The 576716-nt window shown below is 45.3% G+C and overlaps 5 protein-coding genes across 13 annotated transcripts; 2 read left to right on the top strand and 3 right to left on the bottom strand.

Moving 5' to 3' along the window:
* The first annotated feature begins 102322 nt into the window (after nt 1-102322).
* Nucleotides 102323-153238, top strand: NDRG1 (N-myc downstream regulated 1). 2 transcript variants are annotated; one of them, XM_063080088.1, is made up of 16 exons: nt 102323-102434; nt 113936-114016; nt 117439-117474; nt 129674-129779; nt 131806-131926; nt 134414-134476; nt 135251-135311; nt 136474-136560; nt 138724-138780; nt 141456-141559; nt 143236-143292; nt 144126-144177; nt 145395-145442; nt 147675-147710; nt 148318-148369; nt 151305-153238. In XM_063080088.1, the coding sequence occupies exons 2-16, from the start codon at nt 113954-113956 to the stop codon at nt 151544-151546; spliced, it is 1185 nt and encodes a 394-aa protein (XP_062936158.1). In that variant the 5' UTR covers nt 102323-102434; nt 113936-113953; the 3' UTR covers nt 151547-153238. The 2 variants fall into 2 exon arrangements, with proteins under 2 accessions (XP_062936158.1, XP_062936159.1); XM_063080089.1 differs by lacking the exon at nt 117439-117474.
* Nucleotides 153239-163167: 9929 nt separating this feature from the next.
* On the bottom strand, nt 163168-238092 carry CCN4 (cellular communication network factor 4). Its single transcript, XM_063079280.1, has 7 exons — nt 238007-238092; nt 237661-237923; nt 192291-192361; nt 175438-175717; nt 168771-169031; nt 165234-165427; nt 163168-163467 (listed from the first exon to the last, which is right to left on the bottom strand). The coding sequence occupies exons 1-7, from the start codon at nt 238090-238092 to the stop codon at nt 163168-163170; spliced, it is 1455 nt and encodes a 484-aa protein (XP_062935350.1).
* A 4639-nt stretch (nt 238093-242731) lies between these two features.
* On the bottom strand, nt 242732-483922 carry TG (thyroglobulin). Its single transcript, XM_063079279.1, has 48 exons — nt 483856-483922; nt 482748-482856; nt 481229-481326; nt 479829-480032; nt 479299-479458; nt 470483-470589; nt 469846-469989; nt 469467-469652; nt 464893-465993; nt 463863-464450; nt 459011-459169; nt 454860-454997; nt 454421-454498; nt 453744-453856; nt 451523-451625; nt 450328-450528; nt 448807-449019; nt 446844-446998; nt 446093-446249; nt 443870-444094; nt 436626-436775; nt 432755-432925; nt 427839-427955; nt 424170-424285; nt 421223-421331; nt 415963-416154; nt 408586-408753; nt 401964-402029; nt 399971-400051; nt 397590-397727; nt 396646-396822; nt 395402-395513; nt 393416-393495; nt 392525-392668; nt 383680-383742; nt 359686-359820; nt 357720-357884; nt 353656-353875; nt 352083-352176; nt 348080-348239; nt 341108-341310; nt 278218-278382; nt 277027-277194; nt 264243-264424; nt 261413-261520; nt 245596-245730; nt 243876-244066; nt 242732-242850 (listed from the first exon to the last, which is right to left on the bottom strand). Exons 1-48 carry the CDS (start codon nt 483920-483922, stop codon nt 242732-242734), a joined length of 8235 nt encoding a protein of 2744 aa, XP_062935349.1.
* SLA (Src like adaptor) lies at nt 312010-332526 on the top strand. Of its 2 annotated transcripts, XM_063080086.1 has the most exons (7): nt 312010-312187; nt 321178-321277; nt 322267-322353; nt 325221-325324; nt 327703-327834; nt 331298-331433; nt 332313-332526. In XM_063080086.1, exons 1-7 carry the CDS (start codon nt 312010-312012, stop codon nt 332524-332526), a joined length of 951 nt encoding a protein of 316 aa, XP_062936156.1. The 2 variants fall into 2 exon arrangements, with proteins under 2 accessions (XP_062936156.1, XP_062936157.1); XM_063080087.1 differs by lacking the exon at nt 327703-327834 and having other exon boundaries at nt 312106-312187.
* A 14839-nt stretch (nt 483923-498761) lies between the features above and the next one.
* Nucleotides 498762-570146, bottom strand: PHF20L1 (PHD finger protein 20 like 1). 7 transcript variants are annotated; one of them, XM_063079477.1, is made up of 21 exons: nt 569892-570146; nt 567605-567724; nt 551149-551320; nt 550914-550998; nt 547196-547284; nt 546894-546971; nt 542185-542398; nt 541476-541604; nt 535836-535918; nt 532070-532322; nt 529819-530004; nt 529350-529556; nt 522531-522587; nt 521185-521292; nt 513909-514073; nt 509909-510090; nt 508788-508887; nt 507166-507361; nt 503796-504159; nt 502361-502523; nt 498762-500799 (listed from the first exon to the last, which is right to left on the bottom strand). In XM_063079477.1, exons 2-21 carry the CDS (start codon nt 567685-567687, stop codon nt 500657-500659), a joined length of 3057 nt encoding a protein of 1018 aa, XP_062935547.1. In that variant the 5' UTR covers nt 567688-567724; nt 569892-570146; the 3' UTR covers nt 498762-500656. The 7 variants fall into 7 exon arrangements, with proteins under 7 accessions (XP_062935547.1, XP_062935549.1, XP_062935548.1 ...); XM_063079479.1 differs by having other exon boundaries at nt 541476-541601; XM_063079478.1 differs by having other exon boundaries at nt 567605-567720.
* Nucleotides 570147-576716: the final 6570 nt, after the last annotated feature.

The raw sequence follows: 576716 nt of genomic DNA, 5'->3' as shown, positions 1-576716 counted from the left end.
TCTTTGCCATGCCAAGGAACAAAACCACAGGTTCTGGGGTCGAGGACATGGGCATCTTTAGGGGCCGTTATTCTGACTTATCTCACTATTACATTTTAACACATATTTATTGAGTACCTACTCATTGCCAGGTACAGTGTCTTATTCCAAGCTGGATAAGATCTAGGCCTGTTTTCTCAAGGTACTCACAGTCTAGTGCAGATGACAAACAGGTAAACAAATAAGCAAACTCAAGAGTTTGATATGCAGTGCTGGCTGTAGCTCAGGTGGTTAGAGGGTGGTGCTGATAACACCAAGGTCAAGGGTTCAATCCCTGACCCAGCCATCCATCCACTTCCCCACCCCACCCCCCACTACCACCAAAAAAAAAAAAAACCAGAGAGTTTGAGATGCAAAGATATAATTCTATACAGGAAAAAGTGGGACAACGTGAGAAGAGAAAGAGACCTGGGGCATAAATGAGTCCCAGGTAGATGGAGCAAAAGCATAAACTGGGAAGATGCCAACTACAGGCTGTGTCAAAGAGTTCAGTGTAATTCCAGCTTAGAGCATGGAGATACATATACATAAGATGTTGAATCAGGGACTGGAGCTGCTCTGAGAAAAGAATTTAGAGAAGAAGGAAGAAGCCAGATCACAGAGCACATTATATCTCACAGTAGGGAGCTTGGACTTTATTTGGTAAGCAATGCAAAGAGAATGAAAGGTTGAGAGCACAGTGTGGCATGGTTGGACTTCTAGTTGACAAAGATAAGATGGGACATGAACTGTAGACGGTGATGCTGCACAAGAGGAGACCAGCTCACTGACTACTAGCTATCCATGCTTCCATCTACCTATTTAACCATGCCTATCCATCCTTTCTTCATCCAAAAGACACACATACATACACACATACTTAATTCAACTAATCCGTCTATTCTTTAATTCAACACTCATCCATCCAAGCATCTATTCCACTATGTATCTATCCACTCTAATTCATCACCCATCCACCTACCTATTCCTCCACCTGTCTATTAATCTACCCGTCTACCCTTCTGAGATCCATTCTCAGTTTATCCACCCATCTCTCCATTCAATAAACATTTACTTAGTACTTATTTCTCTTTCTGGCAGTGTGTTTAGAATGCAAAGACGTAAAAGACATGTTATCTCTGCCTTGAATAACTCATCTTCTAGAAGAATTCAAAGTTGAATAAAAAACAATTACTCTGGGCCGAGCCCATGGCGCACTCGGGAGAGTGCGGCGCTAGGAGTGCGGTGACGCTCCCGCCGCGGATTCGGATCCTATATAGGAATGGCCGGTGCACCCACTCACTGGCTGAGTGCCGGTCACAAAAAAAGACAAAAAAAAAACAAAAAAAAAAACAAAAAAACAATTACTCTAAGTATGATAAGTATCAAGATAGAAAAAGTCTCAGGGATAAGAGAAGGACATGTGGTTGAAGAGGCACATTAGCAGGAGATCTAATCCAGCCAGAGCGTGAAATCAGGGAAGACTTCCTAGAAGAAGCGATGCCTAAACTGAGTATTTAAAGTTAAGTAGGATGGCACCAGCCAGCATCCAAAAACAATTTCTTTTAAATAAAAAAATTAAGTTGAGTAGGAGTTAACTAGGCAAAACGAGAGAAGGGTGGGGAAAGTATTCCAGGCATACAGGACACTTGGAAGCATCTTTGAACCTGGTAGGTTCTGGAGATCTTTAAGGAGATCATAACGAGAGCCCAAACTAAGCAAATAGCAGAAATTACCATCATGTACCTATAGAATGTCAGCTCCATGAGGACAGGGACTTTGCAATGTCCACTATTTGATCCTCAAAGACTACAATAGGGTCGAACACATAGTGAGTGCACCCAACAGTGCAAATCTGTTACTCATGATTTTTTTCCTCGTGAGAATTCTCTCCCATGTTCTTCTGTTACTAACTCTTTCATTACGTCGGGGACTGTGATCTTGCTGGTTTATGTTGTTACCGTCAGGGTTCTCAATTGGATTATCCCCCAACCCCCATGACTCTAACCCATGCTAAATAACAGGGAACAGTGACCACATCTCCCCAGGGATTTAGGATAGGAACTACAGATACTTGACCGGACTCTCGTCCCATTGTGGTGTCCGTGTCAGGCTCTAGGCCCATGATCTTGTCACCTCAATCAGGACCAGGAAACGTGAGACTGTATTACATTTTCTAACTTGGCCTTGGAAGTCATGTTGTCATTTCTGCCACATCCTACTTACCGAGATAGTCACAAAGGCTGGCCCAGATTCAACCGCGATCAAGGAGACAGACTCGGTGGCTTCTTGAGAAATCATGTCTTGTAACAAGCTTTCATATCTTCTTTGATTCTAATAAAAATCCTTTAAGGCTGGACAGCAAGGCTTATTATCATCACATTTCAAAAAGCAAAACTGTGCATCAGGGTCAACCAGTTTTCCCAAGACCACACAGCTAATAGGAGAGAGAATGGGAACTAGAACCTTGATATCCAAAGTCAGAAACCAGAGGGCCCCTTGCCCCACAAAGAGACATTAGCAACAGGATTTTTGCTTTAAGGCGTTGATTTCCAGAATCTCTTCAAATACAAATACACCAAGGATAGATAAGACATTAGCCAGCTCATAACGCATGACAAGGGTAACTTTAGAGATTGCTTTCAGCCGTTATGGTTCTTGGAACAGGGAGTCCCAAGAAGTGGGGAGGTTAGTCAGGGCTGGGACCCAATAGAAGTCCTGAACCTGGTGCCCTATCCATGACCCCACTGCCCAAGGGACCACAGACCACCCCAATGCAGGTGCCATTTTGCTAGAGATTTGGGCTTCTTTGGACAGACCAGTCAAGAAATTCTCCTTATGGGAATTTGACGATTATTCAGCCCTCTTTACACAAACACAGTATTCCTTGGAAGCAGACAAATCAGCTGGCAGTGGACATTTAGGATCTCAGGCACAGATGAACGCTGGAGAAGAATCTCATGGATGAAGGGAAGTCTTCCAGCGAGGGAGAGCGCCATGGGTGCTGGCGCCCTGCTAACGTGGATAACTTGCAGTCACACAGGGTGCACATGGTGTGTGGTAGGACATGGGGCTGGAGAGAGAGTCAGTGCTCGGACATGGCTGAGGTGGTCAAAGAGTCTCCTAGAGACCAGGAATTGACAAACAAACAAACAAATAAACAAAAAGACACTTTAGAGTTTTTGTAAAACTTATGCCTGCTTTTTTTTTTTTTTTGAGTACAAGCAATACAGAAAAATAATGACCAAGTAAAGAATATCCAAAATCATACCACCGAGAAGAAAAAATGTTATTATTTGGTAAACATCATCCCATGCAATTTAGGAATGGATAGCAAGACCCTTCCCCTCCTGTTCTGATGCACCCAGGGCACATGGTCCTACGGACAGTGTCTGCCTCCTTCATACCCGTGTCTCCAGCACCTGGAACAGTGCCTGGCACAGAGCAGGTGCTCAGTAAACATCCATTAAATAAATAACGGAAATAATTTAACAAAGATGAGCTCATTAGAGTTCATTAGTGTATGAGTCACAATTTTAATTTAAAATGAAGACAAGGAAATGAAAGTGAAACTCAAGAAAATGAGAAATTTGATAAACTTGCTCACAGTGAAAGATACTATTTTTTGAGGTTTCCTCTACTAATGTTAAAACATATGCATATAGGAAAAATACAGAGAAGTCTGGATTTCTTTTTTGTTTTTTGGCGGCATGTCCCAATGTCAAGCAGTACCTATTAATGTCCCACAGTGTGAACCAAGGAAGTTGTGCCCTCACGTGTGTTTCTCACCTTCCTCTGTTTTTACCACCTGGCTATTGGTACTGTTCGTTATTGATTTTTTCACTGTCAAGTTTGATACAACTTGCACTGTTTCTGAGCCATAATTCTTGCATTTGTTTTGAGTTACTTTGGCATTTAAATGCATTCAGTGTTCATAACTAGTCTGTTTCTGGCAGCTTCTCCAGCTCAATACCCTGTGATGACAGTTGCCTTTACTGCGTCCCTGGGGTAAGGTGCATGAGGGCAAAGAGCGTGCCAGACACCGGGGCAGAGCCAGTGGGAGGCGTCAGGTCTTAGGCTGAGCTTCCCAAGAATTGGACTCCAGCACATGGATTTGTGGATATAGTTTACCCAAGAAATGATGTCAGAAAGCACCAGGGAGTGAGAACATGCGGCAGGGATGGGAGGCACCAATGCTGGACGCATGGATGAGCAGGTTACTGCTGTGGGCACCCATCGGGGGCTCGGTCCTATCGGGCTTCTCTGAGACACTGCAGGGAGATGGGTCTGTGTCCACCAGCTCCTGCTGCTCCTGCACTGCTGGGCTCTGGTCTGCTCCCTGCACAGGCTAAGCAAGCTCCTGCCCAGGCATACAGGCAGGTACTCTGGGAAAGAAGTGATTGAAAGCTGAGGGGCTAAGGACAGTCAATGCCCTGTCAATGTCTAGTATTAGCTGTTGGCTGGATGCAGAGATTTTCCCCAGGATGCTGTTGACAAGGATAAAAACCATGTGTGCTCTGATGAATTACATGTTATCCTGCCCCAACTCCAGGCTGACTGTTCCACTCCTGACCATCACAGGGCCATGGGAAGAGAACTCAGTCTATTAGGCTGACACTCCCTCCCCCTTTACCAGTTGATGGTTTTTCTGGGAGGAATGTTCATTTTCAGCTTGACTGAGGGAACCATAAAGCCAGCTGCCACCTCAACCACATCCCACCCCTGCAATTCAAACCAGGTGAAACCGGTTCCTGCCATTGCTTGTAGATAATATGTATTTCTCTTCCCTTTTTCTGATGCTAGAATTGATGCTTGCCCAGTATGTAAATTCTGAAAAATACAAAAATACGGAAAGAGGAAAATATTGCATCTGAAATCCCATCAACAGAGATAAACATTATTAACATTTTTGCAATTTACCTTTCGGATTATCTTCATTGCACGTTTGTATGCGATTGACGTTGTCTTATATGTACAGCTATCTATCCTGCTTTTTTTTAACCTAACATGCTGAGCATTTTTTTTGTGTGTTATATAAAGTTATAAACATAACTTTTATGACCGCCTATTATTCCCACATGTGGTTTATATGCTAAGTACATAATAGCTGGAAATCAAGGTTGTATCAAATGTTTATTATTATAACAAACTCTCAGATGACTGTCCTTGTGCCCAAAGCTATTTTTGTATCTCGCATTATTTCCTTAGGATTCCACCCCTCATATCGACTCAAGAAATGAGAATATTACAATAAAACATACTATGAACCTGAAATAAGGCCAAGTAGGAGAGAAGCCAGCAATGCATGGCAAAGTCTGCCAGAAACTTTTCAAGAACAGGAGAACACCATGCTAATCCATTTCAGTTTTTCTTTTTTTTAAATTTACTTTTTCATTGTACATGTTTATAGGGTACAGTTTGTTGTTTCAATGCATGCGTATATTATATAACGATCCAATCAGAGTAGTTAGCATATCTACCGCCTAAACATTTATCGTTTCTTTGCGGTGATAATATTCAAGATCCTTTTTTCTGGCGATCTTGAAATATACAAAATATTATTAGATATTGTCATCCTAGGGCACCAGAACTGATTCTTCCTATCTAACTATAACTTTGTAACTTTGCACCAGTCACACTAATACATTTTAGTTTGGGTTTTTTTTTTTTTTTCATTAATATTATTAACAACAAGGACAACCTGAGATAAAGGGAAAAATATCTGTGCTTATTGACAATTTTTTTCATTTATTCTGTCACAAATAATGGCAAAATAGCTTAGAGGTGACTTCTAGCTGTGAATATTCTTTCTTTTTGGTACCAGAACCCCAATTTTTAAGGGGACACATTGCTGAACAGCTAAGAAACTGTATTCCCAGCTTTCCTGGCAATGGGTGGGAATGTAGGTTCTTAGCTGTTCAGTCGAACTGTAGCAGCCTCCTGGGCCGTGAGATGCTGAGGATGGACGCTGTGTGCGAAGATGGAGTTCAGAAAAACAGAACCCTGGGCTCCTGGGGAAGCCATGCCAGCCTGGATGCCCCCCTTTGGGCTTCTCTTAACTGTTTAGGCCATGCTGCTTGGGGTTTTCCACCACATGCAGCAAAGACCTAATGCTAACTGATGCAGTTGTGAAGTGGGTAAAAACCCAGGCTTGGAATTAGCAAACCTGGGCTTGAATCCTGGTCTGCTGTTTCCCAGTGAGTCTGAAAATTTCCTTTCCTCCTCTGAATCTGAGTTCCCTTATTTGTAAAATGGAGATAATAACAGCCCCTATATCGTAGGTTTGTCGTGAGAATTAAAAAAACTAATCCAAGTAAAGAGCTTTGCACGCACTTAGTCCAATGCATTGTTCAATAAATACTAGTTTCTCCCCCATATTGTTCTTTTAGTAAAATGCATGGGATGCCTGCTCAATGCCAGACACTGTACTAAGTGGCAGAGAAACGGCAAAATCTTTGTTCACAAAAAGCTACAGACTTAATAAATTTTGAGACGTAGGCAAATTCAGCAGTCTGGTAGCCCAAGTGCCACGCTGGAAGATGTGCAGGTTCCGAGGGCACCAGGAAGGTGACACTAGACCTCCCTGAGGAGAGGAAGAGCCTGTGGTGGACTAAACTTCCCTTTCAAAAGACATAGAATGTGGGGCTGGCTAGTTAGCTCAGTTGGTTAGAGAATAGCCTTATAACACTAATGTCATGGGTTTGAGTCCCCATACCAGGCAGCCACTGAAGGAACAAAAACCAGGATCCAAGCTTATGCTGCCTATAAGAGACTCACTTTAGATCTAAGGACACATAGGCTGAAAATTAAAGGATGGAAGAAGATCTTCCACGCAGATGTTAACCAAAGGGAGCAGGGGTGCTAATGTCAGACAAAACAGACTTTAAGTCAAACACTGTCACAAGAGACAAAGAAGAACATTATAGGATGATAAAGGGGTCAATTCGCTGGGAAGATATAACAGTTATGAATATTTATGCATCAAACATCAGGGCTCCTAAATAGACGGCAAAACTGGAGGGAGAAATAGCCAGCGACATGCTAATAGCAGGAGACTTCACAGAAGGCTCCACGAAAGGACTAACATTTGACCTGTATCTTGAAATACCAGCAAAGGTTTTCTAAGCTGAAAGGATGAGATAGTGATTATCATATCACATAACATGTATACCACATACTATTCTAAGCTCTACCTATAAAATGTACTAAAACTTCTTATTGCCCTTCAGAAAGAGGTATATTATTTTCCCCATCAGACTAATGAGAAAACAGAAGCCCAGAAAAGTTAAGTCACATGTTCAAGGTCACACTGCTAGGAGGTGGAAGAACTAGGATTATGACCTATCAGAGCTCCCCTTGTAACCACTGCTCTCTCCCATCTATATGGGCCTACCATGGCAGACAGAGGGAGGGGTGGGAGGAGAGGGACCCCAAGGACAGTGGAGAGCTAGACACATTCCATGTCAATGAAGTCAAGGTCCCAGGGGGCCCATGGTGGGAAAGGGCAGGGTCAGAGCAAGAAGGACCTGCATAAGGGCTGGGCCTCTAGCCCAGGGTCAACAGGGAAACTTCAGGGGTCTAAAGTGGGGGGAAGTCAATGCTCAGCAGCCTGGCCTCTTAGATCACTTTAGCATCAAAAGGAAGGAGACACTGGAGGCCAAGGGAGAAGGGTGCAGGTGAGAAATGAAGATAGTGGTGAGGAAAGAGAGGGGAACGTGCCCTCCAGACCTATCCTAACAAGTCCAAACAACAGACTCTCACTGTACCCTACTCTGTGCCAGGCCTTGTGTTGGGCACCGTGGGGTACAAAGTCAACACTGAGAGGTCCTTGCCTTCTAGAGCTGCTTGTGGAAGAGACAGACCTGTCCACCCCACGAAGGTGTCATTATCCCCACATTACAGCCGAGGGCCAGCCAGAATCAGTGTGGCTTCCCAAAAGTCAAGCTGTGGGTAGAGTTGGAACTTGAACTCAAACACAGCATTCTTTCCTCTGGACCTTTCTAAATGTTTTTGGTAACTGTAAAGTGCTGTAGATGTAGATGACTGTCACTGTATAGTTCAGGAGAGAAAGCCAGGGAATTAAAGTCTTCATTCTGCAAATGTCCGTGGGGACACAGGTCTGTGTCTCGTGTCACATACTAGGATTCGAGATGAAGGTGAGCCTGCCCTTGACCTCCAGGAGCTCACCATCCAAGAAGAGGTCCTGAGTTAGACGGGCCACTCGAGGCTCGGCCTTCAGCACCAGCACCACATTCATGGCACTGGTGGTCTTTGCACAAGCTCTCTGTCACAAGCATCTCTCCAAACCCCAGAGTCATAAAAAGGGTTGGCCTCCATGACCTAGCCACTCATGCAATTGTGGCCAACCCTCTTGGGCTGCAGGGAGATTCTGCACCCTGCCATCTTGCTCCTGTGATGCTGGAGTGATCACTCTGAGAGGCTAGAAAATGTTCTTCTCTAACATGTTCTTAGAGGAAGCTCAAGGAACCTGAAAACGTGCATTCATTACATCCGGCATAATATTCCTCCTTTGAGTGTTAGCAACAAGTCCAAACAATCATCTGTACATGTTTGGTCAGCTATTATGAGTCAGGACAGCCAAGCTAAATGTGAAATAAACCTCCAGCAGCACCACACACGTGGAGAGCATGCTGTGGGAACGTGCGCAGAATGGAGTTTCAGGAATGGGAGAGAAGGCTGGAGCGGGTGGGCTTGGGAGAAGGCTGGAGTCAGGAGCCCCAGGACCCCAGCCACAACATGTCATCGGGGCCTGTATTCCTTTTCTCTTGCTGCTGTAACAGTTAGCCACAAATTTAGTGGCTTAAAGCAACACAAATTTATTCTCTCACAGTTCTACTTGGATGCTGAGCAGCCAAGACACATGTTTGCTGCATTTGGGTTGAAGAAGAGAGACTAAGGTGTGGGGAAAAGACATTATAGCTGTCCAGACATATGGACAGGCCCCATCGACGCTGAGGGTGTCACTGCTGGATGACCCTTCGGATGTCACTGTTGCCAGGCCCCTTCTTGTTCAGGGTGAACGCTGAGGTCCAGAGAGAGCGGCATTTTGCTCACTGTCACCAGCAAGAGAGAATCTGTGCAGAAAGTGCGAGCCCAGGATTGCTGCGAGCAGGCAGCGTGGCTGATTGTGAGGAGCACTGTGTACAGCTACACAGCCACCTCTTCCCTGCAGCACTCGTGGGCTCCTGCTGAGAACAGCACTGCACACTCTGTGGGACTGCCCATGTGTCCTCGGACCCGGGCCGGCGCTTCATCACTGGGCCCAACGCACAGGGAAAGGGGAACCTGAGCTCAGAGAGATTGCAACAGCTCGCTCAAGAGGATCCCACTGCTTAGCCAAGTGCAGAAACGCTGCTTTGAGACTTTAAAACCCATGCAAAACGAAAGCAAGTGTTAGGCCTTTTCTCCTTGCTGTTTTGTTTTTTGTGAAATTCAAGGCTGGGTGGGTAAAGTAAGGAATTTGATAAACTTGCTCAAGCCTGGAATCTTTCCCAGAGTCCTGGGGGCAGAGAACCAAGTTGTGCAGACACACCCTCTTGGCCAGAAAGTTCTTGTCAATAGCCATTCCAGCCGGCCCAGTTCCTGTTTGTAGCACTGGGAAGGGGCTGCCTGGAGTTTGGAGTGGAGTGAAAGGAACTGGCTCTCATGGAGGGTCCAGACTGCTCCTGACTCTGGGCAGGGTGGGGCTTCACTCCTGTTTATCCCTGAGCTGGGAATGCAGAGACTGCAGAGCAGAGAGGTTAAGCAACCTGCCTGATGTCACACAGCAGGGAAGTGGGGATCCCAGGATACAGAGTTGGCTCTACTAGACCATACAGTGCCTATGGCCAGCCCCTGAAATGACTCTCAGAACAGAAGTGGTCTTGGGATCAAGGGTTGTATGCCAAGAACTGATCTTGAGGGGCTAGAGGATGGCACCTTCATTGTACTCCAGGCCCAGGGAACATCTCTCTTCATCTCTGGCTTGTGGTAGCCTGAAGCTCCAAACAAGAACTTCATGCACAGAATCAACAATCTACAGGGCCCAGCAAGAGCTCTGCCCCAGGAGACCTTGGCTTGTGAGCAAAACAAGAGTCTACATAACACAGTTTCTATTGTTTTGTTCCCAAACTAACAAAGCAGCATTCAGCAGCAGCCCCAGCTCGCTCCTCTGTAAAATGAGAACTTTGGGGCTGGCAGAATTGCACGTAGAGGCTGTTTGCTGGAAACAGCCTGGGACACCTGGAGGGGTCTCAAGACTTGGGTCTTAGCTCTGCCACTAACTAGTGTGTGTCTTTGGCAAGTCTCGTCCCTTCTCTGAATCCAGAAGCCTTGTCTGTTGGAGAGAGGGGATTGTAGGAGTTTTGAGGGTTCCTACAGGTGACATCCTCTCAGAGTCCTGGCCAAAAGAAGGCTGCCTCTGAAGAGCTCAGCCCTAATTGTCCCCAACACCCTTTTGTCCTGGCATGAGGGCTTCATGTGTCACCTTCCCAAACAGTCTTGGATCCAGGAGGCAGGCAGGGTCTACCCCTCTGAGGAACAGGTCTCAATGCAGAAACCAGTCTTGCTGCAGGGGCTCCTCCTGTCCCAGTGGACATGGTGGGGTCTCCCTACCGAGGCCTTCTCCTACTTACCTGTCAACCTCACCCAGGGTCCACGTCACCCGGCCACACTGGCCTCCATTCAGTTTCTCAAACAAGCCAACTCCTTTCTTACCTCTGGGTCCTCTCCTTGTTGACATAAAGATCCAGACCCCATTCCGCTAGCCAGGCCCTCAGCTCCATCAGTGTCTCTCCACACGACCTGGGCTAATTACTTGTGGGCCCCTTTCCTCATCTGTCCACGGGGGCTCGGGCCAGCTGCAACTAAGGCCACCCATTCTCACAGCGGAGGAGGGGAGGAGACAAAAGAGAACCCAGCAAGCTCCCTGCCATCCCCACTGGTGCGCCCAGGCCCTCCAGTGCCTTCTGCACGGCCCCACGCAGGAGGAGGAGCTGTTCTGCTCACAGTCATGTGTGCAGGGTCACAAGTCACAAGGCTCATGTTTAGAGACCCCCTTTGGGAGTCTGGGGAAGCCTATGGGCCCTGTAGTTGATTAAATGGTGACCCCCCCCCAACCCCCCACCGAAGATATATCCACCCAGAAGCTTATTTGGAAAAATCCTCATTTGGAAAAAGCATCTTTGCAGATGTAATGATGAATCTCTAGAGAAGATCATCCTGGATTTAGAATGAGCCCGAAATCCAATGACAAATGTCCTTGTAAGAGAAAAGAGGGAGATCTGAGACACAGAGGGAAAGACAGAAGCAGAGGCTGCTGCTACCCTCAGAGGTGGGAGAGGCATGGGACGGCCCCTCCTCAGCCTCCAGAAGGAACCAGCCCTGCTGACACCTTGACCTTAGACTGCGGGCCTCCGGAACTGTGAAACAATACGTTTTTGTCACTTTAACTCACCAGCTTATGGTACTCTGTTCTGGCAGCCCTACGAAACTAATACAGACTGCTTATCAGAATGCTTTTAAACACGTACAATAAAATGCTCTGTGTGATAAGGGAGACTAAATGTAAGGAACGCCCCACGCCCTCCCCGCGCCCCACCCGGCAGGCGGCAGGCGCTCTGATCACTCCCGCCCACCGGCTGCACCCTGAGGTGTGTGTGAGGGTGTGTGTTTGTGGGTGAGGGTGTGTATGTGTCTGTGAGATGTATGTGGTGTTTGTGTGTACATGTATAGAGCAGTATATGTGTGTGGTATGTGTGTGGTGTGGTGTTGTATGAGTATAGTGTGTGTGTGTAATGGATGTGGTTTGTGTATGGTGTGGTGTGTCTTTGTGGGTGTATAGTGTGGTGGGACATGTGTGTAGAGTGTGTTTGTGATGTATGTGGGGCGTGTGTATATGTGTGAGATATATGTGGGGTGTGTGTGCGGTGTTCGTGTGTGCGTGGTGTGTGTAGGTATATGTAGTTTGTGTGTGTGGCGTGGTGTGGGTGTATGATATGGTGTGTGTAGTGTGGTGTGTGTGTGTGTGTGTGTGTGTGTGTGTGGTGTGGGTGTATGGTATGGTGTGTGTGACGTGGAGTGTGTGTGGTGTGGTATGTGTGTGTGTGTGTGTGTGTGTGTGTGTGGTGTGTTTGTGGTGTATTTCTGTAGGTGTATGGTGTGATGTGTGTATGTGTGGTGTGATGTGGGGGGTGTATGTCTGTGTGGGGGGCAGTGTCTGTGTGGGCGTATGGTGTAGGATGTGTGTGTGTGTGTGTGTGTGGTGTTGTGTGGTGTGTGTGTGTGTGATGTGTCTGTGTGGCTGTATGATGTGGTGTGTGTGCATGTGGTACGGTGTGGGGGGTGTATGTGTGTGTATGGTGGGGTGTGTGAGTGATGTGTCTGTGTGGGCATATGGTGTGGGGTGTGTGTGTGTGGCATGTGTGTGCTGTGGTGTTTCATGTGAGAGTGTATATATATGTGTGTGGTGTGGTGTGTCTGTGGTGTGGTATGCGGGTATGTGTGTCTGTGTGTGGTGTGGTGTGTACGTGGTATGACTGTGGGTGTATGTTATGGTGTGTGTGGCGTGGTGTGTGTGCGGTGTGGTATGTGGGGGTGTATATGTGTGTGTGTGTTTGTGTGTGTGTAGTGTGTTTCTGTAGGTGTACGGTGTGATGTGTGTATGTGTGTTGTGGTGTGGGGGGGCAGTGTCTGTGTGGGCGTATGGTGTAGGGTGTGTGTGTGGCATGGGGTGTGTGTGTGTGTGTGTGTGGTGTGGTATGCGTGGTGTGTGGGGTGTGTGAATGTGTCTGTGTGGCTGTATAATGTAGTGTGTGTGCATGTGGTATGGTGTGTGAGGATGTATGGTGGGATGTATGTGTGACGTGTCTGTGTGGGTGTATGGTGTGGGGCGTGGGGGGGTGTATGTGTATGGTGGGGTGTGTGAGTGATGTGTCTGTGTGGGCGTATAGTGCGGGGTGTGTGTGTGGGGTGGTGTTTCATGTGAGTGCGTATATGTGTGTGTGTGCGTGTGGTGTGTGTGTGTGTGGCTGTGCAGAACTGAAAAGAGTAGAATTGAAGGGGGCCCAGCTTAGACCCTCTGGATCTCCCCAGCCCCTTTCTGCTCCCATCTACCCACTGTCCAGCAGACAAAGAGCATGGACATTGTCATGACCAGTAGCTGTCACAGGTGACAGAAACACAGCCTGCGAGGGAAGGGGGTCAGGGAATGAGCTCCCGAGCCCACCCCAGGCTGAGCTACGCCGGCCTGTAGTCTTTGTGGGCACCACGCACCTCACGACTTGGCTCAGAGGCTTGTGAGGAGGAAGGACTGAGGCCTGAGCTGGACACGACAGCAGATCCCAGAGGGCTGGCCTGGACTAGGGTCTCTTCTGAGGATACCTGTGTCCCCCCAGGCAGCTGGGGCCTGCACTTCCTGTTGGCTCCAGCCTGGCAGGGACAAGCAGCTGCAGGCAGGCTTCCTGGTCATTACCCGTCCCCACCCGGTCTCTGCAGCTCTGGGGTCTGGGTGCAGGGAGGTGCCTTACGACCAGCTTCCATCTGGCCCCGGGCCTTGGCCAAGCAGGAAGAGGGGAGGGTTTGTTGTGCTGTGTTAAAAATACTGTGGAGAAGTCACACTTCCCTTTCTCTGAGCAGCTGAGAGGTCTGGAGTGAGCCTTGGAGCCTCTCCAGAGCATGTGCCCAGTGGCCGGGACCAGCTTTCCACTCCTCCAGCTCAGGGGGAAATAGGCAGCTTCCCAAAGGGCTCAGGTCCCCTGTCCCAGGCACTGGGGACCCCCAGGTTCCTCAAATAAGGCCACATCCTCCCTGAAGACCTGAGGCCTGGACGAGGCTCCTCCCGCCTCTCAGTCCTCAGCCTGGGAGCCCCCACCACTCCCCTGCCCACCAGCTTTCACTTCCTCCAGTGAGCCAGGTCCTCACTTCGGCCTCCTGTATGCCCGTCCCTCCTGGCACGCTTTGCGCTGCCTTCCTTCACCCTCCAAGCCTCAGCTTGAAAGTTTTCTATCCAGAGAGGCTTTTCTTTAACCACATGTTGATGTTGGCTCTCTTTTCCTCACCCCCTTTCTAGGCCGTCATTTTCCTTCACAGCGTGCATCACGACTCACACGTGTATATGTGTGCACTGTTTGTTCACCTGCTTACTGAGTTTTGTCCTCATAGAGCTCACCATGGGCAAGGATGATGCCTTTCCTACCCACTGATTTATCCCTCGTGGGTAGTGTTTGGCACATAGGAGGGGCTTGTGTCAGTCAGGGTAAAATAGCTTATGCTGCAGTGACAAACATCCCATTAGAGGTTTTCTTCTCACACATACTACCTGTGCAAGGTGGGTGAGTGAGGGATTGGGGGTGAAATCTGATCATCGCTGTCACTCAAGGACTCAGGCTGGTGGAGTCACCATTGTAACCTTCTGCTTGCCACATCAGAAAGAAGGAAATGTGAGGAATCACACACCGGACTTTCAAAGGTTTGCTCAGAAGTGACATACTTCTCCATTTCATTGACCAAAGCAGCTCACACAGCCCTGAAGAGCCAGAAAGAAATAGAAGCAAAATATTAGGGGACATCCCCATGGTGAACTGCAAAAATGGCCACAGTTGTCCAGTCCTCCTGCATCCATTCCTCTTTGTGCTGTGATTTTGTGGTTCTGCCCATCACAAGGTGGAGTCTGTTTCCCCACTCCTGGAATCCCGGCTGGCATCGTAACTTGCTGTGGCAAAATAATGTGGCAGAAGCGATGTGTGCAGCTTAAAACACAGCTTGTGGAGGCCTTGAATCATCCATCCATTCTGTACCATGTGAACGAGCCTGGACCAGCCTACTGGAGGATGAAGGACATGTCAGTGACTTTTGTCACTTCAGCCCACAGCAAGGCAACTGCTAGACACATGAGTGAGGACCTTTGATGCCAGTGGCCCTCCAGCTGATCTAGCAGAAAGCCCAGCCAAGATCAGCCAAACCCGACCAGATGACCACAACCACCCACCAACCCATTGGCTGCTGAGCAGTAATAAATGCTTACAGTTTCAAGCCACTGAATTTTCTGGTGGCGTGTTACGTATCAATAGCAAACATTATAAGCCCTAATGACAATATGGTGCTCAGCAAATCCTTTAAGAATGAATGAGGGAGAGCAAAACAGGTTTTTTCCCTCTCTTAACCTTTATACGAAGCCCAGGTTGGGTTTCCAGAAACTGGGAATCCTGATTTCTAATCTGAAGACTCCTGTGAGTTGGTGGACAACAAGACTAAACTGGAAGGCCTGGATTTTATTCTAACTCCGCTACTCACTCCAGTAGGCCCTTAGCGAAGTCCCTGTTCCTTTGTGCTTCAGATTTCCCAGATGAAAAATGGGGGACAAGTTTTGATGATCTTCAATGGCCCTTCCATCCCTGCAGGTTGCAATATTCTAGGCTACTCCCTAAAGGCTGAACTCTCCTAAAGGAGGGACCTCTGTAGGATGGAACTTTCCAGTGGTGACTTGGCTGCATTAAATTGGGAAGCTATGTCTGGATTGAGCTGGGTTGCCCTGGAAACCATGGCTCCATTTGAGGGATATAGGTCCATGCTGACCCTGAGTGCTCCCAGGAGGGGAGATTTCAGTGCTTTGGGGGACTTCATCTTCTCTTTAGTCACCTCACAGCCAAAATAAAACTCCACTAACACTTAAACAAGCTTCTCCACTGAGCCAGGCCTGGGATGGCCCCTCAGGGTACAGAGATGACCAGGTTTTCAGGAGACCTCTGTATACTGTAGCAGACAAGGGAGATTAATCCTGAAACTAGAATTAATATCAATTCCTCTGTTGAGCCCGTACCCTGGACTTTTTGAGTGTATTTTTCAGTTCTAAAACTTCCATTTGATTCTTTATATCTGTTATTTCTTGATGAGATTTTCTATTACTTTGATGAGGATTTCTGTTGTTTCATTTGTTTCAATCATGTTTGTCATTGCCTGTGGAAGCATTTTTATGATTTCTCATCTAAAAATCTTTGTTAGATAACTCTAACACCTCTGTCATTGTGATGTATTTAGTGTCTGTTTTCAATCAGTTTGAGAGCTTCCTGGTTCTTGGTATGATAAGTGATTTTCTAATGAAACCTGGACGTTTTCCTATTATGTTACTGAGACTCTGGATCTCATTTCAACCTTCTATTTGAGCTGACTTTTTCTGATACCTCTCCAGTGAGGAATGGGGGAAGAGGGTACCTTGTTACCTTGTTACTGCCAGATGGAGATGGAAGTTCATGTTCCTGTCTTTGGCCACCAATGTGGAGACACTGGGGAGCTCCCTGTTCATTATATTTAAATTGATCCTAATAGCACCCTATGAGAGAAGAGGGGTACAATTATTGTCCCAGTTTAGGCCTTAAAACTGTGGATCAGAGAAGGTACATTACTTGCTCAACCCACAGCCATGATTTCACATGATAAGGGCTGGAACCCCAGCAGTGTGACCCAAAGCATGAATTCTGACACTTTTCTCTATGATCTCACTACGAAGGCTATAGTATGCTGTATTTATCTCTGAGTCTCAGTGGCCTAGGACAGAGCCTGGCCCACCACAGGTGCCCAGCACATATAGCAAACTGAGCTGCAGATTCCTGGAAATGCAAACAGAATATAAGGCAGCAAATACTCAAGTGGTGTGAGAAGGTAGAATTACCTGTTATATTAGGCCAGGCCTGGTGTAAATGTCTGCTCTGTCCACTTGGCCCTGGACAAGTCACTCCACCTGTCTTAGCCTCAGTTTCCCTGTCCGAGTATTGCAGCTAATGAGACCTTCAACTTTTAATAAGATAATACATGTTTTTTTTGTTGTTTTTTTTTTTTGTCTTTTTTTTTCGTGACCGGTACTCAACCAGTGAGTGCACCGGCCATTCCTGTATAGGATCCGAACCCGCGGCGGGAGCGTCGCTGCGCTCCCAGTGCCGCACTCTCCTGAGTGCGCCACGGGCTCGGCCCAATAAGATAATACATGTAAGAGCATCAGCACAGTCCCTGGGGTGTTGTAGGCCTACAGTACATCTCTTCCCTTTCCTACTAGTATGGAGTCCTGGTAGAGTCTGAAGGAAAAACAGCTCACTGTGGGCTGAAGGGACGAGTACCCACCAGAGAGATGGGAATCAGCAGAGCCTGGAGGAGATTCAGCATCAGACCAGAGGAAGGTGGGGTGGAGGCCACAGAGTGGAAGGGACAGGACATCAAGACAAAGCAGGAGCAAAGAAGGCCCAGAGGGCGTTCTCTGCATGGAAAAGCCCTGAGCAGCTCTTAGGGGCCTTCCTAGTTCCCCACCTCCCAATTCAGATTCCAAAATCACCCCAGTGATTTGAAAGAAGGACTTTGCAGTCTGGGAGGGAGGACCCTGAAGGGATGGGGCAGCCTTGGGCTTCCCCCTTCTGATCATAGAAAGAAAGGGATTGGGGAGCCTCAGGGTGTTGTGTGACCAGAGGTGTTGTACCTGGAGGCAGATGAGCCTGGGGGCTTGGCATCACTGCAACAGAAGGCCCATGGCCAGGACAGGCTGCGGGCCACTGCGACAGGTGGCAGACTCCTTGCTCTGCCTGGGTAGCCCACTCGGGTGGTCACTGCACAGCAGACCACCTTGAGTACCCAGTCAGGAGGAGCCCTGACCCACAGCAGCCTTCTTAGAACTTCTGAGTTGATTTTCCAGGGCCCAGGGTAGCTTTTACGTGAGGTCAGGGCTGAGGTCAAGAGAAATGACAGTTGTCACTTGCTCCCATGGAAGCTGGGGAATTGGGAAGATCATGTACCTGGATGGCAGATGCTTACTCAAAAACGTTTGAATAAAGCCTGATTTCAAGCCCTCCAGTGGCTTCCAGACACTCTGACATGATCCACTCTCTCTCCAGGGCCCCGGAGGCCGAGCTATGTGCCGGGCCATGCCTCTGCTGCTTGTTCACACTGCTCTGCTCACGTGGCCGGCCTCAGGGCCTTCTCTCACTCCCTCCAGGTCTGTTGGCTGCTTCCTTCCTCAGGACCTTTGCACATCTTCTCATAGCCTGAAACACTGCCCCCTGATTGCTCAGAGATGAATCCTTCTCTTCCTTTAGAATTCTGTGGTCTGGAATGATATTACAGCTACTGTCTAAAGGAGGATTCTTCATATTCATGAAGGGCCTATTGTGCCTACTGTACATCATGGAAGAACGATTAATTTAACAGCTAGGACTTTTCTTCAGCCGGGATTCTCCTAAAAGGGGATGAATAGTTTGAGTACTGGCCCTGATACCTACCATGTTTGTATAGTTGAATAAAACAAAGTCCTTGATCTACAGTGGAGTAGAGTGAAATCAACAGACACACAAATAACCACTTATCAGAAAAGTGGTGATAAGGTATATTGGACAGGTTCAAAGTGTGACAGACAATCTGGGAAGGGGAGCAGCGGGAAGGGGTGGAAAATCCGGAGGGTGGTTTTTGGAAGGTTCCTGGTGGGTGGGGGGAAGGATTAATTCAGGCTGGACTCTGCCAGGGCATGGAGCTGAGTAAAGGGATGGGAGAGGAGCCACAGCACATTAGGATGTAGGAAATGGGAACAGGTCAGAATGGGACATGGTTCAGAGTGGGTCATGTCTAGGTGCAGACTATGATTTGGGAGTTAAACTGAGGCTACTTTGTCCTCCTGGTTTTCCAGGTCTTTTCTGGCTGTGTGACAAAAAGCCACAGAAGGAGCAGAGAGAGGGTGTGCTCCAGGCTGCAGTTAGGGGGCCCTTTGGAGGGAGGGTTAGCAGCAGCAGAGGCCATCGCCAGCCAAGCCAGACAAGGAAGAGAGAAGAGGTCCCGCTCAGGAGATGAGGTTCAGACGGATGGGACAGGGTGGGACATCTGCTTGGGTGAGGGGTGAGGAGGCAGGGTAGGGGGAGACTGGTTGGTCTCAGAAACTCATCACATAAAAGAACATGGGATGAAGCCAGTCAGGCAGGTAGATGGGGAGGCCCATGTGGGACACGCCGGGTTTGCAGAACCTGTAGGATGTGACAGGGGAAGATGGCCAGGAAAGATCCAAAGCTTAGGAAAGCCTAGGTGGCTACATCCAGGTTTCAGGGTTGAGAGTAGTCTCTGGCGTTTTGGCTATTTCAAGACCTGGAAACCCAGCTCTGTATTCTGCCATGGCAGCTAGAGGGTGAGTGGCCTCTAGCTCCAGGCAAACCCCCTCTCTACTTCCCGACCACCTCTGGTAGGCCCTGTTGGCTCCTGCCCTGGCTGCTGGCCTGGGTTGGACCTGTGACCTGTGGGAGTCCTGAGTTCTCGTGGATCCCCCGTTGGAAGTGTTTCTCTAGTCTACCTCCTTCGCAGTTCTTCCTCTCACCCTTGACTTCCCCCTACCTTGGCTTTGTCCTGGGCTTTGTCTCCACCAAACCCTTGCTGAGCTGAGGAAAGACTTTTCATGATTGCCACCAATAATAAGAATCTCAGTTACTGTTTAGTGAGTGTACGCAAGGAGACAGACTACCGCTACGCGCTTTGCAGCGTTCTGTCATTTAATCATCATAGAAGCCGTGAGAGTGGGAGCTATCATCCACATTTTACAGATAAAGAAAACAGGATTCAGAACTGAACTGGCTTATTGAGGGACCCTGATCTCTGTCCTTAAGGAATTCATCTAGTGATAGACACAAATCCATAAACACCTTCAATGCCATCCCATTCTATGTGAATCTGAGTGCTGTGATTTTGAAGTCATGCAATGGAAAAATACAAAATATTCTCAGTCAATGTGAAAAATGGGAAATAATTCAAATTCTGCACCTACCTCCCAAACGTATATCAATCACATAGTTTCAAAGTTGGCATGTGGAGTGAGCTGTAAATTGTGTTTATGCTGTCCCCATATTGCTGTGCGGCTGTAGTGGGAAACAGACACGCTCACCACCACTTTGCAGCACTGGCCTTGAATTAATTACCTATGTTTATGGTATAATAAGATCTGTACAGTGGGTGCTGCAGATGTACTCTGTGTCTGCACCAGCTACTGCGGGTCACGGAGGAGCACGGTCAGGCCAACCTGGGAGGAGAGGGGAATCAGGGGACAATAGTATTGAGAAGTACTGAGTGCTTAGTGTGTGTCCAGGCCTTTCTATGCATTGCTTCTTTTAAACCCCTCCCAGCCTTATGTGTTGGTGTTACTGGCATTTAATAGATGGAGAAACTGTATTTCAGCTGGCATGGATAAATAACTTGCCACAGAGGTCTTAAAATATGTCCATAATTTCTTTGATCCTCCTGTCTTCAAAACATGGAGCCTAATTCTCCTCCATTTGAGTGTGGTGGCCCTTAGTGACTCCATTTGATACAATGTGGCAGAATTAATGGCATTAGAGACTAAGTTACCAGAGGCATTGAGACTTCCTCTTTGTGCTTTCTGTTGGATCATTCATTCTGGGGAAAGCCAGTGGCCGTGTCATGAGGACACTCACACAGCACTATGGAGAAAGTCACATGCCAACAACTATGTGAATAAGTCACCTTACGAGCTTCAGTCAAGCTTCCTGGTGGCCCCAGCCCCAGCTAATGTTGCGTTTAAACATTTGTTGTTTTCAGCTGATAAGTTTGGGGATAATTTGTTACACAGCAATAGATAACTAATCTACTTTCCCTAGGCCACACAGCTAGGAAGTGATGGAGTTGGTGTTTAAGCTCATGTTTACAAGTCTCCAAGTCCGTATCTTAACCACTGCGGCAAATATAAGTTGTCTCTGGATATCCATTCTTCCTTCTTTTAGCTATAGAATTTTTACCTGAGCAGAAGATCATCCAGCTAATATGTACATTTTGAAGAGTCCTCTGCAATTAAGCCATGCATGTAAGGAGGGGATTAAAGTAGAATGCCGTCCAAATTGAGAAAGTACTTTGAGACCGAAGAAGGAAGCAGGAAGGAGGTGCATTCCATAATTAGAAATATTTATTAATTGGAGTGACTTACAGACAGTAAAGCAGTGAAGAATCACATGTCAGCCATGAGAGCTCTGAAGGTCTGAAGTTAGACAAGGTTTACATAGTGAAGCACCTGTTACTAACAATAACTTAAAGGAAACATCTTAAGAAAAATAAGTTGATAACATCATTCACCAAGTGTCTTTATGATTCACAAAGTATGGGGTCTTGTGATTTTAGTGCTCAAATAATTGACACCACCTGCTTTAATAAATTATTCACCCCCTGAAAACTATATTTCTTTTACACCTTGCCCTAAGGTTAAGGTGTAACTGGTTAGTGAAGCAAAGAAATGAGGTTAAGCAGGAGTCAACACAGCAGGTAGGGGGCAGAAAATGGCATTGGTTTTGTTCATCCTCCAACACCATGGGACTAAGTTCTGGTTAATGAGATATGAGAGGAAGTATGATGTGCAACTTTTCCTTCCCCCTGCTCATTAGATGGAATAAGGATGTGATGGGTGGAACTGAAGCAGCCCTCCTGGAACATGAAATGTGAGCTATGAGCTGAGAGTGACAGAACCACAAGACAGGAGAAGCCTGAGTTCTGATTACTGTGGAGTCTTCATATGGGCCCTTGATCACCCACCCGAACATTTATGGGAAGGATAATTAAATTTAAAGTTCTGCCTTATTTAAGCCATTATGACTTTAGGACTATCTGTTACAGTAGCCAAATTGACACACTCACTAATGCAATCACTATGTTCTGCTGGCCTGTGACTGAGATTACCAAAGAGTGAGAGCAGTGAGAGGAGGTCCCCAAAGCCATGTGTGCACCTGGCATGACATACACACAAAATACACTATCATTTTTCAAATGCACCTAGAAATGCCACTGAACTCAAAAGTCTGCAAGAGTAGCAAGTGAGACACACAATGCAAGCAAAGCACCTGGCACAGAGCAAGCACTCAACAAAGAGTGGTCACTATGAGGGCATAAACAATGTTTCCCAACCAATAGTTGGCTCTATGTAGGGATTCACAAAATCTCTTGATAGTAACAGAGCTATTTTACTCCAGGGGCTGGGGCCTCTATACCCATGGGAGTCCCTACTGTTGCAGACATTAACCAAGATAACCCAACATAACTGATATAACTGAGATAATGAGATTAATTGACATAATTTGAAAAGGTCCTCAGTCACCCACACTCACCCCAGTGAGCAGAGATCTTACAACTCGGAACCCTCCTGCCCGCTCCAAAGCAGGGGTCAGGCTGCTAATCATTGACTACCAGCATGTGATAGGCCAGGCCCATGGTCTCAGCGTTCTCATCAAAAATGAGACCAAGACCTTAAAAGGCAAAGGTACAGCCTGATGTGAGCTGGGTTAGAACAAGAACAGTCCAACTTTCTCCTCCCCACATGAACCAAAAACAGAGCATTTGAGTCCCTGGTGGCCCTGTAGAATGGGTAGTCTTAACACCTGTGGAAATGCTCCTTAAAAACCTTTACATGTCACCACTAAATAACCTTATGAAGCATTTCATTGTTAGATTTCACAAGAATTATTCAAGAAATCTTCTGAGAGACAGGAAGTGTATTAGCACCCCCCATTTTATATAGCAGGGACCTTATGCTCAGATAGGATAATTGAGCTGTTCCAGGTCCCACAGGAGACTAGAGGTAGAACCAGGACAAGACTTCATGCCCCTTTCCCCATACCCACCATGTTTGTTCTATCACCTCTTGGCTTATATCGAGTGCAGTCAGCCAAACATAGGGTAGGAGAGCCCCACCTGGGGCCCAAACCCATTGGCTGGTAAATTCATGGGGCATCTATGCCTCACTGGATTTGGACAAAGGCCTAAGGGAAACTGTCTTCGTCCATTTGGGCTGCTGTAACAAAATATCTTAGATATGGTAATTTATAAACAGCAGAAATTTATTGCTCACAGTTCTGGAGGCTGGAAAATCCAAATTTAAGGCACCAGTAGATTCAATGTCTGGTGAGGGCCTCTTCCTCATAGATGGTAGAAGGGATAAGGTGCCCACTTGAGCCTCTTTTATAAGGGCTCTAATCCCATTCATGAGGGTGGAGCCCTAATGACTTAAACACTTCTCAAAGTCCCTACCTCTTAATAATATCACATTGGGTGTTAGTTTCCAACATATGAATTTGGGGGGAACACCACCATTCAGACCATAGCAGAAACTTTGGGCTGTGCATAGTCTTGTGCCTTTTCTGACCCACTTTCTTCGTATCTTACCTCCTGAAGATTAACGTATGACCTCAGTCACACATCAAGAACAGGGAGAATGTTTAACGTACGTGCCTGCACCATGGCAAATGCAATCCAGGGGAAAAGTCCACAGGCACCTATCACCTCCAGTGGGCCAAGCACTTTACGGAGGTGATTTTACTTACTCTCTTGTAGAGACCTTTAATGTAGGCACCGTTCTCTCCTCTTTCTGCGAGGAAAAGAAAGTACAAGAAGTGCTATGGCCAGGTCCTCCAGCCACAAATGATGGGTAGGATTCCAAGTCAAGGCTTGCTGGCTTCGTACCTCGTGCTCTTTCTACACCAGAGTGCTGTCCGCCCACCTTTTCTTGTTTAAGCTTTAATTTCTATGGACTTCAGCTGTTAGCTTTAACTTTTATTTTACCTAGTGTTTTTTTTAATAGTGAGGTTTACTTTCTATGATCCCTCTTGATTATCATCATGTCAAGCAGACTTCCTTGGAACGTATGAGAAAAAAGCAGCTAGAGCTTGTGTTGTTTTGGCCTGTTTTTTTAAATACTGTCACCACCAGAGAGAGAAAGAGAGAGAGAGAGAGAGAGAGAGAGGGAGAGAGAGAAACTCTGATAAGAATGTGACTACTTGTAAGTAAGGAATTTTCCAGGAAAAACAAATCAACATTTAAGGCGGAAGTGATTCCTTCTGTTGGTTCAGCACAGGCTGCCCTCTTACTTAGCCAACTTTATTTCCTGTTACTTCTTCCACATAAGTCCTCAACCCCACCACATGCTTTCTTCTCTTCCCTCCTGTCATTCCTCAACTATATGCCCTGTGGTCATCACCCCAAAGGTGAGTTTATCAGAGGTGAGCCACACCTCTGTGAGATGCTCCCCAGACCTTGGAGAGTGACCATCGTGAGGTCAGGAACCATGTCTTACTCTTTTTTGTATCTTCAGAGCCATGTTCATTGACTGACTGGTGGAATATACTCCACACATGAGAAATACCTGAATGCAAAGAGCCCCAAACAGACAATTCCCAATGCCTTTATCCCCAAGTGCCTGCCTTGGTGAGTCCTCTCTGTCCTTTGAGGAAGTAGACCAGTTCTCCAGGACCCCAAGAGTCAGAACTGAAACCAGCAAGTGGAAGGTTCATGGAATTAGTTTGTAACACAATGTAAGAAAGAGCATTCTAGCAGCTGATACTTCCAAAGGTAAGAAGAAAGGTAGTGAGCTCCCTGCCCTCAGGTATATTCAAGCAGAGGCTGGTGCTCTTTTTCTATACAGTTGGTTTGGACATTCCTTCAGCAAATATTTACTGCTACCACACACAGGAAAACAGGGGGGCAGGCCCTGGATTGCAATTAGGAAGATTCTCGAGGCGTTGTTGGCATCCGTGCTCTTTCTCTGTTATCTTTGGAACATCATCTTTCAGGCCCTCTTTTGCTTCATCTATAAAAGGAAGAGGTTGGGGGAGGCTTAAAAACAACAGAAACTAGTTGACATGAGTTGCATGTGTCTCCCAATGTTTCATGTATCAGAAACTTAATCCCCACTGTGACAGTGTTAAGAGGGTGGGAAATCTATTATGGTAAATGAAAGGTGGGGCCTTTATGAGGTTACTAGATTGTGAGGACTAGGCCATTGTGAATGGACTGATCCATTTGCAGAATAATGTTTCTCATGGCTTTAAAAGGACAGCAAGTGAGGAGGTTAACCCTCTTTTGCTCAGCCATTTAGCCATGAGACACCCTGTGTTGCTGTAGAGAGTCACCGCCAAAAACAAGGCCCTCACCAGTTGTGTTCCCTGGAACTTTGGACTCCCCAGCCTCCTACTGTAAGAAATAAATTCCATTCTTTATACTCCACCCAGTTTCAGGTATTCCTGTTGCAAGCAACATAAATGGATTAGCACACTACTCATCGCACTGTGGAAGTATGTGCTGAAAAATAAAAGTATTACGCCAAGGCTATTTGAACCAGACGTTTATTGTAGCAAGGTTTATATTAGTCGAAAAACAACTCAAAACCTCCTCAGTATATCAGTATATCAGTTTATTAAATGATGATATATCCATACTGGAGTTCGAAAGGCTAGCGTTAAAATATTAAGTTCGAAATCTGTTTACCTGACGTGGGAATTTTACCTTGATTGTTAAGCAGTTACAAAGTATAGCAAATAGCATGATTTTATATGTGTGTGTACATAAATATAACTTTGTTATGAGCATAAAAAAAAAACTTGTAGAAAGATACAATTGTTAATACCAGTTATGCCAAGAAGTGAGACTAGAAGAGAAGAAGTTGTCAGTTATAATTAGATCCAGGCTCACCCAACAGAAAATCCAAAGACCAGTGGTTTAGGCAAATAGAAGGTTTAATCTACTCTTGCAAAATGAAGTTCTGAAATATGAGCGTATTTCAAAAAGTTTGTGGAGAATTGAAAGATCATATGAGACTTTCCGTGAACTTTTTGAAGCACTTTCATAGACGGTCTGGAACGAATGTGGCTGCAGCTCTATGGTCATCAGCTCAGGATCCTTGCATGTGTGTGTTCCACATTCCTTAAGCCTTTGGTCCTCAAGGCCATCCATGGTCTAAAGATGGCAGCTGGTGCTGTAGCCTCCATGCATGGTGGGAGCATGGAGGAAACCACATGTGCCTCCTTAAGGGAGCTAGCCTGGAAGTCCCACCAACTACACCTGCCTGCAAAGGATGCTGGGAAATGTAGTTTTTAGAAGCCCTCAATAGTTGCATTACATGGTATTGCATCGTGTAGTATGGTGTGGTATGGTATCGGGCAGCCCCAGTAATACAAGTGTTTTACTACTGTACTAGGGAAAAAAAAGAAGAATTAATATTGGGTAGCCAAGGAGTGGTCCTGAAACAAGAAAATTACAAGTACTTTTTTTTTTTTTTGAAATAGACTTCTGTATTGTTTGGCTACATACAAAGAGAGTGCGTTGCTTTACAATTTTAAAAGTCCGGTTAGGAAAGGCTTTTTTAGAAAGAGGAAAGGAACTATTTTCCAGGACACACAATGAGCCAAGCTCATTTGCCAGGCATTTCACCTGCTGTCTCACTTCATCCTCACAGTAATCTTATGGGGGAAGTATGACTGCTCCTTCTACTTTGTAAGAGGAAGGGTCCAAGACATAGTGGGGTGACAGGACTTTCCTCGAGTCTTGTCACCAAGGAGCACAGCCAGTTTAGGAATCCAGGTGTGTGTGTGTGATTCTAAATCGTATGCTGCAGTCTCTAGGGTCATTTACAAGACAGGGCGAGAACAGCAACAACTCGTGAGTGATGCTAGAATCCCAGATCTGACAGGGGCTATATTCCCTACCCAGTCATTAGGAGAACAGCAAGGTGAACATGACACTTCTCAAGCTTCCTAATCTCCCATGAACATCATCCAGCAGCTATGCTGATGACAGCAGCCTGTTTTTCTCCTTAGGATGTATTCATTTCTCAACAACACTAATCCCTCCTTCCTCCCTCCCTCCCTCTCTCTTTCTGTCTTTTTGGCTCATTGTGTTAATTTTCATGCAAACATGCCTATTCTGACAACAGAAAAGAGGCAAAAAAATAAAAAACCTATTTTAATTTTTCCCTCATTTTTTAACTTGAAGCTAATTTCATAAGGGTAAGAAGGACAAGACCAGAGTCTTGCATAAACACTGGGCTCCTCTCGAATTTTCATCAGTGTGAATTTATGAAGGAATCATGGAGAGAACATACACAATAATATTATTTCAACCAAGATGCTGTCTGCTTCCTGCTGGGTGGAAAAATATGAGTCCTGTGGGTTTTTTCCTTAAGGCACTTTCAATTCTAGACAGGACAGAAACAGACACGAAAAGGAGGCATGTATTCCTCCATTTTGAGCCAACTTGGGGCTCCATTTCTGGTCTTGCTACCCTACCAGGGATATATTTTAGCCCCTGAAATGCAAGCATTCCTCAGAGAAATATGGACTTCTTTCAAAGGAGTCTTCCATACTGGATCCCAGTGTCTCCCCTTTATTTCCGGCTAAGGGTCTAGTCCTCACCTCTGGAAGCTGGAAGAGGAAGCCAGAACTTCCTCCTCCTGAGGGCTTTTTGAATATTGGCACACTATGGTCATTTCTGCCAGAGTGCAATCTACACTGGCTTGGGAGTGTGGAACGGGGTCAGTCTGACCTGGGTTGGAATCCCATCCTTGTTCCTCATCAAGTATGGAAACTTGGGCCAGTTGTGTAACTCTCCTGGCTCCCTTTCATCATCTGTAAAACAAAGATAGTGAAATTGAGCCTTCACTTTCCCTCCCCCTGTAGACCATAAGTCCTTCAGGGGCAGGGGAAGGTATGTTATTCGTCTCTGTGCCCATAGAAAGTTGCTGTGAAAACTCAGAAAAATACCAGTAACATTGACCAAGGATTTTTCTCTGACTAGTACCATGAAAAATTGCTCCCTTTCCCACAGATAAGTTCACTAGAGGCTGGTTCCTGCCAAGGGAGGCAGCAGGGTAAGATGGTTGCTAGAGAACAATTTGAAACCAGAAAGCCCGGGTTCAAATCCCAGCTCCACCACTTACTAGCTGTCTGACCTTCAGCAAATTATCTGGCCTCTCTGTGCCATAATCTCCTTATCGAAAAATGGAAATAATAGTGACGATGTCATCCATGAGCTGATTCATGTTAAGTGCAGTCTTAATAATACAGACTCGGTAAACATTGGCTGTTGTCTACTATTCTTCCTGAAGCTGCTCTAGAAGATTAGGGTCTCTCCCTCACCCTGTTCTCTCCAGGCAATAGCTGCTCCCAGAAAACACAGCTGCTTCTATGGCCAGAGCTCAGAGGGGCAGGGTGACCACTGGGGCTGCCTCTACAGGGTTCCAAAACCCAAGCTTGGTCCCTGTTCCTAGCAAAGCCAGCAAGATGGGAGTCTAATGAGCCAGGGGTTAGTTGGAACACAACTCATTTAAAAACAGTGAGAACTTGGCCTTGACCTCCCTGCTGTGCTGGAGGTGGTAGATTAGGCTAAGACGAAATGTCAGTTAAGTGAGGCAAACCTTTCCAACCATTTCCTCAGTGGGACATACGTTATTGCGCTGGATTTTCAGGCCCTCCGGGGCTAACTAGGACACTTGTGCCTGATGCATTTATTGAGCACTCTAGAGTGCTGGGCTATGCATGGCTTTATCTCAAGTCAGTCTGCCAGCAGCCCTGAAAGGGAGCTCTTTCGAGGAGCTAGATATTAGTTTTTAAGTTCCTACTGAACACCAAGCCTTATGTTGGGTTCTTTTCATATCCCATTTCATTGATTCTCTTAACAGGCTCAGGTGAGCATCAGGGTCCATCAGTCCTACAAGTGATTCTTAACATACGTGGTCCTGATGCAGCCGGCTGGTTTAGCTGCAAGTTCTGGAGTCGGTCAATGACTGGGGCACTCTGACTTTTCTCTCTAGGCCTCAGCTTTCTCATCTGTCAAATGGAGATGCCCACCATACCTGGGAGCGCAGCATAAGAAAATCCCCATAGAGAAGCTGGCATGCACTATGCACTCGATGGTGTCCATAAATGCCAGTGCTAAGGTGAGGGAACCTGGTACGGTCTGGGCACTGGGGACAGACAGGTGGTAGAGTGGCAGCCCCCAGTTCCCAGATACTCACCGTTTAGGGAGAAAGGTGGTGAAGTGAGCCTGTAATCCCAGTGCCCCGCTTTTGCTAAAGGAGACTTTGAGGCCAGCAAGGCTCAGCAACTTACCCAAGACCACGCTCAGCGTCAGGCAGGGGTCCTGAGTCTGCCCTTGGTGTGCTGACCCTGTCTTCATTCACCAGCCAATCCCAGGGCCCCCGGCCACACACATGCTCCACCTTCTCCTGCCCCTCCCCCACCCAGAGGGGAGGATCACAGCTGCAGAATCCTTTGGGGAGACTCTGCCTGGTTGGAGAAGATATGCTTCTTGGCTGCCATCTCTCCAAGCCCTCATGGCATGATCAAGGAACTGCAGAGGCTTTGGTGGATCTGCCTCTATCTAGAGGTCTCAACTCTATTGCTTTGGGAGGGGAAGGCTAGGGGCTGGGGAGGCCCCATTGGGAGGAGGCGGACAGGGTCAGTGAAGTTGGCCCTGCATGGGAAGTGTAAGAAGGGGGCTTCAGAGAAGTGTGGGGGGACAGTTTCCAGTGTCCACTGCTGCTGGGCCATTTCAACCTTCCCCATTGCTTTTGCAAGGATCTGTGCTTCTGAGTTACTTGGGGATGCTTGGCGCATGTGTTTTGAAAGGGAAACTCAGAAAGGAAGGCACGGGCACTGACACTGGGACTTCCTCAAACTCCTTCAAAGTCTGCAAATCAACAAAGTGCATCCATTCTGGCTTCGAAACATCCTTACTGCCCACTTTCCTCTGCCTCCCAGCTCTCTGCAAATGTGCATGTGTGCCAGAGCCTCCCCCTATCACCATGCTCTGCCCCAGCCAGGCTGGACTCAGTGTGGTGCCCTTGCAGGAAAGAGCTGGTTCCCATACCATTCTGATGCCCTGCGGCGTGGTGCCCTTGCAGGAAAGAGCTGGTTCCCATGCCGCTCTGATGCCCTGCAGCATGGTGCCCTCTCAGGAAAGAGCTGGTTCCCACGCCGCTCCGATGCCCTGCAGCGTGGTGCCCTTGAGCGGGATACCCGATTGCTCTGTGTTTCAGGAGCTGCATCTGTAAAATGGGAATAACAACAGCATGTTCCCGAGATGTTCTTCTGAGGATGAGAAAACATGAACAGCTGGACTCTTGCCAAGCAGTGGCCTAAGTGCTTCCTACAAGTCAAATTTCATCCTTGAAGACAGACTCTGAGGTCGGTAGAAATTATTGCTGCCCCGATTTTACAGAGAGAAGTGGGGCCCAGAAAGTACAGGAGAGTTTTGGTGCCCATGGTGTGCTGGAAAGGAAGATGGAGCTGTGAGCTGAACCGGGTGGTGCAAGTGCTCAGCCTGGATCTTCACCCAAGGCCAGGGAGCAGGAGGGTAGATGAGTACAGACAGATCTGAGTTCAAATTCAGCCACTGTAGCTGGAGAGGCACCGAGCTCTCTCTATGCCTCAAACTCCTCATTCTGGCAAGCAAAGCTTTGAGGGGTTTGAGGCAGGGTGTTGGCATGATCTTTCAGTGAAGCTAATTGTGTCTGCCTTGTGTACCCAGTGGGAGGATTACCCTCCAAACTCCAGCAGGGCGCCCAGGTCTTGGTAAGGGCTCCCTGAGAGTAGTCCTTTCTCCGTGGATGGGTTTTGTCTTCCCAAGCAGATTTGGAGAGAGTCAAGACATCCCTTCTCTTTTGACCACTGGCGCTCTCTGCACTTGGCTTGAGGAGAGATGAGCAGTGATCTGGAAATTCTCAAAATCCCAGGCTCTTGGAGGCGCCTGCCCGAGGCTGACCCCTGTGGGAGGCAGAGGAGAACAGAAACAGCCCGGGGAAGCAAACACACAAATAAACCGACAAACAAGGGATGTGTTTGTCACCAAAAGAGAAAGGGCCCATTCAGCTCTGGGCCTGGGCGTCCAGTGCTTCCTCCGGGCCTGGAGCCCAGGCAGCCCTCGCATCCTTCCCCAAGGCCACCTGTGCCCCCTGGCTGCAGCCTGGGGGGTCCCTGAGCCTGTCGGGGGAAGGCAGCAGTTCCAGGGCTGGCTCCCCTGGCCTGGGTGGGGTCGCTTCCCCTTCCTCCTCTCCGCTTTCTCATCTCTTCCTTCACCTCTGGAGCACCCGGGGCAAGCTGTGGAGCCCCATGGATGGGGAAGGGGCTTGAGATGCCAAAAAGGGAAAAGTACTTGAACAATCTTGGGGAGGAGGAGAAGGCAAAGTGCCATATATTGAGCACCTGCTGTGTGCCAGACACTCTGCTAAGCCCTCTCATTTGATGCTACCAGCAGAAAGGTATGGAGACTTAGCGAACTGGAGCTCTGGATCTGACTAAACATTCCTTCTCTTTCCAGGATAAAATTCATCCCCAGGGCTGTGACGATGAGCAATCGGATGGGGGAGGGTTATGACTGCAATGAATGCGGAAGCAGCCAACACACAGTAGGTGTCCCATGAATACATGCTGTGCCCCCATCTCTGAGTCCCTATGGTATGTGCTGAAGACTTGTTTAATGAAAAGGAGGAAAGAATGACTGCGATCACTCATTCATTTATTTCATTCATCAAATACTGAGCAGCTACTGCACGCCAGAAACTGTGTAGGGGCCAGAATGCATCAGGGACTGAGACAGAAAATGCCACTGCCCTCATGCCGGTCATATTCTAGTCAAGGAGATGTGTTCTTTCTTATACTTACCCGACAGGACTGTGCTGAGTGTCTACTATGTGCCAGGCTCTGTTCTCCGCACTGTGTTCTTCCACCAAAGACTGTCAGGCTAGGGAGCAGCATTGTCCTGGGCCAGATTACACCTTTGTGGGGACTTGGGAAAAGGGGACTTTTCCTCTGGCACCTGCCAGAAAAATTTTTCTAATCAGTACACAAATCGATGATGGCAACTATATGAATGGCGCTCCCTTGGGTTGTGCAGTGAACAAGCTTCCCAACCGTCCCCAGCAGGGAAAGCCACTTTGGACACCCTCCAACCCTAAGGCTAAGTTCCTCAGTGCTCTTTACATCCTGCAATAGCTCCAGCAGGTGCAATCATAACTACTGTTATCAATGAGCATAAGAGGTTACATTTACTGACGACAATAGGGTTATGGTCTGAATTATGTCCCCCTCTCCCCAAATTCATATGTTGAAGTCCTAAACCCTCAGTAGCTCAGAATGTGACTGCATTTCAAAACAGGGTTTTTAAAGAGGTAATTAAGATAAAATGAGTTCATTAGGGTTTGCCCTAATCCAATGTGACTGATGCTTTTGTAAGAACGGGAGATTGGGCACAGATGGGTATAGAGGAAAGACCATGGGAAGAAACAGAGAGAAGATGGCCATCTGGAAGCCAAGGAAAGAGGCCTCAGAAAAAACCAACCCTTCTAACACCTTGACCTTGAACCTCTACCCTCAAGAATAGTGAGAAAATAAATTTCTGAAGTTTAAGCCACCCAGTCTGTGGTACTCTATTATGGTGGCCCTTTCAGACGACTACTGGTGAATATTATTATTTTCCCCATTTGACCCATAGACAAACCGAGTCTCAGAGAAGTTGTGTAACTTGTCCAAGGACACACAGCTAAGAAGTAGGGAGATGGGTTAGAACTCAGATCCATCTGATTACAAGCCCATGTTCTTAGCCACACTGCACTCCACCGATTGTTCTTCTTCAATACATTTTTGGTCCCTTCAGAGATGCATTTTTTAACTGCATCTCTGCAGGGTAATCATGTCTGGGGAGGACACTGACACTGAGACCACCTGCACACCCACAGACCCTTACCCTGCAGAGCCCTCAGCAGTGACTGCTTGTCAGGCCCTTGCCCGTGCTTCTAGGACAAGCTAGAGGAATTTTCTATGCATTCTGTGTTCTAAGTAGTATTGGTCTTTGGAGGCAGTGACCTTTGCAGAAGGAAAGAAAAATGCAAAATATTCCAAAGACAGTGAGTAATCTGCAAGTCAACTCTAGACCAGGGAGAGCAAGCTTTTTCTGTGAAGAGCCGGATCCTAAATGCCTTCGGCTTTGCTGGTCAGGCAGTCTCTGTGGCAACTCCTAACTCTGCCACCGTAGCTCAGAAAGCTGCCATAGACAATATGCAAATGAACGAACATGGCTGGAATCCAATAAACCTGTATTTATAGATACCAACATTTGAGTTTTACATCATTTTCATGTGTCACACCTTTTTTTTTTTTTTTTTTTTTTTGGTGGCTGCCTGGTACAGGGATTGAATACTTGTCAAGAAAACATTCTTTTGAAATTTTCCCAACCATTTAAAAGTGTAAAAACCATTCTTAGCTTTCTGGCTCTATAAAAACAGGCTTTGGGCCAGATTGGGTTGGTCTAGATGCTTGTATTTAACATTTCTGGGATGTGAATTTAGACCGTCAGAGCTGGGAGGACCTAGTGATCAAGCCCGCCTTACCTTGGTTTACAGATGGGGACACAGAGGCTCAGAGCCCCAGTGACTTTAGGAACAAGAGTTCTTGTGGGGTGATCCCCTCCTCCCATCCTGAGGCAGAGTCCCCACCAGTGGGGTGAGGACCCACCTTGGGTCTAAAGTAAACTCCATACCCAAGAGCCCCCTGGCTCAGCTCCTGCTTGAAAAATTCCCCAGAGCAATCCACCCACTAAGGCTAAAGTGCAATGAGTTACAACAGGTAGATGGCTTAGGATGGTGGGGTGTGTGCGTAGCAAGTACCGTATGAGGGGTCTTCAAAAAGTTCACAGAAGGATTTGTACTACCTTTTAATTTATTTTTCCCAAGAACATTCTGAAGTCCCCTCATATAAGGGTTCGTGATTGTATCAACACAGTAACTCTGGCTGAACCATCAGCCCATGCTGGGCACTGCACAAAATGCTCAACAAGTATAATCAGCGTTAATCCCCACAACAACCCCATGAGGTGAGAAATGTTCTTATGCCCATTTTATAAATGAGGAGATCAAAACTCAGCAAGGTTAAGTCGCCTCTCCAAAGACACACGGCTAACAAGTGGCAACCTTGGGCCTCAAATCCAGGCCCAACTGGCTTCACCGCTGGGTGTTGAGTAGTGACATGGCCAGGTGCCTCTCTGCCTGCTGGCTCCCAGAGCACTTTCCTTTCTGTCATGCCATCAGGCCATTTGTTGGGCTTGGTAATATGCTCACCCTAGCTGTGGGGCTGACACAGTGTGCTACGTTCCAGGTGTGTTCACAGGGACCTTTCTCACATCACCGAGAGGCCCCTGCAGCGAGAGAACCAGAAACACAGATGACATCATAACCACTTTCCTCTCTGATCTGTCCAGAACCAGTTAACAGCTGATCCTGACAAATACAGTCACGTAGGAAAAGACGTGGATGGGAGATGCCTGAGGGTACGTGTGTCTGAAACCAACCCAGATGCCAAAGCAAGAGCTGAATTCAGTGAATGATGGTCTCTCCAAATGGCAGGACAGCACACAGCCCTTAAAGTGCGACAAAGGAATATTGTATTTATTGTCCTGGAGAGATGGTTGCAGATCTCATTTAAATGAATAGAAGCATGCATGTGGGATAAAGGTACATGGGAAAATGTCTGGAATTTTATGCACAAAATGTTAGCACTGATACTCTGGGCTTATTTATTCATTTATATATTTATCCAGCTAACATTTGTTGGGTTAATGGCACATTTATATGCCAGGAAGCACATTAAGTGCTGGGAACATGGTAGTAAATACAAGAGAAATGGCTCCTAGGATGATGGGTGATTTTTCATTTTTAAATAGACTTTATCTTTTTAGAGCAGTTTTAGGTTCACAGCAAAACTGAGCAGAAAGTAGAGACTTCCTGTGTACCCCTGCCTTCACTCCTGCACAGCCTCCCCCACTATCAACATCCCCACCAGACTGGAACATTTGTGACAATCGATGAACCTACAGTGAGTGACCCACCATAATCACCAAAGTCCGTAGTTAACATTAGGGTTCACTTTGGGGTTGCACATTCTATGGGTTTTGACAAATGTGTAATGAATGTATCCATTACTATAATATCATACAGACTAGTTTTGCTGACTTAAAATTCTCAGTGTTCTGCCTATTCATGTCTCCCTCCCTCCAACTCCTGCACTAATCTTTTTTACTTTTTTGCCTTTTCCAGAATGTAATATAGTAGAAATCACACAGTATGGAGCCCTTCCAGATAGGCTTCTTTTACTTAGTAATGTACAAATCAGGTCCCTCCATATATTTTCAAGGCTCGACAGCTCATTTCCTTTTAGTGCTGAATAATCCTCCATTATCTGGATGTACCATGGTCTATTTATCCACTCACCTATGAAGGACATATTAGTTGCTCTCAAGTTTTGGCAATTATGAATAAAGCTGCTATTCATATTTGTGTGCAGGTTTTCGTGTGAACATATGTTTTCAGCTCATGTGGGTAAATACCAAGGAGTGCAATTGCTGGAGAGTATGGTGAGAATATGTTTAGTTTTGTAGGAAACTGCCAAGATGCCTTCTGCAGTGGCTGTGCCATTCTGCATTCCCACCAGCAGTGAACAAGAGCTCCTGTTACTGCGCCACAGCACTTGATAGAGTCGGTGCTTTGGATTTTGGCTGTTCTAATAGGTATGTCATGGCATCTCACTGTTGCTTCAATTTGCAAGTCTCTAATGACATGTGATGACATATTTTCATATGCTTCTTTGCTATCTGTGTGTCTTTTTTGGGGAGGTGTCTGTTCAGGGTTTTTGCCCATTTTTTAGTGGGTTGTTTGTTTCTTTACTGAGTTTTGAGTCCTTTGTATATTTTGGGTGATAGTTCCTTATCAGACATGTCTTTTGCAAATATTTTCTCGCAGTCTGTGACTTATATTCTCACTTTCCTGATGACAGGTGATTTTTAATTTCTTCTTTTTGAGTATCTCTATTTTCTAATCTTTTTGCAATGAACATGTATCACTTGAGCACTGATTTAAAAGGGTTTAAAAGTTGGGCTTAACACAGGAAAGTGAAGCTTTATATGTACACCGTTTAATATTCACGTTAAACCTGTGTGGCAAAAATATACCGATCTCTTGTGTGAGTGTTCGTGCATGTGTACCTGCAGAAAAACAAGATCCAGAGAGGAAAAGGACCTGGTTCAAGGGCACCCAGCTAGAAAGTGGCATTGGTGGGTTTGAACGTGGCCTTGTCTGGCTCAGAACCTGGGGTGCTCATTTCACCCAGGGGTGCACTCACAGGGAGATCTAGCTCTGCTGGCGTTTGTGTGGCTGTGGGTTGCCCCTTCCAGTACTCTGCATCCACCAAGACCAGCCTGGCACTGCCCCACCTATTCCAACTCAGCATGTGCCCATAGACCCTAACTCCTGGAATAGCTTTCAGATTCTTTGCAGTGACCAGCCCAGCTTCGAAGCATCGATGACTGTGTCCAGGGCAAACGGAAGATGTAGAGTGGGGAGAGGTGGATGCCGACGGCTAGCAGATGAGCTAAGCCAGGGAGCCTGTATTAGTCCACATCTGGTGATCTTTGGTGGCAACTTCAGTGATGACAGTGTATCGCATTGCAAAATGCCAGAGCAGAAAGAGCAGAGAGACAGACTCTCCTCTCTTTTCTTTTAAAGCCCTCAGAACCACGCGCCTGACCACCATTATAATCCATTCACTACGGCATTGTCCTACAATCTAACACCTCTTCAAGGCCCCACCTTTTAATTACCAAAATAGGATTTCCCACCCTCAACAGTCACAGTGGGAATGAAGCTTCTAATATATGGACTTCGGGGGACACAATTCAATCAGTCCACAGCAGAGCCCCTCCTAGCCCTGCTGGGGGCAGCTCTCCCTGCCCTCCCTGCCAACAGCCAGGCCACCCTGGTCTGCAGCATGCAAACCCACTCATCACCTTGCTTCTGGCATTGAACTGAGCTTAACATGCCTTACCTGAGACCTGGGCTGTGCTAGCCAGACACCGTGACTTAGCGGACGGTGCTGTCCTAGACTTCCTGATGACATTCCTGTTTTAAAAGTCCTAGTGCAGTGCCTGTTCCATGGTTAACCCAAATGCATGTCAGATGCATGACATCAGGTGACTGGCCAACCTTCTACACTCTCCGTCCCCTCCTTTCATGGGCTCTGCATTATTATTGTCATGGTTTTACTGTTTCCACTCTTCATTCACTGAACAGAAGCATGCTGAGTGCCTACTACGTGCCAGGTGAAATGCTGGGCCCAGGAGGTTCCTGGTGAACAAAAGAGTCCAAAACATTCCTAGTCTCATGGAACTGACTTTCCAACTGGGGGAGATAGAGTTTATGCAAAATAAATTCCTACATTACACAGAACTGAGTTTGAAATAGTGATGGACGCTATGAAGAAAATAAGTCAGGAAAGAACAGGGCATGAGGAGTGTGGGTGGATTGCAATTTTAAAAAGTAGTTCCTTTAAATAAGGATTTTTTTTTTAAACTGTGAAGTAATTTATTGTTTTTAAGCCGCTAGGTTTTGAGGTAATTTGCTACACAGAAATAGATAAGTAATTTGATTATTAAAATATCTTCTAAATTCATCTCCCAAAACCCTCCCTTGTACATTATACTCCTACCATCCTGATAAATAAGTAATTTTTTTATTGCCACCAAATACAACTATTTGTTATGCCTTCTTCAGAATTAATCATATGTCAGGTTTTTGCACACAGAATCACCTTACATTTTTATGTTTTCCCTTTAGATTTTTTGTTCCTTTCTTAACGCTGTGTTTATGTAGCCATGACACTGGCTGAGGCATCTTCCCTGTTGCTCTCGCTGCGTCCAGTCAAAACCCTGCGACAAGGCACGTTTGGTGTCCTCAGTTGTTGGGAGGCTGCATCTGCATCTTCAAGTTCAGACACGGACCCTGGGTCCTCAGGCCACTGAGTGACAGAGCTGTGTACAGACCCCATTCCCTCGGCCTCCTGTCCAGCCGTCTCTCTGTAGCTGTCCCTGCCCCAGGCCTGTGGAACCACCTACTGGACATGGGTGGGCTCCTTCCCACCTTCCCCTCCAGCTCCTCAGCACGGTGCCTTTCCCTCTAGCCACGTTCTGTGTGGCAGCCACATGAGATTCTTGGCTTTGCCCCTTCCCCTAGCTTTGCCAGGCAGCAGCGACCACCCAGCTTTACAGCCAAGCCCCATAATGATTCACATGTCCTTTCCTCTCTGAGCTGGGCTTGGAGCCCTTGGCATCTTGCACCTGACTATTTAGCAATCTGCACCTGGGCCAAAGCCCTGAGCTTGCCTCCTGTTGTTCCTCCCCAGGCCTCAGCCAGAGCCATCTCCTAAAGCTCCCATCTGATAGCCAAGGTTCCAGCCTCAACACCTTCAGTGGCCTTCCCAGTGCCCAGATGTTGGCATGAGCAGGACTGAAGCCATGTTGGGACCTAAAACTGCATGGGCAGTAGGCAAATTTTTAAAAGACAGTTTTTTTCTTGGCATGCATTTCTCTGAGTTCCCTCTTTTCCCATGGCTAGTTGATATTTTGAACGGTGGTTATGGGCAGGATGACATTATTTACATGAATGTAAAGTTGTCTTCCAGCCACCCTAGAGCTGCAGATTTGCACGTATTACCCAGACACTGGGAAATCAAGGAAGACATCGATAAAGTTCTGCTGATTCCACTCCTCTAGCAGGACCCTGAGATAACAGCAAGGACAGGAGCAGAAACCAGCTGAACCTTGGCGAGACTTTGTACCCGAGACCTTGCATGAAGCCCCCACAGCTCATGTCCCCCTCCCCCCTGCTTTTCACTTCCCACATTCCATTCCCTTGGCCCCTTCTTTAAAACCCACTCAGTAAGTCTAAGACTTTGACGTGGCTTTAGTCTGCCCACTCTCCTTCAGGCTTACCAGAGAGATGGGTTAGCCTAACATCTCTCCTCAGGTCACCAGTGTTCCTGAAGAAAAGCTGACTTCCATTCTCATCAACATTTGACTTTTGAGTGGTTTGATTCTGAAAGGAGGCAGGCAGCTGGACCTGTGCCTGGTAATGCAGAGGCAAAGGCATCACCCCAGGCCCCTGGTGACAGGAGGGCTGCCCACGCCACACACCCCACACACCACTCAAGCCACCCCGCTTCACATAATACTAAAGGTCTCAGAGTCCAGCTCCAGAATGCCTGGGTTTCAATTCCCGGCTCTGCTGATTTCTAACCATGCAGTACCAGGCAAGGCATTAAACCCCTCCATGTCTCCTCATCTTAGAACTGGGCACTGCTAGCTCTTCTCTCCTAGGGAGGTGGGTGGATTAAATGAGGTAAACAAGTACAGCTCTTAGAGGCGGGCCCACCCCACAAGCATTTGCTCCTATAAGTGAAGCACCAGGTGGGATTTGGCAGTCAGGACACCCACGCTCTCTGGCTCTGCCACTTCCTGGCTGTGTGACCTTGGGGAAGTCTCTTGGACTCTCTGAACTTCAGGCTCTTCTGGGAAGTGGAGATGTGGGTGTTGAGTTTGGAGAATCCAAAGAGCTGATGGGGGCTGTAAACTGCTCTGTCAGTGCTAAAGCACCATGCAAATGATTCCTTATGTCTTGAGATATGTCGACTGTATACAGTATTGATTTTTAATTTTAAATTTAAATGAATCAAATTAAAAATTGAAGTTTCTTTGTCACATGTCAAGTGTTCCACAGCCACTTGTGGCCAGCGGCTGTCAAATCGAGAGGGCAGTTTCAGCACCTCATTCATTCATTCATTCACTCATTCCCCACACGTCCCTTGGGCAGGGTCTCCACCTCTGTGTCAGCCACAGTGCATCCAGTTCTTTGCACAAGCCCCGGTCTCAGCCTCGGCTTCCCTACCCTGGCCCGGCAGGATTGCAGAGAGGACGGCAGGAAGGCTTGTATAGAGCCCTCAGTGCAGCAAACCTCCAGTCCTGCATTTAAAGCCTGTTGGAATGCGGAGAGGGTTGAAAGGAGGCAGGGAGATCCGAATGTGTGAGGTACTACTAAGGAGGAGGGAGGAAACGGGCAGGACAGGCAGGGGCTGATCTGGGGCTAAAGTCCAGGGGCTGTGCAAGTCCAGGTGACTGGCTGCACATTCCGCCCTGGGGGAGGGTTGCCCCGCCCGGAGGGTTGCCCCGCCCTTCCCCCCTCCACGCCCCACGTCTGGCAGGAGGAGCAGCTCACATGGTGCTGAGTCACCACCCAGCCTTGAGGGATTCCTGGGAGGGGCATGAGGCCCTGCACGTCCCAAGGTGTGTGTGTTGGGGGTGGCGTCCAGCACCGGCTCCCATCCCTTACACCTTAGCCTCAGTCTTCAGCTGCAGTCCCCTTCTCCAGCCTTGGAGCTGTGCTAGGCAGGGACAAGCACCCCAAGCCCAGGCAGCCCCAGTGTAGAAAAGACCCCTTTTTCCAGGAACCAGCTAAGGGCTGGCTTAGGTTTCAGGAGTTGAACTCAGACCTTCCCCAGCCCTCCCGGAGCCCATAATTTCATCCCCAGGTGCATGGCTATTGGCTTCCAGGCCCTGCCAATGGCACCATGACCCTGGGATGGGTTCAGGTTTGCACATGAACAACTCCGGCTCTGCCTGGTGCCTTCCGGACCTGAGGGCCAGGTGCAGTGTAGCTGCTGAAGGCCACCCTAAAGTCAGAGGAGGAGGCTCTGAGGGCTGACGCGGGGGGGGGGCTGGGCCGGAGGAGGGAAGAAACTGGCTTCTGGCTGCGTGGGAAGCCTGGCTTTGCCATTTGGAGGATTTGGATGATGGGGAATTGGGGCCTTATTTAATCCCCCACTTTAGTTTCCATCTCTGCCTAACGGGTGAACCCTCCCTTCCTCCTGCGGCAGAGTGTGTGGAAGATAACGTGAGGTGGTGGATGGGACGTGGGTGGGGCTCCCTGTGCACATGGTGGAGCACAGTCACCTTGTTTCCTTACTTGGTCATTGTGGGTCTCACCCACAGACTCTCAGCTCCATGAGGGCAGGGGACTTGTTCCCAGCTGAGTCCCCAGTTCTGGACCCTCAGGAAGTGTTCGTTGAATGAATACAAGGGAGAGAATGGCAGAAGGCATGCTGGGGATCAGTGCACGAGCCCCTCCCATTGCCCCAGGACATCTTTGTATCCAAAAGGGTTGCGGTGGGACTCCAGGTGGGCACCAGATTGCCCAGCTAATCCCATCAGTCCTCCAAGTCCCAGTGAGAGGTGCCGCATGTCCTGGGCTTCATTCCTTCCTAGCTCTTGCCATGCTGCTCACAGAGAGAGAGCAACTGTTTTCTAGCTCCCTCCTTGTGCCCCAAGCTCTGCTTCCCTCATCTCATTTAACCCTGATGAGAGGTCTCCGTTCTTAGGTATGACGAGTCCTGTTTCATGGTGGAGGATATCTCAAGGCCCTAGTAACTTGCTAACGGTCACACAGCTAGTGGGGGCCAAAGCCAGCCTCAGAATCTGGTCTAGCCCGTGGCTGGGCCTGCCCACCGCAGCATGGTGCCAGACGCTATGCTGGGTGGGGGTCTCCACCAGCAAAGAGGGCAGGCTCTGCCTCTGGAAGCTTGGGGCTGCTGGGAACAGCTTCTCTGTGGCAGGCCTGCACAGCCACGGGGAGGCCTCTCAGTGGGGCCTCTTCACCGAGCCTAGAATGGGGACACTTGGAAGCCAGGCTCCTGCCAGGTCTGAGCTACAGAAAGGCCTGCCCAGGGCGGCACACATGAGCCACAGACAGCCCTGCTTTCGCTGTGCATTTTATTTTATTTTTTGGTGGCTGGCTGGTACGGGGATCTGAACCTCTGACCTTGGTGTTATCAACACTGTACTCTGAACTACTGAGCTAACAGGCCTTGCTGGGCATTTTAAACATTTTTAATTTTCTCCCTCCCTTCCTCCTTTTCTTCTTTCCTTCGTCCCGTCTCCTCCTCCTTCCCCTCCTCCTCCTCCTTTCCCTCTCACCCGTCACCTTCTCAGGCCACTGCAAGTCCCTGTTCCTGTCCCTCAGCACTTCTCTGTCCTCTCTGTGCCCCAACCTGTGATTTGAAAACTGTGGGTCTCAACCTAGTCATTGCAGGGGACAGTGAAATGGCTCTGAAAACATTTTAAAGCAAGCACAGCCTGGTTAGGGAGATGAGGCAGGAAGCTCAATGACTATAATCAGGGCGGAGAGGGATAAGGGTCTCGGGAGGGACTTCCAGGAGGACGGCCTGGGAGCTGGCGCCTGCAGCTGAGAAGGCAGGGAAGGTGCCCCTGCTCGGGGTGGCCAGAGCAAAGGTGCAGGAGCAGGAAGTGGAGGGATGGGTCTAGGAACGGCCAAGCCACCAAGTCTGTGGAATCAGGAAGTCTGGGCTTCATTGTCCTCGCTGTCCTGTCCTTGCTGGGTGGCCCTGGACATACTACTTTACCTGAGTGCTTGTAAATTGAGGAGGATGATAGCTATGCTCAAGGCTTCTGCTAGAATAAGGGCACGCGGGGTGAGTGTGAGCATGCGTGTCTGCGGGTCTGCTAGGGACAGGGGCCTGCTGTGCACATGGTGTCTGCATTGTCAGCAGGACTCTCCGTCCCCCTGCCAAGGAGAAAGTCCCCAGTACCAGGGCCTCCAGGGCTGTGGACCACCAGCAGAGACAGCCTAATATCCTCAGCACTTCCCAGAGCCCTCAGACCTCTTTATGTCTTAAGGAATAGTGACAGCTAGCATTTATTGAGCACTTACGGTATGCTGAGCATGTTACATGCCTCGTTTCTGACCCTCACAATAACTCTGCACCCCCACGTTATAGATGAGGAAACTCAGGCACAGAGACAAGCTATGTGCCCCAGTGGCACAGAGCTGGGAGTCCAACCCAGCCCTGTGGATGCCTGGTGCACAGGGACATTCGGTAAATGTTTGAGGATGACTGACAGTGCATATATAAGAAGCGGTGGGCACAGATGTCGAGCATTAGATCCTACATGTGTGGACACAGGAGAATGGGCGGCCCTGAGGTCTCCCTGACTGTCTTTCCACTGTTGGTCCTTGATTACTTTCAGTGACAGGGAGCTCAGTCGGGAAACCTGACTTCTCAGCCTGGTGCAGGTCCCTCTCTGGGCCTCTCCTTTGCCATCTGAAGCATGTGGTGTGGATCTCTCCAGTTACCAGGCTCTGCCCTGCTGGAATCGGGTGAGTATGAGCAAACATGTCATTGCGGGCAGAGTTCCTGTGGCCAAGGTAGGTATGTCAGGAGCCTGCCCTGGCCCCAGAAAGTGGGTCGTGGGAAGAGGCAGGGAACTGTCTTGTGCTTTGGGTTCGGTGGAGCGGGAAGGGGAGGGTGCCGAGTGTTGAGAGGCAGGTGCGGGGCACCCCTGGGAAGGGCAGGCTGGGGGCTGGAGAGGAAGCTGCTTCCTCACCCCCAGCCCCTCCATCCCCACTTCCCACTCTCTCTGGCAGAACTAAAATCTTGTGTCTGTCCCCCTCCCGCCATGCCAAGTGTTTCACATTCTCGCTGAAGCCATCAGGCTGCCTGGGACACACTCTTTCCCGTCTGCCCCTGGTAAATCCTCCTCCTCTTCCTCTTCTAGGAGGGGATAGCGACCTCCTCTGAGCCTTTCCTATCACCATGTGCCATTCTTCAGAACTTCGACTCCACGTGACTGAAATGGGGTATATGTGATGTCGCCCTCTTCCTGGGGGCTGAGGCTGGTACCCTGGGCCTCTTTGAATGTCAGGTCCCCTAGGCTGGTGCTTCGGAGACCATTGCCAAACTAAATCATGGACACAGAGAACAGGAGGCTCCACTGCTCCAAACGTCGAATTCCCCTTTAGTATGTGGACCTAGTCATGTGTGCCCCAAGAGCTAGAGAATCTCTTTCCAGGCTGCTGGTCCCTGCCTCGGATGGCCATTGTTGCATGGGAGGAAGAGCAGCATGGGACATGCTGAGAGTTAGGAAGAGCCCGTGCTGGCTCCTTGGACTCCCAGGCAGTGCCATGCTCCTCTACGGCCTGAGTCGAAGGCCCAGAGCTGTGACCAGCAGGAAGAGAAACCAGGAGCCCTGCCAGGGAGATTCTAGGTAGGCCAGGGGGTGAGTGGTAGAATCCTGATGCCATCCCCTCAGACTCAGCCCTTCATCATCTTCCTGGGGCCACTGAGGCAGAAGAGGACCCTGGCAACATCACAGAGCATATGACATCGGGGGAGTGGCACCTTACACAGAGATTAAATTATAAATCTAAGTGCTTACAAAGAAGTCTTGTATAATCAAAATCCCCTTGGAAAGCTTTTATATTGCCCCATGTAATGCGGTTGGAGACAGACCACACCATGCAGGAATGTCCTGTGTCTTTTCACCATCTCACGGCCTCCTCTTCAGGCCAAGCTGCCATCATCCCATGCTGGGGTCCTACAATGGCCTTCTACACTAGGTCTCTCTGCCTCTGTCCTTATTCCCCTGTGTCTGTTTTCCAATTTTAGCATGGAAAGTCCACTATGCCAGGAATCCTGTCAATCCTGGGCAAACTGGGACAGTTGTCTCCCTACACCATATCTACTCAGGGTTAAAACTAAGCCCTTTCAGTAGTCCCCAAGGCCCTATGTGTGCTGATGCCATTAATACCCTATTGCCAACATCTAGACCCTCTCTGACCTAATTTGATTAGGCATCTTCTATGTTTCAGAACCTGCTATAACATCTCACACCAGCCACAATGATTTTAGCTGCAAGAAGCATTACATACACACAACTAAACAAAATGATGAAAGGAATTTGTTGGTAAAGGGTGAACGATTTGGCAGTGAGGGAGGACTTAAGGAAAGGCTTGATTCAGTTCTTCCAGACCCAGTCACTGGCCACCACCAACAAGCCCCAGCTTCTTCCATGTCTCCATCCTACCTTTCACTTTGTAGGCGTCATCCTGGGGCCGGTTCGCCTTGGATCACAAAGTGGATGCCAGCGGCAACTGGTCTGCATCTTTCATCTTTTACATCCACTGGGGGCACCAAGATGAGCCAGACACCATGCTAGGCACTGGGGTTAGGGATATGAATAAGATCAGACCTAGAAGACCACAATACAGAATACACTTGGTCCAGATTTCAACACTCAGTGTCCACTTGCTTAAATGAACAGCAAACAAGAAAGGCAAAATCTCCATTAACTTGTGTGGTGGGTTCTATCACAGGCTATCTGCCAGATCTTCCTTCAATATAGGACGTGCTGTCTCAGCTGCTATGAATGCTGCCATCAGACAGCCCTTAGCTGTCAAGCCCTTCAGCGATTACAGATTGTCCCCTTGTCTGAGGTCATTGCATGCCCATGTACAGTAGCTAATGGAAATGGGGCATAAATGCCCAACCAACTTGTATAATATATCCCCAAAGATATGTTGAATTCTTAACTCTCAGTACCTCAGAATGGGATCTGGAAATAGGGTCAGTGGAGATGTAATTAATTAAGAAGAGGTCACACTAGAGAGGGTGGACACTTAATTCAATGTGACAGGTGTTGTTATAAAAAGAGGAAAAGAAACACGGAGAAAAAGACACAGGGAGAAGATAGCCATGTGACTATGGAGGAAGATATTGGAGTGATGCATCTAGAAGCCAACAAATGCCAGGATTTCTGGACAATTCCATAAGCTAGAAGAGGCAAGGAAGGGTCCCCCCCTAGAGATTTCAGTGGGAGCATGGCCCTGCCAACGCCTTGACCTCAGACATCTGGCCTCCAGAGCTGAGACAGTACATTTCTGTTGTCTTAAGCTACCCAGTTTGTGGTCATTTGTTTGGCAGCCCAGGAAACAAATTCACCATCTCAACCCGATTCCTGACGACTCTGCAGAGTTCCCCTCCAGGTCAGCCAGGGCTAGCGTTAGGACTGCATCCCAGCTCGGTTTCTTCCTCACCTCAGTCCTCTCCTTTCTCTCGTCTGCTGGTGTGGATCCCAAGGGAAACACCAAATAAATTCTGCTCCCTGTTCTCCATCTCTGCTTCCCAGGGAATCCAACCAGTCACATAATCTATTATTCGGCTAACCAGAGGTTTCCCCTTTTCATCAGCTCTAGAGGACAAAAGGTAATACAAGATAGCAAGAATCAATTCATGTCTTCATCCTTTACTCAACAAGGACCTTCTGAGCTCCTCCCAAGCCCCAGACACTGCCAAGTGCTGGGGTTACAGATATGAACAAGCCCCATCCTTGTTCTCAAAGACTCCAGAATCCAGAGGGAGTCAGGCAGCTAAAACAACATATTTGGCGAGTGATTTGCTAAAGCAACCTTGCTTTCAGGTGAATCCTTTCTAGAGGAAAGACCTCGGTGCTAGAGGTAGTAGCATTAGAAGCCAGGTTATCTTCCATGGGTGAGGGACATGGTGACTTCTGAGACAATAGATGGAGGCGAGAGGTGTGAATGAGAGAGGGACATTGTAGGAAAGGGGAACAGGCAGATCAGCGTCTGGAGGGACATGGGTGCAGATGAGGGTGCAGGGAATTGAAGAATGATTCTATCTCCTCTCAACAAGGGGTCATGTGGGAACCAACTGGGAAAATTATTACACAAATCGTATTGTATGAGTATATGCATGCATAAACAGATACATAAAATAGATGTATAATTAAAGGCATACAACCTTTGTACAGAAAAGTTAAATTGCAGCTCAAGATAACCAACAAATAATATCTTTCTTGCTTTTTTTTTAAACATTGTGAAACCAGGGGACTGACCTTGATGTCCCCTAGCTGTTCCCCCAACCCCAGTAAAAACAGGTTTCAGCTGTGGGGAAGGGGAAATAGCAAAAGTAAATCTGCTTGACCAAGTAGGACAGGCTGGATATGTAGGAATAACACATTCAGTTAATAATAAGAGCAGAGTTGATTAAACATATAGTTCCTTAGGCTAAGAATTGATCTGAAAGGTCAGAATGTTCCTTAAATGAATGCCTTATGGCTTAAAATACCATCCATAACCTCTCTTCTCAAGTTGTCATTGCAGATGACAAATGACTGCAAGCGTGTTTTGAAGTCTGTACACCTCCAGATTCAAAGGAGCCAAAGAGGACCTTAGTCAGGATGCTAGAAATAATTACACTGACCTCAGCACTCAGATTCCCACCAATCAGATTCCCACATGACTCCCAGGAACCCCACTCATGATTCTGCTGTATAAATGCTTCTGATTTTAAGCAGTCAAGGAGTGCAAGGTCTTTAAGCCCCCTTGGCTGCCATCATACTCTTTTGAATCGCCATCCAAATAAATGCTAATCTTCAACATTGCAGATTTTGGCATAAGAGACTTCTCAGTCATTTGGGCGTACCTTTCTTAGTTCAGTAACAATTGCTGTTGAAGACTCTCCTTCCCTTCCCACTCCAAGGGAACATGCTGTGAATTGAATCAACATCATAGGGCTCTTGGTGATCAGTTATCAAACTGTTGACATGTGAGGACAATCAGAGGGAAGTTCCATTTCTGGGTCAGTGAGGCAAGCACTTTTGTGTGGTGCTGGGGTTTATGTCAAGCTACGTGTTTAACATGCATCCTGGACTCAACTTTTTAAAGCATGCCTTTGAATGCCTCCTGTTTAACATGGCTCATTTTTCAGCCCACTGGGCCAAAGTCAAAACCTAAAACTTAAAGGGGAAACAAGAACTGAGCCTGGGCAAGGGGGTCCCAACACTAGCAACCCATTAGCTTCTCCTGGGGACTTACAGTAAAAATCCTGATGTCCCAATTCCACCCCAAACAAATTAAATTGGATTTTCTGGCAAAAGGGCCTGGACATCAGTATTTTCAAGAATGTTCCTTCTATGGTTTGAATGTTGGTCCCATCCAAAGCTCATGCGGGAGCTTGATTCCCAGTGTAGTAGTGTTGAAAGGTGAAGCCTGTAAGAAGTGATTGGATCATGAGGACTGTGCTCTCACGAATGGATCAATCCATTCACGGAGTAATGCATTAATGGCTTAGAGGGTTAGCATGGGTGTGGACTGCTGGCTTTATGAGCAGAGCAGGTGAGCACATTAACAAACTCTTTTTCCATTCTTGCCATGTGATCTCCCATGTCACCACAGGATTCTGTAGTGAGCTCACCAAGAAGGCTTGCACCAGATGTGCCCCTTGGACTTTTGTTGTTGTTGTTGTTGTTGTTTTAAAAAAAGGATGACCAGAAAGGGGATCTTAACCCTTGACTTGGTGTCGTCAGCACCACGCTCTCCCAAGTGAACTAACCAGCCATCCCTATATAGGGATCTGAACCCATGGCCTTCATGTTATCAGCACCACACTCTCCCATGAGCCACGGGCCAGCCCTCCCTTGGACTTTGAACTTCCCAGCCTCCAAACTGTAAGAAACAAATTTCATTTTCTTATAAATTACCCAGTTTCAGGTATCCTGTTATAAGCAACAGAGAAAGAACTAATATACTCCCCACCCTACCCTCACCTCCCAGGAGATTCTGATGCAAAGTTAGAACTGAGAACAGCTCCTCTAGATTCTAGGTTTGGAAAGAATTTTGATGGGACAAAACAATTGTACACAAAAAAAAATACCTGTATCCATAAACAAAGGATGAAGATGTGATGATGAAGTACGACACTTTAGAAAGAATCACTACACAAAATTTATTCCATAAGAACAAAATGCAAGATGACAGATTGCGCTCATTGCATCCCTAATGTTCAGCTGAGCACAGGACTGCAAGAATAAAGACCACATGTCTCAACCTCCATTGTAGCCAGGTGAGGCCAGGTGACTCAGCTTCCAGGGTGAGTCCTTAGTAGAAAGGTGTAGGGAAAATACAGGAAAATGGTCAGGGCCCCTCAGATGTCCAGAATCTTGCCAAGAATTTGATGTAAATATGCACATGCATTCAGGTGTTCCTTGGTTATTGTATAATGTAATTGTGCATATGCACCCAGGTGTTCCTGGGTTGTCTGACTTGCACTCACGTGTCCTGGGTTATTGTACTTGAGTATAAAAGATGGGTGGCTCTGATCCACAGGGCCCTTCCACCCCTGGGTCACCACTGGGGGGACCACGGGGAGGCTGCTATTGCTGGAGGTTGTTGCTACAAGCTGCTGTTTCTGCCAGGGCCCCCAGGATGATCTGGGAGGCCACCACTCCTGCTGTTGGATCTGCTGGAAGCTGCTGCTGCTGCTGAGGAGCTGAGGACTGAGCTCGTGTCATCTGCCAATGGCTCCCAGGATCTTTCTTAATTACCTAGCTCATGGACCTGCTTGTGAGGGGTCTGGTGACCCAGCCAGGCATCGGAGGGTCCTGGTGACCCAGCCTGGCATGGGAGGGGTCAGTGATCCAGTCTGTACAATGAGTTTGAAGGTTCTGTTGGCCCTAGCCCTAACCCCTAGTCCTAGCCCTAGACAATACAATTAGCCCCCCGTAGCATAACCAAACAATTGGCTACATCAGCAGGATTCCAACAATTGCCCTAGCCTAACCCAGCCAGACAGAAGGGATGTCCTCTCCTGCTCCCTCTTTCCTGCTCTTCCTTCTCCCAGAGGCAGAGGTGGGCTGCAGCAGCACATTGCATGACTCCAGAGCACGCCATCCTCAGTGTGCTCCATGCAAGTGGCCCAGGAATTGTGCATCTGAAAGCCCAGTGGCGAATCATCCCCCACTCTGTGCATGAAGCAACACTCTAGAGATGTTGATGCGTAAAGGAAAGCAGTCGAATTCCCCAGGAACAGCCATTGTAGCCAGAGGCTGCTAAAGCCCAGACTGTTGCCTAAGAGAGAAATAAAATACTCTCTTGTTTCAGTCACAGTTCTTTTTGGTCTCAGTTGGAGCAGCTGACCCTGTATTCCTGCAAATAGGCTATATAACCCTCCATGACCAGGAAAGTCAGCTCTGCAGCAATCCATCCCTCAGACACCAAAGGATGCTCTGGGTGAGTAACTGGCAACGTGACATCTTGTTTGATAATGTCCATCCTTCTCTGGACTGTGAGCCCCAGCAGGACAATGATATAGAAAAAATCAGTTTTATTCATCACTGTATACCTGGAGTCCATCACAGCACTAGCACATAGTAGGGCTCAGAGATGCTTGCTCAGTCAAGGACTAAATTAACACATCGATGACCTTAGTCAGTGCATCACCAAGCATGGGGTCAGATGCTCAAGCTCCTCCATGTCTTGGCTCCAGGTGGCCTCTATAGCTGTTTCCTCAACACCCTCCAGGTGATTCCGATGCTGTGGAGTATTTGAGAACCACTGTTCTTCTCCATGACTGTTCTGCACGTTCTCCACTGCAGCCATTCCTTTCTTGTTCCCCATGCCTGGGATGCTTTCCCCCATCTCTGCCTGAAGCAGTCTCACTCATATCTGGAGGGCTCCTAACACGCCCCATCCTACCGAAACCATCTCCAGATCCCCACAGTCTGAAATAATAACTCCCTGTGGATGTCCACAGGGGATGCCTGTCCCTCAGGTCCCTGGTCCATTCTGGCTGGATCCGCCTGCCTCCCCCACTGGGATGTGTGAGCTCCTACAGGCAGGGCCAGGTTTTCTTCAACAACCCAGTCCCTCACCCCAGGCCAGATTTACAGTGGTCTTCAATAAATGCTCTAGGTTTGAATGAGGCTATAGGGCACCGATCTAGTAAGCTCCTAGATACAGACTCACGAAGAAGTAAGAAATGTGGCACAGGGTGATTTTTATCACATTCTTAAGAGTGACTTCTTAACGAACATGCGTTTCCCCAAAGTGCATTTCTGAAAAAGGAGTAAAATGATTTCTAACAGTGAGGACAAAGAAAAAGATTTAACATAAATCAAGCATTGTCCATCTGGCGGCATTGTTTTTGCTTGTTTATATCTTCTTATTTCTCACCACCCAGATGGATACATGTAATTATCTCAGTTAAAGACAGAGATGCTCAGAGATGTGAAGTAACTTGTCCGAGGTCACGCAGCCTAGACCCAAGGACCTGTGATCATAATGCTCTTCCACCATTCCAGTCCACGCAGGAGGGAAGCTTCTAGTGGAGTGAGAAGCCAAAGTTTTGCAGGAACTGACTCCTTCCACCCTTGTTGTACTGTCCCCAAACTGTCATCTCTTTGGGGGGCAGTTTCAGCCAATGGGAGGCATCATATGTGGCCACTGCTGGGGTTGGCAGAAATGTTTGTCATTCCATAGTCTGTTTACAGTCATGTCTTATCTGGTTAGACTCCAAGTCAGTTTATAGGGGAAGTCATAAAGCAAGTGTGGGTAAACAGGCTGATAGCCACCAGGCAGAAACAAACTCCAGTAACTTCATACACAGCCCAGGAGTGGACAGCCATGGAGAAAGAACATACACCCAGGCAACGCCTGCCCCTAATTCTGCCTTTCTGAATCCTCGTGTAAATGCAGCATGATTGTGGGCTGTGCAGTGTAGATGAAGGTAAGGGGTCAAAGCCAGTGTTTAAAAATGCCCACTGCCCTCCAGCTCACCTGGCTGAGAACCCAGGGTTCTTCACTCAAAGTGTGTCTCTTCGATTGTTCCAAACTTTAATTTCTTCATCTGGCAGATGTGATGACAATAACAGGATCTACCTCTGGGTGGCCATGAAGATTTGGGACACAGGATACATTAATGCAACTGTCCCACTGCCTGCCCTGGAGCCAACTTGGTGAATTTTCACTAGCAATGTTTTTCCAGTGCCAAATCTGAGACAGGGTTTTTACACATGCTGCTTCTAAATTCGTATGGGAAAACCAGGAGGAAAATGTGATCCTGAGGCTGAGGAGGAGAACAGCGTCAGGGTAGAGCTGAAAGGTAAATGCACTTCTGACTTCTGGCCATGGCTCTTTCTCTTCTGGGCAAGGTCTCCAGGCTTGGGGAGGAGCTGATGCCCTTTGTTCCACCCCAGACAAAAAAGCCCAGATGAGGCTGAGTCGAGACAATACACACCCTATGCTGCTGTGAGGTCGAAGTCCTTCTTTGAGATCCATGGCCATGTTGTACAGGACACAGAGCCCACCCCCTCCGATGCCTCTTCTCATCCTCCCCAGCAGTGGCATGGTCTCAGAACATGCACTTGCAAACTTGACGTCAGATTTCAGCTCTGTCCTTTAGAGTCTGCATGCCCTTAATGCAAATGTCTTGCTACCTCAGTGTCTCCACTGTGACCTCCCCTACAAAATAGGTAGAAAGAGAAGAATGCAGCTGCCTTGTTCTAAGGATCCCCAGAAACCCAAACAGCCTGTTTGGTTCAGAACAGGGTGGAGCAGAGGCTCGAAAATGGTGGCCAGTTATCCCCCACTCAAACTAAGGAGGAAAATAAAATGCAGAGATGTAAGTGTCTTACCCAGGGATATTGAGGTAATGAGGAGTGGAGCCGGAAGCTGAACCTCAGAACTGCTCCATTGTAAACTCACAATTCTAGCTTCTGCAACCCCACCTGCCTTGCATTACCCCAACCTCTGCACTTAGGAAGTTTCCAGACTCCAGGAAGAACAGAAGCAGCTCACGGGTGGCTGAAATACAGGTGGAATCAAAGCACCTGCAAAAAGATACAAGCTAAGAGCTGTGGCAGATCCCAGGAGGGGCCACCCCAGTTTGGAGAAAGAGTCCAAGCTTCCAGGAGGAGGGGGCACATAGCTTGGATCTTGAAGAGTGAGCAGGCTTGGAGGTGTGGGAATGCCAGGCCTGGCATGGAGGAGCCTGCCAGTGGCTGGGCATCGGGATGGCTGCTCTGTAGGTATTGGAGGGGCCGACAAGGCTGCACTGGGGACTGAAAATGTGTTCTCCTCTCTGTTGCTCTTCCACATACCCTTCTCCCTCCTGGGCCCCAAACCCTGACTTCCACCCTATGCTGAATCTTAGTGCCCCTGAACCGGTAGGGAAACCAGCATCCCTGTGCACCTCTTTGCTAGGTACACTGATAGGTGTTAAATACACAGACACAGCCCTGTATCGGAAAGATCAGGTTGGCAAAAGGAATTGCTTGAAATCACACAGATGGAAGGTCAAGAAGCCAGGGTTCTAGCTCCATTGTCTCTGTTTTCCAAACCCAGCATCTTCCCATTGAAACATGCTACCTTGAAGGCCAAAGGAAGCCTTCATAGTGGAGAAAAATAAAGCCTCAGGCTGGAATGATAGGACCTTCTTAAATAAAGGCACAGTGGGATTGTTAACCGCCTAGTAGCAAACATCTATTGCTTGTTTATTATTACCGTGGTCTTCATGAAGGGCTTTGATGTTTTAACTTAATTCTCGCTGCTGCTTCCCTGTAAGGGAGGCACTATTACTATTATAAGCCTCTATTTTACACCAGGAAATTGACACACAGAGTTTAAGCAGCTTGTCTAAAGACATATGATTAATAGGATTGAAAGGTTGGAGGTGAGTCCAGGGAGCTCGGATCCAGCTTACTGCTCCAACCACAGTAATGTGTGAGGCTGGTCAGGCTGTGCACTGCACAAGGGCACCTGGCCACGGGGGCACCCAGAGGCTGAAGCCCACCTGAAATTCTGCTCTCTGGGCTGTGCATGCTGGCACGGGGCTGCTTGGACGGAGGAGGGTGCACCCCTGTGTGACTTACACGAGGACTGTCAAACTAAGCCTGGCCTGGTTAGAGACAGCTGCCGACCACAGTGGCTTTCGTTGTGTGCATGATCGATTTTTTTTTGTCTTTAAATCGTGACTTTCTCAAAGCCCTCTAAGAGCACAGATAAAAATTCAAAGTGCATGAAGGTTGTGAAATGGACTCCTGCCACCAGCCACAGTGGGAAAAGGCAATGAAACACAACCCAGCTCCCACATTATTCCTCCAGGTGATAGAAGGGAGCAGAGACAGAAGAGAAACAGTCATTCCAGCAGACATCTCGGCAGTTTTGCTGGGGTGTCCCTGTGTACACCATTGGCCCAGGCAATTCTCTTCTTGGAATCAGTCCTGCCTAAATGCTCAGAAGCCTCTGCTGAGATCTCTGCAGAACCATTTTTTGCAACAGCAGAAAATTGGAAACCACCGAAAAAACCATAAAGAGAAGATCGAGCAAATCAGTTATGGTATGCTGGAACTTGGAGTACCAAACAGACCTTGAAGAGAAGGAGGCAGATTTACTGATAGTAACAATGAAAGTCATACAAGATCTACCTGAAGTGCAGAACATTCAGTGCACCATGAGACCACTTCGGTAAATAGTATTTTAACGTAGGCGTATATATTTCATCATTATGTTGGAGGCAGCAGAAAGTGGGGTTAAGTCCAAGTGCCCTGGAATAAAACTGCTTGGGTTTTTTTCTCAAATCTTAGCTCCGACACACTCTAGGGGAAGATGGTGGATTATTTGACTTCTTGTGTCTCAGGGTTCAGAACTTAGACCCAAGCCAGGTATCCTGGGCTTGAATCCCGGCTTGCCACTCCCTTCCTACATGGCCTGAACCAAGTGACTCATTCTTAGTGTGCCTTAGATTCTTTGTGTGCAAAATGGGCATGCAGATGGTGCTGTTTGTGGGGATGGGATCAGTGAAACCACTTTTCTGGAAGGCCTGGAGCACCGTGAGCTCCCAGGGGTGTGAGTTATGCTGCAGCCTGGAAGAAAATCCCGGAGAAATGTAAACAGCCAACACTGGTTACCTCTGAAGAATGTTTATTGTTGAACTCACACATTTCATGGCATTTAATGTTTTTGGAAGAAGAGATAAATTACTCTTGCAGTCAGGAAAAAAAAAGCACTGATTTCAAAAGAATACGTTTGCAGCTGGCCCTCTTGGAGAGGTAAATGCATCCTTCTGTGCCTTCCCTGGAACAAAAGGTGGATAGATTCAGGACTTGGGCACAGGACTCAGGGCCCCAGGCAGCTGCCCCTCTGCATCCCTAGAGCACTGGGCTCCCCACTGTCACTGTTCCTACTCCCTGGGGCTGTCCCTTTATAGGTCAGCCTTCCCCACAGTCCTGGGAGCTCTCCGAGGACAGAGATTGCATTTAATTGATCCTCTCTGCATCTCTAGGACCTGGCCCAGTACCTGGCACACAGTAGGTGCCTAATGAGGGTTTACTGAGTCCTTGAACATGAAAGCATAGCCCAAGGGCTTGTTGAAGGAAGTTACTTTTACAGCCTGACAATAAACAGGCTCCTTCTGACCCCTCAGGAATGCTCTTGGCAATCCTTCTCGAGTCAGTCCTCAAAATGAACACTGTGTTAATTACACAACAAAACAATGCATTCCAGACTCAACCCGGGGCAGGGCAGCTGACCCTTCAGGGGCTGGTGGACAGTTGGCCAGCTGCTGCAGAGGCCGTCCCAGGGCAAAAGACTCCAGCCTCTCCAGTCTAGGGCAACAGCCTTTGGGGCCTCAAGGGACAGGCAGTGGACCATGGAAAGGAGGGATACAGCCGCAGTCACAGACTCACTTTGTATATTAAGCAGGAAGAGTTTTCATTTCCGCACCTGCTTGGGTGTGCCCTTTATCACATACCCAAAGAAAACCAAGAAAAGTTGAAAAAAGGAAGGAATGAAGGAAGTGAAAATTTCTCTCTCCTAGATAAACCCTCTATCTGGTGTTTCCCCCATTTCAGAGAGATACAGCTATTGAGCTGAAATGCAGCAGGAGAGCTGGCATGCTTCTGTTTTGAACTTTAGGACTGACGAAGTTCCATCACAAACATTAGCTAGCTCACTTCATCCTCGCAACACCACTTCAGAGTGGGTGTTATCCACATATTACACACCGGAAAACAGTCTCGGAGAGGTTTGTTTCCTGATGAATATGATTTTATGGGCTGAATCGTGCCCCCTCACCACTACAAAAATTTGTATATTGAAATCCTAATCCTCATAGCTCAGAATGGGAATATATTTGAAGATGGGGTCTTTAATAAGGTAATTAAGTTAAAATGAGGCTGCTAGGGCGGGCCCAAATCCAATCTAATGGGTGCCCTTATAAGAAGAAGAGATTAGGACACACACAGACAGGGGGAAGACCACGTGAAGACACAGGGAGAAGACGCCATCTACAATCCAAGGAGAGAGGCCTTGGGAGAAACCAACCCTGCCCACACCTTGGTCTCAGACTTCCAGCCTCCAGAATTGTAAGAAAATGCATCTCTCTTTTTTGTGAACCACCCATCTGTGGCAGTTTGCTATGTTTTGTTTTGTGCAACTCCAGCGGATTAACACACTGCCTTAAGACTCCCTGCTCTGCTCTCTGCTCCAGCCATCTGGCCTCTACCAAGTTCCTGGCACTGCCTGTGAACTGCCTGCCTCAGGGCCTTTGCACAGGCTGAACCCTCTGCCTGCACTTTCTCCCATATCACCCCAGACAGGTGCATCTGGAAGCAGAGTGTGGGACGCATTAATAGAGAAAGTTAAATGGATTTAATAAATATTCCGTCAGCACCCACCCTGTGCCAGGCACTGAGCCTGCTCCAGAGTCACAGGGATGACTGAAGAGGCTGCCCAGCCCCTAAAGAGGGGGCTCAGAACTGGGGGGAGACAGAATGTTTTAGACAATAAGGGGTGTGGGTGGAGATTTTGCAATCAGGTGGAGAAGCAAAAAGGCCCAACGTATCCTCCCAATCTTGGGGAGTTCTATGGACTGAGTGTTTGTGTCCAGCCTCCAAATACATATATGTGGAAGCCTAATTCCTAATGTGGTGATGTTTGGAGGTGGGGCCTTTGGGAGGTCATTAGGGTTAGGGGATGTCATGAGGAAAGGGCTCTCAGGAAGAGATTAGTGTCCTTATAAAAAGGATAAGAGACATGAGGTCTCTCTCTCTCCTTCATGTGAGGACACAGCAAGAAAGTGGTCATTTGGAAGCCGAGCATTGCAGATGCTAAATCTGCCACCACCTTGATCTTGGACCACGAGCCTCCAGAACTGTGAGAAATGCATGTCTGTTGCTTAAGCCACCCAGTCTGTGGTATTTGTTCCAGCAGCAGGAGCTAACAAAGGCAGGGAGGATGAGGCCCACAATTGGGTTTCAGGAGACTGAGCACACATCGCCCTTCCCACGTGGAGACACTGGGCCTCACTTTCCCCATTTGTGGAGAAGGGACAATAAACCCTACCTATGAGGATTTCCACCCTGATTCTGGAAGATCCCTGCATGTCAGCTGACAAGTGTTGAAGGGCTAGGGAGGACTTTCTCTCCATGAAAGGACAAGCGCTAGGGGTACCCCCAGCCCACGACAGTGGGGAGCAGCAGGCATCCACAGGCAGAAGCCTCACACAGCGCTTTTCTTGGGTGATTGGGGCCATAGCTGGGGCTGAGTCGTGCAGGCTCTGGGGAAGCACAGGACCTACCTGTCCCCTTCCTGTTTAAACATTTACCTGCCTCATCTCCAAAGGAGTTCAGCCAGCCAGCCCAGCAAATCCATTTGGATATGGCCTTGTGCACATGCGGCTTAGGGCTTAGGTAGCACTTTTGCTATTTGGGTTTTTATTTAACTAGAATAGAAAAAGAGACAGAGAGAAAGATAACCTGCTCCCTCTCTTCATCTCCTCCACCCCACAGGCCACCTGACCTTGGCTTCGCTCAAGCCCAAGGTCAGCCAGGGCCTACCAGACCACCTTGCAGGTGAAAGAGCAGCAGGGAATGCTGGGTCCAAACTCTTGCTTGGCCCTTGCCGTGGTGCATCTTTAACAGTTCCCTTCATTTCTCTGAGCACCATCATTGCCATTCCTGTAAAATGAGCTATTAAAGGACTCCAGGCTTGAGTCCCCTATGTCTCGACCCTCCCACCTCACATCCCTTGCTCTGCTCTGCCAGCCTCATTGCAGTTCTAAAGGGCCACCTTTCCCCTTCTTGACATCTGTGTTCCCACCCCTTCCTGGTTGTGACAGTGATGCCTGGTGGTAGGGGGCAGGCTCACGAGGGGGCATCTGGGTTCAGATCTCATCTGCATCACTTATTTGTTAGGAAAAGTTACATAAACTCTCTCAACTATGATTCCCTGTCTGTAAAATGGGAGCTGAGAATCAGATAGTCTTTCTTCTTAAGGTTCTTAGGAATATAAATATAGTGATGCTCATGCCTTATTGACACGAGCAAGAACCTTGATAAAGACCAGCACTATATTAATTATACCACCCCATGCCCAAATCACTTCCCTCAGTGCCCCACCCTTTCCCCTCCTGCACCCTGGGCTGAATTAGATGCTTCCTTTTTATTCTCCCAATGCCCGCCTCTGTAAAGCATGTCCCATGAGGGGCATCTGCCTAACATTTGCCTGTGCTTGGCTTGTGTCTAGAGGATAGGGACCAGGTCTCATTTATCTTCCAACCCCCAGGTCAACAAGCACTTGATCAGAGCCGGTTTCTTGAATGAGTGAATAAATGGACAAATGAATAAATTGACTGCCAATGACCTTCCCAAACCCATGGGGAAACGCTCTTGGTCTTCACTAATCAATAGTGATCTGTGCCCCGGTTTCTATGTTATGCCCTAGAAAATATTTGCCATTTCTAATGCATGACACTGTGTTCAGTGGACCGAATGGCCTGGCAGGGTGGAGGAGGGAGGTCAGAGAGGCTGTGTGAGCCAGGCCCTGGTGTACAGGACATCTCCCACAGTGGGTGAGGAGCATCACACATGCCCACATCCTTTAATGCAGCCCACCCCGGTAGTGGGCTTGCTGGACTCCCAGCCCAAGCTAGACCTGGCCCTCAGAGAGGGTCGTTACATTGTGTCTGAAGGCTGTCCTGAATGAGTCTGTGAGATTCACAAGACCTAGAGTTCAGATCCTCCAAGGAAGAATGCCCACCCAGCTATGCCCAGACCCTGGAGATGTGGCCTCCAACTCACTTTGAAGTTCAACCCTGGGATGCGCCTGTACCTTATCCTACTACAAGGCAGACTAGCATCTTCTGGAAGAGCTTAATAAAATACTAAGAGAGGACCTGAGGAAATTATACCTAAAAGCACAAACATCACAGAAGTCCCCCAACCAGATCTCTTTTTCTATTTATTGTTTCTGCTTTAATTCATCCAATGTGTATTTCCCAAGGGCCTGCTAAGAGCCAGGCACTGGGCTATGCTCTGCAGATACACAGCTGAATGAGACATGGCCCCTGACCGCAAGGAACCTCTCAGGGGAGAGGGGCAGTGGCTGAGACCAGCCCAGAGAGAGAGCAGAGCTGCCTTGAGGCTGCTCAGTCACTGGGTCCTCTGCAGGGCCAAGCTCTGGGCTGCGTGCCACAGCCTGTGTCTCCTCGAGTCCTCACAGCCACCCAAAGAGGTGGACAGGAATAAATGTATCTCCTCCATGAGGAAACTGTAGCTGAGGGAAGCTCCATAACACACCCAACTGCACACAACACACACATGACCACGTCACCAGGACCTCAGGTCCTGACCAGTTTGACTCCAAAGTTCATGCCCTTGACCCCAGCATATGTGGCCCCCAGACTGCAGAAGTGCTTGAGTGAGGGAGGGGTCATTTGTTGAGGTTTCACAAGAAAATGTTGGGGGAGGGGTAGGAATCTCCCATAATTCTCCATCCAAGCACAGCATTTGTATTATGTTGGTGTGCACTGGGCATTGTTTGGAGGAGATTTTGTGTGGGGTTTGTAGTAAGACAGCCTTTGGGCCCAAGTGTCTGCTCTGACATTTGCTCACAGGATGACCTTAGACCAGTGACTTAATCAGTCCTAACCTCACTTCCCTCACCTGTAATGACAATAATGAGGATTCCTAAATGCATGGGGTACTTTGCGGTATCTGCTGTCTTAGTTTGCTTGGGCCGCCATAAGAAGTACTACTGACTTCAACAACAGAAATTTAAATATTTTCTCACAACTCAGGAGGTTAGAAGTTCAAGATCAAGGCCTCTGCATTTCTGAGGCCTCTCTGCTTGGCTTGTTGGTGGCTGTCTTCCCCCTAAAGTCTTCTTCCTCACATGGTCTTTCCTCTGTGTGTGTCCGTGTCTTCATTTCCTCTTGATATTAGGACACCAGTCACAATGGATTATGGCTCGTATTGAATTAGGGTTAGCCAAATGGCCTCATTTCAACTTAATTATCTCTTTAAAGGCTCTATCTCCAAATACATTCACAATATGAGGTCCTGGGGGTTAGGACTTGAACATATGGATTTGGGGGCACACTATTCAGGCCATAACAACTGCTGTCATTGCATTCAACTCTAGACCTTCATGGTTTAAGTCACATTTTTTCACAGGTATTTTCCTCTGCCATCACAAAACTATCTGTGGCTGTGATGACAACATAATATTTCACTGAAGGCCTAGACCAAAACATACTGGACCAACATCCCACTGTTCAACTGAATTCCTAGAGAAACCACACACGGAAAGAACTCGGGTGTTCCTGTGGCTCCGAGTACCCCATCTCCTCCCTCTCACGTCTAAGGCTGGTACAACATCTGCCAATTGTTCCTTTCCTACCAGGCTACCATAGGTTGGCATGATGTATGTCCCACTCTTCAGGAGTAGTTTTCTGGACATTCTGACCCCTTGCCCTGAATACAGGCTGAAGTCAGCCAACACCTCAACCTTAACCCCAATAACTGTCACAGGGAGAGGCTGTGCACAGGCTGAATAAAGAGCATGAGGAATGGCCTCTCTGTCCCATGCAGTCACTAATGCTGATTGCCCAATATTTGCACCCTTTTTCCAAAGCACAAGGTAGAATTCCACTTTCCTGTCACCTTAATGTTAGATGCAGCCCTGTGACTTGCTTTAGCCAATGGATTGTGAGCAGAAATGACATGTATCATTTCTGAGCAGAAGCTGTGAGCCAGTGCTCAGTGTGTCAGGTTCCTTTCCCCTGTGTGGCCATTGTGGAGGCACACGATTACATGGAGTCCCCATCAGCTTGGGTTCCTGCATCACTCTGTGGAACAGAGAGCACTCTCCATCTCCCACCAGTGAACACCCACGTTGGACATGTAATAGGCGGAAAAAAATAAACCTTGTTTTCCTCAGCCACCAAGTTCTGAAGGTTGTTTGTTATTGCAGAGTGCTGAGTACATCATCTTTCATGGAAGATATGGGTCCCTACATGCAAGGACATGCCCTCATTGAATTCTTCACCCCTCCTCTGGAACATTACAGCCCTTAGACTTAGAGTACCGAGTGTACCGAGATTAGCACAGGGCCAGCAACAAGTGCTTTGTGGATGAATACATACTGATTTGATTTGACCACATTAGAAGAAAAGCCACATCAAGGCCATCCCTCCACTCTCATAGTTATGGTCCTTGGAGACTTGGGGAGACCAGACTACAGGGTGCCTGATGGAGAAAACGGAATGTTCAGGGTAGTTTTCCAAGCTCATTTTCATGAGTCTTGGGCTCAGCTGGTTCTTGGACCTCCACTTTGGCCTGTGAGCAGCCTGACATCAAATCGGCTCAGTCCTCCCTTTAAGGAGTATAGGGATCTGCATGTTCCTGCTGTGGAATGCTCCCAGCAGCTCCTAGCCTACTGTCTCCTGCCCCCACATATCCAGGATCCATGCAATACCCAGGAGCCTGAAGTCTGGACTACCCAAGTGTATGCTTTTTGCCTCCCAACATTCTGCTTCCTGCAACATGTCGTGACATCCACACTGCAGAAAAAAACAACTGAGATGGGGATAGAAAATACCACCTAAACAAACAAACAGAAATAATTTTTAAAAGACCCAAAATCCATCCAACAGTGATGTTTCTATGTGTAAACAAAACTGAAATGATTTGGTTTTAAAGCTAGGAGCGGCTGAAAAGTCAAATTCAGAGAGAAGAACTTGGACTCTTTTACAAATTTTGCCTTAATTGGCTGAGGGAGTTCGGGTAGGTCACTTCAGTGACCTACCCATATCGTCTTTGAAATGGGTTTAAGTTGCAAAGGAAATAATATTTATGATCTTTTTATTTTTTGTTTTAAAAATGTTTCCTATTGATTAGTTGATACATACATAGATTATTTGCAAAATAAGTAGAAAGTAACAAAAAAAAAGAAATTACTCATAACACACATACATACATAGTCACTATTTCAATCTTGTTTTTTGTTTTCTTTTTTTATGCTGCTGCATGGAGCAGAAACAACACTATGTGTTCACACCATTTCCTCTTCCTGGCACACAGCCAGGCAATATTTCCCAGCCTCCCAGTAGTCATGCTGAAGTCATGTGAATGAATTCTGGCCAATGGCTATGGCTGGAAGTTGTACACGCCACTACACATCCTGGCAACAGCAGCCCCCACGAGACTCTCTAGCTCTTTTCCTGCTATGGTGGCCCCAGTGGACACACATTGATATGGTGGCAACACAAATCGGAGGGAGCCTGGGAGCCTGGAGACCTGAATCACCTTCCAAAAGAGAATCATCCAGACAGATGACTGACCCACGTCAGGCTCTATTTCTGCAAGAAATAATCATTTTTTTTGTGTTTATCTGCTGTTGCAGTGCAGCCTAGCACAACCTGACTAAAACATCACATAGATTTCTTGATTTGTTTTTATCCATATATTAGGATGTTTTCATTTTGTTATAAATGATTTATATACACAATAATGCAATGTAGCCAAATATTTTAGAATTTATGGTTTGGTTTCCAGTCTTAGCCTTCCATCAATTAACTGTGTGTTCCCATGCCTTGAGCAAGTTCCTCATGCTTCTGTAAATCATATTTCCATAATCTGTAAAAGGAGAATAATACAAGTAACAGTAACTACCTCAAACTTTTCTTTTTTGTAAAGATTAAACAGCATAATGCTTAGTGCAATACCTGAAATATAGTAAGCATTCAACACATATTAGCTATTTTTATTTTAATGGCTGGCTAATATAGCATTGTATGAGTAAGACTTCCTACCACCACTAGCATTTACTGAGCATTTATTAGCTACTATGCCATAGCTTACTTTTCATCCTTACAATAACCCTCCAAAGTGTGTCTTATCACATCTATTTGACACTCCGCACCTACAAGTGACAGGCAGAACTCAAACCCAGCTCTGTCAGTCTCTGATATCAGTGCCCCCCCCCTGCTATATATAACTTGTTTGGTCCCAGTGTAGTGGATTTAACTCTCCAGTCTCCTAAAGTTAGACAGTTATGTTGGTAGAATAGTAGATAGGAAAATAAAAGTTAAAGGGCATTTTTTATTCTAATTATAGTAGGACCTTAAATTATTTCAAACTTAAGCAAAATGGGATATGGAAAATTAAACATGGTGGTTGAGGTTTGAATAAGGAAATTCTTCTTAATTCAGACTTTCTTGGTAACGATCTGAAATGTTTTAGCCCATGTTCTTGCCACAGGGTGCGCAGCGTGGTGAAGAATTCTACAGATTAAGGTTCGTGATGGAGGACTGTCATTCTCAAGAGGAGCATGGCTAGTGCTGGGGACAGAGTTTCTGGCAGAGGGGGTTAAAAGGAAAATATCTCCTATCAGGCTCTGATAGTCTCTGGTCCTATTTACTCAACATAGATGGTTTAGTCCATTCCAGCTGCTATAACAGAATACCATAGACTGGGTGGCTTATAAACAGTGTAAGTTTCTTTCTCACTGTTCCAGAGGCTGGGAAGTCCAAGACCAAGACACCAGCAGAGTCCATGTAAGGTGAGAGCTGGCTTCATGGTTCATAAACAGCATCTTCTCGTCATGTGCTCACATGGCAGGAGGGGCGAGTCAGCTCTCTGATGACTTTTCTTACAAGGGCACTAATCCCATTCATGAGGGCTCCACCCTGATGACCTGACTGCCTCCCAAAGGCCCCACCTCCTAATACCATCTCACTGGGGGTTAGGTTTCAATGTATGAATTCATTCTATAGCAATACACTTGTTGGTCTCAATGACAAGAAATCAGAATATAACACATGATATTGTTCACATTTTCCTTTTATTTGCTGGACCATTTGAAATAAAATGCAGACAGCATGATCACTTACCCCTAAATACTCCAAAAACCCTTTCAAAAATAAGAGCATTGTCTCATGTAACCACAATTTCATTATCTCACCTGAGAGAATTAACAATAAATTTTTAGTGTTATTTATCACACAGTTGCTATTCAAATGTTCGGAATTGTCCCCCAAATAACTTTTATAGCTATTTTTTTTTAAAGTCAGGATCCAATCAAGATTCATACAGTACATGGTGTATAAAGCATTTTAAGTCACTTTCAACCTACAGGTGTGCCTGCTGCCTTCACCTTCATTGTTTTGTATTGTTTTTTTCTGTTCGAGAGCAGCCACACAAGAATGCCCCACACTCTAGAATTGTCTGCCGTTCCCTCATCCACTTGCAATTTTTTCCCATTTGGGCTTGACCTTGGTCATTTTCAGAGCTAGCTCTGGCTTGTTGTGTTGTGAAGGGACTTCTTGTGACCCTCCTGAAGACCAGAAGGTGACACACACAGTAGGGACCCTAGAGGATCTGAGGGAAGATGTACTCTGGGGATGAAGCACACATCATTCCATTAGAGGGGACCCAGCAGACCAGGGCCGATGGGGACATCTGGGTTATATTCCTGACCCTCGCCCACCTGTGTCACCTTCTGCCTTCTCCTCCAGCTAGGTGTGTCACCTCACACCACTTCTCCTTTCCCCATTTCACAACCCCACTATCTTCTCACCTCAGATCCAGAAAAAGCAACTGCGTTTTCCCTCTACCCCTGCCCTGGTTCCATGTAGAGTCTAGATTGATGAAAACTTTAATATTATGCATAAAAATAAATAAATAGGTAATAGCTACCACAATAGCAGAAATATAGATGAATATGATTGTACTTAATTGAGGTGAGAAAGAGTTTGAAGCATGACATCAAAAACTGAAACTATTCAGAGAAAAATCAATAGATTTGGCTAAATAAATAAGCTATAATAAAAAGCCAAACAAACCCCTGGGAAAAAATGATCCATGACAATTAACTTCTGACACTTATATAACCTCAATATATACACCTTAATCTGTAGAATGTTTACAAATCGTATTCTGGTTTTTTATTGGCATGTAACAAAAACTACCCCAACTACTGGCTTGAAATGACAATGGTTTTATTTATTTGCTTGGGATTCTCTGATTTGGACAGGGCATGGCAGGGTCGGCTCCTCTCTTCTCTGCATGTCAGGCATCAGCTCAGTGGCTGGAACGGGGCTGGAGTACCCACCCCCAGGAGGCTCCCTCCCATGGCTGCTGTGGGCAGCTCAGTCAGGGCAGCTGTCTGGAGTCTCAGTTTCTTCCTCGTGTCTTCCCCATGTGGCTAGCTTGGACGTCTCACAGTCTGGGGCTCTCAAGCTAGCTGGACTTGGTGCACGACAGCTGGTTTCCAACAGAGAAAAAGTAGATGCTGCTAGGCTTTCTGCAGGTTTAGCCCTGAAACTGTCCTAGCATTACTTCTGCCACAATCTACCAGTTAAAGTGGGTCCTCTGAGCAGCCCACCCAGATTCAAGAGGGAGGGGAGCAGGGGCACAAATACCAAGGGGCATGATTTACTGGAAACACCAAAGTAACATTCTGCCACAATAAGAACTTCAGGAAAATCCCAGTGGAAAAATGCACCGTGGAGTCAACAAATGCACATAAGAATTACAACTAGCCAACAGGCATCTAAAAGTATATTCAGCTTAACTAATAATTAAAGAAACACACGTCCAAGTTTCACATCATTTTTTCCTACCTGAAGATGGAAGACAATATGACAAAGAGTTGTAGAACACTGTTGGTGTAAAAATTTCTGCAAATCTTCTGGGTGGAAAATTTGATAATATGTATTAAAAACCTCTAAAAATAGTAAATCTTTTGATTGAGAAATTCCACAGTTAGGACTTTCTAGAAATTTTTAGTAATAAAATACTCAAGTCTGCAGGTCTGGATCTGAAAAAGAAGAAAAGAAAATATTCAGAAAAGTGCACAGTGTTGTTTAGAACCATAAAAGATTGAAAGGAACTTGACAGTTCATGAATAGAGAGTGAGATGAATGAATCGTTGCATTGATTTGGTGGGATATACTGCAGAGATATCTTAATCAATTGAGCTTTTAAGCCACTGACCTTGCCTCAGAAAGTATTTGCCAACCCTTCTCAACTTGTATCATCCAGATTTGACCATTCAAATATTCACTCGCTCATTCATTGCACAAATGAGTGCCACATGGGGAGCAGTAATTGTGCATGGTACAGTCCCTGCCTTTGAAGTGTTTTCACGGTCTTTGGAGAAAATAAATAGAAACATTAATTACTAAGTAAATACAATGAGAATAGTATGGATGAGTACACATGAACAACCTCATCTCTTTCATTTAGAAGTCAACTGACCAAGTCCCAAAATAAATAAAATCGTACCTAGCGGGGGTGAGGATGAAGGCTAACAGGACTGAGAGTTGAGAATATTAATTGGCTTCCAACAGAAGCTTGGTTAAATAAATTATCATATATCTGCAAAATGGAACTCTAGAAATTGAGAATAGAGAATGAGTAGAACTACACCCATGGTATAGTTAAAAGAAACAAAAAGATTTTGTTTTATTTTATTTATTTTACTTAAACAATTTGTACAGCATGTCCTCACATGTGTAAAGCCTATCAGTGGGAAACACCTCAAAATATGAGAAAGCATTCTGTGGATAGCAACACCTGGGGAGTGGTCTTGGGAGACAGAAGAAGACTCACTTTTCACTGTATGACCTTGGACACCATAAGGTATTTTGGACCTCGTATGTGTCAGGTGAAGAAGGCAAGACAAAAACCTTGGCCTCCAGCAGAGCAAACAATTTACATTTTCAACTCAACCAGCCTATCTGGCGGGAATGACAAATCTACAAGCCAAAGGGAAGAGAGAAGGGAGGAGAGACATCCAGATTGCGGAGAATATGCCAGACATTTCATAGTTTATCACAGAAGGAGTCACACCTCGTTTTTTTTTTTACAAAGAACGGGAAGCTTCCCTCCCCATCTGCAGTCACCATGGCAACCAAAGACTGCTCAGACCGATGGACCTCGTCTCTTCTCTCCCAGAGTAGCTCATAATGCTATGAAGTTGGGTCCGGGGCTGTGGTGAGGACAATCCACACTCTTTCCTAGATGCTGAAACACATTTCAGTGGCACAGCAGCAGGACACTGGCAGGGTCACCAGTGTCCAGGGCTTCTCAAACTTCTGTCATTCAGGGTCCTAGTAAACATATGGCAGCTCTACTCATGGCTGGATTCCTAGAGGTGTAACCTTGGGCAAGTCTCTTTCTCTCTCTGAAGAAACGGCATTCCTGGGTCCACCAACTGTCAGTATCGGTACAAAGATTAATGTGATATTGTCCTATATCAGGTGCCACCCATATAAAGCTCATTGGCATCTTGGATATCAAATGCTTTAGGTCTATCTTCTAGGCATCTGGATAAATATTTCCAGGTTCCTGTTGCCACAGCCACTCAGGCTTCCCTCTTTTCTTTTCTTTCTCTTCCAGTACCTTTCAGATAAGTCCCTGCTTATGGACTGCCATAGCCACGTCAGTTCCATTTTCATGCTGTCTTGCTTTATAACAGCTAATGGTCTCCCTGCTTTGGCGCTTCCACCACAGAGTGGATGACATCAAAGTCTTTTGAAAACACAAATCTGACTAGGTCACTCGTCTGCTTACAATCCTTCCATGACTCCCAATTGCTCGAAGGGCAAACAACACTCCTTATAAGGGTACACGAGGGCCTCAGTGGCCACTCCTACCTACCCAATCAAACTCAATTCTAGATTTTCTAACTCCCATACTTTATGCCCAATAAATATGACCATTAATTAATCTTAAAACTACAGTTTCTCATGCCTTTATGCCTTTGCACAGGCTCTTCCCACTACCTGGAACTACCATGCCTTCCAGTCCTTCCTCTTGTCTGGAAAAGTAATCTCACGTGTCATGCCTCCTCAGCACATCCCCTGACACTTGCCTCCCAGGCTGGGTTAGGTGGCCCTGCTCTGTGCTCCCTTCCATAGCTCTCTGGGCTACCCTCGTGATCGGTTAGTACACAGCCTGGGCCTAGCTTTTCTTAGTACCCACTTCTTCCATTGACCTATAGAGACTTAGTGGTGTGCCCAGCACAGGGCTTGTATGGAGAAGGTGCTAATCAAATGAGAGAATGGATGCCCCTTGTGCAAACCCAGGGAAGGAGTGAAAGCCCTTTGCCTGTGGCTCTGACACAGTGGCTTCTGCAAAGGAGCTTTGACAGCACATGGAAATGAAAGCTGTCACCTTTCTCTCTGGGAGTAATCATTTTTTCCAAGGCAATTTCCAGATATGTGGAAAATTGGGGCTTAGCTTCTTTCCATTATTAGAGTAAAATGTATCAGGGTTCTTCAGAGAAACAGAGCCAACAGGATATGTATGGAGAGATTTATTATGAGGAATTGGCTCATGTGATTATTGAGTCCCACAATCTGCCATCTGCAAGCAAGCCAGAGACCCTGGAAAGCTGGTGGTATAATTCCAGCCTGAGCCCAAAGGCCTGAGAACCAGGAGGTCCAATGCTGCAAGTCCTAGTCCAAGGGCAAGAAATGAGGTGTCTCAGCTCAAGCCATCAGGCAGGAAGCAAAAGAGGCAAATTCCTCCTTCCTCTGCCTTTTTGCTGCATTCAGGCCCCCTGGGATCAGATGACGCCCACTTGCACTGGGGACGGTCATCTGCTCTACCCAGTCCACTCATTCAAATGCTAATCTCATCTGGAAACACCCCACAGACACACCCAGACAGAATGTTTAACCTAGGCACCCCGTAGTCCAGTCAAGTTGACACATAAAATTAAACCATCATAGAAACTATATTTTCTGAATTATATTTCCCCTTTCCATGGATAAGCCTGACCTTTAATTAATTTCACAGAGCCCTTATGGGCAAGTGCACCTTAGAATACATCTACCTGGGTCTGCCCCTGTGCCTGCCTTGCAGAAGGGGAAACCGAGGGTAAAAGAGCGAAAGAGAAGTGAACCAGCTGGTGGACAGAGCTAGTCCTCAGCTCTTCCGAAAGCCTTGCTCTCCAGGCAGGGCCTGATGGCTTCTTTCCAGTGGCTGTGGTCTCAGCCCTCCTGGGCCTGCTTCATTGTATTCCTATGGCCCTTTATAGACCTCAAAACACTCCTCCTTCAGAGATGGGACTACTGCTCTAACTTTTACAGATGAGGAAACAGAGGCCTAGAGAAATGCAGTGTGCCAAGGTCACCAGCAGAAGAGGACTCCAAGTGAGATCCTCCACCTCCCAGCCTGGCACCTTTCCCTAAAAGACAGACAAATAAAACCCAGCCAGGATAGAAGAACAAGGAAAATTACTTCTAGATACTTTAAAAGGCAAAGATGCGTGGGTATTCCTTGTGCGTCAGAGACTAGAAGAAAGTGCCACGCAGCAGGCCAGGGAAGAGTGACTGAAGGAGACCTTCTCTAAGCAATGTTTACATGCCTGAAATTCCACCACAACGCTTCCACCAGCGCAAGCTTCCTTTTCCTGACCTATTTATTTCCTAGAAAAAAACTAAAACTAGTGACTCCATGTCCCCTTTTTACAGTAAATATCCTTTACTATCCTGAAATCAAAATCAATACAATCTACTTACGCATATAATTTTAAGACAAAACATATTATGCTGTAACTTTTATAAATAAAAGAGAAATAAAAGGAAAATGATTTGTAATACAGTAACATGTAATTCAATATGCAAATGCTCGGGCATGACGGTGCTGGAAGACCTGACTTACTCAGATTACCTATACCTATAAATAAAAACCACTGTGGGTGTGCAGTTATAAACACAGACTGACTTGGGTGTATTTTACTGGTGACTCAAAGACCATGACTAACATTGCTGTGAGTGATATGACTTTCCAAAACAGTGAGAAACTCTTGAAAAAAAAAAAAACCCAGACCAAACAAAGCACAAACTTCCCTCAATTTACACTGTAGTTGCTGCCTAGAAAATTCAGAAAATAGTAATGTTGTGCAAAAACCCTTTTGAGTGTCTATGTAAAATGTAGCTAGTGTCTGGGCCCAGATCATTATAAAAACCAGTTTGGGCTACATAAATGTCCAGTGGCACATTTTTAAGTAGGGTGTAACGTGGGGTTACTTTTGTTCTACAGTAATAAGTGAAGGATGCAGGCAGGGCAGAGCTGCACACCTGTGTAACTCACACTAGCCAGACCATGGTGTATGCAGGAGGGTTGGGGGAGAGGTAAGTAATGATAATATAAATGACAGCTAACACTTGTATAATTTTTACTTTGTGTCAGGGACTGTTCTAAGTGCTTCCATGTATTAAGTCATTGATTCCTCACACAAAACCTATGAAGTTGTTCATAGTCTTATCCCCATTTTATAGATGAGAAAACTGAGGCACAGAGAGGTTATGGGACTTCTTTGAGGTCACCTAGGTAAAAGGTGTTTAGTTCAGCACAAAAAATGCTTATGAGTACCTACTGTCTGCAGGGCTGTGTTAGGCATGGGAAGTGTGGAAATGAATCATGCTCAGGGTCCACAGGAGAAGGAACTGATGTTTACTGAGGAACTGTTATGTGCTAGATTCTGTGCTGGATGGCACACTAGTAACACCTTTCAAATGTACTTCTACTCTGTCCCCTTTCTTCCATGTGCACTGCCCACCCTAGGATGGCCACCACCAGTCACCTAGGGGAGAGTCCCAGCTCCAGTTCACACCCATGGGCCCTGGGGATCCTCTGCCCCTCCCTCACTGCTCTCCAGCCCCACCTGCCTACTTGCTTCTCCTTCTCAGGACCTTCCCATGTGCCCTCCCGGCTGTGCCAGATGCTTCCGCTCACCTCTTGCCATTGCTGGCTCCTCCGTGTCCACAGGTCTCAATTCTGAACATGAGACCTCTTCTCAGCATCTCATCTAGCAGTGGGAGGGCTTCCTGATGCCTCTCTGCTCACTTTGTTTCCTTCTGGCTTGCACTGCTATCCAATGCCATCTTGCTTATTGATTTTCTTGTTAAATCATCTGTCTCCTCTCAATACAATGTAAGTTCCACCAGGGCAGGCACATGCCACATCAGATTCCCAGTGCCTGTCACGTAGTTGGCATTCAGTGTAAATGGGCTGAATGGGCGAAAGGGTAGATGGAAAATACACCAGTTCCTGTGCTTAGTCCCTACCCAAACCCTGAGAGGTGAGTCATATAATGCCCATTTTTTGACATGGATGAGGCCCTGAGAGTACATGTGATGGCCCCAAGATCAACTCCACGGGGACCAGACCCTGAGCAGCCCCAGCTTTTTGGGGTGGTCCTCTCACCCCTGTGGCTTCCTAGCCCCAGCCCTGGGTGGTGGTGTGTGGCTTTCGTAGGAGTGAGGGTCACTCACACATGCACCATGCAATGTAGGCGGGGAGGCCTCTGGGGATGCCAGTGTGTAGTTCTTTGCAGAGGAGATTCCCCAAACCTGACTCACCCTCTTCACAGGAAATTGAGGAACTGCCTTTGGAAAGCTCTGGAAGCTCTACCACATTGTTGGGCCAGAGAGCTGCCCTGGTTTATCTGTGTGTTTGGGAGTTAGTTCTCCCATCAACCCTGGGAGAAAGGAGAGGTCTTGCAGCCTAGCTTTCCAGACAGAGAGGTGGGGCTGCTGATTAGTAAAACCCTGTTGGTAAATCTCTGGGGCACCTCTTTATGCCGATATCTGGCTTTTTGGAACCCACTGTTTCCTTAGCTAAGACTCCAGGTTTGCCAGACACTAGCCAGAAGGAAACATCCACCAGGCCAGGGAAGTGAGTGACATCCTCACCTGAGAAAGGGAATCAGGAGATAGCACAGGTGAGGTACAAGAGTCACTGGAATCAGACAGCCAAGGGCTCTCGTCACCTGCCAGCTGTGTGAGACCTCTGGAGAGGCACCAGGTCTCTGAGAACGTCAGTCCAGCTCACTGGACAATGGAGTGAGCCATAGTGTGTGCACCCCCAGAGGTGCTCCCTCAGGTGTGTTGAGAGAGAGAAGGAGAGGGATTTATTATGAAGATTTGGCTCACACGATTATGGAGGTTGAGAAGTCCCACAACCTGCCACCTGCAAGCTGGAGACCCAGGAGGGCCAGTGGTGCCGTTCAGTCCAACATTCAGGAGAACCAGGGGAATCCATGGCATCAATCCCAGTCTGAGGGCAGGAAAGGTGAGATGGAATGTCCCAGCTCAAGCAGACAGCAGGGAAAAGAAAGAGGTGAATTCCAATTCCTCCATTTTTTTTGTTGTTGCTGCTGCTGTTGCTTTTGTTGATTCAGGCCCTCAATGGATAGGATAATGCACACCCACATTAGGGAGGTCAATCTAGTTTACTGAGCCCACTGACTCAAGTGCTAATCTCACCTAGAAACAACTTTACAGACATGCCAAGAAGCAATGTTTGATCTGGCCACCCCACGGCCTGCTCAACTGGATACATAAAATTAACCATCACAGATCCTTTCAGTTGGTTTGGGGCCATGTGTCTACTTCTGGCCAATGGACTGTTAGTTTGTAAGTGACTTTGTCAGTTATAAGCCAGTTTTTCTCTTCCCTTCTATGCTGCTACAGCAACCTTGCAGGCTGTGTTTTCTGATGGTACAGGTACAGGCCGGACAAGGGCTGCCTGACCCAGACCTGATTCTGACTTGAACATAAAATAAACTCTTATGTGAGGCCCTTGAGGTGTTAGGGATTTTTTATCATTGCTGCATGGCCTAGCCATGCCTGACTAGTACAGTGTTTTAGTCCATTTTGTGTTGCTATAACAGAATTACCTGGGACTGGGTAATTTATAAAGAAGAGAGGTTTATTTGGCTTATGATTCTGGGACAGCTGCATCTGGTGCGGGCCTCAGACTGCTTCTACTCATGGCGGAAAGTGGCAGGCAGCTGGCAGGTACAAGCAGATCACATGGCAAGAGGAAGCAAGAGAGAGAGAGAGAGAGAGAGAGAGAGAGGAGGTGCCAGGGTCCTTTAAACAATCAGCTCTCGGGGGAACTAATAGAGTGAGAACTCACTCATTAATCCCCCTCTCCCAGGGAGAGCATTAATCCATTCATGAGGGATCCACCCCCATGACTCAATCAGTTTCCAACACTGCCACATTGGAGATCAAATTTCCACATGGGTTTTGGAGGGGACAACACATCCATACTCCATCATACAGTGAAATGTATCCATCCTTACCCTGAAACAGGCAATATCTAGTGGTTAAACTGCAGACTTTGTGAGTGAGAGCATTTAGGGTTGGGTTGTATTAGTCATGACACATTAGATTATGCTGCAGGAAAAATCCAAATCTCAGTGACTTTAAACAACAGAGGTTTGTGTCTTACCCTACATAACTGTCATAGAGTGGATGAGAGCTCACACCCTATGTTGTCCTACCTTTAGGAACCACCACCATCAGGAGTGTTGAGACTCATGGTCACAGGGGAGAGAGAGAATCTGGCAGAGTATACACTGGCAGCATCAACTAGGAAGTGCCACGGTCACTTCTGCCTGCACCTCACTGGCCACACCTGGTCACATGGCCATGTGGCTTTGGGTGTCTAGGAAGCTCAAGTCTACCTTGAGCCAGAGAGGAGAAGGTGAAGACCTGGCAGGCAGCATTAATGACAGCCTCTCAAGTCACAGTGAAGAGGCCACCACATATTTTCCCAGCTCTCTCATCCTGACTTGAGCCTCTTAGACCTGCTTTTCTTCAGACCAACTGCCTCTGTTTCTTTAAGTCTATGAAGATTTCTGTGGTTGTTAGAAACCCCATGAACATCTTTCCACCTATTTACCATCAGCGCGAAGGCAGTCCATATACATTTGCCTCCATCGCCGGGCTGTGAACTCCTCAAGGTCATGGACAGCATCTTAATCCTCTGTTTTTCCACTTTTCAGACAGGAGTGGTGCTCAGAAAATCGCTTTTGAGTGAATGAACTCTTCTTGTTGGGTGTTTAGGCTTCCTAATAACCAACACTGGATCCAGCTGGATAGACTCAGACAGAGCTTCGAACCATGGTGGAGCGAAAGATGTTAAGAGGCTGCTTTGACAGATATTGCTGCAATTTAAGTAATGGGTGTATAAATAAAAATGCCACTAGGAATCACTTTCAGATAGTTAAATCTGATTTTATTATCTTACCCTGCAGTTTGGACAAGGCCTGTCCCTCTCCAGACCTAAGTATTTTCCTGAGCAGCAAAAGGAGGGATTTACTCATCTGTATGTACAGGAGCCCTAATCCCAAATCCTTCTGCACAAAGAATGCTGGGCCTTCTGCAAAGCAAGGCACATCTTTACTCACAGCTTCTTCAAACACCATGTCTGCATTCCCCAGGGCTCCATGCTGGAGGAGCCTGACAATATGTCCAAGTCTGTGCTCTCCCAGCAGGGGCCTTTGTGGTTTCTGCAGCCACCAGGGAGGTGAGGGCTGTGGGGCTTTGGGATATTGTGGGTTTAGTGAGGAAGAAGAGCAGGGCTGAGTCTCCAAGGACCAGAGCTCATCTTCCTGCTCTATCCCACCTCCCTGGGTCGTCTCCCCCACCTCCGCCTCTGTCTTTGAAGAAGTCCCTCAGTAGCAGAGGGCTGTCAATACAGCTTTGCTCTGTCTGTTTTGTTGTTGTTTGTTTCCTGTTTTAAACTGGGACAGAATTCTTTGTGCATTCATTCATTCACGTGCAAAATATTTACTGAGTGCCCACAACATTCCAGGCAGTGTTTTATGCACAAAAGATATAGTAGTGACTAAGACAGGTAGGACCCCTGTCCAACTGGCCTTACAGTCTAGTGGGGAAGGGAAGCAACAGACAAGCTGGCAAAGACCAGCTCTCACCATCATTCCATTGGTGCCAAGTGCCATGGCAAACATGGGACAGATGCATGTGACAGAGAGAGAATGGAGGTCAGCATCTTTGCATAGAGGTGATGGGGAGAACTGCAATGCAGCTGACAGTTGACGTGAGATCTGAATGCCACCAATGTCTGCCACCACCTCTGCCAGCCATGTCCTGGTGAAGAAAGGCAGGCAAGCCTTTCTTGCTTTCTTAAGCAAGCTCCCCATGGAAAAGAGATTTCTGAAGCCAAGGATTTGCAGGGAAAGAGAAAAAACTAACATTGGTTGCGTACTTACTATGTGCCAGGTTTTTAACATGTGATACTGTATTTAATCATCCTATGAAATGAATGAGATAGGGATTATTTCTACCTAATTTAAAGATGAACCAAGGTCCAGGGTTCAATCTCTGTACGGGCCAGCTGCAAAATAAATAAGTAAGTAAGTAAGTAAGTAAGTAAGTAAGTAAGTAAGTAAGTAAGTAAGTAAGTAAGTAAGTAAGTAAGTAAGTAGGTAAGTAAGTAGGTAAGTAAGTAGGTAAGTAAGTAAGTAAGTAAGTAAGTAAGTAAGTAAGTAAGTAAATAAATAAATAAATAAATAAATAAATAAATAAATAAATAAATAATGAGAAAACAGAGGCCTGGGTGAGCAAGTGAATTGCTCAGCTGGTCACTCAGCTGGGAGGTGGGAATCGGGATGTGAATTCAGTCACTGAGTTCTCAGTCTCTGAGATCTTCTTGTTCTTTGTGTATCAGATCATTTTACTGACAGTTTGAACCTCGTTGTTTGTTATGGGGCTGCCCTACGCCTTGCAGGATGTTTAGCCACACCCTTGGCTCTGCCCACTAGATTCCAGTAGCATCCTATCTTCAGTTGTGACAACCAAAAATGTCCCCAGACCTTGTCAAATATCCCCTAGAGGCAAAATCATCCCGGGTTGAAAACCACCAGTCCAGAACTTCCATGACTATATCTTGGAAAATAAATTTCTAATCCATGGAAGGTAAGGAGTTGTGACTTGCCTTCAGATGCCACCTCCAACATGTCACTAACTCGAGATCAGCTCAGATCTTTTCTTCTGCACCAGATTATCCATTGGACATTTCCAAGGCTATGACCTCCTGTCCTGAACTCATCTGACACCAGCCTCAGCATCTTCTCTGGTGTTTCTGGTCTCTGTGAAAGGCTACTCCAGGCCCATACTTGCTCAAGCCAGAAATCCAGGGAGTGATCTTAACTCCTCCCTCTTCCTCATCCGTCTCAGGTGCCACCTGAGGAACACCATGCTTTGTCTTGGAACTGTTTGCTCTTCTCCATACTATTGGGACCATCAGTTCAGTTAGGCATCCTGTGCCCAGCACAGAGCACTTAGCCCAAGGGCAGTGAGGCTGGGAGAAGCCCAGATCCAAATGGACACCAGTGTTGACCAGAACATTAGCATGTCTTGCCTCGGTTACTGGAACCATCCCATACCTGTCCTCCCTGGTCTTACCACTCCCCTCACTCCATTGCCCATCCTGTAGCCAGAGTGAGTGACATGAAGCCACCATTTAACCAGGGCATTCTGTTTAGAGTCTTGCGGAAGCTCCTCACAGCCTACACCACCAAGCCCAGCTCCTCCCCGGCTCCCAGGCTCTGCAGGACGCTGTCTCCTCTTGCTTCTCTAGCTCCTTCCCATTGCTCTTCCCCTCCACGGCCGTGTGCAGTTCCTCGAACATGCCATGTTTTCTCTCACCTCCAAGCCTTTGCCTCCACCTCTGACTTTTCACTTGATTTCACCATCTTATGCCTGTATCTACTTTAGCACTCAGCTTAATTAAAAGTCTCTATGTTCAAGAAAACCTCCCTGATCCTCCTTGGTTCCTGCATCCCTCCTTGTGGCTCTTGTGATATCATGTGTTTACACTACAAAAGCACACACCACACTGATGACTACTTGTCAGTATTTGAGGATAAAGTATGTGACACCCATTTCTAGTATTACTTTGCACTTAGCACAGAGAAGGCACTCATCCAATACTTTTAAAATACAGGCTCCTTGACTTATGATGGGGTTATGTTCCAATAAACTGAATTGAAAGTATCATAAGTAGAAAATGAATTTAATATAGCCAACCTACCAAACATCATAACTTAGCCTAGCCTACCTTGTATGTGCTCAGAACTCTTACGTTAGCCCACAGTTGGGCAAAATCATCTAACACAAACCCTATTTTATAACAAAGTGTTAAATATCTTGTAATTTATTAAGCACTGTACTGAAAGTAGAAAACAGAATGGTTGTGTAGGTACTTGTAGTATGGTTTCTACTGAATGCAGATTGCTTTCACAGCCTCAAGTCAAAAAATCATAAGTCGAACTATCTGTAGTAGTAGTAGTAATAATAATAATAATAATAATAATAGTAATAATAATAATGACAACAATAATAACAACAGCTCCATTTCTCTAAGCTCCTAAATGGAATCAGACACTGGGTCATGTGGTTCCCACGCATGAGTTCGTGAATCCTCACAACCACCCTGCGCAGAAAGAACTATCAAATGTGTTTTATGGGTAATAAGACTGGCCTGTATTCCTCGAATAAAAGAAGACCAGAATCTACATATTCAAAGGCTACTCTGTACAAGGAAAACTGACCCAAAGCAGTCATTACTAATGACATATACGCCTACAAAGTTATTGATCTAGAGATAAAGAATTATTTGAAGAGCCAGGCAAAAAGATCAAGTCACATATAAAGGGGTTAAAAATCACACTGGTGCTGGCTGGCTAGCTCAGCTGGTTAGAGCACAGTGTTGTAACACCAAAGTCAAGGGTTCAGATCTCCATACCAGCCAGTTGGCAAAAAAAAAAAAAAAAAAAAAAAAAAAAAATTCAGCTGGCCTCCTACAGGCCACAGCAACATCAAGACAGAAGAGTGTGGAACAACACTGCAGCATCCTCAAGGAAAGAAAGGGTGAGTCAGGATTTATACTCAGACAAACTGACCTTACAGATAAACAGGTTTAAATGTGCAAGAACTCAGGAAATGTTTTCATGAGTCTTACCTGAGGAAACTACTGAAAGTTAAACTTTATTTCAACTAGTCAATATATCACTTGGGAACTTGGGTGAAAGATTGGCCATGAGTATTGAACATATTTAACTGGCAAACTAAGACTAAAACGAAGACGAAATCAAAATGACAGAAAAGAATACAAACACAATTAACAAAAATTGGGGTAAGAGGTATGGTAGTTTTGCTGATACCTTCATCTGTAATAGCGGGGAATCTAAGGATTATTGTTTAGAGTTGACAAATCAAACAGTAAAGTAGTAAGTGTATTTAATAGTTCAAGAGGAACTGCTAAGAAAGATTAAGTCTTAACTAAAATCCAGCAGGGCAAAGGAAGAGTATACATGTGAATTTTATTATTACTTATGGGAGTGAAATAAAAGAAACTGTCTAAAGAAATAGCAGACCAAGGTATAATTGTAAAGGTAATTATTATAATAAAAATATTAAATTTCCAAATTTTATAATAATTACACACACACACACCTGTTTAGACTACCTGTTAAAATTTTAAACTATTAAAACAGCAAATATTACATCAAATCATGATAAAATTAAGACTAAATGTCATTTGTCCTATCAATTAGTATAAACAGGTTTAGCTTGCCTATTAAAGAAAAAAAATTCTTATATTAATTACAGAGAAAAACTCAACTCTATAGTGTTTTACATTTAGACACATCAAAAACAAAGATATTCACACAAATTAAAAATACAAAGAAGGATGAGCAACATTTGTCAGGCAAAAGCAAATAAGAAAAAACAGTGGTCACAATCTTAATATCAGACAAAGTGAAATTCTGGCAAAAAAGCATTAAATGGAACAAAGTTAGAAACATAATGCTAAAGAGAATAATTAATTATGAAAATAAAACAGTGATAAATATTGATGACTAAATATAATAGTAGCAATATTCATGAAGTACAATTATAGGAGCTAAAAAGAGAAATAGACAAAATCACATTCTTTATTAGGAGAATTTAATCCATCTTTATTTACTCTCAGTAGCTAATAAATCAAAAAATCAAGATAGAGAAGAATTAAAAATATAATTGATAAGCTATATTTGGCATATATTTCAAATGCTGAACTTCACAAACAGAAAATAAACTTTCCTTTTTTGGTGTCTTTGGAACATCTAAAACTGAACTTATTCGGCCCTAAATAAAACCTTAATAAATTCCAAAATGTAAAATCAATACAAACCAGTTTTCTGACCACAATGAAATAAAAACATAAAATAATAGTAAAAACTGAAAACAAAAAGGTACTTTTACTTGGAAATTCTAAAAAGTCTGCTTTATAAAATAATTATTTGGTCAAAAAGGTAATACAAACCCAAGTTGCAGAATGTCTGGAAAACAATTCATCAGAACATATGGGTAGATATAAGTAATACTCAGAGAAAAATTTATAGACTTAAATAATTACATAAAAATTGAAGAGGACACACCCTGAGCTACCCACACTGGAGTAGGTAGGTGCCTCTGTGTATAGTACACCAACATTTATAAAGCAAATGTATTTCACAGGGCCTAATATTGAAAGCCCTGTAGTTTCAGGTATAACCTAACCTTTTAAAATTACACATAGAAATGTTAAACTTGCAAAGGACAGGATACTTTCCCCAGGCTAAAGTCTCTGTTGTAGATAAGAATTGTAACACAGCAAAATTGCTGGCTCCAAGGACAGATGCCCTTGGTGCAATTAAATCTAATGACTGTGGCCATGAGAATTATCTTACTGTTCTTTTGTAACCACCTATGTTCCTTTTCTGTAATTTTCTGGCCTGGATAATAAATACTGAGAGAAGACCCCAGTTCATGGTTAATTTTCCAAGGAATGCCTCTCTCTTGAGGGTTTGTGGAAATTAACCCCTTCAGGGCTTCTCACCACTCAGAAGAAAAGGGTTTTGAGTAATCCTTTTTGTGTCTCTGTCACCCTGGGGGAGAGGTGACACCTCTGTGGGACTCCCAGCCCAGGCAAGACCTTGCAGCCCAGAGAGGCCCAAACCTCTGACCTACAGGCACCAAGGCAGCTGTACCAAATTGGCCGTCCCTGTAGGATCCTAGCCAGACACCATAGTTGAACAAGTTGACCATGAAATCCCCTGCCACAATGACTAAACACCAACGGAGGGACCAGAAATATGAAAAATCAAGAAAGGACAACACTACCAAAGGAAAATAGTAACTCTCAAGCTCTAGATCCTAAGGAACACGAAGTCCTTGAAATAACTGACAAGGAATTTAGAGCAACAATTCTAAGGAAACTAAATGAGATACAAGAAAATTCAGTTAAACAACACAATGAAGTGTGAAAAACTATATAGGACCTGAAGGAAGAAATGTACAAAGAAATAAATTCCCTGAAAAAGAATGTAGCAGAGCTTGGGGAGATGAAGAATTCATTCAATGAAATAAAAAACACAACAGAGAATTTAACCAGCAAGCAGAAGAGAGAATTTCTGACCTTAAAAATAGGCTGTTTGAAATTACACAAGTGGCCAGAAAAAAAAGAAAAAAAGAATTAAAAACATTGAAGAAAATCTAAGAGAGATAACAGACAACCTTAAGCACTCAAATATCCAAATCATGGATATTCCAGAAGAGGAGGAAAAAGGAAATGGCATTGAAAACATATTCAATGGAATAATAGCAGAAAACTTTCCAGGTATAGGGAAAAACACAGATCTTCAGATTCAGGAGGCTCAAAGATCCCCAAACATACCAACCCCAAAAGGTCCTCTCCAAGACATGTTATAGTCTAATTGGCAAAACTCAAAGACAAAGAGAGAATATGGAAAGCTGCAAGAGAGAAGCATCAAGTCACCTTTAAGGGAGCCCCAATCAGACTAACATCAGACTTTTCATCAGAAACCCTAAAAGCCAGAAAAGAATGAGAAAATATATGCAAAATACTAAAAGACAAAAATTGCCAGCCAAGAATACTTTACCCAGAAAACTATCCTTCCAAAATGAAGGACAAATAGTATATTTCTCAGACAAACAAAAACTGTAGGAGTTCACTACCACACAACCAGCCTTACAAGAAATTCTTAAGGGAGCACTGGGTTTGGTACCTGAAAAACAACCACCAATGCCATAAATACTCAAGAAAAAACAAAACCCACTAGTAAAATAAAAATGCTAACAACAAAGAGAAAAAAAGATTATCTACCACCCAAAGATACCATCAAATACAGGAGATAAACAGTAAATCAGAAAGAAAGGAACAAAAGATACTTAAGACATCCAAACCAAAATCAATAAAATGCTAGGAGTAAATCAATACCTTTCAATAACAACACTTAATGTAAAAGGATTAAATTCCCCACTCAAAAGACACAGACTAACTGACTGGATTAAAAAGGTGGACCCAACTATATGCTGCCTTCAAGAGACTTACCTCACCTGTAAAGACACACATGGATTAAGAATGAAAGGATGGAAAAAGATATACTATGCAAATAGAAATGAAAAACAAGCTGGAGTAGCTATTCTTACATCAGATAAGATAGGCTTTAAGCCAAAAACCATACAAAGAGATAAAGAAGGCCACTATATAATGATAAAAGGATCTATCCATCAAGAAGACATAACAATCATAAATATATACGCACCCAATGTCGGAGCAGCCAGACTTATAAAGCAAACACTATTAGACCTAAAGAATGAAAGAGACACTAATACCCTAATAGCAGGGGACCTGAACACCCCACTCTCAGTATTGGACAGATCATCTAGGCAAAGAATCAACAGAGAAACACAAGATATAAACAACACTTTAGGTTTAAAGTGTTTAGACCTAAACACTTTTTGGTCACATTGGACTTGGCAGATATCTATAGAACATTCCATCCAACAACCTCAGAATATTCATTCTTCTCATCAGCACATGGAACATTCTCCAGGATAGATCACATGTTAGGTCACAAATCAAGTCTCAACAAATTCAAAAAAATTGGAATTGTTCCATGTATTTTTTCAGATCACAATGGATTAAAATTAGAAATAAATAACAAACAAAACTCTGGAAACCATATAAACACATGGAAATTAAATAGCATTCTACTTAATAACATATGGGTCCAAGAAGAAATTAAACAGGAAATCAAAAAATTTATTGAAACTAATGAAAATAATGACACATCATACCAAAACTTGTGGGATACTACAAAAGCAGTACTAAGGGGGAAATTTATCACATTAAATGCTTACTTCAGAAGAATGGAAAGATGATGGAAAGTAAACAATCTAACACCTCACCCTAAAGAAATAGAAAAACAAGAACAATCCAAACTCAAAGTTAACAGATGGAAAGAAATAATTAAGATCAGAGCAGAACTTAATGAAATAGAAACCCAAAGAACAATACAAAAGATCAATGAACTAAAAAATTGGTTCTTTGAAAAGATAAATAAAATTGACAAACCATTAATCAGTAAGACTAACTAAAAAAAGAAGAGAGAAGACCCAAATAACAAAAATTAGAAATGAAAAAGGTGATATTACAACTGATAACCTCAGAGATACAAGAAATTGTTAGAGACTACTATAAACAACTATATGCCAACAAATTTGAAAATCTGGAGGAAATGGATAAATTTCTGGACATGCACAAACTACCAAAACTTAGCCAAGAAGATGGAGAAAATCTGAACAGACCAATAACAATAAGAGAGAGTGAAGCTGTTATCAGAAGTCTCCCAACAAAGAAAAGCCCAGGACCGGATGGGTTCACTGCAGAGTTCTACCAAACAGTCAAAGAGGAATTGACACCAATTCTCTACAAACTATTCCAAACGACTGAAACAGAGGCCATTCTCCCCAACTCATTCTATGAGGCAATCATCACCTGATACCAAAACCAGACAAAGATACAACAAAAAAGAAAACTACAGGCCAAAATATTCATCTGACCAAGGATTAATATCCAGAATATACAAGGAACTCAAACAACTTTACAGCAAAAAAACAAGTAACCCAATTAAAAACTGAACAGAGGAGCTAAATAGGCATTTCTCAAAAGAAGATATACAAATGGCCAACAGACACATGAAAAAATGCTCAACATCACTCAGCATCCAGGAAATGCAAATCAAAACCACACCGAGATATCATCTCACTCCAGTGAGGATGGCTAATATCCAAAAGACTGAGAATGATAAACGCTGGCGAGGTTGCAGAGAAAAAAGAACCCTCCTTTACTGTTGGTGAGACTGCAAAATGGTGCAGCCTTTATGGAAAATGGTATGGAGGTTTCTCAAACAATCATAGATAGATCTACCATATGTCCCAGCTATTCCACTGCTGGGAATATACCCGGAGGAATGGAAATCATCAAGTAGAAGGTATACCTGTTCTCCATTGTTCATCGCAGCGCTATTTACAATAGCCAAGAGTTTGAAACAGCCCAAATGTCCATCATCAGATGAGAGGATGTGGAAACTGTGGTACATCTACACAATGGAATACTACTCTGCTATAAAAATATAATGGGATACTACCATTCTCAGCAACATGGATGGACTTAGAAAAAATTATATTAAGTGAAATAAGTCAGGCACAGAAAGAGAAATACCACATGTTCTCACTTATTTGTGGGAGCTAAAAATAAATAAATAAATATACAAACAAACGGGGTGGGGGTAGGGAAGAAGACACAATAATCACAACAATTCCTTGAACTTGTTAAGACAAGTGAACAGATATGATGCTGATGGGTAGGACAGGGGAGAAGGATGAGGGAAAGAGGAATGGGTAAAGGGACATGAAAATCAACTGCATCGTTTATTGATAAATTAAAATTAAAAGCAGAACAAAACAAAACAAAAATTAAAGAAAATACATTAAGTTTTAGACACAAAAAGAGAAAGAATATTGAAATCCATAACTAGAGGGAATTAATTTTAAGGAAAAAGCAGAAATCAAACTAATAATTGAAACCAAAATGTATTTATCTGGAAAACAATAAAAGAAAAAGATGAATTACAATCTAACCTGCTTAAGAAACAAAGAAGAAAAAGTTTAAATAAATATGAAATAATAAGTAAGAAGGAACCACCAAAGGAGAGAAAATTAAAAGAATCATGAGACTACATTGTTCAACTTTCAAATAAATTTGACATATCTCCACCTGTAAAGTATTCTTAGTTCTTAGCCAAAACAAAGAAAAACAAACAAAAAATAAACACCTCACTTGGATTTAGCCTCTAGATTATTCAACAATACAAATTATAGGAAGTTTATAGGGAAGGTGACCTAATCTACTAAAGCAAATAAATTTTGAGAAAAGATAGATGGGGAAAAGGAAGTGGGATTTATAGGAAAACCTATAAATTAAAAGACTTAAGACACGTATCCAGTGAGTATAATTGTCTAGACCTTATTTAAACCTTGATTTGAACAAATAAACTGGAAAAATACATGAGGATACTTCATAAAGTCTGTGAATGAATAGAATTAAAAGATAATATGAATCTTCCCATAAACTTTTTGAAGTACTCTCATGTGTATGTGTGTATATATGTATATAGATAGATATTTTACTGGAGAGACTAGGCAATTAATTAAACAGGGAAAATTTCTAAAAGCCATTTAGAGAAAAATTTTGGAAAGGAAGAAGTAAAACAATGACTGCGATTATCTGGAAAATGAAGACATTCAAATGAACAACTACTAAAAACATGAGAATTCAATGAAGTAGGTAAAAAATGCATAGAAACAGTTTTTATAATACCTATATACAGTGAGTAAATGTGCTTTTTTTTTTTTTCACCTTTATCTCTTAGCCCCACATCTACTTTCTACATTCTGTTCTGAACTTAGGGGCTAGAAGACTGAAAACTTCATTTTCCAAGCTCCCTGGGCAGCTGACTTCCTGTTAGTTTCTGCCAATAGGAGGCATCAGCAGATCAGAGTTTCAAGGAAGGGAGAGGCAAATGCTTCTGGCAGATGCTCTCGCGGTGCAGCAGCAGCATGAGTGGGGCAACTGAGAACTCCAGAGGCTCCCACTGCAGTGGCACCTCCTTAGTGGTTCTAGCAGGCAGGACCGCTGGTAATGCAGAGGACAGGACAGGCTCATGAGCTCTAGCCCACGGGTGTTAGCACTTTCCTGATCTCGAGGTCACAGCCCTTCTCTTTTGCTCCTCCACACTTCTAATGATTTTGAAACTAATTCCCATATTAAACTCCCTTGGACTGAAATACCAAACAGGATTATTTTTTTTAGTGACTAACTGATAAGATAGATATAGTGGGAGAAAAATCCATTAGCAATAGCAATAAAATGGTAACATATCTAGGAATAAACTTTAAAAGAAATAAGTAAGGTCTATTATGAAGGAAACCATAAAACTCTACTGAAAGACACTACCTTAACATTTGTGTAAAGGTAAACTTGAACAAATGAAAAGGTATAACCTATCCTTGGTTAAGAAGATTCAATAGCATAACAATGTATTTAATGTAGTCTCAATAAAAATACCAAGTTTTTGTTTTGGTTTTACAGGTAGACTAAATGAATGATTCTAGAGTTTATATTGAAAACAAACAGTGAAAAAAACTGGAGGGGGTACAGTCCTATCAGATATTAAAATATGCTATGAAGCTTAATAATCAATTAATTTAATTAACTATTAATTTAATTAGTATGGCACTGATACATAGTCCAATGAAACAGGAAAGAAATTTGATAAATATAATCAAATACATTCTGTGATTTAGTATGAGATAAGATAAAGATGGCCTCCTAAGTTAGCAGAGCAAAGATTCAATAAAGGATAGTTGGACAACTGGGCATCAATCTAAACACAGCTTACTTCATACTCTAATAAACTTCACATGAGTGAAATGTTTAAATGCAAATTTTTAAATAATGAAAGTACTAGAAGAATATGAGTAAGGAGGCTTAACTATGGCTTAAAATTCAATATTCATAAAATAATTAACTGACATATTTTACTATATAAAACTTTTAAAAATTTCTACTTAGCAAAATAAAACCATGAGCAAAGTCAGAAGTCAAAACAAACTGGACAAAATAATTGCAACTCAAATTATAGACTAAGCTTTTAATCTTCCTGATATGTAAAGAGTTCTCAGAAATAAATAAGAAAAAGACTAATAACCCCCCAAAACGGGCAGAAGATATGAATAGAAAGTACACAGTAAAAAATGTAAATGGCTTTTAAACATATGAAAGATTTAAGACACAACATAAGAGATAATCAAATTAATACAATATTGAGATAGCATTTTTAAACTATCAGGTTGGTAAAAAAATTTAAATATTGACAATACATTCTGTTGGTGAGGTTTGGTGGAAACTGGTAAACTGGTGGTGAGAGTGTATGATGATACGAACTTGAAGATTTGGCAATACTAGCAAAATTACAAAAGCATACACCTTTTGAACAATTCATCCCACCTCTGGGAATTTATTCATCTGAAAAACTTACTCAGTTACTATGTAACAAATTATTGCAGCATTGCTTACAGTAAAAAGTTGGAAACATACATAATGCCCATCAAGAGAAGACTAAATAATTCTACTATATCTGTTCAATGGTATATATGTAGATGCCAAAAAGAATGAAGACATTCTTTATGTATTATAAGAGCTTTAGGATATATTGTTACTTGAAATAAGGAGCAAAGGGTGTTGACAAGATGCTAACTTCTGCATAATAGAAGTGGGGCAATAAGCGTGCACATTCACATTGTCTGTTTTCTGTAGGAAACTCAGGAAGGATATGCACAAAGGCAATAAAGTGGTTATTATGGGGTGGGGGGAGTAGGGAACTCAATGGGTGGGGGACATGAATGCGAATAAGAAATTTTCCTGTGCACCTTTTTATATTGTTTATTTTGTAAGCTATCAGCCTGTGTTCTCAACCTGAATTAAATGACTTAATTCACATGGAAACCTTTGCAAAGTTAGCACTAAGGCACTGGAAGAAGCAGGGGGCAAGTCAGGGCGAGAGGTGGTGCCTGTGCTGTCATGATGAGCCTGCTTAGGCCCCTCTGATTCTTGGTCCACAGTGAGGGCTGGCAGACAGAACACAGGTCTGAACACTACCACTTCTGCTGGAATCAGCAACCCCAGATCACGCCGGCTCCCTGAATCAGCACATGGTTCTGCCTCTGCATGCAGAGAATGGCTTTCTAAGGTGAGTCCGTGAAGAACGTGCTCCTGGCCTGAGCTGACCTGTCTGAGCTGAAACATGGGTTTTTCCCAAACATCACAGGAACCACCCAGCTATCTGTGGTGAACTTGCCAAGCCTGTGCCCCAGAATCAAAGCCAAACAGAGGCCCAAGGAGGTTGTCTGGACAACTCAGCAAGGGCAGAGGAAAAAGAAAGCTTCCTGGAAACACAGTGTGGCCTGATGAGATGACAGCATGGGCTTTGATGTCAAAGCTGGGAGTAGGTCCTGGAAACTCAGTTTCCTAATCTATGAAGTGGGTATGCTAGTGCCTAACTTGCAGACTTGTGGGAGGATCAGAAAAAAATGTACATGAATTGCTTAGCATTCTGTGCTCAGTTCTGGGTAAACTAGCACAGGATCCATGTATCAATATATTTTTCACTTCTAGCTCTGCCTAGCAGGGACTTTTACCAAGGAGACATCTCTGAGCTATTACCTAGCTTCACGAGATAACTGGTTATGTTCACATGACTTAAATTTATTATTTTTTTAAATTACTTTTTTTTTTTTTAAGATGACCAGTGAGGGGATCTTAACCCTTGACTCGGTGTTATCAACACCACTGTCTCCCAGGTGAGCCACAGGCCAGCCCTCACATGGCTTAAGTTTAACCAGATGGTAAGAAGGGACTTGCTCGGGAATGGTAAACATTCTGACGCTTCTACTCTGTCCAGGGTAGGCATCACTGGTCCATATGACACATAAAATTCTTATCAATGCCATGCTCCAGGCAGCTGTTGCTTATTGACCAACATGCAGGAGAGACAAAATTTATTTTTCAGTTCTGGATAGGTCTCCACAGCCCTGTCACAATCTTGCTATTTCTAACTCCTCAGATTCCATCAGAAATTAGAATATAAAATAACTTAAATATTTAATTTTAAAAACCATTAAAACAGATTATCACTTCCAAATTACTTAATTAACATTAAAACATTTCTCTTTGGTGTGATGTGGACCAGGGCAGGGGAAGAGCTTTCCTGCAAGGTCCTGCTGCACCTGCAGGGACTGTTACCTGCATGAACTCTACCCCTGCCTAGCTCACCTTCAGTCAGGAGACTCTGTAAGACCAACCCATGTCCTTCTCGATTTAAGCTCTTGAAATACACTCTATATAGCCAGTTTACTTTGCACGCAAGTCTTCTAGGGGCCTACTGTGGTAGCCCTGGGGGAAGGGAAGGGACAGAGAATATTTATTAAGTACCTACTGTTTGCTAGGAAATCTGACTTCATCTTTTCTTAGCAACATTTTGAGGTAGGTATTACTATCCCTATTGTACAGGTGAAAAAATCAAGGCTCAAAGAGCTTAAACATCTTCTTCCCAAGGTCCCAGAGCTGGTAAGCTGATTGAATGCATTTCTTAACTGTTTAAATAACAGACATGAGGCAGAACAAACCTGTCCAAGCTACACTTGTCTGGATCTGATTGCATTTGTGCCAATAACTTGAAGTGTTGGAAGATTTGGGAGGTGTAGAGTGGTAGAATCTTTAATTTGGAAGCACATGGTTTTGTGATTATAGCTGGTTTTGTTCTGATTCCTCCAGCATGATGGAACAGTCAGATCAGATCCCTATGGACCCACCCACATTTCCAGAAATTTCTCCAAGCTGACAAAGGCTGGAATGTCAAAGTAGTTCCTCATGTGCCTTCTCTTCTCCTGCCTCTGACCCCTTTGATGAAGGCTCAGCCAGAAGTCCTTAGTCGAGTCCTGGTCATGGTCAGCTGTGACAGTAAGTGACGTATGCCTATTATCATCATCTGACAAAAGCCGATCCCACCCCATTCCCCATGCTGTAGCCTGGATGCTAACGGCAGGTTCTCTGCTGAGCATTCGACTGCCTGGGCCTCACAGTGAACTGTATGAGAAGCACTTTATACAATGCATCTCATTTCCTCCATGCACCAACCTCTTGGGGTAGATGCTATCACTAACCCCATTTTACAGATGAGGAAACTGAGACTCTAAAGTGAAGTAACTTGTACAAGGTCAGGCAAGTGCATCTGAATTTATAGCCTGAGCTCTTGACTAATTTTCTATGTGGCCTCTCTGTCAAATGGGTTTTATCATTAGAGACTTGTATTAGTAAAGATTATATTGAATTATGAGTAATAGAAAAAACCCCAAACAATAGAAGTTTAAGCAATATAGAAGTTCACGTCTCTCTTGTGTCCAAGGTGTCCAGAAGAACTCTCCAGGACTGGTACAGTGCCTCATGGTATCAATAAATCAGGTTCCTTCTCTCTGTTGTTCTATGTTGTGTTGGTTTCTTACCTAAGGTCACCTCTTGGTTCACTGCAGCTTCTGGAGCTCCAGAAATTGCATTTCATTCTTGCCAGCCTTAAGGAGGAACAACAATAATTTGTGCGTGTTTTCCCTTTAAGCATATTTCCTAGAAGGCCTCAACCATTTCTAATCAGATCCTATTGCCCAAAACTTACTCACATACAAGGGAAACTGGGAAATATATTTATTTTGGCTGATTATACATTAGAATCTGGTGTTCTATGATGGATGACAGGGAGGAGAATGAATAGGGCCCATTCTTCTTGAGTGATTTGGGCTAAGACAAGGGCTTGGGCTGGGAATTAATGTATTCATTGTTCATTCATTATTTTTTCATTTATTCTTAAAATAAATATGTATGAAGGGCTTCACTTGTGCTCATCTGATTCTTCATCCTGGGGATTCAGGGTAACTAAGACAGGCAGGCTCCACCCTGTAGGCTCACAGTCCAGCTGGGTGTCCTATTTCTGACTTTAATGGGCTTTATGACTTGCCACATCCCTTCTCTGAGCCTCAGTTTTTTCACTTGTACAATTGTCCAATCCTGTCGTGGACATGGACCCTCCATTTAGAATATTCTCAGACAGGATGTCTTTGAGATTTAGGGGAAAGGTAGGATGATATAGAATCTGGCTTCCATTTCTTTCTTTCGGCGATAGCAATCACTAACTCGCAGAGTTATTGTTTAAGTTGGGAAGTGCCTCTCAAGGTGCCTGGTAGAGAGGAAAGTCTTTTCCTGCGTTCCTAATCTGGCTGTCACTCTGCTAAAGAGTGGGGAGTGGGGAAGGGACTCCCTGGCCACGTAAGGAGCATTCATCTGGAGCTTCAGAACACCTGGGAAATGCAGGGGATACAGGATTTGCAGGGCCACTGGAGATGTTGAAGGGCACCACAGTCATTCCCACTCACTCCCTCAGATGCTCCCTGCTCTGGGAATCTTTCTCCAACCTCAGGGTGCCGGATCTCTGTGGGTTCACTACCCAGGGTGGGAATTCTCTGCAAAAGGCAGCACATGGACTCTCGAGCCCTCCAGCTTGTGTTCAAAGCCTGGCTCTTCCACCTGCTAGCTATGATATGGGCTGAACTGTGTCCCTCAAAGTCATATGATGAAATCTTCATCCCCAGTAACTCAGGATGTGACTGTATTTGGAGATAGAGTCTTTATAGAGCAAATCGAGTTAAAATGAGGTCATTAAGGTGACCTAATCCCGTATGACCGGTGTCCCTATAAGATGAAAAATTAGGACACAGACATGTACAGAGGGATGACCATGTGCAAGCTCAGGGAGGAGACGACATCTACAAGCCAAGGAGAGAGGCCTCAGAAGGAGCCAACCCTGCCGACGCCTCAACCTCAGACTTCTAGCCTCCAGAACATGAGTGTTTAAGGTACTTTGTTATGGCAGCCTGAGCAAATGAATACAAGCTGTGTGACACTTTTCCATTTAAACTCTCTGTGCTCACTTTCCCCCTTTATAAAATGAGAGTTATAGTAATATCTCCCTCATGAGAGGGTTCTGAGGCTTCCAACATGGGAAGCACTTAGACCAGGGCCTGGTGCAGAGTCAGTGCTCGGTAGACCTAGGCTGTAGCTACGATCATTACTACCTGTCAGCCTTCCCCAGCAGACCTCGAAGGCTCCTGCCCTGCCTCCAGTGTTCAGTAGAAGAGAATACTCTGCTTATAGTAGGAAATAGGGCTGGACAAATGCCCGACTGAACTGCCTGAATGGTGCTAAATGCATGAATTCTGCTCCACATATTTACTGGGAGAAAGCAGGGCTCAAATGCCGTCAGACGAGGTTTTCAATCAACACCTTTGCTAATCTTCATTGTACATGCTTAAAGACAAAGGCAAAACTGTTGCTAGTGGTTCATGAATGTGAAAATGGGGGATTTCTTTCTTTAAAGGGATGGGGCAGTGATGTTGACAGTCGCCCCTCCCAGCAGGAGAGCCTGGCCAGAGACGCCTGGCCCTGGGCCAGAGGCTTACCTGCGATTTGAGACGCTGCTGCCGTGTGTGTGGAGAACGTGACTGACGAGGAGGACGTGACTGAGCATGCAGCAGGCGTGTGCAAGGTGATGGAGCTGTCAGGGAAGCCGGCAGACACCTGTTGAACCGGGCCACCCTGGAGAACAGCCCCTGCCCGCTGCCGCAAAGATGAGCAGCCTGGAGCAGGCTCTCTTACCTATACCACCAAAACCAAACCTGTGAATCGAAGAAAACAACTGAGAAACCCAAGAATATGATTGTGCCCAGAGTTGGGGGTTGTCGTCAGCAAAGATTTCCTGGAGAAGATAAAGTTTAAACCCAGTTGGAGATCAAAGGCAGCCTACCCCAACCAGTCTGCCATCTGACAATGTGTCCATCCATCGTGTTAACATTTATTAAGACTACTGTGTGCCAGCCAGGCTCTGGATGTGGGGGCACACTGGTGTCCAGGAGATTTTTCCCAAAAAGCTAGACCCCAAAGAGGAGAGATAGACCTGCAAACTGAAAATGAGACTTCAGTGTAATGTTGCCATCTCAGAAAACCTTCACCATGTGAGGAGACGTGAGCAATGAAACTTTACCCGAGATGGCATGCTGGAAGGAGAGACCCACTGATGTGCCTCGAAGAACAAAGTGGCCACAAACTGCCATGCACACCAGGTAGAAATTATTTGCACACGCGTGTGTCCTCCGTGCACATTTTATCCACCTGCAGGCTTATTCTAGGCCTCTGCTTCCATGTTGACTCTTGGAAAGCATTTAAAACTGTCTTTAAAAATGGAGGTGATCTTCATCTGTTGTCCAGAGGAGTAGAGAAATATTTTTCCCAATGCTCCCTGAAGCATTGTCCTGTGTTAATTGATCTAGATAGAAATTTCTAGACATATAGACCAATAGACCATAGAGCTTTCTGCAGTAAGGAAATGTGGGCCTATCAGTCCAGTAGCCATTGGTCATGGGGGTTATTGAGTACTTGAAATGTGGCTAATTTTTAATTTCATTTTATTTGAACTTATTTAATCAAAGCCACATTAAATGGCTGATGGCTAGTGTATCAGACAGTGCAGGTTGGCCATTGAGAATGCCACTCCCTCCCAGAATGCGGCCACTCTATTTTCCCACACGCTTGTCCTCAAGGTGTGCTCTTTCCATGAGAGCTTCACGCACCAGTGCTGCCCACACAGCAATGTGGGGCCCGCTGCACACAAGAGATCTCAGTCCACAAGGCAGGTGTGCAAGAAATATCCACTTCTGTATTTTCTTTAAATCAATGGGGACTTGCAGCCCTCATTTTGCAGTTCAGTGGGAAATTTAGTCCAGTCTTGGGTGGGGCACCCCAGCTCCCCTGCACCAACATCCAGCAAAGCTTCCAGGGTTGTATTATGGAGCAGCCAAGTGCTGGGGAACTCAAGTTTCCTCCTGGGCAGGAGGTGCTGCCTGGGCACCAGGATCTCCAGAGAGGGCAGGCTGAGGACACGGCAGTCCTTCCACCTTCTCACAGCAGGGGCAAGGGTCCCTGCTGCTAACAGGACCCCAGGCCCTGCCCCCACCCCAACAGAGTCTTCTTCCCTCTCTGCCTTCAAATTTCTCTTCTTCCCTTCTGGTAATCTGGGCACAAATCTTTCATGTCTTAGGTTTTACTAGAACAAAAGTCAACAAAGTTGTGTCTTGCTTTGGGCCCAGTAACCTTTACCCTTGGGTTGAGAGGACTCAAAATGGCCAGGTTTCTTCCCAAGAGTCCTGCCAAAAAAGTACAAAGAAGAACCCCACTATTTAATCCTGCAATACATTATCCTTCCTCACAGGACTGTTGCTCCTCATGTGGAGAAAAGGGGGAGAGACCAGGAAAAGACACTCATAGCAAAGAAAGAGGATCCTTTCAGAGCCTGTGGCCTTTCAGTTGGTGACAGTGTGGCAGCCGTGGAGTAATAACACCCACAAGAGTGGCAGCTTACTGAACGCCTGCCATGCGATTAGGCTTGTAGGTCCTCATGACGGGTCAGATGTCGGCGTGCCCATCTCAAAGATGAGGGAACCAAAGTCCCAGGAGGTTAGATGATGAGGCTGAGGTCTCCTAGCATTTAAGCCAGGAGTCTTTGTCCAGAAGCTTCAGTTCCTGCAGCCAGCCTGGGAACGGGTGATGTAGAGGAGGAGGAGCAGGGAGGTCACACAGCATTTGCCTTGGGAATGAGGTGTCCCAGAGATGAGAAGCCAGGCCCACAGCCAGGCATGAGTCAAGGGAGATGGCCTAGGGCTTGAGTCATCCAAGTGACTCCGGAAATAAAGAGACCGAGCTAGCCCGGCATCCCAAACTGCTGACCTGTTGCGGAACACGCACACCTTCTTGGCTTCTATTAATAATCAGCCACAGGAAGCCTCCCACGCTACTCTCTCAATGATTAAACACATTATCAGTCCTTTGGAGAGTCCAGGCCCGCTGCCGCCAAGGGGGCGGGGAGGAGGTGAGATCACTGGCGACGCCCACCCTTTTCCCTTTGAGCAGAGTGGTGTGGGCTAGGATTGCAGTAAGACTGGATACAGTCATGAGACCGGGACCCAGGGCCAGGTACACTCTCCTTGCGTGTCTGGTCCCTCCCACTGCAGAGAGAGAGTGCTGGCTCCAGGCACTTCCTCAGACACTTCATGTTAAGTAAGTTTGTGGAGCCCCTTGCATTTGGAAGCACTTGGTGGTTTAGGAGAAAGAATGTGGGTTTGGGGGTCATCCAGACACAGTGGTTAGGAACGAACTTGGCAGACTGCCTGGGTTCCAATCCCAGCTCTACTTACCAGTGCGGACATCTTGGGTAAATTACTTAACCTTTTTCCTGCCGTGCTATATCCATTTATCAGGTGGGAGTGATAAAAATAAAGTACTCTACCTCTTGAGGATGAGATGAAGATTATAATTACACATGCAAATGGTTTACAACAGTTCCCGGTACCTATGTGCTAAATAAGTATTAGCTATTCTCATTAGCTGTGAATCCTTGGTCCAGGACTTTACCTGTCTGAAGCCCAGCTCCCCCATTTGCAAAATGCAGACATAAAACCTCCTTCTTTGCAGTCAGGTTGCTCATTGCACGAGATGATGTGGGTAAAGTCCCTGGTGGAGAGTAGATGTTGAATCATGGCAGGCACCTGCTTCTCTTTCTTTTCTTCTGAGAGCTTTTTAGGTTAGACGTTCTGAGTTTCCATCAGGGAGGACTTCCTGGACAGGTGGGACTCAGAAAAGCCAAAAGAAGGAGGTGGGAAAGGTTGTGGTAAGTGAGGTCGGGACGGACATCGTCCTATTCTTTGGGAGCTTGCCTCAAACTAATCAACAGGGAAGGCCTTCCAGCAAGAGACATCTACCCCATCCCAGATGTGGGGGTGTAATGGCACCCGAGCGGGGAAAAGCGAGATTTTACACTGCAGGTATAACATCCTCCAGATGACACTTACCGAGAGCCACTTCCTATGCCTGTCCAGAGGGGCTGATGCTGCTGGGACACCCCAGTAAGGGCAGGTTCTCAGGATTCAGCCAGACCTGTCGGGCTTTCCAGCTATGGGACCTTGGGCCAGTCACCTCACCTCTCTGAGCCTCAGTTTCCTCATGTGTAAAATGGGGATTATAATACTTGCTTTGCAGAGTTGTTGCAAAAATCAGAAATAAAGAGCATGAAGTATCTAGTGCAGTATCTGGAATGTAATAGATGCTAAACAAGTAGTTGTTACTAAAAACTGAAGTTCACCGTTCTTTTCCACTTGCATTCTGCCCTCATTTGCTGAGCCCTTGTCAGCTGGAGAACATGAGGCCCTGAGTGAGGGGTGACTTAGCTCAGTCCCCCTAGCTCCTTATTAGCAGGATGAAGGTGTCTGTAATGATGCCAGGTTTGGCTTCAAGTCTGGGAGCTGAAAAATGGCTCCAGAGAGGGAGTGGGAAGAGGATGGGATTTTTATTTCTTATGGATGTACACAGAGATAGGACACGCTCTTGAGATGATAGGTTTTAATAACAGGACCTCTCCCTTGTGATACTTGCAGGCCAAGTATAGATACAGGAGGTAAATGATGTCATTTGCCTTCAGCAGCCAAAAAGATGTGCAAGTGCATTGAGACAAAAATAAGACACTAGCTTTCACCTATCAGATGGGCAAACATCACCGAGGCAGGGACGCGTGTGCCCACGTGCACCTGCTGGGACCCAGCCCTCCTGCTCCCTGTCGGAAGGCAGCTTGCAACAACATACCAAAGCCTTAAAAATATGAATACTCTTTGACCCAGAGGTTTCCCTTCGGTGACTTTACTCAAAGAAGTTACTAGAAGATTATTTAAAATGGAAGTACATGCAGCAGTATTCACTCCAGCAGAAAACTGGAAACACCAAAAATGTCCAACAATTCGAGACATGTTAAATGAATGTGTCCACCCATGTGATGGAACAGATACTATGTGTCCTTAGAAAGGATTACTTGGCCCCTGGGTGGGGGTGGTGGCAGTGGAGAGAGCTCCCGCGGGACAGCCCTGTGGGTGGAACCAGCAGTCAGGAGCCGGGTGGGAGGTCCACTCAGGCCAGGTCTAAGTTGTCTGCCAAGGAAGGCCACCATTTGTTCTCAGGAAGTCAGCGAGCTCCTTCACGAATAAGACAAATGCAGCCTCAGCAGCAAAAAAGAGTAGGTTACAGCTCAGCAAATGCCAAAGAACCATGCCATCTTCTAAGCCTGGATGGGCAAGATAGTTCCAAGCCAGTTGTCTGTACCTAAGACTCGAATCCTCCTTCCTTCCTCCTTTTCCGTCTCCCTCCCTCCTTTCTCCATCCTCTCCGTCTTCCCTTGAATGTAATTAACAACCTCACTTAAGTCTTGTCCAACCTGTGGAAGGTGGTGTGTTCCCAAGATACAGGAGACACTGCCCCTCACAGGGAGCTCCTCCCTGCAGAGGCACAGGCGACAGCACAGAGGGATGACAGTACACGGCAAGACTAGATGTGGCTGGCAGGTGGTTCAGCTGGAAGGTGCAGTGGGAGGTGGTGGTGGAGGTGCATGGTCAGGCGAAGCAGGAAGGTGGGTGGGGTGTGAAGTTTCAGGACGAGTGGTTGCCAAGCATACAAGTAGGCTCTTCAAGGCTCCCAAGGCTTCTCAGAGAAAATGAGGGACATTTCCCAGGGCTCTGCCCACCTCAGAGATAAGGAGATCTCTAAGTAATTGACCTAAAATTATTTGACAGCTTTGTGACTTAATCTAGAACGGACCTGCCTGAGAACAAAGCCAACACTGAGTAAAACTGATCTGGGAGATACTGAGATCTAGACAGACAGAGGCTTGGTGATATCAGAACCTGGATCCAGCTATGCCTGAAGCCAATGCGCCTCTGGACTTTACTGCTACATGAGACAGTAAATACTACCTCCCTGCTCTTTATTGCTTAAGACTTTTGAAATTATATTTATGCCAGGAATACACTAAGGAGTTCTAAGAAAAAGAAAGGAAAGCACACAGTACTCAGGAGATCAGAAGGTGGTAATGTCATGCTCATTCACGCCTATTCTGATGGGTCTCTGCTTCAAATGTTATTTTTCCACAGGGCTTTTCCCAGCCCTCAAGACTAGCTTACATCCTTGAGTACACAGTCTTCTGAGACCCTGCAGCCTTACTTAAAAACCCTTTCAGTGACTGCAGTTCAGTCGCAAAGTCCTGCGGCTTTTTGTTCCGTGTGGCTCCCAGGAGGGCAGGGAATGTGCTTTTTATTCATCCGTTTGTTCCTAGCAACTCACACAGGGCCTGGTGAGATGTAAATTACTAACACGTACTGAATTAAAAAAGAAAAAGAATCCAGCTGGAGGAGAACAGAGAGGGCTCCTGGAGGAGCTGGCATTTTGCATGGCCCTGGGGGCTGGGGGCTGGGGAATCAGTCAGTGTGGCCATGGTAGGCTGCAGTAACAAGCCCCTCGGACTCTTAGGGGTACATGGCAACAGAGTTTATTTCTTCCCTGTCTTAGTCTGTTTGAGCTGTATTAACTAAATACCATAAGTTGGGTGGCTTATAAATAACAGAAATTTATTTCTCATGGTTCTGGAGGCTGAGAAGTCCAAGATCAAGGCACCTGCAGATTCAGTGTCTGGCGAGGGCCTGTTTCCCAGGCAGCTGTCTTTTTGCTATAACCTCACATGGTGGAAAAGCCAAGGCAGCTCCCTTGGGCCTCTTTTATGAGGACACTAATCCCATTCTAATCATCTAATCACCTCCCCCATAGGCCCCACCTCCTAACACCATCTATTGGGAATTAGGTTTTAACATATGAGTTTTGGGGGAACAAAAACAAACAAACAAAAACACACAAAAAACCCATAAAGAAACAAAACACACACACACACACACCAAAAAACAAACAAAAGGCCATAGCATTCCCCATGTTACATGTCCATCTGGGACTGTCTGGGAGCTCTGCTCCGAGTTTCCTTCCTCGAGTCCCAGGTGATGGAGACTTGGCCGTCTGCCGTGTTGCTGGCCGCTGTGGGCAGGACTAAGGGGAGCAGGTGGATTACACACTCACTGTGAAAGTTCACTTAGTGACACAGGTCATTTCCTCTCGCTGCTCCTGGACAACGCAGGTCACACGGACATTGCTGACTTCACGGAGGGAGGAGCAGGAGGTGGGGAACCGAGGTGGGTGGTGTACATTCCTGGTGTGTCCCAGGTGAGTGAGGGAGTGAAGGAGGTGTGGGTGGCCTTCCCAGGAGGAGAAAACGGCTCTGGCAAAGGTTCAGAGGTGGTGGCCGGAAGTGTTTATTCAAAGGAAAGCAGAGAGTGACTGAGTGGCTGGCAGAAAATATGGGGAGGCAGTGACAAGCCTGGACTCCAGAGGGACGTCTCCATTGCCACACCAGGAGGGGGTGATGGACTTGGCAGGCGTAAGGAGCAATAGAAGGTTTTATGAGGCAGGACTCATGATGAAGATGACAGCCAAGCATGAAGTGAAGTGAACTGGGGGTCAGAGGACTAAAGTGGTGTGGCTTTTGAGAAACCAGCAAGAGCTGCTGCAGCATTATACAAGAGAAGTGTCATGAGAGCTGTCCAAGCAGGCCACTGAGTAGGTCTCCCTGCAAATCGGTGACAAATATTTGTAAAATATACATTAATCATACACTAAGCTGAATATCAACACCTCCCATGCCACCCTAAAATTTATGTCTACTCAGATCTTTAAAAGATTACCATATTTGGAAATAGGGTCTCTGCAGAGAGAATTAGTCAGGTTAAGATCAGGTCATACTGGCTTAGGGTGGGCCCTTCATCCAATACGACTGCTGCCCTGATAGGAAGAGGAGAGGACACACAGAGGCACAAGAGGACATATGATGATAGGGGCAAGGGTTGGAGTGATGCATTCATGAGCCAAGGAAAGCCAAGGATCACCAGCAACGACTAGAAGCTGGAGAGGCAAGGGAGGATTCATTCCAAGAGTCTTCGGAGGGAGCATAGCCCTGCCCAACCTTGATTTTGGACTTCTGGCCTCTGGAACTGTGGGAGAATAAATTTCTGTTGTTTTAAGCCACCCAGATTGTGGTCATTTATGACAGCAGCCCAAGGAAACTCATGCAACCAGGAGCGAGGTAAAACTGATTTTCCATGGGCCAAATGTTGTCCACCTTTCCATTAATTTTCAGAGTAAGGGGTTTCTTATGTAACGTGGACATAGCCTATTGTTTAACCTCATTTGGGATTGCTTTTCTTTCACAGTTTTTGCCACTGCTCACAACTGGATATTACAGGCCAGGCATGCTCGCAGAGAACTGGGGTACTTTACACAGGTGAAGACCACACAGGGAGATCACTCCACTCAGGATCATGAAGAAAGTAGAAGGAGCCCTTTTCTTCTCCCAACAGAGGCCAAGCCACAGAGTTCAAAGAGAAACATTTGCATTCACTCATGTCTTCCACCAGTATTTGCTGAATGTGTATGCATCGGGTATTGTGCAAGATGCCAGGAAGGACGGAAGAGATGATGATGGTGACGGTGACGATGTTGATGGCGGCTAACATTTTATCAAGCGCTTTCTCTGTGCCAGACACTTTACATGTATTAACACATATATTTCTCACAATAACCTGATAAGTTAATTCTATTCTTGTATATATCTTCTAGATGAGGAGGCTAAGGCATGAAATTAAACAATAATTTCCCAGGCATATAGAGCCAGGCAGAGATAAGATACAAGTGATTCTCAACGGGATAAAAGTGGTGGCTACTGGGGAGAAGGAAGTGGGACAGAGAGGGGACAAAGGCTGTTGCTTTTCCTAATAAGTCGTGTAGAATTATGAGATCAGGTCCAAGAGGAACCTGATAAATTAAACACTAAAAAGTAAATGAAAGAAAAGAGGAAGTGTCCAGAGGTCTATTTTGGTAAAGCTGGGGAGAGGAATTGGGTTAACTGGAAGGGGACTTGGGATCAAGAGAGGATTGGTTTAGGATGGGTCATTGATTGCAGGGAATGTTTATGTGTTGACTAGAATGATCCAGAAGTGAGGGAGAGATGGATGCTGGAGGAGAGAGAGGACCCCAGGGGAGCACTGTACTGGAGCTAGAGAGACACTGGCTTTTCAGGGATACTTTTGCATTTTAATGAAAGGAAAAAGAACATGGGACTGCAGTGGTGGGCTCATAAATTGTGGTCAAAAGGCATGATGTTTTCTCCCACCCATTTCCTCCATGCTCAGAGAGGTGGGGTAACTTGCCCAAGGCAGCACAGCTCATAAGTCAGGTTCAGGGCTACAGACTACTATGTTTTTCTCAATGAATCCTAGCTGCCTCTTGGGTCACTTGCAACCCTGAGCACCCACAGATTCCAAGAAAGAAGGTTGAGAATAGAGGATTCCTGTGGTTATTTTAGTTAGAATATTCTAGAATAAAATCTAAAACTGCTAAATAGAAATTTCCAGTGGACATTAGTCCAGAAAATCCAATCTTGTCCTGTGATGGATTTGCAGTGCATGTGCACTTACTAAGCCAATCTACTTCCATTGTTGACCAGTGAGAATGAGAAATAATTTCAGCAGCTCAATCCAACTGCACTGACTATCAGCTAGCTCCAAGAGCTGCTGCTGCCTCAGCTGGCCGGGGCTAGGAGACCTGGGTGTGCAGCAGCGCTGAGATCCCTGTGGGTGAGCCCTGATATGACGGGCACCCTCCATCCTGTGTGTGCATCTAGGTTTGTATTAAAGTCATTTTCCTACAGCATGACCACCTCAGAGAAACATGAGGAAACAACTTCAACTGGTGGCCAGTGGAAGAAAGAATCCATTGCAACATGAAAGGAAAAATTGGCTGTGTTGGACCTACTGCGAGAAGGAATGTGAAACTCAAATGGTGCCCTCGTCAGAACTTTTCCAGGTGATTTGGATTCTGGTTTTAGAATGCCACCGCTCTTAGGAATTTCCACTTCACGCTTCAAATTCTTCTTTCCTGCTCTCTCGCTCTTTTCTCCTCTCTCTATGCTCCTTCCCCTGTCCTCTGACTTGTTCAATGCTGATGGTCTTCCAGAAGGTTGGGCTTCCTAAGCACAAACCCAACCTGCCACCAGCAATGTCCTCAGGGCTTCATGCTGCAGGTTTGGGCTGCTCTGTGTGCCCTGCCCCGGGGACTTCCTCAAAGGGACAGGAAATGGCCTCCCTTGAACTGCCCTTCTCCCACCCACACACTAGGGCTCCATTGGTTACTAAAGGAGTGGGCAGCCTTCTCCACACTTTTGAACTTGACACAATGTGTCACTGGCAGGTAGCAAACAATAGGTATTCAATAAATGTTGAAAGCCCATATGAGGGAGGTTATAGTAAAAACAGATGCAAATGGGGTAAAAGGAAATTGTCACCCAGACTGCTACATCTGGGAGGGTCTTTAGACAACAGGATGGTGCCCAAGGATGCAAACTTCTTGTTTATTACCATGTCCTCAGGGTCTAGAATGGTGCCTTCATGTGGTAGGTCCTAAAACAGTTATGGAATGAATGAGCTCAGCTTAACCATCTTGTTTTATGGGTAGGGAAACTGAGTCTTAGGGCTCTACTATGCTATGCCCCAGAAGAAAAGGGCTTTGCCTTTCCTGTCCTTCTCAGTGGCTGAGCACAGGACCTGGCTCATAGCTGCGGCTCAGTAGATATTTGTGGAATGACAGAATAAGTGTCAGGGCCTATGAAGGCGAATGGGACACTCAGAGGAAAGCTGGGTCCCCTCCTTGAGGAAAGCAGGGCCTGGGGGAGTAGAGATTTACAGTTCAGCAGGAAAGGGGCAGGGGAGGAGCACCTGAGCTTGCCCTGGGTCTGACCCTGGGCTCAGTGGCAAATTCAAGACTGGGCAGGCAGTCTGAGGACAATGACTGGGCCTAGCTGTGAGTCAGTCTTCTTCATTCTTAAAGGGATCCTCCAGTGCAGTGATTCTCAACATGGCTGCACATTCGAAACCACCTGGGGAGCTTTATAAAACCCCAAAGTCAGGTCTACATTTCCTGAGATTCTGATTAAATTGTCTGGGGTGGGGTATCCACTCCCTTGGGGGTTCTCATACTCGGTCAGGCTTGAGAACTGCTGCTTTCTTTGGTCGGAGAACACGCAGGCAACAGTTACACCAAAGCTCCACAGCAGAGCAGGACAGCGCTAAGGCTGGAAAGGGTGCTCCCTGCAAGTTCTGGAAGCCAGGAGATGAAGGCGTGAGAATCCTCCCTTCTGGCCAGGACTGTGGGAGAGGAAAAGGGCGGGCGGGCTCAGAACTGGGAAAGGGAGAGGAAGGCGTGGGGACGCGAGAATGAAGTGGGCAAGATGCAAGAGGTTAAACGGGAGCAAAGATTTCAGCACAGAGCTGAGGCACCACAGAAAGGCCACAAAGTGAAAATCCGAGGAGCTGGTCGGGCGGGAAGCAAAGGAGGCAGAGCTGGGAAGGCAGCTAAATGGAGCTCCGGGAGCTATGACGGTGAGACCCGGAGGAAGTGGGAGAGTCGCCCAGAAGAAGGGAAGTCAGAGTTTGGCGCGATGAGACTCTTCGGAGAAGAAACTCTGCGGCAGAGGTGGGGGCCACTGGGCCACGTAGAAACACAGGAAGTCCACATGCACACGCAGGAGGCGCACATGCACACACGCGCGCGCACAAACGCATTCCCCGTGCACACAGGCGCCAGCCGCACACGCCTCCCAGACGAGGGATGGGACGGAGACCGAGCCCCAGCCCGGGCCGGGAGGCCTCTCTGCGCCGCGCCCCTGCAAAGGCTTGCGCAACAGGCTGCGGCTCCAGCGGGCGCCCGCCGCGCGCTGCTCCTGCGGGCCCGGCGCTCCCGGGAGGAGGGAGCGGGAAGGGGTGTGTCCCACTGCGTGCAGGGCCCGGGAGGGGCGGGGAGGGGCGAGGCGCGGGGGCGTGGCCGTGGCGCCTATAAAGACGCCCTCCTCCGTGCCATAAACAAACCTTGCCTGGCTCCCTGCTCACCCTCCGGAGCGCACGCCCATCGTCGCCGCTGTCCTTGGATATCACCGGTGGCGGATTCGCCAGCTGAGGCACCGGCTCCTTTCCTTTCTCCCTCTGCTTTAGGTAAGCCCAACGCCCTCTTCCTTCTGGGCGCGACGAGGAGCAGAAAGAGGTGGCCCGTGGGGTGCTGCTGGGGCTCCTGGACTGCCCTTTGTGGCCCCGTGGGCTTCAAGAGCAAGCACCCGGGAGCTGCAAGTGCGCGACACTTGGGGGGCTTTGGGGCGTAGGCACCGCTGGAGTAGGGGGTTCGGCTAGGGCAAAGAAGGGGGAAAAAAGACAGGTTCCCGCTCATCCTCCCCCCAGCTGGGGAAGTGGCGTTGTGCGGGTCAGGGAGGGGGCGCCGGGTCGGCCCCGGGAACACCTGGATCGCGCTGCCCGGCTCCTGCCGGAGTCACAGCTGGCGCCGCTGGCCGGGGTGCGCGCTGCGAGGGGGCGCAGGAGGGGCTGGGTGTGTTAGGGTGTCTGCGGAAGGCGAGACTGCACGCGCGCGTGTGGATGGGGGTGAACGGGGCTGAGCGGCGCCGGCGACGAGGCTGGAGAAGCGGGCGTGGGTGTGTCTGGTTCCCACACTGGGCCGGGAGCGGGTGTGGATCGGAGGGGCGGGTGCCGATTTGTTCCCGAGGCCGGGGTGGGGTGTGTGAGACTGCGCGCGTATGTGTCGGGGGAGGGCTCGGGGTGTGTCCCAGAGCGTGCGACACGCGCGGGAGCGAGTATCCGCGGGCACCGCTGGGTCGGGTGCGTCCCTCTGGATGGCCCGGGGTTGGCGCTGTGGCGGCGCGCAGGTGGTGGCCTGGGCGAGAGGGGTCGCGCGGGCATCTGGCGGCCCCTGCGCTGGCTGGAGCTAGGAGTGGCGTCATTTTCGCCTCCGCCCACCCTCCCCCGCTTTCCTTTCCTCTCCCGTCTGTAGGTCTGGCCGCTCCTGCCCTCCGGGGGGTGGGGTGGGGGGGAGAACAGCTGGAATTGCTCGGACTTCCCGGGAGATCTTCGCGGTCTCTGATTCAGCCTCGAGGAGGAGATTGGGGCAGGGCGTGTGGGATGTGGCGTGCGCTGGGGAAAACACGCTGTCACCGCCTCTGTCAAATTAGTAGCTGAAGCTGGGATTTAGTGGGTCGGCTCCTTACCCCCACCACCGCACCCAGTCCCCCGCCTGTGGCCCCTGTGTCAGCCTTCCCTGAGGGTCCCCAGCAGTACCTCTGTGTGGCTTGGAAGTGGGAGGTGCCCTGTAGCGCGTGGGGGAGGGAGGGCCCCTTTTATTTTATGCCCAAGAACAATCCTTCCTTACAGATGTCCTGGGCACTTTACCTTGTTTGGTTCCTTTCAACTACTGAAAGATTGAAGATTCAGAGGTCAGCCAGTGGCCATGCAGGAGGGCTGTAGACACCCTACCACTGCCCATCAGCCATCCTGAAAGTTCTCCTAAGCCGCAAATGAACATGATATGTCAATACAAACCCCGTTCTTGCTATGGAGCTGCAGTTTCAAGGCACACCTTCCAGCCTAGCCTCCTCCTGTATAGAAATTCTGGCGTCTTTGCTGAGTTTCACAAATGTGCATTGAAATAACCGAGGTACGGAGAAGGAAAACCCCGGTGCCTGCCTTCCAGGGGCTTGCCAGCTGGCAGGGGGACGTGCAGGTGAAGGCGCAGACTACAGTTCTGTGCAGTATGTGCTGTGGCTGTGCCAGCCCCAGGCTGGGGGGGCACGAGGTGGGGGTTGAGGGAGGGAGAGGTTGCCAGCCAGCTCTGGAAAACTTCCAAAGGGATGGTGCTGTAGGGTGAGGAGCCATACATGGGTGTGCCTCTTGTCTGTGACTTCTTAGATTTGGGAGACCTTGTCTCCCACTAAAGGGTAAGCAGCTCCGGGGTGAGAAGGAGGACTGCCCGCTTTGCCCTGCGACCTGGCACCTGGTCCAGGGCCTGGCATATAGGAAGAGTTCAAGTACTACATTTCAGTCAAAGATGCACCTTATGTATGATGTTGGTCAAAGCAATAGGCCAGGTGACTGGATGTTCACACAATGACGAAATCACCTAAGAACACATTTCTCAGAATTTTTCTCAGCTGTCAAGCATCGCTTGACTATATATACCTGGAATGAATTAAATGGTTCCTTCTTTTCTCCTCATTCCCTGTGATTCAGTAGGTGGAGTCCCAAGGAGGTAGTGGACCGTATGGGTGGAGGTATGGGATTTAGCTTTTGAAGGACCCTGGAACATCTGTTAGGGTCGCCTCTCCCAAGGGAGCTCTCTTGCGACAAGCAAATCTGAGATTGCAGACTGTTGGTTTGATCATTTGGAATGGAGTAAAAAACTCACACAGACCTGGTCCAACCTCTTTCTATTTTATAGATGGAAACTGAGACGCAGAGAAAGGGAGAGATGTGCCAAGGCTGAGCAGGACCTAGACCTCACTTTCCAGACCTCTTTCTGGAAGTATCATGGTCAGGATTAAAGGCAGTGAACAGAAAGGGTCCGGGCTTAGGTTTTGCCAGTCTGCTATGGAGGGGCACAAAAAAACCGTACCTTCACTAAGTTCCTGGTGAGGACACTCTTGAGGCAGAAGAAGTGGAACGTGGATGATTTTTTTAAATGTCAATCAGGTGTTCTTGAGAGATTAGCCATATCAATCTAGTGAGACAGGGACCAAGGGCAACAGCTCCGCTAGGCGGCCTTTGATTGGACTGGGTCGCCCCCTCCAGGATAAATGGCAGATCTGAACAGAGTTGGGGGCCCCTGGGGGTGCATTGAAATCTGCTGGCCTGAGGTTGTCTCAGCATGGACCCAAAACAAAGACTGCATTGTGTTTTTCTGGTGTCCCAAAGCTGCAGTTCTTCCTTGGGGTCTGACTCCAGAGATTCCGGTCCAAGTTGTGACTCAAAGACCCTGTGCCTCAGAGAGAAAGCCCCGATGATGACTCAGCATCTAAGATCCTAGCAGGGAGCAGGGCCTGACTCCAGCCTGGAAGGAAGGGATGGAACTGGGCCGTAACGTCTCTCTCTCTCCAGATCAGTTGTGGTCTCCACTCATCCTATTTAGTCTTTGCAGGAACCCTGCTTGGGTTCTATCAGATCCATTGAATGGATGAGGAAACAAAGGCCAAGAGGGTTTCAGGACTTGCCTGTAGCCATGTGGCTGAAAGTGGGAGAGACATTAAACCTGGAGAATTGAACTTCAAAGGCTTTGCTCTTTTCCACAACAACACGTTGGGGTGCCTGGAGAAGTCGGGCTAGAATGAAAAGTACAGCGAGGTAATCTGGAGCCTCGTGCCTCAATTTCCTCTTCTGTAAAATGAGAATAACAGACTGTCTCATCAGGATGTATAAGTATAAACTGAGTTATTCCCCGTAAAATGAGAATGGTGGGAAGGTAGGTGTTTGCCGTTAGTAACACTCACAAAAGACATTCTCAAGGCATCTCCGACAGCCAGTGTCTGGCTGTCCACTGCCTAAACTTACCCAGGCCTGTGCAAGTGTCTGCAAATGCTGGACCCAGGTTTTGCATTATGGGGTTCTTCCAAAAAGCTAGGTTTATGTAGATTGCATAAAAATGTCATGGGAACCTTGTCTGAAGTGCACATTTCCAGGCCCAGTCTCCTGAGATTCTCATTCAGGGGGTCTGGGATGGGCATTGTTTCAAAGCTCCTTGGGAGGGCTCAAGGGTGGGGTATACTGAAGGCAGCCGGAGTTGAGGACCGCTGTTCCAGAATGATGCGGGAGAGAGAGAGGAGGGAGTGGCGGCACATGCCGTACCTTTTTGGTCACCCTGTGTCCTCAGGGTCAGGCAGTTTGTGAGTGCTCGATAATTAGCTCTTGTCTGGCTAATGTGCCTTGTGGTTTAGTGCTTCACCTCATTCAATTGAGGTAGGAAACACTCTTCCCACTTCTCAGATCAGAAAAGTGAGGCTCAGGCAGGTGAATCTCTTGTCCAGAATCAAATGAGCAGGGTCCGGATCAATGTGAGCCACCCTAATTTTTTCCAAACTTTGGTATTGCCCTCAAAGGCTGCCCAGCCCCTCTGAGCCCGTCTGTTGAGAATGAACTTGGTTTCCTGAGCTTATTTCAGGCTGCCCTTCCTGCCTCCCTGATGGCAGTTTGGTCCAAGGCTTGCCTTTCTGTTTGCTCTTTCTCTTTAAATTTGGAGACAGACAGGCTAGATGGCAGTCTCTGCTGCAGAACTTGGTCTCCTACCGTGTGCTGGCCCAGGCTTGCTGCAGGTGGGTGTGCAGAGGGGGTGGGGACACTGAGGCTCAACCAGAAGGAAGCTGCAGAGGTGGAGGAGCACGATTGGGTGTTAATTGGATGTCAGCGTGGAACTGAGTTCTCCGGAGTGGGCACCATGTGAGAAAAAAAGGTGGGGAGTCTGCTTAGGCACTCTAGAGTAGGAACGGATAACAAAATCAGGTCCACAAACAAGTCTCTTTTTGACCCAGAGTCGTTGACTTTCCCGTCTAACATTTATTAAAGACCTGTCCACCCCTGGCCTGCCTGGGCTCCATCTCTAGGCTTTTTCCATTAAGTGGAGTGTTCCTCCAACTGAATCTGTGAGGCTCGTTAGCAGTCTGGGGACCTCAAGTGCTCTGCTCAGGAGCTCATATTTTATTCTCTAGGACCCCCACCCCCCAAAGTCCATGGAAACCTTTATCCAAGTATAAATCGTTAAACCCACACAAAGATCTCCTTGAAGAGAGGTGAGGGAAGAGGTCGCCATGTTGTTCCCCCATCTCCACCCCCGGTGCCACCGCCTTGGCTTTGAGAAGGTTCTGGTGAGTCTAAAGACTCTCTCAGCTGGAAATCCTCACCTCCTGTCCTTTCTCTTTCATAGTCATGGAAGTCTCCTCTTTTCTGCAGAGTGCCCCCCTGGCTTTCCCCTCCTGCCTGGGAGCGGGCACCCTTCTTGGATCACACTGGCTGTGGTTGTCTCTCTACTTCTCCATTTCCCCATGAGAGCTGAGAGCCTGGTACTTAGTAGGCACTTCATTGTTGGCCAAGAGGAAATCTCCATTCATGAAGGAAGTAGCCTGGGCCATCTTGTGCAGGAAAGACTCGAGGACCATTCTAGAGCATGGAAGCAGCAGGACCATTTTGGGGAAGGATCTTGTTAGTGTGGCGAGCATCCGATCTTGAGGACAAAGGGCTCTGTAGGGAGAATCCATTTCCACGTCCTGTGCTAACACTGGCTCCGTTTGTGTGATTTCAACAAATTATCTCAGACCATTCAGTGCAGCTCACGCCTGTCCCACAGATTCGCAGAATAATGCTCTAATGCGACCAATGTCATCCTTTGGACTTCCAGTTACTTGGCATGTCCCCTTGGATGGTCGTCTTCCCTCTGCCAAACAAATTACTATGAGCTGCCAGAAGGCCACTGAGAATCTCCAGGAAGATCCTGGTTGTACTGCAGGGAAGAGGGGGGCGATGACTGTATTCCCGACACCTCCCTCTTCCTGCTATTGTGTTCAGACACTCTCTCTGACCTCCTTGGTTCATGGCGAACACACAGAAGTTCCAGGACTAGGGACTGGGGTTGGCCTTCTCCTTGGCGATTCCTTTTCTATTTCAATCTGGAACAATTCATTGATGCCTAATGAGTTTCAGGCTCCATGCAAAGCACAGGGCCCTTGAGGAATTCCTAGTCTGGTTGTGTTCTCCACGTGACACTTGGACTGATCAGTCCAAGACTTTGAGAACCCTATTCTTGACTTCCCTTCCCCTAAACTAGGGATCTTTCTTGAAGGTCCAGTGAACCCACCTATGTTGTTTGCTAGGGAATGACATGAAAAAAAAAAAAAAAAAAAAGAGGGCTGCCAACTTCCTCACCCTCCCCAGAGTCTTGAGTTTCAAAAGATCCAGAAAACACCAAGAGAGCCCATGAACTGCATTGTAGCTTGACCTCAAAATCTCTTTCGCAAAGAAACAACAAAAGGATATATCTACAGTAAGGCAGAGTATCCTGGGCATATCCCAAGGCAGTTTTCCTTGAGATTAATGCAGAAATGGGACTGTTCTCTGGAACTTTCTGAGGGTTGCTATATTCGGGGAAATTACTGCCAAAATAGCACCAGCACACATTGATTTTTCCCCTCTTTTAAAAATCTATTCTATAAAGAGCCCAGTGTGCTGGAAAGAACACTGGCTTTCAAGGGGCTCTGAAACCAGGCATGTTATTGAGGGGACAAAATCTGGGCCAGTTGCTGTGATGACAATCAATGTTGGACTCATCAACCGTCCCCTCCTAGTCTGCTTTTCTCTGCTTCGCATAAAGACTTCAGGAGGCTGTTGTCTGCTCTCTCCGAGCTCCACGCCTGCATCCACAACAAATGAGTGAGTTTTTCATCTGCCATATCAGGAAGGTGCTGTTGGGAAGAGCTGGACTGAGACCCTTCTGGGTGTTGCAAAGGGAGAATACAGAAGTCCAAGATGTGGATTTTTCCAGAAGCTTGGGCCTACTCCAGTGGGTCAGTGATGACTGTACAGGGTGGAGGGAGAAGCGTGGGACTCCCCTAGATGACCTCCGCATGCCAGTAGCCTCACAGTCACATGTGGCCCATCCTTAGAACATCGTACTTGGACAAAGGGCATCAACAAGGTCTGTTTGTATATTTAGGGCAATGTGAGGTCATTGCCAACTCTCCCCTTTAAGGTTGCTTTAACCTATGCCAGCTTGATGCTTGCAGACTTGGGCACATACCTTACCCTCTCTATGCCTCAGTTTCCCCATCCATTAAATAAACATGGTGGTGCCTACCCTCTAGGGTTGCGGTGAAGCTCAGAGGAAGTACTGAGTTTAGAGCCCAGTTAGCACCATAGAAGTTCTTTTTGTTATTGTGGTGCATCTGTGTAGGGTTTTATTGTTTCCTACCTGTGGCTGCCCTTCCTGGGGCAGGTAGGTCCTGGAGCTTCCAGAACATGGGTGTTTCTCTGCTGGATGTCCCTGCAACCCATGCCATGGGAATTCTGGGGACTAGGAGAGTTTGCCCAAGAGGGTGTGCAAGTGGGTCCTTCTAGATGGCCTGAGTGAGGGCAGTGACAGAGTCGGAGGGAGGCTCCCCACCCTAACAAACAGGGCTCTAGGCTAGGAGAAAGAGAGGGAATTGCTCCAAGCTGCAGGGCTAATCTGGCTGGAGCTGTGTGCTTGGCAGGGCCCTGGGAAGACCCCTGTGAGCACGGCCCTTTTGTCTTTGTGAAGCTCTTTCCTGCCCATGTTCTCATTTGTCCCATTTGTTTCAGACCATGTGACAGTCATAGGACAGACACTGTGCATACTTTACAGATAGAGAAACTGAGGCCCAGAGAGGCAATGCCTTGCTCAAAGCCATGTAGCAAGAAGGTGGCAGGATTCCGTGCCCTGGATACCTAAGCCAGTGCTCTGCAGACCACTGAGGCTTTTGGGGAATCATAGGCTCTGTGTGTCCCCCCCAGTGCCCCAGTGGCTGGTTAACAATTCTCATGTGGTCTTGGATTGCCCAGGATGCCTCTGCTTTCTGCCTTCCCAGGCCCTGGGTCATGGTCTTTTCTTCCTTGGGCAGGTCCTGGTCTTGGCTTCCCCTGGAACTCATGAGTTCCAGCTGATGGCTGACTGTCTCCTGGGTCTGTTGAATAAGAAGGTGTTTGCCCAGCCCCTCTTGGGCCTTCGTTACTCATTGACTGATGTGCTAATGAGAGGAGACCCGGGGTACGTTGGGTCCAATAGCTGGAAACTCATGTGGCATTTGCTGAACAGCTTCCATGTGTCCCCATCCATGCTGGGCCACTTTGCAACTGACAGTGTGTAAAACACAGGCAGTGTCCTCCCTCATGTCCCGACACAACCAGGAAAGGAAAGTACACTGATTAATTGAGCAGCTGTCTGCCTGATTCTATGTGCCTTTGTTTAATTTAAGCCCTGCTGCTGCTTGCTGGGAGCAGGAGTTATCTAGCCCATTTTACAGAGAAGCAAGCTGAGGCAAAGTGGTTAGATAGCGTGTTTAGGATCACAGAGCTAAGACATGGCCACGCTTGAGGCTGACCTCAAGCCTTCTTCCTAGCTCCTGGCCACCTTTCCTTTCTCTGATGCTGGTTGGAAAGAAAAAGGGGTGACACAAGGCAGTCTGGCAGGTGGTGTTGTGACCCGGAGCCCTGTGTCTGGTGCTGAGCTGGGTTATAGCAGGAGATCTGTCCTGACCTCATTCCCTGTCTGGAGGGGCTTCTGTCTGTTTTTCTTGTCTGAGAGACACGGGTTGGCAGGCCTGAGCCATCTTCCCAGGAGGAGCAGGGTGGCCGGGAGTCAGACTGCTGGGACCCCACCTGCTGTGCTGTGTGTGGCCTTGCCCTGACACCCCATCTGTTAAATGATCACTGTGGCCCTTTCTGGTCCTGTCATTCTGTGATGATGACTTTTTCCACAAGACAGTGGAGAGATGGGGGCTGTAGTCCGGTGCTGACCTCCAGCCCAGGGAGAAGGGGCCTGCTGCACCTGCTGAGCCAGCAGGCCTAGGGCCGGCTGGGGGCGACCCCTGGGATGGCACCACTGGGGGAAGCAGGAGTGGGGGCACTGGCCAGAGGCTCCCAAACCAGGTCACTTCTCACCGCCCTTCTTCCTGGCAAGGAAGAATCACATGTGCCTGTAAAGCAGTGTCCTCTGTTGGAACTGTGTCCCTAAGTGAGCCTCATACTCTTGGGGAGGTGGCTGAACCCCAGAGAAAAAGTGTTCTGAGGCAGCGTGTGTTGGGTGAAGAAGTAAGCGTGTGAGTGGTGACAGCTCCGTCCCGGCCACCCTCCTGCAGCTGGTTGTGCGAGTCCGGACAGTCCTCAGAACCTTCGGGGTCAGCCTCTACCTCTAAAAAGGGATGGGCTGTGTGTGTGAGAGAGAGAGAGAAAGGGAGAGATTGTGTGAGTGTGAAGTCATCCAAAGCACCTCAGTTTTTTTTAAAATCTGTTTTTACATGTTGAATTTCCTTATAAGATTTCCCTTGGACAAAAGCTTCTGAAAAAATAGTTTGAAAAGTTCTTTGGTTGAGGCATCAGAGACAGGATCAGGGCAGGTCTTTGAATGGCCCATGGCAGGAGAATTAGGTGGGAGCAGCTGCCCTCTCCCTGCCCCTCGCAGGGTGACCACATGTTGGACCAGCAGCTGGCTGGGTTCGAGGGGCAGAGGGCACCTACAGCCCTGGGTGTGGGCAGCCTTGGTTATTGCAGGGCAGTGACCTACTGAATAGGGCAGACCTGCTGGTGGGGGCCTCTTCACCCCAACCCCCATGATATTTACATTCAGTAACATGCAGGCTGCCCCCAGGCCTGCAGCCCCACCGTCCCAAAAGACAAATGCAAAGTCTGCTCTGCTTTATCCAGTCTCCTGCAGACTTCAGAGTCCTAGGACCTTACTGGATGGCTCACAGTCAGTTGATCGATTGTTTTGGATACAATCAAAAATGTCCCTAGACATTGCTGAATGTCCCCTGGGAGATGAAATCATCCCTAGTTTAGTTTACATAAACACTGTGATGGTCCTCAGTAGCTTCACTTCTGGATTTCCCTGAGGCCCACAGGACGCAGACGGGTCGAGGCCGGATGAAGCCCTCTAGATCCAAAAAGTAGAAGTACTTGACATTTCTAGGAGACTCGGCCATTTTTCAACCCACTGCCACGAGTGGTCTGGGAAGCTAAGGTGTAGGAAGATTAACAGGTATAGGGGTGTGGTAAAGAGGTTTCGCCTGGTGCGTGTTTAGAAAACCACACAGGCTGAAATTGAACTCTTTTCTGTTCTGAAGTTGGAGGAGGGGGGCCATGGAGACTAACGTTCTATTCTAATGTGACCGCAGTTTCTGGAAGCCAAGGAGGGAGGAACTACGGCACCTGCTGAGTCCATATAAATGTAGAATTGTTTTCAAGGTGTTCCACTCTTGGTTGAACAACAATGAAACATGAATTTAAATAAAAGCACTGCTGTTAAGCTACATCGTACATATGTTCAGCAAGTGGCCTCGCCTGACCGTGCACCTGGTACAAGTGTTAGGAGCTAGAGGGGGGGAAGAGGACACAGGTGCCCGGTGGGGCTCACTGGAGGGGCTCACCAGTGTGGCTGAATAAGGCCTGCTTGAGCCCACCCAGGAGGATAGTGGGAGACCCCCGCCGTCACCCTTGGGTTATTTGCTGAGCAGAATATGTTAAGAAGCCCCTGGGAAATGTGAAGTCCTTGCACTGTCAGGATGAGGGTGGTGTTGCCAGGGCCCTCGGTTTCTGGAAGGCTCCCTAAGCTGTGTAGGCGAGTTGTCCCATGGCCCGGGGTCTCGGGACCACAAATACGCTGAATTAGCAAAGCTAACAGACCCTGGCTTTTCAGGCTTCCTGCCTCCAAGCTGGCAGCTGTCCAGGAATGCTCACAAATATAAAACTGACTTTGTTTTTGGAATGTTCTGGAGCATAGAGTCCAAAAGCTGCATAAAGGCATTCTTGTAGAGCTGGTTATCTACTGGGGAAAACCGTGCTAGGGCCCCAGACCAGAGCATCCCAGTGGAGGGTGGAATCTGCCCACAGAATGCCATGTGTTAGCACAGGGGCTGGGGGTGGATCGGGGGCAACCTCTAAGACGTGTTTCAAGAGGTTCTTATGGGTTCAGGGACCTGGGTCTTCGGAGGAGCCCTGGGCCGGAATTTCAAAGATTTATGCTGTCTGCCATTACATCCAAGGGGCAACTCGGGGCCCAGGCTCTCACTCTGGAAGGCAACATTATGAGAGCCTTGGAAGGTTGTTTCTCACTGAGTTTTCCAGTTCAGAAGATCTGGATCTGTGCACTGGGTGGGTGGCCTGGGCTCCTCCCTCTTGTCACTCCATCTCTCCTGTCCTTTGCTGCTACCTGTAACACTTAACTTTCTTCTAGGTTTTTTGTGCCTCATCCCAGGTACTGGTGGGCATTTAATTGTCCCAACTCAACTGTTGACCCATAAGAATAAATGCTTATACCTCCAGCTCCCCTATTAAGCTCAGTAGATGTCACTGCCCTGTCCAGGCCTTGCTCCCCAGGGAGTTGATTATGACAGTGCTCCAAGCCCCTCCAAACTCTGTTCCAGTCTAGTTTTGCAGCCCTCATCTCTCCTGGTCTTTCTTCATCTGCCCGACAATAGAGTCAATGGGGAGCCCCTCTGGCCCACGGCTGCTTGCCCGCCCCCCTGCTTTGGCTCAAGAAGTACTTTTTGTGTTGAAGTTTCTTTTCCAAAATCCTGCTGCACATTCAGGGCCTGTCAGACCCCTTGGCCTAAGGTTTTCCCAGTTCCCTGTTCCTCTTCCCTTTCAGCATGTAGCTGAGTGTCCTGCACAGAGGTGGCTGCACGTGTGTGTGTGTGTGTGTGTGGCCACCCCTCTGTTGAGGTTAGTGGTGAAGATGAAGACTATACCTTGCCTGCACATGGTGGGCATCCTGTGACCTCATGGGGCACTAGCTACAAAGGGCCTCCTTGTTGCCAGTCATGCACTGTGTGAGAGGTGACAGCTGCTGGGCAGAGAGAAGATCCAGCCTTTTTTGCCCTTTTCACTCCTTAGTCTCGGATTTGCTTCCTTCAGGAAGTGCTGACCTGGACTTTGTCTTCTTGCAGGCAGGTGACAGCAGGGACATGTCTCGGGAGCTGCAAGACGTGGATCTCGCCGAGGTGAAGCCTTTGGTGGAGAAAGGGGAGGTGAGTGGAGATGCTCCTGGCTATCCCCCATCCTATGTGCACACGTACACACAGACATATGCACACAGCATGCACACACACACGGGCATACTCACGTACATGTGCGCATGAACACAGCATGCACAAAAGCATGCATGCACCCACGCACATGTGCACAGACATGCCCACTGCTTCCTTGAATGTAGAGGGGTGGGAAGCATGGGATCAAGTCCCAGCTGGGCCTCTCAGTGCTACAGCATCACTGGCCTGGCCCCTTGCCCACCTCTGTCATCCTTTCTGCCCACACCTTGCTACTCTCATTTGGAAAGTGAGAGCGTTGAACCAGAGGCTCTCTAAGCACCCCCATCTTTGACGTCCTGTGGTTCTAGAACATGCAACATAGAGCCCAGTTGCCCATGGGTCTGCCTACCCAGAGCTTACCAAAAGCCACACCCTCTGGGGCCACACTGCCTGGGTTTAAATCCTGGCTGTGACACCCTTTGCCACTTTGTGTCCACTGGCAAATCCTTCAACCTCTTTCTCTTCTAGTTCCTCATCTGTAAAATGGTGATACTGGGACTTATGTCATGTGGCTGGGTGAGGATGGAGTTTTAATTCACATGGGGATGTTCTGTTTTAATTCATATGCAGCAGTAAGAACTTTGCCATGGAGGAGATGGGCAAGGCATATTAGCTCTTGTGGTGGTTAATGATATCTTTTTGGTCAAACCTCTGAGGTCAGTAGAGGCCTTCTGCTGGAAACAAAAGCCACAGCCCTGCAACCTGGGCTGGCATGGCTTGTCCTGGGCTGATTGTTCTGACGACAAATGTGGCTTTACGTTAGCACCGTTGACACTGTGTTTTTAAAGCGTGTTCGTGTCCTGATTCTCATGGAGCTTCATAACTGCTTATGATACGTTTTTTTTTTTTTTTTTTTTCCTTTTTAAATGTGGAAGCTCAGGCTCAAAAGTGAAGTTATTCTTAGGCCAATTAAGTGCTTTAAAAAATAATAGTTAATGTGCGTTGACCACGTCCTGTATGCCTGCCTCTCAGCTAACCATATTTCACCTGGTCGGTGTAGGTATTTGACTCTGTGATTGTTCCCGTTTTACAGAAAAGGAAGCTGAGTGTCAGAGAGGTTAATTTGTCCTTGGTCACATAGTTAACGAACTGTGGGTTGTAGAATCAAACTCAGGCTGGCTGATGTTGGTAAATAGACTATTCATTTAATTTTCTTTTGACTGTACATGTGGCTGCTGTTTTAGGTTCATAATGTCTTAGACTTTTCATTATAAATGTGTGAGGCAACTATCTCTACTCCCATTTGGCTCATAAAGAAACTGGTCTCAGACAAGAAGGGATTTGCCCAAGTTCATCCAGATGGTTGGCACAGCTCGGGTTAGAAACCAAGCCTGGGGAAGCTGCAGAATTCTTATTATACTACACTAAGAATCTGCAAACCTTTTCTGTAAATGGTCAGATAGCAAATATCTTAGGCTTTGCAGGCCATCTGATCTCTGTTCTTTGCCATTATATCGTGAAAGCAGCCATGGACAATGTGCAAGTGAATGAGCTTGCTGTGTTCCAATATAACCTTATTTACAAAAACAGGGAGTGGTTCATAGTCAGCCACCCCCTCCTGTACATTGTGCATACTCTAAATCTATTTCCTTTCCACTCTGGGTCTATGGTACAGTCTTAAAAAACACTCAAACAAACAAAAAACCCCTAGGTAGTACAAATATATATCAACATTTTTTATCTCTCCTTTTTAAAAATCATATTAAAATAGTATACCATGCCTTGCTTTATTCATACCTTACTTATTTCTTGGAGATGTTTCCAACAGCAGTCCATAGAGCACTTGCTTTTTTCTTTCCAGCTACATATGAGGGTACTTCAAAAAGTTCGTGGAAAAGAAAAAAAAATCATATTATCATTCAATTCTGTTTTTTCATGAACTTTTGGAAGTATCCTCATAGCAACACCAAATTTACCTAACTATGCCCAGTATGTGGACACTTGTGTCTTTGCAACCTTCTGTGGTTACAAACAGTGCTGCAGGGTATTTGTACCATTGGTGTGTCCTGCTTGTATCTCATTTTGTACGTGTGCAGGGGCAACCCATGGCGAAATTCTCAGAAGTGGCATCACTAGATCCAAGGGTAAATGCATTTTAAAACACATTATTTATTTATTTCAGGCAATCCACTGATATCCTTAGAAAATTTAAGAGCTTGTCAGCTCCAAGTTACATGCTAGTCCATCTCTAAGTGGATATTTACCTTTTTCTTCAAGGTTTAGATGGAAATAAATTTCTTCCAATTCCCTAGATTGCCCCAGCAAATTTTTTTTTTTTTAAATTAGGCTTGCTGTTGGGAAGTTCTTTGTCATGTCTGTCCTCAATCTGGACTGCTGCTGCAGACTTCTTGACAGTTTGAAGTTTGGGCTTACACAGAATGGCTTTCCCCACTCCCTCCTACCAAAACACACTTGGGCGCGCATGTGCACATGCACAAACACACACACACATACACACACACACACACACACTCACACTGCATAGATGTCAGCCGCCTTTGCTTCCACCTGAATCTACCACTTCCCTAATGTTCTTATCCACAGCCCAGGAAGTGTGAAGCTATTTTAATCCCCAGCAGCAGGGCTCTGACACCATCTGGTCTTCTAGCCCCTGCTGTCCTAAGGGGCTGTGTTCTGTTTCCCTCACCTCTGTTGCATTTTGCTCTGCTCAGCTGTCTCCTTTCCTGGTGGTTGGCAGTGGGTTAGTCTGGGGTTCAGAGTTTAGAGGGTGTTTGGAATCCATCTCTGGGTTGGGAGGAAAACATGCCAGCAGCATCTCTTGGAAATGTCCACCTAAGCCCCAGTTCATCCCGTGAGCCACACTTTCACCACTGCATAAGAGACGAGGACCCTTTCTCTCTCTTCCTCATCCTGTCCTGCCACTGACAGCTCTGGTGAAAGATGGAATTTGGGCAGAAATTCAGAATTTTTTGATTGAGGGAAATGTTTAGAGGTCTCTACTTTCCTCTTCCCCCCATGAGAAATTGCATTTTAATCCAGTATGACAGCAGCCATGAAAAAAATGTAAGGAGAACAATGACACGGACATGGTGGAGACAGGAAAACCAGTTAATAGCCAATGACAGTCCTGTGATCTCTCAAGCTTGTGGTCACTTTAGACTTTCAGATCTTTCTTTACTGAAACTATTGTAAAAAATGAATTCAGCTAATGTGTTTACTTTCCTGCTGAACTGCTGTTCTTTGAGATGAAAAGGAAAGCCTTACTTTGTAAGGAATCTAGGAGGCGACGCAGAGAAGGGAGGGTAAATAGAGATTCAGGGTGTGGAGAGTGCTGTGTCCCAACATCCTTTCTCCAACCAAGGAAACTGATGAAACTGACAACCTCTCTTGTCTCTCCACAGACCATCACCGGCCTCCTGCAAGAGTTTGATGTTCAGGCAAGTAGAGGACGTGGCTTGCTTGCCTTCTCCCTTCCCGCTTCCCTGCCCCATCTTCTCTCTTTCCTCTTTCTTTCTATTGGTTTGAAGTAGATCATTGTCCCAATGTTGGGGGCAAGGAGAGAGAAGGAAGTCCCTTCCCACACTCAGATGCTGCTCCTGGGCAGGAGCCGGTTTGAGTTCTGGCCAGGGAAGCAGGAGCCAGTCACTCGGCCTGAAAGCAGCACAGAGACACAGCCCTCTTCAGCCTGCATAGCTGGAGCATGTTCTGGGGAGAAATGGCAAGATATTGGGTGGGCTCAGACCCTGTAATGGGAGGGAATGGAAGCAAAGGCTTGATGTTCTTGGCTCTGCCTGGGAACGTGACACCACCTTTCTCTGTGGTTTACTGGCCCGGGACTGAAGCGCGTCCATCCCTGCTCAAGGTTGGCGGGAGGGCTGGTGGTGCGTCTTGAGCTTTGTCCAGGAACGAGCTCTCAGGAGAGCGGGCTGGGCTCTGTCGGTCTAGGGGTGGGTCAGAACTTCAGGAACTTTAAGTCCTGGACTCATTATCCCAAAGCTCAGGTGGGCCTCACACTGTGCTGGGCCTGGGGAGCAGGGTGGGACAGGAAGCCTGAGCCCATGGGAGCTTGCAGTCTCCCCCAAAGGAGGAGAGGAGCACCCGTGGACCAGCCAGGCAGGCTGATAGGTGCTCACCTGAACCTCTGCCAGCGGCTCACCAGGTGTCCCCAGCTTTGGGACCATTCTGAGCTTTGCGTCTCCATGTCTCACTGGCTTCATGACCTCAAAGCTGTGCTCATCTGTGAAAAGATGACACCAGAATCTCCCTACCCAGGGCTCTTATGAAAATTGAGTGCACTTAGCACATTCATATTGTTGTGCAGCCGTCCTCACCACACATCTCCAGAACTCTTTCCATCTTGCAAGACTGAACTCTGTCCCCATGAAACACAGTCCTTTTTTCCCTGGCCCCAGGCTCTGGCACCTGCCATTCTTCTTTCTGTCTCTGTGAATTTGGCTGCTCTAGGGACCTCAGGTAAGGGCAATCATGCAATATTTGTCTTTCTGTGACTAGCTCATTCCACTTAGCCTCATGTCCTCAGGGTTCATCCATGCTGTAGCATGTGTCAGAACATTCTTCCTGTTTAAGGCCACATAATATACCATTGTATGTCTGGACCACATTTTGCTTGTCCAGTTTTCAGTGATGGACACTTGGGTTGCTTCCCCCTTTCGGCTATTGTGACTAATGCTTCTATAAACATGGGTGTGTGGATATTTCTTCAAGACCCTGCTTTCAATTCTTTTGGTTTTATGAGAGTACCTTCAAAAAGTTCGTGGAAAGATTAGTATTATCTTTCGATTCTCTTTCGTCACAAACTTTCTAAAGTGCCCTCATATACAGAGGAATAGAATTACTGGATAACATTGCTATTGTGGATTTTAAAAATCTTGGTCATCAATTCTGGGAAACCTAGCAAGCATAGTTTTTCTGTCCCCTGTGAAGATAATTCCTCACTTTTGGGTCACTCTTGATAGTTTGCAAAGTACCTTTATGTGTTTCTGTGTCAGGACACAGGCTGCTGGTGGAGCAGAAAGCAGGGGCTCAGGGTGGGCAAAGGAGCTGCACCTTAGGACATCAGCAAAGTGGGGAGCACAAAGAGAAGCCTGTGGAAAGGGGGTGGCGGAGGTCAGGGTGAGGTTTACCAACATCAGGCCTGGCCTGAGCCATCTCAGTTAATCCCTGGAACTGTCCCATGAGGTTAGGGCATTTTTCCCTATTGTGCATTCCTTTGTTCCTTTAACAAACGCCCACTTTGTGCCTGGCATTGTCTTAGGTGCTGGGGCTACAGTGGTGAGCATGACAGGCAGTGATCTCTGTTTTCAGGAACTTAGATTCTGGAATAATAGCTCAGCACTATTGGACACTGAATATCCACCAACCATCGTCTGAGTGTGGCCCAGGTTGTGCTTGTGTGATGCTCACAGCAATTTATCCCCATGTTACAGATGGAGAACCCAGAGCACAGAGAGGCTGAGTAACTTGCCTGAGGTCACAGGGCTGGAAAGGGGGAGGGCTAGGGCTTGAACTCAAGTCATGTGCTTCTGGAGCACAGGTTTGACACAGCTTCTTGTGACTTCCTAGAAGGGAGAGACAGACAGACAGAAAAACAAGCAAGCGTGACAATTCTAGCTTCTGTAGGTGCTTTGAAGATAGAAGTGCAGGAAGATGGTGGTGGGATAGGGAAAAATGTGGCACTGTCTTATGTTGAGGGATCAGGGAAGGCTTTCAAGAAGGTGACATTGAACTGAGACCTTTAGGATAAATGGAGCCAACCATGCAATGAGGGGAATATTGGGAATAGATCATTCCAGGCAGAGGCAATAGAACATGGAAGGGCCCCTCTGGCCTGGATTCTGCATCCAAAGGCAAAGATGCGTTGTTACTGTGAGCTCTGAATAGGCTCGATCTTACCAATGAATCACAATATTTGAGCTTAATTTGAGTGTTGAACGACACTTTGTCAAAGTTGTTCCTGAAAATATCTGTGTATGAAATATCATTAATTTGAACTTGGCTCCTAGATCTAATTGGCTTATGATATTTATGAAGACGTCCCTTAGATTTTCATTAGTCTCCAAAATTTTGAGTGTGAGTTCCCTGTAGGATGTCCTTCAGAACAGGTAGCGCAGTGTGACAGTCGAAGCTGTCTGGGTCCTAATGGGTCACTGGTCACAGGGCCAGGAGCTGAGGATGACAGAGCTCTGACCAAGGGTGGCTGCAAGATGTACCAGCCCAGACACTGGCCACATGCTCTGACTGCAGGATGCACACAGGGGCTCCGGCAAAGCGACAGTTAACTGCCTGCCCTGGACTTTGGTGTCCCTTGATGAGCCAGGCAGGGACTTGTAGCATCATCCTTGCTTTATGGATAAGGAGACTGAGGCTCACCCGTGGCTAGCAGCTGTGAAGGGGACCACACTGAAACCATCTCTGTGTCACTCAGACCAGTCCTCTCAACCAAGACACTTTACCACAGTCCTCAACCTGGAAAGGCCAATCTGGGCCTTGTGGACTAGATTCTGGTTCACCTTTGTGAGTTCTATTTTAAAAGAAATTTCGCCAGGCAGATAATCTAAATAATACTTTAGTGGTCTTGTGTTTAACCCACTGAGAGTGAGCTGATGTAGGATTTAAAATTGATGTGCCTTAAAGGAAAGCACTTTTGTCTGTTCATTTAGTTGATTCCTTATCTGCTTATTAAGAAAGAGTGGTTGTGTCTAAGGAACCTGAGCTGCTTTATTGTGTGTATCTGAAAGCAGCCAGTGTTACTTCTCTTAAAATAATTGGTGCTTCAGCGTTCTGACTAACTCAGGCGGACTGTCCCTCCAATTTCTAATGTAGTCGAAAATTTAAGCTTTTTTATTTTTTCCCCGTATGAATCAAAACACACACCATAGCCCAGAGCTCAGCCCTGAGTAGCTGTTGGATGGCCTGTCTTAGGAGACAGGTTGGCTGCCAGGCAGATGGCATTGCGTCCTTCTCTCTCCCCGGCTGACATCATCTTAGGTGGTCTATTTGTATTGGCCTGGGTGATGTTTTAAGGCAAATCAATCGGTGGTGTGCATGGAGGTTCTGCCAGCTGCTCTTGGGACCCTGTATCTCTCCCCTTCCTGGAGAGATTCTGGAGCCCCCAGGGCATGGGGCTAGATCAGATGCTGGTGGCCTGAGGTGGCCTGAATGAGGGAAGGATGCAGTTTGACCTGGTTCTGGCATCTGGCTCTGAGCAGTTGTGTTTGCAAATTTGACGAGTGGGGTGGGTGGGAGTATTTTGGGTTCTTGCTTATTTTCTTTGGCTAGAATTCTGGAGCCCAAGACTGTCAGAACTGGCAGATGCCTGCAAGATAATGCATCCCTACCCCTCCTGCTCAGAGAAGAGGGAGAGGTAGGAGAGGGAGAGATAGGAGAGGGAGGAAATGAAATGAAATGTGCATGCCCACTCTTCCTTGCCAAGGTGAAGGGTGTTAGCCTCCTTTGCAGATGAGACCTGTTTGAAGATGTTAAGAAACTTGCCAAGGGGCACTATCAAAGACAGTCTTCAATGCAGGCCCATCTGACTGCTCAACATGTAATAATCATGGAAGTCATAATGGGTGATGCCCCTTGAGCGCTAACTGTAGCCAAAACTGTGCTGAGCTCTTTTCCAGCGCCTTTTCATTTACTCTGCACGGCAACCTTGTCAGGGAAGCATCATCACCCAGTTGAAGGTACGAGGCTAAGAGGAGGCTTAAGGGATTTGTCCAGTGTCACACAATGATGAGATAGATGGCAAAGGCCGACTCAGTTCCCACCTCTGGAGCCAAAGTCCATATAACTAGTTCTGGGGAGGGGGTGGCAGAAAGGAGCCCACTGCCCATGATTCCTAGCTCCAGGCCGGGTAGCTTTCTGTGGCCCCAAATTGCCTTTCCTGGTGGATTTGCTGTTTCTGATTCTTTCCACCTGGATCTTTAGTTTGGATGGTTTGATTTGATTTGGTTTCCATGGGGATCTGTCTATGTGTGCTCACTAGAGATCCCTGGGGAAGGAACCTGTGTCAGCCACAGGGCCTGCGGGTGGATGGGTGGAGGGGCTGGGGCAGGACGGGTGGGGGGCAGGGTCTCCTGAGCCCGGCCTCCTCTCTGCTCCGGAGCTCCCAGTGTGGCAGAGCTGCGCTGGGTCAGGATGTGTGATCCCTGTCAGCGGGGCTGATTGTTCCCCCACGTCTTGGAGACAGATCAGCTCACAGGGAAAGTGGAAACGACAGCCTTTTACTAATTTTTCTCTTTCCACACGCTGCTTCTTGTTTTCATGCCCCCTGACTGAAGATGGACAGAACTCAGACAGAAGCTTGGAAATCCTCAGCCCACCGCTCCGTGTCCTCGTTCCCCCCACCACCCCCCAGCTCACTTCCTAGCAAAGCCAATGAGACTTAGAGCAACCCCCCCCCCAAGTGACAGATGGCAGAAATACTCATCTGGATCAACACAGAATGAGGCTTTAGAAAATAAAACCAGGGTTCTTTTGCCCTCCTCCTGCGGGTTTTCTAGGACTGCCCTTCTGGTGGGGCAGGAGAGGAGGCCTCGCCCACCCAGCGCCCAGCACGCAGGGCAGGGCTCGGGGTGGGCCTCTGAAGGTCATCCAGGCCAGGCACCTGTCTGGCTGATCTAGTGTAGACGCTCATCCCCCAGTGTCTCAGAAAGGGTGCAGCGGACAAAAGCGAGTTCAGCCACATCATTTGCTAGCCCTGAGTCCTTGGCCACTCGCTTGACCTCCCTGGGGCTTAGTTTTCTAATCTGTAAACCAGGGGGGAGCTTCGCTGCCCTGACACAGTCCTTCTGCCTCCCTCCCTTGCTCTGCTGACAGCAGTTGATCCACCCGTTCTCTTTTCCCTAACCCAAGAAAGACTTTCCTCCTAATTCCTTCTTCCTTGGGGAACTGCGATCTTCGGGGTGGGTTCTGGTTTCACGCCGTGTTCCCAGGCTGACACCCTTCTGCTGCAGCAGCCTGCTTCCTGACTCGAACTTCTTTTGATTTTCTGGATGTGATGACAACAGTAAAGAGGACTGAGGAATTAAGGGAGTAGCCATGGGTCCAGCTTGACCTCTTGGAGGTCTTCTAATCTCACAGATGTCCCCATTGTGCCTACTGCAACCCTGGGGATTGGGTAGGAATTATGCCTTTGGAAGCCTAAGGACCTATTTTGAATCTTAACTCTACTACCTATGGGGGTGCCTATACATCAGCCCCAGAGGCTATCTGCTGAGTGGCTGTCATGATAGTACAGGGGCCAGACCTCGCATCATGGGATTTGCTCAGTAAATGAGGCCTGTCCTTGTGTGCAGGTGCTATTGTGGTCCCCATCTTTCCGCATCACCTTTCATTCTTTCTGTGCTCCTTACTTAATGGGAAGGATCATGAGATCAAGGGCACGACAGTGTCTGCACCTCCCTCTCTGTGGGCACAGGAAGGTGTGGGGGAGAGGTGCATTCTTTTATAAAAGGATGGGGGTGGGGGAGCCCCTGGCATTTTCTCTTGAGCCTTTGTCCTCATGGTTTGCCTTTCTTGCCTCAAGAGGCCTTGATTTAATGCTGGGTCTGATTAGCCAAAATCAGCTTCCGTGGCCTGTTGTTCTCTAGGCACCCTCCCTCCTCTGGCCAAGCCTTGACCCCAAGGCTTGCTAGACCAACTGAGGGCAGGGGCCTCCCAACCCACCAGCTGACTTAGAGCCCGGGTAAGCCCATCATCCTCTTAGAGTCCTGTGCAGTCCATGTCTGCCCGGGGCCTGCTGGGAAGGAGGGGATTATGGAGGGGCAGTAACAGCTGGTCTCCAGAGCCCCTGGATCATCCAACCAGTTGACTTAAGCCACTGGGCCCTCGCGATGTCACACTCATCACCTCTGGGACAGCTCTAACAACTGATGTGGAGGGGACGCTGAAGTCTGCAAACACGTGCAGGTCCCTACCATGGTTTTAGGGTTGGGAGCAGCTCCAGGGAGCAGGTGGGCTTGTTATTGGCCTCAGCATATCGTTGACAGCAGGGATTCTCAGAGAAGGCCAGTGACTTGGCCAGGAGCACATGGTGGCATATCACTAGGATCAACTTCACTCAACAAACGATGCTTTAAACAAGGAAGCATTTGCTATTCTTGCCAACCTAGAAAGCCTGATACAGCAGGTCAGCCCAGCTGCAGTCTGTCCTTCCAGCTTCCTGCTCTGTCATCACCAGCATGTAGCCTCATCCTCATGTTTGTAGGATGGCTGCTGAGCCCCGGACATCTCATCCATGTTCCAGATGGGAAGCAGGTAGAAGAGTGGAAGGAAAAAGAAACAAAAGGCCAAGTTTGACCCTTTTAAAAACTTTTCTCAAGGCCCCAGCAAGTCCTGCTGACATCGCATTGGTCAGAAGCTAGTCTCCTGACCATCCTTGGCTACAAGGGAGCTGGAGAAGGAGAGAGTTTTATCAGGTACATTGCTGCTTGGAACAAAATTAAAATTCTATCATAAAAGAGAAGGGGACACCTACGTTTGGAAAGCCAACCAACAGAATCTGCTGTAGTTTATAAGCCTCTCAAGCCAGGACTGGCAGCCAAAGAGATGCAGTCTTTGAGAAATACTTAATGGGAGGTGCCATTCCCCCACTTGCCAGCTTACAGGCAGTATGGACTGTAGTGGTATGTGCCATGTTTGCTACTTGCTGGCTTATGGGCAGTGTAGCCTCTGTAAATCCATAATTGCCCCCTCTGGCCATATTCTGTCTACAGCAGAGCCAGTTTTTCCCTCGGGATTGGCAGTCTGGTTGTGGAGGCAGCTGTTAAACAGATATTTGTCATTGTGATCAGCGCTACAAAGAAGAGAACAGGGGACCATGTGTTGTGTGTACAGTGAGTAGCAGGAAGGGTCTCCCCCATTCTTGAGTAAGATGATGTTTGTGATGAGGCTTTCCAAGTTCGATGCACCCACCCACAAGGACACATATCCCTGAAGTTTAGTGCCAGATGCACGTTTTAGGAGGATAGGAGGAGCAGATACTCCTTCTCTATTCTAAATGTTAGTGTAACCCACAATGTGCCATGTGGATTGCTAGTTCTCAAAGATGTGGGGGAGATCAAAAGTGATCTGCAGGCAAATAAATGTGGGGACCTGGCTTCCTGCATCCCCCTTTAAAGGTTTCCTTAACCCCTTCTTCATGTACCGCCTGATGCAGAGTATAAAATAGGGAACAGGCTTTGGACTTGGACTGTCCAAACCTAAGATTGGTTCAAATCCTGCTCCACTGTTCCAGCTGTGTGGCCTTAGGCAAATCACTTAACCTCTCTTGGCCTGAGTTTTCTCATCTGTACAGTATGTATTTGAACCCAGGGGGGTGGCTGTGTGGACCCAATGAGAGGACACAGGACAGATGCTCAGGACAGGGCCTGGAGTGAGATTGAGTGGCTGGTACAGTTCTTATTGCCACCATCACAGCCATCACCTCTAGGCCTTGAGACTCTAGCTTTCTAGACTCTTCCAGTGCAGGTGAGAGAAAAACATGTGCAGCCTGGGTTTTTCTTCTTGCATCTCCTTGCTGGACCAGTCACACTGCAGTCTGGTTGTGAACTGTGGAAGAGCTGTGTAGGTTCTGGACAGTGGGGGAGTCGTGCGTGTGTTCCCGGCTACTGTCCCAGACACAGAGCGTCCCTGATAAGCCCTGAAAAAGGAACTTTCTCCTATCAGGCAAGAGTATAGACACTGCACCATGCTGTTCCAAAGTTCTGAGTTCCTTGTACTCTCTTTGGGGAAATGTGGGTGACTCACAATGGGTTCCTCCTTCCAGGACACAGGGTCATTCATCCCCACAGGGACAGAAGGACAGAAGTTCCTTTGGGACTAAAGAGGACAAAGGTGTGTGTTTTTGTTTTCATTCTCCCATCCAGTCTCAGACACATCTTCCTGATTTTGGCCAATGGAGAAGCAGCACCAGGGCTGGCTTATGAGTGTGCACACACATGCGTGCGTGGGTGTGTGTGCGCGTGTGTGTGAGACTTAGGGGATAGGACTTGGGCACAGGGAAGGTCACAGCACTTGATTTTTCTTCTCCTCCTTCTTGTGTGGGTGGGTGGGCCTGGAACTCAGAGAAGGGCTGAAGGAGGTGGCAGACCCCCACAAGGGCCCATCAGATGAGGGTCCCAATCCTGGTTCCACCACTACAACCTCTGGTGACCTTGGGGAAGGCAGCTCAGTTTCTCCACTGTAAAATGGGACTGACAGGCTTGGCTGCAGCTGTGGGGTCTGGTCCCTGCCTGATTCGGGGTGGGTGCTTAGCGGATCTTCTCCCTCACCTGAGCTCACCTGCAATGGGAGGCAGCCACACACCTGTGCACCTTCACCACTTCGTTTCTACTTTCTGAGACTGGTCTTCATCCTCCACAGTGAGACTGGCCACGGCAAATGCCTCTTCTGGAGAAATCTGCTCAGACTGAAGTCTGGGCAGTGTGGAGGCAGGGGCCACAGGAATGACACTTTGTGGTCCCTGAAAAAGGGTGAAGTGTCTGTGTTCTGTGAGGCTCTCACCAGTCCTGGGAGGCTTTGCAGGGAGGGAGCTTGCTGAGTATCTCCCAGCCAGTTAAGGAGCAGAGTGGAGAATGAAGACAAAACGGATCGATCCTCTCAGTGGAGAATGTTCTTTCCTGGAGGTGGTGCTTATCATTGTAACGCAAGTCTCAGAACTGTTCTGCCAGAGATACTGAGCGCCTGCTGTAGGCAGGCAGCTGTGCTGGGACCCGAGGACAGAACAGTAAAGAGACCGAGGTCGCCTTCCCTTGTTGGACTGAGGGGACCTCTCCAATTTAGTCCTGGTTCCACGACTGTATAGTCTTAAGGCCTCCAAAGAGATGAGGACCTGGGGGTTCAGAGGGATTGGGGAAGGGTAGAGCTGGAGTTTGAACCCTCATGTCCACAGGCGGTGTGGACACTGCCTGGCCCAGCCTATTTTTAGAGGAGCCGTGTGGGTCAGCTGGGGAGACAATGAAGAATGTGCCCCCACAATGGACCATTGTCCCCACAGTGTCTTTAGGGCCAGGCTGGGCCCAGCAGATGATGCCTGGCCCCCACTGGGGGCTGGGCCACTGCTCCACGTTTATGGATTTTTCCAGTGATTGTCATGGGCAGGACCGAAGCATTGGTCTTGAGGGGAAGGGGACAGTGCAGGGAGACAGGGTTGTGCTGTGTGTTCCTGGGGACTCGTTCTGTTGGGGTGTGAAGGCCAGAGGCTCCCTGGGCTGGGCTTAGGTGCTGTGGGGAGGGGGCCTTCCCCATCCTGTGCCTGTTTACACAGCCCATCGCCTTGTGACTCTCCTGCATCCCTGTGGGTTCCGGGTCCTTGGCCCTTCCTCAGAGGCATGATGGCAACCTGGGCCTCACCTGGTCTTCACAGCGAGCTGGGAACCCTGCATGACTCTGCCTGGGATGAGGATGGGGTGCGTGCTTGAGATGTATTTCTTTCTTTCTTCTTGAACCAGATTCTCAGGTTGAGAACCACTGGCCTTATGGGATAGGGGATTCGAGAGTCTACTCTAAGCCCCCTCCCCCAGACCCTGGCAGGTTAAATCCTCTCCCTCACTGATTCTGAAGGTTCTCCGCACTAACCCCTACTAGCTTGTGAGTTTTTATCTAGTCAGCCCTCTGGAGACTAAGGGGACCTGGCATGTAATAGGTGCCTAATAAATGTTTGTTGGATGAAGTTGGACTGGCTTCAGTTTCATAGGTACAAAGCAGCAGAGGGGAGATTGGACCCTAGCCTGTATGGGCAGCATGAGGGTGGCTGTGTCACATAGCTTCACCTTAGAGGGGCCCATTCGTAGGTCTGGGAGCCAGGTTCGCAGGCACATCCCCCCTGCTGAATCGGTGGATCTCGGCATCTACAGGAGGTAGGTGGGTTCTGGGCCTGCTCCCATTTCACAGATGTGAGCTGGGGTGGGACTGACCTGCCCAGGTCCACAGGGCTCCTAGGTGGTGAGCTGTCCCATCCCTTCTCCAGCACGAGGCTGTGAACGCTGACCTTTCTCCTGCCCCATGGCAGTGACTGATGTGGGTTCCATTTCGACTGGCTGCTGGAAGCAGGTTAGATGGCACCTGGAGTGTTCTGTATTCCACTTTGATGCCTCATTTATTACTCTTTGGAAAATAAATGCCGTGCTAACCTGAGGTGTGGTTTTGTGTTCCAAGCCCCTCGGTTTGAAGTGGTAAGAAGTGTGGGGGGCACTGAGGCCAGATGTCTACCTGTGTGGCTCTGGCCACCGACTTCATTCCTGAGCCAGAGTGGGTCCTGTGGCCCTCGCAGGGCTCTCGTGAGAAATGCAGGACGTGGAGGGAGGTGTCTCGGCCCTGCTCCAGCAGGTCTCATGTCCTGTCCTCAGCAGCCAGCCCCGGTGGGAAGAGAGCCAAGAGTAGGGGGCACTTCAAAGGGGAGGTCACTGCTCCTAGAGGTGGACATCGCTCAAGTCAGGTGAGAGATTCGGGTCCTCAGAAGCTTCTGTTGAACTTGAGGAGATGGGAACCCAAGGCAGGCGAGTGTCGAAGGGTGGAGTGATGGACTGAGAAAGGTCACAACCACCCTGCAGAGAAGGTTAGATGATCATGGCAGATGGAAAAGGAGTCCCCAAGTGAGCCAAGGCAGGTGGCTTTTGTTCTTAGGATGGAAGGAAGTTGAGTCTGTCTTCAGCTCTTAGGAAGGAGCTGTTAGAGGTGGAGTGTGGAGGGGTGTAGGATGACTGGCCGAGGGAGCCAGCTCAAGGACACGGGCTGGAGAATGGGCCCTGACCAGGAAAAGAGCCACCTGCCCTCTGAGAAGGGAGGACAGGAGGGAGGATGGACGTGGTACCATTTAGGATTCCTTAAGATGTAGGCCCACAGGACAGAAAATCCCAGGGGCTGGGTGCCATCGCCAAGCTCTCCTTTCTTTTCTTCTGTCTCTGGGCTGGCTGTGTTTTCAGGCAGGCCCTTGCTTCGTGGTAACAATTAGCTACTGCAGATCCAGCCCTCCTACCCTTGCTAGGTCAAGTCCAACTCATGTCCTCAGTAACTAGAAGTGGGTATGGTCGGCTCTGCTTGGCCTGACCCCACTCATGCCCTTGTAGCTGGGACATAGAATGCACGATTTGGCCTCAGTCTGGGAAACACAGCAGCAGGGGATTCACTGTCAACAGACCTAGGGCTGAAGGTGAGAGTGGGGAGGATTCCCAGAGGAAACGGGACTGTGCTAGGAAGCAGGGAGTGAATTCTGGGCAGCCCCAAACCATCAAATGTCCATCACAGGTGTAATAACCTGTGGGGCAGGTGAGGCATGGGAGCAGGTACTCCAGGGAGCTCATCCCTTGATGGCCTCAGTCTTCCAGGTGGAGAAAACAAAGGCCTGTGCAGAGAGGGCTGCTGGGGCCAGCCCGGGCTGTTCCCTCTGTCTCCTCATCCAGCTCTCCTTCCTCTGCCCTCCCTCCCTCTGGGAGTGGCGTCTGGCCAGGCAGATCTGCTGCCCGAAACCAGGGCTCTGGAGGCCAAACGAGAAGCATACTCGGAGCTTCCTCAAAACACAGCGGGAGACGTGCAGGGTGTCTGCAGTCAGTAAGTCCAGCCACCCCGAGGCCATGAGCCCCACATGACGGGCCCTCTGCTCTCTTTCCTCAGGAGCAGGACATTGAGACTTTGCATGGCTCCATTCACGTCACGCTGTGTGGGACCCCCAAGGGAAACCGGCCTGTCATCCTTACCTACCATGACATCGGCATGAACCGTAAGTTCTGAGGAGCTGTGGCTCCCTGGTCAGCCAGGTCCCGAGAAGGTGGCTAAAGGGAGCTTAGGAAGGTCTGGGGGCTGGGATCTGCTGTCTCCTTCTCTGGGGACTTCCTGGAGCTATTCTGGGAAGAACTCTTGCCACAGCCTGGAATAGCCTGAAATGCCCTGTATGTGGGGCTCGGAGTTGTCTGTGTGCCCGGAGGTGCTGGGGACACAGGGAGCCCTCTGTTGTCTGTCTGTCTGGGACAATGACTTTTAAATTGGTGTGTACAATGGTTTTTAGTATTTTAACAGAGTTGTGCAACCATCAGTTTTAGAGTATTTTCACCATGCCAAAAAGAAATCCTGCACCCTTGATCTGCCTTCCCCCCAGTCTTCCATACCACCAACCCCCCCCCAGCCCCTGGTGACCAACCACTTGTCTACCTTCCTTCTCTCTGAATTCACCTCTTCTGGAATTTTGTATAACTGAATCATACAATACGTGATTTTACGTGACTGGCTTCTTTCATGTTTTCAAGGCTTATCCATGTCGTGGCACATATCAGTGTTTCGTTCCTTTACTGCAGAATAATGTTCCATTGTAGTATACCTTGCTTTGTTCATTCATCCATTGGTTGGTGGACATTTGTGGTGTTGTCACTTATTGGCAATTATGAATAATGCTGCTATGAATGTTTAGACACTGTATTCGTAAGACTACCAGAAAGTGTTATTACCATATGTGGGTTCCCTGCTTTTCATGGATGGAAATGAAATAGGATCCTCTGAATGTTAAAATTACCCAGAATAGAGGTGGATTTTTCTGTGGTGATTCAGAGGACACTGGCAGGCCTTCCTGTCCAGCAATCTTTGTGAACTTGAGTGTTGCAAGCTGAATGCTTGCTTGATTTGTGATTGACGTGCTACCTGATTTATATTTTTTCCTACAGTTTATTAATTAATACCCTAAAGATGGGAGTGATGTCAGCCACTGAAAACCTCTCTTCCCTTTATTCTCACTTTTCTTTGATCTCACTTCTTCCCCTGTCTGTCCCCCTCATACCCATTATGTGCCAGGTCCCACACTAGGTATTTTGACAGACTTCATCGTATTTTCCTGGACTCTGACAAGGAAATGGAGTTGCCTATGGCCATGTTACACCCCCATTTTAGAGAGGCTCATCGTGTGTTGTAGTGGGCTAAATGCTATAGCAAAAGCCCCCAAGACCTCTGCGGTTTAACAGAATATACATTTATTTCTCTGTCATGTAACAATTCAGTGGGTATTCAGTGGGACATGTTCCATGTGGCAATTCAGGGACCCAGGATCCTTCTAGCTGGTCTAGCTGGTGGCTTCACCATCCTCTGCAGCCTCAGAGGCTTCTGCTGGCAAGTCTGCATTTGGCAGGTATATGAAAGAAGAGAGAGAAACTTAGAGGAGGGGCGGCAGATGTTATGAGAAGATGGCAAGCATCACAGACTGTTCGCCAGAAGCTGATCACATGGCTGCCTCTAATTGCAAGGAAGCCTGGGAAATGTAGTCCAGCCGTGTGCCCAGGAGGACCAGGGGAATGGTTTGGTACCAGCTGGCTGTCTTTGCCTCAGGCCCTCAGCAGTGAGCAGACTCATCCAAAGCCACATCATGCTCCTCCTTGTTTCAGAATTATATGTGCCCTGGCCAGTACCCCAGATGTGAGGGTTTGGGAGAGACAGAGAGAAAGAGAGGATCAGTGGAGCAAGCCCACCCCATACAAGGGTCATCACGGCCTTTACTACTGGGGAGGCAGCAGGAGCTGGACTGGGCGCCCCTCCCAGCCCCAAATGCAAGTTTAAGATTCTCCCTGTGCCCTGGACTTTTCTGACCTTCTCCACCCCCTTCCTCACTCCCCTGCCCTGTGACTTAGTCTTGCCTTTACCACCAGGGGAAAGTGGGAGTGGGGAGTTGGGTTGGACGGGGGAGATCCGGACTTCTCCTTGTGGTTTGTTTTCTGCTGCTTCTCACCTAACTTGCTTCTCATCTCTCTCCCCTGCCCCTTCTCCAGACAAAACCTGCTACAACCCCCTCTTCAACTCCGAGGACATGCAGGAGATCACCCAGCACTTTGCCGTCTGCCACGTAGACGCCCCAGGCCAGCAGGATGGCGCCGCGTCCTTCCCCGTGGGGTAGGAGGCGGGCACCTCGTGCCCCGTGAGCCCTGGGGGAGGGGGGACGGGGCGGGAGAGGGGGCATTAAGCTGGCTTAAAAATTGTTTTTTTCTACTGTGGTGAAATGTAAGATTTACTATTTTAGCCATTTGTTATTATGGTAAAATATGTATGACATAAAATTTACCATACTAGCCATTGTTAAGTGTACAGTACAGTGACATTAAGTGCATTCGGTGTCATTGCCACTATCACCACCGTCCATCTCCGGAACTTTTTCATCCTCCTAGACTGAGACTCGTGCCCACAGAACGCTGTTCCCCGCTCCCCCGTCCTCCCGGCTAGGCTGGCTTGATGATAGGTGCCCTCAACCCGGACAGGACTGAAGTGCAGAGGGCCTTGACAAGAGCAAACAGGGAAGAGAAAAACCTAGATAGGTGGGAAGAAGAAGAGAGGGAGGGAAATAATACTGATGCAACCCTTGCTGTGGGCCAAGCTTACTCATTTTTATTTAAAGACGTCATTTTCACTTAATCCTCAGGGCTAGTCAGGTGTGGCTGGCGTTGTTAGCTCCATTTTCCAGATGAAGAAACTGAGGCTTGAAGGGGTTAACTACCTTGCTGGAGGCTGCACAGCTGGGAATTGGAAGAGTTGGGCTTTGACCCTAGTTGCTGACTCTAAGAGTCACACTCTCATTGGGACATCAGGCTCCCTATCCCAGGCTGTTTACACAGCCTGGCCCTCCTTACCAGGGACTGGCATGGCCTTTTGGCCTTTTGGCTTCCTATTGTGTAGTTGCAAGTCAGGCTAGCTCCTCCTCTCCCCCATCAGCATTGTGTTGGGGGAGGGAGGCAGACCTCAGAGATGCACACCCCCCTCCCAGGTGCCACCCCCCACCCCCATGCTGTGATTAAACCAGGGCAGAAGGAGTTTCTTGGGTTTAAAATTTTCCAAAAGGTGCCTTGTTGGCATTAACAAATCAATATCCTTTTTTCATTAGTGTTTGGTATTACCCTTAATAATTAACCTTTATCAGAGAAGAAGGAAGGGACAGAGTCACATGGGGCCAGGACCAAAAATAAAAAGCTTATTAAAACAATAGGACACGGTTAACTGTTAACCAGCAGATAAAGCCAGAGGCCTTTCAGTGAATCTGTCTTTGGTTGGACCCACTGATTGAAAGATTTGGGGTAAAGTAGAGGCTCTTAGCTCCCCCTGGGGAGGTTTTAAAAATATTCTGAGGCTGGAACCCCACCCCCGGGGATTTGTATTGCATAGATCTGGAGGCCAAGGTGGAGGGTATTTTCCTACCAGGTAATTGGAGTGTGCAGCTGGTGGGAACCACTGTGGAACAGGACCTGGCTTGTTCCTGCCTCCTGGAGTCAAGATCAGGGAGGGGGGTTCCCAGACCCTCCCTCCTGAGGCTGAGACAGCCAAGCAGGGATGGGAACCCCTGATGGGCTCCTCCAGCTCTGGAGTCAGCTTCCCACACGGGCAGGTGCATTGTGAGTACAATACTGTTACCACCTCACTGTGCACGCAGTTCTGGGAACAGGGAGGGTACTGAGGCCCCTGAAGTTAGTGGCTTCCTGTTTTCACACTTTGGGAGCTGCTGGCTCCAAATGGAGCTATGGCCAGTTCAGATGGAGCCTGATGCCTTTGCCCCTCTCCTCCCCTAAGGCTTTTTCTCCCTCAGTTTATACCATCCAGGCATCCAGGCTCTTTCTGCATCCTTCCAGGGCTTTTGCACATGCTGGTTCCCTGTTTAGAATATGTTTGCTAAACTCCTCATTCATTGGGCTCCTGTGCCCACTTTAATGTCACTTCTTCCAAGAAGCCCTCCCTGACCACTTGGTCATCATGGGTCTCCTGTTTCAGTCTGCCCTCCAGCACTCTGCTTTCCCCTGGTAGTCTTTGTTATAAGTCACACCCAGTGACTTCCCTGCCTGACTGTGTCTGCTTGGCTCCCATGGCCTCCCCGTGGCCTCCCCAAGAGCAGACATGTGTAAGGATCAATAACTCCTTTGCTGATGGAATTCATTCATGCCTGTTGTAATTCCTCCTCCCCGAGGTTGCAATTGTGAAATGCCTTCTAATCAATGTTGTCCCCACTCCCTCCAACATCCTGAACCCAAAGCCAAACGCACAGAGAGGACAGATGTTTCTGGCCAACACTCCGTAGGTTGTGTAAGGCCAAGTGGCTCATGTCTTAGCCTCTATGATTTGTGTAATCTTGATATTGCGGAAGATCACAGCAGCCTGCTAGTTGCTGTGGGGATTCAGTGAGCTGGTAATGCTCATAAAGTATTTGCATGGGCCTGGAGCACAGTAAGCAGTTGATTGCAGGATGTGCTGTGGGATTCTCGGATGAGGGTGTGAAGGGCACTAGACAGGGAGTTGGGGCATGTGGGGCAGTTGTCCTGTGACTCCTGCCTGCAGGCTCATCCCCGTTTGGATTTCCTGTTTTCACCGGGCTCACTAAATGCCTCTCTGTGTCTCCCCCAGGTATATGTACCCCTCTATGGATCAGCTGGCCGAAATGCTTCCCGGAGTCCTTCACCAGTTTGGGTAAGAGCGAGGTTTCAACTCCCCCCCAGTTTGCAGAGAAGTGTGGCTTCTAACTTCCTCCTCTCTGGCCTTGATCTGGCCTGACCACTCAAATTTAGGTGGGAGTTTAAAGATAGGCAGGAAAGGAGCTCGGCACTGTTCTTTGCACAGTCTATTTGCTCCTTTCTGCCTCCTGTGACTTCAGCTTTTCTTCTTGAGTGAATACGTTAAGTGATGACAGCCACCCCACCCATCCTGTCCTTGCCTGCTGCTCTTCCATTCCCTTCTCCCTCCAATGGAATGTTCTGGAATAGGGCTACCCGAGACCTTCGCTTCTCTCTCCACACCCTCATTTCTCCAGTGCTATTTATTTCTTCTTTGAGCCTTTCATATGATGATAATTCTCATGGTTCTTGCCCAATGTGTTTTCATTCCCAGTTTTAGAATCCAAAATAAAGCTTAAGAGTGGTAAGAGGCAACTTGGTAATGGGCCTTCCCATAAAATGTCAGATGGGCTCCCAGAGCCTGGGCAGCAGCCAGGAGGAGAAAGGGCGAGTCTCTCCAAGGTCATGGGCTCTGTCGAGTCATGAAACATGATGTATTTCAGGTCTTTGAGGCCAGGTCATGGCGGTTTGCCCCCACTTTGTCTAGCTTGCCAGCTACCCTCAGTGATGACCGGGACAGACACTGAGGGAACAATGCTCCTTCGAGACAAAGGGTGGGGGGAGCTTTAAGTGCGTTTTATGGCTCGCATGACTTTTCTTGTGCGATGTGACTTTGTATTTCTGCCTCCAGGCTGAAGAGCATTATTGGAATGGGAACCGGAGCAGGTGCCTACATCCTAACTCGATTTGCTGTGAGTTCTTTGGCGTATTTAAAAAATTACATTTTAAATAGAATTAATTCAAGATTAAGGAAGACATTTGGAAAAGCATCTAAATGCAAAAAGGGAAAAAGGATCCTTCATTCAATTTCCTGAGGGATGAGCGCCAGAATCGTGGGTGTGAGTGTGTGCGCACATGTGCGAGCGTGCAGGTGAGTGTGTGGGTGCGGGTGCAAGTGTGTGCACACGTGTGTGTGTGTGGACGCGTGTGCAAGTGTGTGTGGAAGTGTGCGACTGTGTGTGCAAATGTGTGTGCTCACAGACACGCTCACAGTTTTTCCTTCTCTGTCACTGAAACCCTGTGCCGGACATGTCCTTTTGTGACTGCTTTGTTCACTTGGCGCCAGTCCCCGCTCACTGAGTGCTCTGCTGTGACATTTCTCTGTAATAGCTGCACAGGGTCTTGTAGTCAGGGCACTCTCGGATCCTGATTCTGAACTAGAATCCGACACACACGAGTTAATATGACAGTTTTCACTGTCATTACTGTGGGCCCAAGTCAAGTGCTACTGGATCCTTTATATCCCCACCAAAGAATTGTTTAAAAATGCAACAATACGCGTTTTGTTCAACCACAGGGATATCGAGTGCCTGTTATTTGCTGGGCTTTGCTAGAGGTTAGAGACGCTGACGTGAATACAAAACGGTTTGGCCATCAGGTTCTGAGCAGATTTTTTAAAAAAGCTCTACTGTACCATGTGTACACACACACACACACACACATACATATACATATACATATGCATATATATATATATATATATATATATATGTTTCCTAGAAGTACTAGAGTTGTTACTGCTATGACTAGGAAGCATTTATGTGCCATGTCTGATTTATAAGATTGATGGTATGTTCTACCTATTTGACAGCTGGGGAAGCTGAGGCTCAACAAACTTCGCCTGCAGCTTCCTCTTTGTGTTCTTTCAAGAACCTGACCCTGAGTTACTGAGTAGGAACCTCAGTTTTGCACGGGGACGGGGGGCTTGATGGCTCTTGAGAGCAGCAGACTGCGTGGGTGCCCTACCTTGGCCCTTTTCTGGGTCCTGCTCTCCAGCTTTGGTCTGACTTCGGTATTAGTTTGTAGTATTTTAGATTGCAGGCTGTCTGTCTAACCTGCTGTTTTGAATTGCAGCTGAACAACCCTGAGATGGTGGAGGGTCTGGTCCTCATCAACGTGAACCCTTGTGCAGAAGGCTGGATGGACTGGGCCGCCTCCAAGGTTAGGCTGGGGCCTGGCTCAGGCAGGTGGGGTCACTGCTTGGGGAGGGACAGGTGCACACAGCCTGTGCCTGGAGGAGGCAGGGAGCCACAGACCTCTCTTACTCCTCCACTACCCCCTACTACCCACCCCCAGCAAAGAAAGCAGTTTTTCTCTGCTTTGCTTGCAAAGGTGAACATGACTGCAGCTATTTGTAATTCAGAAGATTTAGAAAGGACTGTGCTGTCTAAGCCAGGGATACCACTGGGACATGGGTCCCAGGCCAGCTTGGATAAGCCTCACTAAGATTAGTAAGTATTTGCTGGGTGCCTAACACGTGCTGGACTTTGCTCAATATGTTGAGCATTCTATGGGTGAGACTTCTTGAGATGAACAGGACAAAAGCCTCTGATCTTAGGAACCTGCACATTACTGACAAAACACAAAGCTGTGCTGGGTACTGACCATGACAGTAAGTTTTAGGGAAATAGTTGGCTCACCCCTATGACGTTTACTACGTGCTGGTTCTCCTTGGCTTTGTTGTATGTGCATTACTTCACTCACCCCTCACAGTAACTCCAGGAGGTGGGAATGTTATAACCATTTTACAGAGGAGGAAACTGAGGCTCAGAGTGGTTAGGGAAGTTGTTGAGAGCCACACAGAGCCAGGCAGTGGAACTGGGACTGGATGCAGTGCACCTCGACTCCATGTTCCGTGGCTTGACTGTCCCAGGGGCTCCTGGTCCAGGGAGGGCGACGGGCAGGCCTGGGCCAGCAGGGTGGGCTGCCGGACGGAGAAGGGCTGAGCTGTCTCTGCCTTGGCTGGTGTCCTGAGGTTCCGTGTTTATCTTTTAAAAATGATTATTGTTTTTTATTTTTTTAATTTTTTTTGTAACATGGCCCCAGTGTTTGCCAAGGAGAGGGGGAAATCATTCCAATTGAAATAGGACAAAGCCTTTCAAAAAGCTGGAGTGCTCCTGGCTTCTCATTTGTAAAGTATGTTTTTGCCAAGTTTGGGGTGGCTGTTGGGGACAGAGCGTTCAAAGGGGCCATGCCCCTCTCCCCATTTCCCCTTCCTGTCCTGGCCACTCTGATATTGCATTTCTTCCTCGAACATTCCACCAGAATGTGGGAACCCTTCCCTCCTGCCTGCGTGACATTCAGAAGTGGAACATACTCCCTGTTTTTTATTTGATTTTCCAGCAGAGGAAGTGACATTCCAGTCAGCCAGTTTGGCTCTTTGATAGCTGTTCTGAGCCAGACTTGGAGAGCTGGGGGCCTTGATCACAGGCTACAGTGGAGCCTGAGGAATGTTTGTGGGGTTTTGATATTTGCACCATATTCTTCCTTCTCAACCCCAGCCTTGGAGAAAGAAGACCTATACCCAGGGCCTACTGCTTGTGAGGCATTGGTGTCAGATACCCTGACACACGTAGTTGCCTCTTGTAATCCTCACCTTGACCTTGTGCCCTGAAGCTCCTGGCACCCCCAGTTACAGATGAGAGGTCTGCAGCCTGCACAGTGCCACACAGCTGGAGCGTCGCAGTGAGAGGCCAGCTGGGAACCCCCAGATCTAGAGCTTCTGTCCCCTACCAGTCCCTGCTCGATGTTGAAGTCAGTCGGCACACATTTATGGATTTCCTGCTATACTACATAGTATTTATGGAGCTCATGTTAGCATTTATGGAACTCATGCTGTGTACCTAGCATTGTTGCTGGGAAGAGGTAGAAAGGAGAAGGCCGTCAGTGTCTTTCGTAACCTCAGTATACTCAGAGTGAGGAAACTGGCTTTAGGGGAGAAAGCTAGAGAATATAGGGGTAGTTGGGAGCTAAGCAGATCCTAGGGTGAAGGCTAGGGGAGCTCAGTGTGTGTTTAGAAGAGCTAGATGGGACGTGTGGTGAGCATTTGGAGCAGAGTGAACTAGGAGCTAGTTGCTGCATCTTCTGTGCATGGGGCTCTGCAGACAAAGGGTTGGACAGAGACCCAGGCCCACCTTCCAAGGGCTGCCAGTGCAGTAGGTAACCAGAGATAGGAACTGGGTTCCCATTGAGAGGGGTGTCCTCGAGACCTGATGCTGGAGGGCTTGGTACTGCCACTCCGCCCCCAGGGCAGTGGGTCGTGCTGACCTTGTTAGCTACTGTCAACTCCTGGTTTCTGAGCCACCTGCTTTTGATCCTCCCCAGATCTCCGGATGGACCCAAGCCCTGCCAGACATGGTAGTGTCCCACCTCTTTGGAAAGGTAAGTAGCATGGCCTGGCATTCTGTTGTTCACACAGAGCAGTCAATAATGTGGCACCCAGCAGGGGCCACATGTAGGGGTAGAGGTCAATAAGACACAGTCAAGTGGGGGCCATCGTGCCGATGCCCATGAAATGATGCGACGTTCATTATTCACTCAGCATCAACGAGCCTTCCATTCTCTCCTTTTTTTAGACATAGGTCCCCTAAAAACAGCTTTATTGAAGAACAGTAAACTGCACATATTTAAAGTGTGCAATTTGACAAACTCCAGCATAATTATATGTCCATGAAACTATCACTGATGTCAATATAATAAACATCTCCATCACCCCAAAAGTTGCCTTGTATCCCTTGGTCATCCTTCTCTTCCGTCTCCCTGGGCAGCTTCTGATCTATTTTTGTGCCCTATAGGTTAGTTTGCATTTCTTAGACTTCTATATAAAAGGCATCATATAGTATAAACTTGTTTGGGGGGAGGGATCCGGCTTCCTTCACTCAGCGTAGCTGTTGCTGAGTGTATCAATAGTTCACTTATCTTCAGTGCTGACTAGTATTCCGTTGTATAGACGTACCACAGTTTGTCCTTCTGTTCACCTGCTGATGGGCCTTGGTGTTGTTTCCAGTTTGGGACTAAAAAAAGCCCATAGTGAACATGTCCATGGAGTTAGTAGTGTGCCAGGCTGAGTCGTAAGGCCTCTCCAGCCTCCACTCTTGCCTGTCTTGGATGGGTTGCCAGTCTGTAGTTACCCCACCAAGGGGGGACAGAGCCAAACCCCTTGCAGCATGCTTGTAGTGCGTGGACCTATCCTTCCTAGCCTGGCCAGCTGGGCCTCTGACTCTGGCTGTGTGTTTCTAGCCAGGGCTGACAGCCCTGGCGGGGAGGTGCTGTGAGCTCTGATGCAAGCCCCAGATCTGGGAAACCTCTCCGTTGCCTGAACTCAAGGTGCCCTTCTCTGTCTCCTGTGTGTGGTGCACACACCACTGTCTGCTCCTGAGCTAACGTGTGTGACCGTCTGATGTTCCTGTGAGTCCTAGGGAAACCGGTGCTCCACTTTGTGGTTGGCAAGCTGTACCCACTAGGTTTGGCCATTGTATTAGTTTCCTTTGGGTGCTGTAACAGATTACTGCAGACTGGATGGCTTAACAACAAAAATGTGCTCACTCATAGTTCCAAAGGCCGGGACTCTGAAGTCAAGTGTTGGCAGGACTTCACTCCCGGCACGGGCGCCAGGGGAGAGGCCCCCTTGCTGCTTCTAACTTTAGGAAGCTGTCGGCATTCTTTGGCTTGTGGCTGCTCCCTCCAGCCTCTGTCTCCGTCTTCATGTGGCCTTCGCCTTTATGTCTGCTTTAAATCTCCCTGCTTTTCTCTTATAAGAATACGTGCCATTGGATTTAGAACCCACTGGAATAATCCAGGTTGATCTCATCTCAAGATCCTTAAATAATTACATCTGCAAAGATCCTTTTCCTAAACAATTTCACATTCACAAGTTCCAGGGATTTGACATGAACATATATTTTGGGGGCCGTTGTTTAGCCCGTTACCATCCTCTTTTTTATGGTTCATTTCACAGTTTGTGATCCATTTTGTCTGCCCTGAATATGTAATCTGAAACTGATAGGAATCTGGGAAAATTCAAAGCCAGTGTCTCTGTTTCCTTGGAGGAAGGGTGTCAGGTATAGTGCTGAGCGTCTGACCTGATTGCACCCCAAGTGATGCGGAGACCGGGTGGTCGGGCAGTGGTGTATCCGCTGGTGCCCTCAAGTTACTGTAATTGTGTTTTGATCTGAAATCCTCGTGCGATTCCCGATTTTTTCTTGATTTTTCTTTTAATGGCCAATTGGCCTCCTTGTTGCTTAAGTGACCGCAGGCTGTTTTGACGGAGCTCGAGCTTGACATTGGCTTTCTCTGCTCCCTCCCACCCCTGCTGCGGTGGGAGGGAGCAGATCACAACAGAGCCTTTTGTGAAAATGACAGCATCTGCCATTGCACAAATGAGAAGCAGAGAAAGTTCCTAACTTGTTCGTTCCAGATCACATTCAGAAAGCATCCAGAGAGAGGGACGGCTGAAGCTGTCTTCTGGAAGGCTTGGTGGGCCCCCGTGGGAATCGAGATTGCCCTTTTTCCAGCAACTTCCCGTGACATGAGTTGGTTTTATTCTCCAAACATAGAGAACTTCTTTCTACCTCTCCCCATTAAAAAAATAGTTGCTAACCTTTGCATCTGATTTTTACTGTGTGCAAAGGGCTTTTGTGTGTACAACCTCTCAAGTTCCCCGACTTGGTGAAGTAGGTAATATTATCCCCCTTTTTTTTTTTGAGGGAACTGAGGCTCAGAGAGGTTAAAAGATTAGCCCATAAAAGGGGCAGTGATGGAGCGAAGCTCTGTATCCAGGAGGATTGATTTCAAATCAAAACTCCCCAAGTAATGAGCCCAGAGGGCACACTTTGCTCTTCTGGGTGTGCGTTCTTTCCCACTTCCAGCTGGAAGTCAAACATCAGCGTACACCCGGCTATGGATGTGGTGCTTTCCTGGAAGTTTCCTTGGTCCCCATAGCTATTTTGTGGATTAGGCATCCTAGGCCTTTAACCGAATAAGCAAGAGAATGGAGAGAGTACTGAGCAGCCCAGGGCCACAGCACAACGAAGGACATTCCCCCTCTCTAAACGCAGGAAGAAATGCAGAATAACGTGGAGGTGGTCCACACCTACCGCCAGCACATCGTGAATGACATGAACCCCAGCAACCTGCACCTGTTCATCAACTCCTATAACAGGTATCGGGAGGTCGCTCTGCCACACCATTGCCATGTCTCGGGGTCCTTTCGTAGGTCTGGAATACGGGGCAAAGGAAAGGAGGTTTAAAAATCAGTCGAAGATGCAGGCCCTGAATTTGAGCAAATAGATTCATAGGGCGGGGTGCCTGGTAAGGACGCTTGTGTGAGGTGGTTCCTGCAGCTGTGCGAGATTTGTAAGGTTCTGAGCTTCCACTCCAGGCCACGGGGGCTGTGGATATAAGTGGGACACAGTCATGCACTCAAAGGGTTGAAAGTAAAGGCCTGTGCCTGTGGCTGACCTTAGGAAAGGCCAGATGTGAGGATTGTTGAGAGAAAGAGCAGTGAAGCCCTTTTCTCAGCAATCCTCAAAGGGAGAGTGGGAGGAATCGGGGAGGCTCCCGGGAGGCGAGCTCGTCATTCTGGGATGAGGAGGGTCTGAACACAGCCTTTGGCAGGGGTGTAGCCCTCCTGACAGTAACCTAGTGCTTGTCTGGAGCTCAGCTAGTGAAGGGGCCACTGCTATCAGTCAAGGGTTCTGGAATCTTCAGGAAGCTCACTCAGCCTGCCCAGCTAGCTCTGCCGCACTCCCCCAAAAGGGAACAGGATGGAGCCTCAGAGGGTTCAGCTCTCCTCAAATGTTAATAACTGGATTTCATGAAATGCACTAGCGTGTGTGACAAAGTTTAGTATCATTTCCTTTTACAATCCTGCCAGCATCTCACTGCTGGAGGAACTAGTAATATTCTCACTGCATAATTAAAGAAACAGGCTCAGCGGTTTGTTTATTTAGCAAACACTAAGAATTTGAGAGAGTGAAACTTTTGGCTGGGCTGTGGGGACACAGAGGACACCGTCACCAAGCCCCAAACCCCACGTTCTTCCTTGCTCTCATGGAGAGCACAGCGGTTAACCAATTCCTCTCAAAAACCCTGCTACAAGGGTGCTGTTGTCATTTCCTACGGAGGCAGCAAAGGCACAGAGAGGTTCACTATTACACCTGGGGTCACACAGCTAGGAAATGGTGGAGCGTTATTTGAATCCTGCTTGTCTGGCTCCAGGTTGTGAGTTGGAAAAGAGCTTCTCACGTTGGGAGCTACAGGATGGCAGAGAGGGTGGGCACATGCATGCAGAGGAGGGTGGTTGATACTGGGCTGGGCCCACACTGGGCCTCATGCTGGCACAGTGGACACCATCAGAGGGTTTGAAACAAGGGGGTGAAAAGATCAGGCCTGAGTTTTAAAGAGATCATCTGGTGACTCTATAGAAGACTTGGTGCTGGTGGGGGTAGAACTTAGACTGATAGTGGAGGCCGGAAGACCTCCAGCCAGGAAGCTGGTCCATTTGTCAGGTGGGGGCTCTGACTAGGGGACAGGCGGTTGGTACCCTCTGTAGTGGAAGACATGATTTGTACTTCTGTAAGAAAATTAATAATATGCATTTGGGACAAAATGAGGTGGGTTCCACTGGTAATACATGAATCCTGCAGGCCCTTTAACTACCTTTATGGACACCAAGAGGCTGTGGTGTCCCAGAACTGATGTGCCCTAGCACATGTTGGAGATGTAGGTGGTTTTCCCGAGTGGCCAATGGCAGGAGCTCCAGGACTTGGCTCAGTGGGTTGGGGGCTCCCTGCAGACAGGGTCTGCTGCTGCTAATGATGTGTGTGTTGCCTACAGCCGGCGGGACCTGGAGATCGAGCGGCCAATGCCGGGAGCCCACACGGTCACCCTGCAGTAAGTTTTTTTTCCCCAGCTACTTGCAGACAGGGCTGCTGACTGTCTATTTAGCCTTGCTCATGGTTGCTTCCAGGCCCTTCTTCTGAGTGTGGCACGGCTGCCACACTTGTGGTAGGGTAAAGTCAGTGAGAAGCGGATGTCTTCTATCCAGGGATCAAGCATTGCCCTGTCTGACTTCTCCCTGTGCAGGTGGCATCGGTCCCTAGGGTGTCCCCATGACATAGGTTGGAGCCTTCAATCTCTGAGAACATATGAGGACCTCACTTTGGACAGGATTGATTAAGTACCTACTATGTCAATAACTGTGTTAGGCTTTGCTTCACAGAGACTAGAACTGAATGACATAGAACCCACCCCTAAGGTGCTTTATGAATCTAGGAGGAAGAGACAGCCTTAGACACAGCTAACTGAGAATCCACCTGTAACGATGGTGTCTTTCTGTGAACCCTTGATCACACCGCATTGTCTGACACTTGGGAGTTTGCTCAGGTCGTTTCCTCTGTCATTCATGCCATTCTTGTCTCTGTCTTGATTGCCAGCAAAATCCTGCTCATACTGCCTTGAGGAGAGGGTGCTTTAAAATAAAAACCTCAGGGCACAGAAATTCTGGGCTAAAAGTCACACGGAGGTGTAAATGACTACTAACCCATTACATCCTAAGAACAGAGCTGAGGATGGAGGGAGAATGAAGCAAAGAGAGCAAAGCGCACTGGGGTAACCAGAATAAATGTTTCAGAATCTTGGTCCCAGCCTGGCAGGCCTGGGAGTGTGAGGATCTTTAAGCGAACCTTGTTTCTGACTCTCTACCCACTTTCTGTCCTTGCTTCCAGGTGCCCTGCTTTGCTGGTGGTTGGGGACAACTCTCCTGCTGTGGATGCTGTGGTACGTGGAAATTGATAACTAGATTCTATGTTTAATTCCACAGTCCAAGTCCGGGTGACTTTGTGTGCAGTTGTCCTGCCCTTCCTCTCCCCTCCTCTGCCCCCATCAGGACAGTTTTTTTAATGCTGTATTGGCCTTGGGCATAGGACCTAGCCCCAAGCCTCTTTCCCTGCTGATGGCCAGTCCTAGTTACTTGGCAATGGACCCTCCATCTCTCTCCAGGCCCCTCACCTGCTCACCTGCTGCCCATCAGCCTATTTCTATGGGCGTGTTTGCCACTTGGCTTCTTTGCCAAGAGACTCGCCTCTCACTTGGGAAGCAGGTGGATCTTTCCAATGTGATTGGTGCCTGATGTCTGCAGGGAGAGAGGCACCTGGGAGGTGGGGTGGAGGCAGAGCTTTCTGACCCATTTCACCCCTTAATTCCACTCACGATGTTGTGGAGGCAGAGAGAGGACTCTGCCTTTCTGCCATGCCCACAGCCTCGGAGATGGGAGACTTAGGGGCTATTGACCAGAGCCCTAGAGTGGCAGCGTGCCTCATGCAGTGGCTGCAGAGTGGGATTTGCAGATATTCATGTAGTAAAGACCCGGGGTGTCTTAATGAACCATGAGTTTCTTGTGGGCTGACCCACTGGAGATAATCGTAGGATGTGTCAATAGAGATGTATGTTCTCATCAAGGGAGGTGATATCTGTAATTCTACTTTAGGCATTTTGAACATCACAGGCTACCTATGGGTATTCTGACCAATTCTGGATGCCACTTTTAAGAAGGCCACTGACAAAATGAGGAGAGAAACTAGCTTGGTGAATGTGATTTCATATGAAGAATAGTTGTTGGAAACAAGGAGGCTAAACTTGTAGAATGGCTGGTTAAACAAAGCCATTTGTTTAGTAGATATTTCTGGATCACCTCCTACATTTTAGCTAATCTTCATAATAATCTTTGGGGAAAAAAAAAAGATATTATCCACATTTTATCAATGAGGAAATTGAGGCTCAAAGAAGTTATGTCCAAGGTCACACAGTTAGTTATGGCAGGGCTAGGATTTAAAGCTGCATTTGTTTAACCCTGAAGCCCACTTTCTCTCCTCTGTGCCAGTAGAGATGTTGGAGTCTCTGGTGACAGTTGACAGTGGCAGCGTAGCAGGGCAGGGGGAAAGGTTTTGACTTTAGCTCCAGGTAGAAAATTGACAAGTTTCTTCACTCTCGTCCAGGTGGAGTGCAACTCAAAATTGGACCCAACGAAGACCACCCTCCTCAAGGTACAGGGAAAACCATGGGGGGTTGTAATTTTTCTTCCTTGGAGACCCTCAAGTTCTCTGCAAAACTGAGCTGTGCTCAATGAAGGCACAGATGATGGTCACAAACCATAGAGATAATGACTTAATATATCAATTTTCAAACATCTACTGAGTGCTGGCTGGAGATCTGAGGCTACAGAGATGAGAGGGTCCATCTCTAGGACTGCAGGAGTCTATGGGCTGCTGGTCACGGGACTCTGGGGAGTAGTAGGATGGGCCAGAAATGGCTTGGCAGCAGCTCTCCTAAGGGCAGGGCCGGGACGTTCCTCCAAGAGGAGCTCTGCTTGTCAGATAGGAACAACTGTCTCCCAAGGTGAGGCAGACTTCCCCAGCATGCTCATCCAAGCCCGTGGTGTGCTTGCTGTCTTGTGACTGGATCTGTGGGTCTGTAGCAACCTAAGCCAGCTACGTCCTGTCAGTTAAGCTGATTGCTCAATTGAAACCACAGGCTGCTTGTGGCAGCCTTGACCGAAGAGGCAGCACAGAAGCAACCTTTCAGAGAGGTCTCCCAGGCCCAGTCGTGCCCCTGTGAGTACAGGTGACCAGGAAGGACCTGTGTGAAAATGAGACAGTCCCCTGCCTCGTGGGAAAGACAGGGAGATGGCATTGATAGGTCACTGTTTCCTCAGGCTTCCCTGCAGAAGTAGAATGCCTTTGAAAGGCATGCTGGGGGGGGGGTGGGGGTCCCTGGATTGGCCTCTTTGCATCCATTTTCTTTCGAGATTCCCCCAAAAGCTAATTGCAAGATTGGAAGATGCTAGGCTTTGGGCCTGCATCATGCTGGGCTTTGGGGGCTGCTGTAACAAAGCTCCGTAAATTGAGTGCCTTAAAACAACAGAAATTTATTCCCTCGCAGTCTTGGAAGCCGATATGCCAAAAATCAAGGTGTGGGCAGGGCCGTGCTCCCTCTGAAGGCTCGGGGGAGAACCTTCCCTGCCTCGCCAGCTTCTGGCAGTGCTGGCGGTCCTTGGTCTCCTGGCCTGCAGATGCATCACTCCCGCCTCCACCTGCGTCCTCACGCAGCCTTCTCCCCTGTGCATCTGTGCTCACATGTCCCTCTTTTAAGGACATCAGTCATGGATTTAGGGTCTCCTCTAATCCAGTATAACCTCATCTTAACGTGATTACATCTGCAAAGACCCTATTTCCAAATAAGGTCACATTCACAGATACTATACTGGAGGTTAGGACTTCAGTATATTTTTGGGGGGGAAACATCTCAACCCACAACCAAGGGTAGGTGGCCTGACAGGTCAAGTGGCTAATTTGAGGGTGGATCCAGGATCAGAACCCACTTCAGCCTGAGTTTAGATAGACTCTCCCCAATGCACCAGCCTGGTCTGCTGAATCTCCCCCTGGAGTTAAAGTTCTGACATCCCACGGCTGGCATTGTCACTGAGCTGAGGGCCACCCCAGCTTAGCGTGGCCTTGTATACAGTGCCCAGGGTCCAGCCTAGACGCTCCTGGGGCTGCAGATGGCCATGGCCTCACCAGACCTTACTCTTTCCTTCCAGCTCTCTTTCCCCCAGGCTGCCCCCATCCCACCCTCACCCCATTGCCTGAGCGCTCTCAAGCCCTAGGCACAGCTAATTCCATTTCAAGGTAATCATCCACATGTGCCTGAAGTGGGCTCAGTTACCTGGCCATGGCTTTAGGTTTGGTGATTGGATAGAAACTTGGAAAGTTTCAGCATTTACAAAGGATGACCCATCAGGGGCCCCATCAGGCCTGAAGCCTCCAGTCCAGCAGTGTCTTTCCAAGGGAGTTTTGAAAGGCAACATGCGTAACGGGCCTGATGCATAGAACCCTTTTGGGTCAGACAGATCCTGGCCAGAATCTTGCAAGTTCCTCCAGCTCTCTGTGGTCCAGTTCCTGCCTCTAAAATGGGATAGTTTTACCTTCCATGATTTTGGGGGAGTGGATTGGAATTATCCATAGGCCCAGCACGGTTCCTGGCACATTGTAAGCTGCAAGTAGTGGTTGCCAAGGAGACACAGTCTGATGCTGAGAGGGTAGTGATAGAAGCTGCAGCCTTGCTAGGTGGGGTTGGGGTGCTCCTACCCCTAACTTACCCAGCTCCCCCTAAACAGGGTGGGGCAGCAGGCAGTGTGGGTGCCCATTTGGAACTGGCCCACAGGGCACAGATTGCCTTGGCTGAGGTGTTTGGTACTAACCGGTGTCCTTCCCTCCTAGATGGCGGATTGTGGTGGCCTCCCGCAGATCTCCCAGGTGAGTGCCACCTTGGCTTTTGTGTTAAACGCCTGTCACCTGTCCCCAGGTGCAGTGCCTCTGTGACCTGTTAACTCTTTTTTTCTCACTGCCTCACTGTGACATTGGATAACAGTTTGTGGACAAATTACTGTTTGTAAAAGTTGCTTGCACATGATCCGCCAGAAACCCACCCCTATGGAGTAGATGATAGTGGGGTCCCCAGAGGTTAAGGGATGTGCCAGGTGGGCACAGCTGCTCATGCTGGGTTAGAAGCTAGATGTGCCTGCCCCAAGGAACACAGGCTCCTGCCGGAGCAAAGGTCCCCCAAGGAGCTCACACCCAGAGGAGAGGAGCATAGAGGAGACTAAACTAAATTGTGCGTGTGTGTGCATGTGTGCGTGTTTGTGTCTCTGTGTGCACACGTGGGTGAGTGCTCACATATAAACATATAAATCTATATAGTGTGTTTGCTGCATGATAACTGACCCCCTTCAAGTCTCCTCCCATACTTTTGTGTTTTGTCCTGTCAACACTTGGTGGACTGTGTCTTGGGCCAAGTTGCTGGATGAAGGTGACCAGAGGTGACCTCCAGCAACTGACTGCTCGCTGTCCTTTTCTCCTGCAGCCAGCCAAGCTTGCCGAGGCCTTCAAGTACTTCGTTCAGGGCATGGGATACAGTGAGTATCATGTTTTCCAGTGTTTCAGGGGTTGGGACAGGTGTGGGGACTGGAGATGCAATGCCCTGAGCCAGGTTTGGATGCATATTCTATTTCGACTGGGCCAGGCTCAGCTTTTCGCCAGTTGGACAGGGCAGAGGAAGAAACTTCAAGCATGTCGAGGGTGGGCGGCAGTCTAGAGCTCCTAGTCTCTTGATTGTGCCAGAGTGGCTCATTTTTCCCCCTTTGCTGAACAGTTGTTTCACACCAGGGCTTTTTAGGTTTAAATGAGGACTGTCCTTTCAAGCAGCAAGAAGATAAACACTGAAACAATGAAAATCTCTTTAATTTTGATTACATGCTTTCTTGGGAGACTGCCAGTTGTAGTGGTGATGAAACATTATTAATAAATCTTTTATTTTTTCTCATTTAACCATCACGATAATCCTGTGAGATATTGTTATCCTTATTTTACAAATGTTGAAACTGAGGCTTTGAGAGTTTAAGCAAGGAGCAGGTTGGGGCTCCACGAAAGTTCTTCGCAAACTATAAAGCTCTGTATAAATGGTGGCTGATGAAGTTGCTTGTATTCAAGACAGAGCATAGCTTTGCTAAATCATTAGATTTGGGAACTGAAGGATAAATAGAGGCACAAGTTGAAGAACTTGCTACTTCTTGCTTTCTGATTATAGTTTCTTTGTTAGACACATACGGCCTTTTTCTCAGAAATGCTGTCCTGTGACCAAGATAGACAATATGGGGTTTAAATGCTGTGTTCAGTCGTGGCCATGGTCGGTACTGGTTGTTATGTTACCACGGTCAGTACTGCTTGCTATGTTACCACGGTCAGTACTGCTTGCTATGTTAGCCAGGGTTCTGGCCCTGAAGTGGCTCTTTCGGCCCTTCTTGCCCACTGCTTGGGATTTTACTTTTGTGCCTTGCTTGGTTAGGAAGGCTTTAGATTTCTAATCTCTTGCATTTTTTTCCTAAACTGTTCTCCTGTATAAAATAGTAACAATGTGTCTGGAATATCAAGTGCAGTCTTAAGTTTGGCTTCAGCTATGTTTAGTTTCTAGCAAGGTGGAGAGTGGGCGAGTCTGATTTACATGCCTCGGGCGGGACCCACGTCCTGAGGTGCCCTCTTCCAACAGAAAGCATTTGCCTGTGGTCCCTGCCTCTCCAGCCCGCTTTGCCTGTGGGGTGTGTGCAGGCCAAGGCTTTTCTGCAGAAAGCCTCTGGGCAGCCCTGTTTACCTTCAGGGCGTGAATCACAGCTCGTTTGTCTTGGACCTGCCATGGGTTTGGATTTCTACTTTGAAAGTATATTTTGGAGAGAAAGGAAGTGAAAGCAGGCCTTGTGTTTTTCCCCCAAATCAGCTTCTATATCCAGGAAGCTGCAGCAACCTGTAGGTGTGGGGGTCACAGCAGGAAGAGCTACAGTCCCAAAGGCATCAACCAGAGAGAAAGAAAGTAATTATTCACTGAGTGCCTGCTCACAGTCGTGGCTGGCAGGACTAACTCTTTACATGCCTGACATCATTAGATGGTCACCATCGCCCTGGGAGGTCAGTAAAACTCCCAGATTTGGGGTCGAGAAATGGAGGCTCAGAGAAAATCTGTGAGCCACAGGTGTGGGATCAATCCCTTCCTTGCTGGATTCAAAACTAGCTTGTTAAGAGTTCAGTACAGCAAGGCTGAATTCTGTTTGTGGATGTCTGTCCTAAAAAAGCCTACCCATGTGCCTGTCAGGTGAATAATGCCACCCCTACGTGCACATATGTCCTTGAGCTGCCTCAGTCTTTGGTGTGCACACCTCAGTTCAGCCTTCCTAGTGACGCTTCGGTTGGGTGGGGTATTTGTTTTCGAGGGCTGTCCTAACAAATCCCCCAAAGCTAGGAGGCTTAAAATAACAGGACTTTATTCTCTCACAGTTCTGGAAGCTAAAAGTCTTAAATCAAGGTGTGGGTAAGGCTGTGCTCCCTCCCAAGGCTCCAGGGGAAAGTCCTTCCTTGCCTCTTCCAGCTTCTAGTGGCTCCAGCAGTCCGGGGCCTTCCGTGGCTTATGGCCACATCCCTCGAGTGTCTGCTCCGTCTCTGCATGGCCGTCTTCCCTGTGTATCTGGGTCTGTTTCCTTATTAAGGACACCAGACATTGGATTAGGGATCATCTGAATCCAGAATAACCTCATCTTAACTAATTATATTTGCAAAGACCCTTTTTCCAAATAAGGTCACATTCTGAGATTTGAGATGGAGATGAATCTGGGGACATTATTCAATCCCGTACAGATAGGGAGGAGTGTTGGGTTGTCCTTCTACTCTGCCAGCACCTGCCATGCACAAGGGCATTTACAGTTTTAGGGAAGATCCTGAAAAATGAACAGCCTCCCTGCTAGTGCTGGGAGCTAACAGGCTTCTTGGAGGAAGAGAGACAACAACTAACAACAGCTCCGCCACAAACTGGTGGTGTGGCCTCAGTTTCCCACCTGTGATGTACCTGGATTAGCCTGACTGGCCTTAAGTGTCCTTCCTACTCCAGTGATTGCTGACAGTATGGGGTAGTGTGCATACACACAGGCACTGATACTGGCAGGTTGGTATTAGTGTCCCCATTTTATAGATGGGGACAGGGAGTCTCAGAGAGGGAAATGCCCACAGTCACACAGCTGTTTAGCAAGTAGCAGAATTGGGATTCAGACCGAGATCTGGGTTCAAGTCACTTGGTGTGTGATTGCAGCAAGTCCTCCCTCCATCTGGGCTGTCCCCCTCTGTGAGGAGACACAGAGAAAGCAGGAAGCCCCAGCAGCTGGGTCACTGCAGGGATTCAGGTAGGAAGGGAAGAGCACTTGGCCAGGGTCGGGCATGCAGGAGGGCTTCCTGGCTGGCAGCAGGTGCATCTGGTCTTGCCCCTTGTAGAGGTCTCCCCTCGCCTAATCGGGCTGTCTCCTGTCTCTCCAGTGCCCTCTGCCAGCATGACCCGCCTGATGCGGTCCCGCACGGCCTCTGGCTCCAGCGTCACCTCCCTGGAGGGCACCCGCAGCCGCTCCCACACCAGCGAGGGCACCCGCAGCCGCTCCCACACGAGTGAGGGCACCCGCAGCCGCTCCCACACCAGCGAGGGAGCCCGCCTTGACATCACCCCCAACTCGGGGGCCACCGGGAACAGTGCTGGGCCCAAGTCCATGGAGGTCTCCTGCTAGGCGGTCAGCATGGACCACCGCCCCGGACTCTGATGTCTGTAGCGGCCCCTGCTCGCCAGCCCCCTTCCCGCCCCTGCCTGCACACTGCGTGTAACTCGGTATTAATCCAAAGCTTCTTTTGTGAGAGTGAGCTCTGGCGATGACAGATGGGGTCTGTCCAGGGCACCCTCTCTGAGGAGGCCCAGGGCAGTGGACCAAAGGAAAAGCAGCATCTCAGTGGCCTGTTTTCATTAACCAGTGGCCTGGGTGCCACTCTCTTACCCTCTCTCAGAGACACCAAACTGCCAAAAACAAGAAACGTCGCAGTCCACTCATCACCAATCCAAGCCTAGGCTGACCTGAGCATCCTGGTTTATACAGCGTTTGGTCAGAAGGCTAGCCCACCTACTTCCTGTTCCCTCTCCAGTGAAAGAGAATCTGACCCAGTTTCTGGAAACAAAACCCTTCTCTGATTTGGAGAGGGCACAGCAGCGAAGTGTGGGCACGTCTTTTATGTAGGCACAACAGGAAGGGGCAGGAGGAGGTGCAATTGACCTGGAGCTGGAGGCATTTGGAAAAACACATCTCTGTGGTTCACTTGAAATCGATTTTTAAAGTTGGTGCATCTATAAACTTTTGAATGCCAAAGCATACCAGCCTGTTTCTCTGGCATCCTTTCAGTGTACAATGAAAGCAGGCGACAAAATCTCCCGGCTTTACAAAAAACCAGTTTCGGCCAGTGTTCGGTGTCATGGTTTTTTAAGGCTGTAGCTCTGCTCTGCCTCCTCCTCCATAGCCCCTACCTTCCACCCCAGACACGTTTGTGTGTGTTTCGGTTCATGGGGAAGATCATTTAGATTTGTAGTTGCATTCTTTGAAATGGAGGGAATCATTCCAACTAGCCGTACCTGGCTGTGACAGAGTCTCCATTCAGGGGAGGGGGTAGGGGTTTGGGGCTGGGGGTGGCGGAATTTGGGTTACTAGATGAAGGGATTCCTTGTGGTCATGAAGGAATCCAGTGCAGTTGTGATTTCTGTAAATCCCCACTTGTTTCCCAGGAACATTGTGTGATTGATTGAAATCCAGTGTACAATCTTTTGACAACCGGGTTGAATCGGAACTTGATAGCTGAGCATTTCTGACCTGGTAACATTACTGGATCTTCACACAGAACTTTGTGCTCTTGTGGGAGGTGGGAATTCACGTGGAAGGTGGTGCCTGAGCAGATGTCAGGATTCTGGAGTGTGCATTCCATGAGACTTTTCTCCTTCTGCCTCCCACTCTCCCTACTCCCCTAACCTCCTTTTGTTGAATGGGGCACACCACTGACATTTCTGAGCAACGTTGGTGTAGCTCACAGGTTTCTGTACTACTGCCTTTTGATTTTTTTGGCTAACCATGGATTTTCTTATAAAGTTTGATTAGAGTGAATCGAACATTGAGAATCAGCCTCTGGGGCCTGGTCATTTTCAAGACCCCGAGGTAGGAGAAGGAAGTAGTCAAGCCTTCTAGGTGGCTTGAGAGGCAAGGACTCAGTTTTCCTGCCACTCACCACTTTGGAAGCTTCCCCTGACCTTGCCACAGAAAGGTTGGGGATCAGGGCAAGAGTGGCTGAATGCAGACCGGAAACTATTGTGTACAAGTCTTTCCAGAGGAGTTTCTTAATGAGATATTTGTATTTATTTCCAGACCAATAAATTTGTAACTTTGCAATGGCTTGTGTCCTTTGTCTAAAAGGTCGTGTGTGACATCCAGGTATAGGGACTGGTCTTTCAATGAGGGGATTGCCCGTCCTCGATCCCTGGGGTCTCCCGCCACATGCCCCCACCCCTCGACTTTGTTTTAGAGCAGCACTGTCCAGTAGAAACAGAATATCAGCCACACAGGTAGCTTTACATTTTCCAGTAGCCACGTTAAAAAAAGTAGAAAGAAACAGGCGAAATTAATTTTAAATAGTACATTTTGTTATTCAAAATACATTCAATATATTCAAATATTACTATTTCTATAAAAGTTATTAATCAGACATTTAACATTCTTGTTTTCGTGCTAAGGCATCCTGTGTGTATTTCACACTCATGGTGCATCTCAGTTCAGAACAGCCACATTTCAAGTGCCCGGTAGCTTGAATAGTACAGTGATATGAGGATAAAGCTTTCCAACCTATAATAGAGGGAAACATCTTTTTTATACATTTTATTTTTGCTACAGAAAGGCATGTGGAATGACTACTCCTTTAATCATGCCCGATGGCGAGCACTTTAACGTTTGCTTTCTACTGTACATTTTTTAAAATCTTTAAACTTTTTTCAGTATAACCTCCCATTTGATTTAAACTTTTTGTTCAAGATTAGTTTTAAATGTACAGAACAGCTGCAAAGATCATAGAGTTCCCATATACCCCACACCCAGTTTCCCCAATTATCAACATCTTACATTACTATAGTATTTTGTCACAACTAGTTCCTGTTAACTAAGCTCAAGGCTTTATTGGGATTTCACTAGTTTTCTCCCAGGCTCCCTTTTCTGCCCAAGATGCCATTACCCTTCGTTGTCATGTGTCCTCAGCGTCCCCTGGCCTGTAACAATTTCCCAGCCTTCCTTCACTTCTCTACAGCTTTGAGAAGTGCGGGTCAGGCATCTCGAAGAAGGTCCCTTGGTGGAGTTTTGTGTGCACTTTTGCTCTTGGTACAACTGGGGCTGTGGGTTTTGGGGGGAAGGCCACAGAGGTGAGGTGCCCTTGTCATGTCCTTTCCAGGGTACATGCTCTCAACCTGGGTCATCGCTGAAGTGATGAGTCTGGATCCCCTGGCCAGCGTCCTGCTTGTCTGCCTTCTCCACCATCAAGTTGCTTTTTCTGCTTTTCCACAGTCTTTGGAAGCAAGTCGCTAGGTGCAGGTGTGGCCACACCCAAGGCGACCTCCACCTCTTTTTAAATGGCTCTCTTCTTGGGCTGTTGTTGATAACGATTTTCTTTACTTAGATTGAAGAGTTTCTTGGCTGTAAACTGTGTCTCTAGCTGTGTCTCTAGCTGTAAACACTTTTGAACTCCATGCCGTGGTGCAGGGTGGATTTGTCACAGTTCTCGGGCCATGCAGTTTAGGAAATAGATTTGGAGTGACGAGGGCATTCACTCAACACAGGGGGTAGAGAAGGCATTCCAAGCAGAGGAGCCAGCTTGGGCATCAGCAGGGAGGGTGGACACGGTGTGCCTTGGAGGAGCCTGTAGTGCCAACCTGGGCAGGTGAGCTCATGTGCTGCGTGTGGCAGGAAGTGAGGCTGGAGTGATGGTCTTGGGGATGAGGTGACTTCTCTACTGCTCTGCCCTCTCCTGGCAGAGAACAAAGGGAAGGCAGGCTCCCTGGGTCTCTTTGTGCCAAGGATGAGCCCTTTGGTACATTAGAGAAGCCTTCAAACCCCCCTTCTCAGAAGAGTTTTAAATGCGTAAAATAAAATACATAAGATTGCAAGAGAAACCACTTACAGTGAAGTATAATTATCCAAATGTTACAACTGTGTGACATAGTAACATGTGCTTCTTTATTAATAGGCTAAATATTAAGTGTTAAGGCAAGTATCAACATTACTGAGATTTTAAAGTAGTGATAGCAGACTTTGAGGTATCTGCCACAAGGTGATTGTGATAAGATGATTGATTAGCTGTGATTACAACTGATGATATCACTGGGGTCCTTGCCTCCATTTGGAAGGAAATGCTAAGTTGCAGTTCGATTTTAATAAAAACAAAGGTGCATTTTTTCCCCAACTAAGGATGTGGCCCTCTGAATTCTATCCATAGACCTCCGGAGGCCCAAGGACCCCAGGTTAGGAAGCCCTGCTTTAGAGGTCACAGGAGGAGCACATTGGTTCACGCTAATTCCACAGTCATAAGAAATGCCTTTGCTGCTTCTCGTCCTGTGTGAGAGGCAGGAACAAAGATAAGGTGGGTGGGGGATGATCTAGAGAGTAAGCCCCATAGCAGAGGTGCGCATGTCAGCTCTGAGGAGCAGGGGGTGGCACAGAGACCCGCTGGACCTGCCACCCACTGTCAGGCTTCCACAAGGGAGGGAACTGTTACAGATATTTGCATGTACTGGATGCTATTTAGAGATGGTGTGCCCAGAGGCTGTTTTGCCAGCTGGGGGTCTATTTTTGTTCTCCTAGCTCCCTGTATTGGTTTCAAATCCCCTGACCTTGGGTTTCAGCAGCAGTTGGGAGGTCAAGTGTGCACTGAGATCAACCATGTTCAGGGTCTGCAGGGACAACCAGGGCCCCCACCTGCCACCTTGTCAATCTCACCATGAGAGTCATGGGATTGGTCCCCAGACGTAGCCTAGTCTATCTGCTTACATATTTGTATTTGGCTTCTTAGGCTGCATGAAAACCCTTCCACGGTGTCCCACGGGCAGAAAGTGAGGCTCAGCCTGTGGGGTTAGTTATGGGATTGGGGAGGGAGGGGGCATAGTTAACAGACCAGCCTCCCTCTTTCTAAGATCAACTTTTTCTGAAACTCTGAAGCATAAAATGGTGCTACCTGGACTTTTGATTCTTGGACCCAAAGCCAGTAAGGTCTTTGTGTCTCTTACGGGGAAGAATCTAAATGGTCCATCCCTACTCAGGTGTCTACTCCCTGTCCCACCAATTATGACCAGGCTCATGTTACTCCCAACCCCTGCCCCCACATGCATGCAGCAGGGGCTCTGAGTGATTGATGTGGTTGTGACAGGTGAAAGGGCACGTCCTTTGCACAGTCGGGTCCACTGACAGCCCAGCTCACTGCTGCAGCACATGCCCTCCCTACCCCTGCTCTGAGAAGCATTTCCTGAGGCCCAGGTCTCCCAGGAAGCACAGGCCACCTTGCAGAGACGGTGCAGGTGGCACCTGTAACGCACGTCACTTTCCGTGTCCTTTTCCCCCAAACTAGCGATTTCTTTTTTTTCTATCTCCAGGGCCAGCTCAGTGCAAGCACATACCAGGAAGTTTTTATTAAATAAACAGACAACGACTTCCTCTCATAATTGTAATACTTAACGTGCATTATAGTTTCCTTCCTCCTTTTTAATTCTTTATCTGTGAGGAGGAGTTATCCTTGCTTCAAAGATAAGAAAATCAAGGCTGAGAGAGATGGAAGGGCTTGTCCTGCCATTTTGAAAATGGCTAATACCCCTGCACCCTTTCAGAACAGTAGGACAGCTCACTGAGCATGCAGCTCGTGCCCAACCTGTTGGTGTTTTGGGACTGTAGAGCATCAGTTAGTTCCTGGGACAGACTAGACTGTGAATGTCCGTGAGGTTTTTATTGACTGTGGGCTATTTGTCCCTCCATTAAATAGTTTCTCTTTGACTTGGGCAACCTGCTTTTATGATATCTTTTATCTGATTTTCAATTTTTCTACCTGCTCCTTTGCTGGCAGGCTGACATTGTCTCATTGTCACCAGCGAGCCTGCTCCTAGCAGCTTTCTCTCGCTTTTTATGATGTGGACGAAGAAACCCACATCACAGGCATTGTGCAAAAAACAAGAGTAGTCAGGCTGAGAGTGGAGACCTGGAGACGTTCTTCACAGAGGGTATGAAACAGCACGTGGGCTTTGTGCCAAACTTTTCATTGCTTTCGAAGTCTTTTTTTTTTTTTTTTTTTTGTCCTTTTCGTGACCGGTACTCAGCCAGTGAGTGCACCGGCCATTCCTATATAGGATCCGAACCCGCGGCGGGAGCGTCGCTGCGCTCCCAGCGCCACACTCTCCCGAGTGCGCCACGAGCTCGGCCCTCGAAGTCATTTTTGATCAGTTCTACATTTAGGAAGAACACAGATTCAACTAGAGCTTGTCAGCAAGGGCAGTGCAGAGCACTGTCATCTCCATTATATGCTTTTTGTGACAAAATGTTCTGTCCATTTCCCCACATTCCGTTTTCCCCAAACTTCAACCACCTGGTATCCTGAGAAATCCCCCCCCAAAGTCTACACATTCATCTTAATCTGAAGCATCCATGGGACTCCATGATCTAGCTTACAATTCTGAAAACAATTTGCTTCAGGATAGAGGTGTTCTTGGAAACAATTCATGTGACAATTGTTTGTTTATTGGCATGAATTCTCCTCTTGACTTTTATTAGAATATCATCATGTGTTTTGGGGGGGGGCTGGTAATGGACAGCTGAGCATGGGCTATGTACTGTGCTGGGTTTGGGAGACACAGAAAAGTATAACACACTCTCCTGCCTTAAAGGAGCCAGGTTTTAAGTGAAGTTATAGCATGACATGAAAACATAAAAATCAAAAAATTAAGGGACCAGGCATTCTATGATTAAAGTAAAAGAGCATTTAACTGAATGTAGGTGACACTTTTTTTATGTATTTGCTATTTTAAATAAGAACTAAATAAGTTAAATATACAGACATACACATTGACACTAATTCTTACTATAGCCTTGTTGATTACCCTTAGTTAAAGAGAAAACTGAGATTCAGCTAATAATAGCTGTGTTTATTAAGTGTTTACTATGCTGTAAGCTCTACTTTAAAATTTTTCACACAATATGCATCCCAGTGAGAAGAAGGTACTATCATTTTCTGCATTTCACAGCTGAGGAAGCTGAGGCTCAGGTGGGTTAAATGAGGAATTTCAGTAAGGAATAAAGTCAAGATCCACTTGATGCCTAGAGTCAGTACTGTTTCCATTCTGTCATGCTGCCTTACATGACTTTCTATTCCCCTTGGTTCCTAAGGCAGTTGCCAATTTGTCCATCTATCTGACCCCTGCCTACCCAGACCCTGACGTGTATCTGCTTATGTGCTATGCTCAAAGGATACAGTTATAATCCCTGACCTCAAGGTACCCACAATCCAGTTGGGGATATGGAAAGGCATTGAATAAGTAATGAAAGAATGAATGAATGAATGTGTCATGCTATTTTTACCTGCCCATAATCCTGATGACTGGGTCAATTGTCACGCTAGGCCTAATGTCCAAATCCTGCCAATGTCGCCAGTTGTAGCACTCTTAATCCTGTTCATGATGCCAATTGTCGAGCTAGGGCTGGATCTAGAGCTCACAGACCCCTCAAGCCCATTCACAGACTGGGTCACAAATCCTTTACATGCCAGGCCAGGTCACCAGGCCAGGTCACCAGACCCCTCACAGGCCAGGCTGGGTCTCCAGACCCCTCGCACGCAGGTCTATGAGCTAGGTAACCAGCCAAAATGTCCTTGGAAGCCGTAGATTGGAAAGCATGGCCTCACATACAGCAGCAGGTGCCTGAGGCAGTAGTCAGCCAGCCTGCTTCACACACTCTGAAGCACACAGAATAGCAACAAAACTAAAAAGATACATTGGTGTGTATGCACACTAACTACACACACACACACACACACACACACACACACACACACAATTTGCTTAGAAAGGATGTGCTGAACCACACCCAGCTGGACCTGAGGCAAGGGTCCTGACCGAACCATTCTATTTTCCTAACAGAATGAATCAATAAATGCTGGAAATTCCATTTTATATTTACATGAAGTGTCTTCCGGCCCGGATACATTGGCAACTCTGGTCTTCTCTGAATTCCAGAATTCATGTTTCTAAGCCCATCCCCAAACCTTTAAGCTACCTTTATTTCTGTATGTAAAATATCTGCGACATGATCTGCACCATCTGCAAATTTACTGAATGTGCTCAATGCTCCATCATTGCCTCGTAACAACTGAACATACAGAAAACTCACCAAGTCCAGTAAGTTACTTTGCTGAAGATTTATTACTTTAAGGAGAAAAGCTGTAAACAGAAAATTTGAAAAACAAGAACCCTTCACATTGAACAAACATTCCATGCTACACAAATCATAAGAGAAATGAGGAATGTCGTAAAACATGACAGATTGCCCAAGTGCTAGTTTTCCGCTATTGGGAAATTGCAAGAAATTTCTTTGTATGTATTTTTTAGACACATAAAAAAATGGCAGTAGAAATATTTAAATATTAAATCACAGTTCGAAAATAGATATGTACATACATATATATGTGTAGAGACAGTTGACCGTTATGACAATTCATGATTCCCAGCTCTGCAGGGTTATGATTGTGATGCTTCCCATCAAAATAAGTCCTCAAAAAGCAGTGACATAATTCAACATTACAGTCCTTAGCTATATTGCCTCTTCATAATTGCTATGGATACACAGTACAATGTAGTGAGATTATGGACAATCATATCATTTCAATCTACTTTCTTTGATCACTGTCTGAATCACTTTCAAAATTAGAATTGTAGCTATTTCCAGTAAAGCACCTCCTGTAAAGGTCATACCTTCTGATTTGGGGGACAATATAACTGGGTTCAGTGTCAGGAGAGATGGCTCAGGTCAGACTGTCCTGGGTTTGGGATCCCTGTCTGCTATCACTAGCAAATTACTTAACCTCTATGAGACTCAGCTGTCTTATCTCGAAAACAGGGAAATAAAAATAATGCCATATTGCATAGGTTTGCTATGATAATTAAATAAGATATGGCAGTAAAGCACCTAGCTGAAGGCCTGGCATGTGCTAACGGTTCACCAAATGCTTTTAGTAAGGGTTAGCAAGAATTAGGGGCTTGGTGAATTCAGGTCTCCCTCCCTCTCCCAACATCTAGACACACCAGAAAAATTCATCTGAGCTCTAACGTGAATTTCTTCACCAAAGGTTAACTAAACTCAGTGCAACTTTTTTCATCTCGGAACGTGGAGTTCCAAGGGACCAGAGAGGCGATCTATTTGGTCTATTTGAATTCCCTGCCAATGTGATCCTTCACTAGGAGACATTCATATGAGAGCAAGGGGGTAGGATAAACTGGGGTTTGGGTTACAACTTTTGGATTTTTTTGGCTCACTTTTCAGCTTCTTTGACTCTCAGATTTTCCATTTACAAAATGAGGAAGAGTTGGGTATTTAAAGTTGCTGTGATAATTAACAAGATAATGAAAAACTTGGGATAGTGCTCAACAAATGGAAAATTTTCACTGTGATTATTATCCTTAATTTTTATTGAAGCAGGCCATACCAATGCAGGATCATTCTGACGGCTAGAAAGATCTTCATGACTTTGGGCCCAAATCTCCTTCCCCATGGGACTTCAACTCATGGATCTGAGACTTTACATTTGGTCCTGCATAGGGCAGGTCCATTTCTCAGAACCAACAGTAACTGGGTCATTCTGGTCACCCCATCTCACCCATTTTCAGGAAAATACCCAATTCCTCCAACTAGGCATCCTACACTGAAGCTACACTCCATTTCCCAAATTGGGTTACAAATTTCAGTAAGAACCTAGCTCCGGGGTTTCTACTGAATTTTAAATGGAGTTAGCTGTTACCTAGCCTTGCAATTTGTAGATTGCAGGTATTTCACTCTAGGAAAATTCAGCATACTTCACACATTTATGAAAGAGATTATTCATGGAGTAAATTCTCAATACACAAGTATTCTTGCATATGTGTGTGTCTGTGTATGTGTATTCTTGCAATATATATGCAGACATTCTTTAAAAATTAGATGTTTATTTTCCTTTGGCACTTGATATAAGATTTTGGCTGATAAAAATTAGATTTTCATATAACTTTGGAAGAAGAGAGCTTCTGAATAAAAGTAAGAGCACACACATAATTTCCTTTATCCGTCAAATTCATATTGAACACCACTGTCAACCTTGCACTGGGCTAGGTTTTCGGGAGGTCACCATAAGAAGGAAGGACACCTTCCTGGTCCTTTTTCCTGTTTAGGAATCCCTCTGAATGCTGCACCTAATTCTATAAAGAGTCATTTCACAGCATTCAATATGCAGTCTTAGGTAAACAGAATTATCATTTAAATACCTGATGAGAGCTGGTTCTGATTTGAAGGAGAGCATGATCTATCGGGGTGCATAGATTTTTGTCTATCGCTTATTTTTTGGGGATGTTTTGGTACCTAAATTATCTGAAAACCAGACACTTTTCTCTTGGGAAAGGAGCTAGAAACACATTAATAACAGCAAAACCTGAGAGCAAGAAGTGGCCCAATATGTTTTACTATTCTGACACATTTGGAAGTTCTAAAAGTAGGGGAAAAATGTGGGTTATGAAGTCAATCAAACTCGGGTTTGAATCTCAGCTCCCCCCCTCACTGGCTGGGTGGGGTTGTTCAAGATTCCTTTACCTCTCTGAGCTTGTTTTGCAGCTGTAAGAACACACATAGTAATGACTACATGATTGTGAAGATTCAGTGAGCCAGCAAAGCACTGAGAACAGTGTCTGGAAAATAGAAGGTACTAAATAAAAGAATTATTACAGTAAATACTGTATTTTACTAATAAAATAAATAATAGCCTCATTTCCAGTAATAACAACCTTTTTGTCCTTTTAGCTTCAACCCCTTTTGGCTTTTAACCCCCATTAAATATATTTCTATTTCTAAACAACTGGTAAACCTTTGTCTTCTCACCAGAAAACTGGGTCGTTATAGTCAGGAAACCCAAAGGCTGTGAAATGGGTCACTGTGGCAAAAAGAGATGTGTCCTTGGCCTTGTAGTTCCACAGCCTCCAGCTCTGGAGGCCACCTCAGTCTGATGCAGAGTGGACCCACTTCTTGGTTTGACCCACATCAACCTGGACCTGTCTCGGTCATTTCAGGTGGGTCTAACTTGGTATTCAGCTGGGTCTCCCAAGACTCCATAAGAGTAGAGGAATGTTCTGGGATACCACTCTCAGGGGCCAGAGAGGTCATCCCAGGGGCTCCACCAGCTCCCATGAGCTCCAAGCAGGGAGACAGTCAGGATGCAAGGAACAGCCCTGTCAGCTCTGAAGCCCTGGCAATCAGCAACAGACTTGAGGCTAAGATCAATCGCTCCTTCTAAAATTGGCTGACCTCGCCCTGTCCCTGTAGTGTGAACTGGGTTTTTTTTCCCACAAACCATAATGATGTTGATCATGCATTTCTAAATGGGGTGAACCAAATTTGTACCCTTCACAGTGTAGGAATGAAAAGAAACCTGACCTCCACAATGCCTAGGTTAATGTAGACAACTTTTCATCGAAAATCAAAACCACACAACCACTCACCTCACTTGGCAAATGTTCGGTGACCTTGGGGTGCACCCATCTTTGGAATCAGAGCTACTTTTGGTTTGCTCCGGTCAGAACTACCCATTGCAGTGCCACTTGGCAGGGTCCAAATAATAGATCATTCTATAGTCCCAAATCCCATCTGTTTTTCTGAATGGACTAGAAGTGTGTTGTGGTTTGGCCTCTAAAGAGGGAATTAGTAATATTTAATGTCTATCTGATTCCATTCCTTGGGACAAGGACAAGATCTAGCAGGACTTCCAGTGATTTGGACAGGCTGGATCAGGCTTGGGTCTTGTCCAGAACAGCTAGAGACAAGTATTTTCTTTGCAGTGGATGCAGAATGCTGCCGAGGAGGGGACTCATAGTCTGGGCCTGAACAGCACTATCATGGGTCACATTTGGGTGGTTGGAGACAGGAAAGGAGGCCGAAGGTCCACATCAGGGTACTTAGAAGTGACTAGGAAGTGGACAAGAGAAGGCTCAGTGACGGAAAGTTATTGGCCACAGAAGGCTGCTGCTTTGCAGGCACTGGGTCTGGTCCCGGGCTTCTTAATCTGTGCCTGCCTAATTGGCAATTTCTGGCAAATCAGGGTAGGCTTCCAAGTCAGCAAACATGTCGTTGGGATTCTTACAGCCCAGGTTGCAGAAGCAGGCGTTAATCCATAGGACCTGGCGGGAGAAGCTGGGCCCATCAGGACACTGGAAGGGAACATTGATGGTCTTGGACTTGTAGGGGACGCAGCACCTGTTGTCTGTGCAGACCCCACAGTACTTGGGTCGGTAGGTGCGTGTGCTGACGCAGCCTGCGAGAGTGAAGTTCATGGGTACCTCTGGCTGGTACACAGCCAAACACTTCTTCCCTGCCTGCAGGAGAGGAAAGGAGCTTTCAGTTGGGGTGGTCAGGGGATGAGCAGCCACTTGTACCCCTCCAAGCCCCCAATTCCACCTTATCTTCAAATTCACAGCATCTTCAAGCAAGGAAGGACATTAGCAAATACAGTAAGACCCAGCCATATTACACAGGGGAAACTGAGGACCACAGAGGGGATGGCCTTGCTCGTGCTGTATCTCACAGCCTGCAGTTTCCCTTCTCTTTGCATTTATGCCTTGTCAATACCCCGTCATTTATCACAGTTTTACCAACCCCAAAAGCCTCTGTAGCTCCTTCAAGCAACCAAACTCCCTGACTAGCTAGTGGTAGAGCTGGCATTGAGACTCCCTCATCAGGGGACAGGCTTAACCCTGACATCTCCCTCCTCTGCCTCCCATGGCCTCACGCACACACACATACCCTATCCTATAATGTATTCAACTGGATTGACATTATTTAAAGATAGTTCTACCCTCCCATGGGCTATGGGCCACTTGAGACTCAATGCTCTTTCTGTTTCTCTGTGGTATAATTCTGTGCCAGATACACAGTAGGCACTTAACTAAGCTCATTGGTTCTCAGGGTCTCCTACATACCAGCACCATGCCAGAGCCGGGGGTAGAGCAGATCCAGCTGTGTGGGGCATGGGCAACTCTCTTAGGGCACATAATTATGGAGACAAAACTGGGAATCAGGCGTCTACAGCGAGACACTTGCGTCAGCTTCATGGTGGACACGCCGTCCCCAGCACAGGCCTCTGTCCCCGCTCCTCCTGCTCGTGGCACTTCTCCATTCATGCTTTCAGTTAAGAGATGTCTACTGAGTGCCTGCTGTGTAGCAAGCACCGAGAGTACAAAGGCTAGCACGAAAAGGGGAAATGATCAGAGGAAAAAAGAGGGAGAGAAGAGAAGGGGGCGGAGGATCCAGCTGACTGATGTAGACACTGGAGAAGCTGTCCAGGGCACCAGGAGCAATGTCAGATGTCTGACGAGGATCATGGGCAGCCATCGGTCCTGTCCACTGGGCAACCCTCTCCTCAGCATCCCCAAGAGACCGTTCATGTTTGAAAAATGCAATCAGTGCTGAGTTTTGTTTTCTTCTAATGGGACACCAGGCAGTGCTAAGGCATGAGCAGGATGCCTTGAGTTAGGCAAACGTGATCCATTGCTAAGTCTGAAGTCCAGGGCTTAGTCTCCTGAGGCTCAATACATCCTTGATGCTTTATTTTAATTATCTTAGACCATCAAATCTGGAAGGGGTCTCAGAGATCAACTCCAATGTTTTAACGATGAGGGGACTGGGGCTCAGAGGTGGGAGGAGATTGGCCACAGTCATTTGCTATGAGCAGCAAACAGGCACTTGAGTCCAGGTGTCCTGAGACCTATTCAATGCTCCTCATGTCACCCACAGTAATTGTCATATGTGCTAGAGCAGGTGGGTATGGGTTGGCCCAGGATTGGAGGGAGGATGGAAGTTGGTGAGGGTTCCCCAGAACCATTACAGAAGAGCACTTCTTAGGCTCCCTGAGTTTTCTCTAGACTGACTTTGATTATGCTAGTAATATGACAACCACAAAAGCTTCCACTGAGTGAAATTCACAGTGTACCAGCCTGATGACATGGAATCCCAAATAACCTACCAGGTGGGCTTAATCATTACCATTTTACAATGGCCCCCACGAAGAAGTTCAGGAGCCAGGCTCAAAGCCTTCTTTGTCTGCTTGTTAAGTCCAAGATACCCGCCCCTGCCCTGGACCCACCTTGATGTGCGGACGGATGTCCACACCACACGGCCGCAGGTTGCAGAGACGACTCTCCTGTTCAGGCCAGCACCGGGCATTGATGTTGGAGACCCGAGTAGAGATGCCCAGGCCACAGCTGGTGGAACAGGGGCTCCAGGGACTCGTGTAGGTTAAGCAGTTCCTGTGCCATGGCTCCACCTTGCCCTCAGCCACTATGGTAGGGACCAGATTCCCCATGAGTCTCCAGCCTCCACCAGCCCCCAAACCTCACACTCACCACAGTAAAGTCTGGGGTCCCCAAAACTCAGAGAGAGAGAGAGTTTGGTTGTCCCTCCTTCCACACGGGCAAGTTGGCTTTAAGCAGCATGGGTACACAGGGAGAGGAGGCATGTTCTAAGGTCCTTATATTTTTCTGATCAAGAGAGGCAGCCTGGAAGCATGGAAGGACAGCTATCTTTAGAGACAGTTGGACTCAAGTTAAAATCCTATAAGTTCACGCCTACGAGCAGTGTGATCATAGATAACTCACTCTGGGCCTCCCTCAGCCTCCTCCCTAGAATAATATCTGCCTGGTGGGGCTGGTGGGACAATAAAAGCATTTATATTTTGATGAAGTGTATATCAAGCATCCTGCTACGTGCTGGGAATAAGAGGTTAAAAAGACAATGTTCCTGCTTCTGTAGAGACTAAGTTTATTTGGGGGAAGTTCAAAGTCGTATACCTCCATCCTAGCACCTAATGTTTCATCTCAGTAATGTGATGGCATGGTGGTTAAGGGGACATACAGGCTTCACAGGCAAATTGCCTGGGTTCTACTAGCAGCACTGCTCTGCTACTTACTGGCTGTGTCACTTCCAGCTGGCTAGCTCACACCTTCATGCCTCAGGCTGTCCCCCTGCCAATGGGGTAGACAACTGCATCTCCCTCCAGGATGTGTTCAGAAAAAGTGACTTCACACGTGTGAAAGCGTTCAAGCCGTTCTGAAGCATGTGGTTACCTGACTGCTGGCTAACTCGGCTCCCGACTCAACCAACGTTGATCTATGTCTCCCCAGCATCTAGAACACGGTGGGTGCTCACTCTCTCTCTGAGACATGGAAATGGCAGCAAGCTAGAGACAGAGGCAGGTAAGAAGCCAGTAAGACAGAGAGCTGCCCACAGAAAGATGGAACAAGACACACAAGAGCAAGTCCCCAAAAGGAGGCTGGTCCCCTGAGGACACACAGGTGCACAGGAAGCCAGAGCCAAAGGAATGGGCAGAGAGAAAAGGGATGGAAAGACAGATGGAAGGGCAGAGAATAGAGGGAGAGAGAGAAGGGGAGGGAGTGAGAGAGAGAACGAGGCAGGGGGGGAGAAAAGTAATAAATGTGTGGGCGGAGGGGAAGAGAGGAAAAAGAGAGAAACAGGAAAGAAGAGGAACCTCGCTGCCTGCCGTCTCAGGGACAAGCGGGTGAGAGATTGAAAGGACTGAGAGACAGAGGAAGGACGGGGAGGGGCAGGGCTGGGAGGAGCTGGGCTGGGAGCAACTTGGGAGGTGGTGGGAGTGGGGCCGGATTTGCCTAGGAGGATAAAAGGGCTTTGCTTTCTGGGTCATCTCAGCTCTGCAGGGGCTCTGCTTGTGCGAGGTCAGAACTGGGTCACTGGGCCACACACAATGGCCCCCCCGAGCCCACCCATGACCCTCTTGTGGCCCTGCTGAGGGGTGCTGTGGTGGAACAGCTGTCCTGCGGCCCTGGGCCTGCTAGGGAACAAGCTTTCCCTGCCACCTCCTGTCATCTATATAGACCGCTTCTCCACGGCGGCAGTTGTGTCCCGCAGGACACTTTGGCAATGTCTGGAGTATGCTTGGTGGCCAAAGGCTCAGGGGAGGGGGAGGGATGCTACTGGCATCTAGTGGGTAGAGGCCAGGAATGCCACTAAACATCCTCCAATGCATGTGACAGCCCCCACCGCAAAGAACCATCTGTTCCGAAGTGCAGACAGTGCCGAGGGTGAGAAGCCCTGCTTTGCACCATCCCTGAGCAATCTCATGCACTTACAATTCTAGAAATTGATGAATACTCTCGGAACTCCCAAACTCTACTGCCATTTCTGCACTACTTCGTGTCCACTCGCCTGGTAGATGCTTTCCTCTAGAAACATCCTCAACCACCATCTTCCATGGTATCAGACACTTAGTTTTCCTCTTACATCCCTCTCCTCCCCTCTGTCTCTCCCTTGCCTCCTCTTCTTTTGTCAGTCCTTCAAAGGTCGGCCTCCTCAGACCTCCGCCCCAGGCCCTCTGTGTCTCACCCTGCATGTTATCCCTAGGCAGCCCCACCCACCTCCATCAGCAGCTCCAGGCAGATGCCTTCCAGAGCTCACTCTCTGCCCCTCTCCCTCTTCCAAGCTGCCCCACCGGATGCTGTGCCTTAAGATCCCATGGGCAAGACACCCTGCCTCAAACTCAACCTGTCTTAAACAAAGCAGATCCCCTTTGCCCCAAAGTGCTCCATCTCTTGTATTTTATGCTAGGCCAGGACGAGCCCTGGAAGTCATTCTCTACTCCTCTCTTTCCTTTACCCTGTGCACTGGATTGGCAACAAGACCTCAGTCTTTCTCAAGCAATATCTCCTGCATCTTCCCCCTCCTCACCACCTCTACTCCCACTGCCCTTGTTAAGATCCTTATTAGCCCATCTGTCCATCCATCCATCTAGCCATCCATCCACCATTCATCTATCCATCTGCCTATCCATCCATCCATTCATCCATCCATCCATCCATCTGCCCATCTATCCGCCCATCCATCCATCCATCCATCCATCCACCTACCCATTTATTCATATATCCATTCATCTTTCATCTATCCACCATCCATCCATCCATTCATACATACATACATACATCTATCCATTCATCCTTTCATCCATCTATCTGTATATCCATCCATCAACACATCCATTTATCCATCCATCCATCCATCTACCAATATCACAAACATTAGTTGGCTAGCTGCTAAGTTTCTGGCACTAGGCTAGGTTTCAGTAGGCAGGGGTGAAACAAACAGTCCTGTTCCTGCCCTCCCTTTCCAGGGCTTCCTCTTTTCTGGCTCACCTGGCTGAAGCCTCACCTGTCCACCCATGCTCCATAGCAAGGGTGAAGCTTCATGTCAGCAAGAAGCCTCTATTAGACTCATCTCCCACCCCTTGTCCTTGCACCTGCCGCTCATGCCTCCCCTCCCCAGGTACCCACACACACCCACCCTCCCTTCAACTCCACCCACCACCTAGACTCTTTCTTGGATAATAATGAATTGCATGTGCATGGCTTTGTTCTTTACAACACACTTCCTCATTCTATGCTTGGAGGATCCCATAAGACAGGCAGGACAGACGGTATTATTTCCATTTTATGGATGGGGAAATGGGGTCGCAGAGGAGATGTGACTTTCCCAAGGGAATACAGTTAGTAAGTGGTGGACTGGGGGATGGGACTCAGGGGCTTGTCATTCACAGGTGGTCAGAGCTCCAGAAGGGTCCACATCCCGCCCCTGGCCCCCCTGGCCCCACACCCACCTAAGGCTCCTGTATCACGTGGTATGTTCTTGCGTGGCCTCCTGGCATCGTCATCACACACCCACTGGTTGCAGCAGCGGCCAGGCACAGTCACCCGGCGGGGGTGGCGGCACCAGAGGCGTGGGGGGCGTGCGCGGAGGCACAGTGGTGTGCAGCCCACCGCGCCATCAAGACATGTGCAGTTGTACTTGCAGTTGGGCTGAAAGGACTGGCCATTGTTGTAGCGCACCCCGTCTAGGACGCAGCCCACGCCAACCATCTCTGCAAACACAGGCAGTGGCCAGTCAGGCCCAGTGGGCACAGAGCCCCCTGGCCCACTAGGGCTGCTGGTATGGTGGCCCCTCACTGCTGGGCCACACCCAACCCTCAGGGAATGGCTCCCAACATTCAAGAGGGGCAGGAGAACCACGGGCAAAGGCAGGAAGGTGTGAAGGGGCTTGGCAGCACAGGGGATGGGGAGTTGGTGGGACTTCAGCACAGCTTCAGCCGGCACCCCAGAGCCAGTCTCCATGGGCTGGGCACCGGGGTGAAAGGGTGCAGCATCTGCAGGGCAGAGACCTAGGCCGCTTGTTCCTGTAGTATCCCCAGCACCTGGCACAAAGCCTGGTATGACAGATATCTGCTGCTAAGGCTCAGGGTTCTGAGGGAGGCAGACATATGAAACAGATCTGAAGACTTTGACGCTTGTGTTCCATTCATTCAGTACATATTTATGGGGTGTTCTAGGTGCTGGGGAGTCAACAGTGAAGAAAACAGATGAAAGCCATGCCCTCAAAGAGCTTACACAGTAGTGGGGGTGGCAGAGGAAAGGCAATCAAATGTCGATGGTGACAAGTGTCCAGTAGAGAAGTGGAGCTGGGAGTTGGGGGGCAGTGGCAAATATAAATAAGGGGGTCAGGGAAGGCCTCACTGAGGTGCTGCTGCTTCGGCAAAGACTGGAAGGAGGTGAGGACATGAGCCTGCCCAGGTCCTGGAGGAGCAGCCTTCCAGGTAGGGAGGGGGCCACCCACAGGGGTAAAGGCGGGAGGTGGGAGCAGGCTGGGGCTGTGGGTAGGGGAAGGGAGGGGAGGAGACGAGGCCAGAGGATTCCTTGTAGGCTCAGGGGAAGATGTAAGGCTGTTAGAGCCTAGACCTGGGCCTGGAACACAGCAGGTGCTCAATAAGTAACTGCTGAATGAATGGTATGAATTATGCTTCACAAGAACACTCATGGTGCCCAGTTGAAAGTAGACCGAAGAGGGGCAAGGACAGTGTCAGGAGGTCAACCCAGTAACGCAGGTGAGAGGGGGGACCAACAGCCGCAAGAAAAGGGCTCAGAAAAGGGCTCGGCTCCTGGATGTTGTTAGCAGGAGAGCTGCTGGGACAGGCCGATGGAGGGAGTGTCGGGGAGAGAGGAGAGAACCAGGAATGACTCTGGTCCTGTGGCCTGAGCCCTGCAAGGAGAGGAAGGCTCTGTCTTCCTCAGAGGAGCAGGGTTTGGAGAAGGTGGACTCCAGTGCTCGTCATCAGATGTGAGACGCCTGGTTGGCATCCCAGTGGCCACACAGAGTTGGTTCTGCCAGTCTGGAGTTCCAGGGGGAGATTTGGGGCTGTTGGGCCAGATGTCACCCTTGATACCACATCCTGCCTTGAGGATAGCTTCTGGAAATGCAGGCAGAGAGCCCCCAGGCAGCAAGAGTTCCCACCCTAGGTGGGGACAGTTTGGAATCTGCAGTCTGCCAATAGTTCTATTCTGCCCCCTGGATTTGCCTAGAGGTGGTTACTAGTAATAATAATCCCAATATCTAGCTGGAGTGAAGGTTTTCTAAGTACTGTCTGTTGTTGGCCCTTGTCATTGCTCTGTGTCATGCTTATTAAATTCTTTATTTTATCCTATGAGGAAACACTATCACATTATCACCTGTACTTTCACTTATAGCAAAACTGAGTCTCAATAAGGTGAAACCACGTGTCCAAGGTGACTGCAGCAGGAAGCAGAACCTCAGCGTGTGTAAATCTTGCTGTGGCTACTGTTTGTCCTGGGTGTAGTGACCGTGCGACAGATGCAGATAGGAAAGGCGCTAACATTTACTGGCCATCTGATCTTATGCCAGGCACCAGCTGACATGTTATCTCATTCACGTTTCCCAATGACTTCATGTACACTGTTTGATTATCTTCATCTGGCAGACAGGAAAGCTCAGAGAGGTTAAGTGATGTATTTGCGCAAGGTCATGAAAGTGGTGAGTGATAGAGCTGGGATTCAAACCAAAGGACCTGACTCCACAGCTCATTTCCTTCCACCAGACACCAGTAACAGAGGGGAAATAGGAAGGAAGAAAAGCAGAGGAAGGAGTGAGTGATTCACTCATCTGTGCATTCTGAGTCACCCCTGACTGTGCCCTCTCTGTGTGGAGACTTTGGAGGGAGAAGTCAGTGCATGGTGCCTAGGAGTCCTTTGAATGGTGGCTCTCAGCAGCTGCACAATGGAACTACCTAGGGACCTTTTAAAAATTCCGATGCTTATGTCATGCCTCAGAATATGGAAGTGGACCTGGGTCTCAGTATATTTCTTCTTTTGGCCTCAGTATTTTTTAAAGCTCCCTTGGCAAATCCAGTTGGCAGGCAAGGTTGAGAGCCACTGAGCTTAGGAAGTGCTACAGTCTCCTTGGAGCTTTGGATAGGGAAACAGGGTGCTGGAGCGGCTGGTCTGACCAGCCTGCCAACCATGGGCCGGCAGGAGAGCAGGGGCTGTGTGACTGCTATTGGCGGTCCCATCAGTGGACTCGAGGGTCCACTCCTCATGCACTTTCTTTTTAATGAATCAAAGTACTAGTTCCTGGCAAGATGGTGAAGCTAGCCAAGTTTCCTTCACCACCTCCTACAAATCTCAGAACTATAAATGCAGGCATGGCTTGGTTGGCTTTCCTGTTACTGAAGGACTTGCAGGAATTCAAGTCACCTCACTCTGCCATCGAGACCTCCACTCCCCTCACCCACATCCCCAGGGGACTGAGCCTGAGCAGGGACAGTGGGCCCACACCTTGCTTTAACCCCATTTTTGTGTTGTCACTCACCTCTGTTCACTATGTAAATAATCAACGGGTGGATGAATGGATGGATGTGAAGTGGGGTGAGCCCTAATCTTTATGGGGCTCTTGCCATGTACCAGGCACTTGGTATCCCCACGCCCAGAGAGGCAGGCATTCTTTGTCACATTTTTCTTGGTGAAGAAACAGATTAAAATATGAAGTAGCTTGCCTAAACAGAGTACTAGTTAGTGGTATCTTTGGGATTCAAACTCAGGTTGTCTAGTTCCAGAGACCACACCTGAGTTTACTACTCCCTTACTCTTCAGATGTGGGGTCTTGGCCTGGAACTAGACCTTCCCCCTCCTCTGAGGATGACCACGGATAAAGCTGAGATGACTTCTGCAAAGGAGAGTTAAGACAAAGCAAACAAAGCCCACACCAAGGGCTGCCAGTCATACTTTTTTTGTTTCTTTGTTTTTTGCATTTCCTTATTTATTCCTCAACAGCCATGTGGGGTTTGTTTTATGAAGCTCTTTAAGTGATGTGCCCATGGTCACGTAGCAAGCAAGAGGCAGAGCCAGGATTTGAAACCCAACTCTTTCTGCCTGTAAATATCATGATCCTTTCACCAAACCACACTGCCCTGAGGCCTGATCTGGCTGCATTAAATGAAGAGTAGCGTTTGTGCAACCAAAATAGCCAACAGTCTGATCCTTAGGTCACTCTCTGCCCACAGACGTATTTAGTTTGGCCCACAGAGCATTTTGAAAAAGATTTTTGAATGTATTGCCAACATTTACAAATCATACACAAATCTGGACTTCTGGGTTCTCTCGAAAGCTGAGCAGACTGGACAAGACCAAGCCTACTTTTCTGCCTGGCCACGGTGCTGGCCGCAGGAGGGTAACCTCTGAGAGCCGAAGCTTGATCCGCCGGTTTGCCATGGTCCCCACCATCCTGTTGGAGTTACATGTGCCACGGCTGTGATTGCTCATTTTTAACACCTGCCTTGTCTTGGCCTAATTACACGTAAATCTCCAAGGACAGATTTAACCTGTCATGGAGACCATCCATAGGCTGAGCTGACCATTTGCTGAAAGATGGTCTATCAGAGAGACCCTTCTTTTTTCTTTCCCTTCTGACCAAGAGGTGCCTTTCTCTCTAAACCTTCAGACCCAGACCTCTTTTCTTTCTTGAATAAGGGTCTCGTAAAGGCAGAAATGAGACTCACCTTGTTTGCAAAGCCAAATTGTGCACATGTATGCATGTGATGTGTGTGTGTGTGTGTGTGTGTGTGTGTGTGTGTGTGTGTGTGTGTGTGTGTATGGTGAGGTGAGTGTGGACAAAGAGTTTCGTCTGGAGAAAAGAGTTCAGCGTTCAAATGCATTTAAAAAGAAAAAGCTTCTTATGAAGCTTATGAGAGCTCCCCTTTGGAATTTGACATTGGACATAAAAGTTTAAAACCTTTGAGACTTTCTGTAACACCTGTTCTTTTTTATTTATTCCAATGTTTGCAAACCTGTATGACCAGGGAACCCTTGGTAAGTATAAGGCCTATTAAAATCGCCTTTGGACCACAGTTTTTTGTTTTGTTTTGTTTTCTTTTCTTTTCCAAATAAAAGGAAAGGAAATACACAGGCTCATGGTGGTGGGAAGCTAAGAGTCTGTAGTGGGTGAAAGCAAGACCTAAGATGCAAAGATATAGGAGATGAGAAGGTAGGAAAGGTGGTTTTCCAGGCCCCTGGTGGGGAAGGCAGTCAGGAGAGGCAGTTTCTGGGCCTACATAACCTCTGGATCTAGGAAAGAATGTGGGTAAATGTGTGGTACTTATCACACGATAAGATCTCAATACAGCTTTAGAGATTAGTATAATTTCAGTGAACTGAATTATCTTTTTAATGACCTTAAAGAACAGTTTTAAAAGTAGAAAGACATTATGAGACAGTTTCATATCACTGTAGGTGGTACTAGCACAGTAAGGCCAGTCCAGCCTTCCCTACATGAGTTCTGGGAAGAAGGTAGATAACCACGTATATGAGCAATCAGTTTGCAGCTTCAGCATGCATGAGAATCCCTAGGGATCTTGTTGAAGGTATAGATTCCCATCCCAATTTCTGGGGTGGAGCTCAGGAATAACATTTTTGCCTAGTGCATCAGATGATTCTGTGTGGGTGGTGCTGCAAGTTCTCTTTGAACACACTGTTGTGTGGGGCTAATAATGAGTGTCAGTAAAAGGAGAAAAACTGGAGGGAAGCGGGGGAAAGCTGGGGTTCTTACTTGCAAAGCCAAAGACACATGACTTGGTATGAAAGTTGAAGCATGAACTGATGATAAAAGAGAAGAAAGTGCCATAAATTAACAATGAGACTCAGATAGGATTGTCTGACTCGGAATTGTGTACATAACCCCCCTCAACAACCCCCCTCAGGAAACAGAATGGCTTAGCAGAGGATGAGAGATTATGCTGTGTGTGCATTTGTAAGGAGTGCATGTGGAGTCATGGTTATGGGGAAGGCTTGATTCAGCACTAAGAGAAGAAGGGGTTTCTTGGGTTTCTGAGACTTTGTGAAACTTTTCAGAAGATAGGCTGCCATGTCATAATACCTAGCTACCTCTTTTCCTCATGCTGGTCATGTATTTTGGGTAGTGCATGGATGATTCAAGCTAAGAGGATACTAGTCTAGATAGAGGCAGGAAGTCAGAAAGTCCCAGAAAGGATATCTGTGAAAACAAAAAAGGATAGGATACCCATGATGGGTTACCTGAAGAGCAAACAAACAATGAACAACAACCTTCCCTCCAAACATGAAAATATTATAAATACCAAGAGAAAAAAAAATCAAAGGCAATTAGAAACTCCAGGAAAAACAAAAGGCATCATAAAAAAGGAAATTTAAACAAGTACACTATCTCAGGCTTCAGTGAACAATGCTTAAAACATGTTCATAATCTTGTAAATACTAATGTTTGTAGAACCAAGAATTATGACAATGATATTTGGAAGATAGGGAGGTGTTGGGTGGTAATAAGGAGCTGAGTTATCACCTATCATATAGGAATATTAATAGATAATCCAAACTTGATATATCAAGCCAATTAAGATAGAGCAGGAGACATGCATTATTTAGTGGTAACTGTCAGAAGAGAGGGCTAAAAAGTTAAAAGTGACAGTAGTAACTGGAGAAACAGGTGGTAGATAGAAAGGGATGGTTGCAGGATGCTGATTTTTATTCTTTCAAGGCTACTGGATTTTTTAAAAAATTATTATTTTAATTTACAATATTGCTAAAATATCTTGATCTCTTCAGTGTCTGGGAGGCTGTGGACATCTGTCAAAAGGTCCTACCACTAAGAGAACAAAACCAGGCTTAGGTTTTTCCTGGTGGCTCCCTCTTCCCTGGACAGCCATGAGTGTGCCTTAAGGACAGAGAAAAGAGCAAGAAGCAAGATTCTGGAGGCAAAAGGAATGCAGCCATCCCACTCTCCTCAGGAAGAGCCCAGCCTCTGGCCTCTAACCATGGACTGGGGTGGAGGGAACCTCCTGCAGAACAGATGCCTGGCCAGGTGAAGGGCTGCAGGTTTGCTGAGGGACAGAGGCCATGGGCCAGACCTGGGGCACTGGGGGCTGGTCGGAAGGTACAGAGGGTCTCACTTACGTGCACACACTCCTATTGCGTACCTCGGGCGGTCCCCACTGTAGTCGCAGTAGAGGCCTCTGTGAGGGTCACAGGTGGCGGCCTCTGTGCAGTTGTCCCCGAGTTGCTGGGCACACATCTTACAGCATTCACAGCCATCTGTGATGAGGCTGACCCCCAGTGGGCAACGGGGTGGGTACGGTGGGCACTCACATGGCCACTTGCAGAATTGGGGGCGTGAGGACGTGTCCTCCAGTGGTGCTGGGGTGAAGACCATGGTCGTGGGGGCTGGAGAGAGGGCCTGCAGGGGAAGGGCAGAGGTGAAGGGGGCTGCTGAGGCAGGTGTTTCAAAACCCAAAGGGCACTGCAGTTGCTTCCCATCTTCATGGTGTTCAAAAGGTTTTCATAAACTTATTTTTTTCTACCATGCTTTTGATAGCCAAACATCTCCTTCCTTCTCAATGAAACAAATAGAACAGAGAAGCCCCAAGTTCAGAAAAGCTGAACAAAGTGCCCGAATCCCACACTGGTGAGTGGTGGGGTCTGGGTTCTATCTCAGCCCCGTGCTTTTGTCCTTCCTCACTCGATCATCCCCCAGCCCCAGAGGCAGGTGGGTGAGTCTCATCTCGCAGAAGCAGGAGCTGAGGCTTTGAGGAGTTCCTGGCCTGCTGCTGAGTCACGTGGCTGTGGCGGCTCCTACCCCGGCTCTTTTGCTACATCCTGCAGCTCCACCCTCTTTACTCCAATGGTCCTGAAGACCTCCTGGAGTTAGATTACTCCTATTTAGTGCTCCCACTCCTGGGCCATGGAGCATCCTGTGCAGGGCTTCTCAGGCCAGGGCTGCTTGGTGGGGGACCAGCCGGGGGTGGGTAAAAGGCCGCTGGCTGGTTGGGCTCCAGGCTGCTCTCTCCATCTGGTGCTAGAGGAGCTCTGCTCTAAGGGAATTATAGATCCACACTCCACTCTGAACACAGGCTCCTATCCTGAGATATTCAGACAGATTCTTCCCCGCTTTTACCCAGGCTTGACTTCAGGGTTCAGTCATGTCCAGCCCCTCCCACCTCAAGGCCTCTGCGATGCAGTCCCCTGTGGCTGAGATGCCTTTCCCTCCTCCTGGAGGACTATCCTGACCCGCTGCCCTTCTGTGAGCACCCAGTTTTCCTTAAGATGCTCTGCACACTAGGTAATTGTGCCTGTGTTTGGAGGTTAGTGACTGTGAACTTCATGGGGATGAGAGCAGGGTGTGGCAGACCCTCCCTGTTGCCCAGGCCCCCTGCACAGTGCCTGGCACAAGTGCCAATCCTAGTTAGGGACAGGCAGGGTGGCTTCTCTGTTAGGGCAGAGACAGACACCCAGGATAGCCAAGAAAATCAAGCCTATGGCCCCTTCCAGGGAGGAAGGCCTTCTGGCAGGGAACGAAGAGCTATCCCAGGTTGGCAGCCCTGGTTGGCATTCACCTGGGAAGCATTAGTTTGCTTACAACAGGATATGACAACACCCCCAAATTTCCAAAGCAGTACAAACAACGTCCTCCACATACACACACAGCCAGACCCACCCCTCTTTCTGACCCCGTGGAGAGAGACTTTTCCCTGCTGCCCATGACACTAGAAACACCAGAGCTTCATGAGCACCCACGGACCATTTAAAGATGCTCTCTCCTCCAGGAAGCCTTCCCTGCCTTTGCCACATGGTGTTAGAGGTTCTGCCTCCCCCACTACAATGTGCACTTGTAAAGGGCAGGGTCTGGGTTTTACTTCTCTCTGTGTGTCTGAAACACAACACATGGCACACAGCCAGACTTCATAAGTGGATTGGTGGAATAGATGGACGGGCTGGGGATTGGTGGCCAAAAAGGGCTTTGGTGTCACTTTATATTCAGGACATAATGTCCTGGAACCTCTCCTCTCATCATTAAGTTTAGGTGTCAGGAAAAGATCATGGGACCTGAAATAGTCAGACATAGGTTCTTCCCATGTGGCCTTGGGCAAGCTTCCTAATCTTTCTGAGCCTCAGCATTCCCATCTGTGATATGGGCACAAGAATACCCACCTCTGGTGCTGTTGAGAGGGTGAAGGGGCGCTGTATATGTGGAAGCACTGGATAGAGCCTGGAACATGGCAGACACTCAAAAGCATGACTCCTCCTTGTGCTAGTGTGGTTGTGCATCTCGCCCTTCCCCACAGTGCCTAGCACAGAGCTGGGGATCTGCACACTCTGAGCTGAGTTGGAATGGGCTGTAACCTGGTGGCTACCCCACTCTACTATCTATCCTCCTGTCTCTGTTCTAAGTTGAAAATCCCCAGAAGGAAATTTCCTTTCCAAGTACCTGCTTGGGGGACCCAGTGCATGCCACTGGTTAGGGAAAACCACAGAGAAGGCATCCCTTGGACGGGGAAGCTGCTATGAGATCCCTGGGGCAGTGGTGGGATGGGCTCTGGGCATCCGCTAAGCCGAGCCTTTGCTGTGGGCACCATCTAGTGGTGGGAAAACTCCTAGATGCAGTCTGGGGAGAAGGTCCTTAACAGTAGCTGTGCAGTGGGAAAAACCTCAGACCCCAGGGCCTGAGAACTCCTGGGTTTGGTGTGTGACCCTCTGAGTCCTGGCTGCCTTGTTCAGTATGGACACCAAGGGCATGGGACTACAGGTCACTAGTATGTCCAGACTGCTGATAATCAACCCATCCCCTCCTTGCCCGTGTGCACACAGGAGGACAGATGGTTGGCACATGGTTTCTATCCTGGAAGGTTGACAGGTTAGCTGGGGACATATACATTGACTCTTTCCCCCACTCTATCAACAAATGCTCATTGAACACCTACTATGTGCCAGACTTTGTGCTAGGCTGGAAGGAAGCAGAGGTGCCTGGGATGAGCTATTCCCTCACTAGCTCGCCCCCTAATGAGGCCAGCAAATGCTGTAACAATGGCGTCCACTCACTCATTCATTCTCTTTCATTCATTCTTTCAGCACATCTCTTATCGGCTCTTATTTTGTGCCAGGCACTGGGCCAGGCGCTGGGGAAACAGCAGAGAAACAAAACGGACCTGCCTGTGGGTGCACAGAGGAAGGAGCGAGCTGTGTGCCAGGGCTTCACAAGGGAGGGGACCTGGTAGTGGATCCTGAAGGAGGAGTAGGAAAGAAGCAGTGAGCCAGGAGGGGAGAGAACCCAAAGTGCCAGGGGCAGCAGGTGCGAAGGCGCTGAGCTGGGAGCGTGTACGAGCGCCCAGGGTATGGGGAGGGGCTTGGCTTGACCCAGGGGAGGGCGCAGGGCAGAGTGGGTGACAGGGGGTTCCTCAGGCAGCATAGATTGAGGAAGGCCTCGAATGCATGGTTTTGGGCTGGGGTCTGCTGAAACGATTTGTTGAAGGATTTTAACAGGAAAAACAGTGACAGATTTGTGTTTTAGAAACACTGCACTATGTCAAATCTAGCCGTGGTCACTTCTTATGTAACTCCAGAAGTTCACTTCTGAGCCTCAGTTTTCTCCTCTGTAAAATGGACTTCCTCCCACGGCTCACCTCCCACGTGACTGGCAGTGAGATCAGGGCTACTGCTCTTCCTGCTCAGTGGTCCATTGCAAACTAGTACTCTGACGACCACCTGAGCCAGTCTTGGCTAGGCCCAGATCACTCTGGCTGATCCTATTCTGTCTTCCCCATGGTGGCTGGCATCATTACTCCCATCTGACAGATCAGTAAAGTGACTTGCCCACGGCCAGCACCTAGATAGTGACAGAACTTGGATTTGAACCCAGATCTGCTTGGGTTAATGTTTTTCCCACTATTGTGCATGAAGGAAAATTTTCTAATGGAAGAAACTGGCTGAGAGGTAGTGAGAGCACCGTCAGTGGAGGAGATCGAGAAGCAGCTGGACAATCGCAGGGCGGGTGGTTGTGAGGGGCTTCAGGCCTCCCGAGGCCTGGCACATAGTAGGTGTCAATAGCACCTGTCAATTGAATGAGTTAATGTACGTTTCCTTGACTGAACTGTTGACCCGTCAAGGCAGAAATCACTGCCATCTGCCTGTTCACTTGTGCACAAACACAAAGGTCCCTATAATCACCTATAAAATATAGCTAATGTTTATCGATTATATATGGAGGGCTTTGTATACACTGTCTCATGTAAGCCCCCCGCAAATCACAAGGCAGGCCTGCTCATTATCCCCAGAGGGCTGATGAATGGAGGCTCAGAGAGGTTAAGTGACTTGTAGAAGGCCACACAGGTAGTCAGGGATGGAACCCAGGTCTGCTCTACCCAAAGCTCTTGAGCCCCGAACTCTTCAGCCTCCTGTGATCACTCCACAGGGAGGACTGTGTTCCTATAGACTTTGGTGGACAACAAGAGTTTGACTTTTTTGACCATTGTCTTTAAGATAAAAACCATAAACCCATTCCTGTTTAAGCAATAGGTATTTAGGCAAAACCCATAAAGCACAAAGATTAAGCACGAGTGGCCTGGGAGTGAGGTAATTGGCGAAATACAAAGATTTGGAGCAACCTCTTTGTGGCCACACCATAGAAACAGTACATTCGTTTTGGGGGCTGGGGCTCTTCCTTGAACCCCAGGATACTTGCCTGGGCCCTAGGGATTCCTGTAAGTTCTAACCAGGCTCTCATTTTTCCTTGGGGATTAGAGCCAGTCCCTGATTTTCTCAGCCACAGGCAGGAGCCTGTCTCCTGCTCTGTCCCCTTCCCCAGACATCTCTGACTGCTGTGCTTTTATCCACCATGAGCTACCCAGGCTGGAGCAACTATGCCTATTCTGCAGATGGAGAAACTGATCTTTGCAAACACACTGCCAAGTGGGGCATACATCATTCTTTCTAACAGCAGAAAGTAAGAAGAAAAAAGGGCGGGAGGGGGAATCACAAAGCAAGCGGAACAGCAGAACATTGTCTAGGAAAGGCCAGAGAAAGGAATAAACAGCCATGGCACTTCCAAACTGTTCACATAAAAGTCTTTTATGATGTGCTTCTGGAATTAGACTCTCTGCAGACACCCCATGTTTATAGGGAAAACAAGAAGGTGGTGCGACTCCAAGATGTGTCCCCAGGCATGATGCCCAGGGTTCGCTCAGTCACAGCCTGGTTCTGCCTGGTTCCTCCTTCTGCAGCCTCTGAGCTCACAGGCCGCGCGACCCACTCAGACTCCTCCTCGCCGTGCCCTTCCTTCCTTGTGACCCCTCCTAACTACCAGCTCAGCGAATCTCAGACAGAATCACCTCCACTGTGGGTCCCAAACTTTACTGCATGTTAGGGCCACTCTGGAGTTTCAGTAAACACTGATGCCTGGCCATTGTCCCCAGAGATCTTGACTTAAGCGGCTTGGAGAGGAGCCTGGGCATTGGGATTTTTCCAGGTGGTTCTGAATGCAGCAGAAGTTTGAGAACCACCAGCCTTTAGAACGTGTTAAAATACAGATTCTTGGATCCCACATTGAATATTCAGCCTCAGTTCTCCTCAGCTGGGGCTCAGAATCTGTAATTTGATCTGCAACCCTAAGTAATTCTTACTGGACTGAGATCCACTGCCTTGGAATATTGGGCAGGGGGATGGGAAACGTGCAGTGACTCTACACGGTCTTCCGTCTTTAACACTTGACTTTTGTTTAACCAGCACTTATATGTATTAGCCACACTGACAGCCTAAACCATCTTCCACAGTCACATCCATGCAGACCTGCAGAGCATACATCAGTCCAAGATTCCTCAGGGTGACACACTGCTTTGTAAGCAGGTGTTGTGTAGTTCATTGAAAATGATGTATTCTACATTTAATGTTTTCTCAGAATGACTGAAAAACAGGAGGAAAAAGAAGAGTAGCTCACTGTGGTAAGACCCCTAAGTGTCATATACTCACTCAAACCCCTCTGGACAAAGAGAGTAATCAGCAGGCAGGTTAAAGCGATGAATCGATCCCTTTAGTTATATATTTTTTGACAAACTTAAGCTGATTAAAACTGGGAAGGAAAAAAAAATAAAGCCTCTGTAGGAGAAGCTGCATATGTATTTTTGAGATGATGTTTAAAGGTGAGAAGTAACTATGGTTTTTATAGTGTGCTTCAGCTCTCTGAACATGAACCTGGGAACATGTAAGTCTATAATTTGACCTTTGCACATCAGTTTTACTTTATTTTTACAAAAATGCTTGGTGATTCCATGGGGACAGAAAATAGGATGATGGCTGTGGTGGTATGGACCACCCAGGGGACCCACAACGTCCCATTTGATGAAGGAGATGGACCTCCCTCTGTTCTAAGTGTGTGTGCGGTTCATTGGTGAACATGGCACAGGATGGGTGGAAAGGGCCTGGCATCTGCAGCCAGGAGACCCTATCTGACAGCACCTCCACTGCGTCCCCAGCCGGCCATTCCCAGCTCAGGGACCTGGGGCTGTGCTCACCCTCTCTGAGCTTGTTTTCCCACTTGTAAAATGGTGGTGATAAAAACATACTCCAGCAGCCCTAATGAGCAGTTACCAGTATTATTCCCATTTCACAGATGTGGAAACTGAGGCTTAGAGAGCTTAAGTAACTTGCTCAAGTTTTGCCAGCTGAGTAGTGGCGTATACCCCAGAGTGTCCCTCCAGAGCCCTTACTTGCAACCTCATGCTGCATTCCTCCCTCATTCATTCATTCCTCCAGCTGCCTATCACACATATGCAGCAAACATCTCCTCTGCCCCTGGTGCTCAGATGTCTTCATCTGCAGGGAGGATTGTAATGGAGTAGAGCCCAAGTTGCCAAAGGCCCCCAGAAGAGGAGAGAGGAGCCTCTTGTGGTGCTTTCCGGTGACGAGTTTCTCTTTCCTGTCTCCTGTGCCCAGCGGTGTGCGTGGCACCCCCTGGCAAGCTCTCAACGAACCTCACAGGTAGTCAGAGGTCCTGGCTTCTCTGCATTTGGACGGCCGCACTTAGATCCTCCACCAGGGGGCAGGGTTGAGGCAGAAATGGCCTGAGCCAGCCGGGCCAACCCTGGGGGCTTTTAGTAAAAGGTTACCCCTTCTGGAAGTAGTTTCTATTCACTGCTTTACTGAAAGAAGACGTCCTGGGAAGAGTGGGAGAACACAGGTGGGGTTGTGTGTGTGCAGAGCTCGGAAATCACCTCAACCTACCTGCCCTCTCCTCCACACTGTTCTCACATTTCGGGTGCAACTGACTGGGTCAGCCACAGGTGAGCTGTGAACACCTATTTTCCCGGCACCTCCTAGGAGTGTACCCCCAGGCACCTGTACCCCATCCCTGGTGGGGGCTTTCCTTTGGGTGGTGCCTGGAAGAGTGGTTCTGCTTAGGCCCCTTCTTGGAAAGCTCCTATAGACAAACCCCTGAAGTCATCTGGGCTGAGTGTTGGAAGGACCTGCCCCATGTCCCCAGCACTGCCCGGAGCCTCTCTAGGGAGTGGAGGGGGCTGCAGCTGATTCAGCGTGGCCAGTCTGCATGGCATGGGACAGAGATGGTTTTTTGAGATTTCTTACCAACTGGTTTATAAACATGCAGCCTCGTGAGCTTCTGCGGGGGGACGTTGACTTTCTACAGAGAGCATAGAAGGCACGAGAGGCCAGATTTCTTCCCAAATAATGAGCCCTCGTTTGTTTGTTGGTTCGTTCATTTATTCATTTGTCAAGCGTATGTAAAGTATCTACTAAAGTCCAAGTATAGTGCTAAGTGCTGAGGACCAAGGCTCAGAGAACGCGCAGGAATGTGACAGGTCGGAAACGACAGCCCCCAGCGCATCAGATCTTGCGTGTCCGTAAGGGCCACAAATGGTTTTTACATTTTTACAGAATTGTAAGAAGAGCACACATGAAAAGCAGGGAGAATAATAGAATAACCCCCCATATCTATCAGCAGCCTTAATAATTGCCAGCACTGTCTCGATCTCTTTCTTCTGTTGCCCCTCACATGTGCGTGCCTCTTTGCTCCTGAAAATCTAGCAAATCCTAGACAGCATGTGGTCTACCTGAAATTCTTCAGTGTGTCTCTAAAGTATGAGGAATTTTTTTAAAAAGTAACCTGCGTACAATTATCATGCCAGTAAAACTAGTTACGATTTTGTAATTTTCTCTAGTTAATACCCAGTCCATAGGCAAATTGTGCTGATTGTTTTTTTTTTTTTTTTAATCAGATAGTTTCTTGGACACAAGATAGTCTACATTTTAAATAACTAATTTAATCCTGGTGATAACTCTAAGAGGCAGGCTGATTTTGTCATCATCTTCCCCATAAGTAAACTGAGTCACAGAAAAGTCAGATCATTTGCCCAAGACTGCTAGCAAATAGCAGAGTTGAGACTTGAATCCCAACTCTGGGAATCAAAGCTCTGATTTCTTAAGGTATCACACTGAGGGGCCACACGCCACAGTACCTGGGGTCTCAGCATAGTCCGGTGAGCACTGTGAGAACAAGCCGAGAGGGGAAGGCAGGGCATAGGGTCAGGGAGTGCTTCCTGGAGGAGGGGGCATTTGCACCGAGACTTAAAGAATGAGTGAGAATTGACCAGAGGAAGGCAGAGAGGGCGTCCAAGCTGGTGTGGCCTGGGATGACCAGTGGCCAGTGTTTCTAGGTCTTAGGAGCTCCAGGACACAGAGATGGCAGGCAGGGGCCAAGACCCTTTCCTCCTCTGGAGAAGATGGGAGTCTTTCCTAAGTTAGCCAGGCCATGTGACAACCCCGTGAGGTCAACACTGATGGTTGCAATTTGACAGATGGGGAAACCGAGATCACAAAGGTTGAGACACAGCAAGAAAGTTACACACTCAGTTATTTTGGACCCATCCTCCTTCAACAACCTCTAAGGAGCTCTGCTCTTGCCCACTTCCCAGTTTATTCAAGCGGCCAGAAGTAACTGAGAGCCTTCCATGTCCCCAGCCTGGACAGTGGCCCTGGGGTGACCACAGATGGGGGCAGTTCTGGAGCTACAGCCAACTCGGACAAGGGGGAAGAGTTGCTTTCCATTGAGCTAAGCCCTGTCCCACATGCCAAGGAGGAGTCAGCATCTGCCCGGCAGAGCAGAGAGGACAGTGTTCCAGGCTCCTGAGCCCATACCCTGGAGGTGAGAGGCCCCGGGCTCCAGTCCCCACCCTGAGACTTGTGGCCTTAGACAGGTTGGGATGAGGTCTTCCAGCTCTGACAGTGGTTTGTTGAGCAGGGCCGCATATAACGTCTGCCCCTCCCCCACCACCCAGAGCATGTACCCACTCCCGTCCTCCCCCTGGATCGCATCCCTGGCTCAGGTAGGGAAGACTGGACAAATGTAAGGACTGACACACAAGGACACCCCTGGGAGCTGGTCCCGCCAGCCCTGCCTGGGGGACTTGTGGAGTTTTGCAGCTCGGATGGCATGGAATCAGTAAAACTCTCTGTGCCTCAGTTTCCTCCCCTGTAGAATGAGATTGATAAAGTTTCCACCACACAAGGCTCTTGTAAGGATTAAAGAAGATGTGTGTGGTAAAGCTTAGCATGGTCCCCAGCACACAGTAAGGGCCCTACAAGGGCTGGCTCTTTTGATCATTTAAAACCTGAAGTTTGCAAGTGCCAGGACTTGGCCACTTCAAGTACAGGGCAGACACAGTTAGAGAAGTCGACTGGTGTGTGCGTGTGCATGTGTGTGCGTGTGTTTGCACATGTGTGCGTGCATGTGCGTGTGTGTGCTTGCGTGTGCATGTGTGTGTGCATTGGGGGGGTCAGAGGCAGCAGGTAGGACAGGAAGCTGCCGTCTCCAATCCGTGCAGCACCTGCTGAGCTCTGCTGTCTATGAACTCCCAAAAGGACATTGAAGACAACACCCCCTAATCCTAAAGCTTCTTGGTATCCTCTGCCTTGTTGGTGGCTTCTCCAAGTCCCCTCTCAACCCATGCTCAGCACCCAACCTGTGTCCTCCCTTAGTGACAAGGGCTCTGTGAGACAGGCTTTGACATGCATTTTACAAATGGAAAAGTGAGGTCCAGGCGATTTAAGGTCTTGGAGCGAGGCAGTGGTGGAGCTGACTCCTGTCCCAAGCTGTATGCTGCCTCCTCCTTGTACCCACCACACTGTCCTACACAGAATACAGGCAGAGTAGGTCCTCTTGTCCCTTTGCAGATGAAGATATTGAGACTCAGAGCTTCAAGCAGAGGCTGTAGAGAACTGGGTCTCTCGACTCCCAGTTCTGGGCTCAGGAACCAAGCCCAGAAGCTGCTGCCTGCCCTTCAGTCCTCTTAGCAATTGGGCCCAGGCCCTCTTGCCAGACCTTTTCCTTTCCACTCCCCAGCATGAAGCTTCTGTGTCACAACATCAGTGGTTGTCACGCTCCTGCCTCCCCCATTTCCTGAACACACATTCCACCTAGCCCATGCCAAGTTTGGTTCTGGCTTTATTAGATTATTCACTCATTAATTACACCTTGAGCACCTGTGATATGCCAGCAAAGATGGGACAGCTGATCTGAGTAGGGACAATGTCACGTCAAGAAGGGAGGACGCATGGGCAAGGCCAGTGGAGGGCAAAGCACATGCAAAGGCCTGGGGGTCTGGCTGCACAGGAGGGAGTGCGGCTCACACATGCAGCAAGGCAGGCAGAGCGTTCCCGCTGGGTGCCGTGTTTCCTTCCACACGGGTGAGAACAAGAACCTGTGGGAGCCCATGATGGCAGCTCTGCTTGGAGGGAGGCCAAAGGCAGCCTCCCGGAGGCTGCCATTTAAGACGGCATCAATTTCAGCAACCAGAGAATGTTGAGAAAGGCATTGCAGGCAGAAGGAACAGCATGGGGGTGTGCGCAGAGGCTGGAACACATGAGTCTCTGGGAGAACGGCTTATGGAGTAGAAAAGAAGGTGGAAGGAGGCAGTGCCAAAGGGTGAGGCTAGAGACACAGGCTTGCGCAGGGAGGGGAGGTGAAGGCCCTGGCGGGGAAATCGCTGAGACGGTGGGGCCCCGAGGAGAGGAAGCTGCTAGCATGGTCTTCAGTTTGATGAGGATGCTGTGGGCACAGACCAGGGGTACACTTTGTGGGTTAACAAAGGAGATGTGGGCTGAGAGGACAGCACATTTGGACACCTTGAGAGAGAAAGTGAGCATGTCTAAAGGGACATCCCAGAGCATGGGACACACCTTTTTGGCTACAAAGGCCCATGATACCCTTCCTAGAGAGGCAGCAGTGTGAGCTCCCCAGAGAAAAGTGTTGCACAGGAGCCCTGCTGCCAGTTAAACAATGGATCCACCCAGTGAAGGGATGAGTACACTCTAGGACTGAATGGTGACCCCAGCTGGAAGCAAGCTTAGGGGTCAAGTCCAACCTCCTCATTTCAAGACAAGGAAACAAGCACAGAGAGGGCAAGTGGCTTGCCTAAAGTCACACAGCAATGAGCTATACCCCCTGGTCTTTCAGCTATGCAGGGAGTCTACTCTTTTGCCTCAGTGGCCAAGTTACAGGTCCCTGCTGTCTCAGAATATTTCTCTACCCTCAGCACCCCAGCCCTGGGCAAGTTCAGAGGACACATCCCTTCTCTCCACTCCCAGATTCAACGCAGGATCCCAGGAGGGGCAGGAGGGAACCCCTCCCTTCCTCTCCTTTGGTCATGGGCTCCTATTTCTTCTCACTTCTCCCTGAGGTTCAGCAGATGTACAACCGAAGCCCAAGCCTAGACTTGCCCCCAGATTGGCGACTTGGGGTGGGCGGGCCCGGATTTTATCACATCCCTTGGAATGTCCACTTTTCAAGTTTTGAGAGGCCCAGTTTCTTCTCCTCTGATTCCATCTCCATTTCCCCGCCTCCACCTCTCTCTTATTTCATAGAGAGGAGTAGGAGGAGGAGGGTTGGCCAATTAATGGAAGGTCTGAGCTGCAGGAGAGACTGGGGTCGATCTGATCCACTGGTTTTTGAGATCAAGTGTGCATAAGAATCATCCAGGCGCTAGCTAGTGTGCAGGTGCCCGGGCTCTTCCTGGCAATTCAGGTGCAGGCCCCAGATGGTGTGTTTTGCACTGCCTCCTGTAGCCCTCTGAGCTTCCCTCTCCACCAACACATTCCTCTCTGCTAGCGTAAAACTCTGTCTCCAACGTGTAAGCCATCTTCCATGGTAAGGATGGAGTGGCCCATTCATCACCACACTGCTAGGCATTGGAAGTGGCTGGCACATACTAGGGACTATCAGGGCCCATGAAATGAGTAAGTGGACAGGCTCTGAAAACTCACAGTCATGTCAGGGGAGGCTGTCACCCTGATTCAGGTTTGTAAGATGCAAGACACCTACAGGCATCATCATCATCTCCATCATCAGTATTTCCTTCTCCCACACAATAATCCAAATGTGTTCATTGACTCCTCTCCAAATGTGCTGGGGAAGCTGGTGAGGATGTGGAAATCCCAGAACCTTTAGAGGATGCCCCCAGCCACGACAGCCCACCAATTCGTCCGCCCCTCCTTCCACCCACGTGGGACTGAGCCGGGACTTGGGACTTTGTCTGCAGCTGGTTCCACTCAAGCCGGGACTCCCCACCTCTATTAGTGCAACAGGAAGTCGGATCCCTTGGGTGTGCCAGGGACTTCAGGTGCTTTATCTGTATGTCATTCTTCAATCTTCCCAACCACCCAGAAGCCAGTATGAATATATCACTTTTTGAGGACAGGATGCGGCTCAGCAAGGCTGGGTTACATGTCCGAGGCTTCACAGCCTGTGCACAGAGGCGCTGGGTTAGAACCCCTGGCATTTTCCCCTTCTCATCTATTATCGGGTCAACCTGTGTCTTTCTGGCCAACACTTGTCTAGTAAAATGTAATGCGAAGCATGGACAGAATTTTACATTTCCTAGTAGGCACATTAAACAGTAATAAGAAACAGGTAAAATGTAGTTTAATAACTTATGGGGGTACTTCAAAAATCTCAAGGAAAAATAGAACTAAAAGACAATATGAATCTTTTCATGAACTTTTTGAAGTACCTTGTATTTTGTTTAACCCAATATATATTGAAAATATTATCATTTCAAAATGGAGTCAATATAAAAATTATTAATGAGACTATTTCACTCTCGTCTTCATACAAAGTCTTTGAAATCCGGTGTGTATTTCACTATACAGCACATCTCAGCAGGGACTAGAAGTGGCCACTGATTGGACAGTGCTGGTCTATCTCGACAGTTATGACTCTGCCCGCCTCATCGGTGTGGGCAGGTTTCCAGTGAGTGGGCACAGGTACACTGCTCAGGACACTGCGCCCAGAGCAGGCAGGCTTAGTCAGCGATAGCCTTGTTATCGTCCACACTGCAGAGACCCTTCCTACCTGCCATTGCCTCCTGGGCTGTGGTTGGCACCTTCCCAGCCCCTCCCAGATCCCCACCTGGACCCAGGCCACTGCTGCCTTCCCTGCTCCTGTATGGGCACCCACGGTGCGTGGGGCAATCCCTTCCCACTGCTCAGCGAGATGGCAGGCTCCTGGGAGGAATCCCAGGGATCTGATTGTGCACAGCCAAAGGCAGCCTGCTGGTATTGGGCTTCTCTGCTGGCCTGGAGCAGGGGTCTTCTCTACAACCTGGGGACAGATGGGTGGGTTTGCTAAAGAGCCAGGAGGTGCAGCCCAGCCCACCGGACAGAGTTTTGTCTCCCAAGGAGCTGGGTGGGCGGAGGCTGACTCCCATGCCTGCTCCCTCGCCAAATGCCACGCTGAGGGGAATGCCTCTCAGCGCCCGACCATGCCAGCCTCCCGGACACGCCATGGGCACGAGGCGCCCGAGCTGGGAGCTGGTGGGCGTGGGGCCTGGGTGAGGTTTGAAATGCTCGTTCAGACTCAAACTATAAACAGGAGGTGTAAAAAAGGCGTATTGTTTATGTTCTCTGTCTTTTCTAAAGGGGATAGTTTGCCACATATCGGGTCCACATTATTCTGCAGTTGGCTCCAGGAATGAAGAGTGAATTTGTGGAACACAAACGCAAGATTTATACACTCAGACGCAGCACGCTCAAACGTGCGTGTGCACACACACACACAGCCGTGCACGTCCCACACGCATTGACACAGGACAGGGGACATGAGTCTTACCTGTAGACCTGTACACAGATCACCGCAGACCTAATGTTTACCCAGGAATTCTTTACCCCAGCATTTGTTTACCCAGTTGCAGGACTCTGGGAGGTTCCCTCAGACAGTCACAGGCTCACACGCAGCAGCCGGGATCCCCGTGGGGATGAGGCTGGTAGTTGCCATTAGCAGATGAGGAAAGCAAGGCCCGGAGTGGTCAAGGGCACAGCCAGTGGCAGAGCCTGCATCTCAGCCTCTCTGTTCTGGAAGGTGTTGCCCCTGTCACCTGCCTCATTAGCCTGTAAGCTCTGTCAGGGCAAGGACCATGTGCTTCTCATTTCTACATGAGGACCAGGGAGGCAGGAGACTGTATTGTAAAGAGCTGGAACTAAATTAAAATACCAGCTCCGTGGATTACTAGCTGTGTGACTTTAGGCAAATTACTTATCCTCTCTGACCTTCAGCTTTTGCATCTACAGAGGGAGAAAATTACATCTGCTTAATAGGATTGTTAAGGGAATTTGAGGAGGTGCTTACTAAATGTCAATGAGTATTTTTTGGATGAACTGAGGCAGGTCTTCCAAATATATACAGATATGGCATTTGGCACAGTCCTTGGTGGTACTAACTAAATGTAGCCCCTTCCTCTTAGCATGTGGGGGGCACTCAAAAAATTCCAAAGGAAGGAAAGAATAAAGAGACGAAAAAATAAGTCATGTCTCTAACACACCTTCGTCATCTGTTAAATCCCCAGATGGACCTGGCTGTGTGCCTGGGCTCACCGCTCCAGCTGCTCCCACGTTATCTCTTCCTGGGCGGGCGTCTCCCTCCTCCCTTACAGAACCTTTGTGGAATCTGTCACATCTGACAGCAGAGTCCTCCCTCACAACTCTACTTCCCCAAAGTTTTCTTGGCAACTCTCACATACTTTTTATTCCATATGAACATTTGCAATCATTTTTTCCATTAAAATCCCACTGGAACTCTGGATCTGCATTCCCCTCGTATATTAGTTTGGGAAGGATGACCATGCATGGAGTTTGGCCATAAAGCAAGGCGCTGGGTTCTGAGTGGAGCTTGGCTGTTACCATTCATCTCTCAGCCCACACTGGGGGCTGTAAGGATGTCCCGAGAACTCCAGGGCTATGCTTCTCGAGCTTGTGAGTCATGTAGCAAGCATGGGGTCTGGGTTCCTGAGGTAGAGATTGCATGGAGGAGAGGTACCCCGTGCCACTCCCGGGAGCCTTCCCTCCATCCTGCCGTCTGAGTCCATCTGGACTTTCTGCTCCTTGGCTGTGAGACTCCTCTGGCCGAGCCCTCGGTCTGTCCTCCACTCTTCCCCAGCACCGACTGCTCTGGGGACATGACCGGGCACCAGTGTACAGGGACACACCTGCAAACTTTTTTCCTCCTCCCCCTCACTCAGACTCCAGCTACCCTAAAATGCTCTCCTCTTCTCCATCCACACCCTGTCCTCCCAGGCATAGCAGCTTGAAAGTCTGTACCCAAATAAAGGTACAGCTGTGCCCAAAGTCTGAAATAAAGGCTGGCTTGGCTCCTTCAGTTGCTCCAGCCTGTAGGAAATGCTCAGCTTCCCCTAACTAGGAAAGCTCTGGAAGAAAGAGTAGGATCTGGCATCAAAGATCTAAGTTTCAACCCTGGCCACTTATTAATTGTGGGACCCTGGGCAAGTCCCTTACATTCTGTAAGTCTCCCTTTGTTTCATGTGTAAAATGGAGCCAATATCTTTTCCTAGGTGGTTCAGGACCAACTAGAGGCAGGCACATACACGCAAGCTATGGAGTCTGGAACCATGAATCAGACAGACACACTCCTTGCCATCACCACACGCACTGAGACGCTTGGAGGAGTACCCATCACCCAGCTCTCCGCTGGCATCAGCTCTCAGCCTCAGATCTGGTTCAATCAGACCCAGAGCCTTTGAACCCAAGGGCAAGTGCCTTAACCCTGTGCCTTGGTTTCCTGATCTGTCCCTAAGGAAGCCACCAGTGCACATGGGTTAATAACAGCCCCCTCTGTCTCTTGGCTTTGCCCCTGGCAGCAGGCCCTGGGCAGGGCTATGTGATCTTGGATTCAGGGGCTGCCCTGCTGCTCACCTCCTGCCTGCTCTGCACCCGGCTCCAGCACACACTGCCACGTGTCTCGCTCCCCAGCGCCTTGGACACCTTGTGCCTTCCCCTTGGTGTACCATGGATGCAGGTGGGGGAGAGAGGACCCTCAGGACACTCCCAGGAACAGCAGGCTTCTGGTGCAAGATGTAAGTGTGCACGCTTTATAGACTGTACAGGGCTGCACCCACCCAAGGCAGCAGCAGCTGGTGTTAGAAATCACCCCAAGCCCTGTTTCAAGTGAGGAGCTTTTGCTGAAAGCTGGCATTTTCCTTTCCAACTTTTTTGGCTTTTCCCGTCTTCCCTCTTTGTGGTATATCCAACACTTAGAGTCTGAGTTTTCAAACTTAAACACTCTAGAAGTCTCCTAACAGCTTCCTTGCTCTACGCTGCTCCAGGAGGGTGAGTGACGAGCCCAAGGTCACACAGCCTGTCTTGGCAAAGCTGGGTCTGGAGCCCAGACCTCTGACTCTTAGTTCTGTTGATTGCCTCTTGCTTTCTGCTTGGTTTCAGGTGGGAAGGGAGGGCTTAGAGGCCAAACCTGTTTGATTTGCTCCCCTAAGAGTTGTCTCTTCCTCCACGCCCTGCCAGGCTCAGCTGACTCGAGCAGCTCTGCTTCTGTCCCTAGCCCCCCAGGTGGGAATCGCCCTGCCACCACCATTCTGGCCCTTCTTATCCTGCCCACCAGCCTCCGTACAGCAGGACGGGTGGCAGAGGGAGCTGGGTCCCCTCCCTGAACCTCCATAGGCAGGACTCACCGTGGCCAGGACGCTGCCCGCGGCGGCTGCTGTCACTACTGCCAGCGACCAGAACAGGAACCTCCTCATGCCTGGAAGTCAGTGGCAAAGGCATCGACGAAGCAGCCCAGAGGATCCAGCCACCTCTCGGGGGAGCTGGGCCCAGACCGGCCTGGCCCATCAGAAGCACCAGATATACCTCTTCTGCAGCCCTTGGGGGGGTTTATTAAAGCAAGATCTGACGTCAGGGTTAAGGACAAACCCAGCATTTTCCTCTGAAAAAACTTTTCCTGCCTCTCTTTCTTTTTTTTCTTTCTTCCCTCTGTCCCCACCTCCAGCCCGAGCTTGGCCAGCCTCCCCGGCTCTGACAGTTCTTAAAGGGAAAGTTACAGGGCTATGATTTCACACTGGGGTGTTAAATTCTCAGGGAGGAGCTGGGATCATTCTGCTGAGATGCTCACAAAGGTACGGAGGGGGACACGTGGGTGCGGCTGGTGGAGGCAGAGATACAGTCACCCGGGGGCAGGGCCGGGGCTCCCAGTGGAAAATAAGCTCCCTCTCATTTCTTTAGGCTGCTCCTACTTCTGGTTTTCATTTGTTGTCTTTCACTCCTCTGTCTCCCTAGCTGAAGCAAAGGAGGAAGGCTTTCAGTCCACGATCTAGAAATGACAAGAATTCACAAATGAAATTAGCTCTGAGGCTCAAGTAATCTTCATCGCCTTCACTACAAATTAAACCCATTTTTTTAAAACCAATTTTCAGGTTCCTCTTCTCTGCTCATTAGCTAGAGGCCCTTTGGTGCTAGAGCTGTGTACACGTGTCTCTGGGCACTTTTCAGCCCCGATGGGTTTGGGATTCCTGCTGGACCATTGCCACGAAAGTCTCTTCCTTGTGCAAGAAAGGAGGTGAGGAGTCTTCTGGGGGGCTGATCGGCCCTAGTTCAGTCTCATCATCTCCACAGGGACCCCTGCGACAGTCTCCTGACTGTCTTCCGGGACAGTCCTCCCTTCCACCCCTGCACCCACATGTCTTGGCGTGACCAGAGGGATCCTTGAACTAATCCTAGCACACACGGATCACCTCCTGGGTACAATTTTCTAAAGGCTTCCCATTGCACTTAGTGTGGAATCCCCAGGGCTGGTGTGGCCTCCAAGGACGGCTCCCCTCCGAACACGTCTCTTCACATGCTCCCTCTCATGCCCAATTCTCAGCCTCGATGGCCCCTCATAGTTCCTCTAACACCTCAGCAAATGCCCATCTGAGGGCCTCAGTAGGAGTGCTCCACACTTTGTTTAAATAAAAACCACTCCTTCTCTTCCCTTTTCCTATAGCTTAGTAACAGGAGGATGCTGAAGCATGTGTAGCTGTGTGGAGGTGGCAGCAGGCTTGTGTCCATGAAAGCAACTTATGATCACCATAGACATGACCCCAAAAGAGGCGACTGTGATTTCTCCATTCATTGACAGAGGTGGGCCTCTAATCCAATTTGACAAATGAGACATAAGGAAAAAATCTGCTGGAACCTCCTAGAAAGGATGTGCTTCCTCAAGCAAAGAAAGAGCATCTCTCTTCATCCTCTTCTTTGTGTGCAGATGTGATGGCTGGAGCTGCAGCAGCCATTTTGGGTATATGAGGCACAAGACTGAGGATGTAAAGCCAAATACTGAGGATGGCAGAGCAGAAGTAATAAAACAATTTGTTCCCCTGGGCATTAATGTTGTTACTGAACCAAACCTGGAACCACCACTTTCAGACTTTCTATTACATGAAGTAATTCAGTGACTTATTGCATAAGCCATAGTTAGTCAAATTTTTTGGCCCTTGGAGCCAAATGCATACTGATTGATATATGAGGATTTACTGAAGTTGTATATGTACAGTGCAAAGGCTGGGGTGTGTGGGGGGCACATAGAGACTACCCAATAAATGTCAGTCCGCATTTCCTTCTCATTAACTTACTTGATGCTCTTAAAAACAAATCCCAGGAGGCCAGCATTGTTGACAGGTGTCATTGAAGGAATCACTCAATGTGCTAGGTGCCGATCCAGATACAATGACCTTTTGATGAACAGACCCTGTGCTAGGAAATAGCTCATGACCACATGTTAGACAGCACTGCTACCCCATGTTATGTTGGAGGCAGAACAGTAACTCAGAGATGCTAGGTGATTGTAGGACACACATATTAGTGGCTGAAACCAAAGTTTCTTAATCTCAGACAAGGCACAGAGACAGGACCAGACATATCAAGCCAGCTTGACCTGCCAAAGCCTGTCGATGCTATGTGATAGGAGCCTGCAGCACTGAAACCCAAACAACGCCACTGTCATTTTTAGGAAATCTATTGCCAGGAGGATTTGGAACAGATACCGCAAAGCATGATCAAAATGCTGGCCACCTCCTCCTGCTGGTGAAACCTCAGATGGCACAGCTGGCCCCACAGGCAGCTGCCTTTCTTCAGTGCCAGTGAAGCCGGCAGAGAGACGACCCGGTGATCCGGGCAGGACAGTGGACTAAAAGGCAGAATGCTTGGAATGCTACCCCAGTACAGCCACTTACTGGGTGCCTTGGGCAATCAAAGGTCTCTTTGTGCCTCAGTTTTCTTCATTTGAAGAAATATAGCATCCTCAGTCAGCCTGAAGGAGATAACTGGTATGTCCCAGCATTTGTGACAGGGGGAGCCAAAATGGGCCACAGCCAGACCAGTATGATTGGGTTGTGGTATGCTCATCCTTGCATGAGCTGGGCAGACACCAAGTGAATGGCTGGTGGACCAGAACAGTAGCTGTCATTTGCAGCTCATCTGTCATGTTCCAGGTGACACTATTATCTTGTTGGATCCTCATCTCAATTCATCCTCACAAACAATCTCCCACTAGACATTGTTACCTCCACTCTGCATTTGGTGAGTGCATGGCCAGAGTGAGATAAAAACTCATACCTGTGTGGCTCCAAATGTTTTTTTCCCAAGTAGACCAAGCTGCCTTATGTGCTGAACAAATAAATGAATAAATAAGAAAATGAATAGATACAGGATGATGGACAGGCAGATGAACAACTGGGTGCACAAATGTGTGGGGAGGCTCCACTGTATAGATGGAATATTCCATTTCCCAGGTCTTCCCAGGATGGGTTCTGTGTCCTCAGGTTTACACGCAGATGTCCCTTTCCCTAATCATTCTACTTGGATAGGTCCACCTGCATGGCCTGTAGCTCAGTGGCCCATTTGCTTCCTTCATAGTCCCAGCCCAGTTGTGCCATTGTTTGTACATTTAGTTCTTGACTATCTCCTGCATAGATTGTGAGGCCCAAGGGCAAGACCAAGACCACATCTTCCCATCTCTGCTGTATCCCCAGCACCAGCACAGAACCTGGTACGCAGAGAGTATTTGAGACATATTTTAAGCAAATGACCAAATGAACCAATGAAGAAGTAGATGAATGAGGTGGGGAAGGGGCATGTGGATTGGTGAATGCATGAATGAATAAATGAATACTGGGAGGAGGAGACAAACGTGTCCCCATGTTGCTCAGGCCAAATCGTGCTCCTCAAAATGCCTAGAAGAATGTGTAATCCACGGTCAGTCTTCAGGGACCTTTAATCTGAGAGCAAGCAAGGGGGTAAACCAAGGAGGAGGGCTGGGCAAGTAGGATGTGGGGTGGGGCAGGGCTCTGGGGTGATCGTCTGCATTTTCCCAGGCGTGGGGCCCAGGGCATCGCTGGTGACTTATTGTCTGTAAGTTTCCTGTCTGCAGTGCCGCTGTTCATTGAATAATCACGTTTAGAGCACGTACTACGTACTAAGCACTAGTCTGAGGACCTTTGATGCTCGTATCATCTCCTTTTTATATTTGGGGAAATTGAGGCACAGAGAGCTAAGGTAACTTGCCTCCGATCACTCAGCTAGTAGGCATCTGAGTGCAGACTCAAGCCAGAGAGTGGGCTCCTAAGTCCTGTGCATTTGTGAGTTTTTAACACAGGGAAATGGTGTGTTCTATGGCCTCCTTTCGTTTCTCATTTTTCTACTTGGTTCTAAATTTTTCAGGTCTCTCCAGCTGCCTCTTAGTGTGTGGCTCCTGACTGCTACCTCAGTTTACCCAGTGTGTGACCTTCAGATGTGACCTCGTCCATTTCCCTAGTGAGGAGCCCTCACGTTCCCCTGAAACGCCCCACCAGCACGCCCACACAGCCTCTTACCAGCCTGTTGGAGGAGTTTCACTGCCATTCAGGGCTCACCTGTTAGCTGTCACCGTAGCTGATGTCATTCCCATGTGGCAGATGGCTCAGCGTTGCCCTCACAAGATGGGGTTGAACTCACGCCTCCTGCCACTTACCACTGCGTGGATCTTGAAGAAATCACAGAACCTCTCTTTGTTCTGGTTTCCTCATCTATAAAGTGGGCACTAAAGAGGTACTCATCCCTCCCAACTGCTCCTGGCACAGAGAAAGAGCTGCAGAAGGATTTATTAAACAGCTTAGCACATAGTAAGTGTTTGGAGAACTCCTGTCTGTGATGCATATTCTTAACACTCAGCCCCTGTACTGGGAGCACCTCAAGGGCAAGGTCTGTGTGTGTCCCACATCTGGGCCTGCTGCACAGTAGGTATCTCAGCTATGTGTGGCGAAGGATAGCAGAGCCCATGGTGGGGACAGTGCTTGGGCTCGGGCCCCCATTCAGCCATGGAGGTGGTGCCACCCATTTTTGCTTCTCTGGGCCTGGGGTCCCTGCATCCAGCTCTGAGTATAGATTCCAGGAGGGTTTTCTAACAGACCTCCCAGAACAGCTGTAAATAAATTCCAAAGAGGGGCTGGGGGAGAACAGAGGCCAGACAAGAGCATTCCTCCTCCAAACAGTAAGTCTACCTTGACTTGAGCCAGATGCCCAGAAGATTCTGGAGACTGTCCTGCGATCAAACCCCAGGAGACCCCCATGGCTGCCATCTGCATTGGATCCGCTTACAGCCTATTTGTTTGTCGTTTATCTGTTCCATGTACACACAAGGAGCCCACACTACAAGCGGTGCAAAGCCAGCTCCTGGGATGACTCACGTGCACACAACACACCTGCCCGGGCACGGAGGCCATTGCCACTAAGCAGGTCTGGCTGCCGTGGGAAAGCAGAGGAGGGTGGATGGGGTCTGCTCAGCCCACTGCTTCCCTGCGATCCTAGGCTGGTGGCCCAGGTGAGGCTCTGCCTTTCTTCCTGGGGTCCAAATAAGAATGGAGGAATCACTGAAGGGGGTCTCTGGGCTCCAGGCCTGCCTAGACGTCAGAGGGATCAAGGTTAGGTCCCTTATGCCCCATCCTAAACAGCTAGATCTGCTCTGGGAGCCTGGGGTCACTGGGCAGCCCTTGTCCAGCCCCCCTCCTTGCCACTTGGTTCTTGAGCCAAGACTGACTTGGGCAGGAGCTCATCTCTAGCCCCAGCCTTGGTCACAGGTGGGGGCTCCTAGGCCTCCCTACTTCTCACCTGGAAGGTAGAAGGGAAAAGCAAGGGCTTTGGAGCCAGGTTGGTCCATGTTAAATAAATAAACTAACTCAATTTGTGACATGCCATGTGAGAGGTGTTGGGGAAGCCAAGTCTCATTTCTGATCCTCAGTATTCCTATCTGTAAAATGGGGGTAATGATAATATCTACCTCCTAGGGCTGTGGTGGAGACTAAATGAGGCCTTAGCATAGGTAGATGCTGAGCAGATGGTCACTATTACTATTCTTCTTTGCTCATGGCTCCGGGGTGGGAAGACTCCCTATTTTTCCTCCAGCCTGCCTCCCCCAGTAAAAGCCCTCAGTCCTCAGTGTCCTCAGGCAGAGTACTTCTGCTCTTTTTGATGAAACAACAGGGGGTGTACGCAGATGCAGAGGAGGAAAGAGGGAGGAAAACAGTGAGACAGACATAGGAGGGCCACCAGCTCTGACCTGCTCCCCGACCATCCTTGGCTGCCCAGGGAATTCTCTCCCACACGGAGACAGACTCAGCTCACTTGAGCTTCAGAACCGAAGGCAAATGCACCCGGATCTCTCCCAACCAGAGACTCCTTCCCACCCGGACCTGCAAGGTCGCTGGGGGCCCTTGACTTGGAGCATCCGTGGGATCCCCAGGCCTTCAGACTAGGACACAGATCCTGCAGGGATGTGCCTGCCCCGTGTGCAGTCCCTGAGACAGGTGGCTGGGCTCATTCTTCTATTCAAAACTATTTATTAAAGTATAACTTGCACAAAAATGCACACAACTTAAGTGCATAGCTTGATGCATTTTACACATGATTTATGATTACTCTCATGACCCTCTCACCCAGATCGAGATAGGAAGGTTCCCTCATGCCCCCTCTCCGAGTGGCTACCCACCCCAGGGATCACAGCTGCAGCTGCTCTTGCCCTTAATTCCCTTTGTCTGCTCTTGAGCCTCAAACTGATGGGACATGCAATCCAGACTACTTTGCCCTTGGCTTCTGTGGCTCAGCTTTGTGCCTGTGAGAGCATCTGGTGGTTGCTGCAGCAGTAGTGCTTTGGGTTTTCAGGGATGCGAAGATTCTATAGGATTCCTGCTGTCTAGTTCTGGCACATAGTGAGGCCTCAGACCCTAACGCTGGGTCCCTGCCCTTTCCTCAGTCATGGGAGACCCAGCTGGAATTCTGTGTCTAGCTTTTACCCCTCTTGCCTTTGGACTTTGGCTCTAGCCAGAGGGATCCCCAGCTGGATGTGAGGCCACCAGAGCCACACCATGTCCTTTCATCTCTGTGTCCCTGAGGTCTGGCCCTGTGCCTTGCATGCAGTAGGCACTCAACAGATGTTTGTTACAAGAATAGAGCTCCCTCACTCTCTCTTATAAAAGGAGAACAATGCTGTCTACTTCGTGGGCTTTTATTGGGCATTAAATCAGAAAAAGTGAGTACCTCTCTGTGTCTCAGATCCCCTGGGGCAAGAGCCAGCACTAGCCACATGTATGTGATGGGGCTCTACCAAGCCCTCCTAGAGTTTTGATTCATTAACTCAGCCACAGAGGAGGGAGGTGTTAATATTCTCCCCATTATATGGAGGCAGAAATTTGGGTTTACAGAGGTAAGTAATTGCCTCAAATCATGGAGGACAGGAGTTGGATTTGGACCCCCAAATCGGTAGTGTCCAAGGCCCAGCTTTGTGCCTCTGAGCCAGGTGCATTCAGAGCTTCAGGCTCCCGAGCGTTCAGTGGCGGAGGAGGAGAGTGTGGTCTGGAGCCCTTGGCGGGCTTGGTGGAAGAGCTGGGTGCACGCTGGGTCTTGGAAGCTACACTGGTTGGGGTTGGCATGGGCAGGAAGCAGGCATTCCAGGCTGGAATTCTCCAGGAGAGAGCAGCTGCCACAGCTCCACGTGGAAAAGAGGTAATGTGCTTGTCCTCAGGCTGAGGGCTTCCAAGGCACCCCAAGGATGGAGCACCAGAGAAGCAGATTCAAAGCCAGCCTGTGCCAGGAACCATCCCGCATCTGAACCATGCCTGGGGAGCCACCCAGGGGCCAGGCTGGGCCAGCAATGGGACTGTGTGTCTTCATTCATGAGCTCCTGGGGCTGGGTGCTGACCCACCTCAGATACAGCACAATGTTGAATAGGATTCTCGATTGTCCTTGTGCTTGGGATTCACCTGGAAGCTTTTAAAGCATACAGATCCCTGGGATTACAACCCAGAGGCTCTGAGTCAGTGTGTCCGTTAAGGGCTGGCAAATCTGCTTTTAAGCCAACACCTCCTGGGGAGTCTGAGGGGGAGCTTCCTTGAAGCCTGCTCTGAGAACGGGGAGCAGTGGCAGAGCATGTGCTGTGACCACTGTGGGCCTGAAGCTGGTCCCAGCTCCTGACGGCATCTCATCACGGGGGAGCCAGTTGCATTCTCTGAGCCTCAGGCTCCGCGTCTGTGAAATGGGAAAACGTGTTGCACAGGATCTCATGAGGATGAAGTAACTGTATTACTTTCCTGTGGCTGCGGTAACAAATTACCATAAACTTGGGGGCTTGAAACAACAGAAATTTTTCTTTTAGCTCTGGAGGGCAGAAACTGGAAATTAAGTTGCTGGCCGGGCCACACAGCCTCCGACGGCTCTAGGGGAGACTCTCTCCTTTCCTCCTGCAGCTCCTGGTAGCTCGAGGGGTTCCTTGGCTTGTGGTTGCATAAACTCAATTTCCACCTCTGTCCTCTCGTGGCCTTCTCTTTCCATCTGTCTTTCCTCAGTGTTTCTCTTATAAGGACACTTATCATAGAATTTAGGGCCCACCTAGATAATCCAGGATGACCTCATCTCAACATCTTTAACTCAATAATATCTGCAAAGACTCTTTTACCAAATAAAGTCACAGCCATGGACATATCTTTTGGGGAGCCACCATTCAACACACTGCAGTAACATATATGAAAACACCAAGGACAGTAATGCCCAGGGCATACTAGGGTCTCAGGACCTACTAATCTCCTCCTTCTGCCTTTTCGTTGTTGTTGTTTTGGGTACATCTTGTCTTCCTTATCTTAAAATAACTGCAAAATTTGACCACTCTCACCACCACGGCTGCCACCACATGGGTGTTGTGACCTGGACTTTCCTGGTACATTGTCACTCCCAGGAGAGTGGCCACCCTGGCTGTGTGGCTGCTCTGATGGACAAGGCACCTGCCGAGGCTGGAAGTATAGGTGCCAGGAAGCAGCCGTACAGGGGCCTCACCAGGTACAGGATGGAGCCTGGCTGGCCCACGGGGGACCTGGGCTTGCAAGAATCAACACAGCTGCTCAACATTTCCTGAGGAGCATTGGGCAGATCAGTGCCCCCTCTGGGCCTTAGGTCCCCATGCCTGTGGTGAACAGGAGCTGCACACTCTGCCGCTTCAAGGCCACACGGTTCTGAACTTGAATGACTCATCTACTGTGCGGGCAGCAGTGGTTCCGAGGACAAGGAGATTTGCAAGGGCTCCTGTAGAAAGTAGGGTTTCCTATGCATTAGAAACCAGTTTTCTTAGCCTTGTACCTAAGACCTCCCTATCTCCAGCCTCCTCTCCCATCACACTCCCCCTCAGCCTGGGTCCGGCTGACCTACCTGGGTTCCCACAGGGCCAGACTCCTCCCTATACCCTGGATTTTCCCACAGTGCCCTTTATCCTGTTATTTTTTTTTTTGGCTGAAAACTCTTACTCATCCTTTAAGATTCTGCTCAGGGTTTATGTCTTCCAGTAAGCTCTGAATCACTCAGGATTCAATGAGAAAAATAGAGTGGCCATAAATGTTAGAGGAATACTGGATTCCATTCATAGCACATGGCAATCAATTTATGCAACTGATTGCATGTGGGGATTTCAGGCACCAGAGCTTACACAAATGTGCAAGAGGGGCACTGAAGGTCTGGGAGGAAGGAGGGGGCAGTGGGGTCAGAGAGCAATCACTAATCAGTCGACAGGATTTTGATTTTGACCTTGCTGCCCATTTTGATATCTGTGCCCACCTGGGCACTGGTGGATATTAGTCTGAGACTCCACCAACCCCAGTGAATTTGTGGAGCCCGTCTGATGGGAGCACCTCCCTCTGTCAGCACTGGCCTGCGGGGTGGCCGCAGCAGAGGCCGTCAAGGAGGCTGGTGCTCCCCTCATCTATGTGTCTCCCGAAGGCTTAGGGAAAGGAGTGTCCTCTGCACCCTCCTGGGGGGTATAACTCAGGGGCAGGTGAGCAGAGTGTATAAAAACCCATTCCAGCAATCTGAGCTCCCTAAGTTCATTGTGGAACATCAAGGAAGTTCTGGTATCTCAACTTCATTCCATATTGACCACCTTTGGATCCAGGTTTCAGTGAATCTACCAAACAAACTATTAGAACCACTCCCAGCTGCTTGAGCCGATTCTGGAACCCCTAGTTAGTGAGCCCATGTCAATGGACGTGGCCTGTTTCTTTCTTTCTTTTTTTAAAAAATAATTTATTTTGTTTACTGAATCAAAATTTATTATAAATATTTTGGGGGTTCAACATTGAGATATGTTGATCAAATCAATATTACTAGCATACATATTGTTACAAATCGTAATTATTCTTTATGCCCCTTGTCCAATCTATCCCCTTGCCCCATTAACTCCCCCTCCCCCCTCTAATTGCCCTAGATTTCTTCTCTCCTGAAAGAATAATGGTTACTCTGTTAACTTGTTGCCTAGATGATCTGTCCAATGCTGAGAGATGTGATCAGGTCCCCCAATATTATCATAGAGCAGCTGCTTCTTCTGTCACTCTGAAATGGGTTTTGTGGAAAGAGACATCCTCTTCTTTTCTTTGTCTCTGATGGTGACTCTTCTTGTGTGAATGCACTCCAGTGGTTGGCGGACCATCTGCATGGTGGCTGTGGCGTCTAGCCGCTTTTGCAGCAGCCATGGTTATTGTGGTGGCTGTGGTGGGCCACCCACGTGGGGGTGATGTTTTTGGCATGCTCCTTGGCACTGGAGGTATGCCTGGTTTTGGGGTGTGTTTGGTCCCCTTCTCCATGCCTCTGGTTCCTAGGCAGGGCCCAAGGCACTGGCGCCATGTGCCTGGTTGTGGGAGAGAGGTCCAGTCCCCTTCTCCATGTCCTGGGTCCCTGGGTGGGCCCCGAGGTATAGGCACAGTGTGCCTGGTTGTGGGAGAGGGGTCCAGTCCCCTTCTCCATGCCCCAGGTCCCCAGGTGGGCTCCGAGGTGCTGGCATGTTGTGCCTGGTTGTGGGAGGGAGATCTGGTCCCCATCACCATGCCCTGGGTCCCTAGGTGGGCCCCAAGGCACTGGCTCAGTGTGCCTGGTTGTGGGAGGGTGGTCCGGTCCCCTTCTTCATGCCCTGGGTCCGTGGGCAGGGCCCAAGGTGCTGGCTTTGTGTGCCTGGTTGTGGGAGAGAGGTCCATTCCCCTTCTCCTTGCCTCAGGTACCTGGGCAGGCCCCAAGGTGCTGGCATGGTGTGCGTGGTTGTGGGAAAGAGGTTCAGTCCCCTTCTCCATGCCTCAGGTCCCCAGGCAGGTCCTGAGACACTGGTGCAGTGTGCCTGGTTGTGGGAGAGAGGTCCAGTCCCCTTCTCCATACCCCAGGTCCCTGGGTGGGCTCCCAGGTGCTGGCATGTTGTGCCTGGTTGCGGGAGGGCGGTCTGGTCCCCGACTCCATACCTGAGGTCCCTGGGTGAGCCCAAGGTGCTGGCTCAGTGTGCCTGGTTGTGGGAGAGAGGTCCAGTCACCTTCTCCATGCCTAGGTCCCCAGGTGGGCCCTGAAGCACTGGCACGGTGTGCCTGGTTGTGGGAGAGAGGTCTGTTCCCCTTCTCTTTGCCTCAGGTCCCCAGGAAGGCCCCAAGGTGCTGGCGAGGTGTGCCTGGTTGTGGGAGGGGTGTCCAGTCCTCTTATCCATGCTTCAGGTCCCCAGGCTGGCCCCGATGCATTGGTGCAGTTTGCTTGGAAGTGGGAGTGGGGTCCGATCCCCAGATCCAAGCCTCCAGTTCCTAGGCAGGCCCCAAGGTGCTGGTGGTGTCCCTGGCCCGGAACTAATTTTTCGTCCTTTGCTTCTAACATGGGGGAACTTCCTGTGGGAACCAGTACTTGAGCTATGTGGTTGAGCTAAATTGCTACTTTGCTGCTGTTTACCTAGGGAAGGCCTTTTGTGCAGCTCAGGTTGACCTTATAGGTACTTCTGGCTCTCCAGAGACCCGGTAGATCTGTGTTCTGTAGAAACTTTGATCTGGGCCTGAGTTTTTTCATCAAACTGCACCCCATGCAATTCTGCATTCCTGACCAGTCTCCTCTGAGTGATCCTGTGCTGATTTGGGGGCAGATCAGCTGTCCTTACTGTGTCCCAGTGTTCCCCTGATGGGCCCATCTCCCCCACCGCCCATGCTGCAAACACTTCCCATGGGACGGGCTCTGTGCCGGTCCCTTGCAATGACTCACTGGCCTCTGAATGGCTCCCTTTTTTCAGTTGTTCTGGCTCCTTGCTCCTGAGTGGGAGCCCGGTTAGTGGTCTTGGTGTCCTGGGGGCCACCAAGGCCCTCTTCTCTTGCTACCTCCAAGTAACTCCACTTGCAGGGCACAGCTGCAGCTTCTGCCGGCTCCTGCTCCATGCGCTCATCAGCTTGAGCCTTAAAGCAGCTGCGGCCCGAAATGCTCAAAGAACCTTTTTCTTTCTCTCATTGTGGTTTCTCCTGCCTTCATGAACTCCATAGGTCTCTCCTTCTCTTCCCCTGAGCTCCAGCAGCCCCGGCTTGGTTGATGTTACATTTTTATAGTTGTAAATTGGTTGATTTGTGGGAGAGAGTGATGCTGGGGACCATCTATTCCGCCATCTTGATTGGATCTCTGACATGGCCTGTTTCAACATCACGTTCCTCTCACCCTGATCCAACATGATTACAAATCATTTAAATCCTGAGGGTCCAAGTGTCTTTTGATATGAATTAGCAAAATTGTATAAATGAGAGATCGTACCTCCTGGTGCTGCTGGAGATTGCATCTGGTTATAAGCCTAGATGCAATGAAAGGTGGGGGGTGGATCTTGGGGAGAATCAGCACACCCTGCAAGGCAGCTATCTCAGGACACTTCATAATAGGTTCTACAGAGGAGGAAATGTTAACCTCTCAGGGAAGAAGGAGTTGTTTCAGCTGGAAAAGGAAGCTTGCAATGTCCTCAGACTCATTGGAATATGCCCACAAGTCTCCATCTCAGTGGTGAGGCTTCCACTCTCCCAATTCTTCCTCTCTTGCAAGGTTGTGAATTCGATTTGCCTTAAAGTTCAGGCACCCTAGGATTTGGTGTTGGGTTTGGCTTTCAGAAATCTCAAGCCTACATCTGCAAAAGACAAAGCTTTCTTTCAGGACCACAGTAGCAGCTTTGTGTTCATTACACAGATCTTGAGCTGGGAATTCAAAGTCCCAAGATCATCATTTTCTTTCTCTAAGTTCTCCAGTGCACTTGGGAGCAGCCAACCAACCCCATAATGATTAAATTCTTCCTAGGATAGCAGGTGCCAGGTTCCACAAAGCCTTGTATGCTATAGGCACCTGATCAAGGTGACATCAGGTGATAATTTAAGTTATGATTATTTAATATCACACATGAGACAACCTGGTTCTAAGTTCCTTTTCTGTGATAAGCCATTTCATCTTCGAACTTTATAATGTAGATTCTATTATTATCATCCTTGTTTGGCAGATGAGAGACCTGAAGCACAGAGAGGTTAAGTAAGTCGGCCAGGGTCACCCAGTTAATGGGTGGCAAGCCGGGACTGGAAGCCTGGGAGGCCAGTCTGGTTCCAGTCTCCAGAGTTTGCAGTCTTTGTCATTATGCTGTGACTGAATGACACAGGAATGGAAGAGATGAACAAAAGAGAGAAGAAAGGGCAACGGGAGGGAGATAAGGAGGAAGAACACAGACCTGAGAAGAATCTGGAGACTTGATTAAATGAGGGCAGAGCATGCTAGCTGGGGAAGATGGCTAGGAAAGGGGCCGGTGGTGAGAGTCCATTGTCCTGCCTTAAGGCAGGAGCTCTAGCAGATGGTTTCTCTCTACCCCACATCCAGGTGGGAAAACATCACAACAGTGGACTTCAGCACCAGCTCCTATCTATCTACCTACCTACCTACCTAACTACCTACCTAACTACCTACCTACCTACCTACCTACCTGCCTACCTACTTACCTACCTACCTCCCTACCTCCCTGCCTACCTACCTACCTACCTATCTACCTACCTACCTACTTACCTACCTACCTACCTATCTACCTACCTACCTACCTACCTATCTACCTATCTACCTACCTACCTACCTACCAATCTACCTACCTACCTACCTACCTATCTACCTACCTACCTACCTATCTACCTACCTACCTACCTATCTACCTACCTATCTACCTACCTACCTACCTACCTATCTACCTACCTACCTACCTACCTACCTATCTATCCATCCATCCATCTATCCATCCATCCATCCATCTATCTATTTCTATCTCCTACTGGTTCACATCCTTCCTCTAGGAGGAAAAACATCCTAGACACATGACACTCTGCTATATTCCCAGCTCTCCAAGTTCTGTCTGCCATGGTTGGTCTTATCTGCCAACTGCTGGATGCTTGGGACCAAGGGCTGGGAGTCATTGCCTTCTTAAAGCCACACACACACACTCCCCCTGCTTTCTGCAGATGACCCACTAAAGATGAGAAATATGCATGGCCATGTCCTCTCCCAGTATAGGCTGGGGCAGTCCTTCTGCAGAACAATCTGGCGCTGCCTAGTAAAATAAAGCAAGCACATGCTCTATGGACCGGCAACGCCCCTCCTGTGTATATGCTCCTGAGACATTTTCCCAAGGACCGTAAAGGGGTATGTGGCAAGATATTCACCCAGGCACAGCTTGTAGTGGAGAGGAGATGGAGGTGACCTTCTGGTCCGACCTGGAGGCAGGGGGAAGGGACATGTGGGTGAAGCCTAGCATGAGTCCTGTGCAGCCATTAGAAACAGGAGGTGGAGGTGCACAGAGCAGCAGGGAAAGAGCTTACAACCCCAAGCTGAAGGAAAGAGGTAAAATGAGAACGAGGCCTCCAGCCACCACCTCTGATGTGAATTAAAATAAGATGCACAAGACCAGGCTGCCTGTTGTACAAGTGTATCTTCATGTTCAAGGACGCACGTATTAGAGACGCTGCCTGTGGCTGTGAGGGAGAGGATTGAAGTGGGACTGGGGAGGAAGGGCATCGTAAGGAACCGAGAGGAGAGTTTTGAAAGCACTGATGACAGTGAGCTGTAGCCTGCAAAGTGCAGTTAACCTCAGCCCTCTGCACCCCAGGACCATACACCAAACTTAAGAGAAACTGGAGAAGAAGGTGGCTGCAGGGGTGAGGGAGAGGAGGAGGATGGGCAAGGAAGGGAGGAAGGAAAACTTATGTTTGCACAAAAACCTGCACACGATTGTTCATAGCAACTTTCTTTGTAATAGCCCCAAACTGGAAACAGCAAAAGTGCCCTTTAATGAGGGAACTAAGCCGACTCTGCTATGGCCATCCAGGGAATACTATTCAGCAGCACAAAAGAATAAATTAAAAATTGGCCACAGAAAGGAAAGGGAGGGGAACTGGAATTTGTGGGGAATCTCCCAACTCATTCTGTTTTCACAACAATCTTATGATGCCAGGTATTATGATGCCCATTTTGAAGCTGAGGAAACTGGGGATTGAGGAGATGGACCGAGGCTCCGAGAGACCACACGGAATACTAGTTTGCTAGGGCTGCCATAACCGAGTACTGCACACTTGGTGGCTTCAACAACAGAAATGTATTTTCTCACATTCTGGAGGCTGGAAGTCCATGATCAAGGTGTCGGCAGGGTTGGTTTCTTCTGAGGCCTCTCTCCTTGGCTTGTGGATGGCCGCCTCCGCCCTGTGTCTTCACAGGCTCTTCCCTCTGTGTGTGTCTGTGTCCTAATCTCTTCTTTCAGTGACCCCAGTCATATTGGATAACAGACCACCCATATGACCTTGTTTTAACATAATCCTCTCTTTAAAGACCCTATTTCCAAATACAGTCATATTCTGAAGTACTGGGAGTTAGGATTTCAACAAACGAATTTTGGGAGGGACAGAATTCAGCCTATGGTTGTTAAGCAACAGAGCTGGAACTTGAACCCAGACATCTGGGCCGGTTCAGCCTTTTATCCACCCACAGACAAACTTGTCCTAGACATGGTGTGTATGCACATAATGTGCAGGGCACCAGCCCGGCAATCAGAGTTGCAAATCATGATCCAGATCCTGCTGTTGCCTGGCCCCTTCAGGAAAACCACAAACCTGGTCTGAAGCATGCACAGTGTGGAGCTCTGTCCCATTCGCACATCCTCACAAACCTGTATGATTTAAATGTGTCTGAGCTGCTGGGCTGAGGCCCCTGCTCGCTGTGTGTACTCTTGCCAAATTTCCTTAAATCAATCATAAGCACAAATTCTCTGAGCACAGGCAAGTAGACATGGGAAGAGGCCAGCCGGGGCCAGATGCAGCCTGACTTAGCTTGGCGGGATGTGGGCCAAAGTTTTGGAAAGGTGGGCGGCTACTAGGCCTGTGATCTCTCTGCAGAGTGTGGGAGCATGTTCGGGGTTGACAAAAGGCAGTTCTGTGGCAGAGCTGGAAGAAGTCACTAGTCTCTACCCCAAGCACCAATGCTAGGCTTGCTTTCACATTAGAGGCCAGCAGCAGGAATCAGACACGAACTCTGAATTTGGCCAAGGGCTCTTCTCGAGTTTTAAACACTTAGAAGGTTCTAAGAGTCAGACAGTATCCACAGCCTGGAGTCGTTTCTGCCAAGCCCATCTGGGAATTTTGGATATGCCCGTGATTTCTTCCCAGGGCCTCTGTGGGGTGATATTGCTCTCTGGGCTTAGGGTCACTGACTGCTAGATGGTCTCAAAGTTCTTCCCAGGTCTGTGTCCAGCTTCCAGGTCACAGATGGAGACACCGGTGTCAACAGTGAAGAAAGTCATGGACCTCTGCCCACTGCACCAGTGCAGATGCTCACCCGTACTCTGTCTACTCTCTCTCTAGCCTTGGGGTAAAAGTGAGTCAGTTTAACTCAGCAAGTGCCTGTAGACTCCACCATCCATGCTGGTATGGAGAGGGTGCAAAGATGAACAAAGGACAAGCTGAGGTCCAGCCACTGTAGGGCCATGGGGGATCAGAGCAGGTGCACAGGCAACTTTTCCATATGGCACATTGGGGTTTTCTGTGGACCAAGGAGAGAAAACCTAGGAAGGCCCTGGAAGAGCCATAAGGGGCATATAAAGGATGAACAGGAGCTTGGCTGCTGGATGGAGGGATGGGGGAGTGGAATTTCAGGTGGAGGGAAAAAAGTGCACGTTTACAACCCTATCTAGCATTTGCCAGGTGCCATTTAATTACTCATTGGACTTCACCACAAAACAAAATCCAACTTTTCTTGTTTTAGCTCCATTTTATTTGTAAGAAAACAGAAGTGAGCAGGAATTAAATCACATGTCCCAAGTTTCACGACTAGTGAGTGGCAGAGATGGCTGCAGAGTCCGCTCCTTGCCACTATCCCAGCTGAGCTCGCTACGGTGCTGATGGTCGTTCTCCATCTGTCACACAACGCTCACTGAGCACCTACTACGTGCCAGACACTGGGAGGAGCTGAGGCTACAGAGGTCAAACAGTCATAGCCTTGGACCCCAGGGACATTAACATGTAAGCAGATAGTCAAGTTCAAAACTGCATTACAGGATTGGGGTTGAGGCAAGCCCAAGAAATTATGGGACTACAAAGGAGACCCTTTCCCCAGCCTGGGTGCTGTGGGGTGTGGGGCCAGAGGGCAGAGGGGCGTGGGCGTTTGTGGGTGGAGGAATCTGAAACACAAAGGGTAGAGTTTAGTTAGGCAGAGAGAGGGAACGTGGCTTTCCAGGCAGAAGGAAAAGCAGGCGACCAGGGCGGGTAAGGGCTCTGCTTGTTTGCAGGGCCATAAGGAGCTCAGCTTGGTGGAGCAGGAGGCCATGAGGAGACAGCGGCTGGGAGAGATACACAGGGGCCAGATCCCAAAAACCCTATGGCATACCTCTGAGGGTTGTGGGAGCCACTGAAAAGGTGTTCTAGAATATTCCCTATGGCTGCCACAGGAAGGAGCATAGCAGGGAGAGTGTTGGGGGCAGGGGGTCCAGTGAGGAGCCTGTGGCTGGGTAGGGTTTGGGAATGGGGTGCGGAGGGAGTGGCCAGGGCTCAGGGTACTCAAGGGAAGCAGTGAAGCAGAGACTTGATGTGGAAAGGAGAGGCATCAGGATAGGAGGGGACCTCATCTTCCAGGTGATGGGAGCACCGAGGGCTTCTGAGCTGGCAGAGAGACATGATGGCAGATGGATGAACGAATCTGTGAACAAAGGCGCAGTAGATACATGGATGGCTTGGCAGTGCTGGGGAGAAAGACCAGCAGTGGGCAGAAGGGCTGAAGGCCTTTGCTGCCTCTATATTCCTGAGGGTATAGACTGGAGTGGTGACAACTGAGGTGAAAACACATCTGGAACAGTTGCTGAGCAGATTACCTCGTGAATGTGAGCATGCCGCACACAAGAGCTAGACGCCATATGGGCCAGAGCAGCAGGGGCAGTGCAGGTGCAGGAGGGACAAGTGGTGCTCGTGGCTGTCCAGCACTGGGCTAGGCCTGGCGCTGGTCAGGGCACACACTGGCCATGTCACATTCTCACCAAATGCACAGGGCAGAGTGATGGAGGGCAGAGATTCCATACTAGAACCAAAGGTAGAGTTGCAGACTGGATGACAACCCTTTACCTGCCATCTTGCTGCTCTGGATGCTTCTAGACCTTCTCATGTCCATTGTTTCTCCTCCATTCAGCTTTCCCTGAACCCCTTACTGATGGTCTCTCTCCTTATGCCTGCAGAATTTTGTTTTTCCCTGTACAGTTCAAATGACACTTACAAATTTTACACATAAAATACGTATGCGTCCTACATGTACCACAATTATTTGGATATATGGTCAATTCTCTCAATGGATTATGAGCTATTGAGGGGCAGAAGTGAGGTTTCATCTGCTGTATAGTCCCTGTGCTAAGTGTCTGGCCCATGTTCACTTATGGGTTTACGGGAAGGAAGGGAGGGATAAAAAGTGGAAGTGAGGGAGCAAAGAGGAAAGAAGAAAAAGATGAGAAATGGCAACAATAATAAATTAAAAATGAATGAATTGAGAAAATGAATATATGTGGTAATGGATGGATAGATGGATGGATGGATGGATGGGTGGATGGATGGGTGGGTGGGTGGGTGGATGGATGGAGGGTGGGTGGGTGGATTGGTGGGTGGATGGGTGGATGGATGGATGGGTGGATGGATGGATGGAGGGTGGGTGGGTGGATGGATGGATGGAGGGTGGATGGGTGGATGGATGGATGGATGGATGGATGAATGGGTGGGTGGGTGGATGGATGGAGGGTGGGTGGATGGGTGGATGGATGGATGGATGGATGGGTGGATGGATGGGTGGGTGGGTGGATGGATGGATGGATGGATGGGTGGGTGGGTGGATGGATGGAGGGTGGGTGGGTGGATGGGTGGGTGGATGGGTGGATGGATGGATGGATGGGTGAATGGATGGATGGATGGATGGATGGGTGGGTGGGTGGATGGATGGAGGGTGGGTGGGTGGATGGGTGGGTGGATGGGTGGATGGGTGGATGGATGGATGGGTGGATGGATGGATGGGTGGGTGGATGGGTGGATGGATGGGTGGGTGGGTGGATGGATGGATGGATGGGTGGATGGGTGGGTGGATGGATGGATGGGTGGGTGGATGGATGGGTGGGTGGGTGGATGGATGGATGGATGGGTGGGTGGGTGGATGGATGGAGGGTGGGTGGGTGGATGGATGGGTGGGTGGGTGGATGGATGGATGGATGGGTGGGTGGGTGGATGGATGGAGGGTGGGTGGGTGGATGGATGGGTGGATGGATGGGTGGATGGATGGATTGGTGGATGGATAGATGGATGGGTGGGTGGGTGGATGGATGGATGGATGGATGGGTGGGTGGGTGGGTGGATGGATGGGTGGATGGATATGGACAGATGCACAGTGATTAAATGGATGAGTATATGAATGAAGAAGCAGGAATCTGAAAAAACTGAAGATCAATTTTTGAGGTTTTGCAAACTGTAGGGATGGCAAAGCCAGCCTTGCAGTCTATGCTCTGGGGGTCTCAGAGAATAAGAGGGTCACTGGGCTGGTTGCTGCAGGAGCTGTGTCTAAAGACCTGACTTCTGGCTCTGAATTTAGGGCTATTTGTACTTGTGAATATGTGTACATACAAAGACAGTAGGAAAGACCTCAATATTCCTGCTTACGTGGTCTTGGAGCAGGTAGCATCATGTCTCAGCACTTAGCTTCCCTTTCTGTGAAATGGACACATGATGCTTATCTCATGGGCTTGTGGCCTCCATGTGAGTAAGGACCTTATGCCCCTTGCCACTGCTGTACCCTGGTGCCCAGCACGGGGACTGCAGCACAGTTAGTGTGCCTTCCCTTTGGGCCCAGCAGACAGGGTATTTGGGTCTGCAGCGCACATGGGCACTACCTCCTTGTGAGTCCCTGGGCTGGCCCTTCACTCTCTGGGACTCGGTTTCCTGTTCTGTAAAATGAGAGGGGAATCTGAGACAGCCCATTGCCTGGCTGGCTGGCAGCCCCTGGCTGGGAAGGCTCCTGATCCTTTGTCTTTGCAGACTCCCGGGGCATCTTCGGCTGTGTTGGCAGCCTTGCCGGGGAGCACCCAGTCCGCATTGTCCCCAGCCTGCATGCCACTCCTGGGCACAATGGTGCCTGTCTTCTCTCTTCGAGATCTGGGTTAGATAAATGATCCACTTTTTTTCTTTTCTCTTATTTTTTTATGAGTTTCAGCAAATTCTGCCCCAGAACAAGCTGTCAGGTCAGTGGGAATCTGGCATTTGTCAACAAACTGAGCTCGATGTGATCTTCCACAGGAAAAACAGCCCAGAAGAGTTTCCAAAACAACTCCCCTGCCCCACCCCCCAGCTCACTGTGCAGATGTGGTAGGTTCCTGGGTGTGGAGTGGGGATTGGGGCTCAGGGCTGGGCACTCTGGGCTTCAAGGGAGGAGACTTGGGGGTGAAAGTGAACTTTGCTGCCCATTTGTCAGGGGGTCTTCGAACAAGTTGCTCAACCTTCAAATTGAAATTTCCCCATCTGTAATTGAAAATTACTAGTAAATGACCAGAAAGGGCTTTTGTGAAAATCAGAATAGAACATGTAGAAAGAGTCTGAACAAATGTCTGGCACATGGAGATATGCTGGCTGTTTTTAATACCAATTTATGTATATGTGTGTGTATGTGTGTGTAAATATATGTGTGTATATATATATGTTATTTATATATATATTTTTAAATGTTTGTTTATCAAAGAAACTTTTTTAAAAGGAATTCAAAAGGCACACATAAACTCACTTCCAGAGATAAGTATCGTTACATTTTGAGTGACTTCCAGTACTTTTTCTGAAAAATATGTATACATACATATGTATTACATGTATATTTAGAAACTTAAGTCATGCTACTTTTATGTATTTACTTTTTACTTCATATTATAAGCTAAACAGTTTGTGCCTTCAATATCCTGAGAAGGCCTGGTTTGAAATGGCTTTATGCGATTGCCCTGTCTGGACCGACTATGATTTATGAGAGCAATCCCTTATCACTGGACACTTAGCTTGTTGCCAGCTTTCTACCACGCTAGCAGTGCAGGCTCAGGATTTGAACCCACGTTCATCTGAGACTGAAGCACATGATGATTCCATGACCCATAAGGTCTTCTGTATTAGTCAGGGTTCTCCAGAGAGACGGAACCCATGTGATATGTATATAGATCTATGCAAGGGGGTTTATTATGGGAACTGGTTAACGCAATTCTGAAGGCTGATTACCATAGGCCGCCTGCAAACTGGATGCTGGTGGTGCGGCTCAGTCCAAGTCTGGAAGACTCAGAACCAGGGAAGTCGATCCTCAGTCCCAGGCCAAAGGCCCAAGAGCCGGGGCTGCTGCTGGTGGAAGTCCTGGAACCCCAAGCCGGAAGAGTCTCAAGTTCAGATGTCCGTGAACAGGACAGATGTCTGTATCCCAGCTCCAGCAGCCAGAGCGAGAGATTCACTCTCTCGCTCTTTCCTCACTTTTGTTCTCTCCAGGCCCCCAGGGGATTGGATGGTGCCACCCAGATACAGGGCGCATCTTTCCCACCCAGTCCACTCAGCGTTACATGCTAATCTCTTCTGGAAACACCCTCATAGACACGCCCCCCCCAAATGCTTTACATTTGTTAAAATTAATTTTTTATATATATATATATATATATTTTTAAATTTTATTTTGTCGATGTACATTGTGGCTGATTATTGCACCAAAACTTCCCTCCCTTCTCCCTCCCCCCTCCCCCCAACAATGTCCTTTCTGTTTGCTTGTCGTATCAACTTCAAATAATTGTGGTTGTTATATCTTCTCCCCCCCCCGTTTTTGTGTGTGTGTGTGTGTGTGTGTGTGTGAATTTATATATTAATTTTTAGCTCCCACCAATAAGTGAGAACATGTGGTATTTCTCTTTCTGTGCCTGACTTGTTTCACTTAATATAATTCTCTCAAGGTCCATCCATGTTGTTGCAAATGGCAGTATTTCATTCGTTTCTATAGCTGAGTAGTATTCCATTGTGTAGATGTACCACATTTTCCGTATCCACTCATCTGATGTTGGACATTTGGGCTGGTTCCAACTCTTGGCTATTGTAAAGAGTGCTGTGATGAACATTGGGAAACAGGTATACCTTCGACTTGATGATTTCCATTCCTCTGGGTATATTCCCAACAGTGGGATAGCTGGGTCGTATGGTAGATCTATCTGCAATTGTTTGAGGAACCTCCATACTATTTTCCATAGAGGCTGCACCATTTGCAGTCCCACCAACAATGTATGAGAGTTCCTTTTTCTCCGCAGCCTCGCCAGCATTTATCGTTCAGAATCTTTTGGATTTTAGCCATCCGAACTGGAGTTAGATGGTATCTCAATGTGGTTTTGATTTGCATTTCCCAGATGCTGAGTGATGTTGAGCATTTTTTCATATGTCTGTTGGCCATTTGTATATCTTCCTTAGAGAAATGCCTACTTAGCTCTTTTGCCCATTTTTTAATTGGGTTGCTTGTTTTCTTCTTGTACAGTTGTTTGAGTTCCTTATATATTCTGGATATTAATCCTTTGTCAGATATATATTTTGCAAATATTTTCTACCACTCTGTTGGTTGTCTTTTAACTCTTCTAATTGTTTCTTTTGCTGTGCAGAAGCTTTTTAGTTTGATATAATCCCATTTGTTTATTTTTCCTTTGGTTGCCCGTGTTTTGGGGTCGTATTCATGAAGTCTGTGTCCAGTCCTATTTCCTGAAGTGTTTCTCCTATGTTTTCTTTAAGAAGTTTTATTGTTTCAGGGTGTATATTTAAATCCTTAATCCATTTTGAGTTGATTTTAGTATACAGCGAGAGGTATGGATCTAGTTTCATTCTCCTGCATATGGATATCCAGTTATCCCAGCACCATTTGCTGAAGAGGCAGTCCCTTCGCCAGTGAATAGGCTTGGTGCCTTTGTCAAAGATCAGCTGACAGTAAGTGTGTGGGTTGATTTCTGGATTCTCTATTCTATTCCATTGGTCAGTGTGTCTGTTTTTATGCCAGTACCATACTGTTTTGGTTATTATAGCTTTGTAGTATAGCTTAAAGTCAGGTAGTGTTATGCCTCCAGCTTTATTTTTTTTGCTCAGCATTGCTTTGGCTATGCGTGGTCTTTTATTGTTCCATATAAATGTCTGGATAGTTTTTTCCATTTCTGAGAAAAATGTCTTTGGAATTTTGATGGGGATTGCATTGAATTTGTATATCACTTTGGGTAGTATGGACATTTTCACTATGTTGATTCTTCCAATCCAAGAGCATGGGATATCTTTCCATCTTCTTGTATCCTCTCTAATTTCTCTCAGCAGTGATTTGTAGTTCTCATTATAGAGATTGTCACCTCCTTGGTTAACTCAATTCCTAAGTATTTTATTTTTTTGGTGGCTATTGTAAATGGGCAGGCTTCCTTGATTTCTCGTTCTGCATGTTCACTATTGGAGAAAAGAAATGCTACTGATTTTTGTGTGTTGATTTTGTATCCTGCTACTGTGCTGAAATCATTTATCAATTCCAAGAGTTTTTTTGTAGAGGTTTTAGGCTGTTCGATATATAGGATCATGTCATCTGCAAACAGGGACAGTTTGACTTCATCTTTTCCAATCTGGATGCCCTTTATTTCCTTCTCTTCTCTGATTGCTCTGGCTAGTACTTCCAACACTATGTTGAATAGGAGTGGTGAGAGTGGGCATCCTTGTCTAGTTCCTGTTCTTAAAGGAAAAGCTTTCAGCTTTTCCCCATTCAGGATGATATTGGCTGTGGGTTTGGCATATATGGCTTTAATTATGTTGAGATACTTTCCCTCTATACCTAAGTTATAGAGGGTCTTTGTCATGAATGAGTGCTGAACTTTATCAAATGCTTTTTCAGCATCTATAGAGATGATCATATGGTCCTTGTCTTTGAGTTTATTAATATGGTGTATCACATTTATTGATTTGCATATGTTGAACCAACCTTGCATCCCTGGGATGAATCCCACTTGATCGTGATGAATAATTTTACGTATGTGTTGCTGTATTCTGTTTGCTAGTATTTTAGTGAGGATTTTTGCATCTATATTCATCAAGGATATTGGCCTATAGTTTTCTTTTTTGGTTATATCTTTACCTGGTTTTGGTATCAGGATGATGTTTGCTTCATAGAATGAGTTTGGGAGATTTGCGTCCGTTTCAATCTTTTGGAATAGTTTGTAAAGAATCGGTGTCAATTCCTCTTTGAATGTTTGGTAAAATTCTGCTGTGAATCCATCTGGTCCTGGGCTTTTCTTTGTTGGGAGCCTTCTGATAACAGCTTCAATCTCCTTTATTATTATTGGTCTGTTCAAATTTTCTACGTCTTCACGGTTCAGTTTTGGGAGCTTGTGTGTGTCCAGAAATTTATCCATTTCCTCCAGATTTTCAAATTTGTTGGCGTATAGTTGTTTATAGTAGTCTCGAATGATTCCTTGTATTTCAGTTGAATCAGTTGTAATATCGCCTTGTTCATTTCTAATTTTGGTTATTTGAGTCTTCTCTCTTCTTTTTTTTGTTAGTCATGCTAATGGTTTGTCCATTTTATTTATCTTTTCAAAAAACCAACTTTTTGATTCGTTGATCTTTTGAATTGTGTTTTGGTTTTCAATTTCATTCAGTTCTGCTCTGATCTTAATGATTTCTTTCCGTCTGCTAACTTTAGGTTTGGATTGTTCTTGTTTTTCTAGTTCTTTAAGGTGAAGTGTTAGGTTGTTCACTCGCCATCTTTCTATTCTTCTGAAGTGAGCGTTTAATGCAATAAATTTTCCCCTCAATACTGCTTTTGCAGTATCCCACAGGTTTTGGTATGATGTATCATTGTTTTCATTAGTTTCAAGAAATTTTTTGATTTCCTGCTTGATTTCTTCTTGGACCCATATGTCATTAAGTAGAATGCTGTTTAATTTCCATGTGTTTGTATAGTTTCCAGAGTTTCGTTTGTTATTAATTTCTAGTTTTAATCCATTGTGATCTGAGAAGATACATGGGATAATTCCAATTTTTTTGAATTTGTTAAAATTAATTTTTTATATATTTTTAATGCATTCCTTACTCTAGTCAAGTTGACACCTAAAATTAACCATCTCACCCTTTTATGGGGCTGAGGCATCGGTACCCTGTGAATGTCTCTGAAGTTTCTCAGACTCCATCCCTGCTCTCCTTTCGCTCCGCACAGCTGCTCCCTGGGCCTCTCCAGAAACCCAGTAGCAGGGTCAGTGCCTGTCTCTCACTGAGGGCTACAGACGTGGCCTTGAACATGCACCCCACATCACCTGCCTGGAGGGGAAGGGAGGGGAAATGGGGACTTAGGGAAAAGTGGGGTGAGGGGACATGCCCCATAAAGATGGGCCAGAAGATTGTATTTTTTGAGAATCTTTTTTTTTGTCTTCAGGGCTTTGCCCAGAGCTTCAAAGCAAGTTTGGAAATTTTTCTTGTAAATCCTCGAGTCTGTTGCTGTTTTTCTAAGTGAGAAAAACCCAGCACCATGTGTTTCTGGTTCTATTTACTCCACATTTAAGAACACATTGCTGGGGACTGGGAAGGACTCTCAGCAATGCTGGGGCTGGATGAGACCCCTTCTTCCTGCTGTGCATGGACATGTCCTAAAGCGAATCTCAGGGGGACTCAGTAGAGTGGCTTGCAGAGGTCGTTACATCCAATCTCGCATCTTACAGCAAACTCCCCGTTGTTCTCTCTGCAGCTCTCCTTCAATTCATTCTCTCCCGGCTACCATAGCGACTGATCTAAAACAGAAATCTGACCATTTTATTCTCTTTCTTAAAATCCATAAAGTTTTCTTTTTGCTGTCAAGGCAAGACCAAAGTCCTTAAGCCTGGCACTCAAATCCATCTGCGAGGTGTCCTCTGTGGCCCTCTCATGCCTTCCCACACTCTGTGCCCCACCCCAGTCCCTGGGGCCCTCCAGACTTCCCATCCTCTCTTTTCCTCTGCACCTGGCTTATCCTTTCCTCTTGGCCTGGAACATGCCTCCCTAATCTTATCTCCTGCACTGGGTTGAATAGTGTCCCCCCCAAATTCATGCCCACCTGGAACCTCAGAATGTGTCCTTGTTTGGAAATAGGGTCTTTGAAGTTGCAGTTAGTTAAGGATCTCTAGGTGAAATCATCCTAGACTCAGGTTGGGCCCTAAATCCGATAGCTCATGTCCTAATAAGAAGAGGAGAGGACACAGGGAGACTCAAAGGGACGCAGGTCAGGTGAAGATGAGGCAGAGCGTGGAGCGTGCAGTGACAGGAGCGCCAAGGATCACCTGCAACTAGCAGACCCTAGGAGAGCAGCAAAGGGCAAGTTTGTAACCCTGACGACACTTTGGTTTTGGACTTCTGGCCTCCTGAATTATGAGGAAATAAATTCCTACTGAGTTATACCACTCAGTATGTGGTACTGTGTCACGGCAGCCCCATGAAACAGAGTCACCTTCTTTCACCAGCCTCCCCATCTGGCCACCACCTAACGGCATCATTAATGAGAGTGGGCTCTGCGTCGGCCAGCCAGCGCTCTGCTTTTGACTCTGACACTTTTACTTGCACAGCACTTGGCCAGTTACTCAACCTCTCTGAGCCTCACTTTCAGCAACTTCAACTGGGCTAATACTTATGTCCACAGCACAGGGTTCCAGGGAAGCCACATCAGCCCCTGCCCGCCACTGCCCAGGGCCGTGGTGAGACCCCTTTTCTCCCCCTCTCCTGCTGCCTCCCCTGTTCTGTGGCCAGGGCTGCGGCCAGGGCTGCGGCCTGGCTGGTCATGCTTCTGAGCTCACACTTCTAGGGCTTATGCATCTTTAGAGCAGACCTGCCCTAGGGCTCTTCCATGACTCTGGAAGAGGGCAGTTCTCTCTCGTGGCTGGACAATGTGCCAGAGCAATCTGAGCTGATCCTGTGGCTGTCGCCCTTCAGTTCACCCACCATGAGCTCACTCATGAGCCACGCAGGACTCTATAAAGGCTGGGTAAGACAGGCCTGCCTCGGGCTTGGGTAGAGTTGTAGTTGGTTAGAGGCACCCAAAGCCAACACTGGACCTCAGACTTAAATCTCCCGAACCTCATGTCCTTCAGTTGTTGGTTTTGTTTTCTTGCCACAAGTAACTCTGGAAGGGTGACCAGACATTCCAGGAATGGAACAGAACCAGTGTAAGCCTCGTTCATCCTCAAGGCCCCTCTTGGTTCACAGACTTGGAACTGACCACTTACTTCACAGATAGGAAAACTGAGGCCAAGAGAAGCCAAAACCAGACCAACAAGGGAAGCTGGCTTGGACGTTCATTTCCACAGGCCAAGTGTAAACTTGAGGCGACATGAAGGCGAGGCCTGAGCAATGCTATTCTCATCAGACAGACACGAGCTCAGCTCCTGCTCTGCACTTTGAATAGATTTGGCTCCTGGGGAGTCTATCAGCTGCTCTGAGCCTCAGTCTTCTCATCTGTAAAATGGGACAAAAACACCCACTTCCTGGTAGCTTTTGGAAAGATTAAATGAGAAAGCTGGCAGTGTTCACAAACAGTTGACTTTCTCAACTCCAATGACCATGGCAACCTCACCCCTTGAAGGAAGGGCTGGTGGTATTCTCTTTTTGATCAGAGAGGTTAAGTGGGCCAGCAAGCCACACAAATAACATGGGGCAGAATAAGAATCTGAAGTTTGGATTCATATAAAAATGCCAGCTTTCCCAGTATATGACTAGTGGTTATTAGAAATCAGCTCACAACATTACTGTTTGGGGATTTACGTGTCAGTGGAAATGGAATGCTGAGTGTGTGTGATCATTTGGGACAGGGGAGTCAGCTGGGCCCTTGCTGTCTCTTTTAGGGGAAGTACATGGTAGGTTAAGGAGATCACCTTCCTGGAGTTAGTGGTCTTAGGAAATAAAGAGGACCCAGTTAATTAACTTACACTTACTCAGTAGAAGACCTGGATCTCAATTCAGGCGATCTAAGGGTGAGCAAGACACAAGGAGCCCACAGTCTCATGAAGAAGACGGACAAGGAAACCATTAGGAACGGTCCACGCGTCCTGGGCGTGTTCATCAGCTGCTCCTACACCTTCTGCCCAGTGGCCGGTCTTCCACAGCCTCAGCTCCTGCCCCATTCTGGTAAAGCTGTGTTCTCTCTTTAGCCCCTTCAACAGAGATATAGTAATAATGTCTGCTACACTGTACCTGAGCTACCCTACCTGAGCCGCATCCTAGCCGAGCTACACTCTGCCTCAGACACACTCTGCCTGAGCCACGGTCTACCTACTACTCTCACCACCTTTCTCTTTTTGCAGCAATCTCTACCTGCCCCCACACCAGAACCTTCTCTAAGGCTATATCCACCTCACCAGTTCCCTCCAAACCCTGGGCCTGAGGCTTTCTCCCAAATATAATCTCACAGATCCGGCTTTCTCACATTCATTCCAGACACTTGTGACTCGTGTTCACTGGAGCTGTGGCATATGAGAAAGAAGGCAAAATCTTATAAAATCCTTAGGACCTTTCCAGAACGCCAAGACCAAAGTCCCATTGTCTCTGGGCGGAGGTGGGGTGGAAGAAAGGGGACAGGGAGGAAGTGGGACCACGGGGCCTGGCACAGGGACCATTGGAGGAGATGCGGTCTCCAAGCTGGGTTAGCATCCTCATGAGAGCTGGCCAAGGACTGGGGCCAGCAACATCACTCCTGCAGCCAAAGACAACTTGTGAACCAGGCGCCCCAGAGGAAATCCTTCCAAGTCATTTATTTAAAAAATCCTCCAAGATCTGGATATTTTGTTTGGAAATAACTGAATTGGCTTTTGAACTTTTTAAGGGGTCTCTTCTGTTCTTTGGTGACCTCATACATTCCAGTGGCTTTATATACCAACTGCATGCCAGCGACTCCCAAATGTACTCCTCTCACCCGGTATTCTCCTCTGAACCCCAGAGTCATACATCCAATGGATGTATCATGGACATCCTTAGGACAGTGTGTCCCACACTGAGCTCTTGGTGGGACCTCCCACAGTCTTTCCATGTGGATAAATAGTACCACCACCCACAATTGCTAAAGCCAGAAAAATGATGATGTTTCTTCATTTCTTGATCTAATATCTTAACAAATCCTCTTGACTTTACCTCCTAAGTGGATCTTGAATCTAATTATCCCTCTCTTTTCCGTTCCACTGCTCTGGTCCAAACCTCCTCTCTCAGGTCTGTGCCTGCCGGCCTCCAACCCATGCTGCACCCCACAGCCTCAGTGGTCTTTTCCCCCCACAGGGTAATCTTTTAAAAACATAACTTTGATCTTGTAACCCCCACATCAAAAACACACCAATGGCTTCATATTGCCCTGAGAATAAGGTCCCCACTGGTGATGATGGCTTGGCTCCTGCCTGCCTTTCTTCCTCGTGTAGACTGTCTCTCCCCTTCCTCACTTGCTCCAGCCTCAGGGATCACGTGATTCCTCCATCAGGTCAAGCTCCCTCCTTCTCCGGACCTTCCTCCCGGGACTCCCCCTCTCCTGATTGGCCAACTCTTTCCCATCCTTCGTATCTCCATGGAAATTCTGTCTCCTCCAAGAAGCCCTCTAACTACCTGTCTGGGTAGGGCTGAGGAAGCCCCTACCTTCTCGCTCTCTATTACAGCTTATTTCTGATCACCATGTGTAATTATTCACTTTCTCCCGTGGAGACCACACTTGCCTGGTTCATCATTGTAATCCTAGCACGGCGCCTGCCAGCTACGGCAGCCAATAGATACTTCTAAGTGAATATGCAAATGATAATCACACATGCATATAATGATAAAAGTATGGTTATAGGGCCGGCCCCGTGGCTCACTTGGGAGAGTGCGGCGCTGGTAGCACTGAGGCCGTGGGTTCGGATCCTATATAGGGATGGCCAGTGCGCTCACTGGCTGAGCGTGGTGCAGACTACACCGTGCCGAGGGTTGCGATCCCCTTACCAGTCAAAAAAAAAAAAAAAAAAGTATGGTTATATACATACACACACACAGTAGTGGAAAAAAAACATGTTACATGTTTCAGAGTTTAGCATGAAGCCTGCTTTTGAAGACTGACTCCATCTTTAACAAATACTGTAAGTCCAGATAAGTGAAACCTGTTTTGATGAGGACATATAATAAAATTTCCCAAGTTCCTAGTATAGTGTGAACTTCCTTGTAGACACTCAGGAATTAAAAAATAAAACCGACTGATGTAGGGACGCAGTGTGTTCAGGTGGCTCTGGAGATGAAGGGAGGGCTATGTATAGCTTGTATAGTCTTGGCACCAAGTTCTTAAAAAACTTGGCATTTACTAATTATTCATGGAGTTATTTATTGACTCGCAAATATTAACTGGCACACAGGTAATGTGTGTTAGACTCTGTTAGGTCCCGGAGACCCAGAGGTGAACGAGACATGGTTCTTGCTCATGTGGTCCACAGTGTGGGATCAGCTTCCCAAATGGCTACGGGCATCTCTGCACTCACCACCCCCCCAGCTGCACACACATACCTCCACCCCCAGCCCACTCACCCTGCTGCAAAGGCAGAGGGAACAGCTGCTATGGGACAGCTCAGGCCAACCCCCCAGTCATCCTGCTCCCACACCCACTTTAAACTATCAGAGTTGTCATCAATATATCTAAAAGGCATTACTAAAATCCATGTGCTCAGCAACTTGGGGGTCATGTCCACCGGTACACCATACTGGCGTTTTTTTCATGGCCTGCCCAAATTCACAGAAATTAATATTCTCACCTAACACATCATTGTTGAGTATCTCACAAGCAAGCATTGTGCTTTTTAGCCTTTTCTCTTTTTTCAGGAGTCATCTTAGAAGATCCATGTTAGAATCGGCCAAGGAAAAAGGGTCCCAAGACAGTAGCTCAGCCTACTTTTATTAATGTGTCAACCTGTGGACAAATTGCAACTGCAGTCCTGGCTCTAGTTTTGTCACACTTGCAAAAAAAATGTTCTTATTCATTGAAGTGTATTATGGCAGTATACTCATAGACTGAACCTGCTGCCTCTAAGTGTGCATTTCAAAGGTTTACCTTTTTTATAGTAAAATTGTATCATACTTTAGTAAAAAAAAAAAGACAGAGAGGGAATGGGGAAAAGTCAGCACTTGAGAATTTGCTACGTCATGAGATAAAGGATATGAACCTCCTCTGAAGCTTCCTCCCACCTAGTGTACACTTGCATGTAAGGGATTCATGTGCCTCTTTGTGCCAAATGAGCCTGTAAATGTACACAGTTGACTGATGAATTTTGCAGTTTTAGAATATTTGGGAAAAGGAATATTCTAGTCATTTGAAAATGCTGGTTAACTAAGAGGTACGATATTTGTCATCTCTCAGAAAATTGTTTTTCTTTCTCTTTAAAAAACTAGAAAATCAATGTTAGAACATCAAGTTAAAAAAAAAAAGGAAGGCAGGGTACAGCTTATTTATGTCACATGATCTCAACGGCAGAGAAAAGCTTAGAAGGAAAAACACATCACAATTAACAGAGATACTCAACGGTTGATGGAATCACAGCTGATTTTTTTTTCATTCTGTTTTGTATTTCAAATTTTTTTATAGTGAATCCCTATTTATTTTATAATCACAAAAATAAAATAAACTGTATTTTTAAAAATTATAAAATGAAGTGGGATGAGCATTCCAAAGACCTGGAACACACCATACGCCAGCATTTCAGGGTGATGACTGTGAATGTCAATTCACACAGCCTGTGACTGGGGCTGTCGTCATCCTGGGAGGAGAGGAGGGGGCTGAACCCAGGCCACCAACTAAACACAGCTTTTTGGGATCAGTTCTAGAAGATACCTTATCTATTTGCCATTGTTATCAAAGCAAGTCTTCATTTTTTATTTATTCTCTCTCTCACATGTCATGCTGTCCACTTAATAACATTATTTTAAAAAATCATCAGAGGATGATTTTGTGCACAGGGGAATAAAAATGCAAACAGTATGAAAACACAGTGATAGAAGGTAACACCGCAAGTGGCTATTTCTGACCTCTGTGGTCACAGTTACTATGGTATATAATTCCATTACATTAAATACTATGCTTATATCCCTATACTGATCAGTGCTTAACAATATCTATTATCTCCTCTCCTCTTATCTTTTTTCCCTGTCATTCTACTTTTATCACACTGGCCTTCTTTTTGTTTCTAGAGCATTCCAGGCATTTGGGGCTTTCTAGATCATTCCAGGTTCTTTGCATACTTGCTGGCTGCCCTTCCTGGAACGCTCTTCTCTCAGATACCTGCAGGGAGTGTGTGCTGTTATTCACTCAGCTCATGCCCTAGCATCACCTGCTAAGAGAGGTCTTTCCTAACCACACTTTCTAAAATAGCTGCTGTCTGCCCAGCACACCTATCCTCCAGCCCTCACTGTCACAGTCACATGGCATTCTGTTTCACATGTGTTCATTTTTGTCATTGTCAGTCTCCCTCACTAGAATGAAAGTTCCGTAAGATGAATGCTTTTTATTTGTTTCTTTTAATTATGTATTTTCCCCTCCCAGAACAAGGCCTCGCACATGGCAGGTGCTAAATAAATATAAATGAATATTTATTGAACGAATTAATGAGACTGTTAATTCCTAACACCACTCCCTTTTCTCCCCGACTCTCACATTTTTATTGATTATAACTAACTTTTATTGATTATATTTTAATTTTAATTCCGTTGATTATGTTTAGAGTTCTATACATTAGATTTCAAGCTATTATTTTCAAGCCATCACATTCACGTGAGGTCTATTCATTCTACAGAGTAGGATGAGAAAATCGCAGCTCTCATTTCCCTCTCCACCTTTCTGCCTCTCTCTCTCCACTTCCTCACGACTTCTACTGGCCATTCCATTGAACAAAAGCCTTCTACCTTTCGTGGTCTCAGTTGCACCCTTGCTGTCATCTGTCCTGCAGTCTGTTCTCCAGCCATAGTCTTCCTTTGGTATCCCCCGGGATACTAAAATCTGCAGATGGGTGCTCAACCTTCTTATATAAAATGGAGCACTATTTACATATAACCTACGCACATCCTCCATATACTTTAAATCATCTCTAGATTAATCATAATACCTAATACAGTGTAAATGCTATGTAAATAGCTGTTATGCTGTATTGTTTTTATTTGTATTATTTTAAATTGTTGTATTGTAATTTTTTATTGTGGTTTTTATTTTTTTGATTATTTTCTATCAGCCTTGGTTGAATCCACAAGTGCAGAACCAGCAGATGTGGAGGGACAACCGCACGCTCATCAGTGCCTGCTCCAAGCCACTTTCTTATGTCTGTGTCTAGCTTGTCCTTTTGCTGGGGCTGCCCTTTCCATAAGTCACTGGAAGTTCAAGTCCTATGCATTAGCATTTTCACTACAATTATCACTTTTTACTCAGCAATCGATAATACCACTTAGTAATTCAGTGGGCTATAAATCCCATGGTAGCTCTTCAGTTTTCTGAACATTTTACTGCATGTAGACACACATACGTAAACGGGAGTCTGCTGTGCATGCTTTTGGTCTCATCACCCTACTTTTTGTCATCTTTTCCCTTTTTGCTTTCTTTACCCTCCCCCACTCTCCTAGGATTAAGCAGAAAAAAAGGAAACTAACATTTATGAGCACATCTTTACGCCAGCAAATGGGATGGGTAATTTGCAAGTGACTTTATTTAATTAAATAAGATTAAAACATTTTAATACCCATTTGATAGATGAGGAGATACAGAGGCTCAGAAAGGTTAATTTACTTCTCAAGGTCAAGCCACAGAAATGGCAGATACAAGATTTGTACCTGTTCTGGTTCTAAAACCTGTTCTTTCAAATGCTCTCCTCTGGCTCCTAGCCTCACTTGAGGCTCACAGGCACCCTGTGGGATTGTGGGGCAGGTGCCATCATCCCCTTTCTACAGGCAGGAGCACTATAGTCAGAAAGGTGGAATGATTTTGCTATGGGCACAAACCTAGGTGACTTGCAAACCTACTGTTTCTGTCAGGGAAGCTAGAACTGTTTCGACTCTGGCGTCCACCCACTCCTTTTCTCTAGAGTTGGGAGCACTGGGGCAGGATGGCATGAGGAGTCTTGGGTTATCTAGTGTCTTTCAGTGAAATCTCTGCCACCCAGAGGAGCAGAGGGGACACTGCTTTGCCAAGGGGTCACAAGAACTCCCCTCTGAAGGCTTGGGTGGGCGGAGGGAGATGGGAGACACACTTAAGAAAGGAACCCTGAAATCCCCAGGATAAAAATAACCTCATTTTCCCCTACCGCCACTCCCACCCTCCATCCAAGGGGAGGAATGGCAAAGTTTCAGAAACTCTGAAATGACTAGAAGCAGAAGAAAAGTGTTCTGCTTGCCCAATATTTACATAAGGAGCTGTTAAATTTTCCTTTCCTGTTTTTAACTTATGAGCTGGCACACAGACATGGACACCCACCCACATCCACACAAGGGTGCATGCCTTGACACACGTGTCTCACGTGTGCAGACACCATGTGTGTGGTGCCCCCCCCCCCCCCAGGCTGTGCATACAGCAGCGAGTGGTGGCCAGGGCTCTGGGACACGTCTGTTTTCCTCCTCAACCTGAGGTCTTGTTTTTTTTTCTTTTTTGGAAGATGGCCAGTGCAAGGATCTGAACCAGTGACCTTGGTGCTGTAAAGCTGTGCTTTAACCAGCAGAATTAACTGGCCAACCCCATGCTGAGGTCTTGTTCATCACACAAGAGTCCATGTTTGGATTTCTCCAGAAGTAGTCCCAGAGTAAAACATGTGCGAGGGATTTGTCTGGGAGGCGACTGGGAAATATTAAGTGACTGGGCAAATGAGACAGGGACTGGAAGGAAATCAGTCGGGATATTATCAACCTACAGCAGTGACTGTGGGCAACTGGGGCCCAGTCTCACTGGGGAGTTCTGGGAGAAGGTGTAGAACCTGTCTGGAATGATCCCACCCAAGGCGGGAGGAAGCTGGAATACGGTTGAGGGATGCTTCCTGGGGGCTAGTGTAGAAAGAGAATTAATTAGCTTATCTAATGTGCAGGGCTAGGACACAGCCAGGCCCAGAAACCGGTCCTTCGCATCTTTTTCTTTTCCTTTTTTTTTTTTATTATTACGGTAAAATTTGTAGCTCACTACATTAATAATCAGAAGCTTCCTTGGGACGTAGCAAGCTTCCTATCTGAGGGTTTGCAAGGGAGGATAGCACACACAGGAAGCGGTCCCTCTATTTTCTCTGGGCGCAGCTTGGCCTTTGTGGGGCGCTTCCTTCGTGGGCTCTGTGGAGGTCTATGGCTGGGTGGTTCCGGCTATTCCATAGGGCATCCCTAGAATCTGGCAGCAAAGGGGCTTTATAAAGAAATCAAGGACAGCTATGGAACGGAAGGAGAGGGATTTAGGAAGATAGAAAGCTGTGTGACACTTTCCTTCGGTTCTGTTCATGGTTTACTGACTCCTAGAAAGAGAGGGCTATAGGCAGAGATAGATCATTTAGTTCACCCAGAAGAAATTGCTAGCCTGGGGGCGGGGGGGGTGGGCTCTTTGGGGGTCTTACGCAGCGAGGTTCCAGATGCACGAGTGAGTGTGTGTATGTGCGTGTGGGGGGTATGTGGTGGGAGGGGTTCCTGCAGGGGAGACTGTCTTGCCACAGGTAGAGGAGGGGCTCTGACCAGTCAGCAGATGTCGGCCTAGAAGGATGCTTGTGGAGGCTGTGAATAACTGGTGTGGTGGTTCCAGTGCATTCCAGCCAAATATCAGCACTGATGTTCCTGTCATAACAGAAGGTACAACCACAGAACTACAGGATGGCAGAGCTCAGGCAACATCATGCATGGGGACACAGCTGCAAGCACAGTAGGTGACACCATCCTGGCAGTGAAACAGGACCTTCTGAGGCAGCCAGTCTGAAGCCTCCTTAGGATGTGCCAAGACGGCTGGGGCTGAATATGAAGGCTGGTGCTACTGATCAATGTCCTCGACAAATATTCACAAGTCTCACCCCCACACCCCGCCCACTGGACCCTCCCATCAGGGGTGACAAAAGGGATCAGGAGAAGGGGAATGTTCTTGGATGGGATGAGGTGTCTGAGGTGCACATTTCATGGTATTAAAAAGCAGAAATTCTAATGGTTTCTCCATTGGACACAGTCTCTCGTCTCCTGTCCCTCAGGGGTGATGCTGTCACTTCTCCATGCCTCTGGAGCGGCGGGCCCCACAGGGAGTGCAAGGAGAAGAGAAGAAAGGGAGGTCAGAGCAGATGTGGTCACAAGGATGGTGGGACTTGGAAGGCACTCTCCAGGACATCCTCGGGAGTCCAGGGGAGGCTTTAGTTGGGGAGGTCTTCGAACACAGAGTCTGCAGAAGTGGCAGAGTGAGCTGTGTTCCAGGGGAGAGGCCTAGGCAGGAGAAAGGGAGCAAAGGAGGTGGACGTGATCAAGGGTCGCTGTGGCCCCTCTTGAGCCTTGAGGAAGGAATGTGGGTCCTCAGGCACAACCTGAAGGCAGGGTGGGCAGATTTGAGTGTGAGATATGTAGTAGTAAGCGGCAGACTGCAGGCTTTCAGAATGAGTCAGGGACTGGCTGCACACAGTGGTATTTTCCACCCCAGACCATATGGCTGATTCTGAGCGTCAGAGGAAACCACTTGGCAAGAGGCAGCCTGAGAAATCTCAAATCATATACAAATTTCTCCATCTCCCACACCCCATCACACCCCATCTGACCTCCAGCTCTAGCATTCGTAGGCACTGCATACTACCTCTAGCCACAGCTCGTGTAAACTCACATGCATGAGTACCCACACACACACCCCTCCTGGGCTAGCACAAGGGAGTACTGCACACACATGTACACACATGTGCACATACAGACACGCACGCACACAACCTCCAGCCTCAACACATGTATACTCTCCCTCCCCCAGGCATAAAGAAGTAGAGCACCCACCCCCTCACCTGCTAATTCCTTCTGTGCTGCTTTTAGAGGAAGAAGTCACACGACTGGCCACCAGTGAGGAAACTCCACTAGATATGGGACCCCCATAGTCATGAGTACAGTTGGGGAGTGGAGGACAGTGAACCTGCTGAAGCACACACTAAGGAACTACTGTAATGTCAAAGCCTCTGCAATGTCATAGAGGAGTTAAAGATGGTAAACAGGGGTGGGTGGCTCACTGGTTTAGAAAAATGCCATAATGGGCCTTTGGCATTAGTACGAGCAAACTTCTCTCTGTACATGAACGTAAACCAGCTGTAGATAAAGATGACTTACCTGATAATGTAATAGGAATTGCAGATTTTTTTTCTGATGGGCAGAGGGAAAGAAAGGCCAGGGTCTGGAAAAAGGAGAAGAGGAATATAGGAAGAGTTCTCACTAGAGGGTTCCACAGGCTGGTGGGAGGCTGGGCCTGGGGAGAAGGATAAAAAATGATCCTTGTCCAGTGGTATGATGGCCAAGAAATCAGAATGATCTAGTGTCATATATCGCGTGGTTTCCTGATCTTTCATCGGTCATGTCCATTACCCCAGCCCTTAGTAAGAGTCTGCCGCACAGCAGCAGGATTTGGAAAAGGCAGGGTGAGGGCAGAAGCCAATGAGGGGCCAGGTGTCTCAGGAAGAAGGCAGCAGGTGCAGAAGGCAGATACGAGCAAGGAAGACTGGAATCCAGAGGCTTGCACCCTGGAGGGAGAGAGGGTATGAGAATGCCCCTGTCTGGGACATCTCCACACTGCACCCATTGGCTCACTCCTGGGCCATTGCTATCTGCCAGGCATCAGGGTTGGGGATGAAGTCCAGTGTCAAGAGCATGGAGCTGGTTTTCTTGCTGAAGTGGAATTTCCAAGACTGGGTCGGCAGGAGGAGAGGATATCCTCCCATCACCCATAGAGAGGAAAGGGGCCACTTCCCAGGGGAGAGGCATGGTCTCCACTGGTGAGAAAGCAGCCTTGTCAGCAGGGGATTGCACAGGCTGCCAAGTGCCAGGAGGTCTGCATCTGGGTGTCAGTTGTTTGCAGCTGTTGTCTGGGAAACCAGCTGCTCCATGCTTGGAGATCCTGAGCACATGGGGGGCTTCAGTCCTGCTGCCAGGGCCGAAAGATCCAGCCTAGTGGGAAGCTCCACTTGGGGGCAGCCCCTCTTGCCGGGAGGAGAGGGCTCTTGGTCTTAGAGAGCTCACAGTCCTGGAAACTCAGAGTGAGTTCCTAGGTCATTTTCGGACCATTTTCAGACCCAGAGTTTGTGGGGAGGGCAATGGGCTTTCCAAAGTCTGAGGGACAGGAATTTGAGCCATTGATTCTCATTAAAGGAAAGGGGGACAAAAGGATTGGAGGGTTTGGGGAAATATGGTCATTTATATAGGCTCTAGAGCCACAGAAATCAGAAAGACACGTTTGCAGTCCTTGAACTGCTCACCATCGAGAGGAGACAGGCATGTAACTGGTACAAGTCAGCACTCCAAGTGGTGAATGGCAGCCGTGTTCTGTGAGAGAGCAGAGAAGAGAGTGTCCAACTGCCCAGAGGGGCCAAGGCAGCTTCACAGAAAGGGAGACAGGGAGAAGGAAGAGGAGACAGCCAGGGAGAAGAGAGGCGGAGCATTGGTTCCAGGCAGAGGAAACAGTGCAGGCAGAGGCTGGGAGGTGGGAATCTGCCTGGCCCATGGCTGGGGTTGACCTCAGCAAGAAGCTGTTCTGGAACACTATTCTTTCTGGACATCCCCCAAGCTCATTGTCTTTAACCACAAAGACTAAAGTCTCAGCCAGGAAGTGCTAGCTTTGGGTGTTCAAAAGCCCATAGGCACCTACTACCTTCTCCCATTTTCCCTGCAGGATTGAGGAGGGGGTGGCTCGGCTGGAGGAAACTCTGCATCTATAAGACATGGACAATGAACTGTGAAGAGGAAATATGACAAGCACAGATATGCAACCGGCCAGTGCAGTAGAGATCTGCCATGGTCACAACAGAACTCAGCTGAGCAAGTCAGACAAGGCTGCTATATCAGGCTGAGGAAGTTGTGTCCTGCGCAGTAGCACTGGCTTAGTTCCTGTTGGACAGGAGTATAGCTGACCACAGCCCTTGCTGTGGTCTCAGTTCTCACTGAGCCATGAGCCTCGAGGGTTCCTTCTGCTGAGCTGCACAAGTGCTCTGTATGGATGAGCAAAGGCCCAAGAACACTGGCCTGGAGTTGGGAGTCCTATGTTCTAGTCCTGCCCTGGCTCCTCAGTAGGGTCTGCCTGACTATCTCTGGAGAAGTGGCTCTATTTCCCCACTGACTGGGAAGCACGGCATGGCCAGAAGTGACAGGGAAGAGCTACGACGCAAAGACGCCCTGGAGCTGGGATCATATAAATGACTCCCGGGACCCCAGGGGCCAGCTTTGAGATCCTGGGCAAGTTGCTCACCTTTTCTGAGCCTGAGTGTTGCCATCTGTAAAATGGGGATGACAATCTGTTCTCTGGCCTATTTGCCAGAGCCGCGGTGAGGATCAGATCCATTCATAGCCAGTGAGCACTTGCAAGATGCTAGTATTCATATAAAAGGGTCCAGGAGTGAAGTCTGGTGATCCTGTTTGGCCCCTGATGAACCATGTGTCAAGCCACTTGGTGGGGAGCATGTTAAATTATCCCTGAGATTCCTGCCAGCCTTGCCAGTGGCCCCTAATAGTTTGTGTCCTTGCTACATGGGGTGAGGCCCTCCAGGCTCAGCCAGTGCTGATCTGCTGAGGGTTCCTTCCACTCCCCAAGTTTCAGTTTCCACTTAGAAAATGAGGGGGAGGAAGGAGATGAGGTCGTATGTCCCTTCAAGCTCTCACATTCCACACAAACACAGTTCAGTGCAATTCAGCCTGTGTGGGACTACTTGGGACCTTCAGAACATCTTCTTGGTCCTCAGTGAGGAGGTTGACATGGAGCTGAAGAATGTCCTGCAATGGGGGACATCCACAGGGTAAATTATGGCAAAACTGCATCTTATTTGAGTGTAACTTATGAATCTTTAACCCTATGTGCTAGGCAAATAGTAATGATGATGATAAAAATCTGTATTTTTTGCTTCAGATACCCATAAATGCAAGTCATTTACTTTTTCATGATCAACCAAAGAAACAGGAATCTGTTCCGACACTGGAGAAAAAACTGTGTTGGAGCTGAGCGGCCACCCTCTGTACCACTACTGTATTGACTGGTCATTGTAGAAGACGTTCAAGGTCAATTTCTACAATATAGGATTTTCACTCAAGATGTCAGAACCTAAATTCCCCCCAGCAGTGCAAGTACACTACATAGCGATTAAAAGTGATTTAGAAGAATAATTAATGACATAGTAAGTGTCCACATTTTATTAAAAAGTTTTTTAAAAAATACTGGCTATAAAACAGTTCGTAGCATAGAAGCCACTTTTGTTCACATATATAAATAATTATATGATGTAGGAATACATTTCTAAATATAACAAGTCTGTGAAAACTATAGGTAAAAAAATTGTATATGGGACTCATGCTAATGAGTAGATTTTAGCTGCTCTTGCCACAAAAACAAAAAAAAAGGGATAACTGCAAGAGGATGGATATGTTGATTTTCATCACTATAGTAACCATTTTCACTATCAATATGTATCCCATAACATCATGTTGTGTATCTAAAATATACACAACAAAATTTATTAAAATAGGTAAATAAATAGACAAAGTCTAGAAGGATGCATGCCAAAATACTATGAGCAACTCTCTGGGTGTTAGGTTTTGGTTAACATTATTTCTCTTTTTTGCTTTTGTGCCTTTTGTAATGACCTTTTATGCCTCTGCAATCAAACTTATACAATTCCCATCAACCTAAGAAGCGAGCTGGGGAAGACTCTTCAGAGGGATTCCACAGGGAGGGGCGGTGGCCGGGAGCGAAGGACACAGCTGACCTTGCTCATTCTCTGAACCACTGACAAATGTCAGAGCTATTTTGGGTCTATGATGTCACCCCTTGCAGACCAGCTCATGGCTGTGGTTATGATGTCATCTGCTGTCTGGCTGGGCGGCTCTGTGGCCAGTGAAGTCCCTGGGAAATGGAATTTCTGGAGGCCCCTTATCCACTCCGCAGAGAGCTGTGTCCCTGCCCTCCACCCACAGGAATGCTCAGAGAGAGCCTGTGGAGTGCCAGGGCTGCAGAAGGGGCAACTGGAAGGGACGTGGCTGGGCCTGGTGGCATGGGGGATGTTTGTGGCCTTAGGCCTAGGCCCTCCCCAGTCCTGCCCAGCCTGCTGCTCTCCTGCCCCTCCACCACCGACAGGCAGTGTCCGTATCACACCTTAGTCTACTGGACTTGACACGAGATTGTCAAGGCCCCCTGGTGTGTTGACCCCCTCACTTTGCCTCATGCTCAAGATGGGCCCTTTGCCTGACAGTGACCCCCGCTACCTGTGCGCAACCCACCCATCCTCAAAGAGCCTGTTCCAATGTCCCTTGTGCTGATTGCAGAGGCGGACGGCTGACACCCACACTGGAGCCCTTGGGTCAACTGTTCAGGTCCAAATCCCTCTGACAGCCATGTGGCCTCGGGCAGGACTTCTCACCTCTCTAGACTTGGGAAAAATGGGTTTTCCCCCTTCATTTCACATGAGAATGGGGTAAGGAATTTTACACAGAAGCGTGTAGAATGATGCCTGCCACAGGCCAGCTTGCGGGAGGTTATCATTCCTCATGGGTGTGACAGCTGACGTTCCCTCCTGTGTCTCAGAGCCCCTCCTCATGCGGTACATTCCAGGACGCTCTGGCACTGTACTTAAGCTCTCCCAATCTCAGTTTCTCATGGGGGAAGGGGATGAAGACAGTTACTAAGAACAGGACAGATCTCTAACACAAAAACGGAAATGAGCGTTCGGCTTGGTGACCCTTCTCCCCCAGGTGCCGTGGAGACTGTAGAGAGGAGGTTGTGTGTGGGGAGGCCCGGCAACACTTCGGGGTTCTTTAGGGCACAGATGATTGGGCTGGACCATGTCTGTCTGAACTATCATGAGCACAAATTTCTGACCCAGTTTCAACCTCTGTGAGCAAGAATGGAAGTAGAAAAGGTGAGGAGTGATAAACTTTACCTTTCTGGCATGTGGAACGACAACCAGAGGATTGTGACCCTGAGGTGTTTGGGCAAAACCCAGCTGAGATCTCAAAGTTCGAGATGGAACTAGCAACCAGCTCTCTTTCCAGTAAAGTTTCTCCACAGGCTCCCTACCAGCACCAGCCTTGCCGCACAGCCCACCAAGCAGATGTGCGCTGTCACACAGTTGCGGGGCGGTGCCATCCGTGGAACAAACTTAGAATAGTGATACAACATGGGCTGTGTAGAATCTCTGGAGAAAATCTTGACTTTGCCTAGAACATTACTGGGCTCTCGTTGCATGGGATATGTCAGTTTCCTTAAATTCTCTCCAGATTGTCCCAGACAAAAGGTTTCAGTCTTCATATACCCAGCCTGGCACTCTGGGGCCACAGCCTCATGGGCCATGAGACTTGGTAGGCAGAGCAATAAGACAACTTGACAGGTGGCACGATGTGTAAGGGGGACAGGTGTGCGGAGCTGCTACGTGGTGCCCAAGTCTCAGTGGACACCTATAAAAAAGGTGGTAACGGTTGCACTTCTGATAAGCTTGGTACATGTACATACTCATGTTAGCCAAAGAGGGGTTGCTTCTGACATTTTCATAATCTGGAGGCTTTGCATATTAGTTTTTGATTGCTGGCATGAAAAATGACCACAACCGTAGCAGCTTAAAATAACACATACTTATTATCTTGCAATTTGTGCAGGTCAAAAGTCTGACCCCATAACACTAGGCTAAAATCAAGGTGTCAGCAGCACTGCATCTCTTCCTGGAGATGTGGGCTAAGAGTTCACAGCCAAGCTTCTTCAGGTCATTGGCAGAATGTAGCTCCTTGTGTTGCAGGACCGAGGTCCCTCTTGCCCTGCTGTCTGTCAGCTGGGGCTACCATCGGCTCACAGAGGCCTCTGTCTGATCCTTGTGTGTGGCCCCCACATCTCAGAGCCAGCAATGGCACGTTGCACATGAGAATCGCACACTTGCCATCTCTCCATGGCCCCCCTCTGCCACATTTCTTGTGTTTTCTTTCTCCACCACATCTCTCTGACTCTGGTCAGAGAAAGTTTCCTGCTTTTAAGGGATCGTGATCAGACTGGGCTCCAAATACATAATCCAGAAGTCTCCCTATATTAAGTCCCCTTCAATCTTAATCACATCTGCAAAGTGCCTTTTGTCATGGAAGGTAACCTATTTATGGGTTCCAGGTATCAGGGCATGGACATCTCCGTGAGGCCCTTATTCAGTCCAGCACACTCTGCAGTGACTTCTGCCGCACTGTGAGAACAGATGGAGACTCTGAGCTGGGGATATCTGAGCCCTTTACACTTTCAGAAAAATCCAGTGAGCACTCACTGTGTCTCAAGAACTTTTCTAAGTGCTTGCAATGCAAAATAGAAATAAGACAACTAAAAGAGAGGCGGAGGAGGAGCAGGAGCAGCTGACCTCCGACGAACATCTGTAGGCACTTCCTGCATTTGTTCTAATGTTCAAAAGCATCCCACTGTACAGATGACTAAATTGGAGCTCTGATAACTTGGCCAAGGTCATCCAGCTTCTAAGCTGCACAGTCAAGACTCACACTTTCTTTCCTCTCTGACTCTCAAGCTTTGTGACATGACACTCAGGACCCCTCCAGTCTACAGAGGGGGGCACCACACCTGCTGCAGCCAAGCCCTGCCCCCCAGGGGTCATGTTCCTTCTTCCCCCAGAGGGTGAAGCTATCCAGAACCAAAGACCTAACAACCCAAGACTCACTCCGGCCTGAGTTTGTAACCTTCCTGAGGGACCCATGGGAGTTTCCAGGGGCAGCTGAGGGGAGAGCTGGCTGACCTGCGGTTCCTGGCCTGATGTCCAGGGTTCTTCTGCAGAAGCCAGGGGGAGACTGTGGTGATGGGTGGTTTCTGGGGCCTGAGGTCTCTTCTGGCCAAATTTACATGTTCTTGGCTGTCCAGGTGCACTCCTTCCTCTTTTTAATGACCTAATGTATTTATAGCTCATCCTTCAAAGGGCAATGAGCTGCAGGCTTCAGTCTTCAGACTACAGTCTGGTTGAGAACCTGGAACAAATTAGGTGTTTCCTACTCATTGTGGAACAAAGTGAGAAGGGCTATGGTGAAAAGCCAGCAAAATCTATTGGACCATCAGAAAGATTCTCTCCAGTTTGTAATTTTATTCTTAATTACGTCAATCACCTCTCAAGCAGTTGCAATGTTCCAGAGACTTCTGTATGCTTTTTATGTACTTTAATTTATTTACTCCTCACAATATCCCTGAGAGGTGAAGATAAACACATTTTATCACCAACTAGGAACATGCTCAGAGATGTTAAGTAACTTACTCTAGGACACAGAGACAGGAGGTACAGAGTCTGGCTTCAAACCTGGGTGTGCCCTCTGCCGAACCCATCCAAGCTCCTTGCACCAGAGAGACCAGCAGTGCCTCTGAGCCCATGATTTTGTTTTATGCCCACAGTGACTCTGCACGGATGGTAATTTTCTTTCCCCCTTTCGCAGTTAAACAAACCAAGCAGCCTCAGAAGGCTAGAGGGTCTGGCCAAGGGCCCCCGTGAGGAAGGGTGCCAGAAGGGGGAAGGAAGGATGGATGTGGACCTGAGCCCAAAGCATCGGCATTTCCATGCTGTTGTCCTTCTCCAGGACCCGCCTGGTCCAGACACCTGGACCTGTGTCTGAGGTCACAAGGACTTTTCCATGCTAATAGAGCAGGTCTGGAATCCAGGGGCTGTCTCTCTGCTGACTTTTCCTTCTTTGTTCTTGGTTTGCTGTTTTTCTAACCAGAACACCATTCCCCCAGCTCTTCCACACTGACTCCAGCTCATCAATCAGACACACAGATACATCTCTGCAGTGACGGGACCCTGGCCCCTTCCTTCCTTGTCACACCCACCTCTGGCCTGGATGCAAAGAATGTTTGGAGACAGCTGGACAGGGCCAGAGAGGTGGGGTTGTAAGTACCATTCAAAGGGAGGGGAGACCTAATTTGCTCTAGTATGAATAAAAAAGAAACGAAGAGGACAAGAAACATCCCAGGGTTATCTTAGAAAAAGACCAGCAAAGGCCTCAGACAAACATCAGGCCCCACCTCACCTTTCAAAGAAGATGGAGCTCCCAGCAGGCCTGGCACTTGGGTAGAGTCCCTGTGGTCCCAGGTTAGCCCCGTGGCCTTGTCTGTCTCCCCGTTGTGACCATCGCTCATGTCCAACCTCTGACCTCTGACAGGCCAGAAAGTGGCCTTACAGAGGCAAGACTGGGATGGGGAGTGCTGGGCACTGCCTGAGACGCTGCTGTCTAGTTCTGGGGGTGGGAACCCAGGATCACTGAGGAGAGAGATGGGTGGGGTCCCACGAGCCCTGGGTGGACAGGGTGGGAGGGCATGGGCAATTGGCAAGGGACTCAGAGGGTAGGCAGGGGAGGCAGCTCCTGGGGCACTCACCAGGTGTTGGGAGGCCTCACGGGCTCCCGCGTGTTTGGGGACAAGTTGCAGTTTTGCTCACGCAGTGCTGGCACCTGGAACACCATCCCACATGCCTAAACTCTCTAGGCCAAGCTTATTTGTATTCGCCCTTTGGTACTCAGCTCGGGGTCACATTTCTGGAACATTCTCCAATCCGACCTAGGTGCCCCTCTTGTTATTTTATCCCCGTCATCACATTTATTACATGGAACTGTGATTGGCTGTGCATTTGTCTGAGCCCCCTATGGACTTGGAGCTCCTCAAGTGCAGGAATTCCACATATTCGTTCCTTCAGCACTGAGCAGAGGGCCTGGCCCAAAGAAGTGAATGAACTCAGCAGAAATACACGTTGGCAGTGAGAATGTCTCCTAATTATTACTCAGCAACTTCTAATTATGCAGGGCGTTCATTTCCCTTGCCTTCTAAGAGCCTCACAACCATGTTCAGAGAGCAGCAATTTATCCACATTTTCCAGTTAAAGTGAATGCCCAGATCGGTGGAGAGGTTTGTTCTGGGTCATTCGGTTGATGAGCTGCCAAGTCAGAACTTAAACTCCTGTCTGACTCCAAATCCATATTCTTTCCTCTATACTCAAAGCCTGAAAGCACTGATACCCCAAACCTGGCTGAGACCATCAAGGGTGATGCAAAAATTTCACAAATTCCTTGAAGATATGATAAAGGCACAGAGTGCAAGAAAGGTGAGAGAGGGAGCGAGGGAGGGAGGAAGGAAGGAAGGAAGGAAGGAAGGAAGGAAGGAAGGAAGGAAGGAAGGAAGGAAGGAAGGAAGGAAGGAAGGAAGGAAGGAAGGGAGGAAGGGAGAAAGAAAAGAAAAGCAATTATAAATGCTAGATCAAACAAGAAGCTGCACCATAATATTATGGTCTAAACAGAAATTGTTCTAAAGTGTAGCACGATTTTAAAACACTGACAGAATATAATACAAGAGAATCTTTTGATCTTGAGGTGAGAAATACTCCTCCTTAAATGCTCAGGGTCTTAACATGGACCAAAAGAAAACCGAATGTAATTCTAGCACACTGCTTGGCCTCTGAAAGATATATATAAAATCTTAATAAGGTAAATGAAGTTAACTGATTTTCAGTTGTTGCAATTCCCCGTGGATAAAACATGGAAGGCTTAGTTGAGGTTGCAGGACAAAGTAAATCTAAGAGAAAGGACGGTAAGAGAAAGCATGGTCAGGGATGAGGCAGCAAGGCAGGGAGTAGCGTGAGAATGCAAACACGCTCACCACTTAAGCAGCAAGCCCCGAAACTGTTTGCAAATTCACGGAATAAGAGAAGACATGGCTTAGAACTGGAAAAGAAACCAAAGGAAGAAATTAAAATTATACTGCTACCTAACTTTTGGAGGCACAGCAGGAGTGGTATGAACGAGTTGGGTCCTCGTCCCTCTCAGAAGGAAATCACTAGGTCTAGTGTAGAGTGGATGAATCACAACAGAGGTAAACTCACACCATCCGCAGCTACGCGGGTGACGGCACTGAGATGCAGACCGCTGAAAGAAGTTACTTCTGGACAATGGGCCTGTGGAAAACAGGGGACCACAGAAGCTAGTTCCAACTAGAGGTGATATTTAATTGAAACTGTAGGTTGATGAGCCACGCCATACGTCTATTTATCCTGAAAAGCTTGAGAGCGGTGATCTGCATTTTGAATATGCACCTGGGTGATGTTCAAGTGCTCAGGCCTGACTTGGAGCCATTGCTTTATGGCCTTGGATGGCTTGGGAGGAGCTGTTCTTATCTTCCCAGCTTCTGTGAGGACACCAAGAATCCCTGAGCTGGTGGCATTCCTGCTGCCTTTGGAGGGCTGGGGAGGTGGAGGGCTTGCAGGGACATCTTGCAACTCCCCTTTGAGAAGATCACGTGCCTCACCTTCCTGCCCTTCCAGCTGCTTCCAGCTTGGGAGGAAGGTGACTCAGATTCATGACTAGGTTCCTGTTCATTTCTTCATTTCCTTTCTTGATTCACAACTGACTGACCCTGAATGTCACCTTGAATGTTCTCAATGTGAGCAATGCCCCATTGACCTCCTGACTTTTGGGTGACCCTAAGCTTGATACTGGGTGTACTGTGATCTTTCTGACCTTTACAGATGCAGAGAAGAGGTTATGACATCTTCATAGCTGCATTGATGTACACTCACGTGTGCCCATCCTGTTTGGGAATGGCTTATGTAACCCCACATGACTTTAGGGGAATCTCGGTGATGCATGAGAAAAAGCACTGGAGTGGGAGTCTGGAGCCCAGTTCTGAAACCAGCTCTGCCAGGGCTGGCTAGGGGACCCTGGGCACACACTCCCCTCTTTTGACTTAATAGGGATTCAGGTCTCCTCCAGCTCAAACTCCCCAGCTACTGCACACTCTCTTCTGCCAGAGTTTTCTGAGAGCTATTCCAGGACAAGGAGCACGGCGACTTGGCCTCTGGAGCCCTCTTAACTCCATGTCTATCTTTCTCGTGGGCTGGCATGCAGTCAGTGCCCTGAGTCCATTGTTAATTACAAGGGTTTTGTGAACAGCACTTTACTGTTTTTTGTTCACATACATTAGCACCCTTAATCAGAAAGGCGAATCTGCAAAGTAGGCATAGTTTTTATAACAGGATGTTAAGATGGGATGTTTTCTATCTCAGATTTCAAAGGCTGAGAACAAAATAGCAGGTGTCATCCGGTGGTGCTAGATCATATGTGCAGGGTTGACAGAGGGGGTGGCCCAGAACTGGTTCCACTGACATCAGCTCATCACTCACCTCCAGCCAGGTGAAAGAATGTGAACAACCCATTGTCAGGGTTAATTCTGGTGAACTGGGGGTTTTTATATCGAGGCAGAATGGACTTTTTATTATCAGGAAAACAATGCGCTAGCTGTGCCTGAGGTTTGGCTCAAGGGCAGGATAAAATATACATCTGAATAGGTGTAACAGGGTATTAGTTTTCTATGGCTGCTGTAACAAGTTGCCACAAGTTGACAGACTTAACACAACACAATTTTATTGTCTGACAGTTCTGTACATCAGGAAGATGACATGAGTCTGAAATGGGCTAAAATCAAAGTGTCAGCAGGGTATGTTCCTTTCTGCAGGCTCCAGTGCAGAATTTATTTCCTTACCTTTTCCAGCTTCTAGAGGCTTCCCACATTCTTTGGCTCAAGGTCCCCTTCCTCCACCTTGAACACCAGCAACGCCGGGCCAAGTTCTTCCTGCTGCCATCCTTCTGGTCCTTTCTTCCGCCTTCTGCTTTTACAAATCCTATGATTACATTGGATCCAGCTGTGTAATCCCAGATCATTTAAAGTCAGCTGATTGGCAACCTTACCTCCATCTGCAACCTTAATTTCCTTCGGCTATATAGCCTTAGTTATTCACAGGTTCTGGGGATTAGGGTGCATACAACTTTGGGGTGCTATTCTATTTACCACAAATAGGAAATGGTGGGAAAAATGAAATTGCTTTCAGCTTACACCTTGCTATGCTCACCCAGTGAACTTCATTCTACAGGTGAGGAAACTGCAGATCAGAGAGGTTAAGAGTGGTGTCTTTTCTTGAGTGGGCAGTGAAATCCCCTAGTAGCTGGGCCCCATTCTCCAGGAATTCGGATCTAGTTGGTCTGGGCTATGGCTGGGGCATCAGGAGTTCGTAAAAGTTCCCGGGTGATTCTAATGAACAGCCAAGGCTGGAACCACTGGGTCAAAGGAAGTACTCCAGGTCATCCAAACACCCGGCCAGACGTGGCCCTGCACCCAGGCCTGTCTTACTTCAAAGTCCCTCTAAGGGGTTGGTGAAGGAGAAACCTCCTACACTTCCTCTGGAGGGAATTTTCACTTTAACTGGAAACAGACTGTGGTTGAAACCAAAGGAACAGCTTCAGTGGTAGAAATGTCAAGCCCTCACTTCCCGAGGGCAGCAAAAGCCCAGGTCTTCCTTTGGGGGAGAAGAATAAGACGGCATCCACAGGACAGAACTTGGGACAGGGGCAGAATAAGATGGCACCCAGAGGACAGAACTCGGGACAGGGCACGAGATCTTGATATATGGCAAATGTGCCCCTTAGGAAAGTGAGTTAGAAAATCAGTTGCTTATTCGAGAGCTCAGATCAACCAAAAGCTGGGGTAATTCCATTGCTTTGCACCTAATCCCTCTCATTTTCAATCTAGTCCTGTCAATTCCACTTCCTAAAGGGTCCTTGGATCTGTCTACCCCAGTCCCCCACCTCCACCCACACTGCCTTGTCTCTCGCTAGACTGCTGCACCTGTCTGAGTGGGTCTCCTACCTCCATTCTGGAACCTTCATAAGTAAATCCTTTCTATCGCTCAGGCTGTGTGGGGCCTGCCCTCGATGGATCCCCATTTACTGTGTCACTGTTTTCTGTTTGCTTGACATTCTCTCCTCCTGCAGGGCCAGGGTCTTTGTTTCCCAGCACCCAGCACAGAGCCTCGTGCATAGTGGCTGCTCCGTAAACATTTGCTGAAAGGACATAGCAGCCTGGGATTCGAACCTTAGAAAGATTATTAAGATAGTTTTGGTGTCACCCAAGAATTGTCTTGAATTCACAGATCAGAGTCACCAACGCTTCACTGCATGTAGACATTTTATTGAAAGTAAATGGCTATTATAGAGAATAAGGAGACCATGGTGGGCAGCTTGGGGTGGGTCAGCAGGGGTGATGGGGGATCTCAGGGGCTGGTCACTTGCTGTAGCTCTTGGAGCCTGGCCCTGGGAGGCCCAGGAGGTCTTCTCCAAGCCCAGATTCAGCTGTCAGTTCCTCCTCTTCACTGCCTGCCGACTGCCCATCCTTGGCTCCATCTGAAGCAGAAGAGACAGGGGCGGGGTTGGTCCAGACCACATCAGGACGTCTCCTTCTTACCCCCTTTCTCTTCGGCCCCAGGAGACTCCAGCCTCCAAAGGGCATTTTCTACCAATGCCCTACAGAGGGGCACTTCCAGAGGTTAGAGCACCAGATTCACCGCTGGTTGTAGGGACAGGCTAAGGGTACAGTGGCACTTAGGTGTGTCAACAGAGAGCCACCTGGCCTTGGGAGCTAAAAGCAGAGTTGAGAATCTAACTGCAGGACAAGGTCACTTCCCTACTTAATGTGCCACTCCCATCCCTTCCCACCTGAAGAACTCTTGTCATTCTGAAAACCCGAGACCAAGCATCACCTTCCCGGGGAGTCTTCCCAGATGTGCCAGGGAGAAGTGAGTCCTCCCTCCTTTGGGCTCCCATTAGGGTGGCTGCAGACTTCTACCATGGCACCAGGAGAGCCAAAGGACATTCACTGTGTTATGTCACTCACTCCCACACTCTTCCGGAAGCATCTTTAAAGCATGATGGTTATCTCTATATCTCCAGTGTCCTCATTATGATTCATATTCTCTCCTTAAAACCTCTTGAGCAGGAAGAGGTGGAAATGCCCACTTTTACCTGGCTAGCATGGCCTCTCCAAGATTTTCTATGCAGCCATTCAAGGGCTGCGAGGGTGAGGTCCAAGCTCCTACCTTCTCTCCGTCCTCCAACAACCCAGGCTAGAAGCCCTGATGCTGGTTCACCACACAGCCCTCCCACAGCCCTTCCTGCCCCTGGTCCCACCAAGGTCCTCTCCCTGTGCCTCTCTCTTGCTTACCCTCCCAGTCCCCCATCAGAACAGGAGGCACTTGGTAAAGAGAAGCCCCTCAGCCTGTGTTCTCCTCCTGAGAAGGCATTGTGCCTTGACACAGTGACCAAGGTCTCCAACGCAGCGAGCAGGCCTGCCACCCAGAGAGCTCAGGAGATGCTGAGATCAACGCCCAGCCCCCTCCATGGGGCCCCCACCTGCTCTCAGGCATTGCTACCTGCCGAGGTCTTCAGAGACTGGATGTACTTGGACCAGAAGGAGCAGTCAGCTTTCTTCAGGCCCTGCCGACTGGGGAGCAGGGCACTGAACTCCTTGTAGGTCTCTCCACCAGCACGGGGGACAAAGTCAGGCCAGGGGGCTGCAAAGTCAGGTGCTTTCCGTGAGAACTCATGAGGGTAGTTGGGATTTCTGGGAAAATGAGAAGAAAGAACACCCATTAGGGAAACTGGTCTTTTCCTGTATCACTTGGGATCATTTCCCATTTGCGATTGGTCCTGAGGGCCACATTGCACATCTTTAAGTGTCAAAGCCAGATTTGAACCCACCCAGCCTGGCTTCCAGAGTTGTGGTCTGAACTGCAGCACTACAAAGCTCTAGGGATGGAAAGACTCCCCAAGCTCCCCTTTTTTAGGCCATTTCTGGGGAAGGAATGACCTTGAGTTCATGAGCTGAACGTTACTCAGGACTAGTGTTGCCCTTCTGTCTTTCTGAATGCTCATGAGGTCACGGTGTCCCTTTCTATCCTGATGTCCTTTGGTCTGGGCTATAGCCAGTCTGTGGAATGCCCTTGTGTGTCCAAGGCCTGGGCAGGAGGTGAATCTAGAGCCAGGAAACTGTTTGCCACCCACAGGCCAACTTGTCCAGGAAGGGGACATCACATCTGCTCAGACACAGGCTTCTTCACAAACGTGCTGCCCAGTCCCGTCTCCCAGCATGTCCCCCTATGTAACCTCCACACCAGCCCCGCAGACCCCCTGGTGTTAACCACACAAGGTGGGTGTTCTCATCACCCCACCTGTGCTCCCACGTGCCCCCCCGAGGGCCTTTGCCTTTGCTTTTATGAACATGCTATTCATCCTTCAAGGCCCAGCTTAAACGTCACTTCCTCAGTGAAACATTTTGTGAAACCCCATGTAAAAGAAATGTGTTTTTCCACTCAACTCCCATAACAAACTGCACAAAGTTTCAGTTTGTCCTGCTTTGAGTTGTGGTGGGTTTTTATGTTTCAGATTGTCAGGCGCTTGTAGCCGGGCCCTGACTCTTCCCTTTTTACCTTTCTAGGGGACCTAGGCAGTTGTAGGTGATCAGTGCACATCTGGGAAAGAGACAAAGGGAAACAAACTGCCAGAAGGAGGGGACAGCAGGGAGGAGCCACTGTGCAGAGGAGGCCGGGGAGGAGGGAGTCTAGAGATAGGTGCAGAGGGGCCCTGAGCATCTACACATACTGTGATTATCTAAGGCAGTGCCACCCCCCTGGGGGAGAGAGGGTGCTCCTCCCAGTGGTTTGTCCCTGGGGGACACTCAGCAATGTCTGAGACATTTTTGGTTCTCACAACTGGAACAGGGGTGAGGACCACTGGCATCTAGGGGGTAGAGGCCAGGGATGCTGTTAAATATCCTACAACACAGAGGACACAACAAAGACTTGTCCAGCCCCAAGTGTCAACAGTGCTGAGGCTGAGAAACTGATCTAGAGCCACCAAATGTAGCTGACCTAGAGAGCAGTATGATTGGAACCTTTCTCCATGAAGATTAACCTGTGCAAAGGTAGTTTTGGCTACAAGGGGGAGACTGAGACAGGGAGACTGGTGGCCAGTGACTGCAGGGTCTAGGGAGAAAAGGTGATCCCTCGACACAAAATGTGGCCTCTGCATTCCAGGTTGAGGGGAGGGGGAGGGGAGGCACAGGACAGAAACCAGGACAAGTGTTCCACTCACCCCGACCTGATGAAGTTGGAAAAGTACTGCATGATTTTCAGTGACAGGCTTTTCTCCTCCAGAGAAAACTGCCCCTCGTAGGCAGGCTGGAAGGGAAGCCCGAAGGCATACTGAACATCTGCCAGCGATTCCAGGCTGAGACAGCAGTTGGAAAGAAGAAGCTAAAGTTAAAGGAGTGATAACCCACTGGAAAAACCAAATAAGCCAAAAACCTATATTCCCCGCTATGCAATGGCTTTTCTCTTTTTACATTGTTTGGGATTCCTGTTTAGAGCTCAGTTTAGTAGAGATTTGGCTTGGCCTTTAGTCCAATGGCCTCTTGGGGCAGACCCATGGCACATCTGTTGGTGGAAGCATGAACCATGCTGAGCACTGAACTCTCTTGAAATGATGCCTATAGGCAATTTTCCAGGAGAACGTTCTGTTGACTGTATTCCAGCCATGACATGATACTGAAGGTATCACTGAGTATTTCTGTGTCCGTCCATTCACTGAAAAAAGTAACAAGTACAGCCTCTATTTTGAGTCCCTTCCCTGCACTTTGCTCTTGTTTGTATGTAACTCACACTCTCACAACTCTTCCAGGTTGACATTTATCCATGTAGCCCACCCTGGCACATAGAAGTTGTTCAACAAATACATGTTATGACTGAATTAAGTATCTAGTAAGCAGCAGACAGATGGGAATAAAGATTTGGAAGCCAGTCCAATGGTATGAAGCACGGAGCTGGAGCTGGAGCAGGTACTGGCGAGCCCATGGTACATGGGATGTGCAACTGAACACTGTGGGCCTGGGAGAGTATTAGAGAGGAAAAGCTGGAAGGGATTTTGCAACTGCGTAGTAAAGACTGGCTTTGCTCAAAGAGAGTCTGGCCTTTGCCTTTGGCTTCTGGGAGGGAATCTATGTCAGACCTGATAGGAGTGTCTTTGTTTAGGGCAGAGGTTGGCCATACTGGATCTTAGTGTGGATATGACCAAAACCTACAGTCTTAGGGTGGGGACTAGACATGCCACAAAGACCAACAATGTGACTTAGGGTAGGAGCTTTGGGTCATGTGGGGCCAGTCAACCTGTAAACTGAGATTAACTACATGAGCGATCAATGAATCAATCATGCCCACCTAATAGAGATCCAATAAAATCCCTGAACACCAAGGCCTGGGTGGGCCTCCCCAGTTGGCAGTACTTGGTATGTACTGTCACACGTCAACACACAGAGAGAATCATGTCCTGACGCCACAGGGAGAGGACAGTGGAAATTCACATTAGGAGCCTTCCTGGGCTCTGCTATACCTCTCTCCATATGGCGATCTTAATCTATGTCCCTTCCCTATAGTAAATCAGTACCATGAAGGTAGCAGCATTCAGTGAATTCTGAGTCCTACCAGTGAATTATTGAAACTGAGTGTGGTTTGGAGAACCCCTGAATTTGCAGTTGGTGTCAGAAGTAAGGGAGGTCTTGTGTGAAGACTGTGCCCTCTAATCTTGTAATCGGCCCCAATTTATCAAAAGAGCCAACCTCTAATTCTGCAGATGAGGAAAATGAAGTCCGGAGAGGTTTCCTGACTTGTTCAGAGACATGCAGTAAGCTAACAGCAGACGCAGATCAGGGCTGAAGTTTCCAGGAGGCACGAGGCTAATGAAAGGCATGAGAGCCCAGGGCCATCATACCTGAGACTTGGCTCCCCCACCTTCAAGCTGGTGACCTCTGGCAAGTTCCTTGATGTCCCTGATTCCCCACCTCCTCATCTATGGACTGTGTATACAAACACCTACCTCACAGGGCTATCATGAAGATCAAAGTAAGATGGTGTGTGTAGTGGGAACCTACTACTAAGTGTGTGGCCCAGTTCTTCCTCAACACATCATTTGATCTCCTGCTGTAAAAAACATCTTTAAGGTAATGGTGGCATTTGTGACCCAGGGTATGGATCATTGCCAGCGGCTCTCATCTGTACTGGTGTCCTGGGCAGACATGTCCATGGACAGCCTTTCTGGGAAAGGGCTGCAACGGGGTGGGTCCCTGAGAAAGGCAGTTTGGATGAAGGTTAAGCTTTATGAAGTGCAGCCCAACGTTTTGTGAAGAGATAGCTTGACTATTTGATTCACTGTGCTTGCCCAAGAGATCTGGGAGAAAAGATTCTCTAGTTCAGGGCTTTCGAGGGGAACATTTCAAGTGAAGGACACATCTCCCCTGTTGTCCCTGCCCTGCTCAGGCTAGGGACTGTGGTGACAGCTCAGCTACAGGGACCCTTCCTTAACACTGGGGCCAGATGCCCAGACAACTTGCTTAGCCTGGAGGCCTCTGAGGAATCAGGGGCCAGTATTTCTACTAAGGCCATAAGAATTATTGCCAGGTATACATGTGACTGGCAGTAAGCACAGAAGAGTGGACATAAACTGAGCCCCTCATCTGAGACTCAGCTCTGTAACTTACTGCCTGTGTAACTCTGGTTGAGTCCTTTGACTGCTCTACGTCTCAGTTTCCTCATAATAAAGTACCAAATTAAATGAGCTATTGCAGGTGGAAGTTTTATCCAAAACAAGTGTTTTTACACATGCCAGTTATTATGATTGAGGTTACGGTTATTTGTCAGTATTGGGTCCCTACACTGGAAAGCCTCATGGAAGGAATACGAAGCCATGTACCATATACAGCACAGTTAGGAAGAGGAGCATGACAGTCACAATTGCGGTGTCTCTTCATTCAATTCTCAGGTATCCTGGGCCCTCTCGGAGCAGGTTTAAGCTTTATTTGGCTAGAGAGAGAAGCAGCAAGTGGCAAGTGTCATTGAAATCTGTAGGATGCTGGGACTCAAAGAGCTAAGTCCCTTGTCCAATGTCAGAAGCATCTGTGATGGAGCTCAGAAAAGAGCCTCAGATTCCCCGGTTGCCACAGAAGCCTGTTTTGCAGCCAGTTCTGCTCAGCATCTGTTCAGTTACCGTTTCCTGAGCACCTGCGATGGGCCAGCCACTGTGCCTGGCAGACCTTTGACAGCATAGTGGCCACCATTCAGGAGAAGTGAATACTACCATCCACATACCTTCCAGGAGATGGCCCGAGGCTCAGAAAAATAATGGGAGAAGCCCAAGACACGGGACAGTCTGATTCAAACCTGAGTGTCCTGGACCTCAAGTTGTGCTATGTTTAATCTACCTATGGGCAGGGGACTGAGAATCACTAAAAAGTAATAATGTAAATGGTTAATAGAGTATTAAGAGCCATACAGGGAAAATAAACACAAAACAAAAAATGCCAGGCAGACAGAAGTTGTGGTAATAGTGGCAAGAAAAATAATCTCTCATGCAGACCCCAACATAGTAGTTTACAAGTCATTTTCACTCTCATTATCTCAGCAGCCCTGAGAATAGGTAGTATGACTCCTGGCAATGGTGCAACGCCCCTCCTGTGCTGGCCATAGTGCAGCCCGGAGCCAGGGCTATGGCGGCCACCCTTGCTGCTCTCCCCCATGGAGCTTGCTCGGCCCTTCGCTGCAGGGTGGAAGGTGAGAGGTCCTGGAGAGAAAGTGGCTGCATTAGTTTGCTATTGCTGCCCTAAGAAACCACCACAAACCCCGGGGCTTAAAACAACACAAGTTACCATCTCACAGTTCCTATGGCTCAGAAGTCTAGTTCGGGTCTCACTGGGCTAAATCGAGGTGTCAGCAGGCTGGTTCCTGCTGGAGGCTTTGGGGGAGAATCCGTTTTCTGCTCTTTCGGGTTTGTGGCGGAATTCAGTTACTTGAAGCAAAGGACCAGGTCCTTGCTTTCTTGCTGGCTGTAACTGAGGGCTGTCCCTGGCAACCAGGGCTGCCTTTCGGGCCCTTCCTCCATGCTCAGGGTGGCCGTGTCCTTCTCACGCTGCATCTCTTTGACTCACTTTTCGCCTCCCTCTTCTGCTTTTGAGGACTCATGTGCTAAGACAGGCCTACCAGGGTAATCCAGGACAAACTCCCATCTCAAGGTCCTTAACCTTAGTCACATCTGCAAGGTTCCTTTGCCGTGTAAGTAACACATTTACAGGTGTCAGGGTTTAGGATATGGACATTTTGAGGGGCCATTATTCTGCCAACCATAGTGGCCTTGTCTACTTTTTCTTCAAAAATAAAAAAAGCTGCATTCCAAGCAGTCTATAGAACAGAGACAAACTTTCGAGACCAGAGTTCTCAGTTCAAATTCCAGCTGACTCACTTAATATCTGTGCAATCTTGGAAAAGATGCATGACCTCTCTGGGCTTTAGTGTCCTCATCTGTAAAATGGTGACACAATCACACTTACCTTACACATTGAATGATATTTAGCAATAAAATATTCTAAATCTGTGACCCAGTTTCTAGCTCATACACCCATTCCCTTTTCCTTTCCCTGTGAGAGACATCTGACAGCTTAAGAGTGGAGGGTCCCTAAACTGAGGGGTCCATTATAGGGTTTCAGAAGTCCATGAGTTCCCTGAAATTTTATGCAAAATCTTGTGAAACTGTATATATGTGCACCTTTCTTGAAGGAATCTCCATTAGTCTTCATCATGTTCTCAAGAAAGTCTGTGCCAATGGTGTGTTAGTAAATGTTTAACAATTGGCTCTTATTTGTAGCATTTGCCAGTTTCCGTGGTGTAAATATTTCCTCCATAGCCAATTTCAAACTACCAAAGTGGTGTCATCGAACACAGAGCTAGGGAAAGATCCTGGCTTTGCCCAGCACTGTGTGTGACCTTAGAAAGTTTACAGAGTGCTGCCTGGCATTCCAGCCCGTCCGATCTGGTTAATTTGAAAGCCTGCATGTATGGAAACCTCTGCTTTGTTTTTTTCCGTAGCAAAGCTGATCTCTATCAGGATTCTGGAGTTATTTTGAGCAGTTTAAGGCAGACATCTGGAGGAGTGACACATGAGGGTACTTCAAAAAGCTCAAGGAAAGATTCATATTATCTTTTATTTCTATTTTTTCACAAAATTTTTGAAGTACCCTCGTATAGCACATCCTCAGAAGAGGGGATTCGGGATCAGAAGACCACCTTCAGTGAATCTAGGCACTGGCTGAGAATCCCAGCTCCTTTGGAGGAAGAAGAGGGGATTTGGATTCAGCATCAGCAGAGGGAGACAGGGAAGAACACGCCAGGGCCTGACGAGGTAAAAGGAGAAGCTTGTCACCTGCGTGGCCAAGCAGATGGGGACAGAGAGTTGATGCATGCTGATCTGGCTTCTTTGCTCTGTGCTGTCTGATCACTGATCAGTCATACGCCCGAACCCACGACGGTTGAGTAAGTATACGGTTAGGCTGCTTGTATTCGGCTTTTAGTGGTCATTTGCTGTCTTTGGCAATCATACTCCTGTTGAACTTTTCCCTGATCTCATAGGTACTCACCCGCTGCTCAGGCCCGTTCTGGGTCTTCTCACCGTCACATGGAGAGGCAGATGAGGGGCCTAGAAAAGCTCCCTGTTTGAGCTGGGCACGATCAGCTCAAGTCCCACTTTCACCACTGACCCTTGGAGCCTTGGTTTTCCTATCAGGAAACGGATCTGACCATCCCTGTTAAATACTCACAGGTGGAGGGTGGGTGGAAATCCCTCTGATATTGATCAACTGCCATCCAAGGAAGAGTTCATGTTGCTGATGTGGGTAAAGTGACATCTAGCCAGACCGTGGGAGAACTGGCCAGCCACATGCACAGCACTGAGGATGATTCTATGTCCGTGTGTGTACGTACACACGTTTTGTTTCAGTTGTAGGATGTGAATGCCATTCATTCAGTGAGGACTGTGCAAATGAGACATGGGATGTCAGGACTGAGCCCCTCATCTCCCACATTTGATGCATGCCAACTCTAGGTTACGACCCAAGCAGCTGACGAGGGTGTAAAGAGGAATAAATCGGCTGTTCTGCAGAGAAGAGCTCACAGTCTAACAGGGAATGCAGAGAGCCAATGGTTTTCAAAATAAAATGCTGTGAGCTGTAAGGTAGCTGGCTAGATGTCTACCAAATGATAGCATTATTTACAAAGCACCATCAGAAGAGAGAGAAAAGAGACACCACTGGTTCCAGACAAGCAGGTAGAGTGGAGTTCATGGAAGGAAGTCGTGGTGGACGTGTGCCTCCACAGACGGGCAGGCTGGCGAGTGGATGTGCAGGGTAGGGCGCTGGAGGGACTTAGCACTTGTTAAGTTTTGGATGAGCTCTGCTTTGTATGAAGACTGGAATGGAGACTGTGGCTGAGTGCAGGGTGAGTGAGGGCAGGTGAGGGGCTGGTGCATGCAGCAGGTAACAGGGTCCCCAAGGCTCTGGGCCTCACAGGTCCTGCTGAGAAATGCCTCATGCTGAGAAGTAAAATTGGAAGTTTTCCTGGTCCAGAAAAATCCAAAGTGTGGAAACCATTAAATCTGTGAAAGGTGTGAGAGCCAAGGCCAGAAGAATTGAGGGTCACATCTTAAGGGGGCTGGGAACATTGGTGATTTCTCAGTAAGCAAGTTATGGCTGCATTTCTCTGAGAACAATGAGTAAAGTGGAGTGGGAAGGAAGACTAGGACTGGGAGGTCGTGGGTTGCTGCAATGGTGCAGGTAAGACAGAACACTGGTTCTTTTCACATAAGGCCCAAACCTTACCTTCAGCATCCTGCTATCCTAAATCCTGCTGGTGCTACTGTGGCCTCGCAGGGTGGCTAAGCCTGCAGCCCAGCATGCCAAAAGCCCAAAACCACATGGCTGAGGCTGGGCTCCCCTCAAGGTGAGGTGAGGGAGTGCGGAGGATCGTTCTTGACAGAAACAAGACACGGGTTTCCACTACGGATGCTGACCTCATCCCCATAAAATATATTCCCTTTCTTATCTCTAGCTGGTGTCTCTAGATAGCTTCCTCCACAGGAAATTAGGAAACAGAGAGGAATGAAGTCTTTCAGCTTCCCAGGCATCTTGTTCTGTTTTGTTTTGTTGTTTTCCTGAGAAGTTGAGGAATTGTGAAATAACTTATGAATAGAAGCCTCTCAGTATGCCACTTTTTGGGCAAATCTAATATGCAAATTTCAGATTCTGCCTATGAACTAGTGAGGACGTAATTATTTCCAAATGGCTTGTGCTTTACAAAAGGATTTGCTAAGCAATCTTTTAAAAATGAGCTCCCCAATTTACTATAAATAATAAAGTCCCACCTTTGGCCCCAGATGAAATACTTAAAATATTTCTCTAATTCCCAAGAGCCCAGCAAAGCTCTACGATATACTGTTTTGCAGTAAGGATGAAGCTTTCAACTGACATGCGGATTAACCTGAACACTTTATCCCCTCCAGAAAGCAGAACAACTGCTACCTAGAAAAAGCTGTACTTTCTAGGCTCAACACCTCTATTCTCACTAGCTAAGTTGTGTTTACCAAGAGCCAACGCTAGTTGTATTTATCATTGTGATTATACAGCTTAATTAAACTCACTGAATACAAGCAAATGCCCCACTTTCAAGAACCCAAAACTGGAAATTATAGATCATGCACTATGTTTATGGTTTTGCAAGAAATTCAAAGGGAGAACTCCAAACAGCATTTTCCAACTTGAGCCTTTGACCCTGCACCGAAAGAATGGCAAGTGAATGCTGGTTTATATGCCTAAAATTAAAATATTTAAGGTATATAGCTATCTTATTCATTTTTCACAAGCTGTCATTTTAATTAACTTTCTGACTAACCAACCATTACATTGGATAACAGGTTTTTTATTCTGCATTCTATTAAAAAACAAAATGATTGGGCCGACCCTGTGGCGCACTCGGGAGAGTGCGGCGCTGGGAGCGCCGGTGGTGCTCCCGCCGCGGGTTTGGATCCTATATAGGGATGGCTGGTTTGCTCGCTGGCTGAGCACGGTGTGGCCGGTCACAAAAAGACAAAAAAAATAAAAATAAAAAAATAAATGGACTTTCCTTCTAAAAAAAAACAAAAACAAAATGATTGCTGCTGTTTCAGTGAGCTGTGAATAAAAAGACCATTGTGCATTATATATGAGGGTAATTCAAAAAGTTTAAGGAAGAATAGAATTGAAAGATAATATGAATCTTTTCATGAACTATTTGAAATACCCGCATATAACATGCTTTCTTAAAAATCTCCAATGCCTTCTCATCACACTCAGATAAAATGCTGTCTTTTTGCCTGCCATAGTTTATGAACTCCTATGTGAACTGCAAGACCCTATGTTTTTTCCCCATACCTTCAAACACTCTCTTCCTCTTCAGTAGACTACAGCTCCCCACTCTCCAGTCCTTCTTTATTCTCAAACATACCAAGCTCTCTCCTACCTCAGGGCCCTGGCATTTGATGAACCTTCTTTGGGGACTGCTCACTCCTTCCTTCTACACAAGGATCACACCTTCTTGTCTCTCAGCTCTCAGTTCAAATGTCACCTTTTTGGAACGTTCTTCCCTCACCACTGACCACAGCACCCCAGTGTACCCTCTTCCTAGAGCTGTCATCTGAACGTCTGCTTATTTCTGCATGCATTGCATGTTCTTTGCACCCTATCCTTAGACCCCCATCCGTCCCAGCCCCCACCACAGTCGTAGTCCCAGGAGGGCAGCCCTTCCCTGCCATATAGGCTGCTCTGTCTCCAGGACCTGGGAGAGGAGCTGAAGCATAGCAGGCAGTAGGTAAATACTTTTCAAATCAATGTTGAAGAGGATATACAGTATAAACCCTGATATGCCGTGGGATGGAAGTGGTCAGTTTCAGAAAGTGACTGATTTCCATCTATACTGGGAAATAACCTTGTTAATCACACAGGCTGTAGTCAGGCCGATAACACAATTCAAGAATCCAACCACTTAATATTTTCTTTGGCTTGTTAATTCCAGCAATCTCACCAAGACAGTTCACTATGAAGATAATATTTTGAATCTGGAACGTTAAAGGCCCCTGGAATGCAAAGAAATGTCTAGAATGCAAATGTAGTGGTGTACAGAATGTCTACAGCCTAGAATTTATGACTTTGTTTTCCAGGGTTGGGACAACCAATAAAGGAGGAACATTACTGCCTCTTTAGTCATTTTGATTTCTTTTTCCCATCAAGACCTTATTTTTTCTAAAAGTCAATTAACCCTAAGCTGCTGAATACTAAACATCTGCAACGTGCCAGGTGCATAACAACATTACCCTAAATCTTTACACTACGAAGTAGATGTAACCATCCCATTTTATAGAGAGGAAATTGAGGTTAAGAAACTTGCTTAAATGAAAACGTTTAACAGATGGAAGAGATGGGATTAAAACTTTAGTTGATTTAACCCCAAAGGATGTGTGCTTTCACTATACTGGGCTCCCTCTCCCAAAAGTAAACACCCTACAGGGAGCCTAAGTAGGTGTTTAATTACAAGAGCCCTACACCAGCCTCCATTCAAAAATAAGTCAGACGTGGTCTCTCTAAAACATCTTCTGCACCATCAAGATGTGGGGATCACATGCCAGGACCCTGGAGAACAAGGCTTCAGTATGAGCACCCCAACGCAGCACACAATTCAAGTGCGATAACCCACACATAGCCTCACGATGAATTTCCATGGAAACTATGGTCTCCACAGTTGGCACAGTCCCCAGAAATCCCCACATACTGTCTAAAGTGGCCACAGATCCTCCCACAGTGTCTGGAACTTTCTTTAGGATCTGGTTATCTGTAATTTTGAGTCTTCCAGCATAATCCATTAAGCGATATTAATAATAGTCACTGGTTAGTGCTAACTGTACTCCAGGCATCTAGGCCTGGATGCTAGGCCATCTACGTGCCTTGTGCTATTTATCCTGACGCTCTCCTGCAGTGAGCCAAAGTGCTGTTATCAGCTCCTCTATATGCACGAGGAGCCTAAAGCTGAGAGAGGCCCACTGTAAGTGGCAGTGCCAGCTTTAGAGCCCTCTAAGGACAGGTGACATCCGAGCACAAATCATGCTCCCTTCCACTGCTGAGACTGGGTACAAAGAAAGGCTGCAGGTGAGGCTCCCCAAACCTGGGCTGGCCACAGGGTCTGGGAGATTTTTGCCATGAGCTGTGAGAACACAGGTGGGGTCCCCCCTGGATTCACTGGACAAGTGTCCTTCGGAAGGGGCTGTCTAGAGAGAATGACACCAAGTGTGAGTCAAGGGGTTAGAAATTCAGGAGACTGGCAGGCAGGAAAGGCTCCGGCAGTGTGCAGGTGGAGCCTTGAGAGTTGTCTGAGCAGGCGACAGGAGGCTTTTGAGAGAACACCTAGGTCCTTGGATATGGGAGGAGACAGTAGTCCAGGGCCTTGCCTGGTGTGAATGTGGGAGAGAGGCCTGCCACTCTTCCAGTCCAGCTTTGTAACAAGAAGTGCTGGAGCCACCCCACTCTGATTCTGTGGTACAATGGCCATCTGCCCAAGGGGGCTCCATAGGAGTAGGGGCAGCATCTGGGGGTCTGAACTGATTTGGGGCTGGTATCTGGGAGAGGGGCCACCACTTCCTTTCAAGTGCTATTAGTAATAATGTCAGTTTTAATGGATTCCAGCAGTGGTTCTCAGTGAGGGGTGATCATGCCCCCAGGAACATTTGACAATGTCCAGAGACATTTTTGGTTGTCACACTTTAGGTGATGAGAGCTGCTGGCATGGAGTGAGCAGAGGCCAGGGATGCTGCTAAACATCCTGCAATGCACAGGACAGTCCCCACAACAAAGAATTACCTGGCCCCAGGTGAGGAACCCTACAGTATAGTCACCCACTTCTTGAGACAGAGAGCTATAGAAAAGAACCACGGGAGAAACTGGCCCAAAGTTTCTCCAATGGGCAGAACTGAACAAGAGAAAGCTGGTGAAAAAAAGAAAGCTTTGTCTTTGTGTGAATAGCTTCAGTAATTAAAGCTGCCAGATATTTCATGCACAGACACACACAAACACAACCCAAAGGCCAGCTCCAGGCTAAATAACATGCAGGCACTGTCACCCTGAAATCTCCCAGCAGCTTTGTTGGACAGGTATTATTAATCTCCCTGTCATAGGTGAGGAGGCTCAGAGAAGTTAAGCGACTTGCCCAAGGCCACACAGCTAGTAAGTGGACCTAGCCACAGCAAGCACTCCATACAGTTGGGTTGAAATGGGTGCCATTGAAATAAAACTGGAGACAGGGCAGGAAAGAGGGCATGGGTCCAAACTGCCACTTACTGGCATTGGGACTGGGACACAATCCCTTCACCCCCCTGGACTTTTTTTTTTTTTAAATCTTTATTGTAACATAGTTGATTGTACATATCTGAGGGTACAGTTGAATATCAGTACCTGTGTGTAATATGTGATGCTTATATCAGGACAATTAGCATATTCAACAATACACAATGTCACCATTTTTCATGGCTCTTTACCAATTCCTTCATCCCCCACCTCTTTTTTTAATCTGTAAAATGAAGGAGTTATATGAGACCATCTTCCATAGTCAGCAATTCTTTGAATCTGAATTTCAAAGTCAAACCTTCTCACACTATAAATTTTAGTTTCTTTGTCTCCTCTTCAGTCATTATACCTATTCTTTCCTTACAGAAGTTTGCCCTCCATTTCAGGAATAAAAATCTCACCTATAATCCAGCTGCGCAGTAAGAAAACCACACTATTTTTGATCAATTAACAACAGTCCATTAGAAAGCAATAATTCACTGTGTTCTGTTCACTAGCTATTGCCAGGAAAGTTAATATATGCTAACAGAAGTGGAGGTACAAGACAGATGGCTGAAAGTGTTACACACACATATTTTTAAGTATGTAGATGTGAGCCAGAAATAAAATGAGAACTGTGACAGCTCCAAGGCAGACAGAAAGAGTGAGACACACACACACAGAGGTCTTTATGAGATGAAAAGATAAACTTGCCAACAATTAAGCAAGTTAGTTTCTGTGATTCATTCACTGATTCAAGTATATACTGCATAGATGGAGCCATACTGCACTGTGGTGGAGAGAAGATACCTACACGGGGTTGTCAAGAATGCATTCTGATGGCCGAGAATAACGGGACACTCTGGACACTCTTAGCAATTACTTTTTGCCAGGCCCTGTTCTACATACAAATTTGTGCACATGGTAACCCTCTGAGGTAGGTCCTATTATTATACTCATTTTTCAGATGAAGAAACTGAGTCACCAAGGAGATTACATGATTTGCCTTAGCTCACTGATTTGATAAGAGTCAAGGGCATGTTTCTTGCGAAAAGTAGTAGACGCTAGAGTTGCTGTCTTTAACCAGGACATTGCTTTGCCTTATACAAGTAGCGACATCTCTACTACAAAATGGTTCAGTAACTCTGAGTGTCTCTTTCCTCCAAAAATGATAAAACCTGTGAGCTGGAAATTGCCTTAAAGATGGCTGAGCCCAGTGGTTTTCATACCGTTCTAAACTGCATCACTGTGACATATTGTCAAACCTCAGTCTGTGAGAGAAAGGGGCTGGGAGACTCAGACCCCGCCCCCATCTCACCCTCTTCCTCACGGAAGCCTGGAATCCTGGCTCCATAGACCCCAGTGGACAATCAGTGCTTGGGACCTCTCCCACCTCCCTACTCCTACTCCCATTTTTCAGATGGCAAAACTGAGCCCAAGGATCCTAAAAGGTAGGATGAAAAGGACTCATTCCCCACCTGCTAAATGAGGTGGTTAGGCCAGCTGCTGTCTTTCAGCATGATTTCCTGAACACCTACTAAGTCCCCATCTGTGCCAGGAGGGTCACTGGGCCCAGAAGTGCCGAGAGCCCTGAAGACTTGGAGGCACTTTGGGAGGATCTGGTGCCTGAGCGTGGCTTTGTTTCACAGGAGGCCCCTGGATCAGAGTAGTGGATCCCTGTGGATCCTGGAGGGGCGTGAGGAAGCCCATTCAGCAACAGAGAAGCCCAAACTGGCCACCAGAGACTGAGGACATGATCTGATTCTGTTCAAGGATGGCTTCTCGAGGACCACCCCAATTCCAGGTCCAAAACAGACCACCCTGGGTCCTTGCCACTCAGGAGCCTCTTGGCAGGGCTCTGCTATTTCAAGGGTTGAATTGTGTCCCCCTCAAAAACGTATGTTGGAGGGCCGAGCCCATGGCGCACTCGGGAGAGTGCAGCACTGGGAGCGACGCTCCCGCCGCGGGTTCGGATCCTATATAGGAATGGCCGGTGCACTCACTGGCTGAGTGCCGGTCACGAAAAAGACAAAAAAAAAAAAAAAAAAGTATGTTGGAGTCCTAACGCCAGGTACCTCAAATAGAACCTTATTTGAAGACAGGGTCTTTACAGACATAATCGAGTTAAGAGTGAGCCCTAATCTAATATGACTGTTGTCATTATAAAAAGAGGAAATTTGGACTGAGAAACAGACATGCACAGAGGAAGACGATGGAAGGAAGCATAGGAAGAAGACAGCCGTCCATAAGCCAAGGGACACCTGAGGCCACTAGAAGCTAGAGATAGGCCTGGGACACATCCTTCCCTGGAAGCCCTGGTGACACCTCAAGTTTGAACTTCCAGCCTCCAGAACTTGAGACAATATATTTCTGTTGCTCTAGGCCATCTAGTTCATGGTACTTTGTTACAGCAGCCTGTGAACCTGGCCCAGGTGGGGCTCGAGCACTGCAGATTCTGGCTGGAACCACATGAATGCTCTCCTTTTCTCTTGCTTTGACTGTTTTTGCATTCATGCAGCAGACGTATTTCTTTCTTCCTTTTTTTTTTTTTTTTACTACTGTACATTCTGGGGTCCAAAGGTGCATGCACATGTTTAAGGCTTGAACTAAGCTTGTTGTTTTAACACCTTTTGTTACAATCTCTATCATGAGAGGGAGGCAGGCATCTTCCTTTGGGTTCCTGTTTGGTTGCCAGACAAAAGGACCAGTGCACTGGGAGTGAATTCTTGAGCACCCTGGCTAAACTGCAGTGCTGATTCTCAGGGCGACTTCCCATGCTTGGCCTTCCTGGCCATGGGTGGCCACAGCCCACTAGATGGCGAGGCCCCTTTCATCTCCCAGCCGCATGGCTCTCTCCTGCATTCCTGCTCTCCCACATTCCTGCTCTCCCACATGCCTCCACACCAGGAGCCTGGCCTGCCATTTATTTTCCTCCCCTAAGCTGCAGGCAGTCGCTGGAATCTAGGAGGTGGATAGGGTTGAAATTTTAAGTAGTTCTAAGCAGAGAGACCAAGTGGTCTAGTGGGAAGAGAGCTCTGATGCTCAGAGAAGCGGTGGGTAAGAGGTTGCTCTGTACCTCCCCAGCTGCTTGTCCTTGAGGGGTTCAGGTTTAATTTCTGAACATGAGACTCTGCTTTGTTCTGAACATTTGTGTCCTTCCAAGTTTCATGTGTTGAAATCTAATTCCCATGGTGTTGGTATTAAGAGGTGGGGCCTTTGGAAGGTGACTAGGTCATGGGGGTGCAGCCCTCATGAATGGGATCCATGCCCTTATGGAGGAGCTTTAAGGAGCTTGTTCGTCCCTTTGACCATGGGAGGACACAGCTAGAAGGTGGCATCTGTGAAGCAGGGAGCAAGCCCTCATTGCACGTGACTCTTCAGGTGCCTTCTTCTTGGACCTCCAGCCTCCAAACTGTGAGTGACCTTTTCATGTTGTTTATAAATTGCCCAGCCCAAGGCCAAATGGAGGAAGACGCTCTCATTGGTAATAGGCATAACCGTTTGAACCCAACCAACCTCACAAGGATTCTGAATGCTTTTTTGGAGTGCTCTAAAACTTGAATCATCTCTTTGGGGGTAACCAGGTAAATAATGGGTGCTTTGGGCAAATTAGCATGCCTTGGGGACTGTATTAGTGTCTTGTGGCTGTTGTAACAAATGACTACACACTTGGTGTCTTAAAACAACAGAAATGTATTCCCTCTTAGTTCTGGAGGCCAGAAGTCCAAAATCAGTTTTGCTGAGTCCAAATCAAGGTGTCAGCAGGGCTAAACTGCCTCCGGAGGCTCTAGGGGGGATCTATTCCTTGCTCTTCCCACTCTGCTGGCTGCCAGCATTCCTTGGCTGTGGCCACATCCCTGCAATCTCTGCCTCTGTGGTCACAGGGCTTTCTTTCTTATGTGTGGCAGACCTCCCCCTGCCTCTGTCTTATAAAGATACTGTTATTGCATTTACGGCTCAGCCAAGGTAATCCAGGATAACTTCCTCATTCCTAATCTAATCACATCTGTCAAGACCCTTTCTTCCTTATAAGGCAGCACTTACAGGTTCCAGGGATTCGAATGTGATATTTTTAGGTGGTCATTATTTAGCCTACTATATGGACACTGCCAATTATAATGACAAATTATGTATGTTTATAAGACTTCCCTTGATGCCATCCAAAGTAACACAGGTGAAAGCCCTATTATGGGCTGGATAATTTAAGTTCCAGATAATTTTTAATGCCAACCCTGAGAGGGAAATTACTAGACTTATTTGATAGATGAGGATGCTGCAGATCAGAGAGGCAGAGGAGCCTGCCCAAGAGGGCACAGCTGGTGAAAGGGGGAGTTGGACCCTGCCTCTGACGCTGGTGTTCCTTCACCCCATCTTTCTGTTGCCCATAAAGTAGACCATGGACATGGGTAATTAATGCCCTTGACCCCAGATGGCATCACTTTTCAATGCTCTCTATGTCTTTTACTTTCCCTGTCTACAATACCCGAGATAAAGTGGCTATTACTATTATTCCCTTTTTCAGAAGATAAAACTGAGGTTTAAAGAGATTAAGTGAGTGTCCCATGTCATTGAGCCAGGACTTGTGCCTCAGTCCTGCCCTCTTTTCTCTGCTTCCCTATAAATCACAGCAGTGACGGGGACCCCTCCCAGACTGCTTGCTTTTCCTATACCTCTGTGGCCACACAGCCACCTTACCTGCTGTGGCCGTAGCTTGCAGGGGCATGGTATAGAAAGACTTTTCCTCGGGCCTGCCGTGCCCAGAGGATGGCCAAGTCGATCACGGGGCAGGTGATAAAGTAGTCCCTGGGGAAAGGAAGACAGAGGAAGAGTATTCTGTGTAGCTCTCTGGACAGCTGTGTCAGGCAAGGGCTTCACCAGGCAAGCGGTCCCTTGGCCCAAGCCCCCCTGCGCAGGCCTGCAGAGAGTGCCCGCCCGCATGCCCCAGTGCTCCTCTCCAAGGGGCCCTGCTGCCACGTTCATGGAAGAGCCAGGCACGGCATGTTGTCCTCGCTTGTTTATGATGGGCCACAATTGCAAACTGTCCATGCGATGCCCGTGGGATAACATCTTCCCGGAACATCAATTCTACTTAAAGACTTGGGAGCAAAACACTTTAGAGTGAAACAAATGCGGTATACTGTGAGATGGAACATAAAATCATTGAGCATTTTAAAAGGAAAAGGGAACCTCAAAGATATTTCACGCATATGATACCCTCAGACAGTGACTCTCCACCTGGGATGATTTTGCAACCTCCACCCCCAGGGAACTTTTGGCAATGCCTGGAGACATTTTTGGTTGTCACAACTTGGGGTGGAAAGGTTGCTGCTGGCATCTAGTGAGTACGGGCCAGGGGATGCTGCTAAACATCCCATCAGGTGCAGGACAGCGCCCACAACACAGAGTTTTCCAGTCCAGAATGTCAGGAGCAAGGAGGCTGAGAGACCCTGCCCCAGACTCCCAGAGCTTCCCGTGTGCTCCCCTTCAGGGCTAACGTAGCTGAACTGAAGCACCGGCTGCAACGGTGGTGCCCGCGGGGGTGGCGCTCGGGCTGCACGAGGCAGGTAGGCCCTGCTAGAGTCACTAGGCCTGGGCTGAGCTGGGCCCAGCAGGCTCTGAGTGCCATCTACATTGCTGAGGGAAGGTGAGATACGAGCAGCCCTTCACCTCCTTGAGTTTCTGTCTTCCCAGCTGAGGGATGGGGTCAATGGGCCCTACCCGCAGAGATTTTGTGATGGCCAAGTCTGGTGACACCCTCAGTAAGGAGGTCCCTCAGTCCCTCAGTAAGGAGGGTGGCCCACCCCGTTGTGTGGTCACCGAGACAAGCACCTGTGCTGAGTCTGTGGGCAGAGTGTTCATAGGTGGGGCTGTAGGTAGGGTGGGGCCAGCCATGAGGGTCTTGAAGGGCAAATGGTGGCAGAAGTGCCTCATCTTATGGTCTCCTGAGGGGTGAGCAAGACAGAGAGGCTCAGACCTGCAGGAAGAGTCACACACTGGCAGCCCAGCGGAGGGACACTGCTGAGGGGACTGGAGGCAGGGAGGCCGGCAGGAGGCCAGTACTAGAGTCTGGCCAGGAAAGGATGAGGGCCCAAACTAAGGTAGGCCTGGAGTCTACCTCCTCAGTGAAGCCCCCCTTGGTTACACTGCCTCCCCCTGGATCTCAGCATTTACCCCAGTGCACGGGTTGTTCTTAAAGCCAGGTAAAGGCACAGCTGAAGCAAGAATCCAGGTTTCCCAAACTCTAGTCCTGAGCTCTTTCTACAACATGGACCTGGGCCAGTGCTGACTTGATTATAAGCTTCTCAGGGTTAGGCACTGGACATCTGTGAGTTCTCCAGAAATAGGGCTGGGCCTCCAGAAATAGCTGTTGGTTGTTTGGTTTCAAGTGGAGCTCTCTACTAGAGAAAATTAAAGCCTTTCTGGTCCCCAAGATCCAAGTGGGTGGTATGAAGTTTTATTCTGAGCTAGTGACCCTCAGATTGGAAACCACAGACTCTAGGGTGGAGAGACCAGGCAGGGCAGTGGGTCTAACACCCTCCACTCCATCGCTTCCCAACAGTCAAGTCCAGCAGAGGCATCTGAGCCTTGACATCAGCTCTGTTCCCAGGATAAAGACCAAAAGGAAACCACCTCTATCCCAACCACACCCCTCCCACTTGGAGGGGATGCCTGCAAAGGAAACTGAGCAGGTGTCAGAGGCATTGAGAGGCTCAGAGGTGACCCACGAGTTGGAGTCCCCACTGTGGTCTTACCCCCAGGGGCCTCTGATGGAAGAAGGAATGGAACCCTGCTTATTTCTTTATTTTCATCCAAAAACCATTCCTTGCACATCTGCTACGTGCTCATGATATACTGGGAGTAGGAGCCAGGCTAGTCCTACAATAGCAGTGGAGATGGAGGATAGTGCTGTGGGAGAGGGACGAGGGGGACAGTACGGCTGGGGGGCATCAGGACAGGCTTCCCCGAGTGGAGTGAGTGAAGCTTGAGTGATGAAGGGGGACAAGGCACATGAGTAGTGGGTGTAAGGAACAGCAGCCCACAGGGACAGGGCCTGCATGGCCATCGTAGCCCTGGGCTCCTGTTTGAGGTATAACATCAGCACAAAACTGTCCCCTGCCTGGGCCTCCATTTCCCATGTGCAAGGTGAATGCTGGCTATACAGTCGAGTCAGCTGGGGGAGCTTCTGCCAATGCTGGTGCCTATGGGCCTGTGGGTATGACATGCAGCCGGGGCTGAGGGCACTGGGTTGGGTGACCAGGAGGCCGGGCGTGCAGCAGGCATTGTACGGAGTGTACAACAGCGCCCCTGGCGAGGGCTTTGTCTCTGCCCTCCCATGGCTCCTGCACTGCCTAGGAAGAGCTGGGGACACCCCACATGCACCCCAGGGCTTCCCCTCGGCAGGTGGTCACCCCAGGTTGAATGAATGAAGCAGAGCAGACTGCAAGCACAAAGTCACATGCCTGCACTTCTCATTCATGATCTGAATGTCAACTGGATCCTGGCATGCTCTCCCAGCATGGCTTACCGGGTGGCATTCTCCAGAGCCCGGGAGAAGGAGGCGTAGTCATCTGTGGAGTGTTCCAGGGAGTAATACCACGTGGCGGCAGCCAGGACACCTGCGTCTGAGTCCTCGCCACCCAGGGAATTCTGCAGTGCCTGGTAAAAGGCTGTTTTGCTACTGGTCCGGCCTTGACTTTCCTCAAATTGCTAACAAAAAGAAAAAAGACATGAAGTTCCCCAGTCAGATTCTGAAGAGCCCAACTGAGTCCCTCAAATGCTTGTTCTAGAATCTTCTCTCTGGGAAGCAGAGGAATGTGGCATTAAGTGCATGGGCACATGGAGCCAGACCGCCTGGGTTTGAATCCCAGCTCTGCCTCATCCTAGCTGTGTGACCTTATAACAAATGGCTATACCCCTCTGTGCCTTCCTCTCCCATCTGAAATGGGAGCACCTTCCATGTGGGGATACGAGAAAGACTGAAAGGGTTGATACACGTGAAGGGCTTAAGATGGTACCTGGCACTTAAAAAATGCTCAATCAATGTGGGCCATGATAGCACCCTGTTAACAGATCACACCCCTGGGCTGCTCTCAGACAGCTCACGAGTGCCAGTGCTCTGGTGTGGTCAGGAGAGCTCAGTCATCACTCTTGGGATGCTTTATGTGCACTCTCGTGCAGACACACGTCCCCTGCCCCCAGGGCCCACTGCCAACCGGGCCTGGGGAAACGGCCATGAGCACGGGTCAAGCTCCCTGTCTCGTGGGGCTCATGCCCTAGTGGGTGGAGATGGAAAATAAGCAAACAGATGTACAGTCCATCAGGCAGCAGGGGCTGTGGAGGAAAATGAGGCAGAGAAGGCTGGGGCCAGGGGCTGTTTTACACACGATGGTCAGGAAGGTGTGCGCTGCTGCCTGGGGGATGCGTCCCAGATGGGAATGACTTGTTCTTTCACTCTCTGTTTCTCTCTCTCTCTACCTATCTGTCTCTCTGTCTTTATCTTTCCTTCCTTCTTCCCTCCCTCCCCTGCCCTTCCTTTCCCTTTCTTTCTTCCTTTTCTTTCTCTCCTTCCTTCCTTTCTTCCTTCTTTCCTTCTTTTTTTCTTTCCTCCTTCCTTCCTTCTTTCCTTCCCCCTCCCTCCCTTCCTCTCTCTCTCAACTCCCTCTGTCCTCCCTCCCTCATCCTTTCCTTCCTGCCCTGGCTTTGCTGCTGTCTGCACTGTGGGAGTCTGGTGCAGACCATTTCCTTTCCCCAGGGCTCAGTTTCCCCATTTCTGAAGACAAGGGCAGCAGAGTGTCGGCAATGCTGAGCGTGTGAGGCCCAGCCTCCTCGGCCCGGCACAGCCCTTTGATATGTGCTTACATATTTTCAGGATCTTATGTAAACAGTGAAACGTGCTTATCAGCACACCCTGGTGTGTTTAAATTGCTTCTCTAGGGCCGACCCTGTGGCGCCCTCGGGAGAGTGCGGCGCTGGGAGCGCAGCAGCGCTCCCACCCGCGGGTTCGGATCCTAAATGGGGATGGCTGGCACGCTCACTGGCTGAGCGCGGTGTGGCTGGTCACAAAAAAGACAAAAAAATAAAAGTAAAATAAAAAAATAAATTGCTTCTCTAAACATTTCCAAGCACACGGGACCTTTGATTAGAATTCGAGGACTGGGTATGATCAGTAAACAGCCCCTCCTGGGTGAGGACATTCTCTCTTCATGGCATGGGCTGCCTTGCAGCCTGACTTAATGAGGACAGACTGGACCAGGTCGGTGTAATAACTGATCAAAGACCCATCCGCTGGCGGCTCCAGGCCAGCTTCAGAGGAGACCGAGGGCTGATGTAGGGAGAGTGTACAAAGAGGGCTTTGTCTTAGTTCCATCTACTACATTTTATTTCTTGGAAAATAAGTCTGAAGCAAATATTACAACATATTAATATCTGTTAAATCTGAGTTGTGAATACATCATACTAGAGCCTTTCAAATGTTTTTGACCATGATCATGTGAGAAAGATATTCTATACACACACTCTCACTCTCAGATCCGAAAGAACGTGCATGAATAACCTTCATACTATTTTATCTTACTGTATACAATACTCCTGATAGTTTCCATTCTATTCTATTCTGTTCTAATCTAGTCTACTCAAAAAATGCTTACCTGCAATCTATTATGTTGACTTCACAACCTACTAATAGTTTAGGCAAAAAACTGCATTATATTATTCTCTGTCCTTTTGTGTTTGAAATATTTCATAACAAAAAAAGATATTAGTAACCATTTGTATACCTCCTATTATTTCCAAACTTTGTCCTAAACATTTCACATGTGTGTTTTAATGAAGCATCCAAATGACCATGCAAAGTGGGCATCACATTATCCCATCTTACAAACCAGCATGCTGAGGCCGAGAAAATCTACACGGCTGGTTTAGTATCACACAGGTAGAAAGTACAAGCTGGGACTGAGTCCCGGGTCTTACTGTAACTTAACCATGACCTCACATGAGAGCTGTGGACACGGGAACCTCAGCAAACGGCAGGATGGAAAGTCTGCCTTCGGGGTACTTAACCCAGAGCAGTGAAAAGACCACTGAGTTTGGAGTCAAAATTTAGGGTTCAAGTGCCAACTGCCAAATTTGGGGGGACCTTGGAAAAGACATTTTACCTCTCTCTTAACCTTATATCTTTAAAATGGGCATGATGGTATTGACACAGCCCTGTTTTTACCTCCCATGAAGAACAGAACAGCCATCTGCAAAGTGGTCTGCTGCAAGTCATGGCTGCTTTTTTGTGGACGCCGGATAAGAGGAGCCAGCAGGGCTCAGTGCTAGGATCAAGGGCCTGGACTCAGCAACCCAAGTTTGGATCCCATCTCTTGCATTTCCCAGCTGTGTGACTTTGGGCAAGTCACTTAACCTCTCCGATCCTCAGGTTCCTCACGGGCAAAATGGAGTTAATTGAAATCTACCTCACAGTGTTGTTTTGAATATAGAAGCAACTTCTTAAAGTACCTAGCTCAAAGTCTGACATACAGAATTTAATAAAAGAGATCTATTTTTATTATCCATGGGTTTCAATGGCTTCAATTAGAAAACCGAACTGAAGGATGAACACAAGACCCCAAACCACTTTATTAAAAGAGGAAAACACAAAACATGCTATGTGCATCTGTCTTCATAGAAGAAAGCTCCCTCTTGCTTTTATTTCTAAGATGGCTCAGAGATGTCACGTGCTGTATTCACAGTCACACAGTCAAGTAACTTGCAGAGATGAGGAGCAAACCCAGCTCTGCCTTGTCCTTGCCACCCCAACAAATTGCCGTTGACCCTTCCATTTCTGTAACTCCTGAGAACTAGGCTTCTGAAATGATGCTAAAGTGCCCCAGGCAGTGTGAGCAGCACTAAGTTTTCAAATGCCACATATGCTCTCTTACTTTCAAGCCTTTGCACACACTGTTCCTTCTGCCTAAACACCTTACCCCTAGTTTGCTCGGATAATAGCTATTGGACTAGGACTGTGCTTTTAACTTCAATGTGTATCCAAGGAGCATGGAAATCTCGATAAAATGCAGATTCTGATTCAGCAGGTCTGGGGTGGAGCCTGAGAAAGTGCATTTTAACAAGCTCCCAGGGGCCGAGCCCATGGCGCACTTGGGAGAGTGCGGCGCTGGAAGCGCAGCAACGCTCCTGCTGCGGGTTCGGATCCTATATAGGACTGGCCGGTGCACTCACTGGCTGAGTGCTGGTCACAAAAAAGACAAAAAAAAAAAAAAAAAAAAAACAAGCTCCCAGGCGATGCGGCTGCCACTCCTCTGGGGACTTCACCACAGTGGCAAAGTGCTAGAGCATCCAGGTTTTGCCCCGGAGTTATCTCCTCCAGGAAGCAGGACAGACAATGGTTGAAAGGGTGGGTTCTGGAGTCAAACCACCTGGGTTCCAAACCCGGTTCCACCCTTGAGTTCTGGGACTGTGAGCGAATTGCTTACTGTCTCTGTACTCAGTTTCCTTATTTGTACAAGGTGGATAGTTTAAAAAAAAAAATGCCTACTGCATAGAATTACTGTCATGTCCCAGTGAAACATGCATATAAAGGATTTAGCATAGTACTTAGCACATGGTCAATAAATGGGAGTGGTCATTATTAACTTGTCCCAAGCCAGGGCAGAGGTCTGTGGGCCATCAGGACCTTGTGCTCAGTTCATTTGCCTACTGCTCCAGATCTACCATGTAGCAAAGGCGCAGGGATCGTATCAACAGCCATAGTGCTCAGGACAGTGCCAGACACTTCACAGGTAAATATGTGCTGGATGAATGAATAGAGCAGGCACTAACATTTGTAGAGGCAATGCAGGCTAGAGGCTGAAAGTAGGACTTTACAGTTAAACCTCTTGGGTTCAAGTCCCAGAGTTGGAAGGATCTGGGCTTGGATGCTAACTTTGCCACTTCTTAGCTGTTTGAACTTGGGCAAGTTACTAAATTCCTCTGTGCCTCTGTTTTCTCATCTGTAGAATGAGCCCAACAGTGTTATCCTCCTTATAAAACTGTCCTGACGTTAAATGAGATTAAGCCTATAAAGTGCTTAGCACCATGTCTGTTGTTATTGTTGCTAGATATTGTAGAGTCAACCTTGAGCCCTGTTCAGACAGGCCAGGGAAAGTCCATGTCTTAGAAAGAGAGGCCTGCACTGCTTGTCTCCATGGACTGTGTGGGCCCCGACACTGGGAGCCCCGCTTCCAAACCACTGCTAAAAAATGACTGTCCTCACCTTAAGGACAGAGCCTCCTTCATGGGGTCTGTGGAAACTCTTTCCATGATGAGGTAGCTTTTAAGAGTACTGGGACGCCAAGCTCTGGGCGTCACTATAGGAAGTGCCTCTTACATAAAAGGGTCTAAACAGATCCACAGTTCAGAAGCTGAAGGGAGGGGTCCCAGTTTATGCTTCCCCGAGACTGAGAACAGAGTTCCACATTTAAAGGAGATCTGAGTGGCTAGTTGGGAGTGGTCTTGTTGACTGGTCAGTATTTTAGAGATGGCCAGAGTATGGACAAACCCCACGGGGCACAAGGCAATGTGAAGGGGCACATTTTCAGCAAGACCAGGGACCCATATCTCTCCATTCTTGGCGAGGACCAGAGCACAGATGCTGTTGCTAGTTTAATTAGAGAGTCAGTGGGGGGGTGAGGAGCGGGCAGCTGGGGCCACCATGTGACTGCAAGCGCTGACTTCCAGGAGCTGTAATTACAGGCCAGATCTGCCTCACACGGTGGGTTTGTTACAGGCAGCCACTACTGAAGGGGCTATCCAGAACTGGCAAGTCTTGCTTGTATGTTTTTAAAAGACTACCATAACATGTCCTAAAGAAAATTGGAGCCCCTGGGAAACAGTGAGAGATTGCGAAGGGCTCAATGTCATCCTAAACGCCCTGTGGCCGAGTGGATTAAGCATGAAATTTGGCATTTGAGAGACCTAGGTTCAAATATTGCTCTGGTGTGACCTTAGACAATTCCTCTCCAATGAATCGATCTGTTCAGTGCATTGACGTCTCTGTGCCTCCATTTCAGATGGGGCTGATGTTAGAATTAAATGAATTAATTATAAAGTGGCTGACACACGGGAAACAACACATACCACTTGTCTCTCCCTTCTAGTTATTAAGTTATTAAAAATAAAATCAATATGTCAGGTGAGAACTGCCCCTGCACTCATGCCAAGTGGTGTCATGATGAAAACACTGTGTTGCAGGCCCTTGGTCTTCAGTTCAGCATTCATTCAACAATGATCTGTTGGATGCCTACACGTGCCAGGAGCAGCTCTGGGCATTGGGATACGTCTGTGAACCAACAGGTTGTTCTCTGCCCTCATGCGCCTTCCAGTCTAGAGGGGAGACTGACAATATGCACACATCTTTGTGATGTCGACTATATGGGAGGAGCGAGGCTGGGGGAACGGGAAGTGCTGGCCTGGAGGTCCTGATACGAGGGGCTCTTCTGCCTGCTTCACCATGGTGTTCCCAGCCCCGCTATGCACTCGGTGAGCAGGTCTACGTGGGGGTCTCCATTTATCCACCCCTCATTTACTCCTTGCTGCACAAGCATCTGGCCCTGCCCTCCCCGACCCAGATGTCCCCCATCAAGGTCACTGATGGCCTCATGGTAGCCCACCAGTGCACCCTGCCACTGCTCCCCAGCCCCTTGATTTGAGGAACCCTCCCATCTCCTTTCCCTAAATGGGTCAGCCTCAGGCTCCTTTTTGGAAGCCCCTGCTATCTCTGCCCATTTGTGAATGCCAGAGGCCCCCCGCTGCCAGCCCTTCCTCCTCTCCCTCCCTTTCTGTCCACACTTGCTTGTGGGGTGGTGCCATGTCCTCTCTTCGCCTCGTCAGTGACCTGTAAGCTAACGATTCCTAAATCTCTCTCTAGCCTGAACCTCAGAACATTTTATATCCAAATATCTGCCACCTCCTGGAAATCTCTTAGGCCCCTCCAACTCCATGTGTGCAGTTTAACTGCGTCAACTACACGTGTTCTTTTTCTAGAATCATCTTCTCCTATTTCCCTATCCTCAGTGACTAAGACCAGCACCAAGTTACCAGACTGAAAAAAAGATGTTTCCTAATTCCTCTTACTTCCCCATCTCCCAGCATCCTCCTGTGCTTCCTTCTTGACGCTTCTTCTGAGGACATTCTAACCCAATCCCCTTGTCCACCCCTGCCGCCCTATCCTAGTTCATGCTCCCATCAGTCCCTTCCTCATCCCGGGACAGAACAGGATGCTGCTCTGTGGGGTTGGGGCTTTGGGGGAAGAGTGCTTGGTACACAGAAGGCCCTTCATCAATTTTTGTGCCTTGGTTACTCTCAGAGTTTTGCAACATGGTTATGACATCACAGGCTTGAGAAGAAAAATACTCAGAGCAGAGTCCCCAGAGGAAAAACGGAAAGCCTATCAGAGTTCCCCTTATTCTTGCAAGACTATATGAATGGATGAATGAATGAATCAATAAATGCCCCCAGAATTTTCTCAAGGTTGGAGGTAGATGGAGACCCAAACACCCATTTGTTCATTTGATGGACAGAAATGGAAGATGAAGAACTGAGGGCTCCACACGAACACGATGCAGTTCTCACCATGGAACAGAGCCTGGGAAAATGGGGGAGAGGCCAATTTATGAATGGGCAAAGTACTCCGTGGACACTGGTGGACTGTTTGCGTCCAGAAGAGATCACAGTGCAGTGGAAAGAGGGGGGTGTGGGAAGCGACTCCCCTCCCCCTCAGCCCGCTCTGCTCGGCCTTCCCTTCCCCATGTCCACTGCAATGGCCCATCAGGGTCTCCCACGACCCACGTCCCATCAGGTCCAATGGCTGGCTCTCTGAGCTCATCTCACTCAACTCTCAGTGACATTCGACACGTGACCTCCACTTCCTTTGAAAACATTTTCTTGGCTTTTGTGACATCACATTTTTCTGGTTTCCCTCCAAAAATCTGTGTCTACAACCCTGACCTCTGTCCTGAACTCCCAATTCATTTGCCCAAATGTCAACCCAAGATGTACCCCAAGCCTGATCATTTCTAACTGATGCCACGTCTATGACCCTAATTTAAGTTACTAGCTTGCACCCTGGATTCCCACAACAGAGCACAGTCTGGTCTCTACTTCCTTTGTTACCTCTCCTTAGTCAGTTTTTCACATGGCTGCCTGAATGCTCTTTTTAAAAAATGGTAAATCGATATAATCACTTCCTAGCTTAAAAGCATTCCAATAACAGCCCTCTGTAAAGAGAATCAGATCGCTTTTCTGATGGCCTGAAAGATCCCCGTAACTGGTCTCCTCCACGTGCCAGCTTCCTCTCCTACCACTGCCACATTGTCCACAAGGTTTCCTAGCACCTGACCTTCCCATGTCCCCTGAACAGCCAACGCCATCCCTGCCTCAGGGCCTTTGACCAGCTCTTCACCTAGACGTCCCTGCAGCTGGTTCCTCATCAATCAGGTCTCAGTCTAAAAGTCACCTCCTTTGAAAAGCCTTTTCTGACTGTCCATAAAGTACTTTCCTCTATCCTGTCACTTCTACAATTACCTCATTTTAATTTTCTTCAGAGTGCTTTGCAGGATCTGAAATTCTTAATTTATTTGCTTATATGTCATTGTGTCCTCTCAGGAGAACAGAAACTCTATGACTCAGGGGCTTTATCTGTCTGGTTATAGCTTTTTCCCCCAGAGCCTAGAAGAGAGCCCAGAATGTAGGATCCTCTTAGTGATTGTTGAATGCATGTGTGAATTAATGCATGGGTGACCCCCAACTCCTCTGCTTATTATGGTGTTAGGGAACAAAGGGCTGGCTTCTCCATCAAGCACAGCAGACCCAGTGCCAAGGGCCAATCATGCATTAAGGGACCCCAAAATATTTTCATTTTGATTTCTTTTAAAATTAGAAAAAAATCCCACTAATATAATAATAATGAAGCTATAATAAGAAGTCCAGCTTGGTTTACATTCATATTTATACTAATTTAGTCATAAAATGTAATTTTTAATATTTGGGGGGTGACGAGTTAAGCCCTCGGAGTCTCAGCTTCTCTGAATGGGTTCCCCCAGCGCATAGGGCCATCGGGAGGGCTGGACAAGGTGGTGTGTGAGCAGCAGCTTGGAATGGCTTAGGTCACAGTGCTGGCCTGCAGGGTTTAGTGTGCTAGGGAAGCCCAGAGCCTGGAGACCTGCAGGGTTCCCTGGGTCCTGGGAGCTGTTAAAGTTCTCTTTTGACACAGCCTGGACAGGCAGAGTGGTCTCACCGCGCCCATTCGAAGACTAAAGAAACTGCAGCTTAGACTAGCTAAGCAACTTGCTTAAATAACCTGACTACAGCCAGGAATTGAGACCCGCTTTTCTGATTCTGGGTCCCCACTGTGTCTAAAGTCCTGACTCTAACCCCTGCTCAAGCACAAGTGCGGGGATTCAGTACACAGCGCCTCTTTCCAGGAAATCTCATGCTCATTCTCAGGACTCCTGCATGCTCCTCTTAACTATAATCTGTCACCAAAGGCTCGATACTCTCGTGCTGGGGCTCCTGCCAGTGCCCTGGGCTGCCAGGGGCTACTTTCCAACTCTCAAGCGGGCTGCCCCCCACACTCCCTACAGGACTCCCACACCACCTGCTCCTGGACCAGGCAAACTCCTGGCCAAGCTCAGGGGCACAGCAGCGCTCTTCTTCTGATTTTTCTCGCCTTCCTTGGGGATGCTTGTGTCGAGAGGGGAAGGCAGCACATTGCATCTTGGAACAAATCTGCTTTTGATCATGCAAATGAATGCTCGGTTAATGTAGGCAGACTGTCAATTTCACCAGCAAGGAAGAGAGCGAGAGAAAAGGGGGCAAAATTCCCCACCACAGCGACGGATGAAGAATTTCAATGGAAAGCTGCTATTTCAGAAAATAAGATCATTCACCGTGAATGGAGAACATCGCAGGCAGGCTTGATGCTCCGCGGGTATGTTGCTAACTTTGCCAGGTGTCATGAGAACTCCTTGGGTGGGCTGTCACTGCCCTGGGATGCTAGATGGGTGAGGGTCTTCACAGAGACTTCATGGAGCCCCTACCCACCCACCCTGTTTGGTCTGAAGGACTTTGGTGGGTCTCTGCTGAGATGACGGGTGAATTGAGGGGGCTGAACTTGGGGCGGGGGGCTCCTATCCTTCCTGAGGCTTCCCTGGAAGCTGCACTGCATGTGTTTGTGAAGTGGGATAGGATGGTATTTACGTGGAGTTGGCATGAGAAGAAAGTGTGTGTGTGCGTGTCTGCTACGAATTGGAAAATTGGTCTCAGGTCAGGTGAAGTGATTCAGTGATCATAGGTTCTTTGTATTCCTGCTTTCTCTGGATAATTCTCTGGATCAGGGACAATAGCTTGGACACTAATCCTAACATTAAAATTAAAGAATTAAGTGAAAAAAGTAACATTTATTGAGCATAAGCTATTCTCTACAAAATGGTGCATATTTGAATCCTCTGAACATCTTTATGAGGATATTTGCTAATAATCTCCCAACTTTACAGACAGAGAAACTGAGGCTCAGGCTCTGGGGAAACTGAATGCTCCTGATTACAACCCAAGGGCATCCAGGACACATTCCCAGCTCTGTTGACAGACAGCCAAGGGAGCAGGGTCCTGGTCAGGTCCTTGGCTATGGTGCCACCCCAGCTGGCAGTGCCACTAGGGGGCCAGTGACCTCCTTGCTCCCCTGTCTCCTAAGATTCTGGAATAGATGTCCATCTCTCCAGATAGCATGTTCCAAACTGTATTTCAGTTATTTGCTTTGTTTCTTTTCAATTTCCTCACCTGACCATGAGCCCTCTTGAGGGCAGGAATTCAGTTTGTATCTATGCCCTAAACACCTGACCAGCATCCGGCATCCAGCAAGTGGCCTCGTAAATATTGCATGACTACACACACAGGTCTTAGTGTTAGAAAAAATGCTTGATACCCTGTTTAGGTGGATGCAGTGATTTGCTGCAATTGATATGTTCTCCTTCTCAGCCCCAGATGCGGCAGGAGGGGCTGGCGGATACTGAATGACAGAGAACTGAGCAGGAGAAGGAGGGGCCGGGATTGAGGTCCTTGGGAATGTGCCATTCTGGGGTCGTCCTTAACTAACGGTTGTTGGACCCAGGTGCCACGGAGTCTTCTGGGGGAAAATGGAGGAATACACGAACCCACTCTCTAAATGCAGGCCACAAGCAGGCGGAGGCAAGGACGACATGAAACCCATGAGCAGGATGATGTGAGAGGAAGGGGAGCCTCAACACTGCTCTAGAGAGCAGCCGGCAGCTCGGTTTCCACCATGTGCATGCACCACTCTATTGCAGGTGTGTGTTAAGCAGGATCCTGAGGATTCCTCTGGGCAGTGATTGTGTATGGTGGAGGTATAGGTGGTCCCTGTTCTAGAGTTTAGCACAGATGGGGTCACGGTAAATCACTCCATTTGGAATCAAAAACTGTAGTGCAGACTTGGCCTTTCAAATGACTAGTTAGCTGACCTTGGGACAACTGTTAAACCTCTCTAAGCCTTTATTCCTCAGTACAATGGTGTGAAATACTGGTTCCCTACCTCACAGCCTCATGGTTGAGATAAAGTAAGAACGTGGGTGGAATCGCAAAGCCCTTTGCACACAGCAGCCCTCACGCTAGCTGGGTTCACATCCATCTGAGTACGCAGCGCACCACTGTCGGTGGTCTTTGTAGGGAAGGTCTGGCTTTTCCCAGAATGTCAGAATGCAAAAAGATGCCTTTGGAGTCAGACAGACCTGGATTTGAATTCTGGCTTCTCCTTGAACTAGTTTCCCATTTGAAAAAGAGTGATAATAATCCCTGCCTTGTAGGGTTGTTGTGAGGATGAATTATTTCATTGAAGACTCCTGGTTAGGGCCTGGGACAAAGTCGGTTCTCCATCATTTCATTCATTCACCCCAATGAACATTTATTGCACACCTATTGTGCAGCAGACAGACCTAGGCACCGGAGACAGAGATTTCATACATTCTAGCTGGGCAAGAAAGACAACAGACAAATACATACATAATGTATCAGGAGTTGTTAGTATTGGGGTGGGAAATATGAATGCTATCTTAATTTCACATTCCTCCATCTTTTTTTTTTTCATTTAACAACATATCACAGACATCCCTCAAGCCAATAGAGATATATGTAGTGCATTCTTTTTAACATCTACATACTATTTAATACTTCGTATGTATCTTAATTTAGTCAACCATTCCCCCATTAATGGACATTTGAGTTGCTTCCAGTTTTTTGCCACAGTAATTAATGCTGTGATAAATACCCTTGTACATATGTCATGTAAAACTGGCACTTTTATTGCTAAGATAGATTCCCCAAAGTGAGATATATTACCCAAAGGAAATAGAATAATCCAAAGGAATGCAGGATCCTGTTTGGTTGCATTAATGATTTTTTTTAATGCCAGTTATACCAGCGAGTATTCAATAAAAACTACAGAGGCCCATGCTGTGTGTGGGCAGGGGAAGGTGCCTTCTGCCCACACCAAGAGCAGCCCTCTCCCTGTGTCATGCACTGGGGTCCCCACCCCAGGGTGACTACCCAGAGGGCTTTGGTCGAAAGCAGCTGACCCAAGGCAGGGTGCAGCAGAGGGCAGAGGAGTGCATGCTCAGCTTCTCCCGGGGTCAGCTGCATCCCAGTGAGAGGCTGTGCCTCTGGTCAGAGCAAGAAGTGTGTGTTTAGGCAGATAAAAGATCTCACAGCTCACTCCCACTTTGCTGTGCCTCCAACAAGTCGCAAGAAGCTGTGTTTTCCCCAGGGCCATTGTACATGTTTTCCATGGGAAGAAAACCAACGTGGAAGGCTGGGGTTCGGAGATCCCTTCCAGGACTGGGAAATGGTGAAGTTTCCACAAGAGTCCCTTCATCCATCTGCTTCTTCCTTCCAGTTCTCAGTAGGAAAAGCCTCTTTCAAGGAACCTGGGTCTCAGTGGCCCAGAACCTGGGTGTTCCAACTTGGAACCTGGAAGCTGCAAACCTGCCAGGGCAGCTTGTGCTCACTGTTCTCTGTGGGATTCATTCATGGATGTGATGTGTAGATGAATCTGTTGTTGACCACTACCCTGCAAGTGTCTAATTTCTGAACCCCCTCCATTACCACCTCCCAAACCCACATAGCCTTTGCACATAGCAGTTTTTCCAGCAATTATTTTTAAACAAGCAAGTCATTCAATGACTCTTGATGAAAGGTAGACATTGAGGTACACAGCCACCAGGAAACACCCAGCATGAGCCCCATGAGGCCTCTTCTCCACCTACCTTCACGGCCTTTGCCCTGTTGATGAGCCCATCATCCTGAGAACTCCCAAGGAGCAGATCGACCTTCACCAGTGGAGATCTCTGCAGTGCTCTGGCTGGAGCCTCACGGAGGAGCTGGCCATCGACCACAGGACCCCAGTTGTGGAAAGGGCCACTCACAGCCAGAAGCTGTGTTAGATGCAAAGGATGCCGTTATTCACATGGATATTACCCCTTTTTTAAAATAATGGTATTGGAACAATCATTTGCATTGCTTTGCTTAACAAGGTCTTAACCATAGCAAATACCAGTGCGGGCTACCCATCTGGGGCTCTATTAGGAAACAAGAGTAAAACGACCAGAACAACAGGCAGCCGGGACACCAAGAGACAGTGCCTAGAGCTGGAAGGCAAATCTCACTCTTAGCAACAGCTGCTCCCCAGGAGAGCATCCAGAGCTTCCCTGCTGAGTAACAACAGATCCACAGGGAGGCACAGGTAAGCCTGAGCCTGTGGGTAGAAAAGAAAGGCAGGGAGACCGTGATTGAAAGAGGAGGTTGTGCTTTGTGACAGGTGAAATTACTCAGCTTTATTTACGATCAGATTAGTCCACATTTAGGGGAGCTGAAGATAAGACCCACTCTAGGTCTGCAAGTCCAGACTCATTGCTGGGGAAATCAGGCCATCAGCTGAAATGACAACAGTTATTCATGCTACTGTCCCCTTCATTAATGACAGGGCCAACCAAAGACTTGGGCTGTGAGCAAAACGTTTGAAAGAGAGCACACAGCTATCTTGTCTAAGGGAATAGGGTGGCCCAAATCCATTGCCCATCTGTGAAGTCATGTCTATAATGCTCAATGTGTGTAGTTGTGACTTGACCGAGTGCCTACCATGGTCCTGGCACAAAACGACCGTCCACGTGCGTTCTTTCATTTTATCCTTCCACTCTATAAGGTCCAAATCATTATTCCCATCTTATAGATAGGAAACCCAAGCTGCATGGAGCTCTGTCTGCCTTCAGTTTCCTGCTTGGTCGATTGTAGACTGTGGCCTGTGCCAGGCGCTGGGGGTGAGGGAACGTGCATTCCAGCTCCAGCTGGTCATCAACCTACTGTGTGGCTTGGGTGGGTCATGTCTCCTTGCTAGACCTTCATTTTCCATTTGTACAAGATCAGAGAAAGTCCCTCCCCAACGAGCACCTAGTGCCCACCTTGGTCTGGGCGTCATTGAGGATGTTGGCGGGCTTCTGACGGAGGCAGGACATCATATCTTGGCTGGATGAGGTGGGACAGCTGACTTCCTGTGCCAGAGCAGCCGCCTGCTGCTGAGCCCTCTTGGGGCTGATGACAGCAGACGGAGAGAGCACAGAGCCACCCTGGAAGAGAAAGCAGGCTCAGGGCTAAGTGTCTGATAAGCCCACAGACCTCAGGGCCAGCTCAGGGCTCTGCATCCTTCCTCCACTCTTGGGGGTCCCAGGACCCTTCCCAGGAATGCACACAAGGGGGTAGGTTAGTACCGATCAATAGCATATCAACAACATACCAATGCGCTGTGTGGTCTTGAATGGCTGTCTCCCTAGGCCTCAGTTTCCTCACCTGTGAAATGAGGGCACTGGACAAAAAGATCAGTGCTGGCTATACAGCTGGAGTGGTATATAGAGACAAAGGGCTGATGGTTTCTGAACAGGGCCATGGATCCCGACAGTCCTCTGAGAAGAGAACTCTGTAAAGGTGGACCACATCCCACCACCACCTTCTGGGACTCCTTAAATAGCAAGCTTTCTTGGCTCAGTGAAGATAGAGTCGGGTGCTGGGAGCATTTCCTTTCCAAGAATGGGAGTGGTGGGAGCTGCATTCCAGGAAGTGGATCTCTGTCTGGACCATTGGTGGAATCGGGTCATCTGCCCAGGGTGGAACAGATGAGCTGCATAGGTCTTGAGCAGTGCACGGTTCCCGGGCACATCCTCTGTGGGTCACCCCCACCTCTGGCTCAGACACGGGCTGCCCACTGAAGAACCAGGGACAACAAGGGTAATACTAGTGCCACTACTGTTACTAGTGCTACTACCAGTAATAGTAATAACAATAACTACTGTGGGTCAAGGACTAAGATAAATTAACTCAGGAGCGTCTCCTGTTTTAACTCATCTAATTCTTACAGCAACTATGAGAATTAGTTGCTGTGATTGTCCCCATTTTACATTACGGAAATAAGGACATAGGGGAATTAAGTAATGACCAAGGTCAAAATCTTGTAAGAGGTGGAGCCAGCCTGTGGGTCCAGACAGCTGGGCTTTAGAGGGTCTTCTGCTGTAGGACCCCAGGTGGGGAGTGACATGTTCTATGACCAACAAGCTGCGTGGTCTTAGATGAGTCACTTCTCTGGGCTCAGACCCTTCGTTGTGTAATAAGGGGCAGCTGCGGTTCCCCTGGGGCGAGATGCCTAATGCAAACAAGGACCAGCCACGCTGGAGAGTTTTCTCTGCGCCAGGCACTGTTCTCAGCATTTCACAGATATTAACTTATTTAATCCTCACAACCATCCTACAAAGCAAATGATGTTATCATCCCATTTTATAGATGAGCAGGTGGAGGCACAGATTGTTGAATGACTTGCCCAAGATCAAAGAGCTAACAAAAGGGAGAGCCCAGATCTGAACTCTATGGCCAAGGGCTTAGCGAGCATGAGGGTGGCATTTCATACATATACACTTGGCAGGTTCTTGATGAAAGACAACAGCACTGTTATTACTATCACCTCTGTTTAGTTGTCAGGTTCAAGAAGCGGCCTTGTGGCCAGAGTCAGAGGCAAGGCCAGACAGTCAGAAGCTCGGCTGAGGGGCAGGAAAGTATGCAGGGTGTGGAGCTGGAGGGTCCAAGACACAGCCGTCCTTTCCAATAGCTCCAGGCAGCTCAGTGCAGGGCCAGCAGCATGGTCTACAGACTCAAAACAGGGATGGGCCATATACTGGGTTCTCTGTCCTCAATCCATTTAGATAATAATATGCTCATAGTCTCCCCATACTGGCTGTGTTTACCACGAGATGCACAGAGCAAGTTTCCCGAGCTGGGTGATCTCCAGCCAGTAGCTCACTCTGAGCTTCTGCACCCATAAAAGAGGCAGAATCCTAACTCCCAGGCTCATCATGAGAATAAGGAGCAGTAAAAGTAAAATACCCAGCCAGCCCAGGGCCTGAAATTCAGTGATGGTGGCAAGGAACGTGAGTAACGATGAGCCCGTGCTCTTCACACACACACACACACACACACACACACACACACACACACACACACACACACACACGCACACGCACACGCACACGCACACACACAGGCGCGCACGATACTCAGGGTCAAAGCTCCAGGTTCTAAATAACAAACTGCAGGACAGCTGGGGAGGGGCCCTCAGTCCAGCATCGCCCGCAGGTCAGCCATGAGGAGAAGTGAATTTCAGGATGGGGCCCTGTGATGTTTTCAACATTTTCTTCAGCTATAAAAAGCCAGGCTTCCTGATATGGCGAGGAAGTGGTTAAAGGCGTGGGTTGCACTGATAGCTTAGAGAACTTTCCTCTCTTTTATAGTAGTTTGTTTTAATCGATTTTTCTGAAGGAACCTAACCTCTTTCTTCATGGAAAATCGGTGGTTAAGTAAACCAGCGGCCGGCTCAGCCCTCATTTTAAAGCCCTCGTCGATGGGAGACAAAGAACTGGGGGGTGGGAGGAGGGGGTGCTGTGCAGAGTCTGCAAGGTGCGTGGGCTTCGGGGTCAGAGGACCAGGTTCAAACTCCAGCTCTGATCCTTGCTGATGCAGCGACCTTGCGCAAGTGACTTTCTTGGACCCAGATTTCCTCCTCTGTGAATGGGTTAATAAGCCATACTTCACAGGGTGGTTGTAATGACGCTCAAGGCGGATGCAGGTGAAGTTGGCGAGTCCTCCACATTCTACACGGGGGGTGGTGGTCAGCACTGTTGTGAGCACCGAGGGTCTCACGGGACCCCTGCAGGGTTTGGATGTATCGGGCTCCCTTTAATTGGCCCGGTCATGCCAGCAGGTCCGAAGCCCTGGGCTGGCGCTTTATCTAAATCTGACCTATCAATGAAATGGCAATGAGTTTCCTCTCGGGTTTTTTTTAGCTTTAAAAATAGCACGAGCCAAAACCACAATTGCTGACCACTGCTTTGTCATCCCAGAGCCTCTGAACATTGTAAGGTGCCTTGACCTCAGTTAGCCACTATAGTACCCTCAGAGCCAAGACCTGCCCCTGTCTAAAAATTCACATAGACACATATAGTGACACACAAAGACACACAGACACAGAGAGACACAGACACACTCAAACACACACACAGGAAGAATCACACACAAAGACACAGAGATAGACACATTCAGACACATTCAGAAACAGAGACACTGAGAGACAGACACATTTGGAGACACATTCAAAAACACACATAGTAGTTGGTCCGAGCGTTGTGGGTTATTGTTAAGTTGATTTAACAAAAACACACACAGTGACACAGAGAGACACAGGCACACTCAGACGCATGCTCAGAAACACATACAGTCACTGACAGGGACATACACACAGACACAGGGAGACACAGACACACTCAGACACCCACTCAGAAACATGGTGACAGGCAGAAACACACTTATAGACACAGAGAGACACAGACACACTCAGACACCCACTCAGAAACACACACACAGAGACACACACACAGACACACTCAGATAGACACTCAGAAACACAGTCACAGACAGAAACACGTTCACACACAGTCCTAGACAGAAATACAAACACACACAGAAACACAAAGACACACACGTATACATACAGACACACACACAAATGCTCACACACAAGCAACAGCCCTTCTTGAAATGGACACTTCAGTGTTTCCCAGGAGGAACCTCTCGCAGGCCTTCTACAAAGATCTTGCTAATGAGAAAAGCAAGCAGGAGAGGGGTGGCTTCTGTGACAAATTTGGCCGCTGCAGCAGAGCCCAAGTGGCCCTACTGTAGGGGGGCTGGTGGGTCCAAGGGGCATCCTGGGCAGAAAGCAAACCCTTGAGCAAATGCCTGCTCTGACTCCTTCCCAGCACCCCCTCCCTCAAACGTGGATCCTCACCTAAGAGGTGGGGACAGTGACATCCACCTCACAGGAAAAGAGGGGAGGATGGGAAGCTCAATGCCTGCCCAGGAGGAGATACTCAGCCAATTCCTTACCCATCAGGCACATGTTGAATCGACAAGTTAATTCATGCACAGCCCATGCAGTGGTGCCCAGCATGTGGATGTAATACTGATGGCAAGAATTAACATTAAGTAGCACTCACCACGTGCCATGCGCTGTATAAAGACTGGACGTATGAAAGTGCATTTAGATCTCAGGACAACCTTATGAGGTGGCAAAAATCCGAGGTGGCAAAAATCCAAGGCGGAAATGGATCCACTCGCACCAGCTGGGGAGCGACGGAACCAGGATTTGAGTGGGCAGCTGGCTCCACAGCTTTGTGCTCTAAGAACCACTGCGTGTCACCAGACTCATGGTGGTGGTCGTCAGTCCCTTCACTCCATGCGTGAATGTGAGGCCAAAGCAAAGTAGGAAGACCATGGCTCTGGGTCCACACAGACCAGGGTTCAATCCCAGCCCTGTCTGTTACCATTTTGCCAATTCCCTATGTCTTTCTGAGCTTCCAGTTGCTAATCTGTAAAGTGGGGATATTATGGCAACATTCACAGAACTCATGTGCAGATTAAAGGAGGTAATGGATGTAAAATACCTAACATTCAATCTGCACTCAATAAAAGTTAATGGTAATTAACATTATGAATATTGTTAACCATAAATTTAATTCCTATAATTTAACTTATTGTCCTGGCTATAAAAACGTCACTGAATTAAACCCGTCATCACAAACTAGGTTGACAGGTCGCAAGAACCTTGTGATCTCCTTCTTGGAAGCCAGCTTAGGCTCACACAACCCCGTGCCGCTACTTGCTAAGCCAAAGTGCTTTCTTGCCCAGTATCATGATTTAGTTCTTGCCACAGTGCTATGAAGATAGGATTCAGTAGGAAGGACTATGTCTTTTTAAGAAGAAATTATCTGCCACATAGATCTTAAACCCAGAGCTTATTTCCACAACTTCTTGCTGGGGGAAACTGGACGTGTGACTCCCAAGCCCTGGTCAGAGCACTCAGCCTCTAGAAACTTAACCATCTCTAGCTGCCTTATTGGCTGAACTGAAAGCAATGACCATGCATTACTTGAGAGTTACCAGCCTGATATTTATTTTGACTCTATTTTATTCCAGGCAAAGTGAGTCACAAAAAAGTGTAAGTCCCAAGTGGGGGTTAGACAGGTGCTTTTTGAAAATATAGACTGTATCCAGCAGAAAACACATACTAGTGACCTCAAGACGAAGCTCTCTATTACCAGGTTCGAGAGAGCCAAGAATTCTCGTGCTTTGAGAATTCAGAGGGAGGGAGGGATTTCTGGGCACTCTGGTGGCCCTGAGGAAGCTGCAGAGGACCTGAGTGGACTCTGATGAGAGGAAATGATCAGAACAAGGGGAAGGAGGTGGGCACGTAAATGACAGATGGGGTCAGGGGCCTGATTACACAAACGAGCTACAGAGTACAGAAGCTGGGTTCTAGGTAAACCAGCACTGCCAGAACAGGCAACTCAAAAAACATGTATCAAATGAATGAGCAAATGACAGGGAGTGAGGGAGTGAGCGGATGAATGAATAGACGGATGGGCCATTAATTCTCCTGAATGAAGGCAGGAATTTGCATAGAGGGGTAGTGAGGACTAATGTTTAGGGGACGTTAAATCTGAAACTAAGCAAGAGATGCAACTTAGAGGGTGTTAACTCTGGGATACAGTACAGGTATCCTACAGGCCATGGGGAGTAAAAGAGGGTTTTAGAACAGGAGATTACAAAAGGTATTTAGGAATGTCACTGGGTCATCTATCTTTGCTTCCTCAGTGCTAAAAATGGTTTGCAACACTCAGTAGGCCCTCAGTACATGAGTGAGCGTCAACGCCTCATGAATATGAACTTCTGATGTCAGAGGTCACATGGTAGTTATTCCTTTATTCCCAAAGTCTAGCACAAAGCCTGGCACACAGTAGGCCTTCACTACATCTGTGCTGAACATAACTGAAATGAATGGCAGGATGGCAGCTTGTCCGGCAGAGTGTGGGATGTGCTGGAGATGGAGCGTGTGTGGTAGGGAGTCCAGCAGAGACTTGTGTGGTCTAAGGACGAAGGGAGGAGGCCATGAACCAGATTGCCATGTCCACCACCCTGCATGTCCCTCATCCTCTCCAGAGAACGGGCTCAAACTTGGGTGGTGCCACCAAATACTATGGAGTTGTTGGATTGGACTCTGCTATTGAGCAGCCAGTGTAGCTCAGAGAGAAAACTCTAGAAACTAAAGCAGACATCGACTTTTTTTAAAACTGCTACACATCCAAGTTAGTGTTAGTATTCTCTTGAATGTTTTCTACACTGAAATCATCTTCTTTTCTTGATCCTTAAAAGCCTGAGTTTTACTCCAATTTGTAACTCTTCAGTTTTGGCAAAACTTCAGCCAGAGGAATGATAATTGATACATCTTTCATCTTGAAACCCTAATCTTAGGGCATAAGAATGCACTTCTCCTTCCTTCTTAGAAATCAGCAATTTTTGGTTTTACTCAGCGAAAACCCATAGAATTTGTATGAGAAAAGCAAAAGCGTAGGTTAGCCCTTAACGTCCTTCGACTCTCAGGCTGAGATTTCACTCTTGTCTTCTTACAAGGCATTTAAACAACTGGCTGGTCCTAGTCCTGACCGAGGAGAGCATCCAAAATGTGACATTTGAAAGTGGCCTGGTGACTATTTCTCCTTCTTTTATATACATAAATATGTGTTTATATGCATACATATGTTCATACATTTATGTATGTATATTTATATATTTATATGTAGAAAATAAGGGGAACATATTGTTTTTGAACCTGTCTTTTTCACCTAACAGTTCATCATGAATATCATTCTGCATGTTACTTATTCATTTACAAGATTGTTTTTAATGCCAGCTTGCACTTGGGTATTTAGGCTATGAGGGAGAGTCAGAGGGCTTAGGAGCACCTGCGGACCATGCAGTATGGTAGCCTTGGATGCAAATCTCAGCTCTGATTTGTAGCTGTTTAATTTGAGACTTTCTTCATCTGTAAGGAGGAATATACCAATATTAATAGCTTCCCCATAGGACTGTGGTACTAAGAAAGTGAGAAGATTTGCAATTAACAGTACAGTGTATTTCAAATTCTGAGTATTCAGTAAATGATGGCTATTATTATTTTCAGTTTTATGATGTTATAGACAATATTGTAATGCATATCTTTATAGCTAAATCCATTCATATATCCACGATGATTTTCTTATATAAGGAAATTACTGTCAAAAGGTATAGATTTTTTTTTTCTGAAAGATAAAAATTTATTGATTGGTCTATTTACATAACATTTTAATGGTTTCCCTTTAAACATTTAAATGGTGAAAATCTTTATGAAAGGAGAATATTTTTTGTTTCATATATGTATGATGAATATTTATACGTTATTTTAAGTTGTTTCTTGGTACCTATAGCTAATTTCTTAGAAACGGTTTTATTGAGATATAATTCACATGCCATATGAGTCACCCGTTTAAAGTACAGTTTGATAGTTTTTAGCTATACTCAACCATCACCATAATCTAATTTTAGAACACTTTATCACTCCACAAAGAAACCCTGTGCCCGTCAGCAGTCACTTTCTATTCCCCACCCCCAAAATCCCGTCCCCCAGACCCAAGCAACTGCTAATCTACTTTCTGTCTCTATAGAGTTGCTCTTCTGGACATTTCATATAAATGGAATAGTATAATATGTGCCCTTTTGTGTCTGACTTCTTTCACTTCATCTATGTTATAGCATGAATTAGTACTTAATTTCTTTTTATTTTTGAATAATATTACATTGTATAGATAAACTATATTTTATTTGTCTGTTCATCAGCTGATGACATTTGGGTTCTTTCCACTTTTTGGAAATTATGAATAATGCTGCTCTGAACATTCATATTTAAGTTTTTGTGTGGATGCATGTTTTCATTTTCCTTGGATGCATACCCAGGAGTGGAATTGCTATATAATATGGCAACTCTACGTTTAAACTTTTGAGAAGTTACCAAACTGTTTTCCAAAGTGGCTGCATTGTTTTATATTCCCGTTGGCAATGTATGAATGTTCCTATTTTCCATATCCCCAACAATTGTTGTCATCTGTTTTTTTTGTTTGTTTTTATTATTATTATTATTTTATTATCATTATAGCCACACTAATGGGTGTAAAACGGCATCTCATTGTAGTTTTGATTTTCATTTCCTTAATGACTAATGATGTTAAGAATCTTTTCATGTGATTAAGGAACAATTTGTATACCTCTGGAGAAATATCTATTCAGATCCTTTGCCCATTTTTAAATTCAGTTATTCGTCTTTTTGTTATCGAGTCATAAGTGTTATTTATTTTTTCTTGATACAAGTTTCTTATCAGATACATGATTCACAAGTATTTTCTCCATTCTATGGGTTGTCTTTTTACTTTCTGAATGGTGCTTTTGCAGCAGAAAAGTTTTGAATTTTGATAAAGTCCAATGTATTTATTTTTCCTTTTGCTACTTATGCTTTTTTTGTCATGTCTAAGAAACACTTGCCTAACCCAAGGTCCAGGAGCCCCACCTTGCAGTCTATAGATATATACTTTTAAAACTTTTTTTCCAATGTACTGTTAACCTGCTAAATGTACTGTTAACCTGTTAACACAATTTGTGTTCGCTAAACCTCTAAACAGGGGAGCAATGAATGCACCCCTTTTATTAGAGTGACAGAGGCTCAGAGAGGATAAACGACTTGCCCCAAATCACCCACTGCTTGGGAGTTGCATTCGGGCTATCTGTCTGCAAAGCCACGCACTGCTACTCATCTACCACCTGCAACAATGAGTCGTGAGTCTGCACCCACCCTCCCTTCTATGGGCATCTTTGCAAACACTGCCGTCTGCGTGGTCAGCTGTACAATTGTCTCCTTTGCTGTGGAGGCCTTGCTCAAGCCCCCATGGGCAGAGCCCTCCAAGGGGTCCTACCAGGCACTTCTTCAGCTTGGAAAATACAGAGGACCTGAGCTTTGGCTTTGCCCCTTTACAGCGGAGCAAACACCCATCACGTTTTTCCTCCAGGTCTTACAGACATCACAAATTGCCTTTTTCCATCTGTCATAATATGACTTCTAATTACTTCCATTACCTTCTGGCTGTCAGAAGCCATTTAAATGCTTGGCACTTGAAAATGACTGATTTCCCAGGCAAAGGTGTCACACTTTAAGAATGACACCATGAGTGATAGCCGAGGCAGTGACTGCCCTCTTATTTCAGAGGAATTTAAAATGCAGGCTCCTGAGCCTCCCCCTCTGTTCTCAATGAGCACTTCATACATACACATGGGCATATGTTTCCTTTTAAAAATAATTTCATGATTATAACTTGAGAAAGCCTCGGTCTTTCTCTCCAGTCATCTATTCCTACAGCTTTGTCTCAGGGACCAGATGGCCTGGAGAACACCCAGTGCAGCTGGGACAGTGCAGGAGAGGTGATGTCCCAGCCTTTGAGCACCACAGTGGCTTTGCCATTTATTCTTCAGCTTTGAACAAATTAGCTAGCCTCTGTATTAGTCTACTAGGGTATCCACAGACCGGGAGGCTTGTCAACAGGAACTTATTTTCTCAGGCTGCAGAGGCTGGACGTCTGGGAGCAGGGTGGGGGCAGCATTGGCTTCCTCTAGGTCTCTCTCCTAAGCCTGCAGACAGCCCTCCTCCTGCTGCCTCTTCCTTCACATGGTCATCCCTCTGTGCAGCTGTGCCCCTGGAGTCTCCTTGTGTGTCCTACCCTCCTCTACTTCTAAGGAAGATTGCATTAGGACACACCCTCATGGCCTCGTTTTAACTTAATTACCTCTTTAAATGCCTTATCTCCAAATGCAGTCATACTGAGGTACTGGGATTAGAGATTTAACATATAAATTTGGGGGGACACAAGTCAACCCACGACACTTGCTAAGCCTCAGTTCCCTCAGCTGTACAGCGCCTGCCTCAGAGACTTGCTGCAAGGCTTGTATGAAAGACGTGGTGGAAGGAACTGAGTGTGGTGCCTGGAGCAGAGTGAATGCCCTGCTGGCTTCCATTACTGCTATTCCTCTCAGTACTGCTAGTACCACCAGCAAGACCATGTGTGCTAGCACTGCATGGACTCATTCAACATTACCATTATTCTTTAAAACTTTGAAAAAAATCTTCCATTGTAGAAAAGCGGTGAGAACATGGAAATCAAGAAGATGTATGTTCAGATCTCTCTCTGTTCCTTAGTGGGCTTGTCACCTTGGGCAGATCAATGGACTTCACCAGCTCCATTTCATAAAGTTCGGGTTTTATTTGTATGTCTTAGGTGTGCTGTGCATGTTGGTGGAGTTACTACCTATGAAGTACCCAGTGGCAACTCTGGCGGTGGCAGCCAGCCTGCCCGGTGCTGTGCTCTTCTATCTAATCTCAAGGTGGAAAGAGGAGACAAAGGGAGGTGGAGGGGTTTGGCAGACACCCCTGCAGGGAGGAAGCCCACCCTGTATTGAAGCCTTGCCTCTGTGCCACAGGAGGAGACTGGGCTGCTCCTGCAAGTTTTGGTTTTCCCTGCAAGTTTTGGTTCCTGCCATCCGCCTTGCTTTGTGAACTACCCAGGAAACGTGAGAGCTGAGAAGAGAGCAGAACCTCGTGAAGACTTCCAGAGGTGAGAACGCCATGGTCTGAGTGCTACTTTCCTTCCACCCACCTCTAGACTGCCTCCTCTCTCCACGTCTTCCGTCCCTCCCGCCTTCCCTCCCTCCCTGATCCAGTAAACACCACTGACCAGCTCTTGACCTTCAGGAAGGACACCCCATGCCTGCTCTACAAAAGCACGCTGTGTGTGGAAAGCTCTGAGATGCTGGTGGGTGTGAATGGCCTTGAGGGTGGGGAAGAGGAGATGGCACAGAAGGTGCCCAAAGGGGGTCAGCACTGTGAGGAGGCACGACCTGGGCTGAGTGACTGGGACTGACTCTGTGCAGAGCAAGCAGGGAGCCAGGTGGAGAGGTGGGAGCCACCCGATGCAGAGGGGACATCTGAGGAGGAGGCGGTTTGCAAAGGCTGGTCCAGGAGGCTGGGTGCTGGTCCGTGTACACTTTCCAAGGAATGAGTGAGCGAGCTGCTGGGGCAGTTCCATTAGGGGTGCTGGAATCAGGTCCAAGGCTCAGAAGGCTGGCACTGGGCACGCAGTGGGGAGGCTGGCTGTAGAGAGGGGCCTGCACTGGAATGCACGTCTAGGATGCTGACCCGACAACATCCTGACCAGCGGGGAGACCCGCCACACTCTTTTTGGGGTTCCTGAGGGCAAGCTGTCCATTCGACCGGCTGAATCGAAGTCCTTGGCCCTGGCCTGCTTTGGTGTGTCTCTCCAGGCCTGGGGCCTTATGCCCCAGCTCTCCTTGGCATGGTCTTGTGTGTCCAGATGGGCTCAGCACTTCCACCGCGGTGCCCACTTCCTTATCTTGTGGTCTGAGCCTGGCTCCCACCCTGGAATGGGGACAGCTCTAATAGCCCTCAGGCTCGTAGTCCAAGCAGACTCTCACCCCAAACTTTCCCCATGGGACGCTCTGGGAGGTCTCTTGCTAATGTTCTGATGCATCTCTATGAAGTAAATAATTGTGCATCTCAATCCCTGTGTCTCCTTAGATGCTGGGATCCATCTTCCACCATTTCCAATGCCATCACCACCCCCTTCAGATGTGTTAGATGAAAACAAGTATAAATTATTATGGTTTTAAAGAGATGTAGAAAAAATGGACAGAGCATGGGCTTTTGGATTAGAAAAATCTTACTGAATCCTGCACTGACAACTTGGTAATTGCCTTCATTCTCTGCATCTCAGTTTCCCATCTGTAAAATGGATATGTAATAATGTCTCGAGGTGGGGCATCAAGAGCATGGTCCATGGGGCCCCTCAGCCCAGGTTCAAGTCCAGCACTGCCCCCAACCAGCTGTGTCTTTAGGAAAGCTAGTCACCGTGCCTCAGTTTTCTCAACTATAAAATAAGGATAAAAAGAATATGTATCTTATTTGTTTGTGGAAATGAACCGATGAGATGACCTGTAATGTACTTACATGCATCAGGTTTCCAGTAAACAGTAGCAGCCATTAAAATCACAACTGACATTTCAAAGAGTTTGTGTGAAAATTAAATGAAATAACAGATCTGAAAGATATTTCATAACCTGCGAAGCACTATATAGATGTTGGTTTATAATATTCTTGCTACTCAAACTAAGATAAAAAATAATGAAATGTTCTCCAGTTTTAAAAGGCTTCTGGGGTTGAAATTTTGTTTTGGCCACGAGTATTCCTACAGCAACTGACTGAACCTGCACACCCTTCGCTCTCCCCGCACGGCTGCTGGGTGTGATTAGTTGTGGCTCCCGGGGCACCGAAGTCGACGTGGACTGAAAATTTCACACCCAGACAGCCAGTCATTACAGGATGACACTGTTTTCAATTGCATCAAGGCCAGTTTTGAGCTTGCTCTTCTTTGGATAACAACAGCAGCATGTTGTTTTTAGAAAAAAAAAAATGTTATCTCGTAAAAGTAGGAAGGCATCACAGAAAGAGAGCATTAGAGGAGACTTGAATAAAATCCATAATAATTCTGTCATGGATCTTACGTCGTTTTGTGCTGTTCAAGCACGTTTAGAGGTGGTTGGGCACGTTTTATTGTCATTACTATTTATGAGATGGAAACCCTGGGCAGAGCCGTAAAGAGGCCTGAGTCGGGTGGTGGCGGGGAGCTAATCGCACAGGCCTTATCGCTAAACGCTCGGCCACCCTTTCCACTCTCCCTGGAATGCAGCCTGCTCTGCGCCAGGAGCTGTCTGTTATCAGGATAATTCCACGAGCTTCTCTGCGCTCCTCCTATGTGCCACATGCCACAGGGAGTCAGAAAGGGAGGAAGGCCTTAAGGAAGCTTGCAGTCTATGGGGGCGGGGGGCCCTTCTTTTTAACTCGCTCCCTCCTTCTCTCCCTCCCGTTCTCCCTCCCTTCTGTCCCTCTTTCCTCCCAGTGGACATGTGCTGGCTGCTCTGGCCATGCAAGGCCATGCAAGGTGTAAGCACCAGGTGTTGATCACTGACAAAATGGAATTTGCCGTTTTTGAAAGTCAGACCTACAGAGAGATGGGGAAGGGTGCGGCTTTGAGACGCCCTTGAAGAAACCCCCTTCATGGGGCCTGAACCCACCCAACACCACTGTATACTAGCTTCTCTTTCTCATGGGAAGACTTTGGCTCTGGTTTTCGTTCTTAAGTGGAGCTCACAAGGATCTCTGGGCCCTTCCCATAAGATAGACTATATATTGGTGCCAAGAGAAGATGAAATGTAATGTTTCAAACTTCCTTGTTAAGATCTCTCTTTGTTTAGAAATGACACCTGTTTCCTCCTCCATGTTTCTGTTAGAGTCACGATCTCTCAAATAGGGTACACGAGACAAACCACTGGAGTACAGGAAGAAAAATTCTAGAGTATTTACTTACAAACAGCATTTAAGAAAGATGATTATTTTAAAGTATTTTTTATGTTCATAATGCATATAGTAGGGTGTACACAGTTAATGATTAAATATGAATACAGTGGGAATGCTTACTCAAAACAGTTTTGCTGGCCAGGTACGTGATCGGAAGTGTGGAGGTGACCACACTAGACAGGGAGAGGCCCATCTCTCATGGCCTGCAGACGAGTTGAGCTAGGATGTCAGCACAAACCCACTGCTCTGCTCTGCCGAGGGTAATAAAAATGGCCAGCACACCTCCTGCCCCTGGGACAGTTGTAGGTCACTCTGACAAAGGCTCGGCTGCATCTGCCATCCTCTGTCTCTCCTAACGCCATATGGCATGAGCTAGGTCTGAGACAGAGGCCATTTGGAGATCTGAGGAATCTCACCTTCTGGAACAGGACAGGAGCAGGGGTGGGACCCTACCTTTTGCACGCAGCCCTTCCACCAGACACTTGCTCAGTGAGATGAAGGGATGAAAGCCCTGGCTGGCCTTAAGAGGCTCCTCCCTGATTCTGGCTGATCTGAATTGGGGAAAGCCATTCCAGGTCAGTGAAAAGCAGGAGTAAATTCAGAGGCAAAACACAGCAAAGCCTGTCCAGGCAACAGGCAGAAGGGGACCAAAAGGCCGGCTGGGGTGTTGAGGACCTGGGGAGGAATCTATACAAATGCCAGGGACAATGGGAACAAGGAAGGCTGGAGCAGAAGAGGACTGAGACTGAACTGATTTGAGGGTCAATTCATTTGAGAGGGGCAAAGAAAGCCCGGGAGGCAGGATGACTGATGAGTGGCAGATATTGAAGTCACTTCCAACTCCAAACAGGATTCAATGGAAATCTCATAATGCAAAGAAACTGAGAAGGCACAAAGAGAGTATCCTGGCCAGCACTTCAAATGTCGAGCCTTGGTGGATTCCTTCACGTTCAAGGTCTGCTGAGCAGCACCCCTGGGTCAAGTCTCAGGTTCACTGCAGCGTTGCCAGCATTTCCCTTGGTTTCCCTCAGCACAGGAGCCCTCACATGCTGCCCTGTCATGGCGGTTCATTCCTGGCCCCGGTTCCACTTACACTGACTCCTGGAGGACAGGGTATATGTCATCCTCACCCTTGTCCCCACAGCCTAGCCTCATGGCTGGCCCATGGAGCCACTGAATAAATATTCGTATAAGTAAAAGAGAGGTAGATTCTAGGAAATGAGAGGGTTTGTATATTAGTGCAAGTTAATTAGTGTAAGTTGTACATTATGTAACTCCTAGAGGAAATTAGTAAAGAAAGCAAAATCACAAAGTTGCAAAAAACTGAAATTGGGTCCTGCTCAAGAAATACCCAGCCTCTGGCAAAACTGCTGAACTCTTTATCAACCTTTGCAAAGCTAAGGACAGTGAGGTCCCCCCTGACGTAGAGGCAGTGGCTTAGGTTGAGCAAGGGCAGAAGAGAGCAGCTCTGATGAATCAACACACTTGTGCAACTCTTGACAGCAGCAAGTTGCATTGGAAATAAAGCTTCTACTTTTTCCTTTGCCCTGAAAATATTGTTAGTGCCAAGAGGCATCCCAAAGAAACACAAAGATTCTGATGACACTCCAGCAGGAAAATTCAGCTCATTCAGATGGACCACTTTTCCACTTTGGAGACAGCTCCAAGAAATAGGACTCTTATCTCCAGAGAAAGGAGAGGGTCTCCTCTCCCCACAGTGGTCTTCATAATTAGCCTGTTGTCTTCCCCAGCAGTGAAAAGTCAATATCCACAATTTACGTACTTTTGTTCACCGGGCACAACCTTTATCCATTCATTCATTTGATGGATGTTTGTGGATCATCTCTTGTGGGATCGACCCTGTGCCAGGCTCAGTGGTCATTGTTAGATGTGCCCCTGCCTTCCCAAGCTCATGCTCCGATTGGAGAGGAAAGGGAGGCGTTTGTGCTCAGTAGCCCCTCCTATGCCCCGTGCACTATGCAAGCTGGTTTATGCACATATTCTACAAATCCTCCTGACCAGGTAGTGTTAGTAATACCACTTAAGCTCAGAGAGAGATTCAGAACCCTGGGAAAGACCACACAGCTCCTAAAATCCGGAACCCCTCTCTTGTTCTTGATTTCAATATGCAATGTGTCCTCTTTCTCGGGTACAGATACAGCTCCAAGGGGTGTTTAAGAGGGATCAGTAGCTTTTGGTGGAGGGCAGTTTTAGGAATATATATGGACAAGGTGAGCTCTGGGCTGAGCCTGAAGGCACCTGTGCCCTGTGCCCTTGCATGAGGGCAGGCAACCCTACAGGGAGGGAAGAACGGTGGTAAAATAGATGGTGAGGAAATGGGAGGCTTGTGAAGTGCACAGTGGCAGAGTTCCTGTGGGGAATGGGCACAGAAGACTTGGGTGCTGATGTCATCATGGAGCTGGTAAGGAGGGTGGAGAACAGGCTAGGAGCATCGCATGCCTGGAAAAGGAATGAAGTTGGTCCTGGATGAAGTGAACCATGAGTACTGGGCAGGTGCTTGAGGAGGATGGCAATAGAGCCTGTCTGGGGACACAGGACTGGACAAGGGTGTGAGGGAAGCATTGGGGGAAGAGGTAGGATATGGGAAGGCCTGATGGGAGGCTAGTGTGATGAAGACAGTAAGCTCACAACTTCTAGATCCTATGGACATAGACCTAGACAGTGTCGCTCATCAGCTGGGGGATCCAGGGCAAGAAAGTTTAGCCCTACGAGCCTCAGTTTCTTCAGGTGAAGTAAAGACATGTAGAGTACTTGGGAAGAATAAATAGATGCCATAAGCAGGAGCCAAGTTTCTTTCCTGGAATTTCCCAAATATTAGTTCCCACTTTCTTCTTTCTTCCAAGACAAGAGTTCCTCTTACTATCCCCATTTCTTTGGCCACCTTCTACCACATTGCTCACTCTTTTCTCCAACCATGTTGAATGAATGCATAAGTCAGAGCTCATCCAGCCACAGGAGGGGCAGGACTTCGCTCTCAGAGAACTAGCTTGCATGAGATCTTGAAGGTCAAATGCTTTAACCTTTGTAGACACGGGAATCCCACTGACAGTTTTGCAGCACCAGCACAATTCCTTGCCTTCAGTAAGTGTTTACTGAACTCTCCTATTGAACCAGTGCATTCACTCACACTTGATTCTCTCGGTTGACAGGAAGCTTTCTAGTTTTCAGGGTTGCCTTTCTCCTCTTCTAACCTTCCCGACATTTATGTTGAAGGAAGGAAAATAAAACTTTTTTCTTTTTTTTTTTTTTAAGATGACCAGTAAGGGGATCTTAACCCTTGACTTGGTGTTGTCAGCACCACACTCCCAAGTGAGCCATGAGCTGGCCCTGGAAAATAAAGCTTTCAAGTAAAACTGCGAATCTACTAATACTGGACTGAGGTGTGAGCTCTGGCCAGCATGGGGCTTAAACATCATACCCCTTGCCCCATGACATGGAATCACCTAGAAGTTCTTAACTCAGAACCTGGAGCCCTGAGACCTGAAGCTGCAGAAACAGGCTTCTTATTTCTTGAGTTAGGAGACCTGGTATCCCCAGCTGGAGAAATACAACTGGCTTCTGACAACTTTCAGTATGTAAAATTAACTATTTACATGGGGGAATATTTCATATTAATAAAGGTGATGACTACATCCTTGTACTTAACTCAGTGATCCTCAACCATGCATGGCTGGCATCTTGGTAATCTGCCTGTGGCCATTAGTCTGAGCCCTAATACCTAATTAATTTGTAAAGCCCTCTGGAAATCAGATGCATTCTACACAGATGGTCCTGAGTGTCTTCGTGAGCCCTAAAGCACCAGTGCCTCCTGATATGTCATTGCCTGGCCAATGCAGCAAAACCTACGCTGACCCCATACTTATACCTGAGGTCCCCTGTGGGGGCATAACCTGCCAAGTGTTTTTGTCCTTGCTTCTTGTGCTGACTCAGTATATCAATGACCTTGAATGACAACCATGCTGCTAGAATGGATGGAATCCAACCTGGTCCCACCAAGCCTAGTGCTGGGTTCCTACGTGGAACTGGAATCTCTGGGGCCCCCCATTGCCAGCTCCTCTCCTTGTTCCCTCCCTACCAATGTCTTTCTTTTACTCCCTGGGGTTTTGATATGGGTGCCTGTCTCCTCCACTAGATTATAAACTCCTTGAGAACAGGGAGGGATGGAACCACGTTCATCCTGTATCTGTGGATCCCTCCCTGTCTGTCCTCCCAGTGCAGGTTATACATATAAGAAGTTTGCAATAAATGTTTGCTGAATTCAGACATTCAACAAATATACAATGAACACTGCTTTGTGCTGGGTCTGGGAAACAAGGATAGAGAGTGTTGGACTGTGAGCTCCCTGAGGGTAGGGCCTAGTCTTGCCTGGAACATAGAACAGCAAATGTACAGTGCCTGGTACAGTGCTAACAAAGTTTATCAAATGAATGAATGGATGGATGGATGGATCATAAAATGCATGCCTGAATAAATCACAATGTTTTGTACTCAAGGACTCCTTCATGGATTACAAGAGAAAGAGGTGTGAACTATTAGGGTATAGCAAGGAAACTGGCTGATAGAGGAATGCTAGTGTGCTGTAAGAGCATCAGGAGAGCACTGTGGCAACTAAACAATACAGCCCTCCTTTGCTGGGCCCTCCAGCAGGCCCTGGCCCTACCGTGCTGGGCTGGATCCTGGCTCATGGGCTCTACCTTCTCAGTTCCCTCCACCAAACTGCTTTCTCCTTCAAGATGCAGCTCATGTACTACCCACTCCTGGAGCCTCCTGTCCCTGATTTCCAGGGACTCCTGAACAGGCCACATACCTGTTCTTCTTCATGGGCCACCTGTATGATAGTGGACAGGAGCACAGGTGAAGCAGTCACCCAGAAGGGGCTTTGCCATGTTACATTCTTCTAAGAGAGGTACAAGGGAGCACAGGCTGACCCTCTGCAGAGCTGAGTCTTTATATGTAAAAGCAAGAGAACTAACTGACCCAAGAGCAGCACTGTCCACTACATGAAAGAACAACATTCACAGCTTATTTTATTTATTTAAAGCTCTCAGTACTTCTGTGGAATGGGTGTAATCCAATGGTTCTCAATTAGGAGCAATTTTGTTCCCTAGGGCACATTTGACAATGTCTTGGACGTTTTTAGTTGTCACAACTTCGGGGAAGGGGTGCTCCTGGCATCTAGTGGGTAGAGACCAGGGCTGCTACCAAACATCCTATAAAGCATGGGACAGTCTCCCCTAGCCCCCCACTTCCCCACACACATGCACTAGAGAATGGTCTAATACAAAATGTCAGTAGCGCTGAGGTTGGGAATCCCTGAGGTCACTGGAAACAGAGGCCTAAAATCTGAGTCACCTGCCTAGAGTGGCACAGAGTGAGGTTCACCCTGCTCCTGCCAATCGATCGTGGTCCAGGTGCACACCCCACCCATCCCCCTGCTCTGGCCACAGCCCAGGCCCCAGGCAGCATAGTTTATAGTTTGAAGAACATGTCCTCAGATCTGCTGGGTTTGCTCACAGTTAACCCGGAAGTGAAAGGGAGGTCATGAAACACCCAAGGCCAGGGCATTAGCAGTCCCCACCCCTGCCCCCTGGTTACCAGTGACCCGCCAGAAATGGGCAGAGCAGAGGCTGCAACCCTGACCTCTGGGGCTCCAGATGCCACGCCTCTCCTTCCCCAGCAGCTTCTCCTGTCCGTGGAAACCCACACCTCGCAACCTGCCTCTCACTTGTCTGCCTCTGCCGTCAGACTCGAGGTGTCCTTATGGCCAATGGTGTCTTTCCCCCAAACTTCCACAGTGTGTGTGAGGCCAGTACATCCTTCTGTGCCTGCCTCTTGTGCCCTGGCTTGTTCCGTGGCTGGCTCCTTTTCCCCCTATAGGTCTCGGCTCAGTGACACCTCCAGAGAGAGCCCGTCCCCTAACCACTGACCGCCTGTGGAAAGCAGCACCTCCAGACCCTCAGTCACGTCAACCCCTCGCATTTCCTTACAGTAGTCCCCATAATTGATAGCTGCTGTGTTTAAGTCTTTATCATAAGACTCCTCCAGAGAAGGTAAGCTTGTAAGGGCAGGGCTTCTGCCAGTGTTTGCTCATGGCTGAATCCCAGCCTCTGCACCCATGCCTTGCTCAATGGCATTTTACAGAAGGAATGACAAGGGAATGATCCCAAGTCCCACCCGTAGTAGGTTCTCGGTAAATGTTTGTGGAAAATCCGTCACGAAGCTCAGATTTTCTGTCCATAAGTCTAAAGCTCTTTTACTCCTCTGTGTGAATTTGGGGAAAAAGCTCCACTTTTGCATATTTCTGCCTGTCTTCCTCCCTGTTTAGTTGCACTGCCCACTCAATCTTTTGCAATATTTCCTTTGTGCCTTCCCAGCATGCTCTTCACAGACTGGGTATTTTCACAAATTGTCTAAGGAAGCTACCAAACATCCTACAAAGCATCCTCTGTACCTATCTAGTACAGAGCGCCACCTAAATTTAGAAGCAGCCCTGGTGTTTTGAATTTATCTTTGAAAACCATACCGTGTGAAGTTTCCAAATGACTGTCCCAGGGCGAATGCACCGGCCTCACTGGGTTAGGGCTGTGGGTTCCCAGCCCTAGACTCTGGCCCAGGCTCTGCTTTGGGGCTAACTATGAAGCGAGAAGGTCTGCAAGGGGTTCCCAGAGGGCCACCCTCATGCTGTTACCTGTCATTCCCAGCTTAAGCAGGCAATTGCCAGGCAATTCTGGAGTCAGCATTCCAGAAGCTTCTACCTCTTCCAACAACAAACCCTTAGGCCCTGCATACCTGGGTTTCCCTGCTTGAGACTCACACTGTGAAAAGAAAAATTACATATATTTATAATACATATTCATAATACATTATACAATATGTAAATATACATATTCGGATTTCAAACTCATCCAAAAGTTGAGGGAATATAACAATACATACCTATATCCCCTCCCCTAATTCACCAAGTGTTAACATTTTGCCACAGTTGTTTTTTGTCTCTCTCATTCTCTCCATTTCTTGATATTCTGTTTTCCTTTTCATGAACCATTTGAAAGTTGTAGCCATTGTGATCTTTGACCTCCAAAATCATCAGCATGCGTCCCCTAAGAACTAGAGCATTCTCCCACATAACCACAGTATCATTATCATACCTGAGAGAACTGACACTGACACAATATTGTCTAATGTGCAGAACATACTCACATGCCCTCTCCCATCCCCATAATGTTCTTTCTACTACTTTGCCCTCGATCCAGGGTCCAATCAAAGATCACACATTGCATTGAGTTGCCATGTCTCTTCAGTCTCCTTTAATCTAGACCCTGGCTCAGCTAACTATTTTTCATCAACCTCTAGTTTCTTCTGGCCGTAATACAGCAGAGGAGGCGTTGTGTCTCACCCAGGAAGACTGCTGGGCAGCTCCATGCTGTGAAGGGCTTGTTGTTCACTGTCTCGAGCCTAGTTTATGGCAGAGCTGGGGTGGAAGCTCTGCTCTGGGGTCTATTCATTGGTGACATAAGGAAGCTGTTAAAATTGGGAAATTGAGGAAAGAGAAACTGCAGCTCTAAGCCACAGCTTCCTCTAGCCCAGCAAGTTCTGAAGATGCACAAAGGCCAATTGCAGCCCTATCTGCCTTTTATTCAGAGAAAAAAGACCAAGTTTCTGAAAGCTCCGACATGGCCTGGACATTTAGAATCAAGCTGCCCATATTCTCTAGTGCTTTGTAAAAGAATTAAAAATGCCTCTATCTTCCCTATCCTTGCAGAGAGAAGACTGCTCAGAGTGGTTGCTAAAAACAGGAACCTGCCCTGTGCAAGCCCCGTGCCTTCCTTGTTTCTAGCAGAGGAAGTGTGCTGCCTATTTAGTAACTGCAGTTCTTCTTGATAGCATGAGCTTCTCCACACGCACAGGAGGTCTGCCCGCTTGCTCATTCCAGAGCAGCAGCATCTGATGGAGAAGCAGCGTCTGTGCACCTAGCGGCCCCTCTGCAGCCGACTCCAGGGGAGACCATGTTCAGCGTTTGAAGGTATCTTGAGGGATGTGGCAGGGACAGGGTGGGGAGAGATTTCAGTGCCCCAGACACATAGCGGGCAGGGCTTGGCTTTCTGGAGCCAGAGAAGAGCTCCTGAGAACAAGCAGGGCAAGTCTTGTGTGAAGCTAGCACCTATCACCATGCCCAGCATCTTGCACATGCCCAGTGAATGTCTGATGCACAATTCTATGGAAATAAGGGCTGGGGAGCTTGGGCAGGTCACATTCCTGCCAGGGGAGATGGTCTCCCTAAAGAACGACCTGGTACATAGCAGGCTAATTAGAAAGGATAACTAGGACTTGCCATCAAACTTCCTACCTGTGCAGCCTTGGGCAACTCATTTAAACCTCCATAGGGCTTTATTTTCTCATCGGTAAAATGGGGAAATGGCACCTAATTCACACAAGTATTGGGCAGACTAAATGAACTGACATGCAAAGTGCCCAGGCCAGCTTCAGAAACATAGGAGGTGCTCAATAAATGCGATCAGCCTGGAGTCAGGATGTCCGAAGGCTCAGACAGGTTGAGTAATCACAATAGTGCTGCTTGCAGTTTGGTTGTGCAGATCTTCTTTGGAAAGATGCCAAAGATAATCAATAGCAATCTAAGTAGGTGGTATGTGTATGGGGTAAGGGTAGAATTAAAGGAAAGTCCAATATTTGAGGTATATAAATTCTGAAAACATAAAATGTGAGAATTGGAAAAGATCTAGGAGAAGCAGAATTTCCTGAGGAATGTGGCACCCTTTGCATTCTTTCAGTTGCCTACACATCAAGAGAGCCCAGTGTCCAGGAAATGACCTAGGCTGTGGCCTCAGAATGTCCTGATCTGGAGTTGTGCATGCAGCTGTGAGGGGATGATGTCTATGTCTATCATCCTGAGTGACAGGGGAAGGGTGCTGTATGGAAAGTAATTTTCCTGCAGTCCTCAGAACAATCCTGGAAGATTGTGATGGTTTGCTTTTGACAAGTGAGAAAAGGAGGCTCAGAGAGGTTAAGTGACTTGCCCAAGTCATGCAGGTGGTGGGAGGCAGAGGCAGCGAGGAGCTTCTAGGGGCTGAGGCAGGGGGTGAGGGGGTACAGCCTTATCGAGAGAAAGTCGGTGAAGGACAAAGGCCTGTGTCTAAAACAGTGCTCTCCATTTTAGGAGAAACACATCTATAGTCTGCAAATTGTCATTCTGTGATTTGTGATGAGATGTTGAGCTGCAAATCTATCAAACTGTGTGGTGGTCCTTTTAAAACTGGGGAAGTAAGCCCAAATGTAAGTTCTGGAAAATTCTGTTACAAGTGATATTCTCCAGTTAGAAGAACGCTATGCAAGAGTGTTTAATATGCTCTGAAAGTATAATAATAATAATAATAAACAAGTATGGGATAGACAGATCGAAGTCTGTTTAGACTCCTTCATCTTAAACAGATCTAGAATCAGGGCAGTGAGATGGCACGATGGAAAGCCAGTGCTGTCATCAGCTACACCTGGGCCAACATTCTGGGTCAGCCACCAACGAGCTGCGTGACTCTGGGCAAGTTGCTTTGCTTCTCTGAGTATCTGTTTCTTGCTCGTAAAAATAAATTTCCTTGTGTGTTTGTAAGAAGTTTAAATTACAAGTACTACATAGGAGTTGCTAAGTACTAAATAGTAGCTATTAATAGCATTCCTAAACTGGACAAGTACATCCAGTACCTTTGGATTTCTAGGCAGAAAACTGTTAACCAGAAGTGTTAAATATGATGGACTGAACTGCAGAAACAATGAGCTAGACACCCCTTTTCCATTTTTCTGAGTACATATTTCTGCTTGTTCCTCCATCTGATATAAATGAAACAGATGTGGCTATGTTTGCATTGCAGCTAACTGAAGTCATTTTCCTAATATGAAAAGATACTTTCCCATCCTGAGTTGCAAAAGCTGGCAAAGTACTTTCAAGGGGAGTGTGCCTTTCTTGAAGAGTTGGAAATTATTCATTCCAGTAAACCTTGATCAGCTTCCTGCATTAATAGATGATGCTAGTTTTTAATTTTTCATTTGATATTCATCAAGAATTTATTCCCTCCAGCTCTGAGAGAGGTTGGAACTTAAAATTTTCATTAAGGATTTTCAGTATATGCGAGACCAAACCAGTTGGTTCGTGTTGGCAACCTGAGGGTCCTGTTGGTACACTGTCCATCTGTCTGTTCATGCACACACCCGTCCATCTGTCCATCCATCCATCTCTTCCCTCAATAAATATGCACTGAGGCCACACCATGTGACTGACTTCCTCCCTCTCTCAAGCTCCCTAAGTGTTCCGAAGGAACTAAGTACACCATGTCCAAACCACTTCCTCCCATCTGAGAAGCACTAAGGGAGGGGGCATATATGATTACGGTAACTCTAGCTACAGACAGAAACCGTGGGGCCTCAGGGGCTCAGTGGCTCACTCTTGTTGTCAAACAGCTTGCAAAGTCACGCTTCTCTCCTTCGTACAGGGCAGCCAGGACTGTGGCTAGAGGGCTTGGGGTGTGTGTATATGTTGAAAGGGGAGGGGTGGTGGTGAGTGATGCTGGGGAGACTCAAAGAGCTTCCAAAGAAAGTGGGAATTGTCCTCCAGCTTGTCATTAGATGTAAAATGACCACCTCGAATGGGCCAGGATGCCCTGAAAGCAGACCCTTCCTGCCTGCACTATGCCAGGCACTTTGCACACAACACCTCCAGGCACTCAGCCAAACTCACTGAGCACATATTATGTGCCAGGCAGCTGCTAGGTCATGGTTTTCCACTGAGGAATGCAACAGACATGGACCCTGTTCTCAGAAATTTGCCCGGGGTAGGGGGGCAGTGTCAATAAACACTTAATAAAATAAACACATAAGGACAATTGTCGTATGTGCCAAGAAGGAAACAAAGAAAGCCCAGGGAGAGGGAACAGAGAGGGACCCTGGGAGGTGGACAGGTAGATGCACTCCTCCCCAACTTACAGACATGCCATCTCCCCCATCTCCTCTCCTCCCCTAAGTGTCAGGACCCACCTCTCATCTACTGCTCTGTCCATATACCTATCAGTTCACCCACTGAATACCTATTACTTGCATGATCCTGCAGCACGAAAAAAGGTGGCAGCATCATCTTGTCCTAAAGAAGGATAGATTGGGCTCTATGTACTCTCCATCCATTTCCTTATTCCTGAGGGCAGGGTAATCAACAGCCAAGTTCTACACCCAGCCAGCTGGATTCAATCCTGACTCCACTACCTACCAGCCCAGTGAATAAGTTATGTAAATGTTCCAGCCTCAGTTTCCCCAGCCATACAGAAGGCCTAAATATAATGACACGTGCTGCATAGGCTTGTGGAGGGGGAATGGAGAGCACATGTAAAACACGTAGAACTCATCACTCCTCAACACACATTAGCTCCTATTTTTCTCCTGTTGCTCTTTCCTAAGCCTCAGAAAGGGCTGGCACCCATCTGTGATGAACCAGGCAGCGCCCCCATCTGGTCCACCCACTATTTATGGAGAAGCCAAGTGACGCTCAAAGAAGGAAAGTGGCCAGCCCAAAGTCCCAGAGAAGTTAGAGGGCCCACCGTGGTTTCTAAGGACGTAATGGTGAAAAGCAAGAATTGGGAAAACTTGCGGGGGGTGGAAATTGGGTTAACTCTTCCTCTTCACAGTATTGGGGTCACCCATTCAAATGATCTGATGACACAAAGTTGACAACTTCAGGGCTCAGAGCAGACGGGGAGAGCCTCCACAGCTGGGTCTTGGGTCTGGTGGGAAGGGGGGCTTCCCAGATGCAGGGGCAAGGGTGCCTGGAGACTCAGGGCAGCAGGCAGGCAGTCCTTAGGCTCACCAGCTATCCCAGCGCTGAGAGCATCTGCTATTGGAATTTAAGTGTCTTTCAGATGGGATGAAGGTAATAGAAGAAATTAGGGTTGGGAGTAAGAAGAACCAAAAGCTGACCCCACCCCTGAACTGGCTGTGTGACCCTGAACAAGTTACTTCTCTGAGACTCAGTTTCCTCATCTGTAAAATGGTGGGCTCTTTGGGGCATCAAATGAGTCAGTGTATCTCAACATTTAATTCAGGCCCTTATCATAGAAGATGCCTATAGAGATCAGTGTCTCTTTTCCTTTGAAAACAGAGACGTCTGCAGGCAGCTGTCTCAGATAAGGATAATTGTTAGGAGAAAGATTCCATGAAGAGTCTATTCATTCCAGTGGCGCCAGGAGCCACCTTACACTGTCTGCACATCTCTTCCCAACTCTACATTCAGAGAGGTCATACTGCAAGCTGGAAATCAGCCATGCTGAGAGTATTTACCCCACAGAAATCGGCAAACTCTACAAATGAGGGCTCTCCTCCGGGCCCGCAACACTAACTGTTGAACACTGACTAGCGCACACTAACCCACACTCTCCCAGGCCCATGGTGTCTTTAGTGCTCACCTGCTCCTTTTTATTTCCTTACGGAGCACCTACTGTGTTCCAGCTGAGGGTGAAAACAGACCCGGTCGCTGCCCTCACAGCACTTACACTCAAATAGGAGAGATGATCATTAATCAGACAATCACACAAATACCTAAATTCAAATCCTCTCCATGGGCAATGCAGGCCTTCCTGAGGAGGCAAGGACGGAAGGTGAGCAGAAGGAAGAGAATAGCACAGTGCCTCTCACCAGGCAGCACATTAAAAACACCCTGGGATCTCTTCAGAGAGACCAGCGCCCCTCAGACCAACCGCCAGGGATCCCCAGGGTGTGGGCGCTGGCACTGGTGCTTGGACAAGTGATTCAGAGTGAGGGGGAAGGAAGAACCCCAGGCAAGCAGCTCATCACCTGCAATTGCTCTACTGGGTCGAGGACTGATTTCCATCTCACTTGCTAAGGTTATGGGTAACACAGGTGATGCATGCAGTTGTATGAATAAAAAGCGAAACTAATTGTTGCTGGGAAATGTGATGTGATAAAGAAATCACAAACTTTACACTCCCCGCAACTAGAAGCCCAGATGACCTTTAGCATCTCCACAAAATTCTCCATCTACCTCCTCTTTCTCTATTGAAACCTCCATTTCCCAGGTTTCCGCACTTGACGTGAAAAGAAAGGGCCTATTTTGTGTTCACATTTTCCCATTCTGTATAACTGTTAACATCAAAATCATTGTCTTTACAATCTGGTTTCATTGCCGGTGTGGGCTACGTCAGCTAGTGTACAGGTTATGCAGGCATTCAGGACCCGGCCTGGGGCCTAAGCCCACTTACAACGTAGTTTCTGTCAGAAAACGTGTGCCGAGTCCAAAAGAATCACAGACTGGGTCCCACCCTGCATACTACCCCTGCGGATGGGTGGGCCTCTGTGCATGAAAAGTTAACCTAGAAAGGGAAGTTGGGGGAGGACTCTTTATTCCAATGCAGTAATAAAGAGGTGTCAGGAATGGCCTCCCTTGCCCACCTCTACGTGCCAGACACCACGTGCCACAGACTCCCACCCGCGGCTGTGACCTGTCTGGGTTATTGCGTCAGCAGAGCTGCGAGCCATGGAGACTGTGCGTGCTGGGCCTTCAATGCCTACGCTCACCAATCCCTTCTTGTGAAAACCCAGCAAGACAGATATGCCCATGTCCATTAAACAACAACAACAATAGAAAGAGGGTGAAGTTGAAATTTGCCCTAGCAGTGACTGGCTCTAAATCTGGCTTCTTTCTATGATATCTTAAGATGACCATAAACTATGTTATAGGAATCACCTATTCTAATCTGGACTTAGAGTAAAGGTCAGCCTCCCTGTCAGCCTGAGAGTATAATAGATCCCTTCTGGGCACCCAGGGGCAGAAAGGGCCTGAACACAGGCTCACAATGACAATGAGGCAGTGGCTCTCTTGCAGTGGATAGAATGTTGGACACGGAGTCACAGCACTTGTCCAAACTCACTGTGGGACCTTGAGCAGCCCACTTGCCCTCTCTGCGTCTTTTCTCTGTGATGTGAGGGAGTTGAATCATTAGTTTTTGATGGTGCTTTTTGCTATCCCAGGACTGAGATGTCTATCAGGAGTAGAAGAGGAGGAAGATGCTGAGGCCTCAGCCCCCAGTCAGCAACTTGCTTTTATCTATTTTATGTATTGAGCTTCTGGGGAAATTTTTTTAAAAACACCATTGGAACCAACACATTGGAATGGTCTTGGATGAGAGGATCCCACGTTCTCCTCCCAGTGGCTCTTTGAGCCCCTGAGTTTGAGTCAGGCATGAGAAAAAGGTTGGAGCAAAGGCCGTACCTCTTTGAGGTGGCTGCCTGCTCTCCACAGGTCTTGCCCCTGCCCAGTGCACCAGGAGCTCATGCCTGTACTGCAGCCCTCCTCTGCAAGGCAAGAAAGGAGGAGATGGGGGCTGGGTGCCAGTGGCTGCACCTGCCCTGGAAGAAGATCGGGGAACAATGTGGGTCACTGGGCAGGCAGCTCTGGTGGCCCCCGCCTCCCGCTCAGGGAGGTGCACCTGTCGAGCAAGGTCAGGATGTGGTGGGGTGCCCCCGGAAATCTTGTGATATCCTTGGCAGGGAGACCAACTGATGCTAAGCCCCCATGCCAGCTCATATTTTTCCTAAAGCAAAGTGTCAGACCACAGGCAGCACTGAACAAGTCCTGAGTCAATTGTGGGAGTAACAGGTATCAGTCACAGGGTGGAAGAGATAGTTGAGGCAAATAAGCCATGAGCAACTGTCTGGCCCAACCCTCTCCCCATCATATTTGAGGACACTGAGGCCCAGAGAAGGGAAGGGATTTGCTCAAGCCTGCACAGTAAGTTAGCTGGGCACCCAATCCCCCAAGCGATCCAACTTAGGTAAAAATTTAGCTATTCTTTTCCAAACATATCTCTGCTTTAGCTGTGATCTGTAATTTAATCCTCAAAACAACCCTGAAGGGCATGGATTTATATCCCAAATTGATGGATTTAAAAATCAAGGCTCAGAGCAGTGAAGTAACTTGCCAAAGGACACACAACTGGTAGGCTGGGAGCTGGAATCTGAACTCAGGCCTGAATGCTTTGAAAGTCCCTTCCTTAAGGCCCCTCATTCTTTCGAAGCTTTTGATTACAAAAGCGATTCATGTACATCGGAGAAAATTGGGTATTTTAGAAATACGTAAGTAAAGAAGAAATTGATAAATTTACTTATAAGATCATTACCCAGAGAGAGCCCTTGAAAACATTTTGGAAATTTTCCTTTAATACTTTTCTCTATATATGCATATGCATGCTACATTTTTATGAAATTGGTATACTATGAGGACAGCTAGTATTTCTTTTTGTTGGTTTTTTCCATAGAATTAACAGTTCTTTACAATAACACTGTGAAAACATTCCATGCCCTTCACTCCTGCCCCTTTGACCACAGCAGGCCTTATCTAGCCCTTCTCTCCCCTGTCCCTGTTGCTTCCCCAGCCCGATCCCCAGGCCTGGGCTCCCAAACACTGCTGTGCGACATGTGAGAGACTTCTCGGGGCCTCCATGTTTCTTGTGTTAAATGCTCCCACAAAAGTTTATAGTTCCCAAAGTTTGCTTTGATGGCTTTTAAAAATCACTTTTCTGCTGCCTTCTCAGACTGGACCCGAGGGCAGGAGAACAGGGCAGTACCTCACCACAGGTAAGAGCACAGGTTTTGGGGCCGACCCCGTGGCGCACTCGGGAGAGTGCGGCGCTGGGAGTGCAGCAGTGCTCCCGCCGCGGGTTTGGATCCTATATAAGGATGGCTGGTGCGCTCGCTGGCTGAGCGCAGTACGGCCGGTCACAAAAAGACAAAAAAAAAAAAAAAAAAAAAAAAGAGCACAGGCTTTGGAGTCAGGCAGATCTGGCTTGCACCCTGCTTTCCCTCTCCCTCGTTGTGTAACCATGGATGAATTACTTATCTATCTCATCTATTCAGCAGGATTGTTGTGAGCAATCAGGACAGGATGGCTCTCCAGAGTGCAGCCTCGTGCCTGCATGGAGCAAAAGCTATCAGCCAGGCGGTAGAGGCTGTCTTGGGCATCACTGTGGCTGCTGGAGTTGATGTACTGGTGGACACTGGGGTTTCTCCACTCATGGCATTGTGTTCCCACACCTTAGAAGATGGTCATATGAATGGGCTTATAGTTGTCACACTTTGCAGAAGACACTACTAAGTAGGTTTTCATGTTAATTCCAACTGTCACAAAGCATCAGTTCCCTGTCTTACTGCAGCATCATCCCTTGGTTGGAGTTCCTCAAATTCTCTGCCCTTTGCCATACTGTGAAGGGGTTCAGGCCACGTCCCTTCCCCACAGTGAGACCTGGGCTTTAGACGCACAGGTGCACTGTCCACAGATGCCACCCAGGAGTGGAAGGTTCTGAGAAGCCTGACCCCTGTATTTATGAGAAATGCAAAACATATAGTGAAAGAATCCTAGATCTGGTCAAACAGAGAGAAGGGCTGCTGGCAGGCATGTCCCACACTGCTGTCGGCAGCTCAACACAGGCATGTGACCCTCCACGTCACACATCTGCTTAAATGGCAGCCAGCCACGTTGCTGACCAGAATTTCTCCTGTTGGACAGACAGCAGAATGTCCCTGGGAAAAGGGCATGGGGTCTGAGGTCAGGCGATGTAGGGTTTTTAGCTCTGGGACCGTGGGCAGATGAGCTAACCCCTGACTCCCACATTAAGCAGGAGAAAGAGGAATATCTGCCCCCAGAGATGCTAGCAAGACTGAACACAAGGTGTCTGCAAACTGCCCCCCAGAAGGCGGGCACTGCACACGTCAACTGCTGTCCCTTGATCCTGAAGAATCTAAAACAAGGTCTGGATTCTGTCTAAGGGGACTTCATGAAAAAAGTGATGATGGCTTTTTTTCTCTTACTAGTAATTTTCAGAAAGACATTGAGTCTTGCTTGCTAGAATTAAGTGGGGTTAAAAGGCTCTCTCTCTTTGGAGATCACCTTTTCCACTCATCTCATTTTCCAGAAGAGGAAACTGAGGCCTGAGTTCACACAAAGAAGAGAGCATTGGTCCAAAGATTGGAGGGAAATAAGGTGAATACCAGTTACAATCCTTTGTCCTGGAAACCCAGGAGTTATACCACAAAGAAAAGGGAGAAAGAAATCAAGAATTTTCAGAGCCAATGTTAATCAACTCATTTCTCTTTTGGCCTTTTCTTAGTGTTTCAGAAGCAATTATGTCTCTTGTATCCTTTCTCCCACCTCCAGTCACTGCATAAAACTATCACAGACTAAATCAGACTGTTCAGCCCCCTCATTGGGGAGACACCAGTTCTCATTCTCTGGGGGTATTTTCACTCATTCAAATAATAGCCTCTTTCAGATGAGTTAACTCTTTCTTCGAGACTATAGCAAGCCAGTGAGCAGACCACTAAGGCTCTGTTGAGTCCTGATGGTTTTTCTTGGTGGGGTTACAGCCCAGACATACCCGCTGCTCTCACCAAGACTGAACTCCGACTAGTGAGACAGAAGAGGCCAGGGTGCAAGAAACAGGGGTGGCAGGGGGGACAGATGAGAAAAACCCATGCTCCCAGGATTGACTAGACCTTTCTCATCTCGTAACCCTGAGTATGTTGCTTTTCTTGGATGGACCTCAGTTTTCACATCTGAAAATGTACGTTTCAAGTCTTTTTTTTTTTGTTTCTTTCTGTACTGGATTCCAGGAATCCCCACAAAATAGCACATGAGTGCTTGAGAAGAACTATAAAATTGTTGGGAGAAGAGAGCATGTTAGAATTCACTTTGATGGAGAGCAAAGTCTTTTCCAGACTAGTTTTCTGGAAGAGTTGTGATGTAAGGAGAAAGGCCAGATATTGTGGCTGGAGCCTGCTGCTTGGAAATGATTTAGGGGGAGAGAAGGGAGAGGGAAAGGGAACCCAGGGCATCTGAAGGGGTGGAAGGAACTATGAGGATAGGGCTCAAGGCGCAATCTGCTGGGTGTTTAGTGATGCTTGACATCAAGTGTCAGGCTGAGAGGAGTAAAGGGAGGAAGTCAAGTGAGTCGTGTGCTGTAGCATGGGGACGCCAGAGAGGGGGAGGTGGGGATGCCAGCACATGCATTATTCCAGAGTTATCTGCAGGCTGAGAGCTGTCTCCAGAAGACAGATGTCCTCAGTCGTGGCACACAGATAGGCTGAGAGACTGGGACAGCTGGTGGCTTCCAGGAAGCACTAGGAGTGGGACAGAGGTGGTGGGAAGCCGGCATGGGATGACCTGTGCATGTCACATGTGTGTTTCTGAGGCCTGTGTGGGATAGCCTGTGCATGTCCCACACATGTTTTATGCAGGGCTATGAGCTCCTCAGAATTGAGAAGGCTACTTGGTTTGCTTCTTTCCTAGAAATGTTTAAGGCAGGGCCTTGGAGGCAGTATACACCTCTGTTAGGTCAGTGGGATCGTGGTCCCTCCTTGCTGAGCCAGCATGGGGTAGATGCCTGGAACTGTCTGCAGGCCTGAAGGGAATGTGGCTGCCAGGCGTTCCACCTGTCCTATTTTTAAGCATGCTTTTGGAGCATGTTTTCTTGAGCACCATCACCAGGCTAGGGTTGGAGGCACACCCGACTCATCCCTGCCCTCCTGGAGGTAGAGAGGTGCTGCTAAACCTGCATAGCTGGCAAAAAGGGCCCTGCCAGTCAAAGGTGCCCCCTTGGCTGTATTTGTGCAGAGGGTAGGGACGAGAGTGGAGCAGGAAGGGCCAGAGCCTCACATTTGCAAATACCTCACCCTTTCCAGTCACAAAGACAGACTGGTTCTGAAGAAGAGGGATACATGCTGAATTTTAAAAGTGTGGCCTGTTTTAGCCTCATCTTCTGTGGCCCACTATGAGTTTATAGTTTTTGCAAGCCTCATAATTATCTTGGGACTATTATGATACATTAACTTGAGTTATAAAAAAGTTGTTCATGTAAATGTTTAGAATATACACATTTTTCAAAAACACTCATTTTGGTTTTCCTTTTTTCTTAATATACTAGAAACCCCACATCACACCACCCCTCCCCCAAATTAGGAAGTGGTGCAGATCTCCCTCAACCTTTGACAGCATAGTTCTTTCCAGAGCCTATATACGTAGGGCATAAAGACAGGGTTCAAGGCCAGGGTGGGAGTTAGACTGGCTGACTTTTTGACCCTTCCAAACTCATGAGGCTTTGATCCTAAGTCACAGACACAGAATAGGTGGGGTGTAAGTTTCCTGTTGGGTTAAACACCAGCTGGGGACCCTGCCCCGTCTCTTCTCTTTGTCCCTACAAGGCAGGAATAACTCTATCTATGGCCTCTTCCCTGTGCCTCAACCATCCTGGGAGAAGGCAGCTCCTCTGAGACTCTTTTCTGTAATCATCCATGTCCTTTTCCAAAACACTTGGATGAGGACCCAGAATTTGAACATTACTAAGGATGATCAGAAAACAGATTGTAAATGGCAATAACTGCCGTGTACTTTATGCCAAGCCATGTTCTAAGTGCTTCACATGCTTTATCTCAGTTAATTTTGTAGCCATGACCCAATGCTCTTCTATTATTATCCCCCAAAACAGGCAGGAAAAGGTTAAGAACTTGACCTTTAAGAAAAGGTCACCGAGCTTTTATGTGCACAGCCAGAATTCACACCTGGGTGGTCACCCTGGCAATCATCGAGGAGCAAACCAGAGGTTTAGCATCAGCTGTTCAAATCCCAGCACCACTGTTACTTGCCATGTGACCTTGGACAAGTCACTCACCCTCTCTGAGACTGTTTCCTTCACTGCAAAATGGGCTTAGGGGTGAAGGGATCAAAAGTAACAGTCAATGCAAAAGTGCCTTAGCAGAATGTAAGCACGCCACAAGTACACAGCATTGTTATGAAGTTTTCCTTCTTACTCCTTTGTTAAATAAAGCATGTTGAAAAACTCAAACAAATGACAAAAAGTAGAAACAGAAGGCACTCTCTCCTCAGACCCCTGGGGTCTGAGGCCACCAACTCTTGAGCTCTACAGGCTCTCTGTGAATCCCGCGTGCTTGGGAGTTGAGGGGGAGGGCTCCGGGGGCAGGTACCCATGAGCCACGTGAAACATGCTCAACTTCTCGCACAAACACTGTGGGGGGTCCTCTCTGTCCTCAGCTAGGGTGCGGAGGAATGGAAACTTTTGCCACCTACAGCATTTGCTAGCAACTTCCCTCTATGTGGTTTTTCTCTGTCATTCCCTTGATAAAAGAACCCGAGCTGCAAATGTAACCAACATTCACCAATCTCATCTTCCGATGAAAACAGCCGCCTTTCAAGAAGCAGGCTGCCTGAAAATGATGCACAATGCACTCTAAACTGGGTCACTCTCCACTCAGAGGGCTCGGGGCGCGGCTCACTTTCCGTGTGTGTCTCCTGTGCCGTAGGCTTCGAGTGTCTCCAGCAGCCCAGGGAGAGAAAGAGATGGGAAACAGCATGAAATCCAGCCCTGCACCCCCTGAGAGGCCTCTGCCCAGCTCAGATGGTAAGTCTGACTTTTCTGGTAAGGTGCATGACTTTGTCTGTAGGAGCCCATGCGAAGACTGGGCAACGGTGGATTCTGATAATTGTTGAAACAGGGCAGTGGGTACTGAAGGGCTCATTGTACTCACCCCTCTAGCTTAGTTTGCAGTTAAAATATTTCACAATCAAAAGTTTAAAAGGATGAAGGGTGCTAAATTGTAGGCATTTTGAGATGGGTGTCTGACTCCAAAACCTAGACTCTTGCTTCCTGTACCTGCCAGGCCACGACAGAGCATTATTATCCCTTTAGTTAGTGCTCCAACTAGCTTTCTTTGTGTTACTTTGCTAGGCTAGACACTATCCCTATGATGTCTTCCTGAAAATAAAGGAATTCTTGTGTTCCATAGGTGGATTACAAAGTGCCAAGCATTCTGGGTGAGAGTCCAGTGTTACAGGTTAATCGATGAGGACAAAAGTTAGTTCTTTGAAGAGATGCCAAGTCAGGCCAGACTCCCAAATCTACAAAGAGGCCTTCAGCAACTGGCCAGAGAACTGGGTGGGAGCATCAGAGCAGAAGGCAAAGTCTGGATGTAAAATCCACTGTGATCCGGGCTCAGCTGTGCTGTTACTCCTAGAGCCCTTGCCTTTATTTCCACAGATTCCTAATCTTGGTGATGAGAGGCACACTGCGTGGGTCCTTTGTTGGGGGTGGAAAGGGGCCAGTCAGGAAGACCAGGTGTCCATCAGTGTCACAGGGTGAGTCATGAGGGGGGCCTTGGGACACTTCCACCTCCCACCGTGTGTTGTAGCACCCAGGGCCTGGTGTCCTGTCTCCTAGTAGGGGTGACCACACCTGATTCCCCTCACCTCCACAGCACTGTCCTGGGCAGAGTTCAAAGAGCAGAAATGGGTACCTGCCTGGAAGCCAGGCTCCTGCCCTGCCTCCCACTAGTGTTTATCCCATGTCTTCTGTGGCCCCTTCACAAAGGAGCCTTCTCACGTCTTCCAAATGCAGATGCTCAGCTCATGCAGTCCCTTCAGATGCCTCCAAGTGAGTGTGCGGAGACCCTGCCACCACTCCTCCTTCAAGACAGATGCAGGGCAATTCTAGTGGGTTTATTTTTCTAGCCCAGTAAGTCTCCTCCCCAAACCAAAGGGGGGAAAAACAAGAACAATGTTCCCAAGGATCGAGGGGACGGAACCACTGAGATGATGGAGCTGACTATGTGCCCGCACCCCTCAGAAGAGGGGCCTCTACCTCTCATGCAAAGCTCAGAACTTGTACACTTGTGCAGAGTGTCTTTGTCTGCAGCCACTGCCAGGAGAAGGTGGGCTCCCTCCCCAACTTCTCCAAACTGGCTCAGATCATGGGCCCCTCCTCCCATTATAACCACTGTTAAAAAACAGACATTGCAATGCTGGGAGGCCTGGCCCACTGAACCCATCTTGGCACCTCTCAGCCTGGGGCAGAGGGGGACACATGCTTGAGCAAACCTCATGAAAACATCAGCCTCCAAGGACTTGCTCATTTGACTTTATTTTTTAAATGCAAATCATTATGAAAGAAATTTCTCTTTTTCCATTGTGTGGGTGGGATGTCACCTCTAAAAAGGAGGTGCAGGGGTCTCCCCACCCCTCCGCCCCCTGGTTAAGAGAAGTCCCCAGGTCATACCTAGTTTGTGATCTAGGCAACCACATCAAGCACTGGTGGGTTGCTTTCCACCCCCCACCCTTGAAAAGTTTCCTTTATCATCGGTCCTGACTTTATTTCCTCTTTTCTCTCATACCTACTTGAACAAGAGAGGGGAGGGCAGTACAGTCAGTGCTGCATTAATTAGTCCCTACCTGCTTGATGCAAAGGGTTAGGGTTTTCATGGAATGAGCACCTACTCAGCTAGCACTCCCCATGGACACTTATTAGGTTAGTCTCAGATGCCTGGCGGGTGGTGCAGGTTTTGCTGATTGCTTTAGGTCAATGTGAATTACAGCTTCCTCTGCTGTTGGACTGAGCAGCCGAGTTAAAGGCACCAAAGCCCCCTGGCTAGACACAGGGATCAGCAGGAGGCCAACCTGTGGACTTTTAGACAAGCAAGTTTTCTGAGCTTTTGGGGCTCCTCTTCCCACACACCAGGACTGTGAATGCCCTGGACTATGGCTTTGCCCATCTGTTGTCTCCTAAACTAAGCTTTTCAAAACACTCCTGATCGGTTCCCAAGGACTACTGTTATAAAACCCACAGAAGCAGCAGGACTTGATGGAAATAGGGCAAGTTTTAGTAGCAAAGGACCTGATTGAGCTTCAGGTAATGTCCCTTGGAAGCTATGTGACCTTAGGTAAGTCACTCAGCCTCACCCAGGGACCAGCTGTAAAATGGGGATCAGAACAATCCCTCCCTCACGGAGATAACAGATAACACATCATTATCTGTTACTGTGCTGATAACACAAAGGAGCTATCTGATAAATGAGGGTGATAAATGAGGGTGTGAACATTTTTTAAACTCCTCTTGGTGTTATCTGACTGCACTGGGCTGTATCTAAAAGGCCGGTTCTCCAAAAGTTTTCAAGTGGAAGAACTAGCAATTCCATGATTTGTTTTCAAATCATCCCAAAAAGCTAATTTTCTCTACAATTCTATCCATACTTCAGTCTCTCTTCTGTGCCAGACATGGGCAGTTCAGAATTGAATAAGACCGAGGGAGCTCCTAGTGTAGAAATGAAACAGCCTATTTCCACATTAAAAAGAGAGTTCAGTCACTTGCTGAGATCTCTTTTCCTCTTGTTTCTTCCCATCTTATTGCACTGATGTGAAGTGAGATCTCACAGAGAGGTGGCAAAGTAAACCCAAAGGCTGTTCAGACTCCTCCCACATGTGCCAGGGTAGAAATGACACCAGGCAAGGCATTTACATAGCTGCCCTGGTGGAAAGAAGGTGGGTGGGGTCCTGGGGAGGAAGAAGGGGGCAGGGAAATCTCTAGACCAAGCTTGGTGCTTCTCAGGGAGTGGTCCTCAGACCACCTGCATCAGATTCCCCTGGGAAGTAGTTAAAATGCTGATTCCCAGGCTCCACCCCAGACCTACTCATCAGAACCCAGTGATGGTGGGGGTGGCAGAAAGCTAAATTTCTTACAAGTCCCCTGCTGAACCTTAAGCCCCTAAAGCTTGCAGATCACAGAGCAGCTTAGTCCTGCCTCAGCACCACCATGTGCCAAGATGAGAGAAGTGAGCTTATCCTCAGTGTCTCTCCGTTCTTACTTGTAAAACAGAAATAATGACAGAGTTCCTTGGTCCTCGAAGTGTGCCAGACACAGTTCCAAATGCTTTACACATATGAACTCTTAATTCTCACAACAGCCCTACGAGGGAATCACTATTATCACCACCATTTTGTAGTTGAGGAAATTGAGGCACAGAGAAGTTAAATTAAGTGCCTGAGGCCATGTAGCTCAGAAGGGGACAACTGGGATTTAAAGCCAGGTGGCCTGAGTCTAGAGTCCCCCTCTTTACCACCACAGTATTTGCCTGGAGAGGACAGGCTTTCAAGAATTCTGCATATTCGGGTAGAGGATGGGCGTTCCCGGCCCTTGGATTTAATGACACAGACACCCAAGTGCCCTTGCAAGGGGTCCCAAAGATGCAAAACCTGTGTCAGATCCTTGACTAGATTCCTGTTTCCTATTTGGTCTTACTCCAACTGTAGCTGCTGGCAAACGAGATGGTTTTAAGTGGAAAATGATCATTCAACTTTTATGTCATTAAATGTTTAATGAATATCATAAAAAAATATATAACTACTCTATCAAATCCACGATTTTACAGTTCAGAATGGGACTACAGTTTTTTTTTTTTAAGTTAATAAATATTAACAAAAAAAAAATGACTAAGTAGCTAGTAGCGTGGGTGGTACTCAGCCACAACACAGGACGGCTGAGTGGTCCAAAGCGTGATCGACGTGCTCTGCCAAGAGGTGACGCTGTTTTGAAACCCGGCACTCAACTTACTAGTAGTGTGTTCTTGGGCCCGTCTCTGCACCTCACTGTACTCCTATTTCCTCATATCCAGAATGAGGTAGTTACATTATGTCACTTCTCAGGGAGGTGTGAGGACCAAATGCTAACCTATGCACAGCACGCAGCCCCGTGCCTGGTCGCTGCAGAGCGTGGGCCACGCTGCTGCTGGCCACAGGAGGCCTGCGAAAGAGAAGGATGGAAGGAAGACTACCACAGTCTGGAAGCCCTGGTGCCCAAGTGAAACAAACTGGCTTGTTTGTTTCGAATTTGTTTCAAATCTGTTGCAACAGATTTGTTTTGACTATTTCTTGCTTCTGCCCTTTGCTAGCTCCATCTGACTCCTAGTTGCATCTAACAGTGTGGAGACTGACCTCGACAAGCCTTAGTGTCTATTCAGTCCCAATCTGCCCCACTAACAAATGGAGAATCCAAGGCTTTAGGCAGAAAAAAGCTTTCTGGACTACTGGGTCTTCCCCTTCGGCCTGCAGTACAGTCCTTCATGAATAAGTAAGAGGATCCACAGGCCCATGGCTTGTGGTGGCCACTGGTAGACCTTCCATTAGGCCAGCCTGCCCTGCTCCATCTGGTTGGTTAGTTGCGTGTGTGTAGGTATGCATTTCCTGAACAAGGAAAGAAAAGGCTGCTTTCACCCCTCAGGAGGCCATGAGTTTGGGCCTGACTCAAGGGAATGCAAAACCAGAAGTTGAAATCACTGGGCTGTTTAGCTCTTTGCCCACCAGCTGCACTGAACTACTGCACCAACACGGAAGCCCCATGTGGAGTCAGCCTTTGTCTCCCCTGTTAAGGAACAAGTGTTAACTGGTAATCAGGTGCCAAGGAGAGCTATGTGGCTTGGGGAAGTGGCCACAGGTTTTGAAATCTGCATGCTGTCCCTGGGACATATTACCAAAAGTTGTCAGCTTTGGTTTCCTCATCCTTTAAGTAAGGATATACATTTTGGAGGACTGGGTGGAGCCTTGGAGGTAATAATAATTAGTTTTGCTAGACAGTTCTAAATAGGAGCTACTGAGAATGTTCTCGGAATTAAAAAAAAATAATAAAAGGGTTATTATGCTCCAAGAAAAGATAATGCCAAAAAGGGCCTGTCCTCTTTTGACTAATGTTCGTGGCCAGTAAGTTCTGCCTGGGTCTCCTTTCATTTTTGGGCTCATATTCTATTTCATACTTTTGTATATTTTGTTCAACCTGATTCATTCTTGACTTGAGCTATCCGCAAATATTTGGTCTTTTGAATTTCATCTTCTGTTCTCACCAAATGGAGTTTGTTTAGACAATAAGAAGACACTATTTTCAAATCTAAACTATTAATTGGTTCTCCTAATTTCGAGCACTACTGGCTGAAATTGGTCTTGGAGTATGGAACGGCACCCGCCCCCATGGAAGTACAATAAGCTGCCACTTACTGAGGCAGGCCCTCTGCACGGGATGCATCATGAATCATTAACCCACCATATGAGGCAGATTTTGATATCTGCCATTTTTATACAGGAAGAAATTAAGCTCAGATTAGTTAAAAATAAATCCCTCCCCAAATCGCAGAGCTAAAGTGGTGGGGGTGGGATTTAAGCCAGGTCTGATCGGTTTTAAAGCCCATTCTCCTTCCATAAAGCTCTTCTGAAAATTCTCTGGATTTCTCCTTTCGTGTCCAGCACAGATTTCTTTGCTTCATTTGTTTCCTTATCTGAAGCCTGCGAAAATCTCATCTACTTCCTCAGACTCCGCTGCTCGCCGCATTCATTTACGTGATTGAATTCAAATGCTGAGCTCTCCCTAAAGCTGAAGGGCTCCAGGAGTACGTGACAGTATGTTTGAACTTCACAAGCAAGCTTGTTTCCCACCTGTTTTCTACCATTTATTTCACTGTAGAGACCAAAGCTCAGGGAAAGCTTGGAAGGGATCCTGGCACCAGACCCAGCTTAGAATGGCCACCCTTCCCCACAGGAGTACAAACCGAACTGCAGACCCTTCCAGGACTTTGACCTCTGTTTTTCCATCACTGATGATAAAGGTGACAGGGACACGCATGAAATCCCTCGCAGAACACCAGGCATAGGCTATCGGACCCTTCAGCAAAAGCCTAAGTGAAAGATTTTCTCCATGATGATAAGTGGTATAGCTGGAAAAACATCGCTACCATGGAAAGTCCACAGGAAATTGAACTTCGTTACAGTGAAACTGAAACTCTCTACCCCCTTAAGCCCCCTTTTCCCTCAGTGGAACAATTATTTTTGTAATGGGATTTTGCTTTTGTTTTTGTTTCTGTTTGATTTGCTTTTAACACTACGGAAGGATGCTTGTTCGGTTTCACAGTCTTAGTCTGGTCTCAGACATCAAAGCCCCAACCCCTCTGTAGACACACAGTCCATCTCAAGGCTCTGGTTCTGCCACGGATAACACCTTCTCCGCCTGTCATTTCAAAACTTGTTTTTCACAAGGGGCTGGTCCCCTGATGGCCACCCACCCTGCTGCCTCCCACAAATCAGGTTTCCTTCTGCCTGGATCACTTTAAAAATACAACACAGCAGCCGTTTTTAAGGGTGCACAGCACAGGGGCCACTCCACATTTGCGTGCGATAAGCTTGCTTTGAGCATCCTTCCTGGGACAGGCACAGTGCTGAGTCCCCACCCCCAGAGCACGCAGCCAGGTGGGGAGACGGATCTTCCTCTGACAGCCACACAGATGGGAAAAGATACCCTGGGGCAATTGCTTCAGAGGAAACCCCTAGGCCAAGACTGGGTACAGCATGGCAGGAGGGCCACCTCTCCTGGAGCCTCTGGGAGGTGACTTTGGAGTGGATGAAGGAGGAGGAATGAGAGAGGGGAGAGCAGGGCATGTTCCAGGCAGAGGGAACAACAGCCTGTTCAGTCAGAGGCGCTGCGGACCGGGGAGCCTGGCAAGCTTGAGAAAGGCCTGTCACATGCGGAGTGTCACGTTGATAACAGTCTGTTCATATTTGGGGGTCACTAGTCCAGGAGAGACATCTTCATCATGAAGGCATTCAAACCTCTCATTTTCTAGACTAGGAAACTGGGCCCAAAGGGAGAAGGATGTGTCCACACTCACTGAGTGGTAACATCGGCCTCCACGTCTTGGTGGATTTACCAGGAGACAAAACAACTCCCCTTTTTTGAATTCAGAGAAGCGGAATGTGAGGGAGCTTCACCCGCACGGAAGGTTTGCAAGAGGAAAGGTCAGAGGCCTGGTTGGGCCAGCCCTTCAGTGGCCACACTGCTACTTCTCAGAAGCCCTGATCCCTTTCTGAAACTGGAAAGGCCACTGAAGATCACTTTCGGTTTCCAGCTGACACTCAGGAATTCTTGCTTTTACATGATTCATTGCCTGTGACTCAGCTTCCCCAAGTGAACAGTACATTTGCACACGCTGTTCCACTGTGATAACCTGTTCCTGATTAATTTATCAGTCGATAATCCAACCCTTTACCCAAAGCCTCATTCATCTTTCTGACTCATTCTAGTACTTAATCACTCTTTCGACTTAGTCTGTCCAAGGGACTTGTGAGTGGGAGACTATAGGATATATGCATTGTAAGAGGTGAGGTCTGAAGGTCCCAGCAGGGGGGTGTCTGGATCCAAAAAGTGGCCTGTTGGGGCCAATGAGCCCATATGCCTGAGTACTGGGATTTCTACAGATTTTCCTGGGGTGAGGGGCTGGGGAATGACCCCTCCCATGATTATCTGTGCATTCTCTAGAACTCATGCTTTATTAGAGCAGGGAGAGTGGGCTTGCTTGGCTCACCAATGCTTGACTCACAGCAGGTGCTCAGCAAATAACTGCCGAATGAATGAGTAAATGGCATGTCACCCAGAATTTTGAGATCTGATGCCAGCCAGCTGGTGGAGTGATAAACAGCACAGCAAACAATTACTGTATTTGCTGATTTGTAATACATACTATTTTCCCCAAAAGATACTCAAATATTACCTGGCATCTAGTGCATCTAAATTATGGAAAATCACTAAAGATGTAAAACAGATATTGCTTAGCATCAAAAAGTAAATTCACATCATATCACTGTATCTGTACTCTACAGTACACCAGACTCACAGGAATGAAATAGCATTCATTCCTTTTCGAATCTTCATTAGGATGACTTTCAATACATGTACAATGACGATTACTTTATTTTTGTTCCACCATTACCACTGCCAACAAAAGTCTCTGTTAAATAAATCCCCAGGGCCAACCTCGTGGCGCACTCGGGAGAGTGCAGCACTGGGAGCACAGTGGCGCTCCCGCCGCGGGTTCGGATCCTATATAGGGATGGCTGGTGCGCTCACTGGCTGAGCGCGGTGTGGGTGACACCAAGCCAAGGGTTGCGATCCCCTTACCGGTCACAAAAAAGACAAAATAAATAAATAAATAAATAAATAAATAAATAAATAAATAAATCCCCAAAGTGATGCCTTATCTCGTATGAGGAAGAAATGTTTTGTTTAACCTCAGAGTTAGTGCCTCTTGGTCCTGATGGGTCCCTAGAACTCATACAGCCTAACCCCCAATGCCCTCCCCTCCAAATTTTACAGATATGGGGCCCATGAGGCCCTGAGAGGGTAATAAGAAGGTAATAAGAAGGATGTTTTGAGCCCCTTATCATTCATGAGGTGATACCACATACCTTCATCTCATAAGAACCCTGGAATGAGGCCTTATTAGGCCCATTTTAAAGATAGAGAGATTGAGGCCTGCACACACAGGGGTAGAGCCTGAAGCCAGATCCTGTAACTTCAGCTTCAGGCCTCTGGATCCCCATTTCTCAGATGTCACCTGACCCTCAGGGTTGCTTTAAGCACCCTAGGCAGGAAGAGAGGAGGGTCTGCTATAAATTGTTTTTTTTTCAAAAATAAGGACGGCGTCTCATCTGAAAATTCTGGAGAAGTGACTCATCTTCCCACGCTCCACTCCTAGGGCCGCATTTTAGCTCCTCATGAATAAAAACACCCCTTTGCCTTTGTTTCCCCAGGACTGGACAGCGACTTCCTCGCTGTGCTGAATGATTACCCTTCTTCTGACATCAGCCCCCCGATATTCCGCCGAGGGGAGAAACTGCGTGTGATTTCTGAGTGAGTTAGCTTTCCAAAACTTTTAGAATTCCTAAAAGAGGATGACTCAGTTTGGGTAAGAATCATTAGATTTTTAGCTATAGTTGTCCAGTTTCACATGGGCCCTGGTTCTATTGTGAGGAGAGAAGTTTAGCTCACACTGTGGACTCCTTCCTTAATGCTGCCAGTGATCAAAAACATCCAGTCTCCCTATTGCCTGCTAGATAAACTTTAAGTTCCTTAACATGGCTTTTGGGACCCTTTATGATCCAACTTCTACTTCTCATATTGGCCGTGTCTCCCACCACACGTGCAGTGTTGATATTACACACCAACAAAGACTGGGAAGGAAGGCCTGGGGTCTGAAAACACTTCTGATAATAATAAAAAAAATAAATAAATAAATAAATAATAATAATAAAAGTATTGCCTTCCATCCTGTTGTCTCTCTAGTCTAATTCAAAGTAGGCTATGTAACAAAATAGGGACTCTAAGTCCCTTTTATTTAGGTCTTCATTGAGGTAGTCACATGAAGCTATCTTATCTTTGGTTATATTGCAGGGTATGAATATACTAAACACTTATTTTAATTACAGCTCAGTTAATTTTAAAAAAAATTTTTTTTTGTGGCTGGCCAGTACAAGTACAGGGATCTGAACCCTTGACCTTGGTGTTCTGAGCTCTGACCAAGTGAGCTAACTAGCCAGACTAAAGACTTATTTATAAAAAGCCTCCAACTGTGGGACACCAGCTGCTGATCCCTGAGAGGTGGCTATTGCCAGCACGTGGAAGGTTTCTCAGCGTGGAATAGGCGAATATCTATAAAAATACATGTATTTTAAAAACTGAATTTTCAGATGGAGGAACTTGGGTCAACGTGGCCATTGACAGATCTTAAAAAAAGGAATGTCCCAAGTTGCCCATTAAATCTGATTATTCTGTTTATTTATTTATTCAATTGCTTTGCCATTTACCCGTCCACCCTCTCCTATCTGTTTTTATTCTTACAGTGAAGGGGGCTGGTGGAAAGCCATTTCTCTTAGCACTGGCAGAGAGAATTATATTCCTGGAATATGTGTGGCCAGAGTTTACCACGGGTGAGTACATTTCTCAAATGGCATCATAAAAACATGACATTTATTCTGGAGACTCATAAGATGGCACAGAGAGATTCCAGTATGATATAGTGGAAAGGAGGGCGTCGGCTGGAGAGGGAATGTTTCTATTCCCAGCTCTGCCTGTGAGGAATGCTCCATGTTGAACTAACCCCTTCTACTGTCTGGGACTCAATTTCCCCATCAGTAAAACAAAGGAAGTTGAACCTTTCAGCTCTAATATGGTGTTGCTGGCACATAGCAGTGAACACTCAGGAACTGCTATCATAGGATGCAGCATGGTGTAGTAGCTAAAAGCCAGTCTGTCTGGGTTCAAAGCCTGCCTCTGCCACTCACTGGCCATGTGACGGTGGACAAGCTATTCAACATTCTATGAATCTTTCCTTTCCTCACCTGTCAACTAGGGATCACAATGTAGAATAATAGGAATAATAATATATAATAATATGACAGGATAATATGTGTATAGTTCTTGGTGAAGTGCCAGGCATTACTGTGAGTGCTCAATAAATATTGGCTATTCTTATCAAATTCATAGCCAGAAGCACACAGAGAATGCTTCCTGCGAAAAGTGCTTATGTACCCAACTTGACAAATAAATGAGAAGAAAATGGTAGCTTAGCAGATGAGGAAACAAGCACATGGCTTGCTCCTGAAGTTGTGCAGGGGAGGGTGTCCCAGCCTCTGGGTAGCTTTGGAGCCGAGCACACCTGGGCTCAATTCCTGGCTCCCCTCCCTCAAGCAAAGGCCTTGGAAAAGTTATTTAACCTCATTGAGGTATAGTCTCTTCATCTGCCAAGCTACCAGGGCTGGACACTGGCAAAGAAGTACACAGCATATAGTAAATGGGAAGGAAGGAAGAAAAGAAACACCATTTTTACAAATATTTTATATCTTATTCACATCCAGAGAAGGACTTTGCATAACACACGCTCATCTGGTGAAAGAGATAATTACCTGAATACTTTGAAGATTGGACTTTACTATGTTTAATTTCAGTACTAATGATCTTAATTATGAATGCCAGAAACCATTTCCGTGCTTAGGATGATGAAGGTGAACAAAACTGGGGCAGTAGCTCCTGTGAGCACCACATTCTGAAAGAGACGTGAGTCACTCAGCTCTCCTAAATGAGCTGCTTGTCAGTGCTCCACCCATCGCTTCAGCAAGCCAGCACCAGCACCCTCACGTTGAAGATGCGGTGCTGAAGCTGGCCAGAGCTCGGGTGGTGAGAAACCCAGATAAGCAAGACAATTACGACCCTATGGAACCTCTTTAACACTAGAATAGGAAGAAAGCAGTGAAGTATGTGGTTATGGAGTTGGATGTCCCAGTAAAGTGCATTATAATTTTAGCTCTATGAATTGTTGACATGGTAACTTGGACAAACTACTTAATCACTCTGACCCTCAGTAGCCTCATCTGTGAAAGAGAGAGAACATTACTTGTCTGAGGGGCTTGAGATGAGAATTAGATTTCAAATGCTTCGTTTGGTAGGTGTGCCATAATTGGCATTCATACATGGCTGTTGTTATTGTTTTACTGTCTTCATAAGTGGAATTTCATGTAAGGACTTGAATGCACTAACGTTTGTCACACACAGTAAAATAGTTAATATGTCATGTGTTGTGCAGGACAAAGGAAATTGCTGAAATATTTAGCCAAATATAGGATAATCATTAGCTTAACAACAAAAATGAATCTGGAGATCAGTTCATAAATAAACAGAATTTGATGCCACACCTGCGGGTCTTCTCACACACGGTGCCTCAGGAGCACTCATCTGGCCCACTTTAACAACCTGGTTGTGTGCCTCTGTGATCATTAAAGGCTGAGAAACAGTGAAGTACTAATATTGGCCACAGCATACGCTCATTTGGACCTGTGGATTAAAAGCCAGAGGTATTTCATTCCCTGAAGTACGGAGTCAGTTAAAAAGTGATGTGTCGTTGCTTCCCAGCACACACCAGCCACCTGCGAGCAAAGCATGTCCCTGCGATCTGGTGGAGCCTGACCTGAAAAAGCAGTAAAAGCCCTTTCCCTTAGATCATAGACTCCTCTGTGTCAGAGCAGCTTTCTAAGAGTGTTCAAAAGTATCGGTCCTCCTATGCAAGGTGAATATCCCGTGGGAAAACTAGGCTAAAGTATCACAACTGCTTTTTTTTTAACTGTTAAATAATAACAGCAAGAAACACATATACTTGTAAATGTGTAGCACAATGGCAATTTTCTTTAAAATATGTTAAAATAGAGAACAGAAAAAGGAAATACAATGAATGCAAAGCGGGGCTTTTTAGGTTACCGAAATCACACACCCCCATCTCTTTCCTTCTTTCTTATGTCCATTCATTCATTCCCAAATATATACCTAGCACATTACCCTGGAAACGGAGGTGAAACCCAACAAGACAGACACAGTGCCTGCTCTGAGAGAGTGGCAAGGGAGGGCCATGGTGGACAGGATGTAAGGGAGACACCAAAAAGGTACATTGCAACCTTTTATAACGTGTATCTGTTATATGACACAGAATGGGTAGGTACGTTCCAGCTGGCATTTGAGAAATGCGATACGAAAGATATCTTCTGCATCATTGTGTCATTACCCAACATGATACTTGGCACATAACAGGTGCTCTGGTAATCTTATTTAAAAGATTAAAAATATGAATGAATGAGCGGCCAGTCAATTGCCCTCCTCTTTTTAATTCCAGTGGCTTTATATAGACTGGACCTTAATTTCATTTTCACATTTGTATTCACCGGCTCTTAACTGTTACATTCCCATCTTGGGCGCAGGGTGATAGGGTAGGACATGCTCAGGACACTCATGGCAGTCTTCCTACTTCCAGCTGGCTGTTTGAAGGGCTGGGCAGAGACAAGGCTGAGGAGCTGCTGCAGCTGCCAGACACTAAGGTCGGCTCCTTCATGATCAGAGAGAGTGAGACCAAGAAAGGTGAGCAGCCTCCATTCCTCTTTGCACGCTCGGGGCAGACAAGCAGGTTTTGTGCCTGGCTGACTCATTAGGGGCTCTGTTTTCCCTCCTCCTCCTAGGTGCACACAAATCCATCCGATGTGCTTAGCTCCCTGCAGCCCACTCTCTGCTGGTGAGGCCAGCATGAGAGCAAGGGGACTAGAAACAGGGAGCAGGAACCCAGCTGGGCACTGCCTCAGGCCCTGACCGATATCAGGCCCTGCTAACTCCTGCTGGAAAATTTTCCACTAACTGGGAACAAAACTGAATGCTGGACAGATAGAACCTGGATTGTGGTGTAGGCTTGGCCTACTCTCAAGCTCTGTGACTTGGGAGGGTTATTTACTTCTCTGAGCTCAGTTTTCTCATCTATGAAATGAACAGAAAACCCCTCCTTTGTAAAGCTGTGGTTAGATTCAAATGTAATATTTATGGTGCTCTTGCTACGCACAAGGCCCTCAATATCAGTTTTCTCTGTGCCCTACAATTAAATAGACGTTTTAGAGAACCAGGATGAGCATACGCAAGCTCTTACACACTCACCATGATCTTGATCATTATAATCCCTAGCATCTTATGCATTAAGTAGTTCAATGAAAACAGAAATAGCAGGAGCCCTTTGTCATGGTTCAGAGCAGGAGCCCCAAATTCTAGTTTCAGCCACGTGAGTTACTAAGAAGTTACCTCCTCTCTATGTCTGGGTTCCCTTATCTATAACATGGGGTTAACAATAGGAAAGTGCCCAGTACCGTGCCTGGGAAACATTAAATCCTCAAACTCAAGGAGCAAATGCTTAACAAGGAATTGCCAGACTAAATAATAACTTTTCAAAAATAGAAGATATTTTCAAGTTTTAAGCCTGCTTCTTGCACACTTACTATCAAAGAAGACAAAACACAGTACCTGAGAGTATTTCACCGATTAAGTGTCTGCGCTAGCTGGGGCTGAAGCCCGTCCCCAAAAGGAGCATCAGCCTGGCTTTGGGAAAACAGGGACCATATGTATGTCATTAAAAAAAAAAAAAAAATCCCAGAACAACTTTTCTCTCAAAAAACTTGAATATGCTTGGAAGAGCCATATCAAAGCGAAGGCAAAGGTCTTGCTCAAGTCACAGGTGTCCCCTAGGGCAGGACACCCAGACACAGATGGAGCCTGGCTAAGGGGAGGAGAAGCCTAGTATGGGTGCCACCACTCACCTAAAAATAAAGATGTCTGTCATCAGGCAAAGGTGCAGTCGGTCTGGGGTGAGGTGGCAGGCCATCTTGGATATGCAAAGTTCTGACGATTTTCCACTGGCTACCCTTGGCCTGCTTACCACGCTTCCAGTTCCCATTGATGTTACAGGAAGGCACACACGGGCTGACTCAGATGCAGGCCTGGGGCACAGCCAGGAGGCTTGCTGAGGACGGGCTCACACCCCAGGGATGCCCTCTAATGCCCTGTGCCTCTGGCCATGTCACTCAGGGGCTCTAAGCCTGCACTTCTCCATCTAGAAGGTGTTGGTGGGGCCAACAGCTCCCAGGGTCTTTCTGAGAATTCACAGAGATGTTGCTTAGAAGTTAGCCTCCCCGCTGCCCAGCACAGAGAGCAAAGAATAAGGCCAGCTCTCTCCTCCCTTTCACAGCCTCCTGAGCATTTTTCACTCCTGGAATCACAGAAGACAGAGCAGGGAGGACCCCGACACATGACCTAAGTCTGCTTCTCTCATTTTGCATTTGGGGAAATTGAGGCTGAGAGAGGCAATGGCACTGCTGAGGTTCTGCTCATATTGAGTCATTACTCTAATGACACATAAGGAGAAATAACACACCTTTCAGATGTTTCTTGGGGATACCCAGGAAAATGTCTTAACCACCACTTGCTCCAAATTTCCGAGAAAACCAAGCATAAGTCAGAGGGTGTTGGGACCGGGAAAGGGAGCAAAATTGTAAGGCTCCCCCTTTCAATAGGTGGTGTGATGACCAGGGCAGACAGGGCTGAAGGAGGAAAGGGGCAGTGAAGTATCTCAGAGGGTATTCAGGAAGGGTTCCAGAATGAGCACAGGTCCTGGTTCTACAGGCTGCACCAAACAACAGTCCCTCAATTTGACCAAGGAGTCACATCTGCAGGAGCACCAGATGCTTACCTCAAAAAGCAAAGAGGACAAAGCCTGGGGACTAGAAAATGTGCACAGGTGGTCTGATGGACACACCTGGTTGCTAAAATGTAAAACATTCCCGAGGTCTCTAAACAGCGAGCTACATCCAAACAGAGAGGGTTCCAGTGGCTGGAGGGGCTGCCTCAGGGGTGGGGGGCCGGCTGGCCAGTTGCCTATGGGTGGGAACACATGGGCGCCACTGACTCGTCCTCTGCTCCCACAGGTTTTTATTCGCTGTCGGTGAGACACAGGCAGGTGAAGCATTACCGCATCTTCCGCCTGCCAAACAACTGGTATTACATTTCCCCGAGGCTCACCTTCCAGTGCTTGGAAGACCTGGTGAATCACTATTCTGGTAAGAAACACTCAATCGGGACCAATCGAGGAAGCCCCCCCTTCGCTAATTGCCCTGCGGTGCCATCAGTCCGGGCTGTGGCCCGGCCACCAATAAATGCCAGACTGACTCACCTTCTGCCCATTCTGCCGTCTTCCTATGCTCTCGTGTTCATTCAGACTGCAAATTCTGGGCTGAAACAGACTGCCTGTGAACACTGCCTCAGGAGGTAATGCGCAGCTCATCTCAGATTTGCTCTATAAAGAGGCAAGTCAGGATGCCCCTGTGTCACTCTGACATGAGCCACGTTTACTCAGGCAGGACATCTCCTCCTCTCTTCTCTGCCTTATTGCCGTGAGGAAAAAAAGTTTCTTTTGCTTTTTCACATCATCCCCCTTCTGGGTTCGGGATGCTTGACTTCACACGTCTGGGAAACTTTGCTAGCACTGAATTGAACTGAATCGAAGAAGCAAAGAGCATTTCAAGGAGGAAGGCTGTACATGGCCACTGGTTGTCACACCTGGCCTGTGAGAAGCAGCGGCTCATGAAGGAGAAATTCCGGGCTGCACTGAGATCTTGGGCAAGGTTCTCCTTGGAGTCTTGGTTCCCATTCATGCAAGATGGGTGAAAATAGCCTCCTAGCAAGGGACTGAGTGGCTACTAAACACGATTGTTCATGGAACATGTCGTGCTCAGTCAGGCATGTGGCAGATGCAAAATCAATGATGACCAATGTGACTTCTGTGATACTTGAAAACCCAGTGGCCAGCTAAAAATGAAAGAGGAAGGGACTCCTGGAAACAGGCAGCTTATGCTGGTCATGAGCAAAGGTTGGTTGTGGTATTGGCTTTTGACAACAATCATCTGAGAGGTGTGGAGACCATAAGTTTTGCATAGACAAAAGCAAACATGGAAAGGGTGCTGTCCATCCATGCTCTTACAGACCTCCTGGGAGGCCACAAGGCTACCAGGCCAAGAACACCCCAGTCCACCTGGTGCCACTTGGCCACAAGGAGGACCTTACACTAACTGCAGAGCTAGTGCCTTCCAGAGATATGTCCCTGGCCACTGAGTCCATCAGTGGGCTGCAGCCACCTGCTCACCTCTGTGAATAACTGCAAAGGGTCTGAACACCTGAATGCCTCCTGCATTCCTTCAGAATCTCAGAGTGGAAAGATGGCCAATTTACCCCCCCGCCCCGTGCCCCCTAGATCCTTCGTAAAGGCACAGAATCAAAAGAATTATGCACCAGGGGATCTGAACAGACCTCTTTGTTTTACATGTTGCTCATATTTACCATCCTGGTGCCCCCGGGCAAATTACTTAACATCTCAGAGCCTCAGTTTCCTCATCTGTAAAATGGGGATTAAAATGCCTCTTCAAAGGATTGTTGTTAGCAGAAAAAAAAAAAAAAAGAAAGAAATCATGCATGTGAAAAGTCTGGCCTCTAAACCACACGCATGCACGGTGGTTACTGAGAGAACAGAGGAGTAGAGCCTGAATGAGTTCTAACTACGGCCAGGAAAGTAAAGGGAGGGGAACATGGGACCATGGATAGAGAGTCGCTGGAGCCTAAGACTGTGAGAGAAATGAGCATTGTGGCGAGCTGTGCAGACAGGAGTGAGTTAGACCAGTGTGTCCAGACCGTAGATATAACGTAGGATTTCCTTCTTAAGTGGACAATGTAGGATGTCTCCATTTAAGAGGCAATGAGTTGCTTTTGGAACAAGTGCCTGGTTCTGAGTCAATGAGATGGGTTTCAGTCATATTTCTCTAGTCCTGAGCAAGTGACTTGATCCAGGGATCCTGCTTTCTCATCCCAAATATGGGTCTAAAGACAATGACTGCACAAAGTTGATGTGTGGCCTCAATGAGACACAGTGGGGAAGGCCAGCTCAGCCCTTGTCTCCTGTCACATGCTTGTAAGTGTCTGTTTTTTTGCTCTTCCTCAGAATGTATTTTTCACCCTAAATATTAACCTCTCTAAGGAAGGACATTCACAAAATGTCCCCTGCCTGTGCTGTAGATGGCAGCTAATTTCTCTTGTCTTTGTATCTGATTTTGTCTCCTGGCCTCATAACCCTGGAGGTTGTTTCAATTTCCAGCCATGACAGGTCATTATTTTAGATTCCCATCCAGTTCTGCTTCCCTCTAACCTCACAGTCCCACCTTCCATTTCTCCATGGGCACCCATGTGGGTGGATGTTTGAGTTCATAGTGAAAGTCCCACCGAAAACCATGAGACAGGGCACGTGGATTTGCCACCCTTTGATGGCCTGCGTGCGTAGCTCCGGCTGCAATTTCCTTTTGTTCTTTGGCAAGGACACCCTGAGAGCCTCATAAGTCAGAGAGGAGGCAGAGACGGTCAGAGGCAGGATGTGCCTTCTCAGGCCTGGTGATGGATCGGCTCCGGGGTCAGGGGACACGGTCCTGCTGAAGACCAGCAGCATCTCCCCAGGCGGGAGAAGCACTGGGGTCTCTGGCCTGAATAAGACCACACAGAATGTCCTCGATCTCTAAGTTGCCCGAACTCCACAGAATCAAATCTTTCTCATGATGGTGTGGGCTAGGAGCAAGGCTTCCAAGAGATGGGGGCTACATTTTCACGTTCCTGGAAAACTGAGGGACCCTGGAAGCTCAGATACCAGCCAAGGGAAAAAAGAAATGGGCTTATTTAATTTTGTCCTCTTTGTACATGGTCTCTAGAGTAGATACTTAGTGCATGATCTCTAGGGTAGATACTCATGGATCTAGGGAAGAGAGAGTTTCATTCATCCTTCCTTTGTCCACTTTCTCTTTTTTGCCCCTTTGTCTTCTTCCCTCCCTCCCCTTCTGTGTCTTTCACACTTTCTGTGCTCTCTTCACTTCCTCCTCCCTCCCTCCCTCTTCCTCTCTCACTTTCCCTTCTCTTCCTTCTCTCCCTCCTTCCTCCCTCCCTCACCCTTCCTTCCTTCCTTCTTTCTTTCATTGTTTCCTTTACCTGCCTTTCTTTCTTCCCATGTAGCTAGCCCATCCGTGCCGTGCTAAGTGCTACTGCACGTACTCGGGGGAACCTGCATCGTGCAGGCCGCATGCTCGCACACAGGAAGCTCACCCCAGGAAGTTCATGGCTGTGAAACGTTGCAGGCCATGGCCTTGCACAGTCACTCTGCCAGCTGTCCCCATTTGTTACCTTGTCCCTCTCATTTTGCTATGGAGGAAGGTGAGGCTAGAGAGGTTCAAGATAATTAACTATTAGGGGCAAAGCTGAAATTTAAACCCAAGTTTGGTTGGTTCTGGATCCTAAACCCCTCTCTCTCCCTGGGCCTAGCTACATGCAGAGCATAGTCGGGGTTCGTTAACATTTCTCAAACCACTGGCGCACGACTCTCAGCCATGCCACTACCTACCATGCCCCTTTCAAATCTTGGCCCTAGTTTCCCCGTGCCAGTAACCAGGTGTGGCATCCTCAGATCCCTGACCGGCTGTCTGCTTCCCTCCCCAGAGGTTGCTGATGGCCTCTGCTGTGTGCTCACTACGCCGTGTCTCATGCAGAGCACGGCTGCCCCGGTGGCGAGGGCCTCCAGCTCGCCTGTCACCCTGCGCCAGAAGACCTTGGACTGGAAGAGGGTGTCAAGCAGGTGGGTTGTGTGTGTGTGTGTGTGTCCTCCATGAACGTGTGAGCACAAAACAGTGTGTGGGCCTGGCACACATGAAAATGACGGCCAGTGTCAGCCAATCCTGCCGACAACTGGGGGTGGGCCCAAGCAGGTGCACACCCATGGAATCGTGCTGACCTTGAGGGGGGCAGACCCAGCCTCGCAAAACAACTCCCCACCAAGGCCCTCAGTCCCTTGATTCTGCAAATGTTCACTGAGCACCCTATTCAATATTAGCAGTACATTCTCTAGCTTAAATACACCACCTTGCTTTTTCTAATTGTTAGACTCTTAGAGAATAGCACACATACAAATCTTGTGTAAATTTAATGTTATTTAAATCCCACTCAAAAAGCTTAAACTCACCAGCAAAATCCTAACGTGACTTTGTTTTTTTCAAAGGGGAAAAAAATCTTCCACTGATTTGTTCTGTTTATACCATTTTTAGCTATAAAATTTGAAGGGATAACTGTAGTTTTAGATTGGTGTGTTATCTTAATAATTGAACACTGATCCAGACATTCCACTCACAAATTAAAAGAATATCAGAGATCAGAATTGCCTGGGAGATGGATAAAACTGCTCTTTTTTGTAAATATCATAAAAAATTACTAAAATTTACAGTTGGAAGCTTTAGCCACCCAAGAAAATAAATAGTGGTTCAGAGTGGTTAAGTGATTTGTTCAAGATCACATAGCCCATAAATGTAAGGGACAGAATTAGAACAATGAGTTAGAAAAATATTAACCAGGCTCTCTTTTTCTCTTTCTTTTTTCATTCTCTTGTCCTCCGTCGCCCCTCCCCCCCACCACATCCCTCTCTTTTTTCCCTTCCTCTGCCCCCTTTCCCTCCAACTCACAGACTGCAGGAGGACCCCGAGGGAGCAGAGAGCCTGCTTGGGGTGGATGAGTCCCTTTTCAGCTATGGCCTTCGGGAAAGCATCGCCTCCTACCTGTCCATGACCAGTGATGACAACACCTCCTTCGATCGCAAGAAGAAAAGTGTCTCCCTGATGTACAGTGGGAGCAAGAGGAAGAGCTCGTTCTTCTCGTCGCCTCCGTACTTTGAAGACTAGCCAGTGAACACACACCACGGTTTACAACCAAAAGGAACACAGGTTCCAAGTATCACCTGGGATCTTGCAAAAAGCAGGGTTCCCTGGTTCCTGGGGAACCTCCCATCTTCCAGAAGCTGAGAGAAGCCACACAGAGACTCAAATTCACGTCTTCTCTAATCCACATCATGACCAAAGGAACCCTTCGCTGGCGTCTGATCAGTACTGTGACATCACAAAGTGTTGAATCATGACATGATCGGGCAATGCTCTGAAGAGCCTAGCATGTATGTGTGCACACGCCATGTGTGTGTGTGTGGGGGGGAGACAAAGACACTCCCGCAAGAAAGTAGCCCAGCACCCTTCTCCAACCAGCCACCCAGATGGCTACACTCTGGGGTCATCAGAGAGAACGTCTATGTGAGAAAGCCTGAGAGGCAGATGAGCCAGAGCTATGGCCCAGCAGAAGGTCTGGGTTTGCAGATCAGTCCCCTGAATGGAACTTTTTAAACCAATCTGTAAAGAACTTTGGTACACGTCATCTCTCTCTAAGGGAACTCTGTGACACTAATTGTTAGTCCAAAGGACTTGTTAGTCTTGAATCAGGAGATGCCTTTGACCTCCTCATGCACCAAAGCCACGTGGGCAGAAGTCAGACGGCCTCCCCACTTCTGAAGAGGGCAAGACAAATGGGAGAGAGGGAGGCTGCTGGTGGGGAAGGCGGGGAGGAGCTGGAACTGCACAAGCTCGCATGATGTCCCCAGCCACGCACGACTCTGCCGTGCAGAAGAGCTTTTTCTGGGTTGCTAGGCTTCTTGCCTATATTAATGCATCAATTATTCATTCATAACTGCTCAAAGAGGTACTGTGTTAAGGTGTCAGGCCAAGAAAATAAGTAAAATAAAGATGACTAAGCCCCCCCCCCAGAGGTTGTCACAGTGTAGACAGCAAGAAAAGTATATTAACAACAAATATGAAAATAGGTATAGAAGGAGAAATCAACTCATGGCTTAGGATGGAATTGGTGGCAGATGAAGGTACCCAGGAGTTCACGTTTCTGCTGATCTTCAGAGAGTACAAGGGCTGACTGGGTTGAATAGGTAGAAATGGCTATATATATGTATAAATATATATACATATATATATATATATATATGTATAAATATATATGCATATATATATATATATATATATTTTTTTTTAAAGAACAAAGAAAAGAAACTGATTAAGTTCTAAAGAATTAATCCATCCAGTATTTTCTCCTAAGAAGGGTCTGGCATCCACATGAATAAAAATGCTGAGCTCCAGGAAAGATGGGAGCCTGAGCAGATTAATTCTGTCATGTATAATTTAGGAGATGAGGGAGAAAACACAGCGTATATCTAGAGAAGAAGAAGCATTTATCTCCACGCTGTCCGTCTGGATCCTGCTAGGAAAAGAGGGGCTGCACATGACTCCATGACTCATCTTTCCCTGTTTCAAAGGGATTCTGGGGGAGCAGGGATGCGTGCATGTGGTATCTCTCGAGGCCTGAGAAGTCTGTCTGCTGGCTGTAAGCATTCCATAGATCTGAGCTCACTGTGCTGATGGGATGTGTATATTCATTTACATGATTTCCTGTATCATCAGATTCTGGTGTGTTTATACAAGGAGACGTTTGTGGTTTCCTTAACAATCCCAAAAGGCTGTTTCAAAGCGACCAGCCAACGTTTGAGAGATGAATGTAACACTGTGAACGTTGACTTCCACCATAAGGCAGGGTGACCTCGCGAACTCCAGATGTCTGTACAGTGTCTTCTGTATTGTTTTCCGTTGTGAAAAATGTGATTGGAACATTCGGGGGCACTCGGAGGCATTTCTAAGTGTGAAGCATTACACTTTGTTAAATCATGTATTTATTCCTGATTAAAATAAACCTAATACATATTTAACTCTTGGAGTGTGGGGAGAGCCTCTGGATTGAGGTGGGTGGGTGGTTCATTCAGAAGCTCTGCGGGTTTCGAATTTTCAAATAATGTGCAACTATAGAGAGAGAAGAAGCAGCGAAGAACAGCAAGAGAAACCCGGCACCAGCTAGCAGCTCCGCTCTTCTTGAGGAGCTGCTCAGACAACCAGATTGGATGACTTTTGAGGGTCTCTCATTAAACTGGAAAGTGGGCATAGGGCTATGAGGGTGAGAAGAAATTCTAAGTGATTGTAGTGAAAATTCTGTCTCCTATAGACTCTTTCATACATTACTTGTGCTTCCTGAGCTATTCTTTCAGGAATTTCTTTCTACAAATATTTTGTGGACACCTAGTAAACAGACACTGCTGGAGGTGCTGGATTGGAGCAGTGAAAAGCAGATGAGTTCTCTGCTCTCATGAGCTTGATGTTATAAGTAAACAAGACACTTTCCCAGGGTGGTGAGTGCAGGGTTCCAGTGCAGCAGCCTGGCTGATGGGGAGGCCCGTAGATTGATACTGAGGAAAGGCCTCTAAGAGGAGGCAACATTTGAGCTGAGGCCTGGAAGATGAGCAGCAAACAGCCATGCGAAGACCGAGGAAGGTTACTGGAGGCAGCGGGAACGGCGGAGCAGTTCCTGCAAGATTGCATGCTGCAGGAACTACAAAAAGGGTGGGAGGGCGGGGCTGAGTGAGCTAGGGGAGGAGGGGAGAGAGGCCAGGCAGGTCCTGCAGGGCCCTGTAGGGGAGCGGAAGGGGTTTGGGGTCTCTTCTAGGAGAAATGGAAAGCTATTGTAAAGATCTAAGTAGGGGGGTGATATCAGCTCATTTATATATTATAAGATCACTCATGCTGCTGTGTAGAGGATGAATTTTCAAAACTCCATTATTGGATCATGCAGTTGACACATGCTTACAATAAAAGAATGCAGAGAGTTTAAAAATAAAAAGGTAGAACGTTTTTTCATGCAAAAATTAACACAAGGAAAACCTGTGCTGCATTGTGAGACAAAATGTCATTTAAGGTGAAAATAAATTACATAAGGACAAGGAAAGATGTTACAGAAGGAGAGACATTAAGAAGATATAATGATCACAACATATGTTAATAGAATGACACAGTTTCAAAATATATTAAGCAACTACTATAGTGACACAGATAGATCAGTAATTTTATTTGGAGATTTTAATATACAACTCTAAGAAACTTATACAAAGATAAGTAAATAAATAGATAAATATGTAGATAGATTTTCATAAAGCTATACACTTTTCTGCCAATAAATGGTGAATCCATTAGGTCACAGAGGAAGTGATATTATCTAAGAGTCAACATCTTCCAAATCATGTTCTATAGTAATAATGCAATTAAATCAAAATAAATTTGCAAAAGGATGGATAGAAATTCTATGGATCTAAAATCTTAAAAAAAAAAAAAATCCTTGGGTTAAGGAGAAGATAATTTGGGCAAGAGATGATAAAATACTTAAAATAAATGACATGAATTGCTGCTTTTCAAAATTTCTGGGACAAAGCTGATAACACAGTAAGAGGAAAATTTATTGCTTGAATTACTTGATCAGAAAACAAAGAATGGAAAGTAATGAGGTCAGCTTCCTCCTCAAGAGACTAAAGGAAGGTAATGATAAGAGCAGGTGGCAGTGAAATTGAGTTCTAAAAACACAGCCAAAAAGAGTACTTTAACATGCAGAACACGTTCAAATAGTAAGATTACTAAGATAGATAAAATCTCCCACAAGCGTGATCAAGAAAGACGAAGGAGAGCAAAAGTAAATGAAATGCAGTCATATTCAGCAGTTCTGCTGGCAGCTGTGTCTGCAGGAGGAGGTGTACCCTCCTGGCAAAGCCCTAAGACAGCAGGGGTGGCCCTGGCCCTCTCTCTCCTTCCCCTGTTGTCGGAGCCTCCCCACTCTCACCGGCAGGGCAGCCCAGACTCAACCCTGCAGATGAGGGCAAGGCCCTAAGAGACGGCAGAGAAACAGAAGAAACCAGTGCCTGAGTGATCAGGAGACACCTGGACTGCTCACCTTGGGAAATGCTATGAGAGAGAGAGAGAGAGAGAGAGAGAGAGAAGAGAAGCTTATATATTCTTTATGCTGCTTTAGTGTTGGGTCTACTTGTTACAGCAGCAGAGCATTTTGCTGCAACAGGTACAGAGGTAAACCTGCCATTATTTGCAGGTGATACTTCATAGAAAGTCCAGCGGAACCAACAGCAAAGCATTAGAAGTGGTAAGGAAGCTCAGCAAATAGCCGGACCCACTTATCCTATGCCAGTATTTATGGAAAACACAACAGAAAATAAGATACCATTCACAATGCCAACCAACCAGGGAAGAAGTAGGAGCTCGCCTTGCCACGATTCCACAAAACCTTCATGAAAAAATGTTCAAAACTCTATGAAAAGACCTAAGGAGGTAAAAAATACTGTGTTCCTGGTTATAGTGTTAACCCTATTCACAGATGCAAGACTGAACATCATAAAAATGTAGATTTTGTTTTCTAAAATTAATTTGTAAATTCCATGAAACTACATTCAAATTCTTAACAAATATTAGGGGGACAAAACCTCAGAAAACTTATTGTAACATAAGTATGAAGCATCAAAGCCCAGGAATAGCAAGGCCAATTTGAGTAAGACAAGCATAGAGGCAGGTGCTCACAATGTGAGATATGCTGCAGAAACAAGAGAAAACACTTTGAGCCCACACCACCACCATCTGCCCATCAGTTTAATGGAGCTCAGCCTGGTCTCTCCCAGGTGCTGTGCTAAGTGTTAGGGAAGTACTGAGAGGATTGAAGGCATGTAAGGTTTCAAGCACGCAGTCACAGTAGAATTGGAATAAGAGATCTTAGAAAAATAACAAACGTAGAATAAGGCAGGATTCCTAAAAATTGCTAAATAAAAGTCTCCTTACTAAGGTGAGATTCCTTCTGTTTCAAGAGTTGGAAAAAGGTTTGGAGGCCCCGTGTCAGCTAAGCCCCGAAGGATGGGAAGCACTTTCCAGATGGATACTGGACATGCTGACCACAGAACCGACACGGAAAAGCCCAGAGGAAGGTGTGGCATTTCCTAGGAATTGTGACAGCCAAGAAGCCTGGAGTGTACAATCCATGGAGGGATGGAGCAGGAAAGGAGAAAGGAAAATTTAGCTTGAGGCCCATTCATGAGGCCAGGAGTTCACCCTGAGGAATGCAGAACTGGGACAAAGTCTGGGACCCACAAATCATACACAAAGGATTCAATCTTCTCTGTCTTCTCTTAAATCTGGCGGGGGTCAGAACCACACAATGTATTCTTCTTCCTCCAACCTGACCCCCAGAGCAGGTGAAATATCCCAGGACTTACTTTTGCTTGGAGTTGCTTTCCCTTGGCACGGTAAGGGGGAAACTTGGATTTCTTGAGTTCCTATGTTGTACAGAATACTTTGCAAACCTTAAGTTATGACATTATGTGGAGACCTTTGGAGATAGAATTAATCACATTCGTTTGATTTTAGAGGTGAAAAATGCAAGGTAAAGGGTTTCATCCAAGGCCAGAATCTTAATGCAGGTCTATCTGATCCTAGACTCTTACACCTTGAAGCCCAGAAAGAATCCTAAGTTCCTGCAGAAGCAGCCTCATAGAATGGGAAAACACAGAATTTGGCTTTAGGTTCTAACCCCAATGCAGCGCCTTCTTTGCTGTTTGTTCTTTGGCAGGACACTGAATCTCTCTGAGGCTCAGCTTTCTTATCCCCAGATTGAAAATAAATAAAGAACCTGTGCTAGTCAGTGAGAAATCATAAGATAAGATACTGAAAGTGCTTTGTGGCTCCAAACATGCTAAATAAATATAGGTCACTAATCATCATCACAGGAGTTTCTCCCAACAGACATTTCAAGAGTTCTGCCCCCAAGAATTGCAGAGAGACTTAACATTTTATCCAAAAATAAATCACCAACTCACATTCATTCCCTAAACATCTGTTGGTAAAGAACTCGTTTAAGAACTGCTAATATATTGAAGTATTTTAGTTCTCTCAATTCCAAATAATTTCACATGCATCCCAAGGACTGCTGGGAGCAGTTGTAAAAGCTGCTTCCAAATGACTAAAACAGACGGGAGGGTTTATTTTTAAATACACTGTCATTTGTTAAAACAGATTAGTTTTTGAAATTCCCCGAACACCTAAACCCTCAGAAAGAAAAATCTGCCTTCTGCGCCTGCTAGAAGGTATTTTTGGCATCTTCTGGGTCCTGGTGAGTGTTTGGCTGCTGAGAGGGCCCAGGAGAAATTCCTCCAGGATCGGCTCAGAGCAGGATGGTCTGTTTTCAATGTCAGCAATTGAAAGATGTTTGTGCTCAAGCCTCTTGCCACTAAAATGGATGGACTTTGGAAGACACTGATGAAAACCAGAATCAAATGATGGACAACACACAAAAAAGGGGTGGGAAGGAAGGAGCTGGACTACCCTGCGGGTCCCAATACCAAGGGAAACATGGGAACACTCCCCCATTCATATGCTAATTTGCCACCTGAGAGTAGCCTAGGACTGTGAGGTACTTGGGGCCCTGTGGAGAGCGAGGCACACTGGCCCCTGCTCTGCTGGAGCTTACAGCCTGTGAGGGAGCAGACTTGACACTAAGAGAGGTTCCTCAGTGATAGAAATCATGATAAATGCTGCACAGGAGAAGTATAGGCAGCACAAGCCATATAAAGGGGACCGAGTTCAAGACTGAAAAGTCTGGAAGGCTTCCCTTTAGGGAACAAATGGGGCAAGCAAAGAGGAAGATGGAGAAAAGTGTCCCATGCAAAGAAAACTGCCTCTGTAAGGAAGAACAGAGCACTAGCTCCAAGAAACTTCAAAGGCTCCTGTGGTTGAAGGAGAGAGATGGGTGGCAGGTGGCACTGCTTTCTGTTGGGAATGGTAACAATGCTGATCTAGCATCACCTATACCCAGACAATGACACTTGTCCTACCCTCCTTATGATCAAAGGTTTGGATCTGAGGAAGACTGGGCAAGGCTGGGGTCCATTTACATGGCCTTAGAATTGCTAACAGGCCAATGAGAGATTCAGCCTATGGTGTTGGTCTCAACAGTTCTCCATCTTTCCGTAACTTGGGTCACATTACAGTCTCCTAATTGCTTTCTCTGCCTCCAGCATTGTCCCTCTTAAATCCATCCTTCATCCAGCTCTAAGAGAAGTCTTCCTAAAAGGCAGCTCTAAGTAAGTTTCCCACCTGCTTAAAAACCTTTTATGGCACACCCATGTTCATAGCAGCACTAATCACAATAGCCCAAAGGTGGGAACAACCCAGATGTTCATCTACAGATCAAGGGATAAATAAAATGTGGTCCATCTGCACAATAGAATGTTATTCAGCCTTAAGAAGAAAAGAAATTCCGACACATGCCACAACATGGATGAACCTTGAAGACCCTGTGCTAAGTAAAATAAGCCAGATGCAAAAGGACACATCTTGCATGATTAAGAGGTACCTACAATAGGCAAAAAGGTAAAAGGCCTTTTCATAAAACAGAAAGTAGAATAGAGGTTACCAGGGGCTGAAGGGATGGGGAGAATGGGAGTTAATGTTGAACGGGTGCAGAGTTTCTGTTTGGGATGATGAAAACTTTTCTGGCAATTGATAGTGGTGATGGTTACACAACATGGGGAATGTACTTAATGCCACTGAATTAGATCCTTAAAATGATTAAAATTGTAAAATGAAACAAAGCAAACAAATAAACAAAGAAAACTCTTTGATGGCTCGCCGTGCACTCAGAGTCAAACCCAAGCTGTTCAGTGCAGTCTGGTTCTTTTCTGCTTCCACACCGCTGCCCCCCAGGACTCCACCTACAGCCCAATGTCCAGGTGGCCTCCCGCACTCAGCTCAGATGCTCCCTGTCCAGGGAGGTGCGCCTCCACTCTCCGTCCTTCCCCCATGCTTGGCTGAGGCCTTCTCTCTGAGCCGCCCTAAGACCCTATATTAAATGTCTACTTTAAGAGTTTGTCTCCCACCTCCCAGTAACTACAAACTTCCTGAGAACTTGGGCACGTATTATTTATGATGGCATTGCCAGTACCTAGCACAGCACACCTGGAGCAAATTGGATGCTCAATAAAATTAGAAGTTAATCAATGACAGAACAATAGACAAGCCATATAAAGGGGATCAAGCTTATGCTGTGGCCAACCACGTTATTTCCTCCATCGTGATTACTGTCACCATCACCATCATTGTATCATCATCATCATCACCATCACCACCATCATCACTGTCATACCTAGCAGGCACTTCGGACCATCCAGTAGAAGTGTGAGTACTGAGTTCTATTCTTTGCTTCCATTTACTGAGAGAGGAGATAATCAATGGTTTAGACCACTAAACCCTAATGACGCACTGCCGGGAAATAGAGACACTTCATCTAGAAATCTTAGCACTTTAAACGCAAGTGGAGAGTAGTCAGAGGAGCTCTTCAGCCTCCTGGAATCACACATTCATGCAACGATGGCCATAAGCAGGATTCATACACAGGACAAAGAATAACAGAAATCTAAGCAATTGAAACCAACTGGCTATGTGAGGCAGGGGAGAACCCCGCCCCTGGCCAGCACATACAGTAAGACTGCAGCTGGAACACACCACTCACCATCAGCACAGCCCTCCTGAAGAGTCTGGAGTTGGCGGCCCTGGTCGTGAGAAGATGGATACTGGCCACGTCAGCTCCACCACGATCTGCTGCCAGGGACACGCGCCGAGGGTCCCCACCAAACTCTCTGATGTAGGTCTGCACCCAGGTCAGAGCTGACACCTGGTCCAGGAGCCCCCAGTTGCCACTCACTCCGCTGGACCCTTCAGAAAAGGAAAAGGCCTTTTACCTTTTGTGATTTTGCAACCCTGGATTTACCAATCATGGTGCTGTGCATGCCAGACAGGAGACTCCTCCAGGGGCCCCCGGCTCTTGTCCCCACAGGTCAGGACTATGAGGACAGTGGGAAGAACACAGGCTTTGGAATCAGACACACCCAGGCTTGAATCCTAGCTGTAGCCTTTGCTAGCTAGGAGACCTTGGACATGTCCCTTCACCTCCCTGGGCCACAGCTTTGTCATTGTTAGATGAGGGCAGTTGCTGGGGAAGCTGCTCAGATTAGAGGCAATCCATGTTGAGTTCCAGCACCTGGTCAGCCCATCCACTGGGGAGGAGATGAAGTCCCCAACCCCCTGTGGGACCCCGCTGCAGGTGGCACCCTGGCAACCGCCAGGCCAGGATCCCATTCCTTCCCAGCACCTCATCTGTTATGCTTTTAACAGCATGCAACTGAATTTCTCTCTCTTTCCTCTTTTATAGAGTTCATAAATATTTGTTGAAAGCCCAGCATTATTTTCTTTCTGATGAAATGGTTCATACACTCACAAAAAATGTATAGCAAAGACATGCTCTTCTCCTTAGCTTTTTGGGACACGGGCTTCTGGTTGTCTGTGAATTCAACAGACCCTCCTTGTCAGTCCACTCCACTAACGGTCTCCATCGTCATACCCTGAAACAGCAGACTTCATGCTGGTCTCAACCGAGGTTCACACACTTCTTTCCCAACTTCGCCCTGGGAAAACGCATCAGAATCCACGGGTCCCATTACCACCTGGTGTGTAGATGGCTCTCGGGGGAAGGTTAGAAGCCTGGACCACTCCCTGAGCTCCAGAGTCCTCACATTTCTCCATGATGCACCATAGTTATGATTAATAGGACTCAGTATCGACCAAGATCCCATATTCCCAAACAGGAAAAAACAGAAAATTCTTGCATCTTGATTCCCCGAGCTGGTGGTATTCACAAAGCCTAAGAGAAAACCAGCTCAGAATGCACAACATAATACAAATTATTCTTCCATCTGCAGAGACTTTTAGAATTTCTTCAAATGCTTCTCGTCTTCTGGGTCTGGTGAAGCCATTGGCACAACCTGATCCTCATTGTGGACTTTCTGGATTGTGTGTATATTCCATTTGTTAGGATGAATGGGTTGTTTCCTCTGAGGTCTCAGGCAGCACAGAAAACCAAGGCACTAACTGAGCAGGATCAAGTCCTGCAAATTTGGGAAATGTCCTCCATGGCCCACATTTGCAGTGATAACGAGGAGAGGGAATGTTCCCAACTCTACTTCCCATATATCAGCTTCCCACTACCTAATAAGGGCCAAGGCTGACATTCTGGGTCTACAGACTCCTGGAGGTCAGAGGTTATGTAGTGTTTGAGAGTTCTGCCAACAAACAAGCATGAGCTGGGTTTCACCTGGTGCCGAGTACTGTGCTGGGTAATGCAAAGAGCAAGAGAGACAAGATCCTGGCCCCGGGGACGCACAGAAGGCAGTTAGCAAGCAGCCAGGTCTGAAATCGGCTGGTCCAACCCTTTGCTTCACTAGTGAAGAAACTGCAACTTGAGAGGGAAAGAGTCTGTTTTGATGCAAGAAGTGAATTTGAAATCAAGTTGGGACTCAAATGTTAATTCACAACAGAACTCTTTGTTCTTGCAGCTGTATTGCTAAATTAGAGGGCAGGTGTAATACATTCAACCCAAGTCAACAAACATTTGTTGAAAATCTATGATGTGTATTAAGAAATTTAAGCACTCCACTATGAAATTGCTCAAAAAACTTCTGTAACTCCCTCATTCCTATTGCATCAAGTCTGAACTCCTTCCTGGCTTTTCGAATCCTCTACAACTTGCCCTCAGCCTGCCTGATCAGTCTGTGTGAGGCTCAGCCCCGCTTCTGCTCACCCTCAGGGACCACCTCACTCAGCCATTCCACACACGTGCATGCTGTGCCCTGCTGGTATGCTGCATGGCTTGGCCCGGGGCCAGGGACCTAGAGGGGGCTGCTCTCAGCCGCCCAGGTGTGTACAGCCTGGAAAGGAGACTAGTGTGCATGGCTGATTCTGGATATTGAGATAACACTCTTCTCTATGCACCCCTTCCCACCCTGGCCTGCCCCTGCACCTCCAGTCTCACCCCTCTGCTCAGGACCACCCAGCAAAAGTTCAATTGACCCTCATTGTCTGATTGGCTCTCACCTGCTCATTTGATTTTTTCAATGACCCAACATTAGCCCCTTAGCACAGCTCTGGGCCCACAGTAGGTTTTCATCCCAGTCTTGTCAATGAACATCAGTGAGAGGTAGCACAGAGTGTGCATGTGGAGCCAGACCAGCCGGCCGCAGTCACCGCTCCACCACAAACTAGCCGCGTGAAGCCCTGCACAAGTTACCTTTGCGTGTGTGTTGTTACGATGATTAAATTAGTTAAATTTGTAAAGGGAACAGAATAGTGCCTGGCATAAAGCACTTTGATTTATTTTTTGATAAAATAGAATGTTTAGGTCCCAACATTATCTCACGATGCTCTTAGAAGGGCAGCAGAAATAGCACCTGTGATGGGGTGCCTGCTGGGGCAGGCTTCTGTCTGTTCTCCTAGTTAGAGAGGGTAGCAGACCCTCTCAGGGAGCCTCCGAGTGCCACAGGAATGATGAGGTCATGCAGCGTGTGGTTACTGGTGGCAGCCGGGCCTCTGTCTGGCTCCCTGGCAAAGAACACTTGCTCTGCTCCCGTGCCCTGTGGAGGGCCTGCAGGTCCCTTGTCCACTCTCTCCTCCTCTGTCCCTGCAAGCCACGCCCCAGTTCCCCTCACTGCCTGCTTTGCCAGAGAGCAGGACAATCACTGGGCACTGGATGCCCCTGGGGTCTGTCCTGCCCCTAGGGGAAATGGCTCCCCAGCCCACCACCAACCCCCTTGCTTTCTTTCCAGCTGCTCATTTCAAAGGAACCATGGCTCCCTCTAAATACTGGGCTTGGTTCACCTTTTCTCAGCAGAGAGCAGGAGATTGTCTCATCCGCCTCAGGACTGGCACGAGCTTCTGTTTTCATCTTTCTCTTGTCTCTTTTGAAAAGTGCCTCTAGAGCCTGGGGCTCTCAGGGGATCATTTTTGTGCAGGGATACAACAGCAGATGCTGCACACATTTATTATGGCAGATGATGTACACAGAGCGGCTACTCAGCCTGACACAGTAAATGGCAGGGGCTGCAGATGCTGTGATAAGAGGCTGGGCTGGAAATGTCGATGACACAGCCCTGCCTTAAAAGAGCCCCTGTCTAGGGAGAAAAGGGGGGAATTAACAGGTGTGGGCCCGGTTAGGTGCCAGGCAAGGTCCTGGGGCTTGCTTTTCACACACTTCATCTCATGTAAGCCGTCCCACGGTCTTGACATCTTCTGTTGACAGATGGGCAGTCTGCGACAGGATGCAGAGGGTAAGAACTGCCCAGAGCCCCCACCCCATGGAGCAATGGAGCAGCTCTCAGACCCTGTCCTGTTCAGAAGCAAAGCCTGTGCTCCCTGCAGGCCCCCAGGCTGAGGCTGACACTCACAGATGCCAGCTCTTTGCAGACCTATGTCCTGAACTTCAGTTTTCAACTATTTAAAACTATGGAAAAAGTGTGTGGGGGGGGGCTGGTCAGTTAGCTCAGTTGGTTAGAGTGCAGCCTTGTAGCACCAAGGTCAGGGGTTTGACTCCCCATAATGGCCAGCCCCCAAGAAATAAATAAATAAAAATAAAATGGAAAAGGGGGGATTACTGGATGGAGCACAGAAAGTTGTAGGGCAGTAAAACTATTCTGTACGATACCATGACAGTGGATCCATGCTATATGCATTTGGCAAAACCTATAGAATGTCCAATGCAAAGAGTGGACCCTAATGTAAACTATGGACTTTAGTGAACAACGATGTACCAAGACTGGTACATCAATTGTAACAAATGTGCCATAACACCAAATGTGCCATTAACACCAAAGCATCATGTTTATAATGGGAAAACTGAGGGTGGGAGAAAGGGAGTGTATGGGAACTCTCTACTTTCTGCTCAACTTTTCTGTAAACTTAAAACTACTCCAAATAATAAAATCTATTTTATTATTTTTTTAATGGAAAAGGGAATGGTTGTGTCTGTGTTGTAGATTTATTGGGGGGATTAACTGAGATCAAAGGCCTGCCACATTCTCCTTGCAGGAGTGTCCTTTCAGGTGGTGAGCACCTGCTTCCTGCTGGCTTCTGTCCAGAGCAGAGCCTTGTCACCGAATTTGCTCGTGGCAGGTAGGAGACAGGCTCATGTGTAGTTAGGAGGCCTGGGTCTGCACCATAGCTCTGCTCTCCCCACCCACTGCCACTATCTCTATGCCTCAGTTTCCTGATTGGCTTGATGAGGGCAGTAACATCTTTGTTCCCCACTAGGCTGACCTGTTGAAGCAGCAGTGAAAGAGAACCAAAAGCTCAGAAATGTGTGACATGCTAGGAGGTCTAGCAAATGAAACAAAGAAAACCACCTGTGCCTAAATGAATGCAAAAGACGGGTCCTGCCCTGTACAACTGAAGGAGGAACCAAAAAGGCGCTTCTATACATTTGAGGAACAAGCTATAATACGTTACTTCTTGTTGCTGCTGTTTGACCAACAGAGTTTGACACCCAGTATGTCATTTGTGATCTTGGGTAACAAAGTTGCTTAGCCTGCCTGAGCCTCAATGTTCCAACTGTGAGTTGGTCACACGATCCAGCCCCGCAGAGCTGCTGTGAGAGCTAAACAAGGTAATCCAGGCGACAAATCTGGTAAAGAGAAGTGCTCGGTAAGTGCAACTCTCCTCTCTTGTTGACAGTCTTTCCTTTGAGCAAAATGAACAGGCAGCATTGGTGCAAGTCAGAAATGAGAGCGGTTGGGTGTTCTGGAAACTTCTGTCGCCTCCCCACATGCTGCCCCCGCCGGCAGCCAAAATGAGAGATTGCCTCTCCAGAAGCACATGAATTCTCAACCAGATTATGCTCTGTGAAATCACAGCGGCCCACCCCCTCGCAGACAGACGACATATGGAAACTCGCTCTCTTCTGTCTAGAAATGCTCCGAGCCAAAAACTCAGCCATGTCTGGGCAACGCTCCGCGGCCCACAGCTCGGCAGGACGAGTCCTGACTTTCACCCGCCTCTTCAGAGGAAGGAGCTACTGACTTAACAAATTATTGTCAGTCTTGCATTTGAGAAGAGGAAAGAAAACCCAGGCAAGGCGTTTTCCCTCTTTGAAGAAGAAAATAAATTCACACGTGAATAATTCTTTACACTCCACAAAAAGCTTCCACAAGACCCCAGCCAGCATGTTGATGTCTCACCGCCATCTACGCGTGTGAAAGGGTGAAGACAACTCCCTTATTTTACTGGTAAGAAAACTGGGGTTTGGAAGGGCCACATGAGGGACCCCAGGTCTCTCAGACAGAGAATGGAGAGCCAGAAAAGAGGAAGCTACATATATTCTTAGGTTCCCAGTGGATCGGGTTCCTCCTAAAGAAAAATCTGAGATCTGTTTATCATCTGTGTCTCCCACATTGGCATCTGGTTGCATTTTGCCTTAACTTGTTGCCAATTTCATAGGCCAAGAATCGTCTTGTTTGTTACTGGGCCTAGAATCTTCTATGTGACTCTCAAGGCCTCATGCCACATGGTCCATCTGGCCCTCATTCCTCAGCACCCTTGCGTTTCTGCTCATGCCAGATGCCCACCCCACTCGTGTACATCCCAGTCCATTTCGTCATTCTGGCCATCCTAACTCCCACCCGCCCGTCCATACTCAGCACGTAAGACATTCCAGGTCTTAAATGAGATCCTTGAAAAACAGAGATGAAGGTCAGTCTTTACAAGCCCAGTCAGAGACTTGTATAACCCACTGCAGTATCTAAAACCCCTTCACATGCAAGAGTTGAGCCTCACAGTAACTTTGAAAGTTGAGTAAAATTACCCCATTTTATAGAGGAAAAAAACGAGAGATTGGGAGAAAGGAAGGGTTTTGTCAGAGGTCACAGAACCAGTGAGTGGCAAAGCTGCCCTTGACTCTTCAGGTTCCAAGGCCAGTGCGTCTACCCTCTGCCGCCTCAACCTGATGCCTCCCCCACTGCTGCTGGTGGCTGGAGATGGAGAAGAAGATGTGGATGGAGCAGGTTTGGGTTGGTCCAGGGCTCAATTCTGCCCTGGTGGTTGGTGGGGAGAACAGAGAGCATAGAATAGCCAGGGTGATAAACAGGTTTGTTCCTGGATGTGGGACAGGCCAATGTTCACAAGTGAGGCCAGAATTAAAGGGCAGCAGGAAACGTTTTATTGATACAGCCCTCACTCGGAGTCCGATGGCTTCTCTGGGACAGAAGAGCTACAGTCCATTCCTCAGAGATGTCCAGGGCAAGTCAACCCCTGGTGAATCCTGGCTCTATTCCTCACCATATGACCTTGAGCCAGTTTCTCAGCTCCTTGGGCTTCAATTTCCTCATGCACACACCCACACATCACAAGATAAACCACGTGATGTACTTGGAACAGCTTCAGACACATAGTACATTTTCACAAATGGCAACTGTTATTCTCATGTACGGGTACCAGCATTGCTGGAGGGTCTCATGAATGTGCTAGAATTTCCACCAGGTGCCTCACTGGGCTCTAGGAGCAGTAGGGGCAGCGAGGTGTGGGGCTTTGGGAAGAAAGGGCTGAATATACACAGAGGGCGAGCCTCGGCTCAGGGCCAGCAGCTCCATCAAGGCCAGCGACTCACCGGAGCTCAGGAAGCCGAAGACGCCCACTCGGAAGCCGGCAGTGACCACGATGAGGTTGCCAACAGCCGCCAGGAGGGAGCCATCGATTGCCAGCCGCCCTTCACTCCCCTCCCCTGCCATGGCGTTGTGGAAGAACACCAGCACGGACGCATTGGGGGCCTGCGGGGATTGGAGAAATGTGGGGACTAGAGGTCAGCCTGTTATTTTTACCCACAAGAGCTGGGCAAGGACAACTTTCCCACGCTAGGAGCCAGCTGAGCCCATATACACCTCCTCCCGTCAACTCTGCCCTGTAGACACACCTAGCACCGTGTAATGGGCTGAACCGTGCCCCCCAAATCCATACATTGAAGCCATAGCCCCCAGTACCTCAGATGTGAGTGTATGTGGAGATAGGGTCTAAAGAGGCAATTAAGGTAGAACGAGGTCATATGTGTGGGCCCTAATCCAATATGACTGATGTCATTATAAGAGGGGGGAATTAGGACATTGACATGTGCAGAAAGAAGACCATGTGCAGGCACAGGGAGGAGATGGCATCTATAAGGCAGGGAAAGAGGCCTCAGAAGGAACCAACCCTGCTGACACCTTGATCTCACACTTCTGCCTCTAGAATTGTGAGAAAATTGGTTTCTGTTGTTGTTCAAGCCACGCAGTCTGTGATATTTCGTTACTGCAGCCTGAGCAAACTATTAAACCCCATTTTACAGACAAGGAAACTGAGAGTCACAAAAAGCGAAGACACTTTGCCTACACTGCATTTGAGCAAGCAGCAGGAGTGGCGGCTCGCGGAAGACCTGAGCCTGCCCCAGAGTGCCGTGCAGTCCCCCAGCACCCCAGTTCTGGCCCACAGCGTATTCCAGAAGAGCGGTTTGGGTCCTCAGTGATTCCTACCAGTTGGCCACTCTGTGACAGAAACCCATGGCTATGGTGTTTCAAGCACTTACTCTGGGCCAGGCAGTGTCCTTACTCCACGTGTTATTCATTTAGTCCTCACACAGCTCTATGGAGTTGGCATATTATCATTACTCCCATCTTACAGATGAGGAAGCTGAGGCTTGCAGATATTAAATAGCTCGTCTGAGCTCACACAGACAGGAGGTAGTGGAGCTGGTATTTGGACCCAGGCTGGCCCTTTTACATGACAACCTTATGCTCCATCTAGGGCTCCATTGACCGACTCCAGGCCATGGTATATGCCAGGCACCGGGTGGCACACGCGCCATCCAGGGTCCTGACTGCATGCATGTGCAGTGGCCTCTGACACCCAGATGCTCCTACACAAGGGCTCCTCACTAACAGCGAACACTGACCAACGACCTACCTCTGCAGGTGCTGGGCTAAGTGCTCACACCTAGAATGTCCCCTAGATCTCCCACCCCTGAGGAAGATGCTATAATGGCTATAAGTGCCCATTCTACAGGTATAAAAACAGAGGCCCGGAATGGTGAAGTAACTTGTTAAAACACCTGTGGAGAGGAAGGGTGAACCCAGAACTCTGGCTCTGATCTCCCTCCCAGCACGCTCTCCTGAGTGCTTCTGTCTGTGACATTTCATCTCAGGGTCACCACTCGCGGGAACTGTGAATTCTTCAAATCAGAGGCCTTTTAAAATGCCACAGCAAAAGGCTGGCTCAAGTGGTCTTGGTTTCACTTGTTCTGGGATGTTGGATAGGTCATGAATGGGTCCTGTACTCCTCCCTGAAAGTGCTTAGAGTGATTTTTATTGGGAAGCACCTCAGCAAGAGAGAAGGCTGCTCGGCTCTCTGCTAGCCCCTGCTCATGCGGCGAGGGCGAGACGCAGAGATGGCTGTCAGTTCTCAGCCTCTGCGACCATAGTAGCAAGAAGGAAATGTCTAGACACTGGCCCCTCCTCTGAAGGGCCCTCCCCTGGCTGAGGTCAGTGTTCCTCCCCTAAGGCCAGGGTGGGGCCATGGAAACAGCCCTAGACAGATATGGCAAAGCTCTCTTTGGGAACTACCCTGAGGGAAGGAGCCCTGGATTTGGAGTCAGGAGATGGGGACCAAGCCTCCACTCTATGCAGCTGTGTGTCCTTAAGTAAGTCATTTAACCTCTCTCAGTCTCAGATCCTGCACCTTTAAAATGGTGTGTGGGGGGGGAGACGTATATCTCATATATCTATATATTTATTTTATCTATCAATTTATCTTCCTTGGAGAGTTGATGTGAAGAGCAATGAAATCATAGATATAAAAGGGCTGTATAAACTGTGAAAACTGTGAACTACTATCACAAATTTCTTGCTGATACTACGGCAAAAGTAAATACTCACTGGTCACCTCTCACTAGTCCTAGCCATGCACTCTGGGGCCCAACTGACCACATCTATGGCAATCACTCACTAGCTGAGTTATCTGAAGCAAGTCACCTAGTCTCTCTGAGCCTTGGGCTTTACATCTGTGAAATGGGTATAATGTCTCCTAGAGGTGTTATGAGGATCAAAGGACGTATGCTGTGGGGCATGCAGCAGAATGGCAGAGGCCTCCAGGGATGGTCACTTCCTTCCCTTTCCCTTCCTCCTGCAACCCCTTCCATGTTGCCAGGTAGCTCCTACATTGTCCATCTGTTTCTTTTCTCTTCCAGGCTGAATGACTCTCGTCCCCTTAGGTGTCGTCTCAATCCTGCTCACTCTCCCACTCAAACAACTCCAACTCCACTGCCATTTCCAATGTCTCTCTCACTACTTATGGATTAATTAGTATGTGGCAGGCCCACTACTGAGCTCTTAAACACGCATTGTTTTCTTTAATTCTCACGAGAACTTTAAGATGGCAGATGCTATTTCTCTCCCCACTTTCAGACGAGGGAACTGGGGCACCTAGAACTTGAGTTACCTTCTCTAGGACAATGAGGTAGAGCCAGGACTTAATTCACATTGAAGGTGTGGTGTGCCCAGCACTGGGCAGAATGGAACTCCACTATCTTCCTCATTTAAGGCCCCACACTTCCATTAGTGCAGCCAGTGAGAGCTGTCACATTTTTGGTGGTCTCATTGCAAAGCTCATTCAGATCACCTTGCTGTGGCCAAACCTCCCAGGGGCAGTTAGTCTCACTACTAGTAAGATAGACGTCCAGGAAGTGATGGGATCCATCCAGAAACTCATGTTTCCTAAAACTCATCATCTCCTTTTTCTTTCATGCACTCTGACCTTTCTCCACAAAACAAGAAATGAACACTCAACACCAGGACTGCAATGGGCTACTTAGGCAGATGCAGCTTCTGCATAATGGGATTCCAGGTCAGTCCCAAAGCTATCTGCCTTCTGCCTCAAACAAGAGTCCAGAGGGAAAGCGCCACAGAAGTGCTCTCGAGGGGGTCTTTCCAAGGCGAACAGTTTCCTCCTTTGCAGACTGATTGGAATCCGGCCCCTTTCCCACCAGTGGCCCCGTGGCCCTCTCCAAGGTGGCAGCAGCCCTTCCTTCCTGACCCTCGCCCCTGCACATGGCCCAGCACCCTCCCCCTATGCCCTGCTCAAGCCTCACCTCCCAACAACCCCACTGATGCCTCTGGTCACCTGGTGTCTCTCTACCCTGCTATTTTTCTTCACAGTACTTATTAACGCTATAACTTATTCAATATCTACTTGCTTATTTATTTCTGCCCCTCCCACTAAGATGTCAGCCTCATGAGGGCAGCAACTCTGGCTCATTGCGGCCCCACCTACAACAGTGTCCGGCCCCTCACAGCTCCTTTATCAACATTTCTTAGAGAACTGAGTGGGGACAACAGTCCACCCTGCATGGTGTGGCAGGTGAGGATACAGAGAGGATGGGATGAGGTCACATAGGAACCGGGATCCCTCTGCTCACTCCTAGTCATTCAGGTCTCCACGAAGCAAAGAGCCAGCTGGGGACAGCAGCAGAGGCACACAAACTAAGCAGACCATGGAGAGGTGAGTGAGTGGTGCTGGCAGCTGCGGGGACAGTGGATTTCTAGTGGGAGAGTTTTCAGGACAAACATAGTAAGTACTTCTGAACTCACCACGTTCTGAGGGACAAACACGTTGAGATACAAGCAGTCCTCGCTGACCCCGGGAGGTGTGGGTGTTTGGGTGCCCGGCTGCCAGCAGCTGGCCCTGCAGACACAGATCGCGTGAGTCCTGGGAGAAACTAAGGGGACCTGCTCAGTCTCCCCTCCCAGCCCACCACCCATGGCCAGAGCCCAGGGCCCATTCCAGAGGCCTGGTGTCCCACCAGCTCTGTGGCAAAGAGGCAGCTTCAGGAAATGGCAGTGGCCAGTGGATGGAAGGAATAGCAGGGTGCCCATCACTTTCTCTGGCTGCTGGCTGGTGGAGAAACATTCTCCAGGGACAACATGCCAACTCAGAGAGAAGGGGCTGAGCCAACGGCCCAAGACAGGAGACAATGGATAGGGCTCAGGACCTCTGCCTTTCCTCCAGGTGTGCAGACCTTTCACCAGATAAGGTGTCTGACCTGCTTTTAACACCATGGCAGAATGCCAGGGTGCCAGTTTGAGTACCTCCTGGGATACAAGCTGAGACCACATCAGGGACCATGCCACACGGCAGCATAACAGTAATCTGCCCGAAAAGCGATTTGACTCATTACCCAAGCCTCACCAGCCCTGGGCTAGTGTGACCCACGCTCTTCAATCACTCTCCACTCAAGACTGTGTGACTCGATCACCGCATCTGCCAGATGCGTATATCCTAACGTGCACGGTGCTCTAATGAGCGCACATTTGTTTTTTTCGTTTCCCAGGGGTGGAGCACACAAATCCATGCCTTTCTGCATTCCTTCTGCCACTGTCCTAGCTTACGCCTCCATCATCCTTTTCCTGGAGTGTCAAGCACCTGCCAGCTCATCACTCCATCTGCCCATGGGCCTGTGACCTGCTCAGCAGCCAGCCATGGGTGGGAATGGATGTGGAGGACGCAGCTGCTGAGGACAGGGCTGCGGATGCCTTTGGGAGGGAAAGCAGGTGGGAGGGGGAGAGCAGCAGTAATGGGTGCTCTTTCCACAGGCACTCGGAATGTGCTTTAATTAGAAAAAAAAAATCACAATTGTTCTCCAATATGTCAAAAACAAAACAAAAACCCTCCTTGTAATATTGTCCCTATTGGGAGAAAAAATCTTTAAAAAATTTTTTCATTAGCTCATTTAATGCTTTTCCTTTAATGCTGAATTTCCCAGCCCCATTAAATGCGGATGTGGCTAGGAGGCTGAGATCGGCTGCTGCGATACTGGTGCAAGTGACATATGTACGCCACCTCCAGGCTCAGCCCATAGGAACCTCCCCTGCAGATTTTTCCATATCCTCTGTTTCCTAGATGCAATGTCCAGGGCAACTTTTGAAGATTTCTGCTGAAGAAGGCAAGGCTTCTATCAGCCTGGGTCCCTAAATCACTGCATGGAGCAGAACGTGCAAGTCCCTCCATCACCAGGTGGACTTTACACGAGCAAAACAGTTAAGCCATTGATATGTAGCGGTTTCCTGCTATAGCACCTAACACTACCTTAGCTAATGCATCACCACACCCACAGGAGAAGGCTTCTCTGGGCGCTCACCAGAATGTTCTCTACTCAGCCCATACCTTGGCTTGCTGGCATCCCAGGAGCCTGTCCAGTCCAAGGGCCCTGGTGCCCGGAAGCGGTTTTCTGCCAGGGGTGGGGTGGCATATGGAACTCCAAGGAACTGGTCCACTTGCCTCCACAAAGTGCCCACCTGGATGACTTGAGACCTGCCCAACAACCGGCCATGGGGGACGATGGTCACAGAGGGTGCAGATGCCTCAAAGCCAAGCAGAGGGATGCCTGCTGGGAAGGAAGGGGAGGGGAGATGGGGAGGCCACAGTGAGTACTCTGCTCCCTGACATTCTGAATGTGCTCAAGCAAGAGAATAAAAACCACTGCTTTTTGCACCTTGAAAATGTCAGTAATTCATTCAGACCCCCATGGCTTAAGTCTACTTAGTTTACAGTGTGAACAACAAAAAAACTATCAATAGCAAAGACAGCTGATCTTCATTAGGCACCAAATATGTGCAAAGGGCAGTGCTAATCCCTTCTGTACATGATCTCCTGGGTTCTTCCCAGTCGGATGCAAGGCAGATGCGACCCCAAGCCCACGTCCCCTACCCAGCACCCCGGGCCTTGAAGAAGAACAAGAACCATGCAGTGAACAATCTGCAGTCCTCCGAGTAGAGCCCCATCATCAAGGGCATCAATTATTTCTGTGATGAAATGTATGGATTATTCATACTAAGAGGGATGAATAAAGAATATAATTTCTTCAGTCACTTCAGCTCAAGTGAGTTTGCGGCAAACTTACAAAAATAAATTGACTTCTAGAACTTTTGGATTGCAGAATTGCAGCAAAGGGATTGCAGGTCTGTATTTACATCCCACTGGTGAGGAAATAGGTTAGGGGCAGAGGTGGGCATTCTGCCAGGACCACAAGGTGAGACAGGGCTGAAAGCCGCACCTCTCTGGATCCTAACTCTGACCACGCTCCCATTCATACAGGGTCAGGGGCCAGTTGAGAGCTTTGCCCTCTCTGCCCCTGTGACCACAGGTGCCCTTACCTGAGAGACCCTCCTCCCCACACCCAAATCCCACCTGGTCCAGAAGGTCAAGACTGTGCCTCAGTCCATCCTGCTCAGTGTCCAAAGCTGCTCCCATTTCCCTGCTTGGAATACTATCTCAAGCCACATTTATCAGCTTCTCTGCAGCCCTATCTTATTTCGTCTGCTACATTTTCTTTCATTCATTCGTTGGTTCAATAAACTTCTGTTGAGTCTGGGCTCAGTTCCATGTCTTCAGAGACTTAAGACAGGCCTGTGTCTGATTCCCCACTAAATTTAGGGCCTTGTTCAAAGGAAATAATAAATAAACACTCGTGAAGAGATGCACAGTGTGTGTGTGTGCGCGTGTGCGTGTGCGTGTGTGTGTGTGTGTGTGTGTGTGTGTGTGTGTGTGTAAAAGAAGTCTCTTATAATTTCTAGCAGGTGTGTTTGGTCTGCTCCACTCCACTCTCAGCTACTGAAAGACAAAGCCTTTCTGCTTTCTCTGCAGCTCCTTCTATAAAAATATATATGTCGTAGTTGTGACTAAACAAGCGTGGGGAGAAAAGGCAGACAGGCAGAAGTCTATCCAGTCCTTAAAAACTTGATAACATGCAGTGGTTCTCAGCTGGAAGTGATTTTTGTCTCCAAGGACATTCGACCTTGTCTGGAGACATTTTTAGTTGTTACAAGGGTGCAGGAGAGATGCTACTGGCATCTAGTGGGAGAGACCAAGGATGTTGCTAAACAGCCTACAGTACAGCCCTCTCACAACAGAGAATTCTCCAGCCCCAAACGTCAGTGGGTTCTGAGGTTGAGAAACCCTGGTGTGATGTCTGTTCATGATTTCCAGGCCACTGAGGTTGAGCCAATAGATGGTCTGGGGAGTCAAGCACAACTGTGTTTTACATTATGGAATAGCTACCTATCGGAAAAGCTTTGTAATCTTTCTGACCCTCCATTTTCTCACTTGTGAGATAAATAATAGCAGCTCCTACAACACAACAATGTCGGAATAAATAGCAATACCTGTAATGTTCCAAACCCAGTGCAAATGGCAGGAGTTCAACACATGAGTAAATGAAGGAATGAATGAGTGGGAGGAAGAAAGGAAAGAGTAGAAGGAAGGAGGGAGGGAGGGAGGGAGGAAGTGAGGAAGGCAGGAAGAGAAAGAAAGACAGAGAAGAAGAAAAAAGGAAAGAGTGAATAAATCCTTCTCTGTTGCAGAAATATTGGCATATAAATTAAAAGTCAAAATGGAAACTCAGGATGGAAAAAAATAGCTGCTGTTTTTTAATCTGGCCTCAACATAAATCATGACTGATCTCACCCCTACAGCTCCTTCTCACAGGATTTCCTGTTACAATCATAAATGAAAGGGGCTCAGTCAAGCATCAACATTGTGGCTGCTGAAGTGGCAGAACCTTCTTTTGCTTTGTAGGAATGAGCCACACTTTATGAACGTGGCATCATCTGCAAGCAGGAGCAAAGCCAGAAAACACAAAAGCTAAAGAATTTCAAGGGAATGCAAGTCTGCTTTCTCATGGACAGTGGTATTTAATCCTCCCTTCGGAGGCTGCCCACTAAATCCCAAACTAAATGAAATCAAACATGGGAAAAACATTAGATGTGCAGTTCTCCCTTTTAAATTCTTTTGCAGAAACGGTGGATTCTTTCCAGAATGACCACATATTTAGGCCATGTGACTACCTGGGTTAAGAAAATTATCTGTGGGCATGTACATTAGTTGCAAATAAATAATGTCTACGTAGACACACATGTGCATGCACCTTCTTTTGGAAGTGAGCATTTCACATGGAGGTTTAGTCACACTGAATTAATAAAGAAACAACCTAGTTTGTGTTTCAGAACTCAAACCTCAACATTAAGGAAGGCATTTCTCAGCAGCACTGCTGCACAGATTAGCTACACTGTTGGTGAAATGCTCTGCTAAACTCTATCTAGCTTGACTAAGTGATATAAATGTCCAGACAGAAGACACGACTTGAGACTGAACATCTAAAACATCAGCACTGAGGAATCAAAGCATTGCTGGGTCTGGAAGACACTCTGGTGGTCTGAAGGCTTAGGGAGAGGAGGGGGCAAAAGAGGATCATATCAACGGCATCAAGACAGAACTGAAGGACTGTCGATGCTTTAGGACACAGATGGGGCCAAATCCAGCTGCTACCCGGTGTTGTAAATAAAGTTTTACTGGAACACAGTCCTGACCATTAACTTACATATTGGTTATTGCTATAAGAAATGGATGGCTGTAGAGCCTAAATATTTATCATCTGGCCCTCTACAAAGAAAATTTGTGACCCCTGCTCTTGGGGACAAGATGGCAGATGTAGCCAAAACCTTCACAGTCATTAATTTTATCCAATCAACACGTCTAATGGGGGAGCTGTTTCCTCAACTCCCAGTTTATAGCTCTTACCAGTTTTACTTAGGGATGAATTTATAAGCCACTCTTCCCTTGCCTGTTTCACCCCTGTATCCCCAGCACCTGACACAATGTCTGGCATATATGTTTTTAAATTAAGCTCAGCCAGGAACAGCTTCTCTCTTCAAAGTGCTTATGATGTGCTTAATAGGCAGTGTGGGTTTGTGGGAGAGGATCAAATCTCAAGATAGGAGATCTGGCTGCACGTCCCCCCTGTGTCATCACTAGCTGTGTGAAATCAGAGAAGTAACTTAACTTCTCTGGACTACAATCTCCTAATCTCTAAGATGAGGATAAAGCCCCTGTCCTGCCACCTCACAGAATTAGTGTGAGGATCAAATGAAATAAGGCATGTGAAAGAACTTCCTAAACTACAAAACTAACAAAAGTGGCCTATTTAATTATTTTATTAAGAAACTCAAAGGCCGAGATGGCTTCCATCACTCAAAGTAATAAATGAAGAAAAGTGAAACATAAGTAGTTTTTCCTACCTTCCTTCAATCTACACCAGCTCAGGATAACTTTGGCCAACTTTCCCTTAAGTATCTCAAAAGCTACTCCCACCAAGTCACCACGTGCTTAAACAGTCCCTTCCAGCCATACCTAGTTTATCAGGAATGGCCACAAAGGCACAGACCTGGGCTTACCTGGCTTCCGGTAGATGTGGGTGGCTTCTTCACGGAGCAGAAGTTGGCAGTTCTGGCCCTGCAGGCTATGTGTGCAGCTCTGGGTGTCAGCATAGAACACACACCTCACAGCCCCAGGTCGAGTCTGCAGAGTGGTGACAATGCAGGCCTGGTGACGGGAACATTCTGTGCAGAAGCAGGAGAAGAGTGAGGCTTGGGCCTCAGAGATGTTACTCCACTCCATGTATCCATCCATCCATCTATCCATCCATCCATCTATCCATCCATCTGCTCATCCATCCTTCCATCCAATCATGCATACATGAATCTATCCATCTATCCATGCATCTATTCATTCATCCATCCATCCATCCATCTACACATCCTTCCATTCATCTATCTATTCATCAATCCACCATCCGTCCATTCACTCATCCATCCTTCCATCCAATCATGCATCCATGAGTCTATCTATCCATTCATTCACCCATGTATCCTCCATCCATGCATGCATGCATCCATCCATCCATCCATTCTTCCATCCATCTATACATCCTTCCATCCATTTATCCATTCATCCATGCACCCATCCATCTATCCATACATCTATCCATCCATCATCCATCATCCATCATTGCATGCATCCACCCATCCTTCCATCCATCCATACATGCATACATCTATTCATTTATCCACTCACCCATCCACCTATCCACCCATCCATCTATCCATTCCTCATGCAATCACTCACTTTTTCATTTGAGCACCAACTGTAAATCCTAAGCACTGTGCCAAAGGATAGGAATAAAATTGGTGGCAGTGGGCAACCCAACCCCCTCATCAATTTATTTTTCACACAATGTTCAGGGTTTTGTTTATTTAATCAATAAATGTGCCCTTGTCATTTCCCTGCTTAAAATACCTCCATGGCTGTCCACAGGATTAAGGATTAAGTCATACCAGACAAGGGTATCCATACTGCAGCCCTTGCCTTCCTCTTTAACCTTGTCTCCTTATGCCTCCCTCCATTGTCTCCCAAGCCAGCCTCATACCCACCATGTTCTACCAGGGGCCATATCCTTTCCCATGTGTGCCAGGTACTGCACTAGACAATTTAAACTATTTCATGGTATTCAATACTAAGAATAGCTCGGAAATTGTGCTGCTTCATTTGATTGGACAAAGTGTGCATGGCTTAAAGGCCCTATTCATAGCCCAGTCTCCGTGACTGGCACCACCCAGGATGTGCAGTGCACAACTTATACATCTGTGCATGGTGGCCTGGCCCAGTCTGTAAGGTACACAGGTCTTTGTGCTCATTATTTTCCAACCTTGTAGGGGAGAAGATTCATGGAATTCATGGAATTTTAGAGAGGTTCACAATCTTGGAGGGGTGTGAATATTATCTGATGCCAGCCTCTTTCAGAAGATGCAAATCTTGGTAGAACATTCCTATCAAGTGGTCACTAGCTTTTGTTTAAATAACACCAATGACTGGAAACTCTCTAAAAGAATTATGCATCTGTGGACATCTTTGCCCAGTTCTTTAAATTGCACTGAAAAATGTCTATTTAAGTTTGAGTTTTACCTACAGTTCTTAGCTTTGCTCCATGAGCATCTTTCTTTCTTTCTGGCCAGAACAAATGTATCTCCTCACCCTATGGCCCACTTGTTATCTGAGGATGACTGTCAGAGCATCCATGTATTTCTTCTGCCTCAGGCTAACTTGCTAGATTCTTCTGATCTTCCTCTGACCTATTTTAATGTCCTTCATGTGCTGGCTAGCTTATTCTCTTGGAGACCTTGACTATGGGCTGTCCTACGAGGAATGAGGACAGCCCACCCAGGTCTTCTTTCCCAGGTTAATTCCTTCCTGCCAGGCACCCCAGGTTACCTCGGGGTCTCATGGGGTTTCTGAGGTCAGAATCTTAAGCAGCACTTGTGTGAGGCCCTGTCCCACCTATCTGGAGGGTGGAAATTCTCTTACCCAACAAGCATAGGTCTCGGGCAGCAGAGAAGTTGCTAGTGGCAGCAGTGCTGACATGGGCAACATCAAATTTCCTGATAGATGAATCGACAACTACTGAAGAGAGGGCCAGGGACTGCCATAAGTCCAGAGAGACTAGGAGAGAAAGCAGGGGACAGTCATATACTTTTATCATCTAGTGCATAATGAAGACAGTGGAGCACTACCCAATGTCCCCAAAGGCAGCCCCTGGGGCATCCTTCTCATGGTCTTCATTTTCCAGTGACCTTATAAGTTTTCTATGAGCCAATCTCTGTGATCAAGCCTAGGATTATAAAGGTGAAAAATAAGACAAAACAAACAACAGAAAAGCATGGCTGTTACTAGTAAGCAGGTCATAGAATGGGAGAGAATTTGAGAAGACAGGAAACATTGTAATGAAGCTGCTACAAAGCAGTGGTTGGAATAATACTAGGTAATAAGGATAACAGCCTTAGCAGGTCTACCATGTGGTACTGTGCTTAGGTCTTCACAGACACTGCATCCATTAATTCTCCCAGGCCCATTGCTCTCTTTAGTGGACACTGTGGTGTGCTGTCCAGGACCCCCTCAGGACCAAGGCTCTCATTTCTCCAACTGGTGGGAAGTTGGTGACTGGTGGCTTCCAACTGAGTCCCTCTCCAGAAATTGTCCTTGGTTTAAGAGAGCTGCCTCCTCTCCCCAGGGATAGCCTGAACCTGAAAACCAGTCTACATGGTAGACAAAGGCCCGGTGCCCTGGCCCTAAGATAGGACATCTCTGAAGGGCCAGCCCAGTTTCAGGGCTCATGGGGGGATCAGTGGGGCCATTGTCTGATTTGCATGGAAGCTCTTCTTCCTTGGCCACTCTTGCTCCTCTCTTCCCTACAGGCGCTGATCCCCTGGGCACTCTGCACCAAACTTCCAGCATAAGAAACTGCATCTCAGAGTCCATTTCCTGGAAAACCCCATCTAAGACATCCTCTTTTAAAGATGAAGAAAATGAGGCACAGAGAGGTTAAAATGACTTGCCTGAGCACACCATTCCTAAGAGGAGGAACAAGATTGAAGCTGGTTCTTTGTACCTATGGAGATGTGCCCTTTGCTCACCGGTGCTGCCTCCCCAGTCATGTACATAAGACACGGCTATCTCAGCACAAGGGCGGGAGACACAGGTGTAGCAGGCAGAAAGATGGCTTGGGCAGAGGTGAGGGTCTAGTGCAAAGGCCATGGCCAGAGTCAGGCCATGTGTCCCTGCGAGGACAGGGAATCCTCAACAGTAAGCTTAAGGTTCCACTATAAAGAAAGAACTGTGAGTTGGGTCAATGGGTGTATTAGACTGTCCACAAATTACATTAAAGGGGCTAAAATGCTGCCTCCCAATATAGGCTTCCATGGTCACTCAGGAGCTCTGGTTCTAGAGAGATGTTCAGTGGAGACATCACTGATAGTTAATGCAGAAAATCCCTTTCTTCTTTCTTTCTCTCTTTCTTTTCTTCCTTTTGCTTTTGTCTTTTTCCCCCAGAAGATTACAATAGTTTATCCTTTTAATAAATATTTGTCAGCATTTATTTTGTGCTAGCAGGACACTTGCAGTTTACAAAGCATGTCCACTTCATCACCACACTGATCCCCACAGCACCCCACATGAGGGGTGGGGGAGGGGCCCTAAGTGCCCCCTTCACAAATAAGAAGTCCGAAGCTCAGAGAGGTTGTGTGACTTTATCAAGAACTGGGCTCTGCAAAGTGATCAAGTCGGAGCAGAATCAGATCCCTTGGCTCTAAATCAACACTCTTTCCATTCCCTCTGAGTTTCCTAGGTAGCTGAGCATTCTTTCCAGAACATCTCCAGGTAAGAAAGGATCTTTGCCTTTGATAGCACCGTGATCTTAGCTATATGGGGAAGCCTGTAATTGTTATCTCAAACCTGTCTTTGACATCCTGAAAACTAGTGGCAGAGAAGGAGTATCATAAAATTAGAATGGTAAATAAATCCAGCAAAACAACCTAGCATCATATCTTAGTTGGCTCAGGCTGCTGTAACAGAATACCATAGCCTGGGCAGCTTAAATAATAAGTATTCATTTCTCACACTTCTGGAGGCTGGAAGTTGGAAATCAGGGTGCCAGCATGGTTGGATTCTGGTTTACACATGGCTACTTTCTTGCCATACCTTCACATGGCAGGGAGCAGAGAGTGAAAAAGCACCCTGTCTCTTGTCTGTTCTTAGAAGGGCATTAATCTCATCATGAAGGCTATACCCTCATGGTCTAATTACCTCCCAAAGCCGCCAACTCTTATACCATCCTACTGGGGGTTGGTCTTTCAAGAAATAAATTTGAAGGGGACACAAGCATGCATTCTATAACATGCCACCACTTTTTTTTTTCTTAAGAAAAAAAGAAAAAAGAGAAAGAAAAGATTCATTCAGACTTGTTGCCAAATAATGTAAGCAGATTTCACCTGAGCTCAGCTAGAGGAAGACAACCCCCCACACTCTGTCCGGGAGCCCTGGGCATCACCAGCTCATCTTCTTAAGCGTTCTCCCCATGTTGCTACTTTCATGGTCAATACAAGTGGCATTTTCACAGCATGATCAAACTGAGCTGCGTATTTTTAGATGGTGAGTACACTGCAATTTTAGGGAAGAGTTATGATGGGGTTTCAGGACCAAAGTTTCTAATTATGGTCTTAAAATGGAAGTGTTTGTCCCACTCCGTGTTTAGGCTGATGTCTGGGGAAAGTGCTATAACTGAAAAGTGAATTTATTTCCAAAGTGAAATCCAGCTCATCTGTTGCCATTCCAGGGTCTGGAGCCAAGTCCCTGCCATGCCATCTGCACAAACCCCTGGATGAGGCATTGCTGTTGTGCAGAATCCAACACCTGGGTGTACATGTGCATCTCACAAACACTGTAAGAGCAAACTCTTTGAAAGCATGATGAAACATGAAAGCTTGGGGGCCTCAGTAGCATTTTGTGAGAGTTTACTATCTGCCAGGAACATGCAATACCATTGTATTAGTACTCACAATAACCCATGAGGCGGGCACTGGTATTGTCCGTGCTTTACAGACAAGGACACAGGCGATCCAGTAACACACCCTTTTGCTTAACCAGGTGGCTCAGCCAGTATCAGCTTAGCCAATGAACCAGTGGTGCTGGGGCTAGAGCCCAGCTTCCTCAGGTACAGACCCAGAGTTCACTATACTGCTGACCTCCTCTCTGGGTGAACGAGGTGGTAGCAGCTTTCAGGCTCACCAAATTGGGGAGTCCTGTGCTAAAAAGCAGACTCTATGGTTTATCAACTCATTTTCACTTTGTTTTTTTCCTTTCTTTCTAAAAATAGTTTATAGATTGCAATACCAGTGTCATTTATTAAAAAATAAATCTGAACTACATGCTTATCATATATTAATCACTTATATGTAAGTGAATTTGTTTCGGTGAGTATCTCTTCTTTTTCATTCATTTCTTTGTAAATGCTGGCTCCAACCCCACACTTTTAAACTATAGTCACTTTATAATGTATTTTATCATCTAATAGTAAAAGTATTCCCACATTATTTTGCTTTTCAAAATATCTTCTTGACCATTCTTTTGGATGAAATTTAGAACTATTTTGTCAAATTTCAAAAAAGCTCCTTTGGGAGGCAACCTGCAGAATAGGAGAAAATACTTGCAAACTATTCATCGGACAAAGAATCAATATCTAAAATATGCAAGGAACTCAAACAACTCAACAGCAAAAAATAAATAATCATATTAAAAAATGGGCAAATGATCTGAATAGACATTTCTCAAAAAAGACTACAAATGGCCAATGGATATATGAAAAACTTCTCAGCATCACTAATCATCAGGGAAATGCAAACCAAAACTACAATGAGATATCACCTCACTCCAGTTAGAATGGCTATTATTAAAAAAAAGACAAAAAATAACAAACGCTGGCAAGGAGGCAGAGAAAGAGGGACCCTCCTACATTGTTCATGGGACTGTAAATTAGTGCAACCACTGTGGAAAACAGTGTGGAGTTTCCTTAAACAACTAAAAATAGAACTACAATGTGATTCAGCAATCCCACTACTAGGCATTCATCCAAAGGAAAGGAAGTTAGTATGTCAAAGAGACATCTGCACCCCCACGTCTATTGCAGCGCTACTCACAATAGCCAAGATGTGGAATCAACCCAAGTGCCAGTCACCAAACAAAGGGACAAAGAAAATGTGGCACATATACACAACGGAATACTATTTAGCAATAAAAAAGAACAAACTCCTGTCATTTGTGGCAGCATAAATGAGCCTGGAAGACATTATGTTAAGTGAAATAAGCCAGACACATAAAGATAAATACCTCATTTTCTCACTCATGCATGAGAGCTAAAGAAGTTGATATCATAGAAGTAGAGAGTAGAATAGTGGTTACTAGAGACTGGGAAGGGGAGAGGAGAAGGGGGATACGGAGAGATTGGTCAACAGGTACAAAATTACAACAACAGGAGGAATAACTTCTAGCGTGTATAGCACTGCTGGGTGACTACAACTAATAATTTATTGTACATTTTCAGATAGCTAGAAGGGAGAATTTCAAATGTGCCCAACACACACAAAAAATGATAAATGTTTGAGGTGATGAATACGCTGATGACCCTGATTTGATCATTACACATTGTATACACGTGCCTAATTATCACACTGCACTCCGTAAGTAAGTAAGTAAGTAAGTAAGTAAGTAAGTAAGTAAGTAAGTAAGTAAGTAAGTAAGTAAGTAAGTAAGTAAATAAATAAATAAATAAATAAATAAATAAATAAATAAATAAATAAGCTCCTTTGGGTTATTACTTGGAATAAACATTATTTTTTTTTAAATTTGAATTTTATTATATTTAATATTTGATGTCATTAAGGATAGAATAGAATTTTTTTCCCCATTTTTCAAAATGGTAATTGCTGACATAAAGAAAAGCTACTTATTTTTGCATTTGTATTTTCCAACAGGACACCCGTTGAACTCATCATCAATGTAAGTCACCGACATGGGTGAAACTCAGGCTCTTTGCTGTGTGGCTGCTTTGAAAAAAGGACAAAACTGTGTTCCAGATCTAGCAATGGCAGGCTTAAGTGGAGCTCTGGTTTATGAATCTTCTCTATTAACTAATTCAGTCATGTGCTTGTTCTTTCGTTCACCTTTTCACTCAACAACTATTTATTGGCTCCCTACACTCTGGGGACTACACCTGACAGTAAAAGGTGACAGCCTGGAAAAACTGGCTAATTAGCCAAAAATTCAGGATTGTTTGATCCATCCATCAGCAGTTCTCAAACTTTGGTGTGAGTCAGAATCACTTGAGGAACGTGATAGAAATTCCAAAGCCCAGTCCCTGCCCTTCTTTAAGAGCCAGGGCCTCTGTGTTCTTTATTAACTTGCCTGGTGATTCTGACACACACTTACACAATATCTAAACTATTTCTTTGGGTTGTTTTGTTTTATTGGCTGTAACTACTTGAGTAGGTAGGTGCAACAGGTAGGTGCAAAGAGACAGCTCTGGGTTTAAAACCTCACTTGTCTGATACTCTGTATTCTTGGGCAAGTTCCTTAGCTACTGTGAGAAACTCTTCTCTTAAAATTCATGTCTTTGTGTGAGGCATTGCCCTTGCTAAGGATCGCTAATAAACATAATGTCCCTGAGCAAATGATACATTGACCATTGTCATTGTATAAATTAGCTCATTGGCTCTTTTGCTCTGAGTCTCTTGAAGTCAAGCCTCAGGAAACTACCCCTTTTCTCCCAGAGTGGGGAGAAGACAGAGCACAGGAGGGTGAGGAGACCAGAGAGGGAGACAGGACGGGTTGGCTCCTCCAAAATGACTGTCCTACCTGGTGATGCCCCTCAGTGCCCACTGCCACTCTCTCTAGTTGTGCTGGACTGTACGGCCCTCTGGGAACTCCCCAGGAGCCGCCGCTGCTTTGAACAGAATGCAGGGGCTGATGAGTTTGTGGCTCAACTTTGCCAGAAACTAGGGAACAGGTCGAACACACCCAGCAGCTGAAACTCATGATTGGCTGTGAGTGTACGTCCTAAATGAGACGTGCACGGTTAAGGAGCAGGACTGCCTGCTTTACCCTGGCGCCTCCACTTAACAGTGGGGTGAATTTCAGTGAACCACTTCTCCTCCCTGAGACTCAGTTTCTTAATCTGTAAGATGGGGTTGTAATCAGGAATGAATAAATGACTATATGTGAGGTGCCTCGTTAGCGCAGTAGGTAGCGCGTCAGTCTCATAATAAATGACTATATGTGAATTGCTCAGAAGGGAGCTGGCACAGGGGAAATACTCAGCCCATGCAGACCCTCATCATCTCTGGGTCAAGCTGCTGGGATCTTGCTGCAGTTAGACCACCATCTTTTCAAAATGATAAGGTCTGAGCCTGGACTGGAGTACTGGGGGGCACTCTCTAAATGGCACAGGAGCCTGAACCTGTAGGTGATGTCCACCACCGTACATCTCACTCCTGACTCTACCCGACCCCTCTTCCCCTTGCCCCACCCCCAGCCTTGCCCCAGGGCACCTCACCTCCCTCCCTCTGGCCCTGTGACTTCGAGGTCACTAGCACAGTGGGACGAGGCAGAATGCCTGTCCATGCCACTCTCAGGGCCTCAGTTTTCACAGGAGACCTGCTGCTGAGTTGCAGTAACATTTATAAATAGCAGCTTCGAGGTTTTACAACCTCAGCACGTCCCAAAATGAGCCCATTGCTGAACCCTTAATCCCACTCTTCACTCCCACACTGTGTTCTTTTTGTCCTCAGGGAATATTTCCCCCACCCGCCATCGTCCAGTCCAGAAACGCCATCATCCTCGTCACCCGTTCCTGCCGCAGCTGCCTTCTCAGCCCCTCTGGGGACTGTGCTTTCTTTTCCACCTGGTTCTGGCCTCACTGATTTCTCCAGTTACTGCCACAGACTCCACATGGGCCTCTCTGTCGCCGGTCTCGCCCCTGCTCCAGCCATTCTCACGCTGCTGCGGGGTGACCATTCTAAACCACAAAGTCCTCCGGAGTACCTGTGGTCAGCAGAGCCAGTCCACTGAGGTCTCCAGCTGCATTACAGCCCTTCTACTTTCACGGGTTGGGCCTGGGTGCCCCCTACAGTCACCTACTCATCAATCACATCGTCTAATCATAAGAAGTAGAAAGAGATATTAATTTACTATGTAATTTGAGTTACCTATACTAACTCACATCGATCCTCCTTAACAACAGATGGAGACACTAAGGCACGTGGAGGCAAAGTCACAGGGTCCTCTCCAAGATCACAGAAGCATCTCCCAAGGTCATAGAGGCACCTGCCAGGATCAGAGAGGCACCCCCACCCAAGGTCGTAGAGCAGAGCCCAGGCTCAGACCCACTAGCATGGTGCGAGGACTGTGCTCTTTTCACCCTGCCCTGCTGTGACCTGGGACCTCTTCAATGACTTAGTGAAAGGTCAGCCCTCCCTCCAGCAGCAAATAAACCCCTTCTCAGTCTTTGACCCTGAACAATACTGCAGTGGTTCAGAGTCTTGGTGACTCTTTCACTGAGTATGAAACAGTTCACCAGGAGGTCCTAAGACTTCGGAGGAGAATACACCCCTAGAGATAAGAGGACTTTTGCATTAGCAGAGTGGAACTGTGGCCTTGAAGGGAAGAGAGACGCCCCAGTGTCACACAGCCCCTTGAATATGACCAGATAGACTAGCAGCAAGTACTACCATCTACAGGACAGGCATGAAGTGCTCGAGAATTCATTAAAGGCTGTCTGATTCCATCTTACGATACTCTACTGAGATGGACAATAATATCCCTATTTCACAGAATAGGAAAGGCTCAGAGAGGGCCAGTGACTTGCCCAAGAGCATAGAGGTCAAAGGCAGCAAATGAGGATTTGAACCCAGGAGAGCATGGCATTATACCCACCACAAACCAGAGTTGCTGAGGGGGAACGGGGTGGTGGAAAGGAAGGATGGGGGGTAGCAAAGAAGCTGGTGGCAAGGAGGGGGCAGCCTGGGCCCCTCCACCACTCTGGGCAGCATGGCCTGCAGCTCAGCATGGCCTCTAGTGACAGAGGTTCTGCTACTCTGTTCTGGAAAGCATTGTAGCCTCTTTAAAAAAAAAAAAAATGTTTTTTATTGTTGACAAATTATAGTGGAACATATTTATGGGGTATGATGTGATGTTATGATCTATCTATACAATGTGGAGGAATAGCATTTTGAGATCTATTGCACGGCATGGTGACTATAGTTAGTAATAATGTATTGTATATTTCAAAATTGCTAAGAAAGTAAATTTCAAGTGTTCTAACCACGAAAAATGATAAGTATTTTAGATGATGGATATATTAATTAGCTTGATTTAACCATTCCACAATGTATTCCCCCTTTGCTGACTGCCTTTTTGAACATGAATCTAAAAAAAGAGAAGAAAAGAAAAGAAAAGCTAGATTAGAGTATATTAGAAATTTTCTATTGATATATAGAGGACAATTTTTAATTCCTTCCTTTCTTCTCTCCTTTTTTCTCTCTTTCCTTCTTTTCCAGACATCAGGTAAAGAAGGAAATGTTTGATTTCAAATTTTAGAGTATTTTCAACTGTTAAAAGTTGCCAAAAAAAAAAAAAAAGTTACACATTACCACAGACCATGTTAATATGGTAGGAAGAAGTCTGTCATTCACTGGCCAGGTGACCAAAGGTAAACTGTTCTGGCCCTCACATTTCTCATTTGGCAAATTAAGGGAAAGTACCTGTCAGCATTTTTGTATCAAGTCAAAGTGCAGAAATGTCAAACCAGTAGCAAATGCCTGACACTCACTCCAACATTTGAATGATTGTAGACCCATTTTGTAAAATGAAAAGATATTATGATTTTCCTAAGAATCACCAAGAATAAAAACAATGAGTATAAGCTCGAAGGCATCCAGAAGCATACAGGATCCTCACTATTTTTCTTGCGATCAGAACTGAAAAATTCCTTTCAGCTCCTTAGCACTTATCAAAGTGATGGGTCCTGAACAGTTGGAAAAGCTGGAGGAAATGTTGGAGGTGGTTTTCATGCCTGCGCAGCCTGGCTGGGGTGAACAGCAACATGTTGAAGCTTTTCGGCAGGAAAAGCCTTTCAGGCCCCCCAGCAAACCTTTGCAGACCCCGGGACAATCAGAACAGAATAGATTTCATGCTGCTTTCTCAGGCTGTATGGCCACAGTGCGCTCACTGGAGAGGAGAGCCCAGCTGCTGTTCATACCTGTTCACATCTGTTCATGCCTGTTCACACCTGTTCATAGCTGTTCACGCCTGCCCATCATCATCGGGCAGGACCAACACTCAGACATCCTGGCTTCCCACCACAGACCACCTTTCAAATGAGAGTCACATCATACTGGACTATTTTTGCCCTTGATAGCATTCATGAAAAACCAGATGTTCTCTTGATAACAAACAGAATAAAAAAAAGAAAGACACCCTTGTTATTTCATGATCATTTGAAAGATGAAAATGGGACCAGAGCCTCCTGTTGCTTAGCATTTCTCCAGGAACAAACGCCTTACGTGTGCAGCAGACACTACTGGAGCCTCTGTTAACATATATGACACCAGTAAAATACACTGACGTGTTCACCTCTATTCAACCTCCAAACACCTATTTTGAGCTCTCAAGTGAGCATGCTTTCACCTTTAACTCTGTGTCTCAGTGCTTAGCAGAGGGGTGACAGTAAGTGCTACAGGTTAAATCGTGTCCTTCTAACCCTCATTTGTTGAAGCCTCACCCTCAGCAACCCAAGATGTAACCTTATTTGGGGACAGGGACTTTACAGAGGTAATCAAGTTAAAATGAGGTCATTAGGATGGACCCTAATCCTATATGACTGGTGTCTTTACTAAAAGGGAAAATTTGGACACAGTCACAGGCACCGAGGGAAGACAATGTGAAAAGGTGCCGGAAGAAGATGCCTGCTGCAAGCCAAGGGGAGAGGTCTGGGACAGACCCTCCCCTCAGGGCCTCAGAAGGAACCAACCCTGTCTACACCTTGATTGTGGACTTCCAGCCCCCAGCACTGTGAGGACACAATGTCTTTCTGCAGTACTTTGCCATGGCAGCCCAAATCGTCCAGGGAGCAAGTACACAGCCCCCAACATCCATTCGTGAACTCACAGAACCTGCTCTGCACAGTGATGCTCTTTGGCATAAAAATGCTAACTGTAATGAGACTTCCTATCATGTAAAATGCTGCATGTGAAGAAGGCTAATGGTTATGAAACATCTCCTCTTTGCTAGATACAATGCGATGTGCTATATGGGACATTTCATTTGATCCACACACAGCTGTCCAACAGGGCTTTCTGGTCACCTTTGGTCTGAGAGGTGGCACTGCACGTTATAAGGAGAGACCACTCTGGGGCACTTTTCCAGGCCCAATCCCATCTCTGCCTCCTGCAGCTCTGTGACTCTGGATAAATTTTACTGTTTCAATTATTGTCACTTTGTTTTAATCTGTAAATAAGAATAGTCATATTACCCATATCACAGAGCAGGGCTTCTCATATGGTAAGGGTCATAGTTTGCTATTGATCCTTCTGGCCTCTGGGGGGCACGGGTGGAGGAAGCTAGGGCTCCCTTCATCCCATCTGGTTACCCCAAAGAGCCATGGAGAGGCCATCACCTCCTATGTGTCCCACAGCACAAAAAGTCAGCGATATATAGGGTAGAGGCTGAATAGAGGCATGCCTGCAAACTTGGTGCAGAAATGTTCAGTAACATTTGTTAAAAATTTCACCTCCTCTGTGTCTGCCTCCAGAGCTGGAGCTCTTACCATCATGCTGTGTTGTCGAATGCATGGGGGCATGCTTGCTGTCACCTGCAAAACAGGGCATTTTCAACCCAATTGTGAATATTAACAATACTGTTTTACTGTTGCTACCCCTTCCACTTCCTGGAAAGGAATGCCTACATGTCAAAATTGTCACACTGGGGGTGCAGCTCTCGTCTTGTTGCCCAGGAGGGCCAGAAAAGACCCACTTAGATGATCTAGGGACTTGGAAGGCAGGACAGAAAAGATGATGACTCTTCAGGCTAGGACAGGAGGCAGCAGGATTTTTCTGTTGAGAGCCAGGTAGTAATAAATCGTTCAGGCCCCGCGGCCACATTCTTTCTGCTGCATATGTTCTGGTAACTTTACACCCCTTTAAAAATGCCGCAGGCCCATTCTTAGCTCATGGGCTGTTGTAAGGTAAATGTGGGACATAGGCCTATCCACCCACCCTGTGCATACCGGAGTTCCCCCACCCCAAGGAAAGGCACATCTCCTTTAAGACAAATGGAAGACAGTAGAAAGCAGGAGCCCTGAGTAAATTCATTAGAGTGTAAATGGAGTTAGTATACTAATGTTAACTACTCTGGAGCCAGGATCTACTCAGCCAGATCTTCTGTGAGTTCTGAGTCAGGTGAGGGTCTACACATAAGCATGCGAATGATTTACACCTTACACCTCTCGTTTGATCTGTTCACTATGTGATTGTTGTATGTACCCCCGTGGCGATGTGGATTTCTAGCTGACCCGCCACCAGCACCTCCCCGAAGTCTAATAAACCAATGTCTCTATGTATTGGCCCCGGGTGAGTTCTTTGGAATACGCGGACACTACGTGAGTGCCCTTTTAGATTTGGGGCTCCCACGACACAGCCGTACAGAACAGGCTGCAGGCTGTGGCTTGCCGAGCCCTGGTCAGGAAGGCAGAGGCTGGGGAGGATCATGAGTTTAGTCCTTATGCACCGCCATGGGGCAGGAGTCCACACCTGGGAACCAAAACGCCTACAAGCACCTCACAGAGAGTTTTTTCCAGGAGTGAGTAGCCTGGGCGATGCCACCTGGAAGGCAAAATACTGCAATTTTTTATGACATGTTAGGAGTTGTCCTTCCTCACTTGAGAGGTGAAAGCCATTTTATAAAATGATAATGAGGATAGACTCTAGTGATTTTTTTTTGGTTTTTTGGGTTTTTTAAATTACTATTATTGGGTAGAATGAAAGATTGGCAACCATACACTGTCCTCCAGTCAAAAAGTAGAACTTAAGCCCACCTATCTCCCATCTGCTGCTACCAGCTCCCTGAAATCATCTCATGCTGTCTCACTGCTCACACCTGAACCTGTCTCTTCCTTCTCAAATCTATTGTGTCCTGCAGACAGGGTCCTTACTATGACGGATGCCCCCCTGCTCTAGTTTTGGGCCACAGCCCTTGTGCTTGGAGGTTCAACCTTCTGGTTATAGAAACTCCTAATCCTTCTCACCCTTAAGTGGGGATTCCCAGTCACAACTTCAAATCCATTGCCACTGCAACCCCTGCTAAAATCCCTGTGGCTTCATCATCTGCAGTGAAGGTAGAAGCCCATTCAGTACTCTGGCCTTTGTTTCCTGTTCTATTCAATCCCAAAGACCTTTATTTCTCCCCAAGTGCTGCAGCCCAGTACCTCCACGGGCACACCCCTAACACTGTCACAACACTGAACTCCATCGCCATTTACATCTTAGTTTTTCTAAGCTCCACTTGATGATATGTGCCACGGTTCCCTTTCTTCTTTCCACCACACTCACACTTAATCCCACTAAAAAACCAGCTCTTCAATTTCACTGTGATTTCTACTCTCTTACCCCTCCAGTTTCCATCTTCACTGACTTATCATCCAACCAAGACCCCCACACCCCACATTGGTCCATCTGTTCAGCTTCCCTTTGACCCTTAACTTCCTTCCTTCCAAGTAGGATTAACCCAGTGGGCCTGCTTTCTCTGCAGCTTGTCTTAGCCTGCTGAGCATGGCCGAAGAAATGTCGCAAGCCAGACAGACTGGTATCTCACAACTTGTGGATCTTCAGCCTCGACACAGTCTGAGGACTCAGTCACCTGTCTCTTCCATCCTCTGCCACTGCACTCCAGTGCTTGCTCTCTCTCAAGGCCCAGAGGCCGTCACAGCCCCTGTGTTCTCAGCAAGTGCTGGACCTCTTGCCTCCCAGGGAAAAAAGGGACCCTCTGTCAGCATGTGCTACAACTCCCCATCCCCCTCACCACCCTCTATCAGCCTTCTCATCTCTGCCTCTTTGTTTCTCCTAATACAGAGGAAGGGCGGCTGCTGGGAGCCAATTGTACCATCTGTGCTCTAGAGCTCGTTCTTACTCACCCCCCTCAGTTCAGGGATATCCCTCTGTCAATTACCCCCCAGCCCGGCCCCTCCCATCCCCCTGTATCTGCAATCTATCTCTCAATACTGGCATTTGACTTTTTGCATAAAAACATGCTCAGATTTCCCCATTATAAAAACACCACCATACTCTAGCTCAAGGTTCCTTAACTTGGGGTCTAATGAAATGAGGTGACTCATTTCTCTAACAATACAGGCAAAATTTAGTATTATAGAGGGGCATTCTATTTTTAAGATATTATCACTCGTGACGTAAACATGGCCACTAACAAATGTTCCTCAATTCTTTTTTTATCTGTCAATCTTGTTCTCTCTTTTTCTTCATAGCCAAGATTCTTGGGAAAAGTTTATATTTTCCACTTCCTTAAATCACTACTAGACAGTTTCTTCCCTTGTCACTCGACCAAATTTACAAAGGGCTCTTTGTGATTAACCCAGTAAATGTTTACAGTTTCGATCTTCCTTGAAATTACTGACCACATTTCTCTGTCCTGGGTTCAATGACCCCAGATGCCCTAGGGTGACTTCCATTCCTCCAGCTGTTCCTTCTGGCTGCTCCTCCTCTGCTCTTCCCTTAAATACTGCTGTTCCTCGCAGGTCTGTACTTGACCTTTACTGTTCACGTTTGATACACCCTCCACAGGTGATCTCATTACCCCTATGACCATGACATGCTAATGATTACCAAAAACCCCTGACATGCTGATTATCAAACACATCAGGTCAGACCTTTTGCCCAAGCTCCATGCTTACATATTCAGTGCTTACTAGACACCTCCAAGCAGATGCCCCCAGGCATCCCAAACTCAGCCTGTTAAAAACTGAACACTTGATCTTATATCCACATTCTTCAGCTGGTTCCCTCTTACATTCTCTGTCTTGGGAATTGTCACCACCAACCATGGGGCTGCCCAACTTCAAACCCTAAGTGTTGTCCTTGACTGCTGTTCAAATGGACTGAATAGCCAGCTAGAAAGGACATTGTAGAAGGAAAGTCAGAATAAATATCTTTTCAAGTATAAATTTCTCATTTTACCATTATAAGTGGATACTCTCCATAGGGTAAACACATTCCATGTGGGTTTCTAGAAAAAAAAAAAAACCCAGAAAAAAAACCATGGTGCCCAAGTTTCCTCACGATGTCTCTGCTGCCTGCTTGCCTACCTCTCCAACCTCATCTCTCATCAGTCTACCTCCTGCCACCCCAAACCCATGCCTGGAGTTCTATCAAAACACTACATGTTGTATGACTTTATTCACTATTAGTGTGAACAGCACTGTTTACCTACAAAGTGAAGTCACTTTATTCATACAATGAACTCATCATTCTTCAAGCCCCAACTCTGGAATCCCTTCTAAGGCTTCCTTCGTCACCACCACTCCAACACTTCTTATTCTCTAAGTGACTAAATATGTCTGTCGTTCCACTAAAATACTACATTGCAATTATTTTTATACATCCCTGTTAAATCATGATCTCCTTTAGATCAGAGATTCTGATTCAGTTTTCATTGATTCTCCAAGACCTATAATAACAACATGTGAAAAAATTTTAACAGCGGAAATAGTAATACAGTTGTAGCTAGCATTTATTAAGTGTTCACTACATGCTAAAAGGAATGATAATATCACTATTTTTCATAAACTGCCCCAATTTATAAATATGTATTGAATGAATTAAGTTTATTAATTCATAAAAGAGCAATGGAGTAGTAATTTTTCATTTTTCATCTCTATAAAGGTTAAGACTATCATTCATATACCACTAGACCTCAATAAATAATTATTAAAGAAATTAATTAACTGATTAATTATTCACATAGGAAGCAAGTAATGGGGAGTTGATGTCATAATATCTCACTTTTATATAATGCATTCCCGTTTATAATACACTTTCATTTACACTGAAAGAATTAATAACTACATCAACTCATGTGTTAACAGTATTACTATTTTGCAGGGGACTTAATGGAGGCTCGGAGGTGCTACATAACATGGCCGAGATCACAGCTTGTGTCTGGCAAACCAGGGATTTGATCCATACTGCCCCGTCAACCCCACTCCGTCACAGCTGCTTCCTTCTCCTAGTGACTCAACCACAGCCTTACAAATTGGTTCCTTCAGTGGCATGTCCATTGCTGGAAGAAGATGCCAAAGAAACTTGTGATGGTCCAGCCTCTGGTAGCTGTGGGATGGTGAGTAATCATCTTTTACGCTGCTAACTTCAAAGACACTCAAGGGAAATTTTGAACTAAGACAGCAATTTCTAACTTCCGTATTCAGATTTGGAATCTACATTTGAAACCAGATTTGGATCTATACTCCATGTCCTGGTGACAAATTACTAAGTTCAAAATTCCTAGTAGAAATTCAAAGGCTCAGATTGAATCTGATTTCTCTCTAGGAAGTTTGATCCTATCAAGTAGATCTTTCCCCAACACACAAGGTTACCTGAAGATGGTGTGAGAATTGGGTTACCTGAGAGCGTCTGGACTCCTTTCTTAGGTCATTGTGCATGATCCTGGGAAGCTGGGCAAAACTGCAGAAATTCTGATGCACAAATGCATGTGAAGAACCAGCATAAGCTCAACAAAGCACAGTAATTCCAGTACTGCAGAGGCCTCCCTTGGGATGCTTAACAAGAGCATCAGTGAACTGTAAGTAACTTGCCCAAGCTCACACAGCTGGTTTGATCCCAGAGAGTCCCACACTTGGCTCTTATCTCTGTGTTGCATGCCTCTCCGGTCCAGGCATAGGAGCAGCTGCTACTGCTGCATTTATCAACTACTCGCTGTATGTGCTAAGTATTGTGCTAAGCATTTTACATACATGACAACCCAAATATCATTTTATGGATGTAGATAGTACTAGGAATTCCACCGTAAGGAAACTGAGATTCAGGGCAGTGAAGTGACTTGCGTTAGGTCATACACGGAGTAGGAAGAGAACTGGAATTGAAACTGAGCCCTGCCTGATGCAAAGCCTCTGTGCTTCACGGCTTCTGCTTCTGCCAAACCCCATCTGCTTGCCTGTGGGTGAGCTACAAAGACAGAAGAAAAGAAACCACACCCTTAAGCACAACTGGGCCAACCACTAGGATCATGAAAACAGAAAATTTAAGGTGAAATTTAGAGGACATTTAAGTCAACCCCTCACACAATAAGGGAATCTCCAACAACTTGAATACCCCAATAGTGGGGAGCCCAACACCTCAATCTTACTCCATCACAGCAGAATGACCAATGCCTTCCCTTACCTGACCCTACTCCTTCTCGCCTCATCCCCTCCTCCCCTCCCGTGACACTAGATGCTCCATCCATACTGAAGCCCTCATTCTGTCCTCTAGAGCTGGGCCCCTCTCCCCTCCTGGACTTCACATCTAGAGGAAAGGAGATGACTGCTTCTTGACAAATCAAGTTCAGTTCCTCCAAGGAAGTCAGGGAATTCAGCAGAGACTCACCAGTGCAGGAGAATAAATGAATGAATGAATGACCAAAGAATCATTTTAAAAAAACAAAACTTTATGTAGCACTAGCCACCTCTAACATATTATCACTACTTTTAATCAATGGTTAAAATTATCATAACAAATTGAACTTAGAAGAAATCTGTGAATAGACTGCATTCAGGGTGATCTTCAGCAGTGTAGGATGGTCTGAGGGGCCTAGGAAGGGCAAGCTGTCTGAAATACTTCCTCCGAATGCTTGTCCGTGGTCTGAATTTCCACCCTTAGAAATGAAATCTTTCTAGTTTACTCACTTGTTAAAATTAGAAAGCTCCTGGGGAAAATATTGTATTAAAACATCAATAGTTTCACCTTAGTGTGAATTGCTTTGTTAATTCCATTTAGTTCTACAAGAGGCTTCAGCATGGCACTAGGAAATGAAATAATAAATAATGTCCTTCTCCTCCATAATAGTTAGTTCTGATCAAACCGCTTCTAGAGTGGGAAGGAAAGAGAAACCCCTTTTTTCATCATGGAGCCCTGCTGTAGGCTGGCCATTCTAGACAGTAGGCATGGCCTGGGACTATGAGTCATGAGTGTCTCAGAGAGGGCAGATGCTGGTGACAGGAAGGGAGGAACACTGGGCAGCAACAAAGGCCAGCTCCCTCTACCTAATGGTTTTGATGGAGGTTATTTTTGATCATGTGGTTTCTGATTAACTCTAGGCTGAAAAAATATCTTCCATAGCTAAGCAGGAGATTTGAAAGCCTAAACAATCAGGTAGATGCTAAGTTGGCATATTTTGCTCTTGACTCTATCTCCCTTAAATTCAATTGAGCACATTTTTGAAGGACTGGGTATAAAAGTGGTCCTGTCTGGTGAGGAAGCTGCTACAGGAAATCCTATGTTCTCTCCATCCCCTAAGACTCTAAGATTTAGCAAGTGTTTAAGACATAAGCATTCAGCAAACATTTATCAAGTGATTCCCAGGCTCACGATGCACAGCTACACAGGTTATGCACTGTACAACTTCAGGGGCAGCTTACACAAACATCATCTGTGAAAGGGACCCCTTAGAAGCAGCAGTTCATGATTAACCCATCTATTCTGGCACTGCCAACCTTCACCAAGCACTGGGTACATCAACTTTACATATGATCTCTTTTAAGATTAGTAATAACCTCTTTGCGATTTTACAGGTGACTCAGAAAGATCCTTTATATTGGTCAAGGTCATGTACCTACGGAGTAGCAAAGGAAGGACTCAAAACCAGGCTACCTAATGCTGCGTACCATGTGGCTTTCAGTACTCTCCACCGCCACTGCTGCTCATTCATTTGTTCATTCCTTTATTTATTCATTCTTTTAACAAACACTAATAAAATCACTATTAGCTTTTAAAACTAATCCAAATTGGAGGTCTGTATCTACATATAGTATTTAAAACCAAATAACTATAACTAAAATAATATTGAGCATCTACTGTATACTAGTCATTTTGCTAAATGTGAAGAATCCAAATGACAATTACAGATATCTGCACTCTGGGAGCACAAATCCAACAAACAAGCAAGAAGAAAAATCCATTCATTCATTCAGTAGATCTTTACTGAACACTGACTCCTCTAGGTGCTGAGAAGACAGCGGTGAGCAAGACAGAGAAGGTCCCTGTCCTTGCACAGCTTCTCTTCTAAAGAGGGCAGACAAATGAGAAAATTCCACGGCAACAAGATAACAGTGCAGGGCAAAGGGGTAGAGAGTGGCAAAGGGGGCCACTTTAGATGGGTGGTCACAGGTCCCTTTGAGGAGGTGACCAGGACTCAGAGCAGAAGAGGAGCAAGCCCGTCTTTGTTCACTGCTACAGACCCAGCACCAGTACCTGGCACAGAGTAGGCACTCACTAAATGCTTGTTGAATGAATAAGTGAATGAATGAGGGGAAAAGGCAGCCGAAGCAGAGGAAAGCATACTGTGCCCTACACGCAGCATTGCCCAGCCAGATGGAGGCTCCCTCCTGCCCCTGTGGAGAGAAGTGAAGGCTTCCAGGAGGGGGGCAAGCTCCCTTACATTTCCCATCTTCCTCAGCCCTGCTATTGCTGCAACTCCAGTTTGCCAGCTGTTTCTTTATACTGCTCAGCTCCTGGGTCTCAGAGAGGCAGGTAAGAAGTCCACGGGCCTGCCAGATGTGTGGCTGTGCCCAGAGCACACTCGGCTCTGCCCATTAGAGCAATGACAGTGGCCCAGGCAGTTCAGTCCGTAGCAAATGCAGACCCGGCTGCACACACTGGCTTGAGAGTGGAGTTACCACGTGCAGAGTGTAACTAAATGACTAAATGACATGCTGACTAAATGACTAACTCAGGGCACTCAGCCAGAGGCAGGAAACAGGGTGCCAGCCAGCCTCGCCTCACTGGCCCTGGGATATGGAGCCTATCTCTGCTACTGTCCTCATGCAATAGTGACAGAGTATGCACCACGAGCTCCCTCAACGGTGTGCAGCTATGTGAGTAAACTGTGCATATTTTAAAAGGACATTTACGCTTTATACAAACATTAGACAATTTCGGAGTTAGTGCCTGCTCACTTGGGCCTTCTTGCTCTAGGACCAAAGGGATTAAGAATTAGCCTTGTCTTGCTTTAATGCTCCATCTGCTGGGTGGCTACTGTAGGAAGGTAACGGTGCACCTGGGTTGGTGCAGGAGAGCCTGCACAAGGCTTAACAGCACTTACTCCACCCTCAAACACGTCCCAGATGGAACTGCTACAGTAGGAAACCGCTGTGGAGGGTGCTGTGGTGTCCCCCCAGTCCCCCTTCAGGACTGCAGGGCTCTACCCCAGCGGCTGCGAGTACAGGTGGTGGATGGACCACTGTCAGCCCCCTTCAAGGAATGCCTAAGCTGAAGGTCACGCCCTTCTCAGGGCGGCCCATACCTATGAGTGACCAACATAAGGACATCATTTTGAAGGTCATCCCAACTCCTTCATTTGAAGGCCCATCCCTGAAGGGCCAGTTTACACCCCACTGAGACGGCATCACAGCTCAACTTCTCCTTCTGCCCAGTCCTGGGCTTTCCCTTGTTCCCTTCCACCCCTGTTGATAGAATTCCCTGAACAATAGACCTGCATACTAAACTCCATCCCAGAGTCTGATTCCTGGTGAACACAAGAAGCAGCAGTTGCCATTTTCAGTGGAGACTCTGGGCTTGGATTCAGACTGGGTTTGAATGCCAGCTCTACCATTTACTAGTTATGTGGCCTTGAGCCTCTCTGAGCCTCAGCTTCCAAATCTGTAAAATGGACACAATGGTGCCCACCTCATAGGGCATGCATGACAGTTAAAATATGTAAAGCGCTTAGCACGGTGATTGGTATATTTAGTCACTCAATAAATAGAAATTTTAAACATATATCTTTGTACCTCCATTTCCCCCTCTATAAAAAAGATAGGTTTGGAGTTGGGAACTGTGGCTGGCATTCTGTAATACCCACTCTTCCCCAGGTTCTGTGCTGAGCAATGTACGTTATGTACTCCTCCGCACAAACCCAGTAGGTTGGTATTTATTTGTCACCACATTCTCATTTTCCAGAGGCAAAGGGAGACATCACAAGGCTGAGAAATCTGGCCACAGGGTACTCAGGGAAGCTGGGCAGGAGGGCTTCAAAGCCCACATGCTGCACAGTGATGTCCCCTTGCTTCCCTCAGCTAGTCGATGTGCATGCTCCCTGCTGGTAATGACATTTTTTAGGATCACACCACTCTGTCTTCAGCTTAATTAAAAAAATTTCTAGAAGATATTGAGTGACCTCCATCAATTACTGTAATATTGAGAGACCATGCTACCACCTAACTTTCTTGTGAGCATGAAATGATTTATAGATGCCTGTTATTTAATAAATATTTCCTTTTCTCCCTGAATAGAAGGCACACAAAGATGAGTATTTTACTTGTTCAGGGTACATGCATGCATGGGCACACCTCACACACATACAATCCACGTCAGCATCACACACCGGCATGTTAAAGTTCTGAAGGCAGAACGATACCCTCCCTCTGACTCACATCAAAGAAACACGCCCAAACTCAAATTCCAATTTGGGAACTCTCAGCACAGATGGAATGTGGGCTCTGACATCTCTCTTACTCTTAAATCACACTTGTTAAAGACACATTTAAAAATACCGTGAGATCTAATTCTGCCTTGGAAACATACACCCAGATTCATAGACTTTGTGTATACGTGAACAGAGATGCTTAATACTCTCTTTTTTTTTTCTTTTGTTGGTAATACAAGTCTCAACAATACAAATGTTTAATAAAAATAGAGTGGAAGCATTATAAAAGCCCAAAGATGTTTAAGCTTTGTTTTATACATCTCTAACAGTCAGTATTTGACATTTAGATACTAAAGCACCATTTATCTATAAATTTAATAAATAACTTTTTTTAGTGATGATACTTAAGGATGACAATTACCAGCGTGCTTCATAAAATTCATGGAAAGATTCATTTTATCTTTCAATTTTATTTTTCCACGAGTTTTTTACACTTTGTATGTGATGGAAAAAAAGATACTTTCATTCACAACTGGTAAGTATGAAACTGGGAACAACTGTTTCAGATGAATTTAGCAATATAAAGCTAGAGTCTTAAAATATAAATTTCTCAAACCCAGTAATTCTGCTTTGCAGAATCTGTCCCCAGGAAATAATCTGGACTTCAGAAGAAGTCTTAGGTACCAAGGTGTTCATTGTGGTATTTCAATAACAATGAAGAGTCATAACAATCAAATGTCTCAGAACAGAGGAGTGGGTTAGCCAACTGGTGGAATAAGATGACAGCCATCCCTGTTGTGGCTATACTGTCCTGCCTGTTTGTCCATCACTAGCTTGTGAGCATCATGAAGGTAGGGACGTAGAAGAATGAGTGAGTGAGTGAATGAATACACACATGCATGCATGAATGCCATGATCTACAGAGACAGAAAACAATTTGGAAATATATACATGATGCAATATTAGGTAAAAACAACAAAAAAATGCAACATTATAAATAGAGCAATTGCAGCTCCATCAGACCATACAGAAAAGCCTAAGAAGATTAGAAGGAAATAAATCAGTGTATTAACCGACCTGGAGTAACTTCTAAATAACTGTGTGGTGTTTCCTTCTACATCCCTGCATTGTTTGAACTTTCTATAACTAACAAATATTATAACAGGACCTGTCTCTTGAGATTTGTGTGAAGATCAAACACTTAGCACAGTGCTGAGGATAAAATAAATCTTTATTCAGGGTTTGAAAGTTTCAAAAAATACTGTATTATTGCTTTTAACTAGACGCAGCACATGTATCTTTTCTCCTTCCACAAACTTCCACAAAATAAAGTAGAGGAATAAAAAAGTCTAAACCCACAAGGATAATAAACAAAGAAAGAGAAAGAAACAAAGAGAAAAGGAAAGAAAGAGAGAGAAAGAGAGAAAGCCAGCAAGCAGGCAGGCAAGCGGTGAGAAAGGGCAGAGGGCAGTAAGGGATTTCAACACGGTTTGGGATGAAGAAAAGGAGATGCTGACGTGTCAGCCGACTCAGCAGAAGGTAGTTAAGTAACACTGCAGGTGCCCACAGAAGAAAGCACCGACACGACCCTTGCCCCACAGACTCCTGGAGCCCAGGAAGCACGAGGGCCACGGAAGGCAGGGGTGGAACACGGGCTGACAGCAGGAGGACGGCCCCAAATCCCTGCACGCAGGGTTGACAATTACAACAGGATGTTGCTCTGGGGTGAAACATATCCACATGGCCATAACAATTAAATGTTTATTGTTTCAACCCCAAATTTTGATATTACTAAATTTCAAGGAAGAAGGAGGAAAATTACTTAAGGGGTGATAAAAGTGAAAGAGCTCAATAATCATTCTAAAATTGATAAGAAATAGCGATATTCGCACATGATTTAGCAGCATGGAAGCTGGGATGAGGAAAAAAATAGCTGAAAGAGTCAAAAGTGGTGGCTTCTGGGATGGGAGTGGCAGGCGGGTAGAGGTGACACAGGAAACTAGTTTGTTTGTTTAATATATATATATACATTAAACCTTTTGGAATATTTGATTATTTTGTGTTTGTACACTCATTACATCGACAAAACTCAAAACCAATTTTGATCAAAGTCTGGCTCGGACTGTATTATCTGTTTGGCCTTGAGTGTCTTAACCTCTCTTTAAGCCCCACCTCTGTTATCCAGGACCTGTTAATAATGACATTTGCCTCAAAATATTTCAGGAAGTTAACACCTGATCATACATGTAAAGTGCTCAGTATGGACATTCTGTGTAGAATGCTCAGGAAAAAATTATGTGTACGCACACACATACACATATACTCGAATATATATAATGATCTCCAAAGTTAGTTATTTTAATGGGTGAAGGAAACTGATAACATGGTTGAGAACATTTTTATACTTTTAGCCACAGCCTTGGCTTTAAATATTTCCCTCCTACATGAGCTATGTTCTGTTTCTCCAGCAAGGGCCATAATGACAGGTGTCTAGGAGCCCTCAGACATCATGTCACAGGACAGGAATTAACATTACTTGGCCTCTCAGCTGAGCAGTGTCTGGTACCCTGGCCAAGCCTGTCATTTCCTGACAAAGGGAGCAGAACAGGGGACAGGGAAGTGAGGCCCACGCTGGCCTGCACCCTTCCACCTCACTCTCTCCAGAGCACCCACCCACACGTCCCCACTGCACCCATCCTGCCCGCACTTCCTGCTGCCTCCTGGCCAGACAGAGCGTGTTGTGGTGGGGACCTTGTATGACATGCAGGAGGGAGCACCAGCTGCATTCTGGGCTCCTGGGCTCGGGGCCAGTGCTTCATCCTTGGATGTCACCATGATGTCCCGTGTGCCTGATGACTATGAGCCCCAACGCCTATGCACTAATAAAGAGCTAAGTCCTGTCACTTGTTGGTGAGAAATTCCACCATTCTTCACATTGCCCCAGTACCGTGTAGATCTAGTCCCTACCTGATAGGGTGAAGCAATCCTTAGAATAAAAATTGGAAGAACTGGGCTTAAGTCCCACTCTGCTTCTAATTAGCTGCATTACTTGAGCAAATCATTTAATTTCTGAGTCAGTTTCCTCATCTGTAAAGTGTGCGTGTTGCTGGTATTTGCCCTACCTTGAATGTGTATAATTGATAGGAGCTGGAATTAGTGAATGTGGGAGTCTCCTGAGAGCTACACGTTACTGGACAAAAGCGAGGGGAAGAGGAGGAAAAAAGAGGAAGATGAGGTGGTGCTCTCATAAGATAGAAAAGACAATGAACTTACCTTTCTCTGTGAGGGACGGCAGAACAACCAAAGGGCAAAAACTGGGAGCATTATATTGAGCAACTGAAAAGAAGAAAATGGCAGCCTTTTAGCTCTTTTTTGCCCCCCAATATAACTGAGTTCTGAAGGTGTTGTTAGAGGTACAGGATGGCGATAGTGAAATTAGACTTTGAAGGCTACAGACCGCCCCTTCTCCCACGCCTTATCAGTGAGGATGGGTGAGGCCACGCTGTGGTAACAATCCCAACATGGCAATGGCTTAAGCCCCAAGGCTTGCCCCTCTAGCACATCACACGCCTGTTGCAGTGGCGTTGGGCACAGCAAATATTAATCTTGCTTTTGTCGAGCAATAACACACACTGCTTCCACTCACATGTCATTGACCAAAGCTAGGACGGAGATGGTGGGTGAGGATGTGTAGTCCTATCGAGTTCATGTGCCCAACAACACAATGCCTGCCCCATCCCGTCCCCACTCCCCCCCTCCCCCTCCCCGCCACATATTGACTCTGAACTTGGCCAGGCACTTAACCTCTCCAGGCCTTCGTTTCTACATCTGTGAGATGGGGATAGTACTACCTGCCTGGAGACTGACTGTGAGATTACAGGAGATAAAGCAATTTATGACATTTGTCAAGGTGGCAGGCATAAGGTAAGAGCTCAACGAACAGCAGCTATTGATGGCAGGCAGCAAGGCCTGGTGGACAGCTTGAACATTGGAGGCAGACAGACCTGGATTTGAACTTCGATGTAACACTAAGAAGCAGTGTGGGGTTGTCTAACTTCTTCTACTCCCGGTTTCAGCATTGGTAAAATAAGGATGATGTAAGAATTAAAAGAAGACCATTCATCCCAGTAAGTGATTCATAAGTGTTAATTATCTTCTTCCCCTTTGTCTTTCTTTACTGAACAAATCCAAATCTTCACAGTCTCATTATTCTTTCTCTTCCAATGGCCTGGGCCAGTACTGCACACAGAATCTCCTCGCCCACTGGGAGCTGCTGTGTACCATGGTCAGCTGTCAAGAGTAGGGCTTCTGGGGCCAGCAGCCCAGGGCAAGATTGTCTTGGCCCCTTTCCTGCTGTGGATGTGATCTTGAGCAAATACTTAACCTCTCTGTCCTTTTCTATCAAATGTGGGAAATAGCAGTAGCTATCTTAGGTTGTTAGGTTTAGACGAGTTGATGCATGTACAGTTTTTGGTATACAGTATGCACTCAATAAATGCTGACCATTATTCACTCTTAATATTGCCCTTTTACAATGACACACTATCACCATTGTCCCCTGTCCCTATCAGCCTCCATGAAAAGCCTCGGGTCAGAGTCATGGTCTATTCTGGTCCTCAAAGTCCCTGCCTGGGTCCACCTCCTCCCCTGCCTTCTTCACTTTGGTCAGGTGTGCCAAGACTCAGCCTGCCTGGGTTTACAGACTTCAATTGTACTGTGCCTTTTCCTGCTTAGCCTCACCTGCATGGAAGCACCTGCTACCATCATTCTAAGGCACTGGTTCTCAAATATTAAGAGACATTGTAATCACCTGGAGGGCTTGGTAACACACTTTGCTGGCCCCACCCCCAGAGTGTCTGATTCTGCAGGTCATGGGGCAGGGCCTGAGAATGTGCATTTCTAACAAGTTTCCAGGTGATGTTACTGTTGCTGGTCCAAGGACACACTTCGAGGACCATTGAGCTAAGAATTCTGTCATCCCGCATTCTGTAAATTCCTCACACAAATCACTAATAACCACCCCCAGTGGCCAGCTTAGCACTTGTCACCCTGCTTTGCGTCACTTGTTTGTTTAAATGGCTGCTCTTCCTGGAACAGACTCTCAGAGCAAGGATCCTGACAGTGCAATCTTCAGAGAACAATTTGACTGTCTATATTGAGGGCATTCAAATGTCCACACCCTTCCACCCAGTAATTCTGCTTCTAGAAATTTATTTTGAAACTCAAAGCAAGCTTGATTTGCAAAGAAAACATGTAAACAATATGGTACCAGTGGAAAGCTGCAAACGATATAAATACCTGACACTCTAAGAACGGGTGAGTGAGCTACGTCCACTGCATCTCGCTTCAGCAAGAGCTTTCAGAGCATACTTTTGCTACTGTTGCTTCACTTTTTTCACCCACTATTAGTGTTTCTAAATAGGGAGCTATTAGCCTTTTAGGTGGACCCTCTTCATTGTACAGAACTGAGCTGAGCCCTGAGGCCTGACGGTTCTCAGCTTCCCTGGTCCCAGGACACTGAAAACCTCATCACCCTCAGTCCCTGGGGGGGAACCTAAAAAGTCCCCTGGGGACCCTCCTACTGAGAATCTTATTGTGTAAACTTGAGGAAGTTGCTCATCTAATTTACACTTTCTAAAGAAACAATCTAACCTCTGTGGGTTCACACAGGCTTCCTGCAGCCAATTGTGCCCGCTTCTTCCTGACTCTGCCTGCAGATGCAGCGAATTGGTGCTTGAAAGTGGTCGTGGTGGGAGCATTTACACCATGGAAAATGGCAATGACGTGTGATATTGTGATAGAATAAGAAACATATATTGGATCTTCATCCTATTTCCTGGCACAGAACACCGAAAACTCTTGTAATTTCTTGAGTGATAAGGGTGTAAAAGCATCTTTTGTTATATTTGATCTTAGTCGCTGGTTCCTTACACAAGAGCTTCTAAGATATTTGGGACTTTCTGGGTGAAAAAAGTATCTTTTTGTATGCTAATGAGATGATGGGTGGCTTGGGGCTCCTAGATAGCTTTGGGATGGGGGCCAGTTGTCACGAAGTTCAAGGTATGATTAGAGGGTTGGAGCTTTCAGGTGGACCTCGACCTCCAGGGAGGGGAGAGAAGCTGGAGATTGAGTTAATCACCAGTGGCCAATGATTTGCCCAATCATGTATACATAATGGAGCCTCCATAACTCCCCCCCCCTAAACTATGCATTTGATAAGCTTCTGGGTTGGTGAACCCAGGACCCAGGTGCTGGGAGGATGGTGTACCCAGAGAAGGCAGGGAAGCCCTACGTTCCTTCCTCCGTACCAGGCCCTATGCATCTCTTCCATTTGGCTATTCCTGAGTTGTACCCTTTAAAATATAGTAGTAATAGTAAATAAGTGTTCCTCTGAGTTCTGTGAGCTGTTCTAGCAAATTACTGAATGCACAAAGGGGGTCACAGGAACCCCCAGTTTATGTAGCCAGTTGGTCAGAAGTACAGGAGGCACGGGACTTGTGACTGGCACCTTAAGTGGCAGGCAGTCTTATGGGACTGAGGCCTTAACCTGTGGGGTCTGACTCTAACTCCAGGTGGTTAGTGTCAGAATTGAATTGAACCATTGGACAGACAATGATTAGAGTCCAGAGAGTTGCAAAATTGTTTGGTGTGGAGCAAAAAAAAAATAAAAACCATACATTTGGTGTCAAAAATGTTGTGAGTAAAAAATAAATCTCACCTTCACCAGCTGTAAACTACTCTGTCAGCACACCACCAATGGGGGTAACAATTGGTCTTACCTCATTAGATTGTTAGGAAATTAAATAAGATATTGCAGGCAAAACATAAAACACTAGTCTGGTGCCTAGAGCAGACTCTATGCCTGGTAAATGGTAGAGCTGTTGATATGGCATGAGTCATGATACAGAATGGATTGTACAGTACACTGCTACCTACATGTGGGAATTTCTGTATGGGTTGCAAAGAGGCAGAATTAGAAGAGCTTGTCATTTCCTTTCCAGGTTCTGTTCCTGTATATAGAATTGCTGCAAGATCTAAGTGTATTTGCTTAGCAGAAGAGAGAAACTGTGAGGCTTCAGATTGCTTGTTTTTTAGAAGTCACATTTGACTTTGTAAATAAACCAAAGGCCCTACCCCACCTGCAGAAAATGCACTGCTGCAGATAGTATGGGCAGCCCTAGTTTTCTTCAAAGAGCAGAGGATACCAATGCCCTGAGGCCCGCCTCTTCCAGGAAGGGAAGAACAGCCAGGGAGAAGCCTCTCACACCCCCTGCACTCTCCTCTCTGGGTTCTGCTATCTGGAAGGGGCTGCAAGCAGCCTCATTTGCATTCTCAGTTGCTTGGTCTGTACCTCTGCAGTTCTGTGCTAGTACACGTGGAACTTTCTGTTCCTTTGTGGACAGCAAAGTCAAAGGTCTGTTGCTGCAGGCTCTTTGGAGTCCCCTTTCGTTGCTCCCCTGCCCTGCCTTTATGCCTTTCTACTCCTGGGCTCCAGGAGACGATGCAGCTGCATCCTTTCCTCTGTGAACACAGCCCTGTACAAAGGTTATCCAATTGCCCCTTTGAAGCTGTGGGGTACACCAGAGTGAGAACATGCCCACCTCATCTCTGTAACCTGCTGCCTATTGCGAGGCAGCGGCCACTGCTCCTTTCCCTGCTCCCCTTCATCCACATCCAGCTTCCCCCTGGAGTCCCTTTTGCATAGTCCCTTGTAGAATCAGATTGCTTGTTCCCCTTCCATGCTCTGGAGAGGCACATCCGCATCTCGCCCTCCCCTACTTCACCCCCATGGGTCCCACCACAGCAACACTAGCCACGTGGCTGTGTGATTCTCTGATCTCCTCAGGGTGGGGCTGGGAACAGCACCTGCCTCCCAGGAGGCTGCAAGTCAGCAGACAGAAGGAAAGCACTGCAGGGTTGTTTCTGGTGAGTAGCTAAGAAAGCTTTGTTTTCTTTCATGTCTGCCTCCTAAGCCAGACTGTCAACCCTTTGCCGGCAGGGGCTCTACTCCTCATGCCTCTGGGGTGTTGGCATGTGGGAGGAACTCAATAAACATCAGTTCCCAGCCCCTCCCAGTGGTAGTTCCTTGGCAACAGGGGACTTTGTGTTAATAGGTTCACAGTAATCACTCGATATAGATGTTGCTACACTAAATGATCAAATGTGGGTTTGAAGCCAGGCCAGAGTCTAATATTGAAATTCTTCATCAGAATTCCTTTGTAAAAACACATGCCGCATGTACCAGTGCTGACTGAGGTGACAGTGAGGATCCTGTCTGTTCTTCAGGGCTCACACCCAGTGGCTCCTCCTCTATGCAGCCTTCCCGAGCCCCACGGGGACTGTTTCCTACCACGATGGACGTGATGATGTGATTCAAAGATAAGGATGGGGAAGAGGTAACCATGATATCAGCCTGTATGCTGGAATTTTCCAACAGTATACTGGTGTGGTTCTGTCTACTAGAGAAAATACAGTCCAAAAACATACTAATGTTCAGAATCCAGCTAGTGAGTATGTTTTGGCTCAAAATTTATCATGCATCAAATGATGGTTTAGGACTAGGTGACATGACCCAACTGGGAGAAGAGTCTATTTATTAAGCCAGTCTCCTTAAGTAAGATTCCTTTCCTCTGCCTAGTCTTACGTAGGAGGAGATCATTCATAAAGCTTACCCCACCACCCACTTCTGATGAAGACGGCTGAAGGGAGAAGACCCTCCGACCTGCTCTCATGGAGAGCCGTGCTACCCCCTGTGCTCACATCCTTCTGACAGCCCCCCCTCCTACTTCTGTTCTGAAGTGGGAAACCTGGAGCCACTCACACCGGAATGGCCACAGGCATGTGCATCCCCAGGTGTTTCTGCCCAGAGGCGATGGACTGACGCTGTAGCACTTTTCTCTTTCTCCCACATGCCTAACACTGAGAGCAGGTGGCATACAGAGTGAAACTGCCTGCTTAGGCAGCTTCATGCCAGTGGGCCAGGGAGGCTGCAGGGGGTGGTCCTGGAAGCCAGAAGGAGGGCCCATGGGAGCCTTTCAGCATCAGACATCCACGACTCCCAAGCAGCATTAATGTCGTATTCCCGTGCTCCCCCAGCACTGTAAGTAGACTCACTCTAGTACTTAGCCTGTTATGCTGTAGTCAGTCTTATATGCTCATGTCCTCCTCTCTAAGTTGTGTCTAAGAAAAAAAGACTATATCTCTCATTTCTCAGTGCGCAGCAGAGTGTATGGCCTAGTATGAACGCTAAATAATTTATTAAAGCTTCTAGCCTTACTATGGGAGAGACCCAGCACCAAACGGGTTATGTATTGAGTCTGTAGCTCCTCTTCAAACTGTGAGTTCCTGGAGAACAGGAATCATGTCTTATCCACATTCAGGCATATACAAAGTGATTAAGACTTAGAAAGACCAGGATCCAAATTCTGTCTGCTGTGTGACCTGAAGTAAATGACTGAGCCTTCCTGAGCTTCTACTTCTTCATCTGACATGGGTGTGAGGATTAAATGAGATAATGCTTGCAAAGTGCTCGGTATCCAGCCAGGCACACAGCAAGAGCCCAGTAACTAGAGGCAAGATTTGTAGCCAGAGGCACCCCAGGTGTGGGTGATGTTCAGTCAGGGTTTGTTGAATAGGAGCCACTCCGTGAATTTTTAATTCTCTGCCCTGTAGTTCCTGGTCAAAACACCTCAGTCCCCAGACTGACTCCACAGAATATATGTTGGAAAGAGTTAGTGGTCTATGCAGTCAGATGAAAAGAAACAGCACATGGAATGAGTTGGGACAGTGAGCACCTTGGTTCTCTTCCTTGCCAACTCCTGTTAAGATGTTGTAACACTCTGGTCTGATTCCCATTATACTTCTGAGCAAATAAATTACTCCTTAAGCTTCTTTCTACCCAACTCTTCCATGAGTCATATGAAGACGGAAAATGACATTTTTCAGACTTTGGTGGGGTAAAGAAGTGAAAGGACAGATGGGGCAAGGAGGCTTTGAGGGGTGAGAGTTCAGCTCTGAAGCTGCCTAAAAGAGCTGGCATCAGACCTAGACAGGCATTCTTCCCTCCCAGCCCTGTGACTTAAAGCACAGAGACTGCTTATATATGGAACATTTTTCTCTAAATAGAAACCCACCAAGGCCATTTCATTATACAACCCTGATGTTTTTCTTAAAATAATTCAAGATGTTAAAATAAAATAAAGAGCCAATAGAATAAATTCAAATCAAGTCACAAGATGCTGAAGGTGGACCTCAGTGGGGAAAATTCCATTCGGCATGGAAATAATCAACTCTGAAAAAATCTGCCATGAAGCCAAGGAGTACATAGGTGGTTGGTAGGTTCATGAACAAGAAATGGGACAAAATTCTGCCTGGGACCCTCATCTGGACCTTTCAAGTTGGATATGACTCTGGAACAAGAGGCCAAACCATCAACTGGTTTGGTTTGTTTGCTAGGTTTTTTTTTTTTTTTTTTTCACTTTATTAGTCAACTGTTACTCAACTGAGTTGGAGACAAAAACAGTTAGACAAGGTATTTAGACATTTTAATAGCCAATCAATCATGGGATATTGAAGAGCTGCCAGGTGGCAACATTATAAAGGAGAAAAATGTAAGTTTGGGGTCATTAGATCTGGGCTTGCAAACTAACTCTGCTTCTTATTAGCTATGTGGTTTGGGTCAAGTAACTTCAACTCTCTACACCATACTCCTCTCATCTTAAAGTGGAGGAAATAATGCCTACTCCCTACAGGTGTTTTGAGTACTACGTGACATAACCCATGTAGACTCAGCATGTGCCTGCCAAACAGTAGGCACACAAAGAATGTCAGTTCTCCTCTCCTTGCCTACTTTGGGCAAAGTGTTGTGTTGAGTAATGTGAAGAAGGTGATCAAAGTTATGAATCTCTAAGACTTCTTCCAGATCAGACATCCATAACTCTAATTTCTAGGGCAAGTGCCAAGCAAGAGGTCAACATCCATCCTGCATTTACTCTGAAACTAAGGAGGAGGCCACTAGTGGGAGATGTGGGAAATACTGAACCCCAGCTCAGCCTCTACATTTGACTCCTCCCAAGACAGACTTTTTGATCTCTTTGCATCTGGGACATCTTTGTGAGTTTGCTTTTGCAACACAAGATGAGGGTGTCTAGTTTCCATGTCATTGTCCACTGCTCCCCAAGTCTATCCACACCACAAACACCCAGAATATAAGACATGGCAGGACCATAGTGAGTCTCATTCACTTACTTTACCAATGGAGAAACTGAGGAGATGCCATGACTTTCCTAAAGACAAACCCATAGTAGATGGCAGAGTTGGGAAGACACTAACGTCTCCTTATTTGAGTCCAGTAGTTTCTCCACTACACCAGGATGGTCATTCATTCCTTTCTTCCTCAATTTCAAATCAAGCTCCTAAAATGTGCCAGGGCATATGCCTCACATGCCCTAAGGGCCCACAGTGAGCTAGAACTTCCTTGGCCCTGAAATTCTAACTGCATGTGCATTGTCAAATACATACTGCTTGTCTCTCTTTTCCTCTCTGAGACTGACACATGTTACGTGGTCCTGATTAATTGGTAGAGTGAGAAAACCAAGAGAATCCGGCAGAGTAGACATTTGTTGAATTTTCCTGTCCAGCAACAGTATCTTAACAATATTTGGGGGAACTTCCTCTGCCCCACTGTGTACAGTTATTTGGGGGCCATCACTCAAGCTGCCCTACCCTCCCTCTGGCAGTGGGTGGACTCACAGCCCTAGCTGGGCCAAACTCTCTCGCTTGAATTCAAAGCTTGAAAACAACAACCAAACCCTATGGAGCAGATCAGTGATGACTGTAACCCACTAAAGAAGTTGTCTACTTGTTCTTGCTAAATACACTCATGGAGCTGGTCCATTTCCATCTCTTCTGAGACCTAGTTGGTCATCTTTCTTTTAAGTCAATGGGCAGACTTCCAATAAATTCTTTTTCTGCTTAAGTTAAGTAGAATCAGTTTCTGTGGTTTGCACACAGTGAATCTTGACTAATCTACTTCCCAGTCCAAGAACATCGTCCTAATGAAAGGTTGGGAAACAGTCAACTAAAGAGGTGCATGTAGTGTTAGGAACAGGTTACTTACTGGGTTTCTGATACCATCCAAAGGGGTAGGTGCGAACTTCGGTGTCAGGGGATCCACAGTCCAAAATACGCCAGGCACCGTCATTTTCCTCAGTGCATGTCTGAAGTCCCAAGTTGTTCAGAGTTAGACATGTCACCTCTCCCCCTGGAGCAAAAAATAGCCAGGACCAGGAAAATGAGCACAGTGTAAGATTCCAATTGAATGAGAGAAATTCTGCAAATGCATTGTTCAGCAGACATTTGGAGCCCACCACTATATTCCAGGTATGATCTTAGCCACTGCTAAAAAAACTTGTGCTTGAATGTAAGGAGCCTCTGGCCTACGAGCACAGGGACAGAAGTAGCTAATATTTACCAAGCACCTATCATGTACCCAGGGCTGTGCTAGGCTCTGTTTGTATCATCTCACTTGATCTTCACACAACCCTATGAGGAGAACAGTATATATATCTCTATTTATAGATGAGGAAATTGAGACCAAGAGAGATTAAGTAACTTGTCCAGAATCACACTACTAGTAAGAGACTGAAGCAAATTTTAAATACAGATCATATGGATGGATCCAAAGTTCACTCTACCAAGCTGTCTACACCGAGTCTTGAAAGATGAGCAGAAGACAGCTAAGTAAAGCATGGAAGGAAGGCAGGCTATTTCGGTCAGGAGAACTGCCTGTATAAAGTTGACAGATCACTGGACCAGGAGCTATGTCCCAGCTCTCACATTTATTAACCACCTCCTCTCTCCAAGCCCCCACTCCCCTACTTGTGAATAAAGATCACTCTTTCCCACCCTCCTTGAGAAGATGCTGAGGATGAGATAAGATCATAGATGTGAATGTGTTTTATAGACTGTAAAGTGCTGTACACAGGGGAGAGGGAGTTGTTATTATCACCTTTTAACTGGGAAACATTTAGAAATCCAAAGCCGGTGCAGCATGGGTCCACATCACACAGTCTTTCACATTCAAAGAACCTGGTGTAAGAAGAGAAAGAGCAGGATTGAAGGCTTTCGTTGGTGACCCAAGACCTACTGAGTGGGCTGAATTGTAGCCATTCTTACTTTTGGGGACCAGCTTTTGTTATGGCTGTCGAAATTGGGAATGCTTTGGTCAATGTGCATGAGTGGATTCCTAACTTTGAGGTTCTTTCTTAAACCAAAATTCTACACTTTTCTCAGGAATGTTGTTTCCATCTTCCACTCTCTCATTCATTCATTCATTCAGCATATATCCCATGCCTATCATTTTCCAAGCCAAGCTAACCCGGGCTCCTGAGTGTGCTTCTGCAATCCTCTCAGGTAAGGAGAAAGTCTCAGCTTTGGACTCTGGGCAAAGGGAGAAGCAGTAGAGAAAGCTTCTTTAGAAAGGGGAGATTTCCTGGGCTTAGAGTCAGTGTGACCGCACCAGCAAAGAGCTGAGTTGTGTGCCCCTTGGCTTCCCTCTTACCAATCACACCTTATGAACACAGTTCCGCTTTCTGGGCCAGCCCATCCGAGCCATGAGGACCTACCTTGCTTACAACTCAGTGTGGCTACTAGACCACACCCTCGGCTTCTAGGACCAGTCATAGCAGGAGGGACTTAGTGGCTCCAAACCAGTGGCACCGGGCTCAGTTCTAAGTCACCTCTGCTCTGACCACATGTCACAGTCTGATCCCTCATTCCTGATTCCTGAGAACTTGCTGAACCCCTTAGTCCTTTTTTGATGTGGGGCCCCTGCCTTGTTCTTGACATTCTCCTTCCCTGAACCCAAGTCCCATTCTGGCGGTTGAAGCTTCTGTCTACTGGGCAGCTTCTCCAGTGCGGGCTGCATGTCCATCCTGATGGGGGTGAGCCCTCTCCCTCTCCTCCACTCTCCCAGAACCCTGCCCACCTGCCACTTGGAAGCCCACTGCTAAAGTCCAGCCTGACCATGCGCTTTCCCAGCTAACTAAGCTTTCCTGGGTCCAGATACATATGCTCTGCTACCCTAGTTTCTGTCCCAACACCATGGACAGCCTGATCCCTGGTTCCAGCCCTCCCTTTCGTCCACTCTACCATCAGCACAGCAGTGTCCAACCAGATCTCAAGACAGACTAGCCTATATTATCTTCTAACCCCATTAAGTAGACCTTAAAACGCCAGAACGTGATGCAGTTTCATAAACCAGCACTTCATAGATCAGCAGTGCCTGGATCAACGACTCTTGAATTTTAACGTACAGAAGAATCACCAGGGGGACTTACTCAAAGTTCAGATTCTTGAGCCCCACCCCAGGAATTGCTGATTCAGTAGGTCCAGGAATGAGCTTAGTAAAAAGCCTCCTGGTGATTCTGACGGGCCAGAGCCACAGACTACGCTGAGGGAAACCTCATCTTGAATTAAAACAACTAAATAGCAACTAAACAAATAAATACATAATAAAATAAAATTTAAAAATAGCAAATAAAATAAGTAAAAAGTCCTTATAAGCCTACGGTTCTGTTAAAAGTTATACTTGCTGTATAGATTCTGAATACAACACTGCGAGCTTTGAGATCAAGTTCATTACCTTGCTTGACACTTTTTACTAATTGACAAGATGCAGCTCAATGTGGAGGCTCAGGGCTAAATTTTGTGTTGAATATCAGTAGTTTACCTTAGCCAAGGTTTTTAGATATGGTTATCTCCCTATTACCTTTTTCCTGAGTCCAGATACACATGCTCTGCTACCCTAGTTTCTGTCCCAGCACCATGGTCAGCCTGACCCCTGGTTCCAGCCCTCCCTTTCGTCCACTCTACCATCAGCACAGTATAAAAAGTTTTTTTATACTTCTGCCTTTAACCGTTATGGCATCACCTTCTTCACGGATGTAGAACAATCTTAATAATAAATACTCAGGATGGGGCAGAAGTAGCTTACCCATTGGAAATGGATTTTTCAGACATGGGCACTTTGTTTCTAATGGAAATCCCGGTCAACTTTTGGAATGGCAGGCGAGTATAAAAGCTCTTCACTGTATCTTCCAGCACAACTACACAGAGGAAGAAAGAAATTATATTACTTAAGAGAGATTTGTTGTATCCATGAAAATATGATAACAAAAGAGTAAAAGCCAGACCGAAAAGCTTCCGATTAAAGACGGTGTATTAAACTCATGTACTGACTCTCAGCTCCTACCCCAAATCTCACTAAAATAATAGTAAAGGCATTCTTGTAAAGGCATAAATATACCAGGGAAAAAAAGAATAGGAGAGAGGAACTAGCAACAAAATTTTGGAAGCTAGAAAGCATGCAGAGGAGTAAAAATTTATGTAATAGACCTCAGAAAGTTGACTCAAGTTTTCTGTGAGAAGAACCAAGAAGCAACTCCATACGCCTTCTGGAGTCCCAAAAGGTTTAAGCATTGGCAGCACTGGGGGCAAAGAAGGTCTACAATAGAAGGACTGGCTGGAAAACTCTGTAAGAAGCAATTAAATCTGCAGATGGCTCCTCTACTTTCCACAGCTGACAACTACCCCTCCTTACTATGCAGAAGATGGAAGGTTATTCTCTGGAGACAACAGAAGAGAGGGTCTCATGTGCACCAGGCAGCATGGCATGAGCACCACACTGAAAGTAGGAAATTCTTTCAAGTCAGTCTGCACAGTGAACACTGAGACTCCCCCACCTTCTAATCTTGTTTGGTGCCCGAACCACTAGCAGTCAGGCTTTTGCCCCCAGGCCAGGTATTGAGAGATTCCTCTGGATGAGGGACCTAAAAATATTGATATGAAGAATCCCCCAAAGGGTGCCCGACTAGATTATCCTGCCGAGAAACCTAAAGTCAACAAGCTCCTGCCACGTACATGGAGCTTCCCCATCAGCCTGTGGGCCTCTCTTCCCTTTGATGGAAAACCAAGGGTCACCAGACATCTGAGAAGGGCCTTCCACCAAGAAAATCAAACAGTAAGAAGAGTGGCAACATCTGGAGGAAACAGAGACTGTACAAGGAGAAAAACTACCTCACCCCCAACATAAAAAGCATCATTCACGTCCTTGGAGAGAAAAATTGACTTCAGTCTTGTTAAAGACACTGTTGCTGAACTTTTCTCTAGCTGACAGGTGCACTAATGGCGGCTCTCTCTGAGAGTATGCAGTGTATGCAGACCCCACCAAGAGCTCACCTTTTTTCCGGAACAGGGCCTTTGGCTTGTAGGGAAGAATCACCCTGCAACCCTGGGCACTGGACTCCAGGATGTCGTCACACACCTGGGCCTCTGGGTAGAGGGTGCAGGTGAAGTAAAAGGGCACACTGTCTGCTATCTCAGCGAGCTGACAGAAGGAGGGCTCCTGCATACAACCTACACACAGACAACAGCTGGTTTTTAGTTCTTGGGGACCCTAAAGGGAGAATTACCTCTACAGGATCCTCGGGGGAAAAAATTGCCTGGTATGGACTCTTCCTCGTTGGAGCAAAAGCCCAAGACAGTCAAGGCCATTCAGTCTGGAAAGTCCAAGCAAAAACACGGGTGTTCTGCTGGCTGGAGGGGGCCCAGTGGCCCTGAATAAAGGCAGAGTCTAAGAGGAGTGAGGCACTAGTCTCAAAATCAGCAATGCAGGAGGTGAAATACCTATGGCCATCTCAGAGTCAGGATCTGCAGACCAGAGGCTACAGGATGATAAATCTGTGAACTTTGTGAATGATCTCCCCCCCTCCCATGTGTCCATGTCAGTCTTTGCCACTGGTACATGAGCTCTCTGAGGACAAGAAACATGGTTTATTCATCCATTTGTCTCTTTTTAGCCCCAAAGGCAAACACAAGGCCTAGAACATAATGCATACTCAATAACTGCCAGATGGATGGATGGATAGATAGATGGATGGATGGCGGATGGATGGATGATAGGTTCTGGGAGCAGAATTGAGATTAACTACACTGTAACCTTCTTGAAGAAAGAGGTTATGTCCCATCTTTCTGCTGTATCACCCATGGTACTAAGAGTATAGTGGTCCCTCAGTGATGCCACTGAGTTTGATCTCATCTGTATCTCAGGAGTTGTTAAGCCAGGCCCGTGGTGCCTGACCACAGGGTCTGGAAAAAGAAAGATAAGGGATAAGGACACTTACGAGAAAGGCACCACAGGTTTGCCTGCTGGGCTGAAAACAGGTATTTGAAAAGCCAGTGCTGCCGGCTGGGCAGGGATCGGTTTCCATTGAAAATGACCTGGTTAAGGTCCACAGGAGAGAAAAGTTCTGTTGCCAAATCTGAAAGAGAAGGAGAGAGTCAACTTCCTTTGCCTTTATCTCTACAGCAAATATGAGAGAAACAGAAGAAAGACAGACAGAGACAGAGATAGAGAGAGAGACATTTTTAGGCTATGTTAGGTCAGAGCAGGTCTGGAGCCAATAGGGCTAAAAGTCTGGTCAGGCAGAAAGGGTTCAGAAAGTCCCAGAAAATCCTAAAAATTATAGAGTTGCAAAGCCTTAGAATCTAGGCTTGGAAGAAGCCTTGGAAACCATCTGGTACACCTTTTCACCCAGTGTAGGACTTTTCCCCACAAGATTTCTGGCCAGTGCCCCTGTAGCCCTGCATGACATCTCTCTGCTGACCACAGCAGACTGCCCCATTGAGGGAGCTGTGGAGTCCAATCCATCTCTTTGTAACTTTTAGCCACTGATGTTTCTTCTTTCATCTGATGCCACATGGAAATCCAACATCTCTCCCAAATGACAGCCTTAGTCTATGAAGACAACTTCCAGCTCCATTCAACCCCAAACCTGAAAGTTTCAGTTCGGCCATTCCCCCAGTCTTTCCCTGTGTCTCCACTTGGCTAGCACACTCCTTCCCCTGCATTCCCATTGCTGCCCCTGCCACACTGTCCTGCAGTGGCTGGCATGTGGGAATTCTCACTAGTCTGCGATCGTTCAAGGGCACAGCATACACATTCAAAACACGTTTGTTGAATGAAGGAATGAATACCATAGCCACTTTATTTTGTTACTGGCTTACACTTCATATTAGGAAAGAGCCATCTCCTACTTGTTCTCTTAAAACTTTGTGCTCTATTTAAAGGCAAGGGGATGAATATGGGGCTTGCCAGATGATAGTTTGCTCTCTTGGCTTCCCTGTGCTTGTCGCAAACACTCATACTGATTGCAGTAACCTGATACAGAAGGGAAAATTCCTCTTTGTGCTTTGAATTGGAGAGGTCATTCTCAGGGACCCTGAAAAGCATAGTCCAAGTAAATGAACAAATGGAGAAGCTACCTGGCCCTGATTCAATGGAATTTCTCCTTAAGGCGCTTTATCTTCTTAAGCCCAGGAATGTAATCAACTGAGAAGCTGATCTTTGTCTATTCACCCTGAATCCCTCCAAGGTCTTGGGCAGGGGCCAAGCTCCCTTTCTAGGGAAGAGGGAGAATGGGGGGGGGGGTCTTTCTGGTGGGAATCACGTGATAGCTTTGTAAATGCAGCCCCAGCAGTGTACTGTATAATGATGGATTTTATAGAACATTCTCAAGTGCCGCTGACTCATTCACATTGACATTGCCACGAGCTGTATGACTACCCCTAAAAGACACTGCTGATGTGATTAGGGATCACAAAGGCAAATGCCCTGGATCAGGCAGGGGAGGGCAGGAGTGCAGGGTGCTGGGCATTTTTCAGGCATCTGTGAAGTACCAGGCAATGTGCCAGGTATTGTGTCACCTAATGAGAGAAGACATAGCAAGATCCTTTTATTCTGCACAAGAATCCAGGACCCTTAGCAGGTCAGCAAATTACCCATGGCCATGCAGTTAGGAGTAAGTGGCAGAGAAGTGGCTCAAGCTCTGGGCTACCTGTTTGTAATGTGCTGTTCTCCCATCACACCATGCTGCTTCCTGTGCCCTGTGCCCACTGCTCTGCCTCCCTCCCCCACCTTCTTCTCCCTCCCTCCTCTCCTCCTCTTCCTCCTTCCTCCCTCTCTCCCTCTCTGCCCCCCTGAGTTTTGGCTTCATCTTACTCATCACAGTTGCAGACCCTGGAGGTAGAGAAGTCTCAGAATCACATATGTGCTGTCTGTATTAAAGTTTGGATTCATAGCCTCCACTGCATGTCACGACTCTCTTTAAAATGATTCTCATAGACAACTCATTCATTAAACAATTTCAGAATATTTACATTTTGCTTACACTCTTCAGGATTGATAGAAGTGAAGTCGCTGACCACAGCCAGGTGAACGCTGCTCTTTAATAGTGTTTTTCTGATTTTGCTATTAAGGTTGCTTTCTTTTCTAGTAACAGTGATGAATCAGCAACAATTTCACCTTACTTTCTGTGCCAGTCGACCATCTGAGGAATTGTACACATTTATGAAATGGATAATTGGCTGAGAAGTTTGGAGGAGAGCCTGTGGCTGCAGAACAGAGTGGTGGTAATGGATCCATTCATTGAATAAACCCTTCGTACCACCATCTTGCCTCCATAGTCAGATACCCAAGTGTGTGAAAAGGTTTCTGGTCTGGTACCTGTTTCTGTCGGAGATGCTGGTCTTGGTACTATATCTCTTCCACATTCCATAGACTCAGGTCGAGACCCCATGTCAGAATCTAGGAGGGAAAAAAAGTAGTAGCTGTAATGTTGGGGAGAAGGGATGATATTCCTCTGGTCAAAAAGTGATAGTAACAATGTGGGAAACTCTCATGGCTCGTGGCCAGGTGCCTGGATGGGACCTGGGACAGATGCAGTGGCACAGGTCTGCTCCCTGGCCATTTATGGAACGTCAGTCAACCTCTCAATAACAGAACTGGCATTGTGTGTGATACTGATATTATTAACATTTCCAAAGTTCTTTAGAGTTAACAAAATACGTTCATAAATGTTGGGGTTTACAGCACCATTTGAAGGTAAGGAGTAAGATTTCTACTTTACTCTTGAGAAAACTGAGACTCAGAGAGGTGAAGTATTTTATCCCAGACCACTCAGTGGTCAGTGGCTAAATTGGAATTTGAAAACATTTAATGAAAAGTCCACATCAGAAACAAGTCTTCCACGAAAGCAGAGGGAGCCTACAGGGAGACGAGGGCATCGGGCAGGGCCTCAGGCACTTCCGTGCAGTGTGGTGAGCACCCTGGGGAGAAGCAGCTCTTTCACTGTCACCAGCTAGCACCGTACAGACCAGAAATTTCTGATAACTGGGACGCACTGGGCTTGGGACACGCCACCAGTCAGACACCCTATGGGCATTTCACTTTGCCGCTCCAAGTCTCATTTTTCTTGCCTGAAGAATGAACAAAATGTCACCTTCTCTAGACCCAACTTATAGGTATGACTACATGAGAAAAGGGGCGCATCCTCTCATTGCATAGCTTTAAAAGGAAACATGATGGTAAGACCTTCCTTTCCTTTCTCTCGCCCCCTCCTTTTGTTCCTTCTCCTTCTCCTTCCTCCTTCTCTCCACTGTCACCACCACCAGTGACATTGATCGGTGCGTACTTGGCACTACTCCAGCACCTTACATGCACGACCACGTTGCTGTACTAGGGCTCACGCAACTCCACAAGGACAGTACTACTTTTATTGCCATATTTCCCATGGGAATGTGGGCTTAGAGGGACTGATTGATGTCCTCAAGGACACACAGGTGGCAGGTAAGAGATGGAAACATAATTCACACCCCATCACTCCAGGTCTGTACTCTGCCCCACTCTCACTTCATGAGCGTGGACACACAGATCCCCAGTCCTTGCTCAGGACACTTAGTGAGATCTCAGTGAGGAGGGATGCTGGGGAGAGGAGGGGGTGATCTGGGGCCAGGGACCTTTCCTAATGCCGCTCACCTAGGGCTTGTGACCATGAAGCCTAAGTGGCCACTGCCTTGTCTGCTCTCCCCAAGGCTGGGACCCCTTAAAGGCCAGGGCTGTGCCTCACTCACCCATCTCTCCCAAATGCCTTTCCTAGTCCCTGTAGGCATGGGACTCCATGTAAATTCCAAGGAGGACAAACAAGCAGAAAGGCAGTGACAGGTGTACACTTTGTCTGAGCCTTCCTATTTTGCCCCAACCTGTCCCATGCACCCATGGTGGCATTATCTCCTAGCAGGAATCTATGCACCATCCTCCTGTGGTCCTGTCCCCTCATCCTGAGCCTGAGTAGAGAGGCGCTTGGAGCCAAGTCCCCGGGACAAATGCCTCCTGTTGTCTGCGTTAGCCTCAGAACTCCTATCCTGGTAACAAAGAGAGCTTGTGGTCTGTGAGATCTATCGCAAAGGAACCCAGAGCTTCCTTCCTCCTTTCTTTCTTGGGTTTCCACACTTTCCACTTTTCTTTTAGATTCTGGTATCTTATCTGATGAGGTGTTGAGGCCCTTCTGTTCCACAGAGAGCACTCACCTAGAAAGCAAATCTCTTCATTTTCTCTGTAGGAGCACAGTGCACTGTGAATAGGAGGTGGGTCCAGACAATTGCAAGTAGCACATAATCAGTGTCCTGCTAACGCCACCCCCTCCCACCATGGAGCTTACCTTTCCAGAGATAAACCTGCTGGAAACTGGTAATAGTGTCTTGAGTTCCTTCCAGCGGTGTCAGATCTGCAAAGGAAGATGTTTATTTCTATGAGCTTGAGCATGCCTGCTCTCACCGGGTACCCACCGTTATCACAACTGCCCCATCTTTCCCCCAGCTGGCCCCTCCTGGGCCCAAGAACTCTGTTTCCCACACAGGTATGCCCCAAAAGCCTCTTGGAGCTCTACTCCAGCTCCCTGGAACAAAACCAGAGCTGGTCAGACCTCAGGTGGCATACTCAGGACACCAAGGGACTATTATGGTGGGGGGCTGTGAACCTGTGACACAGGAGAATGACAAGGAACTGGGGATTGGCTTAAAGAATGCAAAGTGCCTAGGAGGCTGGGAATAATGTATAGAAACAGACCTCTGGAGTTCTCAACATTTGATACACGCTCAATTATTGGCAGCTGCCATTATTTAATTTATTATTAATATTAAAATTTCTTCTCTGACAAACTCCAGTCTCCCAGATGCCACCCTGGATGACACTGAATTTGCCACACCACTTCCTGGTCAGGGTTGCCTCTTTTGCTCCTGTTCAGCCTCCGTTCCTGCTGATCCCTCTGTGATATGGCAGGCTGAGAAAAGAACTCAGAAAACAGCGTCTGCAAGCAGATGGCCCCACATGCAGCAGGAGACCGTGGGCAACTTCAGACATTGAGACAGGGTCGAATTCTGTTTTTAATTATTAATTAATAATTTTTAATAATCTTAAGAGTCAGTTATTGATACAGTTATTACCATTTAGTTGGCACTATAATGGACACCTTGTGTACATTACCTAATTTAAACCTCAAAGTCATGCTAAAAGGCAAGGTCCCCAATGTCCAGATGAAGAAATCAAAGTCAAGAGAGGTTAATGCCAGAATTCAAATCCCATCTGGCTCCACATCCTCTGCTCTTAACCACCACACTAAGGAGTGGATAAGATATTTTATAATTCTGTTCATCTGCAGTGGTGAAAAGGTCGAAGGCTCTTGTGTTCATGGAGATGTACATTGAACTATATGGAAAACTGAGCCATGGAAGTGATGTGCCCCTCACTGTGGGGGTGAGCCCAGACACTGAGTGTGCTTCCATTTGGTTTTGCTTCAGAAATGGGAGTAAACGACGATGCTAGAACTTCTCAGACCGCCCGATGTTGGGATAACACGTTTCCTTAAAGGACCCACTGATATTTCTCTCATAGCATTCTTCGGAGGGTGAAAGTCACTTATGAAAACTGAGGAAGTGAAAACCTGTGATATCGGGGAGGCCTAGACGGATCTTTAAAATGTGGAGACTTGTTCTCCACATTGAGGAGGACTACACCACATGTGACAGCACATGACACCATCACGGAGCAGGCGGCCACCTGCTCAGCTCGTGCCCCATCTTTACCATCTCCTCACAATATCATCACCTGCTTCTTAGAAAGGTCAGGCCACAGCCTGACTTTGGAACTGGGCTTTGGTCCTCATTACAAGAAAAACCAGAGAATTAATTTTTCAAATCTTTCTATACCCAAATCTCTTTGATATACTGATTCTCTCCAGATAGGCAGGTACACAGATACGTGGATACAGAGATATGATATGCTCATATGCAGATATACATTTTACGTAATACAGATGTAAATAAAGTTTTCGAATCCCATTAGGTTACATATTTTGATTCTTATTTAGACTGTAGAAGTTGGAGAACCAGCATTTTATCTCTGGGGTGCCTTATTGCTCTCAAATCAAAGACTAAAGCCAATGGCCACTTCTGACCCTTCTTTAATTCTCCAGAACTTCCCTAGCACCATCTTGTTGATTGTGAGAAGATACATAAAACTGAATCAAACATCATTCCTCCTCTTCCCTCCTAAATAGTAATGGTTTTGACTGCCCAGACGTCCCTCCCATTCCTTCCCCAATAACTGAGTTAGGATGTTCCTGCTACACAGTCCTTCCTCCAGACTCTGATTGATACAATCCCTGTAACCAAGGCTGCAGGAACACATACACACTTAGAACTCAGGGGTCTGGCATGGAGCCTGGCTCTTCAGCGTGGATGGGTGTCGTGTGGTCTTAATTCACTTGAGAACATTTCCGCTGAGATCATGTGCTACATCCACGGTGGTTAGTTTTAATCTATGCCTTTGGAGTGGGCAGGGTCCTAAGTTGGAATACATACTTTAGGAATGGTCAAGTAGTATTGAAAAGCTGCTCTCCAGGAGCTCCATCCTCCAGAGAGGAGCCACAGATATACCCACTCTCTTTTTCCCCAATTAACACCATGGGCTTTTTTATTTAGTCCAATGAATGCTGGAATTATGTATTTATTGGTCAGATTAGGAGTGTTCAAAACGGGGATTGGCTAAAAGTGTTACAGTATCACTCCTGCCCCTGCAAAAAGAGAGTGAGGCAGCTTCCTGAGACCAATAGCCCTGATGTCCTTGGCTTGATTCCAAAATCAGTCTGTGACCAGTCACTGATCTGGAGGATTCTTGTTCATTTGATTTTGATGAGAAGCTGAGTTGAGTTCTGCTGTGAGAATTTCACTGGGTCTATATTTTAAAAACCTATCAAACAAGGTACCACAGGAATACCTAAAAGGATAGAGAGCTGTTCTATTGGGCTCAATGAACAGGTGACAGGTTGTGCAGCAGTCTCTGTGCCTATTTGCTAATAACTGTTTGGACATGTGGCAGAATCTAGAGACTTGCTTTCATTACAATCCACTAGTGAGCTGGGGGGAAAGAGCTCTCCACTCTTCAAAGATTACCATCCCTAACAATAATCTAACAACTATGAACCTCCATCATGGTTTAAGTAGGTTCAAAACAGCTATTGTAGTCTTGGGAAGTCTAGTCAGGTGGGGCCTAACTCCGGTGACCTGAGCCCCCTAAGGTTCTGACCATTAAATGGTGCCCAGCCTAAGGGAAATGGGGTCTGGTCAGCTGTGCCAATACAATGGCACTCACCCAAGAAGTGAGTTACCTGCTTGCCTGTCTCCTCTCCTAGACAGTGAGCTTCCTTAACAGGGGCCAGATATTAGGATCTCTAGGTCTTCACCTCCCAGCATGAAGCCAGGGCTGAATAAATAACCATGAACTAAATGAAATCTGTGTTGTGCAACTTATGAGCTGAGTAACCTTGAACAAGTTACTTAAATCTCTCTATGCCTCACTCTCCCCCTCAGTAAATAGAGAAAAGACTACTTATCTCCAGGTCTTAGAGGGTTAATTGAGATAATATATGCAAAATGAACTGCTGGTTTCTGCCTCTATGTCCCAGGCTTTTTGTGGAACTGCAGAGAGCCATAAGCCGCACTTGCCACAGTGGCAGGCTGGATGCACAAGGAGTCAGCAATGCTTCCAGCAAAATAATCCTCAGCCAAGTGCTCTGAAGAACTAGTGCATGAACACTCCAGCTCTTCAGCCCATTGGGTGGGATAATTCTGATAACTCTGTGTTGTGCACTGATCCATGGGATTAAGCACAACTGCTCTCAGAGTCCACGCTTTATTGGCTGTCTTATCTTCTCTGTACCACATCCCCCACGTCTCTACTTATATTCCTTTTCCTTCCTACATAAACTACACTCCGGAATTTGTGTCTCAAGGTTGATTCTGGGAGAATCCAAACTAAGACACAAAGCGTAGTGCTAAGTAGATGGCACCACACAATCAAGGACAGCTATTGTAAATAACTAATACGGTCATTTTTCAACGTCCATCTTATTTTTAGGTACTCATCAGACATTTAATCTATAAGCATCTGGTTACAGTGAATATCGTAGATCATAGATCATTATATCAGTATCACTGTAAGTTGTTTCACCTAGTTCCTGGCACCCCAAGATAATGACAATCATTGATAAAAAACAGCCTCCTATAAAGAGAACGTCAGGCATTAGGCTAAGCCTCACAATTGCTCAACATTAATCCTTTTGAATTCAGATGAACCCAGGAGCATTTCTGCCAAGACCTTTTTTTCCTCATCAAATTTTAAGTCTCTGTGGGCACTAGGGAACATTTAATCTGCCTGTCTTTCCCTCATTTGCACTCAAGACATTATCAGAAACAGCCACATGTAGCCCCAAGAGCTTTCTAAGCCTTCTTTCTCAGAAATAGGAAGGCTGAGCCAGCCAACCCCAAATACAGTCATGCGCCACATAGTGTTTTTGCTGTACTTTTTCTATGTTATGATTAGATACACAAACACCATTGTGCTACCGTTGCCTGCAGTATTCGGTACAGTAACATGCTGTGCAGGCTTGTAGCCTCGGAGCAAAAGGCTACACCACACAGCCCAGGTCTGTAGTGGGCTGTGGCGTCTTGGTTTGTGTAAGTGCCCTCAGTGATGCTTACACAGTGACGAAATTGCCTCATGACACATTTCTCAGAATTATTCCTACTGTTAAGTGACGCATGACTGTAGTTGAAAACATGCTGAAATGCTCGTTGGAAATTTGGGAGATGCAGACCCTGGGTAGACTCCTGTCTTGAGAACACATGTCAGCCCAGGCACAAAGGCTAAACGGAAATCTAGTGTTCTCAGCTGTCACTCATCACCGATGGCAGGAAAGAGAAACCTCACAGCAAAAAGTGCTATGTCTTCTAATGGGGTAAAATTACCTCCAGGTATTTTGTGGGGTTGTTTGTCTCTGGGTGTGTTTGTTTGCTTCATGTTGGCTTTTGTTGCCTCGGTTTCTTCAGCTCTAAAATGGGAATAGAATTGTGCCACCCTGGAAGCACTGTGTTGAGGATTCATGAGCAAGGATAAGCCCTGGCCTCGCAGCAGAGCCTGACTCACGCTGTGTGCGGCATGATGCTCTTGTCTCCTTTCATCTCCACAGCCCTGTGGATGGCTACCGTCGTTACTCTCATTTAATAGACAAGTAGTTAGGCCTGAAGAGATGCCCTGACTTACTCGAGGTACACAATGGCTGTCCAAACCCAGGTTAGGACACCACCACGGGCCAGCTCACGACACACAGGCAAGTGAACAATGCCGCGCTGATGGCTCTGCAGGGTAGAGGAACGTGCAGAGCATGTGCCCAGCTCCACAGTGCAGGAAGCAGAAAGATCTGCAGGTAGTCATGGAGGGCTCGTGGAGGAGGTGGCATTGCACCCTCTGCCATTACTTCAGTCACAGGGATGTGGGTCTCGGAAGTCTCCGTGGGAAGCAATAGACAGCTTCTGCCAGCTCTTGGGGGACCATGTCCTATAGCAACAAGAAGTCCCCAGGGGCTCCCCTGATGATGATTCCTTTGATACTCTCATCCCAGGGGCTCAGCCTGTCACAGACTGTGCAGATTTCCACCCCACCCAGCTCAGAGGGCGGCATGAAAGTGTGACGGTGTTTCAAGGTCAGGTGCTGGCAGATAAAGAGAGCCAGCAGAGAGTTGGCAACAGGAGCAGGGTCTGCAGCCTCCCAGTGGAACCAAGGAGGGTTGTACAGCAGGGTCCCTGTTCTCACCAGGCCGTCAGTGCTGGTCAGACTCCACCTTGTCCGGAACACTTGTTAGAACACAGCTTTCTGGGGCCCACCCTGGGGCAAGTGGTGGGGGGAGGCTGTGAATCTGCATTTCTAAGCTGCTCCCACTGCTGCTGACCACAGGAGTAGTACTGGTCTGGCCAGTCTCCAGGTCAGGACAGAGCGGGAACCCACATTTCCCTGATGGGATCTGCTGGGATAGAGAGCCCAGGGCTGAGAAGACAGAAAGATCTGACTGGACGTGGGGCATGTGGCACTAACTGCACTGGTCTGTAAATTGAGGGGGTGGGACAGATGATCCAGAGGTGCCTTCTAGCCCTAACCTTTGTAAAATTCATAAAAAAGAAAAGTTGGAACAGCCTCTGAAAGAAAGGGAAGGAGAAAGATCAATGGTCATTTCTGTTGAGCCCATGTAAGAAGTTCATGCAGTGCAATTAGTACCACTTGGAATGTTTTAACTCACAGGGGGGAAATACGCCCTAGGGGACACTGATTTGGGGACAGACTGCATTTTAGGTTCCAGTTCTTCATCTATCCTTGTATTCACATATATTGCTCGTGACTATGCAGTTCCTCTCACTAAAGGAACAGAGTTCATTTTCCACCCTCTGGCTTCCGGTTTGCCATGTGATTTGCTTTATGCAGGAGAATGAGGCAAAAAGGACAGGTGTCTGGGCCAAGCCTTCACCTTAAGAAGCCTTCCTTGTTCTCCTGGTTCTATCCAGCTTCTGCCACCTACAGGAGAAGAACATGTTCATCCAGAGGAGGCTGAGACTCATGGTGCAGGGCCAGACCACCCCAGCCAAGTAAAGGCAAGATCAGCCAACTACCAGTCAAGCCCTGGGTTCAAGGTGAACCCAGCTGAGAGCAACAGACCTGCCCAGCTGGGCTGTCCTGCCTCTGGTCAACCTGAGGCATTGTGAGCTAAATCCATGCCTCTTGTGGAATGTTGCTGGGATGCTGGGGCTGTTTTCTATGTAGTGCTATTGGTATAGTTTTCTTTTCCAAAGTATAAATTCCTCAGGGAATGGAGAAGGCTCATAAGAAAGTAGCAGAGGGCCTTTCTGGTGGATAGAATAATTTTGAAGGAATATAGATAAGAGGCAGAGACTTACTCTTAATGAACTCCTGGCCTCCCAGACGCAAGGTCACCTGGTGGCTCCCTTGATCATATGTCACACCAGGACATGCAGCATTAGCTTGGGCTTCAGAGGAGTCCATCCAGTCTTTGACATTGCAAAGCAGGACATCGGGGGAGCTCAGCAGCCCACAGATGATGGGACCTGCAGAGTCACAAGAGGGAGAAGAGGTTGGATTGATGGGGAACCACAGGGCCCTTCAGAGACTCACCTCTGTGCCCTGAGAGCCCTACAGATGGGGACAAGTAACAATACCTCAGGGTGGACAGGGACACTGGAACTCAAGAGCCTGGTTTTAAACTGGGGTTAATCCTCTCCAAAAAACCTGCAGTTGTCTTACTGGCAAATTCCCGAAGGGAGGGCCACCACCATGCCTGCTGGGCCTTTCCCCTCCATGAGAACCTATGCTCCATGGGGCCAGCAGCAAAGACAACACCTCTGGTACCCTGGGGAGGAGATTGGCAGAATCCTTAGTCACTTCTTGCACCCCACCCAACAGTGTCTTTCTGAGGCTTCAAGGAATAAACAGTTGCTACTGTTGCAGCTCCTGCTGCTGCTTCATGATTATTGTCTTCTTTGTTCTCTCTCTGTCTCTCTCTGTCTCTCTCTCTCTCTCTGTCTCTCTCTCTCTCTCTCTCTCTCTCACACACACACACACACACACACACACACACACACACACGCACAAAGGAGATCAACCTTGAAGGGACTCAGGAGGAGTATTTGGATTATAAGTAAGGAACCATTAAAAACTAAGACTTGTGTGCCAGTGACACAAACTTCCCTATTAGGAAGTGAGCTCCTCGTCTGTGGATGTGTGCAAGCAGAGGCTGAGAGCCCATATGCCTGGGACGTGTAGAGAGAAATCTGTAATTAGGGGATCACTGGGATATTTCAACTCTGAATTTTTTAAAACTGTCCTAAAGTTATGACTTTATTTAGTATCAGGAAGACCTACTGTCAAGCTAACCGAATTTGATAGTGATTTTACTTGGATCAATTCAAGTAACTTAAACGTTTGAGATGTCTGTTATGTGCCAGCCACTATGTTACATGCCTTAAGTACATTAATTTCCTTAATTCTTATAGATATTTCTATCTTCATTTTACTGATGAGAAAACTGTCTCATATAAGTTAAGTAAATTGCTCAAGTTTACTCAGATCTATAAATAATTTATATCATTTGGATAAATAACCTTTTCCAATTGTATAGTTGTTCAGACTCTCCTGGAAAAAAAAAAAGAAGAAGAAGGAGAAGGAGAAGAAGAAGAAGAGGAGGAGGAGGAGGAGGAGGAAGAGGAGGAGGAGGAGGAGGAGGAGGAGGAGGAGGAGGAGGAGGAGGAGAAGAAGAAGAAGAAGAAGAAGAAGAAGAAGAAGAAGAAGAAGAAGAAGAAGAAGAAGAAGAAGAAGAAGAAGAAGAAGAAGAAGAAGAAGAAAAATACACCATCCCACAATTCCTCCTCCCTTTCTTATCCTAATTTTCTAACTTATGTTCAAGTCCAGATATAGTTTCAAACATTTCTCTCATCCAAATTTCCCCAAAAGAAATGACTCATGGATATCTGGCTTACAAATGTGACATATTATCCTTATCCCTTCCACTGTTCGCTTTTAAACTGCAGTCATTAAAAAACCAGCAGCAGTAGCAGCAGTATCTCTGTATAAAATAATTGTCTTAGAGTCACTCTGCCTGGAAGCAGGCAAGAGAGCAACACCCAGGGTCTTAGGCAGGAGCCAAGGGAAGCCACCCCTTCCACCCAGAAACAGGCAAGAGAGCATGCAGACCACCACAGCCACAGCTTGATGCCATTGCAGTAGCCACAGCCACCATGCAGGCGGCCCCCCAGGCACTTAACTGCATTGACAGGAGGAGAGTCACCAGCAGAGACTGGAAAAAGAAGAGGATGTCTCTCTCTTCAAAGCCCACTCCAGAGTGGCAGAAGAAGCAACTGCTCTGCCAGATGACCAGACATCATTGTAGAGATACTAGAAATATGAAAACCCAAGGAGATATGACACCACCAAAAGAATGCAATAATTCTCAAATACCAGACCCTATGGAGCAAGAAACCCTTGAAATGACTGAAAATGAATTCCAAGCAACAATCTTAAGGAAACTCACTGAAATATGAGAAGATTCAGACAACATAATGAAACAGGGGGAAAAAAATCCAGTATATAAAGGAGGAAATTCACAAAGAGATTAATACCTTAAAAAAGAATGTAGCAGAACTCATGGACTGAAAGATTCACTCAATGAAATATAAAATACACAGAGAGCTTAAGCAGCAGGCTAGAACAAGCAGAAGAAACAATTTCTGATCTTGAAGTTAGTCTTTTTGAAATAACCCAGGCAGACAGAAAAGAAAAAAAAATTTTTTTTTAAATGAAGAAAATCTAAGAAAGCTAGCAGACAACTTTAAGGGCACAAACATTCAAATCATGGGTATTCCAGAAGGGGAGGAGAAAGAAAAAGGCATGGAAAACCTATTAAACAAAATAATAATGGACTTCTGAGGTATAGGAAGAGACACAGACTTTCAGATCCAAGAGACTCAAAGATCCCCAAACAAATTCAACCCCAAAAGATCCTCTTCAAGACACATTACAGTCAAACTGGCAAAGCTCAAAGACAATGAGAAAATCTTAAAAGAATCAAGAGAAGTGTCAAGTCACCTACAAGGGAGCCCCATCAGACTAACAGCAGACTTCTCAACAGAAACTTCACAGGCCAGAAGAAGATGGGAAGATATATTCAAAATACTAAAAGAAAATTACTGCCAGCTAAGAATAGTATACCCAGCAAGGCTATCCTTCAGAAATGAGGGAAAAATAGTGTATTTTCCAGATAAACAAAACTGTAGGAGTTTACCACCACATGAAATCCAGTGCATTGACAGGAGATCCTCAAGGAAGTTTTGCATCTGGAATCTGAAGGGCAATGATCACTACCACAAATACACAAGAATGAACAGGGCCCACTGGTAGAACAGAGATACAAATGAGAAAGAGAAAGAAAATAAATCTTATCACCATAAAAAAACCATGATGACAATGTAATACTGCCATGCTTTGTTTCTGATTTGGGTAATTTCAGTCTTGTCTCTTTTTCCCTTGGTCAGTCTAGATAAGGGTTTGCAAACATTGTTGATCTTTTCAAAGAATCAACTTTTGGTTTTGTTGTTTTTCTCTATTATTTTTTAATTCCCTATTTCATATATTTCTGTTGTAATCTTGTTAATTCCTACTTATATTTGCTTTTGTTTAGTTTGCTCTTTTTCTATTTTCTTAAAGTAGAAGTTTACTTTACTGATTTGAGATTTTTCTTAACTTTAATATAGGTGTTTACAGGTATAAATTTTCCTCTAAGCACTGCATAGTCCGGCATCCTACAAATTTTGATATGTTGTACTTTGATTTTTATCTCAAAGTACTTTCTAACTTTCCTGTGATTTTTCTTTTTATCCATTATTTAGGAGAGTGTAGTTTAATTTCCACAAATTTGTGAATTTTCTAAACTTCCCTGTTATTGTGGCCAGAGAACATGTCTTCTATTATTATTTTCTATGATCTTAGTCTTTTTAAATGTATTAAGACTTGTTTTATGGACAAAAATAAAAATAAAATTTTAATTTTAATTTTAAAAAATGATCTTAGAGGTCATCTAATATAGTGGTTCCCAAACCAGGGTGCTTAGATTGATGATATCAAAATATAGGGAGAGTTTTGAAAATGCTCATTCCTAGGCACCACCCACAGAGTTTATGACTTGGTAGGCATGGGTATGGGTGTAGGGTAGGGGTGGCTGTGATTGGGATCCAGTGTCTGTAAATAGGACAGCAGATGATTCTGGTGCAGAGCCAGAGTCAAGAATCACTATCTAGTTAAACCACCTCATTTTACAGATGAAGAAACTGAGGCACAGAAAGAGAGACTCATTCTTCAGGTGGCTGAGAAATAGTGGAATGGCCAGCAGGCAGTGAGAGCCTTGGCAAGGTGCAGAATGAGGCCCACGGAAGCCATGGGCAGCAATGGAACAGTAAGCACCTGCTGAGATCTTGGAGGAAGTCTGAGCACTGTGGCCTGACCCTCTTGCAAGCCCAAAACAGGATAAGGTAATAACCAAGAGACAGGGTATATCTTTCTTCTGCTCTCAGACCTCGGTAGACAATCCCATGAAGCTTTCTTCTTTAACCAGTGCTAAAGTGCCAGTGAGAACTTGGTGTGACTGAGGGGTGGGGGCCAGCTAGAGGCTAGTGGCCACTTTGCTGATCACATACTCCCAGCTGCAATTACACTCACGTGACCTTAGGCCATGCAAGTCCCTCTGACCCCCACTCCCAAGTAGCCTCAACTAAGATGTAGGTTCAGAAGCCTTCTGATTTCTCACTAACGCCTGTTGATGGAAACAAAGCCATTCACGGGCTGGAGGTTGGAGGTGGCCGGAGGTTGCTAGGAGAGTAGGGTGGGAGGGGAGGGGGAAGAGGAGGGAGAATCTACTAGAAACTTAAATGACTTTTCAGATTGTGGTAAAGGAAGTAGCAGGATTCTTTTCCTGGTCATCAGCAGATCCAGCCAAAGTTTTATGAGTCAAAACCCCAAACCTGCCCATTGGACAGTTCTGAGAAAAATATCTGTCTGATGCTCTATGGGCGCTTCGAAGAGGGTTCAACTTTCAGCATTGAGAGGTGGTCGTTCAGCCCAACATAATTCACAGATCACAGATTAAACCTGGAGAGAAAAGTGATCAAGCTGCTAGCCAGAAATGCCACAGGGCAACAAAAGGGTTTTATGGGCTTCCTGCTCCGTGGAATAAAACAATTCTCATATACATGATCCTAAGGAAAATAAATTAAACCTTTTATGTTGGAAACATGAAAAACCATACAGTCTGGTGCATAATTGAGCACCTGGGAAAATTGTAGTGACCTCAGAAAATACATTTAGTTCAAAGAAGGCATCCTAGATTTGTGTTAAAGTGCTTCTAAATGCAGGGATACATAAATACATATATTTGTGTGTGTATATGTGTGCGTGCATGAATGTGTTTGTGTGTATAACATATTTTTTCCCTATCTAAACATTAACATGAATCCACATTATGTAATTATAGAGCATTAAACCTAGAAGGAATTTTAGGAATCAGTTTATTCTAATCTGGGTTCCTGCCCCACGGCTCCAACCAAACATTCTTATTTTAGCTGCCACTGACCACTCTGAGCTAACCCAGCATTTTTCCGTAATCACCTTGTTTGAAGTCTCAGCAGCATTTAAGACTGCTGACAGCTTCCTTCATCATCCATCCCTCTCTCACCTTGGTTTCTATGCGGTGCTGCTCCATGGGCCGCCTCCTCCCTGTCTAGCCGCTCCTTCTCTGTCTCTTTGCAAATTCCCTGCCCATTATGTAGCTGTTCACCATAATCAGCCCCATCCCCTTTATCTTCTCATTCCATGCCCTCTTCCTAGGGAATCCCGTCCATACCCACAACTTCTGATACCACCTCGATTGCATGATGGAGTTTCATATTGCAGGGTCTGGCAGTGGTAGGGAAGGAGAGAATGGAACAGGAGCCAGAGAGAAGACAGGAGACCCAGGGCTCTGTCATACCATGCTCATTTTGGCTCTCAGAAGGGAGAGGGGCCAAGCACATCAGACGTGCCTCAGAGTTGGGAGCTGGCGGGGGCAGAGGGTGTGGGGAGAATTGGGCTGGTGGAGGTAGAGAACAGGCCGGAAGGAAGGAAGGAGCAAGGTCCCTGGGAAGGTGGAGGCAGTCAGCTCCAGTGCCTGGGAGGCAGGGTTAGTCCTTTTCAGAAGGAGGGACCCTCTTACCTCTGAGCCTGGAGGGAGTAATGTGCAGATGCTGGAGCTGACCACAGGCCTGGTGATCATACATGGTAGGCACTTAACAAATACCTGCTTACTGACAAGCCCAATGTCTCCATTAATATTCTTCAGAACACATGGCATCTCTGCTTCTAGATTAGCTCGGCTCACATGGACACCCACTCTAGGTCAGATTCCCTTTCATCTCTCTCTTATCATCTAAATACTGCTCATCCTGCAAAGCCTGGCCAAGTCTCTCCTTCTCCAGAAAGCCCTTCCTGACCACCCAGTCCCCTTGCTATCTCCCTCCTCCACACTCCAAGGCTTCTACAATTTCTACCCCTATCGGGCACTCCCCATATGCTGCCTTGTCTATCCAGCCTGGTGCCAAGGACTGTTCAAAACACATCCACTCATAACAGCACAAATGAATGAATGAATGAATGAATGAATGAATGAATGAATGAAAGTCATGAACACTGCCTCCCCCATTATACTCTAAACCCTGCTTATCTATTCCTAATGCCCAGCACTTTGGATTGCGCAAATATGTTGATCCATTTAAGTTGATTATTGACTGAATTGCGGGCCATAAAAAGAACAGACTACTTTGATTTTTAAAAAAATCTTTAGAACTCTCCATAAGCTTAATGCAACCAGTCATATCACTGGTTACAGTTTGATGCTGCTAAGATGAAGGTACAGTTGATTCTCATGTGAAACAGTTGTCCCTTCATTACTAAATTAATAGTATACCAGGATGTTCAACATTTTGCACTCATTATCTTTAAAACAAGCAGTCAAATAGGAAGCATCATTATCCACATATTACAGACGACGGAACTGCAACTTAAAGTTCCTTGTTCAAGACTGCACAACCAGAAAGTGACGAAGAAGTGACTAGAACCCAGGTCTGTTACACCAAAGTCCCTTCTCAACCACTAGGCTACACCGCCAACTGCATGGATTTATTTCTATAAACAGAAGTGCATTCCCACTGCTGAGAGACTGTCAGAAATAACAGTCCTATTGCTCACAGGACCTGGCATACAGTAGGTACTCAACAGATAATTGTTGAATAAATAATCATGTGCAATAGAAATGAGCTAAGATTTTTTGACCAATTGTGACCAGTCCAGGCTTCACAGGTGGCAGCAATATGCTGTTGGAGATACACCTTTGGTCAAATCCCAGATCTGTCACTTTGCAAGCTATATGAACATGGGCAAATGATTTAAATTCTCTGAGCCTCAGTTTCTCAGTTTGTAAAACAGAGCTTGCAATACCTCCCCTGAAGATCGCAGTAAGGAATAAACCAATGCTACAATGTGAAGTGGCTAGCACAGGAGGTGACATGGGGAAGGGTCAGGGTTTGTTCTGACTTTGCATATGTGAATATCACCTCTTCGGGTGTGGTTACCTCATGGATCCAACTCCCCAGGCCAGGCTCCAGGTTGTACATCCTTCTTCTGCATCCCTACATGTTCCCTGGCTCTTGTTAAGCCCAAGCCCTCGCTGTCAGCATTACCTCCTTGGACCTGTGTGATGATGAATCCATCGCAGCAGGAATCACGGTCACATGCAAGAAGACAGAAGAGGTAAGCATCAGTCAGATTAGCTCCTGATGCTGAGAACACAATGGGGCTGTACAATCCGGAGAGCACGTTTTGGAAGCCAGTTGGTACAAAGCTTTTCTGACTTTTTGCAGTGAATTCTTGACCTGGGGAAAATGCAGAAAAAAATTTTTAAAAGACTTTGAAACATGGCAGAGTTGAACAGAGTTTACCGATCTTATGACGACAGTTTGTGGAACTAGCTCTGATTGTGCTTGGGGCACAGTGTGGTCCAAGACCAGATGCTCTCTGTGCCACAAAACTTCTGGACCTGCTTGTGTGTGAAGACAGTGGAGCCAGCCAAGGCCATGACCCCAAACCCAGCAGATCTGGACAAATGCCCATCATACCTTCGAGGGTCTATAGGGTATGTGTGGAAAATGGGCACATATTATTTTCATTATTGCCAGCCAATATTTATTGAGCTCTAACTGTATACACAGACACTGCACCACATGCTTTACCTACATTATCTCATTTAATTTTCACTGCCCCGCACTGCCATCCCACGCGTTACTCTAACATAAATTAGTTTGAACACAGGGTAGAAGGGAAGCTCGGCCTCTGTAATGCTGTAGTCACATTGGTCTCTCTATCTAAAACTTTCCCCAGCCTATCACTGCCTGTGGGATTAAAAATTAATCTAGGAATATGGCGTAGACAAATGCAGTGAAGGCAGCAAGCTAAGGGAAACTGAGGATGTTACACAATGCCCACCTACCCCACATCCTCCTCTTGTCTCACACTGGCCCTGGGGCTCTGTCTTCACAGTGATGGCTGCAGTTTTCCCTCAGCTTTGTGCAAAGTGATGGTGGCGGTTTTCCCTTGTCCCCATAACTCAGCAGCCTCAACAAACCTCCTCATCAAGCCCCTTTTACACCTACTGTAGTATTCTTTATTACAAATTCAACATGCCTTTTTTAAAACCGTGCTAGCATTTTAAGTAGGACTATTACTGTTTTTGCCAGTCCTCTGGTTAAAAGTGGCATAGTTTGGATTTTGCCTATCCCTAAGTCTGGTCTTCCCACCAGCCTTGATATTTTTAGAGCATCATTTTGCAAACATGTGATTTTTCAGGGATATAAATATATATTGCAATATAGCCAAAATGTCTTTTCTACTCTTATGCCCATTTTACACTTGAGAAAAGAGAGTCCTAACACATGGATTGTCTTGCCTAGGTTTACACTGCTGGAGCATGGCGGAAGGGACACCACAGCCTATGCTCTTCACCACTCTAACCTGCTGCCCGTCCAGCAGTCCACCAGGTTTTAACTGACCCACGTACTGGAGGTAGTGGACAAGCTTACAGTGTGGACCCTGAGAGCACAGACAAACCTGAGTGCAGATCCTACAGCACCCTTGCTAAGCAAGTTCCTAATTCCTCAGAGCCTCAGCTTCCCCATCTGTACAATGGGGATCATAATATGTAATCCTCATGGATGTTGAGCAGATATATAAAAAAAAAAATACTGTACATAAAAAGGCTGAGCAGTGAGCCTGGCACTTAGCTTATGTTCAGCAGATGTTTTACACGTCTCCAAAGAGCCAGCATCTTCCCTCTCCAAGCATTGGCTCACTCAGCCCCTTCTGCCTGGAACACCCTCTAACTATGCCAGGCAAGGCCCCTGCCCATCCTTCACCAAAGCCCAGCCTTAAGTTAAAAGGTCCCTCCCCAGATTTTTAGTTAGAATTCATCTCTCCCTTCCTTGATCTCTCTCACATTCTGTCTGGGCCTCCAGCTAAAGGCTCTATCATCCATCACCCTGTATCCAAGCTACTTGAGATGGTGCCTGCCTCCCTGCCAGTTTGTGATTCCCTGATGCCTGGAACGGTAGTCACTAGCCATATTTGACTATTTAAATATCAATTTCAATTAATCAAAGTTAAAGTTGCAACAGCCACATTTCAAGTGCTCAGCAGCCACATGTAACTGAGGACTACCATTTGGACAGCACAGACTTACTTATGGACCATGCAGGAAGTTCTACTGGACAGTGTTGCCCTGGAGTCTAGGGCCATGTCTCAGCTTACAGTGGTGTCCTCCACAGAGGGCCACCTACTGAGACCTTTGCATGGTGGGATCCTTCCCATCCTTCAGGTTTCAGTTGCAATGTCTCCTCCTCTGAAGTTCCTTCCTTGACCTTCCTAAGCAGCTCACGTCCACCTTTATCCCACTGTCCTGTTTCATTTTCATCCAAGCACTTATCACCCTCTGAAAGGATCTCACTGCTGGACCAATTCCTTTATACACCCATGATTCTGTCTGTTTTGTTCACAGCTGCACCCACGGTGCCTACAAAGGTGCTTATCATGTTGTGGGTGCTCAGTAGCTATTTACAGGTTGTGCCAATGCTGAGCTGCCCCACACAATGGTCGAGTCCTAGCCAACAGAGCAGGTTGGTAGATCTTTCAGAGTTGGGGGAGGTTCAGCCTTGATGTACTGGGTAGCGAGATGTTTCCTCTGTCTAGACTTCATCTCTGAGATGAGAGATTGGGCCAGACAATCTCTAAGGAGACTTTGGGCATTGACTTCCTTTCATTCTGAAAGATCCCATGGCTCCTCCTCTGTGCTCAAAGCCCACAGACATTAAATGGTGGTAGACAGCGGGATGGTACTGGATGACAGGTCAGGCCACGGGTCTCTGGCCCTTCCATTAGTCCCATCTTCCAGGCTGCTTAAGGTGAGGGATGTGGATGGATGTGATTAACTGCCTATTAGGAGCCAAGGACTGTGTTGGAGACTTTCAGAAACTGTGTTCTTTCCTCCTCAGTTGTGACATATTATCCCCATTTTACAGAAAAGAGACTGAGCTTCTAGTGAAATAAGCATGTCGTTCCTAATCAGGGACAGAGCTGGCAGGAGGGAGGCGGTGGGAGGCTGAAGCCAGGTGCAGCTGGTGCCAACCTCTCTCCTCTTTCCACTACACCAGGAGCCAGAATGGCAGCTTTTGGGCATCTTCCTCTTTAAACAAAAAAGCAAAACAAAACAAAACAAGCAAAACTCAGTTCTGCCCTTGATTTAGTTTGGCAACAAAGAAGATTCCTAATTTCCCTTGCAATCTTACACCAAAGTATAAAATTTTAGGAGAAAAGAAAAGAACTTTTAGATTTTTTTTTCAGGTTTTTTTTTTCTTTTAGTTTTAAACTTTTTAGGAGAAAAGTAAAAACTTTTAGGAGGAAGAAAAAAATAAACTCTTAAAAAGAAATTAGAGTGCATCTTAATAAATGTATATATAAAAGGCCAAGTTATGGTTTTAAAGGACATTTTTGGTAGGGGTTACTTGTTTTATTTTCATTCTGATTTTTAGAAAATAATCCCTATGCTTTGTTATTTTTTAAAATGGATAGTAAAAATAATTGGAATCAACACTAGAGCAGAAATTTTAGTGACTCTGGCCACAGATCAGAGAAACCCAAGCTCCGGCATTCTCCAGCCTCCCAGGCAAATTCCACTAAGTCAGGGTGCAGGCCAAAGAGGACCAGCGAGAAAGCAAATGCAATGCTGCCCCTGCCATGGGCTGAGGGTTGCTACCAGGGTCAGATGAAGCTTTAGTCTCCACTTGCTGCAGGCTGTTTCCGGCACGAGTCTGGAGCTGCTGGAAACCCCAGGCCACCCAGCCTGAGCTACAGACCTAAGAGAAAGTCACCCTCACCCCACTTCATTCCAACCCCAAGTCTCAGTCTAAGTCCCATTTGGCTGTCTTCTGGTCCACAGCCAGCGCCTTGGGCCATCAGGAAACTTCTTAGCAAGAATAAAAATGATCATAGAAATGTGCTACACTTGCTGTTTCCTTTTTTCTTTTTTTCTGGCCTGTACAGGGATCTGAACCCTTGACCTTGGTGTTACAACACTGTGCTCTAACCAACTGAGCTACCTGGCCGGCCTGATACTTCCTGTGTTTACCATGTGCCAAGCACTGCTCTAAGAGCTTCACACGTGTCACCTCATTCCAGCATCCCGATCACTTTGGTACATTTATGACTCCTGTTCTATTAATGAGGACGCTGAAGCCTAGAATGTCCAGGAGAGTGCCCAGGACCACACAGGTAGCACGTGGCAGAGCTGGGGCTCAACCCAGACAGACGGGCTCCAGCGTTGTCACCCTTAAAAGCTGTGGAGGGAAAGCCCGAAGAGCTGGGCTCATGCTCCTGCACCGCTGCCCCTCTTGTGGCTCTGGAGAGGAGGCAGGAGGCAAACACGGCAGAGGAGCATGGGCCACAGGGTCCCGACTCACCGCTTGTCCCCCACATGCTACCAGCAGCCCAAAGTGTTTCCCTGCCCTCGCTCTGTGAAGCCCAGCTTACTAATGAAATGACCTTGGACAACTGTTACTCTCTCAGCTTCCATTTCCTCGTATGTGAAACAGGGATTATGTCCTGCCTTTGTCTTCCTCCAAGGGTTTCTGTGAGGATGACCGGGAGAGTAAGCTGTAGACTAAAATACCATGCTTCTCACTGCTCCATGTATTCCCTGAGCCGGCAGCCTCGGCAGAGGTTCTCAGACACATAGCATCTCGGTCTTGCTCATTTGCTGACTCAGAACCTGCCCTTTGCAAGCCCACGGGGAATGTGCATGCATATCATGTTGGAGAAGGTCCCCCCACACAGGGGAATGGAAGAGGAAGCCCTTGGAGGTCTGCACGGGCTGTGAGGAAAAGGTCCGACAGTGTCCAGAGAAGGTGGAGAAGGAGAAGCCTTAAGAGCCAGAAGGCTCAGGAGGGGCAGTTGCAGGGAGCCCAGAGCCCAGGCCTATGAGGGATGTGCCCCATGTGACAGGCAGCGTCCTGGGCTGGCATGAGGGCACACAATCTGCCTCAGTCGGTTCTGCCTGGATCCTCCACACACTGAGTTTTGTGTCTGCTCTGCAGTTTACTTCCTCACCTGCAGAAGGAGGCTCCCAGCCCCTGCCAGATTGTGATAAGGATCACATCTGATGACACAAATGACAATGATGTGTGAAGCCCTCTGCAGTAGTGGGGGCATCACTATCTGCCTGTGGAGGACATTGTGACAAGCCTGCCAAAGGACAGAGGAGAGGGAAGCTGAGCTTAGTGCATGCAGTGGGGAAGGAGACAGTCTGGTCTCTCCCTAAATGCACCCTGCTGGAACCAGCTCCAAACTTGACCGAGTGAAGACACTGAGTCCCTGAGCCATCAAACATGAACAACGTACCCTTCTTCAAATACACAGCCACAGAGTCTTGATTGCGGTTCCTTACTTTCACCTGGCACCGAAGACTTCCAAAGCTGACAGCCTCCAAGTTTCCCAATGCATCTTGTTCCTGGAGATGGAAAGGGTGTGCATTATCATTCCACAGTGGAACTCAATTGCACAAACATTTGTCGGACTGTAACCAGGGCTAGGCACTGGGGCTGCAAAGACAAATAAGAGAAGATTCCTGCTCATTAGTTTCTCCTGATCTACTGGAGCACACAGGTAAGCAGTAAACTCCAGCCCAGAGTGTTAGCTGCAAAGACATATGTAATTAGAGAGGAGGGAGTAAGTAATTCCATAAAGAAAGGGGAGCTAGAAGAGTTTCCCAGAAAAAGCGAATCTGGGCAAGATTCTGATATGTAAGAGTTTGCCAGATGGAAATAAGAGAAGGGGGATTTTAAGCAGAGAAACAGCAGACACAGAGACCCAGAATTTCATTGGCGTTTTGAGAACTAAACCCAGTGGTCCTGGCACTGTCAGTTATGAGGGAAGAGTGACAGGAGAAGGGAGAGGCAGCAGCCAGCTCCTGGAAGACCTTGTAGGTGCGCAGCTTCTATCCAGCGAGGATCTGGGAGATGGTTCTTAAGCTTGGAAATAGTGAGTTCAGACTTCTAAAGATCTTGTCATTCGCAGTTATCTTTGATCTCCCTGACTTATCTTCAGCAGTCTTGCTGTGTGGGTGAGGTAGGATATATCTGACTATATCAATTTGTATTTTGTTGCCAGAATTTGCTTTCCCCATCAAGGTTGCCAGACTTTGAGTTCCCTGTGGGAATTTTTGGAGGGCAGGGGCTATTTGAAGGAAATAATTCTTCCTGCTTTTTAGAAAGCCCGAACTCACTGAAGAGATGATGGCCTGGTGCTGTGGATTGAATGCCCCCCAAAACTCTTTGAAGCTTAGTCCCCATTGTAACAGTGTTCAGAGGGTGGGAAATCCAATTATGGTATTTGAATGGTGGGGCCTTGAAGAGGTGATTAGGTTTTGAAGACTGTGCCCTTGTGAATAGACTGACCCATTCATGGAGTAATGGGCATGGTTCTGATGGTATCATTCTTATAAAAGTAGGGCAAGGGAGAAGGTTAGCTCTCTCTTGCTCAGCCCATTCTCGCCATGTGACACCCTGCATCGCTGTAGAGAGCCACCACCAAGAACAAGACCCTCACCAGACACACTCTCTGGGCTGTGGACTTCCCTGCCTCTAAAACTGTAAGAAATAAACTATATTTCTTTATAAATTACTCAGTTTCAGGCATTCTGTTATAAGCCACAGAAAATGGACTAATACACCTGGGGAGGGAGGGAAGGGCGGGCCTCGGAGAGCATGAAGTGGGAAGATATTGCTGCAGAACTGGGGAGGACTCAGAGGGGTTCCCAGAACATCAGGAGCCCTCGCCCCTTCTGTAGTCATGCCCTGGAGGAACAGGGGGCAGCAAGATGTCAGATGGACAGCTGGACCTTGGTAGGCTAAACCCATGTGTTGAGGCTCCTGCCTGGTCAAAGAGTCCCCCCCACATCCCAAGCCTGGCCCAGAAGCAGTGGAGCCAGGAAAGCTGAAGGCCATGGGCCTCCGCATGGCCAGTGTGGACCAGTCACTGACGACCACTGACCAAGGACTCCCACGCCCACCCCACGGCATGAAGAGCCCAGGGCCTTGGAGAGGAGCATTAACAAAGTCTGAGATGGAATTTCCCGTTGATGGGGGCATAGTAATATTGACAGCAATGGTGATAATTATAATAATGGTCACTGAGCATGCACTCTGTGGCAGACACTGTTCTGTTAGCTTTTCCATGCGGGACCTTATTCAGTCCTCACAATGACCCTGCGATGCAGGTACCATCATTATCCCCATCTTATATGGAGGGATCTGAGGAACCAAGGGGTTAAACAGCAACAAGCAAGTTGTGCAGCTGGGATTTGGACCCAAGACTCCTCCTTGCCTCTTCCCTATATCTTGTAGCTACAAAGCCAGCTTAAGAGCCCTCAAATTCAGGGATCCACCCTCTATTCCCCTTCCGGGATGTTGCGTACGAATACACTCTCACATACGAGTACACGGGCAAAGGGCACGCAAAGCACTCGTCCTGGTGATGATGCAAAACTGCCTCAACTCCACGGCCCCTGGCTGAGGGAAAGACACGCATCCACAGGGTGGGCTGGCATGCCGCCATGGAAAAGAATAAGGTTAGCTTTAAAATACACGTACAGAGAGATAAATACCATGAGAAAATCACGACAGGAAATAACACATATTAGCACGTAAGCAAACAAAAACCATGCTTATAAATATACAGAAGTTTTCGGGAAGGATCCACAAGAAACCAGAGAGTAAAATGGAGATCTGTGCATGCTTAGGAGTTAGGAAATTAGGAGACAGTAGACTTTTGCTTTTCACTGAATGCCTTTCTATCCTAATCTGATGGTACCACATAGAATTGCCAATATTCTAGCAGTTTTGACTTACAGAAACAGCAGTTTCACATGGTTCTAACAGATATTAAACTTTTTTTTCATTTTAGGCGACAATCATGTTTTACTTCTACAGTGGAAAGGAATGCTGGGGCCTGGGACTCAGGGGGGCAGATAGTATTCAGGGCTCTGGACAATGCCCCCATCGCCACCAGGAACCAAGCTGCCTGATGAGGTAGGCAGTGGGAGGAGGAAGGGGGTGCTCTTCTGGCTAATGTGTCAGGAAAGATCCTGCTCCTGACGTCGGCTGCATCCTGAGCCCATCTCTGGTCTGTTGCAGTTTCCCAAAGGCTCATGGCTTTGAGGAAATGGAGGCAACAGGGGATCAGCTTCCTACAGTCTCATTCTGTCCCCTGATCAGCCTGGTATCAATGAGGAGTGTGTCTGACGTAGAACAGATGAGAGATAGAACCACCACTGGCCGCCACGCCTCACCTGACCAAAAGTTGTGCAGGCGACGTTGTCACTTGTCCATGCATAGAAATCACAGGAGACCTCTGACCCTGTCGTGGACACCGTGAGAAAGCCGCAAGCTTCGTCCTCAGAACAATCTACAAGAACCACGGGACAGTCACCCACCTGGGTCTCTCAGATGATGCTGAGGACAGGACAGACACGGACCCCTACCCCTGTTCCAAGCACACACACACAAATATACCTACATACCTAAATACATACACCCAGACACGCACAAACATACACACACGTGCATACACAAAATACAGACACACGGGAGACATTTATTGAGCTCATACCGTGTCCCACATGCTGTGTGAAGTGCTCTCTGTGTTACTGAATCACTGATCCCTGCCTGACAGAGGAGGAAACTGAAACATAGTTCAGTCCAGTTATGTATCCACGGTCACAACCCCACCAAGTGCTAGATCTAGAATTTAAATCTAAGTAGTCAGACTTCAGCTTGTGGTTACTAAGCTGTATCTGCCTAAATTAAACCTTTTTTACATTTTAATTGCTTCTCTTCTGTAAGAACCCACATCCAAATATCTGTTGAGATCACATCTTTGTTCATGGCTATATTCCCTCAGGGAGCTGATGATGGTCCTATTGGGAGATTTAATGATATAATAAAATCCCCACTTCTTACAAGTGCCCTCTCATGATGGCAGGAGACCACACATTTAATGAGGGCAGGGACCATGGCTGCTACATTCACATTATATGACAGGTATGAAGCATATTGCCCAGCATGCAGGAGATTCTAAAAATGTGTTAAATAAATGAATTAAGTTACAATTATATTTTTTTAAAAATGGGCCATATTCAACTGTGTAATATTCTGAACACTGATAGCAACTAATGATTTATGAGGGATAGGAAGTTCTGGTAGAAAGTGTGAGTTTACTGGAATAAAAAAACAACTTACACTTATAAATTTACCATTACAAAGCACTCTTACATATATTATTCATACTGATTCTTACATTAGGTAAGAGGCAAATTTAGAGATGAGGAAACCCAGGCTAAGACGTGGCAAGGTCATGTGGCTGGCTGGTGGCAGAGCAGTTATTCAGATTCCTCTGCCCTCCAGTCCCTGAGCCCTCCCACTGCATCTTCCCAGCTGAAGGGCAAGGGAAAGCCCCTCGTATCTGGTGACTAAGGTGTTCCCCCTTCTCTAACAGGACATCTCATAAGCTGTGGCTCTCCCAAGATCAAACCTTGGGTGCAAATGTGGTCTTTGGGGGTTTCCAGCATCTCCTGATTTCCATCTCAGCACTAAATGGCTTCAATGCCCTCATTAACTAGGCACTGACTGAGACCAAAATGGTGTCCTTTTACCCACAAACTGCCTGGCCCATTCAGAACCCAAAGAAAATAATTCTTATTGGCTCACTCAGCCCCTGGCCCTGAAGCCCTCCTATCCTCTCAACTGAACTAACTTGATCCTCATTGCAAACAGATCCTGCTTCAGGCTCAGGGACAAATCCAGACAGGAAAACAATAAAAGTTCTGGGTCAGCATAAGAACACAGCACCCTCAACTCCTGTTGGCCAAGTACCGACCTAGAACCAGGGCTCCTGCCATGGCTCTAAGCACACTTCACCTCATGCTCCCACTAAACCACATGTCTCTCCTACTCCCCGCCATGCTGTTTAGTTATCTGGATGACTTGGTTTTCTTACCAGTCTCCTTTCCCTCACCAACAACAGTATCCACCCCTCCCACTGCCATAGTGGCTTATTTTCCTACCTCTTAAATGGCCCTTTGTCCTACCATAAAATCTTTTTGATGCTTGTAATAGGATGAATTGTGTCCCCTGCCCATAATTCATATATTGAAGTTCTAACCCCCAGTATCTAACACAGAATGTGACTGTGTTTGGACACAGGGTGAGTGCAAAATGAGGTCGTATGGTGGGCCCTAATCCAATCTGACTGGTGTTTTTTATCAGAAAAGAGTTTAGGACACAGAGGAACACAGAGGGAAGACCTTGTGAAGACACAGGGAGAAGACACCATCTACAAGCCAAGAAGAGAGGCCTTGGAAGAAAACAACCCTGCCAACACCTTGATCTCAGACTTCCAGCCTTCAGAACTGAGAAAACAAATGTCTGCTGTTGAAACCCCAGTCTGTGGTACTTTGCTACAGCAGCCTGAGCAGACTAGGGTGGATCCCCCTGGATCTACAAATACTGCCTGTCTTGGACTGCCCAATTCTCATTTGGCTGATAGGCACATCTTGAGAGACCTTTCTAACACAACTACCTGTTTTCTCTCACCATAACTTGGATGCCCAGTTTGGCCCATGTAGTGTTGGAGGTTTGGTCCCCCCTGTGCCAGCATTAAAAGGGTGGGACCTTGAAGAGGTAATCAGATTGTAGGATCAGGCCGTAGTGGATGGATTAATAATGGTGGTCGGGGCATGGTTCTGAGAGCTTTAAAAGGAGAGCATGCAAGAGTCTCTCCTCTCTTTCTGTTTCACCATTTTCTGCCATGTGAGTCCCCTGCGTTGCTGTAAAGCCACCACCAAAGAAGATACTCAGCCCTGGACTTCGGACTTATAACCTCTGAAACTGTAAGCAATAAATTTTGTTTTCTTACAAATTATCCAGTTCCAAGAATTTTGTTACAAGCAACAGAAACAGACTAATAACAGCCCAGTTGGCTAAACCATCTCCTGACACTAACAGATGGACCTGTCCTCCCTGCTCGCCCCATTCCCTAAGATTCTGCATCCTCTTTTTCTTTTCATCCCACAAGTTTGCCTTTCTAACTCAAGCTGTGTCACAACATGTCTGCACACACATGGGTACATGCATGACGCTCCTTGTCGAGACAAATAATTGCCATAGTTGACCATCAAGTTTCCTGTCTTGGTGCCAGTTCCTCACATTTACTCTGTTGACCCCTTGGTCCTGTCCCTCCAGTTCCTGTGAATATTGTTCATTCTACAAACATTTTTTTCAGTTCTTACTTCATGCCTTGCTCTGTGTTTGTGATACAAACAATGGGATATGCCTATCATAACCGAAGCGGATATCCAAAACAGATTCATACTCAGTATTAATTACTTAACAACTAAACCACATGTCATTACTGAGGGAGGCATAATGCAATGGTTGACTGTAGGCTTGGACATCCCATCCCTTAGCCTAGGTTTGAATTTAAGTTCTGTCACATACAAGCTCTGTGTCATTGAGTAAGTTACTTAAACTCTCAAAACCTTGTTTTTCTCATCTGTAACTTGGTATAACAATGGCTATTTTATGGGTCATTATAAGATTATGAGATAATCCTTGTAAAGATACACACTCAGTAGCTGTTCATACCACCTCTCTGTTCTCACTGCTGAAATAAACAGATACATATCCTGACCTAGACAAATAGCTCTACACCAGATTAATTTTGTCCATTTCTGCTCCATAACATTCAGCATACTTCTTGGCATATAGCAGATATACTATAAATTCTGCATCAACATTCTGAATTGCCTGTACATTTTAGAAAGCAATTGATTTATGCTGTTTTTGATAAAGCATGTTTTTTCATTATAGTTTGAATATTTTAATTTTATTTGTCTTGACAATATCAGCAGAGCATACTTCTACACCACTCTTCATATGCCCATCTCCCCCTCACCCCTTACCTGCCAAGCACTGCACCAGTGGAGATTCAGAATCAGGAACTTTGGACCTGACCACCACAGGAACATCGCCATTGAAGATCACCTTCGATTCTGGTGCCTTCTCAAATTTCTGCATCACTGAAAGTAAAGCATATTTATGAAATCTGATTCTGAAGGGTATAGAACACCTGCAAAGAAGCTAACAAGTGTTAGGTCATGAAGTCACTTCCCACTTGAAGCCCTTGGTGACATAAATATGCCATGGACAACAATTCCTTTTTAGGGTAGCACCAGCATGACGCCTCATATCTAATACTTCGCCATGTCTCCCTTTTTCTACTTGGCTGTCAAGAAGGAGGGGGAAATTTAATGTTATGCTAGTATTTACAAATCATTTCTTCTCATTGACATTAATTTTTCTATCTAAACTTATATTTCCCTGTCCTTGTCTTTGAGCGCTAATTATGTGATAAAATTATTATATTGAAATTTTTTTTCATTAACTTCGATTCTTTCTGAAATGAGGTATGTCATTTTTAAAAATAGAAATAAGATACGTACATATGTGCTCATGTAAATTTCAAAATGTGTCATGTGGCTCAGGTATTTTTGAGACAGTATTTATTTAAGCAATATATTAACATCTGTTTTTTCAACACACTTGAGCCCCGTTTGGTAGGGAAAACACAGCCACACACTCATGGAACTAGACAAGCAAGGGAACACAATTTCTCAAGGCTAGGGGACTTGGAACTTATTCTTCACCAAGCAAAAAGCCATAGAGGGTAACTCTCAAGGAATGAGATTTATCTTCCAAGCCACAAATGCCCAAGAGTGTCAATATTTTGCAGTGTAACTATCAAAAAACAAGACTTACAAGCCCAAGAGCACATGAGTATCGGTTCTTTGCAGACATAATTATAAACACGTATGTAAGCTCTCATGATCACACACATCCATTGCTTTATAGAAGACACTTGTGCCTGGACTGGTTTTCATCCAGTCAATAAATTCAAGGCCATATAAAGCAATCTTTTCTCGGCTTTCACAATAAGCACAAAAAATATGTTTATTCCTTTTGGGATGGGGTTGGGAGAGAGGAGCATTAATATAATAGAAATGACATGCTTTAAGCCTTCAAAAATTTTGCTGTAGAAAAAAATTTTAATTTTACAAAATGGTCTTTCCACATTGATCACTGAAGTTGCCTCGTTCATGTGCTCTGCTCTTCTCTCAATTCCTTCTCTCATTTTTATTTTGTACTCCTCGGTACCCTCTTTGTAGAGACTGCAAGCTCCTGTCCAGCAAACTCAATGCTATCATCAGCACACTGTTCGTAAGGCACAATTGGTATAGACTTGAAGCTCAAAGCATTTTAGGAGACTAAATAAAATTTGAGAGGTCTTTCAACTTCTAATTAAACTCAGACGAAAATGCAGTAAATTTAGCACTTCAGTAGAGAATCTGCTGGTTTTCAGAAAAAGGACAGCTTGTTGACAAACACCTTCACATTGCAGCATTCTATGCAGAAGTTCATGAACCAAGTTGCCAATGGAATACTAAGTTAGTTTGCAGATTTATACATTGTGTTGGTATAATTTCCCACGTATCAAATTTCTACTTAGCAGATATTTACAAACGTCTTGGGGAAAGCATAAAGGGATAACATCTAATGTTATCTAATGATAACACCTGAGCACAGCATATATTTAATCATGATTTTTCCATAGTGTATTATGGCTATTTATGCTCCTGTCTCCTTCCAGGGCCAGGACAATGTTCTGATCATATCTGAACTTTCACTAGCCAGGACAGCAGAGATACTAGTTTTCTGTTCATTGGGTAGGCAGAAAACCAGGAGAGAACATTATAATGGTGTAATTCCAAAAGGACGCATGTATCTTTGTTAGGCACTGGACGTGGTACATAAAATCTTTAGCATGGGTCAACAAAGAGCAGAGTTAGGAAACTGGATCTAAAGTTAAAGGGAAAGTGAACTTGAAATATTTGTATTGGCCAAGGTCAGACTAACTCTGAGAGTAAACAAAGGGAACACGGAGGAGATAAAGGGGGCACCGTGAAGCTGCAGCAGGTGGGATTTAAGACAGGGAGTAGCAGACAGGAGGGAAAGAGCACCAGTGCTCAAGTTCAAGTCCTGGTGCCACCACTCCTTACCAGCTCTGTGTCCTTGGGCATACTCAACCTCTGAGAGTCTCAGTTTCCTGGTTGTAAGAATTAAATAAAATAGCATTTAATATCCAGTACATGGTAACAACTCAGTAAATGCCAGGCCCCTTTGACTTCTGCAAGGACAGCTGCCTCCACTTGAGGACTTATAAAATTGGCCACAGGAATTTGGCTAGCAGGAAAATCTCCTTCCCTGAAGACCTTTAGGAAATAGTTTCAAAGAAGCCAGATAAGTGGAGCAATTCATTTATTCTGTCAACAAGTACCTACTGCCCTGGAATAGAACAAGAAATAAGATACGGTTCTGGCCCCAAAGGAGTATACAATGTAATGAGGCTAGAGCCCAAAGAGGAGGCTGGGATACTGCAGTTTTACTTTGTCCCAGGAGCGACAGAGAACTACTGAAGACTTTCAAGGGGCATTACATAAGCATAATTGCCTTTTAAAATAAGTGAGCTGGAAGCCTCATAGGAAAATTGCTGGACTGGAGCAGGAAGATGAGTTAGAGGTAATTGTGTGGGTAACAGCAGAGGCTAGACAAGGGGGTAGCAGTGGGGTGGAGAAGGGGCAAACCCCTCTCAAGTAGACCTGTTTGGAGAGGCATAGAGCTGACCGGTAAGTCTTTTGCTTTTCATGAAGGACAAAAGTCTCAAAAGTGAGACTATAATTCCACTCCAAAGAGAAAGTGCTTCTCAAAGACAAGTTGAGGGATTTGGAGAAGAGAAATGTTGACATCCCAGTGGGGGCTCAGCTTATTCACATGGAAATCTCCCTGCACATCCAGAAAAGGAAACTTAAGCTCAGAGCTTTGCATAAGAAGCCAAAGACGCTGTGGATCAGTGTGGAAGCTGTTCATCAGCCAGCCCTCGGGAGCATATCCACGTCCTCAAAGCTGAGCTGAGACTCACAAATGCCCCCACTGCCACTGATTAAACCGTGCTCTCTCCTCCGAACACTGGGCAGAACAAGCCATGCAATGCTTTGCAAACCACATATTACAATTTTCAAGCTGAGCCATTGACAGGGATGCAAAGAGGGCTTAGAGCACTCAGGCAATGATCCCTGAATGGCACCTCATCACCAGGGCCACTGGGCAAGTAGCTTCCCCTCTATGGGCACCCTCTCCTTTCCTGTGAAGGATCTATGTGATTGATCTCGTACCATACCTTCCAGCTGTAACTCCCCTGATCGTTATTCCTGCCCAAGACGGGGTAAATTGGAAAAACACATAGTAAGACTTTCTGTGGATTTGCAATTTATCCTTAGGGACACACACACACACACACACACACACACACACACACACACACACAATCCTTGGGATTTGTTAGCTCTTTACTAAAGAAGGGAAATGATTGCTCTGAGCATTAGAAAATAAAAAATGTCTCACTTGGATTATCTCTGGTATTTTATGTCATTAGCTGTACCAACTTCCCTAGAAGATAGGCAGGACATGTATGCACACACACGTGTGTATTTAACGAGGAAGCAGATGAATCTAGATAGAAGCACAGATCAGTGCAATGGAAAACGCAGGGGTTTGGGAGTCAATGCACACCAGTTCAAATTCTACATATATTCTATCCTAACTATAGGATAAAGATAAGCACTTAAACGTTCTTTGTCTCAGTTCCCTTAACTGAAATATTGGTGGTAATAATGCCTACCCCTCAGGACTACCATGGAGTTTAAATGTGGTCAGGATATGAAATGCCTGGCACATAGCAAGCCCGGGTACATCAGGCCCTCGCCTCACACAGAAACCCTCAGAGACTCTGGCAGGCAGGGCTGGCTCTGGCTTGTCAACTGTGCAAAGGTGAGCCACAGGACCTCAGCAGAGGAAGGTGACTATATGACAAGGTGGAGCAGGGTCCTGAAGACTTAGAGGAGGTCAGGATTAAGGGACCTTGCAGGTTGTCCCAGCCTTCCTCCTTGTTTAAGGAAGAAACAGGGCACCTACTGTTGATGAGCCTTCTTATCATTCTGCAATAGTTACCACCTCTGGAAGGCATGTCGCTGCCAATGCACTCAACACCCCTGCCAGGTAGGCACTAATATCTCCATTTTACAGATGAGCAAAGTGTTGAGGGTGAGTGATTTTTCCTTACACTACACAGCCAGTGAAGGGCACCGTTGTGATGAAACTCCTTCTGATCAACAGACCGTGCTCTTCCCTTCCATCGTGGGAATTCCCATCACACGGACAGTAGGACATTCGATGGTTCACTCAGGACTTTCCCACACACCATCTCCTTGAAGAACTGAGACTGACACAGGGTAGTGCCCCATGAATATCTGTTGACATTGTAAGATGATGCTGATCCTCGCAATGTCTCACGAGTCAGGCAGGAAGCCACTGGGGGACTGAGGACCGGAGAGGTTGAGCAACTTGCTCTGGGGCACTCAGAGAGTAGGTCCTAGATAAAGGACTGGCACCCAAGTCTTTCCACAAGCTGCCTACAAGAAAGGAAGCCCCAGCAGATTATCTTTTTTTTATAAAGTATTTAGGGGTGAGGATTCGTGATGTCTGAAACTTACTTTCCAAAAGAGAGATTTAAAAAAGAGAGAGCAAACTATTACCAATTTTTGAACCTAGGTGACAGGGATTTTTCCAACTTCGTAGCTTAAAATTGTTCAAAATAAAAAGTTAGAGACAAATGCATCACATGCATCTTTCCCTTTCTCTAAGGCCCTCGAGACCACTCTCCCTCTCCCCAGTGACTGTGGCTGATGTGACCGCCAGCACGTACTCAGACACTGAGAGTCCTCAAGTGGGGCCTCTGTCTCCGACCATGGCAGCCTCTGCCCTTTGCCATCCAGGCAGAAGCCCTTCCCACTGCCCCTGTCCCTCTGGCTGGCTCGGTACTGGCCATCCTGGTCACACTGCAGGCCCGCCTCATTCCTCTGACAGTCAGTGACACCTGGAACCGAGAGATGGACACAGCAATCAGTGACAGGCTCTGGAACCCTCTTCCCTCCCAACTCTCAAGCTCCAGGTCATTGACCAGATGACCCAGACATTCTAGTTCAAAACTTTTCAGTGCCCCCACCCTGACCAAAGGATTGTACCCAGGGTCCTGTTTGGGACAATAAGGCCCCTGTGATCTGGGCCCCACCCATCCTGAACCCTGCACATACACCCTATGCCCCCCACAATATCAGTTAGCCTCAGTGCCCCTGATCCCATGTGCTGAACACAGGCTTTGCTCCTCTGGCCCTCTCCTGGCCCCCAGTCCTCCCGCTCTTCACTGCGTGAACTCTTCATCACTCACCAGCTTTGCCCATCCTCATTGCCTCAGGGAGGCCCTGCTGCAACAGTCTGCGTGTTTATGACTCCCCTCCTCCCCAGTTCCCAGTGCCAAAGTATTAAGAGGTGGGGCCTTTGGGAGGTGATTAGGTCATGAGCATGGAACTCTTAAGAATGGGATTAGCACCCTTTCAAAAGAAGCACAGGGGAGCTTGATTGTCGCTGTCTAGGATGCCTTCATCAGACACTGAATCTTCTGGCACCTTGATCTTGGACTTCCCAGCCTCCAGAAGTATGAGAAATAAATTTCTGTTGTCTATAGGCCACCTAGTTTTGTTATACCAGCCCAAACAGACTAAGACACCTCTGGACCCCCTCAACAAGGTCAGGTCCAGCTGTTGTACACCCTCCTGGGACCACTCCTCTCCTTCACAGCAGGAAGCATGGTTGTCATTTCCACTCATCTGTGTGAATAAAAGCCTGATGACTGCCTGCCTCTCACTCCACAGAAGCTGCATGAGGGCAGGACCAGGCCTGGTTTTGTCACTATTGCATCTCAGTGCCTTGCTCAGTGTCCAACACATACTACAAACTCAGAAATCGATAAATAGTAGTCAAATCCATGCACGAATACCTCCATCCCAGTGTTCATGCTGTTTCCTCTTTCTGGCTCCATCATCATTCAAGACCTAGCACAAGATGCTGTAACAGCATCTAACATGTACCCCCATTATGTTATTAATTACAATAAATTATATTTCTATACTTACATGTTTTATTTTTGTATCAGACTCTAAATTCCTTGAGGACAGGGACTTTATCTTTACTTGCTTTGTATACCCAGTATATACCTGGCACAAAGCAGGTGCTTGATAGATTTTTGATGAATGATATATCAAAAGAGAGTACCTTGATTTGGTTCTCCAGGGCTCTGAAGTAGGTGAATGATAATCTTTTATGGCAGCCCAGAGACTTGATAACATCTGAGTTTCTATATTTCAAGACTATCAGTTAGAAGATTAATAATTAATAACAACTTTTTTGTGGGGAGGTTACAAAGGCTACTTTTTAAATAGAATGATTTGCATACCAAACACAAATTAATATATCAGTAAACAAACAAAGAACTACTCAGCTACCAACAGAATCTCAAGGATCTGTGCAGGGGTCAGTCCAATAGATCTGCTAAGTTAGGAAATATAGGGAAAAAAAAGCATAAGTAAGAACTATAACACAGACCTCAACTATACAGAGGAGGTGAAATTTTAAAAGCTATCCTAACATGAAAGGAAGTATTATAGTAACTTGCCATCATTTAAAACTTAGCAGACTCTACTGCCCTGTGCTTCTCTTCAATATGATTCTATCTAAGACACAGATGAGATAATTCAACAGGTGGATATGATGGAGTTAATGAGTCATGGAGAAGTTCTTAGATATGGACAGACCCTTACCACAGCCTCCAGCCTTGACCCTAGAGAACCATTCCCTAGAATCTATTCTATTACTCAAGGAAAATGTCCTGAAGAGTCATAGCAGTGCAGCACAGCCCTCCACAGTACGTGGAAAGGCAAACAAAGCTCGCTGCAAAAGTGGGGTGAGAATGACCACTCATTGTTCACATTAGACATTTTGATTCTGGTTGCTGCGGACTGCATGTTTGCATTCCCCTGAAAGTTATATGCAGAAGCTCTAATCCCCCTCCCCCGTGCGATGGTATTTGGAGGTGAGGTCTTTGGGAAGTAGTTAGGTTTGGATGAGGTCACAAGGGAGGAGCCCCCAGGATGGGATTACCATCTTTATAAAAAGAGGAAGACAGGAGCTCTCTCCATCTGTCTGTGTGTCTCCCCCTCTGTGCATGCCAAGCAAAGACCATGTGAGGACATAACCAGAAAGAGAGCCATCTCCAAGAACCTGATCATGCTGGCATCCTGGCCTCAGACATCCAGCCTCCAGAGCCAGGAGAAGTAAACGCTTGTCGCTTATGCTGCCCCGTCTATGGTAATTTGTAATAGCAGCCCGAACTATGACACGCTTTATAACCTCCCTGTGAGGGAGGTATCGCTGGCCCCATCTAATAGATGAGGAAGTTGACATTCAGAGAAGGAAGATGACTTGGCCTAGGTCACAGCACCAGTAAGAAAGGACAGCAGGGATGGAACAGGGTCTGGCTGGTGCAAGCCTTGGCCACTGCCCTCTGTTGCCCACCATTTCTGTCATATCCCTTCCATCGGCAAGGATCAGTGCATTACATCCATCTCCTTTTAAGAAAATGCTCCTCCAACATTTCAATACACTTCAAGTCATCTCAACCCACAAGTACTGAGTCAATGTGTACAAACTGAGGGGGACACCCTGATGTCAAAGACACTCCACCAGTATGTTCCTGGTGAAGAGCTTCTTCTCCAGGAAGAATGTCAGACTCTCAGCCTATAAAATTCCTCTCACGTTTACTTTTTTGGAATTACTGTCCTATTACCCCTGCTCTCCTGACCAAGAAAACTTCCCTTATCGAAGAAAGTGATGTGATTTCTCTTGACTACTTGTTTTAAAAATTCTAGAAATTATTCAGATTTTAAGCAATAACAGTTTGTCTCGTGTTGACACAATTTCAGACTAACGTGAAAAGATGCGAAAGAAGATACGTGTGGGTCCTTGCTAGGAAAAACCCAGCAGTACCCAGTTGACTATCAAGTATGTAGACCGAGTGAAATCACATGACATACAGGAAGGCCACACGTACTGACAAACGCATAGGGCCAGAAAGAGAATACGAGTAGCGATGACTATAGGTGGAAAACGTCTTCCACTGCTCAATCTGAGAAGGTAGACTTACAAAAATCAGAAGTTTCAGAATCACACAGAACCAAGATCAAAGGCCAGCTATGTCATCAGTTAGCTGAGTGACGTTGGCTAAATTTCTTGACTTCTCTGAGCCTCAGTCTTCTTGCTGGTAAAAGTGGAGCTAATAATATTTACCTGGAAGGGGTGTTTCGGGCACTGAATGAGACACCACAGCTAAATGCCTGGCCCAGAGCCAGGCAGGAGATAGGTATTCAAAGGCCTCCTTTGTTATGCTGTGTACACAGTGGTTCTCAGTAGGGGGCAATTCTGCCCTGCCCCCCCACCCAAGAATCACTTGGCAATGTCTGGAGACATGTTTGGTTGTCACACCTTGGTGGGGGGCGTGCATCAAGTGGGTAAGGGTTAGTGTATTAAGGGTGCTAAGCATTCTACCATGCGAAGGACAGCCCCCCCCCACAACAAAGAATTATCTACCCCAAAATGTCAATAGTGCTGGAGGATAAGAAACCCTGCTGCATCCCATGGTATTGCAGGGTTTCTCTTTCAAAGCAGGACCCTACAGAACTTACAGTGAGTGTGGCTGAAAGCTCCAGTGGAAATGGTTGTTCTGCCCACAGGACACAGGACACAGGATGAGCTACCTGCCTGTTCTTGGTAGAATCCAACAGGACAGGGAATACATTGCTCATCCTGTGAATAGCTTCCTTCGGGACACTTAACTGGAAAATATAAAAAAAGAAATGATGTTAAAGAACAAGACGCATGATTTACAGTTACAATCCCAGAATACGCAGGGTATGTGGAATCCTAAACCCAGTTTAAGAGCTCATTGATTTAGCAAATGTCCATAGAGAACTGTCGGTGCATCAGGCTCTGAAAGCCAGGACACAGCTGTGCAGAAGGCAGATGAGCTTCCTGCTCTCCAGGGCCTGACGCGTTGCAGGAGGTGAGAGGGTCCAACAAGTGTTTCTGATACAGGTACAATGAAGCAAGGCGACAGGGGCATGCTAGTGAGGGGAAGCCCCTCCGAGAGGTGACACTGGAGACTTGGATGAGGAGGAGCACCCCAGGCAAAGATCCAGGAGAAGAGAACTCCAGGCAGAGGGAACAGCAAGTGCAAGAGCCCTAAGGTAGGCATGAGATTGGATTATTCAAGTGATGGAAAGAAGAGAGCCAGTCGATGCTAGCTACTGAGCTGGAGCTTGTTTACAAAGAGGAGAACAGAACGGCGGCGTGAGATGAAGTCGGAGTGGAGAACAACTGGAAAGACAGGGCCCATCTGCAGGTTGCCATGGAAACGCTTCCCAAAGTTAAGGGCACCATGGAGTCAGGTGGGAGTGCAAGCTCCAGGGTGGGACAGATTGGGTGAATCCCACTGCCCGCTCTACCTGTATAACTGGGCTTTCCTGAAACTCCACCTCCTCCTGTGGCACATGGGGATTAATAATACTGTCTCACTGGGGTGTAGTGATCATGTACATAAGGTATGTGTCGTAACACCAGGCTCATGTATATAAATGGTAATTCTTTCCACACTCGAGGAAGCCCTTCCTTGCAGACAGCCTCAACACCCACTTCGTCCCAACAGAGTGCCCCTTGTATGTGAGGCAGTTCCACCAATTCAGCACCATCTCACTTGACTCAGCGGTGCCCTCTGTTCCCGTGGTCACTGAGAGCACTGCTGAGACCCAGGACTAGGGTGAGGTGCACGAGGCACAAGGCACAGGATTTAAGGAGGCTGTCGCTACCAGGGGTTGGGTTTGTGAATGACTCAGAGCTGCCAAGTCTGCCCTGAGGTCGAGAACCTCCTTAAATCTTGCGCCCTGGGGACCTCATTCTCCTCACCCTCACCTCTCCGGGTTATGCTGTTAATATGCTTTCTGTGCCTCTGATCCTAACATTCCCAATCTCTCCTAATCTTCCTCCTCTAATATGATATAGACTGAGAAACCAGAAAACCAGCTGGAAAAAGGTTTCTCTCATAGGAGGTGCACTGGGGTCTGAGGAGCATACCAACTCCACGCTGAATCTGACAGCTCAGGGAAGGAGCTGGGCGCGGGAGGTTCGTTTTGCTTTCTTTCTTGGTTCAAGGTTGTGTTCCTGAGAGTTTGCCAAGTAACTTCCAGAAAAAGTGAGCTTTTACCCAGTAAAAAGTGCGAGCTAAAATTTCACCCACTCTTGGGAGCATTCCTCTGTGCCTGGCACTCTGCTGTGTACTTCAAGCGCCTTAACACATCACCACCAAGAGTTAGTATTTTATGCCCATTTCACAGATGAGATAGTTGAGCCTCAGGACATTCATGCATGACTTCCTAGCATGCTTTTCTGCAAAGGGCAGCATATTACAGAATATGCAAAGCACAGTGCCAGACGTTTTAACGTGTTAACTCGAAACCCTAATGAGAAAAGTATCATCTCCACTGCCCATCTCCAGTTGCCCAGACTGGAGAAAACTGAGTTTCAAGGTCAAGGTTGACCAAGCAGTGATATGACAGAGGTGGAATTTGAACCCCATTCATTCACCTCCAAACCAAAGCCTTTGTTTTGCCTACCAATCCAACCACCTCCCTCTGACGACGAAGTCGGCACAAACAAGTGGGACGTGCTGGGACGGAGTCAGTGTTGATTTAGCAACCACCATATCTGGTCTGCCTATGTACTTGGCATTTCTGAGTAAATCAGAAACTTGAGCCACATTTTAGAAATTGAACAGTGTGTTTTCCAGTCTGCCTGGAGCAATTAATATCCTCCCTTAGAGAGTGGAGTTTCAGTACTTCTATTAGTCAGGTTGTTAATGATCATCTCTGGCATTTCAACCCCAAAACTGTGACTATTTTTTCAAGTAAGTCACCTCCAAACTCATTGCTAAAAGCAAATAAAAGCTTTTTGGCAAGCCCGAGTTGCCCTGCTTCTAAAACCCGAGGTGTGGGTAAAGGACCAGAAAGAAGAGAGCTGGGACCCAACTTTCGCTGCAAGCCCAGTAAGTTCCAGGCCTCCTGTCTGTGCTCAGAGAATGTGCATGCCATCTCCTCCCACCATTTATCTCCATCTCTGACATCAAGAGTCTTTTGCACCCAAAAGAACACTCCTGTAAGTCAGAATGAGACCGTGGCTGGGTTATTGACATCCGTCCCTCAGCACAGGGCCCTTCCTGAAGACCATTGAATTCACTGCCACAACTGGGAGCTGCCTTCCACTCAATTCCTCCTTCGAAATCTTCAGAAAATCCCTTTGGCATAAGTTCCTTCTTTTGTAAAATGAGACAATTTGGCCTATTTGAGTTTGAAAGTTTCACAAAGCATTGGGATCATGCAACCCTTCCTGCTAACCCTTCCCCACAGCCCCCCAATAGTGAAAGCTACGTTTCTGCTGAAGAAAAATATCTGCGAGGAAACACAGGGGTCTTTCACCAGTTAGGAAGTTGGCTCAAGCCCACACTTGTCCCTGTCCCCCTCCAGCCTAAAATTCTTCCATGGTGCCCCATTACCAGCCCAAGCCCGCTGCTGTGCCTCAAGGCCTCTCCTGCCCTGGTCCCTGCCCACCTCTCTGGCCCCAGCTCCTTCCACATTCCTCGAACACCCTGTTCCTCAGCTGTGTAAACCGTGGGCACTGTCTTCATAAAGCTACACTGCTTCATGATTCTCTGCTTTTGCACTAATCTCCATTTCTGGAATGTTCATAATTTATCACTTTAGCACCCAAGCACGTGCACACACACACCACCTCCTGTCTGCTCTTGTCTGAGCAGCAATTCCTACTCACCTTTCAAGACCTCATGCAGCATTTGCTGCCCAGTAAGTCCTCCCTGACTTCCCTGATAGGATGTGAAGACTTTTGACATGATGTTCTAGCTGTCTCTTCACCTACCTCTCCCCAAGTAGACTGCAAGTTCCTTGAAAGTGGAGCTATGTCTTTTGCTTCCCTGAGCACATAACATGGTGTTTGATAAATAATTGTATTTCAAAAGCATGGATGGATGGATGGATGGATGGATGACTGTATGGATGGATGAATAAATGGATAGATAGATGGATGGATAGATTAATGGATGGAAGGAAAGAGGGAGGGAGCAAAGGAGGGAAGGAAGGAAGGAAGACAAGACATAGCATATTACTTCAGAAAAAAATCCTTAGGGAACTGGCTCTATTATAGGAATTTACATTGAATGAGTGAAAGTTAATGCCATTCAGAATGGAAATAGAAAATCCAAACAATTCTCTGGGTTTCCTCTTAATAAACTGATCTGCTTTAAAGGCTGGAAGCAGGTGATTCCAAGAGGAAGCCATATAACTATCTTTGGGCGAAAGGGTGAACAAAACTGACCTATCAGAACTGCCAGCAAGGCCTCAGCTCCTGGCAGTACCCAGCTCCCCAGATCAAGGCTGCCACACCTACCTGAGTCATGGGGAATGGGTATTCCCACCAGCCCCCTGAGTCACTGCCCTCCAAGGAGGCCGTCCAGATTAGCCCCCCTGAAGTGACACACAGCAACCCTGCCTCATCGCCACAGGACAATGCTCTGCCTTGTAACTTTACAGCTGTGTCCCAGATGTGTTTAAGAAGGAAAAGAGCCAAGAAGAATAGATACAAGAATTGGAGGGTGTGATTTCACTAAGAACCCTCTTGTTGAGAAGGGAGATGTGTGATGCAGAAGACAGAACAAAGAACTTGGAGGCAGGCAGAGCTAAGTGTAAATCTCAACACTGCCAATTAACACCACAATCCTTCATTGAGAGTTCTCTGTGTGCCAGGTGCTGTGTTCTTTGTATCAATTCTATACTATCTAAACCATAAACCCATGAAGTAGATATTACTACCCCTATTTTTCAGATTATGCCTAGTGGGGCTTGGTGACTTTCCCAGGATCCCACAATGAGAAAGTGTTGGAGCCAGGACTCCAGCCCAGGTCCGCATGACTTCAAAGAGTAATGTCCTGACACTATACACAGCTATATGCCCTTGGTTTCCTCATTCATAATATGGGCTTAATAATACCTGACTCTCTGAACAGAAAAATGCTAGCAAGGCCCCACTTGAATCAGCAACTCAACAAGGGACAGAAATTATCATTGATAGTGGAGAAAACCCAAGGCTTTTGGTACTGCTTTTGTGACTTTCAGTCTAGACTTTTCTAACCATTTGGAGTAAGGTGGGGGGTGGAGGGGAGCTGAATGATGTGGTTGAGTCAGTAAAAGGCTACGGCAGCTGAAAGCAGAATGTAGTTTTATCTAGAGCAAGAATAGGCGAATTACAGCCTGTGAGCCAAATTCAGCTCACCTTCTGTTTTGGTAAATCAAGTTTATTGGAACACAGGCACATTTTTCTTCCTACAATGGCTGAGTTAAGTCATTGAGACAGAGACCATACGGCCTACAAAGCCTGAAATATTTGCTGTCTGGCCCTTTACAGAAAAACTTTGCCAACCCCTGTCCTAGAGCAAGCATATCCAGGCAAATCTTTTATGCAGCCACTTCCCAGGCCCGACCCTATGCCCCCCACAAGAGCCCCCCGAAGCCCTGGCCACCCTGATGCCAGCTGCTGATTCCCAAGCCCCACAGTGACACACACAGGGCTTCCCTCTTCAGGCAAAACCTTCCCTGCCCTGAGCTAAGCTTCCCCCTCTCATTTCCAGTTGACAGGAACTAATACTTGAGTTCCCTAGAAGAAAACTTGGGATCAGATTTCTGGTCTGGCTCCTTTTTTTCACCTGTGTGTGTTGGGGGGCTAGGGGGTGTGGAAAGGAGGACCCCCAGGAGGGGATAGGACTTCCTTAAAGGCAGAGTCAGCACAGGTTCTCCACCCTGCCCTTTGACCTCTATCATCTGCATCTCTTGTTGCTTTGCCTCTTAGCTCCCAGCTCCCTCCAGAGGGCACACCTGAGGCCAGTGACTCTCCCCACCCTGCTTCTAGACCCCCTTGTGACTCCACCTGGAGAAGCTATAAAAGCAGACTCCTGCAGTTCTCCCACCCCCAGCCCCCGTACCCACAGCATACACATATGCACACACATACATGTGCACACATATACATATATACATGTGTCCACACGTACACACACCACACACATGCACACAGTCAGACTTGCAAACGTACACCCTCAACATACACATACACATCCACACTCCACAAACATCCATGCACACACATATCCTACTAGTTCAGTGTCTGGAGGTAGAGCCCGGGCTCTTCACGTCTGAGCACACAATGTAGGTGTTCTCTGTGTGGCTCTCTGTCTGCGACCCTGTTCCACCCACCCTGGCAAGCGGCACCATCCACTCTTGCCCCCACTTCCTGTTCTCTTTGTTTGGGCTGCTATGGTGAGGTGGAAGGAAAGACCATGCGGTCTGGCCCCAGAGGATCCGGGGTTACCTACCCACTGATAATGGGTTAGGTGAACTTGAGTCCCTCCCATGAGTCAGCCCCGCTCTGGGCACTGTGGATGCACAGTCTCATTTAATCTAGCCTCAGCTTCTTCATCTATTAAATGGGGAAATGACCTGCCACGAGGGGCTATTGTGAGAGGTAAGTATTTGCTAAGGTGCGATGTAAATGGCAAACTCCTCTGTAAATAGTAGTGGGCAGTGGTTGTGTTTCTGTTTTTTGTGTTAAGATTTAGCTGCATCTTAAATCCAGTATGGAATTTAGAATTTGGCGTGGATTTCAGAAAAGAATAGGCCATGCAGCTTTTGTGTTGCAACCAATATAAATAACGGAAAAAATATAAATAACAGAGAAACATCTTCTCTATCTTAGCTCGATAAAATGCCTTTTTGTCTCACTCTACACACAAAGATAGCTTCTCATCATGAGACCCTCAAAGCTTCAGAGGTAGACAGAATAGTGCCCACCCACCCAGATGTCCACGTCCTCATGCCTGGAACCTGGGAGTATGTTAGGTTACATGGCAAAGGGGAATTAAGGTTGCAGATGGAATTAAGGTCACTAGTCAGCTGACCTTAAAATGGAAGTGTCCTGGTTTCTCCAGCTGGGTGTAATTACAAGGTCCTTAGAAGAGAAACACATGACCAGGGAAAAGGGGTCAGAGAACTACAACATTACTGGCTTCGACAACGAAGGATAAAAAGAAGCTACCAGCCAAGAAATGTGGGAAACCTCTAGAAACTGGAAAAGGCAAGAAAGAGATCCCTGTCCCCCACCCCCAGGCCTCCACGAGGAATGCAGCCGTGCCGACACCTTGATTTTAGCCCAGTGAGACCTCTGTCAGAATTTAAACCTACAGAACTGTGAGAGAATAAATTTGTGTTGTTTTAAGCCACTCAGTTTGTTATAGTAGCAATAGGAAGCCAACATAGCTTTCATTCAAGGAATCTGCAGGGGCATTCCAGTGAAAATGACCTCCAAAGCCACTCATTGGCAAGGGCAAGTTCAGCCCAAGTAAACCGCCACCAAGAACTGCTTTCTCTGAGTCATAAAGGCCTGGACTGATAAGTGGCCATTTGGGAATTGTGGTGAGTAACAAGCTGCCATAACTGGCCTAAGAACTGTCCACCCAGGACAAAGGGTGTACATCAGCCTTCTTCACAAAAAAAGTGCAGCCCAGGACCCGGGATCCCAGCCTGCCGAGAACTAGCAGAAAGGGTAACATCGAACATCGGGTTCTTCCTTCTGCCGTGCCATCTAGTGAGTAAAGACCACATGGCCGTGCACAGTGGGTGACTGAAAACTTGTGCTGACCAAATAAATGGATGATTCTCTGCTCTGTGTGTACAGAGTAGCCTCTCTCCAGAGCTCTGGTGGCCTTTCCCCAAGCCTCATGTGGCTCCATAATAGCAGAGGAGAGGTGTGGACTTACCGCAACCCAGTGTGTCCTGACTGGCGTTGCTGCTGGTCATGACTCGGTGAAATCCTTCCAAGCACCCAAATCGTGTCCTGGGAGAGGTGCCAAAGTGGTCCCCTTGGAGGAAGCTGATGGAGGTATCTGCTGGGAACATCTTAGAATCCAGATGAAGTCGGAACATGCCACTTTGGATGAGATCTGTGAAGCGTCCCAGGAGATCCTTGCCCACAAAGGCCCTCTCTGTAAGACACAGGACAAGGCAGAGGTCATCTCACTGTTCTCTGCAAGGGCAGGGGGGTTGAGGAGGAAGAGCCACCTAGAACGTTCTGGCTGAAAGGAGACATAGGCATCACCTGGTGCCTTATTTTATAGAGGGAGAAACTGAGGCCCAGAGAAGGGGATTGACTAGGCCAAGGTCACATAGGAGTCAGAAGCACAAGTAAGACTCCAACCCAGGTCTCTTGGCTTCTGTCATTTGATGGCACCAATGTGACCCACATTGGTACAGAATATCATGTCTTCAGCCACTAATCCAAGGTTCACTGTCCAAATACTCATCCTCCTCAACTTTTGACAAGGCACTGAACCCCTCTGAGCCTCAATTTCCCCCTCTGTAAAATGGCCCAGGAATGCCTCTCTTGTAGCTAGTGAAGATCCTGGGAGAGAACATGTGTGAAGAGGCCACTCATAGGGAAGGCGAGGACGTCAGGAGGCAGAGTGGCCTTCTGCCTCAGTGCTTGGCTGAACAGAGAAGCCTCCAGCTGTCCAGCTATATACACTCATCTTCTCTAGGATGAAAGTAGATGAACATCCCGTCAGGAGCCTGGGTGGATCCCCGCTTGCAGCAAACGTTCATGAGACAACAGGCTACCGTAAGACCAGCCATGGCCTGAAACCACAGTCATCACTGTCTCACCATAGAAGCCAGTCATGAACATCTCATGCTTTTGCAGCTTCAGACATACCCAGATTATTCAGGCTCTCTCTGGAGGAAGACAAAAGGGCAACACTCATCCATAATGCTGTCGGGGGGGTGGGGGATTCCTATTACACAGACGTGAAGGTGAATTCTAGGTGTCAACTAGGTTAGATGAAGGAATGCTGAGAAACATGGTAAACCTCTCTTTTTTGGTGTGTCCATGAGGGTGTTTCCAGCAGAGACTAGTATGAGAGTCTGAGTGGCCTGGGTGGGAAAGACCCACCCTAGTGTGGGTGGGAACCATCCAATCCGCTGGGGGTCCGGAGAGAACAAAAGACAGAGGAAAGAGGTGAAGCTCTCTCTACCTGCTGGAGCTGGGATACACTCTTCTCTCCTGTCCATGGATATCAGAGCTCGAGACTCTTCAGCTTTTGGGTTCCAGAACTTACACCAAGGACACCATCAGCTTCCCTGGTTTTAAGGCCTTTGGACTTGGACTGAGCCATGCTACGGCATCCAGTTTATAGACGGCCTATCGTGGGACTTTTCTTTCTAGTCAAGTGAGCTAATTCCCCTAATAAAATCCCTCTCATATAATTATAACATATCCTATTGATTCTGTCTCTCTGGAGAACCCTGACTAATACAACAGATTGTTGCCATGAGGACTGGAGAGTGACAGAGATGTAGTCTGCCCCCGGGGTTATATCCTGGCAATGTTTTCCAGAAATTTCCCCCATAGAATAGAGGGCAAGCTCCAGCTCGTCCTGACCCTGGGTGTTTGGCCCCTGCATGGTAGAAGAAAGAATGGAGCTGCCTCCCACTTTCTGCCTCCCACTTTATGGATTATTTCTTACCCTGCCAGAAAACTCAGAGTTAAACATGGCACATGCTCATATTAGCTATTATAAAATCCATTCTGCTCCTCTTAAATCTTTCTACTCCTTGATTCATCCCTATCGTAGCTGCCCTATTTTATATGTTGTGAGTGCTCTGAGATGTCTGATAATTGGAAGTAGGTGGGACATAAGTTATAAACCAGGGAAAACTCCCTTACCCTACTCTTAGAAGATGTTCACAAAAGCACCATCAGGCCCTTTGTTGTGGACGTTAACTCTAGTAAGCTATTGACCAGAACTAGATTGATTCTCATCTACGCTTTAATAATTAGCTCCACTTGCGGGCCAGGCACACAACTCGCTTGCTACATCCGCACAGGAGGACATCAGGGGCTTCACTAGCTCCACTGGACAGATGAGGAAACTGAGACTCACAGAGGCTGTGTAGCTGCTTCAAAACACGGTTGCAGAAAAACATACCAATGTCATACAAATCAGGAAGAGAGGCCACTGGGATGTCCTCCAGCCGTGATTTCCACGTGACATTCACTCCTAAGCGCTCCGTGGTCAGGCACCCCACCTGCACGGAGGAGTTGTTGCAGACAGGAATGGAAACCGAGGTCCCAAAAATCTTCACCTACATGGAGACGGAGGCTTTCAGTTCAAGAACATAGAGTGGAGGCCAGTTTTGTGGAGCTCGCCCCGGGAGCCAGAACTTGGCTTGTGTTTCCTTTAATCCTCAATCAACCCTACATCAAGAGAGGTGGCGTTAGAGATGCCTTTTTTGCACCTGAGGAAAATGAGGTTCAGAGAAGTTAAATAAACTGCCCTGGCCACATAGCTCACAGAGGGATACATGAGCCTGGCTCCACCGTTTCTTAGCTATGTGGCTCTGGGCCAATTATTTTAGCTCTCTGGTCTTCATTTTCTTCATCTACAAAATGGTAATAATAATAGGGTCCATATGAGGACGGTATTAGCTAATTTATGCCACAGGACATAGTAAGTGCTCAGTACACAATTGGACATCTTTATGTAGAAAGAATGGCCGTGATGAGACGGGTATGGATTCCACCTCCACTGCTACGTAATTCACCTTGGCTAGTTACTTTCCATTTCTGAGCCTCAGTTTACCCATTGGTAAAATGAGTGAGGGTTGAATCTGATCCATAGGTTCCTTTGCTCCCTGAGGTTCTGACACGGTGACTCTGTGGGGAAGCTAGGCGCATACCTGGATCTGGCAGAAGCCGCGGGCTGTCAGCTCATCCAATATGAAGACCTGGAAAGCCCACAGCAGGCCTGCATAGTCGGCACTGCACATCTTGCCCGGCGGTAGCTGCAGCTGGAAGTGCCCTTGGGCCTGGATGGTCTGCCACGGCTGGGGTCCTGCAGGTAAGCACCAAAGGTCAGCAGACAGAGGTGACAGACCTGTGGGATTCTTTTCTTTTCTTTTTGGTTTTTCCTCTGCAAAAATAACCCTTCCTCATTTAGCCCAGAACACACAAGCACTGCCATTTTGCATTGTCATCCTCAGAAACTAAATGCTTCCTAGCATAACAACTTGTCTCTCAAATTACTTAGAGCCCTCACAGCAAGCTCAGTCCTGCTTCAGCCACTAAACCAGGATGCTCTACCTTCTGGGGTCCTGGACAGTCTTCTTGGAAAATCTTTCTTACTATCTTGCATAGAAACAGGGCGGCTCCACGTGGTTTTGCAGATTAAGAACAGTCACCATAGACGATGTGAATGACATCCTCTAAGGTTGGTCAGTGCACAACCTACACAGTCATACACAGCAGCCCCATATTCAGCTTCTGAGGCTGACTCATGCCTCTCTTCTCCTGAAGTCCGTTGCTCTAGATTCAACTGCGACCAGCCTGGTCTTGATTTCATCTTATTCCACCCTGTCACAGTCAAAGTAACAGGTCACTAATTTGTCCAAATCACATTTCGAACTTCTTCTGGATGGGGGCCCTCTGTATTCCAGAGTGCTTTACAGCAGATAGTGTCCTTGACACATTGGCAGCCACCCAGAGCTTTATGACAGTCAGCCCCAGGATCTGGGCCTCTCTCCCAGACACCCCTCTCACTGCACCGGTTGGACTGAGTACTAGGTCTCAGCTGTCCCTTCACTGTCTGACTGAGTGATGGAGTTTGGGTGTGTTGTCCCCTCCAAAACTCGTGTGGAAATCTGATCCCCAATGTGGCAGTGTTGGAAACTGATTGAGTCATGGGGGCGGATCCCTCACGAATGGATTAATGCTCTCCCTGGGGGAGGGGGGATTAATGAGTGAGTTCTTGCTCTATTAGTTCCCGCGAGAGCTCGTTGCTTAAAAAGACCCTGGCACCTTCTCTCTCTCTCTCTTGCTTCCTCTCACCATGTGATCTGCTTGAACCCGCTGGCAGCCTGCCACTTTCCGCCATGAGTAGAAGCAGCCTGAGGCCCGTGCCAGATGCAGCTGTCCCAGAATCGTAAGCCAAATAAACCTCTCTTCTTTATAAATTACCCAGTTTCAGGTACTCTGTTATAGCAACAAAAAACGGACTAAAACACTGAGTAACCACAGATGGCCTTTACAAAGGCAGACGAGGTCAGATCCTGGTGTTACCACACAGCCATGTGCATGAGTCAAGGCATTCGGCGTGAGAGCAGGAGAATGTAGTTCTACACAGAGCACTGTAAATGAGCACCAATGTTTAAACACGGCCCAGGGCCCAGCAGTCAGATCTGACATCCCACCTGGAGCAGGATCCAGCCCCCTGCTCTCCAGGCATTAGCCCTGGAAGTCCAGGTGGACCCCGGGAGAGGCTGGTGGGCAGGTCACTCTCACAGCCTGGACGAGCAGCTCTGCGCATGTGAACACTATTGTCACCAATACAGTTTTTGGAGCACCTACCTGCTAAATAATTGTCCTGAATCTAACATATCCCAGGAAATGGCAATTCTCCTAGGAAGCAGATGCCTGCAGATAGGCCAAAAATAAAGCCTAACTCCAGGGGTCCAGGAAGCACACCTGCTCCTTCCAGAAGAAAATGCTATGTGAGGTCCTGTTCCCTTTCTGGGTGCCACCCAGCTTGCCATGAATATGCTACATTTGGGAGGTGGGAATGAAGCAGCCTCGCATCCCCATTCGCATGCTCAGCCTCAGCCCTGAGAGGGGCCGGTGCAGGACAGACATCCCAAGGCCACTCACGCTGGCAGGCACGGGGCTGAGGCGGCTGTGACTCCCAGCGTCTCCTCTCGAGGCTGCACACCAGTGGCCCCGGCAGGAATGCGCTCTGATGGCCCTGGCGGCACAGAAGCTGGCACTGCTGGATGGCAGTCCCCCCTGGGCCAGAGGCTGTCGCACACAGGACTGCTCCATTAACCACACCCAACATGTCGAAGGGCAGTGGGCACTGCGGGCCTAGGAAAAGGAAAGAGGAGCTGCAGTGGGCATCAGCCGGCACTCGGGAGAGCCAAGTGCCCCTGCCTGTGGGCTCCCTTCTAGTGACACAGGCCCTTCCATTCTTCCCTTCCCCGGGCCCGGGCCTGCTCCCCTCCCTCCCTGCCCTCTTCTTGGAAAGACCAGTCCTCTCTTAGTTTTAGCAGACACCTAAGCAAGGATGATTCTCATAGCTTCACCTCCAGCTCAGGCTCCCTTTAGCTTCTTCCCATCTCTAAGTCCAACAAATGACCAACTAGTCTCTCCACCTCAAAGCTCATGTGAACAAGCTTGACGTCAGCAGCTGCTGCCCAGGCCACAAAGAGTGGCACCTCCAGACACCCAGTTGTCCCAAGTTAGAAGCTTGACTGCCTTCCTACGCAGCCCCATCTCCTCTGCCCTAGATCAGCAAAGGCTGTGGCTTCACCTGCTCAACGTCTCTCCGTCCCCACTGCCGCCCCCTCATTTACACAGTCCTCATCTTCTGCTCAGCTGCTCGTGAGGCCTCCGCCAGGCTCCTGCATTTGTGCCTCAGCCCCTGCCCTTCCCTCCCACGTCTCCTCTAGTCCCCGCTATCGCCATAGACATTGTGGCAAAGCTACAGTATTTCTTAACCCTGCCAGGCCCGCCATCCCAATTTATAATAAATATTTTGTAATGTCTCCATTTCCTGTCCTGAAATGAAATTTATGAATTGTCTAACCTACCTCTTCATAGACATTTGAAAAACGTCTGTAATGTCCTGTGACTTGAGTGTGTAGGAGAAATACTTACAAGAGATAATTTATAATTAAATAATACATTTTAATATTTAATAACATATGTCAATATTCTAATATATATTCACAGGATGCATATTTCAATCTTTGACATTTATACAACTTTTCAACCAGAAATAAGAAATAACAGGTCAACATCTCCACAAACTCCTGAAACACCCAGGAGGGAGGGAACCATCTGCACTGAGATCCTGTGCTCAGGCCCCTTCTCCCCACTCAGCGATAGGAAGACTGAGACCCAGGACTCCTCAGCAGGCCAGCGCCAGCCCTTCCTGAGATGCTAGCTCTGGAAATTCCTGGCCAGGCTCTTCCTGATTTCAGTTCCCCAGGCTGAGCATTTTTAGGAAGTAGACACAAATTTCAAAATCAAGGGAATCAATCACAACTACATGCCTCCTGCACTTCCTGTCTCCCTCCCACCCCCACGGTCCTGCTTCTTTGGAACCCCACCCTGCCTGGGGAAAGGAAGAGATGTGCGTCCCCTCGGGCCCTCTGGGGGATCCTGACTTACGCTCACAGGAAGGCTGGCTATCGGCCACACGGGTCCCGGGCACCTCCTCTCCTCTGTCTGTGACACACCAGCAGCTGCTCTGGGCTGGGTCGCACTGCATTGGGGAAAAGCCCCCGTCCTCTGCCCTGCAGTCCGGGGTATAGCCTGGGCCCACTCTCCTGGAGAGGACTCCACTCTTGAGCACATCGCAGAAGCTTGGGCCTTGACACAGAGACGAGCCAGATGGGTCAGGCGCCATCTGCTCGCATAGCTGCCACAGCCCTCCCGCCACTGCTGCCAACCCGCCTGCAGGGCCTTCCAGGGGCTGCCTCCCCACTGGGATGCTGAAGCAGAGCAGGGCAAAGCCTGGGCCTTGCTCTGTACTCTCTCCACCTCCACTGCCTGCCCTCAAGGAGCTTAGAGTCTTAGAGGAGTTTTAACCAGTAAGTAAGCAAATGTAGTTCAGCAAGATAAGAGCAACAAGAGAGTGATTCAGGAGCCACAGGGGTTCCCTGAGCTGAGTCATGGAAGAGAGGCCAGTGAAGGCTTCCTGGGGGGACTGGTGTGTGGTCTGATAAGAACTAGGGAGGTAGGAGGGGGAGGGGATGGAGACAGCAGAGCCATACGGTGAAGGCCCCAGGGAAGACAGCGCCCGCCTTTTTTAAAAGTCTGACCAGCGTTCATTACAACTGGATCTTGCAGCAAGAGCGATGGAGAAGCAAGAGAAGCTGGAGAAGACACCCCGGACGCAGATGCGCAGGCCCTGAGCCATGCTGCGGAGCTGAGCCCGGCCCTGCAGATGATGGGAGGAGCTTCGTGGTTTTCAGGCAGACGGGAGACATCAGCACTTGCTCTTTAGGGACATCTCCTGAGCTCCCCTGTCGGAGCAGATTACAGGGCCAGATAGAGGCCCAGGGCCAGCTGGTCACCTCCCAAAGCGCCAGTTCCTCTTTACAGGGATGAGACTCGGCAGGTGCTCTTCAGTCACAAAGCACAGCCAGCTCCCTGTGCATTTGCTCCTCCCAGAACCTGCTGAGCCAGGGGATTATTGCCCCCATGTTATAAATGGGAAAACTGAGGCACAGGGAGGTCAGTGGCTGTGCCTCACAGCTATGCAAGCAGCAGAGCTGGGACGTGAAGGCAGCCCTCAGGACTCTACCCCCAGTGCTCACCTGGAAGGGGCTGGGGGGCGATGGAGGGAGGGGCAGCTACTCACACTGGGCGCTGAGGTTGGTACCAGGCAGTATCGCTTCTCCTGATGCCGCGTCCAGGCACCAGGCACCGGCCCCCGAAGCCTGCAGCGGGGCAAACTCTCCTGTCTGAGACAAAGCCCAGGTCATGTCAGCCGTCAAAGGTAGATGCTTTTGCTGCTGACCTGTCGTTGTGTGGATGTAAAGAATTTCCCTTCCAGAGCAACAGGTGATGACCGGTGATGGCGTCTCTGAAGAGAGGTGGGGGAGGGGCACAGGTAGAGAAGTGCTACCCTGTTTCCAACCCTCACATACGCTATTGGAATTGATGGCAAGGACCACGGTTACCCCATTTTAGGGTGGGGGAAACCAAGGCTCTCTCAGAGAGGGAAAGTAACAAAGCAGCACCCCACAGCTGGTGAGTGGCAGGTCTAGGCCAGGACCCAAACCCATCCAGCCCCAAAACCTTGCCACTCTCCTGAACCAACCCAACCAATTCCAGAAATGATTTCAACAAGCAGCCCTAGGAGAAGGCCCTAAGCAGCCATAACAGGAAACAAAGAAACAGTACAAGGCGGCTAACTGAACCCAGTGTCTGGCCAGGTCCCAAAGAATAGAATCCCATCGGTGACAGTGCCTCCCTTTCTGTCCTGTCCCAGGCTAGCTGGGGAGGGCTGGCATGCCACTTCAACTCTCTGGCCTCAGTTTCTCCATCTAGAAAACAAGGAAGGGACTAGATTGATCCTTGAGCATGTCCCTTCTCCAAATGTTTTTGGTGGTAGGAAACGTCCTCTCCTACGATGGTAACAGAACATGAGAAGCACAGCAGGGATGCCGGAGAAAGGCAGTGGCTGGAGCTTCCCGGCCGCTGCCAAGTGTTTCCTTTAGTGCTTGTTTACCACTTGCTCATTTTATAATCTGCCGTGCCTTGTCCACAGAGGAGCAGTGACAATAATAACAACATCCAATATTTGCAGAGAACATGACTGTGGGGCTCACCCCATGCTAATCACCCCCACCCCGAGTGTGTCATTCAGTTCACACAGTACCTCAGGAGGCAGGGACCTGCCTGTCCTCATCACACAGACAGGCCCAGAGAGGTGGTGATGTGCCTCTGATCACACAGCTTGTAGGCTATGGAGGTGAGATTCAAACCCAAGCAAAGAATTTTTTCTGGGATAAAGACTTAAAATTGGGAATATTCTAGCTGTGAAATTGATTTTTCCTGGTAAGTTGGGCCAATGACTTAAGCATTGGGTTTGGGCAGTGGGAGTCTTAGGGGCTGTCTCCTGGCACTAGGGTCCCCCACAGAAGCCAGCCTGAGAACCACGCAATCAGAGCCCCCAGGCCCTGTTCTGGAATCACTTTTCCCTCCCTCAGAAGCTGTGGTTTCTACCTCTCCTTCTCCAGGAGGGAGCATTGGTGACCAGGACAATGGGGTAGGTTTGTATTTCAACAGTAGGTGGTTGTCAGCCAAGATAAAAGACTCAATAATACTGGTTAATTTGTCTAAAAACTGGCTAATTTGTCTAATCATAATTGGGGTTCATGTTTCTTCCACCAAACAATAAGGAAACTTTTGCTCAGCACTTTATAGTTCCGTGAGCATATTCATTGCTGATTTTATCTGCTTTTCATAAAGCCCCCAGGAGCAGAGCAGAGCAGAGCAGGTGGTGGTATTTCTATCATCCCTATTTTAGAGAAAGGAAACTGAGGCCCAGAGACTTCTATCACTTAGCAATTAAGAGGTTAAGATTCCAGGCATAAATCCTTTCTCTAGGAGCTTTTACCTCAGTACTTCACTGAATCATTACAATCATCCAGGGAGCTGGGGAGGGCGATATGATATCATCCACTTATGTTGGGAACCTGAGACAGGGTGAGCTTAGTGACCCAGCCAAGATGACTTTGGGAAAAACATGGTAGCAACTGTATGTCAATTATTCTCCAAACAGTTTTCATGAAAGATATTTCCTTGGAGCCTTAAAATAACCCTAGCCCAAGATAGGACAAAAATACAGCCTGATCTTATGATTTAAGAAAACCAACTGGAGCCCAGAGACCAAGTAAGTTGAGCAAGGTCACAGCCAGGGCCTACCAGGCCCAGGACAAACCTGCAGGTTGAAAATTCACTGTGAGTTTTTAGCTAATCTAAATGTACCAAAAACTAGAAAAATTATCTTCAACCAGACAGGGCAAGTTCTGGCTTCCCCTTCTCACACCCTTCCTGGATATTCAGAGCCTTACCTCTAGGCAGGTTGGGATGAACAGGTCTTTGGGGGATGGGTTTTCCTGGGATCCAGCCTGTTTCCAACTGGAAAGCAGCCCACTGGCTTGATATTTCTCACAGGTCGTGGGGCCTATGGGAGAGACAGGGATGCTCTTAATGGACTGGCAAAGGGAAGTGGGGAGCCCAGGCTGACCCCTACTTTCAGAGCCATGCATGGAGATGCCCACCACAGAGAGCCAGAACTGCTTCTTCTCTCAGAGGAGAAGCAGGCTGAAGTTCAAGGACAGAGGTACACGGGACGTGCCAGCTTTGAGATGTCAGGTGGGCCATTGACCACACAGGGCAGAACCTCAGGAGAGGGTTGTGGGCTGGAGGTACAGATGGGAGGTGGGTGTTGAAACTGCAGGAGTGGCTGAAGCTGCCAGGGAGCAAGTGCAGGTGGGAGGAGAACCAGGCTCCCTCGCTGCTGTCAGCTGTTTCTTTCACCTGGGAACTGGGAGCACCAGTTAAGAAGGGCCAAGGGTACTGCGAGCCTCCAGGCCTGGGGACTTGGAAACTCGTGACTGGCTGCATTGGGGCTGTTCTGAAGGGCCACGGAGCCTCCTGCGGTTGAGTAACCCCGCTGGCCGGCTCTACCAGCCTGGAGTGCCCGCCACTGGGGGCCAGGTGGGAGAGTTCCATGGGCATCACTTACACTGGGGCATCTGTGGGGAGCGGGCAGTCAGCGATGCAGGGACGAGCTCTCCCTTCCCATCCACACACCAGCAGCGCCCTAAAAAAGAGACCCGGGCCAGAAGTTCAGGAAGTGCACTGGGGACTCGCTCCTGAGTGTACCATAAACAACTTCCTTGCATTCATAGTGGTGCCAGCAAGGTTGCCTGTCTAACCCCTGAGTCAGCTCCCAACATTGCCCACAGTCCCAGTCCTTAAATCCTGATGCCCCAAGCTCCCACTTGACCTTCAGGCTGGATGAAGGTCACTGCTCCTGTTACACAGGTGAGACACTGGAGGCCAGAGAAGCTAAAGAGTTTGTTGCCAGCTGCCAAAGAAGGACCCGAGAATCCAGCTCACTTGCCTCCAGCATAGAAAGCAGGGGTGCCCCTCGGCCTCCTGAGGGTTCCTGTCCCCCTTACCAGTCCTCGCATGGCACTGCACATGCTCCCAGCTTCCAAAGGCATCACACTGAGGCACGTAGGGTCCTGACTGCAGAAGGGCAGATGTGCCAGCCAAATCGCCCTGGGAAAAGCTGCGTCCCTGATAGAAGTTCAAGGCTGGAGTCGGGGAAAGAGCAGAGCAGAGTGTGAACACCTGTGCAGTCTGGGCTCCGTCGCTGAGAACAACAAAACCCTGTTCCAACATAAGTAGGCCTTCTTTATTTGACAAACATTTCAACCCCAAATATTACACAGGTTCCTTGAACAATGGTAGGCACTTAACAGATTTTCCTTTAAAAATAAAACAGGCTGAAGGTTGAAAAAATCCTTGTTGTCCCCTACAGTAACTTCCAGAGAGAATTGGCTAGGTCAATGAAGTGTCTTCGGGCACATGAAATAACAGTAGTGATAGATAAGATTTACAGGCATTTGTTATTTGTCAGACTCTATCTAAACACATACATTAATTTAATCCTCACAACAACCCTACAAAAGAGGTAATATAATCCCATTTAACAGAGGAGAAAACTGAGGCACAGATGGATTAAGCAACTTAGCCAGGGTCTCACAGCTAGGAAGCAGAGGGGCTGTCCTCTTAGCCTTCCCTGCCAAACTCTTACATTTAGTTCTTTACACCCTGCAGGGCACTGCTATTCACACAATCTGATGTGATCTTCACAGCAGTTCCGTGAAGTCAGGACCTTTACCACCATGAGGAAACTGGCTCAGTGTGGGAGGTTACGTGATGAACCCATGGGCACCCTGCTAATGAAACTGCACCCCATGCACAGCTCTCAGCACCCCTGCCCCGCTAGGCTTTTCTGCATGGCCTTCTCCACCACTGACACACTGTTGTACGTGTTTATGTTGTTTAGGTTTGTCCCTCCCGTGACTGCAGTGAAGCTGTTTGGTGCAGGGATTCGTATTTATTTTGCAGATAGAGCACTGCCTGGCTCAAAGTAGGCACTCAAGAAATAATTAAGGGGGAAGAAAAGGCTGAATGCATGCATGACGCGGGAGTGGGAGAGAGAGGACGCCAGTGGTCAGGACACAGCACCAGTGGGTCTGGGCCTCGCAGTCCCCAGGCTGATTTGCCCCACTGCCACTCTCCTGCTAGGGGGGCCATGCAATGTCTCCCCGGCTTTTTCTCGAGTGGTACCTCCAGACTCCTCTCCACTCCTCCTGGTGCTTGGGGTGGGATGGGGTGAGGTTGCTGTTAGGGATCTGGAGGAGAATGGCCACATCTGGGCTAGCCCAAGTAGCAGTCACTTGCTGCACCCTGGGGCAGTTCTCTCCAACTCCTCAACTCTTCAAAAATGGGCTTCATGGCTCCAGAAGGGAAAGCTTGCAGACATAACGATACCACCAGCCCACAGTCAGAACCCATCTGGGGACACCAGGATCTACCTTTTAGGCAGCCTGGTACAGTGGACAGGGCTCTGGAGTCTGATAAGCCTTGCCTGAATCGTGGTGCTGCACCTCTTAGCTGTGTGGTCGTTAGCAAGGTACCCAACCACTATGAGTCTGAGTTTCCAACTATGGGAGGGGTTCAATACTTACCTAACAGGGTAAGTGTGATATGTATATCGAAAGAGCCAACAGACATTAAGCACCACGCTCATGCCAGGCACAGCTATGTGCATTTACTTACTCCTGTATCCCTCTCACACCTTATTAGGACATCACTGCCATGTTCCATTGGCCAGAGACACTTTGTGGCCCTCAATCTCTTCTTATTCCGGGAGCTCAATCTCCAGACTCCCAGGGAAAAGAGCAGCCCTGGGCCTTCTCTGTGGAAACTTCCTCTTTTCTCTACAGCCTCAGACATGCAAAAATCAGAGAATGTGGCTAGTTGGAGAGGAACTTCCTCAGCTTGACTTCTGAGGAAAATGCTGTCATGCTGCATTCACTGTCAATCTCCACAGCACCAGCAACATTCTCTCCTCTTCCTCCACATATCTCTCCCTGAGCAAAGTGCTCATGACTGAAGGGGCATCAATCCCACTTATCTCTTTGATGATATCAAATCCTGTCTGTGGCACACAATTTAAAACTGGTTTCTTGTCAAAAGCAGAAGTTCCCAAATCTCTGAGGAACAGAGCACAAAGATGCCTGGAAGTTGGGCGAGGGTATTAGTTGGAAGAGGAAGAAAGAGAGAGGAAGGACGGGATGGTTCACTGCCTTTGACTGATCTCCTACCACGTGTCAGGTGCCATGCCAGGCACCAGGGAGACAAAGATGAATGAGGCATGGTGCCTTGTCCTCCAAAGGAGACGTCTGGTGAGGGAGATGGGCAGGAAACAAAGACAGTACCTGGGAGATTCTCACATGGGGTTAGGAGAAAACCAAGACCCAGATGCAAGCCAGCGGCAGGCATCCCAGGGAGGTGCTGGCCTTCTGGAGTGGATTCTCTTTGACTTGGTAACAGATGTTATCTGGGGCAGGACTGCTTTGCAGTTTTGTATCCAAGCCCAGAAAACTCCAGAAAAGGAATCAGCTGAGACAAGTTGAAAGGGATGGGGAACTCAACTCAGGTAAGGCTCGGAGACATGTGAAGCACTTGTCCTTGCCAATTGGTGTAGGGTCAGTGAGGGAACTGGGAGGGGACTGGACCTGCTGCCAGCACAGGCTGTGGGGTGGTGGAGGAAGGGCAAGAGCTCTAGGATGAGACAGATCTGGGCACCAACCCCAGCAGCACCTGGGGTGAGCCGGGCAGGGCACAGAGGCACTAAGAGCATGGGCTGGAGGACCAGACCACTGGGCTTCCTATCCTGGCTCCACTAGTTACTAATTGGGTGAACCTGGGAAAGTGGCTTAACTCCAGACTCAGTTTCCCCATTTGTAAAGCATCACAGATAGTGATTATAGCAACGTTCTCCTGGAACTGTTAGAGGATTAAATGCAAAGATCTGGTCATCTACTTAGCACAGTAAGTGCCTGGTCAAAGGTAAGTTTCAAGTAGTGTTCAGCTGTTATTATGGCCTACTGGATTGTGGCTCTCTGAACCTATTCCTCTGTCATATGCAGGTGATAATGTTGGAGTCGGCAGTACTGAAGCCATCTTGGGACCTAAAATTGCCTGGCTGTACAAAAAAAAAAAAAAAAGGAGACAGATTTCTTTTTGTTTTTTCTCAGCAAGCATTTCTCTGAGTTCCCTCTTTCCCTATGTTATTTGGTATTTTGAAACTTGGTTATGGGGCAAGATGACAACGTTTACATAAACGCAAAGCTGTTTTGCAGTCGGCCTGGGGTTGCAAACTTGCCTCAAGACATGTACTATCCAGACCGTGAGAAACCAAGGAAGACATCAGTACAGCTCTGCTGATTCCACCCCTCCAGCAGGACCCTAAGATAATAGCAAGGTTGGCAACAGAAGCCAAACGGAGCCTTGGTGAGACCTTGCACCTGGCTCCCTGCACGGAGCCCCGCCAGCTCATGTCCCCTCCCTCCTGCTTCTCACTTCCCATGTTCCATTCCCTCAGCCCCCTCTTTAAACCCCCTCTGCACATTTGAGCCTTTCAAATGGGCTTCACCTGGCCACTCTCCTTCAGGTTTACCAGAGAGGTGGGTTAGCCCAGCATCCTCTTCAGGTCACCGGTGTTCCTGAATGAAAGCTGACGTCCATTCTCACCCACATTTGACTTTTGAGTTGTTTGGTTTTGGTTGGATCAGGAAGCTGGACTTGGGTTCACTAACAAGATTTTTACAAGCCTGAGCCAGGAGGTGAACACCCTGGGGTAACAGATTTTGGCAAACCAAGCTCGGGCTTGTGTTCAGGGCAGGCAGCAGGAGTGGGCCCGGTGACAATACTTGTGCCTTGTGGAGTTCCTCTCGGGACTGGGTGATGGGTGAGACCGCCCGTGTCGCAGCTCCCCAGTAATGAGGGTCTCGCCCTTCCCACTCCATGGTGTTCCCGGAAACCGAGGGAGCGTGAGGGCTGCAGAGCTTGTGGGGCGGGGTCCCTAGCACTGTGACGAGCAGGCCCGTCACAGACCGCTTCCCCTTTTCCTTCCCAGGGATCAGCCCGCCCGGGGAAACCAAGGCAGCACAGTCCTAAAGGTGACCGAGGGGAGAGTGACGTGAGTGCTTGCTTCCCCAGAGACCCGACATGTGAAGGGCGTGACACTCACTGGCCCAGGCCGCGTCGTCACCGCCTTGCAGGAAGCGCTGGGCTGGCGGGAACAGGGACCTGCTGGAAGCAGAGGCCACCGCTTCCGCTTGAGCTTCCACTTCCACTTCCTGAATAAACCGCAGGGTGCGAAGCTTCACTTCCTCACAGGAGCCGGGACCTAGCAGGGCAGCAACACCATGGACTGTCGCTCAGCACCCCACGCCCAGGACTGCTGACGTGCGATGAAGTGCATGTGTGCACACATGACACACACCACTGTACATGTACACATGCCACACCCCAGTGCATGCACACACACCACTGTACACATACACACACACACCCCAGTGTATGCATACACACACCCACACACCCCACCATACACAGACACACGCCACACACACCACTGTACACATACACACACACACTCCAGTGTATGTGTACACACACACACCACACCCCACTGTACAGGTACACACACACCCCAGTGTATGTGTACACACACCACACACACCACCATACACATACACACACATACTACACTGTATGTGTACACACACACTACACCCCACCATACACGTACACAACTTACACCCCAACATACATGTACACATGTACCACATACCCCACCATACATATACACACACACCACACTCCACTGTATACACACATACACCACACACACTACCATATACATACACACACCACTATAAACATGCACACACACCACACACCACTGTATGCGTACACATACCACATCCCACCATACACATACACACATAACCATACATATACACACACCCCATACCCCACTGTATGCATACACACACCACTTCCCACCATACACATACACACACCCCCACACCCACTGTACACATAAACCACACACACCCCACCATACCTATACACACACACCACCACCACATACACACACACATACCACACACACACCATACACTCACACCACACACACCCCACCATACACTTGCATGTACACCACACACATACACACACCATACACACCATGCAGACACACCACACACACTCCACACACACTCCACCATACTCCTACACACACACATCACCCCTCCCACACACACCACACACACTTCTGCCTCAGCTATTTCCTTCTCATCAGCTCTTTCCACAACCTGGAATATTCTTTCTGTTTTGCCTTCACAATTTAATTTACTCAACATTTGTGGACAACCTACTACATAAGACTAAATGCTTACTCCATGGCAGGAAACATAGTAAACCCATTGGCACAGAAAATCTAATTAAATCTATGCAACAGCCCAATAGTATATTCTTATCCCCATATTACAAATGAAAAACTGAGGCATGAAGAACTCATATAACTTAAACAAGCTCCCAGCTAGCAAGTAGTTGATTCAGAATTCCAATCTAGGAACAGTGATCTTGACCAGCTGTCTCTAATGATAGGATGGGCAGATGATGGATGGATGGATGGATGGATGGATGGATGGATGGATGGATGGATGGATGGATGGATGGATAGATGGATGGATGGGTGGGTGGGTGGATGGATGGATGGGTGGATGGGTGGATGGGTGGATGGGTGGATGGGTGGTTGGGTGGGTGGATGGGTGGATGGGTGGGTGGATGGGTGGATGGATGGGTGGATGGATGGATGGGTGGATGGATGGATGGATGGATGGATGGATGGATGGGTGGGTGGATGGGTGGATGGGTGGATGGATGGGTGGATGGGTGGATGGATGGATGGGTGGATGGATGGATGGATGGATGGATGGGTGGATGGTTGGGTGGGTGGGTGGATGGGTGGATGGATGGATGGGTGAGTGGATGGGTGGATGGGTGGATAGATAGATATCAAAAGCTGAAGGGAGGCACTGTACGTTAGACAGTTTTCTTGTGAAGAGGAAAGAGCATGGTTCTCAGAACCCCCTGGGTTCCACTGTTTGGTTATGTCTTAGCTGTGTAACTGTGGATAAAGTACCTAACTGCTCCGAGCTTCAGTCTTCTGATGTGTGCAATGAGGAAAATCGGGGCAGCACTCCATGGGCTTTGGTAATGATTCTATGAGGTGCTGCGGCTGAAGTTCTTGGCACAGAGTCTGGCACATGCTGTCTTTTTAATTGTCACTACTAGCAAAAGCCACTCTCACCATATTTATTTCAAATACATTGTGAAATCAACACTGAGGGTGTTTGGGCGGATTCTTTTGTGAGCATGAGATCATCAGAAACCTCCTACCTCTAGAATCTGAAGACTTTTTTCTTGTTCAAATGGTTATTATTGATCGAATAATCTATTCTATTAATCCCAGGAATTTGGAATCTCTAAAACAAAACTCACATTTAAAAACTTCTGCTCACTGTACATCTCTTCCAGGATAAAGTGGGAATTCCTTAACTGGGCTCATAAGATCTTTGAAAATCTGACCCCAATTTACCTTCCACCTCTTCTCCTAAGTCCCTTGCTTCCTACCACCCCCAATGAAATAGACTCCCTTACAGCTTCTCTACTTGGCTCATGCTATTTAGGAAGGATCCGCTACGCCTTTATGCTGAACAAACACCCCTCAAGCTTCATTACAGAAGTTGGCAGTCGGCTGCGAGCACGGCTGTCTGGGCATCGTCCATTGCATTTTTGGTATGTGTACTTCCCTTCCACCACTGTCCTTTTTGCTATTTACCTGACACCATGTCGATTTCCCCCACAGATCTCTGAGCATCTCAGGGCAGCCACCACTCTTTTCATGACTGTCTCCCCATCACACAGCACAGTGCACACAGTGCTTAAATGCATGTGAAATGAAGAAAGCAGTACTGCAAACAGGCCAGAGACAGCAACGTGGTCTCATAAAGGCCTGAGCCGTCACCCCCGCATGCTTGTAGGAGGTTACTAGTCCCTTCATTATTATCAATTGAATTACTCCTGCTATCACTTATTAAGTGCTTCCTGTGTACCAGGCCTGGCACTTACATCTATCCTCCTTTAGAAACCTCACAGCTACCCTTTAAGGTAGTTATTTATTATAACTCAGATTTTACAGATGAAACCAGGATTCAGAGGAGTTTCCCTCCTCTAGCTCACAGTGGTAGATGGCAGAGCCAGGATCCCAGACAGCTAGTGCCCTGTCCGTAGGCCAGTCCTTTTCAAGCATTCGGGTGCTTTAGATTCACCTGGGAATATTGCAGAGACACAGGTTTTGATTCATCACGTGGGGCCTGAGATCATGAATCTCTACCAAGTTCCCAAGGTGATGCTGAGGCTGCCGGATCACACTTTGAGTATCAAGGCTCTGGACCAATAGTCACCAAACCATTTTAATCACATACCCTTATCAACAAAAGAGTTTGAATATGTACCCCCAAGGTATGGGTATTTCTTTATATATAAACCATATACACGTACCACTATAATATACTACACACAATTTTCTCAGCTGTTTCAATTGTGAACACCTAAGTGCAAAAACAAAAATAGAAATGTACAAGGAAGAGATAAAATACTGATTATAGATGGAAGTTCTAATATTTGCTTCCTAATGAATTATCTAGTGCACCTAGCTGTCTACTCTACATGGCCTCCTGTTACTCAATGAAAAAGCCAATATACTCTAAGCCTAGATCTGACACTGTGCCCTGCATTCAGACCAAGGTGAATAAGACTAGTCACTAAAGTTACTAGTTACTTTTGGTATCAGCAACTCAGGCCCCTAAAGTTGCATGCAGAGAGGACCAAATTTAGTTTCAGAGTATGTAAAATTATAGGAACATCCCATGTAGGAAAACTGGCCATTGGTATGGGGGATGATTCCACGGTTCTCACAAAAATAACTAAGACTTCTTATATAACAGTCACACCAACATCATGTGCTGACTTTGAGGGTTCTGTTGCTAGAACTTGACACTTTAATGCAGAATCCCAGTCGTGTTGTCTCTAGGCCGTTCAAAATGCAAAGGGTATTACTGTCCTCATCACGTGGTCATTCACCTAACATTCTAAAAATCCAGTTGCTGCTAAAGCCTAAAGTTTGGCTAATATCAAAATAGTTTGAATATATCCAGAATGGTCCAGACAATGTTAAACATTGTAAAGAATAAATTAAGAGATTTCACCGAAATTGAACAGCCATAATATTCCTATACTTGCAACTGCTGGATAGAGAGATTCTGATTTGATAACAACAGTGTTGAATCTGCCTTCTTGTTCTTTCCAACCTCTGGCACGGCTACTTGGGAATAAGGCATTTCAATTTAAGATGCAGATTCAGGTCATTCTGTTTATACCTCATATTCCACAACTTTCCTATAAGTCTGCCCACCACTAAGCTGCCTTTACAGACCTCTATCAGTGGCTCTTCAATTAGTCCCTTAATTAAATCTCTCAGAGTAAATCAAAGGCACTTTAAGTGTCACTTTTCCTGAGGTCCTGAGCACCTGGCAGTGTTCTATGCAAGTAGCAGGATGGCCATTATCCTTGTTGATTAATCAAAAGGCGCACCTAACGTGTGAGAGATTATTAAAGCATTAACCATACGAGGACAAGGACCAGGTCATATTCACTTTTATAGCATTCACTGGCTCTAAGACAATGCTTCATACACAGAAGACATCCAGTGAAAATCTAAGGCAATGAGTTAAATAATCAATTATATGAAAAATTTTAAATGTACTCTATTAATCTTGCCAACACCTGACTGTGTACATGTGTGGAAGTCACTTCCCCTCTCTGAGCCTTGGTTTTCTTAGCCATACACTGAAGGGATGTACCTGGCCACCTCTAAACTCCATCCCAGCTTTGACACTCAATTCCCTCCCACCAGACATCCTTGCTCTAAGAAACACCCATTCAGTTCTTCACATGAGTTGACTCACATGCTGGGACCTTGCTTGGCTCAGCCCGCGTTCCTCCCAGCTCTTGCCCAGCCTCATCCACACACCAGCAGCTCCGAAGGTCAAAGTGTGCCAGAGGAGTGCTGAAGTCTGAGTAGGGCCCTGGGTATCGGGTGAGCTGGCCATTTAGGATCTGCCAAAAGAGGTAGGGCTCCAGGAGGACGTTCCCTCCAGGCTGAGTCAGGCCTCCTTCCAGCACTGCCTGTGGGACATCTTGGGGAGAAGGGTATTGAGCCAGCACCGGGAAAATGCCTTGTTGGCCAGCCTCATATAGACTTTGAATAAAAAGACGGAAGTTTCCAGAAGCTACTTCTCTGTAGTTCATGATCTTCATTAGCAGCTCGGCAGGGCTCAGCTCCTGGCCATCCTTGCTCTGAGCCCCCCATCGTTCGTACCACTCGAAGACCTGCTCGGGGGGCCCATCACATTGCACCCGTCTCCACGGCCCGTTGGCACTGCATTGGGGGATGTAGATGCTGGAGAGGGCAGGTGCTGTGCTGCCATTCAAGAGCAGAGTCTGCACTGTCCCAAGAAATGCTTGCTCAGCCTGTAACTGACAAGGTGTGGGGCCTGGGGAGGAACAGTAAACAGGTACTTCAGTTTAAAAAATGTGATAAGCCAGAAAGACCATGATGAAACTACTTAACTATCCAAACTCCATCTAAAACCTTCTACAGCCATAGAACTCCAATCCTGTCAACCCTAGATTTGTAAATAACATCTAGACAGAGAATACCACATGACTAAATCAGCACCATTGAAACCATCTGTTGACCAGCACTACAGAAATGTATGTGGCAGTTCTACAAGGCCCACACAAATCTCCCTGTTCGTGCATTAGAATGGTTAACAGTATCCAGGCTTTTCTGGATAATTTTTAATTTAAGCAGCTAATTTCGCCATTAACTGAAGTCTGTGCTTTAGCCATGAGTGGATTCTTTTTCTGTAATGCATTGGGGCAAGGCCTAGAGAGACTCAGAATGTCTACAGATTGAATACCCAACAGACTTACATTGCTTGGGTTCGCCAATTTTGCTTTGAGTTCCAGGAATAGCCTGACCCTCAGCGTCAACACAGTAGCACTCTGAGTTGAAGCACTGGACTGGTAGGAAACGTCCCTCACTAGTACAGGAAGGGACAAACCAGCTGGACCCAGCAGGCTGGCTACCCATGAGGCTTTGCATGCGAGACCTTTGCTTTTCACACTCTGTGGGGCACCTTGGTTGTCCACCTCTGACTCTCGAGCCAGGAAGTTCTTTGCCCCGGGAATCCACACACCAGCACTCTTCAGCAAAGCACTGGACATGCTCATAGCTTCCTTCCACTGTGCATGACGGGACAAAAAGCTTTCCAGGTGTCTGCTCACAGGCCTGGGAACTGAGAACCATTTCCATCACATCACCTAAATCCCTTGCTATATCTTCTGGCACAGAAATAGCATGCTGCAGGAAAAGAAGAAATTCTGGAAGCTCCAGGAGAGAAGCAAGGAATTGTAGAGCATTTTGGTTCTCTTGTAAGTTGATTTCAAAGCCAAAGCTGCTCATAATTGGCTTATTCGTAGCAACATCCTTCTTAGAGGCTTCGGGAGTTTCCGTGGTAGGATTTGAATCCAATCCCACAGAGAGCACCTTTTCTGGATCTTCTAGTCTCCCTCTGTTTTGGAAGCCTGGGAGACCAAGTTGCTGGAAATAATGACTAAAGTTAAATGTGCCTCTTGTGCCAATGGCTCCAGACAAGTTAAACTGTCCAACATTCACCAAAAATTTCCCTCCAAAGAGGTTTTGCTGGAGTCGCTTTGGGTTGGTGGTAAACTGAAGGGCCAGACGAGCCAGCTCTCGGGAGGGAAAAATTGCTCGGATGGCTTCTCTGAGGAGGCTTTCTGAGGCAGGAAGCTGTTGGTCCTGCCCTTCCACCACTGGGTGCAGGAGCCCAGAGTCAACAAAGAGCTCCTTGATCGTGGGTGGGCAGGACATGGCAAATGTGGCTATTCTCCTAGAGACCCGCCTTTCATTAAGATAGGAGAACAGGTCATGTTGGCTAAAGTAGCGTGAGGCTCCAAAGTAGAGTCTGGACAAGGCCTGCTGCCTTTCTGAGGCACAGGATTGGTCTTCAGCTGCATAAGACAAAGCAAAAGGAGAGAAATGGTTTGAACATCACAAGCAATCTTCAGAAAACCCACCAGATCTTTCTGGTTGTAAGATGCCAAACAATCCAGCAGAGGACACCTTTTGGATCACTTTCTTCTCAGTACTTTTTGAATTTTTTCCTTTCCCTCTGAGCTGCCTCTGTGGGGGCCGTTTTGGGGGATTGGCTATTCCAGTTGACATGACCACTCTCGCAGAATTTACTAGAGACTGATCCCCTTCTGAAGCAAGTATCATAGAAACTGGCCTGTTTCCTGAAAATCTGACTACATTCAGCAAATGTACTGGGTTGAATACTTCTCCCCCACCCTGCACTCTCCCACCCCCAAATTTGTGTCTACTTAGAAACTCAAAATGTGGCCTTACTTAGAAATAGGTTCTTTGCAGATGTCATCAAGTTAAGATGGTGTCACACTGCATTAGAGTAGGCCCTAAATCCAATAACCAGTGTCCTTACAGAAAGACTAAGTGAAAACACAGAAAGACACACAGAAAAGATGGCCATGTGAGGACAGAGGCACAGACTGAGGCAGTGCGGCCACAAGCCAAAGAATAGCAAGTAGTGCCAGCAACCACCAGGAGCTAGAAGGGGCAAGGAAGGATTCTCCCCAGGGCCTCCGGAGGGAGCATGACCCTGCCAGTACCTTGATTTCAGACTTCTGGCTTCCAGAGCTATGAGATTACATGTCTGTTGTTTTAAGCCATCTAGCTTGTGGTGATTTACAGCAGCCCTAGGAAACTAGTAGACCATCAGATTCCTATTTGTTTTCCAGCATTCTGTTGTTAGAATTCTTAAAGGACTTTCCTTCACTCTACGCTTTTTTTGTGGTGTCTAATTTCTCCTTGTAGGTAGTCTTGTCCAGGCTAATTGACTTATAGTCTCTTTGAGGACAACGGCCATACCTTAAGTATTATTAGTATTTCCTATAATATGAAATATTTTCCTATATTGTAATATGTAACATAATACAGGAAGTATAATATTTCCTATAAAATAATACAATAAATGCCCACCCAGCAGACACATTTAGGCATATTCTTCTGGGCTTCTTGACCTTCCCTTGAAATTACTAATTAAACATTGATTAACTCAGTCAACTCCATGCATGGTTAAGTCAGTCTACCTAAACATGATTGTAATCACATTAAGGAAAAAAATGTAAAATTTGAATGCCAAGTGGCTGTCTCAGTCACACAGGTGGAAATAAGTAAGCTCTGTTTTTCTTCATAAAACCAAAAATCTTAGAGGACCTACCCCACCCCCAACTTTTTAAAATAATTTTTCTTCTTGATTCACAGGGATGCCAATAAGGAAGTCAGCCAATTTCCCTTTGTAACCAGGCAACAGAGAAAGAACTGGAACATGTGGTGAGAGGGGGAGGAAAAAAAAAAAATAAAGACTGGCAACATCAGACCACATAACCCAGCCCTAAGCAAGGCCATGGCTGCCTTGAATGGATATCACAGGAAGGTGTGGAAGAAATAATGCTCATGGCTTTTCTTATTTGCTTTCCAAATTAAGAGCTTATCCCTCCCATCCATGTGTTTATGTAGTGTTACCAAGGCAAAGAAATTCAGATATTGTTTCCATGGGACCTTTATTTCCACAGAAACAGAACTGATATGCCAGAGAGAAAAAGTAAAATTATACGACCCATTCATGCATTTGATAGAGCCATTGAATTCAATTGGGAAAGTCATAGTTCTTCATTTCCACCTGGAAGTCGGAGGGCATAGCATTCGCTGGGTGTTAATAGAGCCAAAATGTGATTGTAAATGCCTTGAAGACAGGGCCTCAACATTTTCTTTTTGACATCTTTATGCTTAGTAGGCAAAACACTACCAAACACTGTGCAGAATATTCAAGATGTTAAGCAGAAAAAATTAAATGACTTAACAGGAATTATTGAATGAGTGCTGATACGTACCTATTTTGAAACTATAAAAAGACTTGTGTTCCTCCTTCACTGTTTCAAATCTTTCAGAATGTACCTAGCTCACCCAAACTGGAAGCCTGTGAATGCTCCTGGATCCTCCCAAGCCCTCATCACTAACATCCTTCCAAGTCTCACTGGAAAGATGGAATGGGGTCTTAATGAAATGCCTGGTGATAGTTCTCAAGCCTACACCCTTCTGCCCCGCTCACTGCTCCTACTTCAGAATTGGTTCCCATACTGAGTGAGATAGCATCCCCCACAATTTATGTTCTTCGAAGATCTTCAGACTATGGCCTTATTTGGCAAAAGGGTCATTGTACATGTAGTTAGTTAAAATGGGGTCATACTGGATTAGGAGAGCCCTTAATCGAACACAACTGGTGCTCTTTTTGAAAAAGAAGAAGATACAGAGACAGACATAGAGAAAGACAGCCATATGACAATGGAGTTATGTGCTGCCTCGAGCCAAAGAATGCAAGGATTGCTGGAAACCACCACAGGTAGGAAGAGCAAGAAAGGATGCTCCCTGGAGCCTTTGGAGGGAGCACAGACCTGCCACCACCTTGCTTTTGGACTTCTGGCTTCCAGAGCTGTGAGACAAAAGGTTTCTGTTGTTCTAAGCTATCCAGTTTGTGGTGATTTATTGCAATAGCCCCAGGAAACTAATATAGTCCCTATCAACTCTCTTCAGGACGTTACAATGACCTTCTGATTGGCCACATTGCCTCGGGTTTAATGCTCCTTTCAGACTCTACTCCAAAATTTCCGGGTGGCCCATCTTACACACAAAACCCATCACGGCATGCTCCAGCTTAAAATCTCTCAATATCTTCATCCGACCTCCAGGATGAAGCCCCCAGAGGCTTCGTTATGATGAGAAAGATTGCACTGTCTCACTGCTGCCTTTCTCCCCAGTCTAAAAGGCCAGAGCACCACGCTACTCAGACTCCAACAATTTTTTCTCTATCCTTCTTGCAGATTAACTCTCCATTAGCATATCAATATCTATTATTCATGTTCTTATAATTTTGCCTCTCCTGCTCTCTATCTAGAGAACATCTTCCCTTACTTTCTTCCTTCAGGAAACCTCTTCATTTTAGAAGACTCTGATCAAACATCACCTCTTCCATGAAGATTTCCTAAATGCCTCCTTCTCATACATGCTGCAAGATAGAATTGACACCCACTCCCCATGCTTTAGTTAATTGTACATGCTTCTCCCATGGCACATGTAAACTCAATTCTCTTTTCTTTTTCTTACCCTATGAGCCCCCCAATATTCCCTGAGCTCCCTAAGAAAGCAAATAGGAATGACACAAGATGAGACACATGTTTAGGGTTAATGATGATAAATTGGTTTTCAGTCATGTTAATCTTGAAGGGCTTGTGGGGCACACTCCATAGGTAGTTGAATTAATGGGTTCTAGAGAGGTGGGTCTGGAGAAACAATTAAAGAAATGTGATCTGAGGGGACCAAAAGAGAAAGCCCTTGGGAGGCAACCCACCACAAGACGGCAGCTCCCCTTGCCGCCGAGTTCCATGGATCTCTTTCCCCTGGGCATCCACACACCAGCACGGCCCTTCTGTTTGACACTGCACTGCCCGGTAGTCCCCATTTCGGCGGCAGCTCGGAATATAGGAGTGACCAAAGTTGGTTGCTGTAAACCGCTCCACTTCACATTTTGTGGGGCCTGAAAGAAATCCACAGGGTAAGGAAGTGTCAACACTTGATGTGTTTACCAGGTACGTTGCTGTTTGCTGTTAGAACTGTTTAAATCTCTGCACTCACTCTGGTGAACAACCATGGAGACTGTGGCAACTTTAATACCCAAGCGGTTTCCCTCTAGCAGCAGCAGGCACATCTGTTGGCAGCTTACTACTTACATCGGAATCTGCCGGAGATGACTAATTGAACTGCTAGGAACCGTCTCTGTAATATCCGGTACAGTGTGGTTTCAGTGAAGGTGGAAGCAAGGTCCAGGCCAGCAAAAATGGTGTCATAAATTTCATCCAGTAACAACTCCAAACCTGAGCAAAGACGGCAAGCATTTCAGGGCTGGGCCCATTCAGAAAGGAAGCCCCGGCCTTGGTGTGCAAACAGATATTAAGAGGGACAGAGACTTCACAGCATCATTATGCATTGGGTCTGAACAATTCTTTGATAGTTTCCAAAGTCAGGGCTGCTATGTATGTTTGTGCAGGTTGTTGGCAGCACAAAGGAGCATTGCCTACAGGATAAAACACTGAAATCCATCCTGTGTTCCACTCGCCAAGCTTGGAGTTGCATCTGCCCAGAGGGGGGCGCCTCTTTCCAGTATGCAAAAAGGGGCCATAGGACTGAGCTAGCAGCAGCTGCATTCAAAGTACCACAGATGAAAGTTCACTACAGCCACTTCCTCTTCAATATCCACAGCAGCAGGCAGTCACTGCTATTTCTGCTGTACAGGTAATGATACTTAGGCTCTCACACCTGGTGAATTGCACTCCCCTTCTTCAGATTGCCTGAGGTGTGCTCACTCACCTGTCTCAGCCAGTTCCCGCCCTTGGCTGTCAGCACAGTGACAATACCCAGATATATCGGGGAACTTGCTCCGGAAGGAACTAAAAGTCACAAATGCATCTGGAAACCTGAAAAAGAATGAGATTTATGGTCACTATTTCATAAAAGGCAAGTCGTCACAAGCTTTTCCTATAGAAATCAATGTGGCCAGGTCCTCTCCTGGGGAAAAGGAATGTCTGCTTTTTTATCTCATGCTATTTGCTCCATGCTTCCTGCATTTCTTTTTAAACTGGTTTTGTCTGGCCAGAAAGGCTGGACCTGGTGAAATATCACTGTGCATAGCTGTCATCTAGTAATTAGCCATTTTCCTCACTCTTGGCATTTGAGCCATTTATGCCCATGCATGCGCCTCTCGGGGCCAGGCAGAAATGGGTAATGAACAGTGCATTAACTGGTTCCTTTACTGGAATATAGCTCTAGAGACTAAAGGCCAAGTATGCTTTACAAACATATGGTACATTGTAGATGATCTCATTTTGGGAGATCAAACGACTTCAGCACCCTTTACAACTTTCCAAGAGCTTGCAAAGAAGCCAGACTCCATAATAGGAAATTCTTAAGAAGGAACTTTTCCAGTTCTATGGTTGAAAAAACACAAGATCAATATGGCATAACTCATAAGGGTTATCAATTTCTTTTCGTAAGCTGAGGAAAGGTGTTCCCTAATCATGTCTGGTCTGGGTATTTCTATAAGGAGCTCATTGCTGGGTTTTCCATCCCAGAACAATAGAAAGCTAAGGTTTAGAAAGCCATGTTGAGGAGTTCTTCCCATGTGAAATGGTTTAGCAACCAGAGAGGAATTTTTCATCTTTACACAACATTGGAGATTTGTTTTCGTGCCCTGTATCGCTAGTACATGAGGTTCAAGCATAACATGTTTCCAGCTATGTCTGGAAATATATCCCCAAAGAATAACTTAATAGAAGCAGTAGCTTTCTGCACAAATAGATCTATTGCTGTGTAATCTATTCTAGCAAAACATTGGAAATAATCTTGATACCCAATAATGGAAAAATTAGAACTAAATTTTAGTAAATCCCCAAACGGAATAAAACGCTCCAATTGAGGATGATACATATAAATTCTAGCCAAAAGGAAGCATGTATGAAAAAGAGTGAAATATAAAACAGCATGCATGTACCCTGCAATTACTACTATGTAAATGAACTGGTATGGAAGGCAATATATGGTGTAGGAACTGCTCAGAGCCTGAACATGCGGCTGCAACAAGTATTAGGTAAATTGAATGAAAATTAATATGCAAAACAAAAGCAATGAAAGCACTATAGGATTATGGATTATCCCCCCCCCCATGTTGTTGATCTGTTATTGTGTGTATGTGGGTAAAACTTTATCAGCACCACACTCTCCCGAGTGAGCCACGGGCCGGTCCATATGGGTAAAACTTTAAAGAAATTTTAGAGTGAGTTGCATAACAGAAACTAAAAACTCACTTTACCTAGGTGCCACTGATAGGGAGCATATAAAAAAAGTTTATTCATTAGAATCTGGGGTAGTTAAATTCTGAAAGTGCTAACGGTAGTATAACATCACTTGCACTTACTGAGCACTACTTTGTAAAAGACTATTTGAAAAATAAAGTACATTGACTCATTTAATCCACTTAACACTCCTAAAAGGAAGTTGATATTGTTTTCATCCCACTTTTAGAGGTTAAGAAGGTTAGGTATGTGGGCCATCTTCTTAAACTAGTGGTGGAACTGGGTTCAAACCCTGGTCTTACCCACCACATGATGTCTATCTCTGCCAGTAATGTTACCCAGCATGTGTTTGGCTGGACCTGGCTCCCGCCCCACACTCTGCAAGGCACGTGGCTATGTTCTGACACTCTTCTCTGTATGTCCAGCACCTAGCTTTTCCTGGAATCTCATAGATGTTGGAGACACATGTGCTGGATAAATTCATTGATGAATCCCTTGGTTGGCCTGAGGTGGGTTCTGAAACCCATTCCAGCATGAGGCATGAGAAATTTAAATCACTCTAGTCCCATGCTCTGCCGGCTCAACCAGAGGCCCACCTTACTGTCTCAGCCCAAGGCAGACATGACCTCCAGGATCTACGAGCCATTCTCATCCTGCCGCTTTATGATCAAAGTCCCTCTCTTGGGGTTTATGATCTTATAAACTGCCTAGTATCTGGACCTACCAGTGCTTTTTGCATGGAGCTCACTCTCGATAGCCCCTCTTCCTGCATATTGAAGATCATCCCATCCTCAGCTCCCAGGACCACCCTAAGGCCAGCTACTGTCACCTTGACTCTCTAGGGCAGTCTTCTGCTTACCTCTGGGGCAGACAACCTGCACTGTCATCTTTACGGTCCTTGCCAATTCTGTATGTAGTGGAAAGAGCTGAGGGTCTGGAGCCAGACATATCAGAATTCCAGTCCTGGCCTAGCCACATATGATGGTTGCTATTAATTACTATTTGTAAAAATAATAACAGGCAATATGTATTGAACAATCAGACGCTACACTAAGCACTCTCCATATTTTGACTAATTTAATTCTCACGAAAACCCTTTAAAAATCCCCATTTGACAAGTGAGAAAACAGGGATTCAGAGAGGTGATGTGATTGGGTGAAGATTACCCAGCCAAGACCAGTGGCCAGGTATCCCAGATTCACTTCCAATGTTCTTTGGACAATAGCAGGTGGCTGGAGGGTGAGGCTACCACTTAAATGCATCATGGTCCGTCAGGGATCCTGCCTTGCAATCAACCGTGAGTTCAAGCCTGATACATAACTAACTGACCGCTCCAGGTGTCTTGTTTGAGGGAAATCAGATGATTCTTTTACGAGGATTTCTCCATACAGTCCCTTCCATGTTCCTGTTACGATGCCCCTTGACTACATATGAAGTCCCATCCTTCCCTCTGGACAATCCGGATAAGGCATTTGAGATGAGACTCTTGCTAAGAAGTTTGAGTGAGCTTAGTCATTAAGGATAAGGATTAGTAAAGAAGCCAAGCACCTGAATTTTAGCTCTTATCCCTAAGGCCTTGGTAATGGATCAGCGCTGTTTGAAGACTCTTAAGACCTTTACCTATAACCTGCTTAGCATTTCCATGATTAGTGGTTGGGCAAGGACAATGTGAAAGATGGGGGCTGAGTACGGAGAACTACTGAAGCTTACTCACCGTCACAGCATGGCTTTTTAAAAGTCACCAGCCAAGTAGGTGCAGTGAGCAGTGGCCTGCTTCAAGGGCAAAAGGACCTACTTCAAATAAGCAAACACTACAGCCAAGTTCAAGTGCAAATCCTCACCAGCACATTAAGAACTCACAACAGGTTAGCCAGTGAGCTGCCCACAAGTTTCCAGCCTTCCTGTGGCCCCGTGGAAGTAAGTCAACTGCCTATGCTACTTCTTCATTCAAATTTCCCAAAGAAATCTCTCAGATTTAATATTCCAAAATCAAATTTGCAGCTTTTCCTTTCCAAACTCATCCTCAACCATCCATCTAGAAACCAGACCTTGGAGCCATCCTGGACTCTTCCTTTCCCTCTTCCTTTGCCAAGTTCTGTGGATTTCAGCTGGTCAATATTTCTCCCATCCACCCCATCTTTCAGTCACCCTCTCCATCCCCTACTCTAGTCCAAGTCAACATCATCTCTAACCCAGACTGGTTCAGCAGCCTCCAAACTCAAGAGTCACTTCCCAGCACCCACTTTGCTCTTCGCACACCCCAGTCCATTCTTTTCCAAGTCCATGTCCAATTGTGATCACGAGGGCCCTACCATCTCCCCAGGCTTCAAATGCTTGACACAATACTGGGGACACACTTAACGCTAGAAAAATGACTCTTTGCTTACTGAAGTTCAGATGCAACTGGCCATCCTGTATTTCATCTTGCAACCTTGGTGCTGAACCTTCCACTTTGCCCAGTGGGAGTCATCGGGTCTGGGGCTGCCAGGTCCAGTCAAGAAAATCCTTGACTACTGCTGGGTTTCTGGAGACCAACCCCCTAACTTTTCCCATGACCTTACTAAACCAAAATTTGCTCCGAGACATGCTCGCTTACAAAAAAGAAAAGGATCTCGTTTCAGGAGTAAATGTTTTTGTTTGTTTATTTTAAACAATGGATGCTCAGTTCTGTACTTTTGCATTTAACTCGACTGCCCTCTTGTGGAAATAGCTGTGAATTGGGCCTCACCATCCACGTGGCAGCCACAAAGTCCTCTGATGTGTTCATCTGCTCAGTAAGCATAGACTGTAGACCTACTGTGTGCAAGGCTCTGTGCTATGGACTGTAGGGGAACAAAGATGAGTCACAGGAGTGTAGAATAGTTAAGGGGGCCAAACAGCTCTAGCACCCACTAATTATGCTTCTTAGAGTGAGTTCCTTAAACTCTGTGTCTCAGATTCCTCACATACTAGAGACTATAATTATGAAATTATTTCTATAAGTATTCAAATAAGTAAAAGGATGTAAAATTTCCTGTATATCATAAACACTCAGCTGAACTTGAACTGAGGACACACTGGTTTGCCTCTGTGAGCATTCAGTAAATCAGGTTGAGACTGACATGTGCTCACAGGCAGGGCATTCTCTAGGCCTGGGGAAGGAGAAGCCTAACCTACATTGGTCAAAACTGGATGATGTGTGAGAACTCCCTAGCAATGTATAATAAATGACAATTTGTGAGTTCACAGTGGTTTCACAGATGAGGTCCCTCAGATCCTCACTGGGACCGAATGAGCAGGGCAGGGTCCTCCACTTTACAGAGGGGAACGTTGAGGCTCTGAGAGGTCAGTGACCAGGCCACCATCTGAGAACACCAGAGGCAGCCTGTGGGTCACAAAGGCAAATGCTACCTGCCAGGCAGGTAGCACAAATGGACGGAGCAGGCGGGAGTATGGCCACAGAGCACAGAGGGACCCAGAGCACAGAAGGGTGAGCCCTCCATCCAAAAAGGGCAGCTTGAGCCCAGTTTCTCGATGCCATAGGCAAATGCACACAGCGCCCACCCTTGTTCTTTAAAGTCAGGAATTCAGAATTTTGAGTGTTAAGTTGAACATATGTAATTACTGGTGCTCAACTATTTTTTTTTTAACCTACAAAAACGGACATTTCATAAGGTATAACCTAATGAAAGTTTCCAGTTTTTAAAATATTACGCAGTTCAGACAAAGCCTGTCTATGGGACAGTTCCTGTACACAGGCTGCTAGTCTGCAACTGCTGGCACAGCCCATGAGAATTTCCTCTCCCACACAAGGAAGGAAACTGGAAAGTTTGGAAGCCAGCCACATAAAGGCTCAAGTTCTCCAAGAGAATTCATATCAGTATTCCCAGACTAGTGTACTTATGTCTTTTTACTCAGAATGGTTCAATTACATCTGAAGTCTCTGTGGGCCCTTTATAATAACTAAGTAGCTGTCTTGAATAACCAGAAGCTACCTAGCTATTTGAGCCAAGATCTATAATGCATCTCCCTTTTTATATTTGTTATTTAAATCTTTAAAGTTATTTATAAGTGCATACATACACACAATTTACAAAAATGTGTAAATATCATCATATCTGTGCCTTATATAGTGCTGTTCTTTCTCCTTTTCCACTGCTCTCCATTTTGCCCTCTCCTCCTTCTCCAGAGCAGCCCTGATCCTCCAAGTGGCCAGTGATGACCACCTAGCATGTGCTCATTCATATTACCCTCTGTGCTCACTTAGTCCTCTGCAGATACCAGCATAATCACATAATCCATATACATACATAAAGAATATTTTTGCTAAATATCTAAAAACTAAAAACTAAATCATATCTGTGTATACTTTGTATCTTGTATCATATTATCATGATCCTCTGTGGAATCCTCTCCAAGTCCACTCTTCTAGCTCTACTACATTCTTTTTAATGGCTGCATAAATATTTATGGTGGATACACATTTACCTGGCTATCCACCCTTTGGCAGTCAGTGACTTCGTGCCCCAGTGTTTTGCTACAATGAGAAAATGATGCACTAGATACCCTAGTACATATGTCTTCACATTCTGCTGTTTTCCATTCCATGGACAGGCTGGGTCAGAGGGTACCTATGAAGGTTAATTCTAGGTGTCAACTAGGTTAGATGAAGGAATTCTGAAAAACCTGGTAAACCTCTCTTTTTTGGTGTGTCCATGATGGTGTTTCCAGCAGAGATTAGTATGAGAGTCTGAGTGGACTGGGTGGGAAAGACCCAACCTCAATGTGGGTGGGAACCATCCAATCCACTGGGGGTCCGGAGAGAACAAAAAACAGAAGAAGGTGAAACTTTCTCTACCTGCTGGAGCTGGGATACACTCTTCTCTCCTGTCCGTGGACATCAGAGCTAGAGACTCTTCAGCTTTTGGGTTCCAGGACATCATCAGCTTCCCTGGTTTTGAGGCCTTGAGACTTGGACTGAGCCACACTATGGCATCCAGTTTATAGACGGCCTATTGTGGGACTTTTTTTCACAATCATGTGAGCTAATTCCCCTAATAAATCCTCCTCATATATTTACAACATTTCCTGTTGATTCTAACTCTCTGGAGAACCTTGACTAATACAGATTTTGGTACTAGGAGTGGGGTGTCGCTATATATATATAACTGAAAATGTGGAAGCAGTTTTGGAACTGGGTAATAGGCAAAGGTTGGAGGAGTTTGGAGGACTTAGAAGACAAAAAGATGAGAGAAAGTTTGGAACATTTTGAGTTAAATGGTTAAATGGTTGTGACCAGAATGTTGATAGAAATGTGGACAGTAATGGCCATGCTGATGATGAGGTCTCAGAAGGAAATGAGGAACTTATCAGGAATTGGACAAAATATTACTCTTGCTTCACCACAGCAAGAAACTTGGCTGCATTGTGTTATGCCCTTGGACTTTGTAGAAGGTGGGACTTAAGAGTTATGAACCAGAATGTTTGGCAGAAGAAATTTCCACACAGCAAAGCATTAAGGAACCTGCATGGTTTCTTCTAACAGACTATGCTGAGTTATGGCAGAAAAGGCATGGTGTAAAGCCAGAATTTAAAAGGAAAGCAGAGCATAAAGATTTGGAAAATTTGCAGCCTGTCCATGTTGTAGAGAAACAGAAAACAGGAATGCAAGGGTGAAGCAGATAAACTGGTTGCTAAAGACATTAGCTTGGTGCTAAGGCAGCCAGATGCTAATACCCAAGACAATGGTAGAAAGGCCCTGAAAGCATTTGAGAAATCTGGAAGGGCACCCCTTCCATCACAGACCCAGAGGCCTAGAAAGATGGAGTGGTCCTAAAAGACAGACCTGGGGCACATCTGCCCTCAGGAACCTGCTCCTTGCATCCCAGGTGCTCCAGCTGCAGCCCTGCCTCAAGCTGCCCTAAGTGAGGTTCATGCAGAAGATCTGGAGAGCACAAGCCTGAAACCTCGGTGGCATCCACATTGTGTTAAATCTGCTGGCCGGTAGGAAGTGAGAGCAATGGAGGCATGGCAGCCTCCACCCAGATTCCAGAGGATGTACAGAAAAGCCTGGGGGACCAGGCAGAGAACTGCCTCAGGGGCAGAGCCACTGCAGAGGCCATCTACTACAGCAAGCCAAGCAGAAAAGTGAGGTTAGAACCCCCACAGAGAGCCCCCACCAGAGAAATGTCTAGTAGAGCCAAGGCAGCGGGGCTGCGACCAGAACCCCAGAACTGTAAGACCACTGGCAATGTGCAATGCAGGCCTAGAAAAGCTGCAGGCAGTGGGCTGCACCTGGCAGAGCTGTGGGAGAAAGGCTGCCTGAGGCTTTGGGGGCTCAGATGCCCCACTGTGCCCAGGATGCAGGACTTGGAATCAAAGAAGATTATTTTGGAGCTTTAAGACTTAATGTCTGCCCTGCTGGGTTTCAGACTTGTCTGGGACCTGTTTGTCCTTTCTTCTGGCCTATTCCTCCCTTTTGGAATGGGAATGTGTACCCAATGTCTGTTCCACCATTGTGTCTTGGTAGTAGGTAAATTTACTTTTGATTTTTCCATTTTCACAGCTGGAAGGAGTTTTGGTCTCAGATGAGACTTTGGACTTTGGACTTTAAGTTGGTGCTGGAACAAGCTAAGACTTTGGGGACTATTGGAATGGAATGATTGTATTTTGTATGTGAGAGGGACATGAGTTTTGGGGGGCCAGGGGTGGAATGATGGAGTTTGGATGTGTTGTCCCCACTAAAACTCATATGGAAATCTGTTCTCCAATGTGATAGTGTTGGGAACTGTTTGAGTCATGGGAGCAGATCCCTCATGAATGGATTAATGCTCTCCCTGGGGGAAAGGAGTCTGAGTGAGATCTTGCTCTATTAGTTCCCATGAGAGCTGGTTGTTTATAGGATCCTGGCACCTCCTCTCTCTCTCTTGCTTCCTCTCACCATGTGATCTGCATGTACCCACCGGCTGCCTGCCACTTTCTGCCATGAGTAGTAGCAGCCTGAGGCCCATGCCAGATGCAGCTGTCCCAGAATCATAAGCCAAATGAACCTCTGTTCTTTATATATTACCCACTCTCAGGTATTTCTGTTATAGCAACACAAAATGGACTAATACAGAAAATTGGTCCTTTTTTTTTTTCTTTCTCTCTGGAGAACCTTGACTAATACAGTAACTATATTTTAAATTTAATAGCCATAGCACATCAGATGCCTAGCAGTGGCATAGGAGAGTAAGGCGTCTCTTCATTCATCACTGGGCTGCATGACTTGTTGAAGCCCCCGGCTCCCAATGTGAGCATGAGCTTTGGCAGGGGATGGCCCGTGATCGGTACAGCCCAGAGGCCGGCCCCACTTACCTGTTGTAACTGTGGATCAGATCAAAAATCATCATGTCTGTGGTGTTGACAAATTTGCACTGGACAGGCATAAACTCTCCATCTGTGGAACACTGGGGTGGCGACTTGTCTCCCACCCCATGGAGAAGACGACGGTTTCTTATCTCACAGCTCCTGGGACCTAAACATTTTTATATAAAAAAAATGTTATGTATGAGTTATGTCATACATTTTATGTATGAGTAGGTGCATATGTTTCTGCAGTCAAGATGAAGAGATTTACACTACACACATGACACTTAGAGACCCAAGCAGTGACTATGCTCTGCAGCAGGAGACTCAGACATTCATTGTAACCCTGCTTATGCTCCTAGGGACCAGCTGGGGAATACCAATTGTCTACCACACAGAAGGATTAGAAGTAATAAAACCTTTCTTCCTAGTGTTGAGGGCCAGGTTCTTTGCCCTACTGTCAGGGGCCATGCACGTTTTGGTTGACCGTGAGGAAGGCTGCATGTCCCTCCTGGGTGCTGGTGCTCAGGGAGACTTACATTGCAGTGGCTTCCCCAGCTGGCGGGTCCCATACACCTCCATCCCCTCCGCGTCCACACACCAGCACTGCACTCGCCGCAGGTCACACTGAACAGGTGCATAGTCCCCTGAATCCAGACACTGAGGGAGGTAGGAGGTGGCTGTGCTGTTAACGTAGCCGCTCAGCAATATCCGCTGCTTCTGCAGCTGACAAAATGACAGACCTACAGGTGCAGAGAGCAGTGTCAGAGGAGTGCCACAGGGAAAAGTTCCAGGGGGCTAAGCCCTGCAGAACCCAGGCTCCCTCCCTAGAAGGAAATGGCCTTAGGGGCAAATGATTGGATCAAGGACACTCATTGAGTTGGTGGTAGCCTCGGGACTAGTGGTCAGACTGTTCCAGCATTCTGTAGACTTGAGTCAGAGAAGGGCACCTTTTGCTAGTGCCACATCAATCGACTTGAAGTCCTGGCACTGCCGAGGGGTGATGGCAGCAGAGGCCTGATGTAACAGAGCTCGTCTGAATCCAGATTTCTCCACTCCACGTGCTTGCTGCATAACCTTGGGGAAGCTGCTTCACTACTCTGTGCCTCACTTTCTTTATCCACAGAGTTGAAATATAGCTGCCTTCAGGGGGCACGAGGGCTTTTGACATTAACAGTCACTGCTGCCTGTTGAGCTCCTCCTGTGTGTCTGGTGTTTTATGTCCTCACAACATCACTCTGGGGCAGATCCTGTATTCATGCTACAGATGAGGAACTGTAGCTCCAGTGAGGGTGTGTCATTTGCCAAGTTCAAGTGGTCAGAGAGCGTGAGGAGCCGGCCTGAACCCCACGCCAGCCACACTGGCTGCATACAGCCAGTGCCCCAAACAGCCCTCATCCTTTAAAGGACAGCTTTGGTTCCAGGCTCAATTTCACTACCTTAAGGTGACTGACTTAAATGGATCTTCATCTTAGGGTTAAGACATGCTTTAAATGGGGACTGTGTTTCTTTGACTATTCACCATAAAACCTATCTTAACTGGACAGCTTTCACCTAAGTCTCAAATTGTAGAAACACCTCACACCACAGGCGAGAAAACACTTCCTCTTCTCATGGCTGCTTTCTGGTTTCCAAGGACTTTGAGGTCCATTTGCCAGTGTTTTCTCAGCACTAGGCACAGAGCCTGGCTTGTGAGAGACACTGTCACTACTTGCTGCACAAATGACTTGATGGTCTTGTTTGATTTTCGCAGGGGTGCAGTAGGAAGCAGTGCTTGCCCGGCATGCAGGGACTGCTCTTATTCGGAGAGGAGGAGCCAGCAGCCCAGAGGGAGACTCCCCTGGCCACCCACCCAAACCCAGGGCTCACTCCCGGGTATGGGCGTGGGTTATCCTAGCAAGGCCCTCTTGTCCCAGCAGGAACCCCTTTTTGCACTTACAAGCCACAGGCCGCCCAGGCTGCCTGCTGCCCAACACTTCCCTGCCGTCAGCACCCACGCACCAGCAGGAGCGGCCATCATTCTGGCACTGGACAGTCCTGATGAGGAGAGTCACACCAATGACACTGTTATGGTTCCCGAAGCCTCACACCAGCTCTAAGCCAGGTTACCTTTCTTCTTCCTTCCCATTCTTCCAAGTTTTAGCTCATTTAAATTAGGAGAGAGTGGAGTGGAAAGGGGAGGGTGACTTGGGAAAGAACAGGCACTGCTTTTCCTGCTTTGCTGACACCTGCATGGCACCTACCTTGGTCATCCATTCTCTACCCAACCAGTTGACAGCCCTGAAGCAGGTGGCTCCCCTGCAGTGCGAGGCTTCAGCCACATCCACCAAGGCTCTTGGTTACTGTGAGGCTGAAGAGGGTGAAGGCAGGGCCCTACTAATGTGGATGGGGGCCGGGGGGCCTCAGCAAGGTCAGGAACCAGCAGATTATATGGGAAAGCACATAGATAGGGTCAGGCCAGGTCCTGGATGGGTTCCCTAGGGGAAGTGATGGCTAAACAGAGCCCTGCAGGATGGTCAGGAGGTTTAGGAAGGTAAAAGATGCTCCAGGTAAAGAGAACGGCATATGCAAAGCCTCCTGAGGATGGTAAGCTTGAACTTCATGAGGCTAGAACAGAGACATGGGAAGAGGAACAGACATAAAACTGGCAAAAGTGAGACGTCTTCCTCATCTTCTTCCTCACCGCTCCAGAAGTCCCAGAGACCCAAGCAGGGATTGGACTGGCAGTGTCTCTTTGTACTCGTGGGAGTGTGTAAGAGTTTGGTTAGGTGCATCGAGAGTATATAAGGTAGTGGTAGGGAGGGATGTTTCCCAGAAAACAGTCATACAGAGTTTCCCTAATTCCACATGACTGGAATAGCAGGGGGAAATTTCAACTGCATGCACATTACAAAGGATTCTTGTCTATTGCAAAGGAGGGAGTTGTTTAGATTATTATAGCACTCTACACCCAGAAAGTCCCAGGACCAAAGTTTGTGTTGGGGCAGCTGGAAAAACCCCTTTTGGAGAGGAGCTCCTTAGAGAGACAGCTAGACAGAGCAGGGGTTAGAGGCAGCATGGGCCTGAAAGTCCAGCCAGCCTCAGCTTTCCTTCACCCCTGGCTTTTCCAGAAGATACCAGGAGGAGGGGAATGCGCCAAAGCATAGATCATCCTCCCCTATCCCCCAGCACATATCACTTATTAAAGTGATGACAGTAAAAGTGTTGGCAGGAAGAAAAGGAGTGTCAGTGGTCAGTAGTTGGGATGACGAAGCATGGTTGGGGCTCTCTGGAGCTCTCTCAATCACAAAATGCAGTGATAAGCCTGGGGAACCGAGAGCACCCTCCAAATGACATTGGCCACGTCATGTGCATAGAGCAGTTGAAGGGCGTAGTATGGGGGGAAGGGAGAGAAGGCATGAAATGCTCCTTGAGGCATCTTAGGACCCTGACAGTGCAATTGCTGAAATAAGCCTTACTGGAAGCTGCCATCTTCTGAGCACTGGGGAATGTAGTCTGCTCGCTCCAGAAAGGCCCTTTCCCTCTGCTGCTCACACAGACGAAGCGGCTGGGCGTCCACCTGGTATTCTTTGGAAAGGGAAGCAATTCATCAGAGGAGAGTGGGACTGGGTTCCAATAACAGAGATGGGCTCCCTTAAGCACAGATGCTTTTCTAGCAGCAGCATCATTAACTATTACAGTCTAACTTGCAATTTGGTTGCTATTCACACTTTTCCAAGTATGTCTTTAGTACATTTAATCCTCAACATTCCCCGAGAGGTGACAGGTAGTATCTCAATGTTACTGAATGGCACCAAGACTCAGGCAGCAAAAGCAACCCTCCCAAGTGTCACACAACAAGTGAGGGATTCCAAAGTAAACCCTGAGACTGCAAATTCCCCCAAGCCACCATTGAGTTAGGTCAAAACACCATAAGGAAGTTCTTGAATTTATCAGGCCACTCCCTGCAGAGAGCACTTTCCTGGCACACAGTAGGAATACAAATTAATTAATAACGTACATGTGTCTTAGTCTCCATGAGAATCCATGTAACATGCAGGATCTTACACAGAAATCACAACCACACCATGAAATAAGTGCTGTTGCTTACTTTTTTAATGAAGAAACTGAAGCTTGGCACTTTGCCCAAAGTCACACAGGTGAGTGGCTGAGCCAAGGATAGAACTTAGGTCTATTTCACTGCACTGGTAGATATATTTTTTCTACTATTTGCTGGCTACTTCTCAAATACCTCACATGGATGACATAGACTCTGGCACAGCTAAGGGGATAAACAACCAACTTCAATGCCAAAAATTTACTAAAAGGGTGGGGTGAGGGGAGCTAGAATTGAATTAGGAAGATCTGGTTGCCCATCTCTGCTCAACTATCACTAGCTCTGTGCTCTCAGGAGATTCAGTTCACCTTTCTGAACCTCTGTCTCTTCATTTGAAAAGAAAAGAGCAAACAACTGACCTCTGGGCAGTTGTTCGAAGGCCCTGAGGCAGAGCCTGGCTAACACAGGAGCTCTGTGCCTGAAAGCTCCCTCCCCACCCCCTGATCCATGGCCTTGACCTCAGAACTCACCAAAGATGTTGGCTGACACTGAGCAGACTAAGCCCAGCAGGCTGAAGACCCATAGAACCAGGGCCATTTTTGTGGCCCTTGCCAGAGATGAAGGGCTAGAAGTCACTGCCCTCCCTAGAGCCTCTGGCCAGGGAACCTTTATAGAACCCCACTGGTTCTCCCACCCACAGGAACTCAGCAAGGCAGCGGCCCACCCTGTTTTCTCTGCTGGTCACAAGGAGTCCCCTCCATCTGCGTATGCTCCTTCTGAGGACACTTGTGTGGCCAGTGGGGCACGAGAACCTTGTCTAGACTGTGCGGGAGCAGAACTGGGTGGGGTGGCTTCAAAATCCTTCTTACAGGTAAAGGTCAAAGCTCTGTAGCTTTGTGGATGACAGGCTCAGGCCCTCTGTGGGAAAAAAGCAATCCCTTCCTCTCTCTCTTTCTCTTCCTTCTCCCTCCTTCTTTCCTTCCTTCCTCCAATATTTTTATAGAGCCCAACAATAGCAGGCACTATTCTAGATAATGAGGATATGGCAGAGAACAAAACAGGCAAAATCCTGCCCTCCTTAAAATAGAATATAAGAGCTATAGCAAGGGAAGCAAACACACGCACATACGTTCATGTTCGTATTTCTATTCCTTTCCTCTTTTCCAGCTTCAGAATTTTCCAACCAAAAGAGAGCCGGGACTGCGTCTTCCACATAATGCCTGAATTTCAGTGTGTTCTCTCCTAGTAAACCCAGCTCCCTTCCTTCACTCTTGTTCCTGTGTGACCTGGGAAACTCACCTCATATCCCTGAGCCCCAGCCTTCTGCTCTAGAAAGCAGAGATAAAAGGAAAATAATAATGCATCCCTACTTGTTAGTGTAGCTGTAAGAGAAGAAATGAGACATGGAAAAGTATGTGCTCATTAAATGCTAGCAGTTAGTCTTACTGACTTCCTCATCTTGCAAATGGCATCACACTTGGCAATGACGAGGATGTGGAAGAACCACCCAGTGGGGTGAGGGGCTAGAGTCGGGGCAGGGGTTGGTGGGTGACCAGGGAAGGTCACTGAGCACCTGGCACCTGAGGAGGGGTGTAAAAATCTGGAGAAACGTCGTCCCAGGGGGAGGCCAGAGCAGGAGGACAGGCTGGGCAGTGGAGAAGGCTTTGCATCTGGGGGGAAATGAAGGGGCCCTTACAGTTGCAGTGCAGAGGACTGTACCATGTGCTAGGAACAAGGTTGCTGTGAATATTAAATGTGTCAAAATATGCACAGTGCTTACGCAGGATTTGGCACACAGTAAGTACCCGGCATTGGCTGCTGTGTCATTTTGCTCCTGCCACCATCACAAAGTTTCAGACTGAGTGGCCTAAACAGTTTATTTTTTCATAATTGTGGAGGCTGGAAGTCTGAGATCAAGGTGTTGGCAGGGTTGGTTTCTTTGGAAGCTTCTCTCCTTGGCTTTTAGACTGTCCTGTCTCTGTGTCTTTACATGGTCTTTCCTCTCTGTGTGTTTGTGTCCTAATTTCCTCTTCTAAGAAGAACACTAGCCCTATTGAGTTAGGACCCATCCTAATAGTCCCATTTTAACTTACATACTTCTTTAAAGATCCTATCTCCAAATACAGACCCTATCTCCTCAGTCATATTCTGACGTCCTGGGGATAGGACTCCAACATACAAATTTTGATGGGACAAGATTCAGGCCATGACAGCCACTGTCATCATTGTTATACTCACAAAGCAAATTAGAGAGAATAAAACTCGACAGTCACTTTAAGTATCAGGGTGTGGGATTAAAAACCGGTGAGGACTTTGCTCTGCACATCCTTCCTGGGGATCACCTGTGCCCGGGGCTCCCACATCTCTCTCTATCGCAGTGTCCACCCAGACTTCTCCATTGAGTTCAAGTCCACTCTGCCTGGACATTCCACAGATGTTTTGAATCCAGCATGTTCCAAACAGAACCCCTCAGCCCTTCTCCCAACACTGCACTGCACCTTTAACTGTCTCTGTGAGAGCAAACCCGAGCACCTTCCTAAACCTCTCCCCTCATGTTTCATCAGCCTCTAAATCCTACCAGGCAACTGCTCAGTCTTATTGCTTGGGTCGGACCCCTCCTCTACATCCTCATTCTTCCTGCCTCCTTCAGGTGCCCACAGCTCCGGACTAGCTGACCAGGCTTCTTCACCAGCTGCAGGAACAGTCCTATAAAATACGACCCTGACTGTGGGGATGGAGACTCACTCCACAGAGGCTCAGGAGGAGCGATGGGCGGGGAGATCAGTTCGCCCTGGACAATGAGGGGGATCACAATTAATAAGGAGACTTAGAGTTTAGGAAAAGATGACTTGGGGAGATGGGTTGGCATTTACTGGAAAAGGCAACACAAACGAGAAAAAGAACCCCCTGCCTGGCCCTCTGCTGCCCAGTCACACAGGCCAAGTTCACCCTATGCTTTGAAGAGCCAGGAGCAACCTTCTCACACAGACATAATAAGCATGCATCCTGCAGCCCCTTGCCATTTCTCCATTTCCAGGTGTTCTAAAGCAGACGAGTCACAGAAAAAGTCAAACGTGGTTAGAAGCTTGCCACAGACCCCGCTTACTATGCTTCCCATCGCCCCCAGTTGCAGCCAGTGTGCTGAGTCATTCATGCTGGCCTGGCCCTGGGGAAGCAACAGAGTAGAACTGATATCTCCATACCCATGCCAGGGTGTCTCTGCTCCACTGGGTTTGGTGCTTTAGGAGCTCTGGGCTCAGGGCCCATGGAGCAGCAAGCATATCGCTGACATGAAGAGTGCTATGCTGGAGAGGAGTAGCAGACCAGGGAGCTGCCTCCACTTCAGACCCCACCAGGGGAAGAGCAAGGCGTCAGGAGTCTGTGAGAGCGAGAGCACTCAGTGGGCCAGAACTGCATGGGGCTTCCTTCGGAATCCATGCAAAGAGTTTCCCTGCATACCTAGGAGGAGAAGTGCTTCTCTCTACCCAAGTAGCAGAGCGATGAGCTTAGAGAGAACCAAGTGGGGCATCACCTCCTCCACCAAGAAACCCTCTTCCTCATGATGCCTCAGCTATTTGTCCCTGCTTTTGCCTCCTCTCCAAAGAGCTCCAGGAACTTCCATGGTGACTTCACATAGCCATACTGTGGTCCAGATGCTGTGGTCCATTTTCACCCACCTGATCCTGGCTCAGGCCTTCATCACTGGCCCCCTACCTCGCCCAGTATCTTCAGCCCCAAATACAACTGCATAACCTTCTCCTTCATCTCCTTTGTTCTCTAATACTAGGGTGCTGTATATAATAAAAGCTGACTTAAGATTTGGGGGAAAATGGAGAGTCACTGGAATACAGAGGAGGCAATTGCTCCAAATGGAACATCAGGCACTACTGTGTCTGATATCCATCTATCATCATCACCTATGACAGGGAATTACTTCCCAGCCCTCTCTCCCCTAGTCCAGCCTGCCACTGTATTGCAGGATCCCATTCTACTGCTGTGAACAGCTGCTCCCCGTCTCATACATACGCTTTGACTCAGAGTCACATCCCTCCTCTTGGGTTACCTGGGCAATAATAAAAATTCTTGGTACTTGATTTCTACATCCATAAAGATAAAGTAGAAATACTTTTCCCTATCCCTACTACTAGGTATGGTTGAAGCCATAGACATTATATATAAAACAAACGTAAGAATATATTGAAAGGTGGATAGAAGCGACAGACTGGCTAGCAATCTCAGGACCAGAGGACCAATATGGTAGGAAGTTCCCTGGGTATTACTTTGGTTCATGTGTCTCATACTTGTTGGAGAAGCTGGCAGCTTAGAAATGCCAATAAGGACAATCAAAAAAAAGGCCTCAAGAAAAGCCTCTAAAGCCAAAGTTCTAGGAAAGGAAGACAGCCTGGCAGAACAGAGCACTTTTAGACAATAACCTCTCTACTACATTAAACATCAGAAAAACTGTGGTTGTAACACCAACCAAGCCAGAAAAGGCCAAGTAGAGAGCCTAGAAGTCCACCTTAGCCAAGCTGTAAGGAGGTTTGCCAAGCCCCCCTGACATTGTAGTATCAGTGGAGACCTCATGAGCAGCTTGAAATTCCACCCCCACCAAGTGGTAATAATATGTCACTCTTCCCTTGCTACTGGAGTGGTGTCACAAGAGACCTAGTGAAGAGTCAGGGCTTCCACCACTGCCCAGAAGTAACAAGGCCATCTCCCAGTGGTATCAGTGAAGGCCACATAGGGAGCAGTGACAACGAACCTTTAATCCTTCCAGTTAGGATGGCATCAACAGAGGCTGAGTGGAGAGCCTGAACTCCCATCACTGCACAGCAGTAATGAGAACATCACTTGCCAGCTGTCAATGGATTTGGAGCAAGAACGTATGCTTCTAACTCAATTTGGCAGTAATGAAGTGGTATCTCTCTTCCCCTACTGCCGTAATGTCAGGGGAGTTCTGTTAAAATAAAATATTTAAATGAAATTCAAAGTTTCTTAACTTAAAACACCCAAACCACCTGGGTATTGATCAAAAATCACTCATTTTAAAAAGAACCAGGAAAATCTCAACTTGAATGAGAAAAGACAATCAACAGACACCAACACTAGATGACACAGATTTTAGAATTATCTTAGCAGTCATTATAAAAATGTTTAAATGAGCAACTATGAACATATTTGCAACAACTGAAAAAATAATGTCTCAAATATAATGATATAAGTAGTTGAAAGTAAAGGATGGAAAGAGATGTACCATGCAAACATTAATAAAAAGAAAACAGGAGTGGCTGTTTTCTTTTTATTATAAGAAAATTTTATTTCTATTTATTAATCTGTTATATTTGATATAATATCAAATATAACAGATTTCAAAGCAAAGAAATCTTTGCAGGGACAGGGATGGACATTACATATGACATAAGAGTCAATCCTCTGAGAAGACATGGCAATCCTAATGTGTTTGCATCAAAGAACAGAGCCGCCAAATATGTAAGGCAAAAACTGATAGAACTGAAAGGAGAAATACACAAGTTCACAATTTTAGTTGGAGATGTCAACACCTCTCTCTCAACAACTTACAGAACAACTAGATAGAAAATCAGCAAGCAAACAGAAGAACCCAACAACACCATTAACCAGAAGGAGCTAATAGACATTTATAGAATACCCCACCCAATAAAAGCAAGAGACATATTCTTTTCAAGCATCCATGGAACATATACTAAGATAGAACATATCCTGGGCCATAAAGCAAACCTCAAAAAATTTAAAATAACTGAAATCATACAGTGTGTGTTATCTGACCACAATGGAATCAAACTAGAAATCAATAACAGAAAGACAGCAGGAAAAGCTCAAAACACTTGGAAACTAAATAACATACTTTAAAATATTCCATGGATCAATAACGAAGGCTCAATGAATATTTTAAAAATACTTTGAATTGAACAAATGTGTAAATAAAACATATGAAAATTTGTGAGACACAGCTAAAGAGGGTGGGGAAATTATAGCAAAAAATTTACATTCCAAAAAATGAAACAGACATCATTCTCCCAAACCCATTTTATGAGGCCAGAACCACACTGATATCAAAACCAGACAAAGATACAACAGAAAAAGAAAACTATAGGCCAATATCTCTGACAACATAGATGCAAAAAGTCCTCAATAAAATATTAGCAACTGGAATATAGCAACATATTAATAAAAAGTATACACCATGATCAAGTGGGATTCATCCCAGTGATGCAAGGATAGTTCAACATACATAAGTCAACAAATGTGATATACCACATCAACAATATCAAGAACAAATAGCATATGATTATCTCAATAAAGGCAGAAAAAACATGTGACAAAATTCAACATCCCCTCATGATAAAGACTCTCAGCAAACTAGGTATAAAAGGAAAGTATTTCACCACAATAAAAGCAATATATGACAAACCCACCACCAGTATCATTCTTAAGGGAAAAGCTTTCAGGGACAGGAAAAGACAAGGATGCCCACTCTCACCACTCCTATTTAACACAGTATTGGAAGTACTAGCTGGAGCAATCAGGCAAGAGAGAGAAATAAAGGGCATCCAGATTGACAAAGACAAAGTCAAACTGCACCTGTTTGCAGATGACATGATCCTATACACAGAAAAACCTAAAGACTCTACCAAAAAACTCTTAGAGCAGATAAACAATTTCAGTAAAGTTGCAGAAAAAGAAACACGCAAAAATCAGTAGCATTTTTATACTCCAATTACAAACTAGCAGAAAGGGAAATCAAGAAAGCAAGCCTGTTTACAATAGTCACCAAACAATAAAATACCTAGGAATAAACTTAACAGAGGAGGTGAAAGATCTCTACGATGAGAACTACAAATCACTGCTGAAAGAAATTAAAGAGGACACAGAAAGATGGAAAGATATGCCATGCTCTTGGATTAGAAGAATTAACATTGTGAAAATGTCCATACTGTCCAAAGCTATCTACAGGTTCAATGCAATCCCCATTAAAATACCAATGACATTCTTCACAGAAATAGAGAAAACAATCCTAACATTCTGATGTTAGGAACAACAAAAGACCCCAAATAGCCAAAACAGTCCTGAGCAAAAAAATAAATAAATAAATAAATAAAGCCAGAAGCCTAACCCTACCTGACTTCAAATTATACTACAAAGCTATAGTAACCAAAACAACATGGTACTGGCATAAAAATAGACACTCAGACCAATGGAACAGAACATAGAACCCCAAAATCAACCCACATACTTACAGCCAATCGATCTTTGACAAAGGCAACAAGAACATACATTGGGGAAAAAACTGCCTATTCAGTAAATAGTGCTGGGAAAACACTATTTTAGACATCCATATGCAGAAGAATGAAACTAGATCCATACCTCTCCCCATATACCAAAATCAACTCAAAATGGATTAGACATAAATATTAGACCTGAAACTATAATACTCCTAAAAGAAAACATAGAGGAAGCACTCAAGAGAAGGACTGGGCAAAGACTTATGACTAAGACCCCAAAAGCACAAGCAAGAAAAGAAAAAATAAACAAATGGGATTATATCAAACTAAAAAGCTTCAGCACAGCCAAAGAAACAATTAACAGAGTGAAAAGACAACCTACAGAATGGGAGAAAACACTTGCAAATGGTGCATATGTCAAGGCATTAATATCCAGAATATACAAGGAACTCTAACAACTGAGTAAAAAACCAAGTAACCTGATTAAGAAATGGGCAAAGGAGCTAAATAGGCATTTCTAAAAGGAAGATGGTCAACAGACATATGAAAAAATGCTCAACATCACTCAGCATCAGGGAAATGCAAATCAAAACCACATTGAGATATCACTTCATGCCAGTTAGACTGGCTATTATCAAAAAGACAGAATAACAAATGCTGGCAAGAATGCAGAGAAAGGGGGAACCCTCCTACACTGTTGGTGGGACTGTAAAATAGCACAGCCATTATGGAAAACACTATAGAGGTTCCTCAAACAACTACATACAGAACTGTCATACAATCCAGCAATCCCACTGTTGGGTATATACTCAAAGGAATGGAAATCATCATGTCAAAGGAATACCTGCACTCCCATGTTTATCATAGCTCTCTATTTGCAATACCCAAGAGTTGGAGTGAACCTAAATGTCCATCAATGGATGACTGGATAAAGAAAATGTGGTACACACACACACACACACACACACACACACTCTGAAATACTACTCTGCCATTAAAAAAATAAATTCTGCCATTCATAGCAACATGGATGAACTTGTAGAAATTAAGTTAGGCACAGAAAGAGAAATACCACGTCTTCACTCATAAGAGAGAGCTAGAAAAAATAAACAAATAAAAAAGAAAGAAATATACAACAATCACAATAATCCATTGAATTTTCAAAAGGAGAAAACAGAACTGAGGCCACCAGAGGTGGGAAAGTGGAAGGTGGGAGGTGGGAGGTGGGGGGTGGGAGGTGAGGGGTGGGAGGTGAGGGGTGGGAGGTGGGGGGTGGGTGGGCGGGATAGCAAGAAAATGATAAAGGGCCACAAAATATGATTACATTGTGTGATGTTGAATATACTAATTCTCCTGATTTAAGCATCATATATTGCACACAGGTATTGATATTCAAGGCTGTACCCCACAGATATGTACAATCAATTATATTTTAATTAAAAAAAAAAGAGAAAAAGTTACCAAACAGGCAACTATCAACATCTATGGAAGAGGGATGAAACAAGAGGCCAAGAGCATTTTGGGAAGAATCCCTTCTCATAGACTGAAAATCAAGAACGAGGCAGGAGCATTCCCCTCCTAACAGTTTCCTATTTAAACACCTCCCACCTCCTAAATCCAATGGTCTTAACCATCAAAAAAATAACCCTCAGAGAGGAAAACACCATCCTTTGGAGTAGTTCTGTTCTCCACAAGATTTTACTTAAGAGTACTAACACAGTGACCTTGGACAAGCTATTTAATCTCTCTGTGCCCCAATCTCTTCACCTATAAAGTTGCAATACTATTAGTGCCCAATCTCTTAGGATGATGTGATTATAAATGAGTTAATAAAGATGAGCAGCATATTCCCTGGCAAGCAATAAGTACTTGACATTTTTCTTGCAATAATGAGAAATTTTCAATGGTGGCGACCCTAGACGTCATTCTTATTTAAGGTGCATTACCTTGCCTTCAGCATAACTTAAAATCCCTCAATTTCTATTTCCTCTTTTGAGCCCAATGTGCTGTACTGAAGATTGGTGTATCTGGCAATACCTTATCCACTAGCTGTTGTCGGCAGTCACTTACAGCCCTATCCCACATCTGTTGCTGCCCTGGACGCTGGCCCTGCAATTTTGCAACCCTTTGAAACCTTACTGTAGGGAATGTTTCCTCCTGATCTCCCATTTTTCCCCCCAGCAGAAGCATCACTCTCAGCTTATTGAGGTCCGTGAAGGCTGTGGTCCTATGGGATTGGTTATATGACCAGAAGCATTGTTGTCATGAAAACACTGCTTTTCCTTACTTTTCAACTCTTCTAGGTTTTGAGTAATATTCATTTTGCTACATTATTTTCTGCAGCAGAGAAGTATGGCATTGACATTTTATTTTCTACTGTGGTTCCCCTTTTGCTTTCATGAAGGCTCAGCCTGTTTTCTAATAGTATAGTTTCTGAAATCACTTTATTTTCTTCTGATTCATTTTGGACTGCTATGTTTCCCTGAATCTGAGCCTTTCTTTCTTTTGTTTCTTATTTAAAAAAAAACATACGTATTTTAAAACATATGCCACTAGATTTTGTCTACTTGTAACTCTTAGATTAGAAGAGATAAAATCAATAAACTCTGGGTCTGGGAATAATAAAAAACTTAGAAATAAATTTAACAAAGTAAGTGCATAATCTGAACACTAAAAACTGCAAAAAACAAAACAGAAATCCCCCAAACCCTCCAAAAAACCAAAGCTGCTGAGAAAAATGCATATATCCTAAGCAAATGGAGAAATATGCCATGCTCATGGATCAGAAGATTCAATAGTGTTGAAATGGACAGTGATCTATAGATTCATTGCAATTCCTGTCAAAATCCTAACAGGTTTTAAAGGAAGCTGACAATCTGATTCTAAAATTTTTATGGAAATGAAAAAACCTAGAGTCGACAAAAACAATTTTAAGAAAAAATAACATAATTAGAAGTATGCTACCTAATTCAAAACCTTACTATAAAGCCATGACAGTTTGACATTGGCATAAGGACACATACAGATTAATAGGAAAATACAGAGGGATGAAATAAACACACATAATTATGGTTACTGACTTTTGAAAAGGGCATCAGGTAATTCGAAGGGAAAATAGTCTTTTTGATAAAATAGTGCTGGATCAATTGATAATGACATGCAAATTAAATAATAAGATAATGTTGCATGCCTAAATGGCTAAAATCCAAAACACTGACAACACCAAGTGCTGACAAGGATGTGGAGCACAGAACTCTCATTCAATTGACCATATTTTTTAGGTCTATTTCTGGATTCTCCATTCTGTACTATTGTTCTAGTATATCTATCTTTATGCCACTTCTACACTGTTTTGATCACTGCAGCTTTATAATAAGGCTTGAAATCAGAAGTTGTATGACTTCCAATTTTGATCTTTTTTCTCAACATTTCTTTGGGTATTCCAGGTCCTTTGCATTTCCACATAAAAATTAAAATCAGCTTGCTATTATCTATTGCAAAAGCCTTCTGGGATTTTAACTAGGACTGCATTATATCTGTAGATCAGTTTTGGCAGAAGCAGCATTTGAACAACATTGAGTCTCCCAACCCATGGTCCTGGTACACCTTTCTATTAATTTATGTCATCTTTAATCTCAGCATAGTCTTGTAGTTTTCTGCATACATATCTTTGCACATCTTTTCAAATTTATGTCTAAGCATTCATATCTTTGATGTCATTGAAAATTGTATTGTTTTAAAGTTCTAATTTTCAATTGTTCATTACTAAGGTATAGAAATATTAGTTCTGATGGAATTTTGGAAGATCCCTTAGACTTTTCCACGCATATGTCACCTGAAAATGTTTCATTTTCCTTTCTAATTGGTATACCTTTTCTTTTTCTTTCTTTATTGTCCATTGCCATTTTACAATGGCAGACCTTCCAGTACAGTGCTGGACAGAAATGGTGACAGTGGACATTTTTGCCTTGTTATTTATCTTAGGGAAGAAAATATTCTTTTGCCATTATGATATCAGATTGTTTCTTGATAGATGGCCTTCATAAACTTATATAAATTCCTTTCTATTTCTTGCTTTCTGATAGTTTTTAATCATGAACACATGTTGAAATTTGTGAAATACCTTTTCGTTTATTAACATAAATTTTTGTTTTATTGATAAGGTATATTACATTAATTTTTGAATATTAAACCAACTTTGTATTCATGGGAAATATCCAATCTGATCTAGATATATTACTCTGACTACATTGCTGGGTATGGTTTGCTAATATTTTGTTGAAGAGTTTGCATCTACGTCCAGGCAAAATACGTATTGATCTGTAATTTTCTTTCCTTGTAATGTTGATTCCTGGTTTTGGTATAAGGTCAAAGTTGTTCTAAGAAAATATTAAAAGTTCTTTTCTATTTTCTGCCAATGTTCATATAAAATTGAGATTACTTTTAAAGTAATGTCTTAAATTTCTGATAGAATTCAGTCAGGCCTGAAGTCTTTTTTGAGGAAAGACTTTTCATTACAAATTCAATTTCTTTAATTTCTTTTTGGTAATGTGTCCTTTGAGAAATCTTTCCATTTCATCTAAGCCTTAAATTTGTAATTGTTCATAATAACCCTTTTTAAAATTCTGATGGATACACAGTAATGTTCTCTTCTCCATTCTAATTTTTGATCAGTTTCCTTAGGAATTTATCAATTTTATTGTTCTGTTCAAAGACCCAGCTTTTTGGTTTACACTGATGTTTCCCTATTGTTTGTCCATTTAATATTTCATCGGTTTTAATACGTATAATTTTCTTCCTTTTCTGATTATTTGGTTTTAATATGCTCTTTTTCTTCTATTTTCTTAAGGTGGGATTTCAGGTCAGCGATTTTGTTACAACTTTTCTTCTTTTTAAATATAAGCATTTAAAGCTATAAGTTTTGCTTTAACATTGTTTGCACTGTCTTGCACACATTTTAGCATGTTGTGCTTTCGTTTTCATTGAATTTATCTTCCAATTTTACTTTTTTCTTGAGCTCATGGGTTATTTAGAATTACGTTACTTAATTTCAAAACATTTTGGGACTTTCTAAGGTATATTTCTGGTATTAATTTCCAGTTTAATTCCACTGTACTCAGAGAACATATGCACAATTTCAATTTTACATTTATTGAACCTTGTTTTATGGGCTAATATAGACTATCTTTTTGATTACTCCATGTGCACTTGAAAAGGGAATTTATATTTTTGTGTTATTGGATGGAATGTTCCATAGATTTCAATTAAGTTCGGTTGGGTGATCATTTTTGTTTAACTCTCCTATAGCCTTACTAATTTTGTCTACTTGTTCTATCAATTAGTGCTAAAGGGCATTGAAATTTCCAACTAGATTTTTCTGTTTCTCTATTCAGTTAATATTTGTATTTGCTTCATATATTTTGATACTCTATTAAGAAGCCTATAAAGGCATTTTAAAACTGCAATGTACCATTTGTTTATGAGAGGACGATAAAGGTGCTGTTGGGAAGTAAAATCAAAAGTAAAATGGAAAATACTTAAAACTTCCAAATGTTAAGGGACAGATTGCTCGTGCACTTTTGAATTAGACATTGGTAAGTAGCAAAAGTGTATTCAGATTCTATTGTACACATTTAAAAATGATGCAACTGGTTGATTTCAATGTCAATATTTACAAATTAAAAATCACACCCGTTGTAACTGTTTAAAATGAAACAATCAAAGCCCCACTCCATAAAGTAGTATCAATTGGAAATATTTATATTTGCTTTTTCCTCCCCTTCCTCTTTTCCTTCCCCCTCACTCTGACGTCCTTGGATCACCTTCTGAATAAACCAAGTACACCCAAGTCATGTCTCTGGCCCTGCTTTCACAGGTATCCAAAGACAACAAGTACTTGGAGTGGACTGCAATTTTTCAAAATCCTTTTAAAGAGCTCACACTAAAAAGACACTCAGAGAGAACTGTTTTAATTAACATACATCATCTATTTCTCCCAGACTCCTCTACCTACAAGTCTCTTTCCTTTCTTTTGCCTCCTTGACTCCTTGTACACTTTAATAACAACTATCTGAATGAAAATGTTTATGTTTTCATTTAGCTTAAATACTATGATCTTAATCATATTACTTCCATATCCACCCCCAGCTTCTTAACTTAATGGCTGGCGCACTGATGACACTCAAGATGTGTACTAAATTTTTAATTTATTTCATAAAAGTTTCTAGGTACATTTTGCTTTATTTAATTCTCAAAACCAGATTCTAAGTTAGGCATTACTCTCATTTTATAGACAAGGAAACCAAAGCTCAGAGAAATTGCACTGCTAGTAAATTGCCAGACTGAAAATTTGTGTATAAGATTGCCAAGTTCATATGCCCGTTCCCCTATACCAAATTATTATTTACTGATGCAGTTCCTCTATAACTTGGTACAATGCAGGATACCATAAGAAGACGTCAATAATGGATTGCTTCTTATAGGAAGAGAAAGGGAAGCTTGAAGGATTGTCTTGGCTTATAGAGACACAACAAACAAGGGAGAATGTTCCAGAAGAGGGAAACGGTATGAAGGCAAGAGATGGAAACAAGCACAGTCCACGTAACAGTAAGGCTATATTTAAATAAGTCTGAGAATTGGTTAGGTAAACTGCAAAAGATTCAGATTACACAGACCTGACATGGTTTGAAACAGGGAATCACTAGACATTTTAGAACAGAATACTGAAATAAGAATAGCTGAAGCACTCACGCTAGAAAATAGCACAGGGTTTGAACCCTGAACCTGCTCCTTATTTTTTATCCAGGATAAGTTTCTAAATGTCTTTAAGCCTCAGCATCCTCATCTTGGAAATGATTGTTCTACCCATCTTACAAAAGAATTAAATTAGATACTTCAGGTAACATGTACAATACCTGGCACTGAGCAGGCATTCATTAAGTGTTAATCCTCTAGGCTGGCAGTTAGGATTTTGATGGATTAGAATTAAGACAAAGTTAGAATTTCTGAGTTCAGCAGCAGTATCTCCATGACATTATTTTATGAAAAATGGTGAGCTTTCAGTGGGATTGAGAAGGAGAAAGATGACATCATCCATTTCGAGGAATCACCACATCTAGTGATGAAATGGATATGAGGCATGACAGCTTTTCAAGCCTGGGCTGTTAGTGTAATGTTAACAGAGACAGTGAAATTCGCAGGAGATTGAGTTCATTGGAGAGGAAATAGTATGCTTCATTTTGAACGTGTGAAATACAAACATCTGGGAAAGTAAGTCAGTGGAAATAAGGTAAGTGTTAGGAAATGGGGCTTTACCTGAAATTATAAGAATAATCAAATTCCTTCAAGGAAAAAGTACATTACTCTTAAGTTTGAAATTAAGTCAGCAGAACCACAAATGAGCATGAGGAAATGCAAATTATATGTATCGGTAACATACAAAGAGGAATCCCTTCCCATCAATGCTCATTCTATTCTGTCTGGGTGGCAAATAGGATGCCGTCTTGTCAAGAAACACTCTCTCCACTTTATTGTTTATATTTAAATATATATACTGATATTTTTAAAGTAAGATTAAAAGGAAAGAAAATCATCACATCTGAGACTTTTCACAAAGGACATACTTCTCAGAAACTAATTCACTCCCTTAAAGGAGAATAGGCTCAGCCTTTTCTCCCAAAGCTTCAACCAACTGTTGACATATAATATATTACATGGATAAGTGCATACGATTTGATAATTTGAAATCTATAAACTTATAGAATTTTAAGGATCTAAATTTAAAAATTCAGACTTCCAATCCATATACGTATAAGCAGAGCAATAATTTTAGTAATCTAGTTATTAATGGATCTTCCAATTTGCTGGCTGTTAACAAAGTAATCTAAGATACCACAAGAACAAATGTGCATTAATTTACTATGTTCACTAGGGACTGAGAAGATTAATGTTATTAGGTACAAAGAGTCTACTGTGAATGTGACAAGAATCTAGGCAACACTACTAGTCATAAGTTAAGGATGCTATTTGCACCATTTCTGAAAAAAAGAATGTCTACAATTTGGCCATGACATGGAAATTATCAGAATGATTATTTTTAAACACAAATGAAAGATACAGTATCAATCTTGAAATGTAGACAGAGGAAATTTACTCCACACATGAAACATAGGCACTATTTTTTACTTTAATATGCAAATTTAAGCAACTACCCCATAATATCACCTTATTTATCAGTAAGATAAAGGCTTTTTATCTTTTATCAGTAAGATCTTTGACAAAGTTAATGTATAACAAGTAAATACACAGGGCTATATTTATGTCTGTTGATCTTTGGCACATTTGTCAAGTTGGAGAATCTCAAAAGGCAATAAAATATTCTGTTTTGCACATTCTTTTAATCTTTACATCAAAAGATAAGGCCGCAAAAAGGCAAGCTGAAATTTTAGAATATGTGGAATAGTTTTAATAAAGAGTTTTACATACAGTACCTTACATATAGAACAGTGTGTTTGCAAATTTAAATAATATCTGAATGTACAGTGGCATGTATTCTTATCAAAGATAAATTCAAGTTTGCTGTCTATCAGTTCTAAAATGCATTTATACAGATCGCTAGAACTGATAAACAGAATGAGGCATAAAATATTCAAGTGTTACATGTCATCAAATAGCCTCCTCTTAACAGTCTTCTATCCTTTTTAAAAAATTTCAAAACCTGTACATACATTTTTAATTTTTAAAAACAGTCTGTTAAAAGGTAACATTTCGTGTTAACCACCAATTTGTATAGTCTATAGTAATAAAACTAGATATGTGTGATATAAATATGTGTAGATTATGTACATATGTACGTTGAGTGTTTGTTTAAAACAAGCATACACACTTACACATACCTGCGTAGGTAGCACTGGGCGCATACAACTCACATGAGTACTGGCAGACATAGGACCTAGGCTCAAATCCAGCAAGAGCTAAGACAGCAACTTAGTTGCCTTTGGTTTCAAAAATTTGTCCATTTGTGATCAAAGCTACAAGTTTTGAGTGCGCATGTATTTTTTAAAAATAAAATTCATCTTCAGAAATGAAGCTTTTCCAGTATTCCACTACTAGCAGTTAAAAAATCCACAGCTACAAATTTCAGATATTTTGTATCTCCTCATCCCAGCTGAGGTTATTTACAATTTTTTTTCTGAAAGCAAACCACCAAGCATACTCAGGATCAAAATGACATTGAAGCCTGAATATAGCCATTCAACTAGTATATGTGACATACAGGTTTTGGATGGACTGATAGCATTATGTAAGACTTGAGGTGGGAAAACTCCCACGATATTTAAAATCCTCTTTCCAGCAGTATCATCATCATTTGGCACATCAGACCCTTCTGCAAGCCAGTTTGCTTTTAATGAGCATAATGCCTGCAATAAATTCCAATTATTTGGTGTTCGTTTTTAAATACATTCATAATGAAGAATTCCACAACTGTTTTCCCCCAAAGTGACACTTCTCCTGTCAGTTTTCTGATTAAGGACATTCATCACCCAAAAAACAGCTCATGATCCTTTAAAAGTTTAAATACCCTAAATTTCCATGCAGCTGGATCAACTGCTGAGAAAACAATTCTTAAAGCAACCTTGTGAACTCTCCAGAATTTAAATTTCCTTTACAATTTTGATTCTGGCCAAATGCTAGTTTATAAATGTGGATCTTTCTACTAAAAACGATATAAATACGCCATATTTCTTTCTACAGGTATCTTGAGCTTCGTGTAAGCACCTATTTAAATATCCCACTAATTCGATTTTCTTATATAGATTATGTGCTACTTCATTGATCCTTGGCATATGATGCATTATCATTTGCAGCTTGCTCATACATTTTATTAATATTAGATTCCTTGATAAGGTCGTTCTTCATTTTTCTTTCCAAGGTGCCATCCTACTGATGTCACAAATCAGTAAATGACCAAACATTACTAAGCTTTTTAATTATCCACTTAGCAGTCGTGGATAATAAAAATGATTCGACTGAAGAAAGCCAAATTCTTTTCATTAAGTTTTCACCGCTGTCATACAGAGCAAAGAGTTGCTATTTGTTGTACTTTGCCCATGTCAATTAGGAGCTGTTTTATGTGGCGTTTAAGTTGGGGCAGTCTTGCGAGAGGATCTGGTGGCTCCAACTCCCCTGTAAAATCAAGCCAGCTTTCCAGAACTAAAATAGAGAAGAGAACAAACAAATTTAAATGAAAACTGGAAGAAGAGTCAGAAAATGGTAAATGAGAAGGTTAGATAGGTGATGGAGGAAAAGGTTCACGTCCCTGTCTTTAGAAGGGTGGTATACGGAAAACATTTCTGAGAGGCTCAGCATCCTTTATATCCCACCCCACAAGAGTTCTAGTCTCTCTTGATAAACTTTATCTGTTATTTTAGATAATTTTTCTCTTTATATAACTAAATTCATTTTGAATGTTTCCTTTTACTTTCTTCTGGAACAGGAAACAATCTGCTGTGCCTGCTCAAGCTTTCTATAAATTTAGACTTAAATCATCTCTACATCATTTGAGACAAAACTTAGCTACTCTAACCACTTTTTAAAAAAAATCCAGATCTTTTTAACAAAAGAAGGTAACAATTTTTCAGTGTCTTTTTCAGTTCTACTATTTTATCATTTTTTTTTTTTAAGACTTTATTTTTTTATTTATTTTATTTTTTTTTAATTTTTTGTCTTTTTTGTGACCGGCACTCAGCCAGTGAGCGCACCGGCCATTCCTATATAGGATCTGAACCCGCGGCGGGAGCATCGCAGGGCGCCACTGGCTGATATCATTCTTTTTTTAAAAAACATACAAGCACAGTAAAATTGTAAGCAGAATGCAATTACATTCTAAATTTTTAAATTAATGTTTCCTTTGCAAATCTACCCTAATGATATGGAATAGTGTCAAGTCAGATTTTCTGTTCTTAAAAGATCTACTCAAAACATTAAACCAACTTTTTAGTTAGCTTATAACTAAATGAAAGATGCTTCTGAAATGGGTTTCCATTTTCTCTCTTCTCAGGGGGAAATAAAAGCAGTAGCAGCTCTGACTTTAGAAAGCAGAGTGGTATCACACATTTTGCAAAATGAAACAAGGGGGAAGGCAGAATACAAACTATGAGGCGAGGAGAAAAAAGGAGTCAGCATAGGAAGAATACTGGATTAGGAATCTGGCAATCTAAGTTACTCAGATATCTCAACTATAAAATGAAGATAATCTTTCTTGCCTTCTCTTCAGAGTTCCTGTCTGATGATAAAATTTAAAAATGTAAGAGAAAACCATTTGAAAATCTGGATGCAAACCTAAGGTTTACATACCTTGTGTTTTTTATTAATTTCACCTAACGAATACTAAACAAAATGCAAAGTATTCAAAATTTTGGCCCCTCATATTTCAGGTCTGCTTAAGTTCCTTATTCTGACATTCAAAGAAAACACAATTCACTGCAACTAATAAATATCCCATAAGTGTTCGATATTGAAGCTGGCAAATGAACAGTATTTAATAAATATCCACCTTTTAAAAAAAAGAACCACCTAAGAAATACCCAGTCATATTGCTTGAGCCTAAAAGACCTCAGATGTGTTAAATACAATGTAAAGGAAGCAATGAAGCTCCATCAGTATGAGGAGCATCTGTAGTTCTCAGCCTGTAATTTAAACACTTTTAAATAGCTTGTTCATATTAACAATAAACACACTATAGTAATTGTACTTCAGTTCGTTCTTAAATTACCATCAACTTCTTTTTCTATGAGGTCCATCCTGCTGGTAACTTCATTCTGCACATTTTCTATGTGTGTAAGGAGATTCAGCTGCCACTGAAGATGTGAGTCTCCTGGGTCTCCAGTGCTCTTTTTATCATTATAAAGAAGTATCGTATTCCCTTCAGTTGGATTCTTCTCCAAAGGACCATTAAAAACAAACAAACAAAACAACAACAACAAAAAACATAAAGAACTAGATGAACAGAATGTCATAAACTGAAGAATATATTAAAACCTCATCACCCATAATGATCAGTGAAATCCAATCTGACTACTAGGATATCTTTAAAGGAAGTGTAGCCCATAATCAAATTACATCTGGTGGTTCTTAAGAGCGGACATGCCCACTACTCTTCACAGTGCCTGGGATAGTGCTACACAAGGGAAAAGTCTTCAATGAAATGTGCTAAATAAATGAAGTCATACATTCTATTATGTAATTATAATGCCAAGCTAATTTAGACCAGCCCCTACCTCAACTGATCTCAACTAGTAACAGAAATACAGTGAGGTCAAAATCAAGAAAGTTGTCAAAGACCAGTACAAAGTCTAATTAACTAAAAAATGGACTTTACTGGTGCAGTTAAATCAATGAGGTGAGGGAAAGGTAAAAATCTTTTAAAAACTTCAAAAGTACAAACTGCTTACCATACAAAATCTGAACTTGGATTTGCTAGAGATAACTAATTTCACATGTGTAATATTAATCTGAAAATAATTTACCACAAATTTCATGAAACATAAGCTTTCCAAATTCTGTTAAGTACTTATTTACAGTGATTACTTGATAAAGAAGCCAGAAAAATTAAAAAAAAAAAAAATTAAAGTGACCTTGCTAATAGAAAATCATTAAAAAATGGTGGCACAACATTTCTAAAATAATTTCGTGAACAAGAATTAAATTTATAGATATTTAATATACAGAGCTGTGAGAATTCAGCTTAACTGCAAAATGGGATTGATGTGCATTTACATATATGCTGAAATTTTAATAAAAGACAATTAGAGTGCCACCTTTTATTTAAAACACATAAAAAAATGAAGACAAATTATTACACCTATATATACTTTCATGTTCTCACACACAGACATTTTTCATTTGGAATACAATGTGGCTCACTATTTTTTGGAGGCGTTGAAGTGTGCTTATAAAATTGAAATTTTTGTTACAGTAACAGTTTACTGAATTACTGTAATTCTGAATTAGGGGATAGGTTAATTGAACGTTCAAATGGCCAGTGTTTTCCTGTAGAGAAAACAAAAAGCAATGTCCTTACCTTAATGAGGTACTTATGACCTTGGAAATAAAAGTAAAACCTGGGAATTCCATACGTTTTATTTTATAAAATTTTCCATTGCTGTCCTATTATATTTTCCAAACAAAGACCAACGAACCAGTTTTACCTTTTCTGGCGCTCCACGTTCTTTCACTAAGTACTGTAAATGGTTTTTATCTCTCGTGTGCAATTCTTGTTCTTCTTCAAAACTACTTATGTCATCATCATCTGAGCTCCCAGGGTCTATGAGAGATTTGCAGTCCTGACCAAAACTTTGTGGCTTTTGATAGCTGTGCTCACTTGTTATGTAAGTCCCTTCTATTTTTAGGGGCAAACGAGGTGATTCTTTATGGTTCTGTACATATTTCTTTTCTTCTAGATTAACCATATCTTGCAGTGTTGTTTTTTTCTCTGCCTCAGCTATTCCTTGATCTTGGTCTTTTCGCTTCCCAGAACAAGCCCAGAGATGGAGGTCAGGATGATGTTTATTCCTTAAAACAAAGTAGGAGGAAAAAAAAAAATCTAGTAACAAGTTCAATATGATAATAAATTTCAGAACCAGGTTAGGAAGAGGTCAGGGACTTAAGACAAAAGTAAAGGTATACTTTAGGTTAATTTCTTCCAGTATCTTATTCATAGTTTGAATTCTCCGTTTTAAAGAAATAATACTCAGAAAAAGCAATAATGAGTTTGATTCTGTTGATAGTTCACATCATTTGATATATGCATCTTTTTCTACTGATTTTTTGTTGTAATTTTTTTCATTGTATGACATGAAAAACTTACATAAGCATATTTTAAAACTTTTATCCAATCAAAACGTGATAAATTCTCATGACAAAAAATGTGACCATAAAAGTATACAAAGTAAAAATCTCCTTCCCCATGGAAATCATAAATAACTGAGATATAATCTTCCAGACTTTTTCTATACACATAAAATTATTTTTAAAATGGATAAGCATATACTTTTTCTTTTTACACAACTGGGACTCATACAATTTGCCTTTTTCACATATAACACATTATGGACACCTTGCCACATCAGTGTATATAGATTTCCTTTTCTCTTACTCTAGTGGTTGAATAGTACTATCTGCACTAGCTGAGTCTAGCTAAATAATTCTCCACTGATAGATGCGTGTGTGTGTATTTTTGCTCACAAATAGGATTATTTCAATCAGATAAATTCCTAGATATGGAATTGCTGGATAACATATACACATTTTATTTTGACAGTGTTCTCCAAGAGGCTGTACTAATTACACTCTCACGAATAGTCTATGATAATGCCTATTCAACCCTATCTTCACTACATATGTGAACATGATATTGTGCAGTTAATTCTGTAGTAATTAAAATTTTGCAATAAGTAAAACAGGAATCCATTCATTAGAGGTAAAGTGAAAGAAGGACATTAGGGAGGCATAAACCTTTCAAAAGGTTCAATAATATTTGTGAATTAATAATATCTATATTAGATGAACACTAGGAATCAAATGAGTTTTCTTCTAATAATACACAAGTATTGTTTTTAAAATTATAAATTTTATCTTTCGGATCCCTAAAACTTGAATATCTAGAAAATACTAAAACTCACAATCAATTAAAAAGCATAATAGAAAGAAAGCTAGCTTCGTAGTCCAATAGTTCAAGGGGTTGAATCCTGCTGTGCCACTGAGGAGACTGGACAAGTTACATAACCTGTCTTTGACTACCCATCTATAAAATGAAGATCTATTTTTCAGTCTTATTGTAAGTATTAAATATCTCATGAAAGCACCAACTTCTGGCATGCAGTAGACTTTCAGTAAATAGTAGATAATAATAATCAACACTATTATTGTTAGAAATATTAACAGAAATAGGGCTTATAGACATATGAGACAGAAATGGTCCAGTTAAAATCCTTAGCAAAATTATGAATGAAGAGAAATTCATATTGATACCAAGAAGGAAAACCAGGTTTGAATAATTACCTGGAAAACTAGACTTGAATAAATTAGTCCCTATCTCAAGTCTTAGCATTTACATTTTATAATGTATGGCCTTTTTATAAAGAAATCTATACTCAGGTTTATGACACACAACTGAAGCAAATTTCAGTTAACAAACGGTTACTGAATACTTACCCCCTACACTATGCACTAGGGATAAAATGATTAATAAGACACAAGCCCTACCTTAAAGAAACCCACGGGTTTGAAGGGGAGACAGATATTAAAAAATTATGTGCACCAAAGTGCACACCAGTGTGTATGAAGTTTGCCAAGAAGTGCATGGCCAATCCTAGTGGGGCAGGTAATGATGAAAAGGCATCTGCTAGGGGGGACCAGTGGCAGAAGGTGATTCTGGGTATGAGTAAAGGCCTGGAGCTCTGAAAAAGCATGCTTCATTCAGGGATTATGGTTTGGTGCAGATAGAACATTTGGGGGGAAAAAACTTAGGAGAGGAAAGACATGGCAACAAAATGGTAGACATAATATGTATCACATAATATATATCATGGAAGGACTCAGAATGCATGCTGTAGAGCTCAGACTTGGTTCACTGAGCCACAGGAAGACACTATGATAAATTAAGCTAAAAAGAAACAAGCTCATGTTTATCTTTTATTAAGGTCATGTTGGCAAGATTATGTAGGATGAACTGAAAGGGTATGGACTAGAGCCACAGAGAATTAAAAGGTATGGCAATTGTCCATGTGAAATATAACAGACTAGCTGAGACAGAAGTGAAGAGAGAGAAATGGACTGAACAATGATCAGGAATTACAAAGGTAAGATGTGGGAGACACAGGGACGGGGATGGAAGGAAGAGAAGGGACAAGTTTCTGGCTGAGTGAAGTTGAATCCAAATGAAATCTTGGGAAGAATCAATGAATTATCATATTTTTATATAAAATATGGTTTTTTGTTTGTTTATTCTATTCTTTTAAGAAGATTCTAGCAGGCATTAGAAAGGGCTGAAAACAAGGACTTGAAGAACATTCTGATACATTATTTAGAGAGGCTCAGGTTCTTTTTTTTTTTTAAAGGGAAAATTGGGATGACTAAAACACATTTTGGGCACAGCAGAGAGGTGGACTCCATGATCTGTCAGCTCCCTTCATCCCCTCTAAATCAACCTTAATGTAATTTAAAAAATTCTCACCCTGCCTAGAATCTATTTCATCTTGACAGAATTCCCAAAGGAGGACACAAGATATAACATTTACCACAGCAACTGCACTTAATTTTGTGTACATGGTGAGCACACAAATCAGTGAGATGGGGACTAAAATTTGTTAAAATGCTAGATGCTATATCTATCTTTAACCGTGCTTACCTATTCTAGAACAATAGGCAAGCAGCAGCTAGTGATCCAAAATTAGACTTTATTTAATTACCTATTCTCTCTTCCAAACTGCTACTGTGGACCTTCAAAAGGCCAACTGTGTTCACTTCAATTAAATTGTACACTAAAGTGTGACCCTCCCTTTGCCACCCCTCACTTACTTTAGTATTCCGATCTTCAGCTGTAACCCATGTAGTACTTCTGCAACACCATAGACATCAGCAAGCAGATGATGTGTGGAAACTATTTTTTTGGCATTGAGATGAGAATAATTTTCTTTTAAAAATGATAACCCGCACATTCTCCCATTATTCAACCAATCCTTATCGTAACGGTATTTTGCACTCCACCTCTGACCTGTAGATGAAGTTGACATTAAAGTCACAAAGGATTCCACTTATTTAGATTTCCCTTCAACTGCTACCTATGTCACCTGTTAAGCAAGGCAAGCTCTAGCACTAAGCAAGAGCAGGCTCAAAATAAAAGAAGGTGTTTTGAAGAACTGGTGCTGGGAGAGTTCCTCCACACCTTCAGCGTTCCTGCCCACCAAGGAGAAGAAACTCCATTAAGGATGTGGTCAGTGGCAGAGGACACCTGCAAAAGGAACCTTGAGTGTATTGCTTTTCATTTTTATGTAGCAGTCATCTGTCCTCTAAAAAGGTTAAAAGGGCTGAATGGAAATTAAGCAGGGGTCTTCTGTCTCTCACTAACTTTTGTTTTGAACTGGATGAAAGAGTTCTGGTTGAGTGAGGACAGACTCTTCCCCTATGTCTGTGATCTCACAGCATCCTATATAATCCTATATCCTCCATGTTAATACAAATTAGATCCTCCTACAATTGGAGGCTTTCATATCTGTGTCCCTCCTATACTACAAGACAGCTGAAGATATGGTATGAATCAATCATCTTAGCACAGGATCTGGCAAATAGAAGTCATCCAATAAATGCTGCTGAATGAATGAATAACAAATGCCTACATTTGTTACTGAATGAATACAATGAATAAAAAATGCCTGTAATAAATGCTGGTGGATAAATAAACAAATGTCTGCATTCATATAGGTCTGAATATTTCTCTTGCCCCTTACTGTGACTTTTTTCTTTTCTTTTTTTGATAGGCATGAGAACAATTCACTTGCCTTTTGTTTGAGAATACCTAATTATTTTCTGCCTTGGAGGCTGAAATTGTATTCAATATGAAAAACATGCTACTCAAAGACCCTCTAGCATGGAGGAAGGCACTAAGTAGAAAGCCATGGACTGGCAGTCAAAAGGCACAGGTTTCACCTCAGTCTGACACATCTAGTGCTATTCCTTTGCACCAGGCATGAAACTTTCGGTACCGTAGTCACTTCATTTGTAAGATAAAGGGATCACAGGCAATGATCTGAAACCCAGCTGCTCTACAATGACCTGGCTATGCAGCACTAGCACGTTAGGAGGAGTACAAGTTCAGAATGCTGGTCCATTCAAATCACTATAATGAAGCCTCACCAGAAATCAATGCATAGGAATAGACAAAAGCTAATTCTTCTCCAGGAAAAGCCATACTTCTGCCCTTCCAGCAAGGTAGTAATTTTGTTGATAAATTTGTGCTAATGTATTTGCCTAAGTAATTAATATAGAAAATAAAACTATACCATTAAAAAAATTTTAATTTTAATGTGGAAGTAGAGTTTAATAAACCAAGAAGTAACAGCATTTTATATAGCTGATACACTCGGGAATAGGTGAGAAGATACTTAGGCATCCTGCCCTCAGCCCAGTGAAGCAAGCCTTACCGGGAGGGTCTCGGCAGACGTAGCAGATGTACTGCTCGGGAATGCTCTCCTCCAGCAGCCCCATGCACACGCTATGCTGCCAGCACAGGCACTCTTCACACTGCCGGAAAACAGAAGAGTGCTTATTGTCAGCAGCTACACATTAGAAGGAAGGACAAATGCCCTTCCTTTCAATTAACTGGCTTGGTTTCTTGCTGCCACTACCAGTTCAATTCTTATTCCAGGTAAAAAAAAGAAAGTCAAAATTTAAGGTGAATTTTATCTTTGGAATAGCAAACTATTTAAAGAAGTTCCTTTTGTTGCACCAATTAAAATGTGCTTTGATAAATTACTTAAATCATAAAAAGTCATAATTTCACTCATTCAGTGCCATTGATTTTTACGCAATCACATCCTTAAAACTCTTAAAACTAGCTTAAAAATGAGATTTTTTTTTTTTAAAGCAAGTTTATAGTAGTGCCTTCAGCAATGACCCCTTAAAATACTACTTGTGTTGTGAAGCTATAAATTTATAGTTCTCTTACTTGAAAAAAACCACTGAAAAGGGGGAGAAATAGAGGTGATTATTCTTTTTTCATTCCTATAACTAACATTTCCAAATCTTCCATATATCATCACAAAATATAAGTTTATGCTTCCTTTTTTCTTAAAGATATCCTACCTACAGGGAGAAGTTGTTAACCCTTGTAACAAAGTCTTCCTTTCTTCTTTGAGAATACTGGAAACTTTTAAGTTTCCATTTCTTCCTACTGTAGGCTGACTGTTAATTATTAAACAACATAGATTCAGACCTGTAAGAAAAGGATTGCTGTGGTCTACCCTTCAATGTGAAAGGGCAGACCCACCCCTATGGCTCTTAAAAAGAGTTTCAGCTTGAAGACCTTAGAAAAGGGAGAGTGACTTAAAATAATAAAATTGTCTACTTCACTTGGTGAAGAGATTTCCTAATCATTATTACTACTGGTATTTTAAATATAACAAAAAGTTAAAAACCTCTATCTTCAGTAAGATGGTTAATCAAAACAGAAACACTCTGATGTACTTGCTGAGCACCTAAAATAATTAATTCACTGCAGTAGGGAAGATAAGTTTAACACCTCTGAATCACTGAATTCAATTACCTGGATCATGAAGCCATTCTCCTCATCCATTTCACAAATACATCGCACAATTTCATTAAGAGCATCATCTTCGTCCTGAGATTCCTCAAAATTGGTTGAATCGAAGTCCTGATTGTATTCATCCCCACTCAGAAGCAAACTCTCTGTTGAAGAATCATCTAGGAATTCCACGTCTGATAAGTCTAGAATATACATAAAAAGTATACTCAGCACATTTTTTCCCACTTACATGTCATTTTCCAAAAGAAAGGAGCCATGGGAAGTGATTACAAGTTATGAAGCATTTAAAAATGGGGGGGAGGGGACAAACAAGTGGGAATAGAGTACTTATCTCTGGATGAAGAAACATGATATTTGGAAGTTTAGGTAATTATGACTGCTGTACATCTTAAGATATACAGTACTATAAGTAACTCAAAGTAGCCCCTAGTCTTCATCCTTACGGAGGTTATGGCTAAGCCTGATATTAATAATCTAAATTTGCATAGATTCCATACACTTTCACAAACATTATCCCTTTTGATCCTCATAAAAATCATGACTTGTAAAGAGAACAGGTTTTATTATTTATACTACAGAGATAACTTCAGAGAGGTTAGGAAGCTTGCCTAGGGCCTGATACCAATAATACTATTATTAACAATATCTGTAGCATCAACTACCATTGTAGTTAATATACACCAGGAACTATATTAGGCACTTAAAATATAAGATCTATAACTTGCATGAGTAATGCAGCCAGGGAGTGGTAAAGCTGACTGGACACTAGGACTGCCTGAATCCCAAGTCTATGTTCTTAATCATTTCACCAGTTTCTTAAACTGAGATCATGAGTTCCCCAAGAAATTTTTTTTAATTTATTAATTTCATTTTGATAAAAACTTTAAAAATTAATAAGCATATTCTAGAAACTAGACTATATAAATGACAACTACATAGATCTCAACTTAAATGCAAGGTTTTAGTTTTGTGTAGATGTCAAAGCCTACCATTTTGCTTAAGCTACTGAGAAAAAATATTGAGTCAAACATAAGGGAATCTTTATTTACGACAAAGGGAAAGGAATGATGATGGGACACAATAGAAAGTTTTGCAGTAGTGTGGACGGAGAAATGTTGGGAAAACTGGGTCACCACAAGATACATAACGTTGCTGCGAGCTCCTAAAACAGAGGCTAAGCAGCAGAGCACTTGAATGACAGAGGGGTTTCCTTCCTACCTCACCATCCAATCCTCTAGTCACATTATGAGTTATCCCTTCACCTGCTTCTCATTTATCTCCCCTTTTTAGAATGCCAGACTCCCTGAGAACAAGCGCTTTGCATTGTCATTGAACGCTACATCCTCCAGTTCTTAGAAAGGCCTGATACATACATATGTGTGTGTGTGTGTATATATATATATATATATATAAATATATAAATGTAGCAGCCACTTCAGAGTGTTTGTGGAAGAGGTAAGAAGGAGGTCCATATAGACAGAAAATTTTCTCTTTAGACTTAATAAGACCGGATGAAATTGGCTAGATTCAAACTTAAAAAATCACACTATTTATACTGTAAATATTTCACATGACTTAGTGTTTCTTCTATCAGCTTCTAATCTTGCTCACTTTTTTCTGACTCAATGTTTCGTTTTTAATTTATTAAAGTTAATGTTTTATAGAAAAATAAATAAATGTTTTCTTTGGTTTCTTAGGACATCTGAAACAAAGTAAGGTTAATAGAAATGAGATAATGGTAGAGAAATACCTGAAAACATTCAAGGAGCAAGAAATAAATCAATTAGATATAGAAAATCTAATATTAACAATATGACTAGTTTTAAGAACCTAAAGAGGAAAACTTCAGCTATTCCTTAATCTTCCTGGCTCAAATCCAAAATTAGTATTTTCTCTTGGGCTTTTCTGAATACAAGTTCTTATTTCAAAATGGCAGACTTGAACACAGATAAACAGTTTCAAATACTGTTGCAGCATATATATGGTAGTGAATGAAATATGGTAATGAATACAGTTAATAATGAATTTAATTAAAAAGTATATTGTTAAAAGCAATTAGTGTATATCTAACATATACATGCATGGCCAAAATTACCAGGTTTTATGGTGTCAGCATGCAAATTTAACATATTGTGCAGAAAATCCAGCTTGAGTAACGAACTCCCAAGCACTAAACATATTATTGGTTGAATTCTGGGGGTTGAGTAAATGGGTCACTGGGTTGAAAATTATATAAGAAAAACAAATAAAAGTTCCCTCTTAACTAGCCACATGAACAATGGCTCTGAGTGTCCCCAAGAACACCTGCTTCCTTCCAACTGTTACCCCTTGAATTATCTTGCTGTTTCCCCAAGATTGTACTCTCCAAGTGTGGTACCCAGATCAGCAATGTTATCATTACCTGGGAACTTGATAGAAATCAGAAATTCTGAGGTATTTTCACAAGCTCTCCAGGTGGATCTGACACATGCTAAAATTTGAGAACCTCTGACCTAATAAAACCTCTGACCCTTACTAACATTCCTTTTTTCTCCTAGCTCAGTGCTGGATCACGTGAAGGGCCAGAGCAGAGACAAGGAGAATTTAGGGTGTCATCTGTGACTCACGTGTTCTTGTTCCCGCACCACTGCTAGCCCAGATATAAAACCCTGCTCTCTATCACTACATCACTCCATCTAGCAAGAGACAATCTTCAAATCTTGATGGCTCACAGTATGGGTGTTCTTATGTGATTTTCAACTCCTGCTGCTCCACAGAATCACCCAGAAGCTATATCTTGCCAGGATCCTCCCAGAAATCTCATTTAATTGTGCGCTGTGGTAGGATCCAGGATCAGCAATGATTACAATGCACACCTGGGGTTAAGAACCACTGGACCAAATGGGAAAAAGAGGACGTGTGTTTGTTGGAAAAGAGAGGGGGTGACTTTGTCTTAATCCTCTCCCCCCATGGTAAATTTTTTAAAATTAAAATCTCAAAAGTGTTGTGTGCTTATATCAGGGTAAAGAGAAGAAAATGTTTTCCACAGAGAGCCAGGAAAGAGTTGGGCATGGAAAAGAGTAGGTAGTAACAGTGCAAAAGAAAACATATAACCTAACATCTACCATCTAGGGTGCTCAGAAGAAAGGAAAAGACAGGAAATGACCTCACCCATAAGAACCCCTGGGTTTTACCTAAGATGAAGACCTCACCCCTTATTCCTCATTCCCTGACTCTGGTCCCTACTGTGTTGGAATTCTACTCTTAAGCCACTGCCACCAGTGTCAACAGATAGGAAATTCCTCCTACTGCTTATAATATTAAAAGGTAGGTAAGAATCCTTGCTACCTTCCACTGTCAGGACTGGACGTGCAGGAAAATCTGGCAGATTCCAACTATGGTGTTCTTTTCATCCCTGACATGGCCTTCTGTCTACCCGAGAGTGCTTAATTACTAATTGTAGTTAAATCACTGACCTGACTACATTCCCAGACCTTTGGTTACGGATGTATCTGTGACCATGGATTCAAAGTGCATTTTTAAGGCTATGATAAATATTTGGTAGACAAAGCATTATCTTTGGAATTAAGATAGCCCTTGGTTTGCATTTTAATTCTAACACTAACTAGCCCCAAAAGGTACTTAACCTATAAGTCCCTGCTTACTTAGCTATAAAATGTGGATAACAATACCTACTCTAAGTTGGTGGTGAAGAATATGAAAATCTATGTAAAACATGTATTGAAGACCAGTATATAGTAGACATTAATACTAGTTTCCTTACCATCTCTCTCAATTTCAAAGCCAATTTTTCTTTACGTAAATGAAGTATAAAGCCAATTTTACTTATATAAATTAAAAATTAGTAGCTCAAATTTCTAATATTGAGATTTTTATATTAGTTTATGTAACAACTTTTTAAATTGTGCGCCCTTCTCAAAAAAGGAATTCAACAAAGTACGTTTTACTCCACATTTAGGAATCTTAAGTCTTATTTTAACCATTACACGGTTACACATACTTTCACCACTAAGATCAACAGACAGAATTGCCCTTGGGTACTGATAGGTTGTAGTTTTCTCCGTAAACATGCTTCGCGGAGCCAGAGAACTCCCAGAAGATCGAGTTAGTGGAGAAGAGCACCTTTCCAAAAATTCTAGGGGACTGTCTTCATAGTCTGAATAGTCTGCAACATAAGATACATAAAGAAATATTAATGAAGTGTCAGGTAATCAAGAAGTGTCACTATAAAATTAATGAGAAAGTCATGTTTCACGAAACATAAAATAATCATGCCACCACTTTCTCTTCTCATCCAGAAACAGCTAGATCATTATGTATTTGATAAATTGGGCTTGGCAAGAACACTTGGGAAATAAATATTTCCCAGATAGTATATATACAGTAGGATCACCAGTTTCTAACTGGTATCAGTAAACCCTTCTGAAGTAGTCCAGAAGTGAAAAAGGATTATTTCTATATTTTATCTCCATTATAATCAAAACTACGTCTGCAGTAAGATGTGCAAGACGGAAATTAACCTTTTCTTGCAATTTGTAAAGAGGTTCTCCTAATGCACACTGATTATTATAGTGTTATTTTGATCAATAAATCCTTCAAGCAAAAAACCTCTGAAGGAAATTAACTGGTCCTGGAAGACATCTGTCAACATTCTGTTCTTCTCAGCTTGGGATGAGTCACACAGATGGAGACAAGCAAAGAAACCACCTGCGGTTGATGGGACAGTGTGGTGTGGCGAGGGAAGGAAGACCAGGGGAGGTGTGGCTCCAGGCACACAAGAAGGCTCAGAAGCCAGGAGCATATGACACATCTGACACACAGTAATGCTGTGGCTGGAGCACAGTGAGTGAAGGAGATATGAAATGAGGCTAAAGTAATAGGAGCCAGATCAGGTTAAAGGTTTGTTTTTTTTTATTATTATTAAGTTTTAGCCTAATGCAATAAAAAGCCATTCAAAGGCTGTGAGGGGGAGCAGGATGTGACGTACGCCAATTCCATTTTTAAAAGATCACTCTACTGGGGAATGGATGGAGTGCAGAAAGGCACACAGAGGAGTGGGGAGACAGTGTAGAAGCTACTGCAGCAGTCCAGGCAAGAGACACTGGTGGCTTGGACTGGGATGATGGCAGCTCAGGGGCAGATGTAGAGGAAGGTGCAGTGATGTTATCAAGTAGAGGCAGAGAATGCAGATGGCATCATCAAGACTGATTTCCAGGTTTCTCCTTGAGCAACTAGGTGATGAAAGTGGGTGTGAGATGGGGCTGAAGAGTAAGTGGGAGGCAGAGAAACCAGAGAAGAAATATGAGTTCAGAGGGCTTTGTAACGGGAGATCCTACACATCACCTGCATGAAACTAAAGATGAGGGTCTGGAAGGGTGTTGGGGGAGCAGGTGGATGGCAATAGGTGGCAAAGCCAGGAGTTTAAGAATAGAAAAACAGATATTTCCTCCATTTTAACAGAGGCAAAAAAGATGAATACATTCAGATAAGGAGGAGATGTGGTGGACAGAAGTTGAGCAAGTTCCCACCTGATGGTGTCTATTTCCTCAACTGAGTGTAAGGAAAAGGATATCAATTGAGGCAGTTTAGGGAATAAATAAGAGGTAGAAAAGAATGGAAAAAGCAGAGGAAAGGCAGAGAGTGGAAAAGCAAGTTTGCATGAAAAGAGTAGTAATAACACTAGTCTGTACTGAGTATCCATTTGAAGTTGGGGTTTGCGGTAGGCAAAGTAACGGCCCCCCTGAACATGTCTATGTTCTAATCCCTGCAATCTGTGACTACATTAAGTTACATGGCAAAGGGAAATTAAGGTTGCCGATGGAATTAAGGTTCCTAATCAGTTGACCTTAAATAGGGAGAGTATCCTGGATTATGTGAATGGGGCCAATGTAATCACAAGCATCCTTAACAGTGAAAGAGGGAGGCAGAAAAGTCAGTGTCAGAGAGAAGTAGTCAAGCAACTTGACTGGCCACTGCTGGCTTTGAAGGTGGGACGGGGACAGGCGCCAAGAAATGAGGTGGTCTCTGGAAGGTAGAAAATGCAAGAATATGGAGTGTCCCGTAGAGCCTCCAGAACAGAATGCAGCCCTGTTGATACCCTGATTTTAGGCGCGTGCGACCCATTTTGGACTTCTGATCTCTAGAATGTTAAGATAATAAGTATGAATTGTTTTAAGTCACTCATATGTAGTAATTTCTGACAGCACGGGAAACGTATAAAATAGTCATCATAAATACTGTAGCATAGCCAATACTGACTGAGGTCTCTCTATGTGACAACAAATTTTAAATACTTTATGTTTATTAACTCTTAATCCTCACAGCCATCCAACAAGGGAATTCAACTGCTAGTGCTACTTTACAAATAAAAGAACTGAAGCAGAACAAGTTAAGTAAGTTGCCCCTGGATATACAGCTATCAGTAGCAAAGCCAACATTCAAAACCAGACAGTCTGACTACAAAAGCCTCACTATTAACCAACAAGCAATTTCAATGGCTTTTGATATTGAAGGTGTACACAAACTGCAAAGCTTGTTAAAACCCAGTCTCCTGGGCCTCACCTTCAGCATGGGAAGATTCCCAGATGTTGCTGATATTGTCAGACTACAGAACAATCTTTGAGCAGCACTGGGTTATTCTGCCTCTCGTGGCCTCACGGTAATGGCAGTTTGCCCAACACCATGTCATTTAAACACACGCATGGAAAGGGCATTATTAAATGCTAGGTACCGTGTCAAGTACTTTACAATGATTACCTTATTTCATCCTAATATTAAACATATGTAGTAGAGACTATCACTACCATTTTAGAAGCGAGGGAATTGAGACTGAGAGAGGCAAATAATCTGCCAAAGGTCTCCCAGCTATAAGTGTGAGGACCAGGATTTGAACTCCTTTGCAAAACCTCCACAGCTGCCCTGTTATTGACTACATTCCATATTGCCCTCTCGGCAAAAGTACAAGTATAAGTAGAGTAGGATTGTAAAAATAATGAAAGAAATATCAGTTTGGTGCTAAAAATAAGACATGGCTGACATTTAATCTATGTTATATTAACAAATGAATAAAATTTCTTCACATTTTACACCCTACCAGTATTCCAAACTCCAATTCTCCCTGGCTGTGATGAATAAAAGCCTACCATTATGTTTCAAGGTTTAGATCAGAAGTAATCTCCTACATAAAGCACTTTCCTTGATCACTCCAGCTTTTATAAATTTAAACAGATTTCCTTTGTACCACTGTTGCCACATATACCATACCTTCCTGGTACATATTTATGTACACTTCTTATCACTCTTACTATATACTTTAATGTTTACTTGAAGCTCCTTAAAGAGAATCTTTGCTTTTACTATACAATGGTTTGGATTCTCTTTGCATTTCTATCTCTAATTCTTTTTAGTCTCTCCATGCCTTCAGTTTCCTCACATTTAAAGACACATGAAAGACAGAGATGAAGTAAGTTGCTCAAAGTAACAAAGCTACGAACTGACAAAGATGTCACCATTAAATCCCAACATGGCAACTTCTCATATACAGAGACTGACCACAACGTTAGTTTTAGACCTTGCAAACTAATGCTAGTAAGCAAAACATAAGTTAATCCACTACTACTTGGAATAATTGAAAAAAAGTACTTAACTAAATTACTACTTTTCATAACTTCATTTAAAATAACAGATAAAGATAGGAACTTACTATACCCACAAAGACGAGTAAAAACTTGTTAAGGGAAGAATACACAGCCTGGTAAACAATCTTTAAGGTTCAGGAGGTGAAATTAAAAACACAGCATGGTGATAAAGTTAAAAGTTCAGACTCCAAAGCCAGACTGCCTGAGATTGAATCTTCTTTTCACCACTTGCTAGCAACGTAAGTTGGACACTCTCTTTATCTCCCTGGTGTAGCTTACTGTTTGTAAAATGAGAACAACCGGCCCTACTGTAAAGGGTTAACATGAGGATGAAATGAACTGATATACATATAAAATGCTTAGACAGTGTCTGGACACATAATAAGTACCAGTAGGATATGCAAACTAACATTGAATGGTGAATAAAAGAATTTTTTAAACTCCCTGGTGGTGCTAATTATATACTAAAAGACATACTACAGTAGGAAACTCAGAGTAATAATGTGAATTCTTCAACATTAAGATGCCTTTAAAATTTTAAAGTTATTTAAAACTTCCTATTTTCCACTTAAAGGCCATTCTTCTAATTTAATCATCTGGGAAAAAGTGTCACCTTCAAGATAAATGTAAATAGCCCTGAATAAACTCTTCTCAAATGCAATAATTAATTACAAAGATGCTGGTGATTACCAGACTCAACACCTGCTGTTTATAAATAGCAATGCTTCTGTGCATCTTCAGTATTTACCAAGACTCTATTTGCAAAGTTAAGATTTTCATTTACAGGCCTGATTTTAAAATGTATACAAAGATGTAAGGTCCTTTTCTTTTTCATTAAAAAAAAAAAAAAATACACACACACACACACACACACACACACACACATATAAACACTTAAAGTATTATTTTTTTAAATGGCTCTTTGTGGCCGATTGAAATTCTAAGGTGCAAGTTTTCTTTGCAATTGTTTCTATTTATCCTAATCACTCTTCTTTCTCTCAAGTTACCACTTACTGCATTGTAATAAGCTTTCTCTAGCCCTCATTTTGCTACAAAGTGTGGTCCCCTTCTTATTTTATTTTTTATCATTTCTTCACTGTTATCTCTTTCTTCACTTTCATAGGTATTTTAGCATATAAGATTCTGTGTCTGCTACTAAATACTGGAACAGACCTCAGTTCACTGATGTGGGTGGCATAAGTTGACTTCAATGGCTGGCTGTTCCTGCACTGACAATTGGGTGTCTAGTTTATTGGCATAAAGTTGTTTATATGATCTTCTTTATAATATCTGGAGCATCTATAGTATATATTTTTTATCCCTAATATTGTTTATTTGTGTATTTTATCTTTTTTTCTTTATCAGCCTTCACAGAGGTTTGTTGATTTATTTAGTTTTTTTCAAATAACTAAATTTTGTATTTTTTAATTCTTCCTAGCATATTGTTTTTTAGTTCATTAATTTCTGCTATGTTTATTACTTCTACTTTTTCGGATTTATCCTTGTTCTTTTCTAACTTCTTTAGCTGCAGGATTAGCTGATTTTCATCTTTTTCTAATACAATATAAAAATGTATGGAAAATACATTTTCTTTTTCTAACTTCTCCATTTTAAGTACATTCACAAGTTTTGACATACAATATTTTCATCATCTTTCAGGTTCTTAACATCACTTTCACTTTCCCTTTGGACTTGCTTTTTGATCCATGAGTTATTCAGAAGTGTGTTGCTTGATTTCTAACCACTTGGGCCTTTCTTATTTATCTTTTTGATACTGGTTCTAGTTAACTACATTGCAGTCAGAAACTATAAGTTTCTATTACACCAATCTTTACAATCTGTTGAAATTTGCCTAAAGCTAGATCATATGTTCAAGTTTAACAAACACCTGTGCACTTTTCTCTTGGTACTGGGGGTCTCAGGAGGCGGGACTACATGTAGCCTCTGCCAAGAGTACAGCGAGGTGAGTTGCTCAGGGCACGCTTAAGCTAGGGGCTGCCGCCTAGGGAGGTGGGCAACCAGAAACCAGACACAAAGTTCTTGGGCTTAGCGCATGCACTAAGCAACTTTACTGTCTACAAGCGTTTATTATATATGTTTTAGCCAGCTGTAAGCCCCTCCCATATCTCCCCGTCTCCTAGGTAACTCAATAGGACTTTCGTGGCTTGCAGTTAAGCCTTGAGAATTCTTGCTGACCCAGTCTATTTGCATTTCTGCTGACACAGTCTAAATACTGGAGAGCAAGAGTCCCTCCATCTTTAACCTGTGTTCTCCTTCATTTTCCTCCACACCTGTGTCTGTTTGAGAAACCTACATACTCTGTAGCTGCTGAGTGCAGTGTTCTGGATAGATCAACTCTGCAGCTAATATCTTTCTTTTCCAAACAGAATACTTTTTAGTTTTGTTAATTTATTAATTACCAAGAAAGATATAATGATATATTATTTGTGATAAGATTTAGAAATTTTATTTTTTTATTTTATTTTTTTTTTAAGATTTAGAAATTTTAAATCTAGGAAAATATAAAGTGAACTGAACCTTTTATCATTATATCATTCTGTCTCTAGGAACAATTTTTGCCTTAATGAATATTTTATCTGTTATTAAAATATCTACTCCAATTATTCTTTTGGTTAGCATTTGTTTACCATTCTTTTATTTTCAACATTTCTCTGTTCTCTCTATCCTTATATTTGGGTGTGTCTCTTATAAATAACAAACAACTGGATTTTGAAATCTTTTGATAATCTTTCTTATATAGTTATAATTACTGATACAGTTGGATTTATTTCTAATATCTTATTTTGTAGTTTGTATTTTTCTCCTTTTCCTATGATTTTCTCTCTTTTTACTACTTTCTTCGGCTGGTTTATTCAATATATTTTTTTCCCTTCTACACTGGAAATTATATCCTATGCTTCTATTCTTTTCATGTTTATGTTAGAAATTTTAACATACAAATTTAACTATTTAGAGCCTACGAGCAACACATTTCTTTCATTCCTTCAAAAGACTACAAGCTTAAAAACACTGAAATACCAGTACGCCCCTCCCAACGGATAAGCTATTACTATTACATATTTTGTTCTCATTTTGTTTTTCCCCATAAATCAAATTGTTTTATATGGTCCATGTTTAGATGTACCCACATATTTACACATATTTGCTCATCGTGTCTTCTGGCATCTCAGAACTTCCTTATCATTTTCTTTCTGCTTTCAAGTAGGTCCTTCAGGATTTCCTTTGGAAATGGACTACTGACAGCAAATTCTGTTATTTTTTCAAGTTTTTCTTAAAATATCTTTATTTCACCTCATTCTTGAAAGTTAATTTAAGGGACTTTACAATTCTGGATTGAGAATAATTCATTTATTATGCTACAGAGTGCCTGGTCAGGGTATACAGTCCAACATAATGCTGGAAAATTAGAGAATTTTTCTCTAATAAGTTGCAATGATTAATTTATAGACTATAGTAAAACAGAGTTGTATATTTTCAAAATTATAAGATAAAGTAAAGCTACAGACCCTTCTCAGCAACATGGGGATCTTGTCATACCCCATGTTGGTAAAAGAAAAGGGGAGAGTTGAAAGAATCTTGAATTTTAAAAAATGGGAATAACCATCTTAGCACACTTACCATGCTGCTTAGATTTCTTTTTCTTTTTTTTCTTCTTCTTCTGTTTTGGTTTGTAGTGATCTTTGTCTCTCTTCTCTTTTCTTTCCTTATCCTTTTCTTTTCTTTTACCTAAAAGATAAAAAGGAACACTTTAGTGATCATGACTAATGCTGTGTTGTTCCTTTGTGGTTAACCTAAAAGCAGCATTTATGTTTTAATCAGCTAATCCAGTCACCTGCCCAGAGTGGATGGATTCAATTAAACTGTTCATGTCATGAGTCTGGAACTCCTTATTAGCTTATTGGACTATAAGAGGGGATCTTCATTAGCAGTGTTGAGAAATCCCAACTCCTGACACCTTAAAGTTAACACAGACAGTAGTTAAAACCTTTCAACGAGTAATATACTTAATTTTTTGAAGTGGCAAGAAGTTAAAATATGTAATTTTAAAAAGGCCTGACTGAGGAGACTCAGCACTTCCATATATAATTTAGTGAGAAAATATATTAGAAGATTAACAAAAAAATTGGATGGACTTTTTTTCTTTGGAAAAGTTAAAAACAAAAAAAACCAAAAACAATTAAATCAATCCACAAGTGACTCCTTCAGTCTTTCAACACTTTCCCTGTGTACACTAGAATGAAGGCTAAGAACGTGAAGAATAAAACTTATTTCATTAAACTGATTTTTCCTAAAATTTTTCATTCTTTTCCCCAACTATAAATACTTTAAAGAAAATAAGTGGATGTTAGAACAGTATCTTAGAACATTTTATTTCAAATTAAAACATCACATATATTCTAGTAGCTATTATTTCAACATAGAATGGGGTAACCTGCAATTTACCAACCATATTTAATCAGCTTTCAATGATTTAGGTTCCAGTTAGCTAATCTACAGAAGATTTAAGACTATTATCCATAATTTCATAACTTTAAGTCATTACAGCACAGAAGACAGAAAAGACAGCAGGAAACACAGTGATTTTTTTTTTATAAGGTATACTGAAAAATAAAGTCCAAAAAAAAAAAAAAAGACTATTTTAATGTATCATCCATCTTCTAAGTCTCAACAATATTAAATGTAGGTTTATTTTTAAAGACCTATAATTTTAACTAGAGATGTTCAGAAACACAACAGTTCTCATATAAAGCCAGAGACTTCCTTGACAAAAAATACATATAAAACTACAAGAAATGTATTTAAGAAACTATGTATCTGGAGCTGACTAACACTAATAAGTACTGAAATAGATGATCACTTACACCTAAAGAAGCATTAACAGGTAAAAAGTAAGGGACAGACTATGTCCTCCCTCTCTGTCAAGCTTTAAAGTCTTTTGCTTAGAGATTATTTTCTGTTCATACCAAATGCTGTTGAAGTTTTTTCTTCCAATTTCACTTTTTTTTCTGTTTTCAATATTCCTGTGGGTTAAGAGGAAAATATATAAGTTTAGTCCTAAAGAGCTGAAAGTATGGGACAATGTTTTAAATTACCATTGTTCACAAAACTCTACACAAGACTCTTCTTCTTCTAAAGATCAACCTTGTTTTACTGTCTGAACTAAAATAAAAAAGTGGGATTTCTTACTTCAAAAAACTTATAAATTAAGAGTAATTTTTGTTCCTTCAGACTACCTAGATTCAAATCCTCATTCCACCACTTACTAGCTGTATGACTTTGAGAATGTCATTTAATGTCTCTAATTTGAGATTACACCATTTCCACAAATAGCAAAAATATAGGTCTAAGCATAGAACACACACACACACACAAATAAATTAATTAATTAATTAAGATAATTGTACTAGGCCATTAGGAAAGATCTACTTTAACATCACAGCCCTTAGCAATCCAGAAGACGTCAAAGTCCATTTGAGTAGTAGGTCCATGTACTATTTCTGCTTCGATGATAGGACATAAGTGTTATTCAGATCATCCAAAAGAAAAATTAAACTTCCTAATAAAGTATACTGGTTTTCAACAACCTGTATAAAATTTTTAAACTTAACTTACTGTTGCCTAAAACAACTTGTACCTTTGAACTCCATTATGAATGTGTTGTTAGGTAATGATAATAGTAAAAATAGACCTAGTCTACAAACCTATTTTGGTCTATGTAAAATACAATAAATGTAAAATACAAAGGCATATTTACACATAAAAATATTCAATCTTAATGACACTTAGGTATTATTATCTAATAGTCTAAAACACATTTTAAAACCAGTACTAATATTGCACCTTAATAACTATGTAGCTATCTGACACAGACACATTTACCCAAACTTCTCAACTCAACCATTTATGATCTAATATCTTATTTGTGGGTAGGGTTAATCTAAGAAAAATACTATAGTGCATTTAAAATACAACTGTAGTTTATTAAATTTTGCTTTAACACCATTTACCAGTTTTTGATTTTTTAAATCATTCTACGACAATATCAAAAAAGGTAGATTTCACTCATCTTCAAATATTTCATATAATTTAAATTAAATATAACAAAAATATAAAAATACCACTCAACTCAAATCGAATGCCAATAAGTAAGGTTCAAATTAAGAATATTGATAATCTCCATTTGTTATGACAGAAAAAAAAAATGAGACATCAGAGCAGAGAGAAATATGATCAAATTTCCTTATTATCAAAACTTGAACAAATGCATCACTTCCTTCTGTCATAGACACTACAAATTTTATAAAATTTTCTTGAAAATGGTAAAGCATTTACAATGCAAACAATGAGAAATGTGCTTTCTAAATCATCAGTAGTAGTACAGATATACTCAGAAGCAGCACTTGAAAATGATTATTGCCTCCTTGGTTCCTACTTCTCTTGAGCGCTGGGTCTCCAGGGCGAAAGGTGGGCAATGATGCTGGGAATCTCCCGGGGTGGGGACGGGATGTCAGAGTACAGGAACTTCCTTACTGGGCTACCTTGACTGACTGGAATGTGTGCCACCCCTCAGGTACTTCAAAGACAAATAAAATGGTTATGAACTACGGCTCCAGAAAAAGGAGTTAGCACAGAAGATTAGATATGCAGTCATTCCCAGAGTGTTCTCAGGAGAGCCAGTTCTAGATTCAGTTTTTACATGTTCTAAGTGGTTCTCAAAAGTAAAATTGGGGGATGAACAAAACGTCAACATTTTACACAAGTAAGAATATTAAAATAAATATTCATATATGGAAAAACGGCAGGACTTTTAAAAATATTCACACAGAAATAGAAAAACAAAATATACCTATTCTAGAATTCAACAAAGGAACAAATTTAGTTTTACGAGAAGTTCACTATATTTTCCTTATTTCACCATGTGCTAGAATTTGGAAACCAAAGTACTAGAATATTAGTTTATAGGATAGTGATTTTTAGAATAAATGTTATCAACAGAACATTTGCATCAAATAAAATATTACGTGGCAGTATTGAAACCATCTAAAACCAGCTGAAACTAGTTCTATCTCCCTATCTCAAGTTATTTTATAAGCTGTCTTATAGGACATAAGCTTAGCATGCACAGAGAAAAGGACCTTGACCTCCAGATGCCGTGTATGAAGGGAGAGGTTCTTTAACAAAGAAATCTGGCATCCAGCAGCTTCACTGCCACATGCTGATTCTGAGCTAGCTAATCCCTCAAACATTTAAAACCTGACTAGCCCTGGATCCAGGAGATACATTTGAGCTTTTCCTTCTATCTCCTTGCTGATCCACCTTGCAATAAAGTCTTTCTTTTCTCAAAAACCTGGTACTACAGCACTGGCTTTTATGTGCATTGGGCAGAAAGCCCTTGCTCTATAAAATAATACAAATACAAAACAAAAAACAAATACAAAAACACAAATGTAGCTACTTTGATTAAAGTAAGAGAAGTAGATCTCTGAACCATGCCTGTATGCACACAATTTAAAAACTAGTAATGTAGAGGGATTTGACTTCTCAAGCCCCTTCCAATATACTAAATATCTCAGATTCTTCTGGCTAAAAAAGAGGCAATCCCTGAGCTCTCCATGGAAACCCAAGGCTCTGTAGAAGCCAAGAACATTTGGTATGGGGGTGGAGGTAGATTACAGAATCTCCAGTTGCAGTTTTGTTTTGAACAATTCCGGAAAATAAATTGAAAACAATTTAAATCAAAAAAGCTTTTAAACAGTAAATATAAAGTCGATGTAAGATACTGGAATAAAAATGAAGGCCATTTCAAACCAGCCACAGTCAGATTAGATAAGAGTTTAGGACATGCTTTTCCATCATGCTAACTCAGACTAATCCCATGACCTACCTCTGTTTTTCCTTGGTGATAAAAAGTATTATATTAACCAATCAATAACATAGTTCATGGACTCTCTACAGAGGATTCAGTAAAAAGAGTCCAACCATCTTAACTCTGATGATAAATTTACACAATATTTACCTTTATCTACATTTCATTCAAAAACTAACAAAAGATATGACTTTGACACTGAAGAAAATCCTAATGAATTTCATCTGACACTGCTGTAAAACTTAGTGGCACGCTAATGAGCATCCTGGCATTATAAAAATATAGTCTTCATAATCATGTCAATACAGTATTTATATCCATATTCACTAAAATATTCTGCAGTAAAACAGAGGTAAAAATATTTCTTGATACTGGTGTACTTTATTTGCTTAAAAATAAGAAAATAAAGATGTGTTACTAAAGGTATTTCTTTCGACATAGGATGACCTAAAAAGGCTTAAAATTATATCCATACAATCTATTAATCCCAATTTTGTCCTCACGGGAGTTACTAAGAATAGAAGTTATCATTTCTAAGAATATTTGAAAAGTATAAGTTGAAAATTAACTATCCTACCATATCATGATCTTTCATTTGGAATAAACTTAGACTCTATCAACTGTATAATTAATGATATAATAAATTTACAAAATCAAAATTTTAGAGCCAAAAGTGACACAGACATCATTGACTACAATCTCATCATCACACAAGTGAAAAGTGGAGTTTCAAGAAGGTTAATTTATTTAACTTTTGCTAAACGAAAGGAAGAAGAGAGGCAGGTGGGTTTTTCTGACCTTAAGTCCTCTTAAGAGACTGTCCTGCCTCTTTCACTACCTGAGGCCTCCTGAGGGCTATATTTTCCTTTGCACCCAACAGCACTCTATACCTCTTAAGGCACTTACATTAAAATAATTATTTATATTTCAGTTATTAGCTTTGTGCCCCTTCTAGATTTTAAATTTCCTAAAGGCTGATTCTATATCTTGTACACATTGTGCTTCCTCCCTTAAGGGAGAATTATGACAAGGGAACAATAGATATCTGTTGGCCTGAGGTGCCTGAGAGCACATGAAAAGTTTCTTTTTTAAAAGGCTACTTATTAAAAAACTTGATCCACTCTACCTTCCCAAATATTAACAGGATTAAATCATTCAGAGACTGCATCCCTATCTAAAATTGGTTGGCTCTGTTAGATAAAGAATTTTGATAATAAAATGAAAATAAAGGTATCAATTTTTACAAAGGTGCCCATTGTTGTTTTTGGTAATGTGGGAAGCAATAGTATTCCTAACCTTGGTTAGTCACGTTGGCATTCATCCCAGTGGAAGAATGCAGATAGATTAGTACAAGCTCATTATCTCTACTCTAAAAACAATTAAAGCAAATATTAACCTGTTATAAGTAGGTGTATATAATAATTGGATCATTTGCATCATCTCATCAAGCCATTAGCATTACTGTAAAACTCAGCAATGTGCACGTATCTTGCACACACAAAAGTAAAAACCCACATTTGTTATTAATGGCTAACATCCGCATCATTCTAAACTCCCCAAGAGTTTCAGCTTGACAAAAATAATCCAGGAAATGTTCTACATGTACTACATGTTCTGATTACTTTTATATATAAGACAGACACCAACGAACAAAACACATTAAAAAAACCAAAAAACATAAAAACCTGGCACTTTTGACATGAGATGTAAGACACTTTGGAGAGCAGACAGAAGTCTAACAAATACAGCAAAACAGTGTAGAGAGGGTGGATAACAAAAATGTTGAGAGAGAAAAGCATGCAGACCACTCAGAATTTCAATGCAAGTTAGATACACACACAACATTTTGATCAAAAGATGTCCAATTAGAATCTGACCTAAATTCCATTATGGCCTTCAAAAAATAAAAATGTATAATGGCTCATAAGAAACAAACTAGAATTTCACCTTCCCCCATTCAAATACTGTGTACAACCCTCTAACAGACCAATTTTCAGTAATTAACATTTAAAACCATGCACTTCCTTGACATAAGCAATTAAAGTTGGACAGCCACTGTGCTATTAAGCTCACCATAACCAGATGATCCTCTCTCATCCACAAACAAATCTACAAATTCATCATGTTATAAATCTAAACTGTCTTATGACTTTTACGTTCCCAAATATTTATTGTTAAAGTTTAAAAAGACAAGAACATTGGTGTGCCTTTCACATTTTAACCATTATGAGAATCAACAAGAACCAGTCATATCTCCACAAATACGCCAGAAATCCTGAAAAAAAGACTAGGCCAATAATCTAGTTAGAAGCAAAATCATCTGAGTCAAGAATTTCCATGCACAATCACTAATTTGAAATTTTAGGATATGTAAGCTGGCTAACATAACACTCTTAGTTACCATATAGCTATTTCTATTGGTTTATATTTCAGTCTTGTTACTATTATTACAATATATGTATTTCAAGGAAAATATAAATATTTTCACATGCACATCCAAAAATAATTTTCCCAGTGGATATACATCACTATATTTTTCATTTATTCAGTTACTAGTAAGTTCCAGATTGTTAAAGAACTGCATAAGACTGTCATCAGAAAAAATATCTCAAAGGGTCAATGATAATTCAGAAATTTTGTGGAAAAAGGAGAAAGAAAAAGTAACTACCCTACAGAAAAGACCGGGCTTAGAAAATGAGTCAAAACACAATTAATCAGATTTGAGAAACTATAAGAAATGTTTTAAAACCTACGAATCTTCAGATTTGGACACTGTTTTTCTTTCTTTTTTTATTTTAAACAAGATAAACACCATCATGTGTAAAATAACTTCAACATTTATAGATAGAATGAAATTGTAGAAAATTGTATATTTAACCTTAATTAAGTAACATTTTTACTTTTAAAGAAGGAATGATGTAAAGGCCATAAACTAAAAAAATAGGTACATGTTTGCTAAGTTACTTCAATTATTTTATTTCAATATACACGATCACTAGAAAAGAGCAAGCTCTATTTTATGTTTCATCCATGGAGCTGATAAAGTGGTTTCAGGGAACATGCTGTTAAATACAATTATCACCAATACACTTGGCTGCAAACCAACAAAGTGCTTTATGTTTTTCTCCATTTCAGAACTGATTCAATTCAGACCTCCTTTAGCCATCTAATTCCAAATTAGTAATTTACCAGAAAAACATTTGAAAATAGTATCTGTCTTTTACTTGCTGTATGTACCCATTGGATGCGGTTATAATTTTATAAAACTTCTAAATAAAATAATGCAACCATATAAGAGAAATATAAATTTAACATTTGGTTAGATTTAAAATATCACCTTGGTAAAATACCTCTGAATGCTTTCAGATTATAATAAATAACACAAAGTCATCCAAAAAATGTATTATTAAGCATGGCTAATTTTACATATTAGACTCCCCCCAAAACTTTACAATAAATTACATTAAGCTTGTGAGATTCTGCCCCAATGTGGGATTATAGTTAAGATACAACTATATAATTAAATTTAAACTACATGCTTTTTAGATATTAAATTCTATTAAAATCTTTAAACATAAGTATTGATCCTGTTAAGTATTTTCTGGCTTCAAAAGTAAGAATTTCTACAATTACACGTAGCTCTAATAATTTCTATTTAGTAGAAATAAAGATATAAGAAAGAAGCATGGAGAAGGAAATAGATTCAAGTGACAAGGTAACAAGTTATGGCCAGGGAACGTGACAGTAAAATGGTCACACAAAAGAACTTTAAAACAGAGAAATCCTATATTCTATAAATGTTACATAAAACTATTTATGAAAAGGAATTGTACAGGAATTAAAATAATGTAGTTAAACATCAAAATGTTTACATCCAGTAACAGCAAGCCTAGCTTATAAAATGAGTCCTTTTTACCTGCTGTTGTTGGAGCTCCTCTTCCATCAGTTATTGCTTTGGAAGGAGGATTTGTAACCATCTGTGTGTCTTCCTTTTCTGCCCTGGGACATTCACTGTGGTAAGAGGAGTCTGGGGCTAGTGGTGCTGTAACTTCTGAACCACAGCTTAAGTCAAGAGGGAGACAGGGTCCCAGCTTCTCAAGTGGCAAATGTGCAACATCAGGCACTATGCAAAAAGAATATAACAATATTAACATAGATTAACTGGCTAAGTTAATATTAATGTGGATTAAAGTGTTACATAAATCAAACAGTGCCTGGCACAAAGAAAGCACTCAATAAATATTTGTAGAATAAATGAAGTGCTTATAAGCCCAAAAAATGTAAGAAGAAAAAAGTAGAAATTTCTTAATATTCTAAATAATCTTTATCTGTTAGTCTTTTATCTTCTTTTGTGTTTGGTTCTATAGAAAATCAATATACATTACCCTCTGGTACTGTAGAGTCATGCTGATTTTGAGAACTGATGGAGAATACTCTCCCATCAGTGACTGGAGAGGAAGAAACTTTTTCTACAGAATCATCAGGTATAGGTAAGGTGGCTAAACGCTGAGATCTTCTTCTCCGTTCACTATGCTTGAAAGGTCTAGGGGGATTCACAGGCTGTGGAGGACCTAGAAAAAGATCTTCAATGTTCACGAAGCAGATACATACCAGGATCATCTTATAATATTTACGGAGATAAATGGGAAAAATGATTCATATTCTGCCCTCTGATGTTGTTATAAGATATCCACAAGAAATGGCATGTTCCAAAGGTAATCAAAGGCAAGAACTGTGCCCTCATTCATAAAAAGAGTTAATCAAAAATTCTAATATTAGTCTAATACCTACTAGAATTAAAAGAAAATAACATGGAACATTAATTTCAAGTAGCTCCCCCAAGTGACAGACTATATTTCTGTAATTGTAGATCGTTGTGTAAATTGCCATTTTTCCTTTGGGAAAATAGTCTCTTTACAGCAAAAAACAAGGAAAAAATAATATATATATATATATTTCTCTCTCTTTTGCTACATTACACATCTAGAAACTCTAAGAAAAAAAAAAGGCAGGGGCATAGGTGACAAAAATCTGACACACATTATAGAGTTAGTGTTTTACTTGCCAAAGTAAAATTAATATAAATAATTTTATCCCATACTTGTTTCCCCAAATGGATATTTATAAACATATGTCTGGGCCTGATTCATTAAAAAAAATTGAACACAAACAACTTTATGTATTTATTGTGGGCAAAGATAATTTTTTTTTAAAGTATGATATTGCTAGTGCCCTCATATGTGTGTTTTGTTTGTTTTTTAATAACTAACCTGGTGAGTCGTTAAAGCACCTTCTAACGATATAACACAAATATCTGGAAATCTTTTAAAAAAATTTTTAGATTTCTTCACTGTACATGGCATATAAACACACTTAACTATTTAGAATAGGCAGGATTACATAGGCCAAAAATTTAGAAAGAGGAAATAAGAGTGTTCTGAGGAGGTTGATGTTTTGGCAATTTCACAACAATCAAAATGAAAAAGACATGGTGCTAACTAAAAAAGTGAATAAAATTCAATTGCTATAGTACTGTGGATATAAAATAATTTCAAAATAGAATGCCTATCAATGTCATGTGACATTCTAGTTACTATTAAAGACATTATTTCATAATAAATGCCATAATGAAAAGAAGCTTAGGAAGAAACAATTTAGTTTTTCTGTTCCCATTCTTCCTACCCATTTTCTAAAAAGAGCGAAATAAAAACAAAAACAAAAAAACAAAACTTGATCAAAAATTGAAAAGTTAAGGTGTAGAAAAAATATGGCAATCAAACAGAAAAAAGTTAATATGTTTGATAAAAGTCTTTTCAATGCCATCATCTTTAATTATTCTGGAAGTAATATTGGATAGTTCATAAGGAAATGTGTGACATTCATTTACTGATCATGTTATTAATTCATTTGTTGTATAAAGAGTAAAAGAAATGTATCATTACCCAGTGACTTTCCAGTAACTGTTTTTTATATCTCTAACTTAGAACACTAAACTAATATGAGAAACTCAGGGTCAACACAATCTTGTCTTATGTATATCCAAACCCATATTGAAAGGCTCTTTTTAAAAAGATTGTTAACTCTTGAAAGATTAGCAGTACTGAAACAGTAAAATCTTTAAAAATATGATCAAGAAAGAATTCTTCATTAATAAGATTAAATTGAAGTCTGCACTGTAAATATTAGAATAAAAATGAATAAAATGCAGAGGGAGATTACAGACAATCGGGGGACACGAAATCTATCCACAGAAATAGTCTTAGGAGTTGAGTAAAAATACCCACCATGGGTCTTTTCACCTCTCTTTCTGTTGTTATTTTTCATTTTCTTTTGTTTTTTTGTAATGAATCAGGCCTCTCAATGTGCTTGGATTTAGTTGAGGAGAGTCAAACTACTGTGGAATTTGTGTTACCTAAATAGTAAGGTTTCTCAAAAAGCAGTACTCTGTGAACAATCAATCAGTAAGAAATGTCTATGGTTTTTGCCCCTGAAATAGTTTCAAGCCTTCCCTATCATATCCACTTAAATTTGAGTTTTTAAAAAGCAATTTCATAAAAAATACAATATAACTACAATCAAACTGTTTTTAATGTATCTTACAGGATAAGTAACTATTTTTTAAAAATCTGTGCTCACTAGTTTTATTTATCACTGAAGAAGAAAGCTGAGATACAAGCGTCAAATCCTCGACTTGTATTAATTCTGGGGAAAGTGGTGATTTAGGGGGTTTTATACACCCAGAAGAATCTCCAGATTCATGTTTGCATTTCTTGCTGCGAGCCTTCCCTGAAGACAAAGTTGAGGATAACAGTGCAGGTTTCTGAGTGTTGGCAGAACTGCTAATGTCAGCTTCATTTTTTTTCTGACTTTGAGGTTTAGGTGAAATCGCCTGAATAAATAATAAAAAATTGATATTTTTATTTTGGTTTCTTCATTTTTTGTTCTTGTATTCTATTTTGATCGTTAAGCAACTTTAGTATCCAAAAACATTGTTAAGCAACATATAACATTTCTATTACAAATGAAAAACCAAAAAGAACCCCACAAATTATTAACTAAAAGTTGAATAGGCTGTCTTTAAAGGGATGCTGTCAATTTTTAGTCTAATTATTATTTTTTTTTAAATGTTACTCATAATATTCTCAGCATATAAAATGTTACCTTATTGGACAAATATTGTGTGTTAAATTTAAATATACCTCTTTTGGCACCATAATTACCAGTGACATTAATAATAATTAGGTAAATAAACAGCATTTTCATGTTTTAGGGCATTAAGGGAATACATGTAAGCTTTTGACTTTCAGATATTTTCTTATAAAATAATTTCCTTTATCAAGTTCAATGTGGAGGTCTAAGTAGACAGTCTCCCTTTAAAGAAAGATCTCAACAGGAAAACAATGACCAAATTAACAAAACATTACCTTTAACTCATTTTAGTGCTGAAAGCTAGAGTTTCATAAGCGTAATGCATCATGAAATCAGAGCCACCAGCAATATAGAGTTAAAAGACTAAAAAACAATACAAAACAAGCAAGAACAACAAAAAAAACCAAAGAGAAAGTGTAAGTTAAAAACATTGGATTTAAAAACAAAATACGTCGCATTCTTAAATGAAAGTTTTTACCTTCTTCCTGCCAACTGATACTTTTAAAAAAAAATTAGAACTTTGTCAGTTCTTTCATAAAGAATATATTTACTCATTTGGCAGTAAAATATCCTACGTAAGTAAAAATATGTGTTAATGTGTCCACTGTTCCAAGACAACAGAGAATAGCCACATTGGATGGATTTGTAATCTATGGTGCTGGTATGCCTATACTAAATCTCTTTCTGATATACTTATCTAAGAGCAAAATATATGATATACATTTTTTTAAATCTATACTACAATAGGCCTCTACGAAGAGTCAAACAGCTAACACCATGAACAACATGCTTTTCCCCAAGAAACCTTTTTACTTCCACATCTTTTGTGAGGGACGACCATCAGGTCTGTGGCCTGGAGTTCTCTGGAATATAAAACATCACTGTCTGGGGACCAAATAAATAAATACTTCTGTTCCCACTAAAATGCAAGGCACTCCAATTTTGGTGGGGAAAAAAGTGTATATTTGGTATTAAGTAGGGCACCTTTGAATGCTCTACAGATGGGCATGTTGGACATACCACATAAAAGGCCTGGTGTCAAGTGTCCCATTCATTCAGTTGCCATCTCTATTCTTGAATTTACTCATTATACATGTGTTTAAATGCAGATTAAACATTTCAAAAAGTACTCCATAAATGGAAAGTATTCCTAAACTTATCATAAAAGGTGTTGCCAGGAAAGTAATTAGAGCCACTACTTGTAAATAAACAATTTTATTGTTCATCTTCACATATGTGAAAGACATCACTACAGCATCCATTACTCTTGAATTACAAAGTTATAAAACAAAATTTTAAAACTTAAATTAATATCTTGATAAGGTCCTTAACTTCTAAACAAGGAAAAATTAACATTTAAAAAAACTTACTGAATTATTATGCATCTAATGCAATTTTAATCCAAAAGTAAATATAACATAACATTTCCCTAATACAATTAAATAATCTATTATCAATAATCTGAGAATTCGGGTTCAAGACCACAGAGTTTAGGTTTTTAAAAATATAAATAAACCCATTAGCACAGTAAGTTTTGGCTATAGGCCTGTTATCAATCTATATTATGAGTGACATTATTTTAACTCATTAGGACGGCAGAGGTTAATGACAATCAATATCTCTCCTTTAGGTCTATTGTTGATAGCAACTGAGATGTAATTAAGAGTTTTATAACTCGGCTTTTTACCTCTGAAGCACAGTTTACATGTAGCATAGTTACAAAACATTTCCACACTTAAATCAACCTGAATGACAGATAAAAAATGAGGGAACAGCATGATGTTCCTCAAAATCTAAAGTAATTTACAAAGTTTCATTAATGATTATTGGTCTCTTTGTTACAAAACTGGCAAGGACTCTCAAAAATTTTTTAATTATGCAGACAGAATAGCCGAGTTACTCAATTTTCCTTTCTTTCTTTAACCCAATTTTAAAATGTTGTTTTCCGTACTTCTCTCTGAAATGGGCAGTGCCCTCTACGCTAACTTCCACATATAATAAGTATTTTTCACAATCACATTCACCTCAGCAGGATTGTGTAATAAAAAGATTGACATTGTAATGAATTTTCCAGAAACATTTTATTACCCAAGTCCCTGATTTATCGCATTCTGAGAATACCATAAACAGTGGTGAAAATACAAAATACTGTTATATCTGGGACGTTGAATATAATAATACATAGTTTAAAAAGTCACTTAAAATTTGGTTGATATACTGACAATAACGGCAAAGACTTAACCGTTTGATGATCACAGAAAATCAGAAGGTATGATTCATTGACATATTAATCAATTTAAAGGACTATCGATTTAATACAACATTAGTGGAGGCACCAAAACAACTCACTGTTATCAAATTAGGCCTGAAATAACCCTGAAAAACTCAATACAATATCAATTAAATTTGGATTATTTTTTAAAACGCATATAGAGAAGAGCAAAGATACTCATTTTAAAGCCTTCTTTATTAGGTTACTAATAAAGAAAATTAAAACAATACAAAAAGGATATATTAAAACTACATTAAGGCTCAGATTTTAAAACAGGAGAACCAAGGAAATTCAGTTATGGCTATTACTGTGTTCTTACAGTCTTACAGTGCCTAAGAAGTTAAGCCCTTAGAGAATGTAAAAGCATGCACAGTTCATTATGTACAAGTATTGTGGGAACCTGAAGGTAGCGAAGGCAAAATCTAGCAACTGCAACCTTCACTTTGAAATTCCTCTATTAGGTGGTTTAAAGAAAGACCCTTAATAGTTTTTTAAACTCTCTTTTTTTTGTAGTTATTAAAATATACATCCTAGCAAAAATGTATGGCTCATTGATCAATTCATAAAACACATAGTCAGTCTAACAACACCAATTATTACAATATAAAAGAAACTTCTTACAAAAGAAGCTTTATTAGATGTCAAAAAACCCTGTTTTAACTCACAAATGAAAAGTATTTGTGTAAGGGTCTTTTTGTAAGCTAGTTAAAGGTGATCCGGTTGGATGGAAGCTTATACCCTGGGATGCCTGTCTCCAGGCCTTCAAATTTTGGAGATAAAAGCTTTATCGAAAACAAACACTAATGAAGTCTGTAGTTTATCTGTATACCTTGGAGAAGGCAGATTAAAAATATATCATCAATTAATCATCTTCCTATTCCCATATCTGATCAAAAGGGCAAATTCAATTACGTGGATATTATATCTCCGTGATCATTCCAGTGGGAACCTTGAAAAAAAGCAAATGCTACCATTTCATACCTGCTCCAGCATTGGAGCTGTTTCATTGTAGTCTTCTTTTTTTTCAGCACCATCCACCCCAACAGCTTTGGATGCCAACAAACCTTGAGAAAAATTGTACAGAAATTGCAAATTAGAAAAAATATTGATTTTCACTCTAATTAACTTCTTAAAAATGTTAGCAATTGAAGCCTCCCATACTTTTTAATACATAGGAAGTAAATATTCTAAAATGTTTGCTTTTCAAAAATACAAACACTCATAATAATAATTCAAGGGTCTGAATCAGAACTTGAGAGTTATTGGGGGTTTTTAAAATATTAATCTTAATGAGATCCTTGCACACCCTCAGACACACACACACACACACACACACACACACACACACATTTATTCTATGAAAATTTAAAATTCTATGGCTTAATATCCACATTAAGATTGCTTAGAATGCTAATACTTATAATATGGGCTTTGTCCTTACAACTGAAATAAAATATAGAATTAACATTGATACATGAGAAATCCTTCCAAATATCTAGAAAATAAAATAAGATTTTTTTTGTTGTATTATCAAGTTAAAAAAAAAATTCTCCCCATTTTTAGTTTCACTTGGATCTTTTATCCTAATCTTTGCATGTCTATCTCTATGTCCAGTTGTATCTTATCTTCTAACAAGAGATCCAAAAACATTGATGGATCCATTTTATGTTAAGAGGGAAGAAAAAGTGTGGGTCCTTCCTAGAACATGTGAACTTAATATTATAGCTTAATTCTACAAATAATGAAAAAAGTCCAGTTTTCTCCAACATATACCACTAACTCGCAATTTTAGAAGACAGAATATTTTATCTGAAATAAGCACAATTAATTTCATGAAACATTAAAACTCTGTTTTAATTAATAAATTAAAGACATTTACTTGGTTAAAATTCCTTGCTCAGCCTGTCAGATACAACCTCAATGAAGCCAGGTTTATAATCCTTGTAAAATAACAAGTACTTGTCTTTGTTTATGGCCACCCTGCTCACAAAAGGCCAAGAAAAGTCATTTCAAAGTCAGCCACACTAAATCTCTGCTTCAAAGGAAGCATGTTTAACAACTGACAACTTAATAGCAAACAAAGTACAGCAATTATATCACCTCTATTACTGAAGTTGTTCACAACATATTTAATAGGGAAAAAAAGGCGTCCCCATATACCACATAACGCAGAGCTAGACAAAAGGCAACGTGTCCTTATCAGATAACTACCCCAAAGATGTCAAGTGATCTAGGTAGGAATTTGCATTTAAAATGATATTCTTAAAGTAGTACTAGAGCGAAATATTAAATTGGGCAAAAGGCACCTTTCCTTTATTAGAAAGTTGAATATTTAAGCACTCGGATTGTAATTTAAAACAGAAAAGGTTGAGTGTAAAATAATGATTTTGACATATCAGTGACTGACATTAAAACTGGTATTTGACCCAGTTTAAAATAACAATCTACATAATTTGTTCCAGTTTCATACCATATCAAATGTAGATTTAAATGGAAAAAAAATGGCATATAAACAATTTTACAAAAATAGTGCTCAATCCATAAATTCAGTCCTAATTATATTCTGAACATATTTTTACATGACTAAAAGAGATGTAGCATTGACTATTTCTTTAACATTTAAAACCACATTCACTAGGTTTTCCTTGTCCAGCTAATATTCTTGAGAATCAATGAACTATTGAAATAAAAAGAAAAATGATTAGAAAATCCAGTTCTTCTTTTGCCAGGAGTTGAGGTTCTACCGGTATTCCTGAGTGCTATTCAAATGGGACAAATATTTGCTACTCAATATATTAAGTAATTATATCTTTTTTTTGTTTCCTTTCATATAGGTAGTAAAATAGTTTTTAATACTCATCAATAAATAAAACAGATGACAAATTACAATACTAAAAATAAGGTACAACAAGTTAAAAAAAAAAAATAAACCAAAAAAATTCAGCCATAACCTGTGAATTTATGTTAGGATATTATAGACCCAATTAACTAAAAGCCATTCCCATTTAATGGTTTGGGAAGGAAAAATAAAGCCTTATAATGTGCTCATAAAAAGTAATGGGGCATTTAAGAAAAACTACTTAAAATTAGATAGAAAAAAATATAATAGTTGGTATCTAGAGAAATCAAAAGCCCCGAGTATTATCCAAAAAAAGTTTTTTACACTTTATATGCACAACTTACAAAGGAGTTACTAAATATGAACAAGAAAAGGGGACAAATAATAAAATAGGTCCTTGAGGAGAGGACTCTAACTTCTGCCTTAAGAGGCAGTCCAAAATCTGTTATCTTGACTTGCTAACATTCTGGAAAGAAATGCAAAAGCCATAGAACATGAGAAGAACTAATCGGAAGGAAACAGATACAAATGAAGTTAAGTTTAGTTATTAGGAAATACTTATTAATTATCAATACATTATTAACAGGCCTTCCTCCACAAGAATATATCTATAGAATAAAATTATCCTAAAAGAATGCATTATGCAACCTCAACAGATTATTTAAACATTAGGTAGAAGAACACAGAATATCAAATATTTATGAATATCACCCACAAATAAAGCCACAACTTCACGATACTCTACTTCAGCAATAAAACATACAGTTGGTCTCTCCTTGCCGATAAGAATAAATAGAACAGAGGCCACGGCTCTCCAGAATAGATTTTAAAACACAGATTGAAATGGTAAAAAGGAACAAAGAAAGAGCAAAGTGGTTACATTCTTGACCTACTTTGTATCCAGGGATTTCAAAATACAATCTTTTTGTGGAGATCAAGAGTCCAATATTTTGATATTATCAATAACATATTACTTGTCAATTAAAACCTTGAGATTTTAAAAATTATTTTAAAAATTTCTTAAATAGCACAAACATATCTAAGCTGGCTGAACTTCCAGGAACTCTTAGAAACTATTAAAAACAGGTCATGTACTAACTTAAATTTCTTTTTTTACCCTCTCGACAATCTGTACTTTTAAATCTATTCAAACTGTTTGCTTGCAACTTTATCCCAAAAGTATAAACTCCTGATTTTGTGTAAAACTGTCTATTTTAAATCAGTATGCACAAAGCATACGTTATAACTATCAACAAGGTACACTGCATAATGATAAATAAGATCCCAAAAGAATATATATGATGGTACTTCAGAAAGTTCAGGGAAAGATTAGTACTATCTTTTAATTCAGTTTTTCCACAAACTTTTTGAAGTACACTTGTATATACCGTGCAACTCTATTTTCAATATCTATCTATTTGGAAGCTTTGAGAAAAGCCATTAGTTACATCATTTGCTATACATTAATCAGTTTTAGAATCACTGTAGGGCGTGTATGTAGGGAAGAGAACAGAAAGAGTGAATAAATACATGAATTAAAATTATCCAGTGGCTGTTCCACTTATTTTCAGCTAGAACTATTTAAAAAATAAATAAAATGGATGGGTGGGCAGAGGGGAGATGGAATATATCAGAGCAGGCTGCAATGATCCCAGCCCCGTTCCTCTCAGTAATGATGGGACAAAAAGACACATACAGGTGAGATTGATAGATTCAAAATATACCATAATTCCAAAACAAAACTGCTGTCTTACATTAGTTCTCATTTCTTCTCATGAACTACTAATGAAATTTACTGTAGAGGCAAGCCTGAGTTTCAGCTACTGAAGACAATATTACAATACCTATTGCCTTTTTGCATGACATAGTTGTAACATGAAATCAGAAACAGATGCAGACGGCGACCACCAAAAAAGAAAAAAAAAAGGAAACAGATGCAGAAAGGAACTATTAAAAAGATTATCATATATTGTACACTTTAATCTTCTGAGTAAATAAAGGGAAAAGATCTCAACGGTCTCACATTCATAAAATTTTATGCTTTGCTGCTACTGCCAAACTATCACTTATTCACTTGAGATTCCCAAAGGAAAGTGAAGAGAAAGCCCCTCCACGGGGCACAGGGTGTTACTAAGCAACCAGTATCATATCTTGAGGCACATGGTAAAATGGTATTTTTTTCTTCTCATTACTGTCTTTTCAAGGCCATGCAGAAATAATACACCATTATGGGCTCAGCTGTTTTCTTTTCTTTTTTTCTTTTTTAACTTCTTTAAACGTTGAGCTTGAACCTGCCAGTAATGCACATGTAAGAGTATATTGACTGAAACTAAAAGCAGGTTGTCCAGATTGAAGGAATAAAACATGGTGCTGGTAAGCTGGCTGTTGTACCATGTCAGTCTCACCTCCATCTTCCTTCATCTCGACTCTTCCCACAATGCTGTTTCAATCTCTGTATCACAGGAGTTAGAAGTACTATTCCACTTCCACCCAGCATGTAGCACAGGGTTCCACATTTCGAGGCAAAACTGCTGTCTGAAGTTGCCACAGAATAATCCCTTAGTGAACATTTTGGCTTTCTCCAAGGCTAATAGTTTCCAAGGAAGAGGTGTAATGGGGTGAATTGATTTGAAATAATTCCTGTCCTGGGGCCAAAAATATCCTTTATCAGAGAAGGGCATGAAAATAATATAAACAAATGGAAAGAGACTAAATATTCTCACCTGTTGAAACCAATTATAATCACTTAAATGACCACTACAGTAAAACAGGGGTTCTAAAAAACCCTCAGCTCCAGAGTCACCATTCAGTGGACTTCCTCTCTTTACAAAATGGTCGAAATGTTTAATTTATGTTTATTCTTAGATCTGACAGTGAAACCAAGCTTCATCAATTTATTTAAATAAATGCCAACAAAGGTTTATGCAGCTTTATTAAGGCAAAGGTGCTAAAAATAATTTTGTCCTTAAAATAAGAACGTATGACTGAATCATTAAAGAATTTAAACTCCTCTTTTAACATATAGACAGAAAAATAAAATATGTTTACAGTTTCTTTTAAAGACTAGAATCATTAGGTTGAATAGGACTTGGAAGTGACGAGGTCTAGTATGACTGGTGCAAATTCTAATACTTCAATCCCCTCCTCTATAAACGCTAACCAGGCTAGAACTTCAGTGTTCTCCATCACCCTAACACTGATACTTCCCTTCCTATAGCACATGGAAATAAGTCCAGATTCTAGAGACCAACCTGAAGATAAATGTAGAAATAAAACAAACAACAACAAGAAAACTCATAGAAGTTCTTTTACGTTAGGAATTAATAAATTCAGGAACTAAATTTAATCCAGATATTCATCTTTCCAACCACATATGGTACTGTCCTTAAGTGAGCCTGGTCAAGTGTATGAATGCATAAAAATATTTAGAACCTCTAAAATTATATCACCATAGACTGACAGAAGCAGATAATTTAATTCTTATAGAAACTACTTTTACCACCAAGGTGATTTAAAAACTATGAAATTTTGTAGCATTTAATCTTATCAATCCTCACAACATCCCTGTGAGGTAGGAAGAAGACATGTGATATTTTTCACGTTTCACAACAGAAAAAGTTGACAGTGTTGAAAGATGTTGACCCTGAAGAACCAGAAAGTAACTGTCTTTCTTATTAACCAGTTCATGACATTGATACAAAATACGCATTTTACTTTAATAAAAATAAACTACTCTAAACTCAAGCCCTCCATTCCCCCCAAAAATAATCATTGTAGTTTACCAGTAATCTTGTTAAGTCGAGCTCTCTTTGCCTGAAACGAGTTGCCTTGATTATTTTTCCTCTTGTTTGATAATGTGCTTTCTGGCTGTGGAAAGACCATCTTTGGAACGTTCTCTACATGAAGTCCTACTTTTAATAGAACACATATATGAGAGTTTATCTAGGATCCAAAATTAATACACATTTCTTTTAAATAGCAAGATAGTAAAAATGTTTTGCACATTAGCTTTTTAATCTGTTTTTTAACTTTAAAAAACACAAATCCCTCTAGCCTAAAATATTAGAAATAAAAGATTACTAAGTGATTATTCATTAAGAAAGAAAAGCAGGAAGAGAATAACTTACTGCTTTTTTCATATTACATATTGAAATATATGAGAGGCATTTAAAATGAGATTGAAGAAAAAACACAAAGCAAAAAAAGCTCAAAGAAAAACCTACTACACCAAGAAGTTACAAATCAAAATCTCAATTCACTTCTATTGAAGAATATTAAGAGCATCGAACATCAAGTACCCAAATTAGACCATTATACTTCAGATCTCTGTGTAAGATGCTAAAAAAGTTAGCCATCATATTATGCTAAGATAAAAGCCTATTAATTTACTTATATGTTCAAAATTACAGGTAGCCAAGCAAGGGATTTGACTTATTCCCTGCATGAATTTACCAGTGTCATAAGGAATGAATGTAAGAACGTATTCTGTACCAAATGTTTCACTAGATGTAGGCAGATCTTCCTTCTTCTCAACTTCTGGTGTGGCTATGCAAGTTGAAGTTTCTTCCTTCTTTGAAGGGACTTTAAACCATTTTCTCTCATCTTTATCTTTATCTTTATTGCTGTTAGCGCTGGTTCGTGGTTTACTCCCTGTTTTATTCTTTGCTGCAGCTGCAGCAGCTGCTTTGACTAAAGCTATCCAATCCTCCAAAGGAAAAACAAAAAACATGTGAAGTATTACAAATTAATCAAAATGTTATTACACTAATGAATATATATCACATTTTTAAAGCTGCTTTTACATAACACAAACATAAAAATCAAGTTAATTATATTTACAAGATAGACCTTCAACATGGTAGATTATCAAATCTAATAATCTAACGGGTTAGTTGTATGGCCTCCCATAAAATAGCAAAAATATTCAATAACAAGTATTTCTTTGACATGTTTTCACAGGAAAAAAAAAACCTAAAACAACAGAGGAAACCTATTGCAAATATGGAATACTACATGACATTCCACCTTAGCATTTTAAGGTTTAAGGGCTGCATTGCATTTCTTGTCCGTAATACAATAGAACATAAAAGGAGAGAAAAATGCTAAGTTGCAATTCTGCAAAGATTTAAAGAAATGTATTCACATTGAATGAATTACTATTCCTCACTAGAAAGAATGTACCATTCAAATTACAGTCGATTTCACAGAAATCAAGCTATGATTTTATTTTCTAAAGCTTTCAATGTTCAGATACCAATTTCTCATAACAGCTTAATTAATATTACTGATGAAGAAAAAATGAGCTATGAGACTTGACCAACGTAAAGCACACACTGTCAGTCTCCAGATTAATTTCTCTCCCTCTATAACCTCCTGGGTTGGTGTTAGTTACCGTTCTTCTGAGGTGTAAATATTTATTTTTCCTGAGTTAATTTTTTTACTTTGTTGCTGAATAAATTTTACTATCTTATTTTTAACTAAAAATGCTTATTGTAAAAAATATGAAAATGTGTAAAGAATTATAAAGTGTGCTAAAATTTCAATTTTCACAATCTGAAAGATTACTTCAAAACAAACATTTGGAGTATCTACAAAGTTAATCTCCCACTACAGCCACTAATCACTGCCAAATAGACCCCCAATGCAGATTCATCCAAAATGTATATTAAATTCCTAGTCCAAGCAACAAAAAACAATTTCATAATATCAAATGAATTTAATTCATGGGTTATATTAACAAATATAATATAGGTAAATAAAATTAAGCAATAAGCAACATAGGTTGATAGCTATCCAGCCTTGAAAATAAATGGTGAAGACAGTAAGCCATTAAAAAAACAAACAAAATCTCTCTCGCTCTCCCCATGATTGAAATGAACTGAAAACATCATGTGATTACACCTAACACATTCATTCATCAATTTTCTATTGAATATCTTGCTATATATACCAGGATCCATGCTAAGCATTCAAGAGACAACAGTTAATAAAAGAGTAGTTCTTCCCATAATGAATTCACAGGCAAATGAGATTATAAGACAATGTGACAGAAGATATGTTAAAGGAATAAACCAAACACTATGAGAGAACGAAAAGATTAAGTTTGACTGATGAGAAAGACTAGTGGAAGGCTTCAGGGAAAATAACGGATGAGTTGAACCCTGAAGATAAGTAGGAATCTGCTAGGAAAGAGGGCAGTAGAAAAGGAGAAAATGGGCCCTCCTAGCAAAGGGAAAAACATTAAACAAAGGCATGGACATCAAAGTGTGCAGGAATGGGAAAGAGTCGTGGAAGGCTCAAGGAGCATCAAGTGTACCTAAAAGCATTATGAGTAAGTTGAGTCTTGAGACTACTATTTAAGTAGTAAGGAAACCACCACCAATGAAAAAAAAAAAAAAAAAATTGAGAGAGATCAATCAACAAAGTAGAAAGAGAAATAAGAGCAAGTACAACCAGATAAGCAAAGTGTTACATGCAGCAGAGATCATAAGTCTGCAGACTTATTAACAGCAGAACATTTAATTCTGAGTTTCACACTGTGGGGGAAATATTAAGTTGTTAGAGAAATCTTGACAAATATCAATGGTAATTTCCATTCCAAGTTGTTTTCTACCTCAAAGAGAAAATTAGAAGAGAATCATGCTGCATCTTGTAAAATTTAAATTATTTGGTATTTAAAAAAATGATTCTTGATCATATGACTTGTTAAACATGGGAATCACTGAAGCCATGTGATTGAAGAATTCTATTATTTTGCTCTTGCATTTTTAAATAGGAAAGCTTCACTGTCAAAAATAACTGGTGTGATCTTTATATGAATTAGAACTAATGATGATACATTTCCAAGTTCTCTTTAGAGAACATAATAGATTAGTGCAGTAAACTTAGCACTATGCTTGAAATCAGAAGATTTGGGTTCAAGGAGTCACTGTACATGTAATGGGTCAGTAAAACTTTAAGTCAAGTTACTCAATTCTCTGAGATTGGAATTCCTCAACTGTGAAACAGAAATATCAGCCATACTTATGTCAAAGGATTTACTGTGAGAATATAATAAAAAATATATACAGAAAATGCTTTGTAAATAGTAAAGGACCTTATGAGCCAAACTTCAACACCAGTGAGTTACAATGTAAACTTTATATCAGTACACTCTCAGGAAGAAAAAAGTAGGAGAGAAAATGTAAGTATATGCCCTGTTATCAGCCTCCAAATTAAAACTATATTGGCTCTACTCTTATCCTGTAATTACTGCTGTTATGTTCTTATTAAGGTGGAGTATCAGAAGTAACAGTAAGAAGTGAAGTATCTCATTAGATGGAGGAGTTAGTCTTCATCCTATAAAATATGTCAGTTCCATAGCTGTTTACGTATCAACACTACCATTCCACTAACAATTATGTAAAAGAAGAGAAAAAGGAAGGTAGGGAGGGAGAGAGGGGATCTTCTTAGGTAGTCAATATGTCCTCCGTACCTTCTTTCCCAGTGAGAAAATGTCTATAGATACAGTGTAAGAAGAACTATAGCTCATACTTCATCCACTATAGTATTAAAAGATCATCGAGGTAATCAAGCTAACCTCTTAATGCAAGAAGAGGTCTACCAGTAATAACCAATTGGTTCAAAGTGAGAAACGACAGCATCAAGACATTTATTTAGGCTTAAGAATATTAATTAATACAGGGGTTCACATATATAAAATTGTTATTCATGTCATATTTTATACAGGTCCTATAAAAAGTTTAGGGAAGAGAATTTCCACACTGCATTTATTTGATGCATTATTCTTTGCTATGTTAATAAAATAAATTTTACTTTATATCTTTATAAAGGAATTCACAAAGTATTCAAAATCTAGGTAATACACAAGATAGGATTCTCTTAGCCTTGCCCAAACTATACCTGATTTAGCACATTTCCTAGATGAAAACAAGTCAAAAACACTCATAAAATGGGAGCAATTTATAAAAGCCAATTCTACAAGTATCTCTAAAGTGCTTGTCATTAAGAATTATGAAGAAAAAATGAAATATTAAAGGAAATATAGCATTACCCCAATATTTTTTCCAGTAGTTTTGTATTTTGGCATTGATTTTAATGTTAACATACACCATAATGTGACAAAAATACTTATTAAAAATAAACACTGTAAACATCCAATAAGCTTAATTTTTACAACCTATAATTTTGCCACAAACCAAATTGGCTCAATGCCCCACTTTAAAAAAAACAAAAAGCTTTGAGGCATTAATACTAGTGCCATTTCATGAACATCTGAATAACCAGAATAACAAAATAATAGTTTTAAAGCAAAAAAAAAAAAAAAAAAATTGAGACTTTTGTTTAAATAGGTATATACTAAACTATGTTGCTAAGACTTTAATCAATCTCTTTATGCAGTAACTGAGAAATCACACCACCGAATGCTTAAAAGAACATTTTATTTATACATACATGTAAGAAGACATGAAGCAATTCCCTGATCAGAAGCTTTTTCATTCTGAATAGTATTTACATATTAATTGGGGAAAAAACTCTAATAGCTCATCATTTCATAACTAAATTTTTGAAAACCAAGTGATTGAAAACAATCACACCTCTCAGATTTCTTTAGGAATAATGTTTTTAAATGTGGTGGTATACACTTCTAGACTATTAAATGTTTACATTTGACTGAAGATGACTAGATGAATTTCAACGCATTCCAGAATATTTTTCCCTGCACAGTATGGAACAAATATGTAGCATATTTCCATATTAAACATTTATGTAGACTACTTTCAAGCTCTTAAGATTAATTGTAGGTCCAGGTGCTGAAAATCCCAAATAACAGCAGAACAAAAAAGAAAATACTTTAAATTTCTAATGGCACCTTTTCTTTCCAGTATTTCAGGAGACAGAGTCAACAAATGGAATCATGATTTTAACTCCATCCCAGATGCTCCCTCATCCCAGATGCTTACCGTTCATTCTTGCTTTGAGCAGTGACAAAGCATGTAACTACACTGCTTCATCATGTGACTCAGAGAGCCCTACCTGAAACAGCCTACAGAGCGTCAGGTAAGCGCCTTTTAAAGAAGGATGAATGACTATGATTTGTAGAAGGAAAGAAGAGGATAAGAAACTCAATAAAAATTAACTTTCTAAGTGATACTATATACCAGGAAAACAAAACAAAATTTTTAAAAAAAGGCACTTACCTCACTTCCCATAGACTGGTTACACGATCCAGCTGGGTCGATAGGACAACACCAGCTTAGTGGATGCTGGGATTTCACCTGGAACAGAAACTAGTGACCTATAACTTTAGCAGGTCTAAAACCAAAGAAGCAAAAATCAAGTGTATAATTTATTTTACATTCTAAGCTTCTTTTTCTTGCTGCTATTTGGGGCTGTCAGCACATAACCCTACAATTAGTTCACTTTTTAAAAACATATATATTTTGATTTTCACCATTCAGGATGATATCTCCGGGTAGCCAGGAATACTGAACACTCTTACCTGCCCCTTAGCATCCTCGGGCATGGCTTTAATGTGCATTCTTTTTAAACAACGAATTACTCCATCATAAAACTGAACTGTGAATGTTCCTGAAATAGGAGCAAGTCAGAATCATCAGAAAATATAACTCAACCTTACAGCAGCAACTCTTGAAATCTAACAAATAGACCTGATATAAATAAACGCTCTGAGACTGCAATAACTGCAAACATACACCTCTTTTAAGGACTCCATCAAGTTAAGTTTACTTTCTCCCTCTAAAAACAACACTGAATTCATATTTTCATGAAAAAGTGCACAGATTTAGTCTTGATTAAGTTAGTTCCATGTAATTCTGAATTTTACTGAAGGATTTTAAAATTTATTTTGTAATCATTTAAATATGTTTTGACTTATATCTCACAAAAATAAAATCATTATTTACAAAAATGTGTAATATTTCCAAAGGAATTATCATTTGGTCTCTTTGAAAATTTCTTCAAAATAAATAACAGAGAGAAAGATCTGATATACAGAAAAAATCATTTTCCCAAAAAGAGATTACTCCTTTGGCAATAGTAATGAACTGACAAATAAGAACTATAGAATCCTATACTTTTAAGCTAGAAAACACCTTACAAATCCTCTCTATAAAAGTCTTCATGTGCAAATCAGGACACCGAACTCCAGGAAAGCTGAATGCTGCATCCAGTGACATTCAGCTAAGCAGAAGCCCAGCCATAACTATCACTCCCGATCTAGTCTAGCTATGTATGCCTTTCCTACTGACTCATCCTACTTTCAGGACTCAAGATTCTGTTTGCATGTCAGTTATGAAGCACAGGCAGTTCTGTTGCAGATCCCATGCTCTCAAGTCAATATAAGCCAGTACTATTGGAAAATACATAAATTACATAGATTTTATACTTATGAATATTCATATGTTTTTCTATCATTTCATAGATGAATGTTTTTCTACCATTTCACAAATGAGGGCAGAGTGCCACTTTAAATAAACAGATACTTGGCCTTTACAAAAGAAGTATAAACAAGAAATGTAATAATTATTAATGGTTTTGGAGTTGGCACCAAAACCAATGGCATATACGTGCAAAGATTTTTCTTTTTTTGTCATTTGAACAACACCATTTGTTTTCATGGCTTTCAATAATTAGCATAATGCTAAATATCACAGATACAAAGATCTAAACTCAAGTTATAACGACTGAGCAGGTGAATAGCAAGGATGTAAAGATGTTGGAAAAATTTTGAGAATGCCTACTGTACCTTGCACTACCATCATTTCTGTAACTGTCTGTCCTCGTTCATCTTCCATACGGCATTCAAGATGAGCCCAGGTGGCTCGCTAGGCCACCCAAGCATTCAGCCCTCCCTGCCTTTGCTCATACTATTTCCACTGCTGTGATCCCTTCCTCCTTTCCTCATGCCTGTCTCACTCCAACCCACTCTTCAAGGACCATCCCTAAAGATGAAAACTTCTCAGACCACTCCAGTCCACACTGATCGGCCCCTTCTCTTCTCTTCTCTTCTGTAAACTGTGTTACAAAAACCTAAAAGTTCACATTTGTTAGTTTTGTTTTGCTTTTATACTGAATTGAGGGCTTCCTTTGCTTTTATTTCTTTTTTGAGGGGGGCGGGGGGAAGCAGGCTCATCCACCATACAGGGCATATAGAAATCACAAAATTAATACCTCTAGTGGAGATTTTTTAAAAATGAATATCTGCCAATATTTCACGAAGGGTTCACTGAAACTACTCCTGAAAATGGCAGGGATCACAATGAGTATCATCACTCTTCCACTAATGTAAGCTTAATTAATTTAGCATTAATGTCTACATTAAATGCCTGTGAATAAATGGGGCAGGAAAAAGAATGAGTGATTTTGTTTCTGAGTGTGTGCTGTGTGTGTATGTATGCATGCACTTGCATATGCATATATTCAGGCAACTTTATGCACAGAAGGAAGGTCCCAAAGCTCTCCACACTTAAAAAAACTGTTTTTAATTAAAGTAGAGAGTATTGTTTAGTTTAGCTTTATTTTGTTTTGGGGGGATCCCATTAACCAACAGAAAGATTCTTTACTTACTTCCCTTCCATGAATTGTTACTGACTGCCTACTCTGTGCTGGGCTCTGGACTAGACACTGGGAAGTCAATGTGAATAAATAAGACTTGCGAATGTGAGTGAGCTCCATAACACAGGTATATAGGAGTTTAAGTGCATAGTGAAACATACATCCCACTAGAAAAGGAGAAATAACCTGCACACCTAATGACTTGAGAGGTTTCTCAACACTTCCTGCAGTAAGATAACTGGTGGTAATAAAGCCAAATTCATGATTTCAATTCATTGAAACAATTAATTGGATTAAGGTGCTTGTAAAGTTATAACATGATATCTAGCTAGATTATGATTTACTTTTTCACACCTAACATTCCTTAATGTATTTTTTAAATGTCTTCCTCTTCTTTCTCTCAAAGTTTGTGGTTTAAATCTCTTCCATGGCTCCCATCACTTCTAAATAAAATTCAAATTCTTCAGCAAGATTATAAGACACTTCATATATCAATTCTTAACTCTCTCTCCAATCTCTTAGACCCCTATTCTACCCCCTTTAAAGGAATCCTTCACTCCAAACAATGTGCAGTTACTTAAAATGACATTCCTTTCTCGTCTCTATTATTTTCTACACACCATTTCTTCTGCCAGAAGCCTTTTTATCCATTCTTTATCTAGCTAATTTGTCTTTCAAAAGTCAGTTTAAAGGAAGTGCCCCTTACTTAGATTAAACACCCTTCTTGCCAAAAAGCTGTTGCTCAATGTTTCTTTAGTGAAAACAATGAATAAACAGACATTTAAGAAATAATTGTAATAGAAAACTAATGTATTACTGACTTGAAAAATATAAAATAAAAAATAAAATACAAGTATTTCACAACAATTTTAAATGAGATTTTTAAATGAGAAATTCAAGAAATATTTGTTTTCAATAACAATTTAAATATTAATTCTCACACCTTTCCAAATTAATCAGTATAAAAGTTCTATTTTTTAAATTCATTATCTGTCCAATAGATTCATCAGTCTTATACCACACTAACATACCTGATTTCTGTTATTGTCAACATTTTTGATCACTTCAGTACCTTTTACTCAGCATCTGATATTCTAACAAATGTCCACAAAAGGTAACTGGGAAAATTAATTCAATTATTTATAGAAATGAATGGAAGGGGAGAGGGAAGAGACACAATAAAGAAATTCTCAAATTGATAAATTTCCATACCCTTTCCTCAGAAAATATTGTACGTATTTCACTTGCAAGTTGAACTGATTTTAATTTCCCCATATCTTTACCCTGTTCTCACACTCTGGTTGAGATGATCATAAATACAGCTTAGCCACAAATGGAAACAGAGAAGTAGAAATAAAATGCATATAACATAGCCTGTAAACTGAAAGTCGAAAATTTTAATCAACTATTTACTTCTACTAATTAAAAGTTTATTTAGGCAATAAATCATGTGACATCTTATTCTGTACAATATATAACAAATTAAATGCTCCCCCAAAAGAATACTAGTAAGAAATTCATTCAGAAAAATATAGAGAGGTAAAATCTATATGTAAAAACTATATATGCTACTTAAAATTAAAAATACAGCAAAATTTTACTATTAATCCCATTTTAAGTTTCAGATAATTTCAAACACATACCTTCTTTGTTAATTGCTTCAATCTTGGCAGGATAATAGCGACAGTCTGTCCAACGAGCCAGGACTTCTTCTCCAGCTTTAAAATCCTATTTTAAACAACTTTTTAAGATCAATTCCATGTATAATAAATAAACTTTTCCTTAACAAAAACAGGCTTTTGAAAAATCTAACAGAATCCTTTTAAAATATGTCATTATATATGTACCAAAATTAGCAAATGGAAAAAGCTTGCTTACAAAGAAATCTTCCTCATCTTTTAGCCCTTCTTTTCTCAGTGCAGGTCTCTCAAGGGGTCGCAATCTATTGCTATCCCAGTAAATCCACTCATCATAACGATGACTCCAGCGCTCAAAATGGACCAACATCTTGCCCTCCTCATAGTCGATTTTTTCAATTCGTGATGGATACCTCAAAAATAAAACAGCTTTATATGAAGTGAATATCCTTATATTTCTTTATACAAAGTATTAAATACATTTAACTGAAATACTGCTTATCATTAGTATGTCCATATTTTTAAACTATAGAACCAACAAAGTTTTCTTTATTATTGTTGTCTTTTTTAAATCACTGTTCTCAAGATCTGAGGAAATAAACCCTTTGATACACTCCAGTGGAAATATAAATTACTGCACTCTTTTAGGAAGTAATGTGGTAACGTGTCAAGAGTATTAACATATTCCTACTTTTTGAACCAATAATTCCAAATCTGGAACTATACACACAAAGCATTATTTATAATAACAAAGAAAACAGGAACCATCACAAAATATGGTTGGAAAAACTGAAGACTGTCTTTAGCTATGCTATACACACAATGGTATATCTACCGAATGGAATATTATTATAGTCTTTAAATATGGAGTTTACAAAGAATTTATGATGTGAGAAAATGTAAAAAATAAGCTCTGTATTTATTAGAATTATAAATGTGTAAATTTTGTCTAGAAAGAAATACAAATATAGCAACATGTACAGTTGTCTCTATATGGCATACACACACTTTGTTCCTTTTTTCTTTACTTTCCAATATTTTATAGTGAGCATCAATTATGGTAAGAGAAAGGTCATAGTAAGGGAAAGGTCAATAAAACCTTAAATTTAAAAACATAAAAATAATATTTCATTGTTCTGTCTTCATGTGTGATGATCCTCCTGTGATTAATTCCAAACTAAAATGTAGTTAACTCAAAACTTTCTACAAGGAAAACTGCCTCATCATCCCTAGTGTCCTGTATCAAAATGTTCACAGACGACTAATTTTCTTAAAAGTATGATTAAATGACATTAAGAACTCAATAGCAGCACAAGGTAGATGATTCAGCAGTAATAGCTTATCTCATATTTTTGGTAGTTTCTGATAAATTTGGAATCTTTGTTTTCCCTGTGGAAAACTAGCTTTATGTATAGAGCACAACAGACCTTACATAACTTTGAAATTTAGGAACTGATTACCACCTGCTTTATAGATCATGCTACTCAAGGTTTTCAGACATTTCGATGGCTCTGAATCATTCTCTGGTATGGCTTCTTTCTTCTCTGACAGTCAACCCCACTTTGGTCTAATCATACTGAACTACTTGGAATTTCCTCGAACACATCATGCTCTATCAAGCATTTGTGCTTTTATACATTTTATTCTTTCTGCCTAGCCCTAAACTGTCTTTCCCTCCTTTGTATACTCATAGTTCAAGACTTGGCTAAGCAAGTAATCACTGTGTGAAGACTTCCTAACTCCCCTCCCCCCAGTGCTCTCAGCACTCAACACCTTACAATCATCTCTGTATACATTCCTAAACTTGGTGCTACAGAGCATCTATATTCCTTCAGATGTTGATACATGTGGCACAAAAAAGGGTCCATGGTCAAATAAGCTAGGAAAATACTTGATCAAAAAAGGTACCAGCCAGCTGCCAAAAAAAAAGAAAAAATGCTGTCTTTATTCTTGGTACTGTCAAAAAGATTAAACAATCAGTATTAATAAACTTAGGGAAATACGTAAACTCTTTTCTCACAGTATAGTTATTCACATTCCTCAAGACAGTAGAGAGCTAAGGAACATGATGTTAGAAACGCTACGCTGGCCTGGGAGCTTTTGTGGATAACCAAGTCACGTTCACCTTCTTAGCCCTCAGCATCTAGCACAGTGACTGGAAACACAGAACAGCCACTCAGGGAATGTTCAGTAGGAAAAGGAAATGATGCTAAAGAAAGACAATCTGCACATTTCTTCAGAATTAAGAAAACTGTTGACCCAACAATAACCTTAAGATCTTAGTCTTAGTCTTTTTAGGGGAGTGGCTGTGGGTAAGGGAATATTTTGCTAAACAAATGCATAAAAAGAAGAAAATCTAGTAGATTAACCTACTTCCTGAGGTGGAAATGCCTACTCCAGTCACTCCTAATCAATGCTATAAAATGCTTGTCTTCTGCAGTGTTGCTCTGGTTTTGTTTGTTTTTTGCTGCTCTGGTTTTTAAAGCATAAGCATTGTCAATATCATTAAGGGAAGTCTAGAACAAGGCTGTCCTTTATTTTTCTATATTCACTAGCCACTAAAGTACTATAAAGTGATTTTTATCAATTATATAAGTTGATAAATTTGTCTCAAAACATAAGAGCCTCTAATTTCATATGCTTATCATCACATCTTTTAAATTTTGAATAAAAAATAAGGGGTTTACTCTCTAGGTTTCTTCAGGTTCTAAATGTATACAACTTTACATATTTGAAACATTTCTCAAAGTAAGACTAGTCCCCAGTAACAGAGTTAAACACATTTTTATTTTCATAAAATGATTCAATTCAGTAAAGAATCAATCTAAATGAGTTCAAATAATTTAAATCTGGACTGCATTTTTAAGTATGGTTTTTTTAAAAGATTTCAAATTCTGTTGGCTGAGAGGATGCCTGATACAACAAGATTAAAAACTATATTTTGGGGAAGCTCTTCAGGATAAGTTACAGCATGTTATAATCTAGAGATTAATATGTATGTACACTTGGGATGAAGGCCAAGAATTAAATAAGTAACACAAATTACTCAAGATTATAATCTATTTTAATTTTTACAATGTTTACTAATCAGATTTTGAATCTTAAATATGTCAGAAATATTACCATTATCAAGAATATCACATTTCTGTTTATTCATTCAACATAAATTTAAACATCTAATAAGACTAAAGCATTTGCTAGGCACTGTCTAGATAAAAAAAGAAACGTAACTCCTACCATCAATGAGCTTAGCTTAGAGTCAGGTGAGGAGAAAGAAGAATCAGAATATTTATTGTCACATGTATGCCAGACTCTATGTTCTTTACTTACTGAGTGTCAACCGCTCTTTATACACTTTATCTCCTTTGATTCTGGTAACCATCCAAGGTGTAGATAACACAGTCCCCACTTAACACACGAAGACCTGTCCAAGAATATACATGGTGCAGCCAGTATTCAAAGCCAAGACTAACTGGCACAAAAGCTTATGCTCCATGCCAATAGGAGAAATGGAATAAGGCCTGTATCTAAGGAATTATATCATACACAGCAAAAATGGTAAGCGCATACAAAATTTTACCCCAGATGAGTTAATAGTTCAGAGAAAATTACATGAGATGTTTTAATAGTTCAGAGAAAATTGGGGAGATCACTAAAGGTTCTTGGGACACTTTGTTGTACTTGGAGGGGATTTCTAGGATTTAGACTTAATGAATATAGCACAAAGGTAAAGTATATACACAGAACATAATTCATTTAATCAATGTTCATTTACTTAAACTATCATGTGACTTTGGGTTAGGCAAGCACCCAACATGGATTCAGAGACAAGGAGGATGTGGTGTCTGTCTTCAAGAACCTCATGTTCAGAGACCGGAGGGGCACTCAAAGGAAATAGTAATATACCCTTTGGCTAGATGACATGTAAGTAGTAATGTAAATGAAGGAGGATACTGGGACATCAGATTGGACTTGTCAGCTTGGTTCAACCTTGAAGGGCTTTGAAATAGCAAACTAATGAAATGACCCTTTATTCTACAGACAACAGGGAGTCACTTAAAGTTTGTACTTAATTTGATTATCAGTTACACCTTAGAACATAAAAAAAATAACATGAAGATCTTTGCAATACACCTGAAATGTACAAAATGGCAATTTAGCATATAATTTTATACACTGAAATGATTTCCCTGTTCTAGCAGATGGCCCACAGTAATAAGGTTTTGATACACACAGTAAAAGAAAAATACTGACTGTTAAATTGTATTCACAAATGCCTCTCTATCTTGAACTACAATATTATTATTTTTATGTACTATTTATATTTTATTATAATTGACTGAATTGAATATAGGATTTTTCTCATTGAATGTTTTTTGTTTTGTCATCTTTTAAAGGCTGAGTCATAGAAAGTTGTTAGAGTAAATAACAGCGATTATGCTCAGTCCCAGACATTTGTAAATGATTTGGAAAAAAGATTTAAGAAGTGGGAGACTGGGGTTTCACAGTTTAAAGTGTCAGAAATAAGATGCCAATAACAACAATTAGGATTAAGAAGAAAACAACCATAGCTGGCATCTCTCAAGGGTTCAACAGAACGAGATGGACAGGCAACCTCACTAAAAAGTATGATTCCTCAATACCAAAATTCCACAGAGTTCTTTTACCTCTTTTCTGTTCTACAAAATACCATAAAATTTCCACTATCTATCCTTCCTACTATAATCCCACTTTGAAATGCACGCATTGCTTAAATATCATTTTACTGCTGTAGAAAAGAAGGGATTGCTTCTACTGCTCTGGGTCTATCTTGAGCTCATACGTCTTTTATGATTGAATCCTGGAGAGCAGAGTTTACCCTCAAAAAACAAGAAAAATAATTCACCCTAAAACTGGTTCTTTCTAGCTCTTTTGGCTTAATGGAAATGAAGAGCATTATGAAATACTGAGAAGACTTTGAAATGATTCTTGTTGAATTTAACAGAATTTTCATATATGCAATTCAACTGATCTCTCAAGATTTCTTGGGACCCTTTCTGTATCAAAGTCCTCTAATGGTCAAGTTATACTATAGCGATAACCAGAGTACAGCAAGTCCATCATTAAGAATAAAAATTATTTTCATCTTCTCTGAACTCTTATAGCATTGCATTGCTTTATCTGATATACTGTCATTTTAACACTATGACTTGTGCCTCCCACTTGTACAATTGTTCAAAGAGAAGCAATATCTGTTCATTCTAGACTAAACCTGTAATCCAATAAGAACCAAACACTGACCAAAGAGGTTAGTTATTCACTGAATATAGTGTATTGGTTTTCTACAGTATCAACTCTTGAGTACTGTTAAAACACAAAGAGAATATGAGAGACCTAAAATGGGAATCAGCATTGCCAGTGAATTCCTATGTTCACTCACATCCTTAACTGTTTTACATGGGCAGGTCTTGACTCACCCACTAGGTCAAGAGACCATCAATTCCCTGTGGCTATATACAAAATAGTATGTGTTTGGCATAGATGTGTTGAATATTCTTTTGAGGTGGGGATTCCCAAGTTTAATCAGATTTCCAGAGGGGTCCATGATCAAAAAGAACAAAAACTCCTGAAGGCAAGATCATCTACTACTGGTGCTGCTTTCTCCTTGGATAAAAGAGGGAAAGAATGATGGGCATGCAGCTATGTCAAAAATATAATCCGTTGGATTAATAAAAAAATTCCTTTGTCTTCAATAAAACAATTAAATATTATATGAATTTAAGAAACTCATTCTGATAGTTTGATAGTATCCACACTTTTTACCTGTATTGATAAAGAAAGTCAACCATGAGAATGATAAGGAAAATTCCCTGATACGCTTATGGCCTAGAATTTCCTGCACTTAAGTCAAAGTACAGTTGATAACAACCTATGGATAGGTTTCAGTTCACTGAGCAAGACTGCAATATGTTATGCTACCAAATGTCCTGAAGACTTTTAGAATTCACTAAATTTGAGTAGAGATTTGACTAATTATTTGAATAAATGCCATATCAATCAAAAAGGCAATATTTTAAAAAATTGTCCCAATAAGTTATTCAGATTATGCATTTTAAATAATAGTCATTTTCTTGTTTATATTGATAATAAAATTTCTAATTTATGTAAATTTAGAAACTGACAGTTCTGCATTCATTTCACTTAATCGACAAAGAAAAAGAGAATCAAATACGTTAACACAATTACCATATAATGTAACAGCTACTACAGTAAAGACACAATATTACACTAGCAGACAGAAAGAGTATCTAAATAAGGATGTTCTCTCAGACAGGTGGTTCTTTAAGTTTTTAAAAGATAGTAATGTATGAAATACACTTAAAATAAGACTTAAACATGATCTAAATGTTAGCAGAATCCTAGGGAGCTAAATTAACAATTCAAAATAGTTTTGTGGATAAGAACTTCATCTATAACATGGCATTCATAAAAAAAAAAATTGACTAAAACAGAAGAGCTAGAAACAGAGGGATAAGGACTGCCTTTCACACAATTGTCAGGAAGAGGATTATTTGCCAAATAACAAAAATTAATGTAGAATGTAATCCAAAGCAAACAACATATTCTTGTAACCTAGTAACTCCAAAAATTTTAGCTTCCTGGAAGCACTTTAAACTTACATTATGCTTTGTAATTTTCAGAAGTGTTTTCTTACCCATTCACCCATTGATTATAACTGTAATAAGAATGTCACCTATTATTAGAACTCAGTGCTTTTAGATACTGCTTGTTAATTTGTTTCACACTTTAAAAACAATGCACTGAAAAACAAAACCCTTTTGATTAATTCAAACGATATTCCAAAATTAAATATAAATATAAAATAATCTAGAATTTCGAGAACATTCAGATAATAGCTTATAGGTCAAAATCACATCTTCTTCCAACACTGAATTCTAAGGGCCTCTTCACATTATTTCTCAGGTCCGCTTTTCAGACCTATTCATCTCCATGGTCCATGTCTAGTACAAGCTGCCAGTCACCCTGTTTCCTACTTGTCCACAACCTTCGAAGTAAAGAGAAGGTAAGAACAGATTTAATTATGTGTTCTCCTTTAAAACCAGTGGCAGCCACCCTTCAAATTAATGTTTCATTTCAGGTCACTGGACTTAACATCCTGTTCCTCTACCCTTTAGCACCTGAATCTCCTGCCATGCCTACCACTCATTCATACTGTCAGTTCTCACCCAAATCAAAATACCTGCACCACAGCCTTGCACTCATTACCTTCTCGCACCATGAGAATCCATTAGACTACTAAGAATTTCTTTCCTGCTCTATTAAAACCTGCTCTTCCTGTAACCAGTATTTGACTCAAAGTTTATGTACTTCATATAATTTTTTCAGGCTACTACAATCAAAGTTTTTGTTACTTAATTATACCAGCAAAACTCAAAATTATAGCAGGCTGCAGTCATCCAGTTCCATTTCTTACTATTGAGCACTTAAAATTTAACTATTACAATCATATTTGTCTATACATGCATTAAAGAATTTACATAGATTCTTCTTCCATTTGACTATACCTTCTCAAATTAACTAATGCTCATGTTATTGTTATGACTATAGCTAACGTTTATTAAGTGCCTATCATCGGGCAGAAACCATGCTAAATTCTTAATATGCATTGTCTTGCTTAATATTCAAAGAACCCTTTGAGTGATGCACTTATTACTATTCCCAGTTTTTAAAAAGAGGTCACAGAGGCTCTGAAAGGTTCAAGTTTAAAAAGGTAATAAGTGGTGGATCCCCGAACTCAGGTTTTTCTGTCTATAAAGACTATGTGTTCAATCATTATAGATTCTGCATCCTGCAACTGATGCTTTTCAACTCTTGTCACACTTATTGCAGTGTTTCAAATATAAGGGGCTCTTACCAATAGGTACTGAAAACAGATAAATTAAATAATTTGATTTTTTTATTGTTTTTATTTTATTTTGCAAATTTAGTCTGCTTTTTATACAAACAACATACCTAAAGTGGTTTTTGTTAGCTTAAAGCGTATGAAGAACATCTTTTATCATATTTTACAAAATAAATACCCACCTATGCATAAAAGGACTAAGCAAAGAAAAAAGGCTCTTCTATTTTATTATTAAAATTTCCCAAAACGAAAGGGGCACTAGATCTCAACTATGCCTATGTATGAAACATCACATTATTAAAATGAAACACTCTGAAAAGAGAAAGTGGCTTAACTTTTATCATGTTTGAAAATTGACATAATATAAATTTTAAAATTAAGATAAGAAATCTAGGATATAATTTGTTATAGAACTAAGAAAATTCCTGAGTGACTTTAAAAGTAAAATTAAATCTGGTAATCTAGATTGACAAATATCCTATGCTTTGTTTTCAGTCCAAGTCACAATTCATTTGCAATAATATTCTGCTATGGTAACCATCTATTTCAAGATATCCCCGAAACTTTTGTGTTCATTCTTTTTAAATCCACCAAAATTCAATAAACTTTGCCGGGCACCTTTTATGAGTTAGTTACTATGTTAGGCCTTATATATATCATTTCATATAAGCAGCCTATACTTCAGTACCCTACCTAATCACGATGTACTAGATATGTATTCATTTTTAATTGAAGACAGGTTTGGGTTTTTTTTTTTTTTTTTTGGGCAATTAGAAGACAGACTGATAAGACACTCTGAATATTAAATAAATATCTATATTCTCCCTTACATTTTACTATAATAATTTTCCCAAAGATGAGTTAATTATAATTTCTGAAATAACATAATACTTGCATATCAATTTCTAATTTAATAAAAAGAATATTCACATGTACTGACTAATGATCCATGGTAAGTAATGGCAGGCAGTGGTCAATAGTTTTTCAAAATATAAAGTTATAGTAAAAATAAATACGAAAAAACTAGGGCTTCTATGACAAATAGCAAAACTAAGCTACCTTTTCAAAATCCCATTAATTTCTTTTTAAAAATACTACTAATATTTAAAACTTAAAATTAAAACTAGTATTTTCTCCCTTCAATTAAAAAAATCATTTAAAAACAAAATTAAAAACACTTAAGCATCTGCAGATACCAGTTGTCTATTCTATAAAACTATAATTGCAAAACATTCTCTTTTAGTAGAGTTTACCACAACAAATAAACTATTTCCCAGCTAGTGATTTTAATCAACTTCCCCACCAAAAAATAAACCAATGTCTCATGTGATATAACAAGTGTGAAATCTTACAACACATAACAATAACATTCAGCAGGAATGATGTAATGAATAGAGAGTTGGATGTGTGTGATATGTGATAGCTGGACTTCAACCAAATGTCAGATAAGCCAATAAAACTGTCTTTTCTCTTGGTCCAACCTTTGTCACTATATGAACACACACATAGGCACACAAAGCACAGCGCAATGAGCCTGAGATCCCTGGACTTCACACCATTATAGATTTATGAAGGAGGCTAGGAAATCATCAGCTTGGAAGTCTGATTCTAAGGTCAGCTTAGGAGGAAGGCTCTCTAGGATAGATAGATAGGCCTAAAATTAACCTGCCTTCCTCAAGCTCTCTAATTCCAAGGAGCAAGAATGACATAGGCTTGCTGGATTTTCAGGGCCCTTCTAATTGCCAGAGACACACATATCACTAGAATAGGTCAGGAATTAAGATGGCCTGTGAACACTGAGTCCATTTGATAACTAAGGCTCAAAGCTTCAGGGAATCTATATGTGAGGCAATGGGGTTGTAGTGGAGAGATCACTATACTTGGAGGAAAAAGGCTCCACACCCAATATGACTATTCCCTAGATGCTTCAAACCTCTGTGTCTTTAACTGAAAATTATATTCACCTTTCTCAACTCATTTTCTCTTCTTTTAGTGACCGGACAGTTTTGAACAAACTACATATGATTTCTTCTTGTCAATCTTACTTCTGCCTCAGGTCTGCATTATTTACTAATCTAAAAATGAGATTAAAAAACAAAACAAAAAAAAGCTGTCACCCCTGAATAAGTGAAAATATGAGGGTACTCAAAAAGTCTGTGGACAAATAAAATTAAAAGATAATATGAATCTTTCCATGAGATTTAAAAAAAATTTTTTTTAACATTTACTTGTATATACTTTTGGGGTACAGTGTATAGTTTCAAAACATGCATAAACTGCACAATGACTCACTTAGGGTAGATAGCGTAGGTCTGAAGTACCCTCATACATAAAAGAAATGGAGTTTGGAATTGAAAAGGACACCTCTCCAAAGTACATAGTTCAGGGCAGAATAGCACTTAGAACCCATATTTTCTGACTTCCAGTTAAATATACTTTTTTTAATATTCTTTTTCTCTAGCTTTTCAAGAAAACTAGGATAAGCACAAAAAGCATTACAGATTAGAAAACGTTCTATAAAAAAAATGAATCAACATAATGAAAGGAAGAACATTAGAGCAAGAACAAGCAGGTGTATTTTAAAATAAATAAGTCTACTCTGCTCCTATTTCTAACCTTGCTTTACTTTTCACTTTTTTTGGAGGGTGGGGGGAAGAGAAGCTTTTTTATCTTTAGCATTGTTGAAAGGAATTTATGGGGCTTTCTTTTGCGTAAATTTTAAAAATTTAAAGAACTAAAATGTTTGGGCACTGGTGCAAACCTGCTTGATGATTAAACTGGATGTTTCACTTAGACCTCAAGATTGAAAATTTGTGACTGTCTGAATGTAAAGAATCTCATAATTTAAAAAAAAAAATTACAGATTTCAATTTGAATTCTCTGCAAGAAGTGTAATTAACCTGAAGTCCATGAATAAGTTATGAACTTATGAACATAATATATAATTAAATTGTTTTGGTATATACATGTAATTGTACATTTTTTCTGAGTCTATAGCCGAAATGAGATTTTCAAAGGTAATTAATGACTCAAAATAATAATCATTACTTTTCAGGTATATACAAATTTAGGAAAATCCAATGTACAAAAAGCTAAAATTTGTATTCATATTAGCAGAAGAATCTCTATCTTTAAAGTATTCACCAAATGTTCCTACGAATTTCAAACTCATCTAATATAATTTAAATATGATTTCATTTTTTCAATTTGATCTACATACTACTTGTCAGGAGCACCCTCCTACCTTAAATATAGATCACACAACTTATTTCTACTAATGTTTTCCTTTGAATAGCTAAATTCAATCAGAAAAAAACAACTCTTTATTCAGAAAATATGTACTTTTGATTAAATTAGAAGGTATTTGTACTTGCTACCATCAAATTTCCTCAATTCTCCTGGCCTATTATAATTTTGTTCATGAACATCTTAAAAACTCACATTTGCAAATGTTCCATACAGTTCAAAAAACTCCAAATGTGTGGAAACAGCATTTGCCAATTCAAATTTATACTGTTCTATCAAACTCTGATACTTGGAGACATCTCCACCTTTTTTAATCTTTCATTTTTCTTTTCTTTAGATCTAGAAGAGAATTAAATAGAAATATTCCAAAAGAAGTCAGAAGAGCAGCATTCATCTGAAGATTTTAAAATGACTCTATATTTCAAAATTTCTTTTAAGATTAACACGAGTGTATTATTTGATCTGTTGTGTTTTTATAACTAAACCACTTACTACAGAATAACTATTTTAATTCCAAACAAAAGACAGAAGTTAAATAAGTAGTCAAAGCCAGTTTGATTTTATCAATTTTTTACTGAACAATATTCGGAATAATTAGATACTTTAATATTTGCAAGGGTGCTCTGTAAACTGTAAAACTCTGTGGAAATATGAGGATTTTATTATCACCTCAAGAAGACTATCTATAGCTTGCTGCAATGACATGCTTTTCATTCTACAATTCCAGGCCACACTCGTGTCAACACTAAAGTTACATTTAAAAATTTATACACTTAATCTTCAGATCCCCAAAGATTTATTTTTCAACTCTCCCTCTTCCCTTGCATTTACCTCAATGCTTTATAATTATGTATTAATTTGCATAATTTAAACCAAGATTAAATATATAATTTTATTTGATCCTTAAAATCAACCTGCAAATAAAAGCCAGTAACACTGCTTCCACTTTCCTGTTAAGCAAACCAAGTTAAAGGATTTCCCATATTTACAGGATTAATAACGGCCTGAATTAAAACCCTCCTACTTACTGTCTCCAATATGACCTCAACTATAAACTTTTTCTATCCCCAAATATATTCCTGTATCAACACAACACACCTGTATCCATTTTCATTCTTAGGATGTTACTGCCTTCAAGAAATAATAAACCTCATTGTCAAGGTTTGTATGTACAGAGGTTGTGGTGGAAAATATGATGGAGATAAAACAGAAAATGGTTGAGTGTGTTAGTTGTTAAACATTAGCATGTTTAAGTCTTTATGCAGATTGTTGAGGAAGAAATTAAAGAAAATGTTTTAAGTGAAACTACAAATTTTTCAAAACTTAAAGCAGCCCAGCCCATCCTATTCAGTAGGAGTTAGGTTCAGTTGGTATAGAGAAGATCCAAGTATCAAAAAACAAATACCAGAACAAAGATGACTAAACTCTCAATGGCATCTAAGTGCCTGCATTCATTAGTACTGGTAAATAATCAAACCATCAGTGAGTTTTCTTATGTGGCTATCAAGTTACCTTGAAAACAAAAAGTAATAAATCACTACTTAAAAATATAATGTATTAACGAATAAGATATCTTTATAAACTTGAACGAATATGATTTGTTCAAGCAGTAACAATATACTTTTTCTAAGAAAAAGAGATTGAGTCTTCCTCTTCAATTAAATCTACCCCAAACCTAAAAGCAGGAGCTCAACTGCACCTTATTTCTGTTCACTAAATTTAGAGTTTATCCTTTTATTTCTAGGGCACATACTAAAAATTATTTTCCTTTTTCATATATGAAAACTCTTTTACACATAAGACAAACAAATTGGCATTTTGGGTGCTCCACTATCACCACTTTCCTTCTGCACTTATCTTTAAAAGGTAATTGTATCAACATGTGATGTTAGTTCCTTAATAATAGATATACTGCTTACTGTAAATGTTCTGAGACAGTAAGCAAGCAAGATTTGTATTCCTGCTCCTTGCTGTCCAATGCCTGTAATAGTTCAAACTACATTAAAATATGACATCAACTTTTCAAACTGAATTTAATAAGACTATGCATTCAATAAGAACACACAAAAAAAGAATATGAAGAAAAAAAAGAGAAGGAAGAAGGAATTATTTTAGTATATTTTCAATGATAAATTATTTTGTTCCTCACGAGAATGTCGAAGTTTCTCAACAATTAAATAATCCTACATTTTAATCTGATACTAAAGCAAAAATTTGTAGAATTTATATGAAATAAAGAATGGTTTCTTACAAATGGAACAATATGAAGAATAAAATTTATTATCCCATTTAGAAATAAAATCTGTTAAGAGCATTTAGTCCCATAGAACTTTACACCCTACATAAAATCCAATGCATCTTAACAATTAGTTGACCATGGCAAACCACTTAATACTAAATTTAAGGGTCCGTCACCCAAGCCTAACTAGTTCTTCAGACTAATAAAATTAAACAAAGTCACAATGAGCAAATTATTTATTTGAATTACCTAGAATATGTATATACAACACTCTTAATTCTTTTTTAATTAGGAGTCACCTGAAGCAGAATGTTATAATCTTTATATAAATGAGCTCATAGAAAACAAACTGATGACAAGTTTCAGTGATGAGCATATGTAATTATTCTGGCTAATGTTTACTTATATTAAAGAGACCATTATTCCAGGGTCATTAAAATCAAGTCTAAACTTAATTTAGGAGTACACGTGTACAAGGAGTTATATTTATGTGATAACACCCTATCTAATAAGCACTTACAAATTTTTTGGTGAGATGCTACAACTTTCATTTGCTCTCTGAAATTCCAAATACAGGTACTTCAAAAGCACACAATACCTAAAAGTACATTTGGTCACGGTTTTAAAAGCAGTTCTTTTTGTAATCTTTTTCTTTTAATTATGGGATCATAAATTTAACAGCTGTTGAATTAGAAAATATTTCACCATCAAAATTAAATTGCTCTCTAATACCAAAGTTTATGTTAATATCCCTGCAAACTACTGACAGAATTAATGAATTATGTGTTTCTCCAAAATTGGAAGCTAGTTCAATTACAACTTTACCAGCTGGGAAGGCTAAGATAACATTAACACAAATTAACGAGTTATTCAAAGCCAGTAACTTAAAAAAAATTAAGTTAAATTAAAAAATAAATAAGTAAATAAGATTAACATCAAAGAAGTAAAAGGTAGGGCCGACCCCATGGCTCACTCGGGAGAGTGCGGCGCTGGGAGTGCAGTGGCGCTCCCGCTGCGGGTTCGGATCCTATATAGGGATGGCCAGTGCGCTCACTGGCTGAGCGCGGTATGGCGACACTAAGCCGAGGGTTGCGATCCCCTTACCGGTCACCAAAAAAAAAAAAAGAAGTAAAAGGTATTATTTCTCATACTCTTGTGTCACACAGAGATTCGACAGTGTGTCTTCAGAGTAAAAAACTCCTCTTGGAACACCTATACTCCCATGTTTATTGTAGCTCTATTTACAACAGCCAAGAGTTGGAACCATCCTAAATGCCCATCATTGGATGAGCAGATATGGAAAATATGGTATATTTTTACAATGGAATATTACTCTGCCAAAACAAGAGAATGAAATTCTGCCATTCACAGCAACATGAATGAACTTAGAGAAAATTACGTTAAGTGAAATAAGCCAGGCAAAGAAAGAAAAGTACATGTCCTCACTTATATGTGGAAGCTAATTAAAAAAACAGATGAATGAATGAATGAGCAATGAAAGTGAGACAGAAGGAAAAGGGATGTATCAATCACAATAATACAGTGGGCTTTTGGGGAGAAGGGAACAGAACTGGGGTTGCAGGGGTTGGGGAGATAAGGGAGGAGAAGTTCGTGAGGGAACGCAAGGATCAATTATATTGTATAATGACAAATGTGCTGATTATCCAGATTTGAACACTGTATGTTACACACTGCTACTGATGTTTGATGTTGTACCCCATAGACACATACAATTAAAAAAAAAAGCCTCTTGGTCAAATCAGAGCCACGATAGCCACTTACTGTCTAAACTGGCGTCTTTTGTTCAATGGTCTAATGCAATGGTTTTCAATTGGTAGCATTTTTGTCCCCCCACACCCCCACTCAGTGGACATTTGTCAATGTCAGGAGACTTTGTCATTTTTTACTAGGAGGAATGCTACTGCCTGGTTATCAGATGCTTCCCAAGCCCCTCCTAAGAACTACTGTGTACACTCTCCATTTGATGAGAGTAACAATTAACCCCCTACAAAGATCTACCTACTGAGATGCAGCTAGGAGCAAGGGGCCAAATAACTGTGCCTCTCCACCTTAAACTGCAGATTCAAACTGTCCCAAAGCAGAGGCCAAAACAGAGACCATTAAGCTGGGGGTCCTGGAAGTGTGCCAAGCTCTAATGCCAGATGCTAAGAGACAGAAACTCCAGGCTAATCTAAAGTTAAATATCATGACTAAACAAGATTTCTCTGCCTGCCATTGTCAACTCAGGAAGTTGACTTAATGCAAATCAATCAAAAGAAAATCTATAAAACAACCACTACAGTTTTAAGAAGTTGTAGTGAAAGAAAATGTCAAAAAGTCTGGTAGATGAAGTCCTGGAGTTGCTAAACCACTACACCCCTCATCAAACTATATGGGCTTCAGGAGGAACAAAGACAGTACCACTCCCAGAAGGGGAGCTTCTAATGCCCCTTTCAGGTTAGAAACCTGAGAACTGCAACAATAAGACATCTGCCAAGACAGCAGAAGTAGGGGTCAGCTAACCTAATAAAGAATGCATTCCCTAGGAGAAAGGAGAACCCTCCTTATTCCTACTATGGCCTGGTGACCACTGTATGTTGCTTCCTTTCTCTCCTTTCCAGATGGTGATTTTATACCAGTTAATAAACTTTTCCTACATCATTGTATACAAGGTATGTCGAGGGTATTTCACTTAACCATTTAACGGATAGCCAGAATAGGGGAAGAAACAGAAGATCTAAGAGGACGGCCCATGTAGTAGTGGAGGCAGTAACAGCCTGACCTTAGTTTACTGCCCTCTGGGGAAGGAGGTTAAGTGTGATTTTGGTTTTAAGTGAGAGAGTCAATAGTGGAGATATTTCTGAACATGTACACTATGAACAAATTACTAATTAACCATTAGTATAATCTGTAGTTTCAAGACTATCTCTGACACAGGCCAAAAAGCAGACCTACATCAAAGTTTATCCAAAACTTGAGAAGCTGGTTATCTTGATTAATCCCTTCTCCACCTCCACCAATATAACTCATGTTAAGCATGCAAGGCTATTGATATTCTCTATATACCTCATATTCTAGACAATTATTTTCAGTTCTTAGCATCTAAAAATGATTATACTAAATAACTGACTAAAAATAGTTTTTAAATGCTAAACTTGAAAAGTAGAATTAAAAAAATAATGTATATGTGTATTAAAAATGTGAATACACTCGTGTTTCTGCTGCCGTCAGTAGAATAGATGGCAATTAATCAACATAAGTAAGATTACAGATATTGTGCTTTAGGTCAAAGTTCTATGTTTTCCATACCATTTTTGTAAGTAGTCCAGTGCCTCCAAACGAGCACCAATCTCAAAAGTGATGCCAGGACGATTCGGGGGCTTTTTACTCATCTTGAGATCCTATTCTTCAGTATTCTCCTTTCACTACCTCAAGAGAAAAAATTTAAAAAGTTAGATTTTGATGCACAAAACGCATAGGGAATATAGTGTAAGGGAATGGGCAAAATTAAAATTAAACAGAATTTTTAAAACAATACATGAGAAGTAAAATACTTGCCAAATTTTTAAGAAATGATTACCAACATCTCTAGGTAAAGAACTGTGCACCTTGCAGACAATTTTGATGAGGAATTAAGAAAAAGGATATAGAAAAGATAACTACTTAAAAAGAATGAATAGATGGACCATTAAAACTTGCTAATGGCTAAAATACTTTCAATTTTAACTTTAAAAGGCCCAAGAAAATTCTCCACAACAACAGGTGAAAATGCTTTTCCATCTTTGAAAAATTAAGTCATCTGACTTCTGGAATATGAATACTGAAATTCTTGAGAGAACAAATTAATCAGGTTTTTCATTTAGTTTCAGCAAATATTTACTGAGTGTCTCATAATACAAAACACTAGATAAGACACTAAAGCACACAAAAATGGAGGAAACAGTAGACACACTTCTCCACCAGTGAAGATTCTAATAATTCCTCTTGTGATTAGGATTTTTCATTACCTATGATCTCCCACCATTGTAGCAAATGACTCAATAATTTTAATTTAACATACAGTATAGAGTTGCAAGGAAATTCCTTATACTTCATGTTCAATAAGCAATAATACTGATTTTCTTAACTCTGAGAATTTATTTCTTCTATATTTCAGTATAGCCAGTGCCCAAAGTCATAATAAAAGTGGTTGGAATGTTAAAAAGAACAAAAATTCCAAAGGAGTATCTATTCTCTCTAGATCATTCACAGGTGAACTATTTACAATCCTTTTGGGTATAGTGGCCACCCAGCACACTTGAGATGACCTCTTTTTCACTAATGGGCATTTGAGGAATATGAATACTTTTTGAATTAGCCTAATCAAAATATAGTAAGTCATCAGGAATGCAGACTTATTGTTAGTGGGGTAAAGGAGAGATACCTAAAACATTTTTTGATATTTAAGATTAGTAATGACCATGCTCGCTCCAGTTTAAAAAAACACACACAACTATGTCATTTTTTATAATGGTTTGGTCACAATTTAAAATACACAAAACATAACAGCAAATATACAATTCCAGCTGCCCCTTCCTCTCTCTTCGAAAGAATCTGATAGGTAAGGGGAAAAAATAGCATCAATACTCTCCATGAAAATACGTGAAATCAATCTCAAATACTCGTGGTTGGGGGAAGGGGTTATCCTCCTGGCATGGCATCAGCAAAGGTTAACGCGTTGAAAAGTTAACAGGAAGCTTGGCCAGGGTGTATTTGGTGTAAAAGGAACAAAGATATGAATATTTTTAACAGAGATCTTTTCAGTGTGTAACATACATGGCAATTACTTAAATGTTTGTGCAGAAATCTAATCAGCCTGTTCTGCTGTACTTCACAGGAAGAATTCAGTAAGTGGCAGTTCACCAGTTGAACTAATATCTTTTAGGATCAAACTTAGAGCTCATAGTAAGTGATAAAGAAGTATAATCCCCCCAGTGACACTTAGGTATGAGGACCGGAAAAGCCAAGAGTTCCTTTTTCTTGGGGTGAGGGAGAAGGATAAAAAGGGGTTTGAATAAAAAGACTTTTACAAAGTAAGAGTCTATGGGCTGCGGGGGGGGGGGGAGGAGGGGGGGAAGCAGAGAGAAGGGGACCGAGAGCACGGACAGGTATAATAAAAGGAAGGAACGCCGAAAAAAGAATGGCAAGAAATATACGGATGGTGGAAGTTGTGGGAGATGACAAGTGGGGAGAGAAAATTAGCAAGAAAACATAGACACAGAGAAAGTGAAGCAATGGTCAGAGAATGACCGCGAGGCCAGAAAAGGTGGAGGAGTGAGACGGTACACGGAGGGAGGTGGCAAGAGACAGGCAGGAAGGGCTCAGACAGGGCTGGCGGGGAGCCTGAGAAGACTCCAGGTTTGACAGCCGACCGGCCCTCGGCAGGGGGGGAAGGAAGGGAGGGGGAGCGGGAGCGGCGGCGCCCAGACAATAGCTGCAGCGAGTTATGGGGAGGGAGGCGGGACGGGAGCGGGCCGGAGAGAGACAGCAGCGCGGGGGCGTCCCAGGCGGCCAGGCGCGGACCAGGCGGCCTCCAGGCCCCGCCACCGCCTCTTACCGACTCGGCCTCCTCTCCGCACAGCAGCCGGGCAGTCCGGGGCCGAGCCGGGGCACGAGCAGGGCGGCCAGCCCGGGCCTCCGCCTCCGCCTCTGCCCGGGCAGCGGCCAGAGAGAGAGCAGGAGCGGAGAGAACCGGGGCGCAGTGCCCGGTCGGCCCGAGGTTGCGCGGGAGTGAGCTGGGTCTGAACCCTCAAGCCCGCTCGGGGTCCACTGCCATCGCCTCCACCACCGCCGCCACCGGCCAACCCTGACGCGACGCCGGGCCGGGCGACGTCAGCTGCCCGCGACACGCCGGAAGCGGGCCTGGGCTCGTCACGTGACTCGCGAGGGTTGGGCCCAGGCCGCGTAGCCGATTGGAGGGCCGCCCTGGGAGGCGGGGCTTTGCGGCAATTGGCCTACGGCTACGGGAGGGGCCCTGGTTAGCAAAGGAAGGAACGCGAGCTCTGGTCGCCCATTGGCGGTTGTGAAGTGTTTGACCTTTGAGAGAAGAAGACAAAGTCTATTGATTATTATTGTGGATTTGATGGAACCAGGTTCCCAAAACTCCTCTCCTCAGGACCCCAAGCAAACTTTCATAAATGCACTATACGCTTTCTTAGGTATCCACCTCATTCCACATAAAGAATAGAGCAAATGGTTACTGTTACAGTCAATAAATGCCTCTCGAATGGATACTTTGTGGTAGACTCTATTCTGTATGTCACATGATAATCACAATTGCACAAGTGTGTTGTTCTCCACAGTTGAGAAGATCATTACCGTGCAAAAGACAGGCATTGCTACATTGTGTGTATGTAGCTGAAGAACCTATGGCTACATTCATGTGACTTCCCCAAGACTACACAGCAAATGATGAGAGAATACTTTTATTGAATACCTACCATGTCCCAAACTCTGTATCAAGCACAGGAGATACTGTCTCTGCTGTGGGGAGAACCAACAAGTGAACACATTCAAAGTAATACTGAGATGAAATATCTTTTTTCTCTCTCTTTTCATTATACTTCTATGGCTTTCAAGTTTTCTAAGTGCAACACTGCATACAAATGACACTTATATTTATCTTGTTTCACAACGTGTAGTTAAAATAGGAAAGAACTCTCTTTAGGCTTCAATTATAGTGAGATCTGGTAAATGAAGCAACCACATGCATATTTACCCTTTTATTCAAAAGACATTCATTCAGCACTTACTATGTTACTAATATCCACTGTGCTGCTCTGAGCACGGTAATACATAGAGAAGAAATAAATAAGACAGTCTCTAATGGATATTGGTCTTCTTGTATTTTGGTAGCTCAGCATCTGAACTCCCTTTCCATGTTTGGGAAACTTCCCACCATGGTTTTCATAAATTCAGTATGCCAAATATTTCTAGAATCTTCCTTCAGACACATAACAGGATTATACGTTCCACCCTCCTTGTCACCCTCCTTAGAATTATTTGTGGCCACTGATTTTCTATAAAATGAAGTTAGAAGTAAGCTTTGTCATGGCCAGTAGATACTGTAAAAAGCCAGTTCACCAAGCTTTCTGTCTCTTGGCAAAGTGAAAAGCAATGTTTGAGATGATAGCTTCTCTGGTAACCCAGGTTCTAGACAGATTGTAATGAGCCCAGGACCCACCGATAACCTACCACTGGTATGTGATGTAAAGAAAAAATAAATATTTTTTGTTTTAAGCTATAGATATGGGGGAGGGGTTGTTTGTTACACAGTATAACCTTATCCAAACTGACTGATACACCCACCTTTTGAATATCGGAGGCAGAGTCAGCCTCCCATTAAATAAGATGAAAATGTCAGAAACTCATGTTCCCAGTCTCCCTTGCAGCTAAAGTACTGGCCTCAACTATAATAGCTGGACTTTCTTATCGAGGACTTTGTATCAGAAGTTCCTAGTAATGTTCAAAAAAAGGAAAATGTTCTCCAGCATCAGTAGCAGTACCAGCAATCAAATCAGAAAGACTTGCAGCCTAGAGCTAAATCTTACTAAACCCTGGTAGAATGCCTACTAATCTACAATCTAGGAAGGGAGAAAAAATAAGTATCTATTATTATACACCACTGAAAATTTGAGATTGATTGTAATTTAAATAAAATACTTGTATGAAGGATGACAGAGATTCTATCTACTCACCATTATTTCTTGAGAATTCACCAAGCCACCCTAAAAGATGACTCTTTTATTTTAATTGGGACTTAATAAGGGGTCCCTCCAATAATACAACTTTAAAGAAAAAAACGTGGAAATGAGACCTTATGTGAACGATTCCTGGCTTGACTGGATTATATAAGCTAATGGTTCTCTATAGAATTAATACTAGAAGACAGTTTGGAAACGGCGTTGTGCGGGGGGTGGGGGAGGATTAGTTGCCACATCATTAGGGTAGGGCACTGCTACTGTTTATTGGGAAGGGACCAGGGCTGCTAGCCATCCTGAAATGCACAGTGAAGTCCCATACCTTGAAAAATTGTCCCTGGTCATGCATGACTTTTGAATGTCCTGCCAGACATTCATGTAGGTGAAAAACCTGTTTATAATTGTCTGTGCTTAGAACTGAGTTTCACACATAAGCACAAAGTATTTTTGCAAAAGTTTTAACATACATTCAATTTTTCACGAATGAAGCAATTATGTACTATAAGGGAAGATTGTCTTTTTTTCTGAACATTGCCAAGAGCTTATCCCATTTTTAAAAAGTCATGGCCAATCATCAATGAGTAAGCCACTCATAGTTTTTGAGTCACTGATAAATCACACCTGTATCAGTCTATATTTGTAGTTGTTACATGCAGGGCAAATCTAAATTAGGTGCCAGCACTCCACTACTTCATTATGTATCTTTGTGAGTCATAGCTGAACATTATGAATTGAAATATATACTACTTATTATAGATTATTTCCATAAAGTTTATTCTTTATATTGTTACATCATGTTGATTTTTTTAATGTGTGTAGCTTGATTATATTATCTATGAATTTAATTTCAGAAAAGTGGATAGAGTGTTATAGAATACTTACTTTTAAAGGAGGGCATCAAGTCTGTTTAAAACTGATGAAAAACTCATGTAGGCTGTCATTTCCTTTTTTGACCACATACACTCAGAGCTCAGGCTCAGGGCAGAGAAACAGGATATAGAAAAGTCTAACGATGACTCCCCAGCGATGTAGTGAACATATGCTTTGCTATGTACCCTCTTCTCTTCTCCACCCAACACACCCCTCTTCCAGATGGTTGATGCCTAGCCATCAGTCACTCCATCTCCAAATATAGAAAGAAAGGACTTACAGCTGTGTTGTAGCCGAACCGAACAAGCAGTGGACAAATTATCTTGAAACAACAGTTGTTAGGCAGAAATCACTGAACTAAATTCCTCCAACACTAAAAATATCAATATGGAATCATGATATCTCCTGGAATATTTAACAATTGTATACCTATTTCAAGGGAAGAAAAAGTCACTACTAAATATCAGATATTCCTTGATTACATATAAAACACACAAAAAAGCTATTTTGTGTGTTTATTTAATATCTGTAATTAACATCAGCAAAGAAAATCAAAGCAATTCAAGGTTTTGTTTTTTTTTTTCTTAAATAGACTAGTTTAGTAGAAACCTAAACTGCTGCAATAGTCACCTCTGGCAAATCTCTCCATTCCAGGTGCTTGAAAAACATCACTTCCTTCATCTGCCAAAGAGCTCACTTGTCTCTCTGTGACCATATCTCTTTGTCAACTGACCAGAAATGATAATTGTTCCAGAATTTATCCCTGGCAGTTGGACCTCCAGGCCATGTGTGTACTGGCAGAGGTATCATCTATCCTGATGTTCAGACAGCATTCTGTTCACATTCCTAATGCATTTCCCATTGCGACTCACAGGTTTATATGCCACTTTTTTAGAATGAATCAGTCCTAAAGATGATGGGGCATTCCAAACAGTTTTATGTTTTGTATACAACCGTATACATACATATATATAACTGTACATGTATAACTTCATGTGTGTGTGTGTGTATACACACACACACACACACACACACATATATATACAAAACCATAAGTTCATATCCTGCTCACAGGCCACCTGGGTTTCTGAAATTTTAAAGACTTTTAGACTTGGCAGTAACAATTTTAAGATATCACAGTCTCAGGCTGGCTAGTTAGCTCACTCGGGAGAGAGCATGGTGCTCATAAAACCAAGGTCACAGGTTCAGAGCCTGATACCAGCCAGCCACCAAAAAAAAAAAAGATATCACAGTCTCTGTTATTAAAGGTCATAAAACAGAAAAAATAAATATGTTTGGTGCAGCAAAGGAGACAAAGAACTCCTTTAGTGCAGATTTCTCTGAAGTCAATTAGTGACCATAAAATTTATTATCCAACCGTGGACACCATTGAGAGTGGAAGGAAGAGCTATTAATAATTAGCTTGGAACAACAGGTGGATCCCTGGGCAGTTCCAGACAAAATGAGACATATGATATAAAGCAGAAAGAAAATAGGGAGAAATAAGGTTAAAGATTCCCTGAATAGAAAAGCATTGAATATGGAATCCACTCTTGATTCCTCAATGGATTTTTCCCTTTGCAATACCAGAACAAAAATGGGTTCCTTTCTCTCAGTTGCTACGTGGATACTTTGCACCTCCTCTGATTTATTTCCTGGTATCACTTCCACTTCAGTGTTTCTCAAGCTTTGGACTATCAATTACCTGCATTAGATCCACCTGGGTTGTTTGTTAAAATGCAAGTTCCAGGCCCTAATTTGTATCTTGGATTTGGGGACTGTAAATATGCATTTTTACAAGCCACCCTAAATAATTCTTATATACATGAAAGTTTCAGACCTGGAGTGTGTCAGGATTCTTTTGGTTGCATGTGACAGAAAATTTAATGGAAACAGGCTTAAGCATAAAAGGATTTATTAGTTTGGGGAAGTAATAAGAGATAAGGGATAAATCTTTCTTCTGGTCAGTTTGTTTCAGGGATCAAGTTATAACATCTTTCACTCTGCTTCCAAGGGTTTGGCTTGGTTCTTAGGATCCACATCCTGGTCCCCAAAAGCTTCAGAGTTATCATTATGACATCCTGTTAAACAGAAAAACAAGTCCTAGAAGTCATTCTCTCATTGACCTTAATTAAGTTAGGTGCCCAACCCTGAGTCAAGCATGGTCATGGATGGGAATGACTTGTACTGATTTGGCTTAGACCTGGGTCCAGTTCCCAATCAGGCATGTGATAGTGGAGACTGGCCTAAACCTTGTGGACTGAGAGATGGGAATGAGTGGGCTCTGTAAAGGAAAATTGGGGTTCTGCTACTTGAACAAAAGAGAATGGACAACAAAAATAACCAATATTCAGTGCCACTGACTGATAGTGACTGTAACTCCAAATTAATATTTACAACCATCCAACAAAGCTGAGAATACTCTTCTGGTTTGTAAAGTTAGAAAACCAAGTCAAACAAGAGGCAAATCTAGCAAGAGACTGCCCTTAACATTCATATTCCCAATTCCTTAGGTGTTTGCTTTTAGAGGCAGTCTCTACGACGTAGAAACACATTGCTGGGCATTGCTAAAACTAGGGAGGTGAGGTTGAGCCACTGGACACAGCAGCTGCACAAATTAACAGTTACCAAATAGTGAACGCTTTTAATCTCCTCCTCATCATTATTGTCTTTGAGAACAGAACTAGCAGATACTCAGCAGCATCCTCAAATACAGCGACAGCAAGCACACATACATCCATTCATCATTCATTTATTTGTTTAATCACTTAATGTTTTAGTGGCTTTGGGCTGCTATAGCAAAAACACCATAGCCTGGGTGGCTTACACAAAGTAATTTATTTCTGACAGTTCTAGAGGCTGAGAAGACCAAGATTAAGGTACCAACTGATGTCACTCCTGGGACCCTCTTTCTGGTTTGCAGTTGGCCTGCTTCTGTGTCCTCACATTATGGAGAGAGATTATCTCTTGTGTCAATTATTATAATGGAACTGTATTAGTCCATTTCTGTGGCTTATAATAAAGTAACTGGAACTGGATAATCTGTAAAGAAACAGAATATTTATTGTCTATAGTTTCAGGGGTTCAGAGGTCTAAAGTCCAGGGAAAAGATCTGGTGAGAGGCTTGTTGGTGGGTAGTGACTCTTCACAGCAAAACAGGTGTCACATGACAGATGGCAGAAGCAGAGAGAGACTAACCTCCTTATGCACTCTCCTTTTTTTTTTTTTTATTATGTTTTTGGGGTTTTTTTGACCGGTGAGGGATCGCAACCCTCAGCACGGTGTGGTCTGCACCGCGCTCAGCCAGTGAGTGCACCGGCCATGCCTATATAGGATCCGAACCCACGGCCTTGGTGCTACCAGCGCCACACTCTCCCAAGTGAGCCAAGGGGCCGGCCCTGAGCTCTCCTTTTAACGTCCTCAGAACCGTGGCTACGACCACCATTAAACCATCAACTTATTAATTCATTTACTAGGGCAAGGTCCTTACAATCTAATCACCTCTTAAAGCCCCCACCTTCCAATTACCATAATAGGATTTCCCACCCTCTTAACACTGTCACAGTGGGGGTTAAATTTCTAATACATGGACTTTAGGGGACATCATTTAATTCACAGAAGGCACTAATCCCATTCATGAGGGCTTTACTCTCGTGATCTAATTACCTCCCAAAGGCCCTACCTCCAAATACCATCACATTGGGCATTATGGCTTCAATACATAAATTGGTGGTTGGGGGGTCCAAGCATTCAGTCCATAGCACTCAACAAACTTTTATCGAATTCCTACCTAATGCTAGAAACTGGGTGAT

The sequence above is a fragment of the Cynocephalus volans genome, chromosome 15 (genome assembly GCF_027409185.1).
Source record: "Cynocephalus volans isolate mCynVol1 chromosome 15, mCynVol1.pri, whole genome shotgun sequence".
In the NCBI taxonomy this organism is placed as follows: Eukaryota; Metazoa; Chordata; class Mammalia; order Dermoptera; family Cynocephalidae; genus Cynocephalus; species Cynocephalus volans.
This window is presented reverse-complemented; position numbering and strand designations above follow the sequence as displayed.

What these genes read in the sequence shown, in the direction of transcription:
- SLA (XM_063080086.1), top strand. Translation starts at nt 312,010, where the DNA reads ATGCACTCTAAACTGGGTCACTCTCCACTCAGAGGGCTCGGGGCGCGG. An exon ending in AAACTGCGTGTGATTTCTGA is followed by an intron (nt 321,278 to 322,266) that starts GTGAGTTAGCTT and finishes TTATTCTTACAG; the next exon opens with TGAAGGGGGCTGGTGGAAAG. An exon ending in CCTGGTGAATCACTATTCTG is followed by an intron (nt 327,835 to 331,297) that starts GTAAGAAACACT and finishes TTCCCTCCCCAG; the next exon opens with AGGTTGCTGATGGCCTCTGC.
- NDRG1 (XM_063080088.1), top strand. Translation starts at nt 113,954, where the DNA reads ATGTCTCGGGAGCTGCAAGACGTGGATCTCGCCGAGGTGAAGCCTTTG. An exon ending in TGGACTGGGCCGCCTCCAAG is followed by an intron (nt 136,561 to 138,723) that starts GTTAGGCTGGGG and finishes GATCCTCCCCAG; the next exon opens with ATCTCCGGATGGACCCAAGC. An exon ending in CGTTCAGGGCATGGGATACA is followed by an intron (nt 148,370 to 151,304) that starts GTGAGTATCATG and finishes CTGTCTCTCCAG; the next exon opens with TGCCCTCTGCCAGCATGACC.
- CCN4 (XM_063079280.1), bottom strand. Translation starts at nt 238,092, where the DNA reads ATGGTGTTCCAGGTGCCAGCACTGCGTGAGCAAAACTGCAACTTGTCC. An exon ending in AGCTCCATCTTCTTTGAAAG is followed by an intron (nt 192,362 to 237,660) that starts GTGAGGTGGGGC and finishes ACTGACTTCCAG; the next exon opens with GCATGAGGAGGTTCCTGTTC. An exon ending in CGCAATAGGAGTGTGTGCAC is followed by an intron (nt 169,032 to 175,437) that starts GTAAGTGAGACC and finishes CTGTGTTTGCAG; the next exon opens with AGATGGTTGGCGTGGGCTGC.
- PHF20L1 (XM_063079477.1), bottom strand. Translation starts at nt 567,687, where the DNA reads ATGAGTAAAAAGCCCCCGAATCGTCCTGGCATCACTTTTGAGATTGGT. An exon ending in CAGCTCCAATGCTGGAGCAG is followed by an intron (nt 532,323 to 535,835) that starts GTATGAAATGGT and finishes TTATTTATTCAG; the next exon opens with GCGATTTCACCTAAACCTCA. An exon ending in CGTCTGCCGAGACCCTCCCG is followed by an intron (nt 507,362 to 508,787) that starts GTAAGGCTTGCT and finishes CTTCATCTACAG; the next exon opens with GTCAGAGGTGGAGTGCAAAA.
- TG (XM_063079279.1), bottom strand. Translation starts at nt 483,922, where the DNA reads ATGGCCCTGGTTCTATGGGTCTTCAGCCTGCTGGGCTTAGTCTGCTCA. An exon ending in CTGATCCACAGTTACAACAG is followed by an intron (nt 470,590 to 479,298) that starts GTAAGTGGGGCC and finishes ATTCTTTTTCAG; the next exon opens with GTTTCCAGATGCATTTGTGA. An exon ending in AAATGTTTCCCAGTTAAAAG is followed by an intron (nt 392,669 to 393,415) that starts GTGATAATAACA and finishes TTTTTGCTCCAG; the next exon opens with GGGGAGAGGTGACATGTCTA.